Source organism: Opisthocomus hoazin, chromosome 20 (genome assembly GCF_030867145.1).
Source record: "Opisthocomus hoazin isolate bOpiHoa1 chromosome 20, bOpiHoa1.hap1, whole genome shotgun sequence".
NCBI classification, from domain to species: Eukaryota; Metazoa; Chordata; class Aves; order Opisthocomiformes; family Opisthocomidae; genus Opisthocomus; species Opisthocomus hoazin.
In genome coordinates this window covers 7,660,841-8,159,150 of record NC_134433.1, presented here as the reverse complement: position 1 = coordinate 8,159,150, position 498,310 = coordinate 7,660,841, and the positions used below count along the sequence as shown (strand labels likewise).

General features: G+C 46.4%; 5 protein-coding genes and 1 long non-coding RNA gene across 11 annotated transcripts; 5 read left to right on the top strand and 1 right to left on the bottom strand.

Annotated features, from left to right (window-relative positions):
- Positions 1-29,311: 29,311 nt before the first annotated feature.
- On the top strand, positions 29,312-81,373 carry GTF2IRD1 (GTF2I repeat domain containing 1). Of its 4 annotated transcripts, none has more exons than XM_075440017.1 (28): positions 29,312-29,367; positions 36,306-36,434; positions 38,469-38,610; positions 41,847-41,993; positions 45,618-45,801; positions 46,880-47,169; positions 47,600-47,689; positions 48,615-48,698; positions 49,681-49,864; positions 51,093-51,118; positions 53,627-53,747; positions 57,994-58,031; positions 59,142-59,222; positions 60,942-61,031; positions 61,587-61,646; positions 62,101-62,166; positions 63,339-63,522; positions 64,650-64,708; positions 64,892-64,957; positions 65,795-65,878; positions 66,773-66,956; positions 67,727-67,755; positions 73,150-73,197; positions 76,544-76,621; positions 78,356-78,548; positions 78,984-79,021; positions 80,259-80,395; positions 81,174-81,373. In XM_075440017.1, the coding sequence occupies exons 1-28, from the start codon at positions 29,326-29,328 to the stop codon at positions 81,246-81,248; spliced, it is 2,949 nt and encodes a 982-aa protein (XP_075296132.1). In that variant the 5' UTR covers positions 29,312-29,325; the 3' UTR covers positions 81,249-81,373. The 4 variants fall into 4 exon arrangements, with proteins under 4 accessions (XP_075296132.1, XP_075296134.1, XP_075296131.1 ...); XM_075440019.1 differs by having other exon boundaries at positions 61,584-61,646; positions 80,259-80,314; XM_075440016.1 differs by having other exon boundaries at positions 61,584-61,646.
- Positions 81,374-86,180: 4,807 nt separating this feature from the next.
- LOC142363785 (uncharacterized) lies at positions 86,181-90,383 on the top strand. The gene is made up of 3 exons (XR_012765953.1): positions 86,181-86,292; positions 87,574-87,628; positions 89,710-90,383. It is a non-coding gene; the product is annotated as an uncharacterized LOC142363785 (long non-coding RNA).
- Positions 90,384-97,770: 7,387 nt separating this feature from the next.
- GTF2I (general transcription factor IIi) lies at positions 97,771-177,156 on the top strand. Of its 3 annotated transcripts, none has more exons than XM_075440561.1 (37): positions 97,874-97,955; positions 108,045-108,150; positions 109,547-109,685; positions 122,780-122,914; positions 123,343-123,526; positions 123,722-123,750; positions 124,883-124,931; positions 125,605-125,648; positions 127,043-127,120; positions 132,438-132,494; positions 133,251-133,307; positions 135,777-135,839; positions 137,560-137,661; positions 141,168-141,230; positions 142,302-142,403; positions 147,221-147,286; positions 150,334-150,517; positions 152,314-152,372; positions 156,929-157,000; positions 157,714-157,897; positions 158,213-158,271; positions 160,414-160,485; positions 160,997-161,180; positions 161,488-161,546; positions 162,238-162,321; positions 162,837-162,932; positions 163,460-163,525; positions 164,376-164,559; positions 165,082-165,134; positions 165,841-165,951; positions 166,701-166,784; positions 167,581-167,764; positions 168,754-168,782; positions 170,228-170,293; positions 171,665-171,703; positions 174,273-174,347; positions 176,064-177,156. In XM_075440561.1, the coding sequence occupies exons 2-36, from the start codon at positions 108,052-108,054 to the stop codon at positions 174,329-174,331; spliced, it is 3,195 nt and encodes a 1,064-aa protein (XP_075296676.1). In that variant the 5' UTR covers positions 97,874-97,955; positions 108,045-108,051; the 3' UTR covers positions 174,332-174,347; positions 176,064-177,156. The 3 variants fall into 3 exon arrangements, with proteins under 3 accessions (XP_075296677.1, XP_075296676.1, XP_075296675.1); XM_075440560.1 differs by having other exon boundaries at positions 132,435-132,494; XM_075440562.1 differs by lacking the exon at positions 133,251-133,307 and having other exon boundaries at positions 97,771-97,955; positions 132,435-132,494.
- Positions 177,157-181,474: 4,318 nt separating this feature from the next.
- On the top strand, positions 181,475-190,050 carry NCF1 (neutrophil cytosolic factor 1). The gene is made up of 11 exons (XM_009937204.2): positions 181,475-181,680; positions 182,151-182,231; positions 182,548-182,623; positions 183,772-183,937; positions 184,064-184,119; positions 184,686-184,808; positions 185,312-185,419; positions 186,230-186,347; positions 187,156-187,263; positions 188,812-188,954; positions 189,593-190,050. The coding sequence occupies exons 1-11, from the start codon at positions 181,609-181,611 to the stop codon at positions 189,709-189,711; spliced, it is 1,170 nt and encodes a 389-aa protein (XP_009935506.2). The 5' UTR covers positions 181,475-181,608; the 3' UTR covers positions 189,712-190,050.
- A 1,500-nt stretch (positions 190,051-191,550) lies between these two features.
- RCC1L (RCC1 like) lies at positions 191,551-211,099 on the top strand. The gene is made up of 11 exons (XM_075440385.1): positions 191,551-191,835; positions 192,658-192,787; positions 195,806-195,934; positions 198,087-198,153; positions 199,256-199,307; positions 201,652-201,736; positions 202,357-202,538; positions 203,981-204,065; positions 205,115-205,288; positions 206,657-206,742; positions 208,390-211,099. Exons 1-11 carry the CDS (start codon positions 191,551-191,553, stop codon positions 208,465-208,467), a joined length of 1,353 nt encoding a protein of 450 aa, XP_075296500.1. The 3' UTR covers positions 208,468-211,099.
- A 3,417-nt stretch (positions 211,100-214,516) lies between these two features.
- On the bottom strand, positions 214,517-348,768 carry CASTOR2 (cytosolic arginine sensor for mTORC1 subunit 2). The gene is made up of 9 exons (XM_075440036.1): positions 348,370-348,768; positions 283,659-283,729; positions 236,192-236,385; positions 235,272-235,404; positions 233,839-233,962; positions 233,157-233,267; positions 231,709-231,791; positions 230,147-230,241; positions 214,517-225,705 (listed from the first exon to the last, which is right to left on the bottom strand). The coding sequence occupies exons 1-9, from the start codon at positions 348,480-348,482 to the stop codon at positions 225,640-225,642; spliced, it is 990 nt and encodes a 329-aa protein (XP_075296151.1). The 5' UTR covers positions 348,483-348,768; the 3' UTR covers positions 214,517-225,639.
- Positions 348,769-498,310: the final 149,542 nt, after the last annotated feature.

Here is a 498,310-nt window from a genome sequence, read left to right as displayed (position 1 = left end):
CCAGTGTCGTAAGATACAGGAAAAAACTGGGGTGCTTTTTCTCCTTGCTTCCTGGCTGCTTCTTTTCCTGAGCTTCTGCAAAATTCTCCGCCACCAGGATTTCCTGAAAGTTTTAAACTCTTCCCACATAGCTGCTGAGGTTTGCAGGTGATGGGTTGATTCCGGAGTGAGGCCCCAAGGAAATCACAGGTGGCTGATAATAAAACCATGAGAACTGGCCACGCAGCCGTATTGCAGAGCGGCAGTGCGGTCTGCACAGGCCAGCCGGTGATAGCCTGCTATTTCAATTTTTCAAGGTGTGGAAGAGTTGCTGTCAAAACCAAAGAACTTCAGACTTTCCATTTCTTCACTGGCTGCCCGGCCCAGTGCGCTGCAGGGTCTCGGGAGCTCCCCAAAGAGCTGGGCGAGAGTGGTGGGTCCCCGGCTCGCTGCGTCGCCTACGACCAGAGCGGGTGCCAATGGCGTCCGCTGCTGCTTCGTGCTTCGCTGTCCTCCAGCAGCTGGAAGGAGGAGAATTCATTTGAATTTTGCTTCGGAGACGTCTCAAGGTATGAGCGTGCCCTCTGGGCTCAGCCTAATGAAGGTGCTGCGGCCGGGCAGCACTGGAGGGGGGGTCCGGCCCCAGGCAAAGGGCTTCGGCATGGGGAGCCAGCCCTGCGTGCGACCCCGCTGTCATGGCTGAGCCCTGCTGCGAGGTTGGTGACCCCCTGCTCCATCGGTCCCCTCTTCGCTGCCGAGGCTGCCGGCGAGGGAGAGGACGGCTCCATCAGCGGCCGTCGAGCTGTCCCTGCGCTGGCTGCGAGGGCACCAAGCGAGTCCCCTTCTGCAGCAGCGCTCCCGGAGCGAGACGTACGCGGGAAAAGACAGGTTTGGGGGGAGAGGCGGTTTTCTGCAGTGCAGCTGGCAGAAAACAGTGAGTTTTCCACCAAGCCAGCCCTTCCCTGGGCGGGAGGCAAAGGCCAGGACTCCAGCTCCATCTCTTGTGTAGTTCCGCTGTATAATTCATTAATGTGCATATTTACAATCAAGTGCCCGAGCCCCGGTCTCTCGTAGAGATAACGCTGTAGCGCATGCCTTTGTTTGCAGACATCACATTTCGGTGCCGTTAATCATACGGTGAGGATTAATAAAACATGAAGTTTAAAGATGCCTAAATCACCGCGGGGGAGCTGGTAATCTCTGCCAACAACAATATTTGCACTTGATTTTCATCCTAGCATCCAGCCAAGGAGCGGCGCCTGGGCCAGGGAGCGGTACTGCTGGGTGGAGTGGATGGGGTGAGGATGGCCACGAAGATGATCCGAGGGCTGGAGCACCTCTCCTACGAGGACAGGCTGAGGGAGTTGGGGCTGTTCAGCCTGGAGAAGAGAAGGCTGCGGGGTGACACCTTTCCTCATCCACGTTGGGGACCTCCTGCCCCTGGGATGCTGTGCTGATGGCCAGAGCTGGGCGGGTGCTTCAGGGGTGGGTTCAATCCAGAGGCGAGGCGGGGATGAGATGTGAAGTTGCCCCTCTGCGTGGGGACACCCACAGAGGAGACATCTCCGCGTGGACACAGCCGCCCCGCTCTCACCGCCCATCCTGTGGCCACATGCGGTCCGTGCTGCCCCAGGACAGGTCCGTTGGGATGTCCCTTCTGGAGGGGGTGGGTGCACCAGCTCTCTGCAAGGTGCTGGGAGACCTACAGGCCACCAAAAGTGCAGCTCTGCTTTTGCAGGGGCTGCCTGTGTCCTCGCCCTGCTGCAACCTCAGTGCCGGCGAGCCCGGCAGCCCCGGTGCCGAAATCGGAGCCGGGAACGTGCCGCTTCCCTGGCGAGGCTGTTTCCTCCCCATCTCTTTGCTGCCTAACAAGCATCCTTGTCAAAATAGCTAATTTCCTTCCAGAACAAAAAGTCACCTGAATACATTTGGAAGCTGCTTTGCACTATCAGGGTAATCAGAATTTAATTTGATGCAGTCAAGTCTCTAAAAAGATGCTATCAAGGGGAACATCAAAGCTGGATTCCTGCACTTGGAAATGCAACTGGAACGCTTAGTCCAGATTTCTCATTTTATCGGAGACTTTCAAAATATCCGTCTAAATAACAAAAAGTGAATATTAAGAGTATTTGCAAATTAATGGCTTTTGTAGCTGAACAAAGGCCACTGTCTAACCTACTTCTTTTACATGTCTGGGACAGTCGCTTATTAAATCCTACTAATTATACAATTTTGTTGTGTCTAATCATTTCTGCGCTTGCAGGAATTAACACCGAAGCTCATTTCCCCGTTTGTTGCACCACGCTGCTCTTCAGGGTCCCGATCGCGCGCAGCGGAGCCGCTCCCGCCGAAGGTAGGGTGAGCCCCTGGGAGCAGAGACGGCGCGGAAGGTGGGACGGGGACCTGGGCTTGTTCTTACCCTCCTCCGTCTGTGTGACATCCCGTGGGCTTTGCATCATCCCCGGCTCTTGGGAGAAGCTCCAGCTCTTACTGGTGAATGTAATTGTGTGACAATTTCAGTTTTTATTTTTGAAGTACAATTTCAGAAGGAAGAAAGGCGTCTCTGGGCCTTTCGGGTGCCAAGAAGGTTGACATTGAGACCAAAACGTGGCCCTGGAGACGGGGTGCTCCTTTTTGGGGGGTTTGGTTTGAGCTGGAGGGGCACAGCAGTGTTAGAGCAGCGGCTGGCACTGGGGCAGGGGACGGCGGAGTGGTGGCCTTCGCCACGTCCTCTTCGCCACGATTTCTGTGCCAAGCTCAGCCCGGTTTGCCGCCCGGCGCGTGCCGAGCTGGCCGGGGCGGTGGGCGACAGCACGGCAGCCCCTGCCCAGCGCTGCAGCCATCAAGCCCCTCTCCTCCCTTGGCTCCCGTTCCTGCAGAGCCCTATCCAAGGGCCGTCATCCCCCCGCGCAGGGGACAAAGGGGACAGACCCAGCCCTGGCTTTAGCCCCTGGAAACAGGGCAGGGGAGCTTTGGGGGAAAGGAGGTGCAGTCAACTTCATTAGGGAAATAGCGCGGATCTTGTGTTCAAACCTTTGAAGTGTTAATTAAAAAGAATTATGCAAAGGAGCGAGGATTTGAAACATTCATTTGAATCTCAATAAGGCATCTGTATTAAAAATAGCAGCGGGATCAGCTGAAGATACAGCAGTTTTGGAGCTGAATGGTCCCCGTGTCCCCGGCGCTGCTGGGCAGAGGGGTTCTGCCCGCTCCCTGCCCCGACCGGGCGCTGCGGAGCGCAGCACGTGGAGAGCCTGGGAAAACGCTGCTTCCCTGATATTTAAACATCTTGAAAGCGTCTGGTTTGAAAAAAGACCCGCTGGGGTCCGGCGTGGTGCTGAGCTGTCGTGCAGGGGAGGGACAGCAGAGTGCACGGGCTGGGTGGCACACGGCACCCCACGCTGACCGCAGCCCCCTGCACCCCAAAACCCCCACCTCCCCCAGCACAGTCCCTGCCAGGGGAAACGGGGGGGATGCGCCGCTCCGGCACGGCCCCTCATTAAAACCCCCGCCATGTCCTGGCCCTCGCTCCTTCCAATAAAAAGCATCCAGGGTATTAATTACCAGCTCGGCAGATAACGTCCTTAAGTTTACTTTGGCACTGCGTGGACCCAGCGGGAATGCCGGTGCCTCCTGCCCTTGGAGTCGGCGCTGCAAGGGCGCAAGTGGGTGGGCACCACCTAAAAGACCCAGCAATAAACACTGCCTCCTAAAAGACCCTCCAACTCACTTTGCCGCCTAAAACATACAACACACATTGCCACGTAAAAGACCCAACAACACACATTGACACCTAAAAGACACAACAACGCACTTTGCCACCTAAAACATATAACAACACATTGCGTCTTGAAACATGCAACAACACAAATTTCCATGTAAAAGACCCAACAACACATATTGCCACCTAAAACATACAACACACATTGCCACGTAAAAGACCCAACAACTCACTTTGCCACCTAAAACATACAAAAAGTCATTTTGCCACCTAAAATACCCAACAACACACATTGCCACCTAAAAGACCCAACAACACACATTGCCACCTAGAACATACAACAACACACATTGCCACCTAAAATACCCAACAATACACATTGCCACATAAAACACTCAACAACACACATTGCCACCTAAAAGACACCACAACTCACTTTGTCACCTAAAACATACAACAACACACATTGCCACCTAAAACATAAAACAACACAAATTGCCACCTAAAAGACCCAACAACACACACTGCCACATAAAAGACCCAACAACTCACTTATCCACCTAAAAAATACAACAACAGACATTTCCACCTAAAAGTCCCTACAACTCACTTTGCCATGTAAAAGACCCAAAACCACACATTGCCACCTAAATATACAATGAGTGTTCTTCGGTCTTCTAGGTGGCAATGTGTGGTGTTGGGTTTCTAGTAGGAAATGTGTGTTCCTAGGTCTTTTAGGTGGCAATGTGTGGTGTTGGGTGTTTTAGGTGCAATGTCTGTTAAAGGGTCTTTTAGGTGGCAATGTGTGTTTATGAGTCTTTGAGGTGGCAATGTGTGTTGTTGGGTCTTTTAGGTGACAATCTGTGTTGTTGTATGTTTTAGGTGGCAATGTGTGTTGTTGTGTCTTTTAGGTGGCAGCGTGTCTTGTTGGGCCTTTAAGTTGAAATGTGTGGTGTTGGGTGTTTTAGGTGGCAATGTGTGTTGTTCGGTCTTTTAGGGGGCAATGTGTATTGTTGGGTTTTTTTAGGTGGCAATGTGTGTTCCTAGGTATTTTTAGTGTCAATGTTTTTTGTTGGGTCTTTTAAGTGGCAATGTGTGGTGTTGCGTGTTTTAGGTGGCAATGTGAGTTGTTGTATGTTTCAAGAGGCAATGTGTGTTGTTGCATGTTCTAGGTGGCAATGTGTGTTGTTGGGTCTTTTAGGTGGCAATGTGTGTTGCTGCATGTTTTAGGTGGCAATGTGTATTGTTGGGTCTTTTAGGTGGCAGTGTGTGTTGATTGGTGTTTTAGGTGGCAAAGTGAATTGTTTTATGTTTTAGGTTTCAATGTGCGCTGCTGAGTCTTTTGGGTGGCAATGTGTGGTGTTGGGTCTTTTAGGTGGCAATGTGAGTTGCATGTTCTAGGTGGCAATGTGTGTTGTTGTATGTTTTAGGTGGCAAAGTGAGTTCTTGGGTCTTTCAGGAAGCAATGTGAGTTGTGTCTTTTAAGAGGAAATGTGAGTTGTATGTTTTAAGTGGCAATGTGTGTTGTTGCATGGTCTAGGTGGCAATGTGTGTTGTTGGGTCTTTTAGGTGGCAAAGTGTATTGTTGTATGTTTTAGGTGGCAATGTGTGTTGTTGTATGTTTTAGGTGGCAATGTGTGTTGCTAGGTGTTTTCGCTGGCAATGTGTGGTGTAGGGTCCTTTAGGTGGCCATGTGTATTGATGGGTCTTTTAGGTGGCAATGTGTGTTGTTGGTGTTTTATATGGCAATGTGTGTTTTTTGGGTCTTTTAGGTGGCAATGTGTGGTATTGCGTGTTTTAGGTGGAAATGTCTGTTGATGGGTCTTTTAGGTGGCAATGTGTGTTGATGAGTCTTTGAGGTGGCAATCTGTGTTGTTGGGTCTTTTAGGTGGCAATGTCTCTTCCTAGGTCTTTTAAGTGGCAATGTGTGATGTTGAGTAGTTTTGGTGGCAATGTGTGGCGTTGAGTGTTTTAGGTGGCAATGTGTGTTGTTGGGTCTTTTAGGTGGCAACGTGTGTGTTGTTGGATATTTTAGGTGGCAATGTGTGTTGTTTGGTCTTTTAGGTGGCTATGTGTGGTGTTGGGTTTCTAGGTAGCAATGTGTGTTCCTAGGTCTTTTAGGTGTCAATGTGTGTTGTTGGGTCTTTTAGGTGGCAATGTGTGTTGTTGTGTGTTGTAGGTGGCAATGTGTGTTGCTGGGTCTCTTAGGTGGCAATGTGTCTTGTTGGGCCTTTAAGTGGCAATGTATATTGTTGGGTCTTTTAGGTGGCAATGTCTGTTCCTAGGTCTTTTACGTGGCAATGTGTGATGTTTGGTCTTTTAGGTGGCAATGTGTGGTGTTGAGTGGTTTAGCTGGCAATGTGTGTTGATGGGTCTTTTAGGTGGCAATGTGTGTTCCTAACTCTTTTAGGTGGCAAAGTGAGTTCTTAGGTCTTTTAGGTGGCAATGTGTGTTATCGCAACAGAGCCCCCAGGATACGAACAGAGCCCCCAGGACCCCAACAGAGCCCCCAGCACCCCAGCGAAGCCCCAGCACCCCAACAGAGCCCCCAGGACACCAGCGAAGCCCCCAGGACCCCAACAGAACACCCAGGACCACAACAGAGCTCCCAGGACTCAAACAGAGCCCCGAAGATCCCAGCGAAGCCCCGAGGACCCCAACAGAGCCCCCAGGACCCCAGCGAAACTCCCAAGACCCCAGCGAAGCCCTCAGGACCCCAACAGAACCCCCCAGGACCTCAGCGAAGCCCCCAGGAACCCAACAGAGCCCCCAAGACACCAGGGAACCCCCAGCATCCCAACAGAGCTCCCAGGACCCCAACAGAGCCCCCAGGACCCCAACAGGGCTTCCAGGACCCCAGCGAAGCCCCCAGGACCGTAGTGAAGTCCCTTAGGGCACCAACAGAGCCCCCAGAACCCCAGTGACGCCCTCAGAACTCAACAGAGCCCCCAAGACCCCAGCACAGGCCCCAGGTTCCCAGGGAAGCACCCTGGACCCACACAGAGCCCCCAGGACACCAACAGAGCCCCCAGGACCCCAGCGAAGCCCTCAGGACCCCAACAGAGCCCTCAGGACCCCAACAGAGCCCCCAGGACCACAGTGAAAATCCCAGGACCCCAACAGAGCACCCAGGACACCAGCAAAGCCCCCAGGACACCAACAGAGCCCCCAGGACCACAGTGAAAATCCCAGGACCCCAACAGAGCATCCAGGACACCAGCAAAGCCCCCAGGACACCAACAGAGCCCCCAGGACCGTGGTGAAGCCCCCAGGACCCCAACAGAGCCCCCAGGACCGCAGCACAGCCCACAGGATCCCAGCAAAGCACCCAGGACCCCAAGAGAGACCCCAGGAGCCCAGGGAAGCCCCCAGGACCCCAACAGAGCCCCCAGGACTCCAGCGAAGCCCTCAGGACCCCAACACAGCTCCCAGGATCCCAGTGAAGCTTCCAAGACCTTAGCGAAGCCCCCAGGACCCAAACAGAGCCCCCAGGACCCCAGCGAAGCCCCCAGGACCCCAACAGAGCTTCCAGGACTACAAAAGAGCCCCCAAGACTCCAACAGAGCCCCCAAGACTCCAACAGAGCCCCCAAGACCCCAGCGAATCCCCGAGGACCCCAAAAGAGATCCCAGGACCCCAACAGAGCCCCCAGGACCACAGCGAAGTTCCCAGGACCCCAACAGAACCCCCAGGACACCAGCGAAGCCCGCAGGACCCCAACAGAGCCCCCAGGACCCCAACAGAGCCCCCAGAACCTCAGCGAAGCCTCCAGGACCCCAACAGAGCCCCCAGGACACCAGTGAACCCCCAGCATCCTAACAGAGCCCCTAGGACACCAACAGAACCCCCAGGACCACAGTGAAGATCCCAGGACCCCAGCAGAGCACCCAGGACACCAACAGAACCCCCAGGACCGTGGTGAACCCCCCAGGACCCCAACAGAGCCCCCAGGACACCAGTGAAGCTTCCAAAACTCCAGCGAATCCCCGAGGACACCAACAAAGACCCCAGGACCCCAATAGAGCTCCCAGGACCGCTGCAAAGCCCCCAGGACCCCAACAGAGCCCCCAGGACTCCAACGAAGCCCCCAGCACCCCAACACAGCTGACAGGACCCCAACAAAACCCTCAGGACCCCAGTGAATCCCCCAGGACCCCAACAGAGCCCCGACGACACCAGTGAAGCCCCCAGGACCTCAACACAGCCGACAGGACCCCAACAAACCCCCAGGACCCCAGCGAAGACCCCAGGACCCCAACAGAGCCCCCAGTAACCCAACAGAGACCCCAGGATCCCAGCAAAGCCCCCAGGACCCCAACAGAGCCCCCAAGACCTCAACAGAGCCCCCAGGACCCCAACGAAGCCCCCAGCACCCCAACACAGCTGACAGGACCCCAACAAACCCCCCAGGACCCCAGCAAAGCCCCCAGGATCCCAACACAGCCGCCAGGACCCCAACAGAGCAGCCAGGACCCCAGCGAAGCCCCCAGGACCCCAACAGAGCCCCCAAGGCCCCAGCGAAGTCTGCAGGACCCCAACAGAGCCCCCAGGACCTCAACAGAGCCCCCAGGACCCCAGCGAAGACCCCAGGACCCCAACAGAGCCCCCAGTAACCTAACAGAGACCCCAGGACCACAGCAAAGCCCCCAGGACCACAACAGAGCCCCCAGGACCCCAGCGAAGCCCCCAGGACCCCAGCGAATCCCCCAGGACCCCAACAGAGCCCCCAGGACACCAGCAAAGCCCCCAGGATCGCAATAGAGCCCCCAGGATAAGAACAGAGCCCCCAGGACCCCAACAGAGACCCCAGCACCCCAGCGAAGCCCTAGCACCCCAACAGAGCACCCAGGACCCCAGTGAAACTCCCAAGACCCCAGGAAAGCCCCCAGGACCCCAACAGAACCCCCCAGGACCTCAGCGAAGCCCCCAGGAACCCAACAAAGCCCCCAAGACACCAAGGAACCCCCAGCATCCCAACAGAGCCCCCAGGACCCCAACAGAGCCCCCAAGACCCCAGCAAAGCCCCCAGGACCCCACCTGATTCCCCAGGACCCCAGCAAAGCACCCAGGACCCCAACAGAGCCCCCAAGACCCCAACAGGGCCCCCAGGACCCCAGCGAAGCCCCCAGGACCCCAACAGAGCCCCCAGGACCACAAAAGAGCCCCCAGGACTCCAACAGAGCCCCCAAGACCCCAGTGAAGATCCCAGGACCCCAACAAAGCCCCCAGGACCCCAGCGAAGCCCCCAGGACCCCAGCAGAGCCCCCAGGACCCCAACAGAGCACCCAGGACACCAGCAAAGCCCCCAGGACCCCTACAGAGCCCCCAGGACCACAACAGAGCCCCGACGAGCCCAGCGAAGCTCCCAAGACCCCAGCGAAGACCCCAGGACCCAACAGAGACCCCAGGATCCCAACGAAGCCCCCGGACGCCAGTGAAGTCCCCAGGACACCAACAGAGCCCCCAGGACACCAACAGAGCCCCCAGCATCCCAGCGAAGCCCCCAGGACCCCAACAGAGCCCCCAGGACCCCAACAGAGCCCCCAGGACACCAGTGAAGCTTCCAAAACTCCAGCGAATCCCCGAGGACCCCAACAGAGCCCCCAGGACCCCAACCCCAGGACAAGGTGCAATGGGCACAAACTGAAGCAGAGGAAGTTCCGTCTGAACATGAGGAAGAACTTCTTCCCTCTGAGGATGATGGAGCCCTGGCCCAGGCTGCCCAGGGAGGCTGTGGAGTCTCCTTCTCTGGAGATATTCCAGACCCGCCTGGACGCGGTGCTGTGCAGCCTGCTGTGGGTGACTCTGCTTGGGCAGGGGGTTGGGCTGGGTGACCCACAGAGGTCCCTGCCAACCCCGACCAGCCTGTGATTCTGTGATTTGCCGTTTGCAAAGTCATGTCACTCCAAGTGCGCGAGCTGGATCGAAAAGCTCCTTATTCCCCCTCCACCCTCCGAGCTTCTCCCCCAGAGCTGCAGACCCTGGGACTTTCTACTCTGGCCTTTTCCCCCCGGTTTCTTGCTGTGGGTCCTGCGTCTCCCAGCCCTGCTGTGGGCGATGCCGGGGCCGGGAGCGTGCGGGCGGCACCGCTCCCCCGAGACCTGCCCGGCGGCAGCGGGGTGCGGGAGGCTTCCAGAACTGTCCCGCTCTTTGATCTATAATTTAAAACCCATTTTGTTTTGCCTTGGTCGCTTTAACCAGCAATTTGCTGTAGCAGAACACAACTCCCCTTCAGCAAAGCAGAAGTAAACTCATTCTTTCAATTAAATTTCTCCTGACCTTATCAAAACTTTTTCCCCGTTCCCTCCTCTAAAGAAGCAGCTTTTCTTTCTCTGTTTTTGTGATCTCCAATTCCACTGAGAGACAGAAGAAATCAGAATATCAGAGAAAACAACGATTCTTGTGATGCCCAGCAGTCACTAATTAACAAATTTAAAAAAAAAGAAGAGATAACTCCTTCTGCAGATAGGATTGTGCTCTGGCGACGTTGCCTTTTCTCTTGGCGAGGCTGTGACAAGGAACGTTTTTACCGCTGCAGATGGAGCAGATTAGACCACCCCTCCCATGCCGTTCGCCTCGTTGGAAGGGTTTGTGCGGCTCATCATATCGGCCCCCAAATAAATTGTCTTGTCCCCGCTCCCATCCTCTTGCGAGGGGTTCCTTGGAGACGTGCACAGATGTGAGAACCACAAGGAAGTGTTTCAGCCCCCCACCCGTCCCCCGGCTGGACCAGGGGTCCTTCTGGCCAGTGTGAGCATCCCTAGGGGAGGGGGCTCAGGAGGCCTGAGTCCACCTGTGCGGACTCCCTTCCAGTGGAACATCTGGGAACATCTGGGGTCCATCCAGAAGGTCCACCCAGAAGGTCCACCTCCCCCCTGAAGTCCATAGCCCCTGACGGGCATCGGCCCCAGGAGCTGTCCCTCCCGGCACTGGCGTGGCTCAGCCCACAGCCTGCCCTCCTCCACGCCATCTTCCCAGGCCGATCCTCCAAATTCCAGGATCGTGGTCCGGATCCCAGGCACTCGCAGCCCTGCCTGGGGATGGCCCCCAGCGCCGAGGCTCCATTGGGAGCTGCTGCCAGCTGTGGAGCTGAGCTCTCTCTCCACACACCAGTGACCGAAGGTGGCACCCGAGGTCTCCAACCTGATTTCGGCTCTCGGTCCCCAACAGTGAGGAGCAAATGGGGAGCCCAAAGCCAGGCGCACAGAGCCATCCCCGGGGCTCAGCGCTGGGGTCCCAGCCTGGCGACCAGTTCTCGGCGTCTGCTGGAGCATCCCTGCGCCTTCGGAGTGAGCCGGCTGTCGCTCTTCGGCCAAAGGACCTCAGGAACTCTCTTTGCCAAGGTCCCTCCCGGGGGTTGGTGGCCTTCGGAGGGCTCTGGGAAGTGCCACCCTGCGGCGTATTTGCGGGACGCATTGGGGGGTTGCTGAATCCCCCAAACATCAACACCCTGGGGTTTCCCTGACCGGTCCATGAGCCTTCCCGCGGGGCCGGTGGCACCCCCGGGTGCCCATGGGGCTGCGGGTTGGGAGAACGACGAGCTGTGAGGGCACCCAGGGCCGATTTTTTCCCCCTTTTTTTGGAATTGGACCGGTTTCCCCGGTCGGGGCGGTGGGTTTGGGCGGCAGCGTGCCGTGGAGGGGACGGCGAGCTGCGGTGAGAGCGGGGCAGCGGAGCCCTGCACAGAAACCTGCCCGTCCTTCGCAGGCAGCTCCCCCGCGTTCGGCTCCTGCGCTCGTCTGACCTCATTAAATTAATTTTGGTGGGTATTTTTTTTTCTTGGGTCTGGCTTAAAGATAATTAGCCAAAAGATGCCCTGATTTCTTTCTGCGATCGGCCATTTAATTATTCAGCAAGTGTGTTTTCACTCACCGCCTCTGCTCCCAGGGAGAGGCGATGCTGGGTGGGAATCGGGGGGTGGCTGCGGCCACCCCGGTGGGACCCGTCCGGCCCCGAGGAGCCCCGTCCCACCAGACCCTTCCTCCCAGCTGGGATTTTGCTGGGACCCCGCGCAGCCCCCAGCCCACTGCTGCCAGCGCACGGAGTTTGCCAGGCCTGACGAGACGGGGAGGGACGCAGGGGCTGCCAAGTGACCGCACAGGGCTCGGCAGCACCGAAAAGCCCCTTCCCCGCTCCTCCAGATGCTGGAAAAAAGGAGTTTTGCTAAAAATGTTTCCTTCTCCCTGCGGCCCTGGAGCAGCAATAAATCATCACTTATTTAAAACAAAACCCGGCTAATGGAGCAGCTGCATAATGTGTGTGCTTCAAAGGGAAGAAACCATCAGCAGCTTCCAAACTTTTGAGGTTAAAGCGCTGTCAGGTTATTTTTAATAGTTTTTCATTTGTTTTAATTTGCCGTTCCTTAACGCACCACGAGGAACTTGGAAAATAATCACCTCTGCCCGGCGGGTCGTCCGGCCGGCCAGCGAACGCCGGGATGGTGGCAGCGCCCATGGGGCGTTGAGGAGCTGCCGGCACCGGGTGAGCGCGGTGCTCCGGACGGGCCGAGCCGCGCTGTGCCAAGCTGAGCCGTGCCAAGCTGGGCCATCGAGTGCCAGGCTGTGCCGAGCCCAGCAGTGCCGTGCCAAGCTGTGCCCGGACGGGCCATGCCAAGCCAGGCCACGCGCTGCCGAGCAGGGCTGTGTGGGGTCGGGCTGTGCCGTGCTGTGCCGCGTCCAGCCATGCTGAGCAAGGCAGTGCCGAGCTGTGCGGTGCTGTGCTGGGCCAGGCCATGCTAATCTGTGCCATGCTGAGCCATGCCGTGCTGAGATGGACTATGCGGGGCAAGACTGTGCCAAGCCGTGCTGTGCCGTGCTATGCCATGCCAAGCTGTGCAAGGCCAGGCTGTGCCAAGCCATGCCGTGCCAAGCCACGCCGTGCTGAGCCATGCCACACAGGGCAAGGCTGTTCCATGCCATGCCAAGCTGCGCAGCACTGCGTCATGCCAAAACCAGCCACGCCGAGCCAAGCCGTACAGGGCAAGGCGGTGCTGATCTGCGCTACACCATCCTGAGCCGAGCCATGCCAAACCACGCCGTGCTGGGCCAAGCTGTGCCAGACCACGCTGTGCTGAGTTAAGCTGTGCAGAACCAGGTCATGCCAAGCCATGGCGTGCTGAGCCGTGCTGTGCTGAGCTGTGCCGTGCTGAGCTGTGCCATACAAGGCAAGGCTGTGCCGAGCCAAGCCATGCCAAACCAAGCCAAGTGTGGGGCCAAGCTGTGCCACACCAGCCGAGCCAAACCTAACCAAGCAACACAAGCCAAGGCTGTGCCGAGCCGTGCTGTGCTGAGCTGTGCCGTACAAGGCAAGGCTGTGACGAGCCATGCCGCGCTGAGCCAAGCCATGCTGAGCCAAGCCATGTGGGGCCAGGCTGTGCCACCCCAAGCCGAGCCAGAACTAATGAAGCCATAAAAGCCAAGGCTGTGCCGAGCCATGCCATGTCAAACCAAGCCGTGTGGGGCCAGGCTGTGCCGAGCCATGCCAGCCCATACCAAACCGTGCCAAACCACGCAAGAGCAACACGCTACCAAGCCCCACCGTGCCAAGCCGTGCCAAGCCCAGCCGTGCCAACGCCAACAGGTGGCGATCGGTCCCCATCGCACCCCTATGACCCCCCCAACCCCCCCTCCCAGTACCAGACTGGGGCCGTGCCGAGCCGCGCCGCGCGTTGCGGCTCGGCACGGCTCGGCGCGGCTCGGCACGGCACGGAAAGGATTTAACCCAGCTCGTCGTCCCTTTTTAGACCCCCCCCCAGCCCCGTCCGGTTATCGGGCTGGTTAATCCCGTATGTAAATGGCAGCCAATGGACGGTGCCGTTGAGCGGGGCTGGGATTAGCGGCGGGGCGAATGGCTGGCACTTTTACTGGGATTACAGAACAAAGAGCTGCTCTCCCTCCCCGGCTTGGGGGGGTTTCAACCTCCCCCCCCCCCCCCCCTTGCCTTTAAATCCCCCCCCCAGGCGGTAGCGGGGAGGAGGGGGGAGGAGGGAGGCGGCTCCATCCCGTTCCCCCCCCCCTCCCCGCCCGCCCCCGCCGCTCCCGCGCAGCCTCGCCGGGGGAGGCAGGAGCGCCGCGCCCCAGACGCCCTCGGTAAGGAAAAGTTTTGCCCCCCCCCCCCCTCTTCCCTCAGGGTCCCCCCCACACCTTTCTGTCCCCCCCACGCTCCTCTGGCCGGTCCCGGACCTGGGGGTGGCGGTGGGGAGCGGCGGGGGGTTGGGGGATGCTGGGGGGGGGGGGGGGGGTATCGGGGCTATGGGGATGGTGGGGCTGGGGGGGGTACTGGGCTCCTCAGGGCTGAGGGGTGCAGGGGGGCAGCAGGGGTGTTGAGGGAGGGTCGTGCTGGGGGAGCTTGGGGGGTGATGGGGCTGAGGGGTTGGGGGGCGGGGGGGCTGGGGGATGCTGCAGGGCAGTAGGGATGGTGGGGGGTCGTAGGACTGGGGGGTAATAGGGCTGGCAGGGATGCTGGGGGGTCGTAGGATCGGGGGGGGGGCTATAAGGGCTGACAGGGATGGTGGGGAGTGGTAGGACTGGGGGGCAATAGGGCTGGCAGGGATGCTGGGAGGGTCATAGGGCTGGGAGGGGAAATAGGACTGATAGGGATGCTGGGGGGCTATAGGACTGGGGGGATAATAGGGCTGGCAGGGGTGCTGGGGGGCTATAGAATGGGGGGGCAATAGGCTGGCAGGGATGCTGGGTGGTTGTAGGACTGGGGGGGTAATAGGGCTGGCAGGGATGCTGGGAGGGTCATAGGGCTGGGGGGGGGCAATAGGACTGGTAGGGGTGCTGAGTGGTCATAGGACTGGGGGGGCAATAGGGCTGGCAGGGAATGCCGGGGGCTATAGGGCTTGGGGGAGACGCTGGGGATATTAGGGCTGGGGGGGTGTTAAGCTCATTGGGGCTGGGGGGAGCACTAGGGCTGGTGGGGGGGAATGCTGGGGGTGATAATGTGGGGTCCGTCAGGGCTGGGGGGCACTGGGGGTCGGGGGTGACAGTGCTTGGGGAGGTAAGGCGGGGGGTGCGGCGAGCAGCAGGGCTGGGGGGGGGATGGCTCTGGGGGCGCTGAGGCGGTTGGACGGGGGATGCCGGGCTGGCCCTCGGTGCCCACCGCCGCAGCCGTGTCCCGTGTCCCCGGGGCTGCCGCCTGCCCCGGCTGCGTGCGGCCGTGCCGGGCGGGGAGCGAAGCTGCGAGCGGGGCTTTGCTGGGGCTTCGCGGGGGCTCGCCGCCCTCTCTGCCGGCGCGGGGAACGGCGGCAACGCGGCTGGAAATAGAAACCCGGGGCTGAGCTGACGAAGCGCTCCGGGCTTTGGCTGCGCCGGTAACCCGGCCTCGGCACAGCGGCCGGTGGGGTGGGGGGACAGCCATCCTCCGCAGCTCCCCGGGGCTGGCAGGGGCAAGCGGAGGCTTCCCGGCGCGTGGGGCCAACCGTGACGGGGAGAAAGTTGCTCCCCGGGGAGCCGGCACCCTCGTCCTTCCAGTGCGCGGGGCTGGCGGTGGGTTTGTCTGGGATAAGGTGTAATTCGGAGCGAACCTATTAATGCATCTTGCGCCGGAGCGAGCCTCGGGCCCAGCGGTGCTGCGCGGGTGATGCCCGGGTGTTGGCGGCAGGCACGGGCGCACCGGGGCAGAGCGCTTCGGTGCTGCCGAGCATCGCTGCAGAGCCCCGGGGTCGGTCGCTCGGCCTCCTGCCGCATCCATCGCCCGTCGGCGTGCGAGCTCCGGCCGTTGGAACATCGGTGCAGAGCCTCGTGTGACGGGAGCCCCTGGCTTCGGGGGGTCTGCTCCCCACGCCGCTCCCGCCGGAGGAGCCGCGGGAAGTGCTGCAGCTGGGGAATAATCCCACGGATGCGAGCGCCTGGAATTCCGCAGGATTCTGGGTCTCTGGTCCGCGCCGGCACGGCCGGACCTGCTATGTTGGCTGTTGCCCATCGAGCCCGCAGAATTTCCTACTCCTGTGAAACTGCTGCAGTGCTTGCTCTGAAATGAGAAAGCGGCACGGCAGCCAGCGGTGTCCAACCTGACCCCACCAGTGGCCGTGTCCCGTGGGGTGCCAGCGGCCGTGTCCCGTGGGCCCTGCCATCGGAGCAGTGAGCCCCGGCGCAGCCGTGTGTGCCGCCGTCGGTACAATATCGAGCAGCCGATCGGTGTCAGAGTTGCCTTCGAGCCGTGGCAGCGTCGCGTGGCTCTGCGGCCACCCGCGGGTTGCCAGCTCCTTCCCTTCGCCGGGGTCCCGGTGACCGCAGGGGATGGGGTGACCCCGAACTGGGGCTGTGCCACCGGTTTTCCCGTGCGCCGCTGCTGTCCGAGCTGGCGTTGCCTCTCGAGGCCGTGTTTTTGGGGTGAGCCCTGCCCAGGTGCATCGCTGTGGGGTGCGGGCAGGGGAGGGGGTCGGGCAGTGCCCTCACAGGGTGCCTGCAGGAGTTGGGGGGTGACACGTGTCGGTGGCCATGGCTGTCTCTGCTGTCCATCCCGGGAGGGCTTTCACGACTCGGTGGTGGAGCTGCTGGTGCTGCCGCAGGTCGCTGCTCGTTTAGGTTTGCTAATGAGGAGCAGGGAGAGGAGGGAAGGAACCTGCTCAGGGACGCATTTAGCAACTTGCCCTACCAGCCCGGGCGAGAGACGGGTGCCCTTGCTGGCAGCCTGGCGCGGTGGGACCTTGCATGGGGCAGGAGGTGACAAGGAGGGTGGACTTCGGGGTCCACACAGAGGGGACATGTCTGGCTGTCCCACATGGTGGGCATCACGAATGGCTTGAGGGGTGCTCTCCTTAAAGGCAGGAGAAAACCGCCAACATCCCAGACCAAAGCAAGCAACCTCTCGTGTTGAACCTAATGGGGGATTCCCGTCGTCTGCTCCCGCAGGAAATAGCTCAGATTTTTTTCGGCAATTATCGATGCCCTGTACTTCCTTCGGGAATTTTGGCGGCTGCACCCCTGCGGCCAGGCTGGAGGAATGCGGAGGGACTCCGGCTGCCGCCCAGGCTCATCCCCAGCCGGTTGCCCGCTGCGGGGCCGAGCCCCGGGGTGGGTGCAGGGCTCAGCGCCGGCCGCCCCGGCTCAGGCAGCGGCACCCTGCCCTGCCCCTCGGCCGACGGGCGCGGTGATCCCTCGTGCCACCCCACCGGCACACATTTGCAGATGCCTGTGGCGGGTGGATGTGGTGGTGGCTCATCGTGGGAGAAGAGGTGTGGAAGGGGGCTGGGCCTGGGGCTAGGTGGTGGGTGATGGTTTGGGGAAGGGGGTGTGTGGGGAAGGGGCTGTGTTGGTACCTGCTCTCTGCTCCTGTCCCTCCGGCCCCGTCTGCTGGTGTTGCACCTCGTCAGCACAGACAAACCTCCTCGGGGAGCAGGGGCAGATGCTGACAGCATGCGGGGTGGGTTTGCCACCACCAGAAGCTTTCTCCTGGAGGAAGGGACCTACTGGGAGCCCCTTCTGAGGATGGAGATATCCATCCAGGAGCTAAAAATGTATTTATTGATTCGTTTCTTGGGAAGAGCCCAGCTGGAAGCTGTAGGGAAGGGCCTCCTGGTGTCCATCTGATGCTGGCCCGAGCGGTGGGGCTGGGGGTGGCCAGCAGCCCCAGCTGGAGGTTGGCTGGGGAGGCAGCGGGTCTCTGCAGGCTGCAGCAAGGTTTCCCGGCACCTTGCTCTGCCCTGTCCTTTCACGGGGCAGGTTTTATTTAAATCTCTTGAAGCATCATCCTTAAAAAGAGGTGAGGAGCCCTCAGCATGGTCTGCGGCTGCGGGAGGCTCGGGGCTGCGCAGTGGCTGGGCTCCAGGTGGCCTTTGTGGATGGGGGGTTTGGCTTTTTCTTGCTCGCCGTTTCGGTACTGGTTCGACGCTTGGTTTCTTGGCGCAGCTCCGTTGGTGGGATTCACCTTGAGCCCAAGGGAAAAATATCAAGCGAGTCCAGGCGGCAGGCGGAGGAGGTGGGAGCTCGTCCCGGCTGCGTTGTGCCCCTGTAGCGGTGGTGGAGCGATGGGCTGGGGAGGGGGTGCTGCTGCCGGAGTAAATCCCCCAAAGCAGCTGCTGTGGGGACACCCCCGTGTCCCGTCCTGCTTCGGGAGCCGCCGCCGAACGCCGCTTTACGAACACTCGGCAGTGGTTTCCAAGGGACTTACCTACGGCGGCAGCAAGGCTTTCCCGTGGGTAGGACGCTGTGAAGATGTGAATCCCCTCCTCGAGAGCAGGCTGTGCCGAGCGGGGGTTTGCATTCCTGCGAGCAAACGGCTTCTGCTTGGAGATTTCTGGCTTCACGCTGCCTTGTCTCCGCGCCGTGCTGGTCTGGCTGGTTTAAGGACAGCATTAACCCCCGTGAGATGAGTGGGGGACCAGCGATGAGCATTGCTCTGCTGCTGCGCGTCCGCAGGGGGGTCATGGTCCTTCACCAGGGCTTCCCCCCTCGGAGCTGATCTCCACCTCTCGCGTGAGGGATGAGGTGTCTGTCTTCATTTGCTTTAAATCTGCAGCATCAAAAGGAGCGAACGCCGGCGCGGAGGTCGGTGTGGACCCAGGAGGGGTCCTAGAAATGTGACATCCAGGGCCTACCGGTGTGTCTGGCACCTCTGCCCCGTCAGCTTGCAGGGGACAAACCCAGACGTCCCCTGCCCTCAGGTGACATCCCCTGCGGGGTGTGCCGGGATCTGGCTGTGCCCCCGAGCCATCCCAGCAGTGGGTGTGGGTGGTTGGGTGCAAACGGTCGTGGTGGGCGCCACGGACCTGCTGGTGATCCGCTCCTGGGAGCGCAGAGGGTGCTTTGGGGCACAGATCCCTCTGGAGATGGCGGGGAGAAACTGGAGATGATGTTGGGGAGAAACTGGTGGGTGGGATGTTTTGTAGCTTTTTTTTTTTTTTTTGGAGTCTTTCTTGCACTTCTTGGTGACGTGTGAAGGTGCTGGTCGCTGCCGGGGGTTGTGTCCCCTGCTTAGCTGGGGGGGTTTGATGTTCCTGGAGGAGAAACCTCCTGCTGTAACAGGTGGAAGGAGGTTGGAGAGATTTGCATGCTTCTGAGAAATGTGTGGTACCTGGGTCGTACTAACGAGCAGCTGGAAAGAGGACGAAGAAATCCCTTTACATGGGAAGAGGCGTTTGGCAGAGAGGTTGGAGCTAAGCCCGGTCCCTGGCCACGGATGGACGCGTGGGATCCCAGCCGCGGGCTGTGCCAGTGGCGAGGCCAGCGAGGAGCCCTTGGCTTCCTTCTCCCTCACTAAAAAAACATGGAAAAAAAGAAAAAAAACCTCAAGGCTTCTCCTCTGGTGGCTGCTGGTTAGAAGAACATGGAGGCGGTCAGTCTGGCTTAGGGAGAGCTCGTGGTGAGTGGAGAGGGAGTCCTTCAGAGCAAGGTAACAGCGGGGAAATGAAATCATCGTGGTGGGTGGAGAAGACCTCCTTGGTTTTGCCTGGTCGTTGTGTGGGAAGACGCTTCACCCATCTTTAAAGGCTGCGGTGCGGGGATGAGGGTGTCTCCGTGCCCGGGTTTTGGCGGAGCTCACGTCTTGCCTTTACCTCCGGCTGCGTGGACGTGTCTTCTGCCTGGGAAACCACCCGCTCCTTAGTGCCGGTGTGCGGTGACCTTGCCTTGGGACACTGGCCTGGTGGCACCGAAGGGTTGGCCCTGGGCAGCAGGGACGGCCATGGCCATCACGCTGGGGTGGAGGTGGCTCCCCGGAGGGTGGGCAGAGCCCCCTGCGCCGGCACGCACAGATGAAAGAGGCGAACCCAGCCCTGTTTCTAATTAGCAGCAATCCCCGCGCCTGAAATTAAGCCTGGCCACTTTATAAGGGCTCGGCGCTGGGAGCACGCGTGGCACGTCGTGGCGACGACGGCACCCAGGAGCCGTGCCGGTAAGGCAGGCGCTGCCCGGCCCTGCCCGAGAGCCACTGGGGTGCCAGAAGGGTCAGGACAAGGCTGGAGACGCAGTTCTGGGCTGCGGGTCCGTACCCCGCTGCGGGGCGGGGACCCCGGAGGGAAATGCATGGCGGTGGGAGGGTTTTCCCTGGATGGATGCTGCTGCTCGGACCCTCCCAGAAGGGACCCGAAAGGATGGTTTGGAATTTGGGGCTGGACCGGTGCCGAGGCCCCCTGGATGGGTATTTTGGCATACCTGCCCCAGCTCTGGCAGGACGGGGCTGCGAACGCTGTGCTCGGGCTTTGGCACCTTTTTTTTGAGGGTTGGACTAGATGACCCACAGAGGTCCCTTCCAACCCCTACCATTCTGTGATTCTGTGACCTATTCGAGGCTCCTATCGCATCAGTTTTCTGCTGGTTTCTTTGCAGGTTGGGAGACAGGGGTGGAAAAACCTGTAGGAAAGGCAGGATTGTGTCTCCCTAATTAGTAGGGGCCCGATTGTCATTTCTACCCAGAGCTCTGGTAATGATTAAATATGTGGGAATTATCTTTATTATTTGTATTGCATTAGTCTTTGGCAGGCTGGAGCCCTGTTTGCCGTGCAAACAGTCCTTGCGTGGCAGATGATAGCCCGTGGCACACCCGTCGGGTGTCCTGGGTAGATTCGGGTCTGAGCCCTGCACGCCGTGGCACTGCCCACGTTGCTGCCGCAGCTCCGCTCCCCAGCACTGAGAAGGGTTTAAAGCGTTGATTTGTGCCTCTTTTTTGGTGCATCCGAGTCACATGTGTTTTAGAATGGGGGGAAAAGAAAAAAAATCAGTGTATTAGCATGACCTCTGAAATGGTGATTTATGTACAGATTTAAAATATATCTATAGATGTGTATTTCTGGCACCTGAGTTGTCAAAGCCCAGGAGTTGGCCGCCGCCTTTAGCCGCTCTGGCTTTATTGTTGGAGGGCTACAATAAAGCAATCTCATTAGGTAAATATAACGATGTTACGATCCACCATCTGCTAAAGCGCTGCTGCGCGGTGACGCTGCCGTGGTGGGAGCTGCCTGCCGCACCGCTGCTGTCCGGCTCCTGCTCGCCGGTGTCCGCCGCGGGGCTGGCCTGTCCGAGGAGAAACACAAGGGGTTGGTGCGGACGGAGAACAGGGTTTCTCTGATGGCTGCCTCCCTCCTCTGCACCCGGGGGATGAGCTGTTGAACCCTTCCAGTTGGGGAGGACCGATGCCCATTGGAGCATGGCCGGGCTGTTGGAATGGTGGTAGGGTCGTCGGCAAGTCCCCCAAAAACTGGGTCACCACGTTCCCGAGCCGTGGAGACCCCAACGCGTGGGGATGCTCTGGTCTGCGAGGACGCCCCAAGATGCCACCAGGTCCCTGGGTCTCACGGCATCATCCTTGCTCCCATCCCAGCAGCGGGACAGCTGGGACCCCTGCACCTTCTTGGGTGCTGGAAGCCCTTTTGCAATCACTGGGAGGATGGATCGTGCTTGGTCGGTGAAATATGTGAGGAACGCCGCTTGTTTAAAGTGCCTTTGGGGTTTGGGGCCTGAAATAAACATCCTGGTTGGGGTTTGGGTTGGAGGTTTTCATCCCGGGAAAGGCAGGCGGGGGGAAGGGAGCCGTGCCGGTGCCCGAGTCTGCCTGCGCCTCCTGACAAGGTTATAAATTAGCTTCATTAGAAGAGGATCGCTGAAAAGAAATTACGCCGCACCCTTTAGGGGCATTGCCGGGCTGTAATTTCATCTCGTCTTTCTGGGGACAAATGCCTAGAAACCCCTGAAGTGAAAGGGCAGCATGTTTCGCTTGGTATTTTTGCCCCCATAAATGCAAACACCCCCCGTGCCCCCCGGGGGCTTGGCCGGGGGCTTGCGTTGAAAGCGGGGGGTTTGCTGGGGGTCCGCTGGGGCTGGCTGCGGGTTCCTGGCGACGAGGTGGTTCGGCGGGTGCCAAGCAGCCCATCGACCGCCCCGGCACACGCCGGGCCCTGCCACCGCTGCCCGATGGCCTCCCTGGGGACGCCCGGCCGGGGAACGGAGCGTGCTGGTGTGGGGACCCCAATGAAACCGCGCGGTTCGAGCCCAGCAGCCCGTGTGCCGTTAATGCAGGTCTGTGGCAGGGGCAGGCAGCGAGCAACCTTTAACAGGACATTAAACATTTATTAAAAGCGTTAGAATTAGTGTCAGGTTGTATTTATTTATTTTATTTAAAAAGAGAGGGGAGAAAGAAAGCCACGGGAGAGGCGAGGGTGACCCGAGAGTCTCGTGAGATGACCGACCTGGTGCGGTGTGACCCCAGCCCACCCCGTCCAAGCTCCCGGAGCAAAGACGGCTCCGGGACAGATCCAGCATCCACCCGTGCCTTTCGCACGGCTCCTTGCTGGATCCCGCTGCAGGGGACAGCAGGCAGCAGCGGCGCATCCCAGCATCCGATCCCACCTCCATCCTGGGCCCCTCAGATACTTCTCGTTTAGGTGGGTTGATTGTTTTCCCCCACCTGCCCAAAGGCTTGTTGCTTTTCGGGGGGTGGGAGAGCACGAGATTAGCCCCGTATCTCTCCCGCGTTGCCTTCCCGCAGCCAGCCGCCGGCTTTCCCCGAGCCGCCCCTCCGAGGATTACACTTCCTCTTGAAAACCTCTTTGTTTCCCCCATGTTTGCTGTTGTAATTTATGTACGATGCCTCTGCTTGTTGAAAAACAAGGTCTTTATCTCCGTGGGAATTACACCTGCAGAAATGCAGCCCTGTTGCTGCCTGCGCGCGAGGCTCGCCGTGAGAGAAGCCGGCTCCAGCTCTGCTGCGGCGATGCCAAAGTTTCCTCTACTTCGGCTGCCGGCGAGGGCGATGCTCGCCTCCCCTCCGCACCTTGCAGAGCACAAATCCCCTCATCTTTGAATGCGCTCTGAACGCGGGCTGCTGGGGTTGTGCTCTCATCGCCGAGAGATTTTCTTCCTCCTGATGTATTTCTCTCTTCCCTAGCAGCGTAGGTATCATTTCTGCAGTATTCAGAAGAATCTGAATGATTTTCTGGCTCCTGGTTGATTTATTTTAGTTTTTTTCTGCGTGTGAGGTGCGTATTTCCATGCTCACTGACCTGGTGTGGTGATACGGATGGATGGAGCGGGGAGCACCCATCCCACGGGGCCAAGGGTGCCTGTGGGTGGCTGCCAGCCGCGCTCTGGAAAAGGCTATTTTTAACAGCTGGGATCGTGCTGGGTTGCCATCGATGTGCCGGAGCACGTAGGCATCCTTTGTTATTTTAAACCTGATAATTAAAAAGAATGCGGAGTTGTCTCTGCTGTGGGTAGGTGCTGCTGAGGATGCTCCGGGATGCCGGCTTTCCCACGTTGCGGGGGTCTCATCCGCACCCGGACCGGCGGGTGGGCTATGCCACGGCACGTGCCCGGCTTGCCCAGTTGCCATTGCCATCAGGGCAGGGAAGCCGATGCCGGTCGGCAGCCGGAGCCGGCCCTTCGGGGTGCGGGAGGTGCAGGAGCAGAGCAGGAGGGGGAATGGCTCCCGCTGGGGCCGTGGGTGAGGGGAGCAGTGGGAGGGTGGCAATCGCTGGCTGTCCCCGCGTGCCCCCTCCCCACAGCTCTGCACCCCCCAAATGCAAAATGGCAGCAGCTGGGGTGCATGCCGGCATCGCCCAGGTGCGAGCCAGGATGCAGGGACAAGGTCTTCCTCCTCTTCCTTCTCCCCATAACTCTTTGCCTGTGGTCAGGGGGGCTCACGGGGACTCGCTGCGTGCTCCCTGCTTGGAAACCAACAGCGATCCCTATGGAAAACCTGACGGCAAACGCCGTTCCTCTTAAACCCACCCACGTGCTGTGGGTGTGCGGGGAGTTTTCTTCCCTTCCCCCCCCCACCTTCACTAACCTGCTTTTCGCCAGCGATGCTACAAAAGGCGTTGAAGCCCAGAACCTTCCTTCTCGGTATTGATTTTGCTCTCTGCTGGAGTCTCTCTTTATCGCCCTTGGTATTCTGAGGAGCTGGAAGGATGCTGGGGGAGCTGGGCTGCCTCTTCGGGGGCCGGCGCGTGCCCGGCGGCGAGGCGATGGGCAGGGGGCCGGGGCAGCCGATGGGGGGGATGGAGCCGTGCCTCTGCTTGGAGGTGCTGGTAGCCCACAGGTCACCGATTCGGGCTGCGAGGAGCGTTCCTTGAAGATGCCGGAGAGGTGCGGGATCGCGCTCGGCGCCCTGGGGAAAACCTCTCGTGGGGCGGCTGAGGTTGGTTTCTCCTCCCGGTCCCAGATCACCGGCCCCGAGGAGAGGTTAAGGCGCTTCCTCCCATCTTGGGGAAAACCAGCGTTTTGCTTTTAATCAGGTTTCTGGGCTCTGCCCGGGTCAGGAGCTTCATAGAGGACGAGGCATGGCGGCAGAGCGGCCGAAATAAACCCACCTATTGCAATATTTACTTGCCCATGATGAAGTATCTCCGTGTTTATCTGCTCTGCCTGCGGCGCGAAGAGCCGTGCCGAGAGCTCGCCGGCTCCCCCGGGCTCGGCACCCGTGCTGCCGGGTGGCGGGTGCCCATTGCCTGGCTGCTTGCCGCCCATTTAAGGGGAATTGATTAAGAAATTAATTCCCAATCTCAGGCTCCGTGGGTCGCTATCTGAATGCTTTGATCACGGCGGAGCGGGGACGGATGCGGGCGAGCGCGCTGCTTCCCGTGCTTCTGGCTCGAGCAAGAGGTAATGAGAGGGCTTTTGGTGTTGGGGTGATTTGGTGTTTGAAAATTTTTATTTTCTGTTGGTTTCTAGAAGTTTTGTGGTGTAGGAGGCTGCGTGGGTGTCGGTGGCGTTTGGGGTGCAGGTCGGTGCTTGCTGAATTGGGGTGATGGAGAGCCTGAGCCGGTCCGCGGTGGTGCAGCGTCTCGTTTCCCGTCTTGTGGGTCACCACATCGCAGGGTTTCCATTTTTCAACCCGACAAGCCCATGTGCGAAAAATAAGCTGCGAGTCTGAAAAACAGGCTGTGTGCCCTCTGCCTTCCCTGTGACGAGGCGCTCTCCCTTCGCGCAGCCCCAGAAATCTCTTTTTTTGAGGGGCCGGTACCCACCCGTGGTATCGCCTGTCCTGGAAGCATCACCGTCCCGCAGCTAAACCAGCATCGAGCCACCTCCCAGCACCCAAACCACGATGCACATGTATTTATTTTCTGCTGTTTACGGGGCGCCTGAGCCGAGCTCTTGCTCTGCCCCGTGGTGAGGAACCGGGGTGCCTCGGCACCCCCCAAACCCACCCCAGACCCCCCGAGAGGCGGCGGGCGCGGGAGGTTGGGTGCCTCGTCCCCTGCCCTCGCACCCACAGCAGGCTCCGAATTCGGGACGCCGCTCCCCTTGGCGCCACCGATTAAGGGAAATGTGCCACAAGGCAGGTTTGCTTTGCAGGATTAAAAGCAAATAAATATTTATGTGCTATGCAAAGCAGGCCTGATAAGATGTGCGTATCATTGGGAATTTGAAGCGGTTTCGGTTTGGGCCCAAGATGAAGGGGTGCGTGTGTCGGTGCGTTATGTGGTGAAGGCATGGTTTTTTCTCCTGCTGCACAAAAATATAAATAGAGAGGGGGATAAACAAGGTTTTTTTGCTTCTCGGGCTGCTCTGGTCTTGGGTTTCGCCATCTCCCTGCATCCCCGTGTCTTTGACTGCAGGGATGGAGAAGAGCCAGGGAGAGAGGGCAGCGCAGGCAGCATTTCGTATGCAAATAGGATGCTGGCCCCACTCCTAATATTCGCTGTGTTTACACGTAAATGCAAACAACTGTTGACTTAGTTTCAACAGATAATGTGTTTCATCACACAACGAAAATGAGAATTAAGCTGGAATTTAGCAGGGGGGAACATGTGTTTCTGCGAGACCTCAGACTCCGCCGGCCCCATGCCCATGTGCCGTGTGGTGGCCGTGGGGATGCCAGCACCGGGGGGCTTGGGGCTGGGGCGCGGTGTCCTTGGGGTCCCCTTCTTGCTGGCGTTGGGGGATGCCTCTGCCGACCCATTTGCCTCGCTCAGCCGCCCTGAAATGGGCTGAGCGAGACACGAGGGCAGGGCTGGGCGGCTGCAGGATCGGGGAGCTGAACCGGCGAGGCTGGGGAGGGGGCCGTTGTCCCCCTGGGGTTATAGGGACTGGGGATGATCCGGGGCCGGTTTTTCCCATGGGAAGGAAGGGGCTCGTGTGCTCCGGGCATCTCGAGGCATCGGAGGAAGGGAGCTGCTGGCCAAGCCACCATGTTGGAGCCCAAGCCCCAGCGCGTCCTGGGAGGGAGCAGGTGACAGTGTCCAGGTCACCCTGTCCCAGGGTGACTCCGAGGAGAAGCGCGCGGGAGAGGCCCCGGCTCTGTTCTATGGCCGGGTCGTGCCCAGCCCGGGGCAACCCTCGCAGCGCTCCCCGGGGCCAGCCCGACGCCGGCCGGGGCCGCCTTGGAGTCATGGCTGAGATCACTGGCTATGGGAGCCACTCCCACCGCCCCCCCCACCCTGCTGCACCCCGAATCCCGCTGGCGGGGCGAGGCGGGACCCCGGCACCGGCGGGGACCCCCGGGGATGCCGCGCTGCCCTTCCCGGCTGCAGGCACCGCTGCACACGGGCCGCGGCCCCGGGGAGCGGAGGCATCGCCGGGCGATGGGCGTTGTGGGACCCGCAGGGGTCTGATCGCCGTCTCTGGGCGTGGGTTTGTCCCTGTCCGTCTGTCTGCCCGTCACCCAGCACGGCAGGGCTCACGGGGGAAATTTTTGTGATGTCCACCCAAGCTATATTAGACACCGGCAAATCCCCCCAGGAGAGCTGTAGGGACGGTCACACCGGCGGGGTGTTTGGCTCCGCCAGCCCCGGGGACCCCCGGGAACCCCCCACCCGCCGAGCCGCTGCTCCCGGGGTGCGGGAGCAACGCATTGCAGCCCTGGTTGTGGTGCCGGGACCCGGGGAAGCCAGAGCGGCGTCGTGGGCTCCTGGCGTGTCAGCTGGCCGTGCAGGGCGATGTCTGCCTGGGGAGGGTGGGGACCGCGCGGCACCCACGGCTGGTTGCATCTGGCAGCCGGCGGCGATGCCGAGCCCCGATAGCGTCGTGGTAATGGCAGGGTTTCATGAGAGACAGCGCGTTTTGGCACTGGTGCCACAGCCAGAGGCTCCCTGGGAAGGAACGCCATCCTGCATCCCTCCTGCCCCGTGGCACTGCCATGCTGCCCGGCACCCTTGAGGGGTCTCGCCAGGGCGGGTGCACGCGCGGCTTCGCCGATGACTCCTCCATTGCCGAGGGCAAGTCCTGGGCAGCGCCGCGTCCCCTGCCTGCGCGGGGTGCCCGGTTCTGGGCAGGCGTCGAGGCGCAGCCAGCACCGGCTCTCGGCACGCGTGCTCCCCGGAGCAGGGGGCAGGCGCTGGGCAGCCTGCTGCCACCTTTCCGACTCATCCCGTACAGTAAAATGGGGGAGAAGGGAGCGGGCAGGAGGGGGCAGCTTCGGGCGCTGGATGCTCCTGTCTGCCAGCCTCCTCTCATCCCCTTAGAAAGCCATTTTATTTTTTTATTGAGCTTATTTATGTGGCGTAGGGTCAGGCCCTGGATTAGCAAATAGACCGTGCTGTAACACAGGGAATGCTCGATACTGAGACTCCAACAACCAGAGAGAAATATTAGAGATAAAATTAAAACTTAAAAAGATTAGGCAGCGGCTCTCTCAGAAACCTCCTTACGCAGAGGTGATTAGCTGGGCAGAGCAGAAGGTGGGCGATGAGAGGTGGTGGCCATGGGCTGGGGTCGGCGTTGGGGGGGACAGAGCCACCCCAGCCCTGCCTGGGAACTGGGGGGGTCCGTGCCATCAACAGCAGCTTTGCAAAAGAAAAAAGCATTGGGGTTGAGTGTTGAGGAACAAGATGAGGTGCCCGCCAGCGTCTGCTCCCACGGCGAGGACGAGGACTGGGGGGGGCAATCCTCCGCTGAGCCCTTGCAAACTCATTGCCCCCGGCCCAGGCGCTCTGTCTTTCTGTATTTGCAGTTTAGGGATTTTTTTTTTCTAGATAATTCAGATTTATTGCTACTATTATTATTATTATTGTTATTGTTATTAATGTTAGCTGGATCAGTGCCCAGTAAGATGGACGCAGGGTGGGCGTGCAAACCGGGGCGACAGCCAGGACGGGGCATCGGGCACTGTCTGGAGAAAGCAGCCCGTACCGGGACGTGGGCCCGGTGCCGCGGTGCCTGCGGGCTTCGTGCGCATGGGATTTTTCTTTAATTTAGAGGAGGGAAAAAGAAGGGGGGGGTAAGCAAAAAAGCATGTGCCTGTGTAATATAAAATTCGAGTTAGGCTTTCGGTGACTGCACGGAAAACAACAGGCTTTTTATGTTGGCTCTTGGGGTAGGAGGAGAGCAGGCTAGAATAAAGATTTACAGTGTTTGGGAGATTAAAGGCCCTTGGTACATTGTTCAAATACCACGAGATTAGTTTCCAAGGAGACGGATACCAGTTGCCATAGGCACCGGGGGGCCAGGAATTAGGATTGCGATTTTTTATCCTGATCACGCAACCAGGAGCTGAACACTGCTAAAACTCGGGCTTTAAATAACCCCGGCGTTAGCTTACACGCCGCCGAACCGGGGGCTGGAAACTGTATCTCCCTTCCTTCCCCCGGCCCCGGCGCCTGTTCGGGTGCGCAGAGCCGGACCCGGGTATCGACGGAGGGGTGCGAGGGGAGACGGGGCTGGGGACCGAGGTCGGTGCCACCCCAAGCCCTGCCCTGCGGGTCGTCCTGCGGCTTTCGGGCTCGTTTTGGCTACGTTCTTTCTCTAGACAAGGGATTGGCAGCATCCTCTTGCGATAACCCGCCGTCACCGCGGGGCAGGGGCAGGGGGTGTACCGAGGGGCAGAATTAGTTGCCTGCTAATTTTGGCTTCGCCCGGTCGCCCGCTTCTGGGAAGCGCAACCCGAGCCCTGGCACGTGGGACGCCGGGTCGGTGCCCTCGCTGCCCGCCTCTTGTTCTGGGATCTGCAGAGGGCAGGGTTTGGCCCGGGCGGCGCAGGAAGGGGTGCTGAGCACCCCGGCTTTCGGGGCTGGGCATCCCCTAGGCAGGGAGGCTCAACGCCGGGAGCCGTGCGAGCACCCGGGTCCCCATGGCTGGGTGCCTCTGCTCACCCGTCGGGCACCGTGGAGCTCATCCCCAGCTCCACCACCCCCAGGCACCACACGGAGCTGCCAGCGCAGGATCCGGCTCAGCCACGGCCGCCGTCCCTGCACGGTGCTCGCAGCATCCCTCCCCTGCAAGGGTGGGAACGCTCTGGTTAACGCTTATTTTTTTTTACCCCCTTTTTTTCCTCTTTTCTTTAATAAATGAAGAGGCAGTCACCTGAAGTCAGAGCTTCCGCGCCTGCCTGCCGCGAGACTGCGGCGTGGAAACTTGTCTGGAGCTGGAAGCCGCGCTGCTGGAGCTCCGCAGGCAGCGCGATCCCCCCGGCAGCCGCCGTGACATGGAAGTGTTTATCCCGGGGGAGACGAGATGCAGCTTCTGAAGGGCACTTGGTTCTGATCCATCTCTCTTTGCACTAGACAGAAGCCTACTGTAATTTTACTGTATTATATCTGGGTGCGCGCCGAGGCCAGGCTTAAGGAAATCAAGGCGGCAGCAGAATGCAACGCCCTGGCTGGGGGGAGAAAGCTAAATTCCTGCGGCGGACACGTCCCCCCCGCTGGAGCCCCTGGTTTTGCTCTTTGCCGCTTTTATAAGCGGGACTAAACCACGACAGGCACTGGATTATCTGGGGAAGCGGAGCCGAGGCGGCGATGCGGGTGGATGTGGTGGTGCCGGCGTGTACGTGAGCAGCTTTTCCAGCAGGTGCCCTGGGTTTTGTCAGTAAAATAAAACAGGGGAGGAGGTGTCCGGTGGCGGGAGCTGCTTCTGCCCGGTACTACCCAGCTGGAAGGAGGGGGGAAAATATAGGGTTTGGGGGAGCTGGCAGACAAGGGCTGCCAGCACGGCGGGGATGCGGGCACAAGCGGTCGGGTATCCCTGGCTGTGCCGGAGGCTGCTTGCCCCCAGCTCTGCTGCTTTCAGACTCTTGTGAAAAGATATCGGCTTGAAAAGTAGCAAACAAAGGGAATTTGTGGGTGCGGGGAGAGACGTGGAGTGGTTATGGGGCAGCAGTTGGACCGGGTGACAGGGCTGGCAGTGCAGATGTGGCCTCGGTGGGTGCTTGTTGGCAGCGGGTGCGTCAGCAGGGCGGCACCTGGAGGACCCCAAAACCCAAAGCCCAGAGCCCCCCACCCGCCCTGGGAGGGCTGCGCTGCAGCGGCACACGCACGTGGGCAGGGATTTAGGGGCTTTTTGGGGTGTTTGGACATTTGAGGGTATTTCCGGGCATTTTGCGAGCGCCCTGGCCCGCAGTTATCTGCCGTAGCGCTGGCATCAGTGCTGTCCCTGCAGCTCGCCGGCTAACGAAGCATCGTCAGTGAAGCGATAAACCGTCCCGGCACGAGTTGCGTGGCTTTGCCCCGCGCCGGCTCAGGATGGAGGGGATGCGACGGTGGGAGCCGGAGGCCAGCGCTGACTTAGGCGTGAGGGATGAGGGTTTAGCCAGGCAGCACGATGGGTGGGTAAAGCCATTGTGCCATGAGTGAGTCGCCTGCGCCGAGCAGAAACCTCCACCGCTGCGGCAAAAAACCCCAGAGCCGGTTATCCGGCGAGCGCCGGGCTGTGCTGCGGTGCTCCCGTGCCCGAGATGGCTTCGGTCGCATCCGCCGATGCTGGTACCGGTGCTTGCTTAAGCGATTAGAAAGAAACCGCAAGTCAAAATTCAAGCCTGGTCCCTACCCCTGGCTTTCGCCCCGCTGTGGTTTGTGTGGTTTCCAGGGCTTTTTTGCTCAAGCGACTGCAGCTCGCCGGGCACCTCGCTGCTAACAGGTGCCTGCCGAAAAAGGGACCTCAGAAGTCGCTGAGATGGAGGGGAGCAGAGAAATACCTTCCGAGTTGTGCTCCTTCCTTCCTGCTGAGATAACCCTTAGCATGGGTCCTGCTCCAAAGCGATGTCCCCGGCAGGGACACGGGGGACAGTCCCCTCACTTGGAGGGGAGACACTGTCCCGGCGCTAGCAAAGGACATGGTTTGTCCCTCTGGCTTCCATCTGGATGGCTCCTGATGGATTCTAAAGTGTGTTTAATGATAGCCAGGGCTAATTGCTTAAATGTCCTCCAGGGCCGGTGAAATTTTTAAAAATCCCCTTTAAATATGCTCTCCCGGAGTAAAAAGCAATTAGAAATAAAATCACTGTCGTCTCATCGTTACGTGTGGGTCGTTCCATCCACGTGCTGGGCGCGATGTCGCATCCCCCTCCGCTGGATGGGCTGCGGGTGCCCGTCCTGCTCCTTGGCGGAGGTGGCTGGACATGGCGCCTGGTGTCCCATGGCTCATCGAGCATTTTGCATGGCCGAGAAGCTCAAATGCCACCTGCAGAAGTCCTTTTGGTGCCTCGTAGCCTGTTTGCCCCTCACCCAGCAGTGCCTTCCCCTGCTCTCATGCACCCCCAGGCTGCCATTCCTCTCCTTGGGGGGGAAATGGCTGATCTGGAGACCCACCTCTGATCTCTCTCTCTCCCTTTCATAGAATATTTCAATATCTATATTCAATAGATTTTTTTTTTTTTTTTTTTTTAATATTTTGCTGGAATTGGAGTTGGCTCACTTGGGCTTCCCGTGGTCTCACCGGCATCGCTGAAGCAGCACAACGGGCAGAATTTTCCTGGAAAAACGAAGAAGTGGATAATTTCCAGCCACGCTTGTGTGGAGCTGCAGGCAGGACTGGTGCGATGGGCCTTTTTTTGCTGCTTTTTTTTTTTTCCCTGCTTCTTTTTTTGCCCCCAACGTGCTGAATGGCCAAAGCTCTCATTAGTTGGAATTCCTGTTTGGCTCCCTGAAGTGGGAGCCAGCCCACGCGGTCGGAGGCTTTATAAACATCCCGGCCGGCGCGGGGGGGATTTCCGTGGTGACGCTGCCGTGTCCGTAGGGCGAGGGGAGGAACGCTGGTAGCGTCTGCTTGGGGCTGTCCGTGCTGCTCCCCTGCTTTTCACTCCTCCCTTGCTGCCGTCAGACCCCGACACGCTCCGTGCCGGTGGCGTTGCCTTGGTGCTGCGGCGGAGCCGGTGTCCCCTGGCTTGTCACCCTTGGGTGGGGTTGGTGGTTTAAGGGCTGAGCTGGATGACGCGGCCGTTGCACCCTCTCGGCGCTCATGGGTTTGGGTCGGGGCACCGGGCGTCAGATGCTTTGCTCTGCGATGGCTTTGGGTGGTCTGGTGTCCTCGTTAAAGGAGATGCTTCGTGCGGTGAAAATCACCGGGGTGACATTTTTAAGACACAGTAGAGCTGCAGGAAAAAAATAAATAAATTACTCAATTCAGTTGAAAACCTGTATTGGTAGAAAGCAATATACGAAGAAGCAGATGCAGGCTGTCCTCGGTCCCCCCTGGGCATTTGGCTGTTCCCATCTCATGGTGTCTCTGCGCTGGGTTTGGCCTTGGGTAATTCCCAAAAAAAGATTTATTGCCTCTTTTTTCTGATGGCAAGGGTGGCCCAAAGGAGCGGTGGGCACAGGGAGAGCTGGCAACAAGTCCAGTCCCACTTTGTGAGTCCTGGGCGAGCGCGTGGTTCCCTGTAGGCAACTGGAGCTGGGGGTTTGTGCTAAGTGAGGCTTTCGTACGCAGCAACGTGAACGCGGTGGGGAGGATGCCGTGGAGCTCCGGCTGCCAGCTCTGCCGCGGCAGCGTGGGAGCACCAGCTCGGCTTAATAAATGAGATTCTGTGGCTTCTGGTTGTGGCGCGGGGCTGGAAATTGCTGTAGGGCTTGAAAAGGTGAGCAAGAAGGAGGGGGGACAAGTCAACACCGGGAGCTTACGGCACCCGGCTTTGCCAGGAACCGAGCCCCAGCCCGGCAGGCAACGCCAGGGCTGCGCCGTGCGAGCTGCCGGCGCGCAGAAACTCCACTCGGTTTCTGCTAATCCAACCTGTTTATAATTTAAGGGCTATAATAACACAGATTGCTGCTTGGAAATTTCCTCGGGGGGCTGTCGTTGGCTTGGTTTTTTGGTTTTTGGTTTGTTTTTTTACTGCTTTGTTTGCTCCGAAGACTTCGGCAATGGTGAGGCAGCGCGCCAGGCTGGAGGGTGTTTATTTTGGGGAGCGATGCTGCCCCGCGGCAGCGGTCGGGGGGACGGAGAGGGGATGGATGGAGAGGGGCGATGCTGCCCCGCGGCAGCGGTCGGGGGGACGGAGAGGGGATGGATGGAGAGGGGCGATGCTGCCCCGCGGCAGCGGTCGGGGGGACGGAGAGGGGATGGATGGAGAGGGGCGATGCTGCCCCGCGGCAGAGGTCGGGGGCACGGAGAGGGGATGGATGGAGAGGGGCGATGCTGCCCCGCGGCAGAGGTCGGGGGCACGGAGAGGGGATGGATGGAGAGGGGCGATGCTGCCCCGCGGCAGCGGTCGGGGGCACGGAGAGGGGATGGGTGCTGCTGCTGCGGGCGCGGGGCTGGGGGGACGCTGCCATTTCTGCAGGGGCTCGGGAGCCTCCCCGCACGCCTGGTTTTTCCTTTGCTGCAGCCCAGGTGATTCACGAGCGAAACTCCCCCGGGCCAAATTTATAATCTTTCCTGGGATTGTAAAGGGAGGTGAGGAAGGAGGTGTCGTAAGAGCCGAGCAGGCGATGGCTTGTGCGGGCTGCCTGCCTGTGTCCTGCTCCGGCTGTGGCATGGCACCCCTGTCCCCACTCTCCTCGTCGCATCCCAAGACTCATTGAGGGGGGAGAAATAATTAAATAATAATAAAATTAAAGAATAAAATAAAATTTTGGGGGGAGTTTAATATTAAAAAATTAAAACCAATCTGCAGACATTTGCTGTGGCCCCGTGACAGCGGTGTGACCGTCCCTGAGTCACCCTGTGCCCCCGGGGATGGGACTCGGGGCACGGAGGTGGGATGGGGCTGGGGCTGGAGCTGAGCCCCCGCTGCGGGCCGGGAGGGGGAAGTGAACCCCTTGGTGGGTGCCCTGGGATGGGATTTCAGCAGGATGGGTGCGTGGTGCCCCAGGAAGGGGGTTAGGATGCTCTGCACCCATCCTGCCTACCCTGCTCCCTGCCACCGGCCCTAGCTGCTCTAAGAGTGGTTTACCCCAGTTTCCCTGGAGATTACCTTCTCTTTGGTTAGACAAACAATTTCAAGCCGTATGTCTTAATTTGATTTGAATAAGCCTAGCACTTGCCGTGAAGTTTTTTCCCTCCCTTTTATTCCTCCTTTTTCTAAATCCGCTGTCACTGCTTTTCGTGACCATAAATGATTAAAAGCTTTACAGGAATATTGTCCCCCCCAGCCCTTAAAGTCCTGTTGTATCACTGGGGTCATATTTTTATTATGGTTTTTTTTTTCTTGTTGAGTGATTCTCCCTTCTCCTGATTAAATGATCAGCCAGGTGAAAGGGATTATTTTTGTCCTGGTCTCCTGCCCTTTCCCCATCTGGGGCCGGATCCAGCTCGTGGCTTTGCTTGCTGCAGCCGAGGAAGGAGCATCTCTTCCCCGTAAGCAGCACTGCCCGTGCGAGGCCACGGCCGAGCAGGTTGGTGCAGCTTGAGCTCTGCAAGGGGCTGCGACCAGCCCCGCCGAGGCAGGGACCGGCTCTCCACGACGCTGCTGGAAGGCAACAAGAGCAGCCACGTCGCGGTAGTCATATTTCATAAGAATTAGGGCACTCAGAAATCCATACGGACATCAGAATAAGGCTTTTTTCTAAGTGAGTGCTTGTGTGGCAGTTAAGAAGGGAGCGATGCTCCCTGGACCGAGTCCTTCCTGGCGGCAGCCCCCGGGCGATGGCTGGTCCCCAGCCCGGTGTCCTGCGGCTGGAGAGCGGCTCAGGGTCGGCATCGGCACCGCCATCGCCTTGCTGCTCCCTGCCAGCTGCAGCAAGGCACCTCTTCTGAGCACAGCCTCGGTGAAAAGAAGGAATCGTGAGTTCCCGGCGCCCGCAGGGCTGTGCGCAGGGAGCTGCCGGGGCGCTGGCGCGTGTGGTGGTCCCTCCTCTGTCCATCCGTCCGTCCATGTCTGCACAGACTGCGGGCTGGAGCAACGTGGACCAGTTCTTGGCCTTGCAGCAGCCCTGCGTGTTGGTACGGCAGGGGGTGCCTGGCAGTGCCCTGTCCCCAGCGTGGGGACGTGAGGGGGCTGCGCCGAAGGGTGCTGCCCCAGGCTGCAGGACCCTGTGTTTGGTTTCCTGCTGGATTTTCCAAGCTGGCACTCGGTTTTGGGGTTTTATTCCCCCCAAGATCGTCCTGAGGAGGAAGAATTGTCTGTCAGCTTCGTTAAGAAGTGCCAGCTGGGTGCTGGAGGATTTTGCTGGGTGGCTGTTGGCGTGGCACAGCAGAAGTGCCGGCACGGTGAGGCTGTGCAGGGCCAAGGGCGCGTTCGTCAGCCCCCTGCCCTGTGCGTGCTCAGGCGCCCGCAGAGATGCTGGCGTGGGGGGACTTGTTATTTTGGGCCAAAATCCGCCATTTCCCCACGTGCATGAGGCAGCATGGCCCTGCTTTGCAAGCAAATTCCTTCTGCTTGTATATGGGTGTGAACCGAGGTGGGAAAGTGAATTTGGGGTGTTGCTGTTGACTTTTAACCCCTGTTTCTGGCAGGGCCGAGCAGCCGCAGTTATCAGCTGAGCTGCAAATCGAGTTACGCGCTGGCAGCTTCATTCATATTCCCCGGCTCCTGCCCGTCTCGCCTCGTCAGAGATTCTCCGGTCTCTTTTAGCCGCTTGCGGCATCGAGCGCGTGATTTACGATCCGGTTCGAGTGGCTCCCAAGCGTCGCTGGCTAATTTGCCACCCTTTCCTTGCAGGATTAAAGCCGGGCGGCGCGACGCTGCCCTGCGGACGGAGGGGCAATAGCTGGGAGGGGCCGTGCTGGGGGGTGATGCCGTATCAGGTGTGGGTGCCCCGGCGTGGGAGTGGGGTGATTTATGCAGGGCGAGCCCCTGCCTCACTTTCCCCTGCAGCGTTGGCATCGCCGTGGGTCGTGGTGAGACGTGCACCAGGACGCAGAGACCTGGCGCAGTTGCTGCACATTTGGCCGGGCCCCAGCATTTCTCCCCCTTTTTTCCCCATTTTGCAGTGAGGGATGCAGCTCCCGGGGCTGAGCCCCTCCTTGGGTGTGGGGTCCCTGCACACCGCCTGGTCCTGCTCCCACCAGCGTGGTCTCCAGGAGCTGCGGGGTGGGGGGATTTGGTGACGGAGCCCCTCGCCATCAGCTGCCTCTCTCCCTCAGGGTGAAGGCAGAGCACCCTGTGGCTTTGGCCCATTTCGGGGATGCCTTTGGGTGCCAGGCCCTCCTCTTGCGCAGTGTATGGGGAGGGAGGCACAGGGACACCCAGCACGGTGTCCTCGTGGGGACATGTGCGTCACCTCCTGCTCTCTGCTGCCCGCAGAGCTCAGGCATGGGAATGTGGAGGTGGCATCTCCCCGGGGGTGAGTCCCGAGGGCGGAGGTGACCTGACCACTGCTGGGACACACAGAATCAGCTCCAGGCTTTGGTTACAGCTCGGCAGCGTCCACAATTATCTGCCTTCAGCAGAGGAGACGTGGGGAACATGGGGCTGAGGCTGGCCCCGACCTCTGTCCGTGCCTCAGTTTCCCCTGTGTGATTGGGCCGTAGCCCATGGCACATGCCGGTGCTGGGGCTGCCCTGGCCGCGCTCAGCGCCAGCTCTCCGTTAGCAACAGTGATACATACCTCTTTTTTTTTTTCTGCTTCCAGGTGAATATGGCCCTGGCAGGGAAGCCTTCAGACGGGACTCTCGGCACCTCCAGACCTGACCAGTGGAATATGGTTTTTCCCCAGAAAGACGAAATCATCACCAGCTTAGTGTCTGCCTTAGACTCCATGGTAAGAGGCCACTGGCGTCCCCGTCCCCTCCCTCCTTTGGGGCTGAAGCAGGGGGCTGTCGAGCTCGTCCCGCTCCCCTCTACTGCTGGAAAGCCCAGGGAGCTGCCAGAGCTGGGAAATAAAAATTCTCTGCCACCCTGACAGCTGTAAGGATCATAAAGTCAGCCCAAGTTAAGCTCAGATGTGTATTGTTTTCCCATTAATATTTATGTTGGTATCAGCTGAATGTAGGGTGGTTGGTTGGGGTTTTTTTCTTGATGTTTTACCAATGTTACCGTGAGCTTTTACACAACAGGAGAACAATGGCTTTTATCTCCGAGAACAAAGAAAATAACTTTCATATCTTTTGACGTAGAATTCCCGGTGGAAACCTTGCCTAAGTCAGCCGTGCTTACATAAACAAGATAACTGTCTGGATTAAGTCTCGTGGACCGGAGCTAATCTTATTTTTAACTGTGAATGTGATCAAGAAGGGAAAGCGGGTGTGTAGTAACAAATATCTAATGCAATGCGACGTGCCAGATAGCCCTCCCTTTTTAAAGCCAAGTCATATTTAATGTATTTATCTCGGATGTGTCTTCTGCTCTATGCAGGTAGGGGTTTTTTTCACTAACACTAATTTGCTCCTTTTTAACCATCACCGCCCCACTAAGGAGCAGGTTCTCTGGAGCTGACGCACCCCAAGCAGCTTTGATTTATATACATGCCATCCCGTACAGCAAATCGTGTTATCGCAGTTTGGCTTCTTAATGAACATACATTATTCCGCAGTCCTCGTTACGTGCTGACACCAGGGCCAGGAGGCCAGGCTGCTCCTGAAATTCTGCCTTTATCCCAGCGCTTCACCCGGGCCGGGCTGTGCACCCTCTGAAGCCTGGCTGCCCGCGCACGTGATCAATAAACCAGGGGCCGCGTGCGCGTCGCCAAGTGAGCTTAGGGTTTGGCTTTGGTCCGCCTCCAAATCTCACATCCTCTAGATTTTATATTTATTTTGTGAGCGTTGGGCTTTTTAAGCAAAAGGCCTCCATTGACTGCTGGGCTTTGGAAAGGAGGTTTCTTAAAAATGTCTGTTTTGGGGGATATGATTCAATACCTCCTTCCTGAAGAAGGTGAGCAGGAGGTGAAAGGACCCAGCGTAGAGACGGGTTGAAGCCCATGCAAAGCAAACTCGCTGTAAATGCATGCGGGGAGCTGACGGTAGCCTGGGGGGGGGAGGTTGGTCCACGGGCGGCTGCTTTGCTGCTCCCTGCCCGGGTGCCAGCGTCCTCCGGCCCCTCCGCAGTGCCGGGGGCAGGCGACGTGTCTGACCGGGCCTGCCGACGGGAAGATCCCCCCGCTGTTACCCATGGAAATGGTGACCTGGGGATAGCGTCTTCATAGCGTCGGCGCTGTAGCTATGGGAATATGACTCAGGCTGCCGGCACTGTGTAACTATTCTAATATTAAAAAAATAATAATAAAAAAGCATATACGTGTGTATTATGTAGAGCAGGAAGCGCACATTACATAAAATGGATTAATGGAGGAAGTCTTTTCCTTCTCTTTAATGTTTTGCATAACTGTACGAGAAGAATCGTTTGACTAATCCAGACTTTGACCATATTAGTGCTCTGCAGCTGAAATAAGATTCCCGTGCTCCTTATTTCATTAGAGCTGGTGAAAAAATACAAATTATTGTTGGTTTGGGGTTTTTTGTTTGTTTGTTTTGTGGTGTTTTTTTTTTACAGGGATGTTTTCTCTTGAAGAAATACTGTGAAATGTGTACTTTTAGAATGGGAAACAGTGAAGCGAAATGATGGGTAAATAGTTCTTGTTTTCCAGCAAAGCATAGCTCAGCCGGGCACCTTTCTGGAGCTGTGAAGTCGCCAAAGTGTTTAGGGGATGCCATAAAACCCATGAGGTTCTGACCCAAACCAGAACATTGCTTTAGTTGGGGGAATCTTTTGATGGCAAGAAAAAAGTCCCGCTGGAAAATGGCCGGGGTGTCCAAGCGGGGATGCTCCCGGGCCGCTCTGACCCGGTGCCTCCCCGCAGTGCTCGGCGCTCGCCAAGCTGAACGCGGAGGTGGCCTGCATCGCCGTCCACGAGGAGAGCGCCTTCGTCGTGGGCACCGAGAAGGGACGCGTCTTCCTCAGCGCCCGCAAGGAGCTGCAAGCCGACTTCCAGAAGTTTTGCAGTGAGTATCCCTGCCGGCACGGTTTTCCCCTGCGCCCAGCTTGGTTGTACCTGCTGGGACCCTCGCTGTGCACGGCAGGGGTGTGGTTTGGAGGGCACCGTGGCGTGGTCCATCCGTGGGGCTGAGCCGGGCTTAAAGGGATGGAGAAGCGGGTAGGAACTGTGGCTGGGGACCGTAGAAATGCTGCTAAATATCTGCAGGGCGGGTGTCAGGAGGATGGGGCCAGACTCTGTTCAGTGGTGCCCAGCGACAGGACAAGGGGCAATGGGCACAAACTGAAGCAGAGGAAGTTCCAGCTGAAGATGAGGAAGAACTTCTTCCCTCTGAGGGTGATGGAGCCCTGGCCCAGACTGCCCAGGGAGGCTGTGGAGTCTCCTTCTCTGGAGATATTCCAGACCCGCCTGGACAAGGTCCTGTGCAGCCTGCTCTGGGTGACCCTGCTTGGGCAGGGGGTTGGACTGGGTGACCCACAGAGGTCCCTTCCAACCCCCACCATTCTGTGAGTCTGTGATTCTGGGTGCAGCCAGAGCCTCTCCGTTCCGCACACCCCGGCTCTTCTCTCCAAGAGCATCCCAGGGGTGGCACAGGGCTGGGTGGCTGCGCTGCTTCCCCGGCGCTGTTGGCCTGCGGCACCGCTCCCAGGGCGCTGGAGTGGCGTTGGAGGACTTAGCAGACATAGTTTGTCCTAGTGATCCCTCAGGAGCAGAGACGCTTTCTTGGGCCAAGGCTTTTTTCCTGGTTTTGGAAAAACAGGGATGGATTTGGGAGCTGGGAGTGTTGGTTGTAGAGTGGCTTGGTTTTTTTGAGGGGCTAATGGTGGTGGAAGGATGCTTTGAGCAGGAGCTGTGTTCCCCCCGGTCTCAGATCAGAGTCACCAGGTGTCGCAGGGATGTGTGGGTTGGCAGCAGCCTTGCACGTGGTGAGGCTGGCACCCAGCCCTCTGTGCCGGCTCCCCAGAAACAGCCTGGGAGCTGAGGGCAAGGTGGGAGCTGTGCTGTGAATGGGGATGTGCATTTCTTGGATGGCATCATCCTCGGAGCACCAACCACTTCTTTCCCCACTCCGTGCGGGCGCTGGGATGGGAGCTGGCTTTGGTGGTGCTGGAGGGGCCCCCAAAGCTGGATCTGCTGGCACACGCAGCCCACAGCGGGATGTCCCTGGAGAGAAGTGACCGGGCTGTGTGCGCACACGCGTGGTGTTGACGGAAACCATATTGGTGCTTAATCCGTTGGAGAGATTGCTCAGGAAGGGTTCGCTCTAGTGAAAACATCAGCGCTGTAAAGCTGCCAGGGCCGCTGTCTGCTCCGGTTATTGGCCGCACGCGTGCGGGGTGAGCGGACACGGCCTTGCAGGAGCGGCTGGCTGCCAAGGCTGCGCTCTGCCCGCCCGTCCTGCCCGCCGCGGGCAGCTGCCTGCCACCGCGCCGGGCGGGAGAGCTGCCGCTAGTTATCCTCCGCCTTGGCGCGCTGTGTTTCGCAGGACGGGAGGCATTTTGGGGACATTCCCTGCTTTCTCGGGTGCCTCTGCCTCCAGAGAGACAGGGCGGTCCCCGAGCGGTGAGCGGCAGCGGGGTGGCCCACGGGAGGGAGCTCCCTCATATATGGAATCCCAGCCGTGTCTCCCTAGAGCTGACAGTATTAATGACCATCTGCAAATCTCACTTTTAGAAATATATATATATATATACACATATATCCTGGCTGGTGACCTACCGCTGTGCTGGGGCAAGGCACCCGATGTTAGATCCCGATTCCCCTCTCCTTTGGTTTCATTTACACCTTTGTCAACATGAAATGGTCACGTCTGGTTGAAAGCACAAAATCTTCACGATGGATTTCGGGCGAAGCGGCTGATGCTGGAGACAGGGTGAAACGTGATAACTCCGTCTTGAATTATAAATGGCCCAGGCTCAACTCTGCTCCATAAAGCTCTTACAACTGGCACGCAGTGGAAAGCATCCCTGGAAGTGCCTCTGATTTATGTTCTAGCTGCCCCCTTAGAAAGGATCTGAAATAATCTAAAGCGGACATCGCTGGGAGATGCAAGAAGCCTCTTATCTCTCTGGGCGCGCAGACCTCGCTGAACACCCTCCTTTATCTGAACCTCTGGCTCAGCCTCTCCTGGCGCATGGCGGGAACTCGACAGTGATCAGGATTAATGTCAACAGAAGAGAGTTAGCGCCCAGCCAGGAGGGAGAGTCCGTCGTAGGAGGGCATGGATGCAGATGCCTTTCACCACCTTGGTGAAACACCTCAAAAAAGTTTTCCAGGGCCTGTTCTGCCACGCCGTGGGAGGGATGCGGAGCTTCCCAGGGGTTGCGTGGTGCTGGGTGGCTTGTCCCCTTTCTTATGTCTCGCTCTGTAGGTACCCAGGGTGGCTCTCGCCCCCATCCCAGTGATGTCCCAGTCACGGGCTGTTTCCACAGACTCCTCCTTGAGCACCCAGGCAGCACCAGGGCCGATCACTGGCAGGAGCCTGTCGAGGATGATGAAGGAATTAGTCCTTCGCCACCGAAAATCCCTTGTGAATCGCTTTGGATAGAACGGCAATAATGCACTTGTAGTGTTAAATTTTCTGTGCGTTTAGAGATGCAAGGAAGTCGTTGCCGAAGATATGCTTTATTTGAGGTTTAATGGGGGAAATTAGCAGGAAATAGCTGGTATTACCAAGCTACGTGACGCTGAAGGGTAAAAAAGCCTCCAAGAAAGGCGGATTTTCTTTTCCTGAGAGATTGAGGGCTAAGCAGATTGAAACCAGAGAAAAGAAATGCGCTGCCCAATTAATCACAACAGTTTCAGTGCAGCTGAGTGGGTAAAACTAGGGAAGGGGGGGGCACGTATGGGATGAGCATGTCCCCGGCTGACGGGGACCAACCCTGCTCCCGGCTGCGCTGCTGGCTCCGCTGCCCGTGCCGGCACCTTTCCCTGCACGCCGGGGGCTGCTGGGGGCCATGGCCCCAGCCGAGCTGGGGGGCTGGGGTGGGTCAGACACGCGGGGCACCCACCTGCCCGGCCAGAGGACTTTGCTGATGGTGTGGGGGTGGCAGGAGGCTGGCCCCCACGGGACCCCTGTCTTGTGTGGGGTTTGGTGGGCAGGGATGTGCTCAGCCCTGGCTGGTGGGTGTAACTCGGCCGGTGGGTTCGATCACTTCGCAGCTGCCGCAAAGCGCGCACGGCATCACCTGTGAACCCTCTCCTCACCACAGCGTCTCCCGTTTTCTCCTCTCCCCCCCGCAGGAGTCCAGCAGAGGAAGGAGCAGGACGCGGGGGCGCAGAAGAAGGCAAAGGAGTGCGGGCGAAGTGTGCTCAGGGTCTCCCCGGACCAGGGATCAGACGTGTACCTCCTCAGGAAGATGGTAGAGGAAGTGTTTGATGTGCTTTATAGTAAGAACCTTCACGCTTCCATTTGGGGATTTGGATTGCCCCCGGGGCTCGCTGAGCTGCCAGATGCGGCTTTCGGCCCCAGCCCGGCTCCCCGGTGAGGGAGCAGGCGCCTGGCAGGGGCAGCGTGGTGGGACGTGCTCCTGCATAGGGTTAGCGCTGCGTTGAGATGGGATCCGGCCGCTCCTTCTTCCCTTTCCAGTGCCCCAAACTGGGCGAAAAAAATCCCCATGCTGGGGAGAGCGTCCCTCTGCCCCCCAGGCCAGAGGAAGCCTCTGCCATGCCCTGAGTGTGATTTTTCGAGCACAATTTTACCCCTGACGCCGCGCCTACAGCACCTCTTTCACAAGCGCTATGCCAGGGCTCTCAGCCCTTTCCCTGGCAAGTCTATTTAAAAGGAAAAAAGATGATTTTTCTAGCAGGCGGCCCTGCAGCCCCGGCTCGGAGAGACAAGCTGGTGCCGTTCCAGCACATGCATCATCCCCGGCAATAAAGCTTCTGCAATTAAAATGCAGATGACCATATGGCTGTTGATATGTAACCCAGTAGGTTGCAGAGCTCCCTCCGGGCCCAATCTGTGGAGGCTCGAGCGGCGGCAGCGCCTGCTTCTCGCTCGGGAGGTCCCCGCTGGAGCCCCCACGGAGCGGCTGGCGGTGGTGGCCGTGCTCCCGGCTCGTCCCCCGGAAGCATCGCCGGGGCTGTGCTGGCCCCAGTAGAAAAAGCGAGGTTGGGTTGGGAAGACGGGGCAGCGAGCCCCAGTATTCCTCCGCGCTGCTCAGCGGGTTGCGTTCGCTCAGTGCGATGCTTCGGGGGAGTTCAGGCCGTGTGGCTGGACTGGCTGTGGAACCAGGTGTTGTGCTTTGCTGGGTGCAGCTCTCGTCCCCGTTTGGGATTTGGGGTGAGCTGCCGAGCCCTGCCGGCGCTGTGCGGGTCTCCCTGAGCCCGGAGCGCAGGCGTTGCCCCCGTTTGTGTGCTGGGTTTGGGAACAGGCTGTTCCACGCGATGGGAGGGGGATGGCGGGTGCTCCCACCGACCGCCCCGGGCTTGTGCGCAGGATTTGCTGCTGGCTGTCGCTCGGCGCTCGCCTCGCCAGCGCCTGCCGCGGGCTGCACAGACAGAAAGGGGAGATGGCAGCCCTTCCCCAAGGGAAGGACAGTCGCTGAGGTTTTCTGAAACCACTTAAAGGACTTGGAGGCGATATTCCCGTTACCGGGGGTAACCAAATCCTCTCGCTGCCTCCAAAAGGCTGGGCCCAAGCGGGAAGGAAGGGGCAATGCAGAACAGGATGGGGAGGGCATTTTGGCACTGGTTGGGTCCCTGCTCTGAGCTGTAGGTCTCGTTGTCCTGCTGCCAGGAGAGCGCCAGGCTTTACGGGCCTCTTGGGAGCGTGGGAATTACTCGTATATGACTGACCATAAATATATAATTGCATAAAAACGCTTGACCAGGGTGCATCTGCGTGAGGGTGTAGAGACCACGTGGCCCATCCATTGGGATGAGTTTGGCAATGCTCTTTACCTTGTTATGTGCTGACAAGCTGGCCGGGTCCCCAGCCCAGGGTGGCCAGCATCGCTATGGTCTACGGTGGTGGCAGGAGGAGACTGGGCATCCCTGGGCTGGTGGTTTTGACCTGGCATTGGGCATAGTTCTGGCATTGGTCATAATTCTGGCATTGGGTGTAATTCTTCCTTTGCTGCTGGTTCAGTGGGATCAGCTGTTTCCATCCCTGAGCTGCTGGACAGGGATACCCATGGGGCTGGTGCTCCCCTCCCAGCACGCCAACTGGCAAGAGCCTCCTGGTTGAGTGGGGAGAAATACCGCAGGTGACAGCGGGTGCCCCGGGGTGATTGTGTTTCCAACACCAAGAGGACTGTCAGAAATTAACAATATGGTTTGGGGGTTTTTTTTTTCTCTTTTCAGTCGCCTCCCATCAACAGGGAAAACCAAAAAATCTTAGAAAATGCTTGGTCAAAAAGATCATGTACTCCCTCCAGAGCCGGGTAATCTCCACACCAACAGGATGACTGATTACCGCCAGCTTCTATTAAACAGGCATTAATGATGATTATTGTCTCTTTAGCTAAACAGCGAGCCTCTGCACGGCAGCGCGAGGCTTGGTGAAGGTCACTTTGACAGTAACGCGTTCCCCATAAAAATACGTTCGGGGAGTTGCTGAGTGTCGGGTTGATAAGGAGCTGCCATGGGCATCGGGAGCTTCTCCCCGTCACGGAGAGAGGAGATGGAGGGAGGTGGAAAGCTGCCTGGGCTGGTGCATCGAGGCAGGGAAACCATCAGTACCCTCTGGGCTTGCAGAGTGTACTCGCGGTGTTGTGATTCAAAGGTTCGTTTTGAAACTTCTGTTACTGCCTTAATTAAAACATTATCCATCCCGCCTATAAGGAACTTTGATGGCTCGTGCAAGTCGCACGTCGTTAGTTGTCACGCGTTGCTTCAAAGAACATGTTGAAGAAATCACTTTTAATAAGGACTTGCTGATGGTGCCACAAGATTTCCAGGGTTTCCATAAGATCTTCTGATGTTTGTTTTTTTTTTAAAGAAGAGAGGAAAAAAGAAAATATTTTAAAGAAAATCAACAGTATAAAATCCCACAGCTATTTAAAGGTCCCATGATCTCCTCTGCCTGCCCCTCAGCCCGGAGACGAAGGCGCAGACACCTTGCCATGCAGCCAGATGTTCTGCATCTGGACGCTGCTTTGCCAGACAGGTCGCATTCCTGCACGGCTGTTTCTTCTGCTTCATGCTTTCAGCACCAGGTTTATTGCTTGCAGTGACTTGGGTTGGTTTCCAAAGTAATTTTTCCTTCAGAGAGCAGCTCGAGGGTTCGGTCATTCCTTGAAACCCTTTGGAAGGGGCTGATTTTCCGACAGCGTCTTGTCTGGGGAGCACCGTGAGCATCCCGGGTTTGGGCACAGGGGCTCTTTAGCGGCTTTAGAAAATCGCTATAGCTGCGATGCTTGCTGGTCATCTGCGCTGCCAGGGAAGAGGAAGCAGTTTGCTCCCAACTCCGTGGGGAGATTGTCGTGCCAGAGGCACGGCGGGGACGTGGAGGGACTCTGTGCCCATCGTCAAGGGGAGCGGCTGAGATTGCTGGGCTGCGGGAGGTGACCGTGCACTCACATGTCCTGATGTTCATGCTGCCTGCGCGTGGTGGGATGGAGGGAGACTGTTGGGGTTTGGAAAACCAACTGAAAATAAGGTTCCCAGAATATCTCAGTAAACATGAGATAAAAATCAACGCGAGCCCTTCAGCCTCCTTTGTCAGCTCTCGGCTCCCTCCCAGCTTGCTGGCGGCCGCGTCCCTTGTTGGCACGCATCCGGGCGCTCCCAAGGGGTGGGCTTGTGCCAAGTGACCCCAACTGAGGATTTTACTGTGCAACCTGAAAGATGAGACATCTGCTTCTTGGCTTTTGTGAGCTTTTTATTAATTAGTGCTTTTAGAAACGGCTTGGAGGGCCTTGCGTGCTAAGTGCAGCGGTAGGAAAAGGATTTCTTCTCGTAATGTTTCCGTTGTGATCTCTTGCTCTTGTATTTACTCCTCCAGCCCGGCTTGGCCGTGGTTGGGGGCACAGGGGTGTCTGTTGGTGTGTAACTCTGCCCCCTCCCCAGGTGAAGCCGTGGGGAAGAGCAGCGTGGTCCCTTTGCCGTACGAGAGGCTCCTGAAAGAGCCGGGCTCGCTGGCGGTGGCTGGCTTGCCCGAGGGGATCAGCTTTAAGAAACCCATGGAGTACGACGTGAAGTCCCTGATGGCCATCCTAGAGCACAGCCACAGCATCCGCTTCAGGCTCAAAAGGTAATTCTGGAGATCCCCAAGGGGTGGGAGGGCAGCGAGCCCTCGGGATGGCGGCTCCTGTAATGCCGGCGGATGGCAGGGATTTCATGCAGAGCAGGCAGGAGGGTCCCTCCCACGTCCAAGCTTCTCCCCTAGAGCCAGAAACCTGGGTCCAGCCGTGCCAAACCCAGCCTTGAACACCAGTTTATCGATGGCAGGTGGCTCGAGACCGTTTCGGACTCGTTCCTATAATAAGCATGTGTAAACGTGCACATTAACCGCATCACTTTACATGTCTCCGCCAGAATTTCCGCTGTGGTAAGCTAAGTGCTTTTCTGTCTCCAGAGGAATTTCCAGTGTAGATGCTGCAAGCTTCTTCCTAGGCTGAAATGAGGTTTTTAACACCAGACGAGGAGGGAGGCAGGGGACTGTGGTGGGGAAAACTCCCCATTTTGGCCATGTTTTCGCAAGGGGCTCGGCGGTTTTGGGTGCGTTTCCTCTGCATTTGCCTGGCTGGCAGCACCTCAGATCCACTCAGAGAAATGCTGAGCGCTACCAAATACCTCCTCTGAAGGCTCGGCACTTCTGGAAAATCAGGCTGAGACAGCTAAAAGTAGGACACGCAGAATTCGAGCCGTCTGTGAGCTCGTGGCCGCCTGTCTCCTGTGAAGCACGTGGGCTCCCTCGATCTGGAGCTCACCCCTGGGCTGACTGAGGTCCCCCTTGGACGTGCCGTGGGTCCTGCGGGCTGCGGCAGGCGACGGAGTCAAGTGGTGATGGGCACACAAATTGTCTGGCTCCTTAAACACGCCGGGCTGTGGAGCTAGGCAGCTTTTCCCTAGCTAATACCGACATTGGGAACTACCCTAAGACCAACCTGTTCCACCTAAAGAAGACAGAAGCAGTGTGGTGCCTGCAGAAGCTGGAGGAGGTTGGGTGATGGCTGTAATTTCTGAAACAAGGAGCCTGGCAGCCGGCAGCGCAGCCCGTCCCACCCTCCCGGGCACGGCTCTCATTCGCCCTCCACGTCCTTGCTTAGCACTGCCACAGACCCAGAGAAACCAAGTTTTTCCTCCTCTTCTCCCTCCCTTCCCCTCAGGCCAGCAGACGAGCCCAGCCGAGAGCCGAACCCCAGCATCGAGCTGACTTGTACCTCCCTCGCCTCCAAGGGCGGCCGGGACTGCGGTGCCAACGGCCCCATGGCCAAGCAGGACGCCCCGGCCGCCCTCGCCGTCACCAACTTCCTCTACGGCGTCTCGCTGCCAGCCCAGCTCGCCGCCGACCTGAAGCAAGAGGTGTCCTCGGGGCCGAGCGCGGGCGGCGAGGGGCTGCCCCGGCCGGCGGGAGAGCCGAAGGTGCCTTCCCCGCAGGAGTACGGCGACTGCTGTGGTAATGGCCTGGAGCTGGCTCCTGGGCGAGGGGCCACCACAATGCCCACCCCCCGGTGCTGGCAGGGGACGGGCCCGGGTCTTTTGGTGGTATTTGGGTGAAAATCAGTGCAAAGCTCGGCCTGTGTGGAGACGAGCGGAGCCCCCCGCCATGCCGCGCCGCCCCAGCCCTGCCCGATGACAGGGCGAGCCTCCATGTTGGCTCTGTGACACCGGGTGCTGGAGGGCACAGAGGGGCAGCAGGGGGGGCGGTGGGAGCTCGGTCTGGCCAGGGCCCCGCCGGGTTGTCACGGGCCAGGCTGCGTGGAGGAGAGCCAGCAGGGTCGGGTGGACGTCACCGGCGGGGGACAGCACCCAGGGACTGGTTCGGGTGCCTGGAGCGTCGGTCAGGCTCTCATCAGCCCTTTCTCCCTGTCTCCCCTCTTGTCCAGGACAGAAATCATCGGTCTCCGGAGGTCCCCTTATCCAGAATGTGCACTCATCCAAGCGCATCCTCTTCTCCATCGTCCACGACAAGACAGGTCCGTGTCCCGCTCTGGCGTTGGCGGCGGCTGGCAGCCACCCCTTAGGGAGGGGATTCCCCGGCCCCGTCCCTCCCCAGCGGTCTCCCGGCCGTCTCCATGCTCTCCAGGGACCCGGCAGCACTGGAGATACTGCAGCGGGGGATTTTTTCCCTTTACTTGCTGCAACATCTCAGCATCGTAGCCGAGACCTTCACCCCTGCTCGCGTCCCGTCTCCACGACGCTCGGTCCTCAGGCGCTGCTGGCCGGCTGGGAAATCCCATGCCTGCTTCGTGCGCAGGGAACCGAGGCACGGCTTCGGGTGAGGCCGTTTGCCTGAGCTGCAGAGAGCGAATACCCGCCGAAAGCTTGGCGTTCCTGCAAAATCACTGCAACCCACTAACCCCAGCATGATTCCGCAGCAGTGCCCGGGGGGATCGGCACTGGGGAGGAGACTTTGCCGTTTTCCCCACCTCCACCCCTCCCAAGGGAAATTCAACCTAAATGCTGGCGTGTTTCCGTCAAAACCCTTGCCTGCGTGCATTAAAAAAATAAAAGAAAAAAAATCTGGGTGGGAGAGTTGGAAAAGAGGAGGAGATGAAAAAGCTCCTCTGTGAAATGGCTGTGCCTTTCAGAGGTTCGTTTCAGGTTGAGTTTGCTCTGTCCCGGAGGGTCTTTCATTTCAGGTTGAGAAGTTTTATGGGGTCATTTCTTAGGAATCTGCTTTGCACATGCATGGCTGCAGAGAAGGTGGCTTGGGGCTGGGGCTGGGGCAGCCCGGACTTTGTCTGCCAGCCTGGCAGAATCCGCTCAGGAAGAGGGAAATCGTGATTTTTAAAGAAGCAAAGTCTTGTTCCTGCTTCCCAGCGCTTCACGCGAGGAAAGTGCATCTGCTGTGCATGAACCATATGGAAGTTCCTTATTTCTTATATTTTGTTTTGATAGATAAGTGGGACAGTTTTATAAAAGAAACTGAAGATATCAACACCCTTAGGGAGTGCGTGCAAATTCTGTTTAACAGCAGATATGGTGAGTAGGAGTTAATATCCCATTATGCATCTGCAGCGCTTGTGGTTTGCATATCATTATGTAGCAATCATTTTTGTTCCCTAACACAGCAGCAGAAGCCATATGCTGGAGCTCCCTTCTCTTCCTCACACATTTAGCCCAGCAGCTCCCAGTCTCTGGGTGTCTGCTGAAGGTTATGTCAATATTTCCATTTGGAGTTCCCCCCTCCACCGTCGAGGAATTCGTAACTGGGCTGTAAACCAGCGCCGGTTTGACGCGTGGCATGCCGGGTCGGAGCGCCCGGGCACAGCCGGCGCTGGCGAGCGAGAGGGAGCAGTGACGTGCAGCCGTTTGACATTAACGTGGCAGGGGAGAAAAGAACGTTGTCCTGATTGCAGCTGCTTTTTCCACCTGCACGGTTTATGGACGTCGTTGGCGCGTCCCTTGCCACGGGCAGTGCTTTTGGGTTCATTCCTGGGCGTTTGGGCAGCTGTGAGCTCGGGAAATTGCTTGGGAATGGGCTGACAGGCTGGAGGTCGTCGCTTGTACCATCCTCATCAGGCTGTGTAATTCACCAGTTATAGATGGGCTATAAATACGTGCTGTGTAACTCCGGAGTTATATATGGGCTATAGATGAGCTCTGTAATTTATAATCTATATATGTGCTATGCAGCTCGGAGTTATACAGCTCGGCGTCCTGCTGCGGTCACGGGGAGGTTGGGGACAGCGCATGGGCCAGCTCGCCCCTGGCTTGAGCAACGCTGGGCGTGTTTGGGGGTTTTGGAGGACACGGTTAGCTGTGCTTGCTGCTGCGTTGTCTCCCTGTTGTCCCATGCCCCATGGGCGAGCTGCTCCCAGGGCTCACCTTCTGGGACAAGCAAAGGAAAAGAGGGCAAGAGGCACTCGCTGTGCTTGAGTTCAAGCCTTTACACCTTTATTTTATCATCATGTGTAAAAGGAAAAGCGAGTGTTTAAGTGAAAACCATGCGCTCACCTTTCAGCTGAAGCCTTGGGCTTAGACCACATGGTCCCCGTCCCCTACCGGAAGATTGCCTGCGACCCCGAGGCGGTGGAAATCATCGGCATCCCGGACAAAATACCCTTCAAAAGACCTTGCACCTACGGCGTCCCCAAACTCAAGCGGATACTGGAGGAGAGGCACCACATCCATTTTGTCATCAAAAGGTGGGTGGTAGGGAAGGCAGGGGGACTGCATGGCCTCGGGGGGGCTTGGGGATTTAAGCTGTTTCCTCCATGCTCAGAGGGTTCGTTTGACACCCAAAATTCATTTTGCCCTTTTTTATGGAAAAGAGCTAAACAGCTCCTTTTTCCCCCCCCAAACCTCCGTTCTCCATCCTCTCTCCCTTTGTGCGAGGATGTGGCAGGGCTGGCCACCGAGCCCCGTCACCCTCTTGTGAGTCCGTGCAGGCGTTGCTGGTGCCACCCCAAGCACTTCGGGTGGTAACGGGACCCTCCGATCACGGCACAGCTCTCTCCAGTGGCGTTTGGCGGGTGGGAGTGCCTCCGGGTGGGAGGAGGAGCGCCCATATTCACGCCGCATGGGTATTCCCCTCCACCTTGTTTTGTGGTGATCGCTTATGGATGTCCTGTATCTATGATGATGAGGATGTATCGCCTGTGGGCAGGGCGTTGTGTCTTCATGTCTGCTGGAGTAGGAGGAGCAAACGCTTTCCTGGTTATCTCTGCACCATGCAACCCGTCTTTGTTTCTCCATCAGGAAAATCTGCTTTATAATATATTTATTTATTCGGTCCCTGCCTGTGCAGCACTTGGGTTGTTCCCCTGCTAAAGGTGTGAAACTAGGGCACAGAAAAACCCCAGCTAGGGCTCCCAGGGGGGCTAAAATGACCAATATCAACCGGACTCAGGCATCTTAAAAGGAATTTGCCTTCCAGATGTCAACCAGTGGAGGAGCTGCTTTGTCCTGTGTGGCTCAGGCTGCGCTGGGTCGGGCCCTGGGACGTGCCGCTGAACACACTTTGCTGCCATGAGCAAAGTCAGGTGGCACCAAATTTGATACTCAGGAGACAGGTGACATCTGGTTGGTGGTCTACATCATGTAGTGAAGGTCCAGCAACAGTTACTTTGGTCCCATCATCTCTTTTGGTAAAGCCAGCCTGTAGCAGCCTCATTCAATAAGTTAATTAAATGAAGAGAATGACTTATAAGCAGATTTAAAGGTGCTTTAGTTAAAAAGCATATGCTGCAAGATGGCTTGGTTGCACAACAGGCTAAAAGGCTTTTTTTTTTTTAGCTGAAAAATTCATTCCCTTTGTTTAGGGAATGAGTAAAATTAATATTTTGACTTGGTTTAATGCTGTTCATTAATAAAACCTGAAATTCAGTCATTAGAAGTACCTATTTCTAATCCCTTTTTTTCCTTTCCTCCTAGGATGTTTGACGAGAGAATTTTTACAGGTACGTTCTTCATGTCCTTTGATTTATTGCCCACAAAATTGAAAGATTATCTAGAGAAGCAGAGTTGAAATAATGTCACCTGTAAGCAGCAAAAGTGCAGGACACGTGCGATTAAGCTCAGTGGGTGCCCTACACCCCGGCATGCTGAGATTGCCTTTGCCTGGCATCAGTGCAAGCATTGTGCACCCCTGAAATGGTGTTCTGAAGGCTGAGGTCAGAATTCCGTGGTGTGTGAGGCTGGGCTGGCTCCATGCGCCGGGCTGAGCTGCAGCTCCAGGCAGCACACAGCGTGTTTCTGTGCTTTCAGGAGGAAGAAAAATCACTGCTGGGTTCCTCACCGGTAAATTATTCTCTTTTTTTGCCTGGGAAGTGGTTGTATCATCCAGTCGCTGAGTGGTTTTAAAACAACCAAAATCAATTTTTTCAGTGACAAAACCCTGGAGAGGGGTTTTCTGAAGCTTTTTTTGCCCCACTTTTTTACTCCTTTTGGTCTGAGCTGGAGAAGCCAGACTAAGTGCTGCTTGGCAAATAAAAGGAGACGGGCACTGGTGTGGTCCGATCCGACCCTCGCTCCAGCAGCTGCCCCCGTCCCACCACCCTGATACTCGCCTGAAATACGGCACCCGAATTTGTCACCTCCCAGCCCTGCTCCTGGATCGCCTGGGCTCGGCTCACAAGTAAGGACACGTTTTGGGGTTGTTTTTTTTCCCCAAGCCGCCAACCCCGCACGCTGGCGTCTTTCCAGACACCGGCTTCTCCTCTAACATCTCCGCCGGCCAAATTAACCCCTGTGACCCCACAACAGCCACGGCCCCAAGGGTGCTGCCAGGGACAGTGACGCTGGAGCCACCCAAAGGGGACCTCCAGCAGAGCCTGGAGGTGGTCCCACCTCCATAGGGGCATTTCTCTGTCTCCAGTCCCATTACTGAATTTTTTTCTCAAGAAAAGGATTTTTTTTAAGCTCTCACCCGCCCCCAAGGGATGGAGCACTGAACTGTGTCTTGGCCTGGTTGGATTTTCCTTGCAAATCCATCGTGGTTGTGCGGTGTCTGGAGGGAGGCATTGCATACGTCTGTCCATCAACTCAGGAGCTGCTGGTGGAAAGCACCGTGCGACGAGCTCGGGGGTTACATGGCAGGGTGCTGCGGCTGGGAATTCGCAGGCGAGGAAGCAAACCCAGCAGGACTGGGTGGATTGCAGTTCCCCCTCCCCTGCCTGGACCCTGCAGGGCTACCAGAAGCAAAACACATTAAACCTGGCTTTTTCTGATTCACGTCAGCACATCTGACTGTGCAAAAAAAAAAAAAAGCATCTGCTGAGTCAGGAGGTGCCATTTTTGCAAAGACACTATTTTCCGAGCGGAGCTGTATTTTAAATTGCCGACTGCGAGGTATCCCAAAGCTTCCCCACACAGTTTTGCTCACCCTTTAATTAAAATACCCACCACTGCTGGGAAACCTATTTTTGCTACTCCCCTGGGTAGCAGCTTCAGGCAGGCTTCGCTGCTGCAAGAAGAAGATTTGGTCCACAGAAAGCACAAATTAAAAGGAGCCTTTTGGGCTGTCAGTGGATAAATAGTGTCTTTAAGGTTCTATATTGCTGCTGGTCCCGTTGCCAGAGCCCTGCCCTGCCTGGCAGGCTGGAGCCGCAAGGAAAAAGGCATCGTGTTCCCACGGACAGGATGTGTTTTGGGAGGGTGGGGATGTCGCGATGGCACTTTGAGACCAGCAAAGGGCCTTTGGCAGCAGCCATTTAACAAAACACCTACATGGTTTCTGCAGCCTTGCAGTGTAATTTCATTCCCTCCTTCCCCCAGCGCTAATCCTTCAGCTCTTCACTCACCTTCCCTGCCCAGTTTTCATTTCCTACTCTGCCTTCAGATCACTCTTTTCATCTCCAAGGTCATTGTTGAGGCTTCATTTCAGCTCCTTTGAGGTTGCTGAGGAACCGGGAAGGGAGAGAAGAGGTTTTTCTTGGTGACAGGACGCTTTTGTCCCCCTCTGTGTCGCTGCAGCAGAGATTTCTCCTGCTGCATGCAGGGCTCGGAGCTGCAGGACGTGGCTCCCTGTGGCACTGCTGCTCTGGGCTTTGCCGAGCTCCCGTCCCCTCCCTTGGAACAGGGCTCTCCCCGCTCCGGGGCTTGCCTGGTCCACGGCCCCGGCCGTGCCTGTGTTTCCTGACCCCGGTCCCCAACTCTCGGCACCCTGTCCTCCCAGCCAGCCCTTGCTGGAGATGCTCCATCCCTGGCAGGGCTGCTGAGCACACACTTAGTTACGCAGGGGTTTAAGCAAAAGGTTTTGCTATTATTTTAATGTGTAAACCTGATTAAATCTGTAGCCTTTTATTTGCAAGGAGGTGATGCTTGATAACCTGTCCCTAACCCCGACCTCAGCTCTGGGACTGGAGGGGGGGAAAAACGGAGGGGGAAAAGCTGCATCACTGGCATTTCTAGTGGCTAATTCTGATTTTACTTTTCCTTCCAAACCCACCCCGTGCACCCCACACCAGGAAGCAAATTTACCAAAGATCCAACCAAGCTGGAGCCCTGCAGCCCCCCCGGGGAGATCTCCCCCGAGCCGCACCGCGGGGCCGTGCTGGACCTGGCGGGGACCTCACAGGCCAACAGCAGGTGAGTGGCACTCCTGCTCCCCGGCCACCGCAAAGTGACCTCCCTCGCAGAGCTGTCCTGGGGACGTCAGCGTGCCCAGCGGGTTGTTGCTGTGCTGCTGTAAGGGCGTTGCTTTCCTGCCGCCCTAAAAACCCGCTGCGATGGGTACAGCCGGTCAGCACAAGAGGAGACTGAGCACCCCCATCCTTTAGCGAGCCAAAATAGCAAAGTTTGGAATCACTGATTTTGCACAAAGCTGATGAAATCGGGGCTGTGCCCAGGCAGGCTGGGATTATCTGCAGGAGTGATCTGCAGTGGCAAAGCACAGCCTGAGGATTCGCCCTCAGCCAAGCATCGTAACACAACATCCTGCTAATTAAGCGTTGCTTGTTTATAAAGCTCACAGGGAGACTAATAGCGGATTAAGAGGTGTTTTAATAAAGGTGGGGTTACAGAGTTCAGCAGGGCAGGAGGCTTTTTAGGAGAGTTCTTGTTTCTGGTACAACCGTGCCGCGAGCTAGACTGGTCTGTAACGTGCTGGCAGGGCCTGTGGAGCGTGTGGAGCTGCTTTCCAGCCCGTGCTGGGAGATCCGGTAGGCATTTTCCTCCGTGTAGCCCTGGTTCCCTTCATTTTTGCTTGAGCTGGTCAGAAGCAAGGTTTAGCCCCAACATTTAGCTTTAAAATCACTTGAAATAAGAGAAGCAGGGCAGCAGTTCGTGGCAGTATGATGGTATAACTGGTGCAGGGAAAGGAGCCTTTTCCCAGCCTTGCCCCGCGCAGACGGCTCAGTCGCGGATGGAGCAGCAAAATGAGCTTTGCTGGGATGCCCGTCCACACAGCCACGCTGGAGGCTGCTGCTGCAGGGAGGCTTGGAGCAGGGGTGTGCGAGTGGGTGCTCCTCAGCCTCGTCAGCACGACGTCTCACCACCCGGCGCTGACACCTCCAGCAGCCGGGGCTGCGGACCGTGGGGTCGGTAACTCCCGCAAGGCAAGGTGGGGAGATGGGGTAACCTGCCCCTGTCTGCTCCACGGCGTGTGTTGGGTTCCCCTCCCTGCTTGGCTCCTCGTTGACAGGAACCTGTGACTGGTTGGAGTCTCCTGGTTCTCCCCAGCGCTGTGTCAGGTTTGTCCCCTTGGATGTGGCTGCCGTGTGCCTCTAAAGCCGTGCTCGCCCTGGGCAGGGAAGCCTGCCACGTCAGCAGCGTTAGGGCAGGCAGCGAGCGAGCCCGGCGGAGTGCCGAGCACTGGAATCTCACAGCTTCGGAGGGCAGAGACCTCTCGAGCTGCCCAGTTGGTGGGGCTGGCATTCATCACCCAGCCCTCTGGGTATCTCTGGCTTCAAAAGAAGGTTTGGGGGTGGTTTTAATCCCGTGGGGTTGGGATGGCTCTTGCTCAGCCTTGCTGCCCCGCTGCTGCGGGACACCACCATGTCCCCTCGCAGGCTTTGTTTTGCTGAATGGAACAAGCGAAATTCTTCTCGTCCTCTCCTCTGCCAGGGATGGGGTGCGGGAGCACCTATGGGTGTCACTTGTGCCCCAAGCTATGCCACGGTGACGTTTCCTGCACTTGGCAGAGGCTGGCCCCGCTTCCCTGTACCGCTGGCTGCGAGTGCAGTGTAGGCTGTGCCACGCTGGAGCTCTGATGCAAGGCAGGGTCAGCCATGGGCATGGGAAGGGGGTGAAGATGAACGGGTGGTTGGGTTGGCTTGCCCGGACCAGGTCTCTGTGGATAATGTTGGTTTGCTCTGTGCATTGATACCGTTACATGGGTTGAAATGGTCAGTGCTCAGCGCGTCACCCCTAAAGGACAGCAACCCCAAACGCTGTGCTGATGAGGCAGGGCTGTGGCCGCTTGCCCGCTCTGACGGGGGAGGCTGGCGGTGGCTGCCCTCGGATGTCCATGCCGGAGCGGGGCTGGCTGAGCCACCCCAGCACCTTTCAGCAGCAGCGAGCTCGGTGCGCCAGGTGAGTCAGCCCTGTCCAACCATTTAAAATGCGAATGGTTCTCCCCTGACGGTGAAGGGACCCCGGATTAGAGCCTTGGCCAGCGACATCTGTGGTGGGAACTCGGCTGGGCTGGGTCCAGGCCTGAGGTGCTGCACTGGTGTTACAAGGAATTAAACTTGAATCTCCAGTATCCTCAGCTAGGGCTTAGCCGCAAAACCATTTCTCAGCCAGCTCTTGATTGCTCTCTGCACCTTGCTGAATTGCTCCGTGTCTGGAGGCGTTTAGACCTGGGGAGCGGCAGAACATCCATTGCATGCTGGATGCCAGGGGAAACGGGGACGCTTCGAATACGCTGGCCTCTGAGCACGCTGCGGGGCTGAAACCTGGCTTGAGGCTTCACGTTTTCCTGTTCATTTGTTAACATTTGCAATTAGGATACTTTTAATTTTTGCCGCAGAAGATCCCACTGTGCAGGTCAATTGATGTGACTGGAAACAAGGAGGTGGAAGGATGGGATATGAGGGATGCTGAGCTGGTTTCTACAAAGCAACAGGTAGAAATCCAGCCCCGGTGTGTCTGCAGGAGCATGCCGGCGGGGTGGGAGCTGCTGCAGAGCTCTGAGGGCAGCCAGAGGCTCGTGGTCCCCTTGCTGGTGCTCTACCATCAGCTGCATGTCTCACCTGCTGCGGGCCAGGTGGGGGTTGCATGGTGGGGTGAAAATGCTTTGGAAGACCCAACGGGGGAAACTCAGGTTTTTTAGAGGTGGTTTGTACCCAGCCTGATTCAGATCGCCCTCCCCGTGACATTGCAGTGACGTGCCGACCGCCTTCCCCTGGTGTGAATCTGGCACAGCCTGAAGGGCGTCCTGGGGTCCCCTTCAGATTGATCCTAGCTGTGGGTGTTGGTGTGCCTTGTTCCTTGGTTACACTGTGTGTGTGCATCCGGAATTGGGCCACAGACCCCAAGGGTTGTGTTCAGGTTCCAAAAGGACTCATGAGCGGCAGTGATGATGCACAGCCTGCTTTACCTGCCACAGGTACTTCAAAACTTACAGACTTCACTTACAAACTTCAGTCTCCCAAAATCTCCCAGTGCATTGATAACACCTATCTGCAGGGGAAAAAAAAAAAAAAGTGGATATTCAAATCCTGCTTCGTTCTTCCTGTAAATGAGGAACCTCTGTTCCCTGGCAGGAGCAGAGCATTTCCATAGCAGTGGTCCAGCCAGGTCAGAGTCCAGGCCCAGGGACAGGGCAGTGCCAGATGCTCCAGAGAGAAGGGCCAGATACCATGGGGGGTAACGCCCTCCCCAGGGAAGCCCTCCCCCCCCAAATTTCCCTAGGGAAAGCTTGACTTTGACCTGAAGTGGGAGAGTTGAAAACCCTTCCCAGAGCTCCTAGGCAATATATACAGTACTTTCTAGACCAGAGATACTTTTTACCCATACCACATTTAGGAAGAACACTTCAAGAGCACTCCTGGCTTCCTTCCATCGCCTGTAGTTTGTTCTGCTGACGCTGCCGAGTGGATTTAAGCCAGCGAGAAGTGCTTTTGAGCATCCCCCCTGAGCCAACAGGGATGTGGCGCTGGCTCAGAAGGGTTTTCCTTGCTCCTGAAGGACCAGCATTGTGGAGGACCACGTTTTCCAATGCTGTTTCTTAGACCATTTACTGCCAAAGCGCTGGGGTTGTTCTTGTTTCAGAAAGAGAGACAGAAAGCAAACGCGTCCCGAGAATGCAAAGCAATCTCATTTGGATGCTGAACACCTTGGGTAAATTCCTAAGCATGCGAAGTTAACTGTAGACACAAGTTTGGGACAGTGCCCAGTTTTCAGAGGAGAAAAGCTTTGGGCAGAATAAATATTTACCAAATCAATTGACTTTTTCCCTTTCTCCCTATTTGCATTAGCTCCATGAGTGACCACATTGTAATGATGCTTTATGCACTGCTCTCTGCCGCAAAGGGATGGAGTCAACCAGGTTTCGGGCTTAAAACCCCTCTTGCCTTCAGGAGCTCTCTGCTGGGGTTACGTCCATCTGTGTCTAGCAGCAGGGCTGATACCAGGGGGGAGTTTGAGAGAAGGGCTTGGTTGCAGAGAAACCCTCAGACCATGGCTTTCCCTTGCAGCCGCGGGTGCCGTGCCACTGCTGGGACCGTGGGTGCAGTGTCCCCAGGGACCCCGCCGCAGCCCTTGCCTGGCATCGCTGGGGGCTGCGGTGTTTCTCCCTCCTGCCAGGCTCCATCCTACGCACACCACTGGGTTTTAAGCTCTCTCTTTGGTTGCTCCATGACCATCTCTCTCATCTACTTTTCCCTTCCAGGTCCGAGAAGTGTAGTGTTTCTGAAAGCTGTGAACCAGGTGAGGAATAATTCATTTTCTCTTGAAAAATTGTGATATTGAGGGGGACGCTAAAGCAAGTTACCTGTAAAGTAACTTGGATGTGTGGCACCAGTTACCTGGCTGTCCCATGGGGCAGTTCTCTCAGGATTTCATCCCTGTTCGATAGGTGTGGAGATGAAGGATCTTACCCTGTGATCCTCCAGTTGAATCCCAAAAGTGCATAAATTGAAACAATGAGACGTAAGCACATGCTTAAATGCAATGCTAAGGGAAGTCTTCAGTCTCACAGTTCCCTTCGCCCTAAAAGCCAACGTGATCAGGTCACCAAGAAATCAGTGGTGTCAGTGCTCTGAGCACTGCAAATGAGAAAGAAGCTCAAAAAAACAGACTTTTCCCGAGGTTTAGGTGCTTGGACCCATTGAATCACAACCGAATAGGTGAAGCCACACCGAGCCTCACTGTCCTGCCTGCCCAAGCTGCGACTCAGCCCCTTGCAGTGAATCAGTCCCACCCTAAATGAGGAAATTTGTCTGGAGATAAGAGGCAGCCAGGCTGAGCACCCCATGCAGCATCGTCCTGGGGCAGCCTCTGCGGGATGGCCATGCTGGCGCAAGCTCCCTGCCCGCTGGGGGTTCAAACCACGCTGGATATTGCCAGGGTTCAGCTGGTCATGCCCTGGTGTGATGCGTCTGCGATTGGTCCTCCCGGAGCTCAGGTCTGCAGAGCGCCTTGTCCCAAACATGAGTTTGGGAGCATTAAAAAAGTCAGGAGTCCCCCTTGGAGATGGCTCCTCCTGTGTCCCCACCAACGCTTGTTGGCAACCCAGTTTGTTTTCAGTGAAGAAAGCCAGGAAGCAAGCACATAACAAGGGCCAGCAGCCGGTGCAAGGGCACCGGTGAGCTCCTGCCAGCTGAGCTGTTTGCAGAGGCCATGCCCACAGACGTCCTTTGGGTACCTCCATGCCATGGGCTGATGTGGCTGGGCCACTTGGGCAAAGCCTCTTTGCTCCAGGATGCTCAGCTGGCACTGAAGTCCCAGCTGGCCGTGGTTTCCCTGCCGACCTTGGTGGGCAAACACGGCATTGCTGGTTCCTCTTGGCCATTGCCTTTTGTTGCCTTTCCCCGGTAGGTACCTCAGGAGAGCTGGGTGGGATCCGGCAGATCAAAATCGAGCCGGACGAGCTGGACATCATCCAGATCACCGTGCCAGGTAGGTGCTGGGGTGTTGGCTGCGTGCAGTGGCCTCTGTGCTGGCAGGGCTGCTGCCTGGCGTCTCGGTGTGTTGCTTTGGGAAGAGGCAACCTCCCAGTATGGAAGGGCCCCTGGGCCCGTGCCTTGGTCTTTCTTCACTGAAGGTCACTTTAAGGGTCATATCAGGAATCAGTGGGTTTCTTAGGGGTAGTGAAGGGTGTTCTAGGGCTTGCTCTTGTTTCCCTCTCTCCTTCATTGCTTTTCCATGTTGCCTTTCCTTGGAAAAAGTGAGCCTGTTTCGCTGCTGTCCTTCACGTCCGCCTACCTGGCGGATCCCAGGTATTGAGCATGGGATGCTTTTGATGAGGTCCTTAGAAAAATAGCCTGGTTATGAAGAGTTTGTAAGAGCAGGCTTAATATTAAGCACGTGCTGAAAACATGTTGGAATCTGTGGCACTGATGCATTTCCCCACGTTTCTGCCCGGAGGGGGCAGTGGCAATGGGTGGTGATGGAGAGGAGCAGTTGGGTGCTTGAGGGGCAGCTGGGAGAGTCGTTTTCCAGTTACCTGACCTGGACAGCACAGCAAACGGTAGGATGATCTTCTGGGTTTAGTGAGTGGATAGTTAGCACTTTGCATTTTCAGTGGGCTTTACCAACATTAATTAATAATCTCACCAGAATGAGGGCAGCAACAGGACTCCCAGCGTGTTCGAGGGCGAGCGATGCTGGGTGCAGCAGTGATGCCCAGCCCCACCACGTCGGTGTGATCTCTGTGGTGCCCAGCAGTCCCCTTAATGCAGAGAGATCTGAGGAGTCACTCCAGGATTGTCATAGAATGGAGCTAACACACAGTTAATAGACGGGAAGCAGAGGGAACAAGGTATAGTGGTAGATCAAACATTTTAATTTTCAACGTGGCAGCTAATGGAAGAGAAGAAAGCCAATACGTGGCGAGCTGGCAGTGTGTGCGAGGAGGAGGAGGAGGTGTTATCACTTCTCTGGTGCTGGGTAGATCACACTTCAAGTTCGGAGTCCACCTTTGCTTACCTTATTTGAAGATCAAGTTCAATCGGAGGGAGTATAGCTGAGGGCAGGGAGGAGGATTAATAGAAAAGAGGTGTTCACCTGCAGGGAGAAATTGATGAAATTTGGATTATTTATCCTGTGAGATGGTGATTAAGAAGTGACCCGACTGAAGTCTTTAAACTAGCTGAAGGTTTATTTAAAGCTAAATTTGGATAGCTCTTTGAGGGCATTGATGGCCCAGCGTTAGGGGAGACAGGTTTAAATGAAGAGGGCATACAGATTACGTAAGGGAAGCCCAAAGAAGTGTGATTTTGTGGAGAATGCAGCATTAGTGGAATCATTTTCCCACACTGGAGTAGCAAAGTCAAGCAGCATTAACTTTTTAAACCAAAATTGAGTGTCTAGATGGAATTAAGCCAAGTAAGTCATTTTGAACTATTTTTACTCTTCACCTTCTGCGGAGGTTAGGAAGAAACTTTTGCTCCTTTCCCTTGGGCTGAGAGGCCGGGTGTGTTTTGGGGACGAGCTCCGGGTGGTCCTGGGGAGGAAGAAGGCAGATGCACTCCTGGAGCAGCTCCTGGTGCGGGGCTCTCGGGACTGGGGAGCCCTTCGCTCAGCCCTTGCTGATGGGCCAGGACCCTCTGAACCCTGTTTTGGGGATGGTGCCCCCCGCCATGGAAACAAAAGCTGCCCATGGGGTTTTGTCCACAGACCGATCACCTGGTTCGGATGAGATGCACGACCCGGTGCCCACGCCCATGGCCTCGGAGGAGTCGAGCTACATCCTAGAAACAGTAGCAGGTACCAGGAATGAAGCATCCAGGAGACTGCGCGGGGGCACGGGAGTTCGTGTGTGTGTCAGAAATGAGTAAATACCATTTATGAGCCAAGGTGATGGAGTTGGGACCCGCTTCCAGAGTCGTGGCCTCAGTCAGGCCAGCTGGGAGCTCTGATAGACAAACTGGTGTCTTTTCCGGCACTGCCGCTCCTTCCCAGTCTGTCTCCAGTCCTGGCTCACTGCAAACCCCAGTTCCTCTGCCTGGCTCACCTCTGGGATTGACCTTGGGGATCTGTGCTGCCGCTGCCCTCGCTCGTGCCGAGTGCTGGGTCTCGCCTCTCCCAGGAAGCCCACGCTGAGGGGCGGGCAGACCTCTTGGATGTAGGCGATGGGTTTATTCTGCTTATGCAGCTCCTGGCACGATGCTGCCAGCCCAAGCCTGCTCTGAGGATCCGTGCTCAGAGCTTAGTGAGGGGACGGAGCGGTTGGGTGACTGCAGGGGACCTGGAGACCTCCTGCTTGTGTCTGGTCTGGTTTTGCTGACACCGGCCACCACTAACCCTCCTCTTCCTCAGCAGGGACAGAGAAGGTGTCCAGCGAGGAGTCGCGACACGAGGAAAAGCAGATGGAGGGATCAGGTGAGTGTGCAATGAATCCCAACCATCATCTGATCACTGCAAGTTTTGGGGAGGATGGGTGAACACAGATCTATTTTGGGTTGGGTTTCCTGGGCTTCCTACCTTGTCAGCAAAGCATTCAGTCTCCAAAAAGCTCGGCATGGAGACACCGCTGTGTTCGCAGGCTGTGTCCTCCCCTCTCTTGCCGGGATTTACTTTTTCCTCTGTTCTTTTCCTCATTGCTGCCAGCATAGCTCTGTGGCAGCTGCATCGCTGCCCTTCCTCGCTTGGGGATGAGCTTGGAGGCAGCTGCCGGAGGTCCGGCACCGATTTGGGAGGTGTGAAGAACACACAGCCGGCTCTGCCGGAGGTCAGGGGCTACTCGCCTGCACTGTGCGGTGCTTGCCCCAGAGGCAGCTGATTTCTCAGAGCATTTCTCTCTCTTTCTTTCTTTCTTTCTTTTTTTTTTTTTCAGATTTTATAGGAGATGTTTTAAGTCATTTGAGGAAACAAGTTGAGATTTTGTTCAACACGAGATACGGTAAGATGGTCATTCACACACGTTCATCATGCCGAGTGCCGGCCTCTGCCATGGGGAGCTCCTAATTGCTCAGAAATGTCACCGACCATTTCCAAACCAGCAGCTGCGTAAAGGTGCAATCTAATCTGTTCATTTGTTATCTGCTGGGCTTACAAATGCATTTGAAATCTCCCCGGGCCTTGTTATTGCCGCTCTTCCCCTTGGTTTCCTCGATGCCTTTTCACTGGCTGCAGCCCAGGAATTGCCGCCGTGATCTTCAGCCTTGCTCCCGCTGAGGGAAAGACCGAAGTGGTTCCCCCGTCAGTTGTTTGAAATATCAGAGAGGGTTTTCCACCTGAGGTGGTCGTGGTATGACTCAGGAAGGTTGGTGGGACCCAGCGCCGGGGGCTGGCACTCGGCATGCTCTGCTCACCCCTTTTTAGAAAGGTTATTTAAATAGAAAAAATACATGTGAGGTCACACGTGCGTTTTGAGAGCTGGCAGAAAGTTTTTGCCACTGGCAGGACCAGGAGATGCTGCTCTGCCTGGCTGGGAGAGCCCATCGTGACTGGGGGAAAGGAGATGGGCCGGGATGCTCTCGGGCAGGGTTAGGCACTGGGGATGCAGCTGGATCGGCCGGCAGAGCAATGGCCCTCGCTGTACCCCACGCTTTAGCAACAGACTGGGAGTCCGGGATTTGGTCCTGGCTTTTCACTGCTGGCCAAACGTGGCTGCGTGGCACCGGCTGTTCAGTTGCTTTTTGGCAATATTTAGCGGAGCAAGGGGAGCCCTCGCCATGCCAGGCTGCACAGGCTGGCAAGGCACCCCCAGGCATGTTCCCTGTCCCCTCATCTGGCAGAGGGACGTCCGTGGAGGTCTGAACATGGGGTCCCATTGCCTCATGGAGAGGCGTGCGCAACCTTTATAGGAGGTGCTTTCGATGCGTGGCACCAAAAGGCAGCCTGTGTTAACGCAGCAAATGCAAAAGCCAGCTCCCGGCGGCTGCCTGGCTCTGTTCCTCAGCTTGCGTCTGCCCGCATCAGGGGCATCCCCACCAGGGACATCTCCACCAGGCACAGAGTGACAACAAACTCTCCAAAAACCTCTCCAGCCCCCCACCAAAGTATCGTGTCGCTGCTGCTCTGACCCAATGTGGACATCCAGCAAACTAATGAGATTTGGTCCCCACACAGCGAAAGCCATAGGAATATCAGAGCCGGTCAAAGTTCCCTACTCCAAGTTCCTGATGTACCCCGAGGACCTGTTTGTTGTGGGCTTGCCAGAGGGCATCCTGCTGCGGCGTCCCAACTGCTTCGGGATTGCGAAGCTGAAGAAGATCCTGCAAGCGAGCAACAACATCCAGTTTGTTATTAAAAGGTAAGGCAGGTGGAGCAGCCATCTCTTGGGGAGGATGTTGCTGCTCGGAGCTCCTGCTGCTGTGCAGTGTCCTGGGGAACATCTGTCACTTGGGTCACCTTCAATAAATTTGCTCGAGTAGAAGCAACTGAGGGTTGTTGCCTTTTTGGAGCCATCCCTGAGAAGCAGCAGTGGCGTTGTCATCTCTCCATTGATGTCTTTTGGGGTTTTGACCCGCTTTTGCAAAGTTTGGCCACAGCAGCAGGGAGCACCCAAGGGTGGGTGAAGCAGCCAGAGCCTTTAACCTTCAGGGTGCTCAAGCATGGGCCAAGGAGAGGGGCTGCGAGCCCCGGAGGGTTTTCCTGTGGGAAGCGGCTCCAGCCAAGGTCCAGATGCGCACAGGGGATGCTGTGGGCATCAGGGAAGATGCTGTCCTTGTGCTGTGCAGCAAGGGGATGTCACGAGGCTGGGGGAGCTGTGAGATGCCTCGATCAACGTAACGCAACAGCATTGCCCTGAAAGAGGGAGCAGATCCAGCAGAGATGGATTTAAAAATGTCTTTAGGTATTTTCGGGGGTTTCTCACCCAAATGCTGACTCCGCCTCCCTTGCAGAAGAGAGAGCTGACGCAACCAACGTGGTGGGTGGCTGAAACAGTTAAAATAAATGTTGGGAGCGTGGAGACTTTGAGGCATCGGAGCACCAGCTCCCAGGCCAGCCCGACCACAGTTTGGGGGTTCTCCTGTCCCCATCCCAGACCCCTTTCACTGATCTCATCTTCAGCAGGGCTTGTAACGAGCCCTGCTATCATCTCGCTGTGTGGTTCTAGCATTAGATACCCAAGAGACAATTTTTGGGGCCAATGGTATGTTGAAAGGAGCCATGCACGGCTTCTCCCATCCCTGAGGAATGTGCAGGACCATGTCTCCTAAAAGTCTGTAGCTGCCGATTTAAGCTGGTCAGCCATCACCGGCTTCATGTCGTCCCGGGGAGCTCACTAAAGAGTCCGTCGGCATGAAAATGATTCCCGACATTCCCACGGTTAGCGGGTTGTGGCTGTGGGAGCGTTGTCCCCGGGGATGCTGGAGCAGCGGGGTGTTGCTGCCGGGGAGCTCATTCGTGTGCCCTCTGCTTCTCGCTGTTTTCCAGACCGGAGCTGCTGGCGGAGGGCGTAAAGGAGCCGGCGTCGGACAGCCCGGCAGCCAAAGGTAGGCTGCGAGACGCCCGGCAGCCGGGCCGTTAAGGACTAGGTAGGAGAGGAGTGAGAGCGTTTTCCTACAGCGTGTCTCTTGCCTTCCCTCCCCGCCTTGTTTTTTGGCTGGAAATCCCCTCCTGTGCATCCCCCTTGGCTGCACCACGAATCCTCATTCCTCTTATGTCCCCTGTCTCAGCCGCCGGTGAGAGGGACTCGAGCGAGGCGCTGCTGGAGGACGCTGTGAAGAGACAGGGCTTTCAAGGTGAGGGCCTGGAGGCATCTGGGGCGGGTTAAGGCAGAGTCCCTGGCCCGTTTCGGGAGCTGAGTAGAGCAAACAGATGTGGGAGGGCAGTGGCCACAGGGCGTCAGGGCTTGGTGGATTGGCAGAGGAGCAAGGCAAGGGAGGGAGGAGAGGAGGCGAGTGAGAGGATGGGAAGGACAGACAGCCAGAAGACAAGACACACAGCCAGGGCAGGCAGTCCCGGAGGTCCAAGGAAGAGGCTCAAAGCGCTCTGGATGGTGCCCTAATTAACCGGCTTTGCTTATCTCGCCGTCTGACCTTGTGAGATGCATAATTAAGTCTTGCAAGCCTCAGAACTTGCCTTTTCTGGGTCCTTTTCCACCTGGGTGATGTTTGTACAAACACCGCTCCCGTCCAGCGTGTGCTGGCAGCCGGCACGGTGGCTCCATCGGAGAACGGAGCGAAGGTGAGAAGCCCGTGGGCTGGGGGGCAAGCGCTGTCCTGCTCGAGCATCCCTTTTCCTCGGGCCACGGGGGCCTGTGAGTGTTTGCAGAGAGGGACGGAGGTTTTTCAAAGGCTTTGGCTTTTCAGAGAGGCTTTGGAATGAATTTTATTTTAACGGCAGTAATTATCGCAACTGAATCTTTGATTTCATGCGGCTTTTATTCTTAGCCAACAGACGGGGGAAAAAAACATATTTCTGTTTAGATTATTTTTAAGGACTTTGAATGGCCCACTCCAGAGATTAGCTAATTGCAAGATAAGGACTTTCCTATAATTAGAAAATGGCATTACTTAAAAGTCACAGAGTGCCTTTTAATTTACCAGCAGAAGTCCGTAATTGTTTTTATTTTACAGAAAATTATGATGCCAGGCTTTCCAGAATAGACATCGCTAACACGCTGCGGGAACAAGTCCAGGACCTGTTCAATAAGAAATACGGTGAGAAACCAGGGTGGGAGTCGGTTTTATTCCCCCTTATCCCTCCTGAATTTTTTTGCTCCGTCTCCTCCCGATTCCTCCCTGCCAGGTGCTTGCTCTCACCTCCCCGGTGAGCGGCTGGCACCGCGCGGGGCCGGGGAGGGAACGCTGGGTCTGGGAATCGGTGCTCTTTGCTGCAGGGCTTGCATCAGATTTTGGTTTTTCTTTTAACCCTTGCTCCGAGAAGATCGACGATGGTAAATTCATTAGCGGAGAACTGCGGGGCGGTGGGAGCGCAGGGGGTGGCGGGAGGTTGGGAAGGGAAAAGGAGAGGCCGTAGCAAGCGCTCGCAGGGGTGTTGGGGGATGAGCAGATGCCGCTCCTCCTGTCCGCATGGCACCTACCCGGCTCTGCAGGGCATTCCCACGGCCCGCCTGCCCCTGCGTCTGTTCCTTATCAAGCAAGGCAGGGGAATGCTGTTATCCCCATTTTCTAGGCAGGGGTGAGACTTGTGCGGGTTCCCAGGTACCCGCAAGGAGATGTGTAGCCGCAGTCCTCCAGCCAGACCTCAGAGAGGGAACGAGGGTATTGAGTTACCTCCGAACAACGTCCCAAAGCAAAGAGCAGGGGCTTTCCACGCCTGCCACTGCACTGCACGGGTGTCATCGTACGGGACGGTGCCTCTCCTCAGCCCCACCAGCTCTGCTGCGCGCTCGCAGCTGCCCTGGGACCCTTCCGCTCCCATGGTGGAGGCAGTCTGAAAATGCTGGTCCTGGATCTGATGCTCAACGGGGAGCCTTGAGCAGGCTGCTCACGCCGCGCCGTGCTTTGGTGGGGATGGGGATGGAGCTGAGGCCATGGCAGAAATCGCATCCCATGCACTTACCGCTCGCTTACCACTCGCTTCTCTCCCAGGTGAGGCCTTGGGGATTAAGTACCCCGTGCAAGTGCCCTACAAGCGCATCAAGAGCAACCCGGGGTCGGTGATTATAGAGGGGCTGCCCCCCGGGATCCCCTTCAGGAAGCCGTGCACCTTTGGCTCGCAGAACCTGGAGAGGATATTGGCTGTTGCCGATAAAATCAAGTTCACCGTGACGAGGTACGTGGCGAGAGGTGTCAGCCAGCCCGCCGAGGAGAGGAGGGAGCCCATCTAAACGCACCCCCGGCTCTGCCAGCCCCGTCGAGGCAAGGCTGTAAATACTATAAACGCCTCCGGCCCCCAAGACAGCAGTGAAGTTGGCAGCTAATGGTTCGACAGAAAGAAGGGGACCACAAAATAGAGACTCTTTCCTCCTGTCTGCTGCCCGGGGAGGTGGTGGGGAAGGCACTGGTGGGGGAAAACGTGGAGCTTGGTTCAATGGTTGTGTGGGCAGAGGAATCTCAGCCCCTTTTCCAGGAGGCTTGAGATAGGGGACATGTTGCTGGGTTTATTGCTGGTGAAAGGCTCTGCTCAGGGTCCCGCAGCCCTCGGAGATGCACCGGCACCAGCTGTTCGCTGGGGGTCCTGTGGGTTTTACAGCCAAAGGGGATGGACACCAGTGGGAAGGGAAAAGGCACTTTATCGCTGTACCACTCCAAGGTGAGACAGGGAAAAAACTGAAGAGTGGCTCCATCACCCTCTGGCTGGGCCTCGCTGCCTGTTGTCGTACCGACGAGGTGCGTGCTGCCCCGAGCAGGGCGAGCGTCCCTGGGGAGCGCAGGGACCCCGTCCCGCAGAGCTGCTGCCCGTCCCGCGCGAGTCGTGGCACAGCGCGAAGGGACAGGCCGATCCCCAACCCTCCCTGGGCCGCGGGAGGGTGCCTGGTCAAGGCATGTTGGCTTCCCTGTGGCGGTCCATTTTAATTCTTCTTTTTTCCTTAATTTTCACAGGCCTTTTCAAGGACTCATCCCCAAACCCGGTAAGAGATGATGCCTTTTTGCCTAAGCAAAGCGTTGGCCGGGTGTTTAGTGGTGGCTGGGGAGTTGTAAACTGTCGATGGCGAGCAATAATTTTATCAGCTGGAGGAAGGTTGCCACTGACCTCACTTTGCTGGCCTTCCCACTTCGGTTTTGTTGTTGTTTGGTGCTGTTGGTCATTTGCTGAAGTTCCCCCGCCTGAGCGAGCTGGCCTCAGCGTCACCCGTCAGTACTGCTGCTGTTGCCTTCAAATGACAATGTTTTTCAAGAGCTAATGCAGGGCAAGGATCTATGTTCTTTATTTAAGACAGCACCCGCTTTCTTAAGCGTTTTCTTAAAATAAAGAAGTGTTGCAATGAGCTGGCAGGTTTGGCAGCGAGGCGGGGCATGGCAAGGGGCTGGTTAACCGCAGGGTCCCCAGCAGGCTGCAGCAGCGTGGCAGTGAAAGCCCTCGCCGGCTCGTGGGCATCCCACGTGCGGAAACACCGGGGAAAGCGTGGAAGAGGGGAGGATGGGGTGTCCGGGGTATGCTCCGTACCCAGCGGCAGAAATCGCCATCTCGGAGCCACGTCCTTCCCCGTGCATCGCTGCGATAGCTCTGTCTCTTGCTTCTCAGCTGCCCAGAAAAGAGAGCTGCTGGTAGGAATCCGGGTAAAGACCTGTCTCGGTTTTAAATGTCTGCAGTTACAACTCTTGGAAGAGCACAGATGGGTGCAAAAACCGTTGTCGTCCTTATTGATGGCTTCCATTTCCTTGGCCAGCCTCCATGGAGATGGCACACTTTAGGGAAAACAAATATGACAGGGAGGAGAACATTTATATGCCCTTATTGAGAGCAGCAAAAGGTGTTGGCCACCCGAGAGGGCTCTAGCGAAAGGCCTGGGAAATTCCGTCCAGGGCACGGTCCCTGTGTCGGTCCTCTGGCTCCCTGTGGAAGGCCCAGCCGAGCCGATGTGGGGGTCCCCTGAGACCTCCACAGACCTTGGCTTTACGCTTCCTCTCTTTCGGTCCTAAGCAGCGAGGTGCCGGCTCGCGTTGACTTTAAACGAACCCTTGGGGAAATGCAAGTTTTGCGGAACTCTGGTTTTCCACGGATTACGCGGCTGTAATGCCGTGGCGAGACGAGAGTGTATCCGCTCCTCCAGCCACATCTTGTCTTCCCGTTCCTCCGCCGTAATCGGTGTAATTACGTTAAGAGACGCTGATCTGACACAAATCACACCATTAACAAAGGAGCACATCAGAAGGCAAATCCTTCAGCCTGCCAGCTGGCTGGGAAGTGCAGCCTGAGAGATAGAGATGTAGAGGAAATGGATTTTCTTTTCGGTGCACATTTTTTTTTCCTCCTCCTCCAGCTGAACGCTCCCACCGCGAGCTGGCCTGTGCTAGCACAAACCCAAAGGCATATTTTATTCTGTGTGTTGTGGTGCCCGAGCGGGCTCGGGAGGAGGTCGCAGGATCCCTGCCGGGCTCCGGGCTTCATGCCGTCTCCTCCCACGGGGGTTTTAAATAAGAGCAGTCGCAGGTGAGGGGTTTTTCTTATTTGACATCTCAATTTGTTATAGACTATTTCATGCATTTGCTAAATCTTCAGGGACAATTCAAGGACTTAGAATTATTTTCTAGTAGTCGGACTACCACTGGAATATCTCCCCGAGAAAAAAGCTGTTTGTATTTTGCCCCCCAAAAATCCCCATTGACAGCGATTAACCTCTCATCTGCTTTTCCACCCCGTTACACCGAGGTGGATGGTGGCAACGCTGCCTTGACTTTGATCGCTTTCCATCTGCCTTAACAAAAATTAATGATTTCCAACTAGCCATAGATGATTAAAAATTTGATTTTAAGAGTGTTCTTTTACCTCAGTCTTGAGTAGTAAAGTCCTGCCATGTAAAATGAAGAGGAGCAGCAGAAGTGTGTGCTTGGCGTTAAATCAAAATCACTGAAAATCACTTTTCTTTCGTAGCAGAGCGTTAAAATGAAGGCAATAGTTACTCCCAAGCAGGATGGCACTGCAAAGGTGTCTAAAATCTGGAAGGCCTAGGAGATGACAGTATAAAGATAAGGGAGGTTATGTTTTTTGTGGATAATTTTGGCCAAAAATTATATGAACAATACACATTTTAAGGGAAAAGGGAAATTTAACATAAATTTTAAAAAAAATCACTTTGGGGTGATTTTAGTTGCTTTTAGGTTAAATTACGGGGTCTGATTTGCTTTAAACAAGTTGTGCCCCTCCTGCATTGCAAAGAGCATCCCAGATAACTGCAGGACTGCAGAGGACTGGCCCCCCTCTCTCGCTCTTTTGGGGACACCCATTTTTGAAGTGCGGCAGAAAAGATGAAAGGATTTCAGTATAACCTGAGCACCAAGCGTGCTTTTTCTCAAGATAATCTGTAATTTCTCTGTCAAGATGGTATCTCCCCCCTAATGGGTCACAGCAGGGGGGCGAGGCTGCCAGCGCAGAGGTGGCTGGGGGGTGTGTGCCTGCAGGGATGCTGTCTGCAGGAGAAGGTGGGGTTTTTGGGGGCAAATGAGGCTGCTTTTTGGGAAAAATCAAGCCGGCGGTGCTGCCCAGTGCCCAGAGGAGGTCAGTGGCTGCAGCCCCCTTCTGCAGTGTGGATTTGCAGCCCCTTTCGAAGGTGGGACGATGGCCCCGAGGTCACTGGTGCCACTGCCAGCACTTTACCTGCCTGGGTCCCGGGGGCTTCAACGCAGGAGCACAACCCTCCTGGCGTGCTGAGATTTCCCTTTTGATTTCCAGTTTCTTTTCTCCCCGCTGGTGGTCTCTGCTCCGCAAAAACAGACCTTCAAACCCCCTTTTTGAAAGCAGAAGGCTCTGTTGGCATTAAAAGAGAAGGGAGCGAGCAGGGGTGAAGCTCCAGCGCTATAAACACAACACTTCTCCTTTCTTTTCTTCTTTCCCAAGGCACAGAGATACAAAACAGGTTTAATTTGAGCCTTTGAAAAAAAAAAAAGCAAGCAGAAGTAATTTAGCACACGAACAAAAAAATCTTTCTGTATGTTAATTTTTATGTGCTTTGATTGAAAATGTACACCAGCTCCATCTGTCCTATTCCCCAAACTCTCTACCACCCTGGCAGATTATTTCCCATACTCCAATTAATAAAGTAGGGCAGGCAGTGTTCTTTAATTAAAAAAAACCCACACATCCAGGCATCTTTTTTATATTTTCTTTTTTTTTTATCACGAGAGCACAATCCTGGGCAAGACTTTGATGAGATGTGCCTCGCGTTGGAAACTCCTAGCAAGAAAACAAAGAAGAGAGGAAAGCACTTGGTGGGGCAGTGATGAGAGCTGGGCGCCTCTTGCTCCATCTTCAGGTTGCTTCTCGAGGTCCATGCCCCTGTCCCTTCATCCCCCAGCCCCAACACTTAGCCCCCACGGGAGCAGCTGGATTATTTTTCCTTCTGATCCGCCTTCCTCTTATCCAGGGTGAATTATTTCTTAGTGCCCAGCTAGCTAGTGGGTTTAGTCTGAAGGTGGAGAATGAAGTAGGCAGTGTGAGTAGCTGTGGAGCTTCAAAGCCTGTTTTTAAGCACCTCTGCGATTCAAATTACCTTTTTCTTTGCCTGTTTTTTGTCTCCTTTTCCCTTTCCCTGCTTGTGTGGCATCCTCGTGCCGATGAGAAGGCAGCACCATCGCCCAGCTCGTCCCAGCCCTCATGTTTGCTTTGCTCTTGTCTCCCTCCTGCTCCCTGCCAGCCTCAGGTCCTGCCATCTCCTTCAGAGGCCCCGAAACCCTCTTTTCTCAGGGTGCTCGCTGCATGGTGGGATGGGTGCTGCTCCATCCTGGCTGCGGTCCGGCAGTTAGGGCTGCGCTCCGTACCTGGCAGCACAGCAGCCTGAGCCTGGTGGGGTCCTCCTGTGCTTCAGGCTGAGCAGGGCATGTGGGTTACCAGGACGAAAAAATTCAATTATCTTTCTAAATCAGCGTGATTTCGTAACGGCACCTTGAAATCATCACCTAAAACACCGAAAATTCGTTTGAGCTGCTGCCCACCAAACGAAATGCTGCGCTGCCCTTCCAAAACCGTTTCTGCTTCACATTGGAAAGGTGCTGCTGTGTGCTCCTTCCTCTTCCTCGCTGCCAGCCTGCGCTCCTGCCCGTGCTCCTGCCTGCTTTCCTCCTTGACGGGAGCTACGCCAGGACCATGCTCCCTCTTGGCCTGGACTCTAGCTTGGCTTTCCCAGTGCCAGCGTGACCTATCTGCATCTCTTCCCTTTTGCCCTGCATTTTTGCTTTAAGCATTTTGCACGGTGGGTGCCACGCGGGCAGGGTGTCACCCAGCGATTCGGGGGACCAGCATCACTGCTTTTCCAGCTGGGTCCTGCTGCATGGCAGTGAGCGGCAGTGCTGCAGCGTCCGGCAGGATTTGTCCACCGGCGGCACAGGGTCCGGCTGAGCGCCCGGCTCGCCGTGGTCTGCGCCGAGACGTCGGTGCCTGCAGCTGCCCTGTGTTTTTCTGTTCCTGTGGTGCCGCTGAACCAAATGGCTGCTGCGGCTGCTTTCCTGAGCCGACCTGAAATGTTTGATGCCTCTTTTGAGCTACTTCAGAGTGCTCGTATCTCCGCTCAGCAAATTCAGACACGCACCCCTGCTCTCTGCCCCCATCCCCTCTGATTTGCCACTGCTCGCGTGCTGCAGTTCGGCAGCGAGAGCCTCCCCACTGAGCCCCTTCCTCGCCCCGCTGCCGTGACCCGCAGTCCCCGTCCCCCCGCCGGCTCTCCCCACGGCTGCCGGCTTCGGCGTGATGAGCTGCGTCGCTCCGCCTGGCCCCAGCCCCGTCGCTGCTGCTTTTCCCCAGGGCATTCATTTCTTTTTGATATCGCTCCTCACTTTGGAGTCGGTGGCCAGCGCCAGCCTCTCCTTAGGGATTCCTTTTTCTCCTGTTCCTCCTCCCTTGCTGCAGAACTGACACAGTTTCTCTGTTTGCTTTTCATCTGCTTTAACCTCAGATATTTTTTTCTCTCCTCCGGCGTGGCCATGCAGCGCAACCGCTGCTGCTTTGGCACATGCTGCAAGTGCTGCGATTCAGCCACGCGTCCCTGGGCACACGTGGACCTTGAGCTGCTCAGGAATGCAGCGTAGCTCGAGGGGTGCTCGCGGGCTCAAGCACATCCCAAAACGGGGCCCTGGTGCGCGGTGCCGAGCCCAGCCCGCCCGCCCAGCTCACCGGGCAGTTATTCAGCTACCGAAAGCATCTCTGTGCCAGGGGGCCTCGGGACCGGAGGAATTTTAAGCTGCTAGGGACGGTGTCATCCTGGGTTTTGCTTTTGTTTGTGACCAAGAAACCAAGCTGCAGCACTCATGGCTCTCTTTTTCTTTCTCTCTTTTTTTGTTTTTTTTGTGTCTTCTTTTAACTTGCGCTGTAGCCCCTAGACGGATAACGTCATTGGAAAAAGCCTACGCTGCCTTGAATGGTACGTAGCTCAGGTGATGCATCGTAGATGGTAGCAGACAAGAAATGCACTTGTGTTTTAATACGGGAATGAAAATGTCTTAAACCCCCAAATTTCAGGTATTTTTTTTTTCCTCTCTGTTTCCCTCTGATGCCAAGAACTGAATGTTGCAGGATGTGTTTAACAGTATTTGGTTGTTGTTATTAATCCTCTCTGCATTTCTAAGCACCGTTGCTGCAGTCCCTGGGCGTCGGTGCCGGTTCCACTCCAGACAGACCAGCCTGCCCCGTTAGCCTCAGCTCATCCCGGTGTCCGAGCAATTCATTTGTTAGAAAATCCACTTGCCATTCGCAAGGAGAGCTCACACAGACTTGAGTTGGGGCTTTTTTGCTTTGCTTTAACACATAACCTGGGCCAGCGTTGGTGTGTAGTCATGTAGGCTCTGGGGATTTAACATATAGACTAATTTATGGGACTAAAGAAGGGCTCGTCTGCGGCAGGGCACGGCGTATCTCCGGCAGACCCAGCCTCAGTCCTAGCAGCTGGGGTTCTGGGCGCCTGTCTAGAAATTGCCTGCTCCCGCAAGTTTATAGCTCTGCTTTGAAAACACGCAGAAGTTGAGCTAATTCAAACTGTATTTAAGCCTGAGTTACTGCAGAATAGCCTCAGTAAAGTCAGTGGGTTTACTGTGGGTTTACACAGGGGTGTAACTGAATTGCTCCCGTTGAAGCTGGGAGGGGGGAAGGGGCGTGCGTTTATCCTGCCGAGACTCAGGGCCAGATCCTGGCCGCTGTAAGCAGCCTGCCCCGGCTGGGGTTGCTTTGGCACGACCGGGATCGCCTGAGGAAGGGACCCAAGCCACTTTCCTGGTGGGATGTGTTGGGCAGCGGCTGTTTTCCTGATGCAGTGGGCTTCACGCCAGCAGTTGGGATAACGGCAGGTTGTCGCTCTGAGCGCGGTGGCCGGGTGGAGGACGTGCATCGCCCGGAGCAGCACCCCAGGATGCTGGCAGAGGCAAGGGGAGGAGAACGGCTTTGCCGGGTGCCCTGCCCAGCTTCACTGCCGAGATCAGGGCTCAGCACTTGGCAGCGCGAACCCGGACAAAACTGTGATTTATCCATGGGATTCCTTGGATTTGGTTTTGTTGTGTTTTTTTAAAGTCGCTAGAGGAATAGGCGGCGTTTTGGATCTTGTTGTCCAACAGCAGACACCTAAACCCCATTTTTAATAACTACTAAAAACGACTTGGTGTTTCTAAAAGAAATGTCAAGCTCGGAAAAGCTATTGGAAAAAGGCAAATGGTGCTTTAAAAACGTGACCTCTTGCACGAATGTGCCTACAGAGCACAGGGGTCCTCGCTTCAGGCAAGTAGGACTGTGGAAAAAATCAGTCAATCAACTGGCTACTTTTTTTAGTTAAAAAAAATCATAACATTGATAGCACAGAGCTGAAGCCAGCAGCATGCATCAACCTGCTATATGGGAAGGACTCGGCACATTGCAGGGGTGCCAGTGGCTTCCTTGAATTGATGATTTCCCAAACCCAAACGTCTAAAGTTGAAGGTAGATGGAGATCCCTCCTGCCCAGAGCCACCTGGGGATGGAGGGGCAGGTCCCTGGGCAGTGGCACCGCCAGCCGGAGCCTCCTCTCTGGCTTCTCTGTTATGCATGCTCAGTTCCAGGTTTTGCATGGCATTTGTGTCCTTGGATGGGAATTTGGGAGTCCTGCCCACCGCAAGGCGGAAAAAAAAACCCCATGGGATCTTGTGTCTTGCACTTGGGTCGCTCGGGGCATAAGCGGAAAGGAAAGAGCTGCTGCGTTTTTCAGTCCCAGAGAACTGAACGAGAGAACACTTCATTTTGGGGTTTCTTTGTCTGCTACCATCTACATGTCCGTACAGCCCAGAAACTGAGCATCGATGACGAGGAAGTCACAGAGGGAGCCCGCAGGGTTTGCCCCCGCCGGCCTGCCGTGGCCTCAGCAGCGGCACTGCACGGCAAGGTCTTGGTGCTTGAAATCAGAGCTCCTTGGCGATATTTATTTGTTTTTCTTCTTTTTTTTTTTTTTTTTTGCTCCATCCCTTTCAAGCTGCTTTGTTGCCATTTCTGGATTTGAAGCACGACTTGCCCCTGAGGTTCCTTCACAGAAACATCTCCTTTTTTTTTTCCTAGTCATATCCCAACAAAACTATTGTGTTCCAGGTGGGGAAGAGGTTTTTGAGGCCATACCCTGCAGTAGCAGGGTGTGGAGATGTAAGGGTGCCAGCTTCAATCCAGGACCCTCAGCAGCAGGGTGCCCGAGGAGTGTGGTTTCTGCTGGGGGTGCTGAGCGATGGGCAGGGAGGCAGGGACGCGTGTCAGGTTGTCAGCTGGCGTTGCAAACAAAATTGCAAGCCACGTGATTGCTGAACACCAAAATCACCAAGTCATGTGATACTGCTCAAAATCAGAGTCAAAATCATGTCATTGCTCAAAATCAAATCAAATAGCTGGAGATGGGGGGGCAGAGGATGCTTGGGTCCCTCATGCTGAGGCATGCAGCACTCACCTTGAGGTCTGAAGTGACCCCCCTGAATTTCCACCCCGTGGCATGCCAGCCGCGGTGAAACCGCCCACCGTGGGTGCGGTGAGGCTCGGGGAGGTGATGCCTCCTCTCCGGGAGGAGAGCCCACCGAGCCGGCCCTGTGCTGCACACCCCGGCTGGGGCTGGCTCGGGGCTGGAGGGGGGACCCCGGCCAGAGGAGGAGAAGGTTCACCCAGTTGTTACTTTACGCCTGTGGGGTGAAAAAGCATCGAAGGGGGCCGGTCGTGAGCCGAGTCGCTTTTCCTGGAGCCCCCTGAGGATGCTGAATAGCTGGGGGAAAAATGTACTGACATAGGCACGTCGTCTGAAATGAGAGAACAGAGGAGAAACTCTTTAGCACGATGAGGATAATTAGAAAAGCTAGTAAAGCCAAGCTGATTATATGGCATATTATAAAACAATACTGTAGTTAGGAGCCCAGCTATAAAAGGGCTATCTCCTTCCTTGATATCACTCGTGGGAGCATTCGTGGCACTGAGGGCCTGAGTCTCCGTTGCTTTGCATATTTTGCAGTCATTTACAGCACTGCAAAGTGGATGTAAAACGCTCTCAGCCGTGGCAGCGCGTGGCAGATGCAGATTTGGCAGCGTTTTATAGCTACTTTGCACGGCTCTGAAAGGCGACGCGAGGTGCAGGCACAGAGCAGCCGCTTGCAGGGTGTCCCCGCGCCGCGCTGGGACAGAGGGACAGAGACGCGGTCGTGCCTTGTGACAGCCGGATGGGTTTTCCAGGGGCTCAGAAGAAAATGTGGTGTTTTATTCCCTGTCCTTTTTTTGCTTTGCAGATGAGGACGATGCCAACAGGCTCGGGGAGAAGGTGATTCTCCGAGAGCAAGTGAAAGAGCTTTTCAATGAAAAATACGGTGAGTCTCCCATCTGCACGCATCGCCAGGCGGGTTTGTTTTTGCTGACAGCAGCCATAGTTAAAATTAATTCAGCCGAAGGCCTCTATTTATAGGCTGAGCACACAGCAGCCTGCTGCAGCACAGGTTTCATCCCACTGCCTCACGTTACAGCCTGTCCCCGGGGACGTTCCCCGTCCCGCTCCCGGCAGGTGGGACCGTGACCTTCTTGTTGACAGCTTCTCCGTGGTGAGGAGAGAGGGAAGAGAGGAAAAACCACAGCCGACGAGCGGGATTTGTTCAGTCTGGTGTCAGCCTTCGGAATGTTTTTAACGTGCCGTGGGCTGGCGTGAGCTGCGGTGTGTGCTGAGCGTGGCTGCCCTGCGCCCACCTGCGGGCTGGGAGCAAGGCTGGAGCCGCAGCCCGGCGCGGGGCACGGCAGGGGAAAGGCTCGCTGGAGCCATGGCAGAAAAGGCGCTCAGGAGACTGAAGAAGATTTGAAAACGCTGTCTGCAAGCCCCTTGTGCTGCCGAACAAACCCCTCCTCCCACCCGTCGCACCCCGAGACCCCAGGGCGTGCAGCTGGCCCGCAGAGGCTCGGTGACACCCCACTGTTGGGTGCAGCATCGCAACTTTCTCCCCAGAAGAATTGCCTGAAGGAGAAGGAAAACAGCCCAAATGATAGCAAAGCAGTGGGAAATGTCATTTCCCTCCTTTTTCAAGTCTCCCCTTGGCAAGGCTGCTTGCCCTTCTTGAAAACCCTGTTTATTTTGGGGTGCTGCTCGCAGTGTGTGCTGCTTTGGGAGTGGATTTGCCCCCTTAGAGGTGCCAGCGTGTGGGCGCAGCTCCCCGGGAGGCTGGTGCCCATGCTCCGAGCATCCCCATCCGCCCCAGCTCAGCAGCGCTTGCCCCATGTCGGGGCTGAGCCTGCAGCAGAGCTCTGCATTCCCATGGTCCTGGCACGGTTTATGGAGCACAAGATGACAGGGGGGCTCCAAGGACGAACTCCCTGCGGGGAAAGCCAGGAACATGGCTGAGGGGCAGTTCACGCCTCCAGGTTTGGGGGTTGCAGAGGTGCAAGGTAAGAGCAGGCTCCCATGGTCAGGACCAGCACCGGAGAGGGACATTTGCTGCTCCCCATGATGCAGGAACTAAAAGGGTATCCAGAGAGATGGGCAACGGGTTTAAATCACACAGAAGGAGGTGCTTTTAATGCAACAAGGAATTAAATTGTGGTATTTCACTGCTATAGGGTATAGTGGAGGCCAAAGGGATAAAGTGATTAAAAAAAATGGGCAGGGGCAATGTGATGTGATGATGAGTGACAGATGTGATTCCACCCCAGTGACCCCCAAACCTGCTGACAGCTGGAGGCCAGAGGAGATGGACAAACCTCTCCCATTTGCCCTCTCTCCTGGGCTTCTCCCACGCTGCTGCTGGCCCAGCCACGGGCTGGCACAAGCATGGCCATGGGTGTGCTCTGCACGGAGCAGAGGTGGGTGTGCGGGTGCTGGTGCTGCAAAACAGCCCTGCCCTGAGGCTCTGGGCAGGATCCTGAATGGACTAATGGAGCAGGCGATAAATTGGGCAGGCAGATGTGTAAATGGCTGGGTGGGGCGTGACTGCAGCAAAGGTTGGGCATCATGGCAGCCGTGGCTGCCCAGAGTCCTCCCAAGGCTCTTGGTCTGTCGGTTGGTTGGATCCAGAGCCCTGTGGGGTAAAGCCAGTGCATTGTGCTCTGCTCTGCTGTTACAGGAGAGGCTCTGGGCTTGAACCGGCCCGTCATGGTGCCCTATAAACTCATCAGAGACAGTCCTGATGCTGTGGAGGTTACTGGGTTGCCGGACGATATCCCTTTCAGAAACCCCAATACCTACGACATCCATCGGCTGGAGAAGATCCTGAAGGCACGGGAGAACATCCGGATGGTGATCATAAACCAGCTCCAGTAAGTTCCCCAACCAGGGAAGGTTTCTGTTCGTTAAGCATTGCCCTTGCTTCTCCATCTGCAAGTAGGGTAAGTCACCGTGGGGCTGCTGGAGTGGGGCCGTGTCACCCACGGAGGACCCGCTCCGTTCCCAGCATCCGCTGTCCTTCACCACAGGGATGTGCTCGGCCACAAGTGGGCACCGGGAAGTGTCCGCAGGGCTGGGTTATCCCTGCTTTCTTGCACAGTTTGTGATGACGGTGCTGGGAAGAGGCACGGGCCAGGGGTAGATAAAGGGGCAGCTCAGAGACCCAGCTGAGTTATTTCGGGTTGCTTCCCCCAGAGGCTCCGTGTCCCATCTCGGGGTCGGGGTCCGGGCTGTGTCCCAGCACGGGCAGGCGCGCAGGGCGGGAGCGACAGGGTCCGCCTGCTCTCACCCCGCTGTCTCTTACGCAGGCCGTTTGCCGAAATCTGCACCGAGGCCAAACAAACAGGTAAGCGGAGGGCTGAGAGATAACCGTGGCTTTCCCTGCCCTGTGGCAGAGAGAAGATAGGGGCAAAGCGGATGGGGGCTGCGGGGAGGCGTTCGACCCTCCGGCATCCCCAGGGGAGGCTGGGGAGAAGATCCCACCTGGAGAAAGAAAAGTCAGGCTCAGCATCTGTTCGGGAGCAGACCATCCTCTGAGATGATTGCGCTTCTGTGAGCTGGGGAGAGGCTGGGCTGCTAGGCTCGAACTTTCAGCATGTTCTGGAGGACTTGATTATCCCTTTCCCATTAGCAATTTACTCACCATGAGCAATTTATTCACTGGTTAAAGCCCTTAATCTGAGTCATCGTTTAGCAGTTGAGCTTCTAAGGAAACAAGGTTTCTGTGATCACTGCAAATGCATTTCTCTCTGTCCCATCCTCCCCAATAAATCTCAGCCAGTTTTAATCAAATGTGTCAGAATTAGCAGCCCCAGAGATAATTAGGAACCTATTAATTTTATGAAAATAGGTGGCTAGGTAGAGGAGAGAGATCTGGCAAGCAAGAGCACGCCCACAGTCTGATATAAAAAGAGATGCACAAGAAACTTCATATCTGCAGATGTATATGGCTGTATCATATCACAGAATCACAGAATAGTAGGGGTTGGAAGGGACCTCTGTGGGTCATCTAGTCCAACCCCCTGCCGAAGCAGGGTCACCTACAGCAGGCCGCACAGGACCCCGTCCAGGCGGGGCTGGAATATCTCCAGAGAAGGAGACTCCACAACCTCCCTGGGCAGCCTGTTCCAGTGCTCCGTCACCCTCAGAGGGAAGAAGTTCCTCCTCATGTTCAGCTGGAACTTCCTGTGCCTCAGTTTGTGCCCATTGCCCCTTGTCCTGTCACTGGGCACCACTGAAAAGATATATGCAGACATATGTATATATGGGCATATTGTCACCACAGCTGGCACCTTCACAGCCCCAAAGCACCCAGCACGGACACGAGTCTGTGGGATATCAGGCTCTGTAAGTGCTGCCCTTTGGGATTTGCTTATTTTGGGGATTTTCTTTGCTGGTGTCTGAGGAAAGCTGGCAGCTCCGTGCCTGGTCGTGGCAGCCAAGCCCATGTCACCGACAGCGGCACAGTGCATCGCCGCGGGGGATGCTGAGCGGGAGGCGAGGTCGAGCAGCGGGATGGAGCCCCGCATTTAGGGACCACTCGCAGGGCTCAAACAGCTCATGCCTTCCCTCTCTCCCTGCAGAGAAAGACACCAGCGTTCCCAAACGGAAGCGGAAGAGGATCTCCGAAGGGAACTCGGTATCTTCCTCTTCTTCATCTTCCTCTTCCTCCTCTTCCAATATGGAGTCTACATCATCAACAAATCAGATCTCACTTGTGGTAAAGCCTTCCAAATATTAGGGGTTTACTGCCTACCTATCTTTCTGCTTCAGGATGCTGCTCTCTGCTCTCCTCGAACCATCACCACCTCCCTCCGCCCGACAAACGCTGTAAAGTGTGACATAAAATGGCACAAGCAGGTTTGGCGAGGGAGGGGACGCAGCTTGGGGGCTGCCTTTCCCTGCCGGGTTTGTCTGGGGCGGGAATCAGCAGAGCAAAGCACCCACCGCCCCTCGGGGCTCTCGCGCATCCATCCTGCCGAGCACCTCGGGGGATGCTCAGCGTATGCCGGAGCCGTGCAGGAGATGGGCTCGAGCACATCCCCCGGCCCCACTGGGTTCAGACCCGGGTGCTGGTGGTGTGGCCTTGGCAGGACCCGGCAGTTCCCCCACGCTCTGAGCTGCGCCAGGCGCCTGCTCCAGCTCCGTCCCGGACGCGAAGCAGAGCTCTGGCGTGCAGCGAAACTGCGAGGATTGGAAACGGAATCAGGGAGGTGCATCCAACTGCTCTCCCTCAGGGCTTGGCCTCGGTTGTGGATGATACAAAATGCTTTTAAAAAATTAAAAAAAGAAAAAGCGCAAGAGAAAAATAAACTTAGAAGGGTTTTTTTTTTTTGTCAGATTTGCCAGTGTTTTGGTTTGGGGTTGATTCTTTTATCTTATTTGGAAATTGGGAGCAGCAGCCCATGTCAGAACATGTCAGAGATTTGTTGTATGCATGGTTTTGTGTTGTGTCCTAACAGAGACTTTTGCCTTCTTTTTGTCTCCCTCTCTTTCAGCAATGGCCCATGAACATGTACATGTTAGACTATGGTGGTCTAAACGTCCAGATCCCAGGACCTATTAACTATTAGACCTCAATACCGAATAAGAACCTCAAATGAAAGAATAAATAAATAAATGTAATTTATGTAAAAAGTGTATATTCCAATATGTATCAATGCCTTTTAGTTTTTCCAATGATTTTTACACTATATTCCTGCCATCAAGGCCTTTTTAAATAAAAATAAAAAGTGTTGCCTTGCTCTTAAAAGTACTTATTTTATTACGTATATTATTGATAAATAGCATTTATAGGTACGAGTGAGTGCAGGAGGGCACTCCCGCTCAGACCTTGTCGTGCTCTGGCTGCTCAGTAAAATCCTTAGTGTCGCCAGTGCTCGAAACCAAGAGGGTTGACACCTTTTAATGCTTCGTTTGCCACTGACCTCTTCAATTGAGATCAGAGGTGTAAAAATACACTTGCAGAGCTGCGGGAGGAGCGGTACCAAACTGCAGCGGTGACCGACGAGGGAACCGGCCCCTAGGAGCATCGGAGACCTGCGCCCGCGAGTCCCGTTTGCTCTGGAGCAGAAGCGGGTTTGGATTAAGCGGGAAGGGGGCTTCAGGCCCCCCGAGGAGCGAGATGCCCCCCGAGCCCTCTCCCATCCGGCCTCGGGCCACCCCAGACTTAGAAGCAATTTCGACTGCGTGCGTTTAGCTGGCTTCCAAACCAGGAAAACATTTTCGTCTGTTGAAGTTCTTCACTATTTATGATTTTCTAAGAGGTTTTGATGGCTTACGGGGGGGAAGCTCCCGCAGTAAGCACAGCCTGATCCTGCTGATGCTCCCCAGGTTCTGTACCGCTGGGCCAGGAGCTGGGAGCGTCACTGCTGAGGGCATCCAGGGAGCCCGTGGGCCGTCCCCTCTGCTCCGGGCCGCTTCACCCCGCATGAGAAGCAACCCCATAAAATGAAGGATGTCCTCTGCAATTCCTGCAATTTTATTTTCACTCCGCTCGTAGAGTTTGGCAGCAGAGGCCAATGGCGCTGACCACGACTGCTGACCACCGCACGTATTTAACCCGTGCTGTGTGTCCCCTGAGAGCCACGCGCGGGAGCTCGTGCTGGCGTGAGGGCGGCGTACGAAGCCAATGAGAAGAAACACCCCAGCGTGTCCATAGGTGAATGCAGCCCAGCGCGATCCCCCCAGTGAAGCGAGGTGCCCTGGGGCTCGTGGCTTTGGCGTCTTCCCAAGCGCGGTGTCGCCATGGGGTGGCCGTCGCTGGGCGTCCCTCCAGGCTGCAGGACGGGTCGCAGCCTCATCGCGGACCCCAGAGCAGCGGCCGTGGTCTGCTGGAGGGTGGACGGTAGCAGACACAGACTCCACCTGGCTGGGTGATGGAGCCCTGGCCCAGGCTGCCCAGGGAGGCTGTGGAGTCTCCTTCTCTGGAGATATTCCAGACCCACCTGGACGCGGTGCTGTGCAGCCTGCTGTGGGTGACCCTGCTTGGGCAGGGGGTTGGGCTGGGTGACCCACAGAGGGCCCTGCCAACCCCAAACATTCCGTGATTCTGTGATTCTGGTGAAAGCTTTTTCGAGTGCTTTATTTGTTCTGTGGGATTTCGGTCTGCTCCAGTCCCGGTCTCTTCAGGCCGCCGGTGGGTTTTGGTGGCAGGTAGAAATGTTTCAAGGCAGCTGCAGTTTTATTTCCTGGCTCTGGACTTGCATTTGCTGTGGAGTTCGATGCAAATGATCATGAGGCAATAAAAGCCCAAACAAATGCAGGAGATGGCACAAAGGGAGCAGCCGAAAGAAGGGCAAAGATCTGTGTCGGTGACCCCAATTAGAGATACAGTTTGACATCTGAGCAGTTGGCATCAAAATCTGAAGTCTTTCATGTGTCTGCCTGATGCTCAAACCTGTGGCATCTCCAATTAGGAAACAAAGAAGCATGATTCAGAGGTAAAAATACAACTTTCTCTTCGAAAATGTCTGAAAGGGGCTTATTCACAGATCAAACCCCACCGAGTGGGTGTCTCCTAAGAGGGCACACTCATTATATTTTGACTTTTCTATTTTTTTGCTGTGAAAATAACAAAGGCCCGATGCCACAGCGCCGAAGGCAGCGGCGCGGTTTGGTAATGAGCGGAGATGTTTGAGGCTGCCCCGGGTCTGCTGCCGCTGCCGGCACCCTGCGACCGCGCCGGCGCTGGGGGAAGGCTGCTCCCCTCGCAGGGCGTGGGTCGGGGGCACGGGGCCCTAATTACTGCGGCTGAAAGGCGGGGGTGAACACAGGCAGGGCGGTTAAATTAGGGCATGGGAGCTATGCTGGGGACTAATGGTTTAGTTCAGAAAGCCGAATGTAGTCGTAAAGGCTGTACATGGAGGGGGGGAACGGAAGCTCTGCCTCTCCCTCTGCCCCGGCTGGCATCGCCGGCTCGGAGCCCAGCTAGCACGATGGGGCAGGGGAAGGCTGGCGGTGCCGCTACGGCACGGGCCGAGCCAGAGCTCCAGGCTCAGGTTTTCTTCCCTAAGTTTCGTGGTCCATTGACTGGAGCTCTGTGTGCCCCCGGCCCCACTCACCAGCTCGTGCCCTGCCCCGGCTGCTCGCCCGGGAAGCTCCGTGGCTGCCCGACACCACCGGTATCCCCAGCAGGGTTTTGGGGATGCTGGGTTTTGGTAACAGATAGATTCTTAAGAGTGAACAGCAGTAATTCCCACTGTAATTTTGGGGATTTTCAGGGCCACAACATCCACTTTTCATTTTCCGTTGCCCGGCTGGTAAAGTCCTGCCCTGGGTGCCTGTATTTGCTTGTGACCCCGGAGCGCTGACCCTTCCCGCTTCGGAGGAGTGACAGATATCGCTTTATTACTGTTTTCCCTCAGCTGTAATTCTCGCAGCTCCCCAAATCTTGATCCTGCAGTTGCAGGGTATTTTTATACCCGCTTTTTGTGTGTAACGTGATTATCTGCTGAATGAGATCCGCTCCATTACAATTAGACAAGTGAAGATGCAGATCTTAACACTTGAGCAACGTTTCTCATTTATTACTTTTCAAAGACTTTGGTGGGGGGGTTTGTTGTTGTTGTTTATGTGTTTACAAATCCAATAACAATCCTCATTAAGAGCTGCAAAACATGAAGCCATTTTGATCCCAGGCAGATGGCAGCTAAATGAAGTTTAATTAAAGAATGAGGGCTTTGATTCAAATCATTTTTAAAAAATACAGTGCACCGAGATGCTAGAGAACAGCATAAACAGCATCTGGGCTTTTATTCAGAAGCCCAAATGCATTTCCGAGGAAACACTTTGCAAACCCTTTGGGAGCAATGCCGGGCTCTGGGCTGCAGCTCGACGGGCCGGCGCGGCCGGCCGGGTGCCGGCAGAACCCTCCTTCCCCCGACGCTACGGCGAGGCTGGGAAACCAAGAACGCAGCCCAGCGCGAGGTCTTGCTTCCTTCTGTGGGTGTTATTTTTATTTTTGAAGCGTTCAGCTGATGCCAAAGCAAGATTTGATTTGAAATACAATGAAATTTCAGGCTGTTTTCCAGCAGTCGTTACAGCCCACCCCTGCCCGCAGTAACGAGCCCCTTCCAGCAGCGCGAAGCCGTACGGCTGGCATATACCTTAGGCGTAGTCCTTTGTAGGACTATACTATGCTTCATATAGCACGTTGCTTATCACTAATGAAATGGAGGGGGAGGTGTCGTAGGAGGCTCTGTCCCTGTGGTGCCCAGGCTCAGCTCCCCAGCAGCTCCGGCGGGCTCCGGCCAGGGCTCAGCACCTTGCTGCCGGTCAGACCCCGAGCGCCCGGCCGGCCGTCGCGGGGTTTACAGCCCACGGTGCGCAGGAGGCTGCAAGGGAGAGGACAGCCCGGAGGATGCTTTTCCATACCAAAAGTCTCCTGTGGTCCCAGTGAGAAGCAGGCATGGGTTTCTGTGTGGGCTCTTTCTCCGGCACAATGGAGCCTTTCTGGGGGCGGCAGCCACTTCACAGCACAGTGACTTTTATTTACTTCTTGTGGCTGCAAGTTCTCGACCTTCGGCCATGGCTCTCCTTCCCCCATATAACTTGTATATAGATAGATGGATAGATATAGAAGTTGTGTATATATACCTCTCCCGTATAACTGGTGTGTAACATATAGCTTGTGCTTTGCCATCTCTTGGATTATTTTCTACCAGTGAATGGCTCAAACACCATTCATCTTAAACTGGTAATCCTATGATTAGCATTACCTAATCCGGAGAAATACACCCCATGGATGTGCCTGTGCCGCAGGACGGGAGAGCTGGTGGGCAGGGCTGATGCGGGAGGCTCCAGGGTCAGGCGGGGCGATGGAGCTGCAGTGCTGTAAGTCGTGAGGCCACTGCCAGCGCAGTGTCCAAGTCTTTTGTTAAATGAATGTATTAAACAGCTGTCTCGGGCTGAGATTAACAGGTCCATGGGGTTTAAGGGCAGATTGATGGAGATGAACTGAACTGGCACGCTCTCACACTAAGATTAACATCTTCTCATGAGTGGGGTTTTCTAAAGGGTGATGTTTAAGTGGAATGAATCTCTGTAAGCCATCATTAAAGTTATTTTTTAATTTTTTCCCCCCATAAGATTATGAAATGGGTACTCCTAGAAGGGACAGACTGAATCCCCAGCAAGAGCATTCATCTTACTAAAATGGCTTCGTAGTCCTCGTGGCAGCAGCTGGGATTCCATGGCTGCCTGCGGGATTTGGAGACGCAGTGCTGCAGCACGTCGGCCAGCTCGGAGAGGGTTCAGCTCTGCTGCTTTGCCCTGTTCTGCTAACGGCAAATGGTGGCAGAGGAGAATGATGGACATCTCCCCTGGCAGCAGCTGTGTGGTCACAGGAGGGTAACAAGGCTCCTCATTAACCTGCCTATTAATACCTCTCTGAGAAGGGGTTGGGCAGGAGCTTTTTAAGGGAAAAGGGAGGAGAAGGGTGCTGGGAGTGGCTCATCAAGGAGCCATCTGTGCAACTCTGTTAAAGGATTCTGTGGAAAGTTTGTGTGGGTGCAAGGGGAGGCTGGAGAAGTAGCTTTGAAGCAAGCTGAGTTGAGGGCTACCAAGCTGGTAAACCATGCCGGCCGTGGGAACCTCCCCAGGATAGCTGACGTCTGGGTGAGTCCTTGGGAAAGTGTTGCCTGTGCTTGTCCTGTTCCCTTCCTGGGCCGCTCATGCCTGGCCACCGTGGTGTGCCCCTGTGCTGTGACCTGGCCCCGCAGCCCGAGCACGCATGGCTGTGCCTGTGCAACCCAGGGCTCACTCTGGGGTAGGGAGGCATGTTTCATGGAGGCTTCCTGCTCTCCTCTTGGTCCTCTGGACACACAGCTCTAAAAGTATGTGCAGATCTGCCCAGCAGCTCTGCTCCTGGGGTTTGGAGGGGCCCAGGGGGAGTTGCAGGTGACCTGTGCTGGGGGAAGCCATGAGGACTCCTTCAGTCGTGCCTCTCAGCTCTGGTTTGGTGTTGGTCCTGCTAAACCCAAGCTGCGATGTCTGAGCTGGTTTGGACCCGCCTGGCTTGTTCTCTTGGACCTTGTGTGAACGGGGCTGTGCCAGGATACGATCCAGTATCACCCACCAGCGAGGTGCTGCTGTGCCTGGGGCACAGCTCATCCTGGGAGAGCCAGGAAGGGGCCTGTGGTGATGGTCTCTCCTCCTGTCCTGCTTGAGAGCTTTCTCCAAAACTCTTTCCCCATTTCTCTGACTAAATCAACACGGCTGATGTCCAAACAAATGCAGAGAACTAAGAAAACAGCCATGGCCGGTGCAGATAGCACCAGGATTTCTTCTGTGTTATAAAGTGTTGTGGAAAGAGTGATGCACTTTGCTCCTAAGAGAGAAGCAGCGATACATTTTACTGATATATCGTACCCTCAGGGAGAGGTGGTGCATCCAGAACGGGTGATGGTTTAAAATGTTGCTGGAATGCTGAAGGGTCTGTGTTTGTGGGCATTTGCAGTTGGAGACCTTAGCATGTCCTTCAGTTAACTGTGTGTTTTCTGCCACTCCTCTTAGGCAGGCATACCATTTTCAGACAGTGGGGTTTTATGTAGCTCTTTCTGGGGGAGCAGTCCCCTTTAGGACTGCTTCTAGTAAATTAAATGGTCCTCTGGCTTCCACAGGTTGTCCCCGAGGTAGTTTCTCAGCTTGTTTAACTGCTCCAATGGAAAAGTCCCTTTTCCCCCTCAGAGTATCATTGTTCTGTTTCTTTAAATGTGGGTGAGCTAAACAATAAAGGTCGTCTCGGCCCATCGGGACCAGTTTGGAACAGGTTACAGTCAGTAGCTTGTTCAGCAAAACCCCATTTGGCTATAACAGGGTCGCAGGGGTCTACTGGTCCCAGTGACTGAGATGTTACAAGTTTTGACTGGCTCTTTATGCTCTGATTTCCACTCCCAGGGTTTGCCTTCCCGTAACAGTGACTATAATGGGCGGGAAGTGACAGAGACTCCAGGTACGTGCTTCCTCCAATATCCTAAAGTTCCCATTAATTGTTGTGACTCCTTCCTTGACTGGGGCATTTGCAGGTCTGATTTTTCTTAAGGTGTCTGGGGGAATCACTGCACTGCCTGCTGTCCACCAAGTACCTACAGATTTTATTTCTTGGCTGGGTCGCTGAGATTTTCCAGGTAGAATCTCTAGTTCTGTGTTATTTAGTGCTTGCCATACTGCGGCTGCCGCTTCCCCCACCCGCTCAGGGGAAGTTCCTCCAGCCAGAATATCACCTAGGGACTGGAACAGTTTCACATTCTGGGGGAGTGAGACTGTCAAAGTTCAGCAAGTGTGGCAGGAGTAGTTGCGGGGGAATGTTCATATCCCTGTGGGAGTCTGCTCAAGGTATATTGTATTCCATCCCAAGCGACAGCAAACTTCTCTTGATCCTCCTCCTTCAAGGCACCCATGCAGAACACGTCCTTCACATCTACCGCCGCCATCCATGGCTGCGCAGCTGCTGGCAAAGGCGCTGCTCAGCTGGCAGGGTTTGGCGCAGCGTGCATTTGGGGCTGTATTGGCATTCCGGCTCCGGCAATCACTTGTTCAATGCCACCTCCCGTCTGGTTTCCCAGCTGGCCAGACAGGTGAGTTACATGGGAAGTGGGTGCCGGAGGTAATTTCTCCTTTATCCGCATCAGCTACAACTTCAGAAGTTCCATTCCATGCCGCAGCAGAAATGGGATATTGTGCTACGTGAGTGATTTTGAAATGGGGAGCGCAGGGGCTGCGCAAAGTGCGTGTGCTGCAGCCTCCCAATTTCAGCCAGGGTCGGGATCAGTGTTTGTGTAGTCGACCTGTGCTTCTCACCCAGGAGACATGAATGGACCTTGGCACTTTGGCACACAACACTTGCTCCACTCACACCAGTGATCTCGACTCTTTGCCATCTGGATCACACGCCCAGGTTCTTGGCATCTTGTTGTGTTAGTATTGAAATTTGTGCTCCTTTATCTGTTAAAAACTCCACCAATTGTCCTTGAGGACCAACTGGAATTAAAATGTATGAGCCATCATCACTTACCCACTGATAAGCCTCCACTTTCCAGACTGGCAGGCCCAACTGCCTTCCAGATATTACTTGTTGGCTTCATGAGCCCCCATAAGTGGGAGGAGGGGTTGTCTCCCTTTCCTTTCACTGTTACCTGTTTCTGGAATGTTTCAGTCAGACTCAGTGCCGGCAGGACAACCCTGAATGGTGGCTCTGGGAATGCCTAGGGCTAATGCATTCTTCCATAATTCATTGCAATTGTCAGGAGCCTGTTCTTCTGAGAGGTTGGGACTCATTCACTCCATGCCTTTGTAAGTAATCAGTGTCACTTGCTGTCCTGCCCACTGTGCCAATTTGTCGTGGAAAGAGCGATGCACTTCACTCACAAGAGAGAAGCAACAATTTCTTTTACTGATATAAGACAGTGAGTTAACAAAGTTCAATAGTAAATGTGGCAGTGGTTTAACAAGATTCGATGGCAAGGTACACTAGATTATTTACTGCGTGGAGGACAGGGTCAGACAAAACTGTCAGGGAGACCCTCCCGTTGAGTCATGAGGTTCAGAATGGAGCCCCTCATTTTCTAAACTCCTTCTCGGAGAGGAGCCTAGGTGGGGCTGGATCCAGCCTTAGCCCCAGTCTTGGTCAGTGGTTTATGTATAAAGGATTGATTGCACATATATAATCCTTTAGATCACGTAGCTAAGATTTTCAAAGTTTCAGCGTGCTTATTCCCAGTTCGCTTGCTGAGGGTCTGACGTGATAAGGATTCTCTCGATCTTGAGGAGTAATCTTGAGAGGTGTCCCTGCTCATGGGGAGATGCTGGCGTGCAGCCCGCTGCCGTGCACAAGAGCTCAGAGGGCTCTTGGGCTGCTCAGTGTTTATGCAGTAAGATGACTTGACTTTTAGTCTTATTTGCATACCAACTGCAGATGTTGGTTTCTTCCAAACTTGGCTTGAGTCGGCCATTGACCAGCTCTGTGGTTAGGTGGGTGCAGATTAGCCTTGGCTACCATGTTGTTATCTGTCTCCCTCAAATCCACTTTGACAGACGCATCCATCACGGCTGACACTGGTGGTTATCGCTTGAGCAGGGCGACGGGAGAAGGCCAGGGTCGGGGGAAGCACACCATCACATAAAGATACCACATTGGCTCTCCAGCTTGGAAACCTCCAGCTTTAGGGCAGACCCTGGCAGTGCTGGTGTCAGCCTGTGGAGAGCTGACTGCAGGCTCAAGGTCTTACAAAGGATTACAAAATCCTCGGGAAACTGGTGCATCTGACTCATCTACGGGAGCGACCTTCCTCGCAGTTACTGATATTAATGGCTCGTTTTAAGCTGCTGGTTACGTTGCTGATGTCTGCATCAGTAAATCTGTCTTCTGTTGAAACCAGGACAAAAAAAGACCCTCTTCTTCACACCCAAATGTCGATAGACCTGAGTGCAGAATAATTGGAGATAAGGATGCACTAGGCTGATTACGTTTCAAAGCGCTAATAGATCTGCAGGCGAATAAGTGATAGTGACAGCTGACTGTGTTCAGCCAAAAATAAATAAGACAGCTGGGTGTTTGCCTCGGGAACCCTCAGCGGAGGATGGCACTGATGTGTGGGAAAGCTCCTGCTCCGAGTGCTGACATGCTGCTCACGCCGGCGCTGCCAGGCTCCTCCCCGGGAGCATCGCCTCTCCGGAGGGACGGAGATGGATGCGGACCAACACGCTCTCCCTGGGTGAGGAATGCTGACTGGTTAGTTTGCACAAAAAATACCCAGCTCTGCAGCTGAGGAAAACTGCATCTGGCTTTGCGTTCTCACCACCAAGATGATCAGGACAGAGAGCTCCCGCATCCCGGGCTCCCTGCTCGGAACACCAGGCTGCTCCTTGCTGCTCGGTTTCAAACTCCTTCACCACCACTTTTGGGTGGCTTTTGCCAGGGAGGCGAGCAGATCCAGGTGACAGTCAGGTTTGGGGCAGCGCTACTGAAGAGCTCCCAGCCCTAGAAGATGCCCCTGCCACAGCCTGCTGCTCCTCCTCCTCCTCGGTGCTGTGGCCCCCAGCCCACCCCGGCACAGCTCGTACGGGCAGCGGTACATGAGCAGAAGGGTGGGTCAGTGTCTAGGAGAATCGGACTGCAACCATAACCTGAACACAGGCAACTCCCTAAAATGTTTATGGGGTTTGTTGAAATGTTTTTTTGCGTTTGTATAAAGAGATTTTTTACAGTTGAGCTGCTAAATAAATTATTCTGTAACGTAAAGCAAAAATGCTCCAAAACTCCTTTCTTCTAGAAACGTAGGCTGAGTAGAAATGTCCATCTTCTCGTATTGCAAACAAGCACAAGAATCCCTTTTCAGCTTCTGGTGTTGTGGGTATTCGTATCAAATACGTAGGTGCCCTAATGGCTGGCCTGTTTGTCAACAGCTTGATCCAGGCTCCATAATTACACTGGCAAAGGCTTCTTAGTGAGGAGCATGAAGGGGGAAGAAAAACCCCCGCAAACCCTCTCTTGGATGATAAAGCACTGCTGGCAAACTCTGGATCTCCTTTTCTCCTAATAGCAAAAAAATAATTGAAGTTTATTTGAGGGATTGGCTGAACGTGCAAGGCACAAGCACTGCTGGCTTCTGCGTTACTTGAAGATCGTTGTTACGGATCTGAATTAATTTGCAGCGCGCCTGCACCAGTTCCGAACTGTCGTGGCTCGTGTTCGCTCCCTCTGCCCTCTCTGCTGGGCTGGAGTGGGCCCAGGAGCATGGCCGGGTGCTGGCACGTCTCCCGCTCTGCCATCTTGTGCACAACCGTCTCGGCTTTCATTTTGGAAACACTCGGTCCCTGGCTGGTATGGCTGGGAGGAAAACTTGGGAAGCACGAGCTGATGCAGCAATGTCTGTAGGAGCCTGCGAGGCCAGCGGCCCTTTAGAGACGTGACTAATTATTCAGCAGCCACGGATACTTTTAATGTCCCCATTAACTCCTGTGCTCATTGAAGCATCTTGCTGTGCAGATTTGCTGGGTATTTTCGAAGTGGCAGCTTCTTCTGGAGACATGTTTAAGGGTCCCCGTGACCCACTGCTGGCACGTGCAATTTTGGATAGTCTGTCAAGTTGGGTTATTTCATTCCTGATCTTTGAAAAGATCTTTTTACTCTACAGTGACTCTTTTACTGTCACTATAACCCCCTGTCACAAAAGGTGAATGATTTTTAAGCGCTTCCTTCTCCTGTTGAAGAGTTACAGTACAGAAGCCAGTGCAGAATTCCTACCTGCTCCGCAGACCATATATTGCCATTAAAATCGATGGTAACAGAAGGCTCTTGATAGAACAATATCACTCTGGGAGGATGTGGAGGGGAGAGCCAAGACATTCTTGTATATCCTTCCTTGCTAAACTTCCCAGCACATCCTTAACTGAGGGCAGAGGAGTAAACAACAGGAGAAAACAGTGCCTGTGCTTTTATAGCCGAATGTTTGTACTGCCCATGTGTGCACCAGCCTTATCATGTGCACAGCGTTCAAAAGAAATAATACGGGATATCCTTATTTACCATTTGACGGGGAAAAAGCTTAGTGAAAGAAAACTGCAGAGGAATCTAGACAACTGGAGCAAAGGAAAATTGGTAAAGGAGCATGAAATGAGCTTATCTAGAGCCGTGTGCTGGAAAAATGTGGAGTGCTATGGTCTTGTTCTGGTCCGTCATCACTGCTGGTCTCAGACACAGCGAGCACACTGCTGCTCCGGGGCTGTAGTGGAGCTACACTGGTTTGGGAGTTGCAGTTAAACAAATAATTTGGGAGAAGGAAAGAGATTATGCTTACATGTAAAAGAAATGGTGCACAGTAGGGAACTGTGAACCCTGTGCTCTGAGGGTCCGACAGATGTGCACACAGCTTCCAGACACAGCAGTCTGACTTCTGCACAAAATGTGAAAGTAATTCTGCGCTGCTTTTTGCTGAGAGGCTGGGGCTTCCTCCTTACTCTCCCTCTCCACTTCCCCTCTATGCAAAGGTTTTATATGTGAATCCTGGAATTAAATCGCTCTTGTGGTTTAACCCGGCAGCCAGCAGCCAGGATCACACAGCTGCTCACTCGCTCCTCCTCCCCGCTGCGGGGTGGGGTGGAGAATGGATGAAAAGTAAAACTCATGGGGTGAGCTAAAGACAGTTTAATAAGACAACAATGGACAAAATAATAACAACAATAATAATGAATACGCAAAACAAGCGATACACAATACATATTTTCTCTCCGCCAAACGACCAACTGCACAGCCTGTCCCTGAGCAGCGACTGCGGATCTCATGGAACTTGTGGGTCTCACAGATCCCTGCCCCGTGGCCAACTCCCATTTATATACTCAGCGTGACGTCTATGCTACGGAATATTTCCGCTGGCCAGCTTTAATTAGCTGCCCGTCTATGCTCCCTCCCAGCTCCCGTACGCCCGCTCATCAGCTGAACATGGGAAACTGGAAAAAGGTCCTTGATTTCTTAGCAACAGCTAAAAACATCAACGTATTATCAACATTCTTCTCATGCTAAATCCAAAACACAGCAGCTACTGGGAAGAAAATTAACGCTGTCCCAGCTGAAACCAGGACAACCACTTTGAAAAAGAGATGGCAAAACACCAAGTAAAGGCTGGAAACTGAGGCACGTGTCCTGTGCTGGACAAAGATCAGGCAATACCAGGATGGAAGAACTGGGATTGGGTCCAAACCCCCCACGTGTGAAGTTTTTGCAGGGGGTTTGAAGTTTCCTTCCTAGAAAAGCAGGTGTATGGCGACCCGTGTGAGACCGGTTGGTCTCCACTCGCCCTCACCCCTTCACAAATTTTTAAGGACTCCGATAGTTCCAACAGGCATATGCTAAGGTTTTCAGACTCTCAGATGTTAGATGGAGGTTGTCAAGGATATTTAGATTTACCCATAGAAACTTCAAGGGCGAGTTGACTGAAATCCCCTACGTTACACTTAGCTTGAGGTTACATTTGTAACTTCTTGGATGTAGTGAAGCAAAGCCTTCCAATACAGACAGCCTAACTCCTGTGAGTGCTAAACAGAATAATAAATGTTTCTGGGGACGAAACAGAATAATTCCCCAAACTAATGAATGAGGAAAAAAAAAAAAATCAATGGTATGTATTGCTCCAAATTTCTTTTCAGAAGAAGACTATGAGCTTGAAATGGAATTTCTCTTTTTTTTAATGATTGTAAAAATAGCTCCGAGTTCAACTCCTCTCTTCCAATGCTTTTGGTTTCACAGTCTGGCTCCCTTGTTTAAGAGAAATGTTTTGCTTGCCTTGTAGTTGTGTGAAAACCTTTTTCAATCTGTAGTTGAAGCCCAGCTGGCTAACTAGTAGAGGGAAAAGCAAAGTGATACAAAAGACTTTAAACCAAGGAATTTAGATCAAATTATTTTCTGCCAGAAGACTTGACCTTGAATTTTAAACCTCAAAGCAGTATCAAGATTAACTGGTGTTGTGGTTTAACCCCAGCTGGCAACTAGGACCACACAGCTGCTCGCTCATGTCTCCCCCCTGCAACGGGATGGGGAGGAGAATGAAAAAAAAAGGTAAAAATCGTGGGTTGAGATGAAGACAGTTTAATAGGAAAGCAAAGGAAGATATGATGACGATGATGATAAGAATAACATCTTTATATATATATGCAAAACAAGCAATGCACAATGCAGTTGCTCACCACCCGACGAACGCTACCCAGCCCGTCCCCGAGCAGCAATCACTGCCCCCGGCCAGCTCCCACGGCTGACACGCGGAGCGTGACGCCGTGCGGTACAGAACAGCCCGTGGGCCGGTTCGGGTCGGCTGTCCCGGCTGCGTCCCCACGTCCCGGCTGTGTCCCGGCTTCCCGTGCACCCAGCAGCCAGGCCGGTGTGAGCAGCTGAAAAATCCTTGACTGCCTAGCAACAACTGAAAACACCAGTATGTTATCAGGATTATTCTCACCCCAAATCCACAACGCAGCACTACAGCAGCTTCCAGAAAGAAAATTAACTCTATCCCAGCCGAAACCAGGCCAACTGCTCAGATGTTATACATAAGTCAGTTCAGGAATCTGCTGGTAAAAATCCACGAGGCCATGTTTCAAGCTGGATGTCTTTTCTAGAAGGAAGGTGCTTGAATTTCCAGGCTCTGAACTGACGGAGAAATTCTTGCAGTCCGTGGTAATATGTTACAGTTGTTAATTACTCTAGCTACTAAAAACAAATAAGTTATTTCTAGTCTGAGCGTTGATTTACAACACCCAGTGAATGTCTCCGATGGATTTAGAAGCCTTAATGAACTAATTTTTCAGTTAGTCGTCTTGCAGCCACAATGGGTAAACATTATTCCACATAAAGCATGACTTAACTCTCTGACTTAACTCCTCAGCTTTATCCAGCTCCATAGCTCATGTGGCTGCATCAGGTGGCAGAGGGGGATACAGCAGTGCGGGAAGAATCTTGTCCCGGAGAAATACCAAATGTTCATGCTTCCGAGGACCCACATGGTAGCAGAGGAGCCACGGCAATGATGGTCTTACCAGCGGGAAGGCAGCTGCCACAGATGACTCTCAAAATAAATCACGACGTGATGCTCTGTAACCAAAAGCCGTCTTCTCTGCTACCAGGAGCAGTCTGTACCTGCAGGACGAGGGTCCGGACGCAGCCCCTGAGTGATGGCCTGGCAATGGGCCGCCGTTTCGCACTCTGGTAAAACTGCTGTCTTCCATGAGGATTTGCTTGAGTAGTTTTGGGACAGGACATCTGAATCCGTATGAAACAGCCAGTGTGGGCGGCGTGTGAGGTAGAGCTGGAAGCTGACAGCATGCCGTTACCGTGGAGTGATGCCTTCCACTAAAAAAGAATGGCATATGGGAGCTGACGTATTTATTGAGAAAATAGCTGTGGCTGCTTAGAAAGACTTGGTGTCCCTCACGCTGAAGTCCTTAGCCAGAGACTGTGCCATTCCCTGCAGGAGATCAGCAAAAAGGAACCATCCAAGTGCTGCATGGCCAAGTCCGCTGGGCTAGGTGAAGGTGGTGATGAAAGCGGGTGGTGGTGGGGTTTTTGACTGTTGGGGTTTTCGGAGTGTTTGGGGTGGGGGAGAGGTTCTTTGTGGCATTTTTGTTCGGTTTTGGGGGTTTTGTTGTTTTTTTTGCTAGGCCACTGCAGAACGCTCCTGCCTCCTTTCCCACAATGTAAATCATGAGAACAGTTACACCTTGCTGAACACCGGCAAGCAACCACCGAGAGCCGCCACATCTCAAATCACCGGGGCTGCTTGCTCAGGGGACGCCGGCCAGCGTTTGCGGGCGGGAGCTTGTTTCACTCTGTCCTCTGCCCCGACAGCGACGGCTCGGGAACGGCCAACGCGTCTCCCGCAGGGTCCTCTCCCAGCAGACGGCTGCCGCGCTCTGCTCTCGGCTTTGATTTATCGCTATTTATGGCAACCAGGAGGAAGCCGAATGCTTTCGACTGAGCACGCTTCCGTTTCCTTTACAAATGAGACTCCCTTGCAATCATAGTGTTCGGTGGTTAGCCTGGAGCGACTCTAAACACACTGTTAATGCTTCCAAATTACCATTAGCAGGCTTATATGCATTGTAACAGTCCTATATGCACTATAAGTTTGGTATTTATGAACATGACGCAAAACTGGGATGTGTGGTGGGTACACTGGCAGGCTGTGCTGCCATTCAGCGAGACCTGGACAGGCTGGAGAGTTGGGCAGAGAGGAACCTGATGAGGTTCAATAAGGGCAAGTGGAGGGTCCTGCACCTGGGGAGGAACAACCCCAGGCACCAGTACAGGCTGGGGTGGACCTGCTGGAGAGCAGCTCTATGGAGAGGGACTGGGAGTGCTGGTGGGTGATAAGGTGACCATGAGCCAGCAGCGTGCCCTGGCTGCCAAGAAGGCCAGTGGGATTCTGGGGTGCATTAGGAGGAGTGTGGCCAGCAGGTCGAGGGAGGTTCTCCTTCCCCTCTACTCTGCCCTGGTGAGGCCTCATCTGCAGTGCTGTGTCCAGTTCTGGGCTCCCCAGTTCAAGAAAGATGAGGAGCTACTGGAGAGAGTCCAGCGGAGGGCTACGAGGATGAGGAGGGGACTGGAGCATCTCTCCTATGAGGAGAGGCTGAGGGAGCTGGGCTTGTTCAGCCTGAAGAAGAGAAGGCTGAGAGGGGACCTTAGAAATGCTTATAAATATCTGCAGGGTGGGGGTCAGGAGGCTGGGGCCAAACTCTTTTCAGTGGTGCCCAGCGACAGGACAAGGGGCAACGGGCACAAACTGAAGCAGAGGAAGTTCCGTCTGAACCCGAGGAAGAACTTCTTCCCTCTGAGGGTGACGGAGCCCTGGCCCAGGCTGCCCAGGGAGGCTGTGGAGTCTCCTTCTCTGGAGATATTCCAGACCTGCCTGGACGCGGTGCTGTGCAGCCTGCTGTGGGTGACCCTGCTTGGGCAGGGGTTGGACTGGGTGACCCACAGAGGTCCCTGCCAACCCCGAACATTCTGTGATTTAAAAAGTAGCTATTTTAAACGGCAGTTTTATTAGAGTAGATTTTGAAACGCAACATTTCCCTTCGAGTGGAAAACTTTCTACCCGTGTGTACCGCACTGAACTTCATTCCGAGAACAGGGACGCCAGCTGGAAGACCTGCCCGGCTGTACCCGGGAAGGCAGCCCTCGCAGGCGGCCCCGTTCCGCTGAGCCATCACCCAGCCCGCGGCAGGCGGGGAATTCTTCCGCTGTGAAGCTCTGCCTCCAGCACCGCCCGCTCCGCCCCACGGCAGGCCTTCTGCGGGCGGGAGGCTGCTCCGCAGAGCCCGGGAGCAGCTCCGGGGGGTCAAACCCGGCTGCGTTCTGCGCGAAGGGAACCGGTGGCGGCGGGGCCGGGGCCTCCGCCCGGCGCGGCCCCCCGGGGAAGGCGGGAGAGAGAGCGCCCTACGGCCTCCCCCGCGCTCCGCCATCTTCCCGCTCCCGGCTGGGCGCGGGGCACGGCGGGAGCCGCAGTCCGCCGCCCCTCCCCTGCCCGGTGCGGCCGGGCCCGGCCCCCGCCGCCGCACTACGGCTCCCGGCGGCCCCCGCGAGAGCCGCGCCTGCGCGGCCGGGGCTCCTCGAACAAAAACCTCCCCCTGGCTCCTGGCGCGGCGCGGGGCTCGGCCCGACACCGTGAGGGGAGAGCGGCGGCCGGGCCCACCCCGGCGCCCCGCGAGCCGCTGAGAGCCCACGGCGAGACCGCCTTCCTCCGCAGCCCGGCGGCGCCTCCTAGGCTCCAGCCGGCGGGACCGGGCTGCCCGCGGCGGTGAGTGGGAGGGCGGGAGCGGGGCTCGGCGGGGCGGCGGGATGGGGCCGTGCTCCCGCGGCTCCCTGAGGGGAGAGACCGGGCCGGGGAGGGGCAGGGGGGATGCCGCTCCCCCGCCCTTCACCGTGCCCTCCCGCGGGACCTCGGCCGCCGGGCGGAGGGGGCGCTGCCGCCCTGCCGCCGCCTCCCATTGGCCGACGGGGCGGCGCGCACGTGCCGGGGCCCCGCGGGTGGCGGCGGCGATTGGGCGCGGGCGCGTGGAAGGGGCGGGACGGGGCACGCGGAGGCGCGGCCGCGGGAGCCTGCGGGGCGGCGGGAGCCTGGCCTTCCTCGGCCCTGCGCCCTGCCCAGCCCGCCCCTTCCCGCCGCCGGGCCCCGCTCCCCGCCGAGCGGAGCGGTGCGCGTTCGGGGCTGCTAGCGCCGGGTGAGGGCCGAGCCCCCCTCCCCCGGCACGGCGCAGTCCTGCGTAGGCCGCAGTGCGCGGGCAGTGGGCAGCGCGCGCAGGCCTCGGCTGAGGAGAGCCGCGGTGACACCGTCAGCAGGGCCGGTGTCACTTCTTTCTTTCTTTATTAAATCTAAGGCTGTTTAGATGGGTTTATTTTACCTGCTATGCACTGGGCGATGGCTCTGTGAATTCCCTCCAGCCCCTCAGGCAGGGGTCCCGCAAGGGGGGGTTCTGTGTACAGCAGAGGGCTTCCTGGGCCAGCAGCGAGCAGCCGTTCTCGAAGTCTCTCAACCTGAGGTTTAGGGAGGTCGATGTAACTGTACACGTGTCTGGGTGTGCGGCGTTACCTGCCTCTGGGGACTCGTGGCAGCCTTTCTGGTGATCGCAGTGTTGTGGGTGTCACCTGTGGTGTTTCCCCTTCTGTGTTCGCAGGCTTCTGTTGTCAAAGGTCTGGTTCATAAGCTGCTTGAGAGATCCATCCGCACAGTGATTGTTTAATGAGTGGAGCCGTCCCCTTGTAAGCTAACCATACATCACAGAATCACACAGAATCACAGAATGGTAGGGGTTGGAAGGGACCTCTGTGGGTCATCTAGTCCAACCCTCCTGCCGAAGCAGGGTCACCTACAGTAGGTTGTAGAGGACCTTGTCCAGGCGGGTCTGGAATATCTCCAGAGAAGGAGACTCCACAACCTCCCTGGGCAGCCTGGGCCAGGGCTCCGTCACCCTCAGAGGGAAGAAGTTCTTCCTCATATTGAGACGGAATTTCCTGTGCTTCAGTTTGTGCCCATTGCCCCTTGTCCTGTTGCTGGGCATCACTGAAAAGAGTCTGGCCCCATCCTCCTGACCCCCACCCTGCAGATATTTATAAGCATTTCTAAGGTCCCCTCTCAGCCTTCTCTTCTTCAGGCTGAACAAGCCCAGCTCCCTCAGCCTCTCCTCATAGGAGGGATGCTCCAGTCCCCTCCTCATCCTTGTAGCCCTCCGCTGGACTCTCTCCATCATTGGCAGGGCGTATAAATCTCTGGGTTAATATCTCACAATAAGGAGCAACTTTCAGGCTACGTTTTTAAAAAAAATGTAATTTGTTTCTGTTTGTCTAAATTTAACTCTGCAATTAAAATAGCAAAGCCCTATAGAATATATTGAAAAAAAAAAACCCCACACCAAAAGAAAGGCTTGTGAATCCGTTAGGTAAATTAGATGGCATGTTAGATGGGGAGTTTGTCCCGTGTACGGCCTGGTGAGAGGGTACTGGCAGCTCTTTGTCTTGCCTGTCAGGACAGGAGAGCCTTTTCACGGAAGTTTGGTTGAAACTCGTGTTCATCTGGAAGGGGGGGTTGTGAATTCCTGATTTTCTGACCAAAGAGTTGCTGACATATTCCCAAACGCTTGCTTACGGAATTGACTTTTATTGCTGGTCTCAGATCCTGGCTGGAGAGACACTTGTGATAGGATTGACCTGCTTTGATTCAAGGAAGAACATGTCATTGATTCCATGGAAATCGGTGTTCTGGTTGATGTGGTTAAATACAGTGATAGGAGCAAAGGAGGGAGATGCGGGGGGAATTAAGTGACCAGGCAGAGGGGACTGATTGCTGCTGTAGAGTGATGATTCGTTTCCCAGGTTTCGCAGCGTGCCCTGGTGGGTGCAGTGGTGGGCAGCAGCACATCGGTGCGGGCGCAGGGCGGTTCGCTGCATGGAGCTGCCGTGCAATGTGTGCGCTTCTGCGACCGGCTTTATACTAATTGGGGGATTTTCTTCAGGGTGTTAAAACACTACTGGGTGTTTAGTGTCAGTTTAGGTCTTTGTGGAAACCCCAGAGGAATTAAGGGGGTTTTGTTTGCCCTTAAATCGATTTGAGCCGTTTGTTTCCTGTGACTGCTGCAGTCTGACATACAAATCCAAAGGGCCAGCTCTTGCTGGCAAGGACAACAGTGTCTCACTCTGGAAAAAGTGCCACCACTGGTTTCATTATACTTTATCTGTACATCATAAATACCAGCAGAGTTTAGACTAATTCACTTCTCAGATATTATGTCTAAGTGTTGATGGACACACAGAACTGAAGTAGTGGTTATTGCACATGATTGTCATGTTGACTAAGTAAATATAATTACACTGGTAAAAACAGAAATTACCAGACGGTCAGGACTGCTGTGATGAATATTTAGTTTTTGTTTTCATGGTTTCACTGTAATTCTCGAATGCGTAGGTGCTGCAGTGGGACACTGCGTACTTAAAAACTAAGTGAATTATTCCCCGAGTCTGTCTGGCTTTAATACAGAAATTGAGTTTTACGGTAATGGTTTCTTAACTACTCCAAACCGAGTAATGCGTTCACTTTTTTATAATTGCCTGTGAGGCATTTTCATTTTATCTATAATTTTGTGATAGGTTGGTCTGTGTTGGAGTCTTTAGAAATAGTGATAATCAAATTGTCATGGTTTAACCCCAGCTGGTGACTAAGAACCAGACAGCCGCTCACTCACTCCCTCTCTTCTCCCCACGGGATGGGCAGGATAATGGGAAAAAGGTAAAACTTAAGGGTTGAGGTAAAGACAGTTTAATAGGAAAGCAAAGGAATAAATAATAGTAAGATATATGCGAAACAAGCGATGCACAATGCAGTTGCTCACCACCCGATGAACGCTACCCAGCCCGTCCCCAAGCAGCGATCGCTGCCCCTGGCCAGCTCCCACGGCTGACACGCGGAGCGTGACGCCGTGCGGTACAGAACAGCCCGTGGGCCGGTTTGGGTCGGCTGTCCCGGCTGCGTCCTGGCTGTGTCCCGGCTTCCTGCGTGTCCGGCAGCCAGGTCGGTGTGAGCAGCTGAAAACTCCTTGACTGCCTAGCAACAACTGAAAACACCAGTATGTTGTCAGGATTATTCTCACCCCAAATCCACAATGCAGCACTACAGCAGCTTCCAGAAAGAAAATTAACTGTATCACAGTCGAACTCAAGACACAGATTTAAATATCTCTGCAAACATGGTTATGCAGACCTATGAATGAGAGAAATCAGAGGTGCTTTTCAGATAGCAGTTGCTGGAATTATGTTTTACTTTTTTTAATGCTTCTTAAGAGTAGCTGAGGTAGTTGCCATCTAGGGTGGCTAACAAGTCATCGCATGTTGCTGAGTATCGTAAAAGTACCTAGAAAAATGGGAATTAATTATTACTGGTTTTAGGGGGAGTATTGCAGCAGTGTAGTGAACCATGCCCCCCCCTCTGCCCCCAGCAAAACGCTGCTGGTTTCGTGTGACTTTGTGCTGTCCCGGTGCCCTTGGGTGTGCTGAGCACCAGGTGTTTCCCCTCGGAGCTCGCTTTGTTAGGGGCCCTTGTTCTCTTTCCCCTCTGGCTTTGGTTGCTGACCTTCTGCTCGGCTGCCCTTGGAGAAAGAAAAATGAAAGCTTAAATTGGTGAGCACTACGGTAGGGAATTGGGGCAGTGTGTTGGTTTACAGCGAGATCATATTTCTGAGTGGCGTGATTCTGGGAATTGTTTCGTTAATTAGAGTGGGACCTGGTGCCATTTATTGGGGTGAGCCCTGGTGTGCAACACTCGGTGCTGCGTCTTGTCGATTCTGCTGCTGCGAGTTAAATCCCTGCAGCGGGAGCTGGATTGAAATGGCGACAGCGAGCGGCCCAGCTGCTGCGTTTAATGGGTCGCTGCTGCTGCGGTTGCAGTGGTGTCGGGTGTGAATGACAAGAGCGTGCTTACCGGGGAGCCAGCTCCGAGGGTGAAACCGGTGAGTGCTGGTGCCACATGTCTGTATTCCTGGTGTCTTGGACTAGGAAGCGATATAGCTTAAGGTTAGAGAGATAAATACACTTAATTTTTCATGAGCAAAGGAGCAAGAATGTTGGTATTAATCATGATTTGCACGTTTTCTGGAAACAGCTGCTCTGCAGCTCCAGATAAGAGGCTGGAAAAAGAGGCAAGAGAGGTACTTTGGGGAGTAGGTGTGGAGAGGAGAGGTGCAGAGCCTGCTAGCATGTCAAGGCTTCTTCAAGGCTACTCTGCTGCCCTTAAGAGTGGTTTTTATTCATTTTTAGAGGGGGTTTAATAGCCTGGATTCGGTCTAGGCGAAGAACCCACCATGCATATGTACATGACACTGCTCTCTAGTCGATGAGTCCAGGTTTGTACCTCTAAGGGAGCCAACTTCTGTCTGCAGGAGCTGACAGTAAGCCAGGAGACATAAACCCAGATGGGTTTGAGTTGACTAATTGCCCTCTGGTATCTCTATATTGCCTTGCCTTCCTGTTCCTGGTGTCGGGAAGATTCACCCTCTTGTTTCTGGTGCAGGCAGAGTTAACCTCTGCCAGTCCTGCCTCTGCCTCTTTGCTTTGGATTGAGCTGGCTCTGAACGTCTGGAGCTGCTTTTGCCTGGTGTGGTCCAGCAGTGTTTGTGTCTCAGGACAGGCTGGTCCTCCACAGATGGATGTTGCTGATCCGAACCAATCCATAATCCTCATGCACCAGATGCAGATGGTGAAGAACTGGCAATGTGTTTGTGAAGGAACTCCCAGATCCTTTGATTCTAGTTCTCTTGGGCTGTGGCTGGCGAAAATACTTCCTTTCAAAGAATTGTTGCATGTGTCTGAAGTTAGGAGTGTCACAGTCTGAGCGCCCTTGCTGTTAAGCTTGTTGTTTCTACTAGGCGTGAGCAGTCTAGTGGTTCAAGCCAACTCAAAATTGTTGCTTGTGGAGTGTTTGTCATTTCAAGATGATCCGTGACATGTCACAACAAGGAAAATACATCGTCCTAATGGGATTGTGTTGATCAGCCATGAACAGACGCCAGAGGGTGAAGGTGAGACTCTCCGAACCCTGTGTGCACGATGCCAAGGGTGGATGTGTTACACAAAATCAGAAAAAACGGTGGTGGTAGATTGCATCCCAACAGAGTGTCTGTGCCAGATTAGCTAAGAAATGTCAGGCTTGGCTTCCTCTGAAGCACTGGATCAGTGAACCAAACTGTAGGAAACATAACAGATTTTTAGCCAGGTTCTGTTTAAAAAGATTCGTTTGTGCTTAACAGCTTGTGAGTATTAATCTGTACAGTTTGGAAAGAACTAACTTCTGTCCTTTGTCAGAAAGGTAATATCTGGGCAGAGTTAAATATACTGAAACTGTGTCCTGGCCCAGCAGGCAAAGACGCTGTCGTGATTTCACCCCAGCCGAGAGCTCAGGCCCACGCAGCCGCCCAGTGGGATGAGGGAGTGAGTCTGAAGGGCAAAAGTGAGAAAACCCATCGATTATTTTGCTAGAATAACTTTTTCCCCCCTAATATCAAAAGTGGCCAGTGGGAATCTAGCAGGAGCCGGACTTCTTTCCCATGGGGAGCAGCAAGTCTTCAGTGGTGTATAAGGGTGAGCTCACACAAACTGGCATCCGGCTGTGTTGTGGGGTTCTTGGGGGGTTACGTCCTTTTCCATCAGCGTGGCAGGATTTGTTTTGGTGATGATAGTGCTAGGTGAGGGCTTAGTGGAGAGAGGAATGCTTTGGCATCCACAGCTACTTTTCTGGAGAGAGCAGACAACAGGTAGATGTATGATTTTGGGAATACCTGCTTGCAGTATGTCTTACGAAGGGTAAAAACATGTTGGTATTGCTTATTAAGACTCTTCTCTAAGAAAAGTATACTACTTCATTTTTTCCCTCCCCTATTTTTCCATTTGTATTCTTTATAAGCTTAAATAACAGGTTATCTTAATTAAATTTAATTATTTTTTTGATTGATGTGTATCCGACAAGCAGCGACAGGGGAGAGTATCCGTTGCTGGTGGGTGGATCGAGATTGGTGTGTGCGCCCCTGTGTGAGTGCAGGGAAGATGGAAAGTAACTCTGTCTTGTGGTTTTGTTCTCTCTTGCCTTGAGTATTTCTGGTGTTTTGCCTCAAAAGTAGAAGGCAGCAAGAAACATGTGTATTGAGATACTTGTTGGTTTGATTCGGCTTCCTGAAAAACTGCTGGGTTTGGTCTTTGTTTTCTACCTTGTAAAAGGAAAACCCAGAGGGTTTTGTCGCTCTCTATCGCAGTGAGCTCCTCGTCGGGGAGTGTGCTCGTTTTGGCTGGGGTAGAGAGAATTTTCATCGTAGTAGCTGGTACAGGGCTGTGTTTTGGGTTTGTGCTGAAAACAGTGCTGATGACAGAGGGATGTTTTAGCTGTGGCTGAGCAGCGCTTACATAGCGTCGAGGCCTTTTCTGCCTCTCCTGCCCCACCAGCGAGGGGCTGGGGGTGTGGAAGCAGCGGGAGGGGACACAGCCGAGACCACAGACCCCAGCTGACCAAGGGGACATTCCACACCATACGCGGTGTCAGGCTCAGCGTGTAAAGCTGGGGGAAGGAGGAGGAAGGGGAGTTGTTGGGAGTGATGGCGTTTGTCTTCCCAAGTCACCGCTACGCGTGCTGGAGCCCGGCTTTCCTGATGACGGCTGCGCACCCGCCTGCCAACGGGAAGCGGTGAATGAATTCCTTGTTTTGCTTTGCTTGCGCGCATGGCTTTCGCTCTACATATTAAACTGTCTTTGTCTCACCCCATGAGTTTTCTCACTGTTACCCTTCTGCCTCTTTCCCCCATCCCAGCGGGGGAGTGAGCGAGCGGCTGCGTGGGGCTGAGGCGTGGGCCGGGGTGAAACCACGGCGGGCAGGAGTGGCTGAATGCTACACCCTCGTACGCTACCAGGGCTTTGCTCACGGTTACCAGCCTTTACGTGGACAAAGGTTCATCTTGGCACAGTTCAACTGAAGGATTTATAGGTACTTATAACTAATATTAACTGATCTAGAAGTTATTTTTTTAGCTATATGCAATTAAGATTAATAGATATATCATAAGTGGTACTCTGGCAGACAGCTTATAAGTGTTCAAAGGATGGATTTTTAAATTGGCCTTTTGTGTAGCATGCTGGTAATGGGTAAGGTGTTACACTTTTTTCAAGGCTTTGCACTGGGGTTTTACGTTGGGCGATGGTGTTGTCACACACTTTGAGGGCCTGAGCTTGGAGAGGCAGCCGGGTTCGTTAGATCTGCTGAGCCGTAGCCTACTCTTTCTAATAGTAAACACTGTCCCAGTGGTATAGGTAAAACTGTTTTTTTGAAAGGGAGAAACTGGTGAAATGTGGGGAGGGGGAAAAATCTTTCATGTGTGACTTGCTGTTAAGTGGGTAGGAAAAAATATTCTTGTGCTGCCACGGTGCAACAGTATGTCTCCTGAATCCACTTAAACGCTGGTCTAGCACCAATGCGAACTGGTTAAAGAACGGGTATCCTAACAGTACAAGGCACTGTGACTTTATACTTTGGAAAGACTCTTCCAGTTGTTAGGAGAAGAGTAGTCCAATGATAACCTAGCCCAACTCCCGATCCAGATGTGATCCTGAGATACGGAGGCTGTGGCCTCGCATGCAGCAGTGAGGTAGCTTAGGATGTGCCGTCCTCTCTGCCGAGCCAGGACAGCTGTTTGTGGGGCTGCGTGATGAATCGAACTGGGACCCGGTCCAGCGGAGTGCTTCTCCTTCCCCATTCTGTGGACATGGTCCCTGCGGGATTTGCTGTGTGCCTGTGGATCAGGAGCCACCTTCCAGGGAAGGGAGTGGTTCTGCATGGGGGAGACAGCCTGGACTGGCACTGCTCTGATGTGCTTGTGCATCCACAGCCTTCAAATGGTCGCTAGGATTTCCTGGGTCTATTTTCTGGACAAGGTACCTCTGCAGAATAGAAAATAAGTTTACTCATGTTTTCACACAGCCAGATTTTTCACCTAGGATGGGGTAGGTGTGTATGTTCATGCAACTGCTAGCCTGACAGGTGTTGAACTGATGCAGAACAACTGCATCAGACAGTGAGTAGAGACAGGAGAGAAAGGGGAAGAAGTTTTGTTCTATTTCATCTTTAATATTGGAGTGTTAAGATACTGTTTTAAAAAGTCTAAAAGCTATCATGTTTAAAATCGCTGTCAGCGTCCCAGCCCTAAAGCAGTTGGACGATGAGCTTGAGAACTCTATTAGGTATCAAAAATCATGGCTCAGTGAAGAGTGATTTATTTACATCACACCACAATCTCCCTTTTTCCTCTGATGTTCCACAAGCAATAAGTAAGATGCTGTTCTTTCTCTGGAGGATAACCCCCTGAGCCGCTGCCTTCCCATTCCCAGCTGGCCCTCTCTCAGGTCACTGAAGCAGTCAGCAGTGTTCAACAGTCGTTATTCCTTTATATTCACTCTGGAAGTTTAGCCGCTTTTCCAGACTGGACGAAGGACCTGTTTTCCCACTCCTCAGCGTGGCAGGTGTTCAGACGTCCCGTTACCTGCATCCTCAAGCAGCTGCTGACTATGCCACAGCCAGTTCATCTGTAACACAGTTTTAAAGCTATTTAAACCTTGCTGCTCCGTGTCTGGAGAGCCAGAAGGCTGCTGGGTGTCTCTTGTGAGCTTGCAGTGTTGCTAGCTTTCCCCCTGCCTCCAGTTTGTAGTCTGAAGTGCTCCAAGTCCTATCACAAGGGCAACACAGTGTGATTATTTCCCCCCCCGCCCCCCCCCCCTTCCCCAGGTAAGCACGTATTACCACCTGCAATGGTTATTTGTGCTGTGCTGACTTGACTGCACTTCTAGTAGGATACACATCGCCTTTGAAAACTTGAGCTGTGCTGGGTGTCCCAGTTCTACGGGACCAGCAAGCTGTCTCATGGAGCTGTTGTGAAATGTCTCGTTTATCTGAGCTATCTTGACGTTGGAGGTGATTGTTTTCAAGACTTGCAGATGGAGTTGTAGCAGCTAGATCTCTACCAATTCTCTCCTCCTCCAGGCATGTCAGGTTATTGCTTTAGCTACCTGTAAGCATAACAAGTTGCAACACTCCAACAGAAAAATGTGCTCTTAGCAGCTGCTGAAACTTGATTCTCAATATATTCATTCTTGTATAGACAATTCTGCCAGCAGAAGCATAAACAAGTCCTGATTATTACTTATGTCTTATTTAAGTTGAAAGTCTCCTCAATGACATACACAAAATAGGCTTAAATCTCTTTTTTGTGTCACTGCTGAAATTCAGTTTTTAATTTTAGCACCTTAATTGGGACTGCTTAGCTTTGAAGTTAATGCTACAGCTGAGGAATATGCGAATAAAAATGTCACGTTCTGGTTACTGATACTGTAGTCCCTGAGGCCATGATTTTGGGGCAGGGTGGTGGTGAGTTCTTTTGAGCCAGGCCGTGATACATGTCGTAACTGTGATTTGCCATTTCGTTTCTGTGTGTTGATGTCAGTGTTTTTTTCCGTGTTTGTCTAGGCTGCTGGAGTTGCAAACATGCTTAGAAAGAAAAATCGATGTAAATTCAGCTAATCAATTAATATGCAGCTTTCTAGGCAATAAGGGTTTGTGGTCTAGCCATGGTGCAACATTTTAGCTTGTGAGTGTGTAGCTCCAGCGTTGGATGAAACAGCAGGAAGCCTGAAAGAATAGAAAAGCAAGCACTGCCTCCTGTTGATTTGCCTGTATATTTGCTTGCTTGTGTGTGGTGGGGTGTGTTCTGGGTTTTTGAATATTTTTTTTTCATTTGCTTGCATGAGAGGGGTTTTAGTTTTCTCGCACAGTTTTGTGTATCTGAACAGGGGTTTTTGTTTCATTTTGTAGGAGGAAGATGGCCCAAACTGCTGCACCAGCAACGTCCACCCCTGATGAGGACTCCTCCGAGAGCAGAATGGTGGTTACGTTCCTCATGTCCGCACTGGAGTCAATGGTTAGTAGAGAAGTTAAGCTGCTGCGTCGTAACTCTGTCGTGGCATGGGCAGGATTGCACCAACACGATGCCTCCCGCCGGGGCACAGGGAAGGTGTAATGTTGTACCTTTACCTTGTTGTGTGCTGTCCAGCCATCTTAACTCTGTCTCCTTGCTTGTGGAGAACCATGCTAACACACTTCTTAACAGTCATCTTGTTTCTTGTTGTGGTGTGATTGTTTTACTAATTATTTTGTCAAACAAATGGAAAATATTTCTCAATTGCTCAGGTAGAGCGTGATTGAAAGGCAAGAGTCGGTTCTGGTCTTTGTCGTCTGTAATACAGAGCGAATAAATGGTCTTGAGGTTAATGCCTTGTCCTCAGCTGCTGTACCAAGTCAACAAAACTTCTTCAGACAATACCTTTTTTTAAAAGTTGGCATATTGCCTGTTTTGTAGAAGTTATCTAATCGTTGTGTGGTGGGGTTTAAGGTTGGCCAGGGCTAGGAGTGGAAATGCCTGTCCCATTTATTTGAAGTTGAGGCATCGTCAAAGATTTGGTTCTTTAAAATTGTTTTCCTAAATGCTAAGCGAGAACAGAAGTTTTGTTTTTAGCAATGAAACTTTGAATGGGATGATTATAAGATAGTTGATGCAAGCTGTTTTTCCCAGTGGGTAGATTTGGTTCCTGAAGGCTTTGTGTCACTTTTTCCTCTCATGCTGCATTGTTGGTGTAGGTTGCAGCACGCTCTGATCCAAGTTCTTAGGAAAAATTGACTTTTTGTGATCACTTCTTAATGAGCTCACGAATTTTTTAGGATCTTTGCTGTCTCCTTGCACTGCAGGCTTCCTGCCTTACTTCTTTGCTGGAAATTTCTCCTGGCAGAACACATGTATGTGTTCACAGGGAAGGTGCGATCCTTCTGCTCCGGAGGGATTCGCCTGAGCACAGCAGGCAGGACAAGGCAGACTGCCAGCAGCCTTCCTGCTTGCACCACACCTTTTGGAACAGAACGTGGTGTGTGACAAGTGTGCTGTAAATGAAGAAAACTCCTCTATGCTCCATTGAAAGTTGGAGTTCGAGTAAGAGACTCGATACAATTATCTTAACAGGGAAGTTGTAATTTCACATGGATTGATGTCATAAATCATTTTAATTAAAAACAGTGCAATCTGAGTCTAGACAAAGCCTTAATTTCACTAATGCATCTGCAATGGTTTTAGGATTCCTGATGAAAAGCACTCCAGATCTATAAATTATCCTTTGCTAGTGGCTGATGTTATGTTACTGGAGGTACCTTCTGAAGGGTGGATGCTGGCAGCAGAAGTAATGACTGTTTTGCATGATACCATGTAAGTTTCTATTAACTGTACTCTTAAATGTGGTAATAAAAGCTTTTTGTTTTTCTTTTTATAGTGTAAAGAACTTGCCAAGTCCAAGGCAGAAGTTGCCTGTATTGCTGTATATGAAACAGATGTGTTTGTAGTTGGAACTGAAAGAGGAAGAGCCTTTGTCAATTCTAGGAAAGATTTTCAGAAGGATTTTGTTAAATACTGTAAGTTTCAATGTTGTATTTTTGTATTTCCTAAGCTGCTTAATGTGTATTGCGTCATACTAATAATTTTGGGGAGCGAAATTCTGTGTATCATGGCTACATGCTATCATTACGTTGGCTATGGCAAAACCAGCTGTTCAGGAACATAAAAATGATCAGTAGCAGTGGTCTTGTTTGGAGTCTTTTGAACTGTGGCTGGAAACGGTCATTTTTTCTCAGAGAATGTGACAGAATAGTACAATGAGAAGTATTAGACTGTCCACCCTCACAACATGTCCTGCATTTCCTAGTGCATGTTGATATTTAGTTGTATTTCCTCCTCCAAGTCTTTTTTTCCACTTGTTTAATGTCCCGCCCAGCCTTCACAGGTAGCGGACTGCTTCTCTCAGCTCAGATGGTCCTGGGTCTTCAGATCGCTTCAAGCCTTATTAAAGCAGATGCACATTTTGGACAAGAGATTATTGTTTTTGCATAGCTTTTTATATCACTGTTGTTTAGTAGACAGAAATATGTACCTGTACCATAATGACTTAAAATTACATCTGCATTACTTCTGTACTCTTTTAGGTACATCTAAGGTGTGTTTTTTGCTTAATTTCTTTTTTATAGTAAAACAGTGGCACCTTTGTGCTCATAAACGTGATCCATTGAGTACGGGACAGTATTTTTAGGAGTTAGGTTTCCAAAATTCGGTGACTTTTTGGGGGAGCACTGATGTGCTCATTTAGGAAAGTGTTGTTGATGGCACTGCTTAATGAATAACGAAATGCATAGTTACCTGCCTAGGGAAAGGAAGAAGCTGCAGCTGGAGAGCAGGGTATGAGAGAGGAATCAGTCGTGGGGGGGGAGTTTAAATGCAACAGCCATAAAATGTTCTGGCTTGACTAATTAATACTGCTTGGAAAGCAGCTGTGTTTAATCCGTAACAGAAACATTTGGTTCTAAAAATGCTTTTGCTGCTAGCTCAGATTCTCCTGGAGGATTTGTCTCGAGGTTGTTTGTTTGCGGTGCAGCTCTGGATTTTTGCCACTGTCCTGCTGGCTTGGACAGTGACTTTCTGTGCCCCTGAGTATGTTTAAGGAAAGTCACCACAATGTTGCGTTGTAACAGATAATTGATATCAAAATGCAAAATTACAACATCACTGAGGAATCAAGTATAAGATGAATCAGTTCACTTTTTTTTTTTCCCCTCCACAGGGGCAGTCTTTTGATACTGATATTTATGAAAACTGTTAGCTGAATAATGGGGAGGAGTTCAGTTTTTCACCTGATTTCTTTTGTTGTTGTGGTTGTTCCTTAAAGGGCTTTCCTGAGGTCCTAGATATTTTGTTTTATTCCCAGTACAGTGGTATCGTGGGCCTTGATATACTCGAGACTTTGTATAGTGGCCACATCTATTGGTAGGGAGTCTGCAATAACTGGGATATGACATTTGATTTCCCTGGATAGATCTGTGTTTCTGGTTCTGTACCGTGGGGAGCACTGGCTTCTCGTCCATGCTTGTGTTCCACTCTGTTAGACGTGGTGCCTGTAGCTATGTGCATGTGTTTAAATCTTACGTTACTTCTGATAACCCTGATCCTTCGCTTTATTCCAGTTACAAGATGCTCATTCTTGAGCAGTGTTTTCGTACTGTCAGGCTGACAAGATTAAACAATCTCCACTTTGAAAACAGTGTTTTCCTTATGCTTCTTGCAGAACAGTGTGGTGTAGATCTGTGTGAATAAAGCCCACTAGTCTCAGACATTGCTTTTATGGTTTCACTACATGCATATCCTCCATGCTTTCTGGGGAATTTTGGTGCTGGAGGCAGTTTTCTCCTGTTGCTGAGAAAGATGTTGATAATTCCAGCAAACTTGACTTCAGAACACCAATTTTTAGGAATAATAGCATTACATATGCCTGGCGATGCTGATTCCATTACTGCCTTTGACAGCTGCAAAGTCTTGATGAAGTTTATAGTGTAATATCTTTTGATCTGAAATTTAGAACTGTGGAGGAAACAGTTCCTTTCCCCTCGCACCTTGTTTCTTCAGTTAAATATGAAAGCTAGCAATAGGCAATGTTAATTGCAATTTTAATGGGTGTTTTGGAAAAATCCAGGAAGGCCACAGTTCTGTGTGTTTTTTAATAAGTTAGAGTTGGGCTTTTTTATTATGATTATTTTTTTATTTTTTAAATTATGATTAATAAAGGCTTCCAAGAGATTCTTACATTGCTCTTGGAAATAAACCTTTAAAAATTCAGCTGTGATGTCAGTCTCTGGACCACGTGGTGCTTACAATATTGAGAATTAGCTCTGCACGTGTGGGGGCGTCTCTTCATTTTTCCTTAAGTATGGAAACAGAAGGGTAGTTACTAAGCATTCCTCTGGTTATGTCCAGCTCTGTTGTGACAAGCCACCGTGTGTCTCCAGTCTTTACTTCCACTTCTCCCACAGCTGCTTTGTATAGTTTGAGTAAATATGAAGAGTTGTCAGAACTTGGAGGACTCAGGCTTCAAACCTGCTGCTTATTTTTAGTGAAGAGTGTAATTTACTGGGCTAAATTAATGCAATGAGTAGATGAGGATTATGAAGGAAGTAGCATGTATGCTTTCTAGCAGTATAGGACTGATAAAAATAACAGCGGTTCAGTGAAAGCGGCCCTGGAGCTTGGTTTCCTGTGGCTTTCACTGATAACGACTTTCACCCGCGTGCGTTCCCTAGTGCCCGGCTGCAGGGGAGTGAGGAGCCCTGCGCTTGCTACCGTAAGAAAATGTGGCAGAGTGAATTATAGCAATGCGCTTCTGTTAATGTTAGTATGGGTTGTGTAGTGAGTGTTGAAGAACTGTTCAACGGGCATTAATTGTTTAAAATTGGATCAGAGAATATGTTCTTCTGAACTGTACTTAGAGATGGCTGTAAGCCCTGTGCTGTGGTGAAACGGTATGTTTCAGTCGATGTAGAACTGCGTGTGCCTGCGCGCATAACATGTCACTTGGGTAACATGCAGTCTCAGTTATTCTAAGCTTATGTAAGTTTATATTGTACATAAAAAGAGTGTATTTTTTTAGTGCCTGCTCATATTCAGAATATGGGCAAGCATGGATACTTGTGCACTGCAAGCAATCAAGATCATACACGTTTTGCCATACCAGTACCTCTTTGTTTTAGTTGCTGTTCCCTGCTGAAGTGTGGTCTTCAGTTCCTCGTGGATGGCCTTGGCAAGATGAAGTGCCTCCTTGCTCTCTGGGCTGCAGTGGCTTGTGGGTTATCAGCCATCCTGAACAGGAGACTTATTCCTGGGGTGTCTTAAGAATGCTGTTCCCTTCGTGTATTCATCTTTGTCATCCTGGCAGTTTCCACTGAGGTTTGGTCAAGGTTTGGCATCAGCCTGTGGAATTCATTCTCATTTGAATGGAGCTGGAGGTGGTTCCTAAAACAGACAAAGAAAAAAAACAGGAGAGACCTCATCATCCCCAGGCTGTATTTGCCTGTCGAAGTGAACTTTCCGAAGAGCTTCCTGACTCGGAAACACCTTTTTGGTCATCTGCTCTGGACTCTGCAAGAGATTTACCCAGTGCTTTGTGTTCCATCCCATCTGCCAAGGAGCTGATTGTCCTCCAAGAATCGCAGTTGCCTCTACTAGAATTTCCACTGGTACCAACTGTTGCACCATCGGTATGTAGGTCGCACGCAAGCATGATCCTGCTTGTTCTACAACTTTCTGTCAGCTCTTCCAGTCGTGCTGCTTTTTCCTGCTTTGGTGCCAGGGCTCTGGGCTTACTTGCCTGAGGTGGGGCCATCTTGCATCTGTAGATGGTTCCTCTTGGATGATAGGTCCTTTATTTTCAGGAGCCGTTGTTTTCCTTCTGGTGGCCTTAAGTGTCCACGCTGATCTTAACAATGCATCTGGTATGGGCCAGAGTTTGGCTTCAAGTCCTGCTGGAGACTTTGGCCCAGCATCTTTCACTCTCCTTACCTGTACCTCCATGTCCATCCAGCCACAGGTTTCAAGAAGTCCTTGTAGCTTGAAGAATGCTCAGACTCTGAGTGTTTTTAATGGGCACAGCTGTTCCTCCTGCTTGTGATGAATGAATGGCACATGATGCTCCAAAGACCTCGTGGGAAAGATTGCTCAGCTTCGGCTCCTAAGTGTCTTTGGTGTGTGGATTACTGTTCCCTTTTGGATCTCCTCCATCTGAAGGCAAGTAAAATGACTCTTCCCATAAGCTAGGCTGCTGTGGACCCGCTTGAAGGTCTGCAGCTAGGCTTCTGTCTCATTGAATCCTTCTGGCCTTTGAGCAAACAGAAGTGTCAGGTTTTCTCGGGACTTCTTCTGATGCTGGGCTCGCTTATCTCTTTGACTCTAACTAGTGTAATGCTTCAGCAGTTTAGAGGAGGGTGGAAAAAGCAATCAAAACCAGAAACCTGAAAGGCTAGATCTTGCTGGTTTAAAATATGAAAAAAAACCCCAAACTCAAAACTGGCAGGTCTCTGACTGGATTGGCAACTGTTGAACTACTTAATCGGGCTCTAATATCTATCTGAATACCTAATATTGGCACTTCCGGGCTTGTAGGAGCTTGTCCCTATAGTACAGAGAATTAAGCATCTCTGGCTGAAGTTACACGATGTCTAGGATCTTGTTATGGTGGATGCCAGCTTCCTACTCCATAGCCGTGGTTATAGCTATGCGGTGACTGTCCTCACTTCAGGTTTTGGCTTCCACAGAAACTGCTGTTCGCTGTGCAGGATCTCTTCTCTGTGGAGAATGAGCTTTTTGGCTTAATATCTAAGAAGGCTTCAAATGCACAAAAAGACTGTAGAGCAATCGTTTGGTCTTTAAGGATGTGCAAATGGGATTCTGAATAGTGAGTCTGTACATCCCGCCTACACTGGAGAATGTCAGTCTACTCTATCCTGAGCTGTTCATCCCCATAGGCTGGAGGATGCCTGTGTGGGATTAAAGCAAATCTGCTACTGCCTAGACCTTGTTTCCCAGGCGGTGTCTTCCCAGCTATGCCAGAGAGGTACAACTTGCTTCTGTCGTTGCTTTCTGCATTCCTTTCAGTGGCAGAATTTTGATCTGTTTCTAGGGATTCTCCTCGTGAAATCTTACTCCTGCTGGTCTCTGAGTGACAGAAATAGTATTTCCTTACATTAAATGTTAATGTTTAAACTATGACTGCACAGGACAAAGCTACTCAGATGTTCCAAGAGGCTGTTTTACATCTCTAGCTGTGCAGCACAGCAGAAGTGTTGTGAGCGAACATAGCGCGCTCTGTCTGGAACTGGGGCTGTTCGACAGAACCACGTACACCGTGCTGAGATCTGGGACAGCTGAACACTCCGGCTACGCTTTCATCCGAAGTGATGGCTTTGCTGACTTTGGGAGATCTCACCAGCAGTGAATATGAGCTTTGTGGCTGCTGTCTGCGTGAGGTCTTTCCTACAGAGGAACTGGGGGCACTGGCTGGAGTCATCCCCTCTGGATAAATGCATATGGACACTACAGCCCTAAAGTCCAGCTCTTTGAAGGCAGCAGCTTCCTTCATTTGTTTGCCTGTCGTTATCTGTCTTACGCTCTTTCGTACAAGAACAACTTCTAGTACAAGACAAAAGGTACATGCACTCCAAATTGTCTAATATGTTTTTTCAAACTAGAAGTATTTTGTGAAAGAAGTCATTGCTTCTCTTGTGGTTGGGGGTTAAAAAATGCTACTGTTCTCCATTGCATCACCACAGGTGCAAATAGTTCTAATACTGGCAATAATAAAAACAACGCTAGCAACAGGGCCACATCTACCATGCAACTTAGGTACCTAAAAATCTAGAGCAAAGCTTCTGAAAGTCTCTGTGGCATCTACCTGTAGGCATCTAAACAGCTCATAAATCAGTATTTTTGTCTTGAACTGTGTTCCCTTTGTGTTCTTTTTCTGTGTTCTTTTTGTTACAGTATCTAAAAAGCATGGTGTAGAAATACATGGCTTCAGCATTTTTTAACCAAAGCTCTGTAAAGTATATAATATATTGGTATAAATATAAATTTTAGCATGCTGAAGCTCTGATTGGCATGTCTTGCTGCTTTCTTTCATTTTTCTAATGGAGGAAGCTATTTACATGGTTGATCCTATCTGTGTCTTGTCCATGAGCTTTCACTCTAAGCAATGCTGAGCAGGCTGTGATACTGCAGGCCTGAGAGCGTCAGGCACAGATCTTGTGTTTAGAAGATGATAGGTGGGAGTCAAGCTACGGTGGTGTGAATTTTTTATTAACTCGGTAGCAATAGGTTCATTTTAGACTTGTGCTTAACAATGGCTTTGATTAAATCTGCTGAAATAGCCCCTGAGACTGCAGCTTGTAGTTAGTGTGTGTACTGTACTGCTAGTCTGGATGTGGTCCTTTTATGGTACTTTGTCTGGATGCTCCAGTAATGATGTAAATAAAGTATTAATACAGTTGATTTGCTTCTTCCTTACTGTGGTGCTGGGCTCTGATTACATTCTGTATATCTTACTTGTCATTCCTGTTGTAATTCAGAAGCAGTATCTAAATGGGGTGTTTACCTTTTCAGCTCAAAAGCAGAATGTCTCAGACTTGAATTTGAGTACAGACCAAATCCCCTGACCTGTATGGGAGCAGCCTAATACCGTTTCAGTATTACTCTAATAACAGAGGTTGTTAGTGGGTTTAGCTGCTGTTGATTGTTTGAGTTTGTCTTTGTTATAGTATCTAAAGGACAATCTTCATAATCATCTTTGTCTCTGATTATGTGCTACAGTATTATGGTGAAAATACCATTCTGTTACTAGCCGACATCTTTTTATGTTGCTCAGAGGCTAATCCCTTGACACTAATGCAGCTAGTTTAAAAATAACAGTTCTTTTTGATGATGATGTGCCAGTGTGGAAACTGGTTTCCCACAGTTGTTTTCTTTTGGCCCGAAGCTATTCTGTGGCCAGCTGCGACTTCTGTGGCTTCTGCTGCTCCTGAAGCTACAGAGTGTTTTGGAAGAGAAAGGAGTCATTACATCGCAGACATAAATAGCAATGAAAGAAAAACAAGAAGAGCCAGGCAGAGGATTAATCCTGACAAAATACTCGTGGAGTTGCATGCATGCCATCACCAATCTGTTGCAGATTTTAAATGCAAATAGGGGGCTGTATCTATGATTCTTGCTTTAGCTTTGGTCTTCCAGTGCCCTTCGAACTGGGTGCGCTTTACAGAATGCGTAGTAGGAAAAAAGGAAGTTGGAATAGTTGCTTTTTAAAGCTGTGACTGTCAGGATGCTTTCCTGTTGCCAAGCCAGAGCTGTTTTACACTTCTGTAATTCTCAACCACTTTTATTCATGCCAGATTTCCTTCTAGCTATATGGGAGTGGCTTCTTTAAAACAACCCCTGCTAGATGCTTATTCTGTTTGAGTATCTGCTGGAACAGGCTCTTCCCTGTCACTTTTAATGGGAACCTACTCGGCTGTGGTGCTCAGTTGTGTTCCTGAGTTTTCACTTCCCGTTTTTGCAGCAGATGACTGGGAATAACTTGCACTTCTCCAAACTGCAAGACCAGAAGAGATAAATGGCAGCTACTGGCCGCACTGGCTGTAGCCCATCACCATTTCCCAGACTAATTGTGCTGGCAGACGGGATGTATTTATTCCTACCATGTTTGTCACTTGGGAGTTAAGACCATGCATCTCTGCTAGTGGAAGATCACACGAGTGTTCTCTTGGCCATTTTACATGATATGAGCCAGGTTGCATCATGCCTGTTCAGTGTTAATGCTACCCTGGCTGGCTCTGCCTGGGGCTAATGAGGGAACAGTCTCATAATCATTTTGCTTGGGAGAGTTGTGGGCATGGTAACTGCTGCCTTCCTCTTGTGAGTCTCCTTTCCTGTTCTGCAGCTTTCTGTGCAAGATGGTGATTCTATGGTCTTCTGCATTGTGCCCAGGCCCCTGTAAGACTGTAGAACCTTAGCACCGTGAGTTAGTTCGAGGGGGTCCCCATCTCCCTAGGATGCTACAAAGATGTCGGGAGTGCCCTGATTGCTAAAGTTTATGGGGTATCTTTGATTATTTAATAAAAAGCATGAAGCTTCAGATGTTCCTGCTGGAAAGCTAGAACAGTTTGGTGCGTACATTGTGACTGCCTGCAACGCTCTGGGCTGCTGCTTTCCCAGGCTCTGGAAGCGTTTGTGTCGTGCTCTGTTTATTGGAAGCACTAGTTCATATTTTTCATCTGTTTCTGCCCCACCCCTGGTTTTTGGGGGAGGTTTTTCTGTTGTGGTTGTAATTGCTTGATAAATTAGCTGAACTGTGTTCGTGGTTGGAATCCCCAAGAGCTTTTTCAATTTAAGTTCCAATCACTTTCTATTTTGTGTTTGCAGAATGTAGCTATGAGTTAAAGCATCTACCCTTAAAGACTTCATCACTTCATTCCTAATAAAACACGTGCTTAGGAGTTAGTTTAAAGCTAACATTCCTCTCACTCACCAAACAGTTGCAGTTACAAATAACAGAAATAAAATCCAAAGCAATCATCCCTGTCTGTCTTACTGTAAGAGCTTTTTTTTTTTGCTATTGGTGTCTCCATTTGAGCTCACTTACAGTCCCCTTCTGCCAAACCTTCTGAAATGCAAATAATGTAGTTTTTGAGCTGTCCAATGCTGCATATTTCTCACATATATTAATATGTGTTCGTCAGCTGAACACATTAATATCCTAGATCTTCATGAAAGACATGGAAATAATTCTCCTATCTTTTAGTTTTACCTTGTGGCCTGCTGTGCTCTTCCTTTTCTTTTCTGCTACTGATCTCCTGCCCTTCTTTTTTCCCTAACCTCCCAGACTGGTAAAAGGGCTTTACCTGAAGTGGGTGATGGCCAGCCCTGGCTTAGCCATGCATTTTTGATGGTCTCCTTTGCAAACCCTTTCTCATGGTATTAGGGATAAATTAATTGATTTTCGTAAGTTTTATGTTACTGTCACTTTCCCTTGCTTTAAAAGTCAGTTTACTCCTTTTCCCAAGTTCTCAAAATGAAAAGAAAAATGCATTTTCAAAGCTTCTGTTACACAGTTAGACACAAGTTACTTTTAAAAAGAGTTTTATAAGATCACTTTCTACCTCCCTTCCTCAGGGGTGCTTCCTTTGCTGCCATCGTCGGCCTCTCGGGCTCCAAGGATGTGTCAGGACAGACTCTTGCAGGTTGTGGGCCGAGCCAGATGCCTTTTCCTTCCAGCACTTTCAGTTTTAGCCGTGCCCTCCCTGCTGAACTCAGAGCTGCATGCCACTTTTCTGGGTTTATTTCAGATTTGGGTAACTGGCTTCTTTTACAGTCTTCCTAGAGCTAGGTTGCTTGGCTTGCTTGTCAGAAGCCGTTCGCGTTCTGTCTCTGCCCAGCCAGTCAAGGGCTAGGAAGGTGACAGCCAGTTTAAAAAAACTTGCTGAGAAAGCTCAGTCGTGCTGCAGCGGAGACCACCCCTCGCGTTCCCGCAGTCGCAAACAAACAGAAAATTGCTGTAAGTAGCCAGTCTTTTTGAAATGCCCTGGCTCCTTAATTCTGCCTCAGGTGATTTGCTTTTCTTGTGGTTTAGGTGATCCTTTGATGATCGTAAAATGATTTTTCTTTAATTTGAGGTTATTGTCCAATTTCCTGAAGTGTAAAACTGGATGGCCTTAAAAAGCTCACGGGTGAACTATGGAGATGTGTTATAAAACGAAGCAAAACGCTTTTAGCCACACACACATTTACTTTCCCCTTTTTCATTGCTCTTAGTTCGTTTCAGAGTCATTTCCCTCAAGCACGAATGGTAAAATATCTGTACATGAGTCTTGTCACACAATAATTGTTGCCCTTAAGTTGCCTCTCGGAATGTGTGCACAGGGGTGACATTTGTACCCTTGTAGTCACTCCTTGGCTTTCTCTACCCGGGGGATTAAAAACCTTCTAAAATTGTAAGATGCCTTATGTACCATGGGACTGACAGCTCCTTTGCTGGAGGAGAGTTGAACTCCGTCAGCTTCAGATGCTGAATCCTACCAGCTTTTCTCTGTTGTTGTTTGTGTAGCATCTCATCTTCAGATCACATTTCTGAGGAAATTTCAGTAAAGTGTTTATCTTCTAAAGCTTGATTTTTGTTTCTTTGGTGAGACGCGGTCAGTGTGGGTTTTGTCACTTGTTGGCAGCAGGACACGCTCTGCGCTGCTTGACTTGGTTGACATAAACAGTATTTTTTCTGTCAAAGTTTAGACAGAAGCTTTGAGAGCAGTTCTTCTTGTAAGTCATCTTAGTGGCAGGAAGTAGCACCTATCCAAAAATGAGGTATATGCATCCTTTCTGAGAGTGGATATTAGTCCAAGAAGCCTTCTGAAGATATTCGTAGAGAAGGAAAATAAAACAAGAAAAACTGAAGCAGCTGTGGACCCTCTGGAATGACAGCAGTGGATGTTTTAGCTTAACAAGACACTGCATAAAAAGCCTATAACACCTTCACACTTTCTTGCATTTCCTTATTCTGTCAGGAATAATTTCCCAAACAGGGGGAAAAAAAAAAAAATCATGCTGTACATGGAGTGTATTTATTTTCATAAGTAACAGAAAATGCATTTATACTTGTGATGAGAATATGCAGATGTAACAGTACTAGTAGGTGTCACAGTGGATATAAAATCTTATACTTCAGGGCTTACATCACAATCCAGACTCCTGCCTTCCTAGCAGATTATTCTTAAATCTAACCACCGAAATTGGTGGGGAGACACAGCCTGCCTCCCCCCAGCAGCAGCCCTCCCCGTAGCTCCCCGGCAGGCGCGTTGGAGGCACGCCTGCCTCACGGCCGCATTCGGTCTGCGGCACGCAGCCTGCGCTCCCGTGGGCCGCCGGCGTGGGTGACGTGTGACCCTGCGGAGCTGCGGCCGTTCGAGGCACGGAGCCGGAGAGCCTGCCCACGCAGAGGTCAGGGGGTAGCTAGCGGATCGCTGCCAGGCAACGAGAAACAATTGCCAAATTAAAATTTGATTGTTTCAAATATTTCATATTTTGTAAGTAGGCTTTTTTTCCCCTCCCTACTTTAAAATAGCCTGTTAATTTTATAGTATATTCCTTTTATAAGGATGGTGACAGCTGGGAGGTTCCTTTTCCAGCCACGGGGCAGGCTGGACTGCCGACCCCACCGCTGCTCATCAGGACAGGTGAGAGGGAAGGTTGTTCTGAATAACCGAAACACCCGGATGGTGCCAGAGGGTAAGAGCCACTTAACCATACGTGGACTCTCAGTGTGAAATGAGGGTTGTTAGTAGCTGGATCGTTGTAATCCTGCTGAAGCTAGAATAGCTTTTGCAGAGTAACTGGACTAATCCTGCAGTGTGTTCCTCACTGTGTGGGATGCAATTCTTTTGCCATATAACCATTCCTCACCCTCCCTGAGCTGCTTACCCTGTAAATACAGCCCCCTATCCCTCTTCCCCTCTAAGTCTTATGGCACAGGGCCTGGGCTTCCCCTGTCCCAGAGGCAGCCTGAATCCTCCTTTGTGCCCAAGTAATTGTGGAGAGAGTTTTGATGGAGCTTGTAAGTTGTGTAACCTCCGTCAAGTGGGGATGTGTCCATCAGTGCTGCCGGGGGGAGATGGGTGGCTGCTGGGTTTGATCAGTTGTGCAGAGCTCTGATGTATCTTCCCGTGTTTGAGACTTGATCTCGTTTGTCACACTTGGTTGAAATTGGCCAACAAACGTGGCAGAGATCAGGGAGGCAGATGTGTAATGTGAGCTCAAGAAAATGGATAAAAATCATGTAATAAAAAAACAAAGAAAAGGGTTTCTTCTAGTTGAGAAGGGAAATTGCTATGTCTTTTTGTCTGCTTTTCATTTTAATGGGAAGTGAGCAGTGTTGTCATCTTATTTTTGTTTTGCTTATTATTTTTAGAAAGTGTGGGTATGCTTTTGAGAAGCTACTGGCATTAAAGGTGCTTTCAGTGAATAAGTCTCTTACGTGGGGGGAAAAAAAAAAGGCCAAAAAGCAACATTTCACCTAGCTATAAATGGAAACTGATATCTCTCATCCCCAAGTCTGCAGACAAATGTTATCAGCTGTCATTAACTAAGCCCTGTGTTAGGGGTAAAGAATAATATTCCATTTTTGCATTATTTTTTTGTTATGGTAGGCCCTGTCATATTACAGAGAAAGCAAAAGTTTCAGGCCTGAAGAGCTGGAGAGCTAAATGTCATGTGGAGGTGGTTTCCAGGGCTCAAAGCAGGTGTGTGATCTGTAGAGGAAGGAAGAGGCTCTTTTTTGCATGAAGATAGGAGTTTTTAAGATGATGAACATATTTTTACTAAAAATATTGTTTCTTCAGCTCATTTCACAACCCATTTGTAATCAGTTGTTTGAACTGATGTTGGCTTTCTCATGTTAGCCTAGAATTATGACTCCAGCAGTACTTGCTCAGAGATTAGAGCAAGGTGTAGGGCTGAAATCTCTGGTTATCTGTTCTGCGTGATGATGTCTTAGTCCTCCTGTCTGGCAATAGGAGGTGCATACTTAAAATGCCTTTTGAAAGGGAGAGGAGCTGTTGTGCCAAAAGGCAGATCCCTTCCATAAAAAGTGCAGCTGAGTCTGTACAGCGTAAACAAACCTGGATATAACATACCTGCTGCGCAAGGCATCACGCATGGCACGAGAGAGCTGTGGGGCCCTCCACACAGGCATTTGAACTTTTCCCTGATGACTATCTTGGTCCTTCTTTTCTTGGCAGTTTTGCATTTTATTTCTACTGTATTATCCTGTCCTGAGATTAACAGTGTTTTCTACATCTTCATGTCAAAAAAAAAAAAAACCTGCTTGGATGTGTCTTTTGATTAGTTGTTCTTACACTTCAGAACGTGACGTTTACAAAGATTGCAAGGAGGATATAATAATTTTGGTATAGAATTAAATTTACTCATTGCCCATGTGCATAGACAAGTGCATTGCCTTCTAAGGCAAATAAGTTTTTACGATTTTCTGGCAGGAATCCTTCCTGAGTGTCCGTAGTCTAAACTGGAGGGACTCAATACTGGGGGTTTTAAGAATTTCTTATTTTGTTTTCGTCTTATTTTTATAAATAACTGCCAGGTGTTACAGAAGAGGAGAGGGCTACAGAATTGCAGAAAACAAAGACTTCATCGCCTGTAAACAGACTGACAGTGGATATTGTGGAACTGGAGGCTCTCAGAAAGTCTGTGGAGGACTTTTTCTGCTTTTGCTATGGTGGGTGCTTTAAAGTCTTCTAAATAGTTGTTCTGGATTTCCAAATTTTTAATTCAGTTGGGAGAAATACTGCATGACCTTAGCCTTCCAGCCATACTGCTGTGAAGGTAGTAAGTTTAAGTGTTAGTAGCCAATTCTAAAACATACCATATATGTTAGTTTTCTTCTTGATGTGTCTTGTGGGATGTGATTGCAGATTATTGCACAGCCCATTTAGTTTTCTTTCAAGAAAGCCTCTATCTCAGTGGGTTCCAGTGCATGTTAGAACCATGCAAGCCGGTGCTTGGTTTTCCATAGAGATGTGCATCTGCGCCTTGCTTTCGCTCCAGTCCTCTCCAAAGTAATGGGTTTTATGAGGGGCTTGTCCTTTTGCTAGCTTGCACACTTTTGATCTCATAACAGTGTTCTTTTCTCCCCCCCGCCTCCAGGTAAAGCTTTAGGAAAGTCAACAGTGGTACCTGTGCCGTATGAGAAGATTCAGAGGGACCAGTTTGCTGTGGTAGTGCAGGGCCTGCCCAAAGGACTTGCGTTTAAACATCCAGCAAATTACGATGTTTCAACCCTGAAATGGATTTTGGAAAACAAGTCGGGGATCTCATTTATCATCAAAAGGTTTTTTGCTCACTCTTGTGCTGATCTGTCCACTTTGGTTTTGTACTTAAATTAAGTCCAATTAATTTTAATTTTTAATGAAATACATTGCAGCCTGTTTCTTTTAAACAGGAGTGTTCTCTCTTTCATGTTACGCTACTGACTAATTATCTCTTTGCTAAAGCTATTGGTTTTTCTTTCCATATTTCCACACAGGCCTTTCCTAGAGACAAAGAAACACCTTGGTAAGTTACTATTTACTCAGGCTAACCAGAAACAGATCAGAATTTCAGATTAGATAGCAATATAGATAGAAGATTTGGTCATGTGGATAAAGTGGCAAACCGTGCAGACATTTCTAGACTGTGAGTTGGCTTAACTATGGAATTATCACCTTTTCCTTTATGCTTTCTGCAAGGAGCAACTAATTAGAGATAAAATTTGTTCTATTGCATTCTTCATCCTTTTACTGAATTTAAATTTAATGTGAATTGGATAGTATCCTAGGGAAAGAAGTGAACTGATGAAGGAATGCATTGCGTTTTTAGAAGATGCCAAGACTTTGCAGTGGTCCATGTTCCAATACATAGCTGATTTGGCATTTATATATCATTTTAAAAATTTATTTAATCTTCTGAAGTGGCTAGGTTTTGTAGTTCCTATGAAAGCCTCTATATATTAAAAAATCTGAGCTAGAGTGAGTTTTTTAGAACTCCTCAAAGATTAATGTCTAGCTTAGATCATGTTGCTTTACTGCAAAATTCGCATATGTGGGGATTTGTTTTATGAAGGCGATGAAGCAGTATCTGTAGGAATGTAGTCAAAAAATAAAAATTTCAGTTTCTCAGGTGAAACAGCCAGAAGTTGATCCTGGATTAGTAAAATTAGAAATGTGTTGCCTTGTGCCCAGTGCGAAGAATAGAGTGGGAAATGATGGAGATTCTGGTAATAACGTATTTCTGTTGAAAGAGCAAGGCAGGTTTTCAGTGTGGTAAGCAACATTCTAAAAACCTTTGTGTCTAACTGTAATTTAGGACTAAGCTGAAGCTCTGTAAACCTATCCGTTTTCTTTTAGTGCAGTTGAGGTGAAAGATTTGTTTACCTTTGTTTCCCAGGATTTTCACTTAGTGTCGTGAAAGAGAGCAGTGAGAAGGATGGTGATATGCACACTTGAAGTATTTTTATGTTGGTGTTGCTTTATAGATTATAAAACAGTTCAGCGAGATCTTTCCCTCGTATCTGTGAATACAGAAAATGTGCACATATGCTTGTAAACTGTGAGCAGGTTTTTGCTTCATGAAATCAATGTTACGTTTTCAATTTGTGTTTAAGGTAAATGGAGTACAGGAAATTGAAAGGTTGTCTTTTAACTTTCAGGAGCTCATGTGACAGATCCTTCACATCCAATTATACCTCCAGGTGGAAGGTGAATTTAAAATAATGTAGTTCTTTTGCGTCGACTATGTATTTTCATATAGTTTATCTTAATGTGCTTTTTCTGTCCAGCTGACCTTTGAATAATGTTTGCCTACCTGGGAATATAAAAAGCATGCAGCTGGATTTTCTCTTTCCTTTGACCATTGTTTGTGGGCAAAGTGTTACGAATTAAACAGATGGCAAAATTTCCCCTCAGTTTAATTAGCCCAATGAGTGTTCTTAATTCACAGTCTGTCAGTCAGGGATAAGTTTGTCATGTTTTATGATACAGCAGCGATGGGGAACAGGTGTAATGTTGCTTCCTTCCCCCTCCTCAATTAAAAAATGAAAATAAAATTTTTTGTTGGTAAATGAAGAGGTTAGATCTGGAATAAATAAAAAAATTGTCAATGTGAAAAGAGGGAGCAGAATGGCAAGTGTTGCAGTGCTTCTGAGTTTGCTTCTCATTAAACGGTAAACGTGCTTTGAATATTGCGTGTGTCCCGACAATGCAGGGACGTGAGAATCCTGGCCATTCCCTTGAGGTAAATCGGATAAGCTAAGATGCAGGGATTTTTACTTTCGTGTTCCTGGCTGGAAAAAAATGCTGGGATGTTGATTTTACTAGACAGTAAAATAGTTTTTTAATAATATCAGTGTGCTTGATTTGTTTGTTTTTGTAGTTGTGCTCCTATTCAAGTGAAAACGGAACCAAACAAGGATTCTGGTATGTTCAAAATGTCATCCTTATTTGCAAAAAAAATGAATAATCAGTTTCTGTTCAGAAGGCTGAATTTAAGCACAGATAGGAAGCTCCAAGAAAGACAGCAGCAAATAGACATCCTTTGTTAGAAGGAAAAACTTTTTGTTCCTTAAAAATGTGCACTTTTCAGTTGGTGTTTTTATCAAGTATTCAACTAGCCAATTGTTTCCCTTTCTAGGAGGAGGAAATTTGTAAAATTTTGTACACTGAAATAATTTATCTTTGTAAATAGTTTACCTTTAAAAAGAAAAAAAAATCCTCATTTTTATTTTGTTCTAATTCAATATCACTTTATTCCTGATGGGGAGATAAAGACTTGCTTTATTTGTTAATATTACTAAAAAATTGAAAATGGCAGAAGGTCCATTTTCCAGCTAAAAGGGAGATAAGTAGCAAAATAGGTTACTGATTGTTAAAAAAATGAGCAAGGACCCCGAAGTTCCCCAGCGGGTAGGACATGAAGCTGCGAGGCGCTGTGATGTGCAGCAGCGCGATGCTGGAGTGCGTGCTTTGAGGTGAAGACGTGAATAATCCCATCTCCACCAGTGAGAGGACAGGTGTGCCTAGGGATAAGCTTCTGACTTTCCCTTCGGTTGGGTTGGGCTACACTGCTCAGCGTTTTGTATAAGAAGTACGTCTTTAGATTTAGTCCATTTTTTTTGCTCTAGTTCTTTGTGCTTCACAGCTTTAGACTTCTGGTTTGGGAGCCCTTCATGGTTAACGTTTAGCTTAACGTACGGGAAGAGTTAACTTCAGCTTTGAGTCAGTCCCGGACTCTTTCCAGTGCTGCTTTCTAGGCATTTTCAGTAATTCTCCCTTTGTCAGAATGTTTTGAAAACGTTGCAGGGACTGCTGTGAAGGCTTGTGGAGGGGATAGCTCCCTTGAAGGCAGCCGGGAGCGGCTGGGGACCTGTGGTCCAGCAGCACGGGCTGCATCTGGGCTTGCCTGGCCAGAGGAGTGAGCTCGAGTAGGTCTAGAAGTACTTGCAGCACAACAAATGTTATAATGTTTGGGGTTTTTTGGCTGTGGTAGTGGGCAAAACGGAAGGAGACCATTTTTTTTAATTCTTCAGATCTGAGATAGCATTTGCAAGGTTACCTGGTTTGTAGGGAAGCATTTAATCCAGACTCCTTCGGGCGGTGACCAAACGGGAACACAAGACCAGCAGGTCGCCTTGCCATGGTTGTTTTAGCTCAACGATTGTTCAGTGTCTCAGCACCTGAAATTTTTTTTTTTTTTTCTCCTTATTTTTGACTAGAGACCAGCTAGGATCTTGGCGGGTGTTTTGTTTGTTTGTTTGTTTTAAGAATCTGGTTGTTATTAGTTTCCGTATTTGATTCCTTTGTTGCTTCTACAGGAATTTCTTTGGAAATGGCAACAGTAACAGTGAAGGAGGAAGCAGATGATCCTGACTACTATCAGTATAGTATTCCAGGTAATGACACTAATTTTCATATGCGTTTATCTTGTAAAAGGGTTGGTTGCTCGAGTGTTGTGCTCTCTGTGCCTCTCTTTACTTTTTCTTGGTCGCTAAATGTGCAGTTACTTAGCTTTGTTAGGATACAACATTTCCATGCTGGCTGTCGTTTAAACTATTCTGAAGAATACCAAAAGAGCTAACTACAACTTCAGTATACCTGTATGTGTGTGTTTGGGCCGAAGGAGAAATTCCAGCAGACATTTGGGTTTTTTTCTGAGGGTCCAGTATGCAGACTCTAATTCCAGTGACCTGTTTAAGCAGGAAATAAAGCATAAGAACAATACTGTCTAGAACATGGCTTGGAGCTTGTCTCTGGGTTAAAGTTTTGGTGACTTTTATAGCGTATCAATCGCTTTTTTATGTATGGAGTGACCAATATGTGTCAAAATTGTATTGAAAGGTTTATATAGACAAAGCACAACAACATTCGTGAGGTCCATGGCTTGGGCTCCGTGTATGTTTTCAGGTCTCTCACAGTTGCTTTGCCTCATCTCTGCGTGTGTGGTTACTACTGCACGTTAACCTCAACTAGGAGTGGAAAAAAAGGAAATCATTACTTCTGTAGGTTGAAAAGAACAATAATTAAGAAGTCCTGGTTATAAATGGGGATATAAAATAACTAGAACTCTCAATTTATTATTTCAGCCTGTTTGCATTTGTCATTAGGTTAATTGAGCAGCACAAAGGAACACAGGCAAGCTGCCACGCATCTCTGAAGGATAGCTGCATGTTTAACAATGAAGTGCAAAACAGCCCATCCTTTGATTTTATAATAGTGTATATTACTGAGATAAAATTTTTGTGCGTTTTTAGATACAAAGATTCTTGAGATTATTTTCTAACGTGCTGTAATAACCAACTACAGGATCAGGATTGTAGAATCAATATGCTTGTACTGGCATGTCTCAAGGAACGTATGAGCACGTCGGAGAGATCCTAGCTGTACGGCATCGCAAAATGTCACCGCTCAAGTTCAGAATTGGAAAGGTGTATCCTCTGGTGTTAGGATTATCTGTTCTTCATATTCGTACATTGCCTAGCCTCCTGGGACGGGGGGGTTTACAGGCATGATATAATGTAGTAAGAAGAGGTGCTTTTTTGGAGACAACCTAATCAGTGTGTTCCTTCCAAAGCCAAGTCCTGGCATCTTTTTGCTTTTCAGCCCCTTGTGGCTTTCCCTTTCATGCATAAAGACATGCGTAGTCCACAAGTGTAATCCAGTGCTGTTTGAAGAGAGTCTGTACTGAAATCTCTTCCTTACAAATAGTAACCTATTCTGCTGCGGTGTGTTTGTCTGAGCTAAAAAATCCCATTTATACAACATGCTTCCGGAGAAAAGGCTAAGCAATGTGGATTTGAGGAACTTGTACGGAACTCCAAATTTAAACGTCCTGATTGGTGAAGAGTGATATATATCTTTTTCAGATAAAATGGTGCTCAATTAATAACTTCCCCTTTCCCCACTCCCAGTGTGGTCCTACAAACTTGCATTTAAAATGAGGCAAAACTGAATACATCGGTAGAACGGATGGGGTTACCACAGGCGCCTCGAAGCTCAAACAAAGAACTGGAAGCAGAGGAGGCGGCTGTAAACAATGTGCAATGTGAATTGGCTTGTTTAGCTTATTAAACCGCTGTCTAATGAACTGATCGGTTTAGCTTGTAAACCATTTAGAAGTGAGTGAACAGCTGCCTAGCATTTCCCTCTAAAGCCCTGTGTAGTTGAACAGTGCTGTTGGGTTTGGAATTTCCGGAAATGTTAGAGCGAGGCAGTTGAAATATAGGACATTCATCTAAAACCAAAGGAGATTGTAAATATCTTCTGCTGGAACAAAAGCTCAGATTGGGAATGTAAGCTGCTTTTTTTCCTCACTCTGGAATGTTGAAGGTTATGAACATCTTTGAGTGTGTGTCTAACAGCAAACTGTTTCTCTTTTGGAGATCTCCCAGCATACTAGAAGTAGTGTCCATTGTAGTGGGGCTGAAACTGTCAAGCTGGGCTGGCAGTCCTCTGAGCTCCGTAGTGTAAGACTCGGCATGTGGGTGCTGTCTGAGACCACGAAACTCCAGAGAGTATGCAGAGAAAAGAAGCAAGCACGATGTGCTTCCTCGGGGTACTCTGGTATTGCGCTTGTAGTTACGTGTTGTTCACATGGCTGCCACCTGCGTCGCGCAGAAAGACGGAAGCAGTGAGCATCGCTGAGGATGCTCATCCGCGAGGTGATGAATCCGTTCGTCCTGCCGAGGGGCGGAGGTCTGGCTGCGTAGTGTTGGGACGTAATCCGTTAGCAGGTGGGGCTGGGAGGTTTGAGCTGGGTGAAAGCGAAGGGTTTGTCGGTGGGTAGCGGCAGGACCAGCTGCGACCGTGGAGGGAGCGAGCTGTGCTGGTGTTTTCGGAGGAATGGTTAGGATGTGAGAAATGGGCTGTTTGTAACGGGCGTTTGAGAAGTTTGTGATTTCTGGCAACAGGCGTCTTTTGCAAAGGTTTCCCTTCGGTGCAGAATCCCTGCCCAAGCGCGGGGTCTGGGAGCCATGGTCTGCCAGGTGTTGCTCTGTGCACGCAAGAGCAGGTTTCAGTCTGCAGGTTACCGAGTTTCTGAGTGTCTGTGCTGCGTGGCAGAGCTGGCTGTTAGCTGCCGAGGGTGCTGGGTGCTTTCTGTGATACGAGGGGACGTTGCTTAGCTCTGCCGGCAAACCTTGGAGTTGAGAGTCCGAGGCATAACCGTGCTGCAAGGTTTTCCTTCTAATGCGTCCTGTGGTTTTAGTAATTAAATCTCCCACCCTTGTGACCGTGCTTCTTCTGCTCTGTGTGCTGCAGCGGAATGAAATTCTTAGCTCTGGAGTCTTCTTCCTCATACTCTCCTTCCTAGCTGGAAGCTTTTTTGGGTCTGGTTACCGCCATACTTAGCTTTGGGTTTTCTTAGTGGTGTGATGTGTGTGTATCTGCCTGCTATGTGCGTGAACACAGGTACAATGGAGTTGTATCTGCTTTTTTTAATTTGTCCTGATGGTAGAACTTTCAGAGTTCTTCTAAGTTTCATTTTCTAGTCTTTATTTAATTAAGCTAGCAGAGTATATTGGTTTACACTTTTTAATTTCTGAAACAATTTTTTGTACCTTTTTTTCTCTGTCAAAACTTCATAATGTGGGGGAAAAAAAGCTTCAAGTTTCATAGAATAATCTGGGGGGGGGTCACTTTAAAATCTGATGTGTTTACTGCATGTGCTGTAGTTTTTATTGATGTTAAAGCTGGTGGAATTGAATTTTTCTATGCTTAATCCCAGGGGCTGTAAGCCTACTAAGTGTATCTTTTTAACTAAAGGTATCTTTCTTCAGGTTTAGATGTGTCAAAGACTTCTAATTTTTCCTTTTTTATTTGTGTCACAACATGTGTTTACCATGAAGATATTGCAATATAGAAACTATTGTAGAATAGGTAGGTAAAACAATACTGTCAGGATCTCTGAATGAAGGAATAAAGATGAAATTATGTGCTTATAATAAGATATTTGCTTATAATAGGATGCATGCTTCTGTGTGTCAGTGCATGATGAATTATAATAATTGCATATTCAGAAGAGTTCTTAGGAAATGACGCTCCTGTCTGGCTGCATACATGGAAGACGCTTATTGAAATAAAAGCATGTTTGGGCCATGGAGACATTTTCCAGCACACCCAGGGAGGCTGTGTTCTATTCCCGCTTGCCCAGAACAGTTTGAAGAACACTGTTTTCATGAGAATTGCTCCTCGCGTAGCCTGGAGCACCAGCAGCGTCTCTGGCTTCTGCCTTCATACGTGTCCTTCCTGTGCTTTATCCCTTCTCTGGACTTCGGTCTCGGCTGCGCCAGTGCCACTCTTCCAGAGCCGTGCTTTGGACCAAGTTGGGGAGCTCCTCTGAGTTAGAGACAAATACAAAAGAAACCCAAACACCCCACCAGCAAAGAAAGAGTGGCAGGAGCAGGTTAAAGCAGCACTTACTGAACGAAATGCACGTAAACCGAGGAATCTTGTATAGGATCCTCACTTGAAATCCTGTTAATTTAAAATCCCTTTGAAAATCTGAGCAATCAAAGTAGGCAGAACTGTATCAGCCAAACGTTACTGTAACCGACTAATAATCTTGTTTTTCTCTTAAAAAATTTAATCCCTAAATACTGGTTTTCTTGAATAACTCATAGTATTTGATACTGTATGTGTACTTTCAGTTGACTGAAATACCCTTCAAGTCTGATTGTGAGAGCAGTCTATTCTATCTTTTCTTACTGTGTATATGAAATAATGACTTTAAAATAATTTCGTTTGCCTTATTAGTTAACAGTAGCCTTTTCTGTTGTGAAGCTCTTAATATTCGTTGCTGATACACTGTTAAACCTTCCTCTAAGCGGCCATAATTTTTCGGGAGCTGTGTCATCTTCTGCAGGTTGTATTTTCAAGCAAACACAGCGATGATTCGATTTGCGCAGGACAATTAGTCCAAGTCCTTCGGTTCCAGTTACTGCTGTGCATTCCCGCGTGCCACACATGCGCTGGTTTTAGACCTGCGCGGTTCCTGTGGTCTGGAGTGATCTCTTGCTCGGTGTGAAGCCATTTGTGCTGTAAGGAGTTCATCTTTCAGTTTAACTGCAGGAGTGCCAAAGCATGAAGAAGTAGGATTTTAGGGGTGTTAATTTAATCTTTTAAGTGTCGTTTGTGTGCTGCTTTCTGCAGCAGCCTTTTTAAAGCGGGCTGTTTATGGCCATCAAAAGAGCTGTTGTGATGAAAAGCAAACAACCTTGAAGTGCCAGAAATTATTTTAATCTTTCTGAATTTGTCTATTTAAATTAAGTAGAAATTTTAAAGTCAAAAAGGACTCCCTAGGAATACAAATTTTAACAAACGGGAAAGAGATTTAGCTGATAAAAAATTCATTGAAAAAAGGCAGGACCGTCAACAGTTCACGTTTTAGAATTAGTTTATTAACACCAAAAAAATTGAAAACCTGCTGTTCTGCAGCAGTCTCTGACTGTTCAGTAGTCCTGGAAACGCGCACCCCTGCCATCAGCCCCTCATCATTTTCATTCTGTAGGACTGGATGAGTAAGGCTCTATAGATTTTTTTGTATTTTTTTTTTAATATTTCACACAGTCTTTCCTGAGTTCAACATTACAGAAAGCATGAAATAAGCATATGATTTATGAAGTTAAGAGTTATTTGGCAAATTCCTCTATGGACTGGAAAAATGTGTGTGTTCTGAGACACAATTTAACAGCCGTTCTCTGTGTTCCCAAGCAGGTCCTTCTGAAACATCAGAGATGGATGAAAAAATTGCTCTTGCAAAAAATTACACGGGTAGGTCTTTTAGTGGTATTTTTCTCACATCTGTTTTGGAAATTGAGTGTGTGAGTTTTACTTTTCTGTTTCGTTGATGTGAAGTAACAGTTAGGGTACTGGAACTTAAACTTCAACAGAATTGAACGTTTCAGTTGCATTAATTTTCAGGTGTCCAAGTAGAGAGACATATCGAAGGCAATCTCCTTCCTTTTTGAAATTCAAAAGGAACGTCCGGTTGATCATTCTAAAGCGCTTGTAATTTGTGAATGTGCAAGTCTGTGTTTCTCATGAAATTCTGTCTGTTTCACAACTGGTTACAAAGTGTAAGAAACCTTTGCTTCTGAGTACAGCTTGCTCATTTCCTTCAGCTGTGTGAGGGGACTGGTGTGTACAGAACAAAGTGTGTGGGAAGTCTGCGTTTAGTGGAAGGAGAACCTTACTGGATCTGAACAATAGGTGAAATAAACTTACGCCATCGTTGTACGTTTTTTCCGTCTATTTACAGTTTATATTAAAAATACTGTCTTGCCCATTTGCAAGCATTAGAAAATACTAATCTGCATTTCAAGCTGTGAATTTCTTTATCAGGTCAGAGTGCTTCTGGTCTCATCAATTTTTAAGATTCAGAAATTCAGCCTTCTGTATGTTGTTCATGTGAACATGATAATTCTGGATTTTTCACTTAATGAAAATCCTTGCTTTAAATAGTCAATGTTAGAAGTTCCTTTTGTATTTTTATTATGGTATGTTGTTTTACTTTATATTTGTCTAAAGGAAGCCACCAGGGTTCCAACTGCAGTGAAGGAACAGATGTGGAAATACCAGTAGAAGGTTAGAGATATGAAATATTTTTTGTAAGAATAAATTAATGTAATCAGATATTTCTTTACAGAAATATTTGAAAAGATGGCACCTTAATTAAAGTTGTACATCTTCTCCAACCATTCTCTTTCCATATTTCCACAAGGCTGGCTTTTGGGTTTGTTTTGTTTTGTTTTTAATCTCCCAAATCATGCCACTCAGTAGCTTACTATAAGCAAGTTGTGATGGGAGTTGTCATTCTTTTAAATCATAAATTGCGCATCTAAGGTACTTGTCACCTAACATTTAATGCTTTGACATGATAATAAAAGTGCATCGTTCTGCAGCTACTTTCATTTTAAGCACCTGATGCTCAAACCGGAGTCGTGAGTATTTTTTGGATGTTAAGGCCAAGTTATGCTAGCAGCAATACTCGTTCTTGCAAATCCCGTTAGTTTTGCTAAATAGAGTAGACCTGTTGTTCGTGAAGGTTAGTATCTATGAAAAGGTCTATAGGCAGTGATAAAAATTGCAGGTAACAGTCTAACATTAATTTATTGTTTAAATGGGCGTACAGTGTAGACAGTCTTGTCTAGATTGTGTAAAATAAAATTATTTATTGCTGATCCTCACACAAATGAGTACAAAAGAAAAATCGATGACAGTGTTTGAATTCTATGAAGTGGTTGGCATATATCCTTGTAACTATTATTAAAGAAATATGTATAATAGGCATTTAAAGTTCTTCCAAAAGTTTGTCTGAAAGCTGCGGCCTATGATGCAGAAGATTTCCAGAAACTGTTATTTTCTGCGAAGAAAAACATCAGAGATGTAAGAACATAGCTTTTGGTGTATGTCACTGGGGGTTTTCACTGATTCTCCCCTCCAGCAACCTTGACAAGATGATGAAAAAGGCAGTGGCAAAATTAACCTGTGCCTGGAATCCCCCCCAGATTAGCTGCAGCTGATAAAGGTGTCTGAGGTTTTAGTGAGATTGGATGAGTGGGGTGCATGGTGTCGCTGAAATTCAGCAGTCAGAAAGTGAAGGCTTTGTGCATCAAAAGAAATTGTTTTAAACTGAATGAAATCGCACCTGAGAAACTGGAGACAGTGCCAGTGAATGACAAATAGGAAGGCTGCTTCTCAGGAGCTGTATATGTTTACCTAAGACCAAAAAATACCTAGTGATGATAGTTTATTTAAAAATATTTACTCCAGTGTTTAAACCAGTTAGTTTAATATGACTTAAGAAGAAGCATCCTTTCTGGGAGTTTTCTTCCAGAACTTTGACATTTTTGCATGTTTCTCTTAATTATGACACTTTCTCAGGGATTTGGTACAGGACTAGGTGGACCATTTGCCAGTCTTTGCAGCTGTTCTTAAATTTCCAAAAATTGGGTTCTTTTTTTTTTTTCTTTTAAACTTTTCTGGTGCTCTCAAAATAGGTTCTAAATGATCTGCTGATGTGATTGTTGTTTTTATGACCATACTTTAAGTTCACATGTACTAAAAGGCCATTTCCTCCTAATTCTGTCCTTTTGTTGTGCTTTGCATTTGCTGGCTGTCTACCCAGCACTCACTCTGAATTAGAACAAAACACTGTACTATGTTGTCCATGAGCTGGCTCATAAATTTGACATAGCTTGAATATACTCCAGTTAAGATGTCTCAGTAGGTACTGCTGAATCTCTACGATACACGACATCACGTGCAGAGCTGTGGAAGGGGGACATTCCTTCAGCCTTGCTCCCAAACTGACCTCATTCCTCCAGCTTACAGAGATCTGAAAGAAGACGCTCTTCAAAATGCCCAAGCGCAGCATTACTCTGCCAGAATAATTAAAATCTATCCCTTCATGTACTGCTGCTTAGTTTTGAAATAAATAGTTTCTAATTTGAAGGGCTGCACGCTTTTTTAACTTTACAGCAGCTAAATACCAATGTCTCTTTCTCCCACCGAGCATGGATGGGCCTAATCTGATTGATGACGTGGGTGCCGGCCGTCCCCACGAAAGCGTTGTGGTTATGAATTTCCCTCTCATGTTCACTGTTGGCCTTGCAGGCTGTTATGGAAATCATTCTGGTGCCAGAACTGTGAGTCTGTGTGAACGGTAAAGAAATACATCGTCTGTAGGGGCACACAGCCTCTGTTTATATTTTCAGTAATCCTTGATAACAAAGGGGAAAATATTTGTGATTGTATTAATCCTATTAGCCAAGAATAAGGAGTTTCCTGCTGTCATTAGGGCCAACCCTGCACTGCTGCACGTGCAATTTAGCAAGTGCAATCCGCATCTCCTTGCCCTTGTCTAGAATCGCTTGAAGGCCCGTGGTAAAATCTCTTTGCCTTTGTTTTTGCTGCACGTTGTGAATGCCAAACGTCTCGATGAGCAAGGGGGCTGCTTTGGCAAGTGTTGGTTAAACACAGCATCGCGGAGTGTTGGGTTACGACTCTTTTGTGTGTGTCCGTCACTGAGCGGTCCCGTTTTTGCCCCTGCAGATTCCTCCCAGCACGCTCCTTCAGAAACGAGCGAGGACCCGGAGGTCGAGGTCACCATCGAAGGTCAGTGCTCAGTTGATTGGTTTCAGTCCGTTGGGCATTTCTGGGTCCAGCAACTGGTTTCCAATGCCTGCGTCCTTGGCACTGAAGAAGCAGGATTCTGTGCCAGTGTTGACTGCAGTTTGGATCGTGCGCTGCTGAGGGAACGTGGCTTGTCCAGAAGCTCTACAAAACCAGAGCGTACGGAAGCGTGTTGGACTGACCGGGCTGGTTTTGAAATGGTGCGAGAGACATTTGCGTCTTTCACCTACTTTTCAAGCGTTGGTAATGAAGAATACTTGTTATTTAGCAGCCATTAGTTTAGATTTTAGGAAGACTTTACAGCATTCCTTCTGAAGAATACATCATGTTCGAAGCGTGCTGTAGTTGTGTGAAATTTCTAGTTAGCACTAGCTCCTGGGAAGAATTGTGCTATAGCAGAAAGGGTGTGTTACAGGGGGTGTCAGTGAAGCTTCAGTTTACTTGTATCGATAACTATAATAGTGATAACTATGGGATAAAAACCTTTAGACTTACTACCTCCCTTTCTCGTCTAAACGGCGTGAAGGCCACAAACCAGTATTGATGTTGTTTTCATGCTAGGATGTTGATTGGAAGTCAGCTGTGTGCTTTATATTTGTGAATTGTATGTCCTGTAACTGCTTTAAAACACTTCTGAGACTGGCTTTTGCAGTGCTTGCCTCTGGAATGGGTGAGATTGAGACCGCTAAATTAGCACTTTAGAAATTAGACAATGTGTTTTGGGACAAAGTTGACGCTTCTGGCATTGCTTTCACCTTTTTATAATCCAGCAGTAACATAATTCTTAGACTGCCTCATTGTCAGTCAGAGAAGAGTCATGAAGTTCTGTGTATAAGTAAAGGCATTCACTGCAAAAGTAAAAAGGCTCTGAAAAAGTTTTCTCCAACAGAACGTAGAATAACTGCGTAGGTGCAAGATAAGTCAATATGTAATATCGTTCTTCCTACATAAACTGTACCCCTGGTGACCCAGGGAGATGCTATTCTGTATGTGAAATTAGCTTTCATTTTCTCTGTCTGCTTTATCCATTTCTCTTCTCTAGGATTGTACGTATTGGTAATTGCACAGTCTTAAAAACTCATTAGCTGGTAGGGATGAGGGTGTTTTGGGTTGGGAAGTGACTGGCCAAGTAGAAGCTCACAGGAAGATACCTAGTGTTTGCAGTTTTCCCCCTCTGTCAGTGTGTGCTTGAGGTAGGACTGACCTGTTAAAATGAATTTCGGTAATGTCCATCAGTTTTACATTGCTTTGAAACAGGTTTTTGCACCTTTGAACTCTTTGAGATCAAACTTAGGTACTGCGTTTCAAGACTTATTAGTGGAAGGATGCTTCCAATTAGATAAAAAATGTAGTCTGTGCCTGCACATTTTATTTCCTGATTTCTTTTGCTATCGTGCGGTCATTTTATGATCATGAGAAGTCCAGTCATGTTTCAGAATGCAATATTGTTTTCCTTAGGAACTACAAAAGAAGCTTAACTTTTTGCTTTCTTATGCCTTGTGCTGCCTCTCTTTCTCTAATTGTTCCTACACAGGCCAGCAGCTTTCGAAAGTCATTCAGAGAAGAAATTCGTCACAAAATTTGATGCCTTGATAAAGCACATTTCAATACTTGCATTAGAGCTTTGAAATTCAAAACAGTTCTAACCCTGCATATGAGTTCTCTGGACATTAAAACAGTGATGTTTTTATGTTTCTTGAAGATGATGATGACTACTTGCCTCCTAACAAGAGACCGAAGAACACCGAGCAAGCTAATGAAGGTGCCAGTACTGGGAGAAGAAAAGTGAGAGAGTTCAATTTTGGTAAGATAAAAATTAAAGACAGACTGAGGATATCTTGAAGACTCTTTATGGAGAAAATTAGGTCAAAATACCATCAGTGCCAGAAGGAGAACAGCTCTGAATCAATTAAGAGAATAGAATTAAGACCTGTACTTTCTTTTTTTTTTTCAATTTACAAAGAAGCAGACATACGTTAAGAAAATTCCTAGGGGATGTGTACCATCTTCAGTCCTCTTCATCAGCACAGAGGAAAACACGGCTTTTTTGGACACGTAGCCCACACAGAGCTGAGTAGCTTGATGACTAAAGACCAAACATTTCCTGAAAGACGCATGTTGTCCTGGGAATTTTGGGGATGCAAGTCTTCAGTTACCAGGAATGCCTCGAAGCTCAAACAAAGAACTGGAAGCAGAGGAGGCGGCTGTAAACAATATGCAATGTGAATTGGCTTGTTTAGCTTATTAAACCGCTGTCTAATGAACTGATCGGTTTAGCTTGTAAACCATTTAGAAGTGAGTGAACAGCTGCCTAGCATTTCCCTCTAAAGCCCCGTGTAGTTGAACAGTGCTGTTGGGTTTGGAATTTCCGGAAATGTTAGAGCGAGGCAGTTGAAATATAGGACATTCATCTAAAACCAAAGGAGATTGTAAGTATCTTCTGCTGGAACAAAAGCTCAGATTGGGAATGTAAGCTGCTTTTTTTTCTCACTCTGGAATGTTGAAGGTTATGAACATCTTTGAGTGTGTGTCTAACAGCAAACTGTTTCTCTTTTGGAGATCTCCCAGCATACTAGAAGTAGTGTCCATTGTAGTGGGGCTGAAACTGTCAAGCTGGGCTGGCAGTCCTCTGAGCTCCGTAGTGTAAGACTCGGCATGTGGGTGCTGTCTGAGACCACGAAACTCCAGAGAGTATGCAGAGAAAAGAAGCAAGCACGATGTGCTTCCTCGGGGTACTCTGGTATTGCGCTTGTAGTTACGTGTTGTTCACATGGCTGCCACCTGCGTCGCGCAGAAAGACGGAAGCAGTGAGCATCGCTGAGGATGCTCATCCGCGAGGTGATGAATCCGTTCGTCCTGCCGAGGGGCGGAGGTCTGGCTGCGTAGTGTTGGGACGTAATCCGTTAGCAGGTGGGGCTGGGAGGTTTGAGCTGGGTGAAAGCGAAGGGTTTGTCGGTGGGTAGCGGCAGGACCAGCTGCGACCGTGGAGGGAGCGAGCTGTGCTGGTGTTTTCGGAGGAATGGTTAGGATGTGAGAAATGGGCTGTTTGTAACGGGCGTTTGAGAAGTTTGTGATTTCTGGCAACAGGCGTCTTTTGCAAAGGTTTCCCTTCGGTGCAGAATCCCTGCCCAAGCGCGGGGTCTGGGAGCCGTGGTCTGCCAGGTGTTGCTCCGCGCACGCAAGAGCAGGTTTCAGTCTGCGGGTTACCGAGTTTCTGAGTGTCTGTGCTGCGTGGCAGAGCTGGCTGTTAGCTGCCGAGGGTGCTGGGTGCTTTCTGTGATACGAGGGAACGTTGCTTAGCTCTGCCGGCAAACCTTGGAGTTGAGAGTCCGAGGCATAACCGTGCTGCAAGGTTTTCCTTCTAATGCGTCCTGTGGTTTTAGTAATTAAATCTCCCACCCTTGTGACCGTGGTTTGTCTGCTCTGCGTGCTGCAGCGGAATGAAATTCTTAGCTCTGGAGTCTTCTTCCTCATACTCTCCTTCCTAGCTGGAAGCTTTTTTGGGTCTGGTTACCGCCATACTTAGCTTTGGGTTTTCTTAGTGGTGTGATGTGTGTGTATCTGCCTGCTATGTGCATTCATGTGGTAAAATGGAAATGTTCTTAAAGTTCCAAAAATTGGAATTTTTTTAAAAAACTTTTCTGATGCTCCTGTAAAAGGTTCTAAATTGTCGGTTGATGTGATAGTTATCTTTATGGCCATGCTTTATGTTCACATCTACTAAAAGATGAATTCCTCCTAATTGTTTCCTTTTGTTTTGCTTTGCATTTGCTGGCTGTCTACACAGCACTCACTGTGAATTAGACCAAAACACCATGCTGTGTTGTCCATGAGCTGGATGATATTGTAGAGTCATAGAGTGATTTGGGTTGGAAGAGACATTATAGATCATCCAGTTCCAGACCCCTGCCATAGGCAGGGACCCCTCCCACCAGCCCAGGATGCTCAGAGCTCCATCCAGCCTGCCAGGGATGGGCAGCCACAGCTCCTCTGGGCAGCCTGGGCCACAGCCTCACCACCCCCACAGTACAGAATTTATTCCTAATATCTAATCTAAATCTCCCCTCTTTCTGTGTAAAACTGTTACCCCTTGTCCTATCGCTATACTCCCTGATAAAGAGTCCCACCCCATCTTTCCTGGATGTCCCCCTTGAGTACTGGAAGACAGCTATGAGGTCTCCATAGAGTATTTTCTTCTCTAAGCGAAAAACTTCAACTCTCTCAGCCTTTCCTCACAGCAGAGGGGTGCCAGCCTTCAGATCATTTTTGTGGCCTCCTCTGGCCCCGCTCCAACAGATCCAGGTCTGTCCTATGCTGAGGGCTCCAGAGCTGGATGCAGGACTCCCGGGGAATCTCACCAGAGGGGAGCAGAGGGGCAGAATCCCCCCCCTCGCCCTGTGCTCATGCTGCTGGGGACGCAGCGCAGGGTACGGTTGGCATAAATTTGACATAGTTGGAATATACTCTGAGTAACGTGTCTCGGTAGATACTGCTGAATCTCTGCAATATACAAATCACGTGCAGAGCTGTGGAAGGGGGACATTCCTTCAGCCTTGCTCCCAAACTGACCTCGTTCCTCCAGCTTACAGAGATCTGAAAGAAGACACTCTTCAAAATGCCCAAGCGCAGCATTACTCTGCCAGAATAATTAAAATCTGTCCCCTTCATGTACTGCTGCTTAGTTTTGAAATAAATAGTTTCTAATTTGAAGGGCTGCATGCTTTTTTAACTTTACAGCAGCTAAATGCCAATGTCTCTTTCTCCCACCGAGCATGGATAGGCCTAATCTGATTGATGACGTGGGTGCCGGCCGCCCCCACGAAAGCGTTGTGGTTATGAATTTCCCTCTCATGTTCACTGTTGGCCTTGCAGGCTGTTATGGAAATCATTCTGGTGCCAGAACTGTGAGTCTGTGTGAACGGTAAAGAAATACATCGTCTGTAGGGGCACACAGCCTCTGTTTATATTTTCAGTAATCCTTGATAACAAAGGGGAAAATATTTGTGATTGTATTAATCCTATTAGCCAAGAATAAGGAGTTTCCTGCTGTCATTAGGGCCAACCCTGCACTGCTGCACGTGCAATTTAGCAAGTGCAATCCGCATCTCCTTGCCCTTGTCTAGAATCGCTTGAAGGCCTGTGGTAAAATCTCTTTGCCTTTGTTTTTGCTGCACGTTGTGAATGCCAAACGTCTCGATGAGCAAGGGGGCTGCTTTGGCAAGTGTTGGTTAAACACAGCATCGCGGAGTGTTGGGTTACGACTCTTTTGTGTGTGTCCGTCACTGAGCGGTCCCGTTTTTGCCCCTGCAGATTCCTCCCAGCACGCTCCTTCAGAAACGAGCGAGGACCCGGAGGTCGAGGTCACCATCGAAGGTCAGTGCTCAGTTGATTGGTTTCAGTCCGTTGGGCATTTCTGGGTCCAGCAACTGGTTTCCAATGCCTGCGTCCTTGGCACTGAAGAAGCAGGATTCTGTGCCAGTGTTGACTGCAGTTTGGATCGTGCGCTGCTGAGGGAACGTGGCTCGTCCAGAAGCTCTACAAAACCAGAGCGTACGGAAGCGTGTTGGACTGACCGGGCTGGTTTTGAAATGGTGCGAGAGACATTTGCGTCTTTCACCTACTTTTCAAGCGTTGGTAATGAAGAATACTTGTTATTTAGCAGCCATTAGTTTAGATTTTAAGAAGATTTTACAGCGTTCCTTCTGAAGAATACATTGTGTTCGAAGCGTGCTGTAGTTGTATGAGATTTCTAGTTAGCACTAGCTCCTGGGAAGAATTGTGCCATAGCAGAAAGGATGTGTTGTTACAGGGGGTGTCAGTGAAGCTTCAGTTTACTTGTATCAATAACTATAATGTCGGTAACTATGGGATAAAAACCTTTAGACTTACTACCTCCCTTTCTCGTCTAAACGGCGTGAAGGCCACAAACCAGTATTGATGTTGTTTTCATGCTAGGATGTTGATTGGAAGTCAGCTGTGTGCTTTATATTTGTGAATTGTATGTCCTGTAACTGCTTTAAAACACTTCTGAGACTGGCTTTTGCAGTGCTTGCCTCTGGAATGGGTGAGATTGAGACCGCTAAATTAGCACTTTAGAAATTAGACAATGTGTTTTGGGACAAAGTTGACGCTTCTGGCATTGCTTTCACCTTTTTATAATCCAGCAGTAACATAATACTTAGACTGCCTCATTGTTTTCCTTAGGAAGTACAGAAGCAGCTTTACCTTTTGCAGTCTGATGCCTTGTGCTGGCTGTCTTTCACAAATTGTTCCTAGGCAGGCCAGTAGCTTTCTAAACTTATAAAAGTAATTAATTGCAAAATTTGATGCTCTGGTAAAGCACATTTGAATACTTGCATTAGAGCTTTGAAATTCAAAACAGTTCTAGCCCTGCATGCGAGTTCTCTGATCTTTAAAACAGTGATGTTTTTATGTTTCTTGAAGACGATGATGACTACTTGCCCCCTAACAAGAGACCGAAGAACACCGAGCCAGCTAACGAAGCTGCCAACACTGAGAGAAGAAAAGTGAGAGAGTTCAATTTTGGTAGGAGAAAAATTAAAAATTATTTTGTGTCTCTTGTTTTGTTTTGTAAAAAGGTATTAGGCAATTTCACACTGTGGGAGTGAGACGGACCGGTGCGAGTATTCATTTAAGAGCCCAGGGCTCTTTGTAGATGTATTGTGGCAGTATAATCGTCATCTTAGGCTACCTCTGTTGTTTCTCATTATTCAAATTTACCATCTAGATAGACACTGCAAGTAATTTAATAAAATAAAAATGTCTAGAATTTTTTCAGCTGATTTCTTGGACAAGAAGCTAAGACTGAATTCGCTATTGTACTGAATTATGGCACTCTGGAGGTCAGGAGCCTGTCTAGCTGGTCGTTCTTGATATATGCTGGGAGCAATGAAGGTGTGCTGATGGGAGCCACATTTAAGAAGGTGACCAAATGGCTCTGTTATGCCGAGTAGCTGCCTTGATCCCTGTGGACACACAAAAAATTGGGGTCTTTCTGACAGTGTTTTTCCATGATACTTTATGTAGAGTTCTCACTGCAGAAGTGCATCCACACGCTGTAGTTATTCTGTTTGAAGATACTTCCCGTGGGATTTGTTGCAGTCCCATACCTCTCTTTTATTTCTTGTTTTTGTTTGGTTTCTGGGCAGATATCCCACGAATCTGTGTACTGCTATAAGGTTCTATGAAATCAGGAATAAGTCCTTTGACACGATGTCTGAGGTGTTTATTAGGAATCCTGGGATTTAAGGTCAATTGAAAAATCCCCATGGAACCTTTTCTGACATCTGTTTTGTGTGAAACATGCTATTTCTTGCTATTTTCAACAAAAATGAATAAAACATTGCTGAGAACTCTATTCTCAAAAGATCATTAATCCTAATAGGCAGTTTCACATGTAGCATTAGTTAGTGTTGGTTGGGTCAGGAGAACATAATGGTAACATTAGTGGTGGAGGAGACTGAGCAGTTAATGCTGCAGGAGCTTTTGCTAGAATATATTCCTGTAGTAGAAAACAGCACCTAAGCTTGTCAGGCCAGCAGTGCGTGGAGGGAATAAACAGTGAGGTTGATTCGACATGGAGAGCAAAGGTAATAAAATATTAGGATGATAGAAATTTGAGCTGGGCTTGCAATGTTAACACAGCAGTTGGAGAACAGCTTGCAGCTCACCTGCTCACTGTTGCTTCTGAGTTGACTTGGTAGATTATCCCTCTTGGCTGTTCTCAAGAAAGCTTTGCTGTTAACCGCCTGCCGTGCAGTTAGGTTAGAGTGTTTGGCAGCTCGCCGGTTATTCAGAGACCTTTATTCCTGGACTTCCTGAATTATATTGAGGTTATTGCCCCTCATAGTCACTTTTGGAGTTCACCTACAGAAAGTGGTATAGCTCTACGGTGTAGCAGGGTCTGGTTAAAATGCAAAATGAACGTGAGAAACTTTGGAGAAATAGACTTCATCTGCTGTAATAAAAAACAAAGAGCAACCTTGGTACTTGCCATGCTGTTGTCTGGACATTTCAGAAGACTTTGCACCTTTGTCTAATGAAGTCTAATATTATATAATTGGCCAGGAAAAAGGAGGGTGTTTAATTCTGTCATGAGTAGCTGCAGAATGACAAAGATGCATGCGCCCAGAAGACTGGAAAGGAGGTGTAGATGCTTGAGAGAGAAACCTGTCTCATCTGATAAGGGCTTTCAGTATTTTACATAACACTGATGAGATCCAGATGTTTGACAGCTGTGAGTTGGAGAGACTTCCTGTACATCTTGGCTGAGTCAGAGATCAGGTACCCCCAGTGGCCGGAGGAACGGGGTGAATAATGTGCTGGGCTCTCAGTTTTGTGCAAACAGGAAAACGAAGTGGCAAACAGAGTAGTTGTGACAGTGGGGAGGAATGAGAAGTGTGTCTGGTAAAATGCTTGGTAGAAATTGACATCTTTCGGGAGGGAAGTCATATTTCAAAAATATTTCAGAACCAACTATTTAAGGTTAAAAATATCTTTGCTGAAAGGAACTGACATTGTCAGTGAAAATCTCTCCCCAAAATGTTTTTTTTGCTTTCTTAGAGATTTTATCAAAAGCTCCAAAGCTTCAAGTTGTGTCTTGCAGTTGTGTCATACCATTTTAGTGGGGAACAAGTCCCCTGTGCTGTTATCTAACTATGACAGTGACGGAAAATGTGTATAGCTTTTCCCCATTTTGACGTGCTGTTGAGCACTGGTTTTGCTTAGGCTGGCTGTGTGTGTTCCATTTTACTTCCCCGCAGGGTACCGTGTGGCATGCTGGTGGGGAACGGGGTGGGCTTAGTACCTGAGCGTCGTTTTGTGTGCGCTGTGCCGGTTGCCCCTGCTGTAGTGGGTGTTACCTGGAGCAGAGAATGGGGCGGATTGAAGAGGCTGTGGACGGGCTGGGGGAATTTTTGGCATTGTTATTTAATCACGATGGTGTTTCCCATGTATCATGAAGGTGTATGTATAGGGATAGAAGGAAACCACGGCCTCTCGTGGTGCCTACGGGAAAACTGAACTGTTTTGCAGAGTGATTACCAAATCGGAAGATCAGTTTAGCTTTGTGGTAGGTCTTCAGATTTGCTATGTGAGCACGAAGTGTGTGACAAAAGAATACTTTTACGGTAATTGGTCTGAATCCATGGGGTTAATAATGCTGACAGTCTGGTTAAGAATAATGTCAGTTACCTGATAACCCCTCTAAATTTTGTCTCTGTAGCCTAACTTGGTAATTTACTCATAAAATACAAAAGTAGCTAAAAAACAGGGTGCCGATCAAAATGTGAGCCACTTTGTGATTTTTTTTTTTTTTTTCCTAATTTCCTTTTCTCTGTGCATCCACCATTCCAAATAAACATGCCTGTTTTGTGGTGTAATTGATTATTAATCCGTGTAGTGTTTCCACTGGAGGGAGAGGGGCATGGAAGTAGTTGCTTGAAAATAACCACACAGAGTATTTGGCCAGTGATTGTGGGGTTTGGTAACTGAGACAAATGAATCTTTGACAACATAATGGCCCCTGTAGGAATGCTCTCATGAGCATGCTAACAAGCAGAGGGAGGCCAGCCTGGATGGGAGCAACTTCTCCTAAAATTGCAGTAACAATCAATATTCAAAACAATATTATCTGTATACTTTTATATGGATGCTTTGTAACATAGCATGACATTCTTTCTGGGTGTTCTCCCTCTGAAAACCAGCCTGAGTTTTAGAGGAGGTGGTTTGCCCAGTCTGCCTCAGGGCTTGTTAAACTGAAGGGCTCTCAACCCTGTGACGCTTTCCCCTGGGTTACAATCTGCAGTCACGCAGGTGCCTTTGAAAAGCCTTGTCCCAGAACCATCCGTGTGTGTTCACCAGCTCTGAGTAAAGCAGAGTTTCCCCTTTAAGCCAGTAAATTCTGACTCATATTTTCCTGATTCTTACTGGTAAAGCTGCAGTTAATCCATTGTTCTATAGGTCAACAAAAAAATGCAGTTGGTGGTTGTGCTGGCATCAGAAAGAGCTTCATCTGACTATACATCTGAAGTTAAAGGGGGAAATACTGCAAGGTCGAAGTGATGTGAGAGTAGAAAACGTTTTGCTCAAGAGACGTTTGTCAGCTAAGAAGCTCTGTACTACAGAATAGCAGTAAAAAGGATGGCAGAAGCAATTACATAGATTTATCCACAAGGATGTTACTTCAAAATATAAGCAGGTTAATGGATGTAGGTGATATGCCAGGTCACTAGAATGAAGTTTGTCTGGATGAGAGGCAGTGTGCCAAAACACCTTTTCCCCTCAAAACAAAGCCTCATTTGTGCCCACATCTGAAGCATGCTGTTCTCTTCATACCCATGAAATTACATTTAAAAACTGTAGGCTTAAAAATGGCCACCAAAGTTGTATGCATTGGTCAGAGGATGAGTAGTTAAAGCCATTATGATACAGACTCAAAATTCAATCCTCTCTCTTGTCTGATATAAGAATTTTTTGACAACTGACAGTGTAATAGCTTGAATGGCCTCATTTTTGACCTCTGCTGTTGCTAGATCCAGGTCTTCAGTGTAAGAAATAAGCTGTAAGTACACTTGCTTATTAACTCATTCATCAAGGCCAGCCAGCATCTGATACCGTCTACAAAAGAGTTGAGGCATTCTTCTAAAAGCATCGAGATAGTACGAAAAGCTGTGGAAAAGTGTGCGCTCTGTCAGAGGCAGAAAATTAGACGTTAAAATTCTGCTGTTTAATCCAGCTCTTCATGGAACACACAATTGGATTTGGATAACTTCTGCCTGGCAGCCTGCATCTTCTTTCAGAAATAGGATTTATGGGGATGTTTTGCAACATCACGACTTGGAGAAATACTGGATTAAGGCAGAGGATGGCATGATGCCTTCTGACTCAGACAGCTGTACAGATTTGCACCAGAACAACTTCATGTCCTCACTGTAAGCTTTATCAAGCTTCACTAGTTAAGCTTTTCAGCACCTGGATTTAGCCAACTGTCAACAGCGGCTGCAAACTGACCTTACCCCTGATGGTAGTGAGAGCTGCCGACCAAGCCGTCAGAGAGACCATCTTTGCAGATACTTTAGCTTGGTTTATGTCTTTTCATTTTTTTAAACGTTATTTAGCATCTGCACAAGTTTTGGAGGTAATCTTAAACATTTTATTCTATCCTTTTTCTTTCTGATTGTACCCGTGGATTTTACGGTATAGCCTATACTGTACTCCACAGGCACCTGTATGCAAGTGAGCAGTAAAAGCACGCTGTGTATTCCAGTTACCACTAACATAGATTTTACAAGAGATTCTCAGTTTCATTTGTACTCTGACATGTCCTTCTCTTTTCTTTGCAGAGAAATGGAATGCACGAATTACAGACTTGAGAAAGCAAGTTGAAGAGCTGTTTGAAAAAAAATACGGTATGTGTGACACTGCTTTCCAAACAACCATGGCTCTACTGCTTTGACACCGTAAATCACAGCTCTTTGGCATGTGTCTTGGTGGCTCGGGAGCACACCAGTACTGACAGCACCAAAGGGTTAAAATATTATTACAAGACCTAAAACTGGGGGAAGTAGCTGTTTTGATGAGCAGAGTATTTTCAAAATTGGGTGCCTGTATTTGGCACTAAGTGTGAGACTTAATTTTGTTTTTCAGTTGTGCTTCACTTCCCTGGAGCTCCAGTGTGCTCATGTCTAGGGCCACCCACATTTGAGAGATCTGGCCTTTTGTCTATAATTACACTGAGTCCTTAAATGAAATAGTCTTTTAAAATATCTCTGGGGAGAGGTTACCGCTGATTCCTTTCTGATGACAATTGATTTTCAGTGAAGCAACAATTATATGTTAATGGTTCTTGGAGAGAAAAAGAAGTATATGTGTTAGACTTTGGAATTTGTCTCCAGGTGTTGCACCTAGACATATTATGTGGCCACGTATCACAGACTAACACAGCATCAACAGAAGTTTCGAAAGAAACGGTGGTGCACCTCTCCGTGAAAAGTGGAAGTGCTTTTGGAATGGACCTTGTGGCGTTGGGGTTACTACATGTTTTGGGTGTGACTGCCATCTGACACTTAAACAGCCCACTGAAAGCAGCTCACACCAAGTAAAAACAGTTCAGAATCTGATTAACGGTATTTTAATTGCTCTAGAAAGGAGCATCACTCTTCAATGAATTCCTTTAATTTTGGTCTTGGTGTTCATACATAGTCAGCCTAAAAATCTCCCGTGGAGTCTGTTGAATACAGAGCTATTCCTGACTTTCTGTAGCAGACCAGATGGTATTAAATTATCCCCTTTTTCCCTCTAGATGACAACATTTCATTGATTCACAAACCAATTCCATATCAGATTCCCGTTCTTTCAATCTGTATGGGCATGCAATTTCCCATTTACTGGAATGAGTTATGGATGTCCAGAATTCCCAGAACACTCCTCAGACTTGCTGGCTTCTGGGGCTTCTGGAGCTCCAACGTGTTTTAGCAATGTCACATGTCTGAAAATATATTTATTTTTGTGTTTAGATGTAAGCTTAATGGGATTACTTTTCATAGTGTAAATACAAGATAGTGGCTCATAAGTGCAGACTAATTTATAAAAATGAAACCTATATTCAATAGGTTTTCCATGCAAAAATGTGTAAGGTTCCAAATCCAAGAAGCCTCACCTCAGACTGTGATGCCGATCGTGTTCTTAGGCTCTCTGAACAGTATTTGCTAAAATGTTTGCTGTTCTAAGAGAAATAAAGACTCTCACTTGTAGAAACTTACCTGTTGTGAGTTACTTATTTAAACAAACAGGATTTTTGTTGCTCTGGAGCTGTTCTTACTTGATGCTGTGTAGTGACCTCGATTTCAGTGAAGTTCTTGAGCTTTTTTCCCGCGGCTAACTGTGGTTCACAAACGCTCATTTCCATCTGAGCCTCGTCTGATGGATGTGTTACGCTTTTCACCACTTGCCGCAACAGCCCCTAGGGCTGAGAATATTTTTTTTTTAATTTCTTGGAAGAGGTATATGCTGCAGTAAAAATCTACTTTGATGAAGGACTGGTGTGATACACAGCAGCTCTTTACAGCTCTTTTGGTGATTGTTCTGCAGCTCCTTTGACACAGGTTTGAATAGGGTTTCTTTAGTCTGTTTGCTAAGAGTCATCTTCAGGTTCGTGTCCCTCTCTACGTATCTATTCTCTGTCTTCAGCTTTGGCCATCTTATATTTGACAGCTGACACCAAATGTAGCTGAAACACAGTTCTTCTCACACTTTTCTAAAGTTTTGGTATTCGGTTCTTATCAGAATATAGGACTAAGATGCACAGAGTATTTTTAAAGCTTCTGTATTTTCTGGTAAACATACCTAGAACTGTTCTGCTTCCAAGTGGTTGAAAGGGTATGTTACCCAAATGCCTTTAAAGCTTAAATTGTTTTATTGCTTTTGAGAATTTGTGAGTTAAAGTAAGCATGTTGTATACATTGCTGTCTGAACACTGGCTACTTTCACATTGCTTTACATTGCTTGAAAAGGTGCCCTGAGTAGTTTTACTTTCAGAAACCTTGCCACAACACCACTCTACTCTAATCTGGCCTTAGCTTGACCTTTCTCTCCTGAAACCATTTTTTGCGTCTGATTTCCATAGCAAAACAGCAGAATGTACCAAACAATTTGCAGACCAGTCAGATGGTAATAGAGAATCCTTGTTGCATTGCCTGCAAAATTAACATACCCTTGTGAGTATAAAGAAATCGGCCCTCTTGGTATTTGCAAACCATCATTCTGTTCTCCAGTGTTTGCCAGCCCAGTAGGTGTATTGTTATGATTATGGTCCTCAGAATTTGAAGAAATACATTAACAGTTTTGTTCCAGCTGTAGGTGAATTTGTTATTTGCCTTTCATTTGTTTCAAAGATTTCATTAGTAGGGCCATGCTTTTTTCGACAGTGTTAGAAATGTATTGCTTATGTCGCTAGTGATTCCTTGGATTTCCAAACTACACCAAAGCTTTGGGAATGCACTCAAAAGAAGGGTGTGTGCCCCTCCTCCATGGCATTAATGACTCTTGTAACCCAATAGTAGTAACAAATAATAATCATCGGAGCTAATGAACTGAAACATGCTTGATTTCTAATTAAGGCTAGGTAATTTCATCATTCAAAATATGCTGTTAACCAAAATACTGCGAAAGTTCACTAGAACAGGTGCAGTCTCTGTTATTAAACATTTACAGAGTAAAGGGAAAAGAGGAGAATCTGCATATGTATGCAGGTCTGCGGCTTCTTTGCTGTGAATTAGAGTGATTTTGCTGTAAAACAAAAACCCCCACAAATAGGAATGCTTGCATGTTTAAATGTGCTGACGGGTGTTGTTGTCTGTCTGTTAATTTTAAAGTTTTTCAGAGTAATATCAAACAGATAATTTTGAGTAGAGCCACAAGCTAGTCTAATGTTTTTATTCTCCTTTCTTTCTTAAAGCTCAAGCTATCAAAGCAAAAGGTCCGGTGTCTATCCCATACCCACTCTTCCAGTCACACGTGGAAGACTTGTACGTGGAAGGGCTGCCAGAAGGAGTTCCCTTCAGGCGGCCATCCACATACGGCATTCCCCGTCTTGAGAGGATACTGCTAGCAAAGGAGCGGATCCGCTTTGTCATTAAAAAGTAAGGAATTTTGCATTTTTGTCCCTATATTACTCATTGTTTTCTGTTGGCTCCATTCTGCTTTGTTTTATCTTCAAGAATTTCCAAAACTGATTTCTATTGACGCGTTCTTGTGCTGTACTTATGAGTAATTTTTAGCTGATATTCACTCTGATAAATTCAGCTTATCAGATGACCAGAGCACCACAGTGATGGCTGAGATATGGACAGATCTCTTCACTATTACAGACTTCTTATTATGGGTGGATCTCTTTGTACTATTTTAATCTCCGCAGCTGTAATACGTGTGGAAAGCCTTTGACTTGGGGATATTTTATGCTGTCTGAGGATCCTGGCCTAAGTTTCAGCTTATGCTTTTATTTCGCTGTTGCTGGAATGTTGTATCAAGGTGTCTATGGCCACATCTATATATAGCCTCTCCCAGGCCAGGCTTGAGGCCACAATAGCTACTGGTTCCTGTGGTTTAGTTGGATAGGTGTCCTTGGTGTGTCTGGAGGGTAGATCAGATAGTGTACATGAAGGGAGACCTTAGATGTACATAGAAACTGCTTGAGGGCTCAGCTGCCTGCCGTAGCTAGGCTGGCAGGGTGTCATCTGCCATTAAAGTGAGGACATGAGACTCATGAGATGTTCTGGGCTCCTTTCTTTCTCTTTTCCTCCTTTCTTGCCTTGGTGTCTTTCCTAGAAGAACCCTGACATTACTTTCTGCAAAGGCAGGTGGTATTGGAAGGGAGCCTGGACTGAGCCTGAATTCAGGATATGCAGGGAGAGATGCAGGCATCTGTGGATGTCGAGTGCCGGATCTCAGAGCTGTGGAGCACTTGGAGATCCAGTGCTGCGGGTGGGACTGTGGCAGACCGATCTGCCGCTTTGGTAGTGGGTGGATGTTTACCTTGTACAGTTTGGTGCTTCCCTTCAGACAGATGTGATGTTTCACACCACAGATGGACATTTACACTTTAAATGAAGCTTCTGTGAGTAACAGCTGATGTTTTACTGTTCAGTGGTGTCGGGCCTAATCCAAGAATTTTCGCGGTGGATAGGAATCTGCTGGTTGCAGTGGTCAGGCTCAGAATCGGTGGCAGGGACGGCCCGTGGCTCTGTGCATGCTGCCGTTAGCACGGGTGCTAGTTTCTCAAATTTGAGAGGTATGTGTTCAGTTTATCTCATCCTAATGCTTGGAGAGCCAGAAAAGAGGAAGAAGTGTAAATCTACCTTTTGTCTCACTTAAAATCAGACACTATGCATAGATTTTAATATTTATGCAATACCGGCACCTGCTCTTGTCAAATTTGTCTGAGTTGTTAACAGGAATTAATTTATGCTGTTCATCAGTTTGGTAATGTCTGGTAACCAGGACAGCTCAGAAAGCAGTTCAGCTCTGTGAGAAATGCCAGAATGTGAAAATTTTTTGTTGTTCTAGTATGGATAAAACTAGATGTAGTTAGGAAACAGAAGAGTCTGCTTAGAGATTTTCGTTTTTAAAGATTAAATTTTTGATTTGAATCATTATTTCTGATAAAGTGCATCTTAGACCTCAGAGATAATTTTAATGTAATCTGTATGTTACCATGAAATGTTATGGATCAGGTGGATATGGGTATCGGGCACAAAAAGTGTTTCTGTCAGTAGGGTTCCAACTATCTTTTTTGGTGTTAACTGGAATTTTATGTTGAGGATCGTGATGTCCCCTGTTATTTTTTTTTTTCTGATCCTTCAGTGATAACTTGAGGCTGTAACTTCTGGTTTTGTCAAAATGTCTGTCAGTGTTGAGGCATGTATCTTCAATCTTTCAGGCATGAGCTTTTGAATTCTACACAAGAAGATGTACCATTGGACAAACCAGTTTCAGGAGGTAGGTCTTCAAACATGTGAGTTGTACAGGTACAGTGTCAGTCTTAGTGGTGCCTACCATTTGCTTTTACTAACAACACATTGGAAATAAATCTTTTTCTGTTGATTTTTCTTTAGCTACAATGTGACAGCAATTTTCCGCTGGCTATCCAAGCCGGTGTTACTAACACTCTGTCCCAGTTTCAGCTGCGATAGAGTTAATTTTCCTCCCAGCAGCTGCTGTGTTCAACAAAAATGTTGATAACACTGATGTTTTTAGTTGTTGCTATGATATCAAGGACTTTTTTCCAGTTTCTCGTATTCAGCTAATGAGCAGGCGTGCAGGAGCTGGGAGGGAGCATAGAGAGACAGCTGGTCAGGGTAGCCATTGGAAATATTGCATGCCATAGGCGTCATGCTCAGTTTATAAAGGGACTTGGCTGGGGGGGCAGGAATCCTTTTTTTTTTTTAATTCTCTTTTCTGTGAGTTTGAATCCTCTCTTGCCTGGGAGTTCAGACTTTTCTGGGAGTTTGGTCTTTCTTTGGGAGTTTTGCGGAATATGCAAAATCTGCAAGTTGCCGGTTCCACAATCACTGCTCAGAGACTGGCTGCTAATTGGTTGTTGGGCGGTGAGAAAATTGTGTTGTATATAGTTTGTTTACATGTTCATTATTATCATTATTATTAGTAGTAGTATTAGTAGTAGTAGTATTAGTAGTAGTAGTATTTCCTTTGTCTTATTAAACTGTCTTCATCTCAACCCATGAGTTTTACCTTTTGTCCGTTTCTAGTCCTCATCCTGCTGTGGGGGAAGGGGAGGGGTGAGCGAGTGGCTGTCTAGTGCTGGGTTGCCGGCTGCCGGGTTAAACCACGACAACTCTATCAACTGCTTTGATTCAGCTGACCAGAAGGAAAAACAATGAGCTGAGTGTTAGTCTGTTGAGATACAGGGAAAAGGCAGTAGTTTCCATAGTTGATGGAGTTTACTGGGTAGGGAACTGTCTGTAGCATGGAGTAATTGCTTATGTATGGTATTTGCTATAATTTGATTAACTGAAATGCAGTAATGAACATGCAGGTTAGAGACATTTATTATTGTAGAATCTGACTTGCTCAGATGATGGGACTGCATTTTCACATAATAGTGCAAAAACAATGCATTCTAACCACTTTTGCCGTCAGCAAGACTTTTCCGTCGATGCGTGCTCTGACATGTTTTGTCTCCATTGAGCACCCGTCCAAAGGTAACAGAAATGACCATGTGAACCCAAGGCTACAAGAATAGTCTTGTTACAGTTGCACCCATGAACTCATTTTCCCTCAAGCTGAGAGAAAAAAGTTCAGCATGGAAAAAAATCAAGTTTTGAAAGAATTGTGGCTTTGCATGGGCACTAGTTGGTAGATTACTTTCCTGGGCTTGTTTTTCTCTTCAGCTGTATGCTGCTGTCTCTTGGGCTTCAGGGCGCTTTTCTAATTGTCCAATTAAGCCAAGTGTTGAAAGCTTGTATGCCTGAACCAATGGTAGCAAACAAATTGCTCCCAACCCCAAAGTGCTAACTGGCAACCTCAGTCTGGCTGAATTGTGAATTTTTAGTAATACCAGAGAAATTCTTAGTTCAGACAGGGATGCAAGCTTATGTGTGATAATATCTGCACTACTGCAGCACTATTCTGTTGTATTTGTAGTCATAGTCTTCTGTTGTAAAAAGCATATCAAAGACTGTGCTTAAAGTGAACATTAAGGATCTAAATTAAGCAAAGAGATTATGGCATAAGGATGTCACTTTAACACGTGTGTAGGAATGAAACTTCCTGCAGTATAAGTTAACCTAGTGTCTTGAGACTTAATAGACTACTGTTCCTCCGAATTTGACTACAAAAATAGTAGGTAGGCTAATGACTGAGCCTTCAACTTAACTGTACTCTTATGTGGGTTTTTAAATTAGCCCTTTTCTGTGTTGTTTTGCTTGTATTTAATATGATTATACTGATTCTGAAGACAAAGCAGGTACATTACATAGCCTGTAAAACCCCTGTAGCTAGGAAAACGAGCGGTAACCCATTTTTATGGCACAGTGTTATGAACAGTCACTTTATGTTGCTTGTCTTCACGAACTCATAATGATTGTATATTCATGTGTGACCTCTGCGTTATTTCTGAGAGAAGAGAATGTCTGTGAAAGCTGCTGATAATGTCTCGGGGAACACAGCTCAGAAGATAGCTGCCTGAGCCTCCTTTCCCTTGGTTTTCATTTTCTGCCATTTTGGATTCCCTCCTTCCCTGTAGCTCATCGTCTCCTCTGCTGCTCCGCATGTCTGCTGCTGTCTCAGGAGAGTGAGGTGTGCGGTGCCAGCCCCTGCTCACGGCTCCATGTCCAGCGTCCTGCCCTGTCCATAGCCCCTGCTGCCCGATGTCCCAGCAGGAGAGGACAGGATGGACATGGAAGTTGTGTTTGACTGGTGGAAGAAAGATGGTTTGCATTTACAGTCGTGTAGGAAGCAGCCTGGTCAGGAAAGTTTTATGAAATGGCCTCAGCCCTGAAGCCCTGAGAAGACTGATACTGGCTTCAAGACAAACCAGTCTGGCTCAGGAAATGGCTGGAGAAGTAGGAGCAGGTGCCTTTGAAGATAGCCCAGCCTTGTGCAGTGCAGTTGTGGAGCAGAAGCTGTTGCTTGTGCGTGCTGACTAAACCCACAGTGTGGCAGCTGTCTGTGATCTTCTTCAAGGCTGATGAGCTTTCACTTGTTGGTCACGAAGCCATACTCAGAGGAAAAAAGTGATTTATGTGATATGTGCTTTGATCCCTGTCACCTGACCCTGAGGGGGCAGGCGGATTCTTTTAGGGATCCTTGGCAGAATGATGACGACACTAAATCATAGTTACAATTAAAGATTTAGTTTTTTAACAGGATATTATAGTTAGTATACCATAGATTTTATGATTAGGATGGCACAGGATTTCTACAAGCAGAATCAGCAGAGCATGACTTACGAGTAGCCTAATACAGAATCTATAATACAACTTAACCTATGGTTTCTAATCAGCTAGACTCTCTGCAGATTGGGTCAGATCTTCATACATGTCTTGCTGTATCAATATAACAATCATAATCTAGACTCAGAAATTATATCAAAGGAGACGAGTCAGTCACACAGTCCTTGGAGGCAGCGGACGGCAGTGGAGGAGTCCCTGGCCACGGGGGTCATGGATCTCACTGTCCAGCAGCAGCTCCCATCCAAGTTCCTCCCTTAGGACTTGTAACTCTTTGATTTTGTGGACAGTGCTCCGTGTGCTGCTACGCTTCCCTGTTCTGTGCCGGGGACATCACCACCACGGGGGCTGGCTGGGTGCCTGGGACCTTCAAGCCGGTGAGGAAACGAGCAATCAGCCTGGCACCCAGGAACCTTGAGGCTGGTGGGGAGGGGAAAAAGAAATCTGTTTGGTCTGTCCATTTGGTTCACAGAATGTTCAGGGCCTGAGAATGAAGGGAAAGGGAAAGGATACGTGACCTGGTTGGTCACAGAGAATGGCTGCTTGCCTGACAAAATGACGTTATTTATGCTAACCACATTACATTGTATTGGGAGCTGGGGGTACCGCTCACAATCCCAAATGATGAACACACATGACAAACCAGAAAAAAAAGCTGTTATCATTCCTGCTACCAAGTGTGACAGCACTAACGTCATCGTTGTGCTCTGTTGTTCTGCTGGAGGAGCAGAACTCAAACTCATCACTATTGTCAGGTGCAAAACTTTGACTCGTGAACTCTAAGGTTGTGTGTGTATCAGCCAATAAACAGAGATGCTCAAGTGATAAAATTACGCAAAAACTGTATTTAATCTATTTTTATTGACCAGGATAAGCTAATCTCCATAGCTGCCACATGTTGGGTTCTGTGTCTGAATTATGACTTAACTCATGTCTTAGGCAGAATCAAGGAAATGTTTTGGAGAGTTGGAACTAAGCTGCTTCTCATTGCAAGAAGAATGATAAAGTCCCTAGTGTCATTTGCTGTAGTTATTAATCACCATTTAATAAGTATTGTCCATGAACAGTGGCAGAAATGACTGCTGGAAGTTCAACATGAGTATACAGCAAGGAGCAAACTGCTGTGTGCACCCATTGTAAAAGCTCGCCTTGGGGTTGTCAGTGCTTAGCAAAGATTCCTTGAAAGCAAGTTTTCATCCCATATGCACACCAATTTCTGCACTGAATATTAAGATAATTTTTTAGAAAATGAAACTGGCAAAAAACTAATCCCCCTTCCAAATAGAATCTAGAGATTGGAGAAGGATGATGAAAGCACTGTGGTTCTTCATGCCAATATTCTGTGTGTATTTTGTAGCAAGAGTGATGTCGCTGGTTCAATGGATTTTTGTACAGTCTTAATATTCTGTCATTTTTTTGTAATTAATTTTTTGTAGTACTAAGTTGAATCCATACTTCTGCATGGTATTTTCTGGGTTACCTGAAAATGCGGGATGGTTATGCGTGCTATAAACTGAACGACTGAAAATATAACCAAAATAATTAGGGAATGTTGGTTTTGTTCTCTATCACTCTCAAATACAGTGAAAGAGGAGTGGTATGCCAGAATCACCAAACTGAGAAAGATGGTAGATCAGCTGTTCTGTAAAAAGTTTGGTGAGTACAGTATTATTATTTTCTTTTTCTGTTATGACCTTGTATTTCTTGAAGATTGCTTTCATTATTTCCTTTGAACATCTACATTAATGAGACCTTTGATCAGTTTTTTCAAATATTTAAAATCCTGACAGTCGAGTGAAAAAGAATGTATTATTCTACTGCTTATACAACAAGGTAAATGCATAGTTAAAAAAAATTTATAAATCTTACATGTACGGCTCTTCTAATTGCTCTCAGTTCCTTCCTATTTGGATTTTTTTTTTCCTTTGATGGTGAATAAAACAACCGTTTACTTATTTATATTCATTGCAGTATCATTAAAATTAGTATTAGAACATTTCTGTGTGAACTTTTATGTTCTCTCCAATGTAAAAAAATTGTCAACTTCATAAGAGCTAGAATAAAATGTTGCATGATGCTCTATAATAGATTAAAAACTTCATATAAACCCACTGTGTTATGCCTCAGTGGGGAACCCAGTAATCTTCAGTCTAGCATTGTGACTGCCCAATAGCAACGTGATACAATACGGTAAATTTTTATTGTTTTGATGTGCCGAGACTTTGGTCTCTGTTGGGTTTAGATGTCCCACATTGGCCCAGATTCTAAGATCACGACTGCAACAGCCTGAAGAATTGGTAGCTTAGCTAGCTTCTGATAAAGGTTGGTGGCCAAACTGTCCAGTTACTGGATGTATTTTGTTCTAACAGCCGAGGCCCTGGGGAGCACTGAGCCTAAAGCTGTTCCGTACCAGAAATTTGAGGCCCATCCCAGTGAGCTCTATGTTGAAGGGCTGCCAGAGAACATCCCCTTTAGGAGTCCCTGCTGGTACGGGATCCCTCGCCTTGAAAAAATAATTCAAGTGGGCAACAGAATAAAATTCGTGATCAAAAGGTAAGTGTTTGTTTTAATGCCTAAACATGGGGGTTTTTTAAGAGTGATGCCAAACAAACGCCCTCTGTGTAATCAAGCACTTGATTTCATTAAGTCATGAAGCATTTGGTCTCTAGTTGCTGAATTGGCAATGAAGTATTCTGCTTTATAAAGTGGGTATCTGCAATCCAGGCAAGTCTTCCAGAATATCTTTGTGGCACTTTCAGCAGTGTGAAATATGTAGTAGAAAAATCGAGCTTTTCAATGCATGTCATAATAAGTAGTAGTAGTTCATTTACGTCAAGAATGGGCAGATTATTCACTTTCTGGTTGCAGGCCGGAGCTGCTGACTCTCACGTCAACCGAAGTTACTCAGCCTAAGTCAAACACTCCAGGTAAGGCAGGTGCTGTCTCCAGGTGGGGATGAAGGGGGTTGGTGGGGACACAAGTTAGGGTCAGTCCCACTTTTTTCAAGAAGTAACCCTTTTGTGATGAGCATGCTGACATGCTCTGCATGAGGTCTGAAAAGAATAAAGTGAGTATTATGAACACGGATGGCTTTCTGGACCGTGGTGCGGTCCAGCTGTCTCTGAGTAACTGGGATGGATCCCCCTCACAGCCTGGAAGAGCTGGAGCTACGAGCCTGGTCGGAATCAAAGCTCCTCAGCCCCTCAGCAGTTGGGCTTTTTTCAGGCTCCTGTTAGTAAGAAATCGAAATGACTTCCTGAAAGCGTAAAGCGCCTTTAACACAGGAGAAGAATCAGATTGGGTTTTATTTCTGGATGCTCTGAATTGGAGTGTGTAGGCACTTGCTTGCTACAGAAGCGTACAATCCAGATCTTGTTGGGGTTTTTGGGAGTATGAATCTGCTGGTAGTAATAACACAAACCGAGATCCAGGGCTTCCTAGGTTCTTCCCCACCCACATTTCACTGGATAAACACACCGCAGCATTAGGAACTAACTGTTGAGCTCACTGCAGGAAAGGAAACGGAAAGAATGTGATTTAATAATCATGTAGTTAGTAGTCATCTTACGTCATCATAATGTATTGTGGATTTTGTTTGGATTTTAGGAGAAGGCTTCTATTCAGCGAGAGGGTAGCTCAGTAGAAGAGACTGTGTTCAGTGTGGAGCAGAAGGAAAAGGCAGCATCGATTTCCCCCCTACCCTCCCTTGTTTGTTTGTTTTGTTGCCAAAATCCCAATTGTCATCAATTTTGATGATATAACTGACACTTTGACAATGAAGTAGTAACAGCAGGTGACAATAATAGCAGTAAAAAAACAGCTAATAAAATCTTCTTTCTAAAAGAATTGATGTTCAGTGGTCATGATTCTTAAAACTCAGCCCGTTTGAATGTTCAGAGTGACATTTCTTTTTGTTATTTCACTGTATTTTTCACTAACTTAAGGTGTCTGGCCTTGCCAGTGCCCACAGAGCTTATCAGGGTTCAGGTCTGATGTCAGGCAGGCAAACACAGCAAATATTCTCTTGGGCTTAGAGCCCAGTGAAAACCATTTTCCCAGGCAAAGGCCGAGGATCTTCTTACTGTAGATGCAAACTTTATGTTGCTGAAGAATGTTAGGCCTTTTTTAAAGCAAAATATTATTCTGTTTCAAAGTAATAATGCTGTGTCCTCAACAGTTAGTCCAAGAACAACGTTTTAATTTTTAAAATTAAATTAGACAGTCTAATTCCTTTGCCAGTAAGACTACAACATGGCAAGAAGTATTAACACACATACAAGTGTTAAATACCTGTGAAATCTATCAAATAAGTAGGTCAGATTAAAAAAAAATTAATGCATCTTGCTTGAAAATAAAAGAAGCTAGAAATAAGCAAGGTCAGGTAATTTGTTAGTCAAAAATAGGATTCGGAAACAAAAAAAATTCTGTATGGCTTCCTTCATGCTTTCCACAACTCTGAATGGGTTTAGCTCAGTAGCAGTTAATTGTTATTTGTGGGTTATGATGAAAAGTAATGAATTATGGTGCTGTTTGTCAGAAAATAAGTTCTTTTTATTGCTACTAGTGTCCTTTGCTTTCTTCTCTAGCTAAGCTACACGTTGCCTGCTCTGGCTAGCACTCCTATAATTGGCTTTTATTTACAATGGAGAACAGAACTGAAATTTTTTTTTTTTTTTTTTTTTTTGTGCTAATCAAAATGTTTAGCAAAGCACTCTTTAAATCTTTATCTTCAGTTCTGAAGTGTGTTATTCTTATACACCATGATTAATTAATTCCAACTTTATAAGAGCCACTAGAATAATTCCTTACTGCATCTAAAGGCTCTGAAGAACAAGTTCTCCCACTTACGTCAATTTTTCATATTTGTAATGACATTTAAGCAGTTTTTCCATTATGTAGAAGGAATTACGTGTATCATTGAAGCTGCCATTAATGATCATTACTCATTGTGTGTCCTTGTCCACTGAGATGTGATTGTGTTGATAGTTTCCAGGTTCTTGTGTTGAAAGAATTGTGTTTGAGTGTCTAGGGCTGGGTAATACTCTGACATACCCCTCTCTGCCTTTCAGTGAAAGAAGATTGGAACGTCAGGATCACAAAGCTAAGAAAGCAAGTAGAAGAGATATTTAATATGAAGTTTGGTAAGTTACATGTTACATGAACTGTTTTGTAAAGCTGCTGCATTTTAAAACTAATCTGTAAAAAGAGTTTTAATTTCTACTGTACTTATTTAAACATCAGAAATGTACTGGGACAGATAATGGAAATCTTGACTCCTCTTACCTACTTTTTACTGACTCTTCCCTAGAACTGACATAAATTACTCTATAACAAAATCCTAGGCCATAGTTTTTTCCAGTTGGGTGACAAGAAATAACGATACTTGCACAAAAAGCTTTTGGATGAAAGAAGTTCTCAGAAAAAAATATTAGGCACTGCCTAATATTTGTGTTATGTGTAACAAGATGGACCAAGTCCCTGTTTGCAGTTATTCTACAGAAAATAATAGAGAACCTATTTAAATAGTTCTCTTGGGTTTTTTTTATTACCTCTGAATAGCAGAGCTTCTGTAAGCCAAGCTTCTTAGAAATCACTTGAGATAAAATATCACCCATTTGAGTGTGTAAACTGTCATTAAATCTCTATTTTCAGCCCAAGCGCTGGGGCTTTCAGAGGCAGTGAAAGTTCCCTATCGTGTTTTCGAATCAAACCCTGAGTACTTGTACGTCGAAGGCTTGCCAGAAGGAATCCCCTTCCGGAGTCCTACATGGTTTGGAATTCCACGCCTTGAAAGAATTATCCGTGGGAGTGGCAAAATCAAATTTGTTGTTAAAAAGTATGTTTGTAATTCAGTTATTTTTTACTGCTGGTTTTGAAGTTATTTGATTCTCTTCCCAGCAACTTTAGGCTTTAAAAACTACCTAAATTGTGTTTCCGTGAAACAGAACGAACATTTTGCAGATATCTTTTATCTCATAAAAGCACATGCCTTCCCTGTTAAATTTGTATAGCTGTATAAATTGCATGTTTCATGCATCAAGTGTCTAGGGGGAACAGTGGCCTTGTACCTGGAAATTTGTAAGTTTGCTGTGTTATTTTTCTTGCAAGTGTAATTGATTGGATTGTGTTATTTCAACTTTTAGGCCTGAGCTTGTCACTTACTATTTGCCTCCAGGACTGGCTAGTAAAATAAACACTAAAGGTAAATAATAACAAGTATTATTTGCTGCCCTCAAATCGTAAATACTTACTTTCTGCTTCCTTAGCAGACTGAGAGATCTTTGTGGTTGAAAAATACAGGTGTTGGAAACAAAAGGCATTATTTAAGATGATCTAGCATAGTAGTCTCTAAATCTGCTATTATTTGAAAAAGTTACTCAAATTATAGTTTTATCTACCTTTTTTTTTTTTACTTAAGATTATTCCAATACAGAAAATGGATTTTACCCAATTTGGACAACTTTTATTTTGCTATTAATGGCCTACACCACATTTAACGTATAGCTGTGAACTGAAGTAAAAAACAATGCGGATTTGTAAGAAAAGAATAAAAAAGAAAGTCTTTTAAGTTTGTCTGTAAAAAAATTCAGAAGTTATTTATTTTGTTATTTAGATCATAGGAAGTACCAAAGCTGTCCCTCACACTTAGAAACAGCAAAGTCTTCTGTTCTGAAGTAGTGGAGTGAAAAATTAGGTGTGGTGCCTGCCTTTTTCAAGAGTACTGAGCCTCCACTCATTTTAAGGCTGTGAGCATTGTGGTATTGCTCAGATTTTATAGTGCAGACTGTGCTTAGTACAGGCACAAGTGATGCTTCGGTCTGTTGGAATTTTCTGTGCAGGCTGTACATTGTAGAGGGTTTGTGCATTACAGCTTGTATTATATTGACTTCCAGCAACGAGTCCAAAGAGTTCAAAAAGGTCGCGAAGTCCTGCAGGCAATTCAAAGGTCCCAGAGAGTGAAGCTGCTGTTGAAGAAGGTATGGAAGAAATATCGTTAAATATTCTTCTAATGTTCTTCTATTCTTCTAATGTTCTTCTATTCTTCTAATGTTCTTCTATTCTTCTAATGTTTTCTGTTCTTCTGAGTTTTCATGGCCCATAATTAACTTATACATGCACCTCATGTAGCACGCTCAGTTTCATTTCAGGGCTTCGTATATGCTTTAATACAGAAATAGTTTGGGGTTTTTTTTTCTGAATAATGCTGGATTCCGTGCAGGTGATGGTTATGTAAAATGTTGGCGTTTGACAGCTTGCTTAGGCCTGTTATTCCAAGCAGACATGTGGGAACTGATGTAGTCCTGAGAAATGACAGATGTGCTTGGTAGTATCAAATGCTTAAATACAACCCTAGAAGAACTTTTTAAAGGTTTTTTTTTACTCTTGATTCAGAAGTGAAGTTTTCTCTAGTAGTCAAGTTTGATGCGTTGTTCTTTTCATACAGTAGCTTGCTTCTGCTCTCTGCACATATATGTGTAATGTCTTTTTACAGGTCCGAATAAACCACAAACAACAGAGGTTCAAACTAATTCTCAAACCAATGGGTCCAATATGAGTTTCAAGCCGCGAGGAAGAGAGTTTTCTTTTGGTAAATATCGTGGGGATTAGCACGCATGCATGCTACTAATGTTGGTATAGAAAATCCTGGTGATTGTGTATCGGAGATATTTTTAATTCATGTTTTACTCTACAGTTAGTGAATGACTGAAGTTCTTGTTTTCATGTACATTCAGTTCTTCGTCATGTAGAATAATCTGCATCAGAGAAATCCTGGATGATGTATGGAGAATGGTGTACAGATGCGGCATGGGTCCATTAGATCTTATTAACTTGAATTTGGATCACTCTTGGATTAATTTAAATTTTAATCGTCCTTGCTTTAGTTAGCAGTATTTTTCAAAGCTTTGGGAAAATGACAAATTATGGGGATATAGGTTTAGACTGCAACAGAATGTTTCAGTGCTATTTGCAGAACGATAGCCATTTTGCGCATTTGACTGCCATAGTAAATCAGTTACCAAGCATTATAATTTATTAAACTTTTATTAAAATATTCTTCAAGGACTGATTCATTGTGTGAGTGTTGATTTAATTCTTCACATTTCCTCCTGGCAGAGGCGTGGAATGCCAAAATTACTGACCTAAAGCAAAAAGTGGAAAGTCTTTTTAATGAAAAATGTGGTAAGTTTATTGGTTCATTTTTACTGAGATGTCTTTCTTGTGAGCATGCAGTTAGATGTATGGCAGATATGTTCCCATGTTTATTCCAAAGGTCGTGCAGTCCTTGTGTACTTGAGGCAATTTCTTGTTTGAGTTCATTCTCACAGAGGTGGTTTGCAATCCTGTGTCACATTTCCACTAGCTATTTTATTTGGGTTTGGAAATGGAGAAGTTGTGGCTGGGGTTACTGCTTCTGTAATGACCCAAAGACGTAGTGACTCCACATCCTGGCACATCTTTTTAAGCTTTCTTTGCTCTGCTTATGAATGGGACTTTGTATGGCTTCAGTCTCTGTATGACCTGGTACGTTATGGGTGGTATCTGGAGAGACGCGCTCCATCGTATCCCAGCACTACTTCTAATGCAGGCTGTTTGGAAGCTAATGACTTTTGGAAGTGATGACTTCTCATTACTCTCCTGAGAGCGGTTTTTGGAGCGAGAGCACTAAAGTCACCTGCCCTTGGTGCCATTCCCTGACAGTGACAGAATGCATTGCCTGTAACAAAGTGGAGTATGGATGGGATAGTCTTGTATGCAGACCAAGCCAGTGGCATGAACTGGCTGCAAATTACTAATTTTCAACAGCAAATTATGATCAGATTTACTGCAACAGAATGAGTTATGTTTGAGACGGTTAATTTTCTTCCTGCCTACTCGTAGCTGTCACCAAAATAGGCAAAGCCTGCTGGTTCCACCTAATCTAGTGTGTATGTGCCAACTATTCTATTCCGTTTATACCCGAGGTTTTCCTTTTTATGTATATACACATCAGTTATCGAGCTGGTGGCTTATTTGCTCTGTTGCATTTCAGGGGAAGCTCTGGGGCTGACTGAACCAGTGAAGGTGCCGTTTGCATTGTTTGAATCCTTCCCGGAGGTTTTCTACGTGGAAGGACTACCCGAGGGGGTGCCATTCCGCCGACCTTCTACTTTTGGAATTCCAAGACTAGAGAAGATCCTGAGAAACAAATCTAAGATAAAATTCATTATTAAAAAGTAAGACTCCCATATGCCTTTGATAATCTATTCTATGAGAATTGAAATGTAGACCAAAAAGTGAAATTGTGTTGCCGAGTTGCTAAATTACTCTATAAATTTCACACTGGAGTATTTTTAGTAAATGAGAAAATGGTCAGAAAGCTCTTGTAAAAGTGGAGCTAGGTACTGCTTTGGCAGGAAGAGCAAGTCCAGATTTCTTAGACCGTTTCAGTTACCACATCACTGGTTTAGTTCCTACTGCCTGGAGCACTTACGGGTTACTCATAAAACTTGCTGGCAATGTACTGAAATGTGAGAAGTGGAGCTTCCTGTGTTGGGAATAGGTTTCTAGAATAGGTTTAAGATAACCCATGTGCCAGTGCAGAGCCTCTCAGCCATTGCATTCTTGGCTGTATGTTTGGCTGAGAGGATATCACTTAGTTCCTGTCTTTAACAAATTAACGTTAGAAAATTGCGTTTTCTTTAATGTTGATGAATGTAATTTTATTACTGTACATGAAATGTTCAATCTGTTTGCAGGCCTGAGATGTTTGAGGCAGCTGTTAAGGAAAGTTCTGCTGGAAGCCCCCAAAGTGAGTTTTGCAACTGCTTAACGCTCTAGATAACAGCCTCTTTCAAGGATTAAATACAAATCAAGAGAGCTCCATGGTGTTAACGAATTCCTGAAAGATTCGTTCTACATTGTGGTGGTTTGGTTTGTTTGCTTGTTTGGTTTTAAGATGGGAAAAGCACTTACCAGTTACAGTTTAAATATAGCTTTAGCAATGGAGTATTAAATTTTTCAAGTTACTCACAATAATCATGCCTCTAATATATTCTTTACTACCTTTTATCAAAATGTCACCAGTAATGTGTGATTTGCAGAAGTAATTCAGGTCTAGAGATAAATTATTTGCTCCTAATACATAGGTCATCTAAATGACAAGTGCTCCACAGATAGGAGTGCAGATAGCCAGTAGAAAATTGTCATGGATACTCTTTTTTTTCCTTAATAATATTTTTATTTTTTTCTAATAATCTTTTTAGAAAACCAGCTAGGTAAAGATTGACATTATCTTTAATCTAGCTCTTTCACCTCTTGGGTTAGAAAGACAGAGTAGTGTGCACCTCCGATAAGTATGTCTCATTGGAAGCTGCTCACATTTTGAAAATGGAATTGGGTCAACTTTGAAAGCTTCACAAATATCTGTTATTTTGCAATATTTTCTTTGTATATGACATTCAAGATTTTGGGCGCTCTACAAATATTTTTTTTTTAATGAATTATCTTAATTTTAGGAAAAAATAATTCATCTAATATAGCCAATACAGCAAGCACGACAACAAACACAGTGGTGAACACAGCTGCAGGTGTTGAAGACCTTAACATCATTCAAGTAACTATTCCAGGTGTGGATACTGTCTGCTTTCATCTCCTGCTTTTTGTGCCTGTATTCTTCATGACATTTGTTTAGTCTGTGGAAGCTTTTTCATATAGTCAAGCGAGTTCACTGAAATAGAAGTACAGTCAACAAAGAGCATAATTTAGCATAGTGTTTTTCCTGAGATGGTATTTTCTAACTTTCATGAATATCTATTCATTGATATCTCTAGAATATTCTTGGCCCAGCCCCTGGTTAAGAAATATGCCTCCTTTTCCTTTTTTTGTCTTGTACTGTATTAAATACTGATTTGCATCTTTTTTTAGCAACTTCAAGAGATCAGAATTCGGACTGAATTGAATCGCTGTGCAGACTGAACTGCTTTGTCTTAACCAACAGTGATGACTACTTTCTCAGACACATACTACATTCGTTAGAAACTGAGGGGAACGTTGTGTGCTCTGGCCATCTGTTGAATGTCGCTTTGCTTTTACCTTTCCCCATTACATTTACTGAAAATAAAACACAATTTATGATTTTAGATTAAGTGTACAAAATCATCTCTAGATAGTAAATTTAATGTCGGTCATGTAAATACTTTGAAACTTCTCATAGATTTCTTAACAACCATCTATTTTTTGTGTATTTGCACAATTCTGTGTTACTGCTAAAACTAGCAACAAAGACAGTGCCTTTTCAAAGCTTTGAGTAAACATGCTGCTAGGGGGAAAAAAAAATTCTGTTGAATTCTGATGCTATTCTAACCATTTCTTCCAGATGATGAAAATGAGCGACTGTCAAAAGTAGAAAAGGCCAGACAGTTGAGAGTGCAAGTAAATGATCTTTTTAGACGGAAATTTGGTAATTGCTTCTTACTCCCCATTTTTACATAGGAGTGAATGCAATTAATATTGTTCATATTGAAGTTACTGAATCATCACAGTGGGTGAGATGTATGATCATTAAAATGAACGAATTTGAGAATTATGTATGAATGTTGTGCTTTGACTTCAGAAAGAATCTTTCATAAGTGATGTAGGTTGTTTGGTGTTCTAGGCAAAAAATCTGAAGAGTATAGACTGATCTGTGTTTGCCCGCACCCGGTTTCTTTCTGTGTAAACATGGATAAAATATTTATTTTGCTGGCAAACCGTGATTCTTCTTAAGGCTTCATAGTCCTGACCTCTGAATACTTGGGACTAGAGTAATTTTTGAAATGTAACTTAACCTTTTTGCTGTGTGTAGCTTGTTTTATTTTTGCTTTGGAATTGCAATTTCACCTGAGTTTCTTGACCTGAAAGTCCTTCACTAGTGCTGTGTTGAATTGCTTTTCGTGCACATTGCAGGAAATGCTTTCTTTTCCTTCATGTTGCTATTTCCTTAGATATCCTGTTCTATGCCTTGTTTAGTGAAACAGAATCTTTATGTGGTGAGCTGTCAGCATTGTAACTAACGCTCCAGTAGTAATGTTAGTGAGTGAAATCCAAAACATCTAACTCTGTAGTGGTTTAATTGTCAAGTGGATTTTCATAGTTTCAAATCTGATGGAAAGCTTGGGTTTGCATTTAGTTTCTTAATTGTCTGGGGACATTTTCTTCAGTGCAGCCATACATATGTATATATGTACTTGAAAATAAACATGACCTCTCTCACTTAGGTGAAGCCATTGGTATGAATTTTCCTGTGAAAGTCCCATACAGAAAAATCACTATTAACCCTGGCTGCGTGGTGGTGGACGGGATGCCTCCTGGCGTGGCGTTTAAAGCTCCCAGTTACCTGGAAATCAGCTCAATGAGGAAGATTTTGGAATCGGCAGAGTTTATCAAATTTACTGTCATTCGGTACGTAGTTGCCATTGATGACGTACGGATTGTACAGATGTTGTCAGGACAGCCCTGTAGCTTGAGTAAGTTGAGATTCAAAAGCATGAAAGTTGCAGTTCATCTTTAAATAGCGGAAGGTGTTGGCTCCTTTGGATAACAGTGTGTCGGGTCAAATGAAGCCCAGGTCTTCATAACATGAATGAAGATGGAAACTCTTTGGAGGACATGACCGATTTAGCACGACAAAGGGCAAGTTACTGATACTGCATGTTACAGCAAGTTGTCCTTTGAGCTTCACTAATAGTGTTGCTATTAATATTTTTAAGTATTTCAGTTGTGTTAAGATTCCTGAGGTGAGGTAAGGTCTTTGATAAATGTTTTTTTCTCCACAAAATAAGTTTATTCAGAATATTTAAAAATACAGTATTGTCCAATTACTATATAAGTGAATTTTATTTGAGTATATTTGCCTAGACATATGTATACACACATGTATATACAAAGTATGTTTGTATGCATGAAGCCAGATAGATGAAATTTGCAGTCATACTAAGAAGGAGTTCAGGATTTGAAAATAAAAACGTACCAGTTTTTCTAACTTCTTAAATAATAGATTCCTTCACAGGAGTGTAAAAGCTTTGGTTTCTTTAGAGAGAGAGGAATTTATTAAATATGATTTTACTCAAGAGTCTGAATTCTCAACCCTCAGTCATGAAGCATTGTAACTGAAAGGACTCTTGCTTGGTACGTTTTGTTTAACTGAGGTCTGACGAAGAGCTGACTCCCTTGTTAATTAGCTGTGACTGAGGGAAGGATGTAGATCTTTCTGTGTATCTTACTTTTCAGAATGCTAGTGAGCAAATGACAGTTCCTTCTGTTTTGTTCAACTTTCTGTTCATTTTTTAGCATGACCTTTGTTATGAACCATTAGGTGAGGCTGCCATGGGAGGGAGACCCCGTGCAGTAGATTTTAGAATTGGTAATTTTTTTTTTTTTTTTTTAAACAGACCATTTCCAGGACTTGTGATTAACAATCGTAAGTATTTATGAAACACTGATGGCAAATGTATTTTTGTAACTTACCAAGATTAGTTTTCAACATTTCAGCTTACTGGCAGAGGCTTCACAGTGGTTGTGTGCATAACTCTCTTGTCTGTGTCTGTCTCTCTAAGATTTCCTCAGTGAACATGCGTGTGCATTTAACTTGAGAGCGGTGTGATAAATTTACTGAACAATATAAGATTAGCATTAACTTTGGTATGAAAATGCAAGATACTGATTTTGTATTTTTCAGCTGCAGAGTGCCAAAAAGATTTAGGACCCTGACTGAGCCACAGACTTACATGGGAGTGCCTACATTTTAGGTTCGGATCCATCACAGCAGCAGCTGATAAGCAAGAACTTTCCAGTAGCTGCCCAACTGTGTTCCAGTGAAAAATTCTGCATTCTGCTGAGACTGTAACAGTTTAGAGAGGCAGAGTGTAATTACCTGAAGTGTCACGGCCAGTTTGGCCATGTTAATGAAATCGTTTGGGAGGGGGAAGAAAAGTCTTAGTATTTTCAATTGCTTAAAAGAGTTGTGACCTGGTTTTTTAGATCTTATATAAAAGAGAAAAAATAAACTGCAAAACACTGTCATTACAGTGTCCCTTGTATCATGTTCTTTCTGAGCCAGTGTCAGATTAGCTAATTCAGAGGCCGAATAATCTACTGTCGTTAGTTTGGGCTTCCCCATCCTGAGCCTTAGCGACCCAGCATTCGTTCATTTGCAGCCAGCCACCAGTATATTCCAGGTAACATGCTGAGCTCTATGAACTGCAAGTATGAAGCATTCTCAGGAAGAGATTACAGCTAGTAACTCACACTGACCTGCTCACCAGTCCTAGGCACGCCTTCTTAGGTGGGAAAGAGATCCCTTTGTAAGAGGGAACCTTCCAGGCAGATAAATGTGTAATAGCATTTCCAGAGAATGGAGTTAGACAGGAAATAATCTGTTAAACTGTTGTCTGTCCAGCATAACTGTCAGCTTGTGTTGGGACTGAGGCTAGCTGAAACGCAGAGTAAGAATAAAAGAGATATCTGATCATCTTCCGTCACTGCAGGAGCAGATTGGTCATTGAACATGTGATTTTTGTGCTGTGTCCGTGTTCATTAATTAAGATCAGAATGATCTGATACTGATAGATACCGAGAAGAATGATTGAAAGGCTCTGAGCCTGCTGCTTATGTAGGTGTGATGCTTTATGCTTGTTCTGAAGAACATGTGAGAACTTGCAAGCAAATTTTTGGTGCTTGCAGACGAGATAGAGAATGTGTTTTTCTGTAACAAAAAGTACTGAACTGCAGCTCAATCGCAAGTGTTAGTAACCTGTTCATGTGACAAGTTTCAGGATTTGCAGATTCAAGAAGTAAGATTGCCCTTGTGTTGCATGTGGGACCATTTTCATTGTGAAGTTAAACAGTGATCATGTCTAATCTTAGAGCTGATGGAAAAGGCTGAAGCAGAAGCAGCGCCAACAGCACCAGCAGCAGCAGCAGTACCACCAGGTGATGTAGAGCGTGACGCGTGTTCTTGCGGGAGGGGTAGGGTGTGGAGTTCTCGATCTTATTGGCAGCTGATATTAGTAGTCAAGTCCTGGGTATGCGCTGCTCATGATGAGCCATTTTATTTTAACAGATGGTATGCGACGTTGACTTTTATAGCTATTAAATATTCATAAATTAATAGAAAGAGCCATTGCTTCCTTCAAGCTGTGTCATTGGCGTGTTCCTTGATTTGATTTTTGCAGATAAGTGAGCTGAAAAGAAGGATTAGTAGGGGCAATATATAAAGCCGATTCAGTATCCATTTATTGATGTCTGCTTAATTCAAAGTATGTGCATGTCTACGCCAGACAGATGTTCAGCCAAGTGAAGTTTCCCTGTGTAACATGTCAGAACCTGGAATGGGGTCTTTCTGGAATTTCTACTCACTGCACAGCTCTGTAACCCCTGTTAGAGTGTGTCTAGGCTGCACGCACATCACCTGTCTTAATCTGAGTGGAGGACTTGGCTTTATGCTATGAGTAGCTAAAGAAAATGTAGTGGAGCAACTTCTTTTAGACCCAGTGTAGTTTCTGAATGTTCACAGACCTTTTAAAAATGTGTATCCCAAGTTGGTATAGTGCAGGAAAGACTTTTCCAATTGACTGAATAAACTGTTGCTCAAGGAAACTGGGAAACTAAGAGAAAATGTTCGATAAACATTTTAAGAGTAAAGGACACTTGTATGGTGGAAACAATGACAAAGGAAACTGCTGGCTCCTCTCTTTACATTTGGAGGTGGTGGAAGGGAGGAAAACAGCTCCTGATGGTCAGTGAACTTGCCGCAGTCTGTCTGTCTTTAGCACTGTTGAACAGGTTAAATGGCTTTCCCAGCACCTCTCCGTCCATAATCCATCAACACAGATAATAGAAAAATTGTTATGGAAGCAGGTGCTCTGTTCTGCACCTTCCCACTCTCCCCCAAAATACATGTGCTCACCATTGAACACAATATGAACCTGAAGTGGTGACTTTCTTTTTAAATACAGTTTTATATTTAGCAGTTTGAGTAAAGGTGGTCTAAACTTGGTATTTTCTGTGCAAGTGCACATTGTGTTCTGCTGGGGCTTGGTGATGTGTCTGCCACAGTGAACCATCCTCAGAAGAGAAAGTGTTAGTGTAGTGTAATAAATGTTTGAGTATTTTTTTGTATTTTGCTGCAGACTCTATAGATATACACATTTATGTCAGACAAAAATATTTGAGTCTGATCATAAGGGAAAAAATGAGACTTGTTTTCAGGGGAAACTTAATTTCCCTAATTTTTCTAAGATACTTATATGATATTGTTGAAACTGTATTCATATTAATGTGACTATATTTTTTTCGTTTAAGAGCCAGCTGAACCAAGCCAAGTAGAAGTATCTGTAGGAGGTAAGTGTTTGTCTTCACTTATCAACAGATATTTTAAAGTAAGTTTGGACAAAGTTACATCTTCTTTTTAAAGACAGCAGGTCAATCAAAACAACAAAAATAGGGCTTTTATTGGTTCCCAGGACATTTTTGCATCTGTATTAATATCTTGCTGCATCCTGTGAAAAATACTCTACAGCAAAAGTTATTATTTAAATAATTTTACAGAGGAGTTTTATGAATTGTTGTTCTTGGTTGGTGAGTCATGACTATATATAGGCTTTGAGGGATTGCTCATATCCTGAGCGATGCGTCTAGCTACTCAGTGTGGTCGTTTCCACAGTTTATGCAAGTGAATGATTGCCGTCATCGGGAAATTTGAATGCCATATTGGCCTCAATATACTGTGTTAGGGAGAGGGAGTATTGTTGTTCTTCCAGAACTTAAGCTCTGAAAAAGATCCAACTTTCCCTTTGTCCAAGAATGTGCTGGAGTTGTATCTTTTTCAGATGTTGATGTATGTGAGACCAAGGAAGCTGTAGATCTTCCACCCACCCTGTGCTTTTGCACGGTCTTCAGAGCATTAGGCACACTGCAGTGACCTGAGAATTGGGATGCTGGTGTCTGCTGTGTGCTCTGGGCCTGTGAACGCTGCCGCGGCCACAGCCCCGGCTTGGCAGCATGGCCCTGGGCAGCGGCGGCTGCCGCTGGCGTGGCCGGCACAGGGGTCCGGGGTGCTGTGAGTTTGACGGGGCGCTGCCGTCGTGCCTGGTGGTGCTGAGCGGGGCTCTCCAGTGGGTCAGCAGCAGTGTGACAGCAAAGTAGCCAGCTGCGCTGGGATGGAGGCTGCTGTGCATCAGCACTCGGCATCTTGAAACTTGAGTTCGTTCCCCAGTCCTGCGTAGATTCCCCCAAAAGAGAAAGCAGCAAGTTGCAGCACTCCCATTCTTGTGTATCCTTTTCCAGGGAAATGCCCTTTCCAGACTCCGTTGCTTCAGTTTCCCTGGCATGTCCCTGAACTCGGAGAGCAGCCAACATGCTCAGCCAGAACTGCTGCTGCAAGCTCAGTTACAGGTCCACTCAGTGCTATGAGTAGGTCTGTGTCAGAGTGTAGATCAGTCCTGTTGCAGTGTTTTAGACAAAAAGCAGGCAAGTGTTAGAGTCACAGAAGAGCTGAGCTGCAGATTGTTGGAAGCTGAAACATCAAATGTCTTTATAATGCCAAAACTATGTGGGATCAGTGGAACTGTTAGATGATAGAGAGATGGTTGTTCCTGAACACCCTGGTGTGGAGGAAGTCTAGCTATGGGCCTCCAAAGTGACGGGTTTGAATTTGTCATTCAAAGCTGGATTTAAACCCAGTTATCAGAGGAATGACCTTGAGAAAAGGCATGCAATTGCTGTACAGCTCAAAATCGCTTCAGAACTAGGCTGGAAGGTGTAAAATGATCATGTGGTGAAATGGCTTGGCTTTGTAGTGATGAATTACTCTAACCTCGAACCTTCCAACCAGCTTCAGTGAAAAACCCAATTTCCTTCCAACCTCGTATTCTCTGTTTATAAAAAGAACAAAATCAAGCTCTGGGTCATATAGGCAATGCTATGCAGGCACGAGTTTTCTTTGATTTACCTCCAGGCATCCCTGTGAAGAAGAAAAAGCAAAGATTCTGTAATGAAGTCTCCTGGAAATTGAGAAAAATCATATCAAAAGATGATGAATGCTTTAGCTAACAAGATAAAATTTCTTTATCTCTTTTTTTTTTTTAAGCATATCATAATGCCTTTCTGTGTGATTCTGTGCATTGTAGAAGAAAAATTAGCTAGGGTCAAAATTTGTTTTGGACAGATTGAAATATAATAATGCAAAAGCTAGTATTGAGAAGAGAAGCAGTCCTACATATGTGGACAAAAAAATCTGAAAAACAGTGCTATGAAAGCAAGAGTTTGTGCAATGAATGATAATCTGATAACTAATCCAGAAGGCATGACTTGGGCACAAGTAGGCTCAGATGCTGTTAGCTAGCTTTGGAAGACAGCGGCTTAAAAAACGTGAAGCTGTGCCTGGAGCATCTGAAGTCATGGGCTGCAGCCTTGCCTGTGACTGTCTGCGAAGCTCCAGCCCGCGCTGCCCACCCGATGGGGTGTGTGGAGGGTGGGAGCGTGCTGGGACTGACAAGGGGGAGGGAGGAGCACTGAAGAGCGGCAGGCACACCAAGACATAATAAATCTGATGTTTTCTCCCTGGTTATATGTTGTTTCTTTTCTGGACTCCATTCCTTTCTTGCCCGGTGAGTATTTCAGCTACATAAAAAGCATTTTTAAGTTTCATACATTTTTAATACCAATTTTTGTTTCTGTTCTTTAAAAATTAGAGTTCTCTAGGATCCCAGGCTGCTTTACATTGAAGTGAATATGGTAATTTCCGCAGAATCAGATTGTTGTGAATATGTTTTTATTTATCATTAATAGTTTAAAAGGATAAATTGATGCTTTTCAATTTTCGTAATTTTTACATATTAAGTACAACAATAACAACAAAATTGGTTGGAAAGTTCCCTTTTTGCTTCATTCATTACTGCTTTTTCAACAGATATTACAGAAACAGAAGAAAAATCTCAAATAAAGCAAGAACCAGACCCAACGTGGTAGACCTCATCAGTACTGGGTAAAAGAACTTAGTGTTTCTTGAAGTCAGCATCTGTCAAAGAATAACGTTTGTGTATTGTGGGGTGGGGAGAAGAGGGCTGAGATACAGGACAGAATGCCAGGAGGTGCCAGTCCTATACCTGTGAGTTACTTTGTCTCAGTTCTCACCTGTAAAGTGTAGGATGTTTTCACTACGTTGTCTAAGCACAATGTAAAGCACACTGTGTTCAAATCTGTGAGGCAGTCAGGAAAATGCAGCCTATAAATAAAAATGGATGGTGGTAATTACATACCTCAGAGGCAGAGTAAATGAAAGCTTAGGGAATCAGCGTTTACGAAGAGCTCTGACATGGTCGTGTGGAAGAGCAGCATTATTCTTGGTAAAGCCTATATATTTCCAAATGGTAATTCGGCACGAAAGCTCTTCACTATGATTGCAGTATTGTCTAAGCTTGGGACACTTGGTAAAGCTATTAGCTGTGATCACAAACCAGCTTCCTGTAATTTTTTTTTTTCTTTTCTGTTAACTTTTATGAAAAGCTTATTTTAGTTTATGATGCAAAAATGTCCGAATCTTTCTCTTACGCTATTTTTAGCTTCACTCATTCCTAACAATGACATTTTGGTGGAGGTGGAGAGCAGTGCTAGTGATGCTATCACGTCCCCATATAGAAAACACTGACCTATGTGGTTGTGACTCTTTGTGCTTCGTTCAGAGTAAATGGCAATTTTAAGCTATCACAGTGCTGTAGTACTCTCCCATTTCAGTTTTTTTATAATATTCCAAACCAAATATTTTCCTCATTGTATAGTGTTTGATATTTTAGCAATTTGATTTGATTGATGTGAAGTTAGATGCAGTTGCTTAGTATACTCGAGCTGTAACCTGTCTAGGTTTAGTAAGGAAAAGAGGTGAAAGAGCCCAGAGATGAAAACGTCTGTGTACTGTTCAGATTCTGAGGGCACGGATGGGCAATCGGCAAAACCAAGCCCTGGCTCTTCACTGCCGCTGGCCTGAGCAGCGGAGAGCAGTAACGCGGTGTGCCCCGGCACGGAGCAGTGCCTGGGGAGCCTGGGGCCGCGGGGTGCACTCGGCACCATCCACCCTGCTGGAGACAAGGGCAGCCTTGGCCGTGGCCCTGCGGCCGTGCCACACGAGCACAGCCTGGAGCGCGGCGGGCGGTGGCAGGATGAGGGACTGAAGGGACAAATCCAGAAGTGATATGGTAGAAACTGGCAGAGACTGATACCAGCTGTCTGTGCCCGGAGAATTATACATACAGCAGTAGTCTTCCTAATAAATCGGTGAAGTCTGCTTTGGAATTATTTGTCATAATACTGAACATGGCAGGAGAAAATATGCGAAAGAAAAAGTTTTGAGTTGTCATGGGGAGCACCTCACCCTGCGGAGGTATAAAAATCTGTCTCACTTGTCCGTTAAAAGTCACGGAAATTTTGGCTGAGCAATGGCTGCACAATTTGGTGCTGCAGTGGTCAGATTTTTAGATGCTTTAGGCCATCCACTGAAGTTATACTAAAGCAAATATTTGATCTAAATTCTCACAGAGACCACTCAAGCGCACATTTAATCTTATATTTGAGAGCAATATTCAGCTTCTGCATGCTTTCTGAATCTAGGCCGAAAGAACTCAGGAAGGCAGTGCAAGCTACTCATTTATAAGAAGATACAGAGCTGCAATGGAACTAACTCACCTTTGTAATTTTTCTTATCTAGTCAGAAGCATCCAGTTCTGTGAAGAGCCTGCCGGGACTGTCTTGAGCTGTGTAATATAACTGTATAAGAGAAGTACCTTCTATACAAACCCTTTTTGTACTTTTAGATAGAAATGTCTACTTTTTCAGCAGTTCTGTGAATTGACTTATAGCAAAGAATGACTGTAGATTTGGACTGGTTGGTTTTACTTTGGAATATATTATAAGGACTAAATTTGGTGCAGCAATGCTGGGGAGATGGCAGGGATGAAAATCAACAGGGACTTAACAGAGGCCATCTACATTTCCCAATAAAGCTGAATTTCACCATACCTGAATGCATCTCAGCTTTTGTAATGAAGAAGAAATTCCTGCAAGTAGTTCAGTTTGTTAGTTTTACTTTGGAAAAAAAAATCATGACTTTTTGGTTCTTACTCCTTTAACGGCTGATTGGACAATAGTATCTGTATATTTGAACTAATTTTTCGGATGATATCTATCACAATTCATATGTTTTTCATAAATAAAAGATAAACTGGTTCACTTGGCCGTTAGTACGCATTAATGAGATGGACTGTGAAATGGTCACTGTTTCAGTGTGTGGATTAGGAACCAATTTAAATTAAACCCTGTTACAGTTTGTTCCATTAATTCAAAGTAGTAACTGCATGTTTTATCTGAATATCACGTGGTTTATATATGATGGGTCTGGTTTTGCAGTCCTAACGTAGGCAAAACTCGTGTGGACCTGTGAGAGAGCTTTTCTCCTGGAGGCTGTGGGGAATGCCCTTCTGTTCCTCGAGAACTAGCTGTGGAAACGTATGCTACGAGCTGCTGTAAGTCCTACTGTGTCAAAAGCTAGGTCCCCTGTAGTCCTGGTTACGCCCCACATCATGTAAGAAACTCATGTGCGCATTTTTTTTTTTTTAAAGTTTCACAAATCGTAAGAGATGTAAAGTTCTGCCTATATGATAATCTCTGTAGAGAAGATACAGATTATTGTAAAGGTTTCTCTTTTATTGGCATGAGTTTGGGATGACTGCGTTACGCACAAATGGTAAACCTTCTTCCCTGATTCAGAAATAAAGACCTTTCTGCTGGTTTTCATGACTGTCCATGCGGTATACGTTTACGTATTTTACAACAAACCAAGTTGTAGCAGTGACTCTGTAGGCAGGCAGACCTGCGCAGCACAGTTACTCACTCCAGCAAAGGGAGTAAGTTCCGGTCATGCCTTTCAGGCAGAAATCCAGCTCCGGGTGGGTGAGGTTGTTGTATCCTCAAGGAAAATTTTGAACCCTTAAATTCAGTTGGATACAGTGTCTGTTCCTTGGGAGCAACTTGAAATTCAGCAGATGAGTTCAGAGCAGCCCCTGCTCTGTCATTCTGGAGCAAGGGATTGCTGTAGGACGCGTGCTTGCCTTTTTGCAGTTGCTCCGTGCAGATCTAGGTGCTCCCACTGAAATACTTGGACCTTGTGCTGTTGGTGTCTGGAGGAGCAGGGTTAGCTCCATGCCAAGTCATTTCGAAAACACTCGTCCCGGTTGTACCTTCCAGCTCTGCAGGTGGGAACCGGCGGTGACCGATGCCGTGCTGCCCTCCTGCCTCGGCACGCGGCCGCTCTCCTGGTCCCACGGCGATGAGCCCGGTGACTGCTTACGTGTTAGCTCTCAGCGGTGTGGGTGCTGTCCCGAGTCATAACCACAGACGCATTTCACTGCTGATTACTGTAATAATGTGCTCAGTTAACGGGCCTCCATAAATAGGTTGTGAGCAGGGCAGCGGCCAGTTTTGCTGCTAGAAATGTTCGCAATGGGGAAATGAGTTCACGCAGCTTTCCCTCGGCTTTCAGCTGCGTCTCGGCTTCCCCTTTTGAAAAAGCAGAAGGATGGTCCATCCCTTCTTTGCTCTCAGCTGTCTTGAGGAGGCACTTTTCGCCCAGCTGCCTGCCCAGCAAGGCTGTGTATTGCTGACGGAGTCGTTCGTGCTCACTCAAAATGAGGGCGAGGCATCATAGCAAAAGAACTGTGAAAATAAGCAATTCCAGGCTGCTGCCTTGTCACACGTGCGACAGCGGAGCGTGGACATCCTGCAGCGTCGCATGCGGGAGCTGAAGGGAAATGAGGGGAAAACTGATGCCGTGGTTTTACTAGAAGGGCTTACTGGAAGGACTGGAGCCCATACGTGCGGCTGGGAGTTCGGGTGCTGGGGTGTGCTGTGTCCATCCCGCGGCTGGGCTGGCAGCCATGCTGTGCCAGCCTGCCACCCCGAGGTCTCCTTTTGGTCTCAGGCATTTGGAGTTCTATCCAGTAGAGGGAAATTAGACTGATAAAATAATTGCACCAATATTTATACCTTCAAAATATCAATTTTATATTAAAAAAATTATCTATCTCTATGTATAGGCCTAACAGGTAGCAGACTTTTAAGATGTTGACTGTATATGAAAATCTCACTCATTTCCAAACTAGCAATACATGAGGTGTGTCACTCTTCGGGTATTGAGTGACAACACCCTAAAAAGCCTTGCCTGTACTAATAATCAAGTAAATAAATAGAATTCCAACAACTTACCAGAGCTATGACTATTTCTTTGTTCCAGCAGAGAAGTTTTGTGGTGATCTATTCCCTGTGTTTTACAGAACTTTAAAAGCCCATCCTGTGCCGTGGGCCAGCTCCTTGCTCTCAGACAGGAGTTTTGGATCCAAACCGTGCGGGCTCCAGGGTGTCGGTGGTGGAGCCGGCCGTTCCTCGGGCACGGCACCGCGGCTTTGCTCACAGCGGTGACCGCTGGATGTCAGGTGAGGTCCAGCACCTCTGCCGTGCAGCTGCTGGCCAGGGTATTTCCCTTGGGATCTGAAGCTTCCCACGTACACAATTAGAAGCCTTTCTCCTGCATTTCTGTTCACATCTGTCCTGTCCGCAGCAGAGCGTTAAGGGAGCAAGCAGGCTGGTGTTTCAGTGATTTTGCACCAGCTGTTAGAGCACGCAGGACTGTTCACACACAGCAATTTGCCATCAGTGACATAAGCAAGGCCTCCCTTGCCTTTGGATTGAATTAAGCTTAAATTTAAACTACTAAAAAAATTAAAAATTACATGTTGAACAAAATCAGGGTGGCATTCCTTTCTTCAGCTTGTGTTCTAGGAGGTGTTGGTACTAGTTTTGGGTGGAGCACTAGAGAAGAGGATAGTCCGTTCGCCTGAGAAACTCTAAACCTCCAGCGCTTCGTCTCCAGTAGCCTGTCGCCCGAAGTCCCGCGCGTGCCGTTCTCGCTCCAAAGCAGCAGCGCGGTGCTGCAAAGCACTGCTGCCGGCGCTCGGTCTGGAGGCCGGTGGAGGTTCTCCATCTCTCTCCAAACCGGTCCTGCATGCAGGTGCCAGCCTTGTTTCCCAAAACACGAATCGGCTCATGAACTCCATAAACCCACCTGGTTTCCCAGGTGGGTCACTCACTCCTCCAAGAATGTTCTCCTGCAGTTCTGCTGCTTGGCGCCTAGGAACCGTGGGGCAGCTGGGGGTTGCGTCTCGCATTTCATTTCTCACGTCGCAAGATCAGGAATGAGGAAACAAGAAGAATTATTTGCATGAAGTGGTTTCCAGTAATGCACTGGCTGTGAAGCAGTTTTAAATTTAGTGTAAACAATTACGAAATTAGTTTTCATGACACATTTTGCAGTGGTTCTGCATAAGGAGCAGCATTCTGGCTATTAACGGGATCCAGCCAGCCCTGGAGGTATCTTTTTTAATATTACTGGCTGTGTAATTTTGTCTTGCATACGGGGAAGTCCCCGTGTTAAAATAATAAGAAACCAAATTTAAATAACCATGTTTCTAATCTCCGCAGCTACAAAGCACCACACCTGAGGTTCAGAGGGCAGCAACGGTTAGTGTTTGGGGTTTCTAATCCAGCCAGAGCAAGCTTTTCTCTTTACAGCGAAGAAGAGCACCAGGGCTGACCCCGTGCTGTGGTTTGCTGCTGATGGTCAGCAGGGAGGACCTCTCTTCACTCCGCTGGTGGTTTGGGGCTGCTCCCTGCCCGGAGCGGGGACGCAGGTGCTGCCTCCTGACCAAGATGTCTTTGCTCCTGGTGGAGCATGGGTCTGGGCTTGCTCTGAGGACCAGCTCGTGGTAAGATGTTGGTCTGCTGAGGACATGAGCTGCACCTGGAGGGGGTCGGGGACAGGGCTGAGGGCTCGTGGCCGGCGGGAGCTGGGGTCTGTCGGGAGCATCCGATGTCTCGAGCATCCCGGCTCCGTCGGGACAGCCCAGCACTGGCACCCGTCGTAATCGAGGGTGCCCTTGCTGGGGAGCCTTTTGGTGGCGGGTTTTGGGGAAGCTGCGGGTCACTGGAAGGAAGCGGTGCTGCAAGGGCAGGAGCCTGCGCCGTGCCCCCAGCTTCCCCGCCGCCCCGGGAGCGCGGAGCAGTCTCCAGCCGTGCAGGGGATGGTTCTGCCGTCCCTGGGCTCAGGGAGCTGTCGCGGTTTAACCCGGCAGCTGGCAACCAGGCACCAGACAGCCGCTCGCTCACCCCTCCCCTTCCCCCAGCAGGAGGGGGAAGAGGAACAAACAACAGGGGAAACTCGTGGGTTGAGATAAAAACAGCATAATCAGGCAACAAAAGAGATACTAATAGTACTGCTAATAATGATAAACATGCAAAATAAACTATATACAATACAATTTTCTCACCACCTGATGACTGATTCGCAGCCAGTCCCCGAGCAGAGATCACTGAACCCAGAAATTGCAGGTTTTGAGAATTTTGCAAAACTCCGCGAAAAGACTGAACTCCTGGAAAAGATCGAACTCCCAGACGAGGGAGGATTAGAGCTCATGGGAAAGAGAGGAGCTGATCTCTGCCCCTCAGCCAAGCCCCATTCATAAGCTGAGCATGATGGCTACAGTATGGAATATTGCCGTGGCCAGCCTGGCCCTGCCTGGCTGTGCTCCCTCCCTGCTCCTGCACAGGCTGCGCCTCAGCTCAACGCGAGAAGCTGGAAAAAGTTCTTGATTTCATAGCAACAACAGGAAACATCAATGTTACCAACATTCTTCTCATACTAAATCCAGAACACAGCAGCTACTGGGAGGAAAATTAACACTATCGCAACTGAAACCAGGACAGGAGTGCGTTACGTGCTTCATCCAGCCCCTCCAGCGCTGCTCAGAAGGTGAAGGCTCCTCTGGTTGCCGCTGCCACGGTACTTGTCTGCCTCTGCCCCTCTGCCAAAGGGGTCTGCAGCACCCTGTGCCATCGCGGGGAGCGTCGGTGGTCAGTGGGGCCGCTTGGCTGTCAGGGCAGCCGGCCCTGGCCCTCCCCGTCCTCTGATTTCAGAGGTGCCTCCCTCCAGGGCATCCCCGAGGCTGGAGGGGCCGGGCTGGAGACTCCCCACGGGAAGCACCCACTCAATACAAACCACAGCGGGTGAACAGTTACGGGCGCGATCGCAGCAGGACTTCCCCTTTCCCGCGGGCTTTAGCGGCGACGCGGAGCCGTGCGAAGGCAGCGCGGAGGAGAGGACGCCCGGGGAGGCAGGAGCAGGGACGCCGCGGCTGGGAGCAGCGATGGGGGATGCCTTCATCCGGCACATCGAGCTGCTGGGCTACGAGAAAAGGTTTTTCCCCAGCCAGCACTATGTGAGTACGCGGCGACCGTCTGCCAAGCTCGCAGCGAGGGCTGGCGGGGGTAAAAAGCCTGACCAGCTTATTTCTGTAGATAAATGTGATCAAGGGCCTGAGCGTCCTTTTTTCAGGGGGAGGTTGTGGTGGGTGGCATGAGCTGGAAGCAGCCAGGGGCTAAAATGTCCTGAACACGCAAGATGTTGGGCACCTCCTTTGCAAGCCGTTGGTTACTTCGCAGGCTTGGAAAGGGCTTTTCCTGCTTTGATTTCTGCCTGCCTGCGTGTTTCTGTCCCTTCTCTGTCCCTGCCGAGCTTCCCTAGCACCCAGCTCACTCGCTGCCCGGGCAGAGCTGCTCGCCTTGGGGTGGTGGAAGACAAACAGGCAGTTTATCTGAGATGGAAACATGCACAAAGCTCCCGCGGTCTTCGGCTGCAGCGGGGTCCCGCTGGCCCGCAGAGCTCCAGCGCCTCTGCTTTGCTCCTCAGGTCTACATGTTCCTGGTGAAGTGGAACGACCTCTCTGAGAAGGTTGTCTACCGCCGGTTTACGGAGATGTACGAATTCCACGTGAGTCCTGGGGTGGGCACCGGCCCCCAGCCAGGGCGTGGGGTGGGGAAAAAGAGGAGGGCGAATTCCAGCTGAAATTGCCCCAAAACAAACCTGGCTCAAAAGAGGCTCTGGGGTCCCTGTGCTTCAATCTCCTTCGCCCCTTGAAGTGGGGAGCCCCTGGCTCTGCTCCCCGGTGTCGGGCGCGGGGTCCAGCCAGGACGTGCCAGCAGGCAGCGGGGCGAGAACTGGGAAGGGGGGAAATGCAGGCCAGGGACTGGGTGCTCCGGGGGTCCCCAGTGCCACCCTGACAGCTGTGCCTGGCTCTGCTCCGCAGAAAGCGCTGAAGGAGATGTTCCCCATTGAATCCGGGGACATCAACATGGAGAGCCGGATCATCCCGCACTTGCCAGGTGAGGGGCAGGCGCTGGGCCTGGCGGGGGGCGAACACAAATTGCGGCTGTTGGGAAATTCCCCCGCGGGCTGAGCTCTGCCGGCTGCCTCGAGCGCAGGTGCTGGGTGCGATTTCTGTTCCTGCCCACTGGGCTTGAAATCAAAACACCAGGAAGGTCTGAGCAGCAGCCGTGGCTTCTCCCAGCACTCACTAGCCCCACAGACCCCATCGCTGCTCCCTGGGGATGCTCCCTGGAGTGGTCTGGCTTTGGGGAGGCTGAGCAGAGCTGAGCTGAGCCGAGCCCTCCGTTGGTGACACCGTCACTGGGATCGGTGTTACGGCCCTTGTGGCAACACAGATATTTTGTAAGAGGAAGCAATGCAATACGTCTTCAACGACAGGGAATGAACTCCTGATCCAAAGAGCTGACGGTTTGTCCCCAGGCATGGTGCAGGTCAGCAGAATTCCCCCTTTTATTTAATTTCCTGCTTCAAAGGCATCAGGAAGGAGCGTGAAAAATAGCTGCGGGTTGTGGTTGACGCCTCTCAAGGAGAAGAAAACCTGCACCACGCAGCAGTGCGGGTACCACGCCCGGGGGGTCTCGCCTCGGGGCCAGACTAACACCGCCGTGCCGGGACACTGCGCGCTGCCATGACCGTGCCAGGAGTGTTCGGAGCATCCCGGTCCCGCCTGGGGAACCGAAAGCGCTGGGGATGCGGCAGGCGTCCGACTGCTGCGGGGGGTGCAGGGCTGCAGCTGCCCGCCCGCGCGGACCCCAACATGGGGGTCAGCACTGCTGCGGGTCAGGGTCACCAGCGGCGTTTTGGAGCCCTGGCCGGGTGGACAGAGGGACACGCGTGGTCCCCTGAGCCCCTCCTTGCTTTGAGTCCCTCGCTGCGTTTGTGGCCCAGCAGCTGGGCTTAGTCTGAGCATGGACGTGGGAGCTATCCCGTAACGGAAAGGGGCTTCAACGGGGTCTTTTCTGGGCCTCCACGAGCTCTGCAAGGGGATGAGCCCGGCTGCGCAGCGCTCTCCTCCACCATGCAGCCGGGCAGCACCCTGGGGCCAAATCCATTCGTTTTCAGGGCAGGAGTAATGATTCAGAGCAGCCTGCTGGGAAATTCGTAAAAACGGGGCACTCTGTCTGCTTTTTCCCCTCTCCTCCAGCCCCGAAGTGGTTCGACGGGCAGCGCTCGACCCAGAACAGGCAGGGCACGCTGGCTGAGTACTGCTACGCACTGGTCAACCTGCCCCACAAGATCTCCCGGTGCCTGCATGTGGTCAACTTCTTCAAGGTCCGTCCCGACGACATGAACCCCGTCACGGACAGCCAGTGAGTCCGGCCGCGCGCCGCTTTGGGGCAAACCCTGCGGCCCCGGGCGCTGGCAGCAGCCCGCGGGGAGGGCAGCGCTGCTGGCAGCGAGGGGGTCAGCACCGAGCTTTGCTCTGACCTCTCTAGGATGAAGAAGCCTGAGGTCTTCCTCCTGCCAAAGGATGCCAAGAAAACCCTCACCGGTAAGAGGCCTTGGAGGGGTGCAAGCGGCTGCCTCAGCGGCAGCGAAGCCTGACTAGGAGAGGGACAGCCATCCCACAGCAGGTGCCATCACCCAGAGCATGGTCTCCATGCCAGAGCTGCAGCTGGGAGGAAACCACAGCCTCGGGGGGAATGAGTTGCTGTCCTGGGACAGGGGAGGTTTAGATTGGATATTAGGAAAAATTTCTTTACTGAAAGAAAAGAAGTGTTGGAACAGGCTGCCCAGGGAGGTGGTGGAGTCCCCACCCCTGGAGGGGTTCAAAAAAACGTGTAGATGTGGCACTTCAGGACATGGTTTAGCAGGCATGGGGGTGTTGGGTTGACAGTTGGACTTGATGATCTTAGAGGTCTTTTCCAACCTTTATGACTCTATGAAACCACAGCCCTGGGGGGAATGAGTCCCTGTCCTGGTATCCAGCTGTTTTGGGACCAGAAGAGGCTGGGAGGGCACTTTGGGCTGTCCTGGGGCTGCTTTTGGCCTGCCTGGAGCAGCGTATTTCTGTGCCGGGGGCCGGGAGAGGGAAGGTCTCTCACTTCTCCCCCACAGACATCACGGGCCCCATAGTCCTGCAAACCTACCGAGCCGTCGCTGACTATGAGAAGAGCTCCACATCCGAGATGGCTCTAAAAGCTGGGGACATGGTAGACGTCGTGGAGAAGAGCGAGAGCGGTACGTGTCTGTTCCTCCAGAGAGCCCCCAAGGGCCAGCCCCCTCCTGGCCACCATCTCAGAGGGAACTGGGACTGCCCTTGCATCTCATGCCCAAACGCAGCGTGCGAGGTTGTTACGCCGGTGCGCGGGTTAGAGGGTAGGCGGCTGCATCAGGGTCTCCTGATAGAGAGGAGAAGCTCAGAGCAAACGCAACCAGTGGCACCGAACCTCTTGGTGCTTCCTGCTCCCTTGGGACATGTTTCACACTCACATGGAGCCACATGATGGTCGGTTTTGGCCGGGGAGCGTGTGGGGAAATCCTAGAAAACCCTGCAACCCCCTCGCATGCCTCAGCCTGTGAGGTTTCCTGATTGCGCCATGTAAATAGAGACCAGCCCCGGCGCCGTCCCTGCTGCCCACGCCACACGGATGCCCCCAGCCAGGGACAGACCTGATGCTGGTGGCCCCGCAGTGCCCCCCCCCAGCACCCTCTGCTCTTTCCCACGGCTGCTTTCATTGCAGGGTGGTGGTTTTGCCAGTTGAAGAATAAACGGGGCTGGGTGCCAGCTGCCTATCTGGAGCCGATGGATGGTCCTGATGAGTCTGAAGAGCAGGAGCCCAACTACGCAGGTAAAATGTTGGGGTAACCAGGGTGTGCACCAGGGCACATCCTGCTGCAGCTCTCCCCTGGGATGGTTCATTGCAAGGCCCCACTTGGGCAGTCCACACTGAGTGGGACCACTGGGTGGGGAGATGCTGCTGTAGGAGCTGCCAGGAGGGATAAATCTCTTGGTTCGGTGCCTCAGCGTCGGCCTCAGGAGCTCCCCATGACCTGCAGCTCAGCACTAGGTGCTTGTGTCAGCTGGTCAGCGTTGCACGTCTTCATCCCGTGGCTGCCCAGAGCCAGCTGGGTGCGCGCCGAGTTGCTGGGTTAGCACAGGAGCACGGCGCAGCGTCCGAACCGAGGTGCCGGCTTTCCCAGCGCGTGGCTGCTGCGCTGTCCTTGCCAGCCCCCGCATCGCCCCGCCGGGACAGCGGGGCCGGGAGCATGGAGCAGAGGGAGCACCCTGCAGACTCCCGCTGATTGCTCCCCGCGCTTCGTCTTTGTGGTTTTCAAAACGTTGCAACAGACTCTATTAGCACAACACTTCCTTCTTCCTCTTTTAATCACCCAAATGATAAACACGCTCTTCAGCAGGGGTAGGTGCACTTCCACAGCTTGCATCCACCAGCTGTCTCCTGGAGAGATGCTGGGATGAGCCATGGCCACCAGCAAGGCTGGGGGAAGTCCAAATTCAAACTTGGAGACCTGGAGCACCCTGGGCCTTGCCTAAAACACTGGGCAGATGTTCCAGTACTTCCACTGCTCGGTGGCTGGAGGGGCTGAGCCCCATCCCTGGGGCTGCAGCACGCAACCCACTGTCCCCATTTTGTGCACAGGCGAGCACTACATTGTCCAGAAAAGCTACACAGCTGTGGAGGAGGACGAGCTGACCCTCAAGGAAGGTGATACCATTGAAGTGATCCACAAGCTCCTTGACGGCTGGTGGGTCATCAGGTGAGAGGCGCCAAGGACCGAGCAGGCGAGGGGGATCGCGGCAGAGGGGAGGGATGAGCCAGCCACGGAGCGTTTGGTGCCGCTGCCCAGCGCTGCCTTGTGCCAGGGCTGCCAAAGGGTTGGCTTTGCCAGATGTTAAACCTCTCGGCTGGGGCTTCCTGTGCTGGGGACTTTAGAGCTATCCAGGACGGAGGCAGACGGAAAAAATAATGTATCTGTTCTTTTGCCTCTAAGTTTTCTGGCACATTTTGCTGTGCAAAACCTCAGCTTTCATCCCAGCCCTGGGCTGCCCTGCGAACTGGGGCTCTCCCAAGGCGAACCCCCGCAGTGCTGGTGCTCTGGGGAGTCCCAGGCTGCACGGTCGCAGCAGGACGCGCCGTGGCCGCATCCTCCTGCCCAGCCTGTGCCCAGGCGAGCGGCCCAGGAGCATCTCCGGGCGTTTGCAAGTGTGCTGGGCTGGATGGGGAGATGGGCTGGGGACCAGGGGAGTCCCCTTAGCACACGGCAGCAGGGGGGCTGGCAGGGGGCCCTGAGCGATGCTTCAGGAGCAAAACCCCCAGGGGAGACAACAGGAGCTGGTGAGACCCTGAAAGCTGTGAGCCATTGCTCTGTCTGCTGCCTGCTTGCTACTCAAGGCACGCTTCCAGGGAGCACCGCGGGCACGTGAGGTCTGGGGGGACAGTCAAAGCCCCCTTCTCTGCAAGCCACGTGAGAAATCACCCACCCAGCACCGGCTGGGGACAGGCGTGAGGAGGTGCAGGCTGCAGAGCCTCCGCTGCAAGTGATGCTGCTTCGTGTTGCGCTGCAGGAAGGATGAAACCACGGGTTATTACCCCTCCATGTACCTGCAGAAGGCCGGGGAGGCGAACGCCCCCGTGAAGAGCGAGCTGCGGAACTGGAGAGCCCCCCCGCGAAGGTAGGAGAAGCCCTGGCTAGGGGAGAGGAGCACGGAAGCTCTTCTTCCAGGGGGGTGAAACGAAACCAGTCGTTTGTGGTGTCCCTTGCTTGCCCTGGGAAGGAGGAACGGCCCAGGAGAGCTACGAGGAGGGCAGAGCGAGCCCAGGAGGCAGATCCTGCGGGGCTGCGGCAGAAACAGCCCTGTGCTCCCCGGTTCCGCGGGCGCAGACGCACCCCGGCACGGCCGACGCGGGGCTGCGCGCTCCCTCCCCCGGCAGCCCCGCCAGCCGGGCGCGTTTCTCCTTGGCCTGCTGCAAAGTTTCTTTTCTGGGCTAATCTCGTCTGATTTTCAGATTGGCCTTTTTCGTATTTCCTAAGCGCATCCGCTGAATCCGCGAGAAGCGAGGAGGGATTCGACTAATCAGAGCTGCCAAATGGCCTAATCTGATGGGGGGATTTGAGCTAATGGAAGGGATTTTATTTTGATGAAAAAGATAAAAAGCAATAATAACTCATTAATTCCTGCAAAGAAAGCTGCTAGGAAGGGCAGAGCTTGCCGATATCTTTTTTCCCCTACAAGAAGTCACGGCAGCCTTGCTATAAAATCTCTCCAAATCCAGCTCTGCTGGAGCACGGATGGAGTGCGAGACAGCGTAAAATGGCCCAGAGCCAGGTGTCTGAGCGCAGTGCTGCCCGCTGATACCATCGGGGGAGGCAAGGTGGCCTGTCCCAAGGACGTGGTGACTGCTGTCCCCAGGCTGAGCCCTGTCGCAGGGGAGGTGACCTGCTGCTGCGGGCAGGAGCTTTGCTTGGGGACGTGCTCAAACCCAGGAGAGGATCGGGTGGGCATGGCAAGGGGCCACTGCCTCGAGCAGAGCAGGAGGACGATGCCATGGGATGGGTGTCAGGAGCCACGTAGCTCCACGCCTGCCTGGGTTCCCCCGTGGCAGCGTGCTGCCGCACAGCCCCAGTCTGCTCAGCCTTCCACTTCTCTCAGCCGTTTCTCCGCTGTGGGTCCAGCACCACGCGTCCGGGTGCACACCGACACGCACCCCGCGCTCTGCTCCCCCGACCCTTGGGCGCTGGGGAGCTGTGCCAAACACCACACCAGGGATCACGGTGTTGCAGCCAGTATCGATGCTGTATGTCCGTCTGTCCGTCCAAGAGCTGTCGATCACTTCTAGGGCTTCCTTGAGCTCAGCTGGATGAGCCTTGTGCCCGCCTTGTCCTTCCAGCCTTGTGCCCACGCTACCTCACCATCCCCATCATTGCTTTCCAGGCGTGTGCTCGGGCTTGACCCTTCAGACTTTGCTTCCGAAGCCCGCTCCGGCTGCCTCCTGACGCGCTGCACATCACGCCTCGCCCACGGCCGCCCTCGAGGGCCGGCATCCACCCGCTGCCTTCCTGGGCAGAGCAGATACTGGGTTTGGGCGAGGCGGAGGAGGTGGCACGGGCTCCGGCTGCAGCAGGTCCAACGGAGGCAGGGCCGGGGAAATCCTCCGAGAAAGTGTGAGGCGTGAGAGCTGCCGGCATGGAAACTGAAAGTTTTGTTTCTGGCTCACTGCAGATCCACCATCCGGAACGCGAAGAGCATCCACAAGCAGAGCCGGAAGCAGATCAGCCAGGAGACCTACAGGAGGAACAGCAAGAAGTACATCCAGAGCCGGAGGAACATGAAGGAAAAATTCCAGAACAAGGCCAATGTCATCAGTACGTCTCAGCAGGGCCTTTGCCCTGGACATGGGCTGAGGTCCCACAGGCACGGCCCCTGCCCTGCAGCGCTGGTTGCCGGAGCAGGACAGCGCGTGGAGGTCACACCTTGACTGTCCACCCTGCTCCTATGGCAAAAGCATGCGCAGGGAGGTGTTTCTTCTCGATCAGGTTTCTTACCTCCAGGTGTAGGTCTGACGGAGAAGGAGCAGAACATGGTCCTGGTGGGAGCCCACATCTAGGACCTGTGCTCTGCCCTGGGCACCTAACCTCATGGGTGCTGCTGTTCCCATTACCATATCACACACGTTAGCTATCAGCCAAGCACCTAGAGGGAGGAGGTGCATGAAGGAGGAGGTTGGAACTGAGGTGGATGGTTTAGATTTGGTAATCCCCGTGACGGACCCATGACTTTCCCAAGGGAGAGCAGCTCCTCCTGCGGACTGGAGCTGGGCTCCCTGCTGAGCAGAGCTCCCAGCCGGGTGCCAGTGGGCTCAAACTACCACAGCGACCTCCAGTGAGACAGGAGGAGAGGCAGGAGGCTTGGTGGCCATTACATAGGAAATCTTTGAAAGTTCACATGAAGGTGTGGGGTGCTGGAGAGCTCTGACCCATCTGTATGTCTGCTTTACCTGCAGTTGAGAAAAACGAGCAAGAGGACAACAAGCCCAAGGCTCAGCCTGCTGTTCCTCCCCGTCCCAGCAAAGACCTCATCCTGAACCGCTGTACTGAGAGCACCCGGAGCAAGATCCTGTGAGCCCTCTGCCTCCGCACCAGCCACCCAATGCTTCATCTTCACCAGCTCCTGCGCAGCCGGGGCTTGGAGCCAGACCGGGGGGTCCCAGTGGCTCTGGCATCTGCTGCAAGCCCCGAGGGGCTGCCGGCCGGCTAGGCACAGCCCAGCGCCCGTCTTCATCCACCGGCACGGCGAGCCCACGACATCCCAATGGCACAGTGACGAGAGCCCTGGTCCCGCTCCACCGGCTGCTGGGGGGCCAAGGCCTCCACAGCCAGTGGGGACCCCTTGCCGCTAGACCCCCCTTTATCCCCTATTTGTATTTTGAATGATTTTGTGGTTTTCACCAGTAAAGGAGAGACAGTGTGTAGATATATTTCAACACCTGCCGGGAGAGCTGGTCAGTGCTTATGGCGGGGAGCAGCCCAGCGACATGGCGGCAGGAAAGGCGTTTCTCCCCGGGGTAGGGGGGGATTGGGCAATGGGCTCTTGCGAAAGAAAGACGCCGGCGGGGAGGAAATGTGGTTGTGGGGGCGAGAGGACATCGGCTTCCTCCTGGAAGGCGTCCGCTCCGCTCGCTTTGTGGAAGGCGAGGGCTGAGGGGAGGGGGATGTGGTGTTGGCAGGGGTGGGGGCTGCAAGCGGGGCGTGAGGGGCGAGCGGCTCCCCGAGGCTGCGGGCGCTGGTCCCTCTGGCTGCCCCGGGGCGGGACGCTGTGTCGGGACTCCGTGTCAGGGGGCCGGCGACCATCACAGCAGGGCCAGCATGGTGGGATGGGGCGGCTCTGCAGCAGGGAGCGTGGAGTGAGGGCTGGGTGCCATCACCGCTGGCCCCACTGCCGCCATGCCAGGGTTTGGGTCCAGGTCTGGGTGTAGGGTTTGTTACCTTGATGACATACATTTAGATATATTTTAATAAGGCAAACTAATAGTTAAGAATAAGGTGATAATTTTAGGATAGTTAGTAACTCATGAAAAAGTATTTGCGTAGCATCAGCACTCCAGATAAGGAACATCTCATGGTTACCGACTTGCTCAACAAAGGGCACGCATCCGCTGTGGGGCTGTGAAACAGGGAGCTGGCGAGAAAAACAAGAACTCAGGTGTCCTCGGTTGGCACATGACCATAAGAGGACAAAAAGAGCAGGGGTCTCGTGCCCCAGACAGCTGCCAGAGACCCTCTGAGACCCCCACGCAGATGTGGGTGACTTTGCTGGCCCAGCACAATCCGCAGCCGACCCTCCGTGCACAGCACAAGGAACCTGCGTTAGACAGCTGGGGTAACTGTACCAGGTGGAGCTTTCTGCAGCGTTTGTGTGGGAACACCCGGTGATGGATCCCGGTGGGTGCGCTTGGCGTGGGGAGATCTCCCGCCTCGCGCCCTGCGCAGGATAAAAACCTCTCCTCTCTACCCACACGGTGTGTGCTTCGGGGGTTCTTTTCGGTTTCAGGTGATGGGCTGGAGCTGGGGCTGCAGCTGGGTTTAGGTTTGGGTCTGGGTCTGGCTTTTGGGTGGAGACTGGCTAGGTGTGGGTGCGGGTCTGGGTCCGGGTCCAGTTCCGGGCCTGGGACCAGGTGTGGGTCCGGGTGCGGGTGTGGGTCTGGGTTAGAATCTAATTGCGGGCCCGGGTGCGGCTCTGCGTCCGGGTCTCGGTTCAGATTTAGATCCAGATCCGGTCCGCAGCGGGGCGGGCCCCACCCGATGCGAAGGGAGCCGTAGCCCCTTTAAGACAAGATCCTGTCGCGCCGCGCCGCACGTGACCGCGGCGCCGCGGCCGGGCGCATGCGCGTAGGGGGCGGTGAGAGGCGGTGCGGGCGGCAAAATGGCGGCGGCCTGAGGGGCGCGGGGAGGTGGGGCGGCGATGTGGGGAGCGTTGAGGGGAGGGCGGCAGCTGCCGGCGGTCCCCCGCAGGGGCCTGGCCAAGGCGGCGGGCCCGCGGAGCGTCCGGCACCTGAGGGAGGCCGACGAGGCCGCCCCGGTCTTCCAGTACGCGGGGAAGGCGGCCAAGCGGAAGGACCGCGTCTTCGTGTGGGGCTTCTGCTACTCGGGCGCCCTGGGCGTCCCCAGCTTCGTGAGGCCCGACGCGGGCTGGAAGAAGCCGCGGCGGATCCAGCCCACGCCCTACCGGCTGGAGACTGAGGAGAAGGTGGGCGCGGGGGTGGCGGCTCTGTTGTGTCGCGACAGGGGAACGATACCGGGGCTGCTCGAGCAGGGCCGCGCCAGTCAGCCGCGGCGGGCTTCTCCTGGCTCTGAGGCGTCAGGCGGTCGGACATAAAGGCTCTGCCGCCACTGGGTTTTGTTGTGTTGATAGGGCGGTGTGCATCAGGGTGACTTCTGGTACAACTACAGCAGCGTACAATTTGAAAAAAAACCAATAATATATATTGTGTTGTCAGAGCCGTCAGAGAGCACGAGTGCCAACAGCACTGACCAGAGAAACAGGGCTGCGCTTCCAGTGGCTTTGGCGGCTGCTCTCACCTTGACAAAACTGGAAGCTTGTGCTGGAAATCATCTTACTCTGTCCTCTGTGTGTTTCAGACGTCCTGCTCTGCTGGCCGGGTCAGAGAAGGTCACAGCTTTTATACTGGGCTGGTTTTGTCAGAGGAGTAAAACCGGGGAATGCTATTCTCTTGATATCTCTTGTGTTTGGGTTTTTTTAATCTACTGCTGCTGCGGGTCAGCAAATAGGGCTTTCTGTTGTGTTTGAATGGGTCCAAGATAGTGCAAAAATAAAGACGTGCACACAAAGCCAGAACTAAGGCAGTAGTGTTGGACTTGAGTTTTCACCATTGTGCTTAGCACTGGAGAATGCTTCTGATCATTTTTGCAAAGGCACTGTGAATTTGGGCTGTGTTTGGATATGGCCGAAGGAAGAAAGAATGCTGATGAACGCCTAGCTTGGAGCGCAGCCTGTTTCTCCGAGCCATAGTTTATAACTGAACGGTGTGCTTTTTGTTTGTCCTCAAAGATAACCTCTGCTGCCTGCGGTTATGGATTCACGCTGCTGTCCTCGAATACCAAGGACATCACCAAAGTGTGGGGCATGGGGCTGAACAAGGATTCCCAGCTTGGATTCCAGAGAAGCATAAGAGATCGAAGTAAGGATTGAGGTGCTTTAAAGACTTAAAGACAGGGCAGCACTACAGGTTATGTGTGATGTGGGAAACCGCAATAGAAGGCCTGAAAAATGTCCAGGAGGCTCTGATGCAGAGTGCGAGGCTGTGCTTTTTTTTTTTTTTATAAGAGGTCTTTTTTTGGAACTCAGCTGTGGTTTTTTGTGCTTTGTAGTTGCTTAAGGTATAGAATCATAAAAGAGTTTGGGTTGGAAGGGACCTTTAAAGGCCATGCAGTCCAGCCCCCCTGCAGTGAGCAGGGACATGTTCAGCTCGATCACGTTGCTCACAGCCCCCGTCCAGCCTGGCCCTGAATGTTTCCAGGGGTGGGGCCTCTCCCACCTCTCTGGGCAACCTGTACCAGTGTTCTACCGCCCTCATTGTAAAAAATTTCTTCCATATATCCAGTCTAAATCTCCCCTCTTTTGGTTTGAAACTATTACCCCTTGTCATGTCAAAACAGGCCCTGCTAGAAAGCCTGTCCCTATCTTTCTTATAGGCCCTCTGTAAGTACTGTAAGGCTGCTGTACGGTCTCCCCACAGCCTTCCCTTCTGCATGCTGAACAACCCCAGCTCTCTCAGCCTTTCCTCACAGGAGAGGTGTTCCAGCCCTTGGATCGTTGTTGTGGCCCTTAATGTATGTATCCATTCTATGTGCTGCACTTAAAATTCTTGCCTGGATGTAACTGAAATCTAAGTCACTAATTAGTCTGCAGAAGTGTGTGTGTGTTGGTTAAGATGTTGGTTTGAATCCCTGTAGTGTGATAGTAGACAATGTAGTGCACTAATTAATAAATTGATTTTGGTGAGATGGCTTGCTTCCTTCTGTTGCCTTTGCTTCCATAAACTAATTTCCTTTCTCACAGAGATCTTTTTATACAGTCAGTGGAATTTTGTGTGAAACTGTAGGTGGTTTTTACTGTAATACCAACTTGCATTTTGACAGAAAAACACATTATTCAGTCATTCTGTCTTATACCAGGCTCTCAAATGCATTTAAGATGATTCCTTTGTGGAACATTGCCACCCTGCACCTAAGATGTATATGAAAAATGCGGACTTACTTCCCTTATAGAATGTCTGTCTCTAACTCCTTGTAAACATTCCCCCATAAACAAATGGGGAAAACTATGTTATAAGCAGTTTTTCTCTTTGTAGGGTATAAGAGCATAATCCACTGAGGTGGATCCATCTCATATGGGCAAAAGATTAAACTTTGTGGAGAACCAAAAGACAATTGCAGCTACTGTGCAGAACGCCGACGTTTACAGTGGTGCTGCTGTTGTGCATTGCCGCTAGCATGCCGTATAGATTTCCAGGAGTGTGTGCAAGTGACAAGTATGTGCGCTTAAACAGCAGCTGGAAAGTGAAGGTTCTGCAGAAGAAGCCTCCGCTCCCTTTTGCTTTTAAAGGTTTCAGCTCTTACTCTGTCTTAGTTCTGTAAGTGCTGATGTCTTGGGAGTGTTTTGTCATTTTCTTGTTTTTCATCTGACCGGCAGATTGTTTTTGCCAGAGAATCCATAAACAGATTAAATAGTTACGCAGTTCGAGCCCTTCTGAGTAAGGGAGCATTCAGTGTTTGGTAGGATCTGTTGAAAGTGCTGTCTGAATCAGTGGGATTGCTGCTGCTCCATGTTTAAATTCCCACAGACAAGCTTCCTGTTGCCTGTGCTGCTCGTTACTCAGTTTTGCAAACTTCCTTTGATACCTACTAGTTCCAACACTGTGTCCCTGTAGATGCTTCGTTTCCAGGAGAAATTGCAATCTGCTGACTTTTAGATGGCTGTATTCATACTCTAACTTCATCTGTTTCTAAGCTACTAATAATTTACTCTCACCTTTCCCTGCATTAGCCACCTCATTGTCTCTTTTCTCTAAAATCCTTCAGGTATTCTCAGTGATGATACTGAGTTCATTATCACAGATCCCAGTAGCTGTGTGGCTCTGCTGGAAGGAACAGAGAGAGGAAAAGGGTTTTGCTGTGTGGCTTCCGCATCTGTTCAGGCAGATACAAACATTGCTGTTTTTCAGTTCCTGCCCCACTGCATGGCAGGCTCCCACCATTTGCAAGCAGCCAGTGGTGATGCCTCTCCTCACATCAAGTAGTGTCTTATTGTAAAAGGCTATGTGTGGGTTTTCGGGGATTTTTTTTATTATTATTATTTTATTTTTTTAATTGAAAGCAGTGAGAACTAGTTAAAGCACTGCTATATGTGAGCGGAATACTGCTTTGGGGCCTATGGGCTTTGATTTCACTTGTTACAATGGCTTTTTTTGATGTCAAAGCTTTTTATCTCTGCTTAACCTTTTCCCTAGTACTGATTTATGTTTTGCTGTTCTTTTTTCCTTTATTTTTTTCCCCCAGGTAACCGTAACTGATTACATATTCTTCAAGTTACTAAATCTTCTTTTTCTAGTACACTCTGTCGTTTTCTTTCGTAAATGGTAGCTCTCTTATCCCCTGTGGAGCCAGGCTAGCTAGTATTTCTTGCATTCCTTTTTCTGAAAGGGCCTTTAATCTACTGTTCTTTAAATATGAAGCCCTAAGATTTTTTTGTTCACTTTTCATGCTGTCTGTGATTGCTGCTATTACACCTTGTTAGCAGTATCCCCAGTTGCACAGAGTACTTTGTTTGTGCTTGATGTTGAGCTCTCTAGTAATCCAGCCTTATTCACCAAAGTGGTTGAACATATGGCTGAAAGCCTCTGTTTCTCAGTTCTGGCCACCTGAAGCCATAACAACATTCGCCTTCTAGGTGTGGTGGATTTTTGATTAGGCGGTGATTGTTGGCTCCAGCCATCCCTATGGCTTTTGACTTCTTCCTCCCCATGGTGAGCCCCAGTCACCCTGTTACTTTGGTTAGTATCTTAGCTTTCTAAAAAGTATCTGCTTTGGTAACAAAATAGAAGCAAGTGTATGTACGTACAACAGGATCAGCAGTTATCCAATGAATTTGCTTTGTGGAAGCTACTGACTTTTAAAATTTCTCTCTTTCCCTTAAGCTAAAGGCTATGAATATGTCTTGGAACCATCTCCGATTCCGTTACCACTGGAGAAACCGCAGCAGACTACAGTCTTGCAAGTGTCCTGTGGGAGAGCCCATTCCCTGATCCTGACAGACAGTGAAGGAGGTATAGTATCACTTGTGCTGGTGACAGGTTACGCCTGACTATGCTTTCATTGAAAGCTCTGAAAAAGATTGTCTTCTGTCTGAAAAAAAATTGCCTTCTGTCCTTGAGAGCTAGACCCCAGGTGGGCTCTCTGCACTGCAAATGTGATGCAGTGATTCAGGATGTAGTCAGCGTGGATTCACCAAGGGGAAACCATGCCTGACCAATCTAATAGCTTTCTACGATGACATGACTGGCTGGGTAGATGAGGGGAGAGCCATGGATGTTGTCTACCTAGACTTCAGCAAGGCTTTCGACACAGTCTCCCGTAACATCCTCCTAGGGAAGCTCAGGAAGTGTGGGCTGGATGAGTGGTCAGTGAGGTGGATTGAGAACTGGCTGAATGGCAGAACTCAGAGGATTGTCATCAGCGGCGCTGAGTCTAGTTGGAGGCTGGTAACTAGTGGTGTCCCTCAGGGGTCAGTACTGGGCCCAGCCTTGTTTAACTTCTTCATCAATGATCTGGATGAAGAGTGAGAATGTACCCTCAGCAAGTTTGCTGATGACACCAAAGGAGGGAGGAGTGGTGGATGCACCGTCAGGCTGTGCTGCCATTCAGCGTGACCTGGACAGGCTGGAGAGTTGGGCAGAGAGGAACCTGATGAGGTTCAACAAGGACAAATGCAGGGTCCTGCACCTGGAGAAGAATAACCCCATGCACCAGTACGGGCTTGGGGCGGACCTGCTGGAGAGCAGCTCTGTGGAGAGGGACCTGGGTGTCCTGGTGGACGACAGGTTGACCATGAGCCAGCAGTGTGCCCTGGCTGCCAAGAAAGCCAATGGGATCCTGGGGTGCATTAGGAGGAGTATGGCCAGCAGGTCGAGGGAGGTTCTCCTTCCCCTCTACACTGCCCTAATGAGGCCCCATCTGGAGTACTGTGTCCAGTTCTGGGCTGCCCAGTTCAAGAAGGATGAAGAGCTACTGGAGAGTGTCCAGCGGAAGGCTACGAGGATGGTGAGGGGACTGGAGCATTCTCCTACGAGGAGAGGCTGAGGGAGCTGGGCTTGTTCAGCCTGAAGAAGAGAAGGCTGAGAGGGGACCTTAGAAATGCTTATAAATATGTGCAGGGTGGGTGTCAGGAGGATGGGGCCAGACTCTTTCCAGTGGTGCCCAGCGACAAGACAAGGGGCAACGGGCACAAACTGAAGCAGAGGAAGGTCCAGCTGAAGATGAGGAAGAACTTCTTCCCTCTTAGGGTGACGGAGCCCTGGCCCAGGCTGCCCAGGGAGGTTGTGGAGTCTCCTTCTCTGGAGATAACCTGGATGCGGTGCTGTGCAGCCTGCTGTGGGTGACCCTGCTTGGGCAGGGGGTTGGACTGGGTGACCCACAGAGGTCCCTGCCAACCCCGACCAGCCTGTGATTCTGTAGCTGTTGGCCTTTTGAGATTGCTACCGGGAGCGAGAGCCCTGAGCTGGTAACCATGTGTTGAGCTCTGCTTGGCTCAAGCTGTAAACGTGTTGGAAGCTTTTTTACTACAAGTGTTGCAAAATATGGTTTGTTTATCTAGCCCCAGGCTTCTTTTAAGTGTAGCCTATTTGTCTTGTTCAGTCAGACGTGTTTTTGAATTCAGTTTTGGATGGCTATGCCAATACTCCTGTGTTACTTTCCCCTTGAATCCCCAGAGTGCTACAGTTATAAAAGTGATTAATTAATAGGCCTTTATACAGAAGATCCTGTGTGTGAATTGGCTCTTCATGTCTCTGGGATTTCTCTGGTGCAGTGGCTTTAGTGCTGCGCTGAGTGATCCAGTGCTGCTTACCAGTGGGTGAGCTGGTTGGTTGGTTCATTTCACGCTCCTGTGGGAGCACTGATCTATTTCTGAGTCTCCTTGGCAACGGCAGGATGAACTAGGCAATTACTGGAAAACAGCCAGTGGGCTCCAGGTACCGCTCCTGTGCCTGCGACAGTGTCGCCGGGATATTGTTGATGAAAGTGGGTTCAGTCACTTGAATTTAAGCAGACATGGTTTGAGGAAAGCTTATGCCCATTTTTACAGTACTGTGTTCCACCTTTCATACTGAGGACTGCATGACAATATTTTGTGTACCTGAAAAGAGGCTTTCAGGGGATTGGGCAGTAATAAAATTAGTGCATCTTATCATTGTTTTTCAGTTTTCACCATGGGGAACAATTCTTATGGACAGTGTGGCCGGAACATTGTTGAAGATGAAACTTACAGGTGAGAATCCGAAGATCCTGAACTTCCTTAATGTTAAAAACATAATTGCATGAAAACAACCTGCCAGAAAAGCCTGCAGCTGGGAAAAATCTATTAGTAGAGGGATACCGTTTAAGATTAAGGAGTCTGAGAACAGGCTTTTATGCTGCAGGCGTCATATAAACAGCCTGGCTTTAAACCCCTGCTGGGCACGAGCACTCTTCTGCCCACATTCAGAAAAGACAGAAAGCTGTCAGCCTGTGACAGTTTTCACAGGGTGCAGTGAGAAAACCCAGGCTTCATAAATTGCTTGAGGTAGTTGGTGTTAGTAGTCGGTCTTTCTCCCTTTTAGCCTCACAGAGTGCAAGTGCTATTTCTGAGGGTGCTAAAAATGCCATTTAATGATGAAAGAGGCATCCTTTTGTTGAATCTCTTTACTGTGACTGCTTTTGAATCTATAGTGCTTCTCCTTCACAGGGTTATTGTGGGCAACACCAAAGCTTATTCTCAAAATGTTCTATAAGATAGTAGTGATGTAAGTGGGTAGTGGGAATGTGTTGAAAGTTACTCATTCCTTGGCAGGGCCTAGAAGAGACCTTGCTGATTGCTCTCTCTGTGATCCACAAGACTTGGCCTGTAGAGTTTTAAGAAAATCACTGTAACTTAGCTAGCTTTTTTTTTTGCCTTGGTGCTTCAAGTTTGTCACTGGATTGTTCAAAATTCCTGTTTTTGTGGTAGAATGAAATGGATGTTGATACTACACTCTTTGTGCTCTGGGATGTAAATCTGGTTAGTCTCTAGTTGAGTGTAGTTTTTATATAGGTGCTGCAGTATTATCTAGTGTCTGTGCTCATTGCAGACTAGGGAATGTGTTTGAGGATTGCTCACACTCCCAATTGCCATGAGAGGTTATATGTGAAAAGTGACAGCTCTTAAATAAGAGAATGCAAAATTACTTTCCTTCTTTTTGCAGTAATTTTACAGTGAATCTGTGCTCTTCGGATATATAAGGGCAACATGGCTTTTGGTAAAGGCAGGTCTATCTTCACGTTTTTCAGTTGCAGACCTCTGAAATCCTCTGTGTTGCCTTTTCTCTTCTCGGTGGTTGTTTGGTGGTGTCCAGTGAAAGCTATCTAATCCATCAGCTGAAGGAATTTGACAGCAGAGTTGTCCAGGTAAGAGGATCATCTGAACTGCATTCTGAAGGTGGATTGAAAACTGGCTGAACAACCAAGCTCAGAGGGTGGTAATTATTGGCACGAAGGCTAGTTGAATGCCAGTAGCTAGTGGTGTACCCCAGAGGTTGATACTGGGTCTGATCCTGTTTAACGTTTTCACTGACGATCTGGATGATGGGGCATAGTGTATCTTCAGCCAGTTTGCAGATGACACAGAACTGGAAGGAGTGGCTGATGCACCAGTGAGTGGTGATGCCATCCAGAGGCACCTCGACAGGCTGGAGAAATGGGCTGAGGGGAACCTCATGAAGCTCAACAAGGGAAGGGTGAAGTCCTGCACCTGGGGAGGACTCCCCCCTAGACACCACTATATGCTGGGAGCCGACCAGCTGGGAAGCAGCTCTGCAGAAAAGGCTCCGGGAGTCCTTGGTGGACACCAGGTTGACCGTGAGCCAGCAGTGTGCCCTTGCTGTAGAGAAGAGAAGGCATATGGTATCCTAGGCTGCATTAGGAGGAATGTTGCTGGGAGGTCAAGGGAGGTGGTCCTTCCCTTCTACTCAGCACTGTGAGGCCACACTTGGAGTGCTATGTCCATTTCTGGGCTCCTCGGTACAAGAGAGACATGGACATACTGGAGAGAGTCCAATGAAGGGCCGTTAAGGTGATGAAGGGACTGGAGCATTGCTCCTGCGAGGAAATAGTGAGAGCTGGGACTGTTTAGCCTGGAAAAGAGGAGGCTTGGGGGAGTGTGTCTGAGCAGTGTGTATAAATACCTGAAGGGAGGGTGCAAAGAGGACAGAGCCAGGCTCTTTTCAGTGGCACCCAGTGACAGGACAAGAGGCAGTGGGCACAAACTGAGACACAGGAGGTTCCCTCTGAACATCAGGAAACACTTTTTTGCTGTGACTGAGCACTGACACAGGTTGCCCAGGGAAGCTGTGGAGTCTCCCTCCTTGGAGATATTCAGAAGCCATCTGGACACAGTCCTGGGCAGCTGGCTGTAGGTGGTCCTGCTTGAGCAGGGGGCTCGCACCAGCTGACTTTCAGAGGTTCGTTCCAACCTCAAACAGTCTGTGATTCTGTAACGAAAAAAAGCCAGTATGCAGATCAGTTGAAGCTGTTTGAAATGACAAGGTGATGTACTGTAGGGTTGCTTATACAAAGCACAAGGTGGCATTTAGCTCCATGCCTCTGCAGAGCAGTTGCAACTGGCAATGCAGGGTCTGAACTTACTGAAGAGTTTGGGAATGCCAATGCGGTATTTGCTTGCTCGACTTCTAGATAACACCTGCTCGGCAGGGAAGTTGTTTTGATGCATCATCTCTTCCTGTCTTGATTTCTTGCTCTTGTTCCCCTTTGTCACTTTTATATCAATTGAACTGTTTTATTTTGAAATTTGTCTTCCCCATTTCAAATGTGAGATCTTTGAGACTGCCCACTTAGACTAGCCAGCATTTCCCTAGGGCAGCTTTCGAGGAGAGCAGAGGATTGCAGAGCAGCACCAATGCTGCTGAGTCTGCACACAGCTGCAGTATTTCCAGGCACAGGAGTAGTTCGCTTGTATGTCTGTGCCACTGTCAGTACTCTGTGGGCAAATGTTGCTCCTGTTCCATGCAGCATGCTAGAAAGCAAGGGTCATTCGTTTAGGTCTGTGTGATGAGTGTGTGCTCCTAGTGGTGTTTTGAATTAGGCTTGTAAACTTCTGCTTGGATTTTTCATTATTTTTTCAGGGGTGTTGAATAATTGGTACCTGTTTGTACTTTGATGACAGCAGTTATGCATTTAATGTTCTTGGTATTCTATCTCTTAACTTGTGGATTAAATTCTTTTAATCTTTGGCTAATTTTTAATGTCTGCTTTTGAAGATCTTGGCTTTAATTCGTGCCAAGCCTGTGGCAGACATGATTGCTAGCTCAACATAAATGTCGATTTGAGAACAGATGTGTTCCTAGAGTGCTTACATGGCAAGGAATCAATAGCAGTTTGTAGCTGGCATCGAGTGCCATGTAGCAGCACTCTGGGAAGGGAGATCTCTTATTTACTCTTTACTGTTTTATTGTGTCGCACTGCTGAATCGAGCTTTCTGTTAACTAGGCCTTATTTAGGTTCTCAGAGCAAATTGGCTGCAGCATCACTTTCCACAAAGAAAATTCAGCTGTTTTCTGTGCTGTGTCATGCTGTTCTTAGCCTTCCCTGTCTGTAGAGCCACTTGATCCGGAGAGAAATGTCAAAATCTGAGCTGATGGGCATTGTCATTCATTGCTCAATGTGTCTGCTTCATTAAATCAGTTCTGAATATGTGACCTTTCCTGACCAGCACTGGCTTTTTGTTTGTGTGCAGGTTGTGTGTGGGCAGGACCACAGTCTGTTCAGAACCAAGAAAGGTACTGTCTACGCGTGTGGATGGGGAGCTGATGGGCAAACAGGTAGGAGCTCAGCTCAGCTTGTATTTCAGTGAATTGATGAATGTGGCAAGCTTTCCTAATTCAGAGCTTGTGGTGTGTGTTTGTTGTGCATGTGTGGACAGAAAGGGGCTGGTATGTTTTCAGCTGTGCGCAGATGTTCTCAGTACTCTTGTCTAACCAAACTGAGACAAGCCACTTCATTTTTGGAGGAGCTTTAGGATGCCACACTGGCGATCCAGGCATGCAGTCTGAGGAGAATGTGCCTACTGTTTGAAGCTTGTGAAGGGATGTGGAAGCGGTGTGGGAAGGTTAGCTTCCTGGTTCTGTTTGCCTTCCTGATGCTCATTTCAGGGTCTGTTCAGCTTCTTGCTCCGTTTGAACTGAGAGACACCTTTGGAAGCTACTGCTGTCTTAGCACGGGATCTCTGGCCAGGCCAAAGGTATCACTGTAGGGAGGTCGCTTGACTTCTAGAACTGGTGTTTGTGGCTGCTTGTCCATTGAAGCTGGTGGTTGAGATACAGACAGATTTCTTTTGGAGGAAGGGTAATTGGGTTATAACATGACAAAATGGTCCTGTGTAGTCATTAAAAGTATGTCTGGAAATAAATTTTTTATTATCTTTCTACTTTTTTCCTTTCAGGTCTTGGACACTATAACATCACCAGTGTTCCTACTAAGCTACATGGTGACATTGCTGGAGTAAACATTATCCAGGTCTCTTCCTACGGAGACTGCTGTCTGGCTGTTTCAGACGAAGGAGACGTCTTTGGTTGGGGAAATTCAGAATACTTGCAGTTGGCCTCTGTCACAGAAACCACACAGGTCAGTTGGCCTGGGTGCGTGTTTTTACACGTTCAGGTGCTGTGCACAGAGTTAAAAATTACACACTTCTCCCTGCTCAGGGTTCTTTTGACAGCGGTATAAATCAATATAAAGTAACACCACTGGCAGGCTGGTTTTACCTGTGCTTACAAATCCAGTCTGTCTGAAATGTTTATGTAGCTTTAGGGCAGCATGCTTCCCAGCTATTGACAGGCAAAGGGTTGTGTCACCTCACCCCAGTTTGTTAGTTCTTATAAAGGAAGAGTATACCCTGTGCTGTCCTTTCCCCATCCCATGGACTTCACACCAAACTGAGATCCAACGCAAGTGCTTGTGCTGATTTCGGGACAGGAATTGGTCTTCTGGCTGACTAATACAGAATTCTGAGTGGTCCTGCTTTGACCATGGTGTTGGTCCAGATGACCCTTGGAAGTCCCTTCCAGTCAACATGTATGTTGGTGAATTTTTCATGAACGTCCTTAGTAGGTTTATGGATGAGTCCTAAACAAATCGCAGCGTCACAGAAGTTTTTCTGGAGCAAACTGATGTGGGGCAAGAATATAGTGCTGACTTGACATTATAGTACTGAGATAATTAGGCAGATGGTCTCCTCTTACAGTTAGTGTAGAAAAGGGAGTCAGGGAATTAATACCCAAGCTGTTCTTGGTAGAAGGCTAAAAGCAGACAATTGTGTTACTATGGCTTAGTAAAATATGTACCTTTGTTTCCGGTGCCTCTCCTGATGTATCCTTACTGTAGGGCTAGTTAAGAAGACCTGTAAGGCCTGAAGACAATGACCAGGTTAAGCAGTGTCGTAGTTTCCTGGCTGGGTGCTCGATGGAGGTCAGAGGGGTCTGAAATGGATGATGAATGGTGTGTTTGGCAAAGTGAAGTTTTAGGTACAATAGAGATAAAGTCCAAATTGTGGAATAGCAGAGCTGGATGTTACTTGTGAAATGAGGTCACTGTTCACATCCATCAAGCCATGTAGGTTTCTGTTGTATTGAACTGTACCAAATATGAGTGATATTCTTTGAGTGATTTTTCCCTAGTGTGTTCAAAAATGCCACTGTGGACCAAATTTTAGCATTCTTGTCCATGGTAAAAATTTGCAAACGTGCTCGCCTGTTGATGTTCCCATTCTGTCTGACTTAGAGAGCCAGGGATATAAGCAGACCTTAAACATTCCCAGCTTTGTTGCCACGCATGTAAGCTTTCCAGTGGGTGACTTCTTCCACTTTGTCTGCACTCTTGGCCTTAATGAATTTCATGTAATTTTTTTAATCTTGGGACTTGCATTCATTCTGCTATTCAGGCAGTAGAAGTTGTCAGGAATTCAGGGTGTGTGAGCTCTAACCCGAACTAGAGAACAAGTTAAAAACCTCTGTCTAGTTAGCAGTTTATTATCTTGTCTGTAATGACTCTCTTGCAACCTCATACAGGTGAATGTTCCCAGACATTTGCCGTTCAAGATCGGGAAGATAAAGGAGGCTGCATGTGGAGGGACTGGCAATCTTGTGCTAACAGGTGTGTTCACTTTTACACTTGTCCTCTTCAGTGCAAAGCCATGCACTAGATGGATTGTGACATCGTGGAGCGAGCTTCTTGTTCACTGGGAGCAGGGGAGTACTGTCTGTTACGAGGAAAGCTGGGAGACTGAGAAACCTGTGATTTAAGAGTGTACTGGGGGAGTTATTTTCGCTAGCTGCAGAGCATTGCTTCCAGTACATGCTGTTGTGAGCACTTAACTAGAACAAGAGCATGGTTGCTGCTTGCTGTTCTGATCCCTTGTTTGCTGATCACATGGGCCATGTGTGGCCTATTTTGAAGATGGATTTAGGGAGAAAGAAGGGCCCTTCACACTCAATCTGAATCTGACCTAAATAAATCTTGATAAACCAGGCTGGAAGGTAGAGAATTCTGAGAACAGTGGAACTCTGCAGCAGGCTTCTTTGTGAATGCTGCTTTGGATTGCCAGTGGTCAGGGGAGCACAGCTTCAAAGTCACTGAGTAAAGGAATGAGGGAGAGGATTGTACTACTTTTATGAGGAATCATCTCAAGGAAGATGTTCATATACATGATGCAGTGGTTGTGATGGCGGGACATTTGAGCTTCTAGTCTGAAGGGAACAGAGCCAGCAGACATAGCAACTTACTCTGTCTTACGCTGTCCAGCTGCTGCCTTTCCCAGGCACCCAGCTGAAGGCAGAACGCCAGGCAGAGCGACAAGCCTACCACTGGTTTGGCCATGCCTCAAAGGAAAAAGCAGTGATAATAAAACGCTCAACCTCTGTCCCATCAGTCAGTAAGCGGAAAGATTTTATCCAGCCCACACTATGTTTGTATGATTTCCCCATGAAAGTTTTGCATGTGAAGCTTGATCTGCTTGCGCAGCTTAGGAAAAAATCAAGACATTTGGATGGGAATGTATTGTTTGCTAATTTTAAATAATCAGAAGGTGCTAGACTGCTCTAGGAGTAAGGAAAATATCCGTTTGGATCTGATTAACTCTCGGTCATGGCATGAATTTCACAAGCACAGACTTTCTTACAGAATGTGTTCTTATTGTAATGCAGAAGACGGAAATGTTTTTGTCTGGGGATATGGAATTCTTGGGAAAGGACCAAGCCTAATAGAGACAGCAGTGCCAGAGATGATCCCACCCAGTCTTTTTGGCTGGTCGGACTTCAGTCCGGACATCCGTGTTGCTCACGTTCGCTGTGGACTCAGCCATTTTGCAGCACTTACAAGTAAGTTTCTAGTCCTACTGTCATGGAGAAGTCGCATTGCTAAATTACTGGTAGTTAAAATTCAAAAAAACCCCTGCCCATCTTCCTTTAATCTTAAAGTGCACTGGGATGCAACAGGAGGGGCGGGCAGCGTGTTTACAGTTGTCAGCATCATTTCCAACATAGGTACTGGTGTGATAAAGTTTATTACAGTGTGAACATATGGCTATTACATACCTGTGATTTTTAGGACTAACTTATGCTTTAATTAAGAAAGTGTTGTTCTTCTAAAGCAAACAAAATTTCTTTCAAACAGGAAGCCTGGGAAGGCTTTTTCATTTCCTTTTATAGAATGTCAGTCGCACTTCAGAAGCAGCAGGAATTCGTGTGATAAATGGACAAACAAAAACAGAGAGTCTAAGTCAGAGGTAGATGCCAGGGTTTCTTGGCTCTTCTGACCGATTCAGGTAGCAATCTGAGATGGGAGAACCTACACATTTGATATGCTAAGGGTGTGATGCTTTGGTATGTACACCACGTACTTGATACCGGCCTTTAAAGGAAGTTCTGGATTTGAAGGTCACTTAAAAATGGGCAGCAGAGGGCAGCAGCAGAAAAAACCTGTGTACTTTGTAGGGAAAGTCGTAGCGTACTCCCAGTGCCCGGTGCCAGTGTGCTTGGTCCTTCCCGCGGAATTGGTTGGCACGATGGTGTCGGTCAGGGTACAGGGTGCTTGCAACTGTTCTCCCCTGCTATTCAGGAAGTGTTAGAGACTGCGTGCCAATTAAATTGTGCTTACATTATAGTTTGATTTGGTTGTCTCTGTTGTAGGGCTGGTCTGAACACTTCTGAGATCTACATGCTTTGAGTAGCTTAAAACTCTCCAACTCTGTTGAAAACAAGTTCTTTCCCCAGTTGTCATTAGAAGGTCACTTCTGTCAGGCAGCTGAGTAACCAGTCCCCAGGTGATGGCTTGGGACGGATTTCACTGCCTTGCTTACCCCGTTTGCTGTGCTGGTAGCTGATGTGGGTCAGCTGTAATTGTCTAACTCCAGCACAAATGATTCACCTCACCACTTCCATGCCCTGGAATCTCTTCTGCTGCACTCTTTCTTCAAATAAAATTGCAAAGCAAGAGCTGTAGGAGGAAGAAGCAAAGACTTGTGCCCAGAACTTACTGCTTGTCCTGCTCATTAGGCATCATTTTCCCCAAGCACAAGTACGTTTACTGTGCTTGGAACTAAACTTGATGGCTTTCATGCTGCATGTGTCACCCTTTATACTCCCAGAAGCACTATAGCCACACTTGCCAGCATCACAAATAGAATTCTTCCTTTTTAATGACTCTGTCCTATTTTATTCGTTTTATTCTTTTTTTCCCCTGTATAGACAGAGGAGAACTGTTTGTGTGGGGCAAGAATCTAAGAGGGTGCCTGGGAACTGGAAGAAAGGAAGACCAGTATTTCCCATGGAGGGTAAGGATAGTAGTGTTAAGGCCAAGAGCATATTCTTCAGCTAGTCTTTGTTATCATGAAGGCAAGAGAAATCATACGCTGCCTGGTTTTGTTGAGTAATTTTGAAAGAAGTGAAAGATGAACTAAGATGACTGTAGAACTGCTTTGTTTCCAAGAGATCCTTGCCTACCCAGCTTAGGGATGGAGGTTTTTAGTACATTTTTTGAGTCTTCTGATGCTACTGTTTCACTATAGATTTCAGATCCCAAAGCAAAATCTGGTGCTGTGCCATCACTTCTAAACAGCTCTTACCTTCCTCCTGTCTGCAGTCTTCTACCTGCTACCCCTGTTGCTTCTTCCCTCCCCTTTTCACCAGCGCTTTGTTTTTGTATGTGCTGCACAGGCAACCACCCGTATTGGTCATCTGTGACCCAAAAGACTTGCATTACACACCTAAATTAGGTGAATGTTTCAGTCATGGTGGTCAGACTGTAGTGGCAGCAGGTCCACACAGCAGTGGGCTGCTTTCCCCCACTCCTCCTCCAAGTCAAGCAGCTATGGAGGAGGGTCACTGGCCTGACTGTAGTTACAGTAGGAGATCCTTAGCCACTGAACTGTTTTCATAGCTGTTTCGCAATGCTTCCAGTTCCACTGCCTTCTGTCAGATGGCTCGGAGAGCCAGACTCTGTGGGTGTAGAGAAGTCTTTGGCTCTGGAGTTCAGCACTCAGCCCAACAGATGTTCCCAGTCTCTGTTGGGGCCAAGTCGGAGAGGAGGGAGGCAATCAGTTGGACCACCCTAGAGTCCCTTTCCATGTGTCTGAACTTGCAGTGGATGTGTTGCTTTAGCATGCTTTCTCCTTCTAAAAATGGACAAAAAAAAAAAGACCAGCTCTGGAGCTTTTGCCTAAAGTGACACTGCTGCAGCTGAGTGGGGTCTGAATTCACCAAGCGTGGCAAGTCCAGGTTTCCCCATGTGTGGACATAGAGGGCTGTGCTCCCTCGAACAGCCAGCTCCTGTCTGACAGTGCTGTGGCAATGGACCAAAACAGGGGCAGTTACTGGGGTACTTGTCTGTGACCTCCTGCCCTAGAACTCGTCGTCTTTTCTCTCCCTTAGCTCTAAGGAAAAATTTGGGTTTGTAGCCTTTACTTTTCTTGAGTTTGAACTTTAAGTGGGTGAGCTACAGCTACACTATAGTGAGCAAGCAGGGTCTGCTGAGCATCAGGGCTAAAACTGCCTTGGGCGGAGTTGAGCTTTCGCCTTGTTCCAGTCCTTGTTGACGAGAGAAAAGGCAAATCCTTGTGGGGCTTGGGCAGATCCTCTTCCTGCTGTCTGGATTACTCCCTGCTTGGTCACGCTGTTTCTGCTGTGGAACAGATGGGCTGAGGCCAAAGTCTCCTCGCTGTCTGCTAGTGAGCCCTCTCTTTCTGTCCTTCCGAAGGCTTACGTGTTTCTGCGAAGGGAGAAGGGGAGTATTTCACAGCTCAATGCACAAGCATGTCTGGTGCTGAATCTTGCTTTCTCTGGGTTTTCAAGATGGCGCTTTGATTGGTACAAGTCCCTGTGAAGCCAACTGGCGTGTTAAGCAGAAGGAGAATGAGAAATAGGAAATGCTAGGTGCAGAGTACCAGCTGGAGAAATAATCTGCTCTTGTGTGTCTGATCCAGGTGACTGTGCCCGGTGAGGTGGTGGATGTTGCGTGTGGAGTCGATCATATGGTAAGCATGGTGAAGTCTTTCACCTAGTGATTTTGCTGGGCCTCAGCACTGTGCTAAGAAGATGGGGCGACTTGGTGACGAGCTGCTTAGAAGGGAAGACTCCGCGAAGCTAAGCAGGAAGTGACTGTGAGCAGAGACAGCCATAGCGGTGCCTGGGTCTGCTGTCATCTCTGCATCGTTGAAACGCTCTGGCCTGGCTGTGGGAAGGAGGTACGTTCCCTCAGGAGAGTGGAAATGCAAGGAGTGCTCTGGCTGGTTCACGATGAGCTCCCAGGGAGTCTGTGGCCCAGCCTGCAGCTGGTGAGTCCCTCTGTGCCTGAGGATGAAGAGCATCTCCCTCAGGGAAGACTGACATGAGATGAAATCTGTAGCACAGGACATTGGTTTATGGACTCCTTCCCTGTCACCAGCTCTGAGGTGTCGGTATTGGGCTGAGCCAAACCATTCCTCAAGGGAAAGGGGGTTTTTATAACTATTTTTTTTTATGTGGAAGAGAAGTCATGCTAGCTGTTGGGAGTCCAGCACAGCTGTCCTCAGTGTCCCCCACCAGCTGCCCTCTGCCCAGGCTGCTGTTCCTGCGGAAGCTGGATGCACACCATGGCCTGGAGGCAGCAGTCTGCTCTTACCCCAGGCTGTTGCAGGCTTTCCCTGTGGACTCCAGCGACTAAACACCCGAGGAACACAGTCGTTAAACTGGAAGAGTGAAAACTTGTTTGCAGGGGGAAAGTACTGTTAAATAAGAGAGCATGGTGAGATGAATGTGGGCTGTCTGTGGAAGGGCAGGGTCACAGCGGCAGTAGCCGGTCTGCCCTGTTGATGGAGGTCGGCTGGAAACAGAGCTCCCTCTTAGCTGCCTGCAGGGCTGGTGCTCAGAGCAGCACTCGCTGCTCATCGAGTACTTTAGTCTTCATGTGCTGATCACAAACCTCTGCCTTTGGTTTTCGGGGGGTCCCTGCACTCTGTCTTCAGGGGTGTGGTGGCTCCCAGTCACTCTTGGCGAGCCCTTTTGAATTAGCCAGGGGTTTTGGTGGTGCCTAGCTGGGGAAGGAGTCTTGATGGGCAAGAAGCAGAGCCTTGCTTCGTGGTACCTGCTCAGCAGAGAAGTGGTGGTGAGCACATTTAGGACACAGTAAGCTGGTGGCGGTGGGATGCAGCAGCTGTACGGACCTGCAGCAGGCACTTGCCACATCTGACACTGACGTGTGGGGAGCCGTCTCCTGTGAAATACTGCAAACGTCAGGCAGAGTTGGACCATCTCTGTGTGGGATGCTTCTGTTGTGTAAATTATTTTGGCAAAATCCAAGCTAATAGTTTTTTGAATAAAATAAATATAGTCTTTTATCGATAATAATGGGAATATTCTTGAGCTTGACCTCACATGTGAGCTGCTCTGTCTTGCACCCTGCACTGAAGCATTTTGGTTAGCGGTGGTGTGACAGGAACCCTCTTTTGTCAGCCGAGACACCTCTGCACCTGCAGGCCGGTACCGCTGTAGGCAGGCACTGCATCCACGTATACACGCATTTTGGCTCCATTAGCTGAAATTCTATATCAAATCTGTTGTGTAATTACTAAAACTCAGGGGGTAAGCTCTGCCTTGATGAAGTAAGTCTTGAAGGACTTTGCATAAAATATAGGAAAGGTGAAGCGAAGTACACAGAAATAGAGTCATGTGTGAGAGCTGTTATTAACAGCACTGTGTGCGTGGTGTTGCTGTGGTGGGTGGAGGCAGAGCAAGCAGAAAGCTGCTGCTAAATCGTGGCCGACCTTCACTGCTGTGAATTCCCATTAAGTTAGCTTTAATTTATACCTCCTTCTGCATGCGACTTGGGCAACTTGAGCTGCCCAAACATGTCTTGTTGGCCTCCTGGGAGTAGCTATGCCCCTTCAACCTGAGGAAGCTCATTAAAGCATTGAAAACAAGTGTGAAAAAGCCTGTGATAAGAAGGGTGCTTCTGACAAGCCCGTGGTGGCTGGTGCTGGGCGAGGAGGGGGGCTGGTTGGGGCTGGGGAGCACGGCAGGCTGCCGGCTGCTCTCCTTCACACGTGTTCCCTGGTGCCGCTTGGGGCTGGGATGAGAATTAATGCCATGTCGTACCTGGTTGTGTTGCAGCCCTGCTGTGCAATAAATTGCAAAATCTGTGTGTTAATTAGATGCCAGCAAGGTCTTTAGCCCTAAATAGAAGTGTTGTATGGCTTAATGCAGTGGGAGTGTGTGCACTGTCGTTACAGTGGCTGTGGACATTCTCAAACATGCTGCTTGATGGGGACAAGGCTAGCGGCAGCGAGCCTGCAGTCCAGCCAGTGCCCGAACTGAGCCTTGTTTCGGTGACAGTGGGCTGTCACCCTTGGCCAGGCACCCACAGAGCTGGTCCATCACCCCCCCCTCCATCAACAGGACGGGGGGGGGAAATACGATGGAGAGCTGCTGGGTCGGGATAAGGACAGGGAGACCACTTACCAGTTACCATCACGGGCAAAACAGATGTGACGTGGGGAAATTAATCTATTGGCAACCAGAGTAGGATAATGAGGAATAAAAACAAATCTAAACCCACCTTACCCTGACCCCTCCCTTCTTCCCAGGCTCAGCCTCACGCATGACTTTTCTGCCTCATCCCCGTGGTGTCTGCATGGTGGTTTCTCACACACTCTCCCTCCTCTCTCCCTGCTGCTCTTGCGTAGCAGTTTTACCCCCGCTCTTAAATACGCTGTCCCCGGGGCGCTGCCGCTGGTGCTGACGGTCTCAGCCTTGGAGCCGGCTGGCACTGGCTCTGCCTGACGTGGGCGCAGCTCCTGGAGTCTTCTCACAGAAGCTGCACCTGTAGCCTCCCTGCTACCAAGGCCTTGCCACACAAACCCAGTACAAGCAGGCATTGCCGAAATAATTTGATCCAGAAGAACAGGCTGGAGCGGGTCCAGAGCCACGAGCGAGGCCGCAGTAGCACTCTTCGTTATTTGGAGCATCTTGCACTGCTTGCAGAGTTAGGTGTGGCCTGGGAGCTGCTGCCTTTGCTCAGCAGTTCTGTACAGAGGGGCCAGCGTGTAGAGTGGGTGGCGAGGGCTGCCAGGGTGGCTGCTGCCTGTCCGTGGCTGGGCAGAGACCTGCCTCTGGCGCTGTCACCCGGGGTCTGCGGCGGTCCGGTGGCTCAGCAAGCGCCTGAGCAGGCAGCAGAGGCTGGAGGTGGGTCAGATGTATGGCGCTCATTTTTTCCAGTCACCCTAACCATAGCCCTGACGAGTAACACGTGTGGGATGGAGTGTTTTGTCCCCTCCATCTCTGCCGGGGCAGAGCTGAGGCCAGACTGTGGAAACCCACGCAGCAGGCCCTGGCTGATGCACGGTGCCGGCCGTGGTGGGGAGAGCCGGCACCTTCCTCGCCCCGGCTGCCAGGGCAGACGGCACCAAGGCGTGCTGTCAGAGACCTGCAAGGGGGTTCCCCTTTTGGGGGGCGGGGGGCAGCAGGAATGCCCCCCCAAAGGAGCCCTTTCAGGGATGCATCTTTGAGGAGCAGCCAAACGAGAGAGACGGGAGACTTTCGCTGCCCCGTTCAACCCTGGCTGATCTCACTCCTCCCAGTTCAGCTGTGGGTCCAGTTTCAAAGCAAGCACTGGCAGACAGCTGCTGCCAGCCTGCCCGACCCCTGCGGCCATCGGGCTGGTGGAGCTGCTGGCTCTGGTGCCCACCAGCACCGTGCTGCTTTGGGAGCAGCTCTCCCCGGAGAAGCTTCTGCTACAGCTGCTGAGGAGCACGAGCCCGGCCGGGTGGGAGCCTGAGCGGCCGCAGGACGGAGCCATCGGCCCCGCAGAGCTGCTCTGGTGCTCGGTTGCCTTACAAGAGTTGCTTCTCGTTTGTGGAAATGCTTTTGTCTCTGGCTGAAGGAGGGGACCTCCGTGGCTAAAGCTGGTCTGTCCTCGGGCGCTCCTTCCAGTTGCCGTGGTGGAGAGGTGGTGTGCGGGCTGCGCAGCGTCGGCGGTGAGTGGGCGATAGAGGAGCGTCTCTGCGCCGGAGCAGCAGCTTGGTGAGCCCCTGCCAGAGCCCCCAGGTGCACGCAGCCTCTGGAGAAGAGGATGGACACCGGTGACCTGGCGCCAAGGGGAAGGCTCTGCCCCACTGAAAGTCCTACAACTGCAAAGTATGCTCACCGCCCGCAAAGCTGAAGAGGAGCCAGATGTACCTTCAGCCGCAGGCTCTGGGCCACATGGCCATGCAGGGCCTCTGGGGAGAAGCCCACAACCGGAGGGACTAACGCAGCTGCCCGGTGACGTCGGGCCGGGGCCGTGCAGGAGCCCTGCTGCGGTGTTAGGACCCCAGGTCACAGAATCAGAATGGTTGGGTTGGAAGGGACCTCTGTGAGTCACCCAGCCCAACCCCCTGCCGAAGCAGGGTCACCCAGAGCAGGCTGCACAGAACTGTGTCCAGGCAGGTCTGGAATATCTCCAGAGAAGGAGACTCCACAGCCTCCCTGGACAGCCTGGGTCAGGGCTCCATCACCCTCAGAGTGAAGAAGTTCTTCCTCATCTTCAGCTGGAGCTTCCTCAGCTTCAGTTTGTGCCTGTTGCCCCTTGTCCTGTTGCTGGGCACCACTGAACAGAGTCTGGCCCCGTCCTCCTGACCCCCACCCTTGTTGTTACAGCGATGTGCTGGAAGGCACCTTCGCACTGTTTTGCCCTTCAAAGTAGCAAATTAGCCCAAAATACACCTGCAGCCCTAAATATATCTGCGGGGGGGGGGGGGGGGGGGGGGGGGGGCGGTAGAGGCCAAGGATGCACACGGGGAGCAGCTCAAATTAGAACTAAAATAACCCACTTGATTTCGCATTGATTAGCAAGAGTAATTTGCCCTCCAAACACCACTGTGCTGGCAGATTTGGCTTAAAATAACCTGGAAGGGCCTTGGGATGAGCCCTTGCACAGAGCCGTGCCCATGGGCAGCTCCGGGCGCAGCGGAGCAGGGCTGCGATGCCGGTTACGGGCCGGGGGCTGCCAGAGGGAAGGGGTGAGACCTCCATGGCCAAAGGCTCTGCCTGCCGTGCCAAGGGGCTGCTGGCACAGCTCCCGCAGCCCCCTCGCCAGCCCCCCGCACGGCTGGGCCAGGCTTGTCTGCCAGCAGCCTGCCCGCCTGGGAGGACACCCCAGAAAGCCCATGAACCAGGGATTATTTCGGGCACCTGCTGCATTACAGCAAACGCTGTTCTCTGCAGGATCCTTCAAGAACAAATGGCTCGGAAAACCAATAATTAGTCTGAAACATTCAAAAAATGCTTAAAACAGTATTACTTTGGCTATTTCCCCTAAGACACCAGCTGTCTTTGAGGGCAGCTGCAGGCAGGGCAGAGATTGCAGGGCAGTGTGGGTACTGATTTTCATTTTTTATTGGATTAAAGTCTGAAGACAACGCTCTGCATTAAGGCGCCATTCCAGGTTAGCAGTGCCACCCTAAATTCTTGTGTGAATGCTCTTACACTTGACCAGAAAAGTCAAAAATGGGTTACACCATGCTAAAATAAAGATATGATGGCGGTTTCTGTAGACAAGCTGCTTCCCTTTAAACATCCATTATAAGTAGTTGTAACTATGACAGGGACGATGAGACACTGCATTTCGCTGGTTTTTCTTGCACACTTCAGCCAGGGCCTGCAGCTCCTCCTGGCCAGGCAGCCTGTGGCACTGGCACTGCGCAGCCACACTGCTTACCGAGGCCAGGGCTGCCCTGAAATGGTCCGCGAGGGGATGGCAAGTGTCCCCTGCTCTCTCGGGGTGCAGGGCTCGCCTGATGTCCCCTCACCAGCTCTGCCGGCACCATCCAGGCTCCTGCTGCCTCGCACGCTTCTGCGAGCAGGGTTGGTGGCTCCCAGAGCGCAGCTGCAGGATGCAGAAGATGGAGGTGGGTACCAGCCCCGAGGGGGGGAATACACGCGGTGACAGGTCCGGGGCACCGGAGAGGCTCGGGGATGTCGGCTGACCTTCCCAAGGGGGTGTACGCAGGCAAAGGGCCCTGGTGGGAGCAAGGCCCAGTGTGGCCACAGGTTCAAAGAATGAGAGCGCGCCACCTTGTAGACAATGCCAAGCTCTGCTTTATTTTCATCAGTTTGATCAGTACAAAAGCAGACAGCGTATGTTTCACTTTTTATTCTTTTTCATTTTAATTAACACTTTACAAAGTACAAAATATACTGTCATTTATTTTGGAACATTAGGATTTTTTTATTTTTTTTCTGTTTTGTGTTTTTTTTTTCCTCCATACAGTACATAAATCTCAGCTTTTCAGCGTAAGACCAGCGAAGAAAAGCAGCGTGTGCACTCGCTGGGAAAGCAAAGCATCCACTTCTCAGCTCCACACCCTGTGCCCAGACCATGACCTGCAGCTGCTGCCCCAGCCCCCTCTGCCCCGCGGTGTGACAGAGCCCGGCACGAAGGGCACCAATGCTGTCGGTCTCCGCGACACCTCGTGCCCCCCGGCTCTCGGGAGCTCTCCCCCAAGCGCGAGCAGCCTTCCCAGGCCGCAGCCCCAGGCAGGGGGTGCAGCACAGACCTCAGCACAGGGTGGACCCCCCCCAGTCGGTTTGCATTAGTCTGGCAATAAAAGGGAAAAAATATATTCATTTTTTTGCCCCCCCCCCAAAGGAAAGGCTCCCGTGGGGTTTCTCAGAGGTGAGCAGGGAGGAGAGGCTGTGGGAGGTCAGGGTGCCCAGGGCTCCTCGCGTCCCCAGCCCCACCTCAGCCGGTTGGGTGGGTGTCTGAGACCAGAAGTGGTATTTCGCTTCCAGAGGAAATGATAACTTTTTTTAAGAAGGTCCTGACGGTTTGTGTTTCCTCCCTGGGCTGGAAGCAGCCAGGCAGCAGAGGGGCAGAGCCTGGTCCGAGCCGGGCAGACACTGCACCAGGAGCCTCTCTGCTCCCTTGGCAGTTCTAGAAATTTGGGACAATGCTACAGCTGCCCTGGGCACCTGGGGAAAACCGAGGCTCCTTCTTAAGTCCAAAAGATGGGGAGAAAGAGAGAAACGCTTCGTCTTGTTCAAGCCAGCCAAGACACTGATGCAGCAGCAACACACTATGGTCATGGAAGGGCTGACTCCCACCCGCCCAGCTCCACGCGTGCCCGATGTGCTGGAGTTACGGCGTCAGCCTGCACCGTGACCCCGCAGGGCAACGGCTCGCTGCGTTTTAGCCGAGAGGAATCAAACTAAAAATCTGTCCCTAGGTACTGATGAGGATGAGGAGGGTCCCTCCATGCAGCGCTCCGTCCACATAAACCGTCCTGGGTGCCTTGGGGTGCCCAAGGAGCAAGAGACAGCCGACGCGGGCTGGAGAGAGGGAGGGAGTCAGGCTCTTCCGAAGGCTCAATGGGAGCATCCAAGGCCGGGTCCTGCTGTGAGTCACTGCCCGGCGGCCTCCTTCTCCCCTCTCCCGCTCGGGGCAGCAGGACGAGCGTCCCCGCACTGCCACTGCCTTCCCCGGCTGCGGCAGAGGCAGCACGGAGGAGGAGGAGGATGCACTGGAAGAAAACAGCTGCCATGGTGCTAAAAACCATGGCCCGCTCCTCTGCTGGGCGTCTCACGAACCCCAGAGCCAAGCCTGCAGCTCAGCACAGGGGAGGGACGACGGAGGCGTGACCCAGCAGGGACAGGACCACGCTGGCTGTGACACTGAGCACAGCCCTGGGCTGGCGAGAGGCAGGCGAGTGCCACCACCCTCTGCGTCGCCGGGCCCCAGATCCGGGCACTGCCAGCTCTCAAACGCAGTGCTCACACCCTGCTATCAGCGGCCGTCGGATTAGCACAATTATGGTCAGCAGCAGTAGCAGCGAGGTCTTCGGGTGAGAGGCGAGGGCAGCCCCGGCTCCGGCACAACCAGAAACACTGGGAAAGAACCTTCCAGTCCCTCTGGGGAGCTGCGACCACACCACAGCCCCCTGACCCAGGGACGCCGACGTGCTCCTCTGCTCCCCCACGCTATCGGAGCGGTTCATAAATGCAGAGCAAATCAAAAGCTGGCGCAAGGGAGAACGGAGACGGCGTGGCTTGGGCCCCGTGGGGCTGCGAGAGGCGACCCCAGCGGGCAGGGTCTGGAGGTGAGCGAGGGCAAGATTCATTTTTCAGTTCTGTGACAAAACTAAAACAAAGCTGAGGTCATCCAGCCGGAGCAGACAGTGTCTGTTCCTAATGGTCAAAGGACAAACTGGGAGCTCCTACCGCAGAGCTGTCCTCCTGCTACGCCGACCCTGCCAACGCCAGCGCAGTCCCACCTGCTGCCAGAGCAGCACCGACCCACAGACACACGGCACCGGGGAGAACACGGAGGTTTGCTCCCAGAACAGAGATGCTCAAAATTCAGTGATTTCTTCAAGAAGAAGACAAGTTAAACAGGCCGCCTACGCACATCGCTGCAGACAACTGGTGTGGCTGGGTGGGAGAGCCCTGAGCTGCCGGTGCCTCGGGGCTGAGCCGCGGTGGGAAGGGTCCCTGCCCCTGCGCAGGCCAGTCCTGCCCGCAGGCAACGCCGCCCGACGAGGGTCTGCAGTTCCCACAGCTGTAGCAGCAGAGCCAGCTCTTTAGGCAACTTCAGTGACCTCAAAAATTCAAAAAAAATCACAGGGCTGGCCTTAAAAATAATGACAAGAAACAACTATAACAAAAGGCTGTGGGTTTTTTCTCCTTTGCCCCACGCACACAACCCCCTCGCCCCTCCCTTCAGCTTCCCACATGGGAAATGCTCGTGCGCTCTTCCCACCAACCACAAACCCAAACTGGAGACTGATGGGTTTCTTTAGCAAAAGGGAAATTCCCTCCGCGTCCCCTTCCAGCCGACGGGAATTACTGTGCGGGGTGCTGCCAGCGGCATCGGGCACTTGGAAAACTACATTTTTCAAGTTACAGAGGAGCTGGTAGGAATCGTTTGGGATTATTACTGTAATTGCAGAAAGCTGGTTTCAAATCCTTGCGATGCTGAGACGGCAGCAGAAAGCTGGGGGGTGCAGCGGGGTCCCCGACGACAGCCAGCTCCTGACGGCACCTTTTTTCTGGCATCATCTTTTAGGGCTGGGCAGACAGCGGCAGAACCACTGGGTCTCCCTGGAGAGGGACACTCAGCAGCCGATACGCTCTGCTGTGGTACAGAGAGGGGACAGAGCTAAGGCCGAGGGGAGCAAAGCGCTCCCTCCCCCCTCTGGGAGACACTTCCAAAACTTCAATCCTGCCAGATTCCTGCTGGGCAGCTCCATCCGTCTCTGATCCCAAATCCACCCACGCTTCATTTACAAAATTCTGCAGAAAGCTAAAAAAGGACGAAAAGGAAAACCCAAGGGCGCCCAGGGAATGGAGCAGCTGCTTTGCAACCACAGCAGCGCGGGCGCAGCCGGGGCCGTGCCGAGCTGGGCTGGCCGTGGCCCTGGCAGCCAGGGCGGGAGGTGTGCTGCTGCCGGCCCCCCGCTGCTCCGCACCTTGGCCACAAAACTCAGGGGCTTCCAGCCGGGACGAGCTGCCCCGGGTTCGTGCTCCCTCGTGGTCAGGCCCCTGCCGAACCCGGGGCAGGCAGCGGCACAGGCAATCTCCAAGAGGGAATTACAGGGCGGGGAAAAGCTACCACGTGCAGTCTGCAATTACACGGACACGTTCAGTCCTGGGCTTCGCTATACAAATTCTCTTCCCAACCTGAAGGAGAAATGGCTGGTGCTGTCTTAGAGAGACCAAGAAAGGGACATCTTGGCTATGTATGTTCCAAAGAGGTATATTTCTCTGCACATTCACACCCTAAAATTAGAATATACTTTGTTTGATACATACTTCATTTATTTCCCCTGGCTAAAACAGGGTCTGTGCATCGCTCCACGCTCCCCACAGCTTCTGCAGGGGCTATTGCTGCTGCAGCAAGGGTTTGCTGCTCAGCCTCCAGTGCGCGTCCCACGCTGCAGAGTCCAGCCCTTCTCTCCACCTGTGCTCACTGCAGCTGGTGTTTCAAGCGAGCTGTGCTTCACGAAGATTAAATAAAGAAAGAGGCCGAGGGATGGGAAATGGGGGGGCTGAAGACAGCAGAGTAACTCAAGATTCACAGTCGAGCGTTTCCCTCCCAGGTGCCCTCGCAGGGGATGGGCAGCGAGCGCTGCTGCACCGGCCCAGTGCTGCCCGGATGCCCGGGGGATGTTGCAGGGGACGGACAGATGCGCTCATGGGGAGAAGGCATCTAAATCTGGAAGCGGATCCGCACACCTCGGCCAGTGTAAACACACCCCAGCACATGCTGTAAAATGTAAATACTATTTGGCAAAGGATTACTGGGTTTTACCCTCTAGGTAATAAAAGTTTAATCCGATCCAACGTTTGCAGGCAGGACTGGAACAGGTAAGTGAGATGCCTTAAGCTGCTTACTGGAGATGTCCACAACAGCCACAGTAACACAGAGAAAAGAAATCCCCATCAGAAAAAGACTTCTTGTCCATGGCCGAATGCTGCTGTGAGACACCTTCACCTGGGAGCTAGCAGCTGATGCTCAGGCTGAGGCTGAACAAAGAATTTGTCCCTTCTCATTGTCAGAAAATACCAACTGTGCAATGCCAAGGCAGGAATGTTTGCTCTCACTGAGCACGGCCTGCACCAACACAGGGCCCAGCACCTTCTGCTCCAGCTGCTGACCTCTAGAGCAGGGAGCTGGACTGCCCCGGTGCTCTCAAACAGTGCTGTGGGTGCACGGACGGGAAAACCCACCAGGATGTGACTAACGCCTCCGGCCGCGGCGCCCAGCACCACCACTCCCTCCAAACACACGGTGATACTTGGGAGCTTCTCCCCAAGGAGAGGTTGAGCATCGGAAGATTTGCTGAATACCGGGGCTTTGGGAGGGCTGTGCCCCCGCGGCTGGGATGGTGCCACTGGGACAAATGCATCCCCGGGGGTCCCTGGGCTGGGCGGGAGGCTGGGCAGGGAGAGGAGGCCTGTTTGATTCAAAAAGGAAAAAGAAGAATGAAAATGCTTTTGTGTTCACAACAACAAGGAGCAAACCTGCGTACATTCATATTTGTGCAACTAAAAAAGAAAAAAGTAGCTCCTTCGCATCAGTCGGTAGCGCAGCTCTCCCCGCCCTTCCCCTGGCCTTCCCACGCCTGCCCACGGACAGGGGCCTCTGCAGAGCCCTGACTGCCCCGCCAGGAGACGGGCGGAAACTGCCGAGACAGACACACGGATGCCCATGGGATTAGAGAAGCCAGGGCCAACCCCACGGCTGCTGCAGCTCAGCCCCAGCCGAACCCACGGCCGTCCCGCAGCCGGGGCAGTAACGGCTGCCCCAGCCGACCCCCCGGAGGCTGCCCCTCACTCCAGCACTGCACAGCGAAGCTACGGAAAGACGGGAAACGGCTTCTGTCCAGAGCCAGGCCCTGATCAAACAATGCAATTTAGCCTCTAATGTCCCAGACAGCTTCCCTGGGACCTTCACAAGATGTCAGAGTCCCACCACTGAACCCTTGTCCCAGGGACAACACTGTGACACAACAGGTCCCTGCGCGGGGCAGCCGGTGGGGGAACGCGTCAGAGTCTCTGAGCAGCGCTGCTTTCTGCCTTGCCTCTCTCAGGGGTCTGCACGCTGCTGAGAGCATCAAGAGCATCAGCAAAACCACCGGGTGCTCACGGAGCTACGCTGGAGCCTGAGCGACCTCCTCTGCTTCGTGCCCCCGGCGCCGCACTGCCTCGTTGCCCGCCCAGCGTCTGCAGGACAAAACCCAACGCTGCAGAAAAATTAAACCTGATAAACTTCTGCTGGATGCTTGTCTTGGCTAAAGCGATCGTGACCTTCCAGTAACGTTTTCCTTCAAGTGTCAGTCCTGAAAATCCCCACACCTGCTCTGCATGGCACGTCTCAGGAGGGTGAATCACTGCTCGGTGCCATCCACCAACAAGCTTCCTGTTAGGGATGAGGGTTGATTCCTCTCTGGCCAACAGCACGCCCCACCTCTGCCCCCCGGAATGGCAGCACTCAGCTTGGAGTTACAAACACATGTGCAAGCAGCAGCATGAGGTTTATACGATGAGCGCTCTTCCTAAATGGCATGCCCATTGATTAAGTCTTCATACTAACGTCACTCGCTGCAGGTGCCACTGGATCTCTGCGCTCCAGTCAACCCAAATACTGCCACCATTAAGGCCTCCCTATGCAAGAGAGGTTATCACACGCCACTTCAAGCACACGACTTCAGAAACTATCAACTGCAAACCCAGCTGGCTTCAGTGTCTGGCAAGAACCAGAAAGCTGCAGAAACCTATGCAAGGGTGGGGAAACCTGAAAATCGGCAACCTGAAAGAGCCGACAGGTCGGCTGCAAGGCAGCACGCCCACTGCATTTGGGGAAGCTAACTGAAATAGCAAACTAGGGGATGTTTTGGGTAAAAACCTTTTCCCACCTGAAGCCTAACAGCACTCCTGGGCAGCAGGAAGCTCTGACGATGAGAAGCAAAGATCACACACTTCCAGTGATGGAGTTCAAACAGCCTCTCCTAATGGGAAAAGACCCTCCAACACTTCTACCTATCTAAAAACAACCCACTGATTTAAGCTCCTCGCAGGCCAACGAATGCGCGTTTCCAAATCAACAGCAGAGCTCTGCATTAGCCATGGGCTGCCTTCCACCGAGCCACCAGCAGCCACATCTGCCAGGAAGCCACGCACCCGCAGAGAGCAGCCATGCAGCCTCGCGCCAAGGCTCCAGCGAAGGCCACCACGAACCGGCCCCGGAGCGAACGGGGCGACAAGCCCGGGCCGTCCCGCAGACCTCGCGTGGGAAGGCGGGCGGCACGGGCACCAGCTCGGCGCTCGCAGGAACTGGAAGCCCCGTTGCAAACCCCCCAGCCAGGTCTGGGCAGGCACTTTGCAAACGAACCGTCACTACTTACGGGCGGAAGCAATTCAGGGCAGCAACTAAAATATATACGGAGAAAAAGGAACAATTTTCCTACAGTCTCTGTGCTGGAGGCACCGAACGGAAGAGGAACAGGGTGTTTTTGAAGCAGGCAGGGAAACCCGCTGCTGCGAATCGGCGTGGGTCTCTGCCTACTCGCAGTGAGCGGAGGAGCCACAGCTCTGCTCCAGGTCAGCTTCGCTGCTGCTCTTTGCTAAAAACGTGGAGAGAAATCCAGAGAGCGTAACTAAGTATTCATATTGCCTATATACTTGAATTAAAAATATATGGTGAATAAATGTGTGTATACAGCACTTACTACGTATATACACACACACACAGAGCGTGTGCCTAGAGTATACACACATGTACTCACGCAGCATATATTAACCTATATTGCTCAAGTATATATGCTATGTACAGTATATAGCCATACAAACATAAAACACTGGTATTTTATATGTGTACAATACAGACATACTAAGTATTTCTATGTAAACACTATACAATTATATGAACACTTGCACAGTAGAAAGGAATCTGCAGCCAAAATCTAATCGGGGCGGGGGAATAACGACCAAAAACTACATCGTAACACACACAACGTGAGAAAGGTCGACATTTCTACGAAAACAAAGGCCTCGGAGAAGCAAGGAGGGCGCAGGAGGGCTCTGCTCTCCTTCCCTGGCCACCCCTCCTTGCAGGGCTGGAAACGCTTTTTGCATTTCGCTGTTTGGCGAATCTTTGTGCAACGAGAGGAGCCGCGAGGGCTCGGGGAGGGTCCGGCCGCGTGAAGGCGATCCCTGACCGGCCGCGGCCACGGCCCGGTGAAACGCCCGGGGCAGCGCGGGCGGCTGGCGGGTGACCCGGGCTTGCGGCGACGCAGAGGCCCAGCTGAAGGGCATCCCACTGAGACACCTTCCCCCTCTGACCCATGCAGCGTTGAACAGCACAATGCCGGCGATGCTCAGACACGTTATTATCATAAGGCATTTAAAAAAAAAAAAAAGACCCTTCAATTTTTCCCCACCCCAAAGGCCATGTACCGGGAGAGCGGGAGCTGTTGAGCGGCTACAAGAGCCACTACACTCTGGGCTCATTAAACATTGTCATGTTTTATCACTATTATTACTACTAATTTTAACAAAGCCCCTGCAGACCCCTTCCTGCCTTGCCCAGTGAAGGGCTCAGAAGCAACACCACTGCTCGAGTTCGCACTGCTCCTGCCCAGGCGCCGGACTGCCCTTCCCCAGGACTCTGGTTCCAGGTTCAGCCAACGCAGGCTGAATTCAGAGTATCTTCGTTCCCACCAGCAAGGCCACGCGGGGAATGCTAAAGGGAAAGCATCAAACTACCCCAAGTTGTCCGAAACAATCTTCTTGGTTCTCAGGACAAAAAGAGAGGGGAAATAAAGGGGTGAAGCGGAGGATGATGGCAGAGACACAGAGTCCCTCAATGGCATTCTACACCTTGTGAATTTTTCAGGCTAACTTTCATTAGGACTTCAACCTGCTTTGTGAAGGTCTGAAACATCCCCAAAATTTCTACAAATATCACAAATTCAAGGCCGACTCCCTTGGGAAAAAAAAGTGGAAAATTTGAATTTAAAAATCAGCCTCTAAAATAGCCTGAGTGCAAAGTTAAAAAAAAAAAATTAAACCCTATTTTTCTCGCTTTCTCTTAAGGCTCAGTAAAGTTGATGCTTGTTTCAAGCAATTCTTCACCGTACATGTCGCGGTCCTTGGGAAGCAGCACTAGCACACGCAGAGGGCAACGCATGTTGCTCTCTGATGCTGGAAGTGGCGAAATTACCATTTTCCAATGGCTGACAAAACCCAGGAGCACAAAGGCAGAACTGTCCCCGCACACAGCGAACGCTCAGGCTCAGCTCGGCTCCTCAGCAAGCCTGGCTGGTAACTCAGGAGCCGTACAGCAACCGGCGGGCTGCTATCCCGCTCCGGAAAAGTCCCGCACAGTCCTACAAACACCCCGACCTGCCCTCCCGAGAAGAAACCCTTCAATAATTTTCATGGCGAAAAGCTACTGACGGCCCTGCCGCATCCCTCAGCTCCGCTCACTGCCAACGACGCCCGCAGCTTCCCACAACACATCTCTGAGTGCTTTTTTTGAAACACTGCACAGCCTGTGCTCGCGTCCTTTCGGCACGCGGCAGGAGACCAAAGCATCTTCCCAGCCAAACAGCCAGAGATGCCTGGTGCCGCACCAGGAATAAACCTTTACTCTAGAAACCTGGAGTGAACATAAAGTATCATGGGGCAATTCTGAAAATCCATGTAAAGGAACAGCAAAACATACTGTAGGGTGAAGTGTCAAACGTGTGCCTAAGCATTTCTCAGCAGGAATGCTTTAACTCTGCTGGGGCCTACAGAGGAAAGTTGCCCACGATTTCTCCTGTGGATGCTCTGATTCCCTGTCTAGCTGCCACACAACATCCCATCAACGAGAAATCAGAAAGATCTGAAACTCGATGTCCGGGTCCAGCAGCACCAGAAACCACAAACGTTCATCTCAGCCCTCCAGCACCGTCAGTGGAGAACAAAGCAGCAAGCCGTAAGCTGGTGTGTGCGCGTCTGCATGCCCCACGCACCCGCATAAACCTCCCTGCATGCCCTACACACTGTGCCCGTGGCGTGATCTCAGGTGCTTGCTTACTGCCTCCAGACCAACGCAAAACCCTGGCTCCAACCTGCAAGACACGGCCTCAGCAAAACTGCGCTAGAGACCGTCTCTTCAGCAAGGCCAGAAAGCCCTCCTTAAAACTGTAAGACCTGCAGATTCTGCATATCAAAAATGAAATTGGAAGAAGTCTAGAAACACAAGAAATCCTTGGGCTCCTAACCATAAAAGCAGAGCCCTCTGCAGACGGCGTCTCCTTTCCTCCACCCCTCGCTGCGCGGTCACAGCGTGGTGCAGGCTGCGGGTGCTGACGCCTGCTCTCCCAGAACCGGTCACCACTGTCTTCCACGGTGCTGGGAGCGGCCACGGGCACGATCCGGAGCTGGGTGCCACAATGGGCCTCAACGCCTGGCTCCGCCGCCCCGCAGCAAACACGCTCCTGCTGCCCCATGGGAAAAGCCCACACCATCTTCCTGCAACAAGACCAGAAGGAGACGCCTCGGGTTTTATGCTTTTTTAGCACCGTTCTGCTTTTGAAGGGCCGCCCGCTGAACCCAACGGAAAAACCCCAGGAGCCAGGTCCCCAGCTGGCAGTGACTTCCACCCTGGCAATGAAGGAGCTGACGAAAAACTGCAGGAGGGTCCCAGCAGGGCTTGGGCATCCTCCCAGCCCTGGTGGGGATAACCCGCTGCGGCTCTTGGCTACAGGAGCAGCCACCCAGGGACCCCGGGTGATGCTTCATGTCCCCCTGAACGTGCACAAAGTGGATGGGAAAACACCCGCGGGGCCAGGAGAAGAGACACCTCCCTCCTCTTGCTGGCCCTTGGGGACAAGGGCTCGGGGATGACTCTGACGTGGGGGCGAGGAGACAGCAGCTGCCCTGGAGCAGGAGACATGGTGGGCGGACACTGGGGGTGGTGGGAGGGTGACTGGGGAAAACTGAGCTAAAACAGCCAAGTTTCAATGCAGTCAGAAGTCTTGGTGGCACCACCTGCCAGGAGGTGGGCCAGAGCAACGCTCCTCCTGCCCAGGTTCTCTCGCAGCAGCCAGGGAGAAAGAGAAAATTCAAACACCGCGGTATTTTCCCCTTTTCCAACACCTAACAGTTTTGCCAGGGGAAACAGAACCTAATTCCCATCCTATCTCAACATACGCAACGACGGACAGTCCTCAGAAAGTCTGATGCGAGGAGACGAGCCAGCACTATGCGACGCCTTTTCTGTTTAATTCCACATTTCATTCTGTTTACGGCTCTCAGGGCTCTCTCTGCGCACACGGCCCGTCCGTCCCAGCCATGCTGCGAAGCTCTCGGCAGAGCGCCCGCGCATGCGGTCACCCGCGCTTCGGGAGAGATGGGTGGCCCTCGGCAGCTCCTTCCACACCGGGAACACGGGCAGGTTACACTTTGCCTTGGAGCTGAGCGTCAGGAAACAGTCTAAACTCCCTTTCCTCCTGCCTCTCACTCATAAATTTAATAAAATAACAATAATAATAATAATTAAAACAAAGGCTTATTGGAGCTGTTTCTGCTCAACTTTCCACAGTCTATTTTCATGTAACTCTCTGGAATCAGATTTTTCAAGAAATACTGTGAGAAAAAAAAGAATAATAATAATAATTATAATAATAATAATAATTATAATAATAAAAAGCATCTGGAACCAGCTCAGAAGATTTCTAATGCTTTTCAGCTTGACTGACTTGGAGTGCATTGACCACACCGTTTATATTTTCTTCAGGTACCTGCAAGAAAACAAAAAGAAACGTCATGCTCTAGCAAAAGCCAGGGAGGGACGGCAAGGAAAGGAAAGGCAGGAGATGAAGCCAGAACAGCCCCAAGGAGCCAGGTATTTTACTGCCGGGCGCCTGAACTCTGCTGAGAAAGGACTCTGTCTACAAGAGACGCCCTCCGGTTCAAAAGGGTTACCCTGTGGTAGCCCCAGGAGCAAGCACCGTGTGTGAGAGCTGGCTCGTCTGCTGTCTCTACGGCGGGTGCTGCTGGGGAGGCAACTGTTCTGGGGTTTTCCTTTCCTTCTGCTCTTCCTCTCCCCTCCTTTCCCTTCCTTTCCCTGGTAAAGCGCCTCGCTGGGGTGAGCAGCGCTGACCCTGCGGGTGGTCGCGTACTGCTGCTCCCCACCTGGGACTGCAGCCAGGCAACAGACAACCTGAGCACCCAGCTCCGGCGCTGGGGCTGGCTCAAGAGAGCCACTGCCGGTCCAAAAAGCACCTTATTTCTCACAATTCCCAATACAGCTTCACAGAGAGGAGGAAAGGGGATGCCCAGGTAAAGCTCCAAGGGTCCTTGTAGTTCATTTATCACCACAAATATTCCAGAGAGTTGATTTATGCCTCACAGCATTTGTACACCAGGAGCTCACTCATGCAAGGTGCCTGTGCTGATGGATTTACCTGGCTGCCTAAGGGCCCCACGAGGCTCTCCAGCACATTCTACAGGTTTGGGACCCATAACTGAGGGCGGGGAGACCACGTTGGGTGACAGGGGGACATGTCCATCAAAGAAAGCAGTGAACTGCCAGTCTGGGCAGTCTACTTGTCGTGGGGGGTCCCAGATGGTGTGGTGCAACACCTCAGCTTTCTTATCCAGTTTTGTGATGAGACTCAGCCAAAGAAGTCCATATACAAAATTATTAGTGGGTGTCTTTTCACGCTTACTGCAAGAAAAACCCCTTGTAACAGAAAATACAGAAGATCTCAGAGCGACTGTCATCGGCAGAAAAGAAAATCACCAGTAAAGTTACATCAGACAGAAAAGAGGCGCCTGGCCGTTACCTAAACTCGGAGAAGACACTCAGGGGACAGGCAGCTAACAGCTCTTGGAAAGTGGAAAGGGGACCGAGGGAAAAATAAATTATCTGTCAGCTGCTGCAAGAAGCCAAAATAATTCACATTAAGTAAGTTGAAGAAGGGGCTGTCTGCTCTGTGAGGTATCTGAGTCCTTGGCCAGGAGCACCATATCTGGACTCTCTGGACACCCTCCAGAGCTCAGACAGTGGAAATACAACCAGACTGTGATTTTCTGTAAGGCTTTTAACAAAACTGAGGAAAAAACCCTCTGACAAAAAACAAGAAAAAAGTCCAATTTTCCGAAGGGAAGATGCAACAGGAGCGGCTAACTCTGATGATGTACGAACAAGAGTCACCTGGGAAAGGAAGAAAATAATCTTCAAGCAACCCTACAGAGAACTCTTCTGGGTTAGGAAGAAAACCCAACAAACCTCCACCATAGGAAACAGGACGTCCAGACAGGACTCTCCACTGCCGTTCCTCCATCATTTTTCCCAGTACACTGAACGCTGCAGTGGAAGAAGCTGTATGACTCTGCTTCTCCAGAAAAAAGACATAGGAATCTTTTTTGCAAAACCCATTTCCTTAGCCAGCCCCAGCAGATGATCATCGGGTGTCTCCGTACGCTCCTTTAGCGCAGTAGAGAAGCAGGAGGCAGCAGAACCAGCCAGTCCCAGCCCCTGGCTTTGACCTGCACAGACCCACCTCTTCCATCAAACACAATGGGCTGATCCTTCATTCACTGCAAAGTGCTTGACTCCCTTAACGTCAAGGAAATGGTACCAATCATACACAGATACTGGGGTTGGATTTTCTTCAGGACAGATGTGCAAACAGTTTTGATTTCTAGGACACATCCTAGTTTGCCACCAGTGGAGAAGTCCTACCCATCTCTGCCCCGTAGACAAGATCCCTATTGCACAGCAGCTGGTGCCACATGTTCAGCCAGAGGGCAGATCAAAGCATCTACCATGAAGGGAAAAGCAAAGCTCCAAACTATGTCCCAGATGTGTAGCTTCAGCCTCATTAGATGCAAAACGCTGGTGAAGAACAGCAAGATACCTCTGAGCATGAAGCAGCGAGAGCAAAGCACCTGGAAAAGGGACTCTTCTCACTTGCTCTCTCTAGAGGGAGCTGGAAACCATAGCTCTCTCCAGCCCAACCCTTTGTCACCCAGGGAACACATCAAAGACCTGGAGGTTCCCATCTCCGCTTTGTCTCCCAAAGGGATTTCTTCTCCAGCACAGGTCCTGATTTCCAGGGCAGCTACAGCATTGCAGGAAGACCTGAGTATTAACACCGAGGTCTATTAAAAAATTAAGCAACAAAAATCACCTTAAGATGCACAAGAGAAAAAAGATTAGGAGAAAGGGAACAACAAGCTTTTACAAAGCACTCTAAACTGTTGACAGCAAGTACTGAACAACCTTAAATAAGGAAAGGGAGGATGCAGAGAAAGAATTCAACATGAACTTCAACCTTGAGAAATGTCAAGGTATCTGGGTAGCAAAGTTAGGGAAAACATGACAGCATCTTGGTCAGGGTCTTGGCCAACAAAACCAGCCTAGAGCCAGCAAGCACACAGCCCAGCCACCACTCCAGGAGCAAAGGCAAGCAGAGGAGGGCTTGAAATGCACCTTCCACACGATGGAAGCGTTTGACAGCTAGAATAGCACTGTCCAGATGAAAAGGCTTTTAAAACCGCAAGAAAAGAAAACCGCAAGCAGCAAGGAAAATGCTAAAACACTGGTTTGAGTAAGGAAGATCTGCAGATCTTCATGCATGGTCTAAATAATACCCTGCCTGCTGCTTGGAGGCAGGGATCTGCTGGGCTCAGATGCAGCCGGATGAGATGCTTACAGAAGGTGGAGCTGCCTGCAGAGTCATCACAACTGGATGGCACGAGTTTTAAGTGAAACATCTACTTTAACTGACAGGGCTTCATTCTCCAGATAGTGCTTGACAACTAGAAGCACTCTGCACCTTGTGCTCTGCACAGAAAGCATGCACCTGGGGCCACAACAACAGGCAGGAATGTGAGGCAAAGCTAACAGTATTGATTTCAAAATGGTGTTTTATTAGCTTATCTTATCAGTACAGTTAATATTCAAGAAAATAAGACAAACATATATAATGCTTTGACCTTTGCTATCTGGAATAATATTTACTTTTACTCTTTATACACAGGACCTATAGGCTGCAAGTGGTTCACACCAACTGTGAAAAACCAAAGTAATTAGCCGAAAAAATCCCACCTTGAACTCACTGGCACTTTTACAGGTGAAAAGCAGGGCCTGGAGAGTGAATTTACAGTGATGAAAGGCGCAGCACAATGCAATAAAGGGCACACTGAAGAAAAAAAAAAACCAAAAAGCACAAAGCAGCAGAGTTTTGTTAGCTTTGTTAGCGCATGGGTTACTGACTCCATCCCTCAGGACTTGGGGAATGGGCTCCAAGTCAAATGCCATCCTGTTTGTGGCTACAGGCATGGCAATGTTCCCCTTTTCAGGAAAATTCCTCATTTTTGAGGGTGCCAAGGGAGAGCAGATGTAGGCTTAATGTCTGGAAGGTAAAATATCCACCAGTATAAAAGAGAAGCGAAGCAAAGCGAAGCAAAGAGAGAAGAGAGAAGTCTGCACAAATGGGAAGACCCCCCTGCTGATGATTGTGCTGCAACTGCTACAGGCACTCACAAAACCAAACATGGCAGCACCTTTCTCTGCTTCAAAATCACCTTCCCTTGCTGTGCTGACAATTATTGCTATTTTATTAAAGGCCTGCACCATGAGAAGGACAATGCAGAGACAGCAGAACTAATCAGGACTCACAGATGGGTCTCTAAATGCAAAGGTTAGGGCCAGGCAGGTACCAAGAGACGAAGGCAGGGGTCTGCTATTAGGAGACCCTCCAAAATAGTTCCCACGCACAAGGGCACCCTCCTAAGAGTCTGGAGCCTCCAACTATGCTTGCAGGAAAACAGAGAGGGTTTCATAGAATCATAGAATGGTTTGGGTTGGAAGGGACCTTTATAAGTCATCTAGCCCAACCCCACTGCAGTGAGCAGGGACATCTTCGACTAGACCAGCCTGCCACAGTTTGTGCTGTTTCTAATAAAAGACTGACGCAGTGGAAGAGACTGCTAGGGGAGATTGTGACGTCTCCGTTGCCACAGGTCTTTAAGGACTGAGGTCAGCCCTTTGCAAGATCGACACTCCCTGACACTGCTTTGCCTTGGGGTAAGGCTGGAGAGAGGTATCTGCTGGGCTACATCAGAGCAAAGGCACTCCAACAAGTTCTCCAGATGGGAAATGATGATCTCATCATGAGTTTTCTCCCAGGGAAAAGATCCCCCCTATTTCAAAGCTGTCTTGATACTCACCAACGCGTGATCAAACTTAAAAGTACTGATGTAGTAGGCTGGGATGTCAGCTGCGGCCAAAGGCTCAGAAATCTGAGCGACAATTCCACATTCATCTGTGGGGGAGATAAAAACTCTGTCATTGTCTGAGCAGCACCTGTCTGTCGCACAGAACTCTGGGGTCTCACCAGCTCTGTGCACGTACAGGAAGGGGTCTGTCTTCACAAACTCCCATCAGAAGGGATCTCTCTAGTAAAACGCGTTCTTTCTCACAGAATCAGGCTCTCTGGGCCACAACGATACATTGCACAATTGATTTTGTTGCCTTCTTTTCAGTACAGAGACACATAAATCCCCCAAAGGAACAAAACATTAAAACCAGAAGGATTTTCAGAGATCCAAAGAAAAGCAATTAATGACGTTCAGGAAGGAAGCACCAAAGACAGTCTCATATACCCCTAACCTCCATTTTTCTCTTAGTTGTTGCAATTAAACACTTTGCTCTGCATTTCTGAGAGAGTAGATGCTGACCCGCTGGTTGGTCTGGACACATGGTTGGTTCCTAGACCACAGCCCACCACCACAGCCTGAGACAGGTTTTCACGTCAATTTAAATGGTTCACCTGTCCTGTTCATTGCAGATCAGGGGTACTTCGTATCCAGACAAAATCTGAGTTTCCCTCATCCAAACTGAACATTTCAACTTGATTCTAAGCTAACATATTTAAACATTGCATGTTTAGGGGACAGGCAGGTGTCCTGCTGTCCCATCAATAACATCTACCATGCCATTTCTACATATTTTGCCTCTAAGATGCACAAAGAAAAGGTGCATGACAATTTCCTTCTTGCTGCTTTTGTTTGTCTGGTGCAGAAGTAGCAACTCAATACAAAAACTGGTCAAACATTTCTCAGAAATGTTCTTGAAGCCTGTATCTTGTTTCGGAGACCATGGGAAGGAGCTCCAGTGTTTTCTGAAAATCAGGCCTTTGTTGCGGTATTCAGACTGGACTCCATCAAATTACAGGGGGCATAAAAATAACAATACTACTTTTGCAGATGTGAAGCATTTACTCCGTGTTACGAGGTCCAGTGTTCTTATGAGTAGAGCAAATGTTTGCCGCACTGGATGTGAAACAGGTCTATGAACAGGACTCCCACTTGGAGGGCTATAAATCTATACTGAATTCACTAAAGCCACAGAGTTGCCCAAGGACTGCACTGGAGTATGACAGTGCTTTCCGACCACCGATTCCAGCAATCTACAACGCATTCCCATGCCATCTCTTTGTCTACTTTTTCTCTTTAACAGAGACCCAGCTGCAGCTACCTCCAAAGTCCAGCAGATAAATGCAATTTGGATGGAGCTGTCAAGCATGGAGCACTTTCCAAAGTATATTTAGAAGTCTGACTTATTAGGTAGGAGTCAGACTCCTCCCGTCTGAAAATCTCAGCTTGCAAAGTCATGCTAAGCTGCTGGCTCTTAAACAGCCTCAGCCTCAGTTGGATTTTTCCATCATCTGTGAAGGCCCTGAGGCAACCGAGTACCTGTGCACCAACTGATCCCCCAAATGTTCACCTACCGAAGCCAAGAGGCTGCCCACCAATCCGCACCATCTTCCAGAGCTCGCCAGATGCACTTGTAAACAACAAATTATTAGGAAATCTGTAAAAGAAAAGGAACACCAAACGTGGCAATTAAAACACGGCAGTGTGTCAGATTCTGCCTGCAGCGATGCTGCTGTTCCCGTATCCCTGTGCTGCTTGAAGCCAACAATAGCGGCGGCAGCAGCCTGGTGAAACTCAGAGAAGTCAAGGCAAGCAAGACAGATGCACCTGCCTGCCCGTCCAGATGTCCTACGGTAAATCAGCATCTGATGCTGGAAGTGCGCACAGGCACCCAGAGAGGCACAGAAAAAGATTTCTAAGAAACAGGCCATGCCCCAGCTGTACAAACCCCAAGACCGTTAATCTGAAGGCTTGATTTGAGCTGTGTTTAGAAACACCTAGGGACAGAGTATGCTTCCATAACTACTCTCTCAAGGCATGTCAATGGTGACCACTGTTTTTGCGTCTGAGCAGCATCAGTGCTTTTCCCATACCGTCCCTGGGAACCATGCAGAGATCCCCATTTCTTAGCAGGGGAAAGCAGACCAGCAGCTAGGAGACTTGCTGAAGGTCAAGCAGGCAGTCTGTGACAAAGAAGGAACTGGCCGCCCGAGTTCCCCAAGCACCAGGCTGCCGCCCCAACCCTCTATCCTCTCTTGAAGGTAGACAGAGGTTTACTCCAATTCAGGTCGAAGAAAATTTCCAGAGGGCAATTAATAGTTTGCAAAACAAGTCCCTGGGGCAGGCAAACACTGCACTGTGTGTCAAAAGCAAATCTATGCGTTGCATCTCAGTGCAGCATCCTGCCTAGCCTCCAGGCCTCAGCGACTTCTGGGATGTGAAGCGGCAGCAGCATGCACGCACGCACACGAACAGGCTGCTATCTGCTCCCTAGCTGACGTTCTCCTTGCCAGACAAACGAGTCACGGGCTCCGGCTGCACAGGGATGACTCAGTGCGTTATCATCACAACCAGACTGCGCACCAAGCCCAGTCATGTGTAAAAGCAAAGTGGGAGCACAGCACCACTGACGTCCCCACCCTACTTCTGGTCTTTAGCAGTAAAACTTCAACCATGTATACCAGACTTTTTTTTTGTTTTTGCTCTTAAAAGCACATCTAATGAACAATGGAATAAAAATGTCAAAGTCACTTGGTCCAGTGTCCCTCTTTCAAATGTGAGGTAACCCTGCATTACATTGGCTTGTGATTTAGTTGTCGGCTTGGACAGACAAGCCCAAAATTCAGGAGCTGGAATTAACATGCCAGACTTCACTCAGAGAAGTGACAGGGTGTCCAGGTACCTGGCACCCATAACAGGAGGTTCCCAAGAATTAACATGGAGGAGCTTAAGCTGCTTCTTGCTCCTTTGAGAACGTCCCAGGTGCTTTTTCGGGGTTCAGGACCCCAAGACCAAAGCTCACCTCTGCTGTGTCTGGACATCCATGACCAAGGAGATGTAACCCTCAATGAGAGAAAAGGAGAAAAAGCGAATATGTCCCGAGTCTTCGTTGCCCACCACCGAGTCTTTTACTCTGAAGAAACAGAAGAGAACACCATTAACTGTAGCTAGAAGAGCAAAGGAAGGCTTTTAAAGCAGATATAGCCACCTTGACCCGAAATGTTCATAGACTGACTTAAGAGAAGTGACACTGAGTCCTGTCACATTATACTGCTTTCCATTTTTCTGATTTTGGAGGGGAAAAAATGCCAGTGCCCACAAAACTCTCCCACTTCTGCCCCAAGGTCCTCGTGTGGGGCCAGGAGCCTCAGGCACCAATGGGCAGCAGGACAGCTGGCCGTACAGCCTCCCATCATATCTGGATATGCAGCACACTGATCATATTGCTACTCATAGCTTAAATCTGAGAAGGCTCAGCTTTCCAAAGCCAACAGATGTCTTTGGGCACCCACCATCTACTGTTTGGTTTCCACCTGCCAGGACAACCCTCCTGAACCTGTGAAACCTCCCTCCCTCAGCGCAGGGCACCGCAGCAGCATGAGGCCACAGCAGATCCCTGGGCATCCTGGAGGAGCAACATGAATTTGTGCCTCCAGATGCCGGCCACAACGCCCTTGGGAGCCTGTCTCCCTCCTGGCACCTACCCATTGGAGTAAAACATGACATCCATTAGGAGTGTAGCAACAGTGGGAAGGGTATCTGGATCCAGGCTGGTGACGCAGAACATATTACTCGGACTGGAAAGGGGATGAATGACAGGCCTCTGAACTGAAAAAGACACACAGAGACACACACAACTATGAAGCCATGTCTGCAGCGGGTTCACGTCCCACCAGACATGTTATCCACGCACTGGCAGCAGCCGCAGGGAGAACTGACAGTGTTTGTAAGAAAGTTCCTCACTGCTGAAGCCCTGCTGGTTCTCAGACGGGGATCAAAGAGCCTGGGGACACCCTGCTCTTGCCATGTCCTCCCCGGGGTAAAGGGTGAGCTCATCCTGGGCACCCTGCCCTGCATGGGGGCACCAGTCAGCGCTCTGCTCCTAGGGGCTTTCAGGACATCCACAAAAAACACAGGGCAAGCTAAATAAGTGGACAACGCAAACTGAAAAGTGGAAATAAACTCGGGCTTCCACCATTTAAAAGACAAGGCTATGGAAGGCATTTCTCTGGCTGTGGTTGCTGGCAGTACAACCTCTTTTCCCTCCTTTCTGAGGGTCTATTTTGCCATAATATGTACAAAAATTAAAAACCAGCTGACATGCAGCAGCTTGGCAAAAGTGTCTGCAGCCCATAGCCGAGGAACAGCCAGTATTTCGGCATGCAACTATTTAACACAGCAACACAGCAAACAAACCTGTGCATAATCAATTTGTGTTCCTCTGTGCCCTTCGTCATGCTTTTTGTGTAAGGCTCATTTTCTTAAACAAGATGATTTATAGCTATCGAGTGATGAGGCTGAGTGGCACTTCATAATAACTGGTCCCTGCTTTGTTTGGTTATGGGCAGAAAATGACAAACAGGTTGAAGGTAAACATATGTATTTAAGTCGTTCCTTTTCCTGATGGTGCCCTTTGCTTGATGCTTGTTCCTCTAGACTGGAAACATCCTCAGGTGCTGTACAGCCCTGGGCTCACAGTGGCCTTGATTCTGGCTGGTACTGAAGTGTGAAAGCTGAGCAACAGTATTCGCTGTGCATAAATCATGGCAGTACTTCAACAGGCTTTTCTATAAGCCATTTTCCTTTGAAATGTTGAAAAATGAAAGTATGGGCTACAGACAATGTTCTTTTTGCAACTGAAATGAATCGTACTTTAACCTTCTCTCCTACACAAGGCACGTCTCCTCTAGAGATATGAAACTAGTATTAAAAGGCTCAAACTCAGCAAAGCTCATCACCATTGCTCAGAAAGCTAAGCCAAACTGCGATATACTGAGGTATGTGTTAAGATGGTTTATTACCTTACAACAGGATAAACATTCACCAGAATGTTGAAGGCAGGTAGCAGGCATACTTCCCACCCCCGTGTGTCACAGAGACCAGCTGCCTGGCAAGCCGAGCCCATGCCGGTCCTTACCCAGTTTTGGTTTGACAAATCCATTCGTTATCCCAAGGTCATCGGCAGCCACTGTCTCCCCATTCACTACTCTGAGGATGGTGAACTCAGCAGCCAGTGTGTGCATCACGAAGGGCAGGTCTCGCTCACGTACCTGAAGTGGACAACAGGATTAGCTCGTGATGGTATGCACCAGAAGTGAGAATACACTGCAGAGGAGGTTACGTACTCTCGGGGCACAGAAGAGTGGACACATCACTCCTGTCTGCGCTAGCAGGTGGTAACTCACATGGATGTGTGTCTAGAGAAGCACATTTGCTGATAGCACTGCAAGTATCAGTAGGATTAAGCACCACAGTACTTCTAAGACTGTGGAAAGAGTGTGGAGATTTCTGCAAGCTTGAAGCAGCCTGCAGTTACTAAGAGGGAGATGTTTCACCTCTTTTCCAGCATCCCTTCAAGAACTCCGCACTGCCTGTTCTTCAGCCTTGTTTCCTAAAGAAATAAAGCTTATGTGGTCCTGCCCTGTGTGGATGCACACATGTGTGTGAGACAGAAAGGCAGTCTGTCTGTCTATCCCCAAAACAACTTTGGAGTCTCTCGGCCACCATCAGCCAGCCTGACAGCAGACACTATGTTCCTCTAACTCTCAGAAAACCAACGTCTGAGTGACGGCGCGAAATGCTGCCAGTGCCTCCATTAAGAGCGACACTGCAGTGTGGAATCAGCACTTTTATTAGACACCAGATAACCCATCGCAACAAGTGCCTTATCCCATGGGAAAAGCCCCTGCGATGTCAGTACAGAGCTCTGGGGAAAGCAGGCTTTGGTACTTCTGCTGCTCCTCAAACAACTTGTTCCCAGAAATATCATTAAAACCACCCAGCTGATCTTTCATCTGGTGGCAGCTGACTCTGCCTGGTCCTCTCATGTCCTCTTACCAGGATGAAGTCCGTCTGATAGGTGGAGAGCATGAACACTGAGATGTTTTGGTCAGCTAGGGGTGCTATCACTGACTTGGCAATTTTGGTCACTCCGATGGGCTGGGAGCCAGAGAAGCCACCTCCGCCAGACACCACGTTGAGGGCAAGCCATGTTGCATCGGCCACACTCAAGTGTTCCGAGGAAGGGAGCTCTGCAAAGAGACAGAGGGGGAGGACAGAGGTTTGTTTTAGAGGCAGAGAGAGAGAGGTCCACCATCTGGTCTGTATGTGGTTAGCACAGACTTCAGTGAGAGGAATGAGATGAGCCCACTTATCCAGCCAGCCTGGACTTACACTCCTGGGCTTCCCATGCTGCTTCACGGGTGGGTACTGTGCCACTTTTTAGATATACCGATGGCATCAGCTTCCACTGCAGGATTCATACAGATTTTCAAGGACAATACAGGGAATTACATGAGCCTCAGCCACTCGTTTGGATGCCGGCAACCAGTTCTGTTGACTTCCTCACGTGGAAACGGCCTGAGGTCTTTGACTTAACTCGAATCTCCTCTATCACACAATTCCTCCAAATACTTTACTTGAGCTTTTCTGGTCTCTTTTGTTTCGTTTTTCCTGCTCTAAACCCAAATTTTGTTCTGGACTTGAGATGGAGGTTGATGGAGCAGCCTGGGCACTAGCCCAGGACTGGGGAGGTGCAGAGCAGGTACCTTATGTATCTGCAGGCTGCTGCCTCCATCTCTGCAGCAGAAGACAAGAACCGCACAGCTCTGTAAGGGATGGACGGTGTAACATATACACGAGAGATTACAAGGTCATCACATACTAAGATAATGGAAATCTTTTTAACAATAACTCCAGTTCCATTCCATTTGCTTCTAGTCTATTGTCATTACGTAGTTAAAAATCTGCAGCTAAACCATTTTAACAGAAATTATTAACTGTTTTAAAGAAACTTTAATGTAGTAACAGCCCGTAAAACCAGATACGGACTCTGGAATGAAGGCATAAGATTCTCTGGACTTTGGATTTTAGCTTGGCAAATTATAGAAACAAACAGTTCAGATCCAGATCCAGACTTACAAATACATAATCCCAGTTCAATCTGCTTGGCGTAAAGAACCCGACTTCAGATGCAGATCCAGCCAGCAAAGGCACAGTGGAGGTTCCAGTGGAAAGCTACACACTTTGCTTAGAGGTTAGATGCAGCCCAGCAGTCCGAGAGCACAAATCCCAGTACTGCTGCTCTTGCACTGCAGGTCGGTCACTTCATGTCTCCATACCCCTGTTTCCGACTCCGTCCGCTCACTCCTGGTCCCTCTGTACAGTATCCTTCCCTTCTCCTTCATCGAGACCTTTGGGAGCTGTTTCCTCACAGCTCCAGACACCACGTAATAAATTCATAACCTCACATTCCCTGAATCCCCAGGCACCACTGTTGTGAGACAGCGACAGTGCTGAAAACCCAAAATGAACTGAATAACAAATACTGTTCATTTCGCTCTCCTCAATAACCTCAATTGTGTGTGGCATGAAAATAACCCTGAGCAAACACACTGCAAACAGTGGGGACACTGAGAGTTCTGCTTCTGCATTTTGATGTTTACCTTCATAGGCCAATGTTTCTTTTTTACTGAATAATCAGAGCTTACATGGAATGGAAACTAGACACCAGGGAGAGTGGGTAAGTTTGTGCATTAATCAACAGCATGTTACCTCAGAGAGACCAATGCAAGTTGCTTGCAGAAAATTATTGCAGCAAAATACCATTTTCTGATCAGACGGCCCTTTGCATCGGAAAAGCACCCCCAAAACAAAGCTTACTACATCAACTGGCGTGGAGAAGCTAGGGCTCAAAACAACTGCTGCTGATCTAACAAGCAGCTGACGTCGTCTTCTCCTTTATTCCTACCTCTGCCCTTTGCCTGTGAAATAAGTAAGAAGGGAAAAAAACCCAGATGTGCTCCTTCTTTGGACATGTATTTACTCCCTGGCAGCACGGGGCGGGCAGGCGAGGCCACCTGCACGTCATCGGTATTTACACTTCCATTTCCCGCATCCCGAAGCCATTAAAGCCGCCAGGCAACTAAATCACAGAAGGTGAAGCGACACCTTTCCTCTCTGCAAACTCACCCCACAAGCCCCTGGCAGCGCAGCTGCCCCGGTAGCCGCGCAGGACGCAGGGGCAGCTCCGCGTGCTCCGGGGGCCTGTGCGCACCGACCTGTCCCCCTGCAGCGGGCACGTCCTAGATGTGCCCAAGGCCGCTAACGACTTGCTGCCAGCAGCACGATCATAACTCACTTCCCTCTCTACAAACAGAGTAGATGCTATTCCTGCTCTGCACGGGTGACGTGGGCCTGGCTGCAGTTCATTAAATACCAGTTTACATACTATTTTGGGTCAGGGATGTGATGAAAGACGCAGTATTTCACGGTGGACAGAGGCATTATCACATTTCACTCTGGCAGCGGCGGTGCTGGAGGAGCTGCCCCAAGACCCCATCAACCTCTTGCTCAAGGGGAAGGCTGATTTGCCCGTTGCATTTGTAATTACTGGAAAGTGTTGATCGTGTTTGGTTTTATGTGTTTAACAGGCCTTATGAAGTGTGACAGAGGCCACTGCATTTGCTTAAGTAACCTGCCTCTCACAATTCAATTAACTTTGCAAAAAATACATAGAAAGTGATTGAAATACCAATTCTGGACACTGTTTCCACTAGGCAGCCAGATGGAAAAGTACAGCCCAAATTTTAATGAAACAAACCCAGGCTAGAGGCTCAACAAATTCAGCTAAATAGCATCAAACAAGCCACGTGGGAAGGTGCTTTGCCCAGGAAGCTGTTACATGCAGCAAACCCAAGGAGAGCTGAAAACACAGACGTAACATTAACGCAGACTCAGTGAGGTAGAACAAGGTAATAAAAAAGAGCAAAATGAGGCATCGCCCATGTTTAAGCACCACCTCGCCAGACCCATTGCCTCCAGCCCTTTCCCCGCAGAGCAGCAGGACTCCTGCCCCCCCCACAGCTTCAGCACTGCCTCATCCCCCGTCCTCACACTGCGAGACTGGCGCAGAAATCTCTCTGTTCGGCTCTCAAAACCCTCTTGCACCTGGTTTACCAGAGCGCAGGTCACTCCCGCTTCTGATCACAGGGGAGATCTCACCTCTGGCTGAGAAGGACCTCTAAGAGGTCAGAGACTTGGGCTTTGCTTATTATAATCAGGGTCTTTGTTTTGAATTCGCACTCGGGTGAAGCCTTTTGATTTGTGTGGTTTTGCTGCGTAACACTGCAGACCCGCTGCCAGGAGCAGGCACCTTGGAGCGGTTCAGCTGCCCACAGGCTCCATAACCATCGTCTGCTGCCCATCATCACAACCATCACTGGCAAGCAGAGGTGGCTCACAGACTCCAGCTGTCATTTCATCCACAGTAGCTGGCATGGAACCCCACCAACCCATGTAAGATGTGCTCATCCTGACAGCCCAAGCCCAGCACTCACCTCGCGTATGATTTTGCCTGGCAGTGCAACGCTAGGTACCAATTGCTGGTGGGCTCCAATAGGCCACGGTACCGCTCTCCGTTGGCACAGCACTATTCTCTTATCCAAAATTCTCCCCACTGCATGAAATCTGCAGTGCCACCAAGCAGACAGACAGATGCTGTGTGGGACACAGCTGCTCCAAGGCAGATACTATACAAATGTCAATCCCTGCTCAAACCAAACCCAACACACACGTGTCAAATAAGGTTTAGGGCATGAGTTAAACTGCTTATTCACACCATGGGTAATTTAAAAGGCCAGAGGTCTACCCAGAGCCTCACTGGTCCACTTGGCACCTACAGCTGAAGCAAAGCAGCCTCCACGGCACATGTCATCCTGGGACGCGAGGTGGTGAGTATCATATCGGCCGTAATTGGCTCCTGAGCTCAAAGAATCAATACCATTTCCAGTGAAGACAACAAACATTGGCCGAAACCCAAATAAGGATTGAATTGCTGCCGCCGGAGTGCTACAAAATGCTCTAAGTGCAGCGAGCTGGTGTTCCACGCAGAACTCCTTTGGGAGGATGCCGACCAGATGATGAGCTTCCAGCTTATGGGACCTTGCAAGCGGCCAAGGTGGTCACAGAAAGCTGGGAAGGAAAATCTGGTTTATGGCCCTGACCAAAGAGTCAGCCAGATGCTGTGGGTCTGCACAACAGTGGGAGAAGAGCAACATTTTTCTGCCTCCATTTTCCACCCTGGGGACCCCTCAGCTTCACGCACCCTGTATGGCTGGAGGCAAAGCACTGGGAGAGAGTCCTCCTGCTCCGTGGGTGCCCTGGAAAACGTGCAAAACGGTCTGAGAAAGTGCAACACCACCACAATTTCCCCCCCCCCCTCTGTACCTACTTTAAAAGGGTTTAAATTGCTCATACAAGGGTTACAGTCAAAGGGGGGATAATTGGAAAATGCACAGTTCCATAGCAGCAATGCCCCTCACCTACCCACACCGACATCGGGGTCAGTGCTCTGCAAAGCACTGACAACAAGCGACTTCTTCCCTTCCTCCAAAAAGATACCCTGCGAGCTGTTTTCCACAGACCTTGTTCCAACTCAATGGCGATCAGATACCCACTTGAGGATGCCTATTAGCTTTCAAGTGAAACACTATATATATGATGGATTTAATGTAGTGCTTGGGAGAGAAACGAAGGCACTTGGCTGGTTTGTTTCTTTGGTGTGGTACATTGGATCATCTCCTAAGTGCTTATCTTCCCTCAGTACACAAATTTTTGCATCATAGCAGAGTACTCTGGGTGATATGCTACTTCATGATTTGTTCTGGTACTCTGAATCGACCAACTGCTCATTCAATTCATCATTATAGGACGCCTGTTTGCAGCCACAGCTAACTCCAGATGTTCAAAAATAATGAAATATTAAAATACTGTGGACGTTTTGACCAGCCTTCTGACTTTAGATGAGTTACACTGTACTTACTTCACCTTTTATAGCCTCCCTCTGCAAAAATGACAGCTAGAATCTTGCTTGTGTTAAAAAGATAGAGAAAAAGGCTCCTGCGATAGCAGCACTCCAGTGGTCAGGCATTAAAAATAGAAGTGCTGCCAACCGCAAAATTCATGATAAATTGGGAGAGCTGTTGCCAGTGTCTCTGTCTGGCAGCACAGTTTAAGTATATATATTTTTAATAGGACTTTTACGTTTATTAAAGGGTTCTCTTCCCACTGCCTGCGGAAGCTTTTCATTGCTCTGCAGTTTTAAAATCCCATCTCATAACGAAGCGAGGGATCATCTCAGGTCGTAACGCCTGATCCAAAGCCCAGGCATCTTTCTGACTCCTCTGCCCACTTTATCACGCAGCCACTGAGGAGGGGCTGGAGAGGCCACCGGGTGCTGCAGCTGGCTGCTGCCGAGGAGAGCGTGCCACGGCCCAAGCATCAGCGGGCCCACGGGCAGCTGGGATGCCCTGGGCAGGTTTCCAGCACCCACGGGTGGGGTTTCCCTGACATCTAGTAAAGTGCACGTTTGAACTGGATGTCTCTGCTCAGAACACTTAGGAATTTTTCATCCTTGACAGCACCATGGAAACTGGCCACATGAGCTCCAAATCTTGGGGGGTGGGGGGGAAGAGTGGGAGGAGGACAACCACCTGAGCCTCATCTCTTTTGCAAAATTAGACTAAGTAAACATTCCTTTAATGTTAGGAAGTGGAGCACTCTGTTTCTCTTACTTTCCAAAAGCCACGCGAAAGGGTATAAAGATGTCATTTATCAGTTTCTATAGTATGCTAAAATCCAGAAAGAGCTCTGAAGCTGGTCCAGTGCCCAGCTTTGTGTGTCCCAGTCCTCAGCACTCTAGAAGCATGAGGGTTATTCCTGCAGGATGCCTCGTTTCTTGCTTTGCTCTGCTGCAAGGACAAGCCAAAGCGATCCAGCGCTGCGCTTCCCTCACCAGGACCCCACCAGGGCACCAAAAACGTCTTGGGGATGTTACAATGCAAATCATAACCCTTCAGAGGATGCAAATACCCTTTCTTTTCGCCTCAAAACACACATGATGCCAGCTTCACACTTAATAACTGGGAGCAAAGACTTCTGTTGCCGCACAAGTTCTGAACAAGCCCCACGCGCAGTCTGCAGCGCGGTGTGAGCTGGCTGCCAGGCAGAAAGTCCTTGGTGTCGGTTTGATTCAAGTGCCATAGAGCACTCCCACACCAAGGGACTTATCTAAGCACACTAGCCAGGCGAGATGAAAGCACACCGCTTGGCTTCGTGTTGGGAAACATGATGATTAGGCCCAAAAAGTCAATGCTTTTGTGCACAAGAGAAGGAAGAAAATCCCACAGCTCTGATTCAGCTGTAATCATCTCACACGCCAACAAGCTTGAGCTCGTCCTGGGAACAGGTCGGCATGCTCACAACCAAGCAGCTTTTGCAATTTTTTCCATTTATGCTAACGGTTTGGTCAGCTGCCACCCTCTTCAGAGGCAATACTGGAGGTGATCACAGAATCATAGAATGCTTTTGGTTGGGAGGGACCTTTAAAGGCCATCCAGCCCAGCCACCCTGCACTGAGCAGGGACGTCTTCAGCTCGATCAGGTTGCTCAGAGCTCCGTCCAACCTGACTTTGAATGCTTCCAGGGATGGGGCATCGACCACCTCTTGGGGCAACCTGTGCCAGTGACGGGCCCCAGAGGCAGGCACAGAAGACAGCCCTGTGAGCACGAGTTGTAACACGAGGAGTGCAATGCCTCCAGCATCGCATCTCTGCCCCGCAACATGCGTTCTGGCTCAGTCTCAAAGGCATGAGCCGGCAGCGAGACATCTCATCCAGTGGCACACCAGGAATTTTTAAAGTGCTGGTAGTTCCAAATGTTCATTAGATACCAAGCACTACCAGCAAATGGGATGGCAGGCACCTCCAGGATCACAGTGGACCATCAAATTTCAATTTTTGGCTCTTTTATTGCTCTTCTTCGTCCATCCCAAATTTGCTCCTTGATGGGATGCCCAGGCACCTCTGCAGGGCTGGATCCACAGCCGGGGAGCCTTGCCATCTCTAACTGCGTGCTTCTGTGTTTTTGACATTTTCTCCTAACAGAGCATGCAAAACTGAGATTTTTTTATTCCAAACTCCCTCAACAGAGTAGCTGTGAAACCTGTCATCTCATTTTCCTATTTAGGTATTATCCCACTCACAAAACTGTCAAAAGAACATTGTTAGGTTCATAAACTCAAACACTCTGCAGTGAGGAAATGACAGCTTGACATTTTATATATTTAACCTCAACATTTTCGTGCCTCAGTTTCCTATCTGTAAAGTGGATACAAAAAAACCCTACTTCTTCTAAATCTCGCTCTCAGGAAACAGCTGACCTGTTTAGCTAAGATTTATACACATCTCAAAATTGAAGCATTTCACAGTTAATGCAAAAACCAGCACTAGTCAGACACGCAGCACAGAAAATATCTGCCCAAAGAGGGAGTGTGGCAAAGATTTAAGTGTCTGAAAAGTGTTTTTAAGGTCTTTAAGTGTCATTGTGTAGTGATAGGACAAGGGAGAATGGCTGTAAACTAAAAGAGGGCAGATTTAGATTAGATATTAGGAAGAAATTCTTCACCATGAGGGTGGTGAGGCCCTGGGCCAGGTTGCCCAGAGAAGCTGGGGCTGCCCCCTCCCTGGCAGTGTTCAAGGCCAGGTTGGATGGAGCTCTGAGCAACCTGGGCTGGTGGAAGATGTCCTTGCTCATGGCAGGGGGATTGGAACTAGATGATCTTTAAGGTCCCTTCCAACCCAAACCATTCTATGATTCTAAAACAGGGTGAGAATGGAAGGAACTGGGAAGTCTTCCTCTGGCTTCTTTAAGCATCCTTCCGTCATCATTGAGGGGTGAAGCTGTTGGTGTTAGTGGGATTCTAGGCATATTAAAGTAGGTTTGAAAGGCACAATCTCTCACTTTCCACTATCAAGACCATAAAAGGCAGACAGACAGAGGGAAAAAAGAAGGAAGCAAAGAAGAAAGCACTCTAGGAAAAAACAAGCACCCAGAGCCTGTCAAAGTCTCACTCACTGAGCTCTGAGCAGCTGGCGCTTGTACAGCACCCAGAATGGACCAGCTCTCCCCAAATCCACACCTCCTAGGAGTGTCCCAAAGTAACGCTGAGCAATGCAGCCATCTTCCCTCATCTCTCACACAAAATTTATCTCATATGGTCATGGAATCGTAGAACGGTCTGGGTTGGAAGGGACCTTATAGATCCTCTCACTCCAACGCTCCTGCCTTGGCCCGGACACCTCCCACCAGCCCAGGGTGCTCCAAGCCCCGTCCAACCTGGCCTTGGGCACTGCCAGGGAGGGGGCAGCCACAGCTCCTCGGGGCAGCCCGGGCCACGGCCTCACCACTCTCAAAGAATCTCCTCCTTATATCTAATCTAAATCTACCCTCTTTCAGCTTAAAGCCATTACCCCCTGTCCTGTCACTCCAGGCCCTTGTAGATAGTCCCTCTGTAGCTTTCTTGTAGGCCCCTTCGGGTACTGGAAGGCTGTGATAAGGCTTTGTCTGCTGTTACAGATTTTCTTTCAATTACGGATTAACTAAATCTGAAGGCTATTTATGGGTTTACATTAGAATGGACGAACGTATCCAGTGCAATTTTCTCATGTTTTACTGGCAATTCAATTCAAACTCTACCCAGTGTAATAAGTAGTCTGAATTTCAAACTATTCATGTGTATAGGACAAATTACATGAACAGGGAATTACACACCGTGACCCCAGGTCCCATGTCCATCTGACAGGAACTACTGTTATTACTCACAAGCCAGGGAGTTCTCCAAGCCCTTTACTGGAGGGAAATTATAAACACATTAATCTCACTTCATTTTATAAAAATGGGGAGACTCATAAACCTGCTTCCAAGAGCACCCGGGGCATTTCTTCACGCCCCATTCTCAAAGAGAGAGAAATAGCTCCTAACCAGAGACATCAAGTGATTTAATACTGAATATTTCCAGACACCTCGGGAGCTACCAGAGAGACTGCGTCAGCTCAGCCATCTCCACTGAAGCTTCACTGCCCCTGTAAAAATTTGCAGGGGCACACGAGTTTCAAAAGAGCTGGGAACTTTTTAGATAAAGTACATACTTTCTCTAACCAGCCCCATCCACTACCCCATACAACAGAACCACTTCTGCAGGTGCTACCATCAAGGAGCTCTCTAGCAAAGCCTTTATAAAAAGTTTCTAAGGAAGGGAAGGTACAGCGCTGTGCAGCCTCTCCACCGTTACACCCCTGCCCACATATCTGTGAGAAGTAGCAAGGTCTTTCTGACAGCACTAGAGACATCATGCTCAAAGACGGAGAAGTCGCTGCATTTTCACCATTTAGGGTACAGTTACTCAAAGACATCCCAGGCACAATGTCCGTGCCCCGGGACGATGGAGGACAACAGTTTGTTGCTGCTTCTCTTTGCCTGTCCAGGAACATTTGCACCCTTTCCTCAGCAGATACCAAAGGGATCCTCACCTCTGCCCACACAGACACAGCCTGCAGGGATTTCGAGGAATGAGATGCGGTAGATGCTGAGGGGTGGCACCATCCTGGAAAGTTTACTAGCTAGTCGGCTAAAAGCAGCAGAAGTGCCAATGTATTTACACTAGTTCCAGAGCCTGGGAAGGAGTACGTGCTAATTAAAATTATTCTTTCTGCTCAGCACGTCCTCAACTGCATTTGTACAGAGCAGAGATGACGCCATGTGGCTGACTGATCTGTTTACACCTCTGGAGTCCCCTGCTCATCCCCATCTCTGTTTCCCAATTAAGGGTGCAGACAGGCATTTGGGCTAGTTCCAGCATTCAAATACGCCTGGCACACCGCTGGGACTGAAGAGGCAAACCAGTGACTTTTACCCAACATAAGCTGTTCAGGATCTCTCTGCTGCCTGAAAACAGGCAAGCAGAGGAACCTGAAAAGCCCATTCCTGGGGAAGAGCTAGAAAAAGTGAATATTGTTGCTGGACTCTGTTGTGAAGGCAAAAAGCCAGCAAAAGCCATGTTAAAACTGCCTGCTGCTTTTCCTGACTTGAAGAACCAGAGGCACGGAGCGTTCAGAAACGCATCCATTCCTGGGCAGCCTCTGGGTCTCTGGCCCAGGTGTGTTACATGTTGCTGGAAGCAGCAGGGCGGACAGTCCTCAATGCACACGCACCTCAGCACACATCAGCTCCAACCCAGCACTGCTGCTTAACTCAGGCTTGGCCAGAACACAGCCCAGCAATGCTCACCAGCTCTGCGCAGCCCCAGCCAGCCGTGAGCCTGTGTCCCCCCACCATAACAAAGGTACCATCACATTTGCAAAGACGTCTCCTATACCTGTCAAAAGGCATGGCTGAGAGCTTGTGAATTATCTAAATCATAGGTAATCATTGTACTGCACATAGTGAAAAGAAAGCTTCTAGAAGATGTGCTTCTGCTATCAGCATCTCGGGGCTTTTGCTGGCTCCCCAGCTGGTCCTGGTCACTGAAACACCAGTGGCTGCAAGAGTGATTTTAACACCTTGCTCTTTTTTTGCAGGGATGGGACTGTATCTCTACACCCCAGGCCCCTGTCGGCATGGGCTACATTTCTGCCATGTGCGCGGCACACAGATCTAGAAAGGAGAGCCAGAATTAAAGAGCAGCTGACCTCTGAGGTGAAGAAGCAGCACAGGGGACGAAGCTCTCCCACTGCACTCTACCCTGCTGGCTTTGACCTAAAAGATGTGGATGTTGACAGATGCCCTTCCAAGTTGGAGACAGATGTGGGTCCCTTCCTCCCTGCAGTGCTCCTGGCCTGTGGACAAGGTGTTTGCACTTGGTTATAGCTGGAGCTGCCTATGGCAGGGATCCCTCCAGCAGAACACAGCTCGCTTCTACAACTGCGCTCCTGGATTTGGTGACTACCCAAATTGCCACTGAACAGCAAGCAAATATTTGCACAAGTTCACGGAAGCAAGGAACAATATTTGAAAGACGAATACAGTGTGCTGCAGGTAGGAAGGTTTTTGTAATTGAAAATATGTGCTGAGGTGCCCACATAACACGAACTTTCATCAATATTCAGAAAAACAACTGAAATATGTTGCTTCTTATTCCCACTGTTTATTTCTCTTTAAAATATGGGGGAATTAGAGTACATATCAATTACACATTGGAAAACATCAAACTGGTTGCTGATCTCCCACAGCGTTTTAGCACTGGTGCTTCCTGGAGCAGCTAGTTCTCGAGATGAATACTCTTCCGGCTGCAGTAACAACATCTCTCTTTCTCCCAGACTTTTTTATACTCCTTGCCCAGCTGGCTTAGGGGTAAGTAGAGCTGCAGGCTGGTGCACAGGTGCCCCATCCCTGCCAGACAGAGACAGACCACATGCTGGGATGCTGGGGGAGTGGCAAGGGTCGCAGCACTGCAGACGGATGCTGTGAGTCCATCAGAGCAGTCTTGCCCCAGCAGACATGGCTTACCTGCCTTACTCCGCCACTAGCTTGTGAGGCGACCTTGTGCACATCACGCGCTCTCCTCTATCTGTGTTTCCCTTCCACATTAAGTATTTTGCTTGCTAAAGTCCTTCTCTCTTGCAATACGCATGTAAAACATTGGCACCATAGAACATTGTGGTTCCTGGGTGTTACAGCAATACCACCAAAACAAGCTCAGGAGATGCGACTTGGCCACCTGTCCTGCAGCACTTAAGGGAAGCAACTCTCCTTTATATGCCTCCTGGCATTTTCATTTTTCCGAAAATTCAAGTTTTCCAAAATTTCAAGTCTTCCCAAAGCCATCTGTCTCCACAGAACCATGGCACTCAGAGCCAGCCCCAGCAGTGCCTGTGCCACTAAGGCGAGGGGTCTCCATACATCTTTTTTTTCCCTCTGAAGTAGGAAAACCAGCAACAGCTGCAGAAATCCAAGCAGTTGCTTTTTTCTCCCTCCATTAGGCTCCAACCTACACCCAAATAAGTGACTCCTTTGGTCTGCATCTGGAGAGCAGCTGGATCTGCTTGCATCAACGAAAGGCCAGGATTTCCCAGGGGGAAAAGAATGTGTTTGCAATGCAAGTTCCCTTTGCAGGATAGAGATCTTTGTCCACGTGAAGCACAATATAACTCCTTTAAAATTAGCAAATATTCCTCCCAATCTCAGCTTCCCCATCTTCAAGCAAAGAATTATCATCCCTGTGTCAACCCAACACAGAGCTGAACTCGACAACCGCTAAGTGCTGCACTGCAGCCTTCCCGGCACTGCGGACAGAGGCCAGAAATGCTGCCTGGAGTCTCTGCCTGTCCCACACTAACCACAGACCCAAGCAGCGAGATGTTCTGCTGCACATCCACCAGCCCTGCTGCAGCCCAGGCTGCTTCACCAGAGCCACCCTGCACAAATTTCTGACAACCCACGTGCCCGTCCCTCTCCCTTCCCTTGCTCAGTACTCAGGATCTGATCACTGTACGCGCTGGGCTTTACAGGGATTTTGGTGCCACCATCATTTTTCCCCAGCCTCATGGAAGCCCCCAGACTGAGCGTGGTCCTTCACCTGAGCCTGAAATGAATGTTGTGGCAAGAAGAAAAGCCCAGTGAAGCTGTGGGTGCCATGTTCTGCCACGGTGAGAGTCTCCTGCGCATCACGGGTCATGTCCAGAGCCACAGACATGGCTTAGGCAATGAAATGAATGAGCAAGGCCATTTTTAACATTTGAGGGCGTCTCTGATGTACAGCGCTTGAGCGAGGCTCTGCAAGGCAAATACCTTTACATGAAAATGTCAAGTTCTCAGACTTCTGAAATTGTTTTCCGAAATGTTCCCTTTCCCTTGTTCCAGTTAAAAGTTGTGCAGCAGAAGACATCTCTCTTGGAGATGTTCTGGATACACACCAATAACCACGCTGAGTCAGACCAGAGGCAGCTTCAATAGTGTCCAAAGAGAGAAGATCACACAGGTCCATTTTTTGAGTGTTCTCATCTCACTCTGAGACTACAGAACGGGTCCAAAGCACTGCTCAAAAATTACATCAGTTTAAAGGGGACTTTTAGGGCAGTGCAGGCATATCTGTGGGCAAACCAAAGAGAAACCTGGGACTGCTGGCTACCCAACCCATATCACGAGGACAATACCTGTTTGCCACTCGTCATCTGAGCCCATCACCATAAAAAAACAAAGACCTTCCCAGCTGCCAGCCACGCAGGCCAGCAGAGCTCTGCTCTGTCCCCATCTCCTGTCCATGCTTGGGGACACAGGGTGGTGCTGGGAACAGGATTCACAGCAGCTCTGTTTCCAGTCTGAGAGATGTTATTCTTTCTTTCTAGCTCCCCTTTCCTACTCTATCTGCGAACGTGTGGACAGATAGCGGGGATGTTTCAGTACTTTGAACTGGGAAAATCTTCCCTTGGCTGGGAGATGCAGAATTATTCCAGAGATGTCATCAATCTGCCATTTCTGGAAAGTCAAGTACACAGGTGCGAGGGCTGCACGCACTCACTCAGGCAGATCCTTCTGAAGCAGCAGCAGAAGAAACGCCACCTTGTCTGCAGATGAGGTCCTCAAAGCTATGGCTTAACGCACACGAGCCAGCGTCCCTCCAAAGGCACGGTGTGAGGCACTGGAGGGGAGCGAACCCTTCCCCTCCTGCCAAAGCGACAGATCTGCCACAGGGACAGGGTTTACCAGGCCGGGACCGCAAATGGTGCAAACATCTCCCCCCTCCTACCCGGTTACATGCACACCTTAGAGCTCTCCTCCACCTCCGACCCAGTCGGGCGCAGCACGTCATCAAAAGGGGTCTGAGCTGTGGGCACCATATCTGACCCTGTAAAGATGGGGCTACTTTTCTGGAGGGAGGGAGGTTTTATGTTCTATTTCACCTTTCAAAATCTGCTGATGATTCAGGGGTAGACAACCACTACTCATTTCTACTGACACACACACAACACCTGGAGACAAGGTTGCTCCCAGAAATGGGATGCAGAGCTCACTCCGCGCTTTATTCACCGACGCCGCTGTCCGGAGGGGTGCCCCTCCCTGCCTGCAGCCCCGCTAGCACCGGCCTGGGTGCTCCCCTCTGCCCTGCTCCCTGCCTCGAGCTGCCACACCAACCTCCCCCTCCTCCCTGGTTAGCAAGACAACCACTGATCTTATTTAAAAGGTATGAGAGCAGGTCCTCCAGGTAAACCAAACCTGCACGTGCAAGCTGGGGAGAGAAATTAATGCAAATGAGTTTATTTTTGCATAGCCTCCTACTAGCAGAGCCCCGGGAGCTGCTAACATGACATCATCCCCACACCCCCGCCGGCTCAAACCCTGCGAAGGCACAACGCTTCTGCTGACGGCTGCTGGAAGCAGCAGCCACAGGAAAATTAACGCTTTGCCGTGCGGGACGCATGCAGCACTCTCCGGTGGCTAGCAGGTACCCAGTGCTGGTTTTCTGTGGTCAGCTGTTGCAGAAAGGGATGGCTGAATCCTCAGAGATGAGCAACCCCAGCAACCTCAGCCTCTGAGTATTTATCTAACAGGACAAAGAGCCCAAGGTGCTCCCAGTCTGTCCCAAACATAGCACTAAAGATGAGCAAGAGAAGCCACCTGGTACCTCAAGGAACAGAGTAACAGTTTTGACAGAGACATGACTGAGCAGGACTTTCAATTCCCACCCACAGACTTCAATTACAGAAGAAACGAGTATTGTTAGTGTCAATTTTCCTCGAGACCCACGTGGCCCGACGGAGCAGCCGCCGACTGAGACAGAGGCACAGGCATCTTGTCGAGAGCAACACAAAAGCTTTTCTTTGCAGGAAATTAAAAACAAGGAAACAAACACCAGCACTTGCGTAAGCCCCAGACTGGCTCAGACAGAAAATTACCTCGAGACTGTTTGTGTTCCAGATCAATGGATCAGCTGCGACGCGGGGCAATTAGCACCTTGAAATTATTCAGCAAGCTGAGGGGTGGGAATTTTAGGGGAGGGTGGCAAGGGAAGGGTGAGGACAAGCAGGAATAACAATAGATTTTTCTGGATACAAAAGTCAACGCTTGGCTCCGGCTGAGCCCAAGCCACAGTATGAACGTGGCTGTTGGATCCTTCTGCGATCAGGCAAAAGGGGGACAGGAGGGAGCTGGAGGGGCTGCTGACACTGCATCCTGGGAAGGGGTATATGGTATGGACATGGAAAGCACAGCAAATTGCTTCTGGCTGGGACTAAAGATATCTGCCCAGCTATACCACAAGCCTATTTTCTGCTGTACCCAGCACTCCAAGCGAAGTAAACCACTCTGTAAACAGATCCGAGCTGTGCTAGATATGTGGACGGGCACGAGGTGCCAACAGGCCACAAGGCAAACACTTCAAGCAGGTACCAGCTCGGTCTGCGAGGAGGGTCAGGACCAGCCCCTTTCAGAGGAGCGAGCACCCTCGCAGGGGCTGGGCAGCCCTCACCAACCACGCTCCTCAGCAGCACACAAAACAAAACCTTTGTCACTCTGGATGTTATGAAGATGTTGGTCTGGCTATTCCTGTCACTGTTCGAAACAGGAAAATCTCAGTATTTCCTGTGCACTGACATAATGGCCACATATACGTAACACACTGTTGCTATCAGAGAAGCAGGAGGGAGGGAAGAAGGGACAACTGTGGGTGGCTCCAGTGCAACCCCTTCCATGGCCCTTCTTTAAACAAATCAGATCTCCAAACCCACCCAGGAGAAACGAGACATTTGCTCAGACAGGTCTTGTTCCCCAGCCTGCTGGGACCAACAGGAATCACTCCGTCTCCCCGTGACCTGGGGAAGCACATGTGGCCTTGGCTGTGGGACATGGGGGCTTTCTCCACCATTCCTGAACACCAACCCACAAAAAATGCCTGGTACCAAAGACATAACAAGGATTAAATCAACTACATGAGAAAGCCTTGCTCCTTTCTAACAGGTCTCTATGCTTTTGTCATTAATCTAGGATGAAAAGAAAACCACCTCTGTCCAAGCAGTTTTCTAGTATTATGAATGTGTTTGCATCTAATCTGAGCACGGGGAGGCCAAGGCAAGTCGAGTGCAAAACTCTTTCAGGCACTGATGCTCTTAACACTTTGAAATCATGCTAATCTGATAAGGCACTGAGGGAATTATGCAAGTAAACAAAGCCTGGCCCTGATAAGGAGTATTAAAGATAGGGCACATCATGTATTTAGCGCTCAGAAGGAGGGAGGCAGCAATGGCTAGCACAGCTCCCAGCAGCCTCGTGCAGGAGAAGCTGTGGCAGGGCCGGCGTGGGGAGGAAAGTCAGCCTGCCCCAACCACTGACTGCTGCAGCCCATGACCAGGAACATTAAACAGCAGGATGCGAGCGCTGCTGCTCACAGCTAGATTTTCCTGAGCATTAACATTTGATCACAGCACTTCCTTTGCCAGGATACAGAGAGATGCAGGAGGAGGGCAAGCTAGAAAATAAAAATGGCCAGGATATAAAGGTTAGCTGCAAATGAAGTCAACAGGAGACAGCAGGGTTTTTTTCTTGCCTCTGCATGGTTGGTTGCTGTTTGGCAAAGCCTGAGCCCTCTGTGCGTTCCAGGTTGCTGGTAACACTTTAGCTTCATGCTTTGTGAAAACGATGCAGGAAGGCTGCAAACTGCTGCCCGTCCTCGCGCCGCGCTGGCTTCGTCGGGAACTCGCCTCCTGTCTCCCTGCAGAGTCCTCCAGAAAAACAAGCCTCACAGCTGGAAGAAAGCTGATCTAAGGCCCAACTCCTGAATCAACTTTCTAATTTAGGGGCAATTTTTCAAAAGCCTCTGGGACACACAGAGCCTGATTTTGCGCAAGCACTGCGCTCAGCCCAGCGGCGCTGGCACTGCTCTGGGACTCAGCACCTCGGAAGCATCAGGCTGCAAGTCAAACCTGCAACGCAGCCCACCCCCGAGCAGCAGACACTTCCTACAAAGTTTTGTTGCTACCTTCTTCAACTCGCTTTCCTTATTTATAGAATGGGGATACGAACCTCGTCATTTCAGGAATGCTGATGAGTGATTAATAGCTGCAAAGCATTTGGAAGGTAGAATGGTCTGGGTAATTATTACCCCGAGCAACAAAGAACAAGACAGTTCAAGAGTACACACTGACAGATTACATCAGACTACAAGGGGGCACCCAAAATCTCCCAGCAATTCCTGCTCGAGGGACCAGGTCCAATGCAGTATGTTGTGAGAGATGCTACGGCATTTTCAACTCTTCTTCAGTATTTTATTCAATTATTGTCATGGTAGTTGCCAGTGGAAAAAAAAAAAAAAAAGAGATTAATGGGTTGAGAAGAAGGGGAAGACAGGCTCCAGGAGGGGCTCACGCTGACGGGACGAGGCAGGAATAGCTGCCCTCCCACCATGGGCTCCCCTTTCCCTGGCATCTGCTGTCTGGAGCATGATGCAATGGGACCAACGCACTCGAAGAAGCCTGGTCCCCTTGATGTGTAATATGGGACCTTTCCCTGGAGCAGGAAAGGGTGAACAGGGACACAACACCTCTCTCATTTCCCACTCGCCCATTTGCACAAAAATCACAGGAATCTGAGATCCTCGAGAGCTTTTCCTCCACCCCCAGCAAATTTGGTCAAAACCAGCCAAGCAGAGACACTCATTCTCTGCATCTGTGCAGATCTCCCTTTCTTACAGAAAACTGAGGTGTTCCTGAGACAGTCAGGCTTTCGGGTAATCCAGCGCTAAGGGCCACTGAAACAGCAGCATTAGTAGTAATTAAAAATGAGATGCTTTCCACACCAGGCTGTATTCTTCAGAGACAGTCAGTTCACCCAAACAGGATTATGATAGCTCAGGATTTTACTTCTTTATTTCTACTCTCTTAACCATGAGATCAATGCAGCCAGCCTCAGAAGAAATAGGCACAAAATTCACTTACGCTGGGATGGGTCTGAAGTGAAAATGTATTTTTCCTCTGTTTCTCCAGAACATTCAAGACAAATACAAATATGGAACAGGACTGACACTGGAAAGCAAACAGCATTTAGTCACCCACACAGACCTCTAACAAGCACTTTACTGCGTAAGTGAAAATCCCTTGCAAAAGCAGTTTAGTTCAGGGGAAGGAAACCTTTAGGAGAGTGGTAGGAGAACTCCCTGACCGCTCATTTGTGGGAAATCAGAGGTAAAAACAAAACATACGAGGGAAACCAGAATGGTTTAAGTGGGAAACCTCCAAACTGAGGAAGCAGTTGGGCTGTGGTCGCCTGCTAGCACATAAACACAGAATGCGCTTGTGTGCATCCATATACATGCTCCTATATATAACACCTAAGTATGCCAGCTTCTGCACACACAGCAAGGCGCTCTCCTCCCAACCAGCCCCATTTTCAGGGAGTATCAGGCTTGTAGGTCAGGCAATCTGTCTTCAGGCCACACATGGGAGCTGGCATCAGGAGCATTTGTCCCCTTTTTGACCCCAGCGTGTTGGCTGTTCTATTTATGTATTTTGATCTGTAACCCATGACAGAGGTTTTTGGCACTGTTGCTGGAAGGTCAGGGAGGGACCACAGAAAAGCAAGTCCCAGGCACAGAGCCTTTGCAGAGCATGATCTGTCAGCTGCCTCCGCCAGGAATTTGCTGTGTTTTGAATTCAAAGAATCTCTTTCAAAAACAAAAAACCCGCTCAGGCCTCCACACCAAGATGGTAAGCTGGCAGGCCAGAGCTGATGGAATAGCACAGGGAGCATCCCACACTCAGATGGGGCAGCCAACCTTAGCAACGCTTGGCCACGAGACCTGCAAGAAGGTCCTGGGGCAAGGGAAGGGATGCGGTGAGATGGAAAAGGCAGATTCATGCAGGAGGAGAAACACCCTCTGAGAACAAGCTCTACACCTGCCCAGCATTAAGCAAGCTGTTGGGCAGCCAGTTTACCAGCATTGCCTAGGGCAGGAGAAAGCGTCTGCAGAGCTGTTGGGGAGCTAAGAACCATTCCTTGGGTTTCCTTCTCCCCCGAAGGACTACAAAAGACATCTAACAACTTAGACCCTACTTCCATTAGGTTCCAGTGAACATCCCCAGATGTTTTTTGGCACTGTCTTGTTGAAGGATTCGATAAGGAGTCCAGGACCTGTGCCAGAGAGGACAGGAGCTTCAGTGAGGAGGATGACTTTGGTCCTGAGCCCCTATACAGTCAGGTGAGGCTGACGAACAGGGAACAACAACATGAGAAAGAGTCATGCACATCATCAGCGTGGGGAAGAACACGCCGGGGTGAGGCTACCCAACACACATGTTCTCTTCATGAGTTCCCACGCAAACTCATGTGTACACAGGAGAAGACACGGGTGGGGTGGGGGAGGAAGCTATGGGGCTGGCTTTCAAATGACAGAAGAGCAAGTCCTGAAGGGATGGCACTTAATGGTTTCCAGCAGTCCTATTTCTAAAGTCCACATGTGTGAAGAAGGTCTAGAAAAGGTGAACACAGGGGCCAGGCACTTTCTCTGTATTTAAAGAAGCAACAGCAGAGAAGAATTGGGCTGTATATTCCCTGCTGGAGACATCCTGTTTTTCAGTGCTCAGGTTTAAAAAAATCCCCCAAACTTGACAGTTCACGCCCACTGATCTCACAAGTCAGTACCAGGGGATTTTATCATTACAAATACTTCATCAAAGGATCACCCCTTCTGCAGCCTCACATGCCACGGTGGGGACAGGCTTTCCTGGGAAGGGACAGTCCCCACTGGATTAGAGCATTTCATGGACTAAGCACACACTCTCACTGCCTCCCCACCTCCTCGAAGCACACTATTTGTTGAACAGGCAGAAGTGCCCACACAAGCAGCACACACGATGATGATTTTCCCTGGGATAACAGCATCTTCTCTCCTCTGGAGGCCCAGCTCCAGGCTGTGCTGCCTGTCAGCAGCCAGGCGCTCCCCTGGCCACGCCGGGTGCATTGTCGCCGTTCACCCACTCACGTTCTGGCACATGAATTTTCTGTTTAATAAACTTTCCTGCAGTTTGTTTCTCGGTAACCCTGCGGTAGTAGTCATGGTGACAAAACTGGGGTCCTTGGCAACACACCAATGATGCTGCAAATCTATGATGACTAATCCTAAAAGCCTAATTTGCAGAACTCATTTAAATGCTTAAAGATATGCAGGTCACCGCAGGGGTCGATTTAATAGCTATGGCATATCTGGTGAAGAAGCAGTTGTTAGAGGAGGAGCAGCCAGGGCATCTTCTGGTCATAAAATTAAGTGGATTTTTAATGCAAGATGTTGACTAAAGAGATTAAAAGGAAAGCACAATTTAAACATAGGCACAATAACAAACCCAGCTGATTTCCAGTCAAAGAGCTGGTCAAAGCTTCCAGATGAAACGCTGTTTTAAATAACAATCCCACACAACAATATCGCTGATACAGTATTGCCTGGTTTATTCGTGCCTATTCAGAATGCAATGAATGCTCTCCTCAACACATCTTGCCCAGGAGCGTGCAAAGCCATGGTGCAGCACAGCCAACTCCCCAGACTGGCCCTGGACGGCGCAGACTGAGACCTACCAGGGCAATGGTTCGCAGCTTCTCTAGGCCGGCGGATGGGCCGAGCACCCGCCCCGTGCCGCCCTCCCCCATGAACCTCCCACAGGTTCACGTGCAGGACAGTGGCTCTCGTTACCTATGCAACATTTCAGACTTTCAGCTCTTTGCGGGCACTAAAAAATTCATGGCCGCATCTTCAGTTAATACGCCGATGACGTCACCGAGGGAAGAGGGCCAAAGTAAGTTATTGCTGTCACTGTGCTCGGCTGGACCAACGAGGCAGCGTTAAGGCCACTGGCTCTTTTTTCCACAGCTTTTGTGCTTCTCCTCTCCAACTGTCTGCCACCTGGCATTTAACACACACACGCACAAGGAAATGGAGAGCGGCCTCTGCTAACGCACAATCAGCAAAAGCCACTTCACACAGGCTCGCTCTCCCTCTTTGCACACATAAAGCAACTGTAGACAGTATCTTACCCCACAGAAAGCAGATCATGCTGGCCTGAGGCTGTCAAGTCCTAAATCTTTATCCCATAGTGCTAAACAATTATCACTCACCTAATTTGTTGTGGTTTTGAGTAAACATTCACATCACTCTACTCAGCAACTGCCAGAGACAAGCATCAGCATACCACCAGGTTAAGCTGCTGTTTGATGACACAGTGAGATGATTTCCATGTCCTGATCTGCTGCCTTAACCCACTGCCGTTCCCACACCAGCATCTTGCAGGAGAAAGACTTCTTTCATCTGACCAGGAGCTGGGACACGAAGCACGTTCATGTGGCAGAAAGTAGGCAGCTTTAGTTAAAAGCAAGCAGCAGACAAAAATATTTCTTCAGTGAAATCCTAGTTCCACTTACATATCAGGATTAGCCCCTCCTCAAAACTGCATGCGACATATTTGCACTTGCCAACTCGAGCACAAAATACCGATGGCTCCTGTCAACTATTCTGCTCCTGCAGAGGAAATCGACTTTAATCAGGAGTTATCTCCACTCATACTTCATTGTATTGCTGTAATAAAGCAACAGCAACAACAATAATTACTATGGGTACTAACGACTTCTACTGCACCTTCAAGAGCAAAATGCGCCGCATGACGGATGTAATGCTTGCTTGGGTGCAATGAAGACGCTTCTTGGGTAAATCCATGCAAAACACAAGCTCTGTAACTTTTGAAGGCAGACTCAGTCTTTGCTCTTTTGAAAAACAAAACCCCTTGCTCATTCCACTGGGGACTGAATCAGTGATCCTGGAGGGCTGGGACAGTCAGACACGATCTTTGGTCACCTCCCATAGCACCGTGACTCCGGCAATGGACACATTCCTCTGCTGGACCACAGAGATGCCACAGCTTGTTAACAGGATGCGTCTACTACAGTAAGAAACCTGAATATAGATGTATGCTATTGATGCTGACATTCTGGTCTTGGTGCTTGGGTACAGAACAGCACAGTGACTGTTTTCAGCGATTAGGAACAGAAATGGCAATGCCATACACCAATTACAGCAAAAGACAGGAGTCCAAACCCTGCCTTCCGAATCCCTGCGCGTGAATGTGGGATCCAACTGAAGTTGCTTCAACCACAGCTCAGTTTCACCACTGGTGATAACAGGTCTAGTTACCCTCTCCCAGTACTACTGTTAGGCTTCAATTAAAGTACTCGTATAACTTTACGATACATAGCATTATTTACAGTGTTGTAAGTCTCTGTGCAGACCAAAACCCTCGATATGCGGATGTAAGGAGGCTTTTGCTCACGGCTTTTTCAGCCAGGATTATTTGAGCATCTCTCAAAAAAATAACAAACCTTGCAGGGTCGTCCCCTCACTGCTCACTGCTGCTGCCTGTGTCACCTCCCTGCAGGTCCCCCTCGGGTCACCTCCAGCAGCCTGCCACATCCCCCTGTCCCCTGAGCCCACCCAGGGACCACAGCTGATGCTTCCTCCCCTGCCCAGAGAGGCTCCCGCTGCCCTCAAGCCCTGGCCAAGGCACTGCCACCTCGCAGCACTGCTCAGCCTGGGCTGCCCGCTCCGACTCCAGGCCCTGCACAGCCAACATCAACATTCTGCTACAGAAAATCAGGGTAAACCACGGTCCGTGCCACACCTCCCCAGTGCCGGGTAAGGGCACCTTGGGGGTGTACTCCATTCCTGCAACAGCAGCTGGGCTGAGCATTTGGGCATGGATGTCAAGTCCTGCTGGCAGTCCAAGGGGGCCTTATGGATGGAACAGGCAACATACTTTTAGCTGCAGCTCAGCTACAGCAGAAGAGCTCCCTATAAAACACTGTCTATGAAGCTGTCGAGTTTTCAGTGGCTGCTGCACGAGCAATCGCAAAATCTATTCCCTGTTACGCTTTACACTCACCTCCTCCCAAAAACCCGGTGTCTACCATGGACATTCAAAGCTCAGCTGAACAAAGCCTTAGAAAAGCAGCTGTGTGGACCGATGGCGTGGTCAGTGGGGTGTGCAAAGAGGCGACCTGAAGAGGCATTTACCATTTCCGAAACTCCAGGCAGAAGAGAAAAACAAAACTGCAGAAAAAAAGAGGGCTAAGAGACAGAACAGGTTGCTGTGCAGGCTAGGGGACTTGTAAGCTCTTCTCAACATCTGCAGCAGGGTCTGAATCTAGAACCAGAAACCCCGGGCCGACGCTAGTTAAATGCTTCAATGAATTGGAAGTTCTCTTCCAGGGTATTTTTAGTTGGCACCAACAGGCATTACATAATGGCTATTATATAACAGCATCACAGCCACAAACGCTCACTTTGGGGCTTTCTGTTTGTTTTCGCTTTCTCTCTCTTTTTTTTTTCCCAAATCTTCGCCTTAGTAGGGGATCGATCAATAATTGCACTTTCCATCAAATGAGGGAGGCAAATCCTTAGGAGAAAAATCAAATGGAGTAAAAATATTGTTACTAAGCCTGCAAGCGTGCCTCTCTTGCCCAACCTCAAACAGAATTAACTATTCCCAGAATAGAAATTCCACTAAGGCTTATCTGTAGTTTAAAGGGACAGGCTGTGATTCTGTGCAGACACTAAATAGCTCAATACTGGAGGGTTTTTTATCTTGCAGTGATGATAGCTCAGAAGACAAAAATAAAGGGAGGGGAGCACTATGTAAGAGATGCTGAGGAAAAACTGAAAAAGGATTTTCTTTATCTGCCGGCAAGATCACTGACCATTGGTGCTCCTTTAAAATCTTTCCCTGGCCTATTTTTTATCTTTTCTTCCTAACTGCCATACTGGCAGAGTAACAGAGACTTTTTCTTCCAAACTAGCTGCTACATGAAAAAAAGCAGAAAGTTTCCAAAAGCTAGAAATACTTCCCTTCCTTTATTTCTTACCTCTGAATCTAAAGCGAGCCGAAGCAGGCACTCTGCCTCTGAATGCAAAAATAAAAATCAGTTCAGTGGCACACCACGGGCTCCCACATCACGGCGCCCTATGGGCTTAGGCAAGGGCTCACTTGGCTTTGTTATCCCAGCACAGAGCCTCTGACAAACACAGCACTGTCGGTAAACCTGCCTTTTTCAGGCTGGTCCTCTTTGAAAGAAATGGACTGATTCCAGAAAGAGGGAAAGACATCACCTGACAAATAATCGCTTCTTTGCTAGCAAGCTGCTCCCTTCTGCCATTTCACTCTCCCACCTCCCCAAACCTGGTAACGCCACCGATGCTCTCCTGACTCGCGCTGGGTTTATAAATAAACTAACCCCTGCGCTACCTAGATGGGAAGGCATCGTGCTGAGCACATCGCTGGGTGTCACACATGGGAACAAAAACAACCCTGAGAGAGCGGAGAAGGAGAAAATACAAATGCAGCTGCTTGGAGAGCACAAAGTCAATTCAGAGAGAGGTTTTTTGGCTTTAAAAGCTGTCACGGCACACGGCAGACCCCACCACTGATAGCAGCTCTGAAGGCAGCGATTGCAGCCCAATGCAGGACAGCCTGGCAGGGCTGGTCATGTGAACACAAGCAAAAAAAACCCAAGAAAACAGGACAAAGCAGGAGCAGAAGGGATAAAAACAAGTTAGCTGGCATGACAGTGCCAGGTTGGGGCAAAAGTAGTGCAGTTGAGGGGAGAAGGAACAGCATACAAAAACTTACCAAATGTACTAAGGTACATTATTATATGGGGAATACTGCCTTGCTGTGTTTGAAGGCTTCTGACACCTAGCTATTATGATCTTCAATAATTAACCTGAGAAAGAAGTAATTTGCTGGAAAAGCTGGCTTGAGAAGTTGTTTGAGCTGTGAAGATACAAATGCATGAGGTTTCTGCTCCACAGCGCTCTGCAAACGGTCCATGCTAACCACAGAGAGAATACAGCCATTTGTCATTCAGGACTGAAAATATTAAGAGAAACAAGTGTCAAAAGAAGCAAAAGCAGTAAGTTTACTTGCATTTGTCATGGTTTTCTCCCCTATACAAGCCATTAAGGGATTTTACAATAACCGACCACTTTGCAGCACTAGGAAATAGCAAAAACAAGCTTAACTGAGACAAACATTCATGGTTCTCAGGAGAAAGGCTTCTAATTCATTTCAAAGCTACTCTGCCCTGCTGAGCCTCCAGCCCCAGGTGCTCAGGATCAAGGCATTTGATACGGCTCCGGACGCAGTGTTGTTTCTGCTGTTGAGTGCCCTTCTCAAGATCAAAGCTCTGCAGGCAAACACAGCACAACTGCTAAATCCCTTGTTAATGAACCCCTCTACATGGCTGTACATATATATTAGTAGATTGTTCATGCATGTGTGCAAATCGGGAGGCTAAAAAAGACGTCCTCAGGAGTCAACAGCTGAACGTACGGTCGAGCACTGTTTATCACGCAGACATGGCGGTTGCTGTTGCGGCACTCCTGTTGAGCCGGCAGCAACCAGCCTGTCCGCAAACGGCACGGCCACAATGGGAGCGCGCTTGGGGGTCTTCCTGCCGGGGGGCAGAAAAGGATGTTTAATTTAAAAGGAAGGGAGCAGCGTACGGACCGTGTACACTTGTAAAAATCCGGTTTCACTCTGACATACCCAAAGTTTGGGCAAAGAAAACCAGCTGAACTCTACTGGGAGAGAACAGCCCAGCCCTTCTCCATGCGGAGCTTCCCTTGCCCAGCTCTCCATCAGCCCCAGCCAGAAGGGAGGGGGAAGAGCTGCTAAGAAAGGGCTCCATATGCATCTCCTGCGCTCAAGGACCAGACTGGGGCAAAGTCCGAAGTGGCACTACTGTGATGTGCTTGGGACACTGTAAGCAGCCTGGCAGGAGGGAGAGCAGCAAATGTTGCAGAAGGGAATGCTGGATTTTACCCCTGCTCTACTGCACATCTGAGCCCAAACCACCTACCCTACCAGACCAGTGCCCACCAGGTGACACAGGCAAGTAGCTCACACTCTCCCTTGATCTCCGCATCCCAGTGGACCCAAACATGCATTCCTATCCCATTCCCACCCGGTCTCTCTGCACATGCCTTTGCAACAGCCTGATGTTGCAAATCAAACCTCTTTCCTGTGAAAGCAGCACAGTTACTCCTCATAACCCTGAGGCACAACACACTGAGGTTCAGTTCGATGGTGTTTCAGAGCTCCTTGATTTGTTACTTTTACAAGACTTCTGGGGAAATGCATGCAACAGGACTGTGAAGAATCCTAACTAACCAGCTGCACATTCAAGCACGAGCCTCTAGCAAACACGCTGCTGCTGGGTGAAAAAAAGCCTACGTCACTGTAAAGATTGTTCCACTATATTTAAGATGGAATTAAAACATATTTAACTTGTATAAGTGATATGTAATAAAGAATAAAATAAAAAGCCTCAGATCTGCAAAATATGAACCATTAATCAAACAGACACTCTGCAAGACTTCACTATGCAATCTCTAGTGATTAGCTACGGGCACTCAGCCAAAGAGGCCTGCAAGCTCTGTTTCACTGACATGTATTTTTAAACTAGCTCCAGCAAAGAGGAGGCCATTTGGGTACAGAATACCAGCTTCAAGGGTTGGGACCAGTCCCTGCCACAGATCATCTTGCAGAGCATCTCTCTGTATCTCAGCTCTCCGTCTCTACGACTGGGATAATACGCCCCGCTCCTAACTCCTGCCTAGCTTTCACAACTAAATCTGCAGGGCATAGACCACCTCTTCCGACGTTTATGTAGTATGCAACGCAACTCTGTCCCTCTGTCCGGTGATGAGAGCTGTATACATCTGTAATACACACCATGGAGGCAATAAAAAAAGGAAGGTTGAAAGATCTTCAGGCATAACACAGCCAGTCTATGGCAGGGCCAGTCAGCCCTAGATCATTCCCAATTCTATATAATGCATTATTTGAAACCACCCAGTGACAGAGAGCCCACTGCCTCTTTAATAGCCTATTGATTATATGTATTGCCACAGCCCGTGACACAAACTACGAGAAGCATCTCTCAGACTGCATTAACATCCCCTGCAACTCCAGGTATGCTGAAACCTGCCTGGGCCGAGTCAGGAGAGCCGACGTCTCGTCAAGCTAGTGGCCCCTGCCAACTTCTGCTGAGCAAAGTATCTATTAACTTCTCTCAGTTTGCAAATAGCCCAGAGTGCTACAGCGACAAGAGGTTACACTGATAACAAACACAGAATTAAGCTGACAGTTTTAAAAGATTAGTAAAGTGTTGCTTTCCATTCAAACTGGGGGGGGAAGATTACTTATAAAAAAAAAGAACTTCCCCCACAGAATGTTTACACTCTCCTGAGATGCAGCAAGAGATACTTGCAGTACTGCAAATCCTCAACACAAAAGCAAATGTTTATGAAGAGGGAGAAAACTGTAAGAGTTTTGAAAATAATGCCAATTAAAAGATTTTCAGCTTGGTCTGCACGAAACACAATGGGTAAACGCTGCTCATTTAAACTCTGCCAAAGCAATGACCATTTAAAGGGTGCAGAAGACCTGGCGAGCGGTGGTCAGCACAGGGGCCCTGGGCGAGCAGGCTGCCCAGCGCTGGTCCCAGTGTAGCACCCGAACCCCGCCGCAGCGCAGCACTGCTCGGCTGGAGGCAGTCGGCCAGCTCACTGTCCTGCTCCAGTCAGAGCCACCGCTTCCCTCCCTGAAAGCACTGGTGGGGTTCACGTTCAGGCACTACTGCGGCTTCTGGAGATCCTCAAGCAGAACAAGGTACAGACCCAAAGGGCGGCTATCGGGGCAGATTCCTGAGCCGGCAGCACTGCTGCGGCTCGGCTTCTACCTGCCAGCCCCGCAGGACACAGCAGCTGGGGGAACGGGAAACCCTGCGTAGCAAGGTGAGGTGCTAATTAAAAGAAAGAACCGAGCAAGCAGAAAAGCAGACATCAGTATCTTCAGCATGCCTCACCAGCTGGGAGTGGTTTGACTTACCACACAGTTTTCTTTTAAATGCTTGTACCACGTAGGTTTTTAATATAAGTTTTTACTGATCACTTTACTGGCAACAAACAGATCAGAGACAGCGGTACTCTGCAGAGCCCTGCACTTGTTTCAAAGAGATGTTTCTTGCCCCCGTGAGTTTACATTTCAACCTAACACAGAGAGACAACGGACGTAAGCAAAAATGCATTCTGGCTGCTTTCACAGCATGAGAAACGTTAGGAGAGTAAAGAAGATAAGTATAGACAAGAATAGTTTAAATTCATTTCTGCAGACATAATCCAAGAAGTGCGAAGTGGAACGTCTCTGTGCATTGCAGGGAATCAAAAGCAAAAGAAAGTCCCATGACAGGGCTTAGCAGAAGCTCAGCACAAGCTCTTGAGCAAAGAAATAAAACAGGCATCTTCATATAAACACAAGCTCTGAAAGAACTGATTGAGAGATGACGGATGTCCCAGAGAAGGAGGCTTACAAAGTGACGCAGACTAAAACACCCGTCCACAGCTTTACCTTCTCCTCCAGAGCTGGTCAACCTGTGCAGAGACAGGCACACGGCCCTACCAGCAACCTCGCTGCTCAGCACGCTTTTTGGCTTCAACTCTTGCCTTCAGGCTATCCTCCCCAACTCTATCTCCAAAGTGCTACCCTTGCACAGCTAACTCTAATTCATAAGAATTAGAATTGGACCTACCAATCTTGGGTCCTAAAAATACAAATAAAAGGACAGCTAACTTTTTCAGCTCCACTGTGCCCTGTTGTTGTTGTGAAACGCCATGGGACAGCATGGTATGAAAGAAAGCATAGAAGCGAAGCGTCCTGCAGAACAAAGCCGTTGTGTCTGTGTTGGACTCGCATGACCTCTTCCTTAGGGTAAACAAATCTGGACTTCTTCTGAACCAGACACAGTTGGAGATGACTCTCCCCTCCCAGGACTCCCAACTGATCCCAAAGATCAAAGAGAGCAGGAAAACCCGAAACACTGGGTTGCTGCAGCCCCATCTCTCCCATGTGTGGCACGGATGGCCCTTCAAATGGGTAAAAGCAATCTCCTGACCTGCTGGACTTGAGTTAATAATTGATTAACTACTTATTTAGCATTTATTAACCTTTCATAACTTCCCTATACATGTGCCCTTAATGAAAAGGGTGATCCTTCTTCTCAGTATAGCTGGACACTATCTGCAGAGTTTCTCCATAGGGACAATTTACTCCAGGTTCCACAATGGCCTGGAATTTGAGGGCTATTACCTACGCTTGGAAAGCAATACACTGATCAACGGTCAGGGACCATGTCCCATGGCACCAGTCAGTTCATCCTGTAATGACGCTGCAAACCAAGTAAAGCACTAATGCACACGCCCAAGTCCCACTGATCTCAGTGGAGGTTTAACACCCACATAGCACCTGGAGCTGGAAACAGTGGTTCCTTGCAGTTTCTCACAAATCATCGTCCTGGAGCCTGCTTTACACCAACCACTGCAGCAGAGTTACTGAGGATTTATCTTACACATAAAAATGTTGTTTAAATTGTGCAATATTGAGTGCTCTGAAGGTAAGCGGCTGCCACAGACAGGGACACAATCCTATTTACCATGAAACCAACCTTGCTTTTCCTGCCATTTGCTTTATTTAGTCTCCAGTTTGCAGCAGCAGGAAGAATGCAGCTGGTCTGCAGCCGCCAGCCGCATCCACCACGCGAGCCAGACGCCACCCCAGTGCGGGAGCTGGGGGCACCCAGGTAACGGATCTCAAAGTAGCAGCCTGTAACGATGCAACTGAACACCAGCATCATGGAGCACACAGAAGAGGAGGTAAATTATCACAGGCAAACTGAGTTTTGGCATCTGCCTTTAATAACCCCAGGCACTTTTAGTAATAGTTAAAACAAAATGCTCAGAAACAAAACCAGTACAACTACCAGCTTGGGCTCTCAAAACTGCTGAAAAACTGCAACTGTATCAGAGCTTGATCATGTTCTGCACATGTTCCTGTTTTAGAGCCAGGTTCAGACCTGCTGCCGTATGCTCTGCAGTTGTAGCTGGCCTCTTCCACTGCCTAGAGCTGGTGTGGAATGAAAGACATCCTTTGCTAGTGAGTGGGACAGGTACCTGCTGCTGCCATGGATGTCCTCGTGGGCAGCAGAAGGACAGAGTGCTCTGGGTGGCCACTTTCTGCTCATCCACAAGCCCAGTAACCACCAGCCTGTTCTTTCTTCTCTTTCCTCCTGCAACCTCCCCACCCCAGTCACACTCCCCACCAGCAGCTGATCCTCATCGCCTCCTCCCATCCTCCTTGTTCATACATGCAGCTTTACTCTTTTTTGTCTCCTGTTGTCCTCCCCACTGGTCCTGTGCCCTATCTTTCCCCGACACTAGATCCAACCCCCCAGCCTGTCCTCATCTCCAGCACTGCTGCTTTCACTCATTGATTTATCCCCTCCAATCTCAGACTCGCTATTCTACCTTTATTCTGTTTCTTCCCCTGCATTGTGCTGGCAACTGCAGGGCCAGAATCCTCCCTTGCTCCTGCACCCCCCGAGGGTCTCTGCTCCCCACTGCAGCACTGAGGCAGTTGTTACAAAGCTGTTGTTTCTCATGCCTTACCCACACCTCGGGGTACAGCACACTCTGCCAGCATGAGCTGTGCGACGGACTGCAAAACACACCGCAACAGACTCAATGTCACTTCTGACACTGCTGAAAAACTCCAGGGTGCAACAAACCTACACCTAGGCTGAATGGTTTTCATAAGGTGAAGGCACCTTCTCATGCACAGACACCTCCTCTGCCAAAGCATCAGAGGACCAGAGCTCTTCAAAGCAAAAGCTGTCAGTATTTTGCAGTATTTCCTTCCAAGCTGCTCCTGAGAATGACTTAAAAAAAAAAAATTTTTTTAATTGAAAAAGTCAGGTCCCCTGACATGGAGAACCTCACGCCAGGTTACCAAATCTAGCACTAGAGAATGAGGCAAAGGCCTGGGGCATTTTAATGGGAAACACTGGGCAAAGTTAACAGAAGGCTGTACTATCGGCCCCACCTATACCAAGTTTTAAACTTCTGCTGACACAGTTCATTATCTTACAAAACAAATTGCTCCAAGTGAACTGTGACATTAGTGTGTGTGATTCTCCAGTTGCTCAGGCTATTAATGTTTAAGATGTAATTAGAAGTAAGGGTAGAAAATAGCCTTTGCAGAATATTTTTCAGACCATTAGTTGAAAGAATTTTCCACACAATTTCTCTCTGGCGTTTCTGAGTACAAGGGCTTTCTCTTTATCAAGTGCTCCCCACCCCGCTAAGCACTACGCGTTTTTGGTAGTCACGCCAGCCACCCACCCAACGTGCATCAGCAACGCCAGCTCTTATTCCACTACTTCACCAAACCGGAGAAGATCAGGTCAAATTAGACTTATATTGACAAGGGGCTGCCTTGTTTCACTTGTCTCACTGGAAAACAGCCAAATCAATTTTACTCTGTAATCCACAAGTCCCTCTTGGTAGCCAAATTGTTAAAGAATTGAAGAAAGAAGCTGGGAGAAAACCAGCAATAGATTATTGCACATCTCTGCACTGTAGAAGTGTCACTACCCAGCAACAGAGACTCTGTCCAGGTACTAACATGCAGCTCGTTAAGGCAGCTCATTTCTGTAGGGGAAATTGTTCACATCAAGCCTCCTTGCCTTCTGCTCACCTTGGAAATAAGGACCTTCTGCACTTATTTAAAACCTTTCTTGCCACCTAGAACCTTCTTTTTTCCAAGCAGCCATTGCAGCTAGTGCTTGCCAATCACAGAAGAGCATGTCAGGTTTATGCTTCCTGGACCACCTTACTATTACTGTTCGTGCTGCAGCAGAGGTTGGGGGTCCTAGGGACAGACCAGAGCCCAGCTGCCCTGAGCTCACTGGAGGGGTGGGAGGGGAGGGAGACCAGAAAAATTCAAAAGCATGAAAAGCAGCAGACGCAAAGCAGTATCGAATACTTTTCCTTTTCCCAATTTTCCACCGAGTGCTTTTTAAGCATCATCTTTCCATTTTCAAACAAGCAAGCAGGCTGCACCCTACGTCAGTAGCCCCACTAATCAAAACCAACAACAGAAGTGTCCCCACCTAGAACAACCCATCAAAAACATACCAAACGCAGCCACAGGAATCTCTATAGAATAGGCTCTTTTTTTCCCACTAAATTTCTCTCCAGAAACTATGCCACTGGAGAGAATTTTTAAAGCAGCTGGGAATGGACTGCGAATCAGTGACAAACACAATCTGAAATATTGCAGTGCTCATGCAAGCTGCCCTGCAGCAAGCGCTCCAGCACGCACCTTGTCCGTTGCACGAAAGAGCCCTGCTCAAAATCCAGTGTTTTGCACTGCCAACAGACCATCAACTCCCCTTGTCACACAACCCAGGTCAGATACATCCACACAACGAGGCTTTTACGCGAGTAAGACCTCTGCTGATGCCCTCCTCCTTCCCACTGTAAAGAGCCAGGCTCCCTCCAACTGCCTTGCCTTCCCCCACTTCTTCTGTGGGGCGGTACATGGACAGTCCTGATCTTTAGGATATTTAAGCCATGTTCAGCACTTGAGTGGCTCTCTAAGCCCCAGCTTAACGTGTCTAAAAATTAAGCAGGTGCGTATGCCTTAAAGGGGCTGCCATTGCCCCACAAAGAGCGTTGCTATTAAGCCTCCTGTTCTCGAGAATGTTTTCTTTTGGGATTGGTGAAGTGTACTCCGCCGTTCCTTTGAACTTTATGAGACACAGGTTGGACTTCTGAAAGCAAACTGCTTTCAGTTTGTGGTTTCCTTTCATCCAGCTGGGAGGCAATCTGAGAAGCTGGCATGGATTGTCCTTGATTCTTGGACACAAAAATACATTTCCTTGTAAAGGTAGATACAAGTCACTAAACCCAGGCACATTGTGGCATGTTGGAGTATTCATCTAGGTCAAGAATTTGTTTATACAAATTCTAAAAATGAATTTGTCTGGGGGGGGAAAAATGATCCCTTCTCTGTTTAGAGCATGAAGAGACATGGTAAACATCCATCAGAGCAGGCACTCCTGTCTGCTGCACACAGCAGAGAGCTTGTTCGAGAGGCTGTTTTCTTTTTTGTTCACTGGTTGAAATGCCAAAATAGACATCCACCAGAGGCTTATCCACATGATGACCCGCATAAATCCTCACCCCGCATCTCCAAAGGCTCAATTCTAACTTTTTGTTTTTTAAAAAAACAAACAAACCAAACCACCCTAATTCACCAAACCTAAAACCGGTATCACTGAGGATTTCAGCTGTGTGCCAGCAGTACTCAGAGACCAGGACACAACCTACCCTCTAGCTCCTGAGGACACCCTCCTCTGCTGGACTGCCCTCAGTTACGGATGTTTGTGTCCGTGTGTGAGCTGCCTGTTTAATTCACCAACTAAAGAAAACCCTGGTTTGGTCCTGGACGGCTAAGTCCTGGCAGATGCTCTCACTAGATATACTAAAGCTTGAAAATCCAATATACTTTTTCAGTTTTACGGACAAGCTCCTGACAAAGAACAGCTAAAAATGCTTTCACTTAATCCCCTTGTACAACCCTGAATAAATATACACATATACAAATATAGGTATATACACATACATACACACAGGTGTTATATATATATAAATTAGCAACTCTTAATTACACAAGTTCAGCTCAAAGCGTTTCAGTAAATAAACATCTTACCCAAGCGCAGGGAAGCAGAAGAGAAAAACAACTGTGAAATAAATACCTTGCAGACACAGTTACTTCAGCAGGACTCCCAAGATTACCATTTATTTAGTGCTCACAATCTGCTCAGCAACATGCAAGATACAAAGATAAAGAAATCGGGCTGCTGCGGACCCTCCAGGGGCACGTCAGCCACAAGCCCAGTGCTGCTGACACCTCCGGCCCTTGAGAAGTCGCCTCTCATCTTATGAAACTTTTCAATTTCATGTACTCTGAAAACAGTTCAACAAAATACATGCAGACAGTGACTGCGGAGATACGGTTCATTCCAACTTCAAAAATTCAATAAATATGAAAGTAGGGAAGTTGTAACTGAAGAGTAAGTCTTGTAAAATAAACACGAGAATGTTTTGGTAGAATGTGGCAATGGAAATCCCAGAAAGAGCAAACCCAAAAGAAAATGGACAAACCTCATGCAAAGCAAAACTGGGGACACGTTTACCACTTTTTGACTACATGGTATGCAGAAAGCTTGGAGAGGGACTAGGGAAGAAAATAAACTTGAGTTTTTACGCTACTCTGAAGGAAGTTAAGCACTGTAAATCCTATCTTAAACCTAAACTAGGTGCCTAGAATCAGGATTTAGGATTAAAAAATTATGTGATTCAAACTGATATGTATATTCAGAGAGAGAGGGGGATGGGAGGAAAGAGAGAGGGAGGTATGAACCCAACTATATTGTGATTCTTTTTATTTGTCTTCTGGAGATGGAGTATTCATATTTTACGAATTCTATTCTTCACTATCACAAGAAAATCAACTGGATTTTTTTCTGTTAAAAAAAAGTGCTATAGCTATAATAGAGTTCTCCGAGATGGAATTTTAAGGGAAGACATATTCTGAAACAGCTTATCAAAAGCCAGAATTTGTCTTACAAACTTTCTCCCTGCTTCCCGAGTAGCATGGAATGAAAGCAAAGATCCTCTGACGGACTTCACAGAAAGATTAGCAATAAACAGTCAGTTCTCAATGGAGGGACTTTTGTAGGATAAATCAATAGGAGACCCAGCAGGATCTCTGTTATTTTACATTTTTATTAAGGCTCTGTTCATCCCCTTTCCTAAGAGTTTTGGAAACACTGTGGATAGCTCCTTGAGAAACATGAAGTCGATATTCAAAAACCCTTACGAACTGTAGGGAGGAGAGATGTGAATAAGGCAATAGGCATCATTATGCTACAGTGCAAACAAACAACACCTGAAACCCGATGAAATTATCTGTGAGCAGGTTTGGAGGATCTGAAGTACAAATCCATGCAGTGCACACAGAGCCACATGTGCTGACGGAGGACGTCACAGAGACTGAAAGAACGAAGAGGTTTCAAAAGGGGTGTAGACAACTTTGCAGTGGATCGGGATACGGATAGGTATTGAATATGGTAATATGGATTCAACCTGCAATTTAGGAACCCCTCCGTTGTTGATTGGTGGGGAACTGTAGTGGGGAAGAATATAAACTTCCTTGCTCGTGTCCTGTCCTTGCAGATCTTACACAGAGGACAACCCACGGGCACTGCTCATGTAGCCACAAGCCAATGAGCTGACATGCCCAATTTTTTTCGCACAGATCAGCATCTCAGCAGAACTGGCCAAGTCCAGATTAATGCAAACAATAAGTTTTCACTGTTATTATATGCTGCAATTGATGAAGTAATCTCTCTTTCATTGTATTACCATGTCTGAGCAGGATAACAGCCATCTAAAAGCAAATGGATATAGAGCCCAGAAACCAGAAACCTTCAAAAGCCCCCTCTGCGCAGTGGTACGGGACTGCTCAATTGAAAGGCGGGGGTAAACTCTGACTGCAGATCAGCAAGCACCTAATTAAAGTTGCAAGACTTTTAAGTAGGCATCCGACATCAAAACTGCAGTTTTGCATCATGGTTATGTAAACAGGACCTTAAAGGAAGAGCTTAAAGCTCTGCAACAACCAGGACTTGGTATGGAATTGTCAATCACGAGCTCAGGAAAGGAATCAAAATAGGGAGTAGAACAGTGAAAAAGAAAAAAAGAATCTATTTTCTTTCAGATTTAAAATTTCCAGGGAATTAAAGGAGGGGAAGGACTCCCCAACAACCACTTCCTGCTGTCACAGGAGGGAATTCAAAAATCACCGATTTGTACAGCCCAACGCTGTACAGCACAAATCATGAGTCAGGATCTAATTAACATAACGTGACGCTAATGCCCTCTCCAAATTGAATAAATGATTTGGAAGAACAGTTGACTTGTATGTTTATTTCTATCACTGTCTGATTGTGCACGAAGTGCATGAGCCATAAAAGCAACATATGGGCAACTCCAGTGTAATATAACCCCCAAGAAGCTACAACCCTCAACTACAGGTAACTCGCACCTGCTTTCTTGTTGCCTGTGTCTCTAAAATGCTCCGCAGCCTCAGCTGTGCAAGTCCTGTCAATCTTGCTGTGCTGATAAAACATATTTCTGGAAGGTGATTACAGTGGAAAGACAAATTTACTGATCACACAGTCCAAAATGATGAGAAGCGTTCTAACCACAGGGGCAGAAGAGCGGGCATGCCTTTAGCATGATGCACCGAGTATCAGAAGATCGACGCATCTCTGCCAAGGAAAGCTGGAAACGCAACTCACTCAACTTTCTCATCTGTAAGCTGCATACAAAATATTAGTGCTATGGTCAAATAAAACATTCTACCATTTTAGGCACATTGCCTAATTAGAGGCCATTGTTATCTGAGAACACTGTTTTTGCAGCTGTCAGGAAATTAAATAACCCAAGGGTAATGTGGAATTAAACGAAGCTGTACAAACACATAGCCCAGCTCTGAAATCCTGACTCTGACAAGTAACTCCTCTGCCTTCTAAGGGACTAAACATCTAACTAGGGCATGCAACCATCCCTCGCTATCAAGCCACAGGATAACACAATATCAGTCCTTCTTGAGAGGCTGATGCGGCACTCCTTAGAGACTGGGAACTCGCAAATCCATATGCATGCACAGGCACTGCCTCCTCTCCACTTCAATAATCAGCACCTCCTGAGGAAAGACCTTCAGTACAAGTGTCCACTAAGAGAGCAATCAAGGACTGATAAAAGGAAATGCTCATACACAAACCCCTGCTTTCACCTCATTTTCAATCAATTACTTCTCCTCTTGCAATCCTTGTAACTTTAAACTTTGACAGCAATCTAAAAACTAAGCTGGTTATACTTTTACAGTGACTTTTTAAAAATTAAACAAAATGGAGGAGTGCATTTCCAATGAGATCAGCGCAGTCATGTGAAATGCACAAAAATGTCCATTTAGAAAATACGTTTAAGGTGGCCTCCTTTCTTAGCTTTCTACTTGTGACTTCTGCTATGAGAAACAAAAACCTCAGAGGAACAGCAAAAATCTGAGTCTCAGAGCAAGGAGGTGCAGTTCTTGCCAGGCCAGACACTGATGATTTAGCAATAAATGGCATTGCACAAGAAAGTTGTAATATAGAACTTGTTCTAATGCGATCGCACACTTCCCACCTGGGTATGAGCACAGGGGGATAAGTGACTCACTGCTGACTACTGGGAGAGTCACTAGAAACCTGTGGTTTTACAGTAGTGTCTTAGAACAGACATTCGAGCCTTTGCAATACAGTGGTAAATGAAGTCTGATTTTGAAGTGCAGACAAGTAGATAGCAATTTGGGCTTGTAGTTAAGGCAAAAGCACACACAAAGTGTGTATGTGACTTGAACCAAGTCATTCGCTCTCCTTTTTATCAGTTTCCTCATATGTGGGAGAAAAAAATTCATTCTTACCTCACAGGGGTATCATAAGACAGGAAGTATGAATACACTCCAAAAACAAAGCATCGTTATTATGTTTGGCTAGAAATGTGGAACATGGTAAGGTAGATTCCAAAAATAATCATTATGCCCACTCTCACTGGAGAGCTGAGTTAGGAAGACAAATCCAGGTTAGGCTCCAGTCTGCTCTCAGGAAATCAAGCTGCTCTCTTCCTTCCTCTTCACGGGATAACGCACCACCAGTGAGCAAACCTGGAAAATCAAAACCAGATCCAAGCTCGAAAAGCTGGTGTTTGCTCACGAGAAGGAAGAAGGGAGCAGAAATTGGCTTTTTTCTTTAGTGATAAGCAATGAAGATTAAAAGTCTGGCTCAAGATGTGTTCAGAGCATGGGTATGGGTGTATCTGTCCTTCTGCACAGGACTGCCTCCTAAGTGCTCTGACTTTAATGCCCTCTCTGGGCCATGATCAAGAGCTGGGTCCTTCCCAACCTGCTGACCGTGGCTTTTTGCCCCCAGCCAGGAAAGCACTGCTCACAACCAGCTTCTCCTCAGCCGCTCGCTGCTTCACGAGCAGATGGGCTCCACAGTCCGAAAGAACTGAGGATTTCGTCTCTGGTAGTCAGAGGACAGGAATTGCAGAAATCAGCAGATTACCCACTTCCTGATAAAACTTTCCCTGTGTTTCAAAAACTCTTGGCAAAGGCTTTGCTCACAGAATCTGCAAGCCAGGGGGTGGGGAGGACCTAGCCCAGACAGTTGAAGACAACACTGACGGCTCAGGTTACTGCTGGCAAGGGGATGCAGACAGCATGTTTCACTGAAAAACAGTGAAATAAAAGAAAATTAAAACAAAACAAACTGGTGCACTTGGACTCACATTTCCAATTGCTTCTGTATTTTCAAACAAAATAGCACAAGGAATTCTTTTTTTCTACTTTTTTTTTAAATCACATTTCAGACAACATTTCACCGGACTGACAGGGCAGAGCAAATAATTACATTTCAAACATGACTTGAAGATGGAGCCACTAAATTCTTAACCATTATATGACTGTAACCTTGAGGTTGTGAGACTTAATCCTGTGCAAGATTAAATACTAAGATATGAGATTTAAAAAAATTATGAAACTTTTTTCATAAAAGGGTATTTTTTCCACCATAATCTCCAATCTGTTCCGCTGTAGAGATGATTTATTCAGTAGGTCTGCAAGTACACCCATTGTAAAAGTGAATCCTGTGGGACAGAAGCTACCTCTATTATTATTTGTCATCGTCCTTGCCTGTTACATTATCAAAGCATTTCCACATGTTTACTAATTAATCTTTATAAGTCCTGTTATGAGGTGATTTAATAGGATTATCCCTGTTTTTGAGATGAGGAAACTGAGACACAATGAGAGACTTGTCCAAGGTCAACCAGAAAAGCCTGCAGCAGACCTGGGAACTTCATCACGCTGCTCTGATTCCCTGTCCCTTCACCTTGCGATTGCAGCAGCAAATGTACTCACTTGAGAAAGGCTCAACTGCCCAACAGGCAGCTCTTCCACGAAGCCAGAAGAGACCTTCTGCGACTGTCAGGCCAAAAGCCTACAGATCACAGTTGGCCAGCGTGTCACCATCAGCTTCATGCTGCACGCAAAGCCAAGTACATCCCCTCTTTGTTTTAACTGCACAAGAATTAGCTCAAAGCACCGAGCCTCCCCTCACCCCCCCCAAAAGAGAACTGTTTGGAGTCAAACACATGCATCACTCTGCATTTCCAGAGTTAGATACAAGGAATTCAATAGATTCTAGTGAAAACCAAACAACTAGACACGCTGCACTGGGATTATGAGAGCTACTAAATACTGTGACCTTAGTGTAGAAAAAGTGAGAGCACAATAACCTTCCTAAAAACCAGTCTGTCATCACCTGCAAACAGAGAAAACACTTCTTTCGTGGTAATCCCTTGCAAAATGCCAGCACGCGGCACTCCCCAGGGTTGGTCTCTGAGCAGATTTGCCAGATTTTCTTTTTAGTGCAGAAGATCCCAAGGATCGGGTTTCCCCAGGATCAGCAGTCATTCGTCAAGGTGAGAAAATTCCTGTCTCTGGTAGGCTTGGAGGGTCCTCCTGGTCAAGTGAGGAGGGAAAGCAGCTGGCAGAAAGCTGCAAAAGACTGATCACTGCACTAGGAGAAAATAAAGTCGGTGACGTTTTGGGGCACTAAATTTGCCACCTCTGCCTGAGCACCGCTGCCTAGGTACAGACAGAAAGTAAGTTTGTTTGGCTTTCCCTCCTCACTTGACCAGGAGGACCCTCCAAGCCTGCCAGAGACAGGAATTTTCTCACCTTGACGAATGACTGCTGATCCTGGGGAAACCCGATCCTTGGGATCTTCTGCACTAAAAAGAAAATCTGGCAAATCTGCTCAGAGACCAACCCTGGGGAGTGCCGCGTGCTGGCATTTTGCAAGGGATTACCATGAAAGAAGTGTTTTCTCTGTTTGCAGGTGATGACAGACTGATTTTTAGGAAGGTTATTGTGCTCTCACTTTTTCTAGACTAAGGTCACAGTATTTATGAGACGCCAAGGTGGAGGAAATCCACTTCCTCACCAGGTCATGAACTTAAGTACTGCTTAAACCTTAAAGCAGGTGCACAACTAGCAAAGCTTGGGAACTGAGGGTTGAATGCTTTCAGACTTGGGAAAAGGGGTTCATTTTTCTGCTGTATCACTGATACCTCAGCTCTCTCTGTGCTTCAGTTCTGAACCTGTGACGGGCGGAAACAGCACTTCATCATCTCTTACAGGGTGCTCCATGTAAAACTTACTTAAAAAGCAGGGAAAGATCACAAATTACAGTCCTGCCAGCACTTACAATAATCAAATGCTTCAAAAGGTCTTACAGAGTGTGTTCAGCTTTGTCCCTTCCTTGCCATGGGGTGCACAGTTAGCTACCCTAGCATGTCTCCACCAAGCTGGCAGATTGTGATTAGCTCTAGATACAGCCAAACACTGAGAGTCACCAACTCCTCTTCAGCCCTGCCTTAAAAAAACCCAAACAAACCAGAAATGCACCAGTGGAACAGCCAGCAGATGGTCTCCAGTGAAACAAATAAGCAGGGCTGCTACTTCTCTGTTGAGCTGCATCTTGCTCTTACAGATTAACCTAAAATTTCACTGAATCTTTACATCATTTCAGTCAGAAAAGCTTTTATAGGTCCCGCATTTATGAGAGCGGGTTGATAAGAGTGAGCCATGGTATCTATCTGCTCATCCACCTCAGGCTTTGGAAAGTGCTAGGAAGCAGCCAAGACACAATAAATTTAAAGGAGGAAATCATGGCCAGTCAAGTGGTTCAGGAAGAGATGTTTGGGCTTTCTCACCGCAGTCTGCGAAACAAAAATAGATATAAATACACACCCATCTGCTGAAGGAAACAGTGAAAAAAACGTATTATTTATGCAGTATTTCTTTAAAAAGGAGCAAGCAGAGAAACTGGACCAAAAGACTTTACATGGCAGGTTACAAACATAAGGAGTACTATGTGCTCTCAAGATTTGCAAACCCACTCACATATGAGCTCTAAGGAGAAGCTGAAGGGCTCCTTTCTCCAGGTGACACAAAGCAGACCTTGGAATATTACACATTTCTCATCCTTCCTGCCTTTTCCCCAAAAACTTTAACTACCAAACCCTACTGCCTCTCGGGAGAGGGCAGAAATCCCACAAAATCACAGCTCCAAACATATTTATTGATCTATATCAGCATATATGCACTGCAGGAAAAACCTTCCCAATCAAACACCTATTTCTAATCAGCCAGTAGTAAAATCCCCATGTTTTTAATTTGAATTTAGGTCATTAATACCACATTACTTGAAAAACCTGAAAACCACAGACACAGTGCAGCCTGGCCAATACAGAGATCCAAAAGAGAGCAATTGTGCACATGTTCAATAGAGAAAAACATCTTCTGCCTAGCAACCGGCAGGCTCTCCTGGCGGTCCAGGGGAAGGAATTCAGTGCTATAAATGTCAGCAAGCAAATTAAGCCACTGTGCCTAAGATACAAAGGCCTAGTCACTGGACAATAAAAAAATTAAAGGATAAACAGTTATACAAGAAATACCAAAAAAAACACCCAGATGCATCACTTAGCTTGCTTCCCTCTGTAAATTTAAATAAAGTTACAGATTGCTCCCAGCTAGATGGGTTCTATGCTTGCACTTATTTATAAGCTGATTTCTTGCCTATTTTATATACAGGATGAGAGAGAGGACACTGAAAGCAATTTACCATTTCGATGTTACTGAAAAAGGGATTCAGTGTGGTACTGAAGCATACGATGGTCCTGAATCCAAGGTCAGATAGGGAGCAGGTTGTCTGAGGCTGACGGTTATCAAAACAAAGCACTACCAGCAGGAGGGCTTTTTTTTTTTGTTATCCTTTCTTTTTATTAGAATGAGGTCAACATTTTATGAATTCTGACAAAATCTCTCTGCCACTGTAACTAGTTCAGATTTTTCAAATAGTTCAATTATCCTTCACGTACTGGGCAATTTATTGTGAGGTACGAACTGAGATTAGGAGCCTCCTCGTTCTGGAAACTGTGTAAATGCATGGATTTCTGGCCTTAGGGAAGTTACTAGCCGTATTAGGCGGCTGAAGAAGGTTAAAGCAAGGACTGCCACCTCCATCTTGCAGATGAACCTCAGTGTTGGGAGACTGAAAGTCTTTCTCTGTGTTCACACAGGGGATCTACACCTGAGAAGGAGATGTTTCCCATCTCTGCTTCAGTACTGAAATCAAACTGCCTTTCCTTTCTGATTCCAATCCAGAACAGATCAGTCAGGACCTAAGGTCTGCTGACTGCACTGACCTACATGAAATAGGCTTGCCAGTTCCAGGAGAAAGATGACCAGAGTACATGAAGGTGATGTGTTCTCCCTACTCACCCCAATTTCCCTGAAATTAGAATATATATGTTTACCAACTTGGAAATCGCAAGGATTCGCTCCTCCCTCGGCCCCAGCATTTGATTTTTCTTCCCCTTCTCTGATGCCTTTTACGTTCATTGTCTACAGAGAAAAATTGCACACAAAGGACACCAACCAAGCATCAAGGCTGTGAAAGTAGTGATCTCACTTGAAAATGGTAGCAACATGTCGCTTTACAATCCTCCACCTTCAGGACAGCTTTGCCGGGGCGACAGACTGTCACAGACCCCACTTATGCAGATGTTCATGGACCAACTCAACAGCTGCCAAGGTCACAGAGGAGGCTAGGATAGGGCAGCAACAGGCTAGAGGTTGTACCTGCCGCAGAGAAAGAAGCCTTCAAACTCCATTCACTGCCATGCAAGAGGTCTCAAAAATCAAAGCTCCTCTTTCCACCGTAAACAGGGGAGAAACTCAAAAAATAGAACCTGGTGCCTTCTAGGTGCAAAAAGACTATCTTGCCCTAAGAACAGTAGTACAAAGGAGCTCCTTTTCCCTTACAACATCGCCAGAGCCCAGTGGTGGCGATTCTGGAAAAGTCCTTATCAAACAGTTTGGCTTTGTTTCAAGTGGATACAAGAGATACTGAAACAAAGAAATACCTGAGGGTAAGCTGTAGCCATCTCCCACCCCCATGCAACTGAGCCAACTTATACAGATGACACTGGATGGGCTCTTCCTTCATTAGGCTTGTAGAGAATAAAAGTGGTGGAGGGAAAGTGTTAGTTCTTCATTGCACACTGTGCTGTGCAATTAGAGAAGTGCTGTAAAATGGGAAGCTAGACCGATGGCATTTCATTGAAAGCTACCCAAGCAGAGCTATCGCTAGACCTAGTCAGTGGGCTTCCAAGAGAAAAGAGGATGAATCGGACTGCAGACAAACCAGCTGGAGAAACCAGGAACAGAAAAGGGACAATCCAAACAAACCAAACACCCAAACTGCCCCTTCACCTCCAATAAAAGGCTCTCTGGACATATGGTATGGAAGCTGCAACGTGACAGCTGTTGGGAGTGCCACTGGAGGAACGGTGCTACCCCCAGACCCTATTATTTTATTCAGATGGCATCTCCAGGGCAGGACTGCAATGTCCAGAACTGCTTCCCAATGCACATAAACAGGGTTTCCAAGAGCATGGCTATCTCCAGGTGTGCGGGTATGTACTTTGCTCTCAGTGTGTGAAAGCTAAAACAGAGACTGTTGGGACCAGTAAGATCACAGGTTAAAAGCTCTGCTGGTGGAGCTGCCCAGAGACGGACTCTGTCCTTGCTGCCCTTTGAAAAAGGGACAGACTACACAGAGAGCAAAGGAGTTATGGAATATCTGTACCACGCACAGGCAGCTCCTGCTTTCAGCCAAACCTTGGGAAAAAAAGCAAACCAAACTCAAATACTCCTGTATTTCAGAGAGCAGCAGCCGTTTGACTTCTCTGTCATGTGCTGGCTGCACAGCAGGTGATAAATGCAAGGATTTTACATGACTGTCCAAGCACCCCAGTAGCTGAGACACTTGTCTTCACACAGGAGGGCCCATGGCCAAACTCCTCCTGCTAATTCATCTCAGTATCAGCCAGGAAAAGAGCTTTCTGTGCACTGTCCTCCTGTGTTATTTGCTGAATAAAATTCTTCCTTATTAACAGGCCAAAGTCCAAGAAACGGCCACTGGAACAAACAAGGTTCTGTGCAGATGTAATCCCCACCTCACCACTGGGGAATTAAAGCAAAGAATTAGACTGTAGCCGTTCCCTTCCAGCACGATGAATTCTTAAGCAGGTTACGGCTTTGCACTGCAGACGCTTTCTGGGGAGAAGAAATAATGACTTCTTTCCCAGCCCGACTCACTTGCTACTCTCCGGGAAACAAGCCTGAGGATTATTTTTTGACAAAACAGTTAAGAACGATCACTGCATGTCAGTATGTTTGAAGTGTTAACCTCGAGGGTTGCTGAAAGTGCCAGTATTTCTCCAGCCTATTCTTTTCCCTTCAGTGCTGTTTGTGATATGCAGGAAGAAGGAGCCTGGCTAACATGAGAGATACCAGCTAACAGGACAATCTTCTCACTGCTGCTGCAGCAAAAATTCATACACTTGCTGGAGAAAGAAAGGTCCCAATTTTCCACACAGAAAAGCGTGTCCTTCAGAGACTTACATCAGGTTTGTTAAGAACTGCAAGAACAAAAGTTACCTGGAGATGAAAAAAAAGTCACTTGCTGCTGGACTTGCTACCTAAACTGCTCACAAAAGGTGAAGATTTACCCTGTAAATCTTGAGCTCCGCCTGGCACTTCACCAGTCAGATCCAGAAGCAGCTGATGCACTTGAGACAGACATGAATGGTGCTCTTTTGCAGGAAGGTGAGATGCTGCAATTCATACAGATTTTGATCCTGTTCAAGCCCATGGGCTGATTACGTGCTATGCAAAGACCAAGTGAGATTCCTCTTCCCGAGACATTTACAGCCAGACTGGAAGGGGAAGCATGTAGTGAAGCGGAGCCCTGTCACTGTTACAAGGCATCCTAGATGGTAGATCCTGAATTCCTCCAGACCATGAAAAGCTTACAGCGTACGGAAATAAGGAACAGGGATGGAGCAACAGTGGAGACTGCAGTCAGCGCTAACCATGAGAGGAAGCTTTATATGTGGTGGTGACTAATCAGAAAGAAAAGCATGGACTGGACACAAACCCGAAGGGCAGGGGTGTTGTGTTGGTAGAGTTAGCAGGATGCAGAGTATACAAGTCTTGCCAGCAGATCATCACTTACTAGCAAACAGCAAAGAAGAGGTGATGAAGCTGCCACTCCATGACACTACTACCCATGGTGGGTTTTGCACCTAGCTTCCACACCATGTCGTAGTAGAGGATGGCCTTAGCATGCTCCTTCCTTCCCCTGTGTTGCCTGGAACGTGACCTGCTCTCCTGCAAAGCCCTGCTTCAACACCCCAGCTGCACGCTCTGTATGGGAAATAAAGGGATGTTATATGCTGCCAAAACCATAGCTCAGTGGAAGCTACATGGGCACTGTAACTATTGGCAGTAAATTTGTGTGTCTATGAGAGCCAAGGGAAGAAAGTCAAAAGGGTCCAGGCAGAGAGGACTGCTGCTTCGAAGTGCAGCAGCACTGTCTGGTTCACAGAGATAACCTGGGGCGCCAGTGGGACACGCAGCTCCTTGAGGACACTGGCCTGGCTAGACCTGGGATTTTGGGATTTGCTCCAAGTACAACCAGAGGCGCACATGGTGCAACACAACCCCCCACTACTGATGAGCAAAACCACCACATCAGCTTACCTTTGTTTCAAGCTGGAATAATTTCCAGAGAGATGAATAGCAGTGTGGCTGCTAGAGGCTGTACGGGGGTGGTTACAATCCGGACTTGTCACCAGTGATTGAACTGAGGAATCTGCCTTGTGCCAACTGGGCAGAGAAATGAGTGCCATGGACGTCACAGACACAGAGGCGATGCTGGATGAGCATGCGCCTAGCACGGCAAATCTTCAGGGACAGCACGGTTCATTGACCAAGACTCCCTCTAGAGAACGGGAATCTCCAGGTTTCTTGCTCTGCCACGTGCTGTGGCCCTTGGAAAAAAAACATTCTCTTCCTTTGGTGACTTCTTTCTTAAAATGAAGCTCTTCAAGGGAGGCTTTGTGTCCTACTGTTATTATGAAACCAAATCTGAGTATTTCCCCCAGCTACCACCAATAATAAAAAAGACGATACTACCAATAGTAGTAATAACATTTTTGTACATATGCCCCCTGAACAAATGCAACAAGGGACATTCTGGCAGCAGAATTGTTTGTCACCTCCTCTTCTGGGAACAGAAGCAGAACGTGTAACATCTACTTTCAATCAAACCCCACAACTCCCAAATTGCAAACAGCAATAGCTGTAAAGATCCATTTGTCTATTCTCAACCTAGTGATTATTTTATGAAAATGTTTAGCCACCATTTTAGTGTTCTAAAATGTAATAACTTATTCTATTATTTGTTTATGAGAAGTCCTGAAACAGAGTAATTCAGCAATGCTACTGATTATAAAACTTTGACTCTGTACTAAATAGAGATGGTATAGTTTCTAAATTTCTCCTTAGGGTTTGGTTATTACAAACCTATTGAATATTACAGTGTCGCAAGTAGTTATTCGATAGTTAATTCCTATTCAGGGATGAAATCCTCTTTTTTTCATATTTTAATGAATTTTCTCCAAACCGGTAAAATGTGTAGACTTTTAATTCCAACCACAGAAAACAGTGCCTGAACCAAAACAGTAATAGCTGCACAACACTTCCTCATTCCACCACCTCAGTAACACTGCTACAAACAAAACCTTCCCACATGATAAATGTTATTGCAAACTATTTCCATCCACAAAGCCAAACAATTCTCTCCATCAGCACTCACCCAGTGCCAAGAGCCTGCAGCTCCCAAGCACATGCCAACCCCCTTCTTTGACACACAGCCCACTCCACCTTTGGCAGAGGCTGAAAGAGACCTTCAGCCACCACGGGCAAAGGTGGCACATTTAGTATGGAGAGAGCTGGGTGTTACGAAAGGGGGATAAACCACAGCTTTCAGTGATGAGCCAAAGGAGCTGACTCGCCCCTCCACAGCACTGTTAATGTCGTGGGGATGATAGCAACTACTCATCTTCGAGTGCTCTGTTAAAGAGTGAGGCTGGATGAACAAGCTGGAGATGCAAGATGCAGTGTGCTTGTGGAGGTTTGTGGACAAAGGCCAGCTCATTTTAATACAACGACATACAGATGGTTTTGCTTTTTCAAAAACACTTAAGCTGCTCTTTAAGACTTGCGTGTGCTCTTCTCCCAGCATTAAAATATATTCATATTCCATGTGTGACATGCTGTATACAGCACAGCAGCAGAGTCAGTGTGTTTAAGTGATCAAAGCACCTTTCATAGCTGTACTACTAGCACTGACAAACAGATCTGTTTTACAAATGCTTTGGTTTATAATCTCAGCAAGAGATGACATGTTTTCCTCCTCCACCCGCAGCCTGGATAGTGAAGTGGCACATGCTGACACCTACCTAGGAAGCCCTCTTCATCCACAATGATGGTGTAGTCCTCTGGGGTTTCCGTGAGGCTGAAGAACTTGCACCTGGCAAAAGCAAACAGCAGCAGAATATGATTAGCCATTGGACTGAGAGGAGCCTGGTCGTCCACCTAAAACGAAGGTCCTTTCCCACCCAAACTGTGCCAGAGGAAAGAGTCATGATCTGATGTTTACGGAGAGGCCTGAGGCTTTAACAGACCTGGATTTTATTCCCGGCTCAGCCACTCACACTGCGTGACCCACATTCCCTGCTGCCTGCCTATGCACAACAGAGCTGACAAAACACTTATTATTTTTATGACTTAGTTACTTTTTGTAATAACCTTATCCCTTAGGGCTTCCTGTCACAGCCCAGGACCCGCTGTATCGCACTGACAGAGCAAAAGGCTTTGCTCACCGACTGATCGCTCCAACGCCCTCCAAAAGCCTTCCCATGGTTCACACATGCACCCATCTTCCCTCTTTGCCCACTGCAGTTTCTTGCTTTGTCAAGGTTTGACATCTAAGATCTCCAGCAAGCCCCAATATCTCTTCTTCCTGCTTCGGAGGCTTTTCCCACCAGCAGGCAGCATCCCAATTAATTCCCTCGGCTGGTCCTTGCCCCTTCCCTCAGTAGGTGCCTCCCTTCCCTGGGGAGCTCCAGATGAAGAGTCAAGTGGTAGGGGCCATCGAGCATCACAAGGTTGAGCTTCTCCCTCTCTCAATCTCCTACTGCCTCTGTTCTGCTCCGTGCTCATCTTTTGACACTGCAGGCTATGTGTGGCACAGCCTCTCCACCTCCTTCAGCACTGAGCACAATGTCACCTCTAATGTGAGATACAAAATAAATGTGACACAGGACTCTTCACTGTAGACACACCAACAAAAAAAGCCTCAGCCGTAACGTTTAGCACCACAAATAGTTGAAAAGTTTTTTTTCACTGACACACCAACCTAAGTACAGCAACACCTACTAAAAAAAACAAAAAAAAAAAACCAATGCAAACTTTCTCCAGCTTCTATTCAGTTGGTCCCCAGCAACGGCAGAAAGGTTTGCAGGTTTTGCAAGGTCATGTTCACCTTCAGCACAGCATGGACCTGTCAGGCATCAGCACAGCACAGGCCGGCTCCCCCGACCCACGCAGGGCTCGTGGCCCCCCCCAGGAGCATGCCAGAGCACATGGACTGTGTTTGCCGCCCAAGCCACAAGAAAAATTTTGCCCTCTGGGAAGCTAAATCAGTGCAACAGGAAGAGCCAGCAGGACGAAAGAGCAGGATTTCACAGTTACAGTGTAATACTATCAGATTTATCTGAGGCAACCTATAGGAAATGTTTCCAATACCGGAAAAAAAAAAAAGATTGTTCTTAAGGCACCCAGTTTTCACAGTCTGTTCACAGAGCAACGCCTTCACGGAGCACAGTTCAGAAGGACTCAGCAACTAGGGACTACCAGGGCTTCTCAGCACTGCTGAGCATCTGTGTCCCGAGATCTTCAGGACTTCTGAAAGCCAGGAACCCCACACGCTGGTGGCTCAAGACACCAGAAACTGGAAGCATTCATTTGATTAGAGAATCAGACCAAAAACTGGCTTAAGAATTCTTTTGACTTGCTGAAAAGAAAAAGGATTGCAGCTATTCCCTCCAAAAATAACAGAGAAAAATGAGATGGCTGCTGCCCTCCCCCTCACCTCATCAGGAAAACTAGAAGAAACAACATGCAGCTCTACTAGTGACGTGCCACGTAACCAACAAGATTTCATGTAAATGGAAACTATCAGACAACCTGCCTTTAGAGAGTTGTCCTGTTTTCTGGAAGCATCTGTCACGACAATCAAGCATGACACTCTCCTTCCTAGCACAGACGTATCACCATAAAACATGGAAGTGGCCCCACCACAACAGAAACCACAACTTAATTATTCTGTGTCATTGGTAATAGTAAATGTGGCTGTCACAGCAGCTAACTCAACTCTCTCCAGGAACAGAGCCAAGAGAAGCAGAAATCAGTAGCAGCCCAAATTTTTTACTCTCAGTTCTTAACTACACAAGGATGTTACCTGTGCAAGGGGTGATACAAGCTGGGTAAAAAGAACTTCTGGGATGCTGCTCCAGATGACTCGCAGGAGGTATAAGCATTTATTTAGTGGGCGAGCTCCCTGGAGAAGTCACTGTAATAAAATTCTTTGCTGCTACTACTACCTGACCAAGCCACACACATGCTGACTAGGGAGAAGCTAGTGGTCTTCAAGGAGGAAATGTTCCTATTAAAAAAAAATAAAAAAAAGTCTTCCCTGATCTGTGATGACATTTATAGAGGAATTTTTTTTTCCAGAACACTAATACATGTCTTTGTGCACACATCGGCCCCAGCAGAAAAAGTAGGATTGTGACAGATGCCATTTTCTTAGCACACATCTAAAAGTGATGATATTTAAGGGATATGTATAGATGAAATCCCGTAATTGCTGGCTCAGAACACATGTCAAAACCTCACATCTTCACATACCAGCTCAAAGCCCAGTCCCCACCTCACTGCAATTCTGTAGCAGGTCAGCAGCACAGCGCCATCTGAATTTAAAAGCGAAGTCTTTTCACCAGCACAGAGAAGACCAGCAGTTCTTGTGGTATACATTCACTTTGTTCAAGCCAGTGAGGCATTCTTTTTCTTTTTCTCAGGATAAAGCTGAAAATGAAAAACTGGAATTGCAAACATTGTGTGATAAAAAAACAGCATGAAAAATTTTCTTACTATTGCATGCTGCCAAAACTCAAGTCCTCACCCTAAAACCTGTGCCTCAGCACAGATATGTAAAGATCTATTCCACTGTGAGCGCAACTCAAAAATTGTGTCTTGAATCAATGACAGCAGGAACTCCATGCCATATTTCTCTCCTGCACTATACTACACATGCCTCTTCCATTCAAGCTGTTCCAATCATCTCTCTTTGTTCTTACACCAGTTCTTGGTAAGCTGAATGCCAACAGCATCTTCTGTTATCACACCAAAGCCAAGAAAGGAAAAGATTGCCCTTTAATAATTTTGAGACATCAGGCAAACAGTATTTCTCTAAGTATGTGTGGAAAGCATATATGGAAGATGACAGTATTTTTAGTTTCCTAATAGCCAAACCTCGCACAGATTCTTCTGGATTTCTGCCTTCTTCATGTTTCAGCACATTTCCCCTTCAGCACTGTTGCTGACTTCGACTGCCTGACAACATATGTCTTTTTCTGGCAACACAGCAAATGTAGACCAATCTATTATTAGATTAGATCTTTGAAACTGCAAAGCTTACGCTGTGTATGGCAGTAATACCCAAGCTTGGACGGCACAGGAAAGCGTGTGTAGGATGCAGGACCAGCATCATTTCGGTTTGCAAACAGCACTGATGTCTCCACGGGAGAAGAAAGCAGGCAGGGAAGGGTACTGGTTGGCCTCACCTGCAGGTCTGCACCAGACACGTCTCCTCAAGACATTTGGTCTCCAGGCCTGCCTAGATCCCAAGGGCGGGAACACTGGAATGAATGCAACTGCCACTGGCTGTGGGTCACACACAAAGCACACATTTGTGGGAAAACTGCTATGGGTCCTTAGGAAGTTCAGCACAAACGTTGGTCTTTAAGGAAGCCGCAAGTCCGATCTTCTCATTTATAAGGAAACTATTTAGATAATTGCTGCCTAGGCAGGGTAAAATACTGCAAAGCTGTTTGCTCTATGGAAAAGATCCTTCCCAGAAGCAGGTGGGCGGCTGGCCTCCCCCACGTCAGAAAGCATGGCCAAATGCCATTCAAGAGCAACATAATGCCAAGAAGTCTGGAGGTAACCCAAAAGTTTGGAAAGTAGCAGTCGAACTGAACGGGAATTAAGAAGCAGCAGTAGAAAGTTGATCTGAGTGAACACGAAAAACAATTTGTTGGGTTTTATTCCAGGCTGTCTCATTTCACATGTGCAGGCATTTGTATGCTTCACTCTGTACGTTATCATCATAATACATATTCTTACTACAGAAAGACAGTCTCATGCTAATCATCTAATTCTTGGTGATCTTAACTTCTTTGCAGTTTTTTAAATAATGGCAAGAGGTGGATTCTACTACGACATATTGTGAAATGTATTTAGGAAAGCAGTAAAGAACACTTGTGCTGTTAATGCATTTTGACATGTTTGTGTAACATGTTAAGTACTTTACACCATCTAATTACAAGACTATACAGTCAAATGGCACTGAAAGTTGCAAACAGTGAAATGGTTGGTGTTTTCTAAACAGCATATTTGTTTGTTAGCCAAAACACTTTGCCATCTTTTTGGTGAGAGTGATAAAACACAGCCTAGCTGAACTCCAAAGACAAAAAAAAGCCCTTTGCAATAGGTGTCAGCTGACTTTCCACTCAACGCTTAGATCAGAAAGTGGTGGGTTCACTGTTCGTACAGTAATTTAATTCTGCAGCCTGATATTAGAAGGCTGTTGCCCTGTTAAAAGAAGCACTACTGTTCATATGAGCTGTTTAAACAAACTCCACGCTACCGTCCCTAGCAAGGGAAACAATAAAGATGTCAGAGCACTGTTAGAAGCAGTCGAAGGACAGCAGCAACATTCCTTCCAGTCATTAGTCGCGCTCAGATCTGGGACGGAGACATTAGCAAATACAATCAGCGACCGTCTAAAGAGTCACTGTGATAGCAGAGTTTGGTTCATTACAGAAAGTTAATCATTTTCAAAACCAACACAGAACAAAACTAACAGATTTGTGGCCAAGGAAAGCAAGTATTCATGAAAAGACAAACTCAGGGAAGTCCTACAGCCTGTGCTATGGCAAAACTTCCAACATGATAACCATGACGGTCTTGTCTAATCCATAATAATAACGACAGTTTAAGCCACAGATTACATTGCGTAAAGTTAAAAGGGGGGACCTTCAGTCAACCCCTCTCCTTGCTACTTTTCTGTAGCTGGGGAAGTTATCTTTATTTAGGCTTTGACACAACTGGGAGCAGAATAATAGAAAAATGATCAGCACTCAAAGAACAGAAGTCAAGAAAAAACACAAAAAGGATGACCTGCAATACAGACAATAAAATAAATAAAGAATAGATGTGGATGTGCTGAAGAAGACCCTGATCTTAACTACATCTTACTGATAAAGCCAGGACACATGGCAAAAATAAACACAGATTACTAAAAAAATGTCAGCTGCGTGTCTACCATATTTGCCTTCATTAAACCAGTACCAAACTGGGGTTAAAGTCTTCATCAGAACAGTTCCACGGGATCTGGAGTACAAGAGCCCACGCAAATCAAATTAATGCTGAAAATGAAAGACTAGCAGTAGCTTAAAACAACTCTAATAATTGATATGATTTGTATTTTTCTGCAGTCAGACTTGGTCGGTCCAGATTTCCCAAGCTGCAGATTAAACAAAGCTACAACATTCAAGAGTTATCCTGCAACGCAGCCACAGGAGCTTATTTTTTTGATTCCCAAAACACACCCTTGACAGTTTATTTTGTACTACCAGCAGAGCCCAAGTCAGGATGCTTCCACTAGTCAAAGCACAGCATTTGCAGTATTGCTTTCTAACGTTACTTGGGACACTAAAACATATCTTTCATTCATTTGTCATGACAGCATTTTCTTTTAACACTTCTTAAAAAAAAAAAAATAAATTACAAAGCAACATGGAACTTGGCTGGTTTATTTTTCCCCCTTCAACAGACTTCCACCATTGCCTTTAGGACTATTCTGTAAGAAAATCTGTTTTATCTCGACTTATGTGTAGAAATAAATTGTTGCCAAATGTGAAGAGCGAAGCCAAAACTACACTGAAGTAGTAGTAAGAAAATACATCACGTGAAGAAACTAAGAGATGTTACATGCTGGAATGGAGTGGAAAGCTCAGCTTACTGCAGGAAACTATGCAAGAGACATGAAAAGGTCCAAGCCTATCCAAGTGCAGCTCCCTCATTAAGTCACTCCATTCGATCAACGTGAACGATGCTGGTTTCCCATCCCAGCACAACTGCCAACAGGCAAAGAGTCTGCAGGGCTTAGCAGAGATATACTGCAGGAAACAAATGCAGTCTAAGACCATGCAAGTGTTACTGTGCTCATCTGTTATTTGTTCACTGAAGGAGGTAAACATATATATTTTTTTCAGGAACTCAATGAGAACAATACACAAACCAATGATTTTTAGGTGTGGACATACCAAAGGTGACATCTTCTATACCCAAGACTTGTCCTGGGCATGAATCTGTAGAATAATTTACTGACCTGATGTAATTAGAAGTTATTCTTAGCATAGATTTTTCTTCCTAGGTCATAAATTATTTCAAGCAAGCTCTGCTGCGCAATTTTTACTTTGAACGTCACCACTCACCACCTAAGTTAGTGCATGGGGCTGAAACAAAAACCTGGATCTGAAACTTACTGCCCTGGCTGATGCCCAGACGATGCAAGTGCCACGTGCTTGGCAGGAGTCCTTCCCTCCACACACTGAGAAAAGTCACCCAGATACCTCCAAATGGCTCACTTGCACTTTGGGACTCCAGGCTGCCAGGCACCTTGTCAGCATCCTCAAAGATACGGATGCTCAAGGGTGCAAAGCACAAGGACGGGAACGTGCAGCAGATCTGCACCCACGCTGCACCTCACTCCACACAACCTCATCCTTTGGGTTTCACCATTCTCACTGGATATTCAGCAGTACGGGACACTGATGTCCATAAGGATTTGGTGCATACAGTTAGTCTATCTGGTGTTCAGAGAGGAAGCAGCTCTTGGTCTAAAAAAACACCAGTTATAGCAACATAATTTCAATTTTCCCAAAGTAACCTTAAAAACCCCCATAAAACATAATTACCTCACCTCTGCTTCTCATTCATCATTTTATTTTGTCTTCTCTGCCAACCTACTTCCCAAAAAGGGGCAACAGAAGTTGAGGGAATAAATTCTTGATAAATCAAAACTAGAAAATCCCTTCTTGTAGTTTCAAATTGAATTACTTCCTTTTAGTTTTAATTGAAATAAAAAATGTCATGCCAGCAAAAAGCATTTCACAGAAGGTACTATTCCATTTTGATGTAACTGAGCCCCTCAAATCTTACTTCCATAAAGAATCTTCCCTGGTTAATGCCTTCTGCTTGGAAAATGGTTATCTTGGTGCCACAAACAACAAGGGGGATGGGAAGAAACCAGCAGTCATGGCTCAGAGTTGTAGACAGGAACAAGATCCTCCATTGATCTTAAAGGCAAAAAAATACAGGAACAAACCAGCATTTAGACAGACACTTGCTCACGCTTCCACTCCTACACCCTCTTCTCGGGCCTTTGAAACTGCACTGTGTTTCACAGCGCCTATGACTGTCACATAGACCTCACGCGTACCCTGGAACCACAGGGTTATCCCTCTGGCTTGCACACGTCACACGTGCTACAAACGCTGCCACTGGAGCAGGTTTAACAACCCTGTCAGGTTAAGTGAGCCAGGACAGGCCCCACCTTCCTCTTCTGCAGCCACGGAGGAGTTGCACAGCACAGTGCTGGCCTTCTCCCATCTTGGAAAACTCATTATTATCATCTGCTTAAGCAGCGAACACAGTAAGGCAGGAGAGAGGGCCGGAGGAGAGGAGAAATGAGAAGAAAGAAATGCATTCGGTTAGGTTTCACTTTCCTGAACTTTCTAGCTTCATTACAGGCAAAAAAATCAGGTGTCAGACTGCTGATGGAACTAGCTGCTTTTCTGCCTGAAAGCAGACATCTCTCCATGCTCTAACCACTGGAGACAGAAAACAGAAGGAATCACTAGGTCGTTCATCTTCTGTTATTCTCACAAACTTTGAGAACTATTGCTTAATACTGCCTGTGAGGTACTAGCTTGCTTTCCTGTCATCACACAGTAATTCTGAGCCCAAATTCATCAGCATACGGGTGAATACAAACGGAATGAACTACATATCTTTGTCCCTTGACTGCATGGAAAACTTCAGCGTGCTTGTTTGTAGGGAAACACAGCCATGAAGTCAGCAATGGGTGCTCCTTCTCACTTTAAACAATTGCCTATTCTTCTCATAAAACCAATTCCGCAACTTCAAGTTCTGCGAGAATAATAATTATTAGCTGATTTTTTCCTCCCTGTCTAGAAGTCCAACTCACTAGGGTGCTCTGATAAGGGCAGGCAGCAGGCAAAGCTCAAGCCACAGCTTCCCTCACACCTTGGGATTTCTCAGTGAAAAAAAAGAGGAGTGGCAGTGGCAACTGGGTGTCTGGCTAAACTACAGGCAGTAATTTTGCAGGGTCTCTGGTGGGACACCAGGAACATCCTGCGTGGATTCAGAGCTCCTGGGCATCTGGGCAATGAGCACCGGGCACTTGCCTAGGGCCCGTATGGGTTACTATGGCAAAAGCCTTTTCGCAGCTGTGGTTCTATAGAGATCAAGGCAAACTGAGCACAGCTCTACTCCTTGATGCTAAAACCAGCTTTAAAAGGCTTGCTGTCAAGCCTCTGAGCAGTATTTAAGAAACAGGCCCTGCAGAGTTACTGGAGCTGATGTGCCCGGAGAGCCTTCCTGGCTGAGCAGCCCTGCGACACGGGCCAGGCGTGGAGCAATGCCGTGCACACCGAACACCCACCACGAGCATCACAAGGTCTGTGACAAGCGCAGAGTCTCAACTCTTCCAAAGTCAGCATTCATCCCGTGCTGCCCCTTTTTACCATGCGGTGCACAGATTTCCACTGATTGAGACGGTCTTACATCGCTCTGAGTAAACACTGACAGGGCGACAACCTGTTTGCCTTGCAGGAGCAGCACTGCAGCGTGTTTGCAACAGAGGCAGGTACAACTGATCCAGCAGGCCATCCCGCCAGCTCACAAGCGCTCCCAGGATCTGGGGGTTTTTTTCCTCCCAACTGCTAACGCAAGTCAGGGCTGATGCTGAGCTTTCACTGAAGGAGCTTCCCTCGGCTTGACTACAGCCCTGCTTGCAACTTAAGGAGTTTTACTTGCACTATAAAAGGAAATTACGTGAATTTAAGCCAAGAAGTTTAGTGAATCCCGTCTTCATGAGTTGATGGCTTTCTGGTTATTGCGATAGACAAGCAAAACCCAGCTGTAGCAATGGGTCTTGCATAAAGTTGGTTTTGGGTCACTAAAGACTACAATCCCCAAAAGGCAAAGTGTGTAAAGAAAGTAGATTTTTGTTCTGAACACCGGAAACATGGATGAGTAAATCTTCTTCCTCCAGCGGTCACTGTTGATTGACCTGTAGCACATTACAGAAGCTCAACTTGAAAAAGTGAACTTTTAAGGAAAGCCATCCAGCACAAATTTGATTTTGGGATGAAAACAAATCAAAACAAACAACATCAAACTTGCAGTGTTCACAGAAATATAACCAAAAAGAGCCCAGTATTTATTAGCATGGTTTTCTGAGTTTAAAAGCAGCCAAAAAAACGGTTGGTTTTGTCCATGCAATTCACTGAACATAACCCCGTTAGTGGTTTGCGCCGATTCGCTTCCCATCTCTTCCATCTTTCATCAAACCCAACACCAGCTTCACGCAATACAAAACAGGCAAAGGGCAAAAGCAAAGGATATTTTTCTTCATGGGAACCTGCCTTGAACACTACTATCTGAAAGAGCAGCAGTAGTGTGTCTCTCTATCACACAAGACTCCAATTAGGATCATCTCGCTCGCTCCGCATTCAGCTTTGCACTGTGGGCTCTGGGCATGTTTCCGTAGCTCCTGCCAGGGTGGTGCAGAGCTGCAAAGGACTACCAGGGAGTTGTGCAGCCCCCCAGGGCCAGAAGACTGGCAAAAAAAAAAATTACTTGCCACTCCTTCGCGTCAAAGTGAAATACTTGGAGGCTTAGCACTAGGTAAAATGAATGGAAGTCAAGCCAAGGCAGGTGAGCCAGAGCACAAGTGAAAATGCCAGACCCACATCTCTGCTGGTGGCAGCACGCGGGTCTCTCCAGCAGCCAAGGCAGCATGGCACTGCTGGCATCAGTGATGTCAAGAGCCTGGAATGCGGACCGGCCATGGCCGCACTAAGCACTGCCGAGGGGCTGCCTATGCTATGTTGACCTGCTATAACCATTAGCGGGAACCATAACAACCATTAACAAGCAGGAGGAGCAAGGACAGCGCCTCTCAGCCCAGAGCACTTTAGGGAGAACAGAATACTGACCGCAGGGCCTCCATGCGCATTCTCCTCTGTTAACCTAAAACCTCTCTGTAAACAGATTTTCCCCCCTTCTGCCTCTCCCAGAAAAATTTATTAGAAACAACTGTGAGAAGGGACTAAGAACCTAGCAGCGTGAACGGTGTCACAGCCCTCAGACCCAAAAGACATGACAGCTACTGATAATAGAAATATTCAAAAGATAAAGCAGCCTTAGGTAACGCGTTCCTCCAGTCATTACAGCCAGCTACGTGAGGACAGTCACAAAACAGCCCGTAATCACTAAGCCAGATCCTGTTTTGGAAGTGAAAGCACCCTGAGACTGGTTCCATTTCCAGCCTCCGTGCCTGGTGGGATGGGAGCAGCTCTTTCCCAGTGCGACGCAGGCGGTAACACACCTCCTGGGTTACCGGATCCAGACCCAAAGGCTGCAGGCACATCCCCGTGTGCGAGGAGGTGAGCAGAGGAAGTTGTGGCCATTGCTATTGACTTAAGCCTACACGGCAGCAAGGAAAGCTCTCTTCCCTTTAGGCAAACCCATAAATCAGATCAGGAATTATTTTAGCCCACTAATTTAAGATTGCAACGTCTTTGCATTTACAAATAGGAAAATGAGACAAGACTCTAATCCACTTTAAAAAAAAAAGCCCAACAAAAAAAAATGCACACCAAAACTGTCAGAGTTATGTTACTAGCTCCAGAGAATCTAATCTAACACCTTGCTCCATCCTAGTTCTAGGGGCCAGGCTATGACTCAGTTTCCTTTTGTGATACAGGCCTAAAACCATTCCCGTTGAGAAGTGTGGGGATATAAAATGAAACCAAACCTCATATTCTCATTTATTGTGCTAATGGGAATTAAATGAGCATCTCAGGCATCTCTTTGCTCATGTTTTATTGCTGTTCTTCCTCCAACTTTCTTTTTGGAACCAATATATCAGACACAAAGCAATAGAGCAATAGCAAAAATGTCTCAATCCCCAAACTTGCAAAAATCATAAAGTTATTTGCACAGATGAAGCTACTGTCTGATGCATAGCGCAGTGCTGCCTGTACTAATTTCTTTCTCTGAGGACAGTGGTAAAAGTGCACATCTCTTCTTACTCAAGTCCTTTAATTTGTTCCTTTTGGTGTGACTCCCCCCAAAAGCACCTTTAACAATATTGTTTACAGTTTTATCATTGTTAATGACAGGAAAGCCATTTTTCAAATCTCCACAGAGGGTCAATGAATGTTTACATCAAAACGGCAAGAGCTTTTTGCTTTGGGAGAGAATGCTGTAATCAAATCTCTGAAGGGGAAGTTGGAGCAGTCAATGAAAAGGAAGCTTAGTTTGTGTGCGCTGGAAAAGGACTAATTTATTATCTAACAATTAACTAATTGATCCAGACACACCGTTTGCTCTTTTCTTTGCTACTCCAGCCTGCCAACACTCTTGAAAGCCCTTCTATTGTGAGCCAACTTATCCACACAAGAGATGCAAAACCAACTCTTTCCATTTGAAATAGCCCATCATTTAAGCAGAAGGTAACTGTGCTTTAAAAACTTTTTATCCCCTGATCCCTGTGAGAGCTGAACTTACTTTCAACACAAGAAAGAGGTGGAGTACAACAAAGAATTTTCCTTAACCCCAAAATTATCTTCTACAAATCAGAAATTGAACTGAGAAACACTTTACAGATGTGGGTGTGGGACCTAAGGTTTACAGTTGAAAACAAAGCATGATTTAATGCACAACAAAGACTTGTGAATACATTTACCAACTGGATGCAGAAGGATTATCCTATGAGGACAATGCAAATGCTGAGAAAAAGAGTAAGCCCTGGTTCTTTCCCCCCTTCCACATCAAGCACTATACATCATGATTGGCAAGTCTGATTGTCTTCTATTACTCCTTTAACACACTCTGCTGCAGAATATTGACTTTGAAATCCAACCAACAATAAAATACAACTGAGTTTTCGTAAGTGCAGTGCTGCTGCACATCCAAACCCAAATATTTGGGGTACATAGTAGCTATTATTGTGTTCAGCCAAAACCCAATGATTATTTTGTGGACAATGCTGAAAAACACAGTCTGCAGAGCATATGCTTTTTATTTCAAATATGGGAGAAACCCAGACTCAACCCAAAGAGGGCAAGAGGTTCTTATGATATTGCTCCAAGATACAAAAGAATGAGGAAGAAACAGCAAAACTGTTGTGGACTAGAATTGATGAACTTGTTTCCCTGCAGGAATCATAAACACAATTTTCCCAGCATGGGACATAATAGTTCTCCCACAAATTACTAAAATGTATTTCCAGTGCTCAATATAGAAAGCTAGATGCACAAGAAATGTTTGCAGCTTCAATGCAGGCAGTAAATGAGAACATGTGTGGCAGGGGATTGAAGGGGGAGGATGAGAGAGAGCAAGCCATACCCCATCGAAATGGAGCGGCAGGAGAAACACATTTCAGTCCTCATCATTTTCAAAGAGCTTCCACTTGCAAGCAGATCCAAAACCCCGTGTTACAACTCCATCCAAAGGGGAACACTGTGAGTCTGCACGTCAAATACAAATTTAATGCACGTTAACAATTTAAGAGCCACTGTTGAGCCTGAATTGAAAAAAAAAAAAATTATATATAGTTTCATCTACTTTCCCTTAAGCACAGAAAGTGGGTTTAGTTTCTCATATGAATTAAGGACACATTTACAGGAGAAGCTACCTTTGACCCCTCTCATGCTCCCAGGCTCTGCTTTTTGGTCCTACCCAACATGGATATTAACTCGCCCAGCGACGAACAAGAAAAGCAGTATTTCTGCATATTCTAGCTGACATTCTGGGCAAACCAGCACTATAGATGTGGCTGCAGCGAGCTTTCCATAAATCTGTCGTTGAGGTGTTCACCAAATCTACCACGCTCGGAGGGACTGAAAGGAAGCTTCATTTGCTTCCTTTGCTCTTGACGCCAAAGAAGCTGCTCTCATGCCAATTCTCTGTTTTTTTGGATAAAGTTCCCTATACACATAAGCAAAGGGGAAAATGCATTTCAAGAATTTGTTGGGTTTTTTTTTTTTTTTTTTAAAGTAAGTCAATATTGACAACCCACAAAGTTTCAGCCTTGAAAATGCCAGCCAGTACTATTTTTAACACTGCTCTTCCAAAACACTCTTTCTGTATCGGTCTTGTCAGGCTACAAAGGAAGAGCCCACAGTAAAGGCAGAAGCATCAAACATCTTCCCAGGCCTACCAGACCTAAGAAAGAGATGTGAAATCATTCAGCAAGTAAGCATTACATGGCTCAGAGTGAATCCTGTAATGTCTGAATATTGCCCCTGAAATCCAGCTGCCAGATCAGCACCCAAAGGAAAAGCCAGAGGTCCTGGAGAATTAATGTCCACTGATAATGCAGAGTGGGTCACTGTTCGGATCAAAACCAGGGTTATGGCCAGTTTTCCACAATCCCACAGACATTTCTTGTTGCTCGCTCACTCTGACGGAACATTACAGTCACTCCATCAGGCTTAGCCTCACGGGGTCTGCCTCGCATCCCTGCAGGGCCACCAGTGTGAACGGTGGCAAACAAGCCCAAAAGCAGCTCAAATCAGGGCCTCAAATCAATGCTTCAAAAGTCTCCAGAAATTAATGGAGTTACTCATTCCCTCACTGTGTTCTGGCGCTTTGGATATGCTTGTTGGCTACTTTAACTAGCTGCACTGTACCTGCAGTGCCTTCATCTTTGGCTTTCTATCCTTTCAAAGTTGCAGCACAAGAACCCTCTCATGCTCTCTGTACAGCACCTAGCATAATGAGGCTCAGACGTTTCTAGAGAGCATGTTACACAGAAGAGTGCATTAGGAATACTGTTTTGTAGGGCTGTTAAGGGTGGTGGGTGATGAGAAAACGGCTGCTTAGAGTCAAGGATTCATAAACTCAATTCTCACCTAACAAAACACTTATAAAGAGCTTATAATGCCCGGTGACTCAGTGGCAGGTGAAATATAAAGTCAATAAATGGAAATTAATGCACACTGGGGGAAAATAATTTAAAATCTGAATGAAGAATGGCAGGATTTAAATGAGCTATTACCACTCAGGAAAGAGATTTTGGAGTAACCATGGGCTGTTCTCCGAAAGGGTCAAGGCTTTCAAAGAACCTGAGAGAACAGGAGTAACTGGGCAGGGACGTGAGAACATCTCATTACCCCAAAGCACAAATCCAGCACATACCTAGCTGCCAAGAACTTCATGATCAAACCACCCCAAGGCTATCAAATGCGTTGAAATTCAGCTGGAAGAAGCAGAGAAGGAGCCAAGGGCGATCGAAGTCGTAGAAAACTGACCAGATGAGAACTGTCTGGCTGCAAGAAGGGAAGGCTCAGTGTGGGATTATAGGAAAAGTTATTATGGCCAAGGTGATTAAAGAATAATAATTCACTGTCTCACACTGCATGAAAGTGGGGCATGCACTGAAGTGATCTCATAGCACAAACTTTTTTGATTTGAAAACCTACATGATTGTGTACATATATGCGAGTGATGGCCAGATAATAACACAAAAGCCAGTACGCACAGGGAGGAGATAGGTTCAAGCAAGAAGAGTTCACTGATGAACATGGTGCCCCGATGAAATCTTCCCTACAAGACATCCTTCACACTTCTGACTCTGGGAAGACGCTCCCGGGTGCATACACTGGCCCCATTTCACCACCCTGAGCAGCACAGCCAGCACTATCGGAGACACAGTGCTGGGCAAGATGGCTCTTTGCTTTAACCAACCTCATATTCCAAAGGATAGCACAGCTTAAAGCAAGTGTAAGAGGAAGATACAGCACAAAATAAAAACCTGTGGGTCTCTATTCCGTCCCACCCCCCCTTTATTTTTTTACTTTAGGAAGCACTTGTGCAACTCTGGCAATGTCTGACCCCTGCCACCCTTCAGGTAACTGGCCTGAGGGTCCACCAGCCCCAAACACATGCAGTCACAGAGCAAAGCCCTTTCGGTCCTTCTAGGCATGTATGCTAGCAAGACTCTTCATGCTGAGTTGCCACCTTGGGAGAAATTTATCAACCTTTTCCCAGGGTGGGGAAGAGAGAATTACCAGCACTAAGCCGAGTTGGTTGTCCGGCTAAGGTAAATCATAGCCCACTGCCTCAGATGCAAGCCACAGACAAATCCATGTCTCAAATCGTGACTGTCCGTTTCGTACTTCCAAGCCCATATGTCAGGGTGGGTAGAAGGGAAGTGGGAACCAAAAGTCAGGTAAAGCCTGCTATGAAGACGTATCCTCTCCTGGCACAGCTCTCACTGTTACTAACTTTGTAAAGCTTTTTAGACAAGATGAACTGTGCTGGGGAAGACGGATAGGAGAGAACTGTATTAGGAAAAAAAAAAATCAGCATTTTAGTAATAGTTTAGAGGTTTCAGCTACCAGCCATCACTATTAGGTGTCATCTTTGTCAAATTAAAAAGCATCTAATTAAAAAGCAGCGGCCTGTCTATGTTTTAAAGAGGCATTTAAAGTCTATGGGAAGAAATGCAACGCATTTAACATGCTGGCAAAACCCTTCCAGAAGCAGACCTAGCAAGAAGTTAAGGTAGTTGTAAGTGGGAGCCTAAGGGCACAGACAACGTCTTCCCATTTCCAATTGTCTTGGACTGGATTGGCATTTTGGAAGTGAAAGGGAATGCTATGCCCCAGGCAGGTTTTACTACTTTAACAGATTTTCCCCTGCCCTACCCTCTTTATTTTAAACTGTAGATGAATCAAGTGCAGAACCATTTTAAACATCACTTCACATGAAGTTCTAATCACTGTTTCAATTTGCATTTTACTGCATTGTTCATTCCCTACTTCCTCACAGAGAAAAGGGAAGAGGAGATGTTTCAGTAACTGACAGAGTCCAGAAACATGTTCTCTGGAAACAGCCAAAGACTGCAAAATGGCCCAGCCTATGAAGACCCAACAGGCTGTAATCATCAATTTCTGTCCTGTCCTCACCAAGTGTTGTGCAGGATAAGTATTAAAATAGATTGGAAAAATTAAAGCAACAAAGTAACAGCAGTCAAAGATTTACAGAAAATTAAAATTGTGAAATCACTAACTGGGATTAAAAAAACATAACGAAACTACACAATCTTTCTCTTGTAAGGGTTTGGGGAAGAACAAATACTCTCAAAACAATACAAGGCTGCATCACCAAAAGACATCTCCAAAGTAGAACTTAGTAAGTAATAGTCTTGGATCTTCCTCTGTGCACGCCTGTGTTGAGGCCCACCAAAACCAAACAAGGGTAAGGCTGGGCAATCTCAACATCTCCTCCATCCCAGGCAGCTGCTTCTGCTGACTTCATTCTTCCTTCCAATCAGTAAGTGGTCAAGTAGACATAACAGAAAATTCACTGTCGGATGCTGCTTTTAATTTTTATCAGTAAAGAAGTTTAAAACAGCAGATGACTCAAAAAGGGATGATGAGACACCTCCAGAGAGGTCCTGAGACACTTCAAGCACCTCTGACACCGGTGTGTGCATACCACACTGGCTGGGCTGAGAAGCTTCAACGGGAAAGTTCCCATGCTGTGGAAAAACGCAACCAGCTCAGGTGCCCAAGGCTCAAGTCTGCAACATTAACAGTGTCCAACTCTGAAAGGAAACAAGCCAAAATCTCAGCAACCTGCGACTTCAGTAAAAAAGGCTCTTCTGCCACCTCAGTCCTGTACTTACTTTTTAACTTAAGCACTGCAGCAACACAAGATTCCAAGATACCAGACTTGTGTAGAACTTCAGTATCTACAGATCTAAGAGAAAGCACAGTCCTGTGAACTGAGGGATATGCCTGAGGTACGTTAACAATCCATTTCCATGAAAATCAGAACTTAAAACACACTTTACAGATACAAATGAGGATTTTCCTTCATTGCCAGCATGAGTACTTTCAGCCAATGGTATTTCGAAACGCTTCCAAGCACGATTATAAGCCAGAGGTTTGTTGGTTCATCTGGGTGAATAAACTAAATCTGACTTAATGCTTCCTGCAAGACTTCAATGAAAAGTTTGTTCTACTGAGGAACCAAAATCACGATAAATGACAAAAACTTCAGGTGACTTGCAGCCCTGGACTTCTGGTAGTATAGCGCAAGGTGCAAAGATACCAAAGACAGCTTATAGCCCGACTCACATAACACAATTCTCCCTTCTCCAGAGCCAGCAAATACCTGTCACTAGCACCATCAGAAAGCTCTCTCTTAGAAATAAATTAAGGTCACAGAAAACACTTGAATATCCTTGAAGATACAAAACTAAGTACAATGCTGAACTAAGACAACCACAGGTGGAATAAGAACTAGAAAACACAAGTTACTGCTAGGCTATGAGTGGACCTGATAGGGAACTAATAAATTACTATTGTTGAGAAAGAAAATAAGAGGAGACTCTTAGAAAGGCACAATTCCACCTGGCTCCTATTTGCTTCTTTTCACAAGCAGACCTCAAAGCACTTGCTAAAGAAAGTCAGTATCAATATCAGGTTTTATTGCATCTCAGCTTCACAGGACAAAGCACAAAAGTGGTAATTCTCTCTGGCCTCACACAGCCCACGCAGGTCTGAACATTTAGTGCTCTTCCAGCAAGTCCTCTAGTAGAATAAACAGTTTGTAACAGTTAAAGGACTTTTTTAACCTATGCTGACAATAAAGAGAGCACAGCCTTTGGCAATATCCAAGACTTTGCTTTCAAGCCAAGACTTTGCTTTTTTTCACAGCAGAAAAACAGGAACAAACCCACCAGGGTCTGACCCAAACCACCAGCACCCCGACTTCCTCATCCACAGATCAATCCAACCAATGGCATAAAAGCTGGAAAAGGAAGTCATGATCTGAAAAATAAAATTCAGTCCTGTTCAGAGGATGAATATGAATAAGATTTTTTAAGCCTGACTAGGGATCTACACTTAATTTGGTCTCACATTGTGTGCAGGTCTGCAGCAGCAGTTTCAGGAGGTTTCTGTGAGCACTGCCCGTGCTCCCATCTCAGACAGCACTTGGAGGATACATAAGAAAACTGTCTGGAACCAGGAGTTCATTGCTGAGGGGAACAGAGAGTGCAGGACAGTCTGGGAAAGGTAGATCTCTTTTTCAGTATAGACAACTTCTGTTTTGCTGAGCCCAAGGCTTTACTGTCAAGCTCAGACTTTGTGATACAGTCTGCAGGCTTTGTTCTGGCAGCAATTAATTGGCTTAGTCACCACTTTTTTCCTGCTGTCGTTGACCTATGTCAGTAAGCAAACAACGTGGGGTTTTTGATCAGACAAAGAGTGAGGGGGTGGAAGCTACTCAAAGAACAGAAAACAATCATAAATGAACCTCTGATCTTAGGAGCTGTTATAAATCAAGAGGGGGAGCAATAGAGAAGGTGCTAGGAAACCCACTTGTTATTGCACAAGCTTTTTGTTCACTCTGTGCCAAGATTCAAATCCCACTGGAAGGTTAGGAACAAAACAGCCTTCTCCACAGCTATGACAGCATGCCCAGTTTCCAAACCAAGAGTCATCTTTGTTATTCCAGTTCAAGACATTGCATTAATGTACCTACATTATCATAGACAAGGCCTCCGACTCCACTATGTCCATCTTAGTCCAAATCTAGAGCATTTGCTATTATTCTCGATCCAGAATATCTCAGTACACAATTCTGGTCTATTCTGCCCCACCCTGATGTACCTTCTCCCACTGCTTAAGCTCTGCTGAGCAGCTCTTCCTTCCCCACCACCTCCACTGCTGGTATGGGAAGCTGCACAGACTATGGAGGCTGCTAACGAAGAGGAGCAGCCACACACTTCAGATGCAATGTCCTTGGGGCAAGCACTATCTGTAAACCTCAGCAGGATCCTGTTCCATAATTAAACACATCTCATCTTGTCACAGTAAGAGAGATATCAACTTGAAATATAACAATACTATGATTAAAATTCACATGTGGTACAAATCATAGTAGTTTGGGGGTGATGAATGTCACACAAGGGGTGTTTGGGAGGGATGAAGTAACTTATTTTCATGTATCTGTACAATTAAAATTTCCTTAAGTAGCAACAAAAACAAAACTAACTAAACCATAATTGAGTAGTTGTGTATTAAACAAACTAGACCACATCATATTTTTCCCTGTAGGTTACTTCCAGATCCACTTACACAGCCCTTCATAAAGGCCTGCTGAAGACATCAATCAGGCTTCCTAACGCAGAATGACCGATTTCTCTGGCCATCACAAATACATTTATATCTCAGAGAACTGAACAAATCCAACAGAGGGAACTTACCATTCATTCATCTGCCAGCAAGTTCTTCGGCATTTTGCCTTTTGCTCCTCTGCTATGAATATGCAGAATGATCCTCTGACATACAAAACAGTTAATTCCTATCACACCAAAGAGTCCAAACAGCATTCTGCATCATGAACAGCAACTTCACCCATGGATTTAGGTGCTATTCACTGTGAGTGTGGGACCAAGTGTCTGGTCCACGACGGAGCTGCAAGAAGGTACGCAGGTGTATCTATGCACTGCTCTCTCCTAGAGATCTGGCATAGCAATATGAATGTTTCAGGAATGTGAATTTTTAATTGCCATCTTCCCTATAACTACACTGTTTAACCTCCACAGAGGGCTGAAATGCCCAGGAGGCGTTTGCAGAAACTGCGCGTGCGCTCTAGCAGACGAAGCATGATCCAGGGTGACCCACCTAGATGTTCCCCCAGTCAGGCGGCAGCCACCAAGAGCAGTGAACTGGCCGTGAGCCAGGAGCTGCCCTGCAGGTAGACGGGGCCAAGCCATGAGTCACTGAAGCTGCCCGGCACAGAAGAGGTGCGGTACCACCGAGGTAACTAAAATCTTAAGATGAGAAGTTCTGCTTTTTTTCCTTGCTGTTCAATTGCTCAGCAGCAAGTGGAGCATGGAAGAGATGATCACTTTCTTCCCAAAGACAAGGCAGGGAAGATTAGGGAAAGAAGTACTGATAGATCCGCTATCTTGGGCCTAGTTTTAAAGAGAAAGTTTTAATTCAAACACGCTATGCCATTTGTCCCTTACATGTAAGTTTTGACCTACTGGCTAATTTCTGTTAAATGTCAGAGTTGCAGATTTCAAAGGTACTAAACTGATCTGAGGTTCATTAAAATAGGTGCTAGATTGAAGAGGAAGCCTGTCTGCAGCAGCGCCGAGGGGAAGGCCATAATGCAGGCACAAACCTTATTACACAGCAAAGAACCCACAGGGGGCATGTCCCGACCGCAGGAAACCTCAGAGCTCACACCACGCTAGACTGCAGAGAGCCTCCCCGCAAGAGACAGCGAGAGGAAACCAGCTTTGCTAGCTTGGCTGGTCGTTTTCTTCGGAGATGTGCAGCCTGGGCATGCTTCGCGAGGCATGGTCCTAGTTGTTTTAGAAACCTCACATAAAGCTGTGGTGTTTCTTTATATCAAGTGACTGAAGGGGCTGGAAAATGCAGTGGTGTCTCCAGCCCAGGGACAAGCACATGGACTGCTGCGCTGGTGGCAGAGAGCTGTTCCAGTGCCTGAGCTGGGGACACAAATATGTTAATGCCACCACCTCAGATGGGAACCAGACCTGACCCAAACCCAGCAGCCTATACACAGGCACCCAGATGTCCACATAAGAAATCGGGTCTGTCTCTGTGCTGCAGACACTGTCGTGACCGAGGGGCATCGCTGGCAAAGGACCGGGCTCAGCCAACCCCCCTGCCCTGCCAGGTCACAGCAGGCCTTGCTTCCCTCATGGGGCTCCTTGTTCATTTTGGAAGAAGCTCTCCTCTGCCAAGAAGCAGGGGCACCCAAAGCCTGCTCTGTGATTTTGGAGGAGAGAAGTCAAGCCTGAGTATGAGTTTCTGAAGGTCGAGGACTGGCAAACTTTCATTAAAGCAGTCTGAAAGTTTTCAGTTACCTCAACATCTGCCTGTATAAATATAACACTTCTCTCAAAGTCAACAGTGGTCTGTTTTTATCTTCGCTACCCTTTGATGTCATTGCCCAGAGGGCTGGAAATGCTACTTAGCAGCATCACCACAAAAGCGTAGGTAGCAGGATCTTCTGCATCAATAGCTGATGACTCAGGAATCCAATATAATTCAGCCTTCACTTTTGGCTGTTTCCATTACCTGGATTTTCACCACACTGCAAAACCTGTACGGAGTGCTTAGTATCTTCTCCTTAGAAATGGCCAGCTGTTTACCCTGACACGGTTGAGTTGATTTCAGGTTTCAGCATTGCGTATTAGCTATCAGCCACTAAGCAAACAAGGCTTGAGAAGAACCTCCCAGAAATTAGACTGGGGGAAGGTATGGTTTAGTCACTGATTTAAGGGGAAAATCAACCTAAAGCTGCCTCTGCCTCACTGACAGCAGCACTTTTCCACAGTTACTTGCCAGCCAGCCAACTTCCAAACTAAAACCCGGCGGCCAGGCTTTCAAAGGTCGGCAGGGCTGCTAACAGTGCAGACTGTGAGGTTTCCAAAGCATCCACCCCTTCAAGAGAGATGGAAAAGGAGTCAGATGCTTCAATACCTCTGAAAACCCGTATCAGTAACCACATCTCAAAATGAACTAAACCCCTTTGCACATGTGGTGCCTAGTCCCACTCTGCAAATGCGGGGAACTTCTGCTTCCCACCCAGGGTGCTGCTGTACCACAGGGTCTCTTTCCTGCTAAGATGAGAAGGGGCTTCACTAGAAGCTGTTATCGTTTCTAGACCCAGTGAATCATTGAGCACTGGCAGTAGGCTGAGGGAACCCCATCTAAGCAATCCTTGCTGTCACAAAAGTTAAGTAACTTAGATAAACTCTCAGTAAACCCAAGATCATTCACGTTGAGTTAATCTGGCTAAGGCACAGCTCCAGCTCTCTTCCAGGCTGGTAGGAGGCAGAAGACACAACAAGTGAGATCAAAATGAGCTCATGGTGCCAAACGCTTTCATGCCACACATGGAACAGAATGTCATCCTGCACTAATCTGTGCTATGGTTTCTTATTCATTCCTCTGCATCGGTTTCAGATATACTCAAGCTGCAGATCTTTAAATGGACATGCTAAATTTAAGCTATGGAGCTGACTGAGTTTTATTTTTGTCTTTTATTTAAAGACATGGCTGAATCTAGTATTGCCAGTTTTCTCTCAGCACCCATGTTCGTCATGTGAAATTCCACTCCACAGCAGGTAAGAGACATAAAGGAAATTTCACTCATCTTCCCAAGAAAAGAGGTTGCTTCTCTCTTAGATAAACGCTATTTACCATCTTCCTATACAAATTCACATGTGTATCCAATCAGCCCTTTAGTAAAACCCAGAAAACCCCACTCCCAAGACAGTCCACTCGCCTCGGAACCACTCATTGGCAGTATTGCACGTTTGCGGCTATAGGAATTACTTATGCCATTGATTGTGAGTAATCAGCCAAATCAGTCTTTCTAGTTTATCTTGTTACTCCACTGGCTTTGGGGAAGACAGAGCTTATGCAGCGTATGGCATATAAACACAACTTCCTAAGCCATTTATATAGAAAACCACCACAATAAAAGGAATGCTCACCAGAGACAAGAAAACTCAAAGGAACAACAGAAAATGTTTTCTCGTAGTAAGGGACATGCTTAACCCCATGCATCACACAGGTGCTACAAGAGTAACCTGCTTTGTCAACACAGGCCAGCATCTACCTCTGCTACCTCATGCAACAAAGCAGATTCAGTCTGGGTTTCACTTAGCGTGGCTTTATCTTTCAAGCTATGTACCTCAAAGACAGAAACAGTCTCACAACACAGTTCCACGAATGCCAGGCCTCAAAATTTGGGTTTTGGGGGCCAAAAGGAGACAATGTCCCAACTGATCTTTGTCCTAGCACATGCCACAGATTTTGACATCAAGTCCAAAACTTGCATATAAAGCAGAACCCCAAACGTAGGAAATCAACTGCACATACAGGTGCCGAGTTCTCTAGAACAAAGTCCTGTGGTTTTAGTGAAGAAAAAAAAGCCAAAAAAAAGATACTTTTCCATTGTGTGTGTGTGAGGGCTCTTGTTCTCAAGAGGCAAACACGAAGGGCAGCCTCGTTCCCTTGGGAAAAGGCCAGCTCCTCTACTCTAAGAAAATGTCCCTGCAAAATAAGAATGCAGCACTCGCTCCTGCATTCCTCCCTGGCTTTATGTCTATGATTGAAAAGGCTTTTTTCTCTCAAGCACAGGAGCAGGCAAATTGCTACCTTCAATTTCTGCCTAGATAAAAAAAACACATCCAAGAAAGCCAGAGTGAAAACTGCAACAGCCACATGAGTAGAAATGCGTATGTGAGTGTACCCGGTTGTTCAAACTGCCAGGACGAGCCTAGATCTTTACCAGCAAGTAACAGGGAAGAAACCTAATGGAAGTGGCAGCACTAGGACTCGGGGTTCTTAGGCGCAGCTCATGGCTTCATCGCAAATTCACTGCAGTATCTTTGACTGGCTGCTGAAAATCCTCTTCCACATATTTTTTCCAATGAAAATCAGAGTAGAAACAAAGCACATCGACCTCAGGTATCCTCCGAGCTTACCAGCTGTAGTGAAGCACTATACTTCATAGGCAAGTCTTTCACCCAGCATCAGTAAAGAAGCCAATTTATTTTATGTTTCATATGATAGTTCAGTAGATGTGATAAAACATTAAAATCATGGAGAAAAGCCAGAAAATATAAAATGTGTACAATTGGAGGTAATACATTATGGCTTCTGCTACTACTGCTTGGGCAGAGCCTTATGACAGCCTATCTATTCAGGACTCTAAGTCAGCTCTCATGAAGTTTGCAATCATCCTTAATACTCATTAAAATCCCCAAGGCATGGGGAAGAGATAAGGAGACTTATATGCCCCACTTTTAACAGTGGGCATTTAAAAGCTTATGTACATGCTCCAAGTGTTCATCTACCTGTCCCTCAAGATGCAGCTTCTTTATTTTCCTCTATCATTTTATTGGGAATTGTAGAATAACTCATTTCAAAACACAAGCAGTTGCCAATGCATATTAATGAATATTAGTGCTGACAGCATGCTACCATACTGTCAAAATCAGTAACTGTGCAACTTGCTGATTTTCATGAATTTTGAAGCACAGAGGTAGGTGGGTTTGCGCACATATTATTCAGCTGCCCAAGGAGAAAGAACAAACAACCCATTGTGTCCATCTGAGAAAGGAAAAAAACAATCTGCTGTGGTGAAGACAAATCAGTTTTTAGTAATGCTGCCGGGGACGCTGTTGATGACAAATGCTGAATTCTGGCTTGAATGTGTGGGGTGGGAAGATTAAACATGCTCTGCCATTAAATAAACGTTACACTAAACTCTGTTTTTCTCTGCCTTGCTCCCTTATCAAAAGAATGAAGCAACTTATCAGATATTTCCAGGCATGCTTCAGATATTATTACCAACTTAAATAATATCAGCTGCCTTTGCTGCTAGAAAAAGAAGTAAAAGGTGAGACATAGGTCAGAAGCCCACAGTTTAGACCAAGTACTGTCATTAAGTTAACTCCTTTTGTTACAAAACCACAGGTAAGATAACACACAAAGTTTTAAATTTTCGGCATCAGACAATTTCAACAAGCATGGAAGCAAGAGAAGCAAAGTCTTGGTGTGTTATTAAACCAGAACCAAGTACAAAGAAATCCAGTTAATCACAGAGACTGCTGGCACCTTATTGTCCCTGCGTGTCCAGACAGTCTACGTCTTGTACCAACAACTACGACATTGTTGACACGCTGGCATAAGTGAGGGAACACCAGAGAAAGCAGTGCTCCCTGCAACACTTCCCGCAAATTGCAGCAATTTGTTGTTGCACCATGCTACCAAATTTGCATGGTTTTTCCATTGTCAGCTCTCATGACTGCCTTGTTGCTGATATATCAAGAAACAGGTGAAGTTTACCTGTAATCACATGCCATTTAAAAAAAAAACAAAACCCTTTTTAAATGAAGCAGCTAAGCTAGACTTCACAGGTGTATAGAAAGGTCCTGAAGCATTAATCAACAGCCTAAGAACCGGATGCCAAATTACATGTGCACGTGGAGATCTGATGCGCTTTGAGTGCTGCAGGTTGACATTAGCATGAAGTCACAGATTCCCAGGCAGAAATTAGGGTATCATCCACACAGACAAAAAAAAAAGCAAGCTGGACCAATATCCAGGGAACATCCAAAACTATAAACTAGAGTTAGAGGGTCAACTACAGAGAAACACTACCATTGGTATCCCTGAAATGCACATCTTCCATCAGAAATTGCCTCTAATTTATATTCAACAAGAATCAAGTCTGTAGCTGAACAGCCCTAATTCTCATCTCACACCAAAGCGCAAGGAGGGGAGAGAGCAAACACCAACAAGTCCCCACAGAACAACTAACCCACTCCCCGTGCCTGACCACCCATGAATACTGTCATGTCATGCACTGCTTTTATCATTTACCATATAATTCCTTGAGTGAGTATTCAATTAGCGGTGTAGATCTGGAAAAGTGCTTGAAGGTATCTCTTCCTTTTAAACGACCTGAAGATCTTTTGAAGAGGGAGACTATATTGATGGAAGTAACAGATCTACATGAGCCAAAGTACTTCTCTAGGTAAGAGCAGTTTGATGTCCAGACCGACACACAGCTGCATGTGCTGGAAAAAAGCCTGCAAAGAGAACTAAGCAGTTGTGCACATGAAGGAGAGCAACTGGCAAAAAGTAAACAAGCAGGGGAAAAGAGGCATTAGATTGAATAAGGGATTCCAAGTACATTCAGTCATGGCTTGAAAATGTAACTATTACATATTTTTGCATAGAAAAAATAATGCTCTATTGTACTTCAGTGTAGCGCTAGACTTAGCCTCCACAGTAAGCAGCAGCGTCTTTGTGGTCCCAATACATCCACTGTTCACCTCTTAGCTCACAAAGAAGAGGAAAATAATTAAGGCATATACTAGGGCATTTCTGAGGATACTGCTGCTTCAGTACAAAGCCTATTATGTTATCAAGTGCTCACCTATACACTTCCTCTCTCAGAGCTCCCTCCTGCTATCAGATAAGCTAGACTTGCTAGCTGCAGGCAGTGTGCTCTAAAACTCCAGATCTCCTGGCAGCCTCATCTTGCTACTGTCCGACCCTGCGCTAGCACCCACGACAGCCGCAGCAGGGCAGTACCAAGGCATTCTCAGTGTAAGGAGCTGTGTGCCTTTTTACGCATCCATTGTATTTGATGAAACAGTGAGGAAGGGTCACTCTCCTGCAAGACCATAGTTGCTCCATTTGTGGTTAACAATAGTTTTTCCATGGATTTGTGCTCCCAGTGAATTCAAGAGGGACAGTCCTGTCGGACACAGGGGATCAAAAGGGGATCTCTCCCTGTCCTCCGTTACGAACTCTGTCAGAACAGTTCTGGCAGGGTTAACACAACGGTAGGAAAGGGTACTTCTTTAGCAACTTTACTGTGCATGTGGAGAACAAGAATTTTGTCACCAACTTTAATAAGAGGAGGATTAGGCCATTGTGGATTGGGGGAAATCAGAAGCGAAAGCTTGTGATTCACTGGGCTGGAACAATCCTATCAAATAAGATCAATGCAATACCCAGCTACGAGTCAATCACACTCTTAACTCCCAAGCACCAAATCACCATTATTGGTTTAATGCCACTGGAGTTCACATCTGCTGACTTGCTGCCCTAAGAACAGCTATGGAGAAAGAGTTAATTTCCCATAAAATTTATGCCTGTCAGGAAGCTATCGGGATGTTCTTCCTCCCTCTGCCCTGCTTCATTTCTTGCCATTTATTCATGTTCCTCTGCCACCCAAACTCGGGCCAACATTTTCAACTTCACTGCTGAGAGGCAGGCACCTACATCTGCTTGCAAGTCCTTCAGCAGCTTCCCAAGTGCTGAGCTACTGGTAATTCCTGTTGCCATCAGCTGGAGCTGCAGTGGCTCAGCACCTCTGTAGGGAACAACCAACTCAGTGTTTCAGTGCAGATGCGGCAATTTGAACACTTGCATCTGGAAATTTTGTTCCCGATTTTAAACGTTCTGGTAAGGCAAAACAACACATAGCCACTGCCAAACCAGCCGTGGGTGGCCAGGGATCCCCTTGGTTATCAATGTTCCCAAATAACCTTGTACACAGAACAGACTAACAATTTCACTGTGTCCATGCTCCTGGCCTCCCAAGGCTCATTATAAGCATGACTTAGTTGTAGCGCTGTTCTAAACAGGGCAATAGGTCCCTCCATAACTGACACTCTTACTTTACACAGAAAAAGGCTGCTTAACAAGCGCTCCTACCCACCCTCAATTACCTCAGAGTATTTAATTCAGTCTTTTCCCACATCTGAGATGCTGCAATCAAGCTAGGCTTACTAAGTAACCAGAAAACTTTAATGTATAACATAACCCCCCAAATTCCCCCTCTGAAGAGAGTTTTGCTAGTGTGCTTACAGCAGTATCCTCAAACAAAATGCATCCATAAAAATCCACCTTACTCTCTGTAACTGCAGCTACAGCTCACACAAAACATTTGGATCTTTTGAGGTAATAAGAATCTGGGGACACTGTTTGTATCACAGTGGCACTTCCACGTCTGAAACTCAGCATATTTATATGGTCATCAGAACTGTAGTATCTTATTTTTTGATCTGTCCTTGAGGCACTTACCCTTAACAGATCAAATTTGAGAATTCAAAGCTACCTGCACAATCATTCTAGGTTTCTTGTGTGATCTTAGGCCGGTCTCTTTGCTCTGTGAGCTCCCTTTCACATCTACCTCAGAAAAACAGTTTGAGAAGGGCTGGCATTATGACACTTTGCCAAAAAGCCCAGAAGGTCTGGTGCAAACTGATTAGACTGAGCCCTTTCAAGGATGGAGTCAACAGAATGGAGCACAATCACTAGAAAGCACTTAGAAGACACTGAAGTTTGACTAAAAGAAAAGGCAGGGAGACCACACTACAGAGAAGCACATACGTACTGCTGGGCTCAGCTCACGTTATCAGCCCCTATCCGCCTGTTTTTTTAAAGCAAAGAACTGCAGAGATGTCAGACAAACAAGGCGAGCCGCAAGCACCAATTCAGTTGAACCAGAGAAAAATCTTCATAATCAGTCAAAAATCCAACTTAAGCAAAAACCCAGCGTGGTAACACAGCCACCCTTCCCCCAACCTGCGACTCAGACTGTGGAGCAGAACTGAACCCACACACAGCGTTCATCCTTCTGCCCTCCCCACTTGCAAGGGAACAGAGTGAAAACTGAGAACCTGAACCCCATTAGCAAAAGAACCCAAAGCAAGAGCCCAGATCTCCGTGACTAGGCACTTGCCCAGATGCTCACCTTTCACAGCTAAAGTCACTGGTTTAAGGAATGACACTGCCAAAGCATCAAAATCCAGAGTAGGCACTATCAGGCACAGAAAAAAATAGTTCATGCGTTTCCATGGGGATAGCAGTGATTACATATTTAGCAGCAGTAAGATAAGGCAGCATGCATGATCAGCACACCAATTTCCTGGACGGCAGAACAGCCACAACACCTAAAAGCCCGGACAGCCACAAAATGACAGACAGCGTATTTCCATTCTGGCTTTAATGTCGAGGCAGCATTTTCCGCAGAGCAGGAGTTGGTGGAGAAGGTTCCTGCGATTTCATGTCTTGAGATCAGACAAGCGATGCCTTAACTCCTCCCCGGATTTGCTTGTTATAGAAATCCCAGCGGAGGAGGCCTGCCACACCTAAAGCAGCGCAAGTCCCACGACTCCTCCCTCCCAATTTCGGAGTGCCAGAAAGCATCCTCGGACCTTACAACTCACATCTGGGAAGAACAGGCAGAACGCGGGAGATGGCTGGGGACACACAGCGTAGGGTCTAACGGCAGACAAACACACAGCATGGTGCAGGAAAGGGGGATATAGCGGGGGACCAAGCACTGCTTGCGGAGGACTCCCTGCAGTGCAAAGTATTTTTTCTGCTGAGCCCCACACACCAAACTGTGGGCAGATCCCAGGTCAAGCTGACACCTGTATGGCCAGCAGGCACGCTCCTCATTTGGCAACTGTGCAGTACAGAGCTGAAAAGCCCTAAAGAGAGACAAAGCAAGAGTTTCTCGCTGACCATAAGGCCTGACAAGGCTGTAGCGCAGCGCCGCAGGGCAGCAAACACCTCCCAGCACCAGCCAGTGTTCCTGGAGCATCCTCAGAGCAGCCATTAAAACCTTCCGGACTATGACAGACCTCCAGTGGTTTTTTATGCTTAAAAATAGAATAAGGCAAAGGACTGCAGCAAAATGAATAAAAACATAAAACTTTTTTATCAGCTGAAATTCTTAGAGGCCACTTCTGCACATGTTTATGTCAATACTTGTGCACCCTAACCAGCTTGGGGCAGGGACTGGGCTTTGGTTCCTTCCATAGCTGCAGTTTTGTGCTAATTCCTTTATGAAAGCAAACAGGCCATTTATAGGCAACCCAAATGCACACAGACACACTGCAAAAGCATGCAGTTATAGAGGCTTGATAAAATTAAACTCCCCAATGAATTTCAATTATATTCCTTCAACAGCTTAATAAACGGCAAGCTTAAACTACTGGCAAAAACAAAGTCATTTGACTGGTCACTGAAGTACATTTCTACAGCTTATGTAATTATACCCCTGTGGCAAAGCTGTAGCATTTGAAGTCCTCTTTAAAGAAAGGGAAGAAATTAAAAAACAACCAATTACTGTATGCTGGCCCAAAGATTTTGGTATAAAGCTCTATGCTGGCAAACAGCCTGCAATCACCAAAGCAGGGGATAATTTGTATCTAATGCTGCCAGAGAAAAATGGGGCTGTGAAGGCCGGCACCTCAGACACTCACACAGAACGATGCGGCATCCAGCAAAGCTCACCGGGCTTTTCAACAGCCTGTTTCACTTCACTGCTCAATGCTTAGCAATTCACCACATGCATCATCTGCACACATATTTTACAAATAGATCTTCACATTTCCCTGAAGCAAACAGGTGTAAATTGTCATTAACTTCATCACTTTCATCTTCACACATGGAAGCAGGGGTAAAACCAACTTCCACAGCCCAGATCAGGGCTAAGTTTAACATTAATCTAGATGCCACATCTGAGCTCAATTCAGACATCACTTCCCTTCACTCTCATATCTGCTCCATCAAGAGTGTAATGCTCCTGCTGTGCCTCTGCACTCCCACTACTAGAAATGGAAATTGGAATCAGCTGGCAAGCAAATTTAAGAGCTCCTGAACTAGGACAGTGACCCCTGAAAGCAGAGTCAGGAGAGCATGGATCTGCTTTAAAAGATAAAACAGGCTTTACTGCAGAATCACAAGAGTGGCAAATCATTAAGCAAACGCTGAAATTTATACTTTAAGGCCCAAAAGACCGTTTCATCACTCAATCCAGGCCCCTTTTAGTGCTAGTATCACACTGGAGCTGGGCTTTGGGGGTGGAAGATGAAGGACTCTGGACAAGAAACGCTCCCATGACCACTTTCTGTTGCTTTCCCAAACTGGGCACATAGCAGAAAGGGTGCTGTGAAACCAGCACATCCGGAAATCCTCAGAAACACACGTGAGAAAACCACAAAACGCAGACAGACAAACAACGGGCGATCCAGGACCAGCAGTCAGGATAGTATCATCTGCCCCAAAACTGCCCAAGCATTTATTTTGGGGAAGCTTTTCACTATGGCAGATCCCATTCCTCAGATAAGCCCTTCTCACAAATTCTCAGTCATTTGCTAGGCAGTTCCTGCCACAGAAACCAGGAAAATACCTTTTTTTTTCAGGAGTACTTTAAGGGGGCTACCTTGTGGGCCACTCCAAACAACCTTCTGGTCAACTGAAGGCAGCGGCTGCATAGCTCTACCCCAGTCGGCACAGGCCTTTTGCTGACAAGCAGCCAAGGTACAAGGCAGTTGTCAGCTGCTGAGTTGTCACTCACCACTTTCCTTCCCAGACTACAGCTGTTGAGTAGTAAATATCAGCATAATTAGAAAGAAAGGGAAAACACACAAACAAATCTAACCAACCAGGTGGCAACAGCAGCACTGCAAGAACCCTGTCCTGAAATCAGCTGTGCTCTTGGCTTCCTGTTGATGCCCTAAGGCTTTGCTGGAGGATGACAACATGGTAAAATGGGTGTTGTGTCCCACGCGTGCTCTATACAAAGCTATGACTCTACCACTGCAGATCTCCTTATCTAGACAAAGCAGGAAAGCATGAAGATAGCAGAACATCTATCCTGCTTTGCAGATGGAGAAATGAGACAGAGGAATGAAGCCCAGAAGTGCCAGTACTTGGCTTCAAGCAGATTTTTGATGCCCAAAGGTGGGCTGTTGCTCTTGAACCATATGAAGCAGCTGCAGTAGCAGTACCAAAACTGAACAGCAGATCCCAAGTCCCAGCTCAAAGATTAACCCAAGCCCTCCCTTCACAGCATACAGAAGCACTTGCAAGTCCCTGTTTGTAGCCCAAGGACAAAGCCTAGCTCCTGACAGCACCAGCTATGTCTCCATTCAGTCCTGACATGCTCCTTCTACTAAGCAGGCTGCTCCCTCCAGAAAGACTGCAGAGACACCTCCAATCCCTCACAGATTTGTCTCCACTAAGGACATCTACTGCTGTGGAAGGAAAAACAAAGAAAACCGGGAGACGGTGGGAGACAAAGTTTCCATCCCAAGGAAAACTAGAAGTTTCTCACTTCCTGCTGGTTGGGCAGGCCTTGGAGATCAGCCACGGAGGCTGCCACCACCCCCTAGGCTGCTGCTGGGCACAAAGGGGACACAGCACTCCAGACTACGCCAGGTACTCTGCCTGCTGCGCTGGAAGGAAACACAGGCAAGACACCGCCGCAGGGATCTGAGGGCTGCCTTTCCACCTTCAAATCAGTATTTAAAGTTACAGTGGAAGAAAACGGCTACTTGTTGGTATGAAATTATTTAGTTACAACAATAAATCCCAGCTGAGCCATAGAGGATTCACACAAGGAGAGCAATTTTTCCTACCTGTGTAGTGAATGAACTGTGTAATTCTATGCTCCCCCCCAGATGTGTTGTTACACATTTAAGCAGTGTTGCCACAGTGCAGTGATCACGGCTCAAATATGGTATTTGTATTTATTGGTGCACTTCCAAAACTCGCACTTTAATATACCCTGATAGGTGCACCATAAACTATTCTGTGATCCTATGGACACAGACAGCTTTCCCTCCTGAACAGCTTGCAGGTCTTGCACTGCAGCACATCAGATGGCTACAAGCTGTTTTAAAGCTTTGCACATTAAGCATTACTAGAAGTAAGCGCTTGCTGCCACAGACTGCTTGGGCTGGAAGACAGAGAACATAACACCACCGCAAAGGCAAGCCATCATTTCTTCAACTGATCTAGCTGCCACTCATTCATTTAGTCCGCATACTGAAAGAGACTTGCAGCTATCATCGGCGATGCATCTGTCAGCTTACACTTAACACCACCCCACTGTTCCCCAGTAATAAATATGACCGCACAGTCAGTAACCCAAGTTTTCTTGCAACCTGATCTATAAAAAGCAGCTGGCTTCCCTTCTCTCTCCCAGCACTACCTTGGGTTTCCTGATACTCTTGGAAACCTAACAGGGTTTTTATTGAGCAAGTTGGCACTGGGTAGTTATAAACATGAATACTAACCCTACCTCTCTAAATATTACTTACAAGGTCAACACCTCCCATCTACCCTTCACCCTGCCCTCCAAAACAAACAACAAACACAAACTTTCTTTAGCCCCTTTTGAGTCTTTGGGCGCTACCAAGCATAAAATTAAGATACCACTTAGTTGTGTACTCTGCTTAAATACTTTGGGTGACATGGAGGGAGGGGATTCATATTCTGGGGTACCTGAAATGCAGCTTAAGTAAATAAGGGTAAACTCCCTACTTGCAGCAAAAACGGGAGCAGATCAACATGGCAAATTCTTGTTCACAGGCAGATCCCTATCCCTTTCCCTCCTCCCCAGAAGTGTTGCTTGTAAACTAGACAGTTCAGGGCATTCATTTTAGAAACCCCATCATCACACACCACCTCCATTTCAGCAATTCCCACTCGGTCTGCAGTGATGCATGGGATGCAAGAATAGTAGGCACATCTTAGCCCTACACCCTACTGCAGTCAGACCGGAAGACAGATTAAAAGCCAACGGGAACAAGGACAGAAGAAAAGGAGAACTCTGCAGCAACCAGGAGATAGGGGGGTAAGATTAACCTAAAGCCAACTCTGGTTTTGGGTGTAATGAGGAAAGAGTAAAGTCTCAGCCTTGAGGTGCCTTGCTATGGCTCAGTTCTGCCCGAGACCTTCATGCTCTCGCAACTCTTAGCTCTAACTCTGAAGGGGAAGGAAATCCCATTGCAATGGCACCAATTAGGTTAACACATCCAGTCTCAGTTTCCTGGATTTTTCCACATTTCTATCCATTTGCTGTGTAGCCTTTTTTTTGCCAGCACCTTCAAATCTCCTTGGATTAAAGCCTCTCTGCACACCGTTTTACCCCATTTCCTATACTCAGGCCAAGACCATGTAGCGAGTCCCCTAAAGCTGCATTTTGCTCCCAAATCTTGTGATTCCTCCCTGCACTATGGTGTCACATGCAAAATGACTGGTAACGAAAGGGCCAAGTCCTGTTTCTTTAGTCTGACATCCCTATGCTGGAGTATTACCCCATTTAGGGTACTCGGTCACCGCATGGCCCAGGCCAGTTTTCTGTGCCATGCCAGACTTCACAAGCCTGGCAGAAAGAGCCAGGTACAGGTTGTTCTGCAGTGGGTTTGACCCCTCACAAGTTCACCAGTTGCCTTGTTTTAAGAAGTACAGAAGTGCTCGGGCAATGTTGCTTTGCTGAAGAAATAGTTTATTATTTATGGCATGTTTATTTTCAGGGAAATATATAATCAGGCTTGAGTATAACCTTAAAAGTAGGCTGAGAGTACATCAGGGAGTAAGAATGAGTTGAGCTAATGACTTGCTCAGATTCAGCCTCTGCTTTCTGCACTGTTTACTGAGGGAATAAGCTGCTTCTACAGCACAAGACAACTCAGTATCAGAGCATTTAACCTGTACACGTCGTCTCCGCCCTGCAGTCCACACACAAGTATTCTGGGATCTGTACATGGCTATAATAAGAGGTAATTCATCAATAACCTCGCCTTCCCAGGTCCTCAAGGAGTATTTACCCAACTCTCAGGTAAATGAGGCAAGACAGAGCATGTCTTGTTCCCAGAACCAGCCCCTCTCTATCAAATGTTAGACACATTTGCTGAAAAACAAATTAGAGCATGTTAAAACACTTCACTTAATTAAAAATAATCCTAACAGTATCACAAAGGTAAAAGTAATTCAATGTTTTGGTTAAACAGTGAAAACAGAACCAAAGTCTGTGAGATCACTCTGTGCATACTAAATAGTACCTGATTTTTAAAGCATACTAATGGAGCAAAAAGAAAAGCAATTTGAATTAGCTTTTTAATCACAAAATTTATCCTGTAAATAACTATCAAAAAGCTTCTGAATATAGGTAAGGGTTCTGGTAGAAAAAGTTCTTTTTTTCAGCATTAAAATCTGGTAAGATGTATCACCAGTATTTTGAATTTCAATTAAAAAAACAAACCCAGAAAAATTCAAGTTTCTTCCCTCCTCCGGGGCCTGTCTTTTCTCCAGCTTTACAAATAGTACCTTAAGTAGATACCCGGCTTCTTGTATGAGCATGACAGAACAAATCTACTACCTTTTACAATGGATGGATGAACTAATGATATGACACAACTCCTCTAAACTCTTAACTGGCAGTCTCCCCCCGTGTCACAGGGGTGGTGGGCCCCGTTCTCCCTCCAGCCAGCAGCAAGAGCCTTCCGTTTCCCACTGAAGTCTGACCACAGGTTGTCAGTGATTTCTGTGGGTCTCCAACAAGCAGTTCATAAGAAATGGATCTGTCTGGCACACCAACTTTTGGCTATGAAAAGCTGGAGCGGGGGAAAAAAAAAAGAAAAAAAATGGAAGAAAAATATGGAAGGCAATTTGCAGCAAGCCTCCTTCATTTAAAAATAGATGTGGTAGAATAAGCCACCACCATGACTTTAACTTAATTGTTTTTTTCTTTCAGTCTCCTTCAAGGTGCCTTCAAAGAAAGCAACGTGCATCTTAACTTTTCCAGCACTATGCTTTAGTTCAGACTTCCTAAGAAAATACATCAAAAGTTATTTAAAAGAAAGAAAAAAAGCAAAAAAACCCCACATTACTAATTTCTTGGCATTCAGATAATACAAACGCTCTGGGGAGATAAAAGTAATACTTTTTTGCACTAATGTATGCCTATATAAGAAGGTAAAGTCCATTGCTCAGGACAGCTTTTATTCATTTCATTTTTACTGTTACCATCTGATGCCAAAATACATTTTTCCTGAAGAATTATGCACTTAGACACTAAAGCCAACAACATTTTCACCACTGAATGCAACAAAAGCAGGATCTAGCAGTGCCGAATGTATCTATGTCCAGTTATTTTGAGAACATAAATTAACACTGAAGCATCCATCTGGCATAACAGATTGTTTGGTGCACTTCGTCCCCTGCTAATTAATCGATTAGCTCTACTGAGTACCAAGAGAGTTTCCCGCCTGGTTCTCCAGTTTCAGAGGACAGGGAGGATGGGCTGCCTGACCGCAGACTCAACAAGCAATGGCTTTTAAAACCCTTTCAATGAAACTATAGCAGGCAGGAAATTCCTTTGCCAAAAAGTATTTTGGAGAGGAGAGATGGTTAAGTTTACTGGTTAAAAACTGTCCTTTTATGAAAGGTTTGTGGATGTAAAAGCTCTTCTGATTTGACAATATGGAGAAAAAGAAAAGAACATAGGAATTTCCCACAAACCCCCCAGAAACCAGCACAGGCATCACAGTAAATGCTGCCAGCCGTGGAGCCTCAGACCAGTTCACCTGGCAGCAGAGACCTGACCCACTTGAGGCAGGGATGGGGGCCAGCCACCTTTCCCCAGCTCTCTCTTGCTGCAGTGACGCTTCAGGGAACTTCTCAGGGCCTTCTGCTTGTAAAGTCCACCCTCGTCCCCAAATCTGAGCTCATGAGAGTAACACCCCCCCACCTAGGATGGAGCCAGGCAGCAGAGGATCATGCTGCAAGGGCAGAGCGATCACCACAGGGCCGCAGGATGGGGACAGACATTCCTATGTTAACCTCACTCCTCATCTGAGCCACCACCCTCAGCTCCAAGAAGTTTGCCAAAAGCTGAAAACAGACTTCCATGACTCTGAGAACACCTAAAACTTTTGGGATTTGTTTGATGCATCTACATATGCAATATGCCCTGGCAAGTGCTTTGGTACAAAACTGTACAGCTTTAGCAGCAAGAACAAAACAGAAGTTAGGCTCTGTTTAAGCTCACTTGCCAGCGAGCATCCTGCAGTTCTGCTGGACTTCACCACTGCTAGCTGTTTATCTGCAGTTTTTTCCAACTGCAAACTTGTGCCGCTGAAGGAGCAGACACAGCCCCTGAGAAGCCACCGAAGAGCAGAATGTGGCTCCGCTGCCCTGACTCACCGGGTGCACGTACCTGCCTGCACCCACAGCGGTGCCTGGGCCCAAAGCCGAGCCTTTCAAACCAACCCAGGAAGCCAAAAGGGCCTGTGCCAGGAACTGAGGGCTTAACTTTCTTGAGACATTAACAACAGGAAAATTATTGCACATGAAAATGCTCTTTAAGCTCCTTTTCATAGCTCAGTTCAGCAAGCTAAAGGGCAATGATGCTGTTATTCCTCTGCCTGAACTGGCCTGTTTGCATAAGCTAACAACTGAAAACTCAGAACAAGCTTGAGGAATAACAATTTTTCCTCAAAATCTGCCCATGTCATAAAAATATTCCAAATACATTTTCTGGGAAATATGACTTTCTTGGAAACTGTCTTTCCAAATTACATTTATCTCCTCATCAAAGCTGCATGCTCAGACAGGCCTCAGCCATCTGTGTAATCACCTTCGGGCTGGGACCACCTCTCCCAATGCAGGTCTGCAATTCCTTATCACACGTGAGGGCGGTACAACAAAAATCACAACTGCAAATGTCTGGAAAGAAGATATCTTACAAGCCAATGAGATACTCGCCAAAACAGAAAGCGGATTAAACACTGTAACAATTCAGTAAACAGCCCAATTCTTTGCTACAGGGCCACCACTCCGATGCATAGGATTTGACTGCTGAGGTGGCATATACACAGAAGTTCATTTTTGAGAAGAGAGCTGCTCTCTATACCTATGCAGAATTTTTTAAATATCTGATGTCAGAAAACAAGGACTTTCAGTCCCTGGCATCACAACAAAGCTGCCTCAGACAGGCCAACAAGAAGTTTGTATAGTGCATGATGTCGGAGAAAAGAAATATTTGGCTTATATGCTCACAAATAACATAATCAAAATTCAGATGCATTTTGAATCTCTCCCACAAGGTGTGAAACTGTGGCAAGGAGCCATTCTGATATCCAAACTACATTTCAGCTAGGTGTCTCACATGCAAAATGTGGGACCTACGGTCATACTGGGTCTGGGTCTCGAGCCTCCCACCCGTAACAGGAACCAAACAAGCCTGAGGTACAAGGGAGAGGATTCAGGTCCTACACACTGGCAGGCCAACAAGTCTCGGACGCGACGCAGAAGCTGCCAGAAGGACTGAGTGTGACTTTAAAATAAATGCCTGTCACAAGGAAAACAACTGCAAAATAAAATGCCTCCATCACCCAACCATCCTGCCCGCCCTGGCCGCACAGCCATCCATCAGCCACCTTCACGCTGAGACACATCCATGCTTTAGCTGGCCACAGGGGCTCTGTTCAAGTAATACCTGGCCACGAAGCAAAGACTGGCACACAACAATGGCACACATTCTGCCCCCCATCCCCACATATTAAGCTAGATAACATGGATTGTTTTATCTCAGTACCTCCCTGACTCCTGCAGCTCTTGGGTTCTACTTTTTCCCCTGCTCACTGTTTCCTCACACCGCCCCAGCAAACACTGACCGAACACAAGCTTCGTAGCGCTGTAACACAGCGGCACCACAGCTCAGAGGAGGAAGGCATGGTGAAAAGATCAGTCACTCTACTACAAAGAAATGCAAATTATGGCTCTCCCTGTGCTGAGGCAGGACAAGCTTCCTGTGACTGCAGTATGAAGCCTCTGGGAAGAAGGAAATGTGAAGATCAAGGTCAGGAAGAAGAAAGTACGTTACAGAAGGGAGAAGGTTTTCCCAGTAGCTCCAAAGGCCCCCTGAAAAGAACCTGCACATGTATCACGCATGCATGTGCCCACTGGCTGGCCAAGATCCTTGCACTGGTCAAAAGAGCAGCGGAGCCAGTCCAGCATCTGGCACTTACAAGTGGCACTTACAACTCACGGCGCTAAAAGTTTATCTGCAAGGCTTAGCTTGAGAGCTCCTCAAACAGGGATTTCATGGAAGTTACTTGTTTCGAGCACTGTCTATCTTTCACAATCCAATGCTGTGCAGCCACTTATCCATTCAAGCACCAGCCAATACAACAGGAGCAGTTATCACCCTTACTTAACTGCACAGACTCAAAACTTGCAAGGATCACTATTTCGAAGGCAAAAGAGGAAAAAGGAACCTCCCTTCTCCTTCATTTACCTCCTTGTTTTAGCTCCTACTGCTCATCAACTGGGGTCTGGCACTGTTCTTTCAGGAAGAGTTTCCAACAGATGCCCTTCGTTACTGACTCTAATTATTGCTCAACATGTTGATCACATACCAAGAAGCCACATCCCTGCAGTCTCCTGTGCAGGAAATTCCAGGCTTTGTCAAAACTTGGCTTGAGACAAGGAATAAAAGCTATTCATGTTCAGGTATCACATAAGTCTTCCAAGCACCACCATTTATACAGCCATGACTACTTAGTTTTAACTTCTATCACATGCAAACCACACGTTCATTATTCCCATCTCAAACTCAATTAATCAACCTTTCTCTGGTATCCAAAGCCTTCAGTTTTCTTCAGAAACATATTCACACCCAGAGTTTTCATCACGGTCTTCTGGGCAGTGGGGAAGGGGGTGGGTTGCAGCTTGAGACAAGGGAGAATTTTCTTCTGCAAAGGCATGGGATCACATTCAGACAAACGATCCCCATAAACCTAGAGAGGTCAGGAACTGCTGAGCTACTGTAGCTTCGGAGCAAACCACTCTTGTCGTTTAGCCTCCTGCATAATACTGGGCCATCATGCATTGCAACACGGTGAAGAAAGCAGGTATCTTTTCTCTAAATCTCTACCTAGAATAACGTGATTATACAAGACCAAACATAAAAAAATAAATAAATAGGTTCAGGCTCATTTGCAGACAAATTAAACTGAAAGCCTGGATACTAATCAGAGAAAGAAACACACACTGAATTCTTCTAAATAAAACTCACCTTTTAAAGTCAGTCTTCCTATTTCTTGAGGCCCAACCTCCTGGGTTTTGTTTTGATATTTGGGTATGTCGATGCTGAAAATGCAATGTCCAGCCCACACCTACCAAGTGTTCTGTGGCTTAACCACTCTTAATAAAATGCTGCTGGTCCTCTGACAGCTATTTCTATGCAGAGTCTGTGGTAACACCACTTCTAAAATAGCTGGCCAGCTACAAGAGGTCTCCAAGCTGTGTTTTCTCTGATTCCACCTGGCTACTCTGCAGCACCCACCTTGCATACTCAGGCTAGAAGCGACCAAGCAGAAGCCAGAAGACCCCAGCCAGCAGAGTCAGCGTTCTGCACATCTTTTACGCTCGTATTCCACACAGCAATAATCCTAAAAAGATCCTTTACTGTAGCAACTTGGAGAGGCAACTCCAGCAAGCCCACTACATCACATTCTTTCCGTTTGGCCTCTGGCAAGTCTCTGCCTGTTTGAACAGATGCCATCAGCACTTGTCCACGTTGTGCCGTGCTGGTTTTTTTCCTACTTATTCCACCCTTCTCCTGCTTAAAAGAACAAACCAGCTTTTATAACCTGAATGTTTCACTGTTGGCAAAAGATGGCTAAACATTAAACCAGAACAGTTTCCCATCCAAATCCCTAAGCATAAGTCTACTTTTAAAAGTTGTCTCCAACACAATTGACAGTATGCAATTATATTTGTGAAGTCAGTATCAGCTGTTAGAACACTGCTAACAGGCAACGTTAACAAAGCTGCCCTTTACCGGGAACGTGTGTACAGTCTCGCTCTTCAGAAGTACAGCCCAAACCCAAAACCTTGGCTGAGAGTCATCTGAGAAGCCCTACACAGGCTCAAAACAGGCTCAATCACTAAGTCAGATCTGACCCTATTCTTCAGCTAAAAATACAGTTAGACAGTCATCAAGCTTAAAAAAAGTAATATCCATATCTTTTCTTTAGCTTTCTAACTTTCAACTGTCAAGCATACATGACACTATTTTGGATTCCACTTGGAATAAAATTCAGCATTGCTGATCTGTTTTACTGTCACTGACCCCATGATATGAGCTTTTCTTAAAACCCCAGCTTGTAAAAATAAATCCTCTGAAGCTCAAGGATAAGTCTTTTAGGTACCTGAACATAAAAAGAAAGGTAAACATGATGCATGCAAAATTACAGAGGCTCAGACTGGAACACAGATAAAAACAGCTATATTTTTATTAAAAAAAAAAAAATCAAGATTTTAAAATCAATCCATTGTTTTTGACAACATACGTATAGTTGATCTAAGTGGAAATGTTTAAAACCATCTCTGCTGCATTTTTTCAAACTCTAGAATCCAACAATGAAAATAGCCACAGGCATAAACAGGTGGTAAAAACTCTCTTGCTACAAAGCTTGCAGGCAGACAGTATTACTGATTTTATTATGTTTTAACACATCCTTTCTGTATCTTGTTAAAAAAGTCTTGAGGAATATCATAAGCACTTACAGAAAGTTAGTATCTCTGTAAAGTATTTAAGGAATTGTAATTCCTCTACATCAAATGCTCAAAATGGTTCAGCCAGCCATGGACAAAAATTATTCTTAAAGACACTCTACAGAACTTAGTTGCTTTTAGAATAGGTTTTCTGGTTTTATCAACTTTGAATCGCACAAGCTTGTCTTCAAAAGAATCACGTGACATTTCTTCTGCCAAACTTTGAACAAGTTCATTAGTAAATCTTGGAAGCAAACAAATCTTGCAACTATACCACCATAGAAGAGGTTACAGTCAGACAAGAGAGTCGGGGAACAGCCCCCCAGCCCCTACTTACAATTTGCATGCCCAATTTATCAAGTTACTTAATCACATGCTTAGCTAATACATTTTAAATGAAGTGACTCACACACTTGAAGTTAGGCATGCCCTAAAGCAGCCTGATGAACCAGGGATATTGGGAACCATGCATGCTGACCCTGCAGAACAGAACAACCCATCTAATATAAACCAAATTTTTATAAAAGCACACCTTCCTGTTTAGGCCATCGCTTTCAGACAGACACCCCCAAACCATCTGGTAGTGGCCTCGTACTGCGGAGTACTGCATGTTCGAATGCATGCCTCCAGTCACTGCCGCCTAGCCCATGAACAGAAATTTCAGATAGAAGTTTAACAACAACCACTGTGATCAGAAGTGAAATGTGATTCCTGCCAGCTTTGTCAGTCTTGCATTACATGAGCCATCCCAAGAGCTGAGGTTCCCTGGGCTGTATTAAAGTAACACTTGATCAGGCAACAACCCTTTGCTTCCCAAACTGCCCAAACAGCAGGTTGCCATTATGTTTGCATCTCTGTAAAACACTGTCAAACACTTCCCCATTGAAGCAATTTACTAATGCTCCCAAGTTTGCTGCTATAGTTTCTCCCTCTCTTATCAAATTAAGAGAAGAGCAAATATGAAGAAAGAGACAGAGAGAAAATATACAGCTTAATTACCTAGAAGACTGATGGATAATCAAAGCAATTCACAGGGCTAAAACAGGACAAATACATACTGACTTTTACGTAAACAATAAATATCCACAGTGTACCCCTAATTACTACAAGTACTCAGCCGCAGGCTGAATTGTAACTGCATAATTATACCCAGTGAGGTCAAACAACCAAACAGAAAACTGTGTCCACACAGAGCTATGGGGTTCGGAGCTTAGTTCCTAATGTTTTGTTGTCATCACACTACGAAAAATAAATTCAAATCTAGGGACTTACCAAAGACTTCCATGTACTTAAATTTTTTTCCTCGTTTTTCTCTTTTGTGAAAGATTAAGTCCCATGTTTTCTTAGTAAGAGGATGCAAGAAGGAAGTAATTAGCCTTCATATCAAGCTTGAAAACAAAGCTCTAAATCATATGATGCTCTAGTGTCAGCAAAAGGAAATGAACATAAAAAAATTGCTTTATGCTGAAAACACAGTAAAAATTGTGGAAAAAAAATATCAAGTGTACAAAGGAGCCCAAGAGCCTCCATTAGTTTTCGGGCAGGCTTTAGTCAAAACACTAAAAGCATCAAGTGCACAAGTTAGTCAACAGCGGGCTACATTTGAGTGCATCTTAAGGTGCAGTACTTGGAGCAGCAGGGCAAAGGTTTTTTTCCTGGTGCTTTCTCTGATGCCCATTCTGTTGGGGACGAGCCCTCCTGCTCTTCTGGGGTAAGAAGTACTCAGGGCTGCCACCCTCTCTACAAAAGAAGGGGGAAGAAAACTGGAATCTCACACCTATGTCCGAGTCCTCAAGACAAGCAAGCCAGCCAACTCACCCCAAAACGTCCCATGCTTTACCCACAGGGGCTACTGTTGCCCTCGGGCAGAACAGCAGCAAACAGGCTCCTTCGGAGAGCTTCCCCTTCAAGGCAGGAGGGATCTAGCAACTGACGGAGGGAGAGAGAGCAGACAGGAAAGCAAGAGACTCCTATACCTTGAGGATGAGAAAACACGTTTGGAAAAGCATTAGAACAAAACGAGGGACAGCTCATTAAAGAACAGGAGCCTGCTGCACACATGAGAGCTCCAAAGCACTACGCAAGGTGACTGCCAGGAGCAGTATGGCACGCTGCTGTTATTTGGGGGGACAGGGCCAGCCCTAGTGCACCAGCCTCAGAGGCTCTCTGTGGATATGGGCTGCTTGCCCAGCACTGGGGTGGGACACGAGCACCAGAAGGAGCTCCATCCATGGACGCACCGTGAGGACCAGGAGTCACCAGCACTGGTGGCAGCTCCAGTCCATTGCCTCATATGCAGTCAGAGATAAGATAAAGACGACGAAGCTGGAGGGACACCAGCAGATTTATATAGGTATTTAAAGGTACAGGGCATGTAGCTCCCAACAAACTAAAGGTCATCTTCAAGCTTCTGACCACAGGCTACCAGTGCTCTTTGCACCATTGCCCCCCAGGCTCCCAGAAATGGCTTGCTGTACAAGCCAGGACAGTATTTTCCTTCACTGGGGAGAGAGCAAGGAGGATGCTGTCCCAGCCTGAGCGGCATGGAAGGTAATAACTCTGCTCCTCTGCCTCTTACTTTACTGAAGTAATTTATTTAGCAAGGCCTGCCCACTTGAAAACCCTTTTAGTCAAATATATGTAAGCATTGGGACAGACCTGCCCCTTCCAGACAAGAGCATGAAGTGCCATACACTAACAAGAATTTTCTAAAAGGAAAAAAAAAAACCATCCACCACCAGGCTCTGCATTTTCAGAATGAAGTTTACAAAGAGACCACACTTTCTCTTACATTTATCAAAAACTCAGCTGACACAAAAAACAAGTTGTGTTTTTTTCAAGCTGATCCCTGAAAAGCCTAACAGATTTTTGCCAACAGCTCTGTAGATTAATCCATCTCTGTCCCTGCAGCAGGAAAATAAAGCCTCACACAGACCAGCAGAGCAAGATGCTGCACTCGGCAGATACCAGAACTGCACACACTACAAAATACATCCTAGCCAAATGGAAAGGTAAGGGTTTTGCACATTATAGTATCCTTTTTGTTGTGCCCTTTTATCTTACAAAATACTCTAGAAATTAACTCCTAGCGCAGAATGTTTTTAACTCCATTTCATTTTAAGATTACAGCTCAGATTATTTTAAAGCAAAAGTACCATACAAAAACAAGCATTCCCATTCACCTTTGCAAAAGGGTGGGAAATTAATTTAAGGCAGATAAAAGCAGAGTTCACTGTAGGTACTAATTTCCAACTCTCTGAATTTACTGTCAGCCACAGAAGTCCTCAATTTCTAGCTGAGCCAGTAGCATAAAGAGAGAAAGAAGCAGCAACACCTAACGCTGGCATACAAAGCAGCTGAGCAAGGCCCACACTACACTGACCTTGCCATCTGGACATGTGGCAAGCCCAGTGCAGAGGCATTTCCAGCATTATCCTCTACAATCATGTAAAATTGTATTCTGATGAGAGAGGCCAAAAATCCCATGCTCCAGAGACCCAGCTGATAACTGCAATCAATCCACTTTATGGATGCCAGGTCACACAGTGATGCCCACGTTACTGCTTCACAAACATCAACAAATTATCACACTTTCTGCATAAAGATGTTGATTTTCATTCCCTCAGTTCCACCGAGTGACAGAAAACCAGCAGTTAAGAAGCTGATCCTATGTCCCCAATGAAAAACTGAAAGGATTTTATCGGGGGCTGCTATACGTGCAGGATTAGGCCTGACTGATTTGCAAAAGGCTTTGCAATGAATTAGTTACTGAGCTAAGAACAGAAGCTGGGAAGCCTGGTTCCTTGTTCTGTACTCGCTACAGAAGTGCTGCCTGCTCAGCCTCTATAACCACTGCCTTCTCCCGTCCTGGGCACTCAGACTCACAACTGGACTTTGATGCAGCAAGAGGACGCATTGCCCTAGTGAGGCTTCACTGGGGAATCTTCCATCAGCTACGCCGCAAGAGCCCTGGGCTGAAAACTAGGAAACAGCTGTAGCTTCAGCTCCTACTTCACTATTACAGGCCAGTGTTATCAGTCTCCATGTCAGGAACTCTGCAGGAATTTGCTTTCTGCAGACTAAAGAGAAAGAATGAAAAACATAATGGGAGGACATTATTTTGTACGTGTGTGTGTGAGGGAGAGAGAGAGAGAGAGAGAGAGAAAGAGAGAAGATGAAAGGCTTTGTAATTATACAGTTTAACCTTCTGCAAAACATAAGCTGAAAAAACTGATCTAGTAATTCCTGTGTCAAGCCCATAACTTCTAAGTCCTCTGTATGGTATTCACCCTGTCCACTATTCTACCATCTGTACTGCAACAGCTTCCAGCCTGCATTCAGGCCTCTCGCATGCACAGCCTCTGCCCCAAGACGCTTGCTTAGCTAGACACAAATCCCACTGCTTCAGAAGCAAAGCCTTTAGCCAGCTAAGCACAAGCATTTCTTCAAAACAGCACATTTTCAGAACCAAATACCCCCAAGGCCTGAGATGTAAAAGATAAAGGACCCAAAAGGAGGTTCCCCAACAACAAAAATATACACAACCCTCTCCCACACATCCTGACATATCAAGACTTTACAGGGCTTGAGGGAGCAAGCGTAACAGTTATGATATGTTGAAACAAGTAACGTCACTCATTCCTTGTCTTGTACGACAGATTGATGGATTGTCAGCACAGAACTTGCAGACAATTTCAAAAGACGGAAAGCTGAAGACAAACTGTCAGCAAAGGGACCAAAAGAATTTTCTGAGAGTCAAACACAATCCCTGAATCCCCAAGCACTCTGGACTCTTAGTAAGATGCAAGCACAAACCAAGAGAACAAATCCTGAACTGAGCCCACAGAGAAGCAGAGTCTGTGCATCTTTTCTAAACAGAAGAACTGTTTTCATGAAGGATGTCATTATTTAAGGATCAACAATCCAGACCAAGAAAAACAGGTTAATTAAGGAAGAAAGCGATGAGGGGACATTCTGGGGTTTTGAGAAAGCCAGTAATGATTCAGCTAACCTGAACACCAGATAATTCCACTGAAGCCAGTCTCCCAACGTGATACTTCCCAATTCTGGACGCAGCCATGACATCCCTAGTTTGGTGACACATAACTATATGACACTGCTTTTCTACATGGCACCAGGAAGGAAACGTGCTCCCAGCCTGTCATCTGCAGACCAAATCATTTCAGGAGGAGGCTCCATGTGGTCATACAAATGCATGGGTAAAAATACTAAAAATTACTTTACAGAGCTTATTGCTTCAAATCTGTCAGTGTGCAAGCCTATACTGAAGTCTACCACCAGTTTACTTGTAATGTTACACACAGTGAAGGTACACAGACCAAGGTGAAGCAGTTTTGATAGATTTCCTGGGAAGCTCCAGTGCCAGGCCGCGTGCTCTGCAGGGAAGGGAGTTATCTTCCTGGAAATCAGCTCACACAATGTCAAAGTAATAATTCTGTGTTCAGATGAATAAACAAGGGAGGGAGGGAGGGAAATCTTTTAGATCAAATCACACACAAGCTTTCTCCACAACAGACATCCAACAGCATACCAAGGTTTCCAAGCTAGTCACTGCTGACCTGTCCAAAGAAAAGCTGAAGCATGATTTACTGGATTTCTGTAAAATAAGCTTCAGTTTCACCTGAGGCTGCAATAGGTAAAGCTACAAGTGCCAGAGTTTTAGTTGGTGCATAAGGCTTCATTCTTGAGCTGTGTGAGCAGTGGGCATCGTCTCCTACTTAAAGAAATGAACATAAGTGTGCTGGAAAAAGAAAGCAACACTTGAATCTATCAGCAGATAGGGACAAAGTCCATCCCTTCCCATTACATTAATGTCAATTCACCCATTGCTTTTGGTTGAATAAAGATTTCTCCCATTACACAGGCTTAGTTCGCTCATTGTCTACCAAAAGCCATTCAATGTTGAGCCATGCTCCTGCTAACTTCTTCCTCGAATGAAGAGTATTGCTCTGACTGCAGTGAGCCTGTATCACTGCCAGCTGTAATACCATCATGCACAGTACCTGAAAAAGCACAAAATGAGGTTCCAAAATTATAAAGACTTGGTGAAAATAAAACGACTGGACGTTTTTACTGCAATTATCTGAGCACTAGCAAACTTTAGTCTTTGCTGCTCTAAACAAAGGTGGTGTAAAGAGGTCAGCACTACTGTGACCGGTACCCAATGGATGAACCTCTTCACCTAAGCCTATACAATAGATGGGTAGAGAAGATGTTCCCCTCAATTCCAAAAACAGAGCTCAACACAAAATCCCAAAATTCACATGTAAGTTTTCCTAGACCCCTGAATAAGTCTAACACCCATTCTTACCCACATTCCCCCTCTCCCAGCGTGGCAGCCCACTACTGCCTAGCAGTTTGAGAGATGTTCTGAGGCATCATGGGCTATTCTCAGTGCGAGGCATCGCATCTTGCTCTTTAGAAGCACTGACAGCTATAAACAAAACATCTATGGAAAAGACTACTGAGTGTGCAGACCCATGTCTTAGATGGAAACAAAATTTCTGTCTGGCCAGACTCCCAGGCAAAGGCAGTCCTGTGCCAGTAACACTCTTTATCAGCATTTTCATGCCCAAGGAGCAAAATAATTTCTTCTCAAACCTTGCCATCAAGAGTCTGGTGAACAGCCATTCTTTGAGATGATGGTACAGAGCCACTATGGATTTTTTCCTTCAACAAACTAGCACTGAACAGAATCTCACAGCCACAAAGGCAGTAATAGCAATAAAAGCAGAAGAGGTAAAGAGCAAGGCTTAGGCAACCATCACACAGAGTATCAGCGTCTTCACACTCACCACAACACACAATGGCTTCAAACCATGGCAGACCTGCTGAGCAACCGTATGGGAGCACTGTAAACAGAAGTTATCCAGGAGAACAAAGGGATGGGAGAGCCTTGGCAAAGCAAAAGTTTAAGTAGCAGAAATTATACAAATGAGTCTGGAATGGGATGTTGTGGAATGAAGTGGCAGCAATCCTGTCACCTGCTGAGTTTCCCAAGCTGGGAAATCAACAACAAAATGCCACGAGAAGGTGACATGCTGTTTTCAGGCTGCTCATCTAGATCCAGACTGCATGTTTTGCCCCTTTGTACAGGAACTTCATTTACACAATTCACCCACAGACAATCAAGAGTTTGCTTTAATATAACATGGATTAATTCAAGGTTCCTAATGCATGCTGCATCCAGCAAAAAGGGTTATTTTCCCAGAAACCTCAAGCATACTGATGTCCAATTCGCATGAACAGGAGTTTGCAGAAACATTCCCTTTCACATAAATTTTTCAGCCAGGGCTCTAACTCACTGACATAAATGAAGAGAAAGTTGTTGTCTTTGCTAGGCATAGAACTGGGCTATCAGGGCAACCCACGCACTTTTGTAACCAAATCATTGGCTTGAATATTGACATTTCTACTCTTGTATCTGTAAGCAGGGTAAAGGAAGAAGTACCTCTTGCAACAAAAAGCTCTAGTCAAGCGTAACTACCAAGTCAGCTATACTTCAATACAAACAGTAAGGTAAATCATTACACAGTTGTTACGCTGTATTAAAGTACACACTGGCATTATTTCATACCAGGTTTTAGGCTTTCCAGTTCAATTCTATTTTTTTACCTGGTAATACTTCTCAATTTAGTACAATGGAAAATATAGTGAGCTACTACAACCTTGGAGTTTGGGCCGAATGCCATCTGTTGGCCCTACGGCAACTGGAACCAATAAAACAGGGCTTATTTGCAGTAGGAAACTACCTGAACAATTGTTTTCGAACAAAGATGGCAAACTCCTGAAGAAGTGGGAAACTTTCTCCTGGAAATGAGAAAGCCACGCCTGTAAGCTTCAGGTATTTCCTTATTATGAAACCTGTCTTGGTGACAAGACATACTTTCTCAGCACTTTTCTCACTTCTTGCTGCCAGAATTAGGTGATGCATTTGAAGCATACACAAAGCTCAGGCTCTGTAGAGACCACCATTTCGCAACAACCTGATCTTGTCTGTTTATTAGCAGAGGCTCAACCTAAATTTTCAATACTACACACAAAGACCTATACAATTTGAGCTAGAATAATACTGCCACAATTGACAAGAATAGGTGCGGCCAAATGTTTTCTCATGCATTTCAGAGATATCACAGTCAGGTGGCATCTTCTCAAAACATAACAAAAGATGACACTTTATCAGACAACATAGATGTGTCAGGCAATAAATCTTACAGCAGAAGGCTCCTTTCTATTTTAATTCTAGTCGTCACCGATCGAGAGATACTATTGTCTTTCTCAAGACAGACACAGGAGAGGTGAAACCAAAGCAAACACCTCAAACAACTGGAAAAACACGGAAATGCTCAGGGTTTCATTTAAATCCTGGTGTGTTCATTCTGGTCTAATAAAAATAGCCCACCCCACTGCTTGCACAATTCCTGAGATCAGTAGGTATTACCCTGCAGCTGCCTGCACTATTCAGAACAGCAAGGAGGCTTGTTTCAGTCGGGCACATCCATCTGTTTCTCCCTCTCCTTTTAATAGATGCATCATTTCAGCCCCCAGTATGGAACAGGCTGGTGATCTCCCCCACCATGACTCACGTATCTGTGCACTACTGACTGTGAAAAAGTGTCCCCACAGCTTTGGTATTTTGCACTACTCCAGGGTCTTTTATTTAGATGTTGGTAAACAACACTGTTTTGCAGTACTGCACAAGAATGCTTTTTATTTGGCATCTGCCCCTTGTTGCTGTCAGTGCATGAAGAAAAGGGCTCTCCTATACGTAGCAGCACAGACCAGCATGAACTACTAAAAAATCCCTCTAAAGACAGGGTAAACACTTGATTGCTTAAGTCCATGCCAAGTTCTGTGCTTTCCTGGTTACAGCACCAGATTTATCCAAGCTACCTAGCTTAAAGCTACAGATATGTTCTTGCTGTGTGGATTGGTCTTGAGGTAGTAAGTTTTAGCTTTCCACCCACAGCCACCAAATTAAGAACCTACAAAGTGCAAAATAAGATCCCAATGCCTTGTCCCCAGGTTTTCCAGCTAGTAAGGAAAAATTAAGCAGTGGCAGCAGTAAAGTCAGAGTCAGAAGAGTTTAAAACATTGCCACTTAAAGAACAGATTCAGATATATTATCTAGTAAAATCTATTTGTGTATTAGTTGCCGCTTTTCCTTCAGAAGCAATGCTCCAAGGCTCCTTCAGTGCTAGCAGCTCAGAGCACACAAATAACCCTTTGACAAGAAGCCAGCATGCGTTCAGCAAGGATATATGGCCTATCGGGATCAGGACTCAAACCAGCTTGCTTCTCCTTCTTGTTCTTCCACAGCTCCCTGCATGCCTGTGGGTAAATCACTCAACCTTCCCGTGCCCAAATTCCCCGTCTGTATGAGAGGGATAATCACTCTTCACTGCTACACAGGGCCATTGTCAAGCTACATTTACTAGTGATTGACAGGAGCCTAGGTACTACAGACAAGCACCACAGAAAATCGCCCCTTTGCCCCAAATGCTTTATGAAAAACAAATGTTCCTTAAAAATCAGACTTCAGATTCAGTTCCCTAGCAGTTATCACAAAGAACAGCAATTTAACAAAGACTCTACAAACACAAAACCCCCCCCACAATTTCACAACGTCCTTTCAACCTGACATCTAAAAAAAACCTACATGCACAATTACTTATGATAAAGGTAATGACAAAACAAGAGAACAAAAAAGGTGGGCAATACTGTTTCTTCTACGTTAAAATAACTACTACAGTGCACTCAGTTTGCCAGTTTAATAGGTGATGTGACAGGTCCTTAGTTCGTCTTGGGACAATATGAGAACAGAATGATTAGCAGTGTATGATGACAGTGATCACTAGCTGGTTCCTGGAGAGCTGATAAGTTATTAAGCTAAACAATGCATCACTATTATGAGCAAGTCAGTGCACAACTGTAATTTCCTTGAAAGCTGAGCAGTGCATGATTATACTTGTCCACTCAGACTCCCTGCTGGCAGCTCTGCATTCTGCTATTGTTCTGAGCTCAAGAGTCTTCTCAGTGCCCAGGATACAGCCGTGTGAAAATATATTCTTCATAGTCAGCCTTCGTTGTGGCAGCTGTCATCAGAAGAATACTGGGAAGAGAGACATTCTCTGTCCTGAAGCACAGCTATTAGAGCCCCTAAAAACATGTGGTTTTGTTTGTCAGCACGAGCTACCTCTCATTTCTAGCTGAGGCAATTTCCATTTCAGGAGCACTATGACTTTGGAATCACACATATATACCTACATATATATTATACACATACAAGCATATGTATGTTTATGTGTATTAAAAACCACACATGCATACAAGTATATTCCTGGTTGTTTTCTTTATGAGTCTCAGGAAGACTGCTGTTATTACTGGAAGCTCAAACGGACATCTTTCAACTTCTATTTCTCTCTCCAGGTATAAGCAAAGACAACAAGCCACACCTCCACTAACAAACCTAGAAAATCTAAGAAGAGAAAAGGAAAAAGGAAAAAAGATGGCAGCAGCTGGATGACAAGGATTTCAAGTGCCTAATACAAACACAGACTGTAAATATGGCCTTCATCTGTCCTACCTAAAAGAGGCGGTTCTAGTGGTGGAGACGATGCAGGACCTGGAAAAAACACAGCCAGGTCCTACTGCAGACCTGCTTTGTGAGAGGTATAAGCCACTTGCCCTCCTACGTGCCTCAGTTTCCTCCTCTGCAAAGAAAGTCCGCCGCATCTCCCCGCCCCTCGGAGGTGCAGTCAGCACGCACTGCCGCGGCTGCTCCCCGGGCTGCCCAGGGCCTGGCGACTGCAGGGATTGCTGCTGCACAGTGGGGCCGTGCAGGGCCCGATCTGCTCTGCCAAAGAAACAGAGTACAGCGAATCCCTAACCCACGTGGTTATGTGGAGAGGGAAGAACAAGGAGACCCCCATTTTGATTCCCTAAGCATACACCCTCACTCTTGCCTGGACGAACAGCCACACTAAGCCTCCCCACCCTTCGTGCGTTTTTACCATGCTCTTGTCCTGAATGTCGTCAGCTAGCCTGTCCAGGACTTTTAAAATCCCTAAGTGTCTTCCTCTCCAACAGCAACACACATTTCAGAGTGTAAGCCCCACCGGCTTCCAATGAGCCTTGGGGTGCCAAGTACTTAAGTTGTTTCTTTTAAATAGGACTTAGGTGATTCTGAAAAATATTACCATGTACCTCACATTAGATTTGATATAAAGTGAACATTAAGTGGGAAGAAAATCTGACACTGAGAACATCTGACAACTGCTTAAACGATAGGTCCTAATTCATTTTAAACTTTATTTTATGTAAGACTCTTTTAAAGAGCACCATGAAATTCTTTCACTGTCCTTTTCTCTGTGTTGATCCTGCAAGGAATATATAATCAGCATCCGTTTAAACAAGCCACGGAAAATGTACCACTGTATTCTGAACCCAAGAACTGTTCTATTCCTGTCACTAAGTTTTTTCAAATCCAAGTGAAAGGGAAAAAACATTACTGTTGGAATTAAAACCATAAAAAGAACAAATGTAATATTCAAAACATGATGCTAGTAATACATACAGGATAAGCCTTCCCTACAGTATCAAAAAAAGGTTAATATCATTACTATTTGCACACCCCACATCTTTACAAATACATTATTTCTACCCCTACAATAAGATCTAATCATCCCCCATTCTCCTGGGCAGTAAAGAAAGGTTAAGAAGTCAATCATTTCTAGTCCAACTCTGAAATCAACCATCCCACAGCTGCACTACTGCAACTCTCTGAGAGCCAGTGCCATAAACATAACCAAAAGGATCTGGCTTCAAAGGTGTGAGGGTTTTTTGCTGGGTGGGTTTTTTATTTTCTGCTGTTGTTTTTTAGGGTTTTTTTTTCCCCTGAACTTGGATCACACTCTAAGTTAACAGCAATTTCCACAACACCGGAGGTGGGACTGTCGACTTGGGCCCAGGAATTTTATCAACTGCTTTGCTATGATCCTCCAACTACACCCTCAGTTGTCCAGTCAGGGGAGACGGCACCTAAAGCTAGAGCCATTAACTGTTCTAACTACTGTGGTCATTTTCAAATCCGTAAGAAAAATGCACGGTTATGTTCCAGTCAGTGAGAATTCAAAAGGAGATAAAAAGCAGTAACATGCCATGGAAGGCTGTCAAACATGGATTGACAGCCAAGGATGTATCAGTTTAAAGCCTCAGTGATATACTATAAACATAGAACAAAATTAATTTAAAGCATATGCTCACGTATATCTCAAAAGGACACAAATCTTACATGAACCATTTTACACATATGTGCACATACTATTTATCATTTCTGATTTTCTTCCTGTTTTTTCTCCACCGATAATTAGGTCATTATCACCTTTACAGTGAGATAGCAATTCAAAATACACTGCCTCACAAGATTATTAAAAGCTAATAGATAACCGCATTGTTTTGGGACTATTTCATATTTAAATCATTGCCTAAGATTACAATTCAACCACCATCAGAATGAACAAAGCCATTCAAACGGGTACAGGACACAAAGTCCTTTTTTATTAGTCATTCCAGGCTGATTTCACACTCCTGTGCAAATGAAAAGTATTTCTGGTCTGTCATGGCATAAGAGCTACCAGGGGATAGCTCAGTGATTCGGTGCAAACCCTTCCTTCCCTTGGAGACTTTCATCCTTCTCTGACAAAAGGCTTTCCTACATACCAACACAAAGCGCTTGTCCTGGGGTCAAGTCCCAGCAGCCCCCAGATTACAGCACTGCGATGGGTAATGTGACAAGGCATAAAGCCAACAAAATGACTGCACATACAGGAATTACAAGAACCGCTCAGAAACGCAGGGCCTTCGAGTAACTTGATACCAATATGAAGACTACAGAGAAAACTCTTTCATATACTATGGTTTCATCACATGACCACTATTGCAGGAGGGTTTCAGAAACCGTACAATAACCAAAGCACAACTTACACTGTATGGCATCCACCATACAATACTGTACATTAAAGTCAAACCAAGTAACTTCTGAACTTCACGCCCTTCTAATACTTTCCCTTACTTATGTCAAGGACATAAATAGAACTCCTGTATAGAGGGCTTGGGTAGAAGTAGCTTCATTAGTCTTGTACATCCACCTAATACAGTTACAAACTGTAATTCAGCTGTCTGCACTGGTACAGAAGCGAGTACATGCCCTTTCCCAAGGCAAGCTTTGCTCTTACCCAGCCATGGAATTTTTTGACCTCTAGTTTAAGTTAGTGCAGCCTTGAGGCTGGTCTAACTCCAACTAGTTTTTCACAGTTTACAGCCACTACGCAGTTTCAGATGAAGCACTCCCAAAGAAATGTAAAGGACCAACAGATTACTGCAGTAGACAGTTTCTCCTCCGTATCAACAGTTCTCTCTAAAACCGAGATGTTGTACAATCTCACTCCTATATTCAAAAAACACTTTGCCCTTTTCAAATGAGACATTAAATCACGCATTATAATACTATGCGGATACTAAAGCCAAATGGAGCAAAGTGTTACAATGTCAACAAGGTCAACAACATGTTAACAGGGAACAGAGCAAAGCTCCAAGCACGGCTTTAAATACAAGATCCAACTGGACAAAATCCTGAGCAACCTGCTCTAGTTGACACTGCCTTGAGCTGGGGGGTTGGGCTAGATGATCTTGAGAACTCCTTTTTGACTCAGCCATTCTGCGAAGATTTGATATTTTCTAATTTTGTGACGACAGCATGGTACCTGGCTTAGATTGAAAACAACACAAAACAGTTAGGCTCTACTACAGCATCAACTGTCAAAGTCCTGCATGAGGCTTCCATGTAGTTACGAGGCATCCATGCTCATTCACCAGGCCAACCCTGTGCTTCGTCACCTTCTGCTGAATTCTTGCTAATCTCTTCTGTGCTTCGCCAAAATTACACTGGTCTAGCAAAGTGATTCCTGGCAGCCATCAAAATACCGTTACACCTGTATGCCAGAAACACTGAAAAGAAAGCAACCATTTAAAAAAAAAATCTGTGTCAAAAATGATGCTCTGTTCTTTAGGAATCCAGTCATTTTGTACATTTGTAACTACCATTACCTTGCCTGCAGTGCAGGTAACTCAAATCCGTTTCATTTTCCAGAATACTGTATTAATTTCATTTGCACAGAAATTGCTATAGACTGTCTGCTCTTAAGAAAACACTAATCTATCTCAATTTGTGTCCTATAGCCCGTTCAAGGTAAGTACTGTGCAACACATAGTCCCAGCACTCACCACAGAAAACCGTTCACTAACTAGTCTAAAACCTGCAGCAAGCTCAGGAGAGCCACAAGCGTATGGTTTCACACCTTGCTAGCTTAGCAGATGCAAACAAGCCACACACATAAGAACTCTGCTAGGCCTATGAAAATGCCAAATGGATGATAACATGCAACTCAAAACATCTCAGTATATCATAAACTGTCCTAAACCTATCCGCACAGTGGTGAGAGACGGGTTAATTCTAACACCTCCATTTTGCAACCACGTAGTTCAAACATGAAAACAATTAAAGCACAATTTTATTTTAAGATTAGCTCATGTGATTTAAAAGTATCTGAAATAATTTTTTGAGTGATGGCATCTTAGGTGTAAATAAGATAAATAACAGTTATCAAAAGAAGTATGTTTGCTACTGAAACTCCAACGCCAATTAAACAAGTCAGTTGAGGAGAATCGGTGACAAAGCAACTGGAACCAGTCCATTTATACAACAAGCCAGATTTTGACAGCAATAGCATCTTCTGCAAGAAGGGAGAATATTTTCCTCATTTCAAATTACTCAGTCTAGTTCAGAATGATCACTAGTTCATGCCAGACTGAGAAACAAATTAGGAATTGAAAAAGCAAGTAAGCTTGTTTTTTTCCTCCCAGTCTGCAAACAAGACATAGGGCTGGGAGGCTCCGATGCCTTGACAAGCAGAACCTCAAGTCCCCACCAGCTTCGTTTGTTTCATACAGGTCACATTACACTGCTTAGTTATAAACACAAAACAGGCTGAGATCCTTCTTCCTAAATACTCAGCGCATTTAATATTGCTTTTTAGTTTAAATACAGTGAATGAAAATGTTTGTTTTCCATGTTACAATGGAACTCCAATTTCCACCCAAAAGCAGCTTGAAAAAGATCACAATTGAAAGATTAATCACATAATAAGTCACCCATCATTTTCAAAAAAGCATAAAGACTAAGTAAATCTATGTAAACGTACACAGTTGCTTAGATGCATACAGACTATGTCCTTCTCAATACTAAGAACAACCTTTTTTTCTTTTTGCCAAGACTACTTTATTTGCAAGTGAGTGCCTTAGAGGTTATCAAAAGAGAAGAGTCAATCTTTCTTTAGGAAAAGAAATGAAAGCTACAAATGTTAAACAAGATCAACATTAGTCATTTCAATCAAGGTCTCTGACTTGCCAACTTCAACCAATTCACCCTGTTAAACAGGACGTATGCGTGGCATAATAAAGGGCTGAATACTAATCTTTTAACCATAGAACTAGGATAAATAGTCAGGTATCATTAAAACCAGTGCACATCATTACCCAGATTCTCTGACACATAACATTTCCAAAAAGCCTGAACAGAAAAAGACAGGGAGAGTCACAGTACGTTTTAACTGTTCTATCCATGTTCTAACCTGTAAATTTTCCCCTCCCAGCTTTAGAAATGCCCCCGGTATCAATTTTTTTTTTTTTAATTCACCTATTTGAATACTTTACGTAAGACTTAAAGGTTGCATTTTACTCTAAACTTACATGGTGTAGCTTGCAACACCTTATGACATCACCAGGATCCTTTGTAACGAGGACACTAAAACTTTGGGTGCAAAGAAAAGGAAACTTTCCTCTACAGTTACATCTTGATCAAACACACATTCACACTAACAAAAGGGTTTGGTTCCTACTTTATAAACAATTTGTATTGAAAGAATTTGGGTCAAGGACAGACTACCACCAATAACAGCCTACATCTCCTTACAATTACTGGCCAATAAGTAGCACAAGTATCTTAAAAACTTCTATTCCATCATGTCAACAAAACTTAACTGGACCACAAAGGTCTGAAAAAATCCCTTTGCCTCCTAAGGCATCCCCACAAAAGCATGTCTCAGAAGTCCCCAAAAGATTAACAAATTGTTTGCTTGACACCAAGCAAACTCACTGCTTCTCCTTTCCACGTGTCAACTTTGTGCTAAACAGCAACTCTGATGTCTTGGCATTACTGCCGTGAGCCTTCTAAAGCAGGCTGCAGTCTGAAAGTAGACTTTTTATTTTAATCTCTAGTCAAGCACATTTAACAGACCAAAGTAAGGAAGTCGGTTCTGGCTGGTGAGGAAGTTTAGGCATTCACTGCTTTTTTTGGATGTGAAAATAAAACTTTATCAACCGGTACAAAATGTTTATTATACATCAGACCACAAAAATGAGATCAGATTCTGTTTCTATGGTCAGCACAGTAAAACTTCGTGCAGTAAGTCTGAAACTAACAGGGGACTGTATAGTCACAAAACAGGCTTAATCAATCTTTATTTCTTTTATTCCGTATTAAAACATATTTGTCTGTTGCTTCTCTCTTAACAAATACATCTTATAGGTAGCTACACAAAACCAAGCTGAGCTCGGGTGGGGGGAGAAGGAGAAATCTTTTTACTTTGAAATTATAACTGCAACTTACAGGCTTTGCTCTGTTGATTCTGAAGTACCATGAATGAAGTTATTTCCTCACATTCCTGTTGTATAATTCTTCCTTTACCAGCCTTCAGCTATCAGCAGATCAGAGCTGGAGTTTACTCTGGAGTTGGCAGTAAACAACAGAACAAATCTGCACTGTTTCCTCTGAAAAAAAAAAGAAATTGTAGCCCTTGTCCAAATATATTAAAACACTGAAATGTGCAGGACGATTAAGGAGTTGTGTATTAGATAAATGAGGTAGTGTGCTCAACAGATTAAAAAAAAAAAAAAGAGGAATCAAGGGAAAAGATTTACATATTTATAGAGCACAAACAAGGCATTGTCAAATAGTTCCAGCCATCAAATGGAGCCTAATTTAAGTTACAACTCAGTGCAAGGAGTAGCCTGTGGATTCAAACTATTGTGTTAATGAACAACTCAGCTGTTACTTCTTGATGACGAATGCACAATATAGTCATACGTTTCCTTAACAGACCTGCAATACATTTGCTCTACTGCTAAAGCATAAGAGCACCCAGCTTGCAGGGAGCCGTCTTGAAACTAATGAAAGCCACATTTTTCATTTAAATATTGACTTTGATCTGAAAGTGATAAACAAATATTCAACTGAAGGGATTTTTAACAAGTTACATGGCACAAGATAAATATTTTTTCCTCTTTTTACTTCTCAGCTCAACATTAGTGGGCACCAGTGATGTTTCCTTCACATCACTGATGTTGTACCTTATCCCCAGATGATGCATTACATCTATGCAACAGCTCTGCCAATGGATGGAAACAGTTTAGCATGGGAAATAAGGAAAAACAACCAGGCCACCACAAACTACCGCCAGGTATTTATTTAAAAGGCAAATGTCCAAGTTCAGACAAGAAAAAAAAAAACCAACCAAAAAACAAACCTTAAAAAAAAAAAACCAGCCCTGTTAAACCATCCAATATCTAAACTAACACTTCTCCAGCACATAGTGCTCCCCAGGACTATACTGTGGGTTTGATCCTGTACTTCTGTTCCACCTTTTGAATCTCCTTTAGTTTCTAAGCACTCCTGTCAGCCTCTGACTTGGCATCAGCCACAGCCTGGTGAGACCACGCGGTAGGTTGAGGGTTGCATGACGGGACAGGCAAAGAAAGATGTAAAATCATGTAGTGCCCCACTGGTCAGCCCGTGTGCCAGAGGCAGAAAAAAAAGGGAAATAATAACATTTGTAAATAAACAGTAAGACACCATCAGGAAGGAAACCTGCTCTTTCCAAGGTTTAATTTATAAAAACACTGCAGAATGTTCTCACAGCCCAGCGGCAGCTGAAATATCCAGCAGCCCAGAACACAAATTGACAACACTCACAATTAAAGAGCTTATGTCCTTTGTTAGCCCAAACAAGTAACTTCTCTCTCTCCTTCTCATTTATCTGATTCTCCCTAGCTCTTACTCACCCTGAATATTCACCACCAAGTTCAGCACCATACATGCACATGGTGATGCAAACAAGCAGGCAAAGTGCTTTGGGGAAGGGCCAGGCAGGCAGCTGTAGCCACGAGGCTTCCCATCACTCCAGCCTCCTGTGGTGTCTGGACATCAGCACTCAGTCCTTCTGTAACAGATGGTCACCAAGTCAGACTAAAAAAGAAGTCCCCAAACCTCAGATACCACAGGCACATAGTATCATGGGGGGAGGGGGAATCTCAAGGCATTTGAGAGTCTTTGCCACACCAAAAGAAAACATAAGCAACCTGTTTTAGATGAGTAAACACTCTCTCATAACCTGCAAAAGCCTTTATTCAGTGGTCTTCCCAGGACACACAGGATGGCAAAAGCCAAGGGGGGGGGGGGTGTGTGTGTGTGTGTGTGTTAACAACAGGAGTAACTTGCCTTTGCCAGATTATCCCCCAACGTTGCAGAACGATCTGTATTTCATAAAAGGGCATAAGCAACCTTTGTTTGTCTGAGTTCATACCAGAGGAAACAGGCTACTGATCTCTTCAACGTCCTCAAATGATACATTTTAAGCACGTTTGTCCTATTATGCTCTGAAATCCAAAATAGACCTTTTATTACAGTATCTCCAATTTCAGGACACCTAGACAGTAAACAAGTGATGAGAGAATGAGAAACACTTTTATTAATAGCAACAACACACTGTTCCTAAGTAGAGGTGTCAATTATTACTAAGCAAAAGGGACAGATCACCAAAAATACCATCACAAACTTAGCTAACAAACCTAGTTTCATTATTTGTTCAAAGACCAAAGAAAACCTAGCTTATTCTGTACAGTTTATCACTGTTTACTTCTTGCTACATTTTTATTAAAATGAATATTTTTAAGCACCTCCCCACTCTAAGCATACCCCCTGCCTCCGAGCATCCCGTGGTAGAGGCAGCACGACAAGCAGCACCAAACCTGGGGCAGAGCGCAGCCTGGCTCTGCCACCCCATCCGGCTTCTCTGGGAGGTCTCTCACTCGCATGGCCAGCTTTCTGTAAATCTGCAAGCTTGCAAACTGACTGTAATTCTGCTTCAAGTCACCAGTATACACAAAATGCACCTCTCCAGTAAGACCTGAGCATCTTGGGAAGGAAACCAGACTGACAGATGCTTTTGAAATGGCTGCCTTGAACATTTCTGTGACCAAGGTCTTACCCTTTACACGTGGAGGGCTTGTTCCTTCTCTTCACCAAGCTGAAATAATAACCATCTCAAACTAAACAGTATGAGAAAACTCTCAGAGATTTTTAAAGCTGTGACGCTAGACACATGACCTACAATTATTTTAACTGCCCAGCCCTTCAAACAAACTAACCTCTTAACTTCATCCTGGTTATAACTTAATGTCATTAGAATTTAAATAATACCATTCTCCTTCAACTACTTTATTTTACGGTTTACCACCAAATCTTTATATTAGGTACCGGAATGTAGAGAGGAAAGGCTACTTAACTCATTGACTCCAGATGTTCAAGGGTCTACCGAAGTACTACCCAGAAACCAGGCTAATTACATTATACCAATACAGTCCTTGGAAGAACCCTGACCCCACTTTGTACACCAGGACCTAAACTCTCCATGTATTTTTATATACACTCAAAACACAAGGTCAGGCTCACCTTCCTTCTACCTATTGCATGCACCGGTGGTTCAGTGCAAGCATTATCCAAGACTGTCCCTCCTCCCTCTCCATTCAGATTTAATTCATATGCAGGAAAAGGAGATGCAGTTAAAAATATTTTGCAATTAGGAAAAAAAAAAAATCAAGACAGGAATGTAGCAGCACATTAGTATGTCTGTCAAGTCCTCAAGCAGGTTACCTGCAGCACACCACCCAACAGCCTGAGATGGTTTAACTGTGACCAAGGAACCGGGCACACTTAATTCTGGCAGGAGGGAAGCTCTCCTTTTTGCAGCACACAGGCAGCTGAAGGTGGGAGTTTACAGATGAGCACAGTTCTCTCCCTCAGAGAACCAACATTTACTGAGGCATGTACAAAAGAAAAAGGATGCGATGTTAAAAACCAGGCACAGCTGTTCTATTTGCATACATAAGCACACAGCATGCCTTCTGAATAGGTGAAGTTTCTGGGCACCAATGAACTCTCAAGCCAAACACGGACACAACACCATCAGTAAAACACTAGGATGATGACGACAGCAACAGCAAAGAGATTAGAGACGTGCAAATCTTCAGCATGCAACTAAAAATTACACGGATCTGATCCTCCACCAGGGTGCCTGGCAGAGCTCCGCTGAAATCAACAGGGCTGCACTTACACAAGCAGAGCATCAACAGCACATTGCTCAGTGTAACTGCTTAGGAGTTTCGCTGTTATTTATTTCTGGACTACCTGTCTTAACGCAACTTTGCATAAAATACCTCACGCCTAACTTAAAGTTATGATTAACGGTGGTTTTCTTTTGGCTGGGTTCAGCCCACCGTTTTATTCACTGCTGGTCTCACCTCTTCACCTCATTAACTGCTTTCTTGCTTCTGGCCATCAGAATAGTTCCAAAATTGCTGTTCTTTGTTCAAAAAAATACTGCTATTGTAGCAGAAGCTGAAGTACAAGGCTCATGCCATGTACCAGGGCAGACTGAAAGTGGCAAAAGGCCAAATAAAAAGAGGGAGATTTGTTACTTTTCCTTCCCAAGAGGATTAAGAAAAACATACAAGATTCAAAAAATTGTTCCAGCCCTTTTCCCTGGTGTATGAGAACACGAAAGAGACTCTAATGCTCCCCCCAGATGACTTCTCAGAAGAGCCTATGTAAAATTTGTAGTTTCTTGCATGACTAACATAAGGATACTGATGATGTCATTGCCACCTCTTTGGATCACATCTGTCCCACAAATCATTATTCCTTACTGGCATCCTTGCAGCACAGGTAAAAACTCTGTTTAAGGTCTCAATGGGAAAAACATATGTGGTGTAAGTAACTGGCATCTTTGTTATTTCATCAGAAAATATTAGCAGCGACATAGGCCACCTTCCCCTTTCCTCTCCCCAAGTAGTCCTTCTCAGACGGGGTGACTGGGAGGGGAGATGTGTCTTTGCACCCATATAAAACATTGTTGTCTCCTGGGCCCATTCAGTTTTTAAAGGAGAAAGAAAAATAAACAGCGGGATTATAAATTTATGGAGTTGCATCTCCCAGAGACCCTCACCTTCCTCACATGCAGGGTGTTTGTCCATCAGAGCAGAAGGTCCGTGGGGCAGGGACCTTGTCTGCCTCAGGGCACGTAAAAAGCACACAGGAGAAAGCAATGTTTCAGTACTATCACTTGTCTCAAGAATGACACAAACAAGCTTCCTCTTCTCTCCCCTGCACCTCTACTGTTTGCAAAAACAACAAAACAAACAAAAGGGAAATAAACAGAAGTTTTCCATACCAACAAACCTTCCCACAAACAGTTTTGCTCCTGACCAGTGAGACTCCATGAAAGTTAGGGAAAGCTGGATACTCACTGTGCATGAAAAGTGACCAGAGGCAATACCAAACTGCCAAGTGCTGCACCCAAATGCAGGACAAGGTAACACACCCCAAAAGGCTTATCTTACTGTCTTAACCCTTTCACAGCTTTCCAATGTTTATGATGTGTAGTGTGAAACAAAAAGACAACAGGACCTTCCCTGAAACTAAAAAAATAAAAAAAACCTACCAAAACCCAGTCTATGAATCAGGAGTGACAGATTTAAAGATTTCACTGTTGACGTTAACAGTGACATTTTAAGCATGGGAGGGGGAGCAACAATCCCCCCCCCCTCCAAATCAGCAACCACTTTCAATTATAATGCAACAACACATTAAAAATAGAAATTTAAGATTGAAGAGCCTGTAATGCCCTGTTGAGTATTCAGGGACAGCAGTAAACAAGGTGCTGATGTACTTTACACTGCAACAACAACAGTGGTGAGCCAAATGGGATGAGCCCCAAATCAGAGTGAAATTTCAACGCATGAAGTTCAACAGTATGATAAGGGATTGCAATCAAATTACACCACAGTTAGGTCCATTCATCCGTAAGCATTATCACAGAGAGAGGACTGAAATACAACTTGGAATAAAACAAATTGAGAAATAAAAAGCAAATTTATTATCTATTTATTATTTTCCTACTGCCAAAGAAAATTTCCCACCTTTGTATAAGAATGCTATCCAAGCTGAATCTAGGGAGAAAACTGAAATAATCATCAGGCTGGAAAAACGAGAAGAGTTTGAGCTGTGTTATTTACATTCCCATTCCTCTTACTGAATAGAGCAACAAAGTCAACAAGCTAGGAGAAGACATAAGAACTTGCATTTGCAATTCAAGTTGTTTTGCTGCAAAAGGCCTGAGCAGCTTATACACGTTCAGTGAACTGACCAGAGTGCTTTCCACTACGGTTTTGTTTTTTTTTTTTCCCCCCCGAAAGCTATCACAATCCATGTTACTCAATACCACAATTTTTAAAGAGAACCAAGTGCAAACGTGCATTTCCCCTCGTCCCCCTCCAATTTAGCAGCACCGAAAAAGCACCTTTTGGAACAAACAGGCGTGGGGACGAGTCGCTCTTCCAGTAACTGCTGCAAGGAACAACAAGGGGGGGGGGGGGGGGGGGGGGGGGGGCGAAAGGAAAAATACCCCTCCTCCCCCTCCCCGCTGCCGCCTTTGTTGTCGGGCGGCCGCCCCCCGGCCCCCCCCACCTGTTCTCATTCATCCGCTCCTGGCCGGGCGAGGCGGCCCGGGAAGGGCAGCGGGAGGCGGCCGCCGCGCCGCGGGCTGCCCCGCAACGGTACGGGGGGACCCCAAACTCCAGCGCGGTGTGTGCAGAGCAGACCCAGGTGTCCCCCCTCGCCCCTAAAGACCCCTGCCCTTTGGCGCGGAGGGTGTCCCCCTTCACCTCGCACTCTTGACTTCTTGCAAGGAGGGTGCCCTCACCCACTCCGGCACCCCGCCCCCTTGCAAGGAGCCTGCCCCCCCATCCCAACACCCTGCCCCCTTGCAAGGGGGGGGTGTCCTCCACCCCAGGACCCAGCTTTTTTTCCCCCCCAAGCAGCAGGGCGCCCCTAACCCCCTCAACCCACCCCCTCGCAAGAAGCCGGCTGCCCTGCCCCCTTGCAAGGAAGGTACCCTCCACCCCAGCCCCTTCGCAGGGACGGAGGGTGCCCCCCGCTCCAGCACCCCGCCCCTCTGCAGGCAGGAGGGTGCCCTCCCAGCACCCGACCCCCGCGTAGCCAGGAGGGTACCCCCACCCCCCGTCCCCTCGCAAGGAGGGCGCCCGGCCCCCGCGCTGCCCCATCCCCAGCACCTACCTCGTCTTGGAGGACAGGAAAGCAAGTTTGATTAATCCATAGGTAAACAACTGGATGCTCTCCTTGGCTATGCTGGCCACTCTGAGCCTGTGCTCTAGGATGTGCAGTTCCATCTTTTCCTCTTTCTCATTTGTAGTTCATCTATCCCTGGGGTTTATTTTGTGTTTTTGAATGGGGAGGGGGAGGGGGGCTGTTATTGTCGGTGCCTGTTTGGTTTGTTGTTTTTTTTTTTTTCCTCCTTCCTCCTGGCTCCTTCTCCCCCCGCCCGGCTGCGGGGGGGATGCGGGAGCAGCAGTCGGGCCGGGGGAGACCGGCGGGGCGGCGGGCAGGCGGCGCGGGGTGCCGAGCAGCTGGTGCTCGCTGGAACAAACAACTTGCCACTCAAGCCCGGCCCAGCGCGCCTGCGCGCCGCCCGCCGCCTGCCGGGCCTTGCAGTCCGCGCGCCGCCGCCGGCCGCCGCGGGACGGGGCGGGGCGGGGGAGGGTCCGCTCGGCCCGGCCCTGCCCCGGGGAAGGGGCCCGGGCACCCCCCCGCGCCCCGCCTCGGCCTTCGGCTGCCGTGGTGACCCGTCGCTTTAAAAAAAAAGAACAAGGAGATTTGTGACAAATACTTGCGAAGGACCGGCCTTTGCGTTTGGTTCCGTTTCGTTTTCGTCGCACCTCTCGGGCAGGGGAGCCACACGGGGCGTCTGGAAAGGATTCCACAACCCGAAAGTTGGGCAGAGAGGAACCCGATGAGGTTCAACAAGGGCAAGTGCAGGGTCCTGCACCTGGGGAGGAACAACCCCAGACACCAGTACAGGCTGGGGCTGACCTGCTGGAGAGCAGCTCTGTGGAGAGGGACTGGGTGTGCTGGCGGGTGATAAGGTGACCATGAGCCAGCAGTGTGCCCTGGCTGCCAAGAAGGCCAATGGGCTCCTGGGGTGCTTTAAGAGGAGTGTGGGCAGCAGGTCGAGGGAGGTTCTCCTCCCCCTCTGCTCTGCCCTGCTGAGGCCCCATCTGGAGTACTGTCTCCAGTTCTGGGCTCCCCAGTTCAAGAAAGATGAGGAGCTACTGGAGAGTCCAGCAGAGGGCTATGAGGATGAGGAGGGGACTGGAGCATCTCTCCTACAAGGAAAAGCTGAGGGAGCTGGGCTTGTTCAGCCTGGAGAAGAGAAGGCTGAGAGGGGACCTTAGAAATATCTTCAGGGTGGGTGTCAGGAGGATGGGGCCTGACTCAGTTCAGTGGTGCCCAACGACAGGACAAGGGGCAACGGGCACAAACTGAAGCAGAGGAAGTTCCGTCTGAACCCGAGGAAGAACTTCTTCCCTCTGAGGGTGACGGAGCCCTGGCCCAGGCTGCCCAAGGAGGTTATGGAGTCTCCTTCTCTGGAGATATTCCAGACCCGCCTGGACAAGGTCCTGTGCAGCCTGCTCTGGGTGACACTGCTTTGGCAGGGTGGTTGGATTAGATGACCCACAGAGGTCCCTGCCAACCCTGAACATCCTGTGAAAAACCAGCAGAAAAGAGAACTTCAGCAGTTTTCATCGACAGCAGGGAAATACTCAAATCTTACCCTGTTTATTCTTCTACGTGGCAGATAGGGAGTCCTGGTCTATTTCCCTGTGCACCAAAAATAAAGTGGAAAAGAACCTCAATTTGTGTGAAAGTATTACAGAGGTAAACTTGCAGTTGTTAAGAACATAAAAAGATCCTCACATGTGTGGCAGTTGGTGATACTGGAAGGCTGAATGGCCTGTTCATCCCAGTCCTCACCCCACTCCTGAGCATGGAGGCTGAAGGGAGGTGGGAATGGACGGACCTTCAAACCTGCACCACAGAGCCGGGGGCTGCTCTGCCACCAGCAGTGCCACAGGGCTGGCACCAAGACACCAACCCCCGCCACGCTGTTTGTCAGCGCCAGCTCCTCTGCACAGAGCCCCACAGACACCACACAGACTAGAACAGGGATTAAACTCGGGCTTGGGGCATTCTTCAAACAGGATTTGGGCCATAAACCCGATTTTAGCTTCTGTGCAGGGCTCCCTCTGACTTCAGATCACGCTGGTTCTGCCATGAACAACAACAATAACAATACCACCTAGATCACTATGGCACTTTTCATGAGTGTATCTCAAATGGGCTTTATAAAGACCATCAATAGCAACCCTTCTGTTCTACACATGGGGAAACTGAGGCACGGGATGCGTCCAAGGGCACAAGATCAAAGCTCAGTTAGCTAAGGCCCACTCCAGGCCATTCCTCTTCCATATAAAGGAGGAAGAGCTGCTGCACTTGTAAACCAAGCTTTTAGGGGCCTGTTTTCTGGCGGCGGAAATCCCCAGAATCCACCTCTGGAGATGAGCTTCTGAAACTGGGATTTCCAAACCCTTCCTATTCTGGTAGCTCCCACTGGATGGCTGTATTTCTCCCCCGGACACGTCTGTTCTTCCTCTGCCTGTAGCCATACTTCTGAAAGGCTGTCTTTATTTTGTTATATCCCAAAAGGAAAAAAAAAAAAAAAAAAAAAAGAAATTAGAGGCATTCATATCAGTAGTCAAAATCATTCAGAGCAAAGGTGACAAAGATAAAATGTCAAATCTGTTCTTAATTTTTTAAAAGCCTTTAAAAACTGAGGAGTTGTTTTCCTTAGTTGCCTCACACAGAAGTTCATATGACTGTAGGCACTGCATTTTTGAAAGTCGAAGAGGATTTTTAGTCTGTTTCCACTGCCAGTTCAAGGTCTTGGTCTTCAAAGCTCTGAATATATCTGCACCCAGCTACAAAAAGTGCCTGCACCTGCATCCACAAATGACAGATATCTGTGTTCCTTTGGGACAATGCAGACCACAGAGTCCAGAAGGAAGCAGCCAGGGACAAAACATGCACCGTCAAGGTTGCTACGAGCTGCCAGAGGAAATCAGACAAATGCAGCCTGAATCACTTCTAGGAAACGCTGCAAAACTTTCCTCTTTCAAAAGATTTTTCCATCATAATCCGGGCAACATTCACAACATCAACTCTTCCCCTTCCCACCTAGAGAAAAAATATGCTGCCCCCAAGCAGAGCTTTCTCAATCCAGAGAGGCCAGGCACTCCAGCAGGGCCACCAGGGATTATACTATTACCAGTCTAATTACCACAGAAAATGCTTACATGAAACAATGAGAGATGGTAGAACAGACCCAAAGGTAAATCAGTGGGGACCTTTTGAAGCAAACAAATCATCAGAGACTTTGTTCTGCCTGAAGGGAAGAAGAAAAGAGGCCCTGAGTTAGTCATCTGGATTTACTAAAAAAAGAATCAAGAAAACAAGCAAAAAAAAAAATCCCCCCAAACCCACAAAACACAAAAATACTTCTTCATTTTGTAAGTTTACATCTGGTGCTCTCCGAAATTGCAATTTCTTTCCTGGGTCTGATCAGCTGCTATGGTTTTCCAAGTCCTTCAAAGGAGGCCTGATGGCCTCTTGGAGATAGAAACACAGATCTTATAGCTATATGAACCTTCACATACTTGACTGTATGAAACATTAGGAAAATATAAAGCCTTACCACCACCCAGCCCAATTTTCTACACATGAAAAATATGCCTGGCTCAGCACAAGCAAATTTTTCAAGAGCAGGCAACCTGGCAATTAGCCAAAACACTATTAAGTGCCCCCTCCTCCAGCTGTCATTAGTATTCAGATCTCTCTCTCCCTTGTTGCCAGGTATACCTGGGAGATTCCATGCAGGAAGCAGCATAGAATGTGTTGTTATTATATATAACATGATATATCTTTTCATTACTGCAATTCCAAGTTTTCCATATATTTGCAGCTCCAAAGGACTTGCTTGGCCCAGCCACAGAGTAGGGACCTGTTGTACAAGATGATGTAACCACACTTTTTTACTAAAACCAAAACCCATTCCCTGCCCACACAGCTTCTAATGTCAGTTACCGTAGCACATGCTGAGCAGACAGAACAAAGAAATGGGGAGAACGGACAAGAAAACAGGAAGATGAGATATCTGCAAAACAAATCTCAGTATGAGGACCAGGCACCATGAATCATGCCTGCCTGGATGGAGAGCAGAGCACTTACGACCCATCATAAGTAGATGAGATTTCTAAGTGCTCTAGGTCAGATACCACCCATAATGCTAAGCAAAATTCAGGTTTTGAAGTTTTGAGGCTAGAGGTGGTGGGGTTTCCTTGAGTAGAACGCAGATGGTGCTTGGACTGATGGGCAGTTTGCAGATACCTCAGCTTCTGTTCATGATCACAAGGACCTTCTCATTGATCAGCAGGGCAAGAGCCATCTCCTGTTTGCCCTGGGGCACTGTTTGTCTGGAATTGAGCTGCTCAGAAGGAATGCAGTGGTTTATGAAGAACTCAAGTTCAAGAAGACGGTCTGTAGAAGACGACCAGCAGCAACCAAGGTACAGCCAGGTACAGGTCACCAACTGTCCTTTGGGAGACTGGCTCTTATGAGTCTGAATTTTGTCTGAATGCAAACTTTCTCATCAAGCATACTGCAGTCCAACACCCAAGTATCCGCATGCAGGTTGCTTCCAAACCAAACTGGAATATTCAAAAACAGTGTTTCAGGAAAAAGAAATTTAAAAAAAAAAAAAAAAGGAGAAACAGTTTAGGTGAAAGGAATGTAATTATGCAGTGTGACGAACAGTTCATGAAGACCAACACTGTACACAGAGGAAAAATAAAGGAGAATTTGTAATCACGTCAGTCTTCATGTTTTACGCAGTTACTCCAAACTACAGCAGGATATTTCAGTATTATTTTATTTAGATGGTGGAAGGAAGTTCTTAAATCATTTGTGGTTTCTTCTATATCATAAAAAAGCCCCAAATTACCCTATTTAGTTCTCAAAGATGAAGTTATGGTAGCCTTTTACAGATGGATTTTAACATGCAGTATCTAAATTTTTGGCAATAAAACCTCAATTTAAAAAAAAATATAGTTTAGATTAAATTCTCTCATGTGATTTGTACAACATTGCTCTGCTGTTGACAGAAATACGCTCTTCTTTCAGAAACATCTGAAGTTCAACAGCATCTTGACCTCTGACTAGGACTGGTAACAGCTTCTAAGATCTAAAACAGCAGAGAATACAAGTCCTAATGCAAATGATGCAATGGCAATGCCCTGGATAAATATGCTCAAGGCAAGATGAATCCAGTGTCGCAGTTGTTTATACTAGTGTTTGCTTTCTGCAGTAGACAGAGCATATGAAGTTCTTAGCACGTCTGTAGCTCTGGTGTGAAATCAGGGTTAGTGTGCATTTCTGGGGTCCCTTGCAGGCTCAGTACATAAGGAACACAGCAATCTGTTCCAGCTTCTAAGCCCAGAGAGTGCTTTTTGAATGCAGAGTGTGTTCAAAGCTTTAAGGACCGAAGGTACATTCAGGCCAGCCGCTGCTTTTGACCAAAAGGGAAGCCATCACATTTCTTAGCAGCCTTAACCAGTTTATTCTGAGATTAAAGTTACTTAGTAACTATAATTATCCTGGAACTCCTTGCTTAAGTTAAACAGGCCTTTTTGACCCAGGGAGGGTAACGCTTCTTTAGAAAAACAGGTAAACAAAGGCACAGAAAGGCAGGCAATGAACCAAGGTCACACCACTAGTTATTGTCATTTTGGAAATACAATTCATAGGCCACTGCTTGATCATGAGACCTCTAGGAGATTGTCTGAGGCAGACAGACAGGATGGGTTTACAAGCTGCTACCTTACACTTCAGTGACAATTAGTCTCTTCTAAAAAAAAAGTTAAGAATAATCATGTGTAAAATATAAAAAAAAAAAATAAAGGCAGGAGAAAAAAAAGCTTCCCAAATGATAGCTTCTGGGCTTGCTTGTGAAAAATTACCCATTTGTTTAATTAAAAAGAGCAATTTATAGGGCTAATTTCCTTCTAACAACCAGAGACCTTTCAAAACTTGATTGCAGTTAATGTGCCAGTGTTTCAAAGCATTTGATTCAACTATCAAATAAGCTAATGAAGACCTTTAATTTACTGTTGAAGTACAAAGTGGGCTGAGCAGGTCAGACATTTCATGCTCCCAGGGCAGCAGAGGTACGGATGAGACTACTGTTGCATCAGCTCCTCCGAGACGCCCAGATGTCCTGCAGGAGAGCTGGGGGAGGCCAAACCGGTAAAAGGATGTGCAGAGGCAGCTCCCACTCTGGGCACAAGCCACATTACCCCTAACCTGAATAGCAGCACAGAGCTCCAATTAAACATTCACAAGCCAGCTTCCAAATGGAGACTGTACAACTAAATGTCTTGGTCAGGAAGGATAAAAGCTCATCTCTTGGTTCACCCATATTCGTCCTATGCTTTGGTGACACCTAACAGCTGTCTTAGAAGAACAGACAACAATGTGACTTCCAGTGCTGGGCTGGGGAAAAGAAGTTTTGGCACTTGTAATCAGTGTTACACAGCCTCTGGACAGAAGGTATGAAATAGCATGTACCTGTCATGCGTAGCTAGACATAGCAACTACCAACTGCAAGTAACTTGCCAAAACTCAGTACACCTCAAAGTGGCAGGCTAATATTGTCCCCATCTAAAGCAAGCAAAATTTGCTCAACCTTAGCCTGTGAGGAAGCAAACATGAATATTTGATGTTGGTATTTTGCTCCAGTTCCTCGTTCTCTTAGCTAGTGGCTGGCAAAGCTTGTCCACATCCTTAGATTCAACGGCTACAGGCACTCCTGTGAATCCCTCACGAATGCATCTAGGTGTTACTGAGAGTAAGTTGTGCCTACCACTCTACTGGAAACATTCAAAGTCTGGGAGGGAAAACGATTATGAACAAAAACAAGAGTAGTGCATGCGTTGCTGAACCAAAACATCACAAGACATAGAAGCTGAAAGTTTCCTAGCCAAGATGCTGATCACACTGGTTTACTGATCAGGTGAGCTACTTAAACCTGTTTGCTGCAATAAGCATTATTGAAACAGACTCAGTTCAGCCCATTAGCTCTATGCAAAGCCAGGTGAAATGACTAAAGTCACATCCACTTCATGAAGGCTGAAAATCATAGTTGATGCAAAACAGACAGCACAGCTCAGGATGTGGGAAGGACGTTTTCACAGCTCCTAGGAGGTGTTAAAGATGGCCTCATTTTTTCATTTACTTCTGATACTGAAATAGGCAATTGAAGAAAATTCCCCCCCTCCTCCCGCCAGCATCCTAAAGATCAACACATCTGCAAACACATTCTGCAAACCTTAAGGGAAGAAAGCCAGATTGTAGCCTGCCTTATCTCTTCTGACTCGCTAAATGTGTTTCAGGCCTCAAGCATCACATGACTGTACATGACGTGTGGATACAATAACTAATGTGGCTTTCATAACGGATCAGCAGGGATCAGCAGCGTTGAACAAACACCCTTATATTTGCAAAAGCACCTTCCCAGCCCATGAAGCAGATGACTTTGTCTCCCAAGGGTTACAGTACAAAGTTAATGATCCGCAAATTGAGGGTTAGAAACTTGTGTGAAATTTATCCATAGCTCTCCCTTCACCTCACCTTTTCGCACTGAATCAAACAAATACTGTATAGAAACCTAATCCAATAAAAAAGGCCAGTTCCTGACAGTGCAGGAGGCAGCGGACGGTGCATTTTCTGCAAGAAGGTGCCTGCTGATGGGACAAGATTTCACGAGAAAGCATAGATCAGTATCTTGTTGATCAGTATGCTTGGTTGTACCTCCAACTGAAGAACGTAACACATCTCTCAAATAGAGCTATCTAGTGACATGGTAGATTAGGTAGGACTCCACAGCAATCTGGGGACTCCTAAAGACTGGGTCAAAGTATAAGCTATTAATGTTTTCCAGAACAGTTTTCTACACATTGGAAAGTTCCAATTGTACAGGACAAAAATTCTGTACGCTCCACTGGACCACAGGATTCAGGTATTCACAAGATTTAATTCTGGATGAAATGCCACATGGAAAAATACCCTGCACACTGCCTCTCACATTCTCAGTAAATTATATCTCAACAGTGAGAAGGCCTTATTTGTCCATGTATTTATAGAGTAACCTTATGCACACAGAAGGCAGTACACTTCTGACCACGCTACGCTTCTCTTACAACTGGTGTAGCTAAGTTGGTCTCACAAGGTTTTGCCATTTCCACTTGAGGACCCCTTGAATCTCTTGTTCAGTATAACCTCTGAGTAATTCCTGCTCTTTCCTTACTAGGGAGTTTTTGGCTGTGTCAATGGCATTTACTACTGTTGAAGCTCGCTTTAGAAGTTGCAGCCTGCCCTAAGGGACTAATTCCTACACATTTGCTGTTCTAGTCAAAGCTTTCGTCTGGCTACAGGACCAACAGGACCTCTTGTGACAGAAATTCAGCAAAGAAGAAGAAACAGTGAATATTTTAAAGCCACTGTAATGCCTGCTCCCTTTAAGAGAAGCTGAGGCAAGCTGGCAAGGATCTCAGTTAGGCAAGGTGGCTTTGCTGAGACAAAGCAGGGCCTGTTGGTCATTTGTCTGTAAGAGGTGGAGGGCCTGAGCCAGCATGTCCAGGTCTCTCTTGGCAGGAGCTCCAACAAGGAAGCAGCCTGGTCTCTAAGAGCCTCCATTTCCTCCAGCACATTGTCAGCATCCATTCCCTCCTGTTTGTATTCTTCAGAAGGGTCTTTTTTCACAGGATTACTTTAGTACAAATGAGCCCTCCTGGAGTGATTTAGAAGATAAAGCCCAGTTGTTCCCATAGTCTTTAACATGGAGTCTTCCTTCAAGCATATTAATCCCTTTTGATTCCAGACAGCGCATTCCAGCAAATACTTGAAAATACTCTCCTCCTCTTGCCTCTCATACCAGAATAAGATTTTTAACCCACTGTTGTCCCTTGAAAACAGGATACAGCAGCATGCAAAACAACTACTTTCATGGACTCCACAGAGTTTAATACTAGAGACAGAGCAAAACCAAAATGAAGGATGTACTACAGAGGCATAAAAATAACTGCACAATTAGGAAATGTACACACATTTGCCTACACTAGGCCTGCTTCTGTAACACTTGGGAGTCATGTGTCATTGCTTCAGGCTCCAATTTGGAAGTGCAAAAATTATAGAAGTGTCATATCTATCAACAGGATACCTCTGCAGAGAACAAGAAATGTGTTTTCACATCTTCAGATTGTGTGTTCCACTATGGTGACCAGGGAATAATTTTTACTTGCCTTAGACACCATGTTTGTAGATTCATAGATGCTGCAAGGGAGGAGTTGCTGAAATAAATTCAGTGATGAATACAACGAGCTGCAGAACTGGACCATCTTGCCTTGAATCCTGTTTCTGACAGCAGCAAATGCTGGTGGAAGAATGTAAGAGAAAGACATTTTTGTAGCCTCTTCTGCTGTACTCTGTCTAGTGTCTAACAGGTACAAAACCTCACGTTCTTCTAAACCACTCTGTAGACCTTGAGTCTTTATTTTAAGAGCAAAATTTTAGTAATAATAATGAGTGCCCTGAGGAACTAAGGCTGAATTGAGGAACAAAGAGTCTTTAAGACAGCAGGGGAAAAACCACTGAGATATTTTAAAATGGAACACTACAAACACTGAAAACAAGCAGACGAAATAAATGGGACAGTGAGACACACAGGGGAACAAGTGGAAGGAGGCAGAGTCAACTGCATTTAACTGCATAAAAAGTTTGCTTTATATAAAACATTTCCACTCCTAGGCTTAAATCATGGCTTTCCTCTACCAGTGGCCCCAATAAAAAACAGCAGCAACAACAATATGAAGAATGTTCCAGCTTTGGGGATCAAGGGAGAAATTCAGGTTCTGTAATATGGTCACACATATCCCCCTCCCAATTGCTTTCTCTCTCCCTGCTGTAACCACCCATGTCTTTGTCTGGAGAGCTGACAGGTTTAAATAGAGCATATAAAACTGGCTGTTTTCAAGACACCATTTCTGCCTGTATCAGACAGCATGTAAGACGACTTCTTTACACTCCGAGTCACTTTTTCAAATTTCAGTTTTGACTATTTCAGGGCTGTGTTTCACACTATGCTGTTATTTATTTTAATGAACTCTGCCTACTCTATCATTTGGTTCAAACGAGAAGATCTTTGGAGCTGTTATGCTATGTACAAATTCAGGATGATACAGCAAAGTAACCTAAATGGAATGAGGCCAAACAACATGTAATCATGTCTAACAAGCAGGGAGGGTAGAGAGTGCAGAGGGGGATGGGTGGGGAGAAGTGGAGATGCAATAAATACCGCACACAGAAAACCAATGCTCCTTACTACACACAAGGCCTGACAAACAGACAGGAGAAGAGGGAGGAAAATGGTCCTAGAGGAAGAGCCCAGCAATAAATGGCTCTTAGGTTTTTTGCATTGCTGTTCATGACTAGCAGAAGCGGGGGGGGGGGGGAAGAGTTACACCAAGAGGAGAGACTCCAGACAGTTACCTGCTTCCTAATGTGCTAGTTACTTGAAGACTAAGCCTTCTCAGTTCTTGGCATTAACTGGAGTCTTCTTTACCTCTCTTCCCATTTAACTCAAATTCGTTTCTTACTCTTTAAGTGGAGTGAGTAGACAGTGCTTTTGTTATCTGCTTCTCGGGCAGAGCTAGAAATGGGATAAACTTCTGAGGCAGAGATAACACTAAATGGGCCCACGTGTTTGCAGAACAAATAGATGAACTGAAGGTAAGGCATATTCACCAAAATATTTCACTACTTTTTCTCCAGTAGGTTAAGTGACAGAAAGGTGTCTGCACTGGAATAATTTATCCAAAGGGGAAATGACAACAGAGTAAACTAGTTAGTATCTGTTTAACTTAGGAAGGCAGAAAAAGAAAAAGAGCAGGAGATAATGAAGCCTCAGGAAGAGTAGAAGTCCTAGAGGCTTTTATTCCTTCCTCATATACCAACCACACTCATGGAAGTACTTCATGTTGTTCTCCAAATTCTTGGACGTGAACCTATAACTAAGCATACCAGAACTCCCCCTACTGAGAAGCTACCACAACCACAACTAAATATTTGGGGAATTTCTTTGGCGAAAGACTAATCTGTTGGAAAGTGCTGATTTGTTGAAACCAAAGCTTTCTCTGGAAAAAATGTCAGCTTCAATGAAATATTAGTTGGGAAGAGGTTCTTGTGCTCACAGTGCAATTGCTGGCAAGATCAGGCAGATACAGCATTCCTTCTGGGATTCTTCTGCACTGTCCATATACTGCAGGGTCAGACAGACGAGCAGACAGACATACAAACACAAACCAGAAGGGACAACCTCTTTAACGTGGAAGGCCAGATTTAGAAGAGGTGTTTGAACCTGGCCTTGCACACTACTACCAGCCTTGCCCCCAGGGAAGGGGGCTGGTTCCTGTCCCAGTATCTTTCTTCAAAAGATGGGCTTAGGCACTTTGGTTTTCTATTTCAAGAAGAAAACAAACAAAAAGACAAAAGCATTAAAACTATTCATGAAACAGCACTCTTACCACTCTCTAGTTTTAGCACAAATTATATCATTGCACTCACACTAGGGACTTGATACTTCTTTTGGCTGAAGAAAACTAAACACGAACAAAACCTTGTAACTGTGCGATAGCACTACATTTAGAAAGAGTAAGCATAGAACTTAAAATAAATCCTGCCTCGCTCTCTACCCTTCAGCCTGAGGCTGACACTCCTTGCATGAACACTTTCATACTTGTTGCCAGCACCATTTCACTAAATCAGTGGAACAAGGAGCAAGCTGGGCCCCCTGACTAAGAGAACAGAATTTTCTGATGATGTTTAAAAGCCCTAAAAATCTGTCTAAATATGCTTGATCCTCTGTTCAAATGATGTGGCTGCAGTAAGATTTTGTTTGAAATAATCTAACTGCAGGAAGTTGGGGGTTTTCTAGCCCAGATGGAAAACAGAACAGCTCTTTCTGGTTCTTGAATCTCATTCTATGCTATCACAAGCAACTGCGTTAATTCCCTTCTCAAACAGTTCAGGCCTCATATATGCCAAAGACTTTTTAAACAGCTCAGCTGCTTAGCAAAGTCTTTGTTAGCTCAACCTGGATGCGCGTTTGGCCATGCTGATGAGGACTGTTGCTGCATGCGCTCAGGGTTGAGGAGTTCGGTGTGCTGCTCTGTGGTGTCTCTACTAAAGGCAGATGGTGCACGTTTCACTGTAGTTGTCCTGAGTCCAAAGAGAACCATGCCTCCTCCTGATGCTGTTTCCAAGGCAGCATCATCAACTAGCTTCAAGTCACTATCAAACTTGGACAAAAACAAATGAAAGAATTACCTTCTGGAGATACTTATCTGCCTAGCAATAAAATTTACCATTTAAAAATGTTTTTGGTTGTTTTTTCTTGGAAGCTACAAGCCATGAAAACAGAATGAGGACAATGTCTTGCAGACACTGCTTGCTGGAATACATTTGAGCGTAAATTAATTGAGGTTCCAAGCAACAATAAAGACCAGTCCACAAACAAGCTGTGAGCCCACAGCCACCTTGACACAAGTCTGCAGTTAGGATTAAAAGCTGAACCATGGCAGTTTCAAAAACCATGGCATTATCTCATCTTCAGTCATTTTGTTGGTCCAAAATAAACTTTATTTGTGGAACAGTATTATGCGACTGACATTTGTGTGTCCCTCATTTTCTGTACACAGTCACTGTTGTGGCAACAAGCGATAATGCCTCACACTTTCAGGTTCACTGATGTATAAGCCCCTCCAGAGGGAACTGCCCAGGGAGAAAGCAACAATGACCAATACATTAGGCATATACAGAGGGTCAAGGAGAGTTAAAGTATGCTGCTTGTGCCATCAAACCTTCCCAAGCAATTAGGAAAAGAAACGTTAGCAGAGACACTTTGGTCCCAGCCTGTGTTTGCCCGGCAAGTTTTTGAGCTGTAAAACTCAAGGGGTAGAAAAGGCCAAGGAAGTTCAAGACCCACTTGGTGAGAGGGAGGGGCTATTTGCCAAAGCATGGGTCAATGGAAATCTGCTGTGACCAAAACAGTAATATAGAGATTGCCCCCATGTCACAGCTTCTATTAGCATATTGACTTCCAGCATCCACATGACTGCATCTGACTGGCAAAGCTTCCATGTTTCAATTATAAATCTGTACAGACCCACCTGTAATACTACATGAACATAAAAAGGTACATTTAGAAAAGGAATAACAGATCTATCACCCCAAATACCTTAAAAAGATTATGTTCCTAAAATACAGATGTTGAATATCTGATTAATGCCAATCACTGATTTATTATAATTTTTCCTTTTGCTTCATAAGATTTTTTCTTAAAAATGTGTCCCATTTGCTTAGACAATCCAGTCTCCTTACAAGCTTTGTAGGAAGTTGTGGCTTGGCTATAGCTTTTTGACTAATGGTAGGTGAAAGATACATCACATAATCCTGTAAGGCTTGATTCAGTCACACTCAAAATCAGATTTTGGCACGCTTGTCATCTCTGTATTTAGAATCATTGACACATATTTACAGCCTTTTAAGTCTGTTGCTTCCCAACTTTCAGTCTAAATATTTCCTTGAAAACACAGAAATATCCGTGACAAATTAGAAGATATGCATCAAACAGCTGATCACAGAAAGCTTCATCTGATAGGCAAGAAGGATATTACTATTACACTGTTGTCCAACACAAAGATTCTTTATCAGAAAGGTACCTTCCTAGTAACGCAGGCTTGCCACAGACTCAAATTCTCTGAACACAAATGGCTTGATAATGAGGAGAAACACCATGTTTAGAGCATTAGTGCAAAGCAACAGTGTGGGTGGTTTTTTTGTTGTTGTTGTTTTTTTTTTTTTTTTTTTTACTTGTCACTCACAAAAGAAAATAGGAACTTCTGTTCGAGTGCCTTCACTGTAAATTATAAGAAATTATTACAAATTTCTTTCTATTTTTCTTTTTTTTCTCTCCCCCTCCTTTAAAGGGAGCCTTTCTGGAGAGAATGGTGTTGCTAAAGATTTAAAAAAATAGAATGCAGGCCGCCCCCCAGACATAGCATAGTCCATATATTACATTGGGTTTTATCTGCTCCAACAGCAAGTGGAGCAAATTTCAGCAGACAGGATAACATTGTTGTCACTTTCTTATTATGGTCATTTTTGTGCAAGTTCCTTTTTGGAAACTAGTATGAAATAGTACAACTTCACCAGACTTTCCTGGGATAGTACTAGTTTACACCAGCTCCAATTTTCAAGCTTTTTCTCTAACTACCAGTATGATGTATGGAAACAATTAGAAGAGATTTAAGCAAAAGACTGATGGCTTTCTGTCGTTATTCCATGCTTTCTTGTACCATTTTTGCCAATTTACAGATGACTTGCTTATGAACCCAGTTTGCCCTCACGGTATCATAACTAACCTAGGGGCCAGTTCCTGCTATGCTAAATCTATCACTTCGTGCAACAGCTGCATCTGAAATTGGATGAGAAATATAGATTTACTGCAGAGTAGCAGCAAGCAATCATTAGTACTGAACTTGCAATCTTTATGAAGTTGGAATTCCCATGGGGCTTTGATTGAAGTGTCCAGAATTCACTTCTACAGGTCATATATTAACAGAAAATAGTGAGGCAAATGCTAGTAGGGACCCTCTTGATCCTCAGAATACTCCAGGAATGGTAAACTATAACATCATACACTAATATTGGGATACCAGGAATAAAAGTCCTTCTACAAAGAACAGAAATTAACTGTTATTTCAGCCTTTTCCACTTATTTTCAACTAGATATATTCCCATCCCTTGCTTTTTTTTTTTAGAACAGAATGAGAAACACTCTTCCAGCCAGTATGAATGTGATATTTTAAAAATATTTCCCTCATTTAAATTAGAATGAAAAATTCTTCATTTTTTTCTTTGAAACTATTCATTTTGTCTTATCTTTTTCAATTTAAACCTCCATTTATGTGTTTCAAACAGTACAGTTTATAAAAGAAATAGTTCAAAGCACATGTTTCAACAATGTCAAAACCTCTCCTGTAAAAATGATTTAAAAAGACAAAATGTGATAGGATGGTCTCAGAACAAGCCCTAACCTGAAAAAAAACACGTTTTATTTTAATGAATTACCGTTTTACAACACAGACATTTCAATAAGAAATTCTTGATTAATTTATTCCAACAGCCTCTCAAGAAGGAACATCCTTTTACTATCTACGAGCCTGGAATTACTGTGCAAGTGTGCTGAAGAGTGCTAGAGACAGGTATGTGCCCAAAACCACCCGGGGTATTTCTCCTTCATGACTCACTCTGGTAACCTCAAAGGAAGCACAGAGAAAGTGTTCCTCTCAAAGCGAGAGCAGAACAATGCAATCCCCATGCCCTTGAAGACTCAGGCCAGAACAAAGTAGGTTGCTTTGTTTCCACTTGTCACTCCAATATCCTTTTGCACACTCTTCAAGGAGGAAGACAAGAAGAGTGCATTAAGTGGCTTTACCCATTCCACATTATCCTGGTCTGCATCTGTATTGATGATACATGCTGAGTGATTTAAACTTATTCTTTACACCAGGGCTGCATCCAAAGCTATGTTCTCTTTCCAAGGATGTGAGCAGGGAACATGTTCTGTATCTTGAGATTCCACTTATCAGTGGAGTATGCTGCCATTATAACACTAAGCTGCCATGAAAACAATAACTTCAATTACATTTTCACAACAAGAAGTTTCCACTAAAGCTGATTTAACAATACATTATACTGTCTATTTTCCATGCTTATGCTAACGACTTGGAAAACCGTACAATTGTGAAGTTTTTTACAAGAGAATAAACCAGACCTAATTGCAACCTCTAAGTGTGAGCACTGCAGTTTAGTTTCTTCCCTCCCATCCCTGCAAATTTCAAGTCCACAAGGAACAATGCTGCAACCAGCACCCAAATGTAGAACTTATTATTCACTCCTGCACTCATACATTCCTTCTCCAAGCAGGTAGATACAAGTGTCTCCACATGGCTTAAACTCTTTCTCTCAGTACAGGCTTGCTGACTTGTATAATTCCTCATTATGCAGCAGCAAATAATATTGAAAAATCTTCACAGAATACAGATGTCGTTAATGGATGACTGGAGAAGGAAAAGAAAGCCATCTTGGGAAAAACTATATGATTATGAATGTTCATCTGGCAAAGTTTTGGAATTTAATATAGTTTCCAAAGAGTCACTTCTGCAGTTCATTGTTGAACAGAAGTTTGTATGGTCAGATGACAATGTGTTGAACATATTTAATAGATTCATCTATATATTTAAGTCAAAGTATCATCAAGGATATTGTTCAAACCATGTGTTTATAACCTACATTCATGTCTGAAGAGACATCTTTCTCCTCTCTTCCACCATCAGCATACCTTGCAAACAAGATTCTTTTCAGCTCTGTACCTCAGAACAGACAAGTGCCTACATGTTATATTCTGCTGTGTTACTGTTCATTAAAAAGATAAGGGAAGAAAAGAAGGCATGCATGATTGTGCAAAATGGACAGATTAGACACCTAAGGCCACAGAAAACAGCAGGAATTCATTTGCTTCCATGATCTGCTTATGTATGTAGAATACACTATTACAAAAATGTCGCATGCGTACTCATATTGAATGTAGAATTTTAGCATTTCTTAGGGTCAGGCCTTGAAGACAATATGATTTCCATAAAGTAGTAATGGAAAAACAGTTAGTTAATTTCTTCAACCACAGTAAAATAAATCAGTGTTTCTATCATCACTCAAATTGGAGCAGGTCACTTTTTTTTCCCCTCCTACAAATTTCTCTTGTGAAAGCAACAACAAAAAATAAACAAAAACTGTGTGGTGATTTCTGCAACAATCTAACAGCACAAGACACTTAAATAAAAACGTGTTTTCCTGCATAGCCATCCAGGGTTTTCTTCTGCTAACTCCAATGCAGACCACTATTGTGGGTCCAAACGTATCACTCCATGAAGTGGATCCATTTTGGAAAGATACGAGTAGAGACGTAGAAGGGTCAGCAGAGATGCCGTTCAAGGCAAACACTCAGCCTTATTCCAATAGATGTGAGCAGCATTGTAGGACTTCGGTAAGACTAAGAACCACAGGTTTGGTGTATTTTTGGTATTAAAAGTTATGCATAAATATCTCTTCCAAGACAGATGACAGAATTTGCCTGCAAAGGGTCACTGCAGTTTTCTCCAAGCCTAGCAGGAGTTGCTGAATACTTGCAAGCGGTCCACACAAAGATAAGGCAGGATGGGAGCCCAATAAAACCAAGACCATTTACTAATCACTCATCCCATTGCTTCCAGTCTTGCCTCTCATTTGCCCGGGGCCTGAGGCTCCTTTCATGAAGCACTGAAGAGCAATAATCTAAATCAAGACAAAGGGAGTGAATTCTACTGTTGAAAAGACCATGGGGGTAATGCCAAAAAAAAAAAAAAAAAAAAAAAAATCACAAAGAAACACAGTTAATTAGAAAGCTGAAGATCAAATACTCTTCCTTGCTGCAGAAAGAGTACACCCCCTCACATACTCATATTAACAGAAAGCCAGTGTTGACCACAGCCAACATTCACAGGGAAATACTCTGCTCAGTGAACAGCCAGCCAGGTCCCCTACCTCTGCATTCATCTTCAGCTGGCTGCAAAGGTTAATATTATCTTTTTAAGAGATACACACAAAATCTGTGAAAATGCAGTATCTGATTTTAAAAAAATCCTCTGTCAAGATCATATAATCTAAAAAATGTAAAAACAATGCACGTCCCACCAACTGATCCCCACAACAGCAGCATTTCAAAGGAAATACAAAGTTCTGGCACTGTATTTATGTTGCTGGCTAAATCTACTGGGTACCATCAAGACCAAGTTGTAATCTTTCGCAGAGAGGTTACCCCTCCCTTGCAAAGCAGAACTCACTTAATTTCACTGGGACCAATATTTGGCTCTCAGAACATAAACTACAAAGTAGCAGCCAGGCCACACTGCTGCAGCTCACACCGCCAACAGCAAAAAATGAAATGAAGCTAGTACTGCCAGTACTTTGTAGGGGGAATGAAAAGGTCAGCACTTCACAGATATGTTCTGCATATAGACACGTGTGTATACAGTTGTAAGAAACTTGTTCCCCCGCCCCGGTGTGCTACATGTTGTTTTGTACATGCAGCCCTCTGTTCTCTGACTGCAAGCCTTGAGGAAGTATTGTTGAACAACCATCCTGGACGTGGATATAACTGTTTGACTCGATTGCTCTGACACACAAATTTTGCATCCAGAAAAAAAGGGGCCTCAGAAACAGGGAGCTAATTTGGACCCCTGTTTTACCGTTGGCACATTGTTATTGCCTAAGCCTTATGCTGTGCAGACTTGTTTCTGTCACTTTCCACAAGAAAAGCAATAGTTAAATCGGCACGAGGTACCCTACTGTATGTCACTGACATTTTTACAGTACTGGAATCAGGTGGACTTTTGCTATTTCATCTCTATGCACTTGTTTGTTTTGTAATAACCAGCCTGTTTTTAAAAACAGAATCATCTGTCCTGGATATTTGGCTGTGTCTGAGTGCAGTACACGAATTAACCTTCAAATGTGCAAATTTAACAGCCTGCAATTATTGCAGTCATCTTTCATTATAGACCCTTTTAAACACATATTGTTTTTCCCCACGTAGGACAAGCTTTCCTAAAACTAGCAAAACCAACAACACAGGCATCAGCCTTAATCACATGCTTTCTTGCAGGCAGTAGAAAGCAGGCACCAGAGGCACAAGCCAAGAAGTGCAATGAGCTTTGGACTGCGAGCGCTGCCCCTCAGCCCAAGGCCCAGGAAGATGTGACTGTCCCGGCTGTTCTCCCTGGAGCTTTGCCAGGGTTACTACCCCTGCACCGGCTCCAGAGCAGCTGCACATCCCCACTTCACGTCTCAGCTCAAACTGGTGTTACAAACTGCTTAGTTCCTACCTATGGCTCAGGACTCGGCACACAAGTAGTTCTCCTGCCATTCCAGTGGATTAGCAGGACCTTCTGGCCAAGAAGTGGTATGTACAGCTAAGAGAGGTGATGTCCAAAACTGTGACAGTACGAGTCATCTGCACTCATCTACCAGAGTGCTTAGGCATATGCTTACCATTAACCCCCTGCTTAAAGTCTTCCTGATATTAAAAGGACTCAGCATGTGCTTGAAGGCTCTGTTGAACATATGAACTGAAGCACGTGCTTAAAAACGGTCAGATGAACTGCAGTCTCAATAGATTGAAATGATATTTTTAAGGCAGCAATGAAAGACAACAAATATCTTCCAGAAGGCGTAACACAAAACACTCAAAAATGGGATGCCTGGGGTCACTATCAATGTACCATAAACCGAGGATTTAGTGGGATCATATTTCATTAGAAATCAGTGCATATACGCAGGGAAGGAAAGATGGAAAAGGGTTTTGTAGAACTTAAAGAATATTTTCTGGTATCTAATACAAAATATTCCTAGATTCTATGCTTCATCACAGGTTTGGCTTTTTACTTTTGTTTAAAGTTCACTCAAATAATTTCCTCTAATGTTTTTTGACATGTCTTTTCCTAATATAATAAGTTCCTTAAAGACGGAAAATACTTCTTACATACCTAACCAGCTGGATTTTCAAATTCAGTTTAGCAGAATTTAAAAAATGAAATATGTTGATCTATTTAAAGAACTACTTAGATGCTGAAAGAACTAAGGCCCTTCTATAACTAGGGGAAATCAAGCTACATAGTTATTACAGAATAACTATTTCACAACACTCCTTTCAGTGCAGTTTAGTTATTTGTAGCAGCTCCAGACATGCTTCTGCAAAATAAAAGTCACTTTAATTTAGATTAAGGAGTGAAAATGGGATAGCTATGCTAGAACAGTTAATTCTGCAGCAACTAAGCCACAAAGAATTTTCCCTGGCATAAAAGTATGCCTGTTTCTGTAACTTCACTTTTTAAGGGAGCAGTTGTGAAATGGCCACAAAAATCAATGTTAGGGAAGAGCAAGAATGTATTTTGTACTCTTTCTCTTCCACAGATTTCATTGCACAAACCTGCAGATGTACACTGGGACTGAATAATCAGGCTGCAGCAAAACAGTAACCATAATATCTTCCACAATGCCCAGAAAATTTGGGATACCCTGTTTCATTTGGCTGTATTATTAATTCTTAGAAATTAGACTTTGTATAACAGTGCAGTAGTGAACATTCTTTTTTAATTAATTTTTCATCCTGTGATCTCATTGGTTTCTGTTATTTGGAAACCCCAAATTTCTTTATAGCAGACATTCAAGATAACACATTTTAAAAATTGAATAAATTAAAAGTTAAAGATAGCAGTAATTACAAATATGCACAGAAACTACCCTCATTGTTTGTTTCCCATTGTACAGAAGCTAACCTAGTAGCTGTATTATTTTCGGATTTGTTTGCTTGATTTTCAGAATTTATCAGATACTTCTAGCATGTGTCAGCTTCAATGGAACTTGCGGTTTGCAAGTCTGGCTAGCTGAGAAAATGTAGCATGTTAATAGGGCGCACATGGCCAGCGTAACAGAAGATTTGCACCTAGTCTGATGCAGCTAATTCAGTCTGAAAGACATTTTTCCCTTTCTGTGCCTTGAAAGTATCTTTGCTGTGAAAGGACATTGATAAACTTTGTTGAGAAAAGCTTACCTGACCCTTCCCTGTCTCATCTTCCTGCTCCCAAATAGCATGCCTTAATTGTCCTATTCAGCAATTCTCTGCCCTTTACTATGGCGAAAACATCTATTATCCAAGCAGTTTTCAGTGACCTTCGCCACACTATGGTTGTTCAGGAGGCCTTCAGAAGACAGATGACTCCAACTACACAGTCTGAACTTGGGCACTGCAGCAAACACCCTCTTCTCAACCAAATCACTCACCCTCTAGCCAGCACTCACGCCTTACCTTGAATTTGCCAAACTCCTCTTAGCCTTGGGGGAAAAAAAACAGTGATGACTTCTTTCCATTATTGCTTTCCACACCATTTGATAGATATAACTATTTGTCTGTGACGTTAGTGTTGCACTTTCTTCCTCAAGTAAACTCAGGGAGCGTAAGGCACTTCTAGAGCAGCGCCATGAAGGAAAATGGCAGACTTACTTTTAAAAATAATGTTCCTACAAGCATTTGTCTTGCCCTGCAAGAATGATTCATGGCACTTCTTAATTGGTATTCATGTACACTTTTTGTCTTTGACTTTTTCCCCCCCCAATATGCAATAGAAATGCATATTAAAGTTTCAAAACAGACAATGAAATCTCCTTCATGGCAGTTAACTACTTTAAAGGCAATATTTATCAACATATTCTCCAATAAAGTGATTAACCTATTGTTGAAGAGGCAAAAACTGTGTTTCATCTCCAAAATCAGGGAAAGAAGTCCTGTTATCACACCTAAAAGTATTAAAGTGATGGAACGCTACTATCTAAGGTTCTAGACACAAATAACATTGCCATATCCTCCAATAGGCCTGTCCCCAATTTGTTTTTAATTTGCTTAACTTCAAAACAGAAAATGGGCATTTGCTCTGGTTTGAGCAACCTGCAGCAGAACCTCAGATAAATGTTCTCTTCATGACATGAGTAAAGAAATTGGTGTATTGATGAAAGTTTATTCAGCTCAGGGACTATCCCAGAAGTATCAGCCAGACACATCACTGCCTGCCCCCTGTCAGAGCTCAGGCACGGTTCCAAACACCTGAGACCATTTTTGCCATCTGCAATGCTTGTCTTACACCAGTGCTTGGCCCAGGCTGAGAAAGGCCTGCGGTTCTACTTCCTGCATTGGAGCTTTGGAGCCAATACATAGGAAAGAGAAAGAAGAACTACAAATATTTGGTATCCTTGTATTTGAGCTATGCAGTATAACAAGCTGTTTGGTGGTCTGTCCAAGGCACATGGAAAATAATTACCCCTGGCTAGTACAGGTTCTCACACCTCTGAGTAGATCAACTTCATATTGATAGACTGATAGTAACTGCCTGCAATAAAAAGAACAGGCTATATAACCAACACCTGCTGACCTAACAATTTTTTTGAAGCTTACAAATAACATCAGCAGACATTTTTTATAAGGTTCATAGGCCTCACTGATATTTCAGTATTTTGTTACACTGAACTTGGGCCTTGTAGCCTCCACAAAGTTTAATTGCATGTCCCTAAACAGACTGAATTAAGAAGGAAAACAAGCAATTAATTTCTCCTGTGACATGCCAAAGAGTGAGTGAGAGGACAGATTGCTTATTGACTTTCCTTTGCTCTTTGTCTTTCAAAACACAGGAGCACAGCATGTGTGTGTGTGTGTGTGTGTGGCCCGTTGCACTGTACCTTGTTTGAGCAAAGTCCACTTGAACACCTCCCTTCTGCTGGCCAGGAAAGGCTAACAGCAAAGTAGACACTGGGTCTTCATAACCCAAATCTGCTATTCCTGACTTTACACAGCAAAACTTTATTGGGAAACCGCCCATTTGCTCTCCACTTGGTCAAGTACTCTTATTCTAAAAATAATTTTAACAAGCTAAATACTCAGACCACCTCATCTCTTAGTAAATTATATGAAACTATACTGTTTTCAGTCCATAAACCGGGTCATAAGAGGCCTAAGCATAACATATAATTAGGCTCAAGTTTTTAACTTTAATATTTTGTACAAGGAACTGTGCTAAAGAGTAAATAGAGAAGCATCATGTTCCAAAGGCTCTGCCTCCGACAGGGTATTACAATAAAATAGCACTCGATTTTCAGTGTAAGACTCAGCTGCCCCTTCAAATGCTCAAGGCTGAAAACTGTGGCAGCTTCCATCTTCTTATCTTCTAGTACTTCCTTCTCCTTATCAGGTGCTTACCGACAGCAATAGGATGATAGAGAAGCTGCTGCTTGTGCTGCATCAGAAAGCTAAAAGCAGCATGGATGTGTACAAACACGCAACTCAACTAAGCCAAGCTCCAGTTCCCCACATGCTTGTATGAGGCCAACAAATCAAGAAGCAGTCAAGATTATACTTGTCCAAACCTTCACATTTAAATTGTTCTCCTGTCAGAATACACACACAGAGGAAATTTGTTGAACTCCAACCCATAAAGGGTAATACAGTCCTTCGATACCTTTTCACTTGATGAAAAGGACAGGCTACAAAAACACTGTGAACAATATTCAACCCCAAGATAGTGCTTCCCTTTCTCTAATTTGCATAATATGCTTGACAAAAAAAGAGCTCATACAACACTTATAAACATATAAAGATTGCCACAGTGGTCATCGTCAAAAAAACCACACCCTGTACATGCAAGATCGACCACATTCAATCTGTGACCACTTAAAATCTCATAAAATAACATGCACAGAAAGTCAACTGCATTTAAACTCTAACTCTGAAAGGGAAATAAACTTCCAAGACACATGATGTACGAAATTTCAGATGGATCTCGTGGTCCTCAATAGCAATGGATTGCAGGAGGAAAAAAAAACAAAAACATTTTCTTTTTCACTCCCCCCCCCAATCTGTCACACAAAGTATATATTTTACGGTACACCAGTGTGCTAACACACACAAACTCAAAATCAGGCTTTTTCTTATAGAATAGCTGAAATCATCCTTCAGTCATTCACATTCTTAATTAGGAATATAAACACCATGTGTCCAAGCGCAACGGATCAATAGGTTCTATGTTAGCACAAGTTACAAACAGAGATCAGTTACTGAACAGCTGACCACTCAAGTTTTGTGCCAAATGTAGATTTTTGTTTTTAATTTAAAAACCTCAAAGATTACTAATTAGGCAAAACAACAATAAAAAAGCCATATCTCCAGGAAGATAGGAGTGTGCAAAGAATAATTTCATATAGATATGCTTCTTTGCTGAGAAAATTAATTTTCTGTTAATGAGGTGAAGTGGAATCTAGATCAAGATCTACCCACATGCATAATAATAGCAGAAAAAAAATAATCTACTTTAGCCATGTGTCTTGAGTGCACAGACATTTGCTGTAGATGTAAATATTCTTGGCTAACTTGCATGAGATAAAAGAGGTAGGCACGAGTTTTCTCCATATAGCAAAGTTTCCATTGGAAGTTGATCCCAGTCCTTTGACATTTGCCAATCAAGCAAGTATTTTCTTGCATGTCTTTTCTAAGCTCTAAAGCCTGTCTTTTGCCTTGGAACTGAGGATAGATCTTACAAAACAGCATGTGCAAAGAGGAGCCGTACAAATAATACAGCCACTGCCCTTAGCGTAACAGACAGGGTGCACTCACACCACATCCACGCGTCACGGTGGGTTTCGCACCATCTCAGGCCACAACGCTGGGTGGAACAGATGGATAGAGAAAGTACGTTTCCTATGTTTCTACATCAATTATTCAGGAGTGTAAATTACTGCCATACTACCATGGCAGGCAGGAAGAGATCCCAGGTCGGCATCCTAGAGCCCTGACACTGAGATTCTTATGATGCACAAAGATTATGTGCATTATCCATTACTTTATTGCTGAATGCAAAAAGATCATGAGGTATTAAACACACCTAGGCAGATTTTATGCATTTCCTGTGTGTCATGCAAACTAGCCTGGAAAGGACCCCCTCGAACTTTCTCTCGGAATGTGCTGTTTGGGTGAAAGCATGCATTTCATACGGATTAAGTAGAATAATCTCTTTGCCTTCAAATCAATGAGACTCTTGACAAAGTAAGGTAGAGTTCAAAGCATCTGGAAAATATCCACACCTAGTCCATAACCTTTCTTCATTGAGTGGAAAAAAAAAGAAAAAGGATATTATTCTACTTCCAATCTGACTTTATATTAAGATTGCCATGACAGCCTCTGATGCCATTTTGGTATGAGGTACATGCATAATCTTATGGGTGAGGGGAAAATTGTTTTCTAGTAGCACTGGTTGACCAGGCAGTTTGCTGAACTGAGGTGCTATGTATTTGTTGGCACTTCTCCCCTGGATATATACCTGGTTCCCACTACTTTGGTTCTAGTTCAGTTAGATCCTCAGGTAAATAAAAACTCCCATGGAAAATTAGTTTGCCAAAGCTTGTACAAACATTAAGAAATATACAGAGCAGAAGATAAAAACCTATTGCTGTTCTACCCAGACACTAACGATTCTGAGAGTTTCTACAGCTGAGAACTAGGTTTTGTTTGGCACTAAAGAAAAGGAAAGAGGCTGGGTAATGATTAGCATTTAGCAAAACTCACCTCAGAATCTTAGAAAAACACTGCTGTGGGTTCAGGAAACAACCACTACAATTAACTGAGAGATCATCATCAAACTACCTTAGCTTAAAAAAAAACCACAAAACAATTTTCAGATCTAAATCTGAAAATCTTAGATTTTAAAATCCTAAAAATTTCCATGCTCACTTGGAAACCTTTTCCTATAAATGTAGTTAAGGAATTAAATTTTCCCAGAGGATCATAAAGCAACTATTAAAAATAATCAGTCACACAGGGCATCTCATTAAGAATTAAATTGACGTAGATTTCAATTAGTCTCATTTCTAACTAACAGAACAATAGACCTACCAGCTCAGACAGCAAGATCAGACCTCTGATACAGACAGCTGCCTGGGAAACATCAGAGAACGGGAAACATAACTGCTCATCCCCAGTATCTTTCCAGCCTCCAAGGACTTGTGGCTGAGGGAACTTCGTAAACTAACAATGGTTCCTCATAGTGAATCTTGATTAGTTTTTGTTGATAGGTTTGTTCAACTGTTTGTTGAAGCCATGTAAGTGTTTTTCTGTACACAGCATTCTGGCTGCTTGTTTTAAGGTTTATCAAGTTAGACAAATCCAGAGCAGGACTTGCCCCATTTCCTGTTGGGGAAAAATTCTTGTAAATAACTTGTTTTGTGAAGTTTTTGTTCACTGCTTCCTGGAACCTGGAGAAGATCTCTGTCTGAGGATGATGCACTGATATTTGTCATGAATTCCAGAACCAAACCCGACAGACTCTCTCTGTAGAGGGGGGAAGACAAAGACCAGTAGCACTAATGAAGCACATATTGGTTCATCAAGGCAGGCAAACAGACCTGAAGCTCTTCTATTTAAACTACCAGTCTCACTCACAAGTCCCTTCCTGCCATTGACCACCTTTTTCTCTTCCCTATAATCTTTATGTGAGGAGGTCATGCCAGTCCCAGGAAATGCCAAAAAACAGCTAAATTCCAGCCTCAAACCTCCAATTCAGTTCTGTTCCCCAGCCAGAAGAAGATTCAGAAAGTGACGGTAACGTGCTATTATTACTATTATTTTTATTATTATGGGACTCATTAAAAGCATTTTTAGTATCATTTAGATGAAAATTACCACAAGACAGCAATGGCCTCTGCATTATCTGTAGAAGATTAATTCTCAGTTTATCTGGAGAGACTTTATCAGAAAAATCAGTGTATAGTAGTTTTGTAAGCAAACTAATAAGCAAATTCATCAAATACAGCATTATCTATAAAATTTGCAATAAGGCACACGATACATTCTTTAGCCTAAACTTCTACTTAATGCATTAAAGAGAGGGCAGTGACGTAAGCCACTATTCAATATGCACTGTTTCTTCCCTCTGTGCTTCATTTACAGATGATGTGAATGCACGTCAGCTTCTGGCTAGGGAACTTATTTCATTTTGAGCTACAAAGGTTCTTGCTCTTAATTCTACAGATCTTTCAGTGACAAAGATCATGACCACTGCATCACAGGCGAGTGGTGCAGCAGGAAAAAATGCCCTGTGCAGTCAGATAAGGGTCAGAAGATGCAAAAGCAAAGGTTACTCATATAGAATTTTTAAGGACGCCTGCTTCATGATGGACATGCAATTTACAAGCTTCTGTGATATGTCCTCCACAAGAGCTTAGTAGTCCTTTAATTTATCAGAACATGTGCTTGCCTTTTAGACGAGAGGCAGAACCAGAGGCTATTAGAAAGGCTATTCATTATAAGATTATTCACATTAGCAACATTTCCCCTCATAACATTAGTGATAATGGTCATGGTATTAACCTCGGGTTTGGTACAAGTTAGATGACTTACATTAGCAGGCATGTATTTCACATTAATATGAATCATGAACTCCTGCTAGTGAACTAAAACACAATGTAGCAGGAACAAATGGTTGTGAACAACTGCTTGACCAGAGATCCTAATCCTTCTATAGTATTCTAGAGCAGCAAGAGAAAGTTTAGCACATAGACAAAGGTCTAGTCAGTGACAAGTCACAGGTCAGTCCAGAATAGGGTTGCACATTTTCAAAGGTATGACTGACTCACCTGGATCGTGCATCAAATGATTTAACAACTGACTTGGAGATATGCTTAACCCTCATTTATATCCAATTTCCTGAAATCTCTAATGTTTACAGCTAGCTGTGTCAATCTGTATCTGGGATACAATTAGTGGGGTCAGGTAGTGTTTCTTGCAGGGAGAACAACTTAATCACCTCTCTATCTTTTGCCTGCTTGCCAAATTTGTTGCATACATTAAGTCTTAAGTTGCATACAAGGCCTCTTACTATTCACCTTAAAATCATACCACTAGCTTTAAAACACTGCCACAATCCACAACACGTACTCATTTGTAATGTTTAAGCTGAGCTGTTCCTACATACTTCCATCCTAGGATCAAGTGTACTTCTAAAGTGTGCATTTATAATGCATCAGATTGCCATATCAGCTGTCCGTGCAGCAAAACATCACTGCAAGTTACCTTAACTGCTTACTTACCATCCTTTTGATGACAGCACTACAACTATATGTTTTGCCAGGTAAACCATTTTAGTAGCTTTAACTCTGAAGGAAGAGAACTGGTGAGTGAAGTCTCAGGGCTAGATTCAGTCATGATGAATAGGGAAGAAGGTGTAGAGCTATACCTGATACCCCTTGACCATGTGTAATATATGCACATTGCAGAGTGGTAGGATGTTACAGCCACCGAGGACAATGGACAACAGTTAATACCTTCCTCACATCTTAGTCAAAAAACCTCAGCACTTTCTCCCTTTTTTCCATGCCTTCATTTTGTTTATATATGTGCATATATATGCACACATAGACACACTATTAAATATGTATTTTACATATTTAACCATTTAATTAATTAACCAAATTTAACCATCTGCAACTGCCCTAAGTTTCTTGGAGAGAAAGCCTCACATGCAAATGCCATTCTACGGTCTAAGAAGTGCTGGTAAGGAAAAATGCAGAGAGATAAATTAATTTTTAGAAAAAGGTTATGCATTTATGTCCACACACTGTGCCCCTCATTAATCTAGGCAATATGACATTATACTTTGAAACTAGAATTATTTTGGAGAAACTGGTATACAACAGGAAAACATTGTAGAATAATGCACAGTGAAGAGAATACAGCCATACTGTTGGGTATTATCAGAAGATAAACAGAAGCCTTTATCTCTGTCTATATTTAGTTGCCCAGTGCAACGGGAAACACAATAAAGGGATCTGACACTATTGACCTGGTAAGGCAAGATCTTACCTATGATTTCTTTAGATATATGTTAGTCTCCAAAGTGCAAATATTAACAAATATTATGTACACATTGCTTGCTGAGATTGTTGCAGCCCATACAAGTTAATTCCTTCAGCGTGATTAGGGTGTAATTTTCCATTTAAAACATCCAGGATATGTGCACATAACAACTTTAACATCCTACCCCCTGCAACACACCAAGCTTTGTCTAAAGCTGGGAGAACTCCACTGGACTAACCCTATTTTAGATGACCACAGCCAGCTGCTGCAGGGCAACCAAAAGCTCAGCAGTGGAACTAAGAGTCATGAAGCTCCATTTTGCAAGCCCCCCACTTACAGACCCTCTGTACAGACATACATTCAGTGTCAAAGTAACTTGGGCAAAATGCAATATAGCTAATTGCATTCACTGAACACCTGTATTGAAAACTCTTCTCTGAAAAAGACTTCACATATATTTGGTCCTCGTCTCCTCCAATTGAAAATAAAAGCATTTAAGCATTTGGCTGTAAATCAATTCTTTGTTTTACAAAGTTAGGAAAATATTTTTTTTCTCTCCTTTGAAGACTACTTGCAAGAAAGATCAGGTGAGACTTTGCCAGGTAGTGAAAATTACTTCTAGTGCAAAGCAAAGTTTTCAATTTTGCTCGGAGAATTTTTCTTGTATGCAGGCACCTACTTTAGAAGACACATTGATTTGGGAAGGAGTAAGTACCATTTGCCTATAATTTAAAACTGCCTACATTGATTAATGTGTATGCATGCAGAACATACAAAACAGATCACAGGAAAGAATGAAGAAAAAATGCCTGACCTGTTGGCAGAACAAACCACTCACTTTCCCCAATTTCTCTGATGACACACTGTTTGCCTGGAACATACCAGTTACGCACACTGCAATTAAATACAAGTCTTGTAATCAACAAAATCATTAACAGAAGAGGCCATCTCCTCCCATGCCATGAGTTGTGGATGGCAGGTTTTAATTTACTAAATGAAGACAATCTCACTGAGAGGAAGACCCTCATTTTATTAGAGGCAGGCTCTTGGGCACCTGTGTTAGCCAGCTTCTCTTGCCAAATGCAGCTGCCATCAAGAAGGTCAAAAAAGCATCTCTCTCTCTCTCTCAGAGAACAGCTTGACCTCTCCCACCTGTAAGTTTTAATCAGTCCAAATGAACTGATCTCCAGTCTTCTCCAGTTTATTTGAACAATGCTGAACAACTAAAAAATAATCACCTCCCTTAAAAAGACTGCAGTGTTGAAGCAGAAAGAGGTGCCACTTAAGACGTTACCCCTCTTTGCTTCAATATTCTTGAGTTAAATGATTACATTGAATTCTGCCTGTCAGCTAGCAGTATAGCCAGAAACAAAATTCAGAACTTTAGCTCCCAGTTTTATCCTCCCACTTCCACACTTGAAGTAATACCTCACACTATCATCACTGCAGGGAGTAACAAGAATTAATGCAGGGGCAACAGGCAGAAGGCTGTGCCAAGTCAGTGAAACATGGGACAGTGCAGCATACACTTCAGTGAGATGTAAAAAGGGAGTTGCTTAAGTGGGGTATACTGAACTCAAGACAGGAAAATGGTTGAAAAGGCCATAAAAGGAACACTAACATGACTAAATATTTTTAGGGATAACTCACATGTATTCAGAAGATAAGACTTATGGACAGAAAGAGGCAGGCAAGAGATTCTATGCAACACACAGATGACCTGGATAAGAAATGCAATATCCTGTTTTCATGAATACAATTCTCCTGAAGTAACAGAGCTGTGAGCCTTGGGGCTGAATGCGTGCAGTCTGTCATCTTTCCTCTCTTCTGCAGTCTTTGGAAAACCCATGTAAGGCTCCTTCTTCCAAGTCTGCGTTAAAGGCCTTGGGCTACTTTACCATACATAGACACCAAAATAAAAGTTATGAAGGTCATTAGCTCAGCTATTAATTTCTTACCCTTAATGGTAGCATTAAATCAGCCAACCGCCTCCATCCTCTTTAGCTTTCAGGTTGAAAAAAATTGCAGAGTCACACCAAGTTACAACCCCAAACACACAGAAAAGCCCAGGAATTCAAGTTATATTTCCTTCCCCTACTCCTTCTGGAAGAGTCACAGATATGACCTGTAACACTGCACACACAGACGTATTTAACCTTGAGGCCTTATGTGTATCTCTGATGATCAGTTCTGTAACTCTGACTCCTCATCACAAGCTTCTCCCTACTTCTGCTTCTTGCTGGAGCACCCTGTGGAGCAAGCAGGTGGATGCATTTGCAGGTCCAAGTTCTTCTTGTCTTAATATCTGCTCACCAACCTACTGCTACTGCATGAGCAGTAGCCAGAGGAATTCCTGAGAACATGAATGCTGGCAGGAACACCAACTCTCAGCAAGGCTGCTTTTCTGGAGCATATAGCTACTTTGAGGAGAATCACTGTTGTTTAATTCTTTACATGAGAACCGGGCTAGAGCCAGACATTTGCTGCATTCCTCCTTAAAAAACAGATGCAAGCCCAAAGTATCACAAATACATCTTGCAACTGACATCCCTCTTCTAAGACAAGATAACCCATCTGACTGACAGATCCTCAGCTACATCATTGACTTTGATTCAGAAGGCTGTATTCTGAAGGGTGAGCCATTTGGTCAGCTGCTGTTAGGCTACAGCTGATAATTCAAGTGCATTTAAAACAGAACATCTGCTGAGTTCACCTTTGTGCTTTTCGTGACTCTGAGATATGAGGCTTTTCCATTCTTCAGGTTTGTCAGCTTATTTGGGCACAGCAGAGGCCAGGAAACTTATCTCTGCTGTACACAGGGAAGCAAAGATCCATACTGCAGTGCACCCAGCCAATTTTCCTTTCTAGTTATCTGTGCAGAAAATACATCATCTTCTGCACTGCCCTGAGCCCATGAGCCCCTACCAACTGCCTTACTTGAAAGCAATCTGTTACTTGCATTACACAAGACACTTCAAAACATACTATTCCCAGGCAAAAGATGTATTACAGGGAGCATACACTTACTCAAAGTAGAACGGACTTTTTATCTATTAAAAATGATAGAAAGTGTCCAGCAACCAGAATTTGGCTGTGAGAGTGACCTGCATGAACTAACATAGCACAGCTCACTGATGCCTACAAAGACTAAAATGATCAGATTAAAACAGCATCCATGAAAGCTAGCTCATCCTCATTGTAAACAGAGAGGCCCGAACGATCACTTGTTTGAACACTATGAGTGTGACCAACCAAATTCTTTACAAACCAATTTTTATTTGGTATATTTGCCTATATTATTTCAGGAGGATACAGTAAGTAATACAAATACAGAACTAATAATAAGTATATTTAACTGCCACTTTGCAAAAAAGCATACAATTTGTATTAGCAAGTAAATATGGGGTTGAGCTGCACTTTTGATTAAGATGAACCAAGACATCAGAAACCAAGTATTTAAACTATTTGCCTGATTCACTTTGATTCCCAGATCTAAGAAACTCTTAACCACTAGCAGGAAGAAAGCAGGTCAGAGCAGAACAGGAAAGGAACCTCTTCAGTCTCTTCTGTCCTTGATGAGATACAGCTGTGGCCTGTCACATAGCTGTAGGAAACCATCCTATTTCTTAAGGAGATATTAATCTCTAAGCTAACAGAGGATCCATCCTTTCTGGTAACCTTGAGTACATCTACTCTTGTAAAATGCATCATGGCTAATGTCAGAGGACAGATTGTTAAAAAATTTTTAAGCAAAGTGCATGTCTAAGAACAGGACAGGGAACAAAGTATTGGTTGAGTATGTGGTGAAGCAGAGGGAGAACTTGAAATGGTGGCAGCTGAAAGAAGCTAAGCTCAGCACAGTATGCATGGAAACAGTTTCTGGTCATTGTGACCAGAATTACGACTCTGCAAATAAACAAAGTGAGTTAAATTTCTAATTACCTGAGTTTCAATAGATAGTATTACCCTATATCTGACACACTTATTGGGGAAGCCCACAGCTATCATTTAATTAAGGATCATTTAGACTCCTGCAGAATTTGTGTAGACAGGATTCTCTACTGCATTACAGTACTTCATACACAGTTGTCTCCAGTGAGGTTAGGGGAGTTAAAGCAACTGAACTCTGAGTAGTGGAAAGGAAATTTAAACCCACCGTCTTCGTAATTTTGAACAGCCATCTGACTACTCATCTATAGCTCATACATTTACAACTTACTGAACTGATGAGGAAAGATCTTTGAAGGCATTAGGTTCTCATTTGAACACAGATCTTTATGCTATGCTTTCTTTAAACAGAGAGTTTGCCTGTGTGTGGCTGAGCAAAAAGTGGATGATCTAAAGGACCACCAATGAATGTCCTTGCATCTTCTGCAATAGAACATGGTTGCAGGCTCCTTGGTTGCTTGAAGTTGATATAGTATGTGTCACTATCATTTTTCCTCCCTACACGGCTTCAGAAAATATGAAGTGTGCATGACAAGATGGGTCCCCTCCTATTCTGTGACTCTGACAAGACAGTTACAGGGAGAAAGCCAAAGGGCAGCAAAGTGCCCTTGGAACAAAGTGAACAAGTAAAACAACAAGCTCCTAGTCTTCCAGTGTGTCCTTATTATCTTTGTTAACACACTAGGAAACTGTGTTTCATTCAAAGTAGCAAATTATGTATTTTAAACTACTTCATGAGCTTGCTGAGTCTGGTATTTGAAGAATGAATCTGTTCAGCATAAGGAAATTACAGTGGAGAAATTAGTTACAACACACTTGTAAATTGCTGACATTTTACAAAAAAAATCCACAACAACAAAAAAAACTCACCAAAAAATGGAAAGGAAAGCCAACATTGCAGACTTGCTGGAATATTCCCCATGAGAAATAAAAAGGTGATTTATCAGACTTGGGATCCCTATGAAATTCTAAAGAAAGCTGCAATTAGAGAATCAATGCTGCAACACCCACATTAGCAGCTGTCATATTCAATGTAGTAATTAAGCAACCCAAAGCTTTTTCTAGAAAGGTATAAACATAACCATCCCTGCTTTACAGACAGGAAAGCAGTGGGAAAGTTAATCATTGTCGTCACTCAAAACTCGGAAGTACATGACTGAGTTACATTCTCACTCCTTTGGATCATGCTTACTAGATCAGCTCCATTGAATCTATTCTGCATCCACGACACACGTACAGAAGGGCAGTGAGCATGCAAGCTACCTAGCTCTGGGTACAGTTAGTACACAAAGCACCCTGTGGTTACTGACGTGAAGTAAATAGGAATTCTATCAAAATACATTATGAAAGATTAAAAGTACATCAATGAGCAGAGAAGACAAACTCAATTAACTGCATTCACCAGTTTGTCAAAAATACCTTCCTCATCTGTAAAAAGGATAGCTACACTTTTCTACTTCACCACAGGGCCCAAAAGGGTGCAAAAGTAGCATTGCCATAGAAAACATAAGTATAATACATTTACCAAAATATTTTTCCAAAATTCAACAGCCACTAGATTTTCTGCATCTAGCTGAAATCACTAGCACTGTCCTGGAAGAAGTCCGTCAGATTCTCACCTAACCTGTCGGCCTAACAGTGTTAGGATGGAAGCTGTGAATTCACATATGCAAAACAAAATTTTAAAAAAAGTTACTTGACAATAAATATGTTAAAGTGAGTAAGCACTGAGAAATCTGTCATAATATGGTAAAAAAGTAGATATGCAACTTTAATTGTAGCTCCTTTAATATGTGCTAGATACTTTTCCTTCTTTATCTTGGACAAACATCCATAAAAAGAAGAAACAATTTACGTAGCTATAAAAAATAAAACTAGAATGAATGGTGACAGAGATTACTTACATATTTCATTAAAATTTAGTACTAGAACTGCCCACACTTATCTGAGCCATCCGAGGGTGGAAAAAGTGATTTTCTGTATATTTATAAGTGCTATCGCCCCATGATTTTTTTTTTTTTTTTTAAAGTACAGTTTATGCTGCTGCCCTCCATCATATGCATAAGCAAGTCTCAAACAGGTAGCATCATGCCTAAGCACAAATACTGGAAAAATCTTCCAAAAAGTTTTATCTATCAAAGGGAGCAAGTTCCAGACTCTGGTTCTGTTTTTGCTGCAGCACTGAACAATCCTGATATTTGACACTGGGAAAAAGCATGAAATTTTTGGGTGGTCAAAAGGTTATCACTATTATAATTGTCTATATAAACATACACTTTTTTTTCCGCAGTGCACCTGTTCTATCCTAGTAATTAAACTTTCAAAAGAGAAAAGCCCTCCTTTAAATAAAGCTAGGGACTTAGAGAGCCTTATTCCTATAGTTACGTATTCTGGTCAAGAAGCACTAGCATTACAGATCTAGGCACACGGCAAGTGCTTATATTCAGACTGCTAAATCCAAATGTATCACTAAAGTTAAATTAAAATCTACAGGCATAAACAGAAGACCAAGTACTGTCCGGATTTAGTCACTGATAAAAGAATTACGTTTATCAACATGTGGCACATCTGGAAGAGTTACAGCCACGAACCGGATGCGGAGTAAATCAGGACAGAATTAGGCCTCTAGAGTGCATGGCTGTATGGCAGCCAGATGTGCTCTCTGTCAACAAATATAATCCCTTTCCAGCCATTGACTCCATCACCAGCAGAAGTGGCATTATTAGCCAATGCTGTGCATGCAGTTTCATTAATGTACTCCCTCAGTTTCAGGGATAAACATACGCATAATCCTGCACTGCATGACTCCCACACAGTAAATAGGAGTCAGACAGATTGGTCAGACCACCCAAGATGAAGGTCAAATAGTGCAGCTTGTAAAATCTCCAGACTGCAAACTCTCTACTCATACTGGTAAGCAGCCTCCTTCCAGTTCATCAAGTCAGTGGGTAACTACTTGCCAGAGGATTCACAGCTCTGCCTCAGAATAGCAGAGAAAGAAACATGAAGCGATTGCCACATTGTATGTGACAGTAAATTGGGAAAAAAACAAACAGAATTCATAACTAGAAATACCACAGTCATCTCAGAGAATTGTCTCTGATAGACACCCAACTTCAGAATGAAGGCAGAGCCTAGATCATGTTCCATGTTTTGCAATTAGAATAGAAATGAGTCTTCTCTGGAAGATGATGACAGATCAGATGACTCTGCGAGCTCTTTCCTAGCCTGTATGTGGCTTGATATATGCTAGTTCTAATTTTCAATGGGTACATGATGCATAGAAAGAAGGGCTGAAGTTTTACTACTCAACATGGAAGAAGAGAAGAACACTGAACTCAAGCAAAAGTTTAGATTCCTTTACTGATAATCAAGATGATCAGCATTTCACTTATCTTATTGAAGCCACCAGGACTATTCCTGGAGAATATCACCCTAGTCTGTCTAAGCATGACAAAATATGACTCACGGCAACTTAGTGCAAGTATCACTTGCACTCTGAAAACAAAATACAACGCAAAATCCCTTTAATAAACGAAAACAAGTTTAAAGCTGCTTGAATGGCACTGCTATGTCTATGGAGGTATGGACCTTGCTAGTCGATGAAGAAAAAAAAAAGCATCAAATCAGTGAAAAGAATTTATGTTCCCTGGAAATGACATCAAGGAGGCATTTAGAAATATTTTTAAAGGTGTATTATGCTCAAGTGACCAATATTTTGTACTGGGCCAGCAAAAAAATTTACTGTCTTCAGTTGTTTGGCTTTAGGGATGTGAGTTTCAGTCTAGCAATTTAAAACATGATAGCTGCTCTTAGACACATGAGGATTATCTAGGTAGCATCAGAGGTATATAATGCCTTAGCTCATAAAAGGTCACCTCAGTAGTTCATACTGCATCCATGGGAGAAAGGTGAACTATTCTTAAGTAGGTGAATTATGCTGGTAGAATTTATTGGAAGAGATGAACAACTTTCTCAACTGATACAGAAGAACATAGGGGCATGCTTTATTGTTAAAAGCTGTATAAATCTGAGATTTCTTTCTGAATTACATTTTTCTAGGTTTAATTCTAAACTAGACAATTTTTACCACTTTTCTTAATGGGAGAATTGTTCTCATGTTGTGTGTTGAAGTACGTGTCATATTAATACAGTACTATGAAACTTCTTTCTAAAGCATGACTGAAAATGAAGTTCAACACCTCACTCCTTTCCCAACACCCCTATGAAACAGCTGCCCAGTTTAACTGGTTGACAGACAGCTAGTTATGGAGACAAGCACACTCCTGATACAGTATCTTCTCCCAGCTTTAAAAAGACATTTTCACTGAGCTTCACAAGTATGGTGAAATACTATTGCTTGGTTTAGAACAAATTAGCAAGTTGCCAACCAATGCAAGCAGCATTGATTTACTTTGCTTCCCCACTGAAAGTTATTATTTTAACAGCTGGTATGAAATCCCAGTACTATCTTTTAAATTCTGTAAGTTAAATACAGGTGTTTCATACACAGACAATAAAAATTACCCTGCTTTATATCTTTGCTGGGCTATCAAGCTCTAGAATACTTTATACTATACAAATGACAACATCACTCTGTGACACATCAAAGAAATGCAGAGGAATTATTAGTCAGGAAAATCTTTAGCAATCCAATACGTTCCTTTCTGCAGCTGTTTTCAGAGTGGAAGTGATCATTACTCAGACTTGCCAGAATCCCTAAAGGGGCAGAAAGTCATTCACAGTTCAGCATTTTCTGCCTAGAGACTGTAGGAGTCATGGTAGGCGTAGAAAAAATGAGCATATTAGAGAGATTACATAGAAGCAGAATTCTCAACCAGAGAAACAGGCAATTTTCACAGCACCTCCTTCCGTATTATGTAAGTGTTCCTAAAATAACTGAAATACTACACAAACAATTTTTCTGGTGGTGTCTACTAGTGTAAACTGACCATTTATTTTGACTTTAATTTTGCATTTTATAGCAGAAAAACACATTTAATACCTGGTGGCATGACAACAGCTAAGGGGCAATGAAAAAAAAATCCCTTCTAGGTCTGTGCAAATGGCAACAAGGATTATAGAAATAGATAGGTATATTTTCCCTATAGAATTAGATCAGGAAACAGCAGCACAGGAGGATCAAAAAAATACACACAAAGAAATCGCACAAGAGATCTAGAGTAATTTTGGGTGCTGTGCTCAGTTTTGCTTCTCCCTAGTACTTACCATGGAAAAATACCAGGAAAATACCATCACTATTTAGAGTACTTCTTCTGTGCACAATAGAAGCACTACTGGCCATCGTGAAAGAACCAGCTGATCTTCAGTTTCCAGCCTCAGGAAAACCAGTCTAATTGGCACTGAAGGACTTCAGCAAGCTCTAGGCCCACAACTAGTGTTCACTGCACAGCTTACGAGCTGCATCAGGGCTAGCAGCAGCCACACGTGGAAAGAAAGAATTGTTGCACTAGAAACAACAACTGATTGGTTTCATACACTGCCTGTAATACTGGGTATTTTATCAAAAAATCCCCAATCTGAGAATCTTATACATAATTGCATTTCAAGTAACAAAATCAGAGAGGGAAAAAAAAAAACCCGTAATAGCATCAGCCTCAGTTAATTTCTTCCTGATTTGCATCTAAGCAGTATCAGGCAACCGAGCTGTGCATTTTAGAAAATGCCTGTGCTATTTCATTGAATAAGATTACTAAAAGAAAATTAAAAGTCCCTTGGGCTAGATGAATGTGGTCTGAGACTATCACAAATTAGCCTTATCCATGAACCCTTTGTTTCGGGGACAGAACATTTCTGATCATAAGCAGCGAGCTCAACATCCCCTACTATCTACAGCTCCCAGAGCCCCACTCCTGCAAGCCAGGCCCATGCACAAGCAGAGGGCAGTGCCTAGGGAATTTATTTGCTTTAGGCTTCTTAGCAGACTGAGGCTTTAATCTCTGAATGTTTGCAAACTCCTGCTTAACAACAGCAGCCTTATACCTTTTCCGTCCCCTGGCAGCCATTTTGTTTTATTGGGGTTATTGAGGCAGGATTACTTAAGAGTTTATTATCACAAAGCCACCCACAGCATTTAAAAAAAAATAAAAAATCAACACACTCATCTATACAGCTAGCATAATCTTGGGCTAACAATGATTCTCTAGCTAGGGATTCACATTTCCGTGTTCGTACTAAAAGCTGACTCACCTGCTAAAGCAAGCCAGGTCTGCCCTTCCAGCATCCACTGCTACGCCTCTGCTGACAGGACACAAGAAGACAATACAACTCATTTTTTTAAGGGACTCTCTAAAAACGACAGAAACACTCCTTTTAAGGGTTTGGTGCTTTAATTAGAGAGGAGAGGAAGAGGCGGGTCCCTCAGCTGAGGCCATTCTTCTCCCCTCTCCATTTCCTCTAAGCGAATGAGGCACCTGGGCGCCATTTTGTTTTCCTGCCTCACCCCTTCACTCCCCCCCACCTCGGCTCTACAGCGCCCTAAGCAGGGTGGTGCCAGCAGGAATGACTTGTAGCTCTTCCCTGCCCTGCCGAGATGCTTATTGTGACACAGGGAAGATGTGTTTGCAGTGACTTGTCGTTAAATTACCTCATGAAGACGCAGGTACTGGGAGTTACAGGTCACTCCTGGGGCACGGACTCTGCTTGATGCCATTGCTGAAATGGCTCGTGAGGGAGAACAGCTTCTGGGTGCCGTTAGGGCCCGAGTGCTTTCAGCTGTGTCATGTTATACCCATTGCTGTTTCTTAAGGCAGAAAACCTCTTAAGCAGCCCAGTGTGCTTACTGCTGTGTCAGAAGTGCCAGTGCTTCCAGATGCCTGCCAGTGGCTGTCTTCTCCTCTAGCTATGAGAAGGTACGTGGCGAGGGTTGGGGCTGGGGGCTCATTTTACCTCAGAGCTGTTGCCAGCCGCCCCTTCCCAGGGTTTGGTTCTGGAGTCTCTGGGCAGGAGCCTCTTCACTGACTTCTCGCTGTGTTGTAGGAGACATCACTGCAATCTGTCGTGCCAAAGTAAGAAAGGTTTCAACCTGAGGTAAATGAGAGTGGATGTTTAAAATGCCTGTGGGGAAAAAAAAATCACCTTTGCTAGGAGAATAGGATTGAAAAAAAAAAAGTTTGGAAAAAGAATCCCAATTACAGCTATTTCTTTGCCACACAGCGTGAGTTACTAGTGCTGAGTTTTGCAACATGTTATATTCCTATTAAGGCCTGGCTTACCTTTATTTCTATGCCTATCTGACAGATTTCTAGTGCTTTATTAGGCTTTCCTGGTTCGAATTGATTTTTTTCTTTAAAAGTCTTTTCCCTGATCAAGGATTTTTCTGCATTAATGAAGCAGTATGTTCTGTTATCTATAAATGGAACAGCATATGCTATATACCGAGTGATAGAGAAACCTCTAAGGAAAAAATACCTCCTCCACTAGTGAAAATCAGTAAATGAAAGGGATCAAGAAATATTTGGTAAGACTATCAGTGTGACAGAAGCACTGTCTATGGGCAGTACCTCATTAGCCTTAGGTTACCATAATATTTGTTTTGTGACCTTTGTGCAGTAATTCAAAACCAAAGGAGTATCACTTTCTTGAATTTTTTTGGTGTTCAATTAGAACAATGTGATATTTGAAAGTACCTTTCAGTTTCTGTATTTTTTTTTTTCAATCCTCCTCAAGTTTTCTGTTGGCAGTCTTGTAAATGTTACCAGCAGCGTGGTGCTGCTGATCCTGCTAATTGCTGTGCAGACCTTGTGTTGAGTTAGCGAGCTTGGTTGTAATTTTGCTACTAACACAGATACCCATTCCCTGTTTCTGGCTTCCTACCAACCCATGGTGAAAGCTTGCTGAATAAGAATGTTTAGCTGCCCAAATTTAACTCACTGGGGTTATTTTAAAGATAGAATTCATGTTGATGCTGTATGTGAAATATTCAGCTTTAATCCTTCAAAGAGATATTAAAAAAAAAAAGATAAAACCAAACCTCTTGTGTTAGGTGGTTACCGCCTGAGACTCCTGAAGCCATCCCCAAGGAACACTGCTTCAGAGAGAGATGGCAGTACAGGACAATTGGATAAGAATTTGCTCGCTAGATGAAAGGAAATATGGACCCCTAAACCCTCATGGGAGTGGCACAAATTGATTTACCATGAAGTGTGAATGATCAAAATGAGTAAAATGCAAGTATGGAGCAAATTTGCCTTCCACTTTCTTGCTTCTCTTCTCTTTCTCTGGAGGCAAAAAGATAACATTGTGCACTTTAGTAATTTGGTTTTTAAATTGTACATTTCTGTATGGTTCTAAGCAGTTGATAGTAGTTACTTCATCCACAATTTGCCATTAGGATTTCATCCTTGAGATGTTTGTATGTGAAAGCAATTGTCATTAATGGCAAGAAAACCTATCTGGTTGGTGCTTGTGTTTGTTGGTAAAGCATACATATGGAATTTCTAGCAAGGTGGTAGTCTGAGGAGAAGGGAGATGTGCTTGCAGATCAACTCCAGACTTCAAGCAATATAGTTTTCCAAGGGTCTGGTTGATGCAGAGGGGACACCATGATCAGAGTGGTGTTTTTCCAGGGTGACGTTAGTGCCTTATGTTTCAAATATGCTGACCCTGAAAACCTAGCTACATCACTTGTGGGGGAATGATGTTCAGAGGTCACAGCATGCTGCCCAGGCGTTAACCCTTTTTGCCTAAAGCTAGAGTGGGTTTCGCGTAATGCGACAGGTTTTGCAATGCTGTGGGCAGGTGAAGGCCTTCAGACTATTATGCGTTTGAAAGATGTCAGCTTGTAATTTTTGTGCTGAATGAAGTGTTTGAAACTTTAAGTACTCATTCTGCTGCAGGATGAAAACAAATGAGACACAAATGCAGACTTTCTCGGGGAACAGTATAGCAGGCCTGCTGTTTTTCAAATAGCTAATTGTTTCCCTTAAGAGACTAGTTAGAACAGCATAAGCACCTGTGTAGCGCTGTTCAAAGCCGTGGGAGGTGTGGCATAGCTGTGATGTATTATTTTTAAAGCTAGGACACTGTACTCCTGTAGATCTTGCTCAGCATGCCAAAGTTAACCTGAATGTTTAGGATGAGAGTTGCAGTCTCACCGTTTTAAAAGTTTTTTTTCCTGGTGTCCTTTCTCTTTCTCCTCTATTGTTCAGTGTTTTGCTAAGGACGTATTTCTGTCTGAAAGAATCCTGCTGGGTTTGTCTCTGTGTGGAGATACACCCAGTGAACTTGGGCAGACAGTCTCTGCAGAGTGAGTGCTACCTGTAGTTTGGCTCACTGTAGCTGAGGCAACTTGTGACATGTGTCCTCTGAGAGGCTCAGCTAGAGCTTTCTACATTGAAACCATGCGTGTTTGCAAGCCTGGGAATGAACTGCTTGCACTATTGGGAAGTAGCAACTGAGGCAATGGGAAGAGAAAGGACATAGTCTGGACTGGTGCTGACAGCCTATCCAGTTTCCTTTATTTCTGTGATGTTAGTAAGGTAGAATATGGTAAAAACAGATTTTTACATGTATATTTTAAGAGCAACAGAAGCTTCCAGGAAGGCAGAAATTGAAGAAACAGTACAGGGGATGGAGAGTGGCAGTAGGATTCATTTGCTGTGCAAATTAGTGCATAACGTAATGAAGGTTAGACGACTCATCAGGGAGGTACAAGGGCTTTTGAAGGCCCAGGCTACCTAATAGGGAGCTCCCACTGATTTTTAAGTAGTTTTGGGTCATGCTTCTACAGGGCAGAACTGAGACTGCTTGTGATGAAGTCATACATTTTTAAAAGTGATAAGCATACACACAAAAGCTCTTCTGTGGGGTTCTTCCATGAATCAGCAGGAATACAGATGAAGCTTTTAAAACAAAGCCATGTGAAGGCCAGGTCATGTAACATGGAAGAACTGTGTATGAGATCTCAAATATATGTATAATTATTAAACCACTGATTGTATGCTTGCTGGAACAGGGATAATGCTAACAAATTTGTGTTTGGACAGTAGCTAGCACAAAGGCTTGTTGGTCCTTATACAAGACCTTATGCATGGTTAATAACAATTTAGAAAGCTTACCTGAAGAAACAACATGCTTCAAGTTTGAACAGGGCGTCCTTGAAGATGTGCAGGGTTTAGATCATTACCAAGCTCTCCCTAACAGCTGGGAGCAATAGAAATACTTCTGTTAACATGCAGGTTATATGAAATCTTCTCTTCTGTCCCTGTCTTGGTTGAGTAGTTCTGCTAGTGAAGTTTTGTCTTAATGGTGTTATAATGGTAGCATGGCTTATCCTGCTGCTTTGACCAATGCTTTTTGCATTATGTTCATGCTGTGTTTTTATGTGATTCTGTTTGCTGGGGTTTGCGTGTCAAATGTTTGCAAATGTGTGACTCGGAATGGTGTAACTTTCACCAGCTACACTGATATTTACAGTATATTGTGGTGTTCCCCTCTCAATGTGTAAACACCAAAGCAACAACAACCATTATTTATATGTAGTCAAACAGGATGGTTTATAGATCTGTGACATCCAGTGTTGAATCGCAGTTTGATTACAGGAGACTCAGGAATTCAAGGTGACTAACTGATGTACTGAGCAGAGGTTTATGGGGGTGAACTTCAGAGGCAGAACAGTAGCAACACATACCTTCTAAATAACATTTATTCCCAGGTAGGTCTTAAATCCTGAAAAAACAGGTGCAATAATTTCCTCCTTATTTTACAGGTGGAGAAACTGAGGCACAGAACAATGACAACTTATGTCTATCACTACGCTGGAGGGACAGAGCTGGTAAAATAACTTGAATTTTTTGAGTCTTAAATCAGTAATTTCTTTGACTTTGGAATATCATGGTGGACTGTAGTTTTCAGTTTTGCCTCTTGGAGCCTTTCTTCCAAATTTCAAGGGACTTAAGTGGAGTTTTTTTTATGGATCCATATGCAAGTTGCTATATGGTGTGCACAAACCTGATTTGTCTTAGATGCCTTTTGTGGATCTCTCCTTAATAGTTTGTGGTCCCTCTCCCTGCCCCCCAGAGGAGTGTGAATCACAGGATGAAAATCACTGGTGTAGGAGTGTTATTAGCCAAGGCTGTAAGGACTGAAGTGTGAAGGAAAATGTGTTTGAAAACAGGTCTGCACTTGCTAGGTTAATGCTCTACTTTGCTCCTCAGATAGCTGCAGCTTAAGGAAAAGCTTAAGTGAAACTTGGTTGTATATGTCTGACTTCAGGGTAGGTCAGAAGTGGAAGTTTTTGAGCTTTTGTTTCTGGATGCCAACTGTATGACCACAGGTGATGCAGGCTGGGGTGGGGATGGGGGTCTTCATGTGGAGCAGCTGTGCTTGTTGCAGGAGTCAAAACTGGGAGGAACTTACATGGTGATATGCAGATACCCCCTTAGTGTCCTGGCACTTCAGTAGTGGTTTGCAGCTTATGTTCAGGGATGGCTTTAGCAAGCTTGACTGTTGCTAGGATTATCACCCCAGTGGATATGCTGACTGAAAGCTGCCTGGCAAGTACCATGCGTGTGGAGTTTAAAGGATAACAGGCTGTGGGACAGTGTGTGGAATTGGGAGCAGGGGATTTAGCCTATGTGTGGAGTTGTGGAATGCGAGAAGGACTAGCCAATGCTATGTAGGCTTTATTAGTGTGGTGTGTGTTTTGGTTTTTTTTTTTCCAAAAAAAGTATTTTCTGAGATGAAAATAGCTTTTGGGGTGAGACTTTTAAGCTCTGGCTGAAGCAAATATGTGTTGGTGCTGCAAGGAGTTGCTCCAGAGTGTATTGTATTTGTTTTTCTACTTTTGGAATGTAATTTATTTTTCTGCAGCTTCTATCCTCTTCTAGTAGATTGTTTGACAGCCTCAGTGCAATGCTAGGAGACTGAATTGAAACTGCAGCTCTCTTGCTGGCTGTTTCTTTGTGTTTAGATGAGGTCAGTGGGACATGAATCCAGTTAGGAAATAAAGACATTGCCCATGGAAAAACAGCACCTGAGTGCATGATCCTGCTGTGTTTGTATATTCACTGTTAACTTAGGCCAAATATAAAATGGAAACAGTAAATCATTCCTTGTTGTTATCTGTCTGCAGCTGGTTCTCTTTGCTCTGAATTAAGTAGCAGGGAACTTGCAGTGGAGTACAGCACGGACGATGAAAGGGTGGGTTGAGCAATGCCTTAAAAATCTTTGCCTAAAAAGCTGTCATGTGATTGCATGATTGTCAACAACCACACTATGCCTAGCCAGTGCAGAGCTGTTCCTTGGTGGTATTCGCACTGGTTCCAGGGCAGGAAGCAGAACTCATCGGCGTGTGCTGCATCACATTGTAATGACTTTATCTGAGCGGGACTGCCCTGACCCGAGTACCTGTTCTAGCTCTAGGGTTTCTAGGCAGTGCTGCACTGCATGGTGTAGGCTAACCTCAGCACTTTTAAACAACAGAGCTGAGCTAAGCCAGTCCCAGGCTGCCAGGAATAGAGCTTTAAAAACAGTTTACATTTGAGTATCCCTTTGGGGTTCTCCTATATTCCAGAGTTTAGCAGTTCCCTTTGCTGAGGATGAAGCATACTGGAAAACCATCGGATTTTATAGCAGCTGATGAAAGAGAAAGTATAGCCACCTCAGGTGCCCTGACCAGCTTCATTCACGTGTTTCGTTCTGCGTATAGAGTGGTAGCCTGGCAGGTATAAGTTACTGAGATCTTGGTGGATGCGTTCCCTGAACAACAATGTGCAAGACTGTGGTCCAGAAAAGCATGTTTCTTTCATGGTATTTTCAGTTGCAAGTTTGATAGGAAAAAGTACATTTGCTAGAAAAGCACAGTGGCCTCTTAGTTCAATGTATTTCTGTTAGAAAATCTGGACTTTGTTCTTTGCTTCTGATAGAAGGATTTCCAACACCCAGGGCTAAGACCCATCCTCACACTGAACTGCCTCCCTGCCTTCACTATGTGAGGGTGGCTTTAACTCAGCATTGCTGGCTGAAACTCAAAGGGATCCAGCTTGACAGAAGCAAATGTGACTACCCTGTAATCTCTATATCAACTGGTATCACTTAAGCGGTTACAGTTTATTCATCTCTCTCTGTGCATGCTTTGGGATGGACAATTTTTCACAATTTCTCTGGGACAGTAAAGATTGGAGTGGTACATTACAGTTACAAGGATCACCATATGACTGATGTCATTTAAGGGCAATCTGTACAAAGGGAGGCCGTGCATACCTGAGCACCTTTCCCCAGTTGTACCTAGTAACATCAGCCGGTGCAGTGTGTACTCCTGTATCCCATGACACCACTGAACACGAGTTTTGTATTCAACTAGTTGTTCATGTATTTATGAGAATAACTGAAACTGGAAAGTGGAAACTGTCCTTCTTGTAATGAAAATCTGTGTCCTGTATGTTAGAGCTTACTGCTTTGTATCCAGAATTTCACTTCTCTTCTACAGAAACAAATAGATTTTTAAACACAAAAGTATTTCAATCTATTAGTTCACCTCTGATTTATTTGTATAAACATGACAAATTTAAATTCTAACCACCTTCAACTGTTCACCCTTCTGATGGTAATTAATTCATAGTATGTTCCAGTACCACTCAGCGCAGGCTTAATCAGATCATCAGTTGTGGATGTTAGCCGCAACATCTGTGACGTTTGCATAAAGCCCGTAGGGGCCTGATACTGTATGAAATAGCTCTCATTACACAGTTCATTTTGAAAGTGTAAGTAGCCATGCTGCTCAGAAAACAGGATTAGGTTGAAGTAGTCTATTAACACACTTAATCCATAACTAAAATAATATTCATTACTCCTATCCTATTTTGGGAGACATGTTTTATTTAAGCTGAGAATGACCTTTCTGAATAGGACCTATGTAGTTACACTGTAAAATTGAAGTCCATAATGTGAAAGATTAGTTGGAGCTTGTGGTACAGCAAAATTGTGTCGGACAGGAGGCAGCTGTGTCAGAGGTGTCACCACTTTGTCAGTGTGTTGTTCCTCTGCAGCTGGCAAGGATGAAATGTAATTCCTTTCTTTAAAAGTTGCACTGTGGTGTGTGTTGGAGAGGTCCAGCCACTGTGTCTTCCCTGGGTATGTCTGGGTTAGGCAATAGTTTTTCGGACCGTTGACTGCTGGTATTTCCACAACGTCTGTGTTGCAGCCACAGTTTTGGCTCATGCTCCGGGACTAAACTGGAGGACTCCAGAGCTAAAACAATGGGCGCCAACAGCTTCAGAGAAAGAGCCAAGCTCCTGTCGTGGGTGGCTGTCACAACACATATGCTTTACGTGTTCACTAGAGGATGGACATGAACAGTAATGCTGTGTTTCCCTCTGTACACAAAGGCTGTCTGTAGGCTATGTCAGAAGTACTTCTGGATTGGAAACAACCGCAGGATCTTTGTCAGTGAGCATGCTGTGGAAGAGTCACTCTGGTGACTGCCTTTAATTGAAGTGAATGCAAAATGGCTGCCTGTCTCTACAGAGGGCTGTGGCATTGTACAGGGCAAAGAAAGGCATAACAGCTGTGCACTTACCTTGCACAACTGGCTTGCCTGAACTCTGACCCTATCCTATTGCTAGTCCCAATTAGCAATTAAAAAAAAAATTGTTAACAAAGTATTAAAGGCTTTATATGACTGGAAACATTTTAACAGCCTGCGGGTACCTTGGTCATTTGAGACAAAGTCTTGCTGGAGCAGAATGCAGCTTTGCATTTTTCATGCTGCTTTGGAAAAGGTTTTGCGAAAACAGATTTGCAGTGAGCAGAGGCATGCAGATGTGTGTGTGTCTGGTTGTAGTTTGTAGCCACAGTGTGATTGACTGGGGTGTGGGGTGCTCCATGTTTACTTTCTGTTCTCACTGATGCAGAGTGGAGTTTTTTCATCCAGCATCATTTCAAATGAGGCCGAGCAGGGACTAGAATGAGAATTTCCCTGGTCAGTACACCCCAATTCAGTTTGCTGAACTTCACATGCCTAAATGCTGTTTTTCTGAAGTATAGGATCAGCATATGGCAGGTGGGAAGGGAAAATACAGTGCTAATGTGGGGGAGGAGATACAAACAGGAAAAATATTGGTGAATTAGCAGAACAGATAAAGGTAGAGGTAATAAAACTACTGTTTTGTGCAGATCTTTGTTATGTAGGTAAAGTCTTGCTGAATGTCAGTGTCTAGCACAGAACAAGGAAGAAGAATGGAGGGAAGGAAACCATCGAACAATTAATTCTGTAACAGTTTCTAGATTTAGGGTTTTTTTGCAGTGTTATGAAAGAAGTGGCAGAGCAGCCCAGGATCTGGTTTGGATGAGGAATAAATCTGGCTAGAACCAATAATTTAGTCAGAAGACATATATGCATTTTCTATAAGGAGACTTCCAAATCTGTGAAGCTTCCTGTGGCAATGGGCAGAAGAACCTTCAGGGTTTCTTTTCTGATAGTGGAAGATTTCTCTGGTGCAAGAACCATAGAGGATAAAAAAAAAAAAAAAGCTAGCTTTTGAAGGTACTTTCCAACACCTGCTTGGAGTCAAGAAAATCTGGAGAGCATCCTGTGGCAGGCCTCTAGGGTGGTTCAGAAATGAACGCCCATCTCTCTCTGAGAAAGTCTCCTTTATTTTCTGGTTCACCATTTGCCTTTCTCTCTCTCTGATGGCATTTGTTTAAACTAAGATTTGAAACATGTGAAAACATTGTGGCATTTTTGGACAAAGGTATAATTTTTATGTTAATGCAAAGATGCTGTTGGAGAGCAATCACAATTATGTATCTTTTAAATTAGTATTTAGTTGAAATTGGTCTCCAAAACAAGTGATAAAGGTAGATAACAAGCACAAGTTAAAAAAACCCAACCAAACAAAACAAAACCTGTCAAAAACACCAATGAGACAAATGGTTCTGTTAAAATGCATTAATGCTGTGTTCAGATATTCTTTCTTCGGGAGTGTGGTCTTGTGAAAAACTGTTCTTTCCTCCAGGATTTTCTAACCTTCCTCTATTAAGGTTTCAGGGATTGTTCAAACATGCTGTAGAATACCTATCATTTTCTATGATGGTTTTACAGGGTTTTGTATGTGGTTTATGAAGAAACTGTTCAATTTCATCTGTAACAAATTGTATGGGTCTGCTGCATAAAGGATCTGTATGGGGCTGCCAAAGATCCGGAGTATCACGCAGTCCCCTTTAAACACCTTTCTGAGAAATCAACGTAGCAAAAATCTCTCCACAAGAATACAACTTTATTCAAACTGTGCTTGAGCACAGAAACAAACACAAACCTTTCCAGACCAGCAGTCCTTGTAAAGTAAGCACTGGTGTTTACTTGCTTAGTTTAGTTTCAGCTGGAGTCAAAACCTCTGATTACTGTCAATGAAAAGTGACTATATAGGCTGCGTGCCTCCCATCGGGCAGGGCAATAAAAGCCATGCCACGTTTTAAGTATTTGTGATGAGTTTCATTTCATAAATAAAAGTCATGGGCGATTTACACCACTGAATAGTGATGATAAAGGTTTCAAATCATTCATGCCTTTTCGTATAAAGGGGAGTGGGGAGACCTGGCATGTTGAGAAGTTGTGGCCGTTGCCATGCTTGGCTGAAGAGGCCCTTGAGAGCACTGGGCCCCTCTGCTCTGGCCGGGAGGCCGTGGGGGGCTGTGCCCCAGGCCTTGGAAGACAGCAGAGCCAGCTGCACTCTGCCCTGGGCACTCGGCTGAAAGGCAACGGCAGGCCCTTTGTGGGGTGAGATGGGAGTGTTGTGCTCACCCTCTGTTCTGAGCATGCTAATACAAGTATTGGTTCTGGTTTTGTGGCTTAAAAAGATAAGAAGACAAAAAGAAAACCCTTGATTGTAGAGACTTCATGTAGCACAAGATGGCAGCAATGCTCTATGTTTTTGTATTCACCCTCCTGCAGTTGAACAGACATGAAGTTAGAGCTGCAAAATGCAAAGCTGAGGTTTTTTTTTTCCTTGGAGATTGCTTCATCTCCCCCTTGGTCCCCCACTCATTCTTCCTATTTTCCCCTGAGGTCTGGGGGTGGGTGGAGTGGGACAGAATGGGAAACGCTTGTGACCCGAGTCTCAGTCCAGAGCCTTCTATCTCAAAACCATAGAGAACTGAATCCATTTGAGGTTGGTGCTGTAGGAAAATGGCTGGGAGTGAGTTCTTCAGATTAGTTAAAATGTACTCTCCAACCCTACTGTCACTGCAAAACCTGCGCTACCTACAGGGCCCATCGAGCTGCCCAGGAGGAACGCGGTAAAGATCGCAGAGACAGAGATCGAAGTGTAAGGAATGCTCAGTCACGCTGTAACGTAGATGAAATTCTGTTACTTACTGCACAAAGGGATGTTTCTGCTGAGCTTGTTAGAGATTTTCTTCAGAACAGATCTGGATATTGACCTCTTGCAGCCTTTGCTCAGGAGTGGCACCGTGCTGGCCATTACCACTAACCATTGCTTTCAGCTGATGTCTGCAGAACTTCAGTCTTGGTGTGTGAAGGCCAGGTCTGTGTCACTGTGGACCTGCTCTCCTGCCCTGATGCCTTGCATTGGATTTGCCTGCTGATGACTCATTAATTATTTCCATTATGGCTCCATTTCTGAATTTGCTAATACTGTCCAATATCTGTTCTAAGTTATAATTTCACAGAAAATCGGCTTTCATTCATTCAAAGCTAGTATTTGCAGTCCTCTTGTGAGTAGATCTGGGATTACTTACTTTAAAAATATCTGCATATTATATGCAGAAGGGGAAAGAAGGACTAGAGTGATGAAACTTGTTCACAGCCGTTAGACACTGAGGTACAAGCCCCTATCTTGGGACAATTTCATATTGTCTTGGCAAATCTGGGCAGGTAGGTGGCCTGCCTCTGGCTATTGATTGTTTTCCTTGCAAGCAGCGATCCAGTACTGGGGCTGAAGCCCAGATATGAGGCAGCTCTCTTTGCACTGCGCAGATCGCAGTGTTTGAAGGCATTACGGTTTGAGAGGTTTGGTTTGGTTTGGTTTTTTTTTTCCACGTGGCCATGCGCTCTGTTCCTTGTCTAGGGTGGAATCGCTCTCCCTGCAATTCTTGCGGGGCAGAGTTGGAAAGGATGACGGCGAACGCCTTTGCCCTTCCACACCCCTGCTTTTCGTCTCCCGCACCACCTCGAGGCAGGCGCGGCTGTCCTTTCTGCCGGACACAGACGAATCGCCGCTGTTCGTGATGCGGTAGGCCGGCGGTGTGCCTGGCAGCCCGCTGCGTGTGCGCGGGTCCCTCCGCACAGCTGCGCGCGCTGGGCATGACGCGGTCGGTGCGGAGCCGCCGGGGCTCTGCGGTAGCAGGCGGGGCCCGGCAGATGGCGCCCCCGGCTCGCGGCACAAAGCGCCGTGCCCGGCGCGCTGGCGCAGCGCGTGCCTCCCGCGGCGCGGGGCGGGGCCGGACGCGCCTCACGTGACGGCCCGGCGGGAGCGGCTGCCGGGAGCGCCGAGGTGGCACGGAGGTGGCTTTTCAGAGGTATCCGCGCCGTTTGTGCAACAGCTTGGTGTGACTTCAACAGCAGCTGCCATTACCACGTGCCTGTCTGATTAACCTCCGGAGTAAGCAGCTGTATTTCCGCAGTTATTTTGGTGCACTCGCAGCAACATCTGGTTATTGGAGAGGGACTTTTCACAAGGGGGTGTAGTGATAGGCCAAGGGAGAATGGCTGTAAACTAAAAGAGGGCAGATTTAGATTAGATATTAGGAAGAAATTCTTCCCCATGAGGGTGGTGAAACACTGGCACAGGTTGCCCGGAGAAGCTGTGGCTGCCCTCTCCCTGGCGGTGTTCAAGGCCAGGTTGGATGGAGCTCTGAGCAACCTGGGCTGGTGGAAGATGTCCTTGCTCATGGCAGGGGGATTGGAACCAGATGATCTTTAAGGTCCCTTCCAACCCAAACCATTCTATGATTCTATTGCTATATTTCAATATGTAGCACCTTCCAAATGTGCAAATGATGCCTCCCTCATCCGTCTGGGTGGCACATATTGAGGGTTTGTCACCAAGGGTTAGCTTAACATGCCTAATCTAGTTAGTGACGCATAGTTTGTATAGTCTGGAATACAGCTGAAAAAGTGCCTCTTGTCCTGCTGTGTCCCATAGCCCTTTACAGCTCTGTGGGTGTGGAAGGGTTTGGGTTATAGGATGTTTTGGCCCTACTGTGGGAGGAGCAAAGGCTTATTGGACTCAGGGTGATTGTGGTAAAAACATATTTCTCCTGATTGATGATGTTTTTTTTCTTTAAGATTTTGCTGGGTTCGGAGGCACTGGGACACTATTTTTTTACGAGCTTGCTTCTATGTTGCGTAATACAGTCTAAAGCACTGTTTGACTGGACAGTATGTGTTTGTTGAGTAATATCAAAGCCTGCATGGGTGTTTTTGACATACATAAATACATCCATATGTGTTGTTTTTTGTATACATTAAGAAAGTCATATCATTGCTCAAAAAAGCAGGCTGGAGCTATTAAACATACACTAAAGCTCAGAGTTTCCATTAATTTAATATATGATGCGTAGCTGGAGTGTATATAGTGCACTAACATGAGATTGCTGCTCTAAGCAGAATTGGGATTCGGGATCTCATATGTTCTGTATCACTTCCTTGTCTTGACTCCAGCTTAAAAGCATGGAAATGCTTTTTGATAAAGTTCCCCCTCACTCCCCCTTTTTTCTGCCTCCCCTCTAAATACTTTCACAAATTGCTAGCTTCAAAATTAATAGCATGGTCCTTATGGTGCCAAAGTGTAATGGGAGAAAGAGATACTGGCATTCCAAATGGTTGGAGTGGTTTTTGCTACCTGTGGGCTCCATTCTTTGATATGCAGTCCGACTTCCTGAAAGGAAGTCCGTCCACAGAGCTTTGTGGTTTGGGCCAGGACCTGTGTGGGCAGCGTGAGTCAATAGTTTGCAACTGTGAACCAGAGAACTGTTCATTGGGATGTACTGACTTCGGCATGAGCCAAGGCTTGTCTGGTCACACAGAGCGGGCTGGCCTGCTGCCTCTGATGGAAAAGACATCAAGGTTATGTCTGCCTTTGAGCGAGGTGTCAGACTGCGGTGTGCTCTGGCATGCTGGAGCGGGCTGAATGTGCCTACTAGCCAGCAAATGTAGGGAGGATGTAGAGGAGAGCACTTCTGCTTGCTTTTGGGAATGTGTAGCCAGGTTGTTGGCTTGTTATTATCTAGTTTTGTGCTTTATTATTTACTGATACAACTGTTCAGACTACATAGGTTAAGCTAGTAGATATACAATATGCTAATACATATACCTGCTTGAGGTTACAACCATGCCTTTGTTTCTCTGTGTAGACATAGCCTGGGAAGACACTGTGCCGGGAAGCTTCAGGCATGTGTGTAGTCCTTTATACCTTGTACTAGCGGTGAACCTTTCAGGCCTGAAAGGTATCGCAGAGTAACTCTGTTTCTTTGCTGTGCATTTGACAGGCAGGATATTTTCTGTTGTCCACGCCATGAATTGTGACGATTGCCTCCTAAAATGCTTGCACCAATTATTGAACATGTAGTTATTTAGCATGTTGCTTTACACTGATTCCTTTTGCGTGTGCATTATCGGGTTAAGGCAAACAGTGTGTTCGTTCATGCGTATAGACCTAAGCCTGCCTTCCACCAAAGCAATTAAACTCTAGAAATGCACCACAACTGTGGCATCAGTCAGCAATGTCAAAATATGCTTGCGTAGCAGTGGGTAAACTGTTCTTTTCTCTTGTGACTCGCGCGTATGCTCTCTCTGCTTTTTCCTTTTCCTTGGTGGACACTGAACGCTGGATACTTGTCAAATGCTATAACGTGAAGTTAAACATTTGACTTGGGGAGAATGACACATTGACACTCTTCATAATAATTGCTTCCTACACTGCAAACCTCCAGCTGTTTTGGTGGAAATAACATGATGTGACTGTGACAACAAAGTCCTAAATCCTGCAGACTGAAAATAGAAGCTTCTAGGTCCAATTTTAGTTGAAAAGTAGGGTTTTTAAACTTTGACATGGATCATAAAGGTGACTAGATATGGAAATTAAAGGAATCCCAAGAAAGCTTGACCAGTTGTTCGCACATACGTGTAAGTGTTTGTTGGATGCCTTTATGAGTAAGGATTATTTTTACATCTTTGCAGCTGTAGGTGTCAGGAATGCCCTTTAGAAGAAGAATAGGTTTAGATCTCTTTTTGCCTTGGAGATTTCAAATTGCAAAATCTGTATTGCAAGATCACCCTGTTCAGTCCTGATGCTATGCTAGTGTAGACAGCAAAAGAGTCTCAGAGCCTCTTTCGCTCTGAGGACAGTATATGTCCAGTCCAAGTCGGATGGAAGGTCGCCTGTAGATTGGTCTGTAGTGAGACAACTCTGGGGTAGCTTTCCATCCTATAAGCAAAATTATTGATTTAAATAAGTTATTAAAATTAGAGCTGAATGGGGAATATTTATTTTTAATATTTTTTGCCCACATGAAACGTTAAAGATTGGACAGTAATTATACTTTTAATGAGACACATAACTATTCTGTGAAAGGATAACTGTATTTCGTTATCTATTTCTTTGGAATTAATGGTCCTATCCCCCCTCAATAAGAACAGGATGAACATACGTCTGCTAGATATTTAATGTCTCTAATGGCCTCCTGATCATTTGCATTTCAGGTCTTTCTTCATACCCAGTAGCAATTTGCGATCTTGGAATGTGCTGCTGATTGAAGCTGAAGGTGCTGCTTATTATTATTATTATTTTTCCCCCCATTCAGCCCTAGGATGCAACAGATAAGACTTTGGTGTGATACTTCTGGAGATTCACTACTGAGATCTCAACATCAAGAGGGTACAGGCTCTGCTTAATTGTGTTCTAAAGGGAATACACATTTATGCATCTTTCTTTTTGATGACAGGGATTCAGAGAAATAATTAAAAAAAAGGCATTTATTGGAGACTGTAGAAAGGCAACTAGGCAGTAGTGCAGTAGTAGTCATTGCGCATCATGTTTAGAAGATGATGCCAGAAGTCCCATCGTGTAACTTGATGAAGAGATGGATTAAAATCAGTTCAGTTCTTGGTGTTTTGTCAGTGGTGACAGAGCCACTGATGGAGTAACTGCTGAAAAAAGCAACTCATGGGACTGAAATATGTTATTAAACCATGGTCCATTTTTAGAAAATATAAAGTACAGAGGCTTGAGTGTAATTTGGGTTGTGTAAATATGGCCTTCGGAGTAACCTGTTCATAGAAGTTACTTTCTCGACCTGTATCATGTCAAGGTTAACTGTGCCAAATGTCACTATGAAATACCAAATCCAGGAATAGCTTTCTTGTATCACAATATCCTAGGCTGCATTAAATTCTCATATGTCTGTCTGAAGAAGTCCTGTAAGGTAGTCCGCTATTGTAATTGGGGTTTTTTGACTTACGCCAGTCACCAGGGCATATAGTCTAATTTCTTCTTTTAGCAGTAGATACTGCAAAGTCTCTTTTCTTTTAGTCATCTTTGTGTGAGGTACCTTAAAAGGACCCTTTTTGTTAAGGCAGGAAAACAGGGTTGCAAGTTATTTGCATCTTGAAGTCTTTGTCTTTTTGTAGGGATACCAACAGTTACTGTAGTTAATAATTTTTTTTTTTTTCTCCCAAGACAGCAGGTTCTTTCTTTCTGGCCCATACCAGATCCTGCCTGATCTTTCTTGGAAGCGCTCTCATTATCTCTGCTCTTTCATGCTTCTGTCATTGTAAAGCCATTGAAGACTGAATCTGATGCGTATCCAAAATAAACCCTCTGCCCTCACTGGAAGGTGGAACTAGATACCAGATAGCTGGATACCAGACTTCGGAATTTGCTAATTGCAGTTTGAGGAATACACAGATGCTATAACAATATCCCCTATTTTCTAGCTTAAAATGTTAGACTGAAATGAGTACTTTCCTGTTACATAGGATTTTTTTATGGCACAAACATTCGAAAGTCTCACTTGCTTTCTATATTTAGACATAGCATTTTAAAGGGCAGTGCCAACTTTACTCCAAAAGATAACTAGTCCCTCTCATCTTAAGACATCTGTTATTTACTGCACAACTGTCACTGTCGCTTCCAGCTATCATGAATAGCTCTTCAGTGAGCTACTGCAGGTAGATGATTCAAGCTCCTCCTTTCCTGTAGTGGATCCAGGTGGAGGTCAGGCTTGCTGGAGAGGTTTGTGCTGCATATGCCCTTACCTGCTGTGGACACAGACCAGGTGTCAATGCTGATTCTCAACCTGCAGCCTTGATCTTGGTTCTGGTGATAGGGAAGTGATATGTTTGTTGGACCCTGGCGAGGATAGGTTAGATGCCCTCAAGTGTGTCTGTTTTTCATACTTCAAGAACATGAAAGTTGCTGTGTGACTGCTTATCTGCCTTGAGGGTTAAGTCTCCTGTGGTGGGATAGAAACCCATGTTGGCATCCCTGTTCTTCAAGGCTATGAAGTGATCTGAACAGCAGTGTATTTGTATGCTGAAAACTCAGCTTGATTTGTTTTGCTTGATCCATGTGTTGTTGACACACATATTTGGGTCAAAAGTGGCCAGCTGAAATGTGACCTAGATGACAAGGGAAGCATGCAGCAGAAAGGGCCGTAGTCATGGAGTAACTGGTGAGATGTATCTGTATTTTCTCGCTGTAACTTAAAATCTGTTGGTTCTTTTATTGACTGAGGTGACTTGATAGTACTCCAGCATGCCTCTTCCATTTCTTAAAGATTTGTTCTTGCCTGTAAAGTGACTATTTCTGCAAGACATTAAGTGTGTTCTGTAATCTGTACAATATCTGTTTTGTAACTCCCATGGGACTTTTGCAACGCATTTTCCTTGTGGTTACAGTTGCCTGGCTGTTGGGTGTCTTTAAGCACCTACGCAGTGCAGTATCTGTCCAGTTCAGCATGTAGCTTTGTTCAGTGTGATTTCTGTTCGTGCACAGGTACAAGAGTGGCGGTCAGCACTCCTCTTGTGTGTAAGGTTAGATGCTGATACAGGGACATCACAGGTGATTTTGAGGCTGTTCTGAGGGTGAGAATACTTGGCAGTTTATGGAAACAGAGGATTTTTTTCAGGTGTTTGACTAATAACAGGAGATGACCTGATAGTCCCTGGATGGGTGTGACTCCATGTATTACATCCCCATTAAAATTTGAAGGACATTAAATCTGCTTTCTCATGCTGTAGACTTAAAATCTTAGTAAGGTGAAAGTGAACTTGCTTTGTAAGAGAACTCTGCTTTTTTTCTTCATAGAAAATTTTGAAAAAAAGTGTTTTAAAAGAACAAATAAACTGAGCCCAATGATCTATCTAGTAGTGTAGTGCTGACTAACATTGTTTTTTTTCAAATGTGTAATCTCTAGCTCTTCACATCTGAACAGCAATACTGTTGAAACAGTGATAATTCAGGAACATGAATCTGATAGTTTCATAATTTTTTCTGGCTCAGTTATACTGCTTACAGAATCTCTATTTCATTGACCATAAGACTCATCTATTTTTACTGTCTTTTTGTGTCTCTGTCTCTACAATAACTTGGTTTTGATATACTATATTTCACAGTTCAGTACTTGACAGATGCTTTATTATTATTATTATTGAGCAACTATAGAGGTTTTTGTTGATATAGTACATCTTGTTCAATTTGTTTAACCAAGGCCTTCAGAACACCTGACCACAGTAATCACATCATTTTTTCATCCCTACTTCCAATTCTTAGCTGGTGACTCATACCACACATTGACACCATATATCCCCGTTTGAACCATCCAATTTACATATTGCTGTGATCACACTGAAAGTTCTAATAAATTTCCCTCGGTGGCAGAAAGCTATTTGAATAATGGCTGTGTCTAAAACTGTCATGTTCATACCTTTGAGCTTATTCTCTTCCTGGAGCTTATTACTCAGATTTTAACAGTATCTTGTAACTGATGTCCTGCCTGCATAGCTGTCTCTTAAAGCCCCCTGAACTTTGCTGCCTGTGGTGACACTGCAAGTACTTGCAGTTCTTTAAGGTTTATGTAAGCAAACTGAAATTGAGTCTTCAGATGTGCTGGATGAGGTGCCAGTTGCCTTCTTACGTGCTTGTTTTGTTGTTTTTTCAAAGGAATGGGTGAGAGCCTTCATGAACGTTGTCCAGGAGAGAGCTTTTGCTTTTGTTATGCACATATTATATTACAAGCACTGTCTTGGAGTGGCACATCATTTACAAATCATGCATGATCCAAACACTTGTCACTGAGGTTGTATAGAGGCCTGTCTCTCTTCTGTAACAAATTTTTATTTTTCAATTCAATATTTATCCGTATATTTTGTGCTAAAGAATATGGAAATAACTGGTGATGAGGGGAAATCATTGGATCCATGTGGAAGAGCTGAAGTGCTGTTTGGGTTACGGTTTGCCTTAGCTGGGGAAGGAGATGTGATAAGCCAGTATTGAAAGTTGTTGAATCTTCACTGGGAAACAGCAGTTACTTATGGGAATGTATATGTGACTGGCAGTTGTTGCAGGTTCTCTTTTTTTATTCGAATGCACTGTGGTTGCAATTAATGTACAGGAGGTATTGTAGATAGCTGTTTGTTCTTTATTTTTCTTGTAAGCGTGCGATCTGTCTTAGCCACCTGTCCTCTTTGGGCTTTGTTTGCTGTTACATGCCACACCAGATGTGCTTTGTGCCCTCTGACTTGACTAGTTAGAAGCAGGATAGAGAAAATGAATGTTGGGGAAATCCATTGCACTAGGACTGTTTTATGAAGACAAACTGCTTGCGTATAATAGATAAGTTGACGTTTTTCTGTTAGTGTCCGAGATAGCCTATCTACACTTCAGCCAGAAATAAGAGGCTATTTTTGTCTATAGAAGGAACTCAGTCTTTGAATGGATCGATAGACAGATGCGTAATGAAAATGGATGTGACAAAGGACAAAGCACTTCTTGCTGTAGGGCTGAAAAGCTCCCTCATGTGGAGGTGCAGTAGTTGGAGGGGTCTACTGGATATGTATTTGCGTATGGGCTGTAACTGTTACTTCAACATGTAATAATTTTAAAGCTAAACAATCTCCGTTCAGATGAGAGACTGGGACGTGGGGTGGGTGTTTGTTTAATGGTGTTTTTTTGTTTAGGTTTGTTTTTAAGCTTTAGAGTAGTGTGGATTTGGTTTTTGCTTTGGGTGTTTTTATTTGGTGGTGTTTTCCTACTGAAACAAGTGTGTCCAACCTAGAGCAACAGTTGCTAGGCCAGTGCTCTTGCTCAAACACTGAGGAAAGCTGGTTCAAGAGCCTCCTTCAGGTGGGTGAAAACAGCAAGTGAAGTTGGATTTCTCATGTTCCAGGTCAGTGTCTTAACCAGAAGGATTTAGAGAGAGGCTTCCCTTCTGCCTTTTCTTGTGTTTATCTTTCATTCTGCTGCAGAGTGAAATCCAATGTCCTTTCTTACAGAATGAATCTCTAACTTTTAGTAAATGATGCTGTTCAGCACCTGATGTTGCCAGCCAGTGGCAATGTACATCTTTCACTGAAGGCCACTTTTGGTATTAAGGGTCTGACCTAGTTTCTAATGGAATTGCTGTGCGTTTGCTGCTACTAGCTTGCTATGCCAAAGATGCAACATGGTCAGAAAATGTGTCATGTTGGGGACTGGGAATCTTGAGTTCAGCTCCTGTTTGCTCTCTGTTTGCTATCCCCAAATATAAAATGATATGTGCTTGCATATAGAATGAAAATACTCAGTATGCTTTTTAAAAAAATGTTATAAGGGTCATCTTATTATGGAGCACTTGCAGAGCCTGCCATCTTAGCTCTGTGCAAAATTGTGGAATAGAGGCCAAAACTTTAGTGTTGTTCAGGTGCTTAAATCCTCTTGATTGAAGGGATTCAATTGATTTGAATTGAATTGAATCTTAGGGATTCATTGATTTCAGTGTGATTGCGGTGCTTTCAGCAGTTCTGACTCTTGCTCCAGATCAGAAAAGACCTATCTGAGAAGCAGTCTCACTGATGTTTCAGTAATGCCTTGGTGGACATAATATGCAAGCCTGCTTTCAGGACAGACAGTGATTTCTGGGGCTTTTTGAATATGCTGGTGGGAGGGCCTGATCACCCTCCCCACTCCCCCCCAGGTATGCTGAAAAGAAGACCTCTTTAATGCTCTTCAAGATTAACACTTCCATATCAGGGATCAGTTTGGAAACTGATCAAATCCTATTTGATTTCACTGTTTATAAAATGAGTGTAAACACCCACAATGTGGTGATACATTCACAATGTCCACAGACTGAAAAGTACATTTTTAAAAAATGTTGTAACCTAGGTAAAATAAGGTTGAAAACAAGTCTAGAATATACCAAGAAAAGAGAAGAACATTACCTGTCTGTTCATCTTCTCTGCCACTAGCTATTATTTTTTGAGTTGCATGTAGAGTTTTATATCCTAGATGTGAGTAAACAGACTGCCTCCCTTTGAGATATTTACTGCAGTTTGTCACCCTGTGCAGCCTTCCAGTGATTTCTGTACCTCTGTTACACAAGCACATGCTGAGATGCTGGAGCACCGACAGTCTGGCAGGTGGCTGCACAGTGTCTAATTACAAAAGGGTAATATGAGTTTGTTGTACATGTATGTAAACATAAATCAGACAGGAGATAATGAAGAAATATTCTTTGTGCAAGTTGGGCAGCAAAACAGGAAAAAGGACTAGACAGCAATGACTCTGCTGAGCTTTTGCAGTAACGTTGCTGGGTGTCTCCTCCTTGGGAGCTATGTCACATGTGTCTGTTAAGCTTCTCACGTCATATGTGGAAAAAGTCAGACCTGCCTTTTGTGACCTGAATCAGGAGGTTGACAGAGGTGTGAATTAGACACTCCTTTCTCATATGTCTGTTCATCTAGTGCTTAGAAGGATCAGTTCTAGAAGAAATTTCATTTCAGTTACCTTTTCCTTATTAAAGTGGTAGATATTAGCTACGTCGCTGCTAACACACATGGAAGGAGATGTTACGGTCGTGCAGTTTTGAGAACTGTGTGTCTGGTTTAACTGAATTCATATGACATCACCTGCTCTGGGGTAGGGAGACATCAGTGAATCAGCTGCAAACTCTTCAGGTTTGACTTTTTTTTAAGAATGGAAGTTGTGGAACACAAAGTGAAAGTGTTTTATGTGTCAGTTAACTGTATTAGGAAAGGCAGTCTCTGAGCTACGAACTGCTACGTAAAATTCATGGTTTAGTAGACTGTTCTCACCTTAAACTCTAGTTTGTTATTTGTGTGACACTGGTACTTTGAGATTCCAGTGAAACTTGGACATTAATTGTACTGGGCATTGCACAGAACATACAGAGAAACACTGACACTGAAGAACTGCAGTCCAATGTCCAGGGTAAGGAAAGTACTGGAGCCTATAGCTGGTTGGATGTCCGTCTGGACACAGGCACCCATCACCCCAGGTCCATCATGTCACGGAGTGGAGTGCATTAACTTCCCGATTGAAATATTTGTGTTTAATACAGCCATTGATCCATGAAAAATCTGTCATACGAAAAGAGTACAATACAAAACAGGTTTCCAGTGCCCTGATGCTACGTATTTGCTAGACTTCAAGGGAAGGTCTGTTTTTAAGCAACCTGTATTCTTGGTGCAAGTACTAAGCCAGCTGGGGTTTCCACACTTGCTTTGCTTGTAGCTTTATGCAAGACAAACCAGAGGCTGCCTGCACAATAAAGAGGGAAAGAAGAGGAGGTGAGAGGATGTCTCTTTATTGTATTATTTGAGGTGGAAATACAGAGTTTGGATTGTGCTGATACATTGGAGGATAGTATGAATGCAAGTGCCACCTTTGATGCGGAGGCTGCTGGCAAAAATGATGACATCTGTTAAAAGATGTAGCCTCTGAGGTGTCTGAGAACTGTTTTATTTCAGCCTGAAATCTGGCACTGGGAGAGCTAAGGAATATTTTTTTCTCCTTTTCATCTGTGTGAATAAATTAATGTACTGTTAATGTGAAATAAGAAAATTATTTATATTTGTTCTTTTTTGGTAAAGACATGTAAGTCATGAATAAATAGTGAGAATAAATTTTGGTTCATGTGAAGTCAATAACTGACTGAAGCACTAGAGCTAGATGTGTTAATAATGTGCCTAACCAAGTAGAGCGTGTGTGTTTTTAGGCAGGAGCTCTGTGAATACTGAAAAATTGTTTTTTAAAGGTACCTGATAAAGTGCAATGCCTCACTGAATCCGTTTGACCCAAGGACTTGCAGAGGAATACTTTCTGTCTACAGAAAAGCCACCTACATACACAAAGACTGAAATCACTATGGAGAAACCCATCCCCATTCCCAACCCCCCCCCCCCTTTTTGACCCAGACATTCAAATGGTAGGATGTATGTCTTTGATTTCCACCACTCTTCCTCGTCATTGAGAGAGCTGAAATACCAGCAAGTATTCATACATACGCACTTCCTAATGAAAAAATAATTCTTTACCTTAAGTCCATTTCCCCACAAATATGTGAAAAGATTAAAATATGAGATGTTTTAAAGTATCATGCTAAAAAATTAAGACTCTGTGTCGTAGTTCAGAGGGATGATACCAAGTTGTCCTGTTCAGAGGGAGTCCAAGTGGAGAGGAAATACGGTGCCGTGGCCATGAGCTGCACTTACTCCTGTCACAGGCACTCTGGGAGTCCTTGAGGAAGCCCTGCTGGAGGTTTCTGTCTCAGCTTCCTAGCTCTAGTTTTGCTCTTATCTGTTTAGGTGGTAAATATTCAGAAAGCGCTCTTTCTTGAGATATGTACAGCAACTAGCACGTAGGGTCTTGCTCTCAGGGCACTGTGGCAATATGAATAATAATTCTTAGCCTAGGAAGCAAGGCATGCTTTCCCTCTGCATCATAATAGCACTTTAAATTCCTCTGCTGTCCTATGTTAGATGCATGCCGACTCAGCGACAAAAGGAGACACTACAGAAATATTGTTACGTATGCTATGGCTTTGTGATTCTGCTTCCACAGCCATGTAAATCAGAAGTAACTCTGCTGAAATCAATGTTTTATGTACTGGTATATAACTGTGGGAGAGAAGAACAGCTTTATTTTGAAAAATGGGAACGGCAGCTTGCTTAACATTTCTTTCCTTGCATTAAAAAAACAAAATGTGTTGATGATGTTTTTCTAATGGGCTCTAAAGACTCAGCCCTTAAAATGAGCAGGTTCATGAATAAAAGAATTGTTACTTGGCAAGGGAAAACTGCCAAAAAATGTGCTTAATTTATGGCACTAAGAAAGAAATACTGATGTAATAAATGGGTTAGTTTTGCCATTTGATTATGCAGCTAACATTATGGGTACTATAATCTTAAAGTTCTTTCCAGTTTCTATTTTGTTTCCTTTCCACATCACATAAATACTGCAAAGTAGTTTCTAGTTTAAAATAGGCAAGTTTTGTGAAAGGAACACTTCTTTTTGGTCTTTCTCACATTAACTTGCACAATGCCGCGTGAATGCAGTTGCCTATCAAACGCGTCAGCTTCCAGCATGCTGACCTAGCTGTCCTGGTTGTCTGTTCTCGTTAGATGATGTGGATAATGTCCATGAGGGAGAAGGCTGCTTCATGTTGACAGGTGCCCTTGTAACATGTTTCTCTAAGGTATTACCTTCAAATTATGAAACTAGAACAGTCTTCTGTGTTACATTTTCCTAGTCTAGCGACTTTTTTTCTTTTGTAAGGTAAAGGACTTTTGGTTTTCATATTTTTACGTGAGCAAAAGAAAATGTTTAAGGGCTCAGGGTTGCTTCTGATTTTATAGTATGTTCTGCTGTGGACCCTGAGCAGTCAGCATCAGCTCTTGGGTGGCACAATGCCCAAGAGAGCTAACAATGCAGACTGCTTTCATTTTGAAAATTAAGAGAACAGGGAGCTTGGACCAACAGATTTCACGATGGTTGTATAAAACTGAGAAAACAAGATACCTGGCTGGCAGCTACTCTTTTTGCTAATTACCTGGTTTTGTTTTCTTTTAAAATTCAAGTGTCTTGATTCTTTGCCAGTACTTTGAAGGAGTGTCATCTACTATGAGGTGCTGATTACCCCTTAGTACTAGCATAATCTACCATTATATAGTTCTCAAAGCAGGCTATAACAAAGATTATATTTATCTCCATTTATCAGCTGGAGAAATGGTCAGATAAACAGGACCTGATGGCCTCCCTGAGGTTTAAAAGCACGTTCTAAGGCAGAATTAGGAAAGAGACTCAGTTTGTAGGCAGTGCTCTACCCACAAGGCATTGTGGCTAATTCAGATGGTTGAACATGAGTTGAATTCTGATGCCTGATATTATTGCCCAAAGTCTGGTGTATTCTTACTGCACAGAAAATAATATCTGTTCAGCTAAGACTGACTGCTGCCAGAAGGTGCTGGAAACTGAAGTGATTCATGGTGCACCTGGTTTCTTTCAGGAAGTAATGTGGGTGCAAATTTATAGAAGTGGGCTAGTTTTGTCAAGTAGGATAGGATCAACTCAGAACGTTGGGTTTTGGTCTCTTAGATCTGTTAGGAGTTGCTTGAGAAGCAGTCCCCAATAGCTTGACGACGCTGACACTGGGATGTAGGCAGAATTCAGGCATCTAAGCCTGGAAGCACAGTCCTTAATATCCACTCTGTTACTATGTTAGTATGTGCGTATCAGTTCTCATCAAGGAGTTTCCACAAGGCCCCGCATGTGCTCTAGGTTGCCTTGAGAATACACAGTGCCTTTCATCTCTGCCTCGCGAGTCCTCTGCTAGGCTGCTTGCAGCGTTTCAATTTCCGAGGGACATCTTGTGGGATATGTTTTAAACATATTAATGCATAATACAAGATCAGTCAGAAGTCAGTTCAAAACTGAAGAAAAATGAGGGGTGAAAAGATGGTGATATTCTTTTATGTGTGGCTTAGCACTGAGGGCAGTCTCCTGCGTATGGAAAACTCAAAATTCATTTCCCTCACCTGCCTGCCTGCAGCTTAAATCTGCATCATTCTCTGCCCAGGACTGACTGTGAGTTCCCAGGCTCTGAGGTTTCCTGGCTGGTAGGGCAGTGAAAGGTGCAAGTTTGAACCTCCCTCAAGCAGAGGAAATTAAAACCGGACTTCCTACATCTTGGCCACATGCTCTGATCACTAGGACACTGGAAGAAAGAGCAATGTCACTACACCCCATGTCAGCTATGTTTCAGAGGGAGGAGTGATAGCTGATAGGTTTTCAGGAGAAAGATCCTCAACTGGACAAGTCACAAACACGTTGTCTTATGCGTGAACTCCAAAAGAGGAAGATGGAGTCCTGTAGGAGAAGCAAGATACGCCTCCTTCTGAAAAAGACGATTTAGAGGGCATTTAGCTCAGTGTGAGGGTTGCTGTGAACATCACTTGGATATGCTGACTTTCCTCTATGGAGCACTCAGTGAGCTTAAGAGCCTCATTCACAGTGATGGACAGCACTGGTGAAAATGGGTTAGGTATCTGTGGTGCTCTTCATTCCAAGAAACAAGTTTCTGGAGAGCTCATCTTGGCTTCTCTGCAGTTCAACTGCACACTTAAGAGAGTAATTGAGGCTGCAAAATGCGAGTGTTTTGCATACCCAGTATGAAATGAGAAAAGAATTTTGAATCCAGCAGACCTAGAAGTTTCCTTAAGCAGAGGAGCTGCCAAGGTCTGTTATGTCACAAGGCTTTTTGGGTTGGTTTGTAAGAGTATGGTCTGGAGGATGTCATGAATGTATAGATCTGAGGATGTGAAATGGAAGGCTAAGGCCTTATATTAGGTCTTAAAATCTATTTTCTGTGATCATATAGGGGTTTTGCAAAAATTGCTGGAATTTCACATATGTGACTTTTGGGTTGTCTTAAAGTAGAAAAAAGGCAGACAACACCTTATTCCTTCTCCAAAATCACCTTTCTTATTTCATTCTGCTGTAGGCTTGACTGTTATGAGCTTGTCTGAGTAACATGAGGGATAATTTACATCAGAGTCCCTGCTCCTGTTAGTCCTTGGGTCTCGGCTTTTGATTGTGATGGTGTGATCGTTTATCTTCTGACTTCCTTTATCTGTAAAAGGAGGTTGAATGTATGAGCTAAGGTGTGCAACTATGTGACACTAAGCTATGTGCAAAAATGTGCTATTAGAAATAAGGATCTAGAGTTTGTTTTAATGTATCAATTCCTGAATTTCCCAACAAATCACGGTATGGTTAGTCTTTTGAGAGTGGTTCTTGCTTGTAGGGTCTATTAATGTCACAGCCTGTAGCTTCTAATTTGCCTACGGAACTCTGAATTCAGAAGGATTTTATTTAGCTTCTGCAAAGGAAGTTTCACTTATGGCTGTTGTTTTCCTCCACTGAAGACAATTCAAAGCTATTACCTGGTGGTATGAAGAGGTGAGTGGATAGGGCATTGCTTATATTGGCTGTGCTTATGATAAATGTTCCTGAGGACAATGCAATGAATAGGAAGTCTGAGCTTTAATTGACAGACTCAGACATGAAAAGAGAGCCCTGTTTGATGCATTTCTCATTACTGGGCAAACAGAAGGTCAAGCTAATTAGTTCTCTTTATAACTTGCTTACTCCACTGTGGGAAAACTTGCATGTGTCTGAACAAAACTGGTTTGCAATGCAACAGAGAATTAACTTCCAAAATCATTAAAGAAACATTAAGGAAATCACAAGTGTAATGCACCTGAGCAGATTACAAGGTTCTGCTAAACCAGTGCATATTTAAAATTAGCTCTAATTTCTGCCTTCATTTAATGCACCTTCATCTCTTTAATGAGTACTCTTGTGAATTTTAACAAAGGGGGAGCTGAAAGTGTCCCAGGGTGGCACTGGTTTTCACAAATAATTCAACCAGTTGTTCTCTGCCAGCTTTAATGGCTTATAGTACTTGATTTGGTTTGGTTCCAATGAACCTGCACCCTGCACTGAGGCTAGTTTTGTCTCTTATGTTTGTCAGTGTATATCTCATAATTATGGAAGGTTAATGTGGTCTTGGTAGGGGAAATTAGTCAAGTTAATGTATTGCTGTGTTTGACCTAACAGTGAAGGACGTTTACAGCAATCTTGTGACTTGAATCTTCGTGGACATTTGATGTGGTGTGCTCCACTAGATCAGTGAATATATGTTTATTGTTTGGGGTAATCTAGTAGAACAACTTTTATGATTAAACAATTTTGTAACCATTTTGTAAAGGTCTAGCACTCTGCTTCCATGTTCTGTATCCTACAAATTCAGAGGAGAGGAAAGCTGTGCCTGCAGTGTGATCAGCTGTGGTAGCTATGGTGTGCTGTTTCTCACCACCCCAGGCTCTCTGGTTTTGCATCTGGATCTAAACAGTGCTGGCTCTGTTGCAGGTGTAAACCCACATGTTTGCCTAATAGAGTTTTCTTTTAACTGGTAGGGGTTTCCTCTGGGAAAGTACTTTGGTATTTGCATATATCAATGGGAATCAAACAAGATCAGGATCCTAGAATGCTGCACAAATACAGTTTTAAAATCTGCACACCTTGAAATCCAAATCGACAGGTACAGAGGGGAAGCAAAGAAATACATTTGTTACCCACGTATGGGAAGCTAGGTCCAGGAGAAATCAAGTATTTACTGTAGCTCCCTTGGGAGAGCAAGTCTAAGGAAAGTAAGAAGCTGGAATCCAGATCTCCTGAAACGTGGTCTGATTCCCCAGCAGCGGAACTATTTTGCAGATTGATGCACATAGTTCAAAAAGCGGAATGTATTTTGGCCCAGGGGGTTTAGCTGCTTTGTGTGGTGAAAGAAGCTGCCTCTCCGAAAGTACTCAAATGCTTTCTGAGAATGGTTTCTGAGCTATCTAGTATTATTTTAATGAGTTGTTACTTAAAGCTGTGGTTCAAATCAAAAGTGGATACAGATTTTGAAAGTAAAAGTAGTGTGTGGGTAAGCTCATTCTAAAAAATGGGAAGTATTTAAATGTGTATTTTTTCTGTCAGCTTTCTCTTGCAAAAAGGGGGCCCATGTTTTAGCAGAATGTAGCAAAATTTGGTTTAAACACAGGGGTTAAGTGTGTTTTTGTTTTGTTTTCAGATTCTAAGTATAAATATTGTAGGAAAGTTTCCAAGTTTAAGTGTGTTTAAAGCCTAAATGTTAACTCTTTCATATTGGGATCATTTCCATTTACAGTAGAATTTAGTTTTGTGTTTAACTCCTCTTTTGAAAGAGAAGGGAAACATTGGTTTTGTTTTTATTGGTATCTATGTAGCTAATCCTCCTTAGCGCTTTCTTCTGTGGTATATTCCCTGCTGGCTCCTTCTGTTTTGCCTTGACATCTAGACTTGGATCATGCATAAACAACACCTGATGGTGTCAGTGGGACCACTGCATACATGAGTGTCCTCGCAGTAGTGCCCTGCCAGCGGTGATGACATTCCAGCCCCAAGTTTGACATTGATACCTGTTCCAAAGGCAGGGAGGAATATTATTGCATGCTTGTATTTAAAAAAAATACATGCATATGACTTGAAAGGGTTTTCTTATTTACTTAATATGTCTGAAAGGCAGCCCACCCCACACTGCTGGTTCTTGACTATGAAACCATATATATGTATATGAATTGTGTGTGTATAAGGAAAAATTATTAGAACTGTGTGAACATCCTACTTTTTCAAGTTTAATATTTGCACTTGTCAGTTGCTAAATGAATCTTTGAATTGTTTTTGATGTGTCTATGTTGTTTTTTGGCTTTTCAGACAAATCTAAAGAAGCTGTTTTACAAACTTTGTTCTTGAGACCTTAGACACTCCTTCTGTAGCTATTGTCAGGATAAATGGAAATCAGAGTTTCCTTGTGCGATCAGCAGATGTCCAGTGAAAAGATCTTTCTGTTTGCTCTGAAGTGTATAGTTCATTCCTTTTTTGCCATAGAGCTACATAAGAGACATGAAACTAATCTGGATGCAGTTCAAATAATGATGTCACTTTATGCAGGTTTACTGTGTGGCTTGTAATAATTAGAAACCATGTGTAATGGTGCTTTTTCTTCTCGCACATTTTGATCTATGTTAATGGATGGCAGCTGCTATTTGCACTACTGAAATAATCACAAATTCTTTTGATTCTGACATTAGTATGGATGAAATCATGTTACTGGTCATATGCTTACTCTGTTAGTGTTCCCCAAGGCTCTGTGTGACAAAAACTGTCCATGTGCGCAAGTGAAGCCTACATGAACTGTATTATTACACCTCAATGAAGTTCTGTTAAAACTGAAGTCCTCATGGAAACCTGCTATTAAAAATTCAGGATTTGAATGTTGTGGTGTATACTGAGAAAGTCAATGGCTGACCTGAACAGAATGAGTTGTATTGAGTAAACAGTGACTAAGTCCTAGTGGAGTCATACTGATCTGCATCAGCTAAGACCCTAGACCAGCAATATTTTGACTATGACACCTTTGTTCATCCTTACATAGGCATTTTAATGAGAGGAAGTCTACTTTAATATTGGATTTCAGAAATAAGTGTTATTTGTTAAATTTGCAATAAGAGATGACTGCTAACTATGTTGCTGGAGGTGGACCAAACTGAAAGTCATACTAATATTTTGTCTTTCGTGACATGGTTGTGTGCAAGGTATGTGGAACTGAGTTATCTCAGCTAAAGGGGCACAATTATACAAAAATCCAGAAAGACACTGGGTGTAAATGGAGGATAGATCATTCATTTTCCTTTCAAGTAGACGTGCTGTTACAGTAGTGCAGGGTAGCTCTAAAAAAATGTTTTGCAGGAGTTTTAGAAGGTCGATCTTCTGTAACACCTATTATTTTTTTTTAATTCCTCACCACTTTTAATGCTCGGGGAGAATCATGCTGGAAATACATTAAGCAAATTTGCTCACTTCAAAACTGGTTGAGTTTTTGATGTTAGTGTTTGTAGGACTACAATTCTCAAATGGTGAAATGGTAGGTTTTGGTCCTGTTTTATGCTTTCCTCATGTTAGATATATCTTATTTTTTAAAAAAAGTGAAAATACTATAATTCTTCTTTATGTCAGTCCAGGGGTATAGCACACACAAATAGGGAGATCATCATGATAGAATCATGAGTCTGGCTGCAATGTGTGTTTAGAAGTCACCCCTGAATACATTGGTCTGTAACACTAGGAAGTACTTTGAAGTCTTTTTGAAGTAGGCTAGTTTTAAATTAGTATATTTAGCAATGACCTGCTTCATGTTTTACTTTGGATTAAAGTTTTGAGGCCACTGTTGAGCAGTAACAGGCTGTAGAAGTTTCAGTGGATGTGGAATGGGGACCCTATGTGACTCCTTCCAGGTCTCTTGCATGCCAGGGACAGCTGCAAATACAAAAGTCGATTGGGAGTCTTGAGCTCTGACCTTAACATAGCACTGTCTGTCCTAGCAGGCTGCTGTCTGCTAAAATTTGAAGTTTGCAGTTGATACTAATTACATGTCAGTATTAAACACAAAAGAAGTATGGGTTTGTGCAAGAGCAGTGAGATGTGGGCCTGTGTGAGTGAACAGAAGTAGACGAGGCAGAGACAGCAGCTCATGGGGAGCAGAATTCAAAATACTAAGTGTTACACGTATATCTAAAAAGAGAACTGAAACCACGAGGTTAGATTTGCTTGACTCCCTTTGCCTCTGAACCACAGAAACGGTATGTGCATTGTAATAGCGTTGTGGTATGAGTAAGGACATCATTGTGCACATTTCTTTTGCTGAGTCTAGTAACAAAGCATTCTGCCCTTTATTTATAGGACTGCCTCAAGGATCTGACAGGAGGAATTGAGTATGCTGCCAAGATATTAAATGAAATTCCCCAGAAAGACATTCAGTGCACTAAAAGAGCCTCAGAGGCAGAAAGCGAAGGAAATGGGCAAGGTAAGTCATACATAATGATCTCAGTTGGCGTCCATTGATCTCGTCCAGCATCCTTTGAGAATGGAATATCCATAAAAGTCTTTTTTAAAAGTCACTTGGATGTTCTGGGTAGTGTTTGTGCTCACAGACATGCATTGTGCAGCACTAAGGTTAACTGTGACAAGCCATTTTCTTTTGACCCAACTGATTAAAAAATAAAAATAAAATTGTGGCCTCAGTCCATTGCTGTTAATCTGAAAAGTGAGCAAGGAAATACATATTTTATCTTGAATTATCTTCTGCACTCTGCATTTTCCACTGGTTTTCCCTGAAGGAGAACCATCAACATGGGACTGTACTAGAGGAGACAAAAGTTCCCTTGAGCTTGTGGTCTGTTTCCAGTGCAGGCCAATGATGGATACCTGGGGGGAGTATAGGAACAGGGCAAGCACGTAGTGGCATTCTTCAGAATAGTCTCCATCACCTGTCTTTGGCTTAGAGCCTTCCTGAGCCATGTGAATTTATCTACTTGGTTTTTGAACTTATGAAAACTACAAGCACCCATAGGGCCTTGCAGCAAGAAGTTCCAGAATTTACGTATGTGTAGTTAACTACCACTTCTCTGTTGTGTTTAGTACTTCCCCTGGAGTTTCACTTTATGCTCCCTAGTTCTTACGCTGTGGAATTCACAGGAGCTGAACCCTTCCTTTATGCTTCATGTGATTTCAAATCTCCCGTGCTCCCCTGCTGTCTCCTTTCCACCGGAGGAGCCCTCATCTATTGAAGTTATTCCTTGTACAAAAGTTGTTCTGTTCATGTAACTAAACTACCAGCTCATGAAGATTTTGTGGTAAAAGGAAAATAATGTGTTGGGGAAGAGGAGTCTAGAGTTCAGTTTTGTAACATCCCTGGCCTGAAAATGGAGCTCTTGAAATGAGTAAACTTTTTTTTCTTCCCTATAACCAGCAGTAATCGGGAAGGTCTCTATTTCAAGTGACTACGTAAAGCAAAAGGTATTGATATCAATATATATTTGACAAGAATTTTACCTTTTTGGAAAATTGTATTTTGATCAAAGAAGCTGGTTGTGCTCTGACGAAGACACTAGTAAGTTCCATAACAGCTCAGAGTGTGGGATTTGTTCTTGGTTTTGGGTCTTTTGTGTGGGAGGTAACACGTTTCAAAGTTGAATTAGCTCTTTCACTTTAATGCTTGAACATCTTCTTTGAGATATGATAGTAAATGCAATATTTCATAAAGGATCAGTAAAAAGTATATCCCTGTTCCCAAAATGTACTTAACGCTTTAGGTCAACATTTTCCTAAAATATGGGAAGGCAACGCAAATATTTCTTAATATTACGAAGTGCTTGCAACCCCTATCCAAAGAAGATGGAAGACAAAGGCTGTGTCCATAGCTCTGTTGGTGAAGGCACAGGGGCTGATCAGAAAACATGCAGTCACTGTTAGCTCAGAAGCAGTTTTTGTACAGCTAGCTTGCAGTTTTCTTTGTTCTGCATTATTTTGTTTACTGCTATAGACTCTTAGTAGTGTTGTTGCATACAAATCTGGCTTCCTAATTGAGAAAGATGAAAGTGTGTGTTTTGGCTCTTCTGAGGGGAGTTTGATGTGATGCAATCAACCAGGATGTCAAACCCAAGAGTTGTTATGAATCAAGAACTGTCTAAATCTTTTGGGCAGCTTGTGGTTCCATGTGCCAACACTCTCGCTGTGAATTACGTTTCTAATCCCTCTTCCAGCAGAAACATAAAGGACTACTCAAGTTTTGTCATGTTCTTAACAAGCAGTACTACTGCATTATTGTCGTTATTGAAATTATGTTGATGAAGTAGTTGGAGCTGTACAAACTCTGCAAGAAATATTGAGGTTATAGTGTCTGAAATGTGATAGTCTCTGTAATTTTGCACTAGCTGTTGATTTGGGTAACTGCCAAAGGGTCTAATATTGCTTATTCTTATTTTTCCTTGTTAAATCAACCCTTTAACTCTGTTTTCCAATTTATAGAAGGTAGTTTATCATATGCATTGTTTTCACAGGCACTAGATAGCATTAGGCAGGCAGATGTAAGCTTCATATTTGAGTCTTGCGTAATTTCTTTCAACTGGTGTTTTTTTTCTTTTTTTTTGTTTTGTGGTATGCTCAGATTGCTCTGGGGTACAGTCACAAATAGAACTTTCTCATTTTAACAGCCCATGTCCTTTTCAACAGGAATTTTACCTGTGTGGTACAGGTTTAGTGATTTATGCTATTGCTGAAAAACTGGAATTTGTCCCTTTCATTTAAATTTCAATTAAAAAATCGTATCAACTATTTAGAGGGACTCCACCCCCTTGCCATGGCAAAGGATTATAATAGTCTACATTCACACTCCTCTGGCCCAAAATTATGCTAGTGTCATGGGTTAGTCTTCTATATAAAGACTAAATTATATGTACGTAGGTTTTCCCCCAACAGGAAAACAGTGTAATGATGCCATGAAAGATGCTTTGCACACAAATCTGTATAGAGTTGTTAAAAAGAGCCTAAAGCTGGTAATAGGCTTAACATAGAGCCATTTTGTTCACCATTGAAGTGCAGTTACAAAGCAGGAAATACAGCAGGCCTCCTGTACCAGAAATTAAACTGCTTTGGGGATCTTTATTCTTATAACCGAAACAACTCTGACTGCTCTGGAAAAAGCAGTAAGCTATGGCTTGGTTGGACTTTGGCTGAAACACCTGTGTGACACTAAAAAATACCTCAAAGTTTTGATGACCAAAAGATGTCAGTACTTTAAAAAAAACAAAACAAGAACTCACTTAAAACCTGGGCAAATATTTCGCACTCTTCCATGACATATTTAATAGATTTTTTTTTTATTGATTGCAGAGGGAGCTTTGAATACTGTCTTTTCTAGCATTGGACCTCTTCACTGAACAGCTGCACCTAAATTTTAGCAGATGTTTCTCTATTTTAGGCTTCTTGGGATCTCTAAGTATTCTTTCCATTTAAGTACATTAGGACCAAATGGTGAATTACTGAAAGTCAAGAAACTTTGTTTTTATCATAAAAGTGCTTTAAAATAACAGAAAAGGCAATTTTAAGGCCTTTATTGTCTTCTGAATAAAATTGCTACAAATTATTCTGTATTTACGTGTATGTACGTGTGATTACTTTGAATATGAACTGTAGTGAAGTAATGTGTCAGTTGAATGAGCTGATGAATTAAGAAGGAGAATCTTTTACAGCTGGGAAACTGTCTTTGTGTTATTTATTATTTCCATGTTCCACCATGTGCTGGTGGTAAGCGTGGCTTCTTTATAGTCTGCGGGCGTTTGTTTATGTGGACTAGGACTATCTCAGTTTTGATCCTGACATTAAGATGATAGGAATCAGTGCTTACAGTGAGCGTAACTGTTAGAAACTGGGGTTGAAGAAACAGGGCTTTTATTCCAATGAGCAAATCAATAACTGAGCATGGATAACAACTCACTGCAGTTGAGAAGTTTTGGCTGGTGTTTCTGTATAGCTCAGGAAAGAAATGTATCTAGCAAGCTTGTTCTTTCAGTTGTTTGAGTAAAAATGTTACTACTATTAGTAATCTGAATGGAGTGAGTTTGCAAACCCTACTGGTTTTTCTTAGAGCTGCGAAATCTGCATTGTGGAAAGAGTTCAGTGTATGTCCTGAGGGCAGGTTTCTTGTTGGGGTCTCTTAGAACTGCTGGAGCTTGCTCCCTTTCATCTGCATCAGAGCTCTGTCTAGGGGCAGATGCGATTGGGCCAGCCATAGGTGTATGAGCTATTGAGTTGGAAACTGTCTTAGAGCGTTAGCTCGTATTGAAACTGAGCTGATAATCCTTGCTTAAAGACAAGGACTGTTAGTTTGTGCTCAGAGCCAGACTAATACAGTTACATGCTTTCCAGGTAGCTTGGAGGGTGGCCCGAGCAAACCTGGGGCCTGCTCAGAAGAAAGTGTGTGGCTATCTTTACAATATAAGGTGTAAAATAAATTTCTTTACCTGATCACTTACAGTTAGGGACTGATTTTTGTTCCTTGAAGAGTGCCTTTTCTCACCTTTATGATGCTGAAAGTTCTTGTTCTATATTTAAATCTTTATTTTTACATGAAATGCTAGATATGAAGAGTCTGTGGGGATTGTGGGGTTTGGTGTTTGTTCAGCTGGATTAAAACCCTGTATCATTTTACTTCATCTACCCCTTTGCAACTTCTGCAGCCTGAGCACAGAAGCCCTGAGAACTTGATATGTAACTAAAAGACATTAAAGCCATTTATGCGCTGGCCTGTACCCCAATGTGGGTTAGGCTGAATGTAGCATGAGAACTTGTCGCAAATGCTGAATATCTTTTGGCATTTTGACTTTCCTTTTATGCATACAGAATTAAGGAATCTGTTCAGGTACATGGGTATGAAATACTCTGCTTTAAAAGAACTAAAGCATGTTCTGCTTGGAGGAGTTTAACATCCTTGAAGGAGGAGAATCCGAGATGCAGAAATGGGGAAGATAAAGAATGGAGCTGTGTGTGCAGAAAAGGTTATGGCCATGTGGGACCGGTGTCTGCTGATTCAGAGTGTTTGCTGTGATGAGAGACAGACTTTGATTCCCCAGAACAGCCAGCAATGTGGCCCCTGGGAACCTGTGGATCTGCAGACTTTTGGGTCCATTTCTGCCAATATCCTGATTATCCATAGTATCCCTCATGGGTGTCTCCTGTTTTCTGAGTTGAGAATGGCTTTGTTTAGCTCCTTTAGAGTAGGAAAGACTAATGATTTATTATGCTTAGATTGATTCAAGGGTCCCTGAGTTCTAATGATAAATGAGACTGTCATTTGAGGAGGCTGCCATCATTTAACGGTAGGATATATTAAGTTTACTTATGGTAAACGAGGGGAGGAGAAAAAAAGCAACTCAAAAACCAACTTTGGAAACTGGACTGGTTAAAACAAGACACTAAACTGGTGGGCAATTGGAGAGAGGCCATGGCAGAGACAGTAAGTGATTTTGTTTATTTAAGGTACTCGGCTGTTAATTTCTGCTTGAATAGGTTTTTCTACTTCTGTCATATAAATTACAACATTTCCTTTAAATTTAGAAAGTCAATGTGTGTAATAAATTGGTGCTTAGTCTCATAGAATAGACAAATTAATTTTCATCCTATGTAGGTGTTAATTTCTGTCACACTAATTCAGAATTCTTAACAAGTTTTTGGTCATCACTTTGGGAACAAAGCCAGTTAGAAGGATGTATTTTAAATGGAGATAATATTAGGAAGGATATTTACGCAGCAAAGAAGCTGTAGCAGTGTCAAAGTATTTTTTTTCCAAAATAGTATAATTTTAGACCAAAGTCTGGAAAAATTTGTGCCAACTTTTGTGAATTGTTTCAGCTGACAGAAGGAGAGTTGAAACTCTTTCCTGTCTTGAATATCACCTTAATTTAGATTAAGTGTGTTTTAAAATGTGAGCTAGCCCCTAAAATGTTTTTTCACCTTAACATTGTGGCCTCTTTTTTTGGCATTTTTTTCACTGTTTTCTTGATGAAAACAACCCCCCAGCCAGCTTTTCTTCCCTCCCCACCTCACCTTGCACTGTTTTGTTAATGATTTTTCCACCCCACACCCCCTTGGTTTGTTCTGTTAACCAGAGATGTCATTTCCTTTTTACAGGATTTTAATTTTGAAAGTAATGACTGCTACAGAAAGAAGAAAAAGTTCTGATTCTTATGGCAGAACTGGTTATATGGCAGAACTGGTTATCTGTCAGAGTTGGACTGAAGGGCTTGTTCATTTCTGTGCTGATTGATGTTTGGGTGGTTTGGAAAAGTGGTTTTGAAGTGAGTTGAGAATATGGGAGTGCTAAAAATAAACATTTATTTTCATAGTTGACCTCTGTCCAGCAGCAGCTATCTTGAGTGAAGCAGCCCTGAATCTGGGAGTAAATGTGTTCTAGATATGTATTTTATTGTTTGCTTTTGCCCACAAAATAGCTTCAGGATTAGCTATGAACTGAATATATGGTGCCTTTGGTAATATTCAGAGGTGGTTATGGTTGTTGTTCTTTCACCCTACCTTCAGTTCTGATGGTTGTCTACCTTTCTTAATTTCTTTTTAGAAAACAAGCTACTTTTCATCCTGTGTGTTTGTGGGTGTGGGGTTTTTTCAATGCTGTGATTTTTATATGCAAAATGAGTTTTTATTTTTATTACTCTTTTAGGAGATAGTTTAGGACAATAAATTACTCTCAATTCTGGCCTTTTTGACTATTGCTAGGTGTTGGGAATAGCTGGACTAATGCCTTCTCTAAGCTGATCTTTCTTAAAATGGATACTGGATTTTTCCAGGCACATGCGTTTGTTTTAACAAAGTTGTGTGTAATTATAACTGCTAAATTTCTACTTTCTTGCTCAGCTGCTGGGTCAAGCTTGAAGTCATTTAAAACTCTGGGAAATTTGAGTTGATTTTTAAACCATTTTAAATGCACCAAGGACCTGTACTATTGCTATTAGAAGGAGGAATAAAAGCTTAATTTTTAAAAAGGCAATTTGTATAGTAATGTGGACACTTCTTACAGGGGCTATGTGCTAACTAATGTGCAATTACTTCTGGCAGCACAGTGTTACTGTAGTAGTACCAGTTCTTCTCATATATGAATGGTTTTATGATTACTGAAATGATATTTCCAAGTCCAAATGTATCCAGAGGGGTTGGATATATTTAGTCAAAGTTTTCAGGGTCTCTACAGGAAAGAATGAGGTGTCTAAGTGAAAATGTAGTCCTTGGATATATTACTTAGAAGGAATATTTTCTCTGTGTTATACATTAATCTTTATTTTCACTAGCTTTCCACTACTCATATTAAGACTTTCCTTGGAGGAAAGCCTGCAAAGTCCAAATCATCGTAATAAAGACATGAGGAGAATAAAAGGTAGGAGCTGTAGCAGGTTACCATGCTAAGTAATGGAGCTTACTCCTGAGCTGTTTCTATTAACACTAGGTGGAATTTTTAGGTTTTATTGTATTTGTATTATATTTTATGTTGTCAGTTATATCCAGGAAGGTGCAAATCATTGTTTCTAATTTCTAAGGAGTACAAGTAAGAGCGAAGATGTTTAAAAGCATAGAAAACAAAAGTCCCTTACCTGACTGAAAAGATGTTGTTGTTAGCATGAGTTTGCTGTGGTCGTGGACCCACAAGTGTTCCAGGGTGTCACGTTGAAACTGCTGCCCCCTCTGTGTTGCAGCGTTCCACCACAGAGCAGTGCTTTGTGGTCCTTTCTGGCCTCTCAGAATAGGGTCTGCAGCAAAATGCCATGTCATGCTGGCCCTTGGCAGTCTTATTTGCAACACCATTGCAAACAGCTCTGAGCAGCAACAGAGCTGTTCGCTTTTACAGGTTTTCTCTGATTTTTTGGAAGGAGCTATGAAACATATTTCTGCTTCTAACAGGAATCCGTTTTTCCATTGTTTAGCTGGGTGTCAGAGACCTATTTAGGTACAATAATAAACTTCTTGCACACATTGCCTGTTTTGCAGAGCTTTTGAAAATTGCTTGTGTTCAATTAAAAGTTGCTGGCTTGCCACCTTAATACTCTGTGGGTTTAGTTCATACTTCAATAATGGTTTTATTAAGCCTTTTGAGCAGAGAGACTTTATACGTCCTTTTGAGTGACATTTTGCCCCTCACACTTCTGTGGTTAATGGGTACCCTGGATTAATGTCTGCGTTTTAATAGTGTGGTGGCATTTTCTGCACTCTAAGTTTGGTTGCTGTCATATCTGGCTATGACATGCAGCTCTAACTTAACTCTATCTACTTTGCAACAGCAATGTGACACTGTTCTAGTAATTTTGCTTGTTGAAGTTGCTTTTTTTTGTGTGCAATACTAACCCTTTTGAAGGACATCACTTGACAGAATGAGTCTGATTTTGATACAAGAAAACAGATCTCTAGAAATGATCAGGTATTCTGGAATTTGTTTTTTAGTGGCCTTTTTTGTTGATGCTCATTTAAATCTCTAGTTAGGGTAAAGTGATTACAGGTGATTTGCAGGGGGTTATGCTACCACGAATTGAGATGTTTTTCTGTCTGAAGTACATGCATGTAATTTCATTTTCAGAGGGAGCCTTCAAGCAGCAGCCTTGCCAAGCTCTGCAGCAGGGTAAGGCTCCATGAAGGGAGAATGCTAGGCAGGGTTTCTGTAGTTTTTGTTTAAAAGTATGAGGGTCCCCTAAAGATCAGTGTGCCCCAAGTGATGGGGGAAGACCTCTCCCTCATGTAGAGGGAAGACTGAAGTTCTTAGCAAGTAGGAAGGTGGAATTCTTGCTCAGGAGCACACATGGCTCAGTCCCTGCCTGACCGGGGATTCTGCCATTTCTTCACAGAATAGGGATGCTTCCTTCTCATAAAGGCATAAAAGGAAGATGTCATTGTAATTTTTTTTTTTTTTTTTTTTTTTGGGTAAGGGGGCAGGGAGGGGAATTTTCTGAAAACTTAAAAGGAAAATGGTGGGAGATTGTCTTTCTGGGAGTTGAAAAACTAAGTTTAGCAGGGTACCAATAAACAGTAGCACCAGAGACTTGTGCTTGCAGGGGAGTGCGTTAGCTGAGATATTCGAGCAAGCCTTATCTTGTCTGTCTCTGCTATAATTATCTGTCTTGGAGGCTTGGTGTGCTAAAGCATGATGACTACAGATGTTATCTGCTACATGACAGAATAACAAGCACTTTAAAAACCAAACAAACATGGTGGTTACAGTAATCCTCTTTCCCCACAACGGTTTGCAAATCATACAAACATAAACAAATTCTACAGAATTTTGAGCAAGTGTAATCTGCTCCCATTCAAATAGAGAGAACTGTTGCTTTTCACAGCTTCAGTTTATGAAATCTTTAATGTAATTATACTATAGAAATAGCAAGAATGGAACAAATTTAACTTAATGTGCAGTGAATTTTCAAATGGGAGATAAATACAGATATTGCAGGAAACTATGCACAAATTGAGCAACACATACACTGAATGAAAAACTTATCGTGGCCTGGAGAGTGTGCTGACCTCTTCCTGAGCAGGCAGCATGGGAAGAAATGTGTCAGAACTTCGCTGCCTCTTTTTCGGAGGTGACTGAAGATCCCACGACTGACTTTCTCTCAGAGGTGGGTCAATGAACGGGGAGCAGAGCTGAGGGGAAGGCTGGGGGAGAAAACCATGTTTTGCTTTCCTTATTCTGGGGCTCAAGAGCACAGTTTAATGCTGGCTGCACATTAGATAAGCCTCACTGGTTTTAAGCTACCTGCTAATGGCCCCTGGTTAGTTATTGAACTATTTAGGAAAGTGCAAGACTGACTTCTCTCTGCTCTAATGCACAAGCAGGTGAAGAGAGCTACTGCTGTGCCTTGTGGGGACCTCTCCTTGCCCTGCTCTGTTCAAGAATAACTTGGTTGCTCAGTAAGGGCATGTGTATATTCCTCTGCTGACAGTTGGGAGAGATCTGTGGAGGGCTTGTATCTGGCTGCAGCAAGGGGACAGTCTGGGTGACACTACGGAAGTGTGATGGTGTTAAAAATGGCTGCTGTCAGTTAGGATACTTGGCCTGCTGCCAAAGAGTGTAAACACTTGTGGCAAGACTTTAAAAGTTTTTTCATGACTAGAACCACAAATAAAAAGGATTCTTCACAGCTCTTTTACCTTCACAAATCAATTATGATAGGAAGTGCCTTTCTATTCAAACATTTGAGTGTTAATGATGCTCACTTATGTAGCAAGGAGCAGAAACGCACCCATAAATAATGGCAAACAAGAAATTTGCCTTGTGCATGCAGTTTGCTAATGCACTTAATAAAAATGCTAAGTAGTCTGATATTATTTAACACATAATCATCTGATTTGAAGTGCTGGTCCCTCTTGTTGGAAGAAGATGGGCTCAGCTGGTGGAAATCAGCATTGTTCTGTTCTTGTGGTAAACCCTCTTAGAGTGTTGTGGAGGTCAGTGAACTTCTGCTAGCTGGTGTCTCTGACTTTGGGGGCTCAAATCGGCATTTCTTTCTGGTGCAGCAGGCAGAGGTTTGTGTGGGAGTTTGCTTTAGCTGACTTGACAAATGTAGGTGACTGGGAATTCTGGCCCTAGATTATCTGAGCGCTGGACAGGAGTTTGGGGTGGAAAGGGTGGAGGAAAGATCTGGAGAGAGAGAGAAACAAAGATGAAGTCATAAGGAGAAGTGGAGAGGAGGTAAGTCATTTTTGGTGTCTGAGCAGAGTAAGGATGAGGTGTTTGGGGGTTTCTTGGTTTTGTTTTTTTCCACATGGGCTTTGTCCAAGTGGGATAGAACTCCTAATTCAGGGCTGGAAAGCATTTGTTTTGTACTCAGTGTTTAAATGTGTTTCAAAATTGGCACCTTTGTGTGCCATATAACTGGGGAAATCAAATGCATTTACAAAAAAATCTCTTCTCTGCCAAAAAAGGTCAGTCATGTTTATGTGCGCTGGCTGGATCTCACCTCCTTGGAGGAACCCCACGTGTGTATTGGAATTCCATCAGCTTTGCTTTTTAATGTTGTGTGATTTGATCTATCCTGTGTTGTTGCCATTAGCCTTGAGGCTAATTTTTAATATGTGTTCTGCTTGTGCCAGCAATATAGAGCCTGTCTCAGATGGCTTTTGAGGCTAGGCAGGTGTGCAATGGATAACACGCTTTACCTGGTTGCTCGCTGCTTCAGCTGCAGCAGTGGCATGAAACTTGGCACAAGGAGAAGTCCTCTCACTACAATTCCTACAGTCTGCAACCTCTTCTTCACTGCTCTTTTCCTCACTGGTTCCTTAGTCATGAGTGGGAAGTGATTTACGGTCCTTCCTGATCCCATGAAAGTTCACCTACCTCATTACCAGGTGGAATGGGCTGCTGTCGTGGGCTGGAGGAGTTGTGGGACTGTGTACCTATCCTCACCACGGGCTGCATGACCTCCCCAGTCAAAAGGTTCCCTACCCATGACACAGTGAAGACTTCGGTCTTGCAGATGGTTTCTCTGTTCAGTGTTTTGTATTACGAGGAGGGAGACGTGTAATGACTTATAGGGACAGGCATGAAAATTAAGCACTCATGTTTGTTCTTCAGGATTTTAGCCTTGTTGGGAATGAAGCTACCGAACAACTAATTTACATCCCTATTAATCATATTCAGGCAATAAAATAGTTTCTTTTAAAGCTTGTCTTCATTTTGGAGATGGTAAAACACAGAAAACAACACAGAAAAGAAATTTCAAATTAATTTCAACTGTGTATTAAACTAAATATATTAGACCTCTCTATACAGGCACTGTGTCAGAGCTGGAGTGGCTTTAATTTGCTTTACATGTTAAACAATGTTGAGGCATTTTCATTTTTAAATGAGAGAGTTCACTCCAGGGTTTATAGCACTTTCTGCAGAGAAGCCCATATGCGTGTTTTCAGCTGAAATGTTTCCAGGCTTTTGATAAGCCGGTTATTTTGTAGTTGTTCAGCTCTTGATTTTCTTGTTTCATTTTGAGGCATGCGTTAATGACCTGTGTCAGGAATCAGAGAGTGCTTTGGATGGACTTCTGGCCTCTTTTTGTATGGCTACTCTTGCCTCCTTTGAGATGGTGGAGGAAGGGGATTAAGACAAGATGGCAGTAAATTAATGTGCTGGCTGCGCTTTTAAAACCACCTATTCTTGGCAGCTCTGCCCTAGTAAAACTGGCACATCACCTAGTAAGCAGGCAGTATGCCATGCTGACAGATGGCTGTGGAAGCAGCGGCCAAGAGGCTCTACATGAGCATCAAATGCGTTTGTTGAGGGCAGGATACCAAGCCAGAAATGTCAAAGTGGTTTTCAAGCCAGAGCTGCTGAACCTGTTTGCAAGAAAATGTCGCTGATATTTCAGCACAGAGCTGTATTAGCTGGGTGTAGGTAAAGAGGGAATTCCCAGATCATAGGCAGTGGATTTCTGCAAAGTCTTAGATCAAACTTGCGAGCCACAGGGCAGAAAAGGGAAAATGCTATCACACTGACCCATCAATTTTTCTCTCTTAAAATACTCTCTATGGAAGTTACAGTAGTAACAGTTTCTGTTAATTAGATAAAGCTACTGGGTACTTTGTGGGTTACTTTTTGTATCTTTTGGAGCCTGAACAAGTTTTCTGTGGTTAGAATCCTTCGGCAGTCTTACATACTAATGCTGCAGTATTACATGGTGGAGGTAATGTCCGTGTTGTAGTAGTCTAGTAAACTGCTGGTTGGCTTTCTCAGGACAATTGGGTGGGACTCTGCATTTCTAAATCAGGCCCTTTGCTGACGTAGCACCACAGTGCAGGAAATTACGGTGCTTCATTGTCAAAATTGTAAGCTTTTGATGAAATAAGCTGATTGGAAAGCAAATGGTGGGAAACTTCTTCCAATACTTTTTATATAATTAGTTTTGAAACAATAATTTGAAACCAATGTATTTTTTTTTTTAAAGAACTTTACAGAAAACTCTGTTTTGGCAAATCTGAAACACAGCTGGCACCTAGAGAAGTATTATCAGTGATGATCTGTGGGTCCACAGCATGCACTTTTAAACTGTGTAATTACACTAATTAGCTTTACTCATACAATAATCAGATCAGTGTCTGGTAAAATGAGGGGGTTTTTATTTTGTGTCATAGGAAGATTATTTTCACTTAATAGGTTTCAGGTTTTGTTAGTGCCAATATGCTAAAAAAAATTAAATTGCTTATAGTCATGTGGGACAGCTGGAACACAGTAAGTAAATCTGTGTTCAGACAGGAATGGATCCCACAGGGAATGCTTTAGCATGGATTTCCATGCTTTGCAAAGGAAATAAAGGTCTTTTTAAAACTGTCAGTTTCTCACCTAAACATTTATTTATATTACAGTGATACCCAGAGGCCCCTCCTGGTAGGGAACCGATTGCACTGAGAAGTGGAGCTGCTGGTGCAGGGACAGTTGATGATAATTGCACATCTTGGCTAAGCTTTCCTAGTGCCTCCTGTCTGTTACTGTAGTGTTACTGGTAGATTTGGAATTTTAATCCGTTATCACTATGCTTATCTGGTTTTCTGCATGGTGCAGTCTGGGAATCCTAATATTTATTTTCTGTATCATGATCTTAAATTTCCCATATTATATTGTAGAAAAATGAAGACTGGAAAAAAACTTGTTGCAGTACCTTGAACTTTCTGTTTAGAGACTAGTTCTGATTCTCTGCTCCCCTTTTACATTTGACCTAGGAAAAGAATACCAATAACTTATGTAAGGAAATTGGAAGATGCAACAGCCTCAGTAATGTATCTCCTTTTTTTCTGTTTAGTTGAATTTTAAAGAAAATGAAAGCTAATTGACATTCTTTAGTAAAAATAGGCTGTTTTCTTATCAAACACTGTTTTAGCCTTATTAATTCATCTAAGGTTCTAGTGTTGAGATGTTTTTTTACATTTTATTACATATTGTTATGTCTCCATAGTATTATGACTGAAGAGTGCTATTGTGTGTCTTCCAAAATTGAAATAACTCCATAAATCTCCCTCAATCCAGTAATATGTTAATTAAAAAATGTATTGTTCATGCCTTTTGAACACAGACATTCATTATTTTGCTTTTTGAACACAGACATTCATTATGTTCCTTGATGAAGTGACCTTAGCCAGAATTTGCTAATGTCCAAAGGGGTAAGCTTGTGACCTCAGTAATGTGGTTAATTTTAATTAGTCAAAGACACGCTCAGGCTCTCTGTAGCTTTGGAACATTTGAATTCAGTTTTGATGGCGTTATTCTCTGGGAGCATGAAACAGATGCACATAATTCTTGTTAGCATATTACTTGAAGTTGGCTTCAAACATGTGTTCATTGTAAATTGTTAGACTGTGTTAATCTACTGGGAATCCAATCTGCCAGTTTGCTTTTTTTTTTTTTAAATTACTGCTAGTATTATTGTTTGTAACTCACACCTAGAATCCTATGTCATCTGGTGGGCTCTTTTTATGCTGAGACCTGTATGGAAAAAGTCCCTGCTCCAACAGTTGAAGTCTCAGAATTTCTGACTTGGTTTTGTCTTACGCAAGACCAGCTTCTTTAAAAGAGGTATTTTATTTTTATTTCCAATTACAACTTTTATTTTTTATTTTTCTGTTCTGGTGACAAAATAATTATGATAGCCATCTGAGTATATTCTTACAAATTAGACTGGGAGTCCTAGGGTCACCTGCTGTGCACAGCTGTCAGCTATGAGGTCCTGTCTTGAGTGTGGCAGTTTGCTTGAATGAAGGAGCTCAGATTTTGGCACTTTGCAATAGAAAGAGAATTTCTCATATAAGGGATGTGTTTATTTCTCCGTTCTTAAATATGTAATACCATATGTATTGATAGAAGTGACAGTATTATGTAGTACTGTTTATGTTCAAGTTTATAGAAAGCTGAAAGGATCTATTGCAAATTCCTAGTTTTTTTTGTTTTTTGAGTCACTGTTAGGCTGGAACAAGGTTGTTTTTAATAGGGAAGGACAGAAGAGAATTTTGTCTGTATAGAAGCAGTGGCCTTTAAAGCTTTAGCAGTTCACAGAGCATCCAATGTTGAAGAATCTGCCACTTCCCTGGGGAGATTATTCCAATGGTTGATTGTTCTCATTGTGAAAAATTTTCCTCTTGTGTCCAGTCGGACAACTTGTAACTTGTACCCATTATGCCTTGTCTTTTCCATGTGACTCCTTGTAAGATGGGAGTCTCCGTCTTCTTTGTAGCCACCCTTTAAATATTGGAACGTGGTGATAAGGTCTCTCCTAAGTCTTTTTTTCTCAAGGCTGAACAAACCTAGTTCTCTCAGCCTTTCCTCACACAGCAGGCTTCCCAATCTTTTGATCATCTTTGTGGCCCTTCTCTGGAGCCTTTCCAGCCTGTCCACATCTTTTTTGCTTAGTGGGGACCACAACAGCACAGTATTCCAGGTGTGGCCTGAGAATCGTGGAGTAGAGTTGAATAATGGCTTCTTTATCTTTGCTGGTGATGCCCTTGTTGATGCAACCCAGCATCTTGTTGGCTTTCTTTGCCACAGCAGCACACTGTTTGCTCATATTGAATGAACCATAACAGAAACAAGTGAAAACTACTGTGAAAATTTAAAAAACGTTAACCTAGTGGGGAATCTGTACTTTTTAATACTTTGAGAATATTTTTTTAAAGTGCGATTAAATCATTTTACTCCTACATCTAAAAATAAAAGTGGAAGAAGAAGAATTAGAGCATGGAGATATCTCATAATCTATTGTAAGCTTGTGTGCACTGGTTCATTGTCCAAGTATGAATTCACCAAAATGTTCCTAGCAGAAATGGATTCCAAATCACTCTGCACTTTTTTTGTTACTTCCTATGCTCTAAAGACAAGAAATGCTCTAAATAATCTTGTGCCAGATGAGCATGCTTCCTCCTCCATAGTTCCATTGGTTCACTAGAGTTTCTTGGGTTTGTCTTCAATCAATATGTTATGATATCCCAGCAGTAGAATAAGGCCTTGATTTTTGGACAGAAGCAGCCTGTTTGCAGAGTGTCTAAGATATAATTTTTACATAGATGAAAATATTGAGGTTTTATTTGACTGTGGTGGAATAGTAGTTCATGAATTCCCCTGTGTAGTTACTGGTTAATGTATTTTTGGTGAATTTTTCTAAGCAACAGAGAAGGTTAGGTTTTCATGGTGGTTTGTCATACCATAGTAAGACATAATTTTCTTGCTGAGATGGTATGAAAGTGTTGGCTGAGTGTAGCAACAATGCTGTTCCTTGCGAGGCTGGAGCTTTAGTTTGCAGTCTTGGCTGTAGTTCTCTTCCTCCCAAGTCTGGAAGGAGCTGTGAAGTTCACAGTCAGTTCTCTGCAGAATTTACCTCCCTTCTGAAAATGTTGGAAAACATTCTTGGGGTGATAGTGAGTATTAACACCTCTTTAGTTGGGGAGAAATAAGGCAGGCAGCTAGTTTCTCCTGCTGCTCTAAATTGATTCATGCTTTGTATGGCACTTAGTCTTGAATGCTTCCGCTATGTGGTGTTTCTTATTTCTTGTAATGTTCTCATTAAATGTAAATGAGAGGTTTGAATTTGGTTATTTTTTTCAATGACATAGAAGTTGGAATCAAAATACTTGTAAGATGTGACATTTGCAGTAAATAAATTTGAGGAGAAAAAGATGCCAGCTGAGTTTATGTAGTGTCTAATGACAGAGGACTTGAAGGTCGGGGAAGTCTAGCATCTGGGCTTGCTTACAGTGTGCTGCACTCTCCCCCCAGCATGCAAATACCTTTCATTTCCTAATGTCTTCAGAGCTCTTTGAAGCCCAGTCAATAGTCCAGCCAAACCGCAAAGCAGTGGTTTGGAGCTTTTGATCAGATCATTGCTGTGTGTCAGCATATTGTTTGCACCTCGTGTGCATGTGAAATTTTACAGAAAATACGGAGCAAATATGCACACATCTTTACATTTAAAGATGTGCTTAATAAATTTCACCAGATAATGATCTGGATGAAACGCTAGTTCCTGCAAAATCTTTCTTAGGCTGCTTTGCTTTAATTAAGGAAAGGGTATGTGGTTATTGCACCTCCAGTAGTAAAAGCCATGGTGCACTTGTACTCAAGACAGGGAAAGGCTTAACTCGGTAGCCTAGCATAGGAAGGCTGGTAGATTTCTGTGTGTTGGGCAGTTGACGCTGTCTTGTAGTCATGTCTGCTGTCTGCTCACCTGAGAGTTCAGGTTCTTGGCATGTTTGCCCAGTAGAAGTGTCATGGCAGTGGCTTCTCTAGCTGTGATTTTCCTGTGTATTGGCAAATTTTACTAAATTTGAATACTGCTTTTTGTCTCAGTGGCAGCTATACTTAACAAATGAGCAACAGAGAAAATACTTCAGTCTTCTGTTGTAAGATATGGCCCTTGTTTCTCTTAATGTCATCACTAAAGCAGAAAAACTTGCACACAGATGTTTTAGAATTGGGGAAATTGAGGCAGGGTGTGCAAAAGACTATGCCAGAGATGAGGACGTATCTCTGATGCTGAATCCAATACTTACAGGGCCTTGTATGATAAGGTGGGAAGTTAGAGGTGCACTTTCCTTTAGGGTTTATTCTATGCTTAGCGTGTCTGCGAGTGCATCAGTGTACGATTGTGTGTCTCGTATGGTATTGAGCATGTGACTTTCTCCTGCAGAGTGTTCCTTCCCTCTGCAAGGCAGAAGCTGATGTGCTTGAGTCTTTTTTTTTTTTTTCCCCAAGTGGCCGTGATACCTCCCGAGGCTAGTAACCGACTATTGGCTTGTCTGCTTCACTTCTGTTAACGTTTTACTCTGGCCTCAGCTAGCACTGTAACAGGGGCAGACGTTCTGCTTCTGAGCACTTTGGCTTTTCCCTGGGCCTGCTATGTTATGCCCGTGAGCCACAGCACAAAGTAGATCAAACAGCAGTCTCCCCTGCTCTCCCCTCCTGGTTGATCTGATCAGGGTGGTCACCTCTCAGTCAGCTCTCTGATCCACTTCCCAGGGTGATTTCAAGAGCATCTAACTTGGTGCACGAGGGTGGATTGGCAAAAGCAGACCAGAAGCATGGATAGTGTAAAACTGTTCCTTTTGGTATCAACACCAGTTATGACGGGATAACATGCTGAGGGACCTGCAGTGCTAATAGCATTCCGTTTGCTGAATTACAGGAGATGTTATAGCTGCTGCTAAGAACAAACAAACCAACCCCATGAAAGAGCAGCAACACTGTTGGGAGAGGAGGTGGAGGGTGTTGTCCAACACAACATCTCTCGATCTTAACTGCATGAATAAACACAGGGACACCCAACATCTTAGCCAGATGGAAGGAAAAGAAGAGCCTTCAGAGAAAGCATGGGCCTTGCTCGGAGGCTCAGGTCGACCTGTGAGGACTTTGTGCCAGGCACCGTTGTGCTCTCAGTCATGTATGTGATTAGAGAGCGTGTTGTGTGATCGATCAGATGACAAAACAGGACTGAAGCTGCTCGTGGGATGTGCTGCCTGGTATCTCCACCCCGTACACTTTCTGCAAAGGACAGAAGTACCAAATGTTTATCTGTTTAAACCATTCTCTAGCTAGGAGGCAGTTGAGTGACTCTGCTATGTGGTTTGGCTGCTGCACAAGAGAACTGCTAAAGACATTGCTTGCTTTATTTATTTTATTTCATAAACAGACTTCTGGGGGCACATTAGACTTCAAAAGACCTTTTTTCCTCCTTCCCTGGAAAAGAAAAAAGTTTCCCTTACACATATTGCTTTAGGCCCGTATTTCAAAATGACACATTGGTACCAAAGATTGTAGAGCTGAGCACATCACTCATGATGCATTGCTCCCTATCCACATAGTTCCTCTACTTTATGATCAAAATAAAACACTTGAAATATGTTCTAGTCTGCTGGGTGGGAGAGAACAAAATGCTGGAGGGGAACCTTTAAGTAGTATCTCTCTGGACTTATTTATAAGATTTCACTATTTTTCCTCCAACCCCTTCCCTGTTTCTCCTCCTCTTTTCCTTCAAATATTCTGACTGGTGCTGACAGAAATGATTATAGCTTATGAGTGATAATATAATTCAGTTTCCCTCAAGGAGAGATGCTATCAGAGAAGGTTTTTTTAAAATATACTGGTTGAAAAGAGCCATCTTTCTTCCTAGAAGAACAGTTATTAATCTCTTACTAGTGCATTTTCATATCGTTTTGGACATTTATTTCCATGCTGTGATATTATAAAACCAGGCATTTGTGTCAGTTTTGATGCAGTGCAACATGCTGGAACATGAAAAGCTGTAATTACCACTATGGTCATTTGAATTGCTAACCAGATCCTGACATTTTCAAATCGGACCAATTTCTTAGTGATCCAGAAGTAAGCCTGGGTGCTATATGAGCTGCATTTCAATTAGGCAACTCAACATTTATAAAGAAAATGCGGAGCCTTCACATCCCCAAAGCATTGCTAAAGTGAGGAAGTGCTTTGCTGGTATTCTGTTGCCTCCTCTGGATTGAATGTTTTGCTTGTGAGGGTTTTTTGGTGAAATTGGGGTTGCTGTTAATATTGATGCATTTTCAGTGTTCAAGAGATCTCTTTAAGGCACTCTTCTGCAACTGTTAACTCTCTTCAGTGGAGATACTCATCACAGCCTGCTCTGAGGTTTGTATGTGAATGTGCTCTGCACCTTCACGGGTGTGAGCTCTCAGTGCTCCTGAGGTTTTGTGTTACGGGCTTCCATTCTCTGAGCCCTGTTCACCTGAGTTTGTTGAGCTACAAGCTTCATAACTTGGGTTTCCAAGGTGGCTGGAGAGCTGATTTTTAGCTAGTGGATGCACTTGTTGACGCTTCAGCTTGCTGGTGGTGCTCTGCTAGTTGGTGTTGCTTGGAGAGATTATTTAGTTAGCCTTCCAGCTGCACTGACTGGGAGGAGGGAATGTGACCGAGCAGAGCCACAGCAAGAGAAATGATTGACAACCCTATGAATGAAGGGTGTGACGCCCTGTGACATCACAAGTTGTATCTTTGAAACAGTAATTCAGAGGCTCCAACATTCCAAACCAGTAGAGTAATATACATATATAAAATTAATTTATTCTTTTCCTTTAAAAAAGAAGATTCGTGTGCTTTTAGTCTATTGCACCTGAGGAAAGTAGCATGAATAGGCAAACAGTATCTTTTAGACCTCAGGACAGAGAAAACCATACAATCATTTCATAAGTGTGAGGAGGGAAAGTGAGAAGCAAGAGTATTTACTTTCATTCTGCAGAGCAAAAGTGGCAGTTGCAAAAATACATTCCACTTCAAGTAACTATGGAAAAGCAGAACCAAGTCTAGACTAGATGAGGAAAGAAAGCAGTGAACCATTTGAAATGTGTTAGTGGCAAATACTTGTATAGGATTACTCTTTTTTTCTTATTTACTTGCAAAACTTTTTTTCTTTGAGAAGTGCCAGTCTTCCCACAAGGAAAAGGTGAATTCTTGGCTCAGTCTGAGGAGGTCTGTTGTTCTTTTCTTCGTGTGGACAAAATCATTTTCCTTAAGCTGTGGATCTGCTTATTGAATCAAGGAGGGAAAGAAAGATGACAAAAACCAGCTGCAGGCTTCTTTTAAAGATCAGACTTCAACCTTTCATATATAGGGATTTCACCTTTCCTGCCTGAAAAGATCAGATTTGCATATCTGTCATAATGTTGTTGTGTGTTGAACTATGAAAGTGTAGCTGTAGACAAATGAAGCTAAAAATTGGCTTAAATTAACGGTTGTTTTTATGACTTTTATTTTTGCTTCTCAGAGGATTGAGAGAAGTGGTGTAGCCTGTTTTTGTGAAAGTATTTGGAATACATAATTTTTATATTCCTAGCATGCAGTGTAGTAGTTGTTGGAATATTACTTGTTAAAGCTACCGCTCCTGATTTAAGCCCACCTCTCCTTGAAGTGATTTTTTAGATCTGTTTGGTTTTTGTATGTTTTGGAATGACTGAAGTGGTGCTGATGAGGTTATGATGTGTGGTATGCAATGTGGTCTTTTTTTGAGGAAAAGCTGATCTTGAGAACAGAGATAATTTGGGCATATTGTGCTTTGCGCAGAGATTGGTAGTGGATAATTTTCATGCAACAGATGTGTTTGATTATGGCAACCTAGGGCATGAAATTACTTCTAATGCTAAAACTAGTGGATTCAATAGAGTGCTAGGCTGTGCAGTTATTTCCACTGCAGAGATGTCTAGACACCTCATCCAGGGAGGCAGGCCCCCAGGTAGTAAGCACTGTATGTCTGCGTAACAAAAGGCCTCTTCCAGACAGGAACGGCTTTAAAAATATGCTTGAAAGCATGTTGGTTGTTCCAAAAAGGGGGGAAAAAAGCCCCCAATAAAACCCAATGCCTGCCCCCCCCCCCCCCCAAAAAAAAAAAACAAAAAACCAAAACCAAAAAACCACTCAGGTCTATTTTGATTGTGAAACTCCTATGGGGGTGGGTGGGGGATAAAAAAATCTGTGTGACAAAAAATGAAGAAGTCGCAATGTGCACAGCTACTGATTAACTCATTGCCTTTCTGGGTTTTCTCCTTCCTGCATGTCTCACAGTCTGTTCAGCCCAGCGTGGATCACAGCAATCGCCCGTATGCCTGTTGAATCAGTGACAGCGTGCTTAGGACAATGACAAGTGTATGCGATGCAAAGAGTTCAGAGGTTGGGATTTATAACAGACTGTCCCTGACCTGCTTGTTTGACCTTCCAGCAGTATTCCCTGGATGGCACAGGGTTGGTGTGTGTGTGTGTTTTAAAGAGCAACGCGTGTAAACAATTAACTAATAATATCTATGTCTGGATCTATGAAGTCTGAATAAACTTGTTGGCATTTGTCCTTGTGGCTTCTCCCATAAGGTGCATCATTTTATCTGAGCCAAATCAGCCACTTCTGCAAATGCTTTCATAGGCATGGACTACTTGCATATGCACTGCTACTCTTGAATCAGCATAGTGCTGTTTTTACTGAAGCGCAAATAGCAAGTTTCCTTAGGGCATGACTGCAGATGGGGTTCTTACTGCTAAGAAAAAACAGAATGTGTATTTGTGTGCATCTGTAACGTGGTATGTGTTCTCCAAATATGATTAGTATCATATTGTTAAACTGGCGTTTCATTTCTGGAGCATTTTAGAAATATGATAGAGAATATTGCTATGGATATGTGTTTTAAGTCAGCCATCATAGAAAATGGGAGGATTCTGACCCAGCCTGGAGATGAGACAAAGGCTTGCAGACAGAGCAGTGGTCACTGCTATCCGTTGCTTCTTCCCTCCCCTGTCTGATAGTGGACAAGGTGAACCTCTTCTCATCCCTTGTGGGGGCACTCTGGCCCCTTGTCATCTCTCCATCAAGAAGCAGCATCACCTGCAATGACAGCACTGACATGAGTAAGTGGCTTGCAGGGATACAAGAAAGCATCATGGTGAACAAAACTTGTCAGCTTTAATTACCAGTGTTGAATGATGTCTTGAAAGCCTGTAGGTATAAACAGACAAATAAGCTGATAGAATTAAAACCAGATGTTAGAGTTTAACTCCTTTAATAACAACATCCCTTGCCTCCCCCCTATTAAAAAAAAAAAACAACTAATGTCAGTTAATGCCCAATTCTATTTATACCTTTCTCATTTACATGCAGATTTAGCATAATATATTCAGGAAAACAACATGCTTTTTATTGGAACAGAGGTGGCTGTTGGTATTCATCAAGTCCTCTCTGGTCTTACATTCTTCCTAGCTACTTTTCCAGAGAGAAGAACCTTGAGTTAAAAACTGATCAGGCTGTATCTCAAATTCCACAAACTTCTGATCCTCCAGAAGAGGTTAAAATTTTGTAGTAAAATCCTAGAAAAATATCACCTGGACTGCCAGAGAGTACACTGAAAACTCTTAATGTGAAACTCATTCAATGCAGTAGAAAGATGGCTTAATATGAAGAACCCCTTCCAGCTGCACTGCTTCCAGTGGCCCTGTGCGTTTCCAAAGCAAGCTGTTAATTGTGACCATGTGCAACTGGAAACTGAAGCAGGCACAGCCCTCATCTCAGCAGCGGAATCGCAGTCTCCGACTGGCTGTGGCGTGTGATGTAGCACATGCTAAGCCAGCTATTGATAAGGGGAGGGAAGTGGAAAGAAAAGACATCATGGCTCCATTAGCCCTCAGGTGAATCTACATCCACTTTGATTTGTCTTTTGAATTTTTTTTTCACTTATGAAATGCTTTATGTTGCTGTAAGTCTACAGAGCCATAAGCAAACTGCAGTCTTTTATTTATCTCCAAAGTCTGGATTTAGGCTGGGGGTGCACAGTCTCTTGGAAGGAGGACCATGGAGATGAACACAACCTTGCAGCAAAAGGCTTTTTCAGTACACCCGATTTGGAGACATGCAAATAATTCCTGATTGAGTGAGGAGATGCTTGTGTTTTCTAGCCCGTTAATCTAAGAACCAACAGTCTGTGGCAGGGATTCCAAAGATGGCACACAAGCAAATTTTGAAGGGAGCTTGGCGAGGCTGCCATGTCATGACAGGAGAAATAGCTGAGAGAAACTGGGTCTTCTCATTACAATGCCCTGATGAGTTGCAAACATGGCCAGAGTGGGATCCCCATCTTGCACAAGCAGGAGGTGGTAGATAAGAAACAACTTTCCTCTGAGAGGCAGCATCTCCTGGCTCCGATGTTTGTCTCCATGCTTAGCACTGAAATTGGAAAGAGAAAATATTGTCTGGCACAGGTCGTCTGAAGCAGAATGCAGCATGTCCCAGTGGTGGGAACGCAACTCGGAACACAGCTTTTCCCCATCAGAATCCTTAAGGCATTCAAATCTTTGGGAACTTCTTTAAAGATACATCTTCTACTGGTGTGTACCAGGAGAGAAAATCACAGCCTCTGATCTAACTACTATTGCCATTTGAAAGCGATATATTTTTCTGGATGACATATTTGATGTCAGAGTTCCCTATTGGACGTTACTGGCACCTGAGGACCAAGCAGTGAGCATGGGTGTACTTCACAATGACTAAATGGAATGCTTTCTTTCAACTATTAGTCATTGTTTTTCCTGCAGGCTAGACTTGTGTTTACGATATGAGCTGCAAATGCTCCAATAAATTATGAATAGGCATGTAAATGTTTAAATCCATGTGTTTGGATGAGAGGCAAGACTGAAAAAATAAGAGCAATTCTTGATCTACTCTGATTTTCATGATATGACAGACTGTCAAGGTTAAAAGGACCTCCACAGAATTTGATTAACTTTTATATTACTTGCTTGATATAAAATGTAGATGGCAAAACAGGAGAGAGTCATGGCGAGGTGTCAAGTTATTAAGACTTAATTGCTTCTAGAGTAAATAGCTGAACATGTACAGTGCTATGATGTAAAAATATATGTTAAATAGATTGTCTAAATATGCAGCTTGAGGATGTATCTTCCATTTTTATGTTTTTGGCTTGCTGATGCTCATAGCTTGGTAAGATGTGATTAATCTTAGAATCATTAATATGGTACTGTTGTAAAACATAGTTCCGTAAAATGAATGGAAACAGGAGCAATGTCCTGCTGAAAACAGAATAACGGGCAGTTATAACTGAAATCTATAGCTATTGTTTCTTCTGTTTTAAAGCAGCAATATGGTAAAACTGAACACAGGTGATATAGATTTCCTATCAGAATTATGAGAGAAGTAGTCTATTATAGAAGATGTCTATATATGAAAGATTGCCACCTTTTTATTAAAGTTACATTTCTACCCCTTCTCTCAAGCTCATATGCGTGTAAGACGTTAAAAGTGCAGAGAAGGAGAATGTGTAGGAAGACTGCTTGGGGACCTGAGCAGTCAGCCGAGGTCTGCATCCCCTGGGTCCTGGAGAGTGGGGGTACTCGAGCAGTGCGACCCCCACCTCTGCAGATGGCTGTGTTCTTCCCTCAGAAGCATTGATTCGAGCTGAGCTAGCACTTGGATAACTGGCGTTTTGAAGATGCTTGTCATGGTTGAAGATTTTGCTGTTTTTTTTTAAAAAAAACCAAAATGTGCTGCCCTCTCCCTGCCCCCCCCCCAAACCACCACCCAGAAACAAATAAAAAGCACAAAAAAAGAAAAAACCCAGGGCAATATGGGTGCCAGTAATTAATGTAGCCATAGTTCTGCTCTTAAAATGTCTTTCACTGTTACCTTATTTGCCCTGCATTTTTGCAGTGATGTGGAATCTGAAACTTGTGCTATTAAAACTATGAATTTGGTAAAATATTTTATCACAGAATGTAGTTAGCCCTTACAGTGACATTCCTCTGCACAAGGAGGATTGTTCTCTGAGGAGTTTGTTACTTTATTTCTAAAAGAAATAGTCACTCTTAACCAGAAGTTATGCTCCTGTTGCTGGGACACACTGCTGAAGCTGTGTGTCACAGTTGTATGATAAGACTTTGTGTTCTCTCATGTCCTTAAAATCTTAGCCTTTATTTCCCCTCCCACCCCCCATTACAGTAATGTTTTCAGCAAGCAGTAGGTTGGAGGGTTGGAGCCAGCCGGTAATTTTCTCTGTTTCCTTCCTGGGACATGTTGCACCTTCATCTGCTGATAGCAGGCTCGCTGTGTTCAAAGGGCTGCTGGTGGAAAGCTCCAACAAGCCCATCAGCTGCAGGATTGGATTTGGACAGCAAATGATTCATCGTCTAAGTTAGGCACCACAGTGACTGCAACTTTGCTCTTTGTATAAGAACTTTCTGTTAAACAATTGTATTGCCCATTGAAAAGACAGATACTTAACGATTTCCCCTATGGTATTTAGAACTTGAACAAAGATCAGTCATAGTAACAGTTTTGTCCATTGTGTTGGTAGGACCTTATCTAAACTGTATTTGGAAAATTATGAGCAGCCATTTGAAAAAGATGAACTCACACTGGGACTGGGTGAAAAGGGCTACAGGAGTGATAGGGGAAATGAAGAGCTTGTAAAAGGAGACAGAATGAGCTAGCTCAGGTGTCTGCTGTATGGCACTTCCTTGAGCTCTGCAAGCGTGCTCTTAGATAAATTGGTTTCTATCTTGCCAGTCTAGTCTCTCAGCAGAGTCCATATTTCTCAAAAACAAATATTTGAGTTTAAGTGTCTGAAGCGTACCCTACAGTGATAAATACACTGCTAACTCTGGGAAAACAGTAAAGGCTGGAAAAGACTATCTGGGTCAGATTGCCCACACTGGTGCCCCCTCCATGCCACGCTTTCTGGCCGTACTGGTGAAAAAAACTATTCTTCTTCATTGTGAAATGCAAAGCACTAGAAATAATCCTTATTGGATTGTTCTTGGCTCGTGGTGTTGAAAGCTTTATTATATTTCCCTGTAGTTGGTACAGTTTTGCTGCCAGCTTGCTATTCAGGTTTGTGTGTTTCTCATTCATTTTCAAGGAGCTTAATACCATGGAATGCAGAGAGAAGACTGGGACTTTAGATTCAAAGAAAATAGTTGAGAGCAGAAAATGGCTGTTTTCAATAGGATCTGAAATACTGTGAAGTTTTTTTCTGGCTTTGGTTTTTAATAGTTGATTAATTCCTTTGTCTATTCCTCCAACATTGTCTGGGTGTTTTTTTTGTGGTTGTTTAATTTATTTAATAGCAATAGTTTCAAAATCAATAAGAAATGAGAAAAAACAAACCCCAAACCCTAAGCTTGTGCCTCCTTGGCAGAGAGACCTCTGCTACCCATCTGCTAGCTGAAACTTGAGAAAGCAGGCTTTGTGTTCACGCTCTGAACCTGGAACCTGATCTGGTGTTCAGTTACGTGGAAGGGAATCTTGCCATGAGTTCACTGGGCTTTACTTCACACTCTCTGGAGCAGTGATTTATCAGTCACAAATTTGAACTTTTGTGGGGTTTTTTTTTTGTTGTGGTTTGGTTTTTTTTTGAGTTCAGCTAACTCATACATTTGCTTTGCACTTAGAAATGCAACCCTGTTAAGTCTTTAAACCTTCAGTCCATATCATAGCAAATACATACATCTCTGCAGTTAGCTTCTCAGTCACAGCTTTTTTCCCCTTTGAAACAAAGCTGACTGGAAGGTCTACACTATCTGTAATAGAAAATAGTGGGGAACAAAGAGAAAGAAAAATCTGCTTGGGTTTTTATTGCCTTAATCTTAGAAAAATATAGCTTGTCCATGTGGTTTTAAGACTTGCAGCAGATCTAACATTACTAATGATGGAAAACGAAATTTGTTTGAATTTTGGTTTTCGTTCAGATAGAGGTTGACTTCTACTCTGTAGGCAAAGTGACAGTCCCACAGGCCTTTCGGTGGTGTGAACCACCTGGAGCTCTCTCTGTAGTCTGATTCTTGGAGTACAGATAGACTTCTGCGTTGGTAAGATGTAACACCATACTGTGGTCTGGTACTTCAGGTGGGAATGCCCAGAAGGCCTTCTCTTAGAAGTCCTCATAGCATGTTAAAAACCACTAAATGAAAATATCTGATGTAAAAGAAGTGATGTTTGCATCAAGGAGGGCAAGATGATTACTTTCTCTAGGCTGCGGGAGAATGCTAACATATGCCATCCTTGCATCCAGTTAGATTGATGAATACCAGATGGAAGTCATGCAGAATGTTTTCTGTAGTATGCATAAGTGTTGCTGGCAGCTTTTCAGTTTTTGATATAGCAGAAGACAGTTGTAGTTGCTTTAGTGAGTTGAGATAAATGCCTGCAGACTCCAAAGTCTGTCTAAAAGAAGCACTGTAGCTCTACAAGTTTTCAGTGATCCGTTGTTTATTGTTGAAGTATCATGACTGTGGGTGTTACTTAATACAAGTGCTTGATATTACTAAGAGCCGTTGGTACAGATAAGTAGCTCTTTTGCACAATTTTATTTGTTTTTCATGAATTTTTATTTAAATTTTAGGTGCACATTCTGTTTTTCCTTTAATAACCAAAGATGCATGTTGAAATGTTCACTAAATAGCATTTCATGTATGACATATGACTGCTGATTTTCACGTTCTTGTGTTTCTTTTTCCCAGCACCGTGTCCATCTTGTCCATTTGGGTCTTGCAGCTGCGTTTAATCTGTGTCAGTGGAGTCTTGTCAATTGTGACCTGAAACAATGAGCTGTGCAGTGCCAGCACAGTCTGCGTGTGTGCATGCTCTGAACTGCATTGCTAACTGTGCTCAGTGTTACTGGCTAGCAGTAACAAATCTTTGAGAGACCACAAAGTGTTCATCTATTTAAATACTCATGCATGCAGCTGTTGCATTTTGGAACTGTATTTTTATGGTCTTCTGTGTCAGTGGTTTTACTCTCAAGGGGCTTAACTGACTTTGTTATTTTGCGACTTCTAGTTTTAAGCTAATGGTCTGCAGCAATTTGTCTTTTGTAACCTTAGCCTGTGATCTGAGTCTGGTTTGGGTGTGATTTCTGTGTGGCTATTTATTTTCACTGGCCCCATTTGTGACTGTTTGACACAATTCAGTTGAGACCACTTGGACATAAATTCAGGTGAGACCAGAAATAATGGAAATCTGTAGTGAAAAACACATAGCACATGGCCTTTGTGGCCCACTTGTGCAAGGGTTCAAAAGAGACTGTGAATCATGTGGCAGTTATGGGGGAAAAACAGTTCTGTAGCTCGTTTCCTTTGGGAAAAGGGAGTGAGATTGTAAATGGCTGCAAACCCTTACTCTGGCTGGGGAGCTACAAACTGTCCTTAGTTGCTGAGAGCAGCCCAGTCTCCCAAGGCAGGGGATTGTGTGTTGCCTCCCACAGTCAGCAAATAGAGCCAGTTCTCTTGTTCCTTTGCCATGGAAGAACTGAGCTGCTGCCGGCTGAGGAGCCTGCACAAAAGCAGAGAGGCCAAGTAAAGCAAAGGGTAGAGCAAGTTTGTTTGAACATGTTTGTAAAAATGATGAAATGACCCAAGGTGCCCAGAGGAATGGGATAGTAATTTAGGATAATAATTGGAGCTGGTTTGAACTTTTCATTGACTTTTTTTATGTTAGAAAATGCTGGCTTCTCAAAATGAGAAAAACATTTTCTTGAAGTGTGTAGGCTTTGTTAAAATTGTTAAGGAGAGTTGCTAGTATGAGTCTTTTGAACATGAGATGCTCCCCTGTTACAGTTCAGAAGCCTGGTTGTCAGAGCCCTCACCCAGTATGGAAGACTGACATCCTCAAGTCCTTGCTTTGCTTCATTGAAATGGTCCTTAAAGCCAGCTGGAAGCAACAGCTGGGTGGACAACAGAGACCACAGTGCGTGCAGTGATTGACAGGGTTACTGCCCTTGGCACCACCCTGCTCCCCAGGGACCAGGGAGCTGAGCCACTGCTGAATTCATCATTTAAGTTTTACATTTCGCAGCAAGGAAATCAATGACGTTTACTTTAAAAATCACTTGGTAAATGCTACACTGAAACTTCATTAGCCACTCAAAGCTATGCAGCCCCTGCTCATCAGTCCAAGTCCTCTGTGATGAAGGCTCATCAAACTCTGGTGCCTGGGCTGAGTTCTCCAGTGATTCGGTATCACGAGATCTGCTGTGCTGTGTCCTCTGCTTTGCAGGAGTTCTGGTAGCATGTCAAGTAAGGAAAGCAAAGGAAGCTTGAACAGCTTGAAGTCCTCATCAGGCCTTTAGAAGTAGATATGAACTAGGATGATCTGGTATCTCAGATGTGTCCCAGACAGATACCAAAAGCCCTCTGCATGGTTTGCATTTGTTGTATTGCAAGTTGTTGAATTGCTTATGGCCTGCTGGACAACTGAAAAGCCAGACTGCTTCTAACCTGTCTCAACTGTATAAAAATTGCTTCCCCTCATGTTGTCTCCAGCTCTGTACAGTGCTGGCTATGTATCCCCCTTGTTCAAGCAGTAGCATGCAAAGCTCAGGTATTGGCTACCCAAACTTTTTTTAGGGGGAGTGGTGGTGGGGGACAGCAGAAGTCATGAGTGCAGAAGACATGGTTTCGTTTGTGTGCTTTGTTTAGAGAATGGAGGCATCCGGGTGGACTTGCAGTTTAAAATGAAGGCTATTGCCAAACTCTAGGAAATGTGAATAGTTTGATTTTTTTTTTTTGTTTTGTTTTTGAAAATGTGTTTACAAGAATGTTCTAAAGTCTGAATACTCCAGTTGTTCACCACTGAAGTTGTATTTTGCCTTGTTAAAAGTAATACCTGTTTAGTAGCTAGTAAGTTTAACTTCAGTGGTACTTATGTCTAAATCCTTTGGATGACTTTAAAAACTCCATGTCTCAGTTTGCGTGGTTTCGAAGGGTTGTGTTATGTGGTTGTCTTTGATAGCAGTGGAGGGGACTTGGTGCTGTTGTCGGTCCTGTTTCATGTGTGCGTGTTCTGGGCCCTAGTGCTGTTCATGAGTCATAAGGGCACTGCAGAGTAAGTGTATACTGAATATGGCGTTGTAGGGAGATCATTAAGCTAGTGGGGACCTAGACTGCTAAATCCATCTAGCACATCGTGTGCCTCGGTGCTGGGAGAGGCTGGGTCAGAGAAGCAAAGCTCAGCAGTCTGGGAGGTGTCAGGAGGTGCCTTTGCATGCGGAAGGCCTGGGACGCGCTGGCTGTGCAGGTGCATCTCTCCCTGCCTTGTCTGTCTGGGTTCTGAACTGTCCAGGGCAGTGACTGATTGCGCTGTGCCTGGTGCAGTGAGCTGCTGGTCCAGGTTAACTCCTCAATGCCAGCAGAAGAACACAATGAACATTGTGAATACATGGCATGTGAAAGCTGAGGACAGGGGGTGGGTTATGGTAGTTCCTCGGAGTTCTGTTAGTGCAGGGTGAGAAAAAGTCCTGGTTGCGTCCCATGATACAGATGTGAACAGTGCGTGTTTGAATAGGAAAGAGGGGACGGACGGCTGAGGAGCCGGGGTGCGGATCAAGTAGTAGAAGTTGTAAGCAAGAGTAGCGTTTCCTGTACCACAGGGCACTGAGGGCAAGGGGACTTGAGGGGTTCTATCATCTGATTTCCCAGCTTCTAGCTAACAATGTCTGCTTTCAGCTCTCTCTTTGTCAAGAGCTCTGTTCTGCTGTTCTTCTGTAGTGGGTTTATAGGGTGCCTCAGAGAACAAGGTAGTAGATGGAATCATCACATCTTACTTGATTGCAAGGGAGGCAGAGTTAAACCTTCACTGAGCAGGAATGTCCCTCTAATTTAACAGTTAAGAAATATTTTAAAATAATAGTAGAGGTATTGTGCAGGAAAGTAACCATCAGTCTTCCTTTCTGAGGAAAAGAACCTTCCTTTTTGAGGTTGTAAAAAGACTGAATTTGAGCCGTGGCTGGATTTATGCTTATCATTCTCACTGTATTAGGAAAGCTGGGTAGGAATTTATTTGTGTTTTTCTGGATGAAGGATTTTTCCAGAACTCCTTCGAAGATCTATTGCCTTTGAAAATCCCCTCCTGTAAGACTCACGGAGAAGGAAGAACTAACACAACTGGTACTAGAAAGATGGGGAAAACAGTAATAAAATGGTAAAAAGAATACTGAGCAAATTACTTTTTTAATTCTAAACATAATGACATGAAATGTGTTATAATATAACGTAAAACCCTGTGAGATGCTGAGATAGGTATTAAAATGTTTATGTTCAAAATAACCTGGTCATAACGTAAGGGCAAACAGCAATGCAGGCATTTTACCAGATGATGGTGCTGTGGTCTCACAAAAATTCTCCCCGCTATAGTAAAGAAAATTATCTGACGTGGCTGTTACTGAGCTTGTGTTCTAGCTTAGATAGATCAGCAGTGTTAGCCCTGCGGTGCTGTGTCACTTGGGACTCCTGGCCATGACTTGCAGTGATGTGGAAAGAAAACTGCTTCCCGCTCCACAGAGCGAGACCCATAGTGAGGAATGGCTGACTCTGCAGCATCAGTTCTTATGGGGAATTTGGGATAATCTTAACCTTTTGAGTGCTGTGTACACATACCATCAGCTCCGGTATATGGAGACGGAAAGTATCTTGAAAACAGCTTGGTACTCTTCCTTTAGTCTCTGCAAACCTCAGTGTGCTGTGTCCAAGTTGTGTGAAGTACCACAGAAGTAAACAGCCATCAGAAGATGGTTGTGGTACAGCAGTGGGTTGCAACACGTGATGTCAAAGAGTGTGTGTAGCAGCATTTGGAAAAGGCATGGTACCTTTTCTTTGAAGCATTACAGAGCAACACAGTTCCTGCTGAGGCTTGATAATCAGAAGTGTCCAAAGCGATTAGGAAGACGAGCCTCCTGGATTTTTTTCAGTGGGAGCTCTTAGCGTTTATTCCTAAGATCCTGAGTGACTATGTTACAGTGGCTTAGCAAGCAACTCATCAGCCAAGCTTCAACAATTGACCATCTGTGTGCTCCTAGTTGGTAAATATGAATGGTTTAACTGCCATCATGTGTCATTATATTGTAGTAGATTGTATTTTCTTTAGCTGTTTGTGAGCCCTGTGGTGGCATTCAGTAATTGCCATCATATTGCTTTTAGCAGAGCAATGTGAAAATCTGCATAAGCAGAGTAAGGTCCTAAATATTGTTTTTACTTCATACGTACAGGCAGGTGAGGCTCAGTTATGTGTGTGATTTTTTTTTTTTACACAATATTTTTGGTGATTCTTAAGTACAGAACAATGATAGAGAAATGTAGATAATTAAGGATAATGCAGTCTCCCTGTGTACTGTACTTGGGTGTCTCAGTGGTAACTTAAATTTCCAGGCTAAGCATCCCTGTTGAATTCCTTTAACTGTCTTTAGAGGTTTATCTGTGAGCAGTCAGTGCTTATTTAAAACATCTCAACCAAAGTTGACTGTAAAGAATCAGCTGGTACCCAGGGAATTGTTAAGAAGGCTATAGTTTAACAGTTGTAGAGTAAAGCTTATTCTCTGGCTTGAGACACAGTAGCACTGTAACAGTCAGTTAAGTATGCCATCAAAGGGTTTTGTCCAATTGGGTTTTCTTTACGATGGCTGGGGGAAAGGTTGCCAAGAGGATAGCTGTTGAATGCCTAGCTTCTTGCTTTATCAGTTCATCAAATAACACTGCTGTTAAGAGTGCATTTGTCATCGGTCCTAATGAGTTCAGGGCTTGGACAAAGATGCTTCCTTCAGGTAGGTTTTCCTCAATTACAATGTGACTGTGTGAAATTTTGGGTGTTTTATAGTAACATAGAGTTTTTTCTGGTTTTCTTTCAAGCTGGTGATGTCTTTCATCCCTTTGCTTGCTTTCCCTTTGACATAGGATTTTCACTATTTTGGTTGCTTGGCTTATTGAAAACAGAAAGATGGGATGGCACTGAGAGCACGCGTGCAAATTAGTGAGTGCAAGCACAGGGGCAGGCTGTTTGCATAGGTTCAGCCAAGACATAGCAGGACCATAAAGCGTTATGAAGTCCAGATTAGAACAGTGATCTTAATATTTAAGATTAAAAAGATATATTCTGTTGCTAGTGCTTTGCAAGTCGAACAGTATTTGCTGAGCATGATTTTACAAGTGTCCCTCTGTAGCAGCACCCAGAGGGCCTGCTCTGCCACGTTTGCACATTGACTGTGGAACCTGTGTGGAAGTCAGAAGAGCTTCAGAAATGTAAGCTGAAATGTCCCTCGAAGTTGGAGTTCACTGTGGTTGCTAGAGCCCTAGGAATAAGAAGTACAACAATTAGAGTCTGGCAGCAATAATACGAATAGGCTTAGAGGATAAACCAGTAATGCTTAAAGTCATCTTTAGGGTATGTGCTAGCAGCACTTTTAATAATATTACCAATGCGTTGAAGTTTTATGTGATTCCATACTGGAAGTCATAGCAATGATTTCCTGCTGATGGATGTGTGAGAAGAAAATTTGGTTTAATGTAAAAACCTACAGAAAACTTTTAAACCAGTAGTTGATGCCTATAAGAGATGTCGTAACAGGCTACGAGCACTTCAGCGTCTTGTTCTATATGAACATAGGGATGCCGCATTCCTAAAAAGTAACTTGACAAACAAAGACTGAGCTGATGTGATTATTGTAGGACAGACTAATCCCCATGATCACACTGTCAATTTTCTACATATTGTAATTTGAATTGTTTATGTCACTGGTGGGAGGGGCGGAGAAGACTTACACCATTTCAATGGCATACTTGAAGTCACTGTATGAGAAATGTATGCCACTGTTGTGGTGTGTAAGAATTGGTAAATAAAGAAAATTGTGTTTTATATGTTAACAACAGTAAATGGGACCAGAGAAATGCCTGTTCTAATCTGTATTTGATTGGAAATGCAGTATCCAAGAATCACTCACTAAACTACAGGGCAGGTGGTTGAAATAAAACTAGAATTATATTGGTAATAACTGTCTTATAGTAGCAGGCAATAAGACATGTTGGCCATGTCCAAGAAAAACTGAAGAAACTTTGCATTGCGTTGGGAAAAGAGAGAGTGAAGGGGGAGTTCTGTCTTGATTCTGTGTACTGAGGTCGTTAATATATTTTGTGATGTAGCCAGCGTGCAAATTGTAAATAGTTGCTATTGTGGCTGACCGAAGCAGCATATTTTCAGACAAAAAAGCTTTAAAACACTAAAGAAACCATTTATTCACTCTTTCTGTCTGTCATAGGATATACTCTTCCAATGTTCAGAGTTTTCTAGCATCATGAAGTATCCAAGCTGTGCAAATGTCTGAATAATTAGAATAGTCATCTTGAACAGTAATGCCAGAACACGGAGGTTTATTTCAACTTGGATAAGCATCTGAAAATGTGGGTGCTTGCTTAAACAGATCAACAGTATTTTACTTGTTTTGATGCAGAAATGAAGTTCTTAAAGAATTGCAATTCTTGCCAGCTGACCCTGAGTCTCCCTCTCACCAGGCTACAGACAACAAGGCATGAGCTATTTTTCTCCCTTCTGCTGCTCTAGTCCTAAGCACAATCTGGAAGTGGAAACTGGAAATACAAAAGCAAATGGCAAAACAAGAATTAGCTGCAACTCAAATGTCAGAGATCTTGTAGAAGATTATAAAAGCATACGTCTGAAGCGCACTTATTAGTCTTTTAAACATTTAAGAGGGGTTTGCTCTACTTAATTCATCTGGTAGGCGCAATTTTCAGGAACGCCATCTTTTGAATTGTCACAAGAATGCACTCTAATTACTTTATTTTGTAAATAAGAGAATAAGGAAACAACTAACACACTGAAGCTTGCAGAAAGTCCATTTTCTGAGCAAATCACACATGCGACAGCCAGCTTTCAGCATTATCTATAGAACTTCACTGGAAGGAAGGCAGTGAGATAGCTTCCTATTTTTTTGCTAAGGCTGTGATTCTGTACTGTAGAACTTCAGAGAAAATTGTCCACTCTGAGTAGACTGGGGTTTTCTTGGTCATCCCACAGGGCTGAACACAGAATTAGCATGCAGTGTTCTGAGCAGGAGGTGCAAAGAGGTGGAGGCAGGCAGCAAACCAGCTGTGCTAGAGGTGTTAGGACCAACAAATGTCGATGAATGGGAGCTTCTTCGCTTCTGCCTGGTGGGGATCCTGTGCTGATGGAAACCTGGAGCACAGGTTTGACCAGGGGCCTTGCAAGCCTGCCTGCTCCTCTAGCCAGGCTCCGTACTGCCACAGCCATGCTGCTCCGACATTCAAAAAGCTTTTGCTGCGGATATTTTTTTTCCTTGATGCTGCCATGGCTATTAGTCCATAAGAAATGACTTTATTTCTCTGTTGCTTGGGTTCATCTGTAAAATACAGATAAATGCACTGTCTTCATAAAGTACTTTGGGTGCTAAAAACTGCACGGTGCTGTGTGGCAGCCAGGGAGGTGCTGCAGCTTTCTGTTTAAGCAGCGTTATCATTCTCTTCCCAAGTCTCATAAGCATTACTTTTCCCATGAGATTTTGAATCACAGGAAGAAAGGAAGGGAAGATCTGCTTCACGGTGACTTCTACATAAAACATTTTCTCAGAACTAATTAAAACTTTGAGAAATCATCAGAACTTAAATGAATCAGTGCTGCGTAACTAACAGCTTATGTTAAAGGCTTTGAACAAATATCCACAATGCATCAGTAAACATGCAAATTACTTTTTCATGTTGGGATGTGTCTTGCTACAATGCAATGCATTGATAAAAGATTTCTCTGTGTCTGTAGCTTTCCCTACTTTTAAGTTTATTGGTTTTCCTAACCTCCCTTTCAAGCCTTTTAATGTATGGAGAAACACTCTTTAAAATGATTTACCAAGCAAAATTCACTGTGCTTCAGCAATAACCAGCAGTTAACAAAGTGTCTAAATTAAGGACTGAAACAAAGCTGGGACCAGTTACTGTTCAATCATGGCTATTAACTTTGGAAATCTCCTTTAAAGGGGATTATTGCAGCCATAAAATATTTTCCCATGGTTATGATGGCAGTTAGGGAGAAGATTCATGACTTGCAAAACTTTTGTTGGGTGTAGTTCACTCCTGGGTTCTTTAACTGGTACTGTAAAGTAAGCCTTAGTTTGGAGAGGGAAAGGAGGGGAAAGGATTGGATCCAATAACGAATATAATTAACACCACTGGCTGCTGTTTCAGTTAGTTTCTCATAAGTAATAGGCCCCTATTGCCTGAGCTGTTTCAAACGCTGTTAGGCTTTCTGGATCGCTTCGTACCTTGTGTCTGTGTGCATGATGGGTACTAGCGAGCAATACTGTTCTGCCTTTGTCTTGCTGCGAGGTAGTTACAAGCTTGCAACTGCTGGCTGGCAGAACTGGTCCATTTGCTCAGTGGGTAAAGGCTAATCTTTTTGGATTCTCAGCTGAGTCAGTACAACTGTCTCGTACACTGGCAGCTTCCCCTTATGAATTCACACTGGCTGGACTTCATAGTGCATGATGACATGGATGAAGGACTCTGCAAATACAGTATTCAGTCTAAGTCATGGTGCTTACAGCACTGCAGGTCTGTCTACTTGTGCTGTTGGCATCTAGTTTTTCTTTCTCCATGGACCTCTGCAGGTTTTCCAGAATCCATTTGTGGTTGTCACCACTTATTGATTCTTTAACTTTGCTGCTTTTTGGTAGCTAAGGATTTTCTTTCTGTATATGTAAGAGTGCAGATCAAGAACGAAATGTCTGCTGGCACAAAATCTCTAGTTTGAACTGGCTGCTCTGTCTCAGTGGCATGAACGTTGTGCATCTTTCTGTGATGGTTGAAAACTTTGTGGGGGCTTCCATACTGACACAGGGACTGTCAAAAGAAAAGGTGTGAACCATCAGAGGAGTCAGCAGCCATATTTTCTAACTTGGGAGTGTCACCCTGGTAATGGACTAGGATGAACTTTGGTCTGGGCCCGTTCAAAGCCAGTGTATTTGTATGTGAACTGCAGGAAGCCAGTGACTAGTGCAGTGCTGATCAAAAACAAGCTGCATCATATTGGATTAATTTGTTAGGACCACGTGCCAGCCCATAATGAATCAGGACAATTTGTGCGGTACATCATGGACACTGACCATGGAGTTATATTTTATGCATATCAAGTCACTTCTGTTTCCAGGTCAGCATTTGCTGCCTTCACAGTGGGATGTTTATGGGACTGTACTGGAAGCAATTAAAAGAATTCCAATACTGTTGCAGGGATAGTGAATGATATACCAGACTATCGCAGTGATGACGTGATATCACAACATTCAGTTACATTGGCGCAACTGAAGGGAAGAGTAGACAAGTGCAGCATTTTAATGGGGACAAGAAGGGAGAGGTGGAGTGGAGCAGAAATCTCTCATGCTGGCTTTGCCACCAAGGAATACACGTTGTATAACTGTACTCTGCAAATTAAATGTTATGCTTTCATGCCCTTCTTATTCAGCATGCCTTAATTAAAAGCCCCTTTCCTTTGGTTCATGGGTTCAAAACTGTTAATGATGTGAAACAAACAAACATCTGACTAAACTTTTATGTACCAGATTTAATTTTCTAATAGTTTAGTGAATAATGGCATATCATTAAGGGTGGATAGTGTATTTAAACCCAAGCAAGACTTTGTTAGTGGAAGTGGGTGTCTTTCTGGGGTATTGTGGATTTCAGCTTGCTTTTAAAGAAAAAGGAAATAAAAAGATGTATTTTTTTTCTTCACGAATTACTTAAATTTTACAGTTATTCCACCACAAGAAGTCCATTCATTTCCCAACTACTCTCTACATAAAACATGAAAATGAGCATGAAACAACTGTATTTCTGAATAGTGGAGCAGAAGAGCTGAAAAATATTCGTACACTTCAAAAGTTGATTATGAATGAGTTTTTGTGCAGACACAGTTATAAGAATATAAACAATATCATACTTAGAATCGTAGAGCTATAAGGATAAAAAGATCAGTGGCTTACGTAAAGTAAATTCCGCTAATTAACACAAGATGATGGCATGTAATTTCTCAGTTGCTTTCTGATAGCCCGTTGGCTCTCCACTTGCCTGATTAATGCCAGACATTGTTCCAGCCAGCATTGAACCAGAGCTGTCAGAGCATGAACAGCCCCTCTTTGTAGCGTAAAGCCGGCTTTGTGGGTTACTGTGCCGACTTGGTGGGTTGTTTGCTTCATGGTCTGTGCTCTGCTTAATAGAAGAGTGCTGCTCTTTAGCTTCCATGAAGGGGAATGCTCAACGTTAGTCTAATAACGAATCTTTGTTATGCGAGGAAACCACTTTCTCCAAAAAAGGCCAGAGAGAAGGAAGGAAAACTTTGACACTTATGCAGAACACTCTGTATTAGGCTTTATTTGAATTCATATTTTGGAAAGAGTCCTTATTTTAGGTTAGGACTTATGCATAAAGATGAGAAACACGCTGTGCTGGACTCTGCATGCACTGATCGTATTCCTGCATCCTGGATTTTCAGTGTTCAGTAGTTGAAAGTGAGTTTGTGTAAAGAAATGGCTATGGTTTTGTTGCATGTATTTGCAAGCTTAGTGAGTTTGCTTTTGTGCAACATAGTTTAGGAAGCCGAAATAGAAAATATTTTGTTTTGTCTCAAAGACAATTTTCTTGAATTGCCTATGTTTTGAAACGAATTTCATTTTAATGAGTTTAGATGTTGAGTCTAGGTAAAATGAAGTATAGCAGAGCACCTATGCAGAATAACATCATTGCCAGAAGGGTGAGTGCATGTTCCAAGAATAACATCATGTTTGATTTTTTTTGTTTTCTCTTAGCTTTTAGAATCCAGCTATTGGTTCCTCTCTTAGTTTCAAAATCTCTTTCTTAGTAACAAAAGCTGACTTGATTCCGACAACTCAGTCCTGACCAAAAGTGTTGCCAATAGCAAAACTTGTGACTAAGTTTGCCAACATTGATATTGCTGCCCTGGTTTCGGAAACATCTCGATTGTGATTATGAAAGAATCTCCCGGTACCAGTCTGAAAGACTTGCAGTGTGAGAGTTAGCAGAAGGTTGTCCCTTCTTTTCTGCCAGGACTTGTTGCACAGAGAATGCTCTGCTGGCTATGGCCTCAATTTTCAGGCTCAGACTCCAGGTATGTAGATCCTCCTAATGTAACATGATGCAACACCCCTACAGGTTTTTCTGCTTACTGGTGTGTGACCATCGTTAACCTGCAATATTTTCCCCAGTCAGGCTGCTCCCACCTGTCATGTACCATACGCAAAGCACAATTCCAGAAACACAATTTCTGCGCTTACGTGTGTGTGTGACTGTTTGACTTGTCATGATTGTCAGTTCCCAGCTTCTTTCTCTTGCATTACACTGGTGAACTGGAACTCTGATAAAGGAGTTGTGTACAGTGATGACAGGAATTGATTTCCAATTTCCTGTAGAATGACTCTATCATTGCTTGTGACTCAGGCAATTTAGCTTATATTACAGTGCTAGCTAGGGGCTATAGATCACCCTGACAGTCGTCTAGTTGCAGCGCATGCTGATTTTGACAAGATATTGAAAGAGAGGTTTTACAAGAGTTTTCTTTGTGAAATAGCTTAAAGTGCCATTTTCTGTAGTTGGATCATGTGTAAAGAGATTTTGTATGAGGCATAACAAAAGTATTGTGCTCAGTGTATCTAATTTGCCCTTAACCTTTGTGCTTGAGACCCTATGGAAAAACTGAACAGCTCTCTTGTCTTGGGTCCGGTTTAGAAGGTGCAAGTGTCTGTGTTAAGTTAGATACATGCCCAAGGGTCTTTTTAGGAGCAGTAACTATCAGATGCTTGGGGAAAGAGTACAAGAAGTAAGGCAGATGTGAAAGTGGTGCTTTACTGGGTATGCCTTGGCAGATTCAGTAGTCAGTGATCTGGAGGTGAATAACACTATCAGAAATAGATGCTATTGCTGCCCTCATTCAAGAATTTCTGTTGCTAAATGATTTGTGCTCTTGCTACTGGAAGCTATAGCACTCTGCTTTTCAGTGATATCATCCTTTGACACTGCTGACCTGTAGGTAGAGTTGGATGGGAGTTCAATGTCCTATTGCTAATGCAAACTGCTTCAAGCATGCCCTTGTTCAGCTGTGTCACTTAACATGGGTGCAAGGCCCCTGTGACAGCTGAGGTGAGGACTGAGGGGCAGCAAGTGGTTTGGGCCCCTCTGACACTCAGTTATAAAAAGATGGGTGTGGGCTTCAGTTGGGAAGGTGTCCCAACTTCCAGGCTGTGGCTGAGGGGGGGGCTTGATGGTAGCAAGCTATGTGCTATTTAATGTGAATGGGGCTGAGTGCTGCTGTGCTCTGTGTGTGTGCTCCCAGAAGGCTCTATAGAGCTAATAGTATTTTAATAATAATGCATCTATTTGGAGAACAAGAAAGATATTTTGGGGCAACATATGCCTGTTCATATGAAGGAGCCTGTTTTGTTTCAGGTGCTCTGCTGAGCAAGTACACTTTTATGATGTCCTGGGCACTCATGTTCCTCATCGTTCCAATGTTTGACTGCTTTGCGCTTCAGCCTCACAAATGCATTTGGAATGGGAGGTGCTGACATCCTCAAGTTGTCAAACAGAGAATGTAGAGCAAGGCTTGTAGAGGTAGATAGTCACCAGAAGATGCAGAGAATTCTTCAGAAGCTGCAAAACCTCTCTCCCTACTTCTTTTTGCATCTTTAAGTATCTCAAAATATTAAAGGCTTTCTATTTCAGCTAAGCCTTAAGTATTTTTGTCAAATGACCCATGTGGTTTCTTTAACTTCCCTAAGAAACTCCTGAGTCAGGGAATTAAACTAGAGGTTCCTAACGTCATCATGGCATCATGAGTCTGCTTTTGGCTTTTCAGTTTAAATGGAGAAATAGCCGTTGCTTGTCAGTTTTGCTAAAACTTTTTTTTTACAAAATGAGCAAAGAGGTAAAATTAGACTTCAGACTTGGACAGCCCTATACAAAATGGGGCATTGAAATGTTTAGTACGTGAAGTCCTTAAAAATTTGAGTCAGACACAACTGTCCTCCTCTAAAGTGACTTCCTTAAATTAAACCAATTCTCTTTCTGTCTTTACACGGTGGTTTAGGGTTTAATTTTCCTCAGATTGTTAGGCAGGACGGAAACTAATGAGACCAAGCTTGAAGTATTGGATTTTTAATTGGATTTTCAAATTCAGCATCTATAGTAAAATGACATTTACGAAAGCAAACCATACCCTGATGTGAAGCTTGGAAGCAAACTTTTTTAAAGCATTCTCAAGGGCAAAGATGAAGGCTTTAGGTGGAAAGGGAGGTAGAGTGTCTCCCTGTTTCTGTCCTGATCAGCTAGGAAAATGTATTTGTAAAGCATCTGTCATGCTGGAGTTCAAACACTGATAACAAGCAAAACACTAATGCATTTTGGTTTCAGAGCTTCCACCTTGTTGAGAAGTCTGTCATGGGGAGCTCTGGGTGGAAACTCCTTTTGCTATTTTAAGTATCACAGTTTAATTCTATTATGGAAGCTTTTGAAGTGCTACCTGGATTTAGGTGAAGCTCTTTGGGAACCTGGAAGACTAAGTTCTGCAGTAGGCTTCAAATTTCTTGTCTAAATCGTGTTATGTGTCTTACTGGGGTTATAACAGTCATAACAGACTTTACTCAGGAATATGATTCTGAGACATTCCAATAGCAGCTTCACAAGGAAACAGAACTCCTTACAAGAGGTAAACTGAGCTAATCAATGTGAAGATGAAAAAGAAAGCTTTGAAAAATAGTGAGGTGTGTTTGGAAGAGGTAGAAGTGCCAAAGTATTAAAAATATGTTAAATAATGATGGGGAATGATAAAAATTGTCTTCAGGCTGTTTCATTGAGAGTGGGTCAATTTGTCTGAAGTAAATGGAGTTCCATGAAAATTTCACTTCGAATCTTCTGGTCTGGTAACTACATTTCTTTTTTTTCTGTTATGCTGTCAAAGAACAGTGATAGTCTGATGAAAAATTGTATTATTTCAGTATTTCCAATGATTTCTAAGGTTCTCAGCCTTTCTTCATTTCAAGGCATTTGTTTGGGTAATTAAACCCTTTTTTATCTCTAAATATGGACATGTGGTTTTGGAAATAGTGATTATGCAGTGCAGATTTTGTCACTTATTTGTGGTATAGCCTTTTGAAGTGGAAAGAACTACGTGTTGTCTCATTGTTTTGAAAACTTTGTGAAAATGTTTGGCTATTATGTTGTGTTACACTGGTAAATTTAGAATGAAGCTTCCTCTGTATTTGTCAAAATCTATCTTCGAAACAAGTTTGGCTTTTAGCTCACTGTTCCTATTGTAGAATAATCCATATTTGGTGACTTTGGAAGGAAGTGGACTACAGAAAAATCCAAAAATTCTCTTTGCCCTTACGGCTGAGAGCAGTCTCAAACCACATGTACGACCCCAGCTATGTGTATGGAAAGGCTCATGTAGTGGCCCATGTAAGACAGTGGTACATACACATTAATTAGTGTATCACAGCATACTTGTTTTTCTACGTAATGCAATGACTTTTCTCCCCCCCGCCTTAGTAATTAATTAGTGTTTGGAAAACATTTAAGAAATGTTAAGCTCAGTGAGAGGTAGATGCTATTAATTGTAATTACCAAGTAGGTTATTTCTTAGCTTTCATGTGGTTCCATTCCCTCTGGATAAACACCAATGGATGTATGCCTTCAGGGCAACTTCGTAACTCCTGTTCTCATAGCAAAGCTGAGATAATACAGTTTGCGCTTGTTTTGTCGGCGGTGGAGGGGTTGGAGCCAACTACAATGCTAGAAACTTTCCATGGATTGCTCAGGTGTCTTTTTAATTATAGCATAGTAAAAATACCTTGTTTGCAAAACAGTCAAGCTTGCTGAAATAAAATCCAATTTAGGTCTCTAACCTGAGTGATTGCTTGATCTGAATTTCTGAAGATTGCTGTCTGGACCTGTGCAAAACAGTGATTCAGCTCATCTGTCCCCAAAAAGTGTGTGGGTGGTTGTTTTTTTTTAATTCACCTTAGCCTTCCTGTGCTTCATCCCCTGTACCTTACTAAGCCTCTGACACTGTCGCTCATGTTGTGCAGCGTTAGTGGCCTCAGAGGATTGAATGTGACAATATAATGGCCCTGTTCATACCTATCAGGTACAAGCTGTATTAAGGAGTGCATGTGAGGCAGTTTTAGCCTGTGATCCAAGTGATTGAGGGAGATATACCCCAGGGGTCTTATTTAATTGCTGTAAAAATGACTTTAACAGACAAATAAAGAATTGCTGAGAGGACAGCATGATGGGGGAGGTGCTGTCACTTCTGGGCATTAGGTCTGTAGCCTCATTGGGGGTCACAAGAGATGTGCAAGGACATTCACACAACTGGACTGCTGCAACGGATGATACAAGCCCTTGAGGAAGGTCAGGCTGGGGGTGGTGAGAAAGAGTTGCTCTTTGTGTGAGAGAGCAGGTGGAATGCATGGAGCTCTGCCTTGAAGTGGGGATGAGGCAGTGGAGAGTTTGCAGGGCAAGATTAGCAGGCACCCAACACAGGCAGTATTGTGGTGGGTGTCTGCCATGGAGTGCCTGATTAGGAGGAAGAAGAAATGAGTCAGGACTTCTTCAGACAACTGGAAGAAGCCTCATGTTTGCAGGCCCTGGTCCTCATGGGGAACTCTGACCACACCAATATTTGATGGAAGGGCGACCCAGCAGGGCATAAGCAATGCAAGTGGTTTCTGAAGTGCATTGCTGAAAAATTTCTGACAAGGATGATCCAAGGAGCTGACAAGGGGAAGTGCTCTGCTGGACTTCATCCTTACAAACAAGGAAGAACTGGTTGGGCGTGTAAGTTTAGGAGGTGTCCTTGGAGACAGCAAGCTTGAGATGGTGGTGTTCAGGATCTTGAGGAAAAGAAGCAAGACAAATTGTAGGATTGCAACAGCAGGCTTCAAGAAAGCAGACTTTAGCCTGCTTATGGACCTGCTTGGTTATTTGTCAAGGATTATCTCCTTTAATCTCAAGAGTGGGCCAAGTGGATGAGCAGAAAATTGAGCACAGGTGACAGGAGGCCTCCATGGATTAACATGGAGCTCCTGACTGAACTCAAAATTAAAAAGCATACAAGAGGTGGAAGCAGGGTCAGGTGATACTGGGGCAATACTGCTTTGCAATCTTCATTAATAACATAGATGATGGGACATAGTGCACCCTCAGCATGTTTGCAGAACCTATAAAACTGGGAGGAATGGTTGATCCACCACATGGTTGTGTTGCCATTCAGAGAGATGTTGGCAAGCTGGAGAAATGGGCCAAGGGGAACTTCGTGAAGGGAAGTGCAAAGTCCTGCAACTGGGAAGAGACAACTCTGTGTATCATGTAGACTGGTGACTGACAGGCAGGAAAACAGCTTGGAAGAAAAGGCCTTGGGGGTCCCTGTGGACCAGAAGTTGAGTGTATGCCAGGAGAAAAGGCCGATGTGTCCTGGACTGCATGAGGAGGAGTGTAGCCAGCAGGCTGAGGCAGACGATCCTTCCTGTCTGCGCAGCTCTGGTGGGAGTGCTGTGTCCAGCTCCGAGCTCCCCAGTGCAACAGAAACAAGGATGTGACCTTGGAGAGAGTTAAAGCCTGACTTCACAGCGTCCTGGGCAACCTGCTCTACTGACCTTCCCTGAGGAGGGGGTGGGACTAGGGGATCTCTAGAGGTCCCTTCCACCCTTGACTATTGTGTGGTTCTGTGATATCTGGGTTCACGCCAGAAATTATCTGTGTGCAAATGATACTTGCTCTCTTCTTTTTAAAGCAAACAATTCCTGAGCAGTGTTTAGCTTATAACTTTTCGTAGAGAATTATAAAATGCAGCTTATTATTAAATTTGACTGTTACGTCGTGGTGAGCTGCGCATGATTAATATGGTTCTTATGTTGAAATAAGGTAGTAACCATGATCCCTCTGACAAAGACTGCTTCAGGAGACAGAACTGTAATCTGAAGGCATTCTTGTCTGCATGAATAATAGGAAGGGAATTTGAGCTTTTTGCTTTCAGTGCCGGCATGACTAGCCTGTGTAACTGTACGCAGTAACAGCAGTTGCATTAATAAGGTGTTTATTCTTGTCCTGCCTACATGCTGTAAAAAAGGATAACCTGGACAGACATTAGCTAAGGGTTCCATGTGCGGGAGGAAAGAGACGCGAAGGAAACTGGAGTGAATTGTAAGTCAGAAGTAGCATTGGCAGCTCTAGGTCTGTCCTGGAAAACTAAATAGGACTTTCATTCAGAATATCAAACTGAAGAGATAATGTTCAGAAGGAGGACAAGAGCACTGAGAAATAGAAAGAACTCTCATGTGAAAATGTTGCTTTACAGCTAGTAGTGTTGGGGAAAAAATGGCCTTGTAGAAGTAAGTGTTCTAAGATGTAGCAGGTGTTGAACTGATTTGGTGCCTGCCCTCCTTGGCTAATCAGATGTGTTGTACTGTGTGTTGTAGTTGACTAGCAGGCAGCAGATGGTCACAGTAGCTGCAGATGTGTTTACTATAACCTCCAATATGTGCTAACACGGTTGCAGATGATCTTACCCAGAGTTGAAATGAAAGGAGGAATTGGACATGCAGGGAGATGTGGGCACATGTCCTAGCAGGGTTGACTGCAGAGTCCGTGTAGGCTCTCCGGGATGAACCTAGAGTGCATCCAGATCTGTAAAGAAGTTTTGATCCCTGTGTCCTCTTCACCTTTCGAGGCTGATCTCAGTCTTGGTTGGTAGACAGGCAGGCTCTTAGGGAGTTCTCTGCCCACAGATGACTGCATCAAGTTGATAAAGTTCAAGGTATGAAGCTTTGGGAGCAGAGTTACTCTGAAGCTGGTATGCCGAAGCAGCTGTCAGGTGTTCCTCCTCTGGCTGTCTCAAGGGCAATGTGGGTAGAAAGCACTCCTTGCACTAAGCTCTGTGGAACTGGAGTCAAGTTGTGTGCTCTCCACTACGCAAGTTTTTTTTCTCTAGTGATATCCACTTAGTTTCTAACAAAAATGTGTTCAAAAGGTTAGTGACAGAACACTTGGAAGCTGGAACCGCTCAGGACTAAATTATATACAATATATAATAAATAAAATGTGTTTTTTGCAACTTTTTTTCTTTAACAAGCTCTTACCTTCTAGTTTTCACCTAATTCTGCAAAAGGGTTACGGGCCTAGCTGCAACCTGTCACTCTATGCTTAGCTTTTATTTGTTACTGTGTGTGGGCATCAGATTTTTTCCTGTGCCTGAGCATCAATATCCATTTTGGCTGAACTGTGAGCATGTAATAACGTGCCAAGCTGGGGGAGGTTCCCAAGCATGGGCTGAGCTGGGTTACCACTGGAAGTGGTGGTGGCCCTCCGGCTCTTGCCTGCGTGCATGTGCTCTGTCAACCAGGTCAGCCTGTTTAAAATGAGAGAAGGCTCAGCAAAACCAAGTTTGTTTTCTGCTGGGTGAGAGCGCTGAACCGGCTCAGAGAGATCAGACGGGTGCCAGAGTCAGCACAAGAGGGAGGGAGGGGGCCTGCGTGGGGGAAGAGGGAGACGGGAAATGGCAGGGAGCGGTAGCAGGCTGAGGCTAGGGCACTGCGGCCCTGTGCTGCCATTCGGAGTGACGTGGGTGTGGCTGAACTCTATTTTGGCTTCTTGCTGGTAACACAAAATACACAAAAAGGAAAAGCATTGTCCGCCAAGTAGTTTTGTTGGACAGCATGTGGAGCATCAATGGTGCATGCCACTATTGTGGAGCATCAATTCTTCCAGTGTTTCACAGCTGTTGTGATAAGCATTGTGCTTCCTAGCCCACAAAAACTGTGACACGTGGCTGTGAAGGAGTGGAATGCTTGTTCTAAACATCATGTGATACTCAGTCTAATCTACATTGTGGAATTTTTTTTAGTTTAAAACTCATCAGCAAGAACTGAATTTGTGTACTGTAGCCTGTATATGCCCCAATATTACGCATGTGAGAGTAGGAGCAAGTTACTTCTATGCCTGCTTTAGCCTGGAGAGAACCCACCTTGTCAGTGGTGATGTTTTAAACAGAGTGCCTGTGTTTCAGTGACATCGGTGTCGCTGTTGGCTTCATTCAGCTGAAGACCTGGTTGGTGATAAGGTGCGTTTTGTGCGCACTGGAGCCTGTTAAGCTGCTGCTACCCATGATAGAGAACACAGACCTACAAAGGAGAGGGATGATATTAATCTTTAGGTAGGGGGAGGCTCACCTGCAGAAAACATTGGAGTAAATTTGTGCTATAGCAAATGTGGACTGCCTTACTAGCATGAATAGTTGAAGCACGACTTAGGTATATAATGGTCTTAGCTTGTTAGGCTAAATCTGTTTGTGTTAAAATATTAAATAGATTGCAATCTCAGCTTATAGAACAAGTACTTAGAAAATTTCTGAAGGAGCTTTAAAGAAATACTGATATTTACTAACCTCTTATGTACAGAAAAGCAGCAGTGGGGTAAGTGATCGGGCAGTGGTGGAGTGGAAGCTTGAAGAGAAATTGAAAGTATTCATCAAAATCTCAAATACAAGCAGAGAGGGGAAAATATTTCCAAAATTTTCTTTTTCTCCATGTTTTCTCTCTACCTGAAGTGGAGAGAGCTGTGTAATATGGGGGATTAGAGGAGACGACCAAATGTTTCTACTTAGAAGACACTTCTTGCTGCCTCTGCTGCTGGTTTGATGGGGAAAAGCAGGCCACTGTTCTTTTTTTGCATTTTGTTAAAACTTGCCTTTTGTTGTGACTGAGTGGGGCTCTACTGGTGATAAGAACAGCGCTAAGGGTTAGAACAAAATCATTGTTTTTTGCATTCTGTGTTTCCAAGTGAGGGAAACCTTTGCTCTCCGCAGCTTTGAAGGGTGCATCATTAAATTAGGTGCCTAAATTTAAGGGTTCCTCAGAGGACCTCTGGTTTCCTCTCATTATTTTCTGTTGGCAAAATATTCTTAATAATGTGATGTCACAACAGCTGGGCAGTTGATTATGAAATGAATGATCTTAGATTACAGAAATGCTGGAGAAGTTGAAGGTAATTGTGTTGATCATATGTGAATCTCCACCTTGGCTTCCTGTGAATCATTAAACTTCTACAAGAAGAGATTACGCTCTCTAAGCATTTAGCTTCTTCAGTGTTTCTACATAAGAGTAAAACACAGGATATGAGAAATGATTATGAATCTTAGTTGAATATAGGATCATAGCAGTTCATCCAGTTTTATCATATGTAACTCATTTCCCACATTGAAATCTTGTATTCAAACCCTGAAAATCCCTGTCAGGTTATGCACTTGAGTTCCCAGCAAATACTGAAGAGTCTCTAATGTGTTGTGTTTTGTTTTTGTTCCCCCCCCCCCCCCCCCCCTCCTCCTGTTCTTTTTCTTCTCCTGGATCGGTTGCACGTTGTGCTGGGATAGAGTTTTCACTTCTGCTACGTGGTGGTAATACTGATAACCTCCAGTTTTATTGACTGGAACGTTCTTCACCGACAGCCTATGTTGCTTCTGTGAATGCAGAATACAGCCCAGAAGCGCTGTGCTTGTTGCCTGGCTGAATTTTAATTTGTTGAAGTTTTTCTTTCTTGAGGTTTTTCCTGATTCTGCTTTGTGTGCTAACTCAGAGCAGTCTTGATGGTGGAATCTAACTAGCAATTTTATATGTGGTATGAATTTTGTTTTCTGTTAAAATCTGAATGCTAAATGACTGACCTGAACGTTAGGAAGCACCTTCTGATATAATATTGCTGAACTGTGTATAAAGCATCATAGAAGTATTTCAGGTGTATACATGAGACTCTGCTCCTTGAAGCATCATAGAATTCTTTGAAGTGGAGGTGTCTGCAGCATTAATAATACAAAAATTTGGCACGATAGCAGGAAAGAGCTGTCAAGAGGTATTGTCAGTTCACCTGCTGGAGCCTTTAAAGTGCTAATTTAGATATCTAAAACAAGCTTAGACCAGAGATACTTTGCAAATCTGAACTTAGCCACTTCAGGCAGGTTTAAGGTAGGAAAAGGAGTTTCCCCTGTTGAAGACGGAGAACAGGAAAAGGACACACAAATGACATATGAAATTACTTCTTTGAAGGCTTCTACAGTCATATGGTGTGTGTATGTTTGCCTTTTTTTGCCCCTCTCAGGCTATTTCTTTAACATCTCTTAATCAGATGTAACCAGATTTGAAGAGAAGGACTTACATACTGTGTTCCTGCATGAAGTTAGTTGGTTAAAACAGTATTCGAGCAAAAACCTGCAATGTGAGCTGATTTCTTACATGGGACTCCCCATGGGAGAATGTTCTTTTGCTTGTCTGAATTGTGGAAAAAGTGTTGTTGTGTCAGGGAGCAGGAGGAGCTGGGCAAGCCAGTAGCTGAGGGTGGTGACAGCGCAGGGTGGGCGATGGCTGCTACCCTGGCAGGGCAGAGCCCCACAGCGCCTGGGCTGGATGAACAGAGCTGGAAAGGGAAGGCAACAACCAAGTCTAAGGTCAGTCCTGAAAATCCAAACTTGAACTTGGGGACAGGCACAGCTATGATACAGCTTGGGCTGGACCTGAAGGCCTGGGCTTGAGCTTAGGTGGAACCCCTGGGCAATGGGCAGCGGCTGGGGGAGTCCCAGCCACAGCCTGCGAAGCCCCGGGGCAGGCAGAGCTGCTGGCCCTGCTGCCAGCCCCCATCTCTAGGTGCTTCTGCAATCAACCCATGAATGTCTTATATTTTATCCAAAGAACCCATAACAAAATAGTTGCACACGGGTGCTGTTTCTGATACTGTAGATCTGTGATACTTCTTAAAAATGCATATTGAGGAAGGGATGTCTTGCCAAGAATGAACATCGACATTTGTTACAGCAAATGCTGCTTTCTTGCTGCCCAGTCTGCAGCCTTTGAGGAAACAGCAGACACATGGTATTTGCAGAAGATGTATATTATTTCGACAAAACTTTGCCCACAATTTCATGTACAATGATTGAGAGTGACAGTGAATTCACATAGTTGTAAGTGGCTTTTTGAAGTTGATAACATCTAGAGCAGGAGTGGGAGTAATTTATACACAAATTATTTGCCATGCATGCCTGTTGGTGCCATTTTCTAAAAAAATATTAATTGTAATTAAATTAATCTGGTCCTGTGGAAATATAATCTTGACAAAGTGTGTTTCTTGCTGCCACAGAATGCTATTAGCTCACTGAGTTGTACATGTTGTTAGTAATTTAAGTACTGTACCAGTCAAAATAACTGCAAATTGCTGGTACCAGATGTCATTAATGCAGAAAAGAATTTCTCTGCCCTAACATTTTCACCAACATGAAGGAAAAAAACTGAAGATATTGTGCAGTTAATTAGGAAATTAACTGTTACCTAGTAATCTTGCATTTTGTTTTCTAAAAAAAATGCTGCCTTCTGTATGCAGATCAGAGAATGAAATATAGCACAAATATTAATTCCTCCACCGGAGGAACTGGTGGGGAAACTTTGTTTAAGCATTTTCAGTTGGCAAATGCAGATAACTTCAAGTCAGCCTTTTTATGCACAAGCTTATGTGCAGGAACTGAAATATCACTGAGGAGATGGGGTGGGAAACTGGGCAGGTAAGGTCAAAACTGCTTGCCAAAGGAGGTAAGAGAAACGTCACAGCAAGTGATGGAGACCCGGACTCAAAGTGCTGCTCCATGTGATTGCCAGCTGGACTAGAATTTGGGCTACCTGCTTCTCCCTGGGGAATGCTCTCAGCACTTGGCTGTTGGTGTTCATGGGGACAGGTAGTACTTCAGCTGCACAGATATTCATGGTGTATGGTCTTTGCCTTGCTCCTTTCTTGCTATTGAGCTAAGTAATTCATTAAATGTATAGTTTATGACTGTGACAGTCTTTTTGAGCTTGAAAATATGCTTTGGAAATGGGCAAGATTTTTGTTTTCTCCTTTACCATGACTTGGATCAAATCGAAGTGAAAGGGAGGGATAGTAATGCTGGGAGAGTGGAAGGAATGTGTCAGCCAGAAGATATTCACATAGCAGCAGTGAAAAAGAGGAGGAGAGGTAAATGCAAAGATCAGAACAGAGACAGGGTATTGAGCAAAGAGAAAGCAGTGGAGGAAAAAGGTACAAAAAGGAAAGGGGAGAGAGACTAAGGGTAAGCAATAAAATGAATGATCAAATATGAAAAGCTGAGAAGTGGAGGAGAATCAAGGCACAGTGGGAATTGAGTGCTAAGCTGCAAGAGGAGCGAGAGCAGGATGGGCTGTCTCATGCCTCTCCAGGCAGAGCTGGATGAAAAAGAAGGTGAACAAAGGAGAAAAGGGTGAACAGTCTATTGACTGTCAGAGTCTTGACCTGCTTGGTTGGAGGGACTGTGATTTTGACTTTGGAGTTTGGGGCTCGTAGTATGCGAACAGGCTGAGGAATCTTGCATCTGTTTTATGTAAGTGGTGAGAAGTTAGCCAGAGTGCTATGGATGTGGAAGGGGAGCTGCAGGAATTTACTACATTCTCATGGAACAGTTGCAATTGGATTACTAAGATGAGTAAAGTATTTTCACAGAGGCAAAACACAGGTACTAAAGGGCATTTCAATCTAGCTCAGAAAGATGGAATGAGAAGCAGTTGCTGGAATGTGAAACCAGCTTAATTCAAATTAGAAATAATGCAAGTATCTTTAATGTTGAAACAGATTACCAAGGAAGAGGTGAATTTTCTAACTATCTTTATGTCGGTATCCCCTTTTAAATGTGGAAACTAAAGCTATATACAGAGGTAGTCTTATCTAGTCTCCTTTTAATATTACCAATAAATGGATCAAGTTTTTGTTACAGAACTGTGCTTGAAGCTCATGTTGTCACTTCTTTAGCACAATCCTACTTTCTTTTTCCATTGCTGTTTTCCTGAGTATTGTTCCTTAGTCTTGAAAGCAGGGCCAGGGATGGAAAATTGAACAAACTGTTTTCCATGAAAGACAAGTGAGTGGAGATGGCCTAACGGTTTGTTGCAGGCTGCAGTTGTAAGAGGATGTTGCAAGGATAGTGTGCCTCGTTCTTTGTGCCCACTGGGGACTGGCGAAGAAGTGTGTCATCTGAAACTGCAGCTGAGGATGTTTTAGTCTACATGTGAGGAGAAACTTTCGAGTCATGAAGGAAAATAGGAGACTAGATCTACTTGCCAGGCCTGTGAAATCTCAATCATTAGAGATTTTCAAGAAAAAGTTAGACAAATATCTGTCTGGATGGCTTAGACCTCCATAGGAAGATGGGCTTGGATGATTCATAGACCTTTCCATTCGGGATTTCTAGGATTTCTCCCAGATGAGCATTTTTGTGAGTTTTGATTTAAAACATGTTTTGTTCAAATGAGTCCTGTTTCCCAAGTGGCTCTGATTTCTTTGTCGGTACTCTCATCCTTTCCTCACTTATCAGTCTGCAAGTATTTGTACTATCAATTCCCTCAGCCCAGTTTGCTTTAGTTAGTTCTCCTTGATGGAAGCATTCCTTTGTAAAGGGTTTCATCCCAATCCTTTTGGGAACTTGCTAGTAATGGCACCTCAGATGTTAAGTTCCTATTAATGTCTATGTTTTCAAGCTACGTAGATATTTTTAATCCTTTTAATGTGTGCTTTAGTCATGCTGTATTCTCAGGTGCTAATTTAGGGGTCTTGTATGAATCTAGGAAATTTGCCCTACTGACCTAATTTGTAATCAGCTGGAAGACTAAATTAGGTTTGTTAAATGAGAGCTAGTCTCCAGCAAATAATTTTTGCTGACATTTATTATATTCCTGGCCTTATTTTGTGTTGCTTGAATGCAACATTAATAATTCCATTCACCTGCACCTATTAAATATTGCAATAATGTTACCACTCTTGCAGTCTTATGGAATGTGCAGATTTAGCCTTGAGCTGGGGATTAGTCTCACTTGAAATTAATTTTGTCACTGTGGGGGGGGCATCAACGACCCTGAATTTTGGGACAATGAGGTTTTTCATGAATTTTCATCCACTTTGGAAGAAGTAGACTTGCAAAACTTTATGTATAAAAAGCCACATCTTTTTTCTGTGTAACCATTGCTGGTTTACTATACTTTTCCTGAAGCTCATAATGTTACCTCCCCTGTGGAAGGGAATGCGTGGGGAAAGGAATGCGTGGTTATGGCTGAGGAAGACGGGAAAGTGAAGAGCACTCAGATGTGCTCTCCTGGAGGCCTGAAGTGCACTGCTGGTTCATTGCAGTGTGGGGCTGTCAGTAGTACAGAAAACAAATACGTAAACGTCAGAAACCGCTGCAGATTTAGTGGGCCAGCTTTCAGAAGAAATGTATCAGCTTGGAGTGATCAGCTTTGAGAACACATCAAGAGCTGTCAGTGCAGCCCAGAGCCATAAATATTTAATTTATCTTGACCCTTTTGATGTTGACAATCAATGTTGTTCTCTTCTGCTGCAGATCTGGGACTATTACGCTGACAGTGATACCAGTCAGTTTGTCAAATGGAATGACACTATCTCTCCATATTCTGTTCTTCATGGTCATGGGATTCTGTCAGAAGCCTTTGCACACAGTGCATAGACTGTGTGAAATTTATAGCTGCAATCCTCCTGAGAAGTAGAACAGACCAGCATAATTAGGTAATATATCTTGTTAATGATAGTTTTATGCAACCAGGTATACAAAGTAAAACTGTCTGCCTGCAAAAAACCTTCACGTTAACTAATGGTAAAATTCTGAATGCTTATAAAAGTCAAATGTTAACATTGTGGTTTTGCTTTGCCACCATTTTTTTTTACTTTATTATTGCATTAAAACCATTCAAAATATTTGTGCTAACTTAAAGGAATGAGTTATCTGTAGCAACTGTTCTTTTTTAGCTAACTTTGCCTGTTACAGAGATTGCTGGGGAAACAGGGTATGGCTGTCCAGCAATTACACTTGCACATTGATTCCATAAGTTTGGAGAGTACATCAGCGTTTAAAACTGAGTATTTTGGTGAAACAGGTAATGAAGCGAGGCATTTAAAAGGGTTGTGGGTTTCAGCTATCAAAGAGAGGGAGAATGACACCTGAGGTAAATGGATTATTATTGGTCATCAAAGCGATGCTAATTTTTAATGTAGCATGTTTCATAACAGCAGAAGCTCAAAAGTGTAAGATTTCCTATGCAGTCACTTCAGGTAGCAGATCTTCAGTGGAGTTTGGTTTGACTCAGCAATATTTACACCATGATTTATGGGTTGGAAATAGGGAGTGATGTTACCATTTGAAACTTGATAGAGCTCTCGCAAGGTCCATTAATGTGTGCGAAGTCTGAAGAAAGGACATTACCACCCAGCTCTTCTGTGAAGTGCTACAGATGTTTTGTGGTTGTGTATCTCTTCCAGAACAAGGGAAATTAGTGGAAGTATAGTACGTCCTAGTATCACACAGCAGCCTTAACCAAGGTGCCACCTCTTACGTATGTGGAAATTATTATTATCTGGTTTCTCCCAACCTGGGGCAGGACAGGACTCTGACTGATACTGACTGGAGTCCCGTTGGATCCGAGTTCCAAACAATTTCACAGCTCTGCTGGTAGTAAAAAGTTCTGATTTACTCTCTGGATAGGAGTACAAATAAGATGAATAAATGTGAATTCCTATCCTGCAGGATTTCCTCGTTGTGAACAGAAGCATGCAAGTGATTGAAAAGGTGTTAGAACAGGGTATTTCACAACTGCATCACGATGGCTTTTTTACAGCTACGTACGAGATGCACATTTTCACAAATACGACTTTCTCACAAATGTTCTCATTTGTATAATTTGTGAAATATATTATGTAATGTTCTATTTATCAGTATTTGTGGCTTTACTACTGTGGTTCCCAGCTATCGGTATGGTTGTGGTTCCCAGCTATCAGTATGCTTCTGTATGAAGCAGTTGGGTTGAGTGGAACCTGCTGGGACATGCACTTTCTCAAAACCATGAAGGTGACGACTCTCCAGGTCTTGCTTTCACCTGCCAAGGAGCCCTGTGTGATTGAAAACCATTAGTATTGGGCATAAAGTCATAATTTTCTTCATGATGGACTCTGAGTTCCCCTTTTTTGGACTGGGAGCCCTTTTCCTCCCTGTTTTATCTGAAAGTCAAAATCCAGCAACACGACTTCATTTCAGAGAGCAGGTTGATGGAACCATTTTGGCTGCTACAACGTAATTTCATCCAACTTCTACTGATTTTCTTAGTCAGGAACACATGCGATTCCTTTTTAGTTTTTTTTTTTTAATCTTGGTTAAATTGACTGCTGTTCTCATAGGCTGTGGATGGAATGCGCTGCAGGTAGGTGGCTGAGCGAGCTCTGTGTCCTGTCTGCATAGGCACCTGTTCAGTGCTGGCCTGTTCTGTGGTGACTGAGAAACGAAATAAGCATGGGAATTCAAACAACGGTTTTGCACAAATGCTTGTCAGTAAAGCTGGTGACCATCTTTAATAGCTAGCTACAAAATCACACCAATTGGGAGCATTTTCATATGGTTGGTAATATTCTCTGCTTCAGAGCAGTGCTCTTAAGCTAAGAGCTGCAGGCTACACCCCGCCCGGAAGGGACAACTGGGTGATCTGCCAACAGTCAGTACAAAATGTCGTCTTTTACCTCATGGCTCCAGGCAGGTCAAAGGAGGGGAACCAGTTCTGTCTGTCTGCAGGGCTGGACTATAGTGTGGTCTATTACGAGTTTACCTGTGCCCAGGGAAAACAAACAGCACACCACCTACTCAACTTTTTCTTCAAACTCTATTAATTTAATTAAAGTTTGGAAGAACTTGAGTGAAGGGATCAGTTTGGGGAGTTGACTGTGGCTTCAAATGAAACAAAGATGACCATATTTAGTTCTCAGTCAGAGAGAGAGGTTAAATACCTTTGGGTTTATAATATTTTCCTCTTAATTTGTGATGGATAAAACCAGTGTGATGAAATGCAGTACCCAAATAGCTTTTTTTTTTTTTCCAATAAATTGTTCAGCAATTGGCAGAAATATCTGAATTGATGTGGTGGGTGTCAAAGCATAAAGAATTACAAAGAAGAATAATCAATAGGTCTAAATGTTGTGTCTTGAGAAAATATCCACGGAAAGTTTGTTCTGAAAGAAATCCTACCTCAAGGCATAACAAAAAATATGACCAAAACAAACAGGAAAAAATAAAGTATGTTTTAACAGCCTCATTCTGAAGGGGGGTGAAAATGCTCTGTTGCAACTGTGTGATGGCCTTGCTTTTATTTAAATGCGTTTTTCACCTGTCTTGCAAATTTTATGTAACATGACATGAACATTTCAAAACGTTTCCTGAGAATTGCTTCTCCCGTGCACCAACAACATCTTAAAATTGGAGTGAATTTTGGTTTTGATATAACTAACATTTCCTTTGAGAATCTGTTAAAGATTCTCAAATCTTTAACAGATCTTACAGATCTGCCACACAGTAATTTTACTTCTGTGCAGATTTTAAGATAGGATTTGTGTGTTTTGGCGGTATGTATTAGACGATACTGGCTGGATTTAAACATACTATTTGTGTTAAAACAGGAAAGGTGTCTGGGTAAAATGATATGAGTTCCTGCAAAGAAGTGCTTTATCTATTTTCCAATTATTTATATAATATTAACAAGCCAGTTAATACAAGGCAAAGAGTTGTTTGCATTCCATTTAATAATATCTATCCATGCATAATGCTTCCCACATTCAAGACTCGAACGTCCTTCTGAAAAAGAAGAAAATCTCTGACCCACTGGGTTCACAAAGAAGCCGAAGAGTGGCCAGCGAAGTGACCGTGCTGACTGGCCAAGATGGGAATCAACAGGCAGTCCAGTGCCTGGTTTTGATGGGTTTCCTCTCTCTTAAAATGCATGGTTGCCTCTCAGCTGCAATCAGGGACCATAGTGTTTATCCCAAGACCTGTATTTTATGATCTTGCTTAGTTTTTCAGTTCTTTTTCATCAGCTCAGATGGTAGGCTTAGAGCAGTGTGAAGAGTGCATGTGCATTACTTATCTGCCTCAGCTGTCTGAAGGGGAAGCAAATTAAGCACCGCAAAGCTGCCTCATGTCAACTGTCTTGGGCATGCTTACACTGTCTGCTACGGTTAGTACCTGGATGCTGTAAAATTCTCACTGTGCTTTTCCTGAAAACACTTTGTGAGGTGCTGCAGTGCTTTTAGCTCCACTTCACTAATGGGGAATTGAGCTTCTCTAAAACCAGAGGAGACACGGAGTCCCCTTCAGATGCTCCAAGGTGTTTCAGACCCCTTGCTTAAGAGGTGATAAGTTTTCCGCTGGATGTACCCATTTCTCTACATAAGCTTAAGAAAAACATAAACAGCTTGCTTAGACTTGTCTAATTAACTGCTAGTAATTGCCTACCTAGGGGGATTATGCTGATTCAGGCACTAGAAGGTAGATCAAGTGAATACCTAAATTATGTTATTCAGGGAGGTTTGCGTGTTTGCTCAGGAGATAGAAAATGTCCTGGCCAGAGCTTAGCCATCCTTCCTATTCTTCACCCAAGTTTGTTTGCTGTTTGTTCGCCTTCCACAATTCCCTCTGGTGAACTTTCTGGTGGAGACCTTTGCTTACGATGGGTGTTTGGTGTGGGTCCTGGTATCCTATTTTATGTCTTTGCTATTTCAGTTGAGGCTCTAATGCTACAAATGTCGCATCTGGTTAGGAACTGAGTATCAGAAGAATTAAAATATAGTCAAGCAGACAACCAATATTTGCATTCTGATACCATAGAAACCTCCACCAACTGCTGCTTATACTCAAAACTTGTCCTCAAAACTTGGAGTCTTACAGCTGGGTTGTCTTGATTCACCATGTTGATGGTGTATCTGCTGTTGTGTCTTTAACTTCTTGGAGTGTGTTACGTCTGAGAGCATAGTATTCGTGCAAAATAAATCTATATCATTTGAATTTTAGGCTGTGGACAAATTGCTTCTTAAATTGAAAGAGGCTGAGCTGACCTGGTGATTTGTCAGTTTAGTAAGGTAACTGCTGAGATCCAACTGCTTGCAACCAACGTTTATTCCAGCCTTACTTAATCTAAAGGGTTCTAATTTCAATAATTAGCACTGACTTGTAATAGTTTAGACAGGAAACAGAGGGGATTGTTTGTCTGTAGGGTTCTCTTTATTTTGTACATACAAGCCTTATTCTGTACATGGAGAGAAAAAAAAAGGTGCGTGTGTGCAGATGGGCTGGAATTCTTTGCTGTGAGGATGCCAGTTTGGGAGTGAAATGTATATTATGCTTTGTTCTTGCCTTTAAAGTTAGGAGGAAAGCAACTCTACAGGAACTTGGGGAGAGGTCTTCGTGAGACGTTCCTATCAACTGGTGTTCACAAGGAGGCAGAAGTGGATAATGTTTAGCAGCAAACAGGAGTTTAAAACCCCCTATGTGTGACACCAAGAAGGAGACACCCCAGATGGTGATTCTGCAGCCTCAGGGAGTGGCACATCCAGGGGCTGCTTTCAAGCTGCCAACACAACTGGTGCTGTAGCCTCCAAATGGGCCAGATGTTACAGCTCGCTCTTTGCATGGCTGGGACTCAGCCATGAGAGAAACAGAGGCCTTACATTTTCTCTATTTTCACACCACCATATGGGAGTGGGATGCACCATGGATAAAATCAATTGCATGTGACTTTCTAGATGTGCTGCTAGGCTTATCTCTCTTCTGTATTACAGCAACTGCTGATACTTGAGGGCCCTTTAGGTTCTTGCTTTGGTTTGCTGAAGTGTGGGCATCCAGAAAGGCACATATTCAAAAGCCTCGAATGTGAAAATGGTTATAGAAACAATTTGGATGGAAGATAGATGATTTTTTTGTTTTGTTTTGTGGTTTGTTTTTTTTTTTGTTTTCATGTGAAGGCAGCGTTGCTGTGTCCTGGCAGTGTTAGAAGGTGTGCAACTAGGATGTACAAGACTGAAAGGCCATTAAAGAGCAAGGTGGCAGAAAGCTGTTTGCATTACAAGAATAACAACCAAGAAGCCGTAGTCACGAATAGAGTCCTGTGGCCATAAGTACTGGATGAGACATTGGGGGACAGCCTGTCTGACGTTTTACAATCTAGATGTTAAAAGCAGGCAGTGCAGTCCAATGAGGCATATGTTATGCCAGGGGTCTCAGGGGCCACTGCACTTACTTCTAGAGGTACTGCTGTCCGTAGCCAGTTGATCCAGTGCTCTGTGGCTGGCTGCTCTGCCAGTTGTGCTTCTGAACTGTTTTTGAAAAAGGTTTGCATTGCGTGCAGTCCTTTCTTGGCTCCTACCAACAGTGGGTACATATATAACGGCGCGGGGCTGTGCCTTCTGGCGTAGGCAACTGCAGGCGTGAAGTAAACAACAAATGGAGACACTGAAGTAAAAAGCCCTGTGTAGACTGTGCACCTTAAAGTGTGGCAAAGTGGGGTTTTTTGTGTGATGGGACTGAAGTCAATATCTGGGTTTTGTTTCCCCCTAAGGCAGATCGCTATCCAGAACTCCAGGCCCCATCTGTTGAGGCTGTTGCTGGCAGCGTTGGATCCGTGCGTGTGCCCGCTGAGGTGCTGGCACTTGTTGCGCTTGCAACACAGGACTGTGTTTTCTCTTGTGTTTCAGGCTGTGCCTGTTGCATAGATGTGTGAGGGGAGAAAGGTGCTGCGGTGTTGCTCCAGCTCTGTGTGGGCCGTGCTCCAAAGCTTCCCCCCTCCACTTGCCCAACACCCACTTTCCCAAGAACAAGTGTCCTCATGCTTCAGCTCTTTCCTGCCGTGCCAACCGGGAGCCTGCTAATGGGCAACCACAGCCCACCGGTCAGGTTACCTGCCGGGCGAACGGGACAGGCTGTCATCAGGGTACATTAAGGGCTCTTTGCAGCAGTCTGTCTGCACTACAGAGCTTTGTTGTACATCTAGAAAGCAATAGCTTTTAAATCCAGCCTTCTGTGTTGTGGCAGCATGCGGGTGCCTAGAGGCACTGAAGTACTTGCAGCCAGCAAGAGGGAAGTGGGGAGACTGAATGTGAATTGCTATTATTATTAATAATAATATTAATGAAAAAGCTCTGAAAGATCAAGGACTTTCAAATTAATTATTCCTAGTTACAATATACAGCATGCGAAGATGCTGCCTAAACCAATAATGGGCTTCTAGTCTTTATTAAATTAATTTTGTTTCAGATCTTCAGCTTTTTCCCCATCTGTGCAAATTTTTTATAAATACTTAAAAGAAGAATTAGAAAGGAAAGATTAAGTAGAGCAGGAGCAGCAGTGAGCCAGCTGAGAAAGGAATATGGAAAAGAAATAACTTATGAGAGACTGAAGCATTTTTGAATAAATATCCTTTCATTTTTATGACTATTATAATTCCTTTTCAGATACTCTTATGACCAGATCCTGCATTTCTTGTGCATTTAAATCTCCCATTAACCTCAATGCCACGATATTCAAAGCACCCCATCTTGCCTTCTATGTGCTCAGTGGGACTTTGGATTTGTGGGGAATGAAAAATTGCACCTCTAGCATAATTGAGCCATCCTTTTATTCTAAAACTGATAGTAAAGATTGAAGGTAATCAGATACTTCTGCATGAATCGTACCTTCTTAAAATATAATAATTGCCTAGGTTAATCTGAACTATAGATGTGATGTCTATTGCTGTCTGTATGGATGAATATTAATTGCATAGTTCCTGTGTGGTTAGCTAGCTTCTCTGTGGGCACGAAGCCCTGCATGGAATTCCAGAGGTGATACCCTATTTCTGTTGAGATCACTGGCAAAATTCTTGCTGACTTCAGAGGACCCAGGAATTCACTCCAGATACCTTAATAGAATTATACTAGAAAATATTTACTGTTCTCGTTAGATCCTTGGGAACTTTTCCAGAATGCTTTGCTCGTACACACACCTTTTGTTTAGGTAATGCAATTCATTTGAAGGTTGTCGTCTGTGAATGCGTTGAACATCAAAAAAAATCAAATGATGGAAGATATGCCCTAGTTGTTTTGTGTACTTTTTTCTACAACTCTCTGCATAATAGTGTGACTTACACATGGTTTTCCATTGTTGGTATTTTATTTATGCCACATTTTTGAGCTGGTAATTTAAAAGCTTACAGTATCTTTTGAAAGTATTGCTTAACTAGATCATTTAATTCTCAGCTGGGAGTCTCTATTTTTCCCCTCCAAGAAGAAAGACATTAGAGTTGCAAAGTATATTGCAATTAAAAGGAATTGTTTTGACCAAAGAGGGGGAGAGAAAACAATGTGCTTTACTCCTCTGTGATTCTATACTCCCTCTCCTCCCCTTTACAAATCTTAGTCATAGCTGCCTAAACAATAGGCGTTTGGATGCCTGGCTGACTCTTCATGTCTGTGATCAGCTGGTAGATACTCCAAATAACGGGAATTTTTCCCATCAGACATGTATATGCCAGCTCAGATTCCTGTTCGGCTCAACCTGAAGACAGCTGGTTGGCTGGGAATTTGCGGGGGAAGCTGCCTGGGTGCTGCAGCGGAAGGTGTAGCGGGAGTGGAGCCTGTCCTGTCTGTGCCAAGTGAGTGGTGCTGAAAGGCTGTTATAGTCCAAAGTGTGAGTTACTGTGGTATGAACTCATCCTGAAAATAGGGAGCTGCTGTGACCCTTCCTTGGCAGCCTCTTGTCCCTGTTGTGAATGTGAGCGGGAAACTTTAAGTGACTCCTGGCAATGCTTGAAAAACAAATGTCATTAATTGTAAATAATTGCCTATTGGGACACTTCAGCTGAGATGCTTGTGTACTAACCCACTAAAATCTGTTTCCTAATTTCTGCATTCATCTACTTACCAGTGGAGCTGTGTGCAGATGGCATAATAGCTGCCATGAATATTTGCTCAGGTCTGAGTGCATGTTGGGATTCAGCCATACTCAGGACCTGCTTTCTTTCTCAGAAGCTTTGAGCACTTGCTTGTCAAATTGGTTTCAGCTAACTGTTTGCACAGTTCTAATTTTAAATCCTCTCATTTAAGGGGGAAAATACCCCCACGCAACAAAACCCACCTTTCTTCCAGTCTGCCTCCTCTTTCTCTCAAAGTTGCACTGCTTGAGGGCTGTCTGGTCTGCCCTGGCTGCTGCTGGTGTCTGGAGAGCTCTGGTAACCCTGGAGCTCATGGAGAGGAGGTGCTGTGTTGTCCTTCTGAGAAATACCCCGTCAGGGTTTCTAGCACACGATTTGAGTTGCCCCGAGAGGTGCCTTTCTTTCCTATGTTATGAAAGGGCAGCCTGTGTTGCTCACTGGTGCATCACAGGTGTGACGAGTCCTGTCACTGGTTAGAGCAGTATGCTGTACTCTTGGTTCTTCAGTTTGGTCATCAAACCTGCTTGGGAACAAAGTCTTGGCATGCTGTCATTGATAAACCATTCCAGGTCTTCTGTCTGCCTTCAACCTGCACAGGAGCAGTCCTGACTTGGAGAGGGTCTCCATGACTAAAGCTATCAGGTGCCATCAAATAGTATTGAATAGGATGTTTCAAAATTACTTTTTGATGACATCAAGATTTTGGGGGGTGCTGCCTTTTTAAAAGAGCTCAACAACGAAGAAAATGGTGATGGGGAAAAGTAGACTTTAGAGCTCTAATTCTAGCAGATTTCAGTCTTGTTTACATCCTAGGTGTGTGGAACTTGATTGAAAGACTTAATAGTTGGTATCTCCATGCCTTGTGTTTAAAAATGAAAAATGGATTTAGAAGAAGCATGGAGTTACAAGCTGTTAATTAACCTGTGCATATAATGGAAGTCTGGATTGTTTTCATGTGAGATACGGGAATTATATTTTTTCTGCTTCAATATTAGAAGTTAATAAAACAATCTGAAAAAAATAATTGCCCAGCTTAGAGAAAGCTTTAACTATGTAACCTACTATTTGTATAGCCTCCTCTTTCGACATGTTGCTGAAGTGCATTTGTTGTGTTTTCATTTTCTTCCCCAAGAAAGAAAAATCAGTCTTATTAGGTTAGCACTATGTTTTAAACCACTGTGAAATGTCCATTTTATTATTTAAAAGTAGAACAGCCTTAGAATCTTCTTCAGGGTGAAAATTTAGTTAATAGAGGAAAGGCAGATGGTGATAAAGAAAAACTTGGCGGGGAGTGGGGAGATCTGAGAACTTGGAGCAGCCTGTTCAGTATGTCTGAGGGGATGTCTGTGCATGCATGGCCTTGTTCCTTTTGTCCCTTGAATCCATGCAGTTCATAGCCTTCGTGAGCATGGTGAACCTCAATGACGTTTAATATATAATAAGAAATTATTTTGCTGGTCTCACTTGGGGATGTGAATTTATTACTGGTCTCAGATGTGTTTCTTTTCTTCTTTTGTAATGCTTTTCAGGGAGGGAGGCTCCTCCTAACAAAATGGAAGTGTTCATTTGAAATTTTCTTTTCTGTTTTGTCATGGGAGATCAATAGCTTTTAAGAACAAAACAAAAAATAGAACAGATAAAAACAGGAGTAAATTCTACATTGTGCGAAAATTGAAGAAAATGAAGGACTTGTCTTCTGTGAAGTAGAAACAAATATCATGCTTCGAGAATTTTTTGTTTCATGTAACCATAAGAAACTAGTGTGGATGATTTTCTGCTAATTTATATGTTTATAGGGAGCAGTTCTTTGTATATGTAATAATCATTTTAATTTGCATTTCTGAACTACCTGTTTCTTGCAGTATAGCTTTGGAAGGGCCCTTAGAGAACCTGTTAGCTATGTTACTTGCTTTTCTTGTTAAGTATAGAATTGCAGAGTTAATATTCTAGTACTAGTTATACCTGATGATGACAGAAGAAATGAATAATCACAAACCTTTTTTTCATGAAAACTTCTGATGTCACATTTCGCAGCATCTGTAGGGTCACTTACAGTATCATTCTGCAATTTCTTGTCACTTCTAATCTGCTTCTAAAATTGCACTGGAAAACAGGTAGCGTTTGTAATCCACTTAATTCATCTCTGCACCAACTCATACAGAGGTGATGAAATTAAATATCTCTTTGGTCATTAGGGCAAATAATAAACAACCCTGATCTGATTAAGAAACTATATTGATCTAAGCTGCTCAAGAGCAGCTAAGGAGACAAAGTTCTTTAGCAGCAAATGCCTCTTGAAGATTGCCAGGGGGCAAGAGGAATTCTCCAGGGCTGAGTCTTTTCAAGGTGTACAACGTGTTTGATCACTGAGCTGTGCAGGCCGGTGTGATGTGGATATATAAATCTTAATGGAACTTCTTTACATCCCCTTTGGTACAGATAACGACCCCAGGGATATTTAGTTTAAAGAAAAGTCACTTAAAAAGAGAGATTTGATCAAGGCAGACAAAATGGGTCTCCAGTGGGCACAAATTGAAATAGAGGAAATTCAATTTAATGGTAAGAAGAAACTATTTTACTGTAAGGGTGATTAAATGCCAGAACAGGTTGTCCGAATGGGTTATAGACTCTGCGTCCTTGGAGATAATCAAAACCCAAAGGGACACAGTCCTGAGCAGCCTGCTGCAGGTGGCCCTGCTTTCAGCAGGGGGGCTGGACTAGATGATCTCCCGAGGTGCCTTCCAACCTCAACAACCCTGTGATTCAGTGTAATAATGACGGTGTGAAAAGATGAGTGAGGTGACTGTGGCTCACCTGTTTTTATACCAAGGTCAAGCAGACTTTTGAGAAGTCTAATGATTAAGTACTGTGCTGCTTTTCTGGCCTTTTCAGCCCCAGAGAGGGTTTGGTGTAGTTCAGGAGCAGAAGGAGAGGGTATGGAGAAAGAGAGCGAATGCTAGCAAGTTTTGGATTTCCATCTGTGGGCAGTGGAATGCAGCTCATTTCATGCTTGTATGTGCCTTCAGTGCTGGGTGTTAGGACAAAGACTGGATTAATTAGCTTGTGCAATAGTAGTTATACAGATCCATGTGTGGTCTGTGCATTCTCTGCTCCTAGAAATGAGACAAGGCTGCTGCAAATTCAGTTTTAAAAAAAAAGCATGGAACTGAAAGGGAAAATTATGGTCTTTTTGAATCACCTAGCAGCACACATTCATTCTGGGCACATACTTGGCTCAGTAGGTGGTATTATTTACTGACCAAAGAACATTAGTCAGCATGGCAAGCTATGGGCATTTCAAATCAGAAAAAAACTAATAATAGAGTGTTCCCCTGACTATATAGCTCCTCTTCTTAATTTATCGTTTGCAGTAGGTGGAGAAGATGGAAATTATAATGGTGATTAAAAATGAGCAGACAGAAACTTAGCAAAGTAGTCTGACAGTCTTGAGAAATATCCAGATCTAACCGGACAAAGCCTGAAATCAACTGCAGTCCCTTACTCTGCACTCAAAACACGCCTGCAGTGTCTGGGTCTGGCTGTTTTGCAGCCACTTCCTAGCACTTGGGCTGGTGGTTGGGTGGGTGGGGAAGGCGAGGCAGCGAGCCAGCATTTCAGTAAACTGCAGTGGGTGGGCTAACAGTGAGCCAAATGTAAAGCCCCACTGTAATTGTGAGAGCTGCATTAGAAATGCACCTTGGAACGTTATCAGAGATTAATGGTATGTTGTCTGCTTACCTCCAAATGGCTTGCGAATGAGCACACTTAGGGAGACAAGAGCTTGGTTTTTTGGAGATGTGCACTAAAGTTTCAGACTCCGCGAGTCGGTATTCAGTGGGTGTAAAAGATCACTCCCTTTGGGTAGTTCTAGCAGGCAGTTGTTCTAGTAATATATTGTGTATTGAAAGATTAATACAGTTCTTTAGAAATTGCCAGATAAACTAAAAAAATAAAGAATGGGATTCTTCCATTCTTCTGGGGCGGGAGGGGGACAGGGAAGAAATTGCTGAGACTGTCTGCCATACTGGAAAATACATGAAATAAATATGCAACATCTGTAAAAGCCAGAGATGCATCTTCTGCCAGCCCTTCCTGTGAGAATTTGAAGGAGAAGATGTTGCTGGTGGTCGATTGTCTATGAGAAGTTCTGCATGTTTGAGAGATCAAAGGTTGTGTCGTGGCCCATCAGGAGACGCCTCTAGCAAAGCCCAGATTAGAAAGTCATCAATTCAGGAGGTCACATCTGCACATGTTTAAAAGCCCTTGATATGAATGTTACTGATGTGAGTGCTTAGAGGACTATGTGCTCAGGTGCACTCAGTAGGGACCAACCTGAAGCCAGTGCTTAACTCTCTAATGAACTGGAGCAAAAGAGCATCAAGTTCTTTGCAGGACTGGGACCTCAGTTTGTACGGGTACTGTCTGTGGGCTCACTTAATTTCTCTAGTTGTGTGCGCACACTGTCAGTGACAGCCACTCAACATGCAGCACACGGAGCCTTCCTCAAGTACAGAATATTACCCTGCAACTAAGCTTAAGTTCTCCCATTAATCTAAGGTTTAGATTCATGATGACAAATCTTATTTAAGGGCCTATGTAAATTTTGACATTAATACTTCTCTAGCACTTTGACTTAAATATGGGAGCTCCCTGCAATTCCTGACCTCAGAATCATGCTATGATATATTTTTTTACAGTTGCTTTTATCACAGCAATTCGTCTTAACCTGTCGCAGAACATTGTCTCTAAACACACAGAACCTGTCAGTAATGGCTGTTCAGTTAGTTCTTTATTTTGTGGATATAGAATGACAAGTTTCAATGGCGAGTGTTTTGTTGAGAAGTTTGATAATACTTTAAAGTGCATTGATTTCTCCCCGATAGGCTACAGCTTGTGATCTTTACACATGGGAATGCTTTGATGCCATGCAATAAGGCACTACTGCTTTTGCTCACCAAATATTTGTACAGTGCTAGACAGGAGAACAAACATAACTTAATGTTTGAGACATTCCAACATTTCTTTTCACATTTTTTTGAATGCTGTATAGTTTTAATTGTGTGTGTTCTGCATAGGCAAAGGTTTTGCCAGTACTGCAGGAACTCTTGTGTTTTTAGTCTCCCTCATCTCCCTCATTCCAAAACCAGACTTCATTCTAACATAGCAGTGTGACACCTGTCATCTCTCACTGATGACATCTCAACATTGATTAAATAGAACGCTAATCATCATGGCGTGTGCTATCCTGCTGTTCTTTTTTTGCTTCACATTGCAAATTCCCATGAAGTGTTCAGTGTCTCTGAATGTCTTCCATTTTCAGTATTGCTTAGGTTCATGGACTACTGAAATCCAGCTGTGAAGGACAATTTTATCTGAACATGAATTACTTTTAATTTCTAGATTTTAATTAGGTGGCTAATTACTTATGACCATATTGTATCATTGATGGCATTTCAATTTTTAAGATAATTACACAAGTATGTGAAGCTAAAGAATTGTTCTTTACAGTTCTGCAAATCTTGCTGTTATAATACAGATATGAAATAGAGCCTCATAATTCTGAAGACTTCAATTTCCATAAGTTAAATAACTATTAATTGTTTAGTGGAGTTAGCTAATATTTCTAGAGCAACTCAGGGTAATAAAAAATGAATTGTCTGTTATGTACAACCATACTTTGAAGGGCAGACTAAACATTTACTGAATTTGTTTATCTATAGTCTGGATTTTTAATTTAGCTTCATGGAATGCTATTTTGTTGGCTAAATTACATTATCTATGAACTATCGAAAGTAGAAGTGGTAGCCGTAGAAATAAACCAAAAAAAGCCTTCCCCCCACCAGATCATAACAGCTCCCTCCCCCACTCTGGTTTTGTTATATTAAGCGGGCAATCTGTAAAGGTGTGCTGCATCTCTCGTTGGTGGGACTGTGTGTATCGCACACCGTTACTGAACAGCATATGCTGACTTCTTCATAGCACCACTGCTGAAAATGCACAGGCTGCACTCGTCATGTATTTGCACGTTAGCTTTCTAGTACTCATGGTTTGGTGGCTGTTCACTACATCTGTTTTAAGCTGGTTACTCCATGGCAGCTCAGAACAGAGACCGTGCTCAAGTTACTGTACCTCTGGTGCCATGAAAAAGTGGATGTAGCAGGGTTGGGTACAGGAAGTTCTGCGACAAAGACCCATGGCATGGACTTCAGCTTGTGATGTATGAGCCTTCTGAGCACCACGAATGCTGATGTGAGCACCCGAATCCTGTGACGGGATGCTTTACCCTACCCTGCAGGATAGCAGAACTGATCAGTCACCTGCCCCTTCCAATGGTCATAAATTTTGTCAGGGTATCTTATCCTGAATTTCATTTGTTTAGCTATATTAAAATGAAAGAGTTCCTGTCCTCATAAGAAAAACAGCCACGATTTCCGTGCTTAGCCAGCTCAAGTATAGACTTGTACAAATGTTTCTATGGCATGAGAAAAACGTTTCGATGTTTTCTTTCTCTTGGGAGGGGGCAATAAATGAAAATGCAACTAAACTTTCACAGAAGATGATGTATGAAAAATTAATTTTGGTAATGCATTTGAAACCTGGGATTCCAATGCACTGATCTGGGCCAAAGTATTTTCTCATGATGTAGTATGATATTAAATGGAATTGTTTTGTTGTGACAAATTGCCTACATGAGCCTCTCTGCTTTGGGATCTGTTATTCCTGGGGGTTCAATGCTATGTCTAGACAATGCTGCTCATTTTAGGTCAAAATCTGCATTGTAGTGATGGCTTGCTTTATTTTCTAGGAGGTTGGGAAGGGGTGAGCTGCCTCTGGGAGAAAACTGTGTTTTGAAGTACCGGACCCAGAATGAAATGGCTTGTTACACTGATGCAAAATAAAATATTTGGGGCAGTTATTTGTTTTGTTTTTGTTGGGTCTATCCATGTCTAAGTGTAACAATTCCTTCAGAGCTTGGACTGGAAAATTTTGGGGTTTTGTAACAAAAAAATGATGAGAACTGTTTTGTGTGGGAAGAGATAAAATCTTTGTTTTTACAATAAATGATTCATTGGGAAAATTACCAGTTATCTTGACTGGCACACCTTGGGAAGTTCTCACAGCTTTACAGTCTTGTCTGGTTATTGGGGTAGCAAACCAGTCATGTTTATAAGCTGGTGTTTTCCCTTCACTGAACTTAGTGAAGTAATACTTGTGTTCTGTCTAAATTTCCTACCTGTAAAGTAGTCCGGTAGTAACTCCCACTGCCTTGCCTACTGAGACCCTCAGTTCTTGTGGTCAGTCTTTACACAGACCTTAGAACAGTGGGGCCTTGAACACAATTGGTTCCTCTCTGGTTCCTGAAATGGGAGAAATTATACATAATGTACATTCCAAGCTTAAATATCCGAGGCTGGAGCTGCAGCTGTCTGAACAACTGGGAATGCAGCCTGGTTGAACTGAGCCCAACCAGTGATGGAGCAGGTACAACACCTCGTAAATGTAACCAAGTGGCAAATCAGTTTGGATATTCTCAGTGAACTATCAACACATGGTCTGCAAGCATGAGTTATTTGTGAATAGTTTTGTGTAACGAATACATTCCAGAATTTCACAAAATGCTCAGAGAGATGAAAGGTGAAATGCAGTCAATAAATTATTCATAACAAATTATTCACTAAGCTCTATTCATCACTGAGATGAGACAGAATTATTGACTGGACATGAAAACAAAGTTTCATTTCAGAGAGATGATATTAAAATACCGGTGTGTTAGTGTAATTATGCTGTGACTGTAAAGACTTTACTATTCTGCAGTAAAATATGCCTTGGGTACTGCTGCAGGATTGATATTCTCCCGGGCTAGTACAGTGGATTTTTCCTTTAGCTACCTAATAGAATTTAGGTACGCTATTGATCTCCTCCCATAGTGAGACAAATTTTTGCTTGTTTCCTTTGCTTATAATTTGCTGAAAAGCAAATACTGTGCTCAGCTGGGCAGGATGGAGAGGGGTTGAACTGGAGGTGGTACATACGTAGATATTAAGCATTCTTCCTTGTGCTTGGATGACAGTCTGCAGTGTCTTTAAGTGTTGCTATGATGTGAGAAGGAGGGTACCTTCTCTTCTCACTTGCATGTTCAATATGTAAGCGTTTGGGTCCTGCTTCAGTTTCGTGTGTGTAAGTACCTGCATTGACATGGGAATAATCTTTTGGCCAGCAGGTTGGGAAACAGCAGTTAAAATGCCATCTCCAGTAGAATTTCCATCATCACTATGACCAGTGGATCTAAATGGATATTGTGAATGTGTATTCATGTTTCTTCAGCCCAGGGGCTGCTTCCTTTAGTCAGCTCCTTAGGTTTTTGAAACATTTTCCTCTCGATTTGCTTCTTAAGGTACAAAATTAATACTAGCATGTCTACTGCAGCCCATACATGGGGATATGACCCTAGTGCTCCAAATCCTAAATGAAATCAATCTATTGTGTTAGGAGCTGCATTTCCACAAAAAGACTTTGTATTATTTCCTTGAGTTCTACTGTGGAGTACCTTCTATCCATAAGCTCTTAACATCGCAGTCTTCTTAAATCTATTGGTGATGTGAAGTGTAAATTGTTCTTCTTCCCCAACTCAGTCGTTGTGTTTGTCCCTGCACGGTGAACTCCTTGGTGCCTGGACTGTCTCTGTGTGATCAGGTACTTCTACTGCATAGAAGGTGTGCTATAAGCAGTAAGCACATAGGGTCACTGAAGGGGACAAGTGTTCTGCCTTTGAACTCGTTGCCTGAAGGGACAGAACATGAGATAAAATAAACAAGTTGCCTGATGTTAGCACAACAAATCTAGTGTTTGAGTCAATCTACACAGTTCACCATTTCAGATCAGGACTCGAAATCACTGTAGTACTTCTCTGCTGTTTTTAGTTGTTGTGGACTTATTTTCAAAATCACATAATAGAACTGCTGTTTATTCATGGCAGATGAGCACATATTGGTTTGTACTGGAAGGCCCAATTTGTTCCACCCCAGTTAAAGATGTTGGCCTAAAACCAGGGAAGGGGTCACAGGAAGTCTTTGTGCAGCATTGCTTTTGATGCTGCTGTACGAGCTGTAGCTTTGGCTTTGGTTACTGAATTGCTTTCACTTATTACTGACAGACAGTCTTCCAGCAAAAAGGGAGGCTTTTCAAAATGGTAATAAAAGCATTAGTGCTCCATCATCATCATCTTGCAGAAAACAATGTCTAGATCAATCTATCTCCTTCTAAATCTTTAGAGAAACAAAATTTAAACTCATTTTGCCAAGGCCAAATGTCAATCATAAGAAAAAATCTATATGAAATTTTAATTGCAAGATGTTCAGTGCAAATTTAATGAGTGAAATAAGAGATCTGAGAATTCAAGCATGCTCAGCTCATGCATAATGTTGACTTAAATTGGCTCTCTAGAGGTGCAGGGAATTGCGTTTTTAGAATTTACACACTGATAGAGCAAATGTACTGGGCCCTGTAGGTTAAGGTCATAAATCAGAATCATTTAACTGCCTTTGAGTGATTGCTACAGACTATAATGGTTGGGAGAACTGGCTTCAGCTACAAGTGATTACTCTGCTTGGATTATTGAAATGCTACTCAATATTCATAAATCAGTGATCATTAATCCCCCAAATAGTTCCTGTCAGCTTTCTAAATACATTTCCTACTAGCTAATTGAGATTGAAGGAGACTAGCATGCACTGGTTCAGAATTAGGACAAATGAGCTGCTTTGCCTACCTAGGATCAGAAACACATCTATGGGGGAGACTGACCCGTGCTGAGTACATATGTGGCTGCTAAAATTGTTGTGTTTAAGCTGTTAACTGGAGAAGCCTTTCTTAGCAGGTTTTGCCCTCATGAGCTACAATGACTATAAAAAGAATTTATGTTTTTCTATGACAAAGATTTTTGTGTGCTACGCATCGAAAGTAGCTAAACTGTCAGTTGGCATTCATCACGGTGCAGAGGGCAAGTACGTGAGAGACCAAGACCTGCAACCCTGGAACTGCATTGGTGTAAGATGCTCATCGTCATTTTCTCCACAACAGTTGAGAAAAAATTTAAATTCGTAGCTTTGGTGTTGTGATGTAATTAGAATGTTTTAGCTCCACAGAAATTTTTATTAGCTACACATATGAGCTTAGTTTAATTTTGTTTAATACTCTAACTGCCTATACTTGAACGTGAGGAAAGTTTCACAGATACTAATGGTCTGTATTACTTTCTAATACAGTAGATGTCAGGTGGATTTGCAGACTTCAAATACCAAAGTTCTCTGAAAGCAGAGGTTTGAACTGTAGGAGATCTGATTTGAAGTTGACATAAGTGGTTGTTTCTGTGGGTTCTACAGAAGGACTTGGTATCATTTGTGCACAACAGCTGAGAGGCACAGCTTGGTTCTTCTCTACAGAATCATGTAAATGGCTCAAATGTATCTGAAGAATGCTCTCTAGGATAGCCCTGGCACGTTCCCTATAGTTGCATTTTTGTTGGCTTTCCTGAGGAGATGAGGACGCTGTGCCCATACTGGGTGTGTGACCGTGTAGGTGTCTGTCTGTCTGCTCTTCCTGTCTGCTGGCCATTTTGAATCTGTGGACCAGCTTCCATCCAATGTGGCAGAGCGGGAGGGGGGTTAAAATTATCGGGTTCCTGCAACTGGGTAGGGAAGAAAAGACTGTCCTGCTAATCCCCACGAGGAAAAGTGGCAGTGTGAGCTCTGCCCTTTAGCAGGGATCAGGAAGCCACGTGGACCTTACCCCCTGTTTTTCTCATAGCTCAGGTGCTCACAGAACTCCTTGTTTTTCTGTTGTCCTGTTTAAATGTTGCTGTTGCCATGGGCTTGGAGAGCCTGTATTTTTAAAAACTATTATTGTTTAAGTACTGCTTCTTTCTCATAGTTTCCCTCTTCTATCCTGTTAATTTATTTTTTGTACATGCTTTCTTTAGAAAAAAAAAAAAGTGAGACGTAGTTGAAGGGCAATAGACAAATTAAAATGGTATTTGTAGGTGCTAGCACTGGCAGGGATGCTACTCCATTGTTGTGATGATGTACAGTATCAAAAGTCACTGAGGAAAGGAGAGATGCTGGTGCCTTGTAATTATCTCTGAATATCTCTTATTAGTAGGATTTATGAGAAGATGAGCTTGAGAGGAAGGATTTATTTTTCTATCTATTTCTTTTTTTAAATGCATAACTTAAACCACGACTGATGTGTATCTAGGTTCCTTTCATATCACGACCACCAGAACTCCAAGCAAAAAGCTAATTGTATCAAAAAGACGTACTTAATTTGACAAAAAAGAATTATATTTGAAACGTGTGGAAGGAATAAACAATGTACTTAAGAGTAAGTGTACTTACATTGCTGCTGCAGTGCATCCTTTTATTGCCGTCAACACTGACTCAGACGTTAACATAAGTCCCTTATCTTTAATTGAAACTAGTAATGTATATGAAGTTGAGGATGTGATGAAGCAGTTTAAGGCGGAAACCTCGTCTTTTGTCTCTCTCTCATTGCTGTTCCACCTGTGTTAGCTCCAGCCCAAACCTTCCCTGGCTGGCTGCTGTGTTAAAATGTAACCGGGCATCCCATCGGACAGTTACACCTAGGGGTGAAGCACACACCCGCATTAAATGACATCAGCTATGCCCTCAAAGAAGCTTTTAAATCCAGGCAGTCGAGGTTGCGGTCCCTTCTGCTGTGAATGTTTTTTCTTCCTGTCACAGGTGCTTCCACGTAGTACAAAATGCTAAAAATGTTTTTATTTTATAGTGTATCGTTACTTCATTACTTTGGTGTTGCGGTTTGGTTAGTGATAAACTGTAAATTCTCCTGTAACTTCTCTTAAGCTTCTGGAGTCGGGGAATGGCGAGTGTGTGGTGATTGGTGCCTCCTTCGGGATCCTTTGGCGGGCTTTCGGGAAGCGCTGCCGCACTGGCAGCATTAGCGGCACAGCCTGGGAGTGGGGAAGCCTTTCTTCTGGTACCTTCTGCCGGGAATGGATTTTAACTTACTGCTGGTACGTAGCCCCTCCAAACGTGGACTTCGACTTCTACTGTACTAGATGCTGTCTATAGGTAGACCAAAAAGTTGCTCTAAACTTCAGTTTGCAATTGAAGTACAAAGCAAAAGACACATCGTAGGCAGAGAGTGAGGAGCCACTCATGTGGGGCATTTTCTTTTTCTTGCTGGTGCTATAGAGGTGTAGCTCCTCATGTCACTATTGATGAAATTCTTCTGCAGTGCTTTGTGATTGAATTTCCTTTCTTTAAAGCCATGCTGTTCTATCTGACCAGGCCTCTGTGGCTGATGCGAGAAGTAGAAATGAGCTGTTGATAGCTTCTTTACTAAAGCCACCTTGTGTTTGCACTGCGATGGGACCAGATTGCTTTGTTGGGCATAAAGCATGCAGTGCACTGTCTGCATCTCTGCTACCCAGATAAGCAGGGAGAGAATGTTTGTCCTTCAGGCAGACTGAAGTGACGTAGTTTTTGGCACAAGAGGCAGCAAGCAGGTAAACTATGCGCAGAGACTCCTGCCGCGGAAGGAGAGGGATTGCTCAGTTTGTTGCCAAGCTTGGATTCTCAGATGTGGGAGTAGAAGGTGAAGGTGCAGAGCATCTGAACAGAAATAGGACAGAAGGACTCTTGAGGGCCAGGCTCATTTTCTGGGTGGACTAAATACCACCTAGACCTCTGTGATCTGTCAGGAGTCAGAGCAAACCATCCCTTGGGAACTGCGGGAAGGAAATGGAGTGTAGTCCAGCCGCCCATGGCGTGTGGTGATTAGCTGTGTTGTCATTGCTGTTTTCTGGTTTGGCATAAAGTTGAGATGGCTTTGACTTGGCTGCCTCCCTTACACCCTGTTAGGTCCCACAGGCAACCTGTCGAGAGAGGGAACCAGCAATGGGGTTTTTTAGTTTTTCAACCTCATTTTTTATGGATGTTTATACTTGGTTGGAACAGAGGTAGAGAAGACAAAAAGGACAGTGTCATTGCAAAGTCTGTCCAGATGTTTGTCTGCACTAGCTTTTCCACATGTATAGCTCCAGACTGTGTTGTTTGCAATTATTTATTTACTTTTTAGCCTTTTTGCACACCTGCAGCTCTGGCCCTAAGGATTTTGTTATTTTTATTTCCATTGTTGTGCCTCCAATTCTTAATTCCTTCTGCTATTACAGCGGTTTTTCTCTAAGAATAGACTGTTTGGTTCTGTAGAGCTTGGTATTCAAAGAGGACATGCTAAACTGAAACAAGGATATTCTCATGTCTGCATTTTTCATGCTGATTTGCCAGTGCTTCCTTCTTGTACTGTGAAAACTGATTGTGAAATGATAAATAGCCAAACCTTGTTATATCTTGTTAATAGACTAATCCCATTGTCATGTCAGATCCTCTAATCTTGATCCAAATTTTGTCTCTTGATCTAATTAGGTTTTTCATTTGTTCCATTTCTGGCTCTTGGAGTTGCTGGGCTGGCTCTTGAGACTGATGAGGTGGAATGATCCATACGGTTCCTAGTGGTTTTAAACAGAAACATCTGTCAGAAGCGAGCAATTTGTTGGCGGAGTTTAGCAGGAACTAAACTTGCATTTGACAGCGCTGCTCTTGCTTCTGAATGACTTAAGTTGGTGAGAAAAGCTATTAGGGCTGCAGAGCCAGCAGAGATCATCTGTCTCTCCCAGGGTCTGTAGGATGCACCATGCTCTCCGGTAACCTTCAAAGGAAAATTGAAAGTCCAGAGAGATAATAATGACACATTTTCGTTGTTTGTTTGTTTCCTTCCTTTTCTTTGTTGGAGAGGAGGCTTCAGCAGTCATATCTTCATTTTCTTCTTGCTGGCTAAAGATTAGCTGTAATTTTTTTTTTTTTTAATTTTAAGTCATCAGGGACTTTTGCTGAAGTGTGAAAGCTGTGAGTTTAAATACTGTCCTGAACAGAGATGATCCTCCTGTAAATTAAGGTCTGACTTAGTGACCTGGAAGGAGGGTACACATCTGTAGTGTCTATGTGAAAACTATCTATATCCATATGTACACATACACATATATAAATAAAACCAACAGCCTATTTCCTTTTGTCACCTTATGTTGCATCGTGTCATTCATTGTTAAATGATATGGTTTCAGAAGAGAAGTTATTTCGTTGGCACTGATCCTGCCACCATTTAAGCCCCTGGCAAAATTTCACTGATGTAAGAGAGTGGGATAGAGGCAGTGAGGAAGGGGAGTTTGTCAGTACAATTCTTTCCTTGGGCCGCAGCTCCCAAGAGAGCAGCAGGAGTCACTAGGCAAAGGTCTTCAGCTTGTGGATTTTTTAAAATTAAATTGTGGACACAGGCCAGCTCGTGAACCTGCAAGGAAATGGAAACACCACAATTTCATTGTAATCCTGTCTGCTGCAGATACATTACAAAAGGTTACAGTCATCTGCTGGGGCAGCAGTTTTTCTGGCCTGGCAGTGGCTCCGTCGCTGCTTGTGTAGTGATGAGGAAGCACCTGCCGCGTGACAACAGCGCAAGGACCGTAGGAAAAACAAAACGCTGCTCTACTTTGGCTGAGACATGAAGCAATACAAAGCCTGCTGAGAGCAGAGAAAGGAGCTGCCTGCACACACACAGCCTGCGCAGAGCAGGCAGCGCTTCAGGAGTTGTTTTCGGGAGGGTATTTGGCAAGGCAGTTGAGATGAGATGGATAAGATATGCTGTCAAAATTCACAATTAAGATTTGTGTATCTGAGTAGTCTGCTACGCGTTGGAGTAGTTGTGCTGTACCTCCTGCTAAATGCAGGCAGCACAAATTAAAATTGGACATGAACTATGGTATGTGAAACGTAGTCTCTCCATGAAATGCCTGGGGTTCGGGAGCCCGGCAGCTGTTGCCTTCATCCTGTGGACGTGGGGCTGCCTGCCATGGTGCGCGGGCAGACGGTGCCTCTTCATGTGCGTGGCAGGTCGGGCCTCCACGCCGTACCTGCTGTGGGTCAGGAAGAGCTGGAGTTTGTGGCTCCAGCACAGACAAGATTATGCAGAGCGAGGTGCTTGTGGGGCCTTTCCTCTGAACCAGGGGTGCGAGCGTTGCTGGAGGCAGTCCTGGGCACTGCTGGGTTCCTGGGGCAGCCCCGTGCTGGGGCAGTGCTGTGCTAGTAGGAGCACAGACAAGGCATTTTTTCACATTCTGATGTTTCAGCTGGCAGCTCGTTATCACTTGAGTCGTATTGTTGGATCTGTGTTGAACGCAAGTGCTCAGGATCATGCACTGATCCTGTATTTAAGAAAAAAGACAAAAATCCTTGTTTTATCATAAAATTAAGTGTTTTCTGGCTATGAGTGATGTTGATTGGAGTGATGTATATAGCACATACAGTTTATTCCAGTCCTCAGTATCTACTCCAGATTCGTGGGTGATGGGTTGCTGTGCTTTTTAGCAAATACTTCCTGCAGAGGGTGTGAATTTTGGAGATGATAACGTGTCAAGCAGAACTATGCAGTTAGTTAGCTTAGCTTTACTTTGAATGGAAACCTAGGTGTAGCTTAAGTATGATTCTTAAACATTTCTGCTCTAACTCATAAAGCCAGAAAGTTATCATTGTAAAGTGGGAAATCAAATTATTTTGAGCTGAGGTGGCTTGAATTACAACGACATCCATTTTGAGTGAAAATAATCAAATGTTTCAATGGAAGTAATAGAATTGGTCAAAATATCTTTAGTGAGAATAAGATTTTCAATGTGAAGTTTTACATGGTGCAAGTCTTACAGGTGTCTGCCTTTCAGTTCTGTATCCAGGCACGCAAAAATTCCAGGTTTGACTTAAATGATCTCTAGTTAACAAGAAGATCAGTTATTGCTTGCACCGTGTGTTTCAGTCCAGGCAGTGATTTTTACATGATTCTACACTAATTAGGCATGTTATCGCTAATCTTTTGTGGCTATTATGAAAAGGGGGAGGAGAACTGATAAATAATACTTATAGGTTCAATATTAGATTCTCTTTAAAAGTACAATTATCACTCATGGGAGACTGCATGTGCACAAAAAGCAGATGTTATTTTAATGTGTAAATCAATAAAGCTGCCTTTTTTTTTTCCTGGTTTTATTCCAGTATTGATGGGATTTGTAAAAGTCTTTGTGAAAACAGCATCCTATCTGTCTTGGGTTTTCAGTAGGAAGGATGGATCAATTTCTTTGGGAAGATTCTGAAAGAGTATAAAACAGACAGATATGATCAGTGATTCTGAAAACCAAGATTAATCTAAGTATTGATGGCTTCCAGCCAGGCCCTTGTATGCTTCTGGAACATGTGCAGTAGCCAGCTGTGAGCTGTGCTCTGGTTAAACACAGTTGACCCCAACTGAAGCTGAAAGGCCTATGATTTGGGGGAGAGGGAAGGAAATAATAGTAATATTAAAGAGTCAAGGTATTTGGAATAGGAAAATAAAAGCCTCAACCTTTTAAATTAATTTTTCTCTTGGTTATGCATGATGGCAGATTTTGCTGTGGAGCAACATGCCACCCTCAGAAATAAAAGGGAAAAGAGCATCTGTACTGAGGAGTCCCCAGGATGAGTGTGTGTGTGGAGTAGCTGTGCTCACTAAAAGGGACTATAATGATTATATTTCCGAAATGATTGAGACTAATAAATGTTGATATGTAAAAAGAAATGATCCTTTTTTATTGGTCCATTGAGATAGGCTATAATTTTTTTTATGTTCAAGCTCTGATCAGAAATTGAAGTGACATATGGAATCAGAATTGAATTACAGCTCTGTGGAATACTTTGTCAGTAGGAAAAAATTGCGTATGATAAAGCTGCTGAATTTTTGGCATCAATTGCAACACCATCTTGTGAGCACTGGTGACAGACATTTATGCCCAGGTTTCAGCAGCCTTGTGCTCTGAATGAATGGAGAATTTCAGATAACTGTATTCCTCTTTCCTGTTCCAAGTATGTGTGGGTATTCTGCAGGGTTTTTATTAAATTGAATTGTGATCAGATAGTCATTACTTAACTGCTTGGAACGATAATTCCTAAGAATGAGAAATTAGGGTGAAATTAATTCTTCTGGAAATTTAGAGCTATTAAACGTACCAGATTTTTCAGGATGTTTCACATCTCTGTTTCAGTGCGCATTTGAGAAGTACAAATATCCTCCAGCCTAAACAGAAATGCCCAGAGCTAGGACCCAGGAGACATGGAGTTCTGATCTCTCCTGCCTGCAGCCTGTGTTATGGTGCATTATAATTTTTTTAGAGAGCACAAAGCCAAACCCCAAAGATCTAGCAGCCTGCCTAGGACTGTGGTCAAATATGGTGGTTGATAAAATTAAACCCCTTGATGTTACACAATTCCACCTTGGATAGCATTTTTGAATTAAATTATGCTATATGCTGTGATACTCACTGATGCGATCAGGTCCATGCTGGCATGTTCTGCAGTGGAGGATCGTGGTGCCGTACGCCTCTGTGGACACCTACACGCACACTGACCTCCCCAGAGCTGGAGGAGCTGCCAGGACCCAAACTTGCATGAAACTCCAGAACCTGGAAGTAAGTCCCTTTAGGGTCCAAAGACAGAGGGGGATGTCATGGGTACAAGTGTGCCCAGCTGGATAAGCTCTTCAAGCAAGTAGCAGTGTTACAAGAGGAGCTTAGTAGGCAGCGCAGTATCTGGGAATCCAAGTGAGAGATCGACACGTGGTGGTGTGTGCGCTCACAAGCTGAGCGACAGCCCTGCCTTAAGCCTTTGCAAAGGGAAGGTAAGCTTGCTTTCAACGCTGAGCTGAAGCACTCGGCTAACTCACAAGACAAAGGAGACTGGACTCTCATCTCTGCTCAGGGCAGGAGGATGAA

What these genes read in the sequence shown, in the direction of transcription:
- GTF2IRD1 (XM_075440016.1), top strand. Translation starts at nt 29,326, where the DNA reads ATGTGGTGGTGCCGGCGTGTACGTGAGCAGCTTTTCCAGCAG. An exon ending in GTGAGCAGCTTTTCCAGCAG is followed by an intron (nt 29,368 to 36,305) that starts GTGCCCTGGGTT and finishes TTCTGCTTCCAG; the next exon opens with GTGAATATGGCCCTGGCAGG. An exon ending in ATCCAGTTTGTTATTAAAAG is followed by an intron (nt 63,523 to 64,649) that starts GTAAGGCAGGTG and finishes GCTGTTTTCCAG; the next exon opens with ACCGGAGCTGCTGGCGGAGG.
- GTF2I (XM_075440560.1), top strand. Translation starts at nt 108,052, where the DNA reads ATGGCCCAAACTGCTGCACCAGCAACGTCCACCCCTGATGAGGACTCC. An exon ending in ATTATACCTCCAGGTGGAAG is followed by an intron (nt 124,932 to 125,604) that starts GTGAATTTAAAA and finishes TTGTTTTTGTAG; the next exon opens with TTGTGCTCCTATTCAAGTGA. An exon ending in GCTGTTCTGTAAAAAGTTTG is followed by an intron (nt 157,001 to 157,713) that starts GTGAGTACAGTA and finishes TTGTTCTAACAG; the next exon opens with CCGAGGCCCTGGGGAGCACT.
- NCF1 (XM_009937204.2), top strand. Translation starts at nt 181,609, where the DNA reads ATGGGGGATGCCTTCATCCGGCACATCGAGCTGCTGGGCTACGAGAAA. An exon ending in GCAGGAGCCCAACTACGCAG is followed by an intron (nt 185,420 to 186,229) that starts GTAAAATGTTGG and finishes TTTTGTGCACAG; the next exon opens with GCGAGCACTACATTGTCCAG. An exon ending in TGGAGAGCCCCCCCGCGAAG is followed by an intron (nt 187,264 to 188,811) that starts GTAGGAGAAGCC and finishes GGCTCACTGCAG; the next exon opens with ATCCACCATCCGGAACGCGA.
- RCC1L (XM_075440385.1), top strand. Translation starts at nt 191,551, where the DNA reads ATGTGGGGAGCGTTGAGGGGAGGGCGGCAGCTGCCGGCGGTCCCCCGC. An exon ending in GAGAAGCATAAGAGATCGAA is followed by an intron (nt 192,788 to 195,805) that starts GTAAGGATTGAG and finishes CTTTCCCTTAAG; the next exon opens with CTAAAGGCTATGAATATGTC. An exon ending in TGGCAATCTTGTGCTAACAG is followed by an intron (nt 204,066 to 205,114) that starts GTGTGTTCACTT and finishes ATTGTAATGCAG; the next exon opens with AAGACGGAAATGTTTTTGTC.
- CASTOR2 (XM_075440036.1), bottom strand. Translation starts at nt 348,482, where the DNA reads ATGGAACTGCACATCCTAGAGCACAGGCTCAGAGTGGCCAGCATAGCC. An exon ending in GGATGAAGAGGGCTTCCTAG is followed by an intron (nt 236,386 to 283,658) that starts GTAGGTGTCAGC and finishes GTCTCTTTGCAG; the next exon opens with AGCTCCCTTCCTCGGAACAC. An exon ending in ATTTGTCAAACCAAAACTGG is followed by an intron (nt 233,963 to 235,271) that starts GTAAGGACCGGC and finishes TGTCTTTTTCAG; the next exon opens with TTCAGAGGCCTGTCATTCAT.